This window comes from Lissotriton helveticus, chromosome 1_1 (assembly GCF_964261635.1).
Source record: "Lissotriton helveticus chromosome 1_1, aLisHel1.1, whole genome shotgun sequence".
NCBI lineage: Eukaryota > Metazoa > Chordata > Amphibia > Caudata > Salamandridae > Lissotriton > Lissotriton helveticus.
In genome coordinates this window covers 1,043,900,223-1,044,454,248 of record NC_136057.1, presented here as the reverse complement: position 1 = coordinate 1,044,454,248, position 554,026 = coordinate 1,043,900,223, and the positions used below count along the sequence as shown (strand labels likewise).

Genomic DNA, 554,026 nt, shown 5'->3' with positions numbered 1-554,026 from the left:
TTTAAAATTCAGAAGCAATTAACAGGAAAGGCAATAATAGGTATTGCTCTCAATACTCTTCCTATATCTCAGCTTAGTATGATCTTCCTTCCTCAAAGTCTGATTGCTGTTTTCCTCCCCATTTTCTCCCACAATTCATTTCTTTAATAGTTTAAACATTGAATCATGAAGTCGAGGACGTAAAGGTGTAAATTACATTCTATGTGGAATAGTCAGGTTTATGACTGGCTCTTCATTGTTTTGCCTATTACCCAACTTTACAAATCACTTGACAATTCCAGGAGTAGACAAATATTTTTCAGAATTGTTCCTTTTTTCGTATAAAAGAGAATCCATTGAAATGTGAAATAGACTAAACGCCAGCCCTGTCCCTCAAGCTAGATCCTAGTGCTGCTGCATGTCCCATTCCTCTATACCACAATCAGACATGAAGATAATTTAAAAGCACTACGACATTTCTTGCAAGATTGCTTGGCCTAAAATAGGTGGCGCAGTGAGATGATGCTAGAGATGACACACATTATACTGTATAACAGATATTCAATGGCCATCACCATTTGCAAGAAAAAGCAATAGTAAGGTGCTCATATCTTGCTCTACATATGCAAATCTTATGATAGGGTATTGAACATTGATGGTACCATGGAATGTGAACTTTGAATATTGGTCTACACATGTCATAGTTTCACCAATATTTGGAATTGATGATATGGGACATTGTCAAAGAGAACTGGAAAGACACATAGAAGTATTAAATCATAATAAAACGGACCTGAAAATAACTTGGACCTGAGACAGATGCAGAATATAGTTTCTAGGTACTGAGATTGTGATTGAAAACAATGACCTACACATTAAACCTTTTGGAAAGGAAACATCAACAAACGTCCTTATAAAAGCAAACGGCAATCATCTGAGAAATTTTGAGAGGTAGACTAAAATGTTCATAGATGATGAAGCCAATCAGGCCAGAAGTCTCATGGGACCAAACGGACATACATATATGACATTCATTGTTCACTCTGGGGTCTTTCTCCACAAATATCTGCATTCCTTTTGGGCAGACCGCGGTGAAGGGGAAATAAAAAGTGGCCTGCTGGGAGTACAATACAAAAGAATGTCCTAGATGGACCGCTTGCAAGTACAAACACTTGTGTTCATTTTGCGAAACCCAAGAGCAGCCTGAAACAACGTGTTTCAAAAAACCAGGATGGCCAAAGAAGCAGCTAACACCTAAAGGACATTATCCACCCAATGCTCAAAGCCTTGTCTATCATACGTCTGCACATACTGGCACACATGCTTGGAAAATATAAACATAGTCACAATGCATAAATGACTTTTCAATGGTTTTAGGGACAGCTTTCTGATCCCCTCAAAAGAAGAAAAGAAAAAGAAGATAGCCAGGGAGAAGAAGCACATGCTGGTGGAGTAGCCGGCCCCTGTTACTCCACCATTAGATGGCTGGGTCTGTTCACCGCTAGGGTTGGTGCACAAGAAAGAATCTGGGCAAATTCTGCCTGATCCACAACCTGTCCTTCCCTCCCGGTACATCCGTGAATGATGGCTTGCCACAGGACTTGTGCATAGTCCGTTACACCTCTTTTAATGAGGCGATAAGTAGGCTTCAGAAGCAGGGACATAGAGCTCTGATAGCTAAAACAGATATAGTAGTGGCATTCTGCCTCTTACCAGTTCACTCGGAAGATACCCGCTTTCAGGGCTTCACTTTTAAGGGTCAGTACTATGTGGATCTGTGCATGCATATAGGTTGTGTCATTGCTTATGCTCATTTTGAAGCCTTTAGTCACTTTATGGAGTTGGTGGTGAGGGACTTGGTGACGTGATGACAGTGCACTATTTAGATGATTTTTTGTTTATGGGCCCCAAGCTTCCCTAGCTTGTGGGCATGCTCTCCAGGGATTTTGTGATTTGATAAAAGCTTTCGGGGTGCTTTGGCAGATGACAAAACTGAGGAGCGTGCAACCTCACTGCCATTTCTCAGTATTGAAATAGACTCAGTGGTAGGCAGTGGCAGGTTACAGAGGATAAGGTTTCTGTTTTTTTTTCAGGCATCCTTTGAGGTGTTCCTGGCTGCACAAAAGGTCACACTTTATCAAATGCAGATTTTAGTAGGGCAACTGAACTTTGCACTTCAGGTCCCCCCCATTTCTAAAAACCTATCTAGAGCGATGTTGGGCCTACGTGCCAAGCACCACCATACAAGACTGTCGCACGAGGTCAGGGAGGATACGGCTATTTGGAAGGAATTTCTGGAGCATTTCCATGGCACGCTCTTGTGGCGCCAGCAGGTGCAGTCCAATTCTGACTTTGTCCCTTACATAGATGCTGTGGGGAGCTTGGGGTTTGGGTCAACTTTTTGGCAACGCGTGGTGTATGCAACACTAGCTAGCAGATTTGGTGGCATCTGGTATCAGTAGAAATATTAATTTCCCTGAGCTGTTTCCAATTGTGGCAGCATTGCATATCTGGGGGGCTGCTTCTGGCCAAAAGGAGAATAATACTCCGGTCAGATGCATTGTCTGCAGTCGCGGTCATCAACAACTAAAGTGCAAAATGCTCCATTGTTCTGAGATTAACCATGACTATATATAATCTATAGATGTTTGACAAGCAAAATAGATTTCACTGCCAGGCATTTTCCAGGGGTAAAAAACAGAATGGCTGACGCCTTACCCTTGGCAGAATTCAGAGCGCTACGGCCGGAGGCAGACTAGGTGATGACGGCATTCCCACTGGACTTGTGAAAGCATGGTACCCCATTGTCCCAAACCTGATCGTAGCATCTCTCACACCAAGTAGTGAGCGTGCATACGAGACTGCATGATGAGCTTATGCTGCCAAGTTCAAATTAGTTGTTGGGGAAGAGCAGTTCAGCGCATCTGGTATTCTTAAGTTCTTAGCTAAGCAGGGGGAGCTTGGCAGTCAGGTGCGCTGCTGAGGAGGCACATCAGCTACTGCCATCTTCTTAGGCTTGAGGGGTGTGGTGGACCCAACAAAGGGCTTCAGGGTTAGAAGGGATGCAAGTGCATTGCCCCAGTTGTGTAGGATGTCAGGAGACCGATTGATGTGTCTAGGCTGTTGCATGTCATTGGAATACTCCCAAATGTATGCACTTCGCAATATGAAACCTTGCTTTTTTAGGCTGGTTTACTCCCTTGCATTCTTTGGGGCCTTCAAGATATCTGAACTGATAGCAGTGTCCTTGTTGGATACATTCATGGGTGCTAGCAAGGGAGGTCAATGGAGTATTGGTGCAGCTATCTGCGGCTCCAAACACATCTGATTGTGGCCCTGATGAGGGAATAGCATTGCTACAGACCTCAAAATTTACACCACAATCTCTTAGTGCATGATAAAGGCTCTGCACTCACACACAGTTTCACTTTATGCAGATAAGTGAGCGTGCACTGTCCTGCTTAGCCCACTTCACGACCCATTCCTTCTGAATCACGGCTACAACCACAGTGGCGTTATGAGGCTTGCCTCTCGTAGCCATTAATGGAGTAAGCAGGAGGAAGTCTACATGCTTCGAGCATAATGCCCCCTTGATGGTGTGAGGGAACAGGTCCTGGTGTCCACAATGCTTGTCGTCTCCTCCCCTTCCCTTCTACTGGTCTGACCTTGGTGCAACAACTTATGGTCTGGTAAAAAGTTTTTTTCCAAATTTTCTCCTTGCAGCCTCCATTTGAATGCTGGTGAACGACTGCTGGTGCGGCCATTCATTTATTCGTAGAGCAGGTCAGCAGTTTCATAAATCCAGGATGGAGAGCACACAGTTGTTGGCGGGGGTGAGACATCAGTGGGTAGGCACTGGTGGGCTGCGGTTGGAGGAACTCCTTGGCCACCTGAAGAAGGCGCTGGAATCTGTGGTAATCGATCTTCCAAAAGTCTTGGTCATATATGCAGGAGGTAATGACATGTCCTCCTCAGGGAGGCGGGTGGTTCAGGAATTGCTTTTCGCGTCCCTCTTAAAAGTAAAGCTTAGGCTCCCAGGAACAGCAATATTCCGGTCAGAAGTCAACCCGTATTCAGTTTGACCAAACTGCTCACCCCTTGGAGTTATGAATGATTCAGTAAAGAAGTTGAGCCACTCTGTGCAGTAGGAAGCTGTTCCATAGAGATGGGATGCACCTATCGCGTAGGGGCCAATAGGTCTTCATCCAAACAATCATAGTGACAATATCCAAGGAAGTGCAGATGTGACTGGGGGGAGAGCGAGTTCACTAGTGACCTCATTGCCCTGTGGTGGAAATGTGAGCAGAAAATAATGGGGCTATCAAAAAAAGAAAGGACAATTGGCTGGTTTTGTCCCCTTGACAGGGTAATTATCTTGGTGGGCACAGGGCTGGTTGAAGGGAAGACTCACCTGCTAGTGATCCTGGGCCTTTCCTCCCTACCTTTGGTTGCCTGGTGTTGCTTATGAATGGGGCTTTGCCTGGAGGCTGGTTAGGTCACAGGTACCCCGGCAGGGACGCCGCGTGATGCCGTTTTCTGGTGATGTGTGTTCTGTATCAAACAGTGAGTATTTTCCATCCCTCGCCTAGTCAGATGTGACTGTGACTGCTTGTGTAAATGGATATTGACTACATTATTAACCCCAGAACCCTGGACGGAATAAACATTGTTGGCACCAGCCCCTGCGGGGAATGTAAATAGAATTTGCTGTCCACAATGCATCAGCAGCTGAAATGTATTTCGTTCATATATTTCCAGACTCTTGCAGTTCAATATGTGTGTTACCTTCCTTCCTTGCTTGCTTGCTTCTCATGTCTAAATTCTTTGTATTTGCTTTTCATCCCTTAAAGGATTCTTGTGTGCTTAAATGGCTACGTCCTGGTAGAACCACACACTTGAATAGTACTCTCATTTGTCATAAGGTCATAGTGATGGGGCGCTTGTATATGAGTGAAGGTCAGCAATATTACAAGCCCACTAGGGGCTGGCGTACCCTCAAATTAGGAGAGGGTTGCCATTATTAGCTCCACAGGCAGGAGCAGAAGAGGGTGGGTCATCAGTGGCCATCTTCCCACGAGGTGGTGACGTCATCCAGAGACACAGAGGCAGTGGGCTGAAAAGCACAACGGGCCAGGGGTGCAGCTTTTTTTCCTTGACCACCTGGTTGGGAGCACCTCCAGTGGCCTTGGATCTACTGCAGGAGCCACATCTAATGAGAACACCTACCTACCCACCCACACCTGGAACATAAATCGGTGGAAAAGTGAGCAGAAAATAACAAGGCTACCAAAAAAATAGGACTATTTGCTAATTTTGTCTCCTTGACGGATGGGGTAATGATCTTGGTGGGCACAGGGATGGCTTTAATAAGAAGGTCCCCCTGAAGAAGGGACACTCTGCCCAAAAAGGCTTTGGGTCGAAATTAACTGTTATTGTTTAATAATCTTGGACACAGTATTAGTTTAACACGAATATAGGATACAAAATAAAAGTGCAACAAAAAATAAAAGTGGGAAATACAAAATTTATTGCAAACAAGAGTATACTATATTCACTTTGGACCTAAGTTGCGCATGGATAATTAGCACAAGTTTCCTTTGGTACATAATGTTTACTTGCCAGAGAGCTACAAGCCAACTGAGTAGGATTCCTGTAGAATCGGTCGTTGGACTGTATCAATTTATAACTTAATGTGCGCATATGTATTATTACATCACTTTGGTGTAATATTACATGTGAGCAAATCTACCCCAGGGTGGAGATCCCTTCCTCTGTAAGTAAATGCCAGACCCTCCTCAAGGGCCACAGGACAAGCAGGGGATACTGGTTCCCAATCCTTTTGTTTGAGTTCATTGGCCACTGGTGTTCTGGGGTCCATCCTATTATGGCTCTGCAACCTGGGCCAAGTGCAACCCCTTCCGCACTTGACTCTCATGGTAGCGTGGAAAAGCACTTACATGCTTCTCATCGACGTAGTCTCTTATCCAGAGCTCAGAACTCATTATCCAATCAACACAATCAATCAATCATATCATTTGTAAAGCGCACTACTCACCCGTGAGAATCTCAAGGCGTTGGGGTGGGGAATGCTGCTACAGCTCAAAAAGCCAGGTCTTGCGGAGTTTTCTGAAGGTCAGCAGGTCTTGGGTCTGCCGTAGGTGGATGAGGAGGGTGTCCCAGGTCTTGGTGGCGAGGTAGGAGAACGATCTGCTACCAGAGGTCGCTCTTCGGAAGCGGGGGGCTGTGGCGAGGTCGGCAGAGCGGAGCTGGCAGATGGGGGTGTAGAAGCTGAATCGTCTGTTGAGGTACGTTGGTCCGCTGTTGTGGAGAGCCTTGTGTGCGTGGGTGAGGAGCTTGAAGGTTATCCTCTTGTTGACCGGGAGCCAATGCAGGTCTCTCAGGTGGGATGTGATGTGGCGAGGCATGTCGAGGATCAGGCGTGCAGAGGCGTTCTGGATGCGTTGTAGCCGTCTCAGGAGTTTGGCCGGGGCTCCTACATAGAGCGCGTTTCTGTAGTCCAATCTGCTGCTGACGAGGGCCTGGGTGACCGTTCTTCTAGTTTCAGTGGGATCCACTTGTAGATCCTGCGGAGGGTGTTGAAGTAGGAGGAGACGGCGTTGACCTGATTATGACCCCTAGGTTGCGTGCATGGTCGGTGGGGGTTGGAGCGGTTCCCAGTGCGGTCGGCCACCAGGAGTCATCCCAGGCTGAAGGGGTGGATCCAAGGATGAGGACCTCCGTCTTGTCCGAGTTCAGCTTCAGTCAGCTGTTCAACATCCATTCAGCGACAGCCTTCATTCCTTCGTGAAGGATGGTTTTTGTGGTATATGGGTCCTTGGTGAGGGAGAGGATCAGCTGGGTGTCATCGGCGTAGGAGACGATGTTTAGGTCGTGCCGACGGGCGACATGGGTGAGCGGTGCCATGTAGATGTTAAACACAGTTGGGCTTAGGGATGAGCCCAGGGGTACACTGCAGATGATCTCGGTGGCTTCGGAGTGGAAGGGGGGAAGGCGGATGCTCTGTGTTCTGCCGGAGAGGAAGGAGGTGGCCCAGTCCAGGGCCTTCTCTTGGATCCCGGCGTTGTGGAGGCGTGTTCGTAGTGTGTGGTGGCAGACAGGTCCAGGTGGATGAGGGCCACAATTTCTCCGTTGTCCAGCAGGGACTTGATGTCATCTGTGGCAGCAATGAGGGCAGTCTCGGTGCTGTGGTTGCTGCGGAACCCAGACTGGGAAGGATCCAGGATGTTGTTCTCCTCGAGGTAGCGGGTCAGTTGTTCATTGACTGTCTTCTCGACGACGTTTGCTGGGAACGGGAGCAGGGAGATGGGCTGGTAGTTCTTGAGGTCCTTGGGGTCCGCCTTGGGTTTCTTGAGTAAGGCGTTGATCTCAGCATGCTTCCAGCTCTCTGGGAAGGTTGGTATCTCGAAGGAGATGTTGATGACTTTCCAGAGATGGGGTGCAATGGATGTGCTGGCTTTGTTGAAGATGTGGTGTGGGCATGGATCTGACGGAGACCCGGAGTGGATGGTGTTCATGATCTTGATGGTGTTGTCGTCGTTGATGTTAGTCCAGGAGAGCAGGCGGTTGGAGCGGATGGTGGTCGTGGTGGCGGAGGTCTCAGTGGTTGTCGGGGCAGGTCATGGGGTTGAAGCTGTCGTGGATGTCTGTGATCTTGCAGTGGAAGAAGGTGGCCAGCGAGTCGCACAGGTCTTCCGAGGGTGGGACGTCGTTGGTGTTGGAGCTGGGATTGGAGAGTTCCTTCACACACAATAACTTAATGTCCACTGCTCCTCTTTTATATACAAATAGAGTACTTTAGTCTCAGAGCAGATCTAAACAGTACACAATCCAATGTTAAGTTAAACAGAGTTGTCATAAATTGTGATCTAATAGTAAGGCTCTTCACCCACTCTTTCCCAATAATAGTTCTCCCTCTCATTATGGTCTAGATTATGCTATTGCCTTTTCAATATTCTTAGCAAATATTCTCAAGTGGGCGCAGAAGCCTCAACCATGCAACTCAGCCTCACTTCCCCAGGTGCAGGCTAAGCCTAGGTGGTAGTCTGAGATGTGCTGCGGAAATAGTTTGCACACCTACCCTAATGGCAATGCTCTTCTTTTCCGGGAACTGCAGCGGCAGCCTCACCTGGAAAAAGGCTCTCAGGATGGTCGCAGTGTTGGGGACCTGCAGCACATCAGTACCTGACTTTCAGCACAGATGACTGCAGAGGCAGTCGCAGCTTCCCGGCCGGATCCATTGTTGTGGTGTCTTTGGGGGCAGTTGTGGCCTACAGGTCAATCAGAGTTCTCTGCTTTGGCATTGTTAAGAAATTGGGTTTCTGGTTGGCTACGGTATGCACCTAAACCAGGCAGAACCCACCACTCTAGTCAGGGCAAGGGAGTTACACACTGAAGATAACCCATGCTCACCCCCTTGGTAGCTTGGCATTGCAGTCAGGCTTATCCCAGAGGCAATGTGTAAAGCATTTGCACAACACACACACACACCAGTGAAACATTAGGCACACCACAAAAAGAGACTCCACACAAGGTTATATAAAAATATCCTTTTCATTTGTACATAAAACACTTTAGAAAACAATCACATAAATCACTGTGCCAGTAGGCACTTGTCATGACCTTATACAGATCATAAAATCATTTTGCTAAACAGGCAATTGTCATAACATCACACGGTAGTGCAATCAAGTAAACACTCAAAGGTTGCACAGATCACAAAACCATTGTGATAACATTATCACTGGGCACATGGGGTGCAGTATCTCAGCACTCCTTCTCCACTTTGCATGGTCACTCCCACTTAACACATAGGGCACCAGACCTCAGTCGTACCTTTTATGGGGATTATGTTAGTCTGTGGTGCTGAGAGAGCACTGTGTGACCCCTTAGTATGTACCAACCCAGGTGGAGGGCACCCATACACTACCAACCACGCGGGGAGACCCCGTTTTCAGTGATACAAGGGGTTAGCAAGGACAGCTGCTAGCCAACCCAGTCACACAAAAAATTCCCCCGATATTAAATTCACCAGGGGACCGAGCAGCACAATGGAACTGGCTGGCCCACTGATATCGAGGAAAATGTGGGACTGCTATGGTCCATTCAGAAGCTCCCACCACTAACTAGGACTGATAATGTAGCAGCACGTCCGGAGCCCTTCTGGGCCGTGTGGACTGTTGGATCAATGGCCAAGGGGTCGACCTTCCCTTCCACCTCAGTGTTGGGCTAACCCCAGGCCTGAGCACTAACGGCCCCTCCAGACAGTGGAGGGAACATCCCCATCTGGCTTGCTTTGGACCAAAGTCTCCGCTGGGGTCGATCTCCTCTCTCTGGCCTTCTTCAGAGAAGATGGATCTGATAGAGAGGTCCCGCGAACCGTTATCCTGACACAGCCCTTAGACGAGGTGACCACAGCGCTGCGCAGAGAGCCCAGCACAAGAGCTTCCTCACAGCTTCCATAGGGAAAGGGGGGCCCAATGGGGGGCTCACATTGGCCATTTCCTGAAACAGCCTCTTTTCAGGCGGGAGGCAGCAGATTTGGAGCCCGCGAGGCTCCGGTTTCCTCCGACAGTTTGGCCCGCCTCCCTCTAATGTCAGCATTGCTTCAGCAACGCAGAGGAACACCTGGCTGGGGGTTTCTCACTGCCCTGCGCCTTGCTGCTTGGCAGCCTGGGGCCAAGTAGCAGAGCCCCGGATGCTGATTACCACCAAAAAGATGTGGGAACACAGAAGGCAGAGGGAGAGCGCTCCTTCCACTTCAACTCTCCCCTCTCGTGGTTCTGTCGCTCAGTCACCACGAGGATAGTGTAGCGTTGTAAGCACTGCAGAGCATCAATAAGTGCTTCTCACGCAACTTCTCCAAACACGCAGGGATAAAATACAGTGCACTACAAGCGCTTCCTGCAGATCAATGCGCGCTCTGGTTGCAGGAGTCTGAGGCAGGCACCAGCACTCCTCATGTACTTGGCCTCCTGGCAGAACACTGATGGAACCAACAACAAGGCGCAAGCAGGCCAGCACAAGGGTTTCTGTAGCAAGAGTTGCAGTCCTTCTCTACGCCCAGCAGGCAGCAGGACAGTACTCCAAGTGGATGTATGATGTTACAACGCATGCTTTTACATCGCATGCCTTTACAACGCGGTTTTTACATCGCATACCATTACAACGCATAGCGCTTTTGGGTGTTGGATAGTGAATAGTTTAATTTACTATTCCAACTCCAGTCCCCGTGGACACTAGGGAAGGTTATTGGATAGTAAATTAACCTATTCCCTATTCTAGAGCGCCCCCAGCGCAATGCATTGTAATAGTTTGCGTTGTAATGACCGCGTTGTAATGGTAGTGCGTTGTAAAAGTTTTGTTGTAAGTGATGTTTACCACTCCAAGCAATCAAGTCCAATGGCGGTACCTCCTGGCAATCCTCTGGTTAAGTTTAGTCTGTAGAGCCAGCAGCCTCTGGTTACAAGTCCATGCAGTGTCTCCCATCATGGGGTCACAGCCCCTGTACGTACAGTCCAAAAGTCTTTGACTGGTGGCACTTCAAACAAGTTTCAGAAGTGCACAATACCCCCATTCAATCCCAAGCCCTGGCTCCAGACACACTGAAGCGGGCAGAGACAGCATTGTGAAAGTCAGGCACAGCTCTATTCAGGTGCACGTGTAACTCATCCCTCCACTCTGAATGAAGACCAGGCCTATTCAGGTGCAAGGGAAACTCCTCCCACCACTCTAAATGTTGCCACGGTCAATTCAGCCTGGTGCTGAGTCACCCAGGAAAGGTACAAAACACCCCAACCCATCTTTTGACTGTCTAGAGTGAATGCACACCCCCTTCTCCTGTCAGTCTAAATCAGATGTTGAATACGTAACCAGGCAGGGCACAAAGAGTCATAAGCACAGAGAAATGCCCACTTCTAAAAGTGGCATTTCTAAAATAATAATAACAAATCCGCTTTAACCAATAAACAGAATTTAACACTGCTAATCCAAACATAGCCATGCTACCCCTTTCATATCAGAAACTATCACAGAAGCATATTTCAGGAAATCCCCAATGCAAACTTATGAAAGGGCAGCCTCACAGCAGTGAGAGACCAAATAGGCTGTTTTTCGCTACCAGGACATGCCACACAGTAAAGGCACGCGTCCTACCTTTTACCTACACAGCACCTTGCCCATAGGGCTGCCCAGCGCCAACCTTAGAGGTGACCTTTATGTAGTAAAAGGGGAGTTTCAGACGTTGCATACACTTTAAATGCCATGTCACTGTGACAGTAAACTGCGCAGGCAGGCCCTGCAGCGGAAGAGGACTGACACCTGTTTGAAAGGCTACTTCCGTGGGTGGTGCAAGCAGAGCTGCAGGCGCACTAGTAGTATTTAACTTACAAGCCCATGGTATACGAGATACCACTGTACAAGGGACTTATAGGTAAATTAAATATGTCAAATGGGTGTAGACCAATCTTACCAAGTTTACAGGAGAGCACATGCACTTTTTGAACTTTTCAGCAGTGGTAAAGTGACCAGAGTCATAAAACCAACAAAAACGGGTCCGAAAAAATAAAGAAATAAAGCAAAAACTTTGGGGATAACTCTGCAAAAAGGGCCAATTCCAACAGGCAGTGATGCAACTGCCTTCTCCTCATCGTCATCAGCAATGAGTCTCTCAAGCTGTTGTCAGGCTGCTGAGTGCCATGGGTATACACGCTCTATGAAATCTTGATGCTCCTCACTCATGAACTGCATAGCAACAACAAGGGGGCACATTCTCACAGCACAGGTCACCCCTGGCTAACTCTCTTGGGTCCTCAGATTTTTTTCGGGCTGTTCATCATGCCAGTTAACACATTAGGCTTCCCCTCCTGGACAGTCTTTTCTCCTGTAGGCCCAGGCAGACTCCTCCCCTCTCTAAGTAGACAGGCAGGCTACTGGGCTCTTTAGGCAAACCCTCAGCTGCTCCAAAAGCAAGTGTTGAATTCAGGTGATGTCTCGTCACCTCTGAGAGATTGGCTGTCAGACAGACAGACCCCAGCCCTGACTGCACAGCAGCTCTTCCTTTCTTGGTCAAGAAGAATTTGGGACAGTGACAAAGCAGTATGGTTTGGAGCCCCCTTTATACACATTTTTCAGAAAGGGGATGTGAAAACACAATCTAAATCTCCCAAAATGGTGGGGTTTGGCTCTCTTTCAGATATCATTTACAGGCTGCTGTCCAGACACAGCGTTTGTACAAAAAGATGGCTTGCATTGCAGACGGCAATATGGTTGGCTCCAAGTAGGGGTACCCCAAGCTTGGGCACTATGAAGAGTGGGTTCTCTGCACCAAGCTGTCATCAGCCTTCCTAAAGCAGTAAGAACAGGCAGACAAAATGGCAGGTACAGGCTAGAATCCTCTGCACCTTAAACAACAGAAACTGCAGCCCTACCCCTCACACCTACCATTTACCAAATAGCAGTGCTCAAGAAGAATTAATCAGTTCTTTGCTGACAAGGACCTAATGAGTTTTCTAACGGCAGCCCCATCTCCAGTCTCTTCACTTCAGTGTCTGGTTCTCCACCATCCAGGCACAGGAATACAGGCAATACACTTCTGCTGTCTGGGGAAGCATTCCTGATCCTACGTCTTGTGCCATGCCAAACCAGGGGTATCCAAAATTGATCCCCCTGGTCCCAGTACTCAGACTCACATGTCACAGATCCTACTAACATAAAAGTGACAGAAAGTCACCACCCATACATGCATTTGCTATGTTAGTGCAAGGTTCTGGGTTTCACGCAATAGCAGAACTTTATACTTCAGTGTAGAGCACACTCTATCTGATACAGGAAAAGAGTCTGGTTGCACTATACAGTCAAAAACACTGTGCACTGTAACAACCACGTTATGTGTTACACCCAGGCCATGGACAATAGTCCACTGCTTAATATGAGGGCACATTTGCTGCGCTCCTCCAAGTCACAGAGCAGGTCTGAGATCTTGCATTACCAATAAGGCCTAAGCCTATGAGCACATGCTAGATTAGCATGACGCCAAGGCCAAAATAAAAGTCAGGATGCCTATTTCTCTTGCAGTCAGGCAATCAGGGTAGCAGTATATGGCTGTTTACTATGTAGGGGAGATTTCAATTCCACATTAAATATTCACTAACATCAGAGTTTCTGCGTTTTCATGATTTTTTTTACTATTTACTATTTCAACCTTGGATGTGGTGAGAGAATTATATCTGTCAAGAAAAGGAGTAAGTAGTTATCTAAGGTGAAAATGGGGAGGAAGCACCCCTAAAACTTGGGGGATGAAGGATAAGATGTTGCCCCCCAGGGAACATATTTGCCCCACAGAGAAAAAAAAACATAGGAAGTGCAAATTCACTTTCGTAGGGCATTAGTCATGAACGAACTACACTTGCTACCTGTAAACATGTGAAAACTCTTTTACATGGGAATAACTTGGAATTTGCAAAGAAGTCCAGAACTACTTCTGGAAATCTGCAATAGTAGCATCTTCATATAAGGATTCCTGTAATTTATAGTGATTTACAAAACAATCAGAGGTTTACACCAAACTTAGGCATAACACTTTGAAAGAAAAGTTCAGATTTTCCTTTGTGAATGAGGGTTCTTGTGTCCTTAACAATCCTTTGCAAAATATTTAGTACCGTATCTCAAGAGTATTGTGGGTTTTAGATTTAAAAAATGGTTCTTAGAGCATTTCTCTTCTAGTGGTGATATAATGCTTTGAGGAAGTTAGTTACAATAACCGAAACCAATCAAACTGCAAACTGTGGGATTAGCTTCCAGTGGTCCTTTACCCAAGTCAAGAAAAAAATCAAAGCTCTTTTGGGCCAAAATGGCTTAAATCTTTGAAAGCGAAATCACTTGCTTGTTCACGTCTGAAATATCACTGTATCGACTGCTTCCACCTAGTTGTCTTGTAATAGCCTGACAGTAGAACCTCTTGGGCAAGTATGCTATATTGTCTGAAAAGATCACATTCCAAGGAATTTACACAAATTCTTTAAGTGGGATTACTATTAGAGGTACCAGAGACTTCCCTACTAAGAGATGTTATCAGATGGTTATTGAATTGCTGGGCAAAGAACTAAAAGCCAGCAAGAACCAGAGGTTTCCTTTATAGAAGAAGGGATTATTTGGGATAATAGTAGTGACTGTCACACAGACAAGATATTTCCTCATTACTGTGTTGACCACTTAAGTCAAGCAACCTAATTACACAGAGATTATTCAATATGAATATAGTGGGCACACCCAAACAGGAACCAACCACGTCCTTACTAAGGCATTATATGGGTTGACGTGAGTGAGCAAACTGCAGCTGGGGAGTTACTATATGACTCCATATCAACAGGACACAACTTGCTCCAGTCCTAAGCATTCTTTTTACAAAACCTTATTTTTAGGCATGCTCACCTGAACTGAACAAATTATACAACTCTCAACATAGTGTTAATTGAAAGCCCAGGACTAGGAAAGGGTGTGTTGGAGAAATGTAGTCATCTGGTAATCCTATTAGGTGCCAAGTTCTTGTACAAAGAGAATATATGGTACAACTGTAATGATTGCATCCCACCATGGACCAAAGAGTTCCCTAGTAGGACATTATGAAAGATGACCAAACCCCACCAAAGGTCAGAATATTCAGAGAAGCTCTTCCTTACTGAGTAATAATTCTGGAGTCGCTGTTGTGACTAGATCCCAATAAAGACCAGAAACGTTAGAGGAGCTCTTCCTTACTGTTCTTCGCCTTTGAAGCAGTGGGCGGCTGTCAGGACCCAGTCTTTGTTCAGGAGAGATCCCCCGCACAGATGATAAAACTCATCCCTTGTGGGTGCCTGGATACTCACTAACCAAGGCCAGGAGCCCGGACTTGAATCCCTTCCCCCCTCAAAATAGGGGCTGTATTCTTCCTCTGCCATCGGACGCTGGCCGCAGTCTGTGGAATTAAAGAAAGTGATAGATCAGCCTCCAGAGATAGATAGGAAAAGAATAGTTATATGGCGAATGACTATGGTATGGGAATTAAAGATGAATGTATGACTTTTAATACCATGTACAGGGACCGTTCAACACCAGTTGAATACCTTAGTTCCTGATCATAGAAGTTTATTATCATTCTCTCTTTTTCACTTAGTAGAGCAAAGATGACTTAGCAAGAAACATGATCCTATTTCAAGATCCCTTATGCATGCCCTCAGGGAGCCTCATATTCAACACAGTGGATACTACTTCCACAAAAATATAGTGTCAGACATTTTATTTGCAAAATATACTACATTAATTGTTAATGTGCTGCAAAAGTTCCAGAATATGTTGGATGAATTTAATCTGTATTGTACGAGGAAGACACTGGCAATAAACCGTGCTAAAATACAGTACATAATGATTAATTCAAGTAGAGTTTTAAAGTACAAATTTATGTTAAATCAAATGTGTTCATATTTATTTTGCTCATTTTTCGGGATTCTGACCATTAAAGATAGACAAATAACTTCAGAATCCTGTACCAACCTTTTAAAACTATTTTTTAATTAATTTTAAAGGTTTAATCACGTCTCTTTTTCGTTACTGTCACAACTGCGATGGAGGCCAGAAAGGCATTTCTTTATTCATTGTATCAAGTCTATTATTAACATTCAAGTCAAATGATTCAGTCAGTCGTTGGACCAATATAAAGGGGGTCTCCTACTCAGTTTGAACCAGCTAGTCGTATAATGCCAATTCTCACAACTGTTCTACATTAGTTACCTGTATCCAACATAACAAGTGTGCATTCATCATTGTTTGTTTTTCTAAAGTGTTGCCTCCAAGGGTCCTACACAGGTCTTAATAATCGAATAGACTACATTTTCCTCCTAAACTATAGAGGCGAGCTAGGTTCTCCCTTTGATCTAAGCACTCCTTGGCTGGAATGTAAGGGCCAGGTTTACAAGGGCCTTGCATTGCCCTTGTGTCACACAAGGCGAGGCAATGCAACCCCTTAAATTGGATTTACTAAGCCACAATACGACCTCTTGTGTGGCTCTACATGGTTTATAAATCCAAGGTAATAAAAGGCAGTGCATTTTATGTCTTCAAGAAACATGGAGCATGGAACTAAGCCGAAATCGACAGCTTTGAAGACTTTCATAAACAAGCCCACAAGAATTTAGGTTCTGGCAGGGCTATGAGCAGCTGGCCATATCAGTCAACGTAGAGTTAAACTTGATAATAACTAATCAAAACATTTAGGCTGACACACTGCAAGAAATTCATGGAGAAGCTTGGTCCAAGAATGCTCCTCTTTCATACATTTTTTTAGTCAACGTATGCATCAATCCTAGATATAGTAAGAAAAAAACTCATTTTAAAGAGATAGAAGGCTGACTAAAAACGTTACTTCTTGACTACCTAGAGGACAAGCATCTAGTCACTGGAGAGTTAAACTCAAATATAAAGCCAGCATACTAAGAAACGGAGGTGGTTGATTGGCAAAATGAGGTCTGCGGCATTTACTCAGCAGTTTATGATCTACAAAAGCATGCCTTCCAAGAAGAAAAGCTGCTGATATCATAAGAGGCTTAGGGCCCCTATAATGGGAGATATTCAGATGATACATCCACAAAATCGACTCACCATTCTACATCCAGGAATACTATCATCGACTACACATTTGTTAGTTTAAATTCAGTGTCTCTTATCAATTTTCAAATTGAACCAAAGGTCTGAAAGTGACCCCAACCCCCAGAGTACAACCAATTTAAACAAGACCCCCTTCTGGATTATCAATCTATTGTATGTGACATTGCCTACGGACACCTTGAGGATGCTTAGATGGACGGGGGCACCCAAATGCTCTCAGCCAAACCAGAACAACTTCCGATTAACTTGGCTGTGTTACCATCGTCACCCGAGCCATATTCCCCTTGGATTTGGGAAGAATACCTCAAGCAAATTTCCTAGGCACGTAGCTTGGGGACAGCAACCTCAAAGAAAAACCTGTCCATTTAGAGGGATCTTCTAAATGGATGCTTTAACAAAGACCTTCAAAAAAAGAAAAAGCTCTTTTGGAGGGACTTTTTGCTGCATTTGTTTCATGCCACTAGAACGGGAAAGAGCAAAGAATTCTGGTCTTTATTTAACCGCACAGGAAGAGAAGCTGAGCCATTGAGGTTCAAAATATAATGGAAAGCAAACGGGTTCCGTTTTTACAGACCCTGTACAATACAAATATCCCCTATGATCTCCTTCAATCCTTTAAAGTGGTCCTTGCCATTGATAAAGCAATTTCTACACAGCAAACATTGATAATGTGTGTAAATGACAAACAGGTGATCTCTATCATTTCTACAGGGAGAAACAGGGGATCCCCAAGCCCCAATGGGCTACCTGCTATCCCATATAAGTCTAACCTGTCTTTTTGGGTAAGGTGGTTACATTTGTTGTTTAATGAATGTATTTACTTCCAACTGATTCCCGAATCCTGGCGTGTGCCAATTCTGCAACTGGTCTTCAAAAAAGGTGACACTTCAGATCCCTCCATTACCCGCAAATAGTTTAAATAGTATCTAATAGTAGCTGAGTATTTTGCAAAGACTATTTTACAATAGCTGGTGGATAGGAGTACCAGTTTATATCTGATTCCCCTGTACCAAACTAGGATCTGTTGTAGGATGGTAACAGGTCAAAATATGATGGCTTTATCAATAAGGATGTCAAAGATGATTAACAAAAACGCAATTATATATAAATCGTATTGATTTTCAGCTTTGACAAAATTTCAAGAGCCCAGCTATTGCTGAAACTTACCAACTTTCTAATCCCATTGCACATTCTGAAAGTCATCCAGCTCCTTTATGCAAATACATGCCTCTGCATTAAGATCGGTGTTTGTGGGGCAATCTAGAAGAAAATCCCAACACTTAATGGGCTCAAACAACGTTGTGCTTCCGCCCCAATTCTTTTCAAACTGTTTATGTCAGATTTAGCATGTGATCCTACAACTGTTGGCACCCCCAAAATAGGCCAATTACATCTGCCCATTAAGCAGTATGCAGATGACATGATGTAGATGAGTAAGACTCCTAAGGGCTTGCAACACCTATTGGATATCTTAGGGTCTTACTGCAAAGCAAATGGCCTGGAATTCAACTTAGACAAACAACAATTATGATAGTGGGACTGCAAAGACCAAGGAAAAATGGTGAGTGGTTCTTAAACCCCAGGAAGGTTGATCTCGTCAACTCTTACAAATACCTGGGCATCGTTTTTGATAGCTGTGGAATATTTAACAATTGCAAAGCCTGCTTACAACCAAAGCTATCTATCGCCTTGACTACTGTTTTTAAAAGTTCATATGCTAATCTGCAGGGCTCATCATTTGAACCGTTGCTGAAAGTCATCCAAGATCTGCTGGTGGCTGTGCTAATCTATGGCATTGTTTTACTTCTAGCCGGATTGGCACTATGTTTAAACACTCTGATAGCAAACGCTTATAGGAAAAATGTCTTCCTTCCAACGTACTTGGCGATAAGGCTTGAGTTTGGGCTTCATAGCCTACTGAAGGTACGGAAACTGACCTTTATTAAATTACTGCATAAAAAAAAAAATCAAAATACATTAAGGAAAAATGAGAAGGAAATTGAAGGATATATTGGACGGCTTGGGCTCAGTTGATATCTGGCACAAGAAGTTAGGTAGTCAGAGAGGTTTCACCTACTATAGTTACAAATATGGTTACCACTCTCGCATAGACTACTTTCTTTCAGATAAATCAATGACACAAAGGGGTCAGGCAATAACTCACCTCCCAGCAACAATATCTGATCACTCAGCTGTTATACTTACCTTAGAGTTCCCAGCCTCTAAACCTAAAACTAGGTGGACACTATATACAGCTGTTCTAGATGAGTGAATTATTGAAGAGCTAACTTGGGAAACCAGGGATTTCTTTGACTACAATATCGGAACAGCTGGCCAAGTAGCTGTCTGGGATGCATATAAGGCATATATAAGCGGGTGTGCTGCCAAGAGCTCATACAGAGTTAATTTAAAAATGGAAGACAATGTTAAATAGCTTACTAGGAGTATTGCTTGGAAAGAAAGTGAATTACAGATTGCTGCAATAGAGCTCTGAGCTAGCCCCATGCTGAGAGTGGAGTTAGAGAACTTCAATATTATCTCAAGATTTGAATGGAAAGCTAATAAGATGAAGAACTTTGAGTATGGGGAGAAAAGTGGAGGATTTCTGGACTAGAAGACCAACGTAGACCAAATTAAGAACCATATCAATTTACTAATAGAGCAAGGTATGGGTAAAGAGCTTACCTTAACGAAGGAAATAAAGAATAAAATGGTGAATAACCACGGAGGGGTATACATTGAGGAAATGGATACAGACCGTATTGATATTAAAAATTGGTACAGAGCTAAAAAGCTACTATGCCTTACGGAGGTGCAAACCAAAGCTCACAGAGGAGGAAATCATACCCCAGACTAAAAGATTAAAGAACAGCAAGGCTGCGACTACAGATGGCATTCCAGGGGAGCACTATAAGTGAAGAACTGTAGAATTTATACCAGTCTGGAAGCTCCTATTTGATTCAATCTATTTGGAGAATGAAGGGATTTGTCCTTCCTGGTATGAGGTCATATTAGTAATGATCCTGAAACTTAGTAAAGTTACAAAAAGTCAGACTCTTACAGATGCATTTCATTACGAAACTATAACTATACAATCTTCACAGGAATCATAGCAAAGAAATTAGCAAGCTTTATTAATTTGGTTGCACATATGGATCAGAAGGACTTCATACCCGGAAGACAACTTCATGAACGAACCCATCTGTTAATAGGAGATATAGATATGGCAGAAACTGTTAATATATCCTTAACTATAGCAACTTTTGGCACTGCTAAGGCTATCAATATGTTAAACTGCCTTTATCTATGGGAAGTCTTAGAGACTTTTGGTATTAGAAATAGTGTCATAGAATTAATACAATCTTTACATAAGGCACCTAAGGTAAGAATACTGGACAATGGCAAACTATCACCATCATTCTCAATATCTAGAAGAACCAGGCAGAGGTGTCTTTTGTCACTGTTGGACTTGGCCATTTTTGCAGGGTCATCCATAAACTTTTTGCCTTTCTCCTAGCCTTTTTTTCTGACATGGAATTGGTGGTTTTAGGACTCTGGGCACTTTGGCACTGCTGGCCAGTGTAAAGTGTGTGTGCTCTCTGTGATAAATATGGTAAGATTGGTGTCAGTCGCTTGTAAAGTGGTATCTCATATACCCAGGGCTGTTAAATTAAATGCTACTGGTGGGCTTGCAGCGCTGATTGTGCCACCCACCAAAGTAGCCTTTCAAACCTATCCCAGGCCTCCCCTATTGCAGGGCCTGTGCGCGCAGTGTTACTGCCGCTGTGACGTGGCACCTAAAGTGTGTGCCAATTTCCGTGACACCCCTTTTACTACATGTCAGTCACCCCTAAGGTAGGCCCTAGCCAGTTCTACAGGCAGGGTGCATTGTAGGTAAAAGATAGGACATGTACCTTAAGTGTGTGACATGTCGTGGTAGTGACAAACAGCCATGGTTTCTCACTACTATGGGGCTGCCTTCCCATAGGAATGCTCTGGGGATTCCTTGATAAGTGTTTCAGTGTTAATTCCTGATAAGAGGGGAGCAGCGTGGTCAAGTTTGGTATATTTTGAATGGTAATAATAAATGCTGCTCAATGGTGTGCGCAGATATATTATAACTATTTTAGAAATGCCCCTTTTAAAAGTTGGCATTTCTGTGTGCTATGTGCCTGCCTGCCTGATGTGAATTGCATGTCTGGCTTTTGAGTGACAGGGGCTGGTGAGATGTGTGTGGCTCCAGGAGGGGCAGGCTGAGTCAGCACTAGGCTGAATGGGACATCTACATTTGGAGTAGTGGGAGGAGTAGTCCCATGACCCTGAATAGGATTGTGCCTGCCCTGTACAATGCTAGCTCCGCACCCTGTGGTGTGTATGATCAAAGAGCCCCCACGTGGGAAGAGGAGCCTTGTAAACAAAGTTCCCCCTGAACCAATTTTTGCTGATTCTCCCAAGCCCTGTGCCACTGCAGACAAAGGTATGTCTGATTTAAATATAGGGGCTGTGACCCCATGATTTGGTGTTGTTCCTGAACTTGCGGGGGCTTGCTGCTCCTGGGGACCAGGAGAAACAGCCATGAGGGCTTGACTCCCTGCTGCGGGGCCCTGTGTGCTGGCCTCCCTGGGCCCAGCTTTGCCCCCTTAAACCTTCAGGACTTCCAAGGAATGTGAGCCCATGGCGCATTCTGAATGCTGGATTTGAATTGCGAAGAGAAGAGGAGCATGCGGGCGTTGCAGCGCGCCGCTGAAGAGAACCAGGCATGTGGGGTTCCCCCTAACCTGCTGATTTGTGAGCAGGAGCCCACTCCGCATTTTGCACTTGCTGGCGGGTGCCCACCCTGCTTATGCACTCATTTTTGGCACTGGGTGCCCACCCCGCATTTTTGCCAATGAGGGCAGGTGCCCACCCCGCATGTGGTGTTTTTATTTAATTACAGTGGTTGCCCACCCTGCAAACTGCCGCCCCTGAGAAGTAGCCGCCGACGAGAGGAGCAGCAACCTGGAAGCCAGATGCCTGCTGCCTGACTTGGGCGGGGCCAATAGCAGGAGTCGGCCAAGGCTGCCAATTGCAGCGTGGCCGAAGGCCGCCAATTGTAGCGCGGCTGAAGGTCGCAGTGCGGAAATAGGTGCAGGCCTAAGCATGGCTCCCGTGAGCTGGTGGGAGCCCCACGTGTAGCAGAAGCCAGGCAGGAGTGCACCCCGCATTGGCGATGTGCAGAAAAGAGCCGACCGGAGTCCCGAGGGCTCTCCCTGCCCCGCAGCCTTCTTCATGACCGGCCACAGGAATGAGGAGGAGCCTCGCAGCAGACCCGGTGAAGAGCACAGTCTCCCGAGCAGTGCCAGAGGAGCCTGCAGAGCCCGGTGAGTGGGGCTCTAGTTCATACAGGGTTGGCTCCTTTTCGAGGCATATTTCCGGTGCCTGGAGCCGGCCAGATTTCCTTATGGGGCAGCTTTTGTTTGGAAGTCCCGGAGTGGGACATAAAAAGGCACGGTGGTGCCCGGGCTCAGCGAGAGAGCGAGCAGCTGCACCGTGTGGCGATTTGTAGTTTTGAGTCCCAGTGGGGCTCACAGGGCACAGTGAGTGCCAGCCCTGCTTTGTGAATTCCCACAGCTGCCCTGCGAGACGCGGGCAGCTGCAACACTCGGGCCCTATTATTTTAAAGTCCCAGTGTGGGCTCCAGGACCACAGTGGTGTCAGGACTGATTTCTGTAATAGCGTTTTGCATATGGCCATGTCTGAACTGAGGTGGTAAGGAGTGCAAAGAAACAATGGATTTAAGCCCAGATCTCTGTACTGGGGTGAATGTATGACATTGTTCGGCATTCTGTCCATCAACTGTTGTTTTTGTATTTATCATCCCGAGTGGGACGGGTATGCTCAGACGTGAGTCCTGTGCTCTCCACATCACTGGAGTCAAGCTATCCTGGCTGATGATGGCTGATAGCCAGAAACCGGTCCTAGGATGCTTGATTCTGGTCCAGGGAAGACATGGCTTGGCAGTTCGGGCTGGACTGTTCCCATGAGGCACAGGGTCAAGGCTGATTTGCATATGGCCATGTCGGAACTGGGGTGGTGTGGAGTGCAAAAAAACCAATGAATTTAGGCCCAGATCTCTGTACTGGGGTGAATGTATGACATTGTTCTGCTCTTGTCCATCAACAGTTGTTTTTGCCCAAGTCAGGTAAGGCACCCTCATGCAGTCACAGCCCCTATATTTATACTAAGCATTTCTTTATCAGCAGTGCAGGGCATGGGGGAACCAGATGCAACTGGTTCAGGGGGATTTGGAGCCCTTTGTTTTCCAAGCTCCTCTTCCCCTTTGTTAGGTGGGGGCTCGTCATCAGACACCCCACAGGGGGGGCGGAGCCCGCATTCACTAGGGCAGGCACAATCCTATTCAGGGACCAGGGACTTCCCCTCCCACTCCTCAAAATGTAGATGTCCCATTCAGCCTAGCGCTGACTCACCCTGCCCCTCCTGAAGCCACACACACCTCCCAGCCCCTGTCACTCAAAAGCCAGACATGCAATTCACATCAGGCAGGCAGACAAATTACACAGAGAAACGCCAACTTCTAAAAGTGGCATTTCTAAAATAATTATAATAAATCTGCGCTCACCATTGCGTAGCATTTACTATCATTATTCCAAACATACCAAACTTGACCACGCTGCGCCTCTCATATCAGGGATTACCACTGAAACACTTATCAGGGAATCCCCAATGCATTCCTATGGGAGGGCAGCCCCACAGCAGTGAGAAACCAAAATGGCTGTTTGTCACTACCAGGACAAGTCACACACTTAAGGTACATGTCCTATCTTTTACCTACAATGCACCCTGCCCATAGGGCTAACCAGGGCCAATATTAGGGGTGCCACGGACATGGCACATACTTTAGGTGCCACGTCACAGCGGCAGTAACACTGCGTGCACAGGCCCTGCAGTGGCAGAGGCCTGGGATAGGTTTGAAAGGCTACTTTGGTGGGTGGCGCAATCAGCGCTGCAAGCCCACCAGTAGCATTTACTTTACCAGCCCTGGGTATCTGGGATACCACTTTACAAGGGACTGACAGGTAAATTAAATAGGCCAAACAGGTGTAGACCAATCTTACCACCTTTAACATAGAGAGCGCATGCACTTTACATTGGACAGCAGTGCCCAGAGTCCTAAAACCACCAACACCATGTCCGAAAAAAGGCTAGGAGAAAGGCAAAAAGTTTAGGGATGACCCTGCAAAAAGGGCCAAGTCCAACACCCACCTTGCTACAAGCTTAAAACGCAAATAAAATACGGGGTGATGAATCATATAGTTTGGGATCAATTAGAATTACTGTCCTGATTTAAAGTATGTCACTTAGTATTTTCTCACTTCTAGCGTTGTTTGGATTTTGAGTCACTTACAAACTTCTATATCGGCATTTCTGCCATTGCACTCAAGCAGTGTCACAAAGACTGGATGTTAGAAAAATCCCACGGGACTAGCGAAGGCGCTTGGCAGTAGTTAAAAAAGTGTGTGTTTACTAATATCTTGTTTTCGGAAGCATCACTAAGGTACAGCTGGATTATATACTTTGGCCTTGGAATTGCACTTTAAAAGCCAAATAAATAAGTTATGCCTATTCAAAAAAAATTCAGAGGGCTGCTTTTTCTAGGCATTAGTATAATCACTGCTGCGTAAATTTTTCTCTCAGATGAATCTTAATTTTTTTCTTCCTCCTCTACAAGGAACAGGTCAGAGTGTATTTGTTTTTTGATTTAACAATGAATTTAACTGCCATTAAAACAAAGTCTGGATGTTAGAAAAGTCTCAGGGGAGCAGCGAAGGCACTTGGTAGTAGTTCAACAATGTTTCTTTACAAATATCCAATTTTCGGAAGCTAGAAATAAACACGCGTAGCATTTAAATATGAAATGTCTCATGCAAATAATGATTACATTTGCTACAAATATCCTAAACGAACGAAATAACTAAACGAAAAGGAAAAAAAGTTCGCCAATGCTACAACACTACGTGGAGGAAGAAGACTGTACTTGGCCGCTTCTCTCGGAGAGGATCATTAATAAAAGAGACAAGAAAAATGCATGCCTTAAACCAATAAATAAAAGAATGCTCAAATGACAATGCGGCCAGCAAATAGCAAGAAAGGAGGTAAAAAATGAAAAAACTTCAAGCCCACAGACTCATTACAGCAGGTCTCGAAAAGACAGCGCATGCGCTGTCTAGCTCGACCTATAACCGAAAACAGCTCAGCGCTCCTGAAATGGTAGCAGCGCTGATGCAACAATTATTAACAAGAAACCCAGGGGGAGGCAGGGCAGGGGAGGCAGCTGTAATACAAATGGGATGTTAAGAGTGGTGGGAGAAAGAATGCTATATTTAAATGCAAGAAGCTAGGGTACTAAACAGAGCACAGACAAACAGAAAAAGAGCAGGAAACCAAGAAAGAAAAGAGTCCCCCCCAGAGGACAGATAAAGAACCATAGAGGAAAGAGACAGTACTAAGCCCCTTCTCTGTGGGAGGAACAGAAGAGAGAAAGGCGGGATAAAGAGGCTGGACTGACCCCCAGCAAGTAAGGATTTTTAAAGCACATTGACATAGACAAATGAAAAGCAATAGCAAAAAAGGGGATGGACTTGATGCACACAGACTGATTACAGCAGGTCTCAAAGAGACAGCTGCGTTGTCTAGCTCGACCTAAAAATGATGTTCAATATCACATATTTTCCTCTTCTGCTCTGTGTTATTTGTATGAACTGATTATATTTTAAGTTTGTATTGATATTTATGATCAATATTCGTGGCCTTTTGATAATAAAAATGTACCCTCTAATTCCGGGAACTTTTAAATTGTTAATTATTGTGAAACAGTATTAGAGTACACATTTTTAAGGACTGATCTCATACATTTGATCTCAATTTACTACAGTGCTCTATTTCTTCACTCCTTATTCTCTGCAGGACCCACCTCCTCTCCTTGTGCAAGAATACGTGTCCTTGGTTGCCAACTTACTACTATTATATTGTGAAATTCTAAACACGTGCCCAGTGGCTTTTTAGTCCAGGATGCGCCCTATAGTATACTGACGGCTACAGCTAGTTACAACCAGCTCTAGCAGTAGCACCCTCTGAGGCCAGTTCATGAGTAAATTCTGATAGTGCCCTCCTACCAATGTGTCCTACTAGGCACGAAATCAAATCAAGAGATCTTGTAATGATAATTAAACAAATGTAGCACCAGGGGTGCATGTGATGCCAATGTCATGTTCTTGATGTGTTATTATGAAAGTTGTTTCTATTATCAGTGCTCTTTGAGATCTGTAAGATATTATGCCCTAGTAGGGGAGATATCTAGCATCTCTTTTAAAGGACTCTATACACGTGTTACTAAATAAACATTCTCAGCACCAAATAACTTTCATGCGTGTCAGTGTCAGGCCAGTAAACTGCCCCTGGGGTCCTAGGGTATCTGCCCCAGTTGCCCCTTAGAGTTGGTATGTACTGAAGCGAATAGGAGGCCCGCTTCAGGATGGAGAGTCTGCTCTGTTAGCTGCCTCGTGCATTCTGCATGCTGAAGTGCCTTTCTTCATCTGGGCAGGAGCAGCAGAGTTCATGCGCTGCAACTGGCGACCGGGATGGGATTACATGCCCGTGGAATCTAATTCTCCCCCTGAGAGTTTGCAACGGTACGGCAAACTGCTTGTGCGTGCCATATGTGCCCTGAATCAAGGCAAAGCAGTCTGCGACCAGCACACATGGAGTTAAAGCGGTGCTCCAGCCCATACACTGCCGCAGTAGCAATCAAACGCCCCACAGAGGAGCATATTTCAAAACGCCCACCAATAGTGCTGGTGAGGCTGTGGGCAGAGACACTTCACCTCGAACAGAGAGCAACTATTCAGACAAAGCAAGAAAATAACAACAATGCCAACAAGGTACACGAAACAGAGAGTATACTCACAGTCAGGAGCGACTGAAGCACTCTGACACACATGCTTCTGCACGCGACTGATGCTTGCAGAAATTGTCGGAGCCACCCTGCACAGCAAAATCAGTTAAACAACATGTGTTAGCACAATGGTGTCAGAAGAGAGCTTGAAATACAATGCAGCAGTGTTCTTGAAGCCACCACCGCCATTCGACAAATCCAAGAAACAGTACATTTGTGCCAGGTAGACTGCATGGATTGAAACATTCATGACTACATAGCTGTGTTAGAGAAAGATGATTAGAAATCATCAAATATTTAAAAAACTTGCATGTGATGGAGTGAAAGAAGCACTAAGCAAAATTTCACAGACTGATGGAACATCGTACCTAAAGGTGAAAGAAGCGCTAGAAGCCACGTTTGATTCTAAGCCAAATGTTGATTAGGAAAGGTATATCTTTAACAAAGCACCACAACAGACCTGTGAAACAATGGATGAGTTTGTTGAAGGACTTGACACACTAATTAAACAATGCAAGTTCTCTGACTTTACTAATAAGGAAGCCATGCTCCAGAAAGTCATCAATGGCTGTCTTTCAGATTCTTTTAGAAGGCACAAGTTGAGAGAGAAAATACTGATGACTACGAGAGTTGAGGAACAAGTAGAATGACAAGTTGCTGACATCGAAGCAGGGACAACGCACAATTAATCAGCGTTGACAATGAAAAGCAAGCACAAACCAGATGCACATCAGTTAAGGTTGTCAAAGAAGACAAAACTGTGCTTCCAATGTGGATTTTTATTTCACCATGAAGGCAAATGACCAGTTTTAGGGCAAATCTGTAAGGGTTCTGGGAAAGACAACCACTTCATAAGTGTATGTCAAACTAAGGAAATATCAAGTGCGTCATGACGGAAAGAAAAGATGGACACGAGAATGTACCAGAAGCACTCTTGACATGCCCACAAAGTCAAAAAGAAACATCAGCTATGACAAGTAGAGACCAAGTAAAAGCAATTGTCGTCAAGTTCATTGTACAAAGGTTCTTCAACATCGCTATCGAGTATCAGCGAAGAAGATGCATGCTGATGATGTTCAAAAAAGACGGTGTGTACATGTGGGGTTAGCAGCCTGTGAAGAAGACTTATGTTCAAACAAAATTCACCAGTACAAGCCACCATTCATGTTCTACAAGAAAACTTGTCAAATGCATACTTGCTCAGTTTTGCCACAGTGGCTGATATGGGGTTAATATCCCTCAACAACAACCTCTGCTCTCAGCCTCATATCACGAGCCATTTCCCATTGTTGTTTCACGGCTTGGGAAAACTCAAGAAAATTAAAGTACAGCTTCCAGTCACTGACGAAGTTTGTCCTGTTGCCCAGAGGCACCATAGACTCACTTTTTATTCGCAAGAAGCTGTTGAAAAGAGTTGGCAATACTTTTGACATATGACATCATTGAACGTTCAAGAGTCCCTACGCCATGGTTTGCACCCATAGCAGTGGTACCAAAAAAGGAGAGTACTGGAGCTGTGTGCATGTGCTGATATGCACGAGCCAAACTGAGCCATTGAGAGGTAGAGACACCCTGGATCCCCACATAGCAGACATGATCATACAACTGACTTGAGCTAAAGTCTTTTCCCATCTTGACCTAAACAAAGGGTACCACCCACTAAAGAGAACTGCCAATATATACCACTTTTTAAACTCATGTTGGTTTGTTCAGATACAAGAGACTGGGTTTTGTAGTATCTTCAGCTGCTGAGATAGATCAGGATTTTTCTACAGAATAATCCAACCTGTTACACATGTTTTCAATTACAGTAACGACATACTGGTCTTGGGGAGAACCCAGAAAGAAGTCGACAAAGCACTCTCTCAAGTGTGCCATTTACTTGCTGCTGCAGGTCACATTTTGAACGCAGCAAAATGTGAATTTCACAAAACTAAACCTACGTTTTTTGGATACATATTCTCAGAAAGGGGGAATTACTCCAAATCCAAATTAGGTGCAAGCACTGTCATCTACTTGCACCCCTGTGATGTATTCCTATAGGTTCTGAATCGATCCCCCTATTCCTGACCCTATTCTGGTTAACAAACCAACAAGTTAACTAGCAGTCAGCCCATGAGGCAGCAAACCCCCATGATGCAGATACCGTTATCTGACGAAGCCACACTACGGCACAGGAACGTGTTATCTGATTAGGTCATAACGCTTGCGATCTAATTAGACAAGCGATATTCCTCCAGCCCCTGATAAGGCATACGGAGTTCTCATAACAAATCAAACCTATGACAACCTGGGAAAAACCCTGCGGCCATTGTTTTGATTTCACCGAGAACTTCAGCAAAAGAATGTGCTAACGACCTGGTCGTATGACATCCTTATTGACGTATCTATGTCCATCCTTACGTCAATCTCGGCACCTTAAAGGTATAAATATTACCGATATTGCCCTATGCAAACACACGCGGTGGTGACGAGACGGAGCAGCCATACTTGCCGAAGCCCAGAGCAGAGCAGACCCCGCTGGCGCAGCCCCGCCTTCCTGACGCGCTGAGAACGAGACGCGCTGCTTTCTCCTGCCGAGAAATCCAGCACCGGCGTTTCCGGGTAGCCCTCGCAGGCAGCCTGGAATATCGAGAGCAGAGAAGAGAGATACCATCCCTCATTCATCCTAAACTTCCAGGTACAGAACTGAATAACCCCTCACAGAGAATTCTTTAGTCAGTCACTTGGCAAAAACAAACTTAACTTAAACTGTAACTTTCTATTCCCGCCCACGTATTAGACTTAGGTCAGGTACACGGGGTAGGCGTATTTAGAAACACCAGTTGAGTACGTTTAGTCAAATGTATATGTGTATGTAATATATTTTATTCATTTTAAACCTTCATATGGCTTAGAAACCATATTAATGTTTTTACGGTATTATTTTATACTTCTGCTTCTAATGTATGCACTTTACTTAACCATAAGTATTGCAATAATATCGATCCATTTCTCTTGTACGAGAAAAGAGACTGATCAATAAATAACACCTTTTTATTGAACACGCCCGTCTCTTCCTTTTCTCTACATTCTGATGAGACTAAGAATGCACGTACTGACTGAGTAAAATAAATTGCCTTTTGTTCACACGACTCTCGAGATACACTCTTGATTAGGGGAGAGCAAAGTTGTCATGTTCTATGGTTGTCAGAAACTAAATCCCTTCTTGTCTAATCAGGGAAGTTAATTCCTTCCTGAACATTCGAGAAAGTTTCTAGTGAACTCTGAGCTAGCTGGCAAACCCAAAACTTTAAGTCTAATATCGACAGTAGTAGACCTAGTTAACGTCTGTCTAGGCCTATACTATTGAAGGTATTATTCCAATGCGCAGAGCCTATTGGGATAATAGGAACTACACTACATGGCGCCCAACGCGTTTGGAAAGGGCGATAAAACTAACGGAAGACATTTAAAGTAACTCAGTCGTGCTTTCTCACTCAGACCCCTTTTTCCCATAATACTCCAAAGACGTCTGGAGTGGGTGAAAGGTAATATCCGCCAGACCTCGCAGGAGGGAACTCCTATGTATGGTTCTTGGTATAGTCAACGTTGAAGGATACATTGTTCCAAAATATTGTGCATCTAATCTTAGTTTCCATAAGAAACCTGATCTGCAAACAAACAAAGTAACCATCCTGTCGGTAAAATGGTAGACAGTGATGATGAAAGAGAGGCAGTTAGATTAGCAACTGAACTCGCAGCAGCTGATACTGCACTGCAAGACGCAGACCCGGATATAATACTCATCCCGGACATTAAAAGGAAATCTATAACTTTAAAACTTATAGAAAATGGACTGACACCTAGAGGTGGTACAGTCATATTCGTAATTGAGACACGAATATCGGCAGACAGAGGTATACTATTCATGGATAAATTTTCCAGCAGCAAATGCTGTAACAAAGTACTTCCACTATTACAAAATAGAGGAACCTCCTGAAACGTACACTCCTTTCAAGGAGGTGGAAGTACCACTCAAATTTCAAGAGCACCTGCTCTTATTTGATGGCGCCCTAAAACATAATAATCACATCACCAGGCTCGGTCCTTTAGGTAGACCAGGAGCAACGTGGCCGGTCCTAGCCGGATACACACCACATCCAGACATCGATGGGATGTCTGCAGCAAACCTTTTAACACAGCTAAAACAACTAATAAAAATACACAGACAATTAGTCCAGTATGTGATGCGGACTTCAACAATTCAGCCAGCGATTAAAATTCCACAGCTGACCCCTCACCAGGGGAACACAAATAAAATTACACCACAGAACATACAATCCTGCCTAGGTAAAGTACCGGCTAAACGGGAACAAATACCATTCTGGTTGGCACAGAAAATCACCCAAATAGAGGCGGTGATTCCTGACACCACCCCATTAGAAAAACACAGGATTCTGACTATCTGTCTTCCAATGGGAATCGCACCACACATTGAGGACTGTGACACTTGGGGTACAGTCTTCGCTTCCATCTACACAAAAACGCACGGTGTTCCATCCATTTCGGTAATACCAGATGTGCTAAAACAAATTCAAGACGAATACGGTCCAGAAACCGCTTTAACTCTTGGTATGAAATTACTAAAAAACTTCAAGCAGGTCTCGGCTATATTATTAGCCAACATAAAAGGTGAAGCAGCAAACGTGGCGATCCGCCAGAGGTTAAAGGAGACAGATATAGCAGACCAACCAGCTGAAATTGCCAGAATCATAGAAAAATCCTATGAGGAACTAGGTAGAGATAGTTTAGGTGGAATACCAGTAAAACCACAACTGATTGAAAGTCCTGAAAAAATATTTTTTAATAATAACTCAACATCACAGAAAAAGAGCTGGGATGGAAACAAACAATCCAATCCTAAAGAAAAGAAATTCCAGTCCAGAGGAAGGTCTCCTAGGCGAAGAGAAAAATCTCCGAACCAAAGACACAGGTCACCGCAGAGTGACCCCTCTGGGAAAAGATATAACCTTAGAAATAGGGATAATATAAAAAAGCCTGATAGATATCAAGACATTGATACACGTCCCTCTCAATCTTTTCAGACTTCCTCGCAGAAATCGGAAAGAAGAGGACGATCAGAACAAAGAGAAGAGCACGCCAAGTCCAAAGACAAGGAACCTGCTCAGCTAAAAAAGAAATTACAATTTCCAAAAAAGAAGGTAGCCAGTATCAAGGTAGTTAACAATGCCGAGAATACTGAGGACACAACTGAAAAACGGAGAATGGGCTCAGACAATGCTAGACAGCGCAGCAGAAGTGAGCATAGCTCGCAAAGTCCTTATGAATCATCTGGAGACAGTGGACACGAATTAATATCTTCAAGTGGAAACTGCAGACACCAGAGTTAGCAAACCTCACAAAATATACGAAATAACATTACGTATAGAGGGAGATAAGACTAGAAAAATAAGGGGACTATTTTGGGATAATCTCTCCAAGGGCTATGATATCCTTCTAGCTGAAAAAGACTGGCCACCAGAGTTTGTCAGGGAGTGCCCTCATGGCGAAGAAATAATAATGCCTGCCTTCTCAAATCACATCCCAATTCATAAAAAATACACACTTGCTAGAAAGTGGGCAGTAGCTCTAGCTCCTGCTTTATATAAAAATCACGTAGGATGGGATGAGGACTCTCCTCCTCACAAAATCCAGTTAAAATCACAACCTACTGCACAAAGGCAGTACCCAATTAAGCAAGAAGCTAAAAAACAGGTAAAAGAAATTCTAGATCAGCTAGAATACCAGGGGGGGATTGAAACTTGCACCTCACAAATGAACAACCCTTTGTTTCCGGTCTCCAAACCAGACAATTCATATCGTCTAGTTTTGGATTACCGACACCTTAACTCATGTTGCAAAACTTTTGCAGTGCAAAATTCGCATAGCGCTGCACTAATGAATAACATAGTGCGCAAAAAATACAAAACAACATTAGACATTTCTAATGTTTTCTTTTGTCAAAACATAGCACCAGAGAGCAGATATTTCTCTGCGTTCTCAATAAATGGCACTCAAAAACAATTCTGTCGGTTAGCCCAGGGGTACAAAAACAGCCCGGGGGTATTCTCAGCGAGAGTAACAGAATTACTACAAATATATGACGACGAAGCATTATCGTATGTCGACGACATATACTTAACAGATGATGACTTGGAGACTCACTTGAAGAGAGTGAACACCATAACACTTGGGTTCGCAGCAGAGGGTTACAAATTCAACTTTAAAAAATCCAGAATTGCCCATCTGACAGTCCTGTTCTTAGGATATGAATTATCAAGTGAAGGTAAAAGCCTGGCTGACAATTTTCTAGAAAAATGTGCCGTCCTCCAAGCACCTAGAACACTAAAAAACCTACAGTCAATTCTAGGCTTCCTAAATTTCGGAAGAACATACATTGCAAATTACGCAGAAAGGGTCAAACCCCTTTATGATCTGATAAAACCAGATTTTAAAAGATCTAATTGGACTCAAATACACACAGAAATATTGAGATCCTTACAAACAGACATGCTAATTAAAACAAAATTAGAAACACGTGATAACACACGCAATCTTGTGATTCGAGTCATCCCAGGGAGATGCGGATTCACATACCTGACCTCTAATGAGGGAGAAAAGGTACCAATTGCATTCAAATCACACTTGTACACTAAGGCTGAAATGAAATTTAGCCCAACGGAAAAAATTCTTACCGCAACACAGACAGCTATAGCAAAAGAACGAGCCCTGGCACAAGGTAAACGAATAATAATCGTGACACTGATACCAGCCCTAGAGGCTGTAACAAAAGCAAGCATTCCAAATGCTAAAGCTCTCCATCCGAGATGGATACAATGGGCTAATTCTCTTGCTGCAACAGACGTGGCGTACGAATTTGATCCCTACTTAAAAACACAAGAATTTCTCCAATATGAATTTGAATGTCCTCCGCCGACCGAAATTCTGCCTCTAGAACACTACGGCTGTATAATATATACAGACGGATCAGCACAACCCGCAGTGGGGGGTAAGCAAGCTTACAGTGCTGCGTGCGCGATCGTTAAAGGTCGCTGGCACGAAGGAAAATTTAAACCAGCAATCACTAAAACACAATCTCTAGGAGATTGTACAGCTCAGCGAGCTGAACTACTGGCGTTCAAGATGGCGCTTGAAAATACCGATCGAGAATTCCCCACACTCATAGTGTGCGATTCGTATTATTGCGTTCAGTCTTACAATGAATACTTGCAGATCTGGCTTCAGAATGGTTTCAAGGATGCGAAAGGTGGCACAATCAAGCATAAAATGCTCTGGGAACAAGTAGTTCTTTTACAAAAAGAACTACCAAAGACTCACGTGATACATACGCTGAGTCATCAACGTGATGGCGTTCACGTTGCAGGGAATTCATTGGCTGATGAGGCCGCGAAGGCAGCTGTGCAAACGGCTTCCGTAGCTGCCATCACCCGGTCAAAAACAAAAATAGACAGCAAAATATTACAAGCTGTCAGCGCTACAGAAAAGGATTCGATAGAAACACTCCCGAAAGGCTTTCCTGTAAAATACTCATACATAACTGATACAAACAATGTTCCTTTTGCTCGAATCCCTGGAGTGGGGGATAGGGCAATTCCAAACATGGAACATAGGTTAGGACTTATAATAGCGGCACACGAAGGGCTTGCTTCTATACATGCTGGCGTCTCAGCCACAGTATCATTATTAAAACAGAGATACTGGTGGCCACAAATGAGAAGACAAACAAGGAATTATGTTTTAGAATGTGAAATATGTCAAAAAATGAAAGTATCAACGGTGAGACGTCCAGCACAGACGCCCCTTCTAATCTCGGATAAACCATTAGCCTGTGTTTACCTAGACCACTGTGGTCCCTTACAAAGGGATGGTAACTATAAATATATCTTGGTTGCAGTGGACTCATGTACGAGATTCATATGGATGTGGCCCCAGCGAACGGCTGACGCCAGATCTGTTATAAAAGATTTGCGAGTCTTTATCGGCACATACGCAATTGGCATGCTGCATTCAGACCACGGTCCTGCTTTTAGCTCTCGGGCTTATAAGGAGGCCATGGTCAGCATGGGCGTGGCATTGCGGTACTCTTGTCCATTTCACCCTGAGGGGAACGGAATTGTTGAAAGAAAAAACCGTGACATAAAGCAATCTATAACGGCAAAGGTATTAGGTTCGGGAGCTGGGTGGGTCAAACATTTAATAAGTGTCCAACGTAGTCTAAATAACTTGCCAAGAAATTCTCTGAGGGGATTCAGTCCGTACGAATTATTATTTGGAACTAGGATGTTGATCTCTGACATTGATAGTCAGACTTCAGTGGTGAAAGAAAAAAGCTTTGATATCAAAGACCGTTTGGCTATTTTGCAGGACTTAAACAAAACAAGAAAAGACCTGAGCAACATAAAGTTGAAACAACAGCCAACAACCACTGAAGAACCACCACCTGTCCCAGCAAGACCTGTCTGGATTCCAAAAGTCGGGGATCTAGTCAGAGAAAAGATCGCGGTAAAGAAGGAATTTGGGCCTTCTTACAGAAAAGCAGTTCCTGTCTTGTCTGTCAACGGGACAAGATCAGTTGTACTACCGCCACTTGCTGGTAAAAAGGAGAACCGAGTTGTATCCATCGACCTGGTAAAACCACAATCATGTGGCCGATAACAAATAGTAGGCCAAGTGGACTCCCGATAAGTAGCAGAACACCAAGGTTTGCTACCAGTACAGAGGTCCTAACTAAGAGGCTCATCACATTCGAAACGCCTACAGAAGAACAACAAGGACTATGCAACAATGCAATGAAACTTAGACCTCTGAAAACCCAAATAAAAACATTTAGCAGAGACACACCAATCTATAATGAAGTACCAAGTGCAAATGCAAGAAACAGTGATCCTGAACCAATTGGAACAATTGACAGAACTGCATCCGGCTACTTCATAAACTTCGATGATTCCTCTGAAGGCTTCAGTGAATCAAAGACACAGCCATCATCAAAAACCTTTAAAGATAAAGCTAAAGAACTTTTGAAACAACTGAAAGAAACATATCTGGTTTCTCCATGGCTCGAATTTTGGGTGGGTTTTGGTGCATTTATCCTCATACTTTGGCTCATCATGATACTAACTTTGGGACGCTTCATTGAGGGAAAATATGCTAAAATGGACACAGCAAGTCAGAAAATCAACTTGATCCTCAAACCACACACATCTTCACACATCGAGAAAAGAGAACTTTCTTCAGCCAACTTCACAGCCAATCCTATACCGGGTGGGGTAGCATGGGACAACACAGACTATGAAATTTATGGTCCGGTCGAAATCCTGAAATATCCACACCAAATTAAGATCTCATTGAGTGACTTTGTAAAACCAAGCTCATTTGCTGATGATTGGGACTTTGAAAGCATTAATAATATGATGTCTGACTTAGTAATGTCTGCTAAATTTACCAAACATGATTATTTGCAGGGTTCTACAAATTATGATAGTATGTACTGTTATAACCATTATGGTAACCATTTTCTACATAGATCTGCACAACCTAGAAATGTTTTAAATTATAATCAATGGGAACATTGTGCAACACCTCCAAAAGGGAGCTCAAGAACCGTTTACGACAAATATTCATACTTTTCAGGTTTTAACATAAGTAATGCTGAAACATTTTATTTCAAATTGTCAAATAAGACAGGGACAAAGACCATGATAACAAACACAAAATTGATATATTCGGACTCATTCTTTGAACAAATGAATACTTTTGGTTTTGATTATTGGGACAAAAATGTTGAATTGAAAAGTGTTTGGGGCACAAAAAAATGGCAAGTACAGGGTATAGAATCTTTGTTTAGAGCCTGCATGATCCCAGAACAAATTATATTTTTAAATGACACTGTTCAACAAACTACCTGTCTTGGCCTAGCCAAAATTAAAGACTTAAATAAACCGTCTATTCAAAAAACCAACAATGTACAGCAATAACTCTACAGATGAGGAGATAGATGTAAATTATGTATTACACCAAAACAGAACACATCCTGATTGGAAACAGTGGTTGATCTGGCCCACAGATACTAATAACTGTCAAGACAGATTCCTGAACAAAACACAGGGGTTCAAAATGACCAGGCCAGACCCTAGATATCCTCAAAGACATCACCCAGGGATAATAACCACCTACAGTGTGGGCAAATTATGCCTTCAATGGCTACAAACTTCCACACTGGCAGAAATTAAGCAACACCTAACTTTACTTACTGATGGTGCTGACTTGCGTGATTTCACTATGGGACCACGCAAACAGCGTCAAAAGCGATTCATAGCAGCCTCTGTATATGCAGCATACAATGAGGCCTGGAAGGTTACTCAAATTGAAACAGCAGAGAGAATACGGGAAATTGACCGTATTAATTTGGAAAAATCACTTTCTGTAGTGGACAATGGGTTAATGACTCTGTCCTCCAGAATTTTTTCTTTGGTCAGCATTGTGTCTTCAGCAATCGACATATTATTGCAAGACTTACTGTTATTACAACACGGTCAGTCCCAATTGCGTTCTATTGTACAGCTTGGCTGGACGTTACAAAATCTGCGTTCAGGCTATGTGCCTTGGCGTTTAATCAACACAACGTCACTATTCTATATCTTTAACCTTACTGATAGACAAATCAGTATGGCCCAAAAGGGAGCTGATTATACAATCCTGAGCATTGAGAAACTTGAGAGATTACCAGTGACAATGTCAGAACGACCTGTCAGTGAATGGATAATACATGGAATAATAAATATTCCAATGTCAACCTTCAGGTTTCAATACTGCCAAAAATATATACAGGCTGGCATGTACGAGAAATTGGGAAAAGGGTACATAAAAACAACATGGAACCTGCCCTATTCACATGCATGTGTCAGTAATAAAGGACAGAAAGTGTTTCTTAGTGGCAATAATTGTGCAATGTCACTAAGCGGTACACTTCTGTGTAACGGAATTAGTTTGCACGGAGCCTGTGAAGGGAACTGAAATAACCTTTCATGTCACCAGCAAGGCGCACCTGCAACAGAGATAGAACCATTCTTTCAAAGACTCTATAATGGGAGTTACATTCTAATTGTAGACCGCAGATGCTGTAGTCTTATGCCCGGGACTCCTTATCTCGTAACTACGACTGCGAAGGTCAAGTGCTGTGGACACTCATTGTTCCCCAGCTCCTTTCCAGACAGGGAGGCAAGGGCATGGCCCAACTTGAAAATTACTTCTATTCGAATAGATACTTTAAGCAGAATGAAAACAGTGCTTCTTCAGACGCCTACTAGGCTCACGTCATCAAAAGAAACGTATGATCTCCAAGTCGCAAGGACGACTGCAGAGATACATTCATTGTTATCAACTAATTCCCCCATACATTTCGCAGAAATCCTGAATGAAATCTTAAATATTTCTGATACCAGTGGGGTCTCGCAAGTATTTAAGACAGTATTTTCGATGGCATTAACACCATTCAAAGCCATACTGGGTATTTTTCCAGACTTCGTCCATTCGATTTTTGGCGGACTTCCCCTCATTCTAGGACTGATTGCAGGAATCCTATTCCTAGTCCTTATTTTTCGTTATGGCAAACCATGTCACAGACAAAACACCTGCGACAAGGGAAGAAACAATCCTAGCCATTGGATACCGGGACCGGATATCAAGAATCCTGGGACTATCCCGGCTTAGAGACCTGAACATGACTTGGTTTCTATCATTTCGACCTATGTGGCAACGATGTGTTTTACCTGTATTAAGGTGCCTGCTATGCGGAGAAGAATGCGTGTTAGACACCTGTCTGACGCTACAATCGGATGCGCCAATGGATGCAGAAACATTGTTGAGCCCAATCAAGGTTCATGCTTTGTGCTGCCCTCAACGGCTGCCAATCCTGATGACGGCATTCGTGGAAGCTTCACCACTACGATTAAGGGGTAGTGAAGTTCAAGATGAAAGCAGCATCGATCAGGTACGACCTTCTGTCTGCAATTCACATCAGAATGTCAATGGAGACAATCATGCGCATGAATGCATGGTTACACCTATTTCCGAGTTAGTGGAACTCTCCCAGGAAGCTGTTGACAACTTTTTCGAAAGCCTAAATGATATGATGTTCTCACCAGAACAGAAATAGAGACTTTTGAACAAACTCGTACACGGCGTTCCCTGAATTTGGCCTTCAACTTTAATACTAAAAGCACATGAACACTTTTCCCTCCAGTTCACGGACAGCAATTTTTTCAGCAGCCCCAAAATATTTTTGCATATTTTTCGGGACACTATCTTCTGCTTAAAGTAAGAACTATTCTTGGAGAACTAAGATTTCTAAACTTAGATAGCTTATAGACTTATAGCTTATAGACATTAGCTGCCCGCTGGTATGTTCATTGTATTATATTCTGTGATGAAGTGGTCTCGAACCTTTTTTCTGTATTAAGAGCCATTTCATGTGTAGATCTCATATACCAAATAGCATTAATGTATACAAATGCGTTATTACTTTAGCATTATTCTACAGCTTGAGTGCATACTATACATATGACTGCATTTCTTCCGTATATTTGAAAATTTCAAAATGCATTTATGTATTTTGGGGTGGTAAGGTATACACGATACTCTATAAATATATTGTACTATGTTTTACTATGCATAGATTAGTAAATATGTCCATAGTTAGCGTGGAGTGGGTGTGATGTATTCCTATAGGTTCTGAATCGATCCCCCTATTCCTGACCCTATTCTGGTTAACAAACCAACAAGTTAACTAGCAGTCAGCCCATGAGGCAGCAAACCCCCATGATGCAGATACCGTTATCTGACGAAGCCACACTACGGCACAGGAACGTGTTATCTGATTAGGTCATAACGCTTGCGATCTAATTAGACAAGCGATATTCCTCCAGCCCCTGATAAGGCATACGGAGTTCTCATAACAAATCAAACCTATGACAACCTGGGAAAAACCCTGCGGCCATTGTTTTGATTTCACCGAGAACTTCAGCAAAAGAATGTGCTAACGACCTGGTCGTATGACATCCTTATTGACGTATCTATGTCCATCCTTACGTCAATCTCGGCACCTTAAAGGTATAAATATTACCGATATTGCCCTATGCAAACACACGCGGTGGTGACGAGACGGAGCAGCCATACTTGCCGAAGCCCAGAGCAGAGCAGACCCCGCTGGCGCAGCCCCGCCTTCCTGACGCGCTGAGAACGAGACGCGCTGCTTTCTCCTGCCGAGAAATCCAGCACCGGCGTTTCCGGGTAGCCCTCGCAGGCAGCCTGGAATATCGAGAGCAGAGAAGAGAGATACCATCCCTCATTCATCCTAAACTTCCAGGTACAGAACTGAATAACCCCTCACAGAGAATTCTTTAGTCAGTCACTTGGCAAAAATAAACTTAACTTAAACTGTAACTTTCTATTCCCGCCCACGTATTAGACTTAGGTCAGGTACACGGGGTAGGCGTATTTAGAAACACCAGTTGAGTACGTTTAGTCAAATGTATATGTGTATGTAATATATTTTATTCATTTTAAACCTTCATATGGCTTAGAAACCATATCAATGTTTTTACAGTATTATTTTATACTTCTGCTTCTAATGTATGCACTTTACTTAACCATAAGTATTGCAATAATATCGATCCATTTCTCTTGTACGAGAAAAGAGACTGATCAATAAATAACACCTTTTTATTGAACATGCCCGTCTCTTCCTTTTCTCTACATTCTGATGAGACTAAGAATGCACGTACTGACTGAGTAAAATAAATTGCCTTTTGTTCACACGACTCTCGAGATACACTCTTGATTAGGGGAGAGCAAAGTTGTCATGTTCTATGGTTGTCAGAAACTAAATCCCTTCTTGTCTAATCAGGGAAGTTAATTCCTTCCTGAACATTCGAGAAAGTTTCTAGTGAACTCTGAGCTAGCTGGCAAACCCAAAACTTTAAGTCTAATATCGACAGTAGTAGACCTAGTTAACGTCTGTCTAGGCCTATACTATTGAAGGTATTATTCCAATGCGCAGAGCCTATTGGGATAATGGGAACTACACTACACCACCAACAGATGTTACAATGCTGTGAACCTTTCTAGGCATGGCCAGTTAATGCTCAAGTTACATTCATAACTTTGCCACAGTAAGTGCCCCATTGAGAGACTTGACAGAGCAAAATCTTCCTTTTCAGTGAGCTACTGAACGCGATCAAAGTTTAAAGAAATAAAACATGCAATTGAGAATGCAACGGAAATTGCCTACTTCAACCCGAAGCTATACACCGAAGTTATGGTAGATGCAAGCCCGGTGGGGCTGCAGGTAATCCTTGCTCAACACAACGGACACCAGAATGATCAGAGATACACAGTGGCCTTTGCCAGTCAAGCCTGTCTGACACAGAACGTGCCTACTCTCAAACGGAGGAGGACAGCTTGGCTATGGTGTGGGCCGGAAAACATTTTCATGTATTCCTCTATGGAAAACTATTTACAGTCATCATAGACCACCAGGCATTGCTCAGTATTTTTGGAAACCCCGAAGGCTGAGATGCCCCCTCACATCAAAAGTTGGGGGTTGAAGCTGCATGAGTCTGACAATGAGATTGTGCACACCAGGGAAGGATCAGAAACCAGCTGATTACTTTTCATGAGTGCCATTACACCCCCCTAGTTCGACCTCTTGGACAGCAGAAGAATATCTAAATTTCATTGTGAGGTCCAGCACACCAGCAGCCCTGTCTGTGGACCAAATAATTGCCGCAAACAACACAGAGAAAGACATTACTATCATTGAATTGGACTCCCAAGTTAACTGTTTCCCCCTGTGGGCCTGGGCGTAGGGTGTTTTTAGGCCAAAAGATCTGACATGTTCCTGGAGATTTATGACCGAAGAATAGTATTTCGGTTTTGTCTGCATTACGTTTTAGTTGATGGGTTGTCATCCAGTGAAAAACGGCTATAAGGCAGGTTTTGATGGCTCTTCTGCAATCTCGTCTCCCCTCCCACAATTGAAGAGCAACTGAGTATAATCAGCTTATGAAATCACTTTTGCCCCCAAGGCTTCTGCCAGCTGGGCTAAAGGGGTAAGGTACACCTTAAATAATGTGGGAATCAAAGCAGAGCCCTGCGGCAACCCCACTGTCAACTCACATGATCTTGAAGAGAAAGGAGGGATCCATATTGCCTGTTTTCTATACTCCAAAAAGGAGGCTAGCCAGTTCAAGGCGCGTTCACCCGTCTTAATGGGTTGGAGACGTGCTAGAAGCCTGGAGTGAGGTACTGTATCAAAGGCTGTTCACAGATCTTACATAATTAGCATAATCTCCCCCTAACCCCCACCACCACCACCGTCCAAAGGCCTCTGATATATTTGTGGCTTCCATATGTGCCATCTCAGTGCTGAAGTTATGTCTAAAGCCAGACTGGCTAGGATGTAGCAGATCATTGATTTCAAGATACTGGGCGAACTGGTGATTTACAAATCTTTCCAGCACCTTAAACATGGCCGGTAGTAAGGATATTGGCCTATAGTTGGACTGTTAACTGGGGTCCACAGAGGTTTTATTTAATAGGGGCAGAGTTTTTTCCTGCTTCCATGAAACAGGAACTTGTGCATTAAAAAGATATTTACAAGCCTGAGTAATGCACAGGAGAGGTAGAATATAGGTGGCGAAACAAATGCTTATGCCCCATATTTAGTGAATCATGCACTGCTACTGCCCATTCTGTAACTGTATTGCAGGTTAGTAATGGGTGAGGAGTAAAGTATCACTATACAACAACCACTCCAATTGCCAGTATTAATGTTGGGTAGAGGCAGTAAGTTGAGAGCAGTTCACCATGTAAGGAAGACTGTCCTATGCAGGGCTACAGGGGATAGAGCAATACAGGACCAGGAGGGGCACAGAACAGTGCATGGCCCGGGGGGGGGCTAACAATGCATTCTCCGAAGGTGGCGGAGAGTGGAGCATGGCCCATGGACATAGACCAGATCAGAATCAACAGGGCAGAAGAACAGTTGAAGAGCAGCACAGGATGCAGTGGGCAGTTAGCAGGGCTGGGTTCAAAGGGTATTGAGCAACCGAGGGGCAGGGGAAAAGAGAACAGTAGAGGGCACAGGAAGCAGTGCAAGGTCCACAGGGAGCGGAGGGGCTTGTAGGGGGCAGGAAGTAGCGGAGTATGCAGGGGCTGGAAGCAGTGCTGAGCATAAGGGGTGTGGAGATGCAAGGAGTCCAAGGGGTGAGGAGCAGTACAGGGCTAGAAGCTGCTCACTGGGAAAGAAGCCGCACAGAACCCAACAGGAGAAGAAACACAATGTTTAAGTGGGGGTGCAAGGAGCATGGTGTGTCCAGGAATGGAGAGCCTGCCTTCATAAAGAGTCTACTGATTAGTTTGCAGCACTACCACATTCCCTCCCTTCCTTCCAGAACAGTGTCATAGGGCAGTAGTAGTGCACCTTTCTCCTCTCCATAGAAGGGATGCAGCTCAAGGAGCAACTGTGCAAGGTTTCCTTCCTCACAGAACAGGTACAGGTCTATCTAGCTTCCCTCTCTGCAGTACAGGGACAAGGTACCGCAGCAGCAGGGGCCCGTACATGAGGTTAGGTGGAAATGGACCAGGCGGTAAAGAATGGGATGCAGAGTGACACACCAGGACACTATGCAGCATTGGGTGCAGGATTACATAGATGGCCCTACTCCAGCTGAGCGGTCTCACAGTTCTGGATTATGCGAGCTAGTGGCCTTTCATGCAATACAGTGCAGCAGTGTGTGAAAGGAAGAGAGCAAAAATTAGTCATATCTACTAAGAAATGGTACACTTCAGGCAGTCTACGCAAACGCAGGCACCCTTGCACCATGGTGCAAGGAGGCCTGCGTTACAAGGAGCATTGTTTTGTGCAAGAATGGATACCTTTCTGCGCAAAATAATCCCTAGATGCATATTCTTCTTTTTAGGTGTGTGGCACAATGCAGCACACATAAAAACAGAAAATAACAAGGAGAAAAAATCATTACGCCATCTTCTGGGAGGCATAGTAATTGTGTGAAATCAATGGGTGGATGCACAGGAATGCCCATGCACCATCCATGCAACGCCCCCAGAATTAAATATACCACGCTGTGTTGGGTTACATTTCTTTCCAAAGCCAATTAAGGCACCACAAATCGTCCCTTGCGTGGCTTTGTGAATATCTACTAGCATTTTGCCTTGTTCCTGCAACCCAAAAGTGCTACAACAATGACTCAAAATGTTAGTAGATCCAGCTATTATTAAATCACTGTCTCTCTGAAGCAGCATAGCTGGGATCTGACCGTGGCACTCATAGTGTTGACAGTTGGTGGCCTGGCCCTTGTGGCAGAGCTGGATGGTGTTTGGTCGTTGGGCTAGACTCACCCGATGTTTGCAGGTTTAAATTATTAGAACTCCACTGGCTCTGCACTGGCACCGGTCTGTGTAAAGGGAGACCCTGTAGCTTTTGTTACTTTCTTAAACTACAACACTGCCAATGGGACTGTTACATTTCATCTCCAGTCTTCCTAGGAAAATCTTCAAAAGTACAAATTCCCAACCTACATGTAAATATAACCCCAAAACAGGGGTAACAGGGCAGTCATGTGGAGTGCTTGCGAACAGAATGGGAGGAGGACCTCGGTAAACAAATACCTGAGAAAGGCGAGAGGTGGGGCGCTCTATGGTGTAGAGCTATGGGGCCACATCAACGCCACCTCTCTGTCTACCACTGAGAACAGCTTCATTAGGCATCTATTGTTGAGACTCCCCCAGAGCACACCCTTGACCCCGTTACGGCTTGATTTGGGTATGCCCCCCATTCAGGAGGTAATTTTGAATCGCCCCTTGCTGTACTGGAGGCGACTCTGGTCTACTCCAGAACTGATAAGCTACAGAGTGGACTTAAGGGATTTACTGACCATAAGGGGTGTGGGTAAAATCCCCTGGCTAGAACATGTCAAGCAGCTTTGCCACGCACTAGGTAGGGGTGACATGTGGCTCTTCCCAGAGCAAACCTGTGCCCTGGCCCCCAGGAGGCTGTTGGTCAACGTACTCAAGCAACACCGAATGGATTTGACACTAGCAGGTTCATCCTTGGGTGGGTTGCCTGATAGATTTCTGGTGGTCAAGGACAATTACCAACTTGAAAAATTCCTGGACGATATCCAGCCCCCACTGGCAAAGAAATTATATATCCAATTTAGACATGGAACACTTCCAGTGAGGGCAGTGACAAACAAGTGGTCAACCGCACCCCTCGTACCTAGCTCGTGCCCAGGGTGTGAAAGCAGTGAAAAGACAGATCTGCACGTTCTGCTCTTCTGCCCTTTCTACTCCAAGGCTAGAGCTAAATGGATCATTCAACTATGTAAGTCCATGGGCCTCAGGGATTATAGGGAAGTTTTTAGATTGTTGAAATATGACACCTCCCCCCGATTGTGTTTGCGATCACTAGATATCTTTTGTCTATGTGGTATGCGGGAGGCCCTAAAATTAAAACTAAAAAACGCCAAACTGTTACAATTGTGCCACCGTAACCACTGTAATCTACAAGGAATCCCCAATATCAATTTATGTAGGGTCTGCTTTCTTTTCTCTATTGTTTTGTTTTTAAATGGAAAGGATCTGCCCATGTTTTTTAATCTTGTATATAAAACTTTTTAGGAGTATGTCCTCTATTATGAATTCAGAGTACATTGCATTATTGTACATTGGTATGTTTTTATTCAAATGTTTGTAAATACGTGCTTTTATGGTTTTTAGCCGATAATAAAGCTTTTTGACTGACTGACAAATACCTGAGAAAGTCTGGGACAAAATCCTAGAACGCACCCCGAAAGTGTCTCGGAATGCACGCTTCAAAATAATTAACTACTATGTGTTGCATAGAGCATATTTAACGCCAGTTCCCATTAGGAGATGCTTTGGCGTGGACTCAGCAGCCTGCCCCAGATGCGGTGAAAGAGAGGCGCACATACTCCATATGTTCTGGAGCTGCCCAATATTGCAAACATTCTGGGGGGAACTTAGACATATCATAAGCGACCTGATTGACAAAGAAATTCCACAGACCCCAGAACACTTCCTCCTAGGGTGATTCCCTCACACAGCGAGTAACAGGGTGAAAGGAAAGTTTCAGGACCGTGCCTAAATATTAGCTAAGCGGGAGATAGCCAGGAACTGGAAGGCACTGGGCAAGCCGAGTCTCACTACCTGGAGGAAAGAGCTCGAAAGATGGGCGGGGGCAGAAGGGATTCGATTCAGAAAAGGGGGTGGTGATGGACAGAGCATCTGAGTTAAACAGAACACTCATACCCAGTCAAAAGATCAGGGCTTGATCCATCACCGTTTTTTAGCTCAATGCACCATCCCAGCTCAGAACCTGGCTATATGAAAATTAGTCTGACCCTGGCCCAGTGCATCATGGGAACAGGGCAGACCAAACTACCAAGCCAATTCTTTACTGGAAAGGAACCAAGCTTCCCGGGACCGGATTCTGGCATTACAGCCGTCTTCGGCCCGGCTTGCTTGGATCCTGATGGTGCAGTGAGCAAGGGACTCACATCTGAGCATACCCTGCCACTCCTATAGTGGCCAAAACGATTCAGAAAAGGGGGTGGTGATGGACAGAGCATCTGAGTTAAACAGAACACTCATACCCAGTCAAAAGATCAGGGCTTGATCCATCACCGTTTTTTAGCTCAATGCACCATCCCAGCTCAGAACCTGGCTATATGCAAATTAGTCTGACCCTGGCCCAGTGCATCATGGGAACAGGGCAGACCAAACTACCAAGCCAATTCTTTACTGGAAAGGAACCAAGCTTCCGGGGACCGGTTTCTGGCATTACAGCCGTCTTCGGCCCGGCTTGCTTGGATCCTGATGTGCAGTGAGCAAGAGACTCACATCTGAGCATACCCTGCCACTCCTATAGTGGCCAAAACGATTCAGAAAAGGGTGTGGTGATGGACAGAGCATCTGAGTTAAACAGAACACTCATACCCAGTCAAAAGATCAGGGCTTGATCCATCACCGTTTTTTAGCTCAATGCACCATCCCAGCTCAGAACCTGGCTATATGCAAATTAGTCTGACCCTGGCCCAGTGCATCATGGGAACAGGGCAGACCAAACTACCAAGCCAATTCTTTACTGGAAAGGAACCAAGCTTCCGGGGACCGGTTTCTGGCATTACAGCCGTCTTCGGCCCGGCTTGCTTGGATCCTGATGGTGCAGTGAGCAAGGGACTCACATCTGAGCATACCCTGCCACTCCTATAGTGGCCAAAACGATTCAGAAAAGGGGGTGGTGATGGACAGAGCATCTGAGTTAAACAGAACACTCATACCCAGTCAAAAGATCAGGGCTTGATCCATCACCGTTTTTTGGCTCAATGCACCATCCCAGCTCAGAACCTGGCTATATGCAAATTAGTCTGACCCTGGCCCAGTGCATCATGGGAACAGGGCAGACCAAACTACCAAGCCAATTCTTTACTGGAAAGGAACCAAGCTTCCGGGGACCGGTTTCTGGCATTACAGCCGTCTTCGGCCCGGCTTGCTTGGATCCTGATGGTGCAGTGAGCAAGGGACTCACATCTGAGCATACCCTGCCACTCCTATAGTGGCCAAAACTATTCAGAAAAGGGGGTGGTGATGGACAGAGCATCTGAGTTAAACAGAACACTCATACCCAGTCAAAAGATCAGGGCTTGATCCATCACCGTTTTTTAGCTCAATGCACCATCCCAGCTCAGAACCTGGCTATATGCAAATTAGTCTGACCCTGGCCCAGTGCATCATGGGAACAGGGCAGACCAAACTACCAAGCCAATTCTTTACTGGAAAGGAACCAAGCTTCCGGGGACCGGTTTCTGGCATTACAGCCGTCTTCGGCCCGGCTTGCTTGGATCCTGATGGTGCAGTGAGCAAGGGACTCACATCTGAGCATACCCTGCCACTCCTATAGTGGCCAAAACGATTCAGAAAAGGGGGTGGTGATGGACAGAGCATCTGAGTTAAACAGAACACTCATACCCAGTCAAGGGGCAGAAGGGAGACTGCTACTCCGAGAGTCCAGCAAGGGAATAGGTACAGAAGAGAAAGTCAGGGCATGGGAGGCTCTTGTGGGGGAACTAGTGGCAGCAGACGCAGATGCTGACAGCGAAGGGAACACCCCGAGGGTGGCAACAACGGACCCAGGTGACGGGCACGAGGAGCAACCAGCCCCACGCACCTGAGAGAAACAGTGGGCCAATAGTTGCTTATTGGGGCCCGTAACGCACCGTGGTGTTCATGCCTCTATACAGTGATCCTAAACCCACACAAAGGAATCATTAAAAGTGTATCCTAATGGGTTACTTCAACGTTATTGATACCCTTAGTAAAAAAAAAATGTAATCCATTTATGAATGGTCATAATTTACTGTGGTCCTCAGATCTACATGATTCAGCACAGTATAAAGCCCTTAACGAATTAAGCATCTTCTTCGGGACCCTTTCCTACTGCATGTACCCATTATTTCTCAGTTTAGGAGGTCACTGTTAGTATTCCCTCTTTTATTAGCATCCAGCTGGTTGTTGCTTTGAGGTACTGATGATGACGGGTTGAGGTAAGGCTCAGTCGTACATGCCCAATGAGCCAATATTTGGCACCCATCGTAAGTTCAACAGGGATAAACTACGTTGTCTACCGCTGTGTAAGTGGATCTCTTCAAGCTCGTGCCAATCACCAATAGGAGGTAATGCTACCTTTTAGTGAACGGCAGTCAATATATGGTGAACTAAGCTATTTTATCATTAAAATCCTCCCTCTCTCACTTATGTGGAATAGTCTATCTTTAAATGGACTTCAAAACAGTGCCTTTCTACAGCAAAACATAACAATGTAATTTACATTGTTTAGACAAACAATGGAATGCTACAAAAATTCCCTACAAAATCTGAACCGAATAAACCACTTTCAATAAGACGAATTCAAAGAGAATCAATACGTTAATATTAGTGCATATAAGAACTTGCACTGGGGTAAGTAAGATCGGGAGAAGGCTTATGTTTTAAAGTAAATCGTTTAAAACTGGTGGGAATTCAACGTTCGAGCCATATAGAAAAGAGAAATAATGCAAATGCATCTAAAAGGGTCCCCTTTCTCAAACTCTTCTTATACTGGATATGTCATTCTACCATCATTGTGTTGGGCTTAAATGTGGGCAAATCACTTTTCAGTTCCCTCATATATTTTAGACACTCTGTAAAGGTGGGGCGGTCAATGTTACTATAACCATTGTTCTCCTTCTGCACACGTTTTGCCTATTGCCCTTAAACTATAGGCACATTTGCACGAACTTCAGTTCAAAATTATCCTCAAAGGAAAATGTACTAACATGTTATGTTACATGTAATTGTGAGCAACTGTTACCACAGTTGCTTTTCTTCAGTTCCTTTCTCAGCCTATCCCAGTAAAGTTAGCTGTTCTCCACGCGAATTTAAGCTCAAAATTGGACACCTTAGAACACGAGAGACACATTTAGGGGTGGTGGGTTCTGTTGCAAAGAATTTCAGTTCGAGTTTGTAGCAGTGTTATTAGGAGAAAAGCAGGCAACGTGGCTGAAAGACAGTAGAAAAGAGTGAATGAGTGGAGGAAGATGTGAAAAAGGGATAGAGAATGAAAGAATTTGAGCATAAAGGCTTAGCATTAACGCATTATGCAGGCACCAGATGTGTTGCAAAAAATGAACTAAAATAAGTAACTAATACAAAAGTAAAGTGAATATTCAAAATGTACGATTCAGCATTCACTAGACGACTGTGGACATGCAACGCAAAAGTTTGATTTAAAATGTGCATTTCCCGGGTTCCTTGTGGCTTCCACTGTGACCCTGGGTCATTCGAGTGCTTCACATGGTAGGATTCTTCACTCGTGCAACACTGTGCAGCGCACCCGGAGGATCACCGCTACTTTCTGTGGTCTACTATCAGTAACCTGGGAAGTGGTTCTGCTATGCCCTGAAATAGTAGGTTTTTTAATGGTGAGGCATACGTTTGTTTTCAGGGGTCTGGGCCTGTAAACTTTGACACCTTAAAGATGGTGTTTCTGTCTATGTCAAATCTAGTATGTTTAATTATGGCAGGTGTCCCCATATTGTACCTTGGAGGTGTGGTCCTCTGCTTGTTATGCTGCTGTTAGCAGCAGGATGGATTCTTTGTGCTGCAGGTACTTACAACTCGTTTGGGAGATCCACTGGGGCGAATTTGAACCAGGGAAGGTGGCCATGGGGAAGCATCAGGCAGCAACAAATGACATCTGCAAATAGTGAAGATTTGCAACACCCCCAGCAGGTGATAGTGAGGGCGCGCTGGTACCATTCCTGGAGCTCAGGGTATAAGCTTCGAAGTGCACCCTACAGACATGATCTTCACAGGTAAAATGGATCAGTGACAGTAACACACATGATGCAGACATCTGAAATGTCAGAACAGAGCCCAACCTTTTATCCTGCAGAGATTAATGAAGTGAGCACCATCGAGTTGGGTAATAGTGACATCTTTGTCCAAGAGCCTCATCTTCACCGAGACCACCCCAAGGCTCCCAAAGAGCTCAGATAAATGCTGTTTATTGAGATGTAAGGTATTGATACAGCTTAATTCATCCCTCATAAAATAATTGAATTTCTGAATTCCTTCAACTCACAATCCACAGAGATCAGCTGTGGAGGGCCTCAGGGATCCTCACTGAGCCCCACCCTCTTCATCATCTACATGGCCCCGCTTGCAGCCATCGGCAGAAGCCACTGACTCAAGATAGTATCCTACTAACCAGCTGATTCTCTCCCTCACAGACGAAGCTACATCCGCCAATACGAACTTTTACAATGGGATGAAGACAGTCGCCACCTGGATATAGGACAGTTGCCTCAAGCTCAGCTAAAACAATACTGATGTCCTCATCCTGGGCCCCTCCCCCTGTGCCTGGGATGACATTTGGTAGCCCGACCAACGGGCCACGTACAAAACCTCTACATCATCCTGGACTCCTCACTCTCAAGAAATGCCAAACCAAAACTGTTTTATCTTCCTGCTTCCAAACACCCTGCCTCCTTCATAAGATCTTCAAGTAGATCCCTACCGAGTCCAGGAAAATGGTCACCCATGCACTTGTCAGCAGCAGACTTCATTATGGTAACGCACTGTACGCCGGCACCCCCCAGAAACTCCCAAAAAACTGCAGACCATCCAAAACACCTCTGCCAGACTCATCCTGAACATCCCACACCACAATCACATCACTGGCCACCAAAGAGACCTTCACTGACTACCTGTCAACAAGAGAATCACCTTCAAGCTTCTCATGTATGCCTCCACTACGCTGGACCTGCATACCCTGGTCACCATCCCACAGATCTGCAAGACATCAGCTGGAGGAAGATCCTTCTCCTACCTAACTGAAAAAACCTGGAACTCTGACTCTGCACCGCAGGGAATCACCACTGCTGCCGCAATTCAGGAAGGACCTCAAGTCCTGGCTGTTCGAATGAACTGCCGACCCACCACCTCAGACCCACCATCCTGCCTCGTATGCTAGCAGTCTTCTCTTCTGACATCTCAGTAACACCCATCAGAGTAGGCGCTACACACTAGCAGTATCACCCGCCCCCCTCGGTCAAACATAAAAGCTCTTGTGGAAAATCATTACAAGCAGACCTCCCTACCTTCATGCAGTAGATGTAAGCAAAACAGATCTGCTTTGGCAAAACTAATAGGTTTGTCATGATTTTAAAATATGAATAAACAAAGCACTTGCCCAAAAAATTTTTGGAAGCACCAGTGCCTTTTTGGCGTTAGTGTCACAATTGGTCTACCTGTTGTTCTCTATGGGTTGCAGTGCATAAAGGGGGCTCAGTGCTGTTGGGTAACACTTTATTTTTAGTAAGGTCCCATCATTTTTACAGGTACGTTCAAGGGAATAAAATAAAAAAAAACTCGAAGGGTAGGCAGGATTTCCTATTGAAGTTTAAACTGCTGTAGGTGAGCTTATGCTTTAAGGGATCATCTTTTCTAACGAGTACATTTATTGCACGCCTGCAGGGACTGCATAATCAAACAGTTGTGGAAAGAGCACTTTAAAAAAAACTGTATTCACTAGCCAATCCTGTACCCCATCTTGCCTGTTGGAGGTTTACAATCCCAAAGTAACTGTACCTGCTATTGTCACTGTGCCCTTCTCAACTAAAAATGTTATAAAAGCAAATATTTTCTGTTGCACTGGCCAACAATTATAGCCATGATTGCCTGTAATAACGACTTGTAGAGCGCGCCGGCAAATTCTTAACTTCTTCGGATCGGCTGTCTTCTTAGTCTTGCACCAATGGTGTAACAAAACTTAGGGGTCCCACTATCCTTAGCAAACCACTAATGTCCACCCAACTAAATTGACCGAACTGAATGGTACACTGAAAACCAGTATGCGTATTATTGAATGGATGTTTGCAATCTCATTGTTTTTGCTCACATGACAGCAACCTCAAAGCAACAATTAGGAAAATAATCTAGATGGCGTGCCCACTCCCCTCCTAAAAACATGAGAAGAATTGGAAAATATGTGCGCTTTTCCAACACCATGTTCATTAGAAATTGGTTCGTAAACCTAAGGTTTTACAGTCTGTCCTGAAAGGGACCTTCCCAAAGAAGTCAAATACTTCAGATTCCAAATGGATCCAACCTGCTTTTGTAATTAATTCTCTGAGGCAGACAGGAGGATGACCATCACCAGACATGGGCTCCAGCATTTCCAGTGTGTGCATTTGTACCTGTGTATTTTCCTACATTGCTATGATATTGAGGTTGCTGCTTCCTTTGAGCACAACCTAGAGCTCTCCATCTCCCTCCATACACACTTAGTCATTACCTTTCGCTTTCAACCCTCTATCTCATCAGCTGACCTGACTGGAGCGGTGGCTTAGTAGTAGCACAGCAGTGGACCATTGTTTGCCTGATTTTAGTGCCTAAAACGACCTAATAAAGCGCTGTCTGCACACACGTTGTTTCTCTTACAGTTTTGCATCCCTAAATTGAATGGTATTGCAAAAAAACCTCCATAACCCTAAATTCTGGCATGAAAAACTGACATTTACTTTAAACCTTCTTTCTAAAGGCCCTCTCCTTTCCCTTATTATCTGCATGCCTCCCATCCCGGAGTACAACTTACTGTCACCTTCACATTCGCCTTAATCTCTAATATTGTATTTCTGCAAAGTGCCTAGGTCATGTACAAGGTCGCATCCCTCTTCTGAAAGTCGCGCTCCTGCAACCTAACAATACAGAACGGCCTTTAGCTGTTCTATCAATCCCAACAGACCATGTGCACGTGAACCACCCCCGCTTATGATCACAAATAAATACTATTCATATAATCACTGCATGAAACCGGAGTGACTGCATGGCATTGCATTGTTTGGGCTCTAAAGATTAAACCCAGTAGTCAACAATAACCAATATCACCGGTCCAACCACTAACTTTGTGTTTTGGACTAGTGTGGCGCAAGCGCTTCAACGCCTCGGCAGGGGTAGTAAGCGCTATATAAATACAATTACATCTGTTTTCGCACCGCCACAGGCATTGTTAGAGCATGGCAGTTACTGCTCAGACAATGACTCTTGTGATGTATAGGGCGAAATAGGGACATCTGGTGGCAATTGCGACTCCTGCTCTTTAGTGTGCTGATCTAGCTCCGTCGGCTAGTGGGCTGGCTAACAATTGATCCTTTACAGGACTAGCGGCGACACCTACCGTTCACAAAGCGAACAGCGACACGTCATGTTTACACTGTTACGGAAATGACCGTAAAGGGTCAGGGGAGTTACGTAATAAACGCCGTGTCATTTCAGGCGGATTTTAATACTACTCCCCATCCGTTTACAGTTACCTGCAAGACTTATTTGCACCACCATTGCACACTAGCACTACTCTTTAATTAAACAAGTGTATGTACCCGGTTCCAAAATCACAGTCCAAGAGTCGACACCCGGTGGAACTGAACACTTTCCTCCTGTGCGCCTTTGAAACAAGGTTGGGATGGGCAGCAGCGCGTGCAAGGCGTAACAATGGAGTTAGAGGTTACTCACTTTGTTCACCGGTTGTCTCCATAACCCAAAGAGTCGCTGTTAGTACATTCAGAAGGAGATGCCAGCTCATCTCCCGCTAAGCCATTGAAGCTCCGACTCATGGTTCAAGTGCTCGCTCCTGGAGGCAGGCCCCGCTCTCTGTGACCTCATCCCCGCCTATTCTGGAGCTCCTTCACATCCCTGGACGCTGTATCCCAGCAACAACCAATAGTGACATCATCACTCAACCATGTCAAGAGTGGAAGGCTCTCTTCCTCCACAGCCGCCTTTGCCTACTGCCGCTTTAACTTACAGAGGAAGCCTATATGTACTGCAGTGCTTTGCCCACTGCCCCTTGTTCTCGCAGAGAGAGCCTGTGTGCACTGCAGTGCTTTGCGCATTGCCCCTTTTGCTCCTACAGGGAGCCTGTGTGCACTGCAGTGCTTTGCCCATTGCCATTTTTTCTCGCAGAGGGAGCCTGTGTGCACTGCAGTGCTTTGCCCATTGCCCTTTTTTCTCGCAGAGGGAACCTGTGTGTACTGCAGTGCTTTGCCCATTGCCCCTTTTGCTCCTAGAGGGAGCCTGTGTGTACTGCAGTGCTTTGCCCATTGCCCCTTTTGCTCCTAGAGGGAGCCTGTGTGCACTGCAGTGTTTTGCCCATTGCCCTTTTTTCTCGCAGAGGGAGCCTGTGTGTACTGCAGTGCTTTGCCCACTGCCCATTTTTCTCGCAGAGGGAGCCTGTGTGTACTGCAGTGCTTTGCCTGCCGCCCCTTTAGCTCGCAGAGGGAGCCTGTGTGCACTGCAGTGCTTGCTTGCGGCCCCATTTGCTCCCAGAGGGACCATGTGTGCACTGCAGTGCTTTGCATGCAGCCCCTGTTACTCACACAGGGAGCCTGTGTGCTCTGCAGTGCTTTGCCTACTGCCCCTTTTACTCACAGATGCAGCCTGTATGTACTGCGGTGCTGCTTTTAGGCATTAATGCTGCTGGCAGTGTCTTAGAAACGGATCACTAGAGCTGCTTAATGTTGAAGCAAGGGTTTCATTTTCCTATCGATCCAGTGCATGTTTTACAAGTGCGTAGGATAACAACAGAGCCAAAGCGGCCTTTGTTAGCTGCTACTACACACTTTAATGTGGGAAGTAATTCAAGGTCGTTTGATGAATAATCATAAGATAAAATAGAATGCATAGTGCCACCATTGGCACCACATCCCACCCACAAAAACACATAGCATGCATGCTAGATAAATAAATACACAACACAGCTTTTTGTTTGGGTAAATATTGCTGCCGGTTTATTTCATACAAAAGTATGCAATATGGTGGGTTATCTTACAGGCGATCCAAGGGCAGGCAGCTGTAACCAGACTGTGCTGCCTGCCCGCCTGATGAGCCAAGCAGCACTGGGGAGAACCCAATCAGTGCTACACCTTATGGGTGATCCTCTTTCCGGATCATGTGACACATTGGTCCTTATTACTCATGCCCCTTTCAGGGCGGAGCGTAGCAAGGCAAGCCCCTGGTTGTTCAGACCCACAACCGCCCGAAGGACTAACGGGACACCGACGCAGTTTTCCAGGAACCTGCCATGAGGCTCCTTGGATTTGGCTCTGGCACCCCTATTGTGCCCTGCAGAGGTACCCTTCTGTACCCATTAGCTTCCAGATCGCCCTGTAACTCCACCTGCAACAAAAAGAAAAGATTACAACATTCCATGCATCTTGCCTGTCACCCCCACACTGGATAAGCGGTAGGGTGGGAGACGGCATGTCTGGCGCAACAGAGTATTGCTGCAGGTTTATTCCATACAAAAGTATGCAATATGGTGGGTTATCTTACAGGCGATCAAAGGGCCTGCAGCTGTAACCAGACTGTGCTGCCTGCCCGCCTGATGAGCCAAGCAGCACTGGGGAGAACCCAATCAGTGCTACACCTTATGGGTGATCCTCTTTCCGGATCATGTGACACATTGGTCCGTATTACTCATGCCCCTTTCAGGGCAGAGCGTAGCAAGGCAAGCCCCCAGTTGTCCAGGCCAACAGCCACTCGAAGGACTAACGGGACGCCAACGCTGTTTTCCAGGAACCTGCCATGAGGCTCCTGGGATTTGGCTCTGGCACCCCTATTGTGCCGTGCAGAGGTACCCTTCTGTACCCATTTGCTACCAGATCGCCCTTTAATTCTGCCACAGCTCTGGAGCTAGCCTCCGTCTCAGCCAGAGCCCCCACCAAAACAGCTATACTCTTACCTGCAGCCTCTCATCTCTAGAGCCTCCTGCAAATCTAGAAGCAAGAGATCCATCCCTACTGGTGATAAATGAACCCCGTCTTTATCAAAGTGTCCTTTCACCGTAGCTTGAATCATCTCATGTCTGATGAAACCCAGACCCCTCTGATCCGTGAACTTACGCATTGAACTATTAACCCTCTTCCGGGAATGTTCAACGGCCTTCTCTGTCTTCGCCCCGTGCCAAACTCTGCGGGGAATTATCTCAGACCACCAGAGCTCACATTGCCACATGAATTTACTGATCTCCCCCAAGTCAGCCTTCATGGGTTGTAAAAGTGACATCCTCCCCATGGCAATGAGGTCATACCCCCCTAGGTATATCACTAAGAAATTGGGGGGACCCCCCCTTGGACCAGTCTCTGTTCCAATGTGTTCATGAGGCTGCTCCATCTCATTCCGGGTAAACCTATCCAAACAAACTGTGTTTGAGAAAATCCCCAGTCCACTGTGCCACCCTTGCGACGAACGAGCCTTTGGCCTGTTAATTTGTGCATTGAACTATTCGCCCTCCTGCAGGAAAGGTCCACTGCCTCACATAACTCAGCCCTGTGCCAACTCTGGGCAGGACGATTACAGACACCATCGCTCACATTGCCCCATCTATTTGCTGATTTCACCTAGAAGCCATCCTTCTAGCACCGTGTGTGCCTGAACACCTGTGTTACCAATCAATGAGACAGCAGCCCACCTGTTAGGTGACTTCTCCCACAATCCGCTTGCCTACTTTGGCTATTAGGGCGAGAAGGTTTTATACTTAACATTTTGCACAGTCCCTTTGATTGCTAAATCATGATGCACAGGAATATACCTAACTAGAAGTATGTGACAATGAGCAAGGTGTCCTCATGCACTAGCCATGCATCCCTTATTCCTAATGGGAATTTTGCCTGCTCAGTTCCCTCTGTGGTGACACCCCTAGGCTTACCAGCTTAATGAATCTGCCTTATTTAATACAGTGCCCACTGTCTGCAATATGGCGCCTCACATTCAGGATTGACCAAGTCTTACTTTACCCCATGCTAGATCCTTCCCAAATTAGGTGGGGGGGGGTGTCACACTGCACACCCTGTGCACCCCCAGCAGTGGAAAATTACTGCTCTGTTAAATTTAAATTTTGTTGAAAACTGTATGTGCCAAATGTTCTTTTTACACAAGAGCCTTTTGTGCTTGACACCGTGTTTCCCCATGTATTGGCACAGCAGCACACTATGTTGTATATTGACTGACAGCGTCCCCACCCAGCGTGGCTAATATAGCTAACCAGACGGGGCATTTGAGCTTAACTGCAGCAACGTGTCACCTACCCTCGGTTCTGGGGTGCACTTACTTCGCCCCATTTGACCAAACAGTTGCATAGACCCCTTTGATTGCTAAACCTTGGTGAACACCTTACTGGTGTCAAATCTGGTTTGAAAGAATGTATGTATTGTGCCCCACTATTGGCGACACCTCACCCTTTGGTGTAGTGACAACTTCGGCAGCACACCCCGCTTGCTTAAGTGCCATCGCATCACAGATGCACAGTACCTGCTGTCCATCTCTGATCCTGGATGCTCAAACTAGCAAGTGTCGGAATCCCAGGTTCTCAATTTCATGTTTAGCTGCAGTACATCATGAGTGAACACGCTGGGAGATATAACAAACCACATTGGCCCTGAGAACCTTAAGAAGCACACAACTGCCACCTGGGCGTACCTCTAAAGGAGACTGGCTCCACACAGCTGTAAGGCCAGAGACACAAAAATATTAAACCTATTTACTGGTTTTTGCCACTTGGCGCCCTTCTGGTTGGTGATGCTGAACCTCCTCACTGCATATCTGGCCATCTTGCGATGCAGACATACCATCAGTGTCCCTTGAATCACCCTCCATCCTCCTGTGCAATAGTCATACTACTAAGTGGGCAATCAATTCAACACCCCTCCTTTCCTGCCAGACTATTACCTGTTCAGTTTAATCTGTGGTGATTGCCCCAGACTTCCCAGGCAGCTTTATGGCTGACAATGTGACCAGTCGCTGACATAGAGAAAATCTCATGTTTGCAACTTGAAACTACAGCGAAATTAAATTAATATGATACTGTGTATGTGAATGAACTATGCACAGGCAATTGACACTCTCCCACGTGCAGTTGCTGTGAAACATTTTGGACTAGTCCATCAAATTCAGCCAGCCAGCCCCCTGGGTGGAGTCTTGCACTCCCAACTTCTGCTAGTGTAAACCACGGTCACGCCTCCTTTTCAGTGGAATTTAGTAATTCATGACACTGACAACCACAGGGGCCTAATGCTGGGTAGTGTATATGCGGCCCAGGATGACCTTCAACAAGTGGCTTTGTGTGGATGGGTGATAACATTGCCTGGCTGAACAGCACTACCTTTGACAATCACTCTTGACAAGATGTGCCAGTGCAGGTAGAAGAGTCATGGCATCCCGCCTTACTTCCTTGTGTTATATCGTGCTTTGATGTTGTTACTGCTTTGTACCTTTAAAGCTCGTGAGGGAGCGTGTCGTGGAATGCATACTTTGTATAGGGTTCCAGACATCTCGGGCAGTTACAGCTGTGCCTGAGGACTGGAAGCTGCATTGCCTGGCACTTACCTGTTATATGCAATTACCTTTTTAAATACCAATAAAGGCATTAACTTTATGGTCTGAATCCTTTACTTCAATTGGCGACGAGGGAAACTAGACCTTTCTACTTTGATGATATATTTATGGACTTTCACGTAAAAAAAAAAAAAAAAATCATCCAGACGTCGTGAGGAAATTCATCTTTAGAACTTCACAAGGAAAAATATTGGTTGGAAATATCTATGTGCTGGAAGATCGGAGAAAGGAGTTCCCTGGAGGAATTGGTGAGAAACACCCTTTACCTTGCATAATTGTACTTCCCAGTTATCTGTGTATAGCGCATGACACTTGTGTATTTTTAAAGTGCAAGTGTTCCCGTAGGCATGTAGCAGCTGAATCAGAGCTTTTTTTTTACCCCACTTACTGATATTTATATTAACAACCACAGAAGGAAGAAAGGTTGATTGAACACAACAGGGGTTAGAACTTAAGACCATGAGGTCAAACCACCACCGGACCCAAAAGCTGAACTGGTCCAGGTTTTTCTTTGTCATGACCCCTCCTGTGCCCCTTTGCACTCACCTTTAAACCCGTAAGTGTCCAATTGGTTGACACCCCAGCAGGGACCTGGCAGTCGTATTTAACCTTTATATATTTACAGCATAGCAACATTTACTGCTGCAAAATGCCTTGGTGCGTGAACGTCTGCTGATCACTATAGTCAATACAGCGATTATTTAAATTAATAATACTGTGCATATGAATAAAACTATGCACAAGCAGCTGAAAATGTCATACTTTAGTAAATGTGACCTTTTGAATTTGTCCATCAAATTAAACCAGTCACCACCCTAGGTGAAGTCTTGCCTGCCCAAACTTCTGCTAGTATACCAGGAAGCAGACAAGACAGTGGAAACAGGAGGGGAACAATATGTATCGATGCCTGCCCTTTCTTGAATACTGGGAATGCCAAATGGTCTTTAATACATTGTAGCCTTTTTGTGCTTTCTTTGACTCACTGCTCCACACCCAGTTTGACCCCAAAACTTTGGGGCAATTTTAGTAGTAACCTGCCCTTAATGGTACGTGACATTCTACAAGCACTGAGCAGAATTCCCCATGTCCACTGGAGACTCCTCTGGTGACGCATGCCCCCGGGTGAGGGTGAAGGGCTCATCCTTTTAAAGAGTCAGACCTCGTTATACTGCAAAAGAGGCATGTGCGGCACTCGAATGAGACAAAATAACTATTCTTTGCAAACCGAGCCTGTCCGTAACTATTGTCTATTTTGGGACAAAAGATGAACCATGATATTGTCACTGAACAAGTCTGTGATGTCATATTCGCTACCTAAGGCATATTCTCATAAATTGCCATATATAACTGACACTGCACTCTCATCCTATGCTTTGTGTGATCTTGGCCCACTTTAGTGTGAGTAGAGCCGCGCGATGTATACTTGGCTTCATGATCGTTAATGCACAAGTAAACCAACCCACTCCCATCCAGTTGGGTTGCACAGTACATAGTAAGGGTGCAGTGGGCAAATTACTCTCCTGAGACCCCCATGCCACTGCACTTGCGGCGCTAATGAAAAGTTTGTCGTTTTGGCTGTGTCAACTTTGTTGCCTGTGCCACCCTACAGCCCCATGGAAATAATGCTGAACTCTCGCTTACTACACTGCGGAGTGAGCCCACTGTATTCACCAAATTCCTTCACAATTTCCGCTTCTGACTGTAATTGGGAACATGTTAACCCCATGGTATCTTGGCGCTGCATAACATGTTTATTGTTATTCAACTGCATGGTACTCGTTTTATCGATCTCAGAAGGCTGAAATGCTGAGTGGACCTACCAGGATCTGAACCTGTGACCAAGAGGTTGAAACAAGCCACTTTCTGTTCTGCCGCTCCCCAGGCCTGTGAAATTGTATCCCAGGGCTAACATCTAGCACTTGAACCCTTACTTGGACCGGCCCGAGCTAGAAACCCAGATCTGGAAGGCCTGCCAACCGGCTGACCACTTCCAACAGCAGAGTGTCACGCAGCCACTCCGTAGCCTGGATACTAAACCAGGTATAGATGTATTGGAAGACCCATCTCTTGGTGCTTGCCTGCCTGCCTGCCACAAATTTTGCTGCATGTCCTGGTCTGTTGAAACCCGGGCGCAGGGTATCCTGCACAGCTAAGCCCACGAAGAAATCGCTCAACACCTCCAGCCAACAACGCCTGGCCAAGCAAACACTACCGGCCACCTCAACCCATTACAGTACCTCTCGTTGCAGTTGTTGCGTGAACCCAAGTCCAGTAGTCCACCAACATGCCAACACAGGTTTGCCCAACATGGCAGTACTATTCACAATGGAAACATGACACTGGTGAAAAGAGAAAGAACACCACGTTCCCCCCAACACTTACTTCCATGTAATGCCCACCGCGATGGAGAGTACAAAACCCCTGTTGCCCAAGACCAAGGAATGCAAAATAATGAAGGACCCATATCCCGCCGTTCTCATGACAGTACCGCCCCTGTGCCAGGGAAAGCACGTGGCAACTGTGCCTATGGGCCAAAATGAGCCAAGATCCCTGGCCCACTCATAAAGGTGCGGAATCGCCGTCAACAAGAACACACCAGAGGACATTTGTCAACACTGAAAGCAAAAGCGCCCAGCGAAGCAGCAAAACTTCAAACAAGTCCACAAATCATCCGGCCCTTGGGAGCAGCAAGCGGTGGAGCCCGGGCTGTGACATTAATAGTGCTTGATACCTGCACCGGTGAAAGGCGACAATATTATAAGCAAGGTGTGGACTTGTTACTGAATATTTTAGCATGTGGCCCACGGAGCACCCTTAAAGAGGTGCACAACGTTTCCCATTTGTGAGTTGAAAACCTACTAAAATTGGAACAGGTTGAGGAACCATCGAGCAGAGCCACCTTGTGGCCTAACAGTTAATGCCAGTTGGGGAAAACATGAACGTGAACTAACTTCTCTAATGGCAATTCTACCTCTTGTGCCATCAAACAATCCTGTAAATTATTTACAACATCACTCAAGTTGAGGTACAACATTTATGTAAAGTTTCAATCAGTAGTGTATTTCGGTACACAATTTATTGTGTCTTTAACATGCCTGTACTCTGGAATAACATTTACGCTGGAAATATTTACCATACCATGGTTTCATACTGCTTATAACGTTTACACAATATTACACGAAACACTACCAAGGCTCTTTTGCCACAGTTGGCTAATGGGCATAAATGATTGCAAAACTAAGGCCCTGTGAAAGCCCAAAAACATGTGCCTGCCTAACCCAGGCATCATCCCACGGCCGAAACCGGTTCCTGTCCCCCTCTTAGCCCCAAGTACAACCACTGGACGTCCTTACACTGGGGCCCAGCAGCACCATGAATCGGGGCTGCGAATACACTGGTCCTGCAGGACCCATTTTCACTGCTCTGGCATAATCGCAGGGCCACTTTAGTCTACCTGGTAGAAGAAGGCTTCCATATGCTGGCTTCAACTGGACATCAGAAAGCTGTTTCCGCCCGACTGAGAGATGCAGGATCAAATCAAACGGATGCTTCAACCTATCCCCGAGTTCCATAGAACACTAACGCATCTTGTATAGAATTCAACCAGTATCCTTGGAAAAACTACTACTCTATCCCTATTCTGGGAAATCCGCTGTTTGTCCCACCCAAGCCACAGTGTACGGACGCTAACAAATCTGAGATGCAACACAGAAACAACCTAGGCCGTAGTGAAATGCAGAGCAATCCTCAGCCCTGGACAGCCTTTTCCTTTTCTCCATTCCCCGATAATAACTTTTGCTGCATGAAGATCAGTTCCTAGAGCGGGCACGAACCTTTGATTCGACGGAATCTACCTGGCCATCTACATGCCTTTGCCTTGACTCTCGGCTTGAGAGGGGACCCTAATAGGCACCGGTCACGCATCAGCCGTACACCCACGCCTTGATCGATTCTCCCAGACACGAAGCAATCTCTACCACTTGGTTAAGGTGAAGGGCAGCCAGAGCTGCCAAAATGGACTGCGTTCCCCCAGGATGAACTCGAAAATGGTGCAGCAAAGCTGCGCAAAACGGGATGAACTCCCGTGGGTCTCCAAGTCACCCATCGGCCATACTGGGGCACCAAAGTGCAAACTCTACACCCTTTAAAATGCTATGAATGCTTTGGGGGTGGGGACGGCATCCCAATGAGTTCAAATGGAAGGCGGAGCGACGTTTACCTCAAAGTACTGATGAGACCACAAGGGGTTTGGTTAGACTACAGAGTGCACATGGATAGGTTAATTTCAACACAGTGCAGCGCGGGAGCACATATTCTCACTGCGAAAATCCCGACCAGTCGTGCGTTACTAATCACCACACACATTTGCTGACAGTTACACTACAGTTGAACGGGTGCCGGCCAATGAACTAGAGTTGTGACTAAACACCTGCCCGAGCTCGGCCGCAGAAGGGGCCTTCAAAGGAAAGGGATGCACTGAAAGTGGCGAAACTCCTGCCTGCCCACCAACCTCATAAGCATCGACGGGGAGCCACAGCAAAGAGCGGGTGGGAGAAGGTGAGCAGAAAGCCCTGCATTGAGCAGGGAGCGCTGCGGGAAAACAACCATGTCACCTCTAAGTCCCAATGGTTGAAATAAGGGCACGTTATCAACCCCACTCTGAGGCCACGCCTGCTCTCTGCTCTTAGTGACCCCCCTTCCGAGATGGATTGAGGCCACACAGTACCCAGCGATATACCAACATGAGGCCCCCCACTCTGCCACTCGCCTGTTTCCCCCGAACTCGCACCACCACATCGCGCCAAACTGTTGGCCGAGCAACTGCCTCAAACGGTGGTGGGGGGTGTTAGACCTGGCACCATTGGCGTGGGTCTCCCATTTTTTGCTGTTGCCTCTTATGTTTTTGATGGTTTTAGATGATTTGGGCACTGTGCCACTGCTATTCAGTGCCACAGTGTAAGTGCACCCAATGGTAAATTGATGTATGGATTAGTGGCGCCATGATTGGCTTGTTTAGTTTATTTGTCAGACCCTAGTACAGTGCACTGCGTGTGCCCAGGGCTTGTAAATCAAATGCTGCTGGTGGGCTTGCAGCACTGAATGTGCCACCCACCAGAGCAGCTTGTAAAGTGTGTCTCAGGTCTACCATTGCGGCGCCTGTGTGCAGTCTGGTACTGCCATGTTGACTGGGCAAGTGCACCCACTTGCCACTCCCTATAGCTTCCCTTTTCTGCATGTTTGTCACCCCTATGGTACGCCCAAGGGCAGGATGCATTGTTGGTAAAAGGTAGGACATGCCCTGGTGTGTGTGTGGCATGTCCTGATAGTGAATTACAGCCATTTCCATTTTCACTATTGCAAGGCTACCTGTTCCCCATAGGCCAGAATGGGCAGTTTGATTATAACATCTTATAATCCTAACTGACTCACGGAACTAGGTAGAAATTCGAGGTTAGTATGCCTGAACTCAGAATGATAAAATACATCTTTTAGTTAAGTTGGTTTTAACATTCTGTGTTTGAAAATACCACTTTTAGAAAGTAGGTATTTTCTTGCCTAACTATCCAAGCCTGCCTCTGCTAGGTTGTGTATTCCTGGTCTGGTTTGTGAGTGACAGGGGCTGGGGGATTCCAGGAGACAGGGCGAGTCAGCACAGGGCTGAATAGACCCATCTACATGTAGTGTGGGGGGAGGGGAGCACCTGGAACCTGAATAGGGCTGGGCCTGCCTTCCACAATACTGGCTCCACCTCCTGTGGTGCGTCTGATGTCCTTGGCCTACACTGTCAAAGGAAGGGAAAGAGTCCTGTAAACAAAGGGCTCCAGGACTGAACAGAACTGGTTTTGACTAGGCACGGAGACTCTCTGCCTTCAGAGACAAAGGATTTTGGTGTATAAAAGAGGGGACTCAGACCCCAGAATTTTAGATCACTACTGGGAATCAAGACGAACCTTTGCTGAGGAGAAGAACTGGGAAACTGAAGGAAGAGACTACCCCTATGCTGCGTGTTTTTGGGGTTGGCCTTCAGTGGTTGCTTCATTGCCAAAGAAAGGAGAAAAAGGACTGAGAATGTTTTCATCATCTTGAGGAAGATCTCCAAGGGCTTGAGCTTGCCTCCTGCCTGAAGTCTCAGGGATACAAGACTTCACCCCTTCTGCTTGCCTGCATCTAGAACTGCGGTTTTAGCTGCTGCAGAAGGAAATTGCAACACCGACGCCGGCGAGCAACGCCGTCTTCTGCACCAAAGCCATGAGCGCTGCTCCGACTTGCACCGTAGACCGGACACCGGCCGCCGTTCCACATCGACGCCAGCGAGCGACGCCGTAACCTGCCCGAAGGCTTGAGTGCTGCTCTGACTTGTGCTGTTGTCCCGACGCCTGCTGCTGTGCCACATCGACTCCAAGTCGACATCGACATCAAGAAGCCGATCCTCGAACTACTGGGCACTGTGCCTGGAGAGGAGGTCCATGGCAGACGATGGTGATCCCGGGGACTCACACCCAGACTCAGTGACGGAAAACACGAGTGCGAACACATTACAGAACGCTGGGGCGGAGATGACGGGTTAAAGACACTGGACGGAAACGTAGATATGGAGGATGGTGTGGTAGTAAGATCAACTGCTAACGCTCACGATGCTTATATTGTGGAGGCGGGAGGTGTTGGGAAATGTGGCAATTGTTGGAATACGAATATTGCAGTTGTTATGTGAAATGCGCACATGTCGAAATGTTCTCAATTTATCTTTGTAATGAGTATGTCAACATTTCTGCCATCAGATTGTACAATTTTTTTGTAAAAGCCAATAAATAAACTATAAAAAAAAAGAAAAGAAGCCAATCCTCGGCGTGGGTGACCGAGAATCCATTGACAGCACGACATTGTAAGGAACCGTGGTTTCGGCGACATCGTGACGTCACCTCCCCTACGCAGTAAGGAACCGTTGTCTCACCTCCCCTGCACTGCAGTAAGGAACTGAGTCTACACCTCCCCTGGGGTCATAAGGAACCAACGCCGCGCAGCGCCAATGAAGCCGCACCTCCCTGACGCCGTGAGTTGTCTTTATTTTTCATCGCTTTTCCAAGGTACTGTTCTTTGGGGGTTTGTTTGACTCCGGGCCCGACGTCGCGTACCTCGCGGTTGGCGCCGTACTTTAGGATTTCTCCTGTCACGACGTCGTGATAACTCACATTGGAGTTATCTGTTGCTAGAGACTGATTTTAAGTGAACCACACATTTATAAGCAAGTTGAGTACAATATTGTGGATTTTTGTCATTTGGTCTTGTGTTAAGTCTATATAAAAATACCTATTTTTATAATACAACCTGTGTGGTGTCAATCTGTAGTGTTGTCACTGTATTACTGTGTGTGTTCACAAATGCTTTACACACTGCCTCTGAGATAAGCCTGCCTGCTTGTGCCAAGCTACTAAGGGGATGAGAAGGGGTTATTTTAAGAGTGTAGCCCCTTAACCTGACTAGATGCAAGGGTCCCTATTTGGTCAAAGGTACCTACCTCTGTCAACTAGAGACCTCCAAGTCTAACATTGGTGATCAGGGGTGAGGATTTGGACTTGCATTTGTGATGTGTATATACTGTGTACACTACTAGTGAGAGCAGACCATAACGCAAACACATACATTTTGGTAGAGTTTTTCCTTAGAACTTCTTTTCTATTTTTGATTCCTGAGAACTGACATTCTTTTCTCCCGTGAGCAAGTCAGCCTCCATAGCATCTGTAGACATTGTATTGGAAGAAGAGAGAATTGATACTTACACTGTGCATAATCTCAAAGTTTTGTGCAGGAAATTTAAAGTCTCTGTGAAAGGCCTCACCAGGAAAGAGGAATACCAAAAGGCACTGAGGGTCTGGGTAGAATCTAGCAATGCCAGTGTGCATCCTGAGGAGCCAGTGATGGCAGAGAATTTAGATGAGCAGCTTGAGGGGCCAGTGGGACAAACTGGGGAGAAAGCACCTTCCAAGGCGGGCAGCAGTGTTTATTTCAAAGGTTTGTCCCCATGAGAGCTGAAGGACAGAGCGAGGGAAAGATTGCACAAGTTGGAACTAGCTAAGCTCAAAATGGATGGTCAGAAAGACATAGAGAGCAAGAAAATAGAGCTTGGGATGGAATTAGAGATGAAGAAGTTAGCCTTAGAGGAAAAGTGAATACATTTTGAGCATGAGTGAGAATTGAGGGAATTGCAACGCAAGGCCAAAAGTTTAGAGGTTCCTCCCTCTGGTGGCAGCACACCACCAGTGCCTGTAGAAGCAAGATCCTACATCCCAAAAGAAGTAGTTAAAGATTTTCACAAAAATGAGGATATTGGCCAATGGTTTACGGCTTATGAAGCTGCAATGTTGGCCCACCGGGTCCCTGAGAAGGATTGGGGAGCGGGGTTGTGGAGCCGCTTTATTAGTGATGGGTGGGACAGTTTGTTAGATTTACCTACAGAGGAGCAGATGTCCTATACCCGCATGAAGGGAGCCCTAGTGTCCAGATTTGGTTTGACCCCAGAGCTATACAGACAAAGGTTTAGGAATTGCAGAAAACTGGAGTCTACCACATAGGTGGAATATGTGACTTTCTTTTGCAGAGCATTGGATGGTTGGGTGAAGGGTAGCAAAGTGGATAATTTAGAAGCGCTCTATGATTTGTTTGCATGGGAGCACTTGTCAAATAATTGTTTTCCAGAGCTATGCCTGCACCTTATTGATAGCAAGCTGACTAACCCTAGGAAGCTGTTAGATCTGGGGGTCTCTAGTTGGCAATGGTTATCACCTTTGTCCAAATAGGAACCCTTACTTCTAAGTCAGGATAAGGGGATTACTCTCTTTAATAACCCCTGCTCACCCCCTTGGTAGCTTGGCACGAGCAGACAGGCTTATATCAGAGGCAGTGTGTTAAGCATTTGTGAATATACACAGTAATGCAGTGATAACACTACAGATGGACACAACACAGGTTTTATAAAAATAAGTATTCTTTATATAGACTTAAACACAAGACCACAAACGACAAAAATCCACAATACTATACTAAAGGTTACTTAAAAGATGAAAAAAGTCTCTTAATTCAAGTTGATGATAAATGCGACAAAGTTCTCAACAAAGTTCTTGGATGCAGCACGCAAAGTGAACAAAAGGCTCGCAAAAGGGGAGATGCGTTGGTTCCGGGACCCGGGGGAACGGTTGCGCCCTTCCTCAATGCTTGCGCAGAGTAGGGGACTCGTCGTGAGCCTTACCGGTGCGGAGGTGATGCGTAGATTCTCGACCTGTTGCGGTGCGCAAGATGGCGCCTTGAGACGATGCGATGACCCAGTTGCGATGCGAGAAGATGGCGCCCTTGATGCGGCGATGCGATGGCGATGCGATGACGCCCTGGCAGCCTTGCGACGACTCTGTACTTTGGAGCCGCGACAGGCCCTGCGATGCGCTTCTCCGGCGATGCGATGACAACTCTCTCGATGCGTCACGCTTCTCCGGCGATGCGACAGCAGACAGCTTCGATGAACACACGCTTCTAGGGAGATGCGACGAACTCTCGCTTCACCAGCATTGCGATAATTTCAGCTGCGACACGCTTCTTCTCGATGCGTCCCGCTTCCAGCTCCGAGCGGCACGCAAGTGACTGGAGTCAGAATTCCCAGCAAGGAAATTCAGGAGGGAGCTGGAGGTGAAGTCTTTTGGCCCTGAGACTTCAGCAGGAGGCAAGCACAGTTCAAGCCCTTGGAGAATATTCTGTAGATGAAAGTCCTTACAAAGTTCCTTCTCCTTGCCCTTGGCAATGAAGCAACCACTGCAGGCCAACCCAGCAAACAGCACACTGGCAGAGGGGCAGTCCAAACTCCTGCAGCTTCCTTGGTTCTTCTCCTTGGCAGAAAGGTTTCTTGTTCCAGAAGTGGTCTAAAGTCTGTGGGACTGGGTTCCAATATTTATACCAAAAAATCCTTTGTTCTCTGAAGGCAGGGAGGCCTCTGCCTAGTTTAAACCAGTTCCTGAGCACTGTGTTTACAGGACTCTACTCTTCCTTTCACTGTGCAGGGCAGAAACATCAGACGCCCCACAGGAGGTGGAGCCAGCACAGGGGAGGGAAGATGCAGCTCTGGAGTACTCTGTTGACAAGATTCCCCTTCTCCTTTCACTGTGCAGGGCAGAAACATCAGACAAGCCACAGGGGGTGGAGCCAGCATTGTGGAGGGAAGGCCCAGCCCTATTCAGGTCCCAGGTGCACTCTCCCCCTCCCATCTGGATGTAAATCTCCCTAATCACCACTGGGCTGTCCCAGACTGTCTCCTGGAATTTCCCCAGCCCTGTCACACACAAACCCAGACAAGGAATACACAAGTCAGCAGAGGCGGGCTCAAATGGTTAGGCAAGCAAATACCTACTTTTTAAAAGTGGTATTTGCAAACACAGAATATTAAAATAAACTTTACTAAAATATGTATTTTATTATTCTGAGTTCAGGCATACTAAACTCGAATTTCTACCATGTTCTCTGGGTCAGTTAGGATTGTAGGAATGTAACAATCTTCCCTGCTCATTCTAATCTATGAGAACAGGTAGCCTTCAATAGTGAAAAACGAAAATGGCTGTGATTCACTACTAGAACATGCTACACACATCAGAGCATGTCCTACCTTATACTTACAATACACCCCGCCCTTATGCCTACCATAGGGGTGTCTAATATGAAGCAAAGGGAAGGTTTAGGGACTGGCAAGTGGGTGCACTTGGCCAAGTCGACATTGTAGTCACAGACTACCCACAGGCCTAGCAATGGCAGGCCTGAGAGACACTTTGCAAGCTGCTTCTGTGGCTGGCACAACCAGTGCTGCAAGCCCACCAGCAGCATTTGCTCTACAAGCCCTGGGCACACATGATTCACTGTACTAGGGGCTGACAGTAGATCAAATAAGCCAATCATGGAATCCAATCAGTATATCAATTTAACATAGAGAGCACTTGCACTGTGGCACTGATTAGCAGTGGCACAGGGCCCAAAACATACAACTAGCAAAAATATGTCAAAACAGAGGAGGCAATCCGTCAAAAATGGAAGGGAGACTCACGCCAATTATGTCTGGTCTAACACGTGTCCCCTCCAGCTGAAATGTGGGGAGAACTACCCTTCCCCTTGGGAGTTCTCTTCACTAAGGTGGAAAAATCTGGACAGACCATCAGCGTTGGCATGTTCTGTACCAGGGCGGTGTTCCACCATAAAGTCCATACCCTGTAGGGAGATGGACCACCTCAACAACTTTGGGTTCTCACCCCTCATCTGCATAAGCCATCTGAGGTGCCTGTGGTCGGTCTGAACCCGGAAGTGAGTCCCAAACAAGTATGGCCTCAACTTCTTCAGCGCCTGTTAGAAACGGGATCTCTGGCTGGCCAAGGCTTGCGCCAACGTCAGTCAGAGACCACCACTTCCAAGTCAGGGCAAGGGAGTCACACACCAAGGCAACCCCTGCTCACCCTCTAGGTAACGTGGCGCGAGCAGCAAGGCTAAACTTGGAGGCGGTATGAGTTAAGTATTCGCGCACGCACCCCAGCGACTACACCCTAGGCCCACCACAAAGGAAACTCCACACAAGGTTATATCAAAAATAGCCTTTGTATTATAATAATAAAAACACATTAGATAACACACACACTTTACAATGTGCCAACAGGCACGGGCAAGATTTACAAGGGATTATGTACAGGACAGGGCCACCTGGACCACGGTCAGGGGTATGCACTTTTTAGAAATAATACTTGTAGGTATAACACTTAGCACATAAACATATGATGACTGTAACACAGAAATAGTAAATGTAGCATACAACCAGTAACTACTGGTAAAGGGAAAATACCTCCTACGCCACCCTAAACACTGTAGGGAAATCACGCAGGGAACTAGGACCTTATCATCAGGACCTATGGAAGGAAAACCTATCACCTAAGCAAGTCACATTTAGCAAAGGGAAGGAAACCTAAAATAATCACCTAAGCAAGTCACATTTAGCAAAGGCAATAAAACATCAACATTCCTCTAAGCAGGTCACTTTTAGCAAAGGGAAATAAACCATAAACAATTACCTAAGCAGGTCACTTTTAGCAAAGGTAATATCAAACAATCCTCTAAGCAGGTCACTTTTAGCAAAGGGGATAAAACATAAACAATTACCTAAGCAGGTCACTTTTAGCAAAGGTAAAAACAAACATTCCTCTAAGCAGGTCACTTTTAGCAAAGGGGAATAACACATAAGGAATCACCTAAGCAGGTCACTTTTAGCAAAGGTAATAACATAGACAATTGCACCTGAAACATTAAAACACATTCAGAGGTGCAGGTAGAACATTTGCGCAGAAATCAAATAAGCAAGTAACTCATAAATTGCGCAGGGTGCATGTAGCACAACACTAGAATTGTCCCCCAGGCCAACTGGCCTCGCAAGGGCTGGAATGCCCTGAGTCTCAATGTCAGGGAAGCTGCGCAGGCAGCACAGCACACAAAGCCTAAACGTAGCAACTCTCCACTAAGTGCTGGACAGTTGTAAATCAATGGTGAACCAACGTTGGAGCCTCTTGGGCTCAAGAACAATGGTGGGGCGAAGAGCCTCTCTGGCTCTAAATAAATCAACTGGCACCCAAGAGCCTCTCTGGGGCTCTAAAACAAATGTGGGCGCTGTGAGCCTTCTCTGGCTCAACGAACAACTGGGGGCCAAGAGCCTCTCAGGGCTCAATAAACAAATGCCCCCCTCGAGCCTTCTCTGGCTCTCAATACTAAGTGTGCCCACTGTGAGCCTCTCGCAGGACTCTAAAACAAATGGGGCGCTCAAGAGCCTCTCTCAGGGCTCTCCAACAATAAGGGGGGGGGGGGGCGGGAGCCTCTCGGGGCTTTCAGACCACTGTGGGCTTCGTTGGAGTCCCTCACGGGGGACTCAGGCTCAAGTAATGCCCCCAGAGCCTCGACCGGCTCTTAACCAAATAGGGAATGCCTGGAGCCTCTCGGGGCTCAGACACGAACCAAGACCTGGTCCCTCACTCACCGGGTCTGCTGGGGCGGGGAAGCACTCGCTGCCGGTCTTCTTGCGGGGCTCCTCTCTCCACACTCGGGGCCTCGCCGGCGGCGCTTCTCTCCTCGTTGCCCGGCTCTCTCTCGCTCTGCGGCTGCAGGGCGGGACTTCCGGGTCTCTCGGTCGGGCCGCGCAGGGATTGGCCGGCCCACCAATCACTTCCGGGTCACCGCGGGCAGCGCGGCGGCTCGTTCCAGGCAGGCAGGCGGGGTCTCAGTATCCGAGGGGTAGGCTCCCTCGTAACTTCAATAAAGGGCGCAGCCCAAGAAAAGGGCAATAAGCGGCTTGGGCAACCGCACCAAAAACCAATCGGCAACTAGCGCTGGGGTCAAACGCCGGGTGGGCACCGGCTGAAGCACCAGCAAGGCACTCAGAGCGCACTTAAGCGCCGGCAGGAAAATAAAGCGCTCCAAAGCGCTCTCAAGGCAAAATCCAGCGCTCCCAGTGCCAGGGAGGAAGATAAAGCGCTCCTAGCGCTATAAGTCAAATGAAAGCGCTTCCAGGCGCTTTGGCAAAAGTATAGCCCCAGTAAGGTCTGGAGGCAGGCAGAGGGGGCAAGAGCAGGGCCAGAGCCAGCACACTGGGTCTCCAGGCAGGGAGACAAGCCAAGTGGCGGTCCTCCTGGCCCCAGCAGCAGCAACAGCCCCCTCTGGCAAGGATCCAAAAGCAGAACAGAGAACCCAATTGTATGGGGACACAGCCCCTTCTTATACGGTAAATCCCTTTGTCTGTAGGTGCAGGGTGGGGGAGAAACCAGTTGCAGCTGGCTTGGGAGTACCCTTGATGGCCCAACCACCCCTTTCATTCACTGGGGAGGCTTGGGTCGTTAGACAAACCACAGGGGGGCGGAGCCAGCATTGTGTGGGGAAAAACCCAGCCCATCCAGGACCCAGGTGCACTCCTCCCACACATCACTCATGCTGATCTCACACTCACCACCGGGCAGACCCATCCAGACTTCCTGGAGCCTGGCATGCCAGCCAGCTCCAGCCAATCACGCTCCAGCACCCTTACTGCACACATACATCAATGTCCAGAAGTAGCACTTCCCTTCTAGACACATACATGCCGCATACACCATCTCACAGCATTCATTCTCACGAGTTCACACATACCAAACTCGAGCCTGCACTCCCCACACATCAGGAACTAACATGGACACACACATTCCCCATGCATTCCTATGGGAGGGCAGGCCAGCCATACTACACGCACGCACTTTACTCTGGGACACAGGGAAAAAGTGCGCAGAGACCCAAAAATCACTAACTCTGGGTCACAAACAAAAGCAAAAAGATTAGGGGTGAACCTGCCCTAAGGCCCAAGTCCAACACAACCCCCTTCTAGCCAAAACGCAGGGCAGACCAATCACCACCGTGATGGGCTTCCCTGCTTGGGGCGATAAAACACGGACGAGGGCCCACAACTGCAGGGACACCCTCCTGTTTTACGCCACGGTGAACCCCTGGGGCTCCTTCTAAAACTACTGTAGGGACTAACTGGGGTACCCCACTGGTACTCTCCAGCTGCCATCGGCCAGGACCAGGCCCTAGGCCACCCAGGTGCCACTGGATCCTGCCTACTCACAAAGTGGGGGGTAGTAACCCCTGGCACATAATAGCCATTCTCCACCCTTCCTGTCTGCAAGACAGGGCTAGACTGCCACTGGTTCTCCAGCCTAGGGTCTACAACCTTAGGTGGACCAGGAGTCTCAGGGAAGGCTCTCCTCCCCCTACCTCTTCTTCTAGGGTTCCTCCTCCTCCTGCGAGGGGTACCCTCTAAACACCATTCTCTCAACCTGGGGTTTAACCCCTCAGGTTGCACCGGGGTCAGAGGTGGGCTCTCCCACCCTCTGCACCCCCTTCCAGAGTCCTGCTCCCTGCCAACCGGGGCGGTACCTCTGGAAAAAGAACTGGTCAGGACACTGATTACAGTAGTCCCACCCTTCAGGTCAGGCGGATCCTGAACCTGGCCTTCCAACCTCTGGTCTAGAACCTTTGGTGGAACCAATGCCTGGCACTCCAGGACTTCTGGGGACTCACATACTATCCCCCAATCACTCCTTTCGCTGGACTCCTGTACCCTCCCTACCGGAGCGGTACTGCCAGACTCTAGAACCATAGAAGCTCCGCTTACAGATGCTCCAGGCCCTCTACACACTAGGAGATCTCCCTCAAGTGAACTAACAGGCAAGCTTAGGTTCCCATCCTGGTGCTCCCTAAAGAAACCATCCAGGCTCTGTGACAGGGCTTCGGGCGTCTGGGGACTCTCGGTCACACACTCATTCCTGCTCCACTGAGACAGGCAGTCAGCCCCTACACCCTCCTCACTAACCTGAGACCTAGCTGGGCTACTCTCACCCTCCTCCACCATGCTGGGCTGGAGGACACCTGATCCACTATCGTTGGAATCACTCACTAGTGACTCTAAAGAACCTCTCGCACTGTCCCAGCGCTCTGCTTCCTCTGCGAGGGTGTCTGGATCAGTCAACCCATATTCCAACAGGTGTTGGCGCAACCCTGGCAAACAACTATTGAGCACCTGCTCTCTTAGAACCAGATCAAATAGCTTGGCAAACTCAGTTCCCATGTGAACCTCTAGCCAATCAGACAGTGCACCTTGACATTCATCCACAAACTCTTCCCAAGACTGGTGAGACAGTTTCCTAAGGTTCCTGAATCTCAACCTTAACTCCTCTTCTGGGGAAACAGGCACCACACTCGGGAAACTGGGAGTGGGACTGTCTACACTAACACTTAAATAGCTGCCACCACTGGATTCAACCCTCCCTGGGGAATCCAGAAAATCAAAATTGCACTCAGGGGATAACCTACCCTCTAGGGTACCTTCTCCCTGAACAAGGCCCTCTCAGCCTCTAGCTTGGCGTGCTCCAACCTGAGCTGTTCCATCGCTAGCTGATGCTCCCGCTCTTCCCTCCTATCCAACCACTCTTCTGGGGACAGGGAAAGGGATGGGGCGCTGATACTGACACTGGACCCAGCAAGGGACTCCCTATCTATGGGGTCCTCACTATCTGCTGGTGTCCAATCACTGTCATCCTCATTCACTTCACATTTTTCAGGGCTCCCCACAGACTCACCACCCTCATGGCGTGCGGCCCGGGCCCTCTCCTCACTGCGCTCAAGATCCCTTTGTACCTTACACCATTGGACCAGGTAGTTCCTAAGTTCGTACTTAGTATCTGACCCATCCACCCCTATGTCTCTCTCTCTACAGAACCCTTCCAACTCCTGCGTATTGTACCAAACTAGATCACTGAGATCAAAGACAAGCTCCATCTTGGCAGGACGTTCTCAAGAAGAGTTTGACACAGGGAACCTGGGGGTCTGAGCTTACACAGGAGTACACAATTACAAAAATTCAGCAAGATTCCTATCTCAGAGAACTTGCACTCCTCTGTCCAGTGTAACACACCACTCATTCACACACACCCTCCCCTCGGACCGGTAAGGCAGTTTCTACCACCCTTGACTTCTCAGCCTGACCATAAGTGACACAGGTACCAAACTCTGGAAGCAGGGCGGGGAACAAATGTACTGGACAGAAATTACAAAATGACACCTTTCAGGAGAAGCAATACTGATCTTCCCTAAAAAACAATAATCCCCAAAATGTGGTTATCTAAAATTGCAGAGTTTTGTAGTGTGGCCTGTCGCCACTGTGGTACAGCGCAAACACAAATCCTTATCCTCACCGCTTGCCGCCAATGTTAGAAACGGGATCTCTGGCTGGCCAAGGCTTGCGCCAACGTCAGTCAGAGACCACCACTTCCAAGTCAGGGCAAGGGAGTCACACACCAAGGCAACCCCTGCTCACCCTCTAGGTAACGTGGCGCGAGCAGCAAGGCTAAACTTGGAGGCGGTATGAGTTAAGTATTCGCGCACGCACCCCAGCGACTACACCCTAGGCCCACCACAAAGGAAACTCCACACAAGGTTATATCAAAAATAGCCTTTGTATTATAATAATAAAAACACATTAGATAACACACACACTTTACAATGTGCCAACAGGCACGGGCAAGATTTACAAGGGATTATGTACAGGACAGGGCCACCTGGACCACGGTCAGGGGTATGCACTTTTTAGAAATAATACTTGTAGGTATAACACTTAGCACATAAACATATGATGACTGTAACACAGAAATAGTAAATGTAGCATACAACCAGTAACTACTGGTAAAGGGAAAATACCTCCTACGCCACCCTAAACACTGTAGGGAAATCACGCAGGGAACTAGGACCTTATCATCAGGACCTGTGGAAGGAAAACCTATCACCTAAGCAAGTCACATTTAGCAAAGGGAAGGAAACCTAAAATAATCACCTAAGCAAGTCACATTTAGCAAAGGCAATAAAACATCAACATTCCTCTAAGCAGGTAACTTTTAGCAAAGGGAAATAAACCATAAACAATGACCTAAGCAGGTCACTTTTAGCAAAGGTAATATCAAACAATCCTCTAAGCAGGTCACTTTTAGCAAAGGGGATAGAACATAAACAATTACCTAAGCAGGTCACTTTTAGCAAAGGTAAAAACAAACATTCCTCTAAGCAGGTCACTTTTAGCAAAGGGGAATAACACATAAGGAATCACCTAAGCAGGTCACTTTTAGCAAAGGTAATAACATAGACAATTGCACCTGAAACATTAAAACACATTCAGAGGTGCAGGTAGAACATTTGCGCAGAAATCAAATAAGCAAGTAACTCATAAATTGCGCAGGGTGCATGTAGCACAACACTAGAATTGTCCCCCAGGCCAACTGGCCTCGCAAGGGCTGGAATGCCCTGAGTCTCAATGTCAGGGAAGCTGCGCAGGCAGCACAGCACACAAAGCCTAAACGTAGCAACTGTCCACTAAGTGCTGGACAGTTGTAAATCAATGGTGAACCAACGTTGGAGCCTCGTGGGCTCAAGAACAATGGTGGGGCGAAGAGCCTCTCTGGCTCTAAATAAATCAACTGGCACCCAAGAGCCTCTCTGGGGCTCTAAAACAAATGTGGGCGCTGTGAGCCTTCTCTGGCTCAACGAACAACTGGGGGCCAAGAGCCTCTCAGGGCTCAATAAACAAATGCCCCCCTCGAGCCTTCTCTGGCTCTCAATACTAAGTGTGCCCACTGTGAGCCTCTCGCAGGACTCTAAAACAAATGGGGCGCTCAAGAGCCTCTCTCAGGGCTCTCCAACAATAAGGGGGGGGGGGTCGGGAGCCTCTCGGGGCTTTCAGACCACTGTGGGCTTCGTTGGAGTCCCTCACGGGGGACTCAGGCTCAAGTAATGCCGCCAGAGCCTCGACCGGCTCTTAACCAAATAGGGAATGCCTGGAGCCTCTCGGGGCTCAGACACGAACCAAGACCTGGTCCCTCACTCACCGGGTCTGCTGGGGCGGGGAAGCACTCGCTGCCGGTCTTCTTGCGGGGCTCCTCTCTCCACACTCGGGGCCTCGCCGGCGGCGCTTCTCTCCTCGTTGCCCGGCTCTCTCTCGCTCTGCGGCTGCAGGGCGGGACTTCCGGGTCTCTCGGTCGGGCCGCGCAGGGATTGGCCGGCCCACCAATCACTTCCGAGTCGCCGCGGGCAGCGCGGCGGCTCGTTCCAGGCAGGCAGGCGGGGTCTCAGTATCCGAGGGGTAGGCTCCCTCGTAACTTCAATAAAGGGCGCAGCCCAAGAAAAGGGCAATAAGCGGCTTGGGCAACCGCGCCAAAAACCAATTGGCAACTAGCGCTGGGGTCAAACGCCGGGTGGGCACCGGCTGAAGCACCAGCAAGGCACTCAGAGCGCACTTAAGCGCCGGCAGGAAAATAAAGCGCTCCAAAGCGCTCTCAAGGCAAAATCCAGCGCTCCCAGTGCCAGGGAGGAAGATAAAGCGCTCCTAGCGCTATAAGTCGAATGAAAGCGCTTCCAGGCGCTTTGGCAAAAGTATAGCCCCAGTAAGGTCTGGAGGCAGGCAGGGGGGGCAAGAGCAGGGCCAGAGCCAGCACACTGGGTCTCCAGGCAGGGAGACAAGCCAAGTGGCGGTCCTCCTGGCCCCAGCAGCAGCAACAGCCCCCTCTGGCAAGGATCCAAAAGCAGAACAGAGAACCCAATTGTATGGGGACACAGCCCCTTCTTATACGGTAAATCCCTTTGTCTGTAGGTGCAGGGTGGGGGAGAAACCAGTTGCAGCTGGCTTGGGAGTACCCTTGATGGCCCAACCACCCCTTTCATTCACTGGGGAGGCTTGGGTCGTTAGACAAACCACAGGGGGGCGGAGCCAGCATTGTGTGGGGAAAAACCCAGCCCATCCAGGACCCAGGTGCACTCCTCCCACACATCACTCATGCTGATCTCACACTCACCACCGGGCAGACCCATCCAGACTTCCTGGAGCCTGGCATGCCAGCCAGCTCCAGCCAATCATGCTCCAGCACCCTTACTGCACACATACATCAATGTCCAGAAGTAGCACTTCCCTTCTAGACACATACATGCCGCATACACCATCTCACAGCATTCATTCTCACGAGTTCACACATACCAAACTCGAGCCTGCACTCCCCACACATCAGGAACTAACATGGACACACACATTTCCCATGCATTCCTATGGGAGGGCAGGCCAGCCATACTACACGCACGCACTTTACTCTGGGACACAGGGAAAAAGTGCGCAGAGACCCAAAAATCACTAACTCTGGGTCACAAACAAAAGCAAAAAGATTAGGGGTGAACCTGCCCTAAGGCCCAAGTCCAACAGCGCCCAAACCACAGCAAATGCCTCATGCTCAATTGCACTCCACCTCTGTTCCCGTGGAAGTAACCTCCTATTGATGAAGGCTACAGGTTGGTCAAAGCCCTCCTCAGTAATCTGTGATAGAACAGCCCCCACACCATGCTCTGAAGCATCTGTCTGTACAATGAATTCTTTTGAGAAGTTGGGTGCCTGAAGCACGGGTGCTGTACACATGGCAGTCTTCAGGGCATCAAAAGCTTTCTGACAGGTGTCAGTCCAGTTCACTTTCTTGGGCTGCTTTCTGGAAGTCAGCTCAGTCAAAGGTGCAACAATGTTGCCATACCCTTTGACAAACCTCCTGTAGTACCCCGTGAGTCCTAAAAAGGCTCTCACCTGTGTCTGAGCCTTTGGCGGTTCCCATGCCAGGATGGTATCAATCTTGGGTTGTAGGGGCGCCACCTGGCCGCTTCCTACATGGTGACCCAAGTACACAATGGAGCCCTGCCCGATCTAACACTTACTTGCCTTGATCATGAGGCCTGCCTTGCGCAGTGCCATCAACACTTCCCAGAGGTGCTGCAAGTGTTCCTCCCAACTGGCGCTGAACACTGCAATGTCATCCAGGTAGGCGGCACTGAAATCCTCCAGTCCAGCCAACACCTGGTTGACCAACCTCTGAAAGGTGGCAGGGGCACTGACAAGGTTAGGGCTTTCATCCCAAAGGGCATAACCCGAAATTGGTAGTGCCCATCTGGTGTGGAGAATGCTGACCTCTCCTTAGCCCCATCGGTCAAGGTGATCTGCCAGTACCCAGACGTCAAATCAAACGTGCTGAGGTACCGTGCAGGTCCTAGCCGATCAATGAGCTCATCAGCTCTGGGGATGGGGTGTGCGTCAGTCCTGGTGACTGAATTGAGCCCTCTGTAGTCCACACAGAACCAGAGTTCTGGTGTGGCACCCGGCGAGGCAGCCTTTGGGACCAAGACCACTGGGCTGGCCCAAGGACTGTTGGAGGACTCAATGACCCCTAAAGCAAACATCTTGGAGATTTCCTCGTTAATGTAAGCCCTAACCTTGTCAGTCACTCTGTAAGCCTTTTGCTTCACAGGAGGACTGTCACCAGTGTCCACATCATGGACGCACCAATCTGTGACACCAGGAACCAAGGAAAACAGATCAGAGAATTGCCCCAACAGTTGGCGACAATCTTGCTGCTGATCAGGGGTCAGGGTGGTAGAGAGGCTGACACCATCCACTGACCCATTTTGCTCTGTTGCAGACAGGAGGTCAGGAAGAGGCTCGGTCTCCTCCTCCATTCCATCATCTGTCGCTAGGAGCATGCCCACTTCGGACCTTTCTAAGTGGGGCTTCAGGCGTTTAACATGAAGGACCCTCAAAGGGTTCCTTGGAGACCGCAAGTTCACCAGATAGGTGACATCACTCTTGCGCTCCACCACCTCATATGGACCAATCCACCTGTCTTGGCGCGCACAAGGCTCCACAGGGGCCATGACCCAAACTTTCTGTCCAGGCTGAAGCTCAATCAGAGTGGCATTCTGTTCGTACCACCGCTTCATCTCTTCCTGGCTGGCTTCCAGATTCGCCTGAGCGAGATCCCTGAAACGCCTGGTTTGGTTTCTGAAGGCCAGCATGTAGCTATACACATCCTGGGGTGGTTTCCTGGGAGACTGCTCCCAGCCTTCCTTTATCAAACTCAAAGGTCCTCTTACCGGGTGACCATACAAAAGCTCAAAGGGGCTGAACCCTAGAGACTTTTGCGGCACCTCTCGGTAGGCAAACAGAAGGCATGGCAAGAGGATGTCCCACTTACGCCTCATTGGTTCTTCAAGACCCATGATCATGCCCTTAAGGGTCCGGTTAAATCTTTCAACCAGCCCATTACCTTGTGGGTGGTAAGGAGTGGTAAACTTGTAGGTAACACCACACTCCTTCCACAGAGACTTCATATAATTGGAAATGAAGTTTGTACCTCGGTCAGACACAACCTCTCTGGGGAGCCCCACACGGGAGAAAATCCCCATCAGTGCACGTCCCACCACGGGGGCCGTCACTATCCTGAGTGGAATGGCTTCCGGGTACCGGGTAGCATGGTCCACCAAGACCAGGATAAACCTGTTGCCCATGGCTGTCTTGGGGTCCAGTGGCCCCACAATGTCAATGCCCACCCGTTCAAAGGGGGTACTGACTACGGGAAAAGGTTGGAGAGGGGCCTTGTGCCTCCTTCCACTTTTCCCACTTGCCTGGCAAGTTTGACAAGTCCTACAATGAGTATCTGAACTCTTTCTCATCTGGGGCCAATAAAAGTGGGAGACAAGCCTTTCAAAGGTCTTGTTCTGCCCCAGATGACCAGGTAATGGACATCATGAGCCAAACCCAGTAGGAAGGCTCTGAAGCGCTGGGGGACCACCAGCACACGGGCTGACCCAGGCTCAGCAACCTTAGGCTCGCTATACAGGAGATCATTCTCCCAGTAGATCCAATGTGATCCAGACTGATCAGCTGCTGCCTGGTTTGTGGCCTGTTGCCTCAAACCTACAAGAGAAGGGCACTTCTTTTGGTCTTCACAAAATTCCTCCCTGGAGGGACCCCCTTCTTGCTGCCAATGGGTCAGCTCAGGTAGGTTCCCCAGTTCAGAAACTTGCTCACCGGTGGGTTCCAGGGCATCCCCCTCAGGGTCTACCTCCTCCTGGACCGTGGGAACAATAGGGGCTGCTTTCCCACGCCCAGACATCTTCTCTTTAAGGCAGATCCCTGGGCCATACTTTCAGGCTCCAGGGTCTCTTGAACACTCTTAGCTGCCATAGACCGAGTGGTAACACATGCCCACTCAAGCAGACCCAAAATCTCTAAATGCGCCTTCCTCTCCACCTTAGCCCAAGGGGAGCTTTCTAAATCATTGCCTAACAGACAATCAACAGGCATGGATGGCCTCACAGCTACTTGAAGAGTACCAGAGACCCCCCCCCACTCAAAGGGAACTTGAGCCACCTTGCAATGGCTCTCTGGGTTGTCAGCGGCAACAACTGGGAAGAATGCATGAGGGACTACCTGCTCCTCAGAGACCCAGGGACATTTGACAGCTGTCACACTTGCTCCTGTGTCTCTGAGAGCCTCCACTCTATGGCCATTGATGGTCACCCACTGCCTGTATTTTTTAGTGTTATCAGGCAGCTGAGTTTTAGGGACCATATCAAAATCTCCTAATGAGACAAGGGACATTTCTGCGGGACCCCACTCACCTTGGGCACTCATCTCCTCCCCACCCAGGGCTACACTGGCCATCTGACGGGGTGGTGCACGGGGTGGCACATACTGTCCTTTCTGAGGACACTGGGATCATACCAACAGTGTCCCACCTGCTTCCACTGAAAGCAGGTAACAGGCCCCCTATGAACAGGTTTACCTGTTGGGGGTCCTGACTTCTTTTCGGGGGAGGCTGGGAACCCTTACCCTGGTTCCCTTGGTAAATATTATGGGGACCTTTTTGGAACTCCCTCTGTTTACCCTTGTCCCCCCCACTCTTCTGCTGGGGACCCTGCCCACCTTTGGCGGAGTCTCCCACAAGACCCTTGTGGACCCTGGTACTGACCCAGCGGTCCGCCTCCTCAGCAAGCTTTCTAGGATTAGTCAACTTGCTATCAACAAGGTGCTGGCGTAGCTCTTGAAAACAATTAGCAGAGAAGTGCTCCCTGGCAAGCAAATCATAGAGAGCTGAAAAATTATCAACATTGCTACCCCTCACCCAACCATCCATGGCTCTGCAAAAGAAAGACACATATTCTACCCAAGTGGTTCCCTCCAGTTTCTTACAATTCCTGAACCTCTGTCTATAGAGCTCTGGAGTTAACCCATACCTTGTCATCAGTGCTTCCTTCATGTGGTTATAAGACATCCTATGCTCCTTGGGCAGGTCTAACAAAGTGTCCCTACCTTCAGTGACAAAGCGGCCCCAAAACCCCACCCCCCAATCCTTCTCACGGACCCGGTGGGCCAACATTGCTATCTCATAGGCTGCAAACCACTGACCAATATCTTCACCTTTGTGAAAATCCTTGATGACATCCTTGGGAATATGTACCCTGCATTCTGAAGGCACAGATGGTGAGCTGACACCAGAGGAATTGATCTCTAAGCCTTTGGCCTTGATCTCTAACTCCCTCAACATTCTCTCATGCTCCATTCTCATTCTCTCGCTTTCCAAAGACAACCTGTTATTCTCTGCTTCCCTCTGACCCTCCATCTTAAGCTTAGCCAACTCCAGCTTCAGTGCTCTATTTCTCTCCCTGTCTTCCAGTTGTCTGGGGGACAGGTCTTTGGAAGAGATGCTGCTGCCAGGTGGGGACGGTGCCCCTCCCCTGGCTGGTAATTCTAGCCCATCAATTTGCCCATCTGCATCTCCAACAGGCTCCACAACAAGAGCAGGGACATTTCTGGCTTCTACCCAGGCCCTCAGCGCCTTTTGGTAGTCTTCCTTTTTAGAAATGCCTGGTGTAGCAACTTTCAATTTCCTGCAGAGATACTTGAGCTGTTTCACAGTGTAGGTTTCCCACCTCTCTTCCTCAAAATCAAGATCCATAGATGCAACAGATGCTGCTTTACTCATGGTAGTAAGAATTGTGAGTCTTTAGGAAAAATAACAGTTCCAAGGACAAAGGATTCTATAAAAAAAAAAAGTATGTGGTCGCGTTTGGTCTGCACTCACTAGTAGTGTACACCAATTACTGTATATGAAACACAAATGCAAAGTCAAAATCCTCACCGCTGACCAACAATGTTAGATCTGGGGGTCTCTAGTTGGCAATGGTAATCACCTTTGTCCAAATAGGGACCCTTACTTCTAAGTCAGGATAAGGGGATTACTCTCTTTAATAACCCCTGCTCACCCCCTTGGTAGCTTAGCACGAGCAGACAGGCTTATCTCAGAGGCAGTGTGTTAAGCATTTGTGAATATACACAGTAATACAGTGATAACACTACAGATGGACACAACACAGGTTTTATAAAAATAAGTATTCTTTATATAGACTTAAACACAAGACCACAAACGACAAAAATCCACAATACTATACTAAAGGTTACTTAAAAGATGAAAAAAGTCTCTTAATTCAAGTTGATGGTAAATGCGACAAAGTTCTCAACAAAGTTCTTGGATGCGGCACGCAAAGTGTACAAAAGGCTCGCAAAAGGGGAGAGGCGTCGGTTCCGTGACCCAGGGGAACGGTTGGGTCCTTCCTCAATGCTTGCGCAGAGTAGGGGACTCGTAGTGAGCCTTACCAGTTCGGAGGTGATGCTTAGATTCTCGACCTGTTGCGGTGCGCATGATGGCGCCTTGAGACGATGCGATGATCCAGTTGCGATGCGAGAAGATGGCGCCCTTGATGCGGCGATGCGATGACGATGCGATGCCGCCCTGGCAGCCTTGCGACGACTCGGTACTTTGGAGCCGCGACAGGCCCTGCGATGCGCTTCTCCGGCGATGCGATGACAGCTCTCTCGATGCGTCGTGCTTCTCCGGCGATGCGAAAGCAGACAGCTTCGATGAACACACGCTTCTAGGGAGATGCGACGAACTCTCGCTTCTCCGGCATTGCAATGATTTCAGCTGCGGCGGCGACACGCTTCTTCTCAATGCGTCGCGCTTCCAGCTCCCAGCGGCACGCAAGTGACTGGAGTCAGAATTCCCAGCAAGGAAATTCAGGAGGGAGTTGGAGGTGAAGTCTTTTGGCCCTGAGACTTCAGCAGGAGGCAAGCACAGTTCAAGCCCTTGGAGAATATTCTACAGATGAAAGTCCTTACAAGGTTCCTTCTCCTTTCCCTTGGCAATGAAGCAACCACTGCAGGCCAACCTAGCAAACAGCACACTGGCAGAGGGGCAGTCCAAACTCCTGCAGCTTCCTTGGTTCTTCTCCTTGGCAGAAAGGTTTCTTGTTCCAGAAGTGATCTAAAGTCTGTGGGACTGGGTCCCAATATTTATACCAAAAATCCTTTGTTCTCTGAAGGCAGAGAGGCCTCTGCCTAGTTTAAACCAGTTCGTGAGCACTGTGTTTACAGGACTCTTCTCTTCCTTTCACTGTGCAGGGCAAAAACATCAGACGCCCCACAGGAGGTGGAGCCAGCACATGGGAGGGAAGATGCAGCTCTGGAGTACTCTGTTGACAAGATTCCCCTTCTCCTTTCACTGTGCAGGGCAGAGACATCAGACAACCCACAGGGGGTGGAGCCAGCATTTTGGAGGGAAGGCCCAGCCCTATTCAGGTCCCAGGTGCACTCTCCCCCTTCCATCTGGATGTAAATCTCTCTAATCACCACTGGGCTGTCCCAGACTGTCTCCTGGAATTTCCCCAGCCCTGTCACACACAAAGCCAGACAAGGAATACACAAGTCAGCAGAGGCGGGCTCAAATGGTTAGGCAAGCAAATACCTACTTTCTAAAAGTGGTATTTGCAAACACAGAATATTAAAATAAACTTTACTAAAAGATGTATTTTATTATTCTGAGTTCAGGCATACTAAACTCGAATTTCGACCATGTTCCCTGGGTCAGTTAGGATTGTAGGAATGTAACAATCTTCCCTGCCCGTTCTAATCTATGAGAACAGGTAGCCTTCAATAGTAAAAAAAGAAAATGGCTGTGATTCACTACTAGAACATGCTACACACATCAGAGCATGTCCTACCTTATACTTACAATGCACCCCGCCCTTAGGCCTACCATAGGGGTGTCTAAAATGAAGCAAAGGGAAGGTTTAGGGACTGGCAAGTGGGTGCACTTAGCCAATCGACATGGTAGTCACAGACTACCCACATGCCTAGCAATGGCAGGCCTGAGACACACTTTACAAGCTGCTTCTGTGGGTGGCACAACCAGTGCTGCAAGCCCACCAGCAGCATTTGCTCTACAAGCCCTGGGCACACATGGTGCACTGTACTAGGTGCTGACAGTAGATCAAATAAGCCAATCATGGAATTAAATCAGTATATCAATTTAACATGGAGAGCACTTGCACTGTGGCACTGATTAGCAGTGCCACAGGGCCCAAAACATAGAACCAGAAAAAATATGTCAAAACAGAGGAGGCAATCCGTAAAAAATGGGAGACTCACGCCAATGATGTCAGGTCTAACAGAAGCTTGCTGAGGAGGCGGACTGCTGGGTGAGTACCCGGGTCCAGAAGGGTCATGTGGGAGACTTTGCCAAAGATGGGCAGGGTCCCCAGCAGAATAATGGGGGGGACAAGTGTAAATAGAGGGAGTTCCAGAAAGGGCCCCAAAATAATCCCCAAGGGAACCATGGGAAAGATTCCCAGCCTCCCCCTGAGATGAAGGAGGTGGCCCGACAGATAAGCCTGTTCACAAGGGGCCTAATCAATCAATCAATCAATCAATCATAACACTTGTATAGCGCGCTACTCACCCGGAAGGGTCTCAAGGCGCTTGGGGGAAGGGGGCCGCTACTGCTCGAACAGCCAGGTCTTGAGTTGTCTCCTGAATGCGAGGTGGTCCTGGGTCAGCCAAAGGTGGATGGGGAGGGAGTTCCATGTCTTGGCCGCCAGGAAGGAGAAGGATCTGCCTCCGGCGGTGGCTCTTCGGATGCGTGGTACGGCGGCGAGGGCGAGGCTAACGGACCGTAGCTGGCGGGTGGGCGTGTGGAAGGTCAGGCGGTCGTTGAGGTACTTGGGGCCCAGGTTGTGGAGAGACTTGTGTGCGTGGGTGAGGAGCCTGAACGTGATCCTCTTGTTGACGGGCAGCCAGTGCAGGTTCCTCAGGAGGCCGGAGATGTGGCTGCGTCGAGGGATGTCCAGGATGAGTCGGGCGGAGGCGTTCTGGATGCGTTGTAGTCTTTTCTGTAGCTTGGCTGTTGTTCCGGCGTAGAGGGTGTTTCCGTAGTCCAGTCGGCTGGTGACGAGGGCCTGGGTGACCGTCTTCCTGGTGTCGATCGGGATCCATCAGAAGATCTTGCGGAGCATGCGGAGGGTGTGAAAGCATGAAGAGGAGACGTTGTTGAGTTGTTTGGTCATCGAGAGGGAGGAGTCCAGGATGAAGCCCAGGTTGCGTGCGTGGTCTGTCGGCTTGGGGGCGGGGCCCAGGGCTGGGGGCCACCAGGAGTCGTCCCAGGCGGAGGGTGATGGTCCAAGGATGAGGACTTCCGTCTTGTCTGAGTTCAGTTTCAAGCGGCTGTTCTTCATCCAATCTGCGACGTTTTTCATCCCTTCGTGGAGGCTGGTTCTGGCGGTGTCGGGGTCTCTGGTGAGGGAGAGGATCAGCTGGGTGTCGTCGGCGTAGGAGATGATGTTGAGGTTGTGCGATGGCTGCGAGAGGTCTCATGTAGACGTTGAAGAGGGTGGGGCTGAGTGGGGGACGCCGCAGATGACTTCGGTGGCCTCGGAACGAAACGGGGGCGGCGGACTCTCTGTGTTCTTCCAGCGAGGAACGAGATGATCCACTTCAATGCCTTCTCTTGGATGCCGGTGTTGCTGAGGCGCTGAACTAGGGTGCCATGGCAGACAGTGTCGAACGCGGCGGAGAGGTCCAAGAGGATGAGTGCCGCTGTTTCCCCTTTGTCGAGAAGGGCTCGGATGTCGTCGGTGGCTGCGATGAGGGCGGTCTCGGTGCTGTGGTTGGCTCTGAAGCCGGACTGCGAGGGGTCGAGGGATCCATTCGTCTCGAGGAAGGCGGCAAGCTGTCTGTTGGCGATCTTCTCGATGACTTTGGCAGGAAAAGGGAGGAGCGAGATGGGGCGGAAGTTTTTGAGGTCGGTGGGGTCCGCTGTTGGTTTCATCAGTAGGGCGCTGAGCTCGGCGTACTTCCAGCTCTCCGGGAAGGTGGCGGTGTCGAAGGAGGTGTTGATGACGTCTCGGAGTTGGAGTGCGATGGTGGAGTCGGCCTTGTTGAAGACGTGGTGGGGGCAGGGGTCAGTCGGAGATCCGGAGTGGATGGTGTTCATCGTGCGGGCTGTGTCTTCCGTGGTCACTGCGGTCCAGGTGCGGAGGGTGGCGGTGGGGTGCGTTGGTTCGACGGTTGGGTGCGAGGAAGGTGCGCTGAAGCTGTTGTGGATGTCGGCAATCTTGCGGTGGAAGAATGAGGCGAGGGAGTCGCAGAGATCTTGTGACGGGGTGATGTTGTTGTTGCCGGTGCTGAGTTTGGAGAACTCCTTGACGATGCTGAAGAGTTCCTTGCTGTCGTGGGCGTTGTTGTCCAGTCGATACTTCAGTGATTTCTTCTTGGTGGTGCGGATGAGCTGGTGGTGCTTGCGGGTCGCGTGTTTGAGGGCCTTCATGTTGTCCGTGGTCCGGTTGAGGAGCCAGGCTTTCTCGAGGGTGCGGCAGGTCTTCTTGGAGTCCTTGAGTTCGTCGGTGAACCAGGGGGCCTTCTTGCTTCTGGGTTTGCTGGGAGGGTTCTTCAGTGGTGCGAGGTCGTCGGCGCAGGCGGTCAGCCACTGCGTGAAGTTGCGGGCTGCTTCGTTGGGGTCCGGTGTGCTGGCAGGAGGGTTCTGGCTGAGGGAGGTGGTGAGCTGGTCGGCGGTGATCTTGCTCCAGCTTCTGTGAGGAACCTGTTGCGGATGGTGGTGGGTAGTGGTTTTTCTGAAGCTAAAGTGGACGCAGCTGTGGTCGGTCCAGTGAAGTTCGGTGGAGTGGCTGAAGGCGATGTGCTTGCTGGCTGAGAAGACGGGGTAAAGCGTGTGGCCGGCGTAGTGGGTGGGGGTGTTGACCAGTTGCTTGAGTCTGAGGTTGTTTTAAGTGTTGTCTAGTAGGCCACTGTTCTTATGATGCTAGATGTCCCTTGTATGGGAAGACAGCACCCACTGGTGCACCACTCCGGCAGATGGCTAGTGTAGCCCTGGGGGAGGAGATAGGTGCCCAAGGTGGGTGGGGTCCCGCAGAGACATCCCTAGTCTCTTTAGGAGACTGTGAGGTGGTCCCCAGGACCCAGCAGCCTGATAACACTAAAAAGTACAGGCAGTGGGTGACCATCAATGGCCAGAGGGTGGAAGCTCTTAGAGACACCGGAGCCAGTGTGACAGGTGTCAGTTGTCAGCTGGTGTCTGAAGAGCAGGTAGTCCCTGATGCATTTTACCCAGTTGTTGCCGCTGACAACACAGAGAGCCACTGCAAGGTGGCACAGGTTCCCTTTGAGTGGGGGGGGGGGGTCTCAGGGACTCTTCAAGTAGCTGTGAGGCCAGCCACGCCAGTTGATTGTCTGTTGGGTAACGCTTTGGAGAGCTCCCCTTGGGCTAAGGTGGAGTGAAGAGCTCATTTAGAGATGTTGGGGTTGCCTGAGTGAGCCTGCGTGACCACTCGGTCTATGGAAGCCAGTAAAGGTGTTCAAGAGGACCTGGAGCCTCAGAAAGTGGCCCAGGTGCCTACCTTAAAGAAAAGAGGTAGGGGGCACAGGAAACCAGCCCCTGAGTTTCCCAAGGCCCAGGAGGAGGCAGATTTTGAGGGGGAGGCCCTGGCGCCTAGTGGGGGAGATATTGCTGAACTGGGAGACCTGCCTGACCTGACCCATTGGCAGCAAGAAGGTGGTCCCTCCAGGGAAGAGTTCTGTGAGGAGCAGAACAAGTGCCCTTCTCTTGTGAGTTTGCGGCAACAGGCTGCAAACCAGGCAGCAGGTGATCAGTCTGGATCACATTGGATCTACTGGGAGAATGGTCTCCTGTATAGTGAGCCTAAGGTTGCTGAGCCTGGGTCAGCCTGTGTGCTGGTTGTACCCCAGCACTTCAGAGCCTTCCTACTGGGGCTGGCTCACGATGTACCTTTAGCAGGACATTTGGGGCAGGACATGACCTTTGAAAGGCTTGTCACTCACTTTTATTGGCCCCAAATGCGCAAGAGTTCAGACACTCATTGCAGGACCTGTCAGACTTGCCAGGCAAGTGGAAAGAGTGGAAGAAAGCACAAGGCTCCCTCCAGCCATTTGCTGTGGTCTGGGCACTGAAGAAATTGAGACCATACTTGTTTGGGACTCACTAACGGGTTCAGACAGACTACAGGCCCCTCAGATGGTTGATGTAGATGAGGGGTGAGAATCCAAAGCTGTTGAGGTGGTCCATTTCCCTGCAGGGGATGATATTCTCGGTGGCACACCGCCTTGGTACAGAACATGCCAATGCTGATGGTCTATGCCTTAGGGATGAGAACTCACAAGAGGTAAGGTAGTTCTCCCCACATTTCAGCTGGAGAGGACATGTGTTAGACCCCGCACCATTGGCGTGGGTGTCCCTTCCATTTTTTGCTGTTGCTTCTTATGTTTTTGCTGGTTTTAGATGCTTTTGGGCCCTGTGCCACGGCTATTCAGTGCCACAGTGCAAGTACTCCCTATGGTAAATCGATGTATGGATTAGTGACTCCATGATTGGCTTGTTTGGTTTACTTGTCAGACCCCATTACAGTGCACTGCGTGTGCCCAGGGCTTGTAAATCAAATGCTGCTGGTGGGCTTGCAGCACTGATTGTGCCACCCCCCGTATCAGCTTGTAAAGTGTGTCTCAGGTCTGCCATCGCGGAGCCTGTGTGCAGTCTGGTACTGCCCTTTTGACTGGGCAAGTGCACCCACTTGCCAGTCCCTAAACCTTCCCTTTTCTGCATATTATTCACCCCTATGGTAGGCCCAAGGGCAGGGTGCATTGTAGGTAAAAGGTAGGCCATGCCCTGATGTGTGTGGCATGTCCTGATAGTGAATTACAGCCATTTTCGTTTTTCACTATTGCAAGGCTACCTGTTCCCCATAGCCAGAATTGGCAGTTTGATTAGAACATCTTATAACCCTAACTGACTCAGGGAACTAGGTAGAAATTAGAGTTTAGTATGTCTGACCTCAGAATGATGAAATACTGTAGTGTGTTATCTAGGAAACCTGAATCGATATTCCTATTTTATGCCCTTGTCTGGTTATAATCAATAATATCCATTCAACGGCATAATAATCATATCCATAATTTAGTCGTAGCACATGCTATCACATTAAGCAAGGCTACTTCTCCGGCCCCCTAGTAAGCACACCGAGTTCTCTAAACAAAACCAAGCCTCCAGCAACCTGGGAAATCCCCCTTGCCTTTGTTTTGATTTTGTCCTAGAACTCCAGTAAAGCACTGTAAGAAGGGCCAGTTCTTAGTGACATCTTTATTGACGTCTTATGTCCAACCTTACGTCAAACCCAGGCACCTTTCAGGTATAAATATACCAACGTTGCCTTAAGCAAACACACGGTGGTAATTCTGGAGCAGAGCAGCTATCTACTTCCGAAAGCCCAGCTGATGCGAGAGCCCACGGACGCTGCCCCTCCTCCTAGACGCGCTGAGAAAGACGCTGTCTTTTCTCCTGCCGAGAAATACAGCTCCGGCGTTTCCAGCCTACCCTTGCGGGTTGCTGGGATATCGAGTCCTGAGAGAGAGATACCAGACCTCCTGCTTTCTATTACCCAGGTACGGAACTGACTAAACCCTTAGAGAATTCTTGAGTCAGATTCTTGGCAAAACAAACTTAACTTAAACTGCTACTTACTTACTCCCTCCCATGTATTAGGCTTAGGTCAGGTACACCGGGGTAGGCGTATTTAGAAGCACCAGTTGAGTATGATTAGTCAATGTATATATGTATGTATATATTTTATCTATTTTAAAGTATCATATGGCTAAGAAACCATATCAATGCTTTTACAGTATTATTTTATACTCCTTCTTTTACTGTACGCACTTTACTTTACCATGAGAATTACAATCGTGGCAATTCATTTCTCTTGAATGAGGAAGAAGACTGCTCAATAAATAACACCTTTTATTGAAAACGCCCGTCTCTCTTTTCTCTGCATTCTGGTGAAACTAAGTACGCACATTTTGACTGAGTGAAATAGCTGTCTTTTGTTTTCACACGACTCTAGAGATACACTCTTATTCAGGGAGAGCAAAGTTGTCATGTTTTATGGTTGTCAGAAGCTAATCCCCTTCTTGTCTATCCAGGGAGGTTAAACTCCTCCTCGTTTATTCGAGAAAGTTTCTAGTGACCTCTGAGCTAGCTGGTAAACCTTAAGTCTAATATAGTCAGTAGAGACCTAGATAACCTCAGTCCTACGTCTACACTGCTGAATATATTATTCCAATGCGCAGAGCCTATTGGGAATATAGGAACTACACTACATGGCGCCCAACGTTTGGTAAGGCGATAAATCTAACGCAAGACGTTAGAGTAACTCAGTCGTGCTTTTTCACACAGACCCTTTTTCCCGTAAATACTCCAAAAGACATCTGGAGTGGGTAAAAGGTTAAAAAATCCGCCGGAACTTAGTAGGAAGAGATTTCTATGTATAGTTTTTGGTTTAGTCAACGTTGAAGGTTACAGTGTTCCAAAAATATTGTATTTGTTTCCTTGAAACTTGATCTGCAACAAAAACCTTTCTGTCAGTAAAAATTTCAGAAAGTGAAGAAGAAAGGGAGGCAGCTAGAATAGCAGCTCGACTCCTAGAGGAAGACACAAGTCTCCTACAGTCAACATAAGAAAAACTATAACTCTTAAACTTATAGAGAATGGACTAACATCGAGAGGTGGTATAGTCGTATTCGTAATTGAGGCACATGAATATCGTCAGACAGAGGTATTCTATTCATGGATAAACTTTCCAGCAGCAAACACCGTCACACACGAATTCCACTATTACAAAATAGAGGAACCACCGGATGAATACACTCCTTTCGAGGAGGTGGAAATCCCATTAAAATACCAAGAGCACCTGCTCTGGTTTAAAGGCGCCCTAAAACATAATAATCACATCACTAGGCTCGGTCCACTAGGTAGACCAGGAGCAACGTGGCCGGTTCTAGCCAGCTACACACCACATCCAGACATTGAGAAAATGTCAATACCAGAACTTTTAGCACAGCTAAAACAACTGATTAAAATACATAGACAATTAGTCCAATATGTAATGCGGACTTCAACAGTCCAACCAGCTATTAACATTCCACAGCTGACCCCTCATCAGGGGAACACAAACAAAATTACACCACAGAACATACAATCATGTCTGGGTAAAGTACCCATAAAGCGGGAACAAATTCCATTCTGGTTAGCACAAAAAATCACTCAAATAGAGGACGTATTTCCGGATACTACCCCTACTGAGAAACACAGAATTCTGACTATCTGTCTTCCAATGGGGATCGCACATGTGGAGGACTGTGACACTTGGGGCACAGTCTTTGCTTCCATTTACACAAAAACACATGGTGTTCCGTCCATGGCGGTAATACCCGATGTGCTAAGACAGATTCAAAATGAATACGGTCCAGAACCTGCTTTAACTCTGGGTATGAAATTACTGAAAGACTTCAAGCAGGTCTCGGCTATATTATTAGCCAACATAAAAGGGGAAGCAGCATCTGTGGCGATCCGCCAAAAATTGAAAGAAACAGATATAGCAGAACAACCATTTGAACTTGCCAGAATCATAGAAAAATCCTATGAAGAACTAGGAAGAGATAGTTTGGGTGGGAAACCCGTAAAACCCCAACTAACTGAAAATCCTGAAAAAATATTTATTAAAAATAATCTAAACACTCCAAAAAAGAGCTGGGATGGAAATAAACAATCCACTCCCAAAGAAAAAAGATTCCAGTCCAGAGGAAAGTCTCCTCGGCGGAGAGAAAGATCTCCGGACCAAGGACACAAGTCTCCCCAGAGGGAACCCTCTGAGAAAAGATACAACCTTAGAAATAGGGATAATCTAAAGAAACCTGATAGATATCAAGATATTGATACACGTCCCTCTCGATCTTTTCAGACTTCCTCGCAGAAATCGGAAAGAAGAGGACGATCAAAACAAAGGGAAGAGCACGTCAAGTCCAAAGACAAGGAACCTGCTCATCAAAATAAAAAATTAAAATTTCCAAGAAAAAAGGTAGCCAGCATTAAAATAATCAAACATGCCGAGGATACTGAGGACACAGCTGAAAAACGGAGAGTGGGCCCAGACAGTGCTAGACAGCATAGCAGAAGTGACCATAGCTCGCAAGATCCTGATGAATCATCTGTAGACAGTGGACATGAATGAATACATTCAAGTGCAAACTGCAGACAGCAGAGTTAGCAAACCTCATAAAATGTACGAGATAACATTACGTATAGAGGGAGATAAGACTAGAAAAATAAGGGGTCTATTTTGGGATAACCTTTCCAAAGGCTATGACATCCTTTTAGCTGAAAAGGACTGGCCACCAGAGTTTGTCAGGGAGTGCCCTCGTGGCGAAGAAATGATTATGCCTGCCTTCTCAAATCAAATTCCAATTCATAAAAAAATATACACTTGCAAGAAAGTGGGCAGTAGCCCAAGCTCCTGCATTATATAAAAATCATGTAGGATGGGATGAGGACTCTCCTCCTCACAAAATCCAATTAAAATGTCAACCAACTGCACAAAGGCAGTACCCAATTAAGCAAGAAGCTAAAAAACAGGTCAGGGTGATCTTAGATCAACTTGAATACCAGGGGGTGATTGAAACATGCACCTCACAAATGAACAATCCTTTGTTTCCTGTCTCCAAGCCAGACGATTCATATTGTCTAGTTTTGGACTACAGACACCTTAACTCATGTTGCAAGACATTTGCAGTACAAAACTCACACAGTGCAGCACTAATGAATAACATCGTGCGCAAAAAATACAAAACAACATTAGACATCTCTAATGGATTCTTTTGTCAAAACATTGCACCTGAAAGCAGGTATTTGACCGCTTTCTCAATAATGGGCTCGCAGAAAAATTTCTGTCGACTCCCACAGGGGTTCAAGAATAGCCCAGGATTATTCTCAGCAAGAGTAACAGAATTACTACAACTGTATGATGATGAGGCATTATCCTATGTTGATGACATCTATCTAACAGATGATGACTTGGATACTCACTTGAAAAGAGTGAACACCATAATACTTGGGTTCGCAGCAGAGGGTTACAAATTCAACTTTAAAAAGTCACGAATTGCCCATCTGACTGTCCTGTTTTTAGGATATGAATTATCAAGTGAAGGCAAAAGCCTAGCAGACAACTTCTTAGAAAAGTGTGCTGTACTCCAAGCACCAAAAACGCTGAGGAACTTACAATCAATACTAGGTTTCCTGAATTTCGGAAGAACATACATTCTAAATTATGCAGAGAGGGTTAAACCTCTCTATGAATTAATAAAACCAGATTGTAAACCAATCAATTGGACTCAAAAACACACAGAAATTTTGAGATCATTGCAAACAGACATGTTAGCTAAAACAAAATTGCAAACTCGCGATAATACACGCAACCTTGTAATCCGAGTCATCCCAGGAAGATGCGGATTCACATACCTGACCTCTAATGAGGGAGAAAAGGTACCAATAGCATACAAATCACACTTGTACTCACAAGCTGAAAAAACATTCAGTCTTGCGAAAAATGTTGTAAATGCGGTTCAAACACCTGTAGCAAAAGAAAGAGCCCAGGCCCAAGGCAGACGGTTTACTGTTTTAACAGCAGAATCAGCCTTTGAGGCATTAACAAGCATATGTAACTTAACTACCGTGGCATTAGATCCAAAATGGATACAATGGGAAAATTCTCTTGCTACAGAAAAAGTGAAATACTATTTTGACCCGGAAATGAAAAATTTGAAATATCTAACATATGAAAGAGAATATCCTCTGCCTAATGACATTCTGCCCATACAACTTTACGCCTGCGTAATATACACAAACAGTTATGCAGAACCCTCAGTTTGGGGAAAACAAGCTTATAACGCTACGTGCGAGGTTGTCAAATGGCGGCGGCGCGGACGTACATTGATGCCACTGGTCACAATGTCACAATCTGTAAAAGACAATTCAGGTCAACAAACTGAATTAATAGCTTTAAATATGGCGCTCGACATTGCCGATCGCGAATTCCCGACACTAATAGTGTGCGATTCGCATTCCTGCGTCAAATCATACAATAAAGACTTGCAGAAATGGTTTGAAAACGGTTACAAAGATTACACAGGTGCCACAATTAAGCAAAAATCGCTTTGGGAACAAGTAGTTCTTATAAAGAAAGAACTACAAAAGACTCACGTGATACATACACTGAGTCATCAGCGTGATGGCGTTCACGCTGCAGGGAATTCATTGGCTGAGACAGCCACAGCGGAAGCAACTAATCCGGCTTCTGTAGCCACAAAAAAGCGTTCAGAAAAATACATAGACGGGGAAACCATGCTGGCGGTAAAAACGTCTTTAAAAAGCGACTGTGCAGCATTACCCGTGAACTATCCACTCAAGTATACATACATAATCGATGCAAACTCCGTTCCTTTTGCTCGAATCCCTGGAGTGGGGGATAGAGTGATTCCAAACACGAACAGGAGAGTCTTGCTAATAGCAGACGCACACATGGGTGAACGTCTAGGGAACAGAAGGATCAAGGAATCTCTGACAGAATTACAATCAGAATACTGGTGGCCGGGAATGAGCATGGATAATCACAAATTTGCAAAAAATGTTGAAAACTGCAACAGAGATCGCAGTGGCGAACCGGCCGAAGTAGTGCCAGAACACCTAGTAGAAAGCATAAGGCTATCTATACGCATGATTAAACAGGAAACATGCGTCCCTATGTATGTTATTTAAGACTAGATTCACTTAAAATGTAGACCCCAGCGCTCGGCTGACGCCAGAACTGTTATAAAAGATTTGCGAGTCTATATCGGCACATACGCAATTGGCATGCTACATTCTGACCAGGGTCCTGCTTTTAGCTCTCGAGCTTATAAGGAGGCCATGACCAGCATGGGCATTGCATTGCCGTATTCTTGTCCCTTCCATCCTGAGGGAAACGGGATTGTGGAAAGAAAAAACCGAGACATAAAGCAATCTATAACTGCGAGGGTATTAGGTACGGGTACTGGGTGGGTCCAACATTTAACAAGTGTCCAACGTAGTCTTAACAATCTGCCAAGAAATTCTCTAAAAGGTTTCAGTCCGTATGAACTATTGTTCGGGACTAGAATGCATATTCAGGACCTCGATAGTCAGACTTCAGTGGTAGAAGAAAAATGCTTTGATATCAAAGATCGTTTGGCTATTTTACAGGACTTAAATGAAACAAGAAAAGACCTGAGCAACGTAAAGCTAAAACACCAGCCAACAGCCACTGAAGAGAAACCACCTGTCCCAATAAGGCCTGTCTGGATTCCAAAGATTGGGGATCTAGTCAGAGAGAATTTCGCGGTGAAGAAGGAATTTGGGCCTTCTTACAGAAAAGCAGTACCTGTCTTAGCTGTCAACGGAACAAGATCAGTTGTACTACCGCCCCTTGCTGGTAAAAAGGAGAACCGAGTTGTATCCATCGACCTGGTAAAACCACAATCATGTGGCCAATAATAAGTAGTAGGCCCAGTGGACTCCCAAGATGTAGCAGAAGACCAAATCTTGCTACAATCCAAGAGGTTCAAACTGAGAGACTAATCACATTTGATAAACCTGCAATGATTAAAAAGGGACTATGCAATAATGCAATGGAACTTGTGCCTCTTGAAGCCCAAATTGAAACAGTTCATCAAGAAACACCTGTCTACAACGATGTAGCCACCGACTATGCTAATGAAACAAAGAAAATTCCAAAAGCAAATAAAAATCCGGAAGCTATTCCAACAATTGATAGAACTGCATCTGGCTACTTCATCAATTTCGATGACTTTTCTGAGGATCCAAGCGAGCCTGAAGAACAGCCAACAACAAAATATTTTAAAGACAAAGCAAAAGAACTATTTCATGAACTAAAAGAAACCTATCTGATTTCTCCATGGATTGAATTTTGGATTGTGTTAGGTGTACTTTTCCCCCTGCTTTGGCTCATCATGGTTCTTTGTTTGGGAAAATTCATTGAGGGAAAATATAGTACAATGGACACAGCAAGTCAGAACATCAACTTGGTTCTAAAGCCTCACACATCCTCTCACATCGAGAAAAGAGAACTGTCATCAGTGAACATCACAGCCAATCCAATGCCCGGTGGGGTAGCATGGGACAGAACTGATTATGACATTTTTGGCCCGATTGAGCTCTTGAAATATCCACACCAGTTTAAGGTTTCCTTAAGTGACTTTGTGACACCAAGTACTTTCTCTGATGATTGGGACTTTGAAAACATTAATAATATGATGTCAGATTTAGTAATGTCAGCAAAATTTACAGAATATGATTATTTGCAGGGTTCATCAAATTATGAAAAGTTATATTGTTATAATCATTTTGGTGATCACTATTTGCATAAAACTGCTCAGCCTAGAAATGTTTTTAAATATAATCAGTGGGAACATTGTCCAACTCCGCCAAAAGGCAGTTCGAAAAAACATTTTATGAGAAATTCCAATACCTCTCAGGGTTTAACAACAGTGATCCAGAAACGTTTTATTTCAAAATGTTAAATAAGACAGGAATGAAAACAATGTCGACAAATACTAAATTGATATATATTCTGAAAAAGTTTATGACAAAATGTCTACATTTGTTTTCGAATTTTGGAAAAACAACATTGAAACAAAAACGATCTGGGGTACCAAAGATTGGCAGGTACAAGGCCTAGAAGCATTATTTAGGGCCAAATGATATTTCTGAATGATACAATTCATCAAACTACTTGTCTTGGCCTAGCTAAGATAAAAGACTTAAATAAACCGTCTATTCCAAAGCCAACACCTGACAGTAATAGCACTACAGATGTCGAGATAGACGTATCCCATATTTTACACCAAAACAGAACACATCCTGATTGGAAAAAATGGTTGATCTGGCCCACAGACACAAATAACTGTCAAGATAGATTCCTGAACAAAATACAGGGGTTCAGATTGACCAGGCCAGACCCTAGATACTCCCAGAGACAACATCCAGGGATAGTAACAACATACAGTGTAGGAAAACTCTGCCTCGAATGGCTACAGAAATCCACACTGGCAGAAATTAAGCAACACTTTACTTAAAGACGGTGCTGACTTGCGTGATTTCATAATGGGACCACGCAAACAGCGTCAAATACGTTTCATAGCGGCCAGTATATATTCAGCTTACAACGAAGCTTGTAAAATAATGCAAATTGAAACAGCAGAAAAAATACGGGAAATTGACCATATTAATTTGGAAAAATCACTTTCTGTTGTGGACAATGGGTTAATGACTGTCTTCCAGAATATATTCACTGGACAGCATTGTATCATCTGCTATAGATATAATAGAACAGGACTTGTTAATGTTACAACATGGTCAGTCCCAATTACGTTCTATTGTACAGCTTGGCTGGACGTTACAAAATCTACGTTCAGGCTACGTGCGTTGGCGTTTAATCAACACAACGTCATTATTCTCTATCTTTAACCTTACTGATACACAAATCAGCTTGGCACAGAAAGGAGCGGAATATACAATTCTGAGCATTGAAAAACGTGAGAGATTACCATTGACAATGTCAGAACAACCTGTCATTGAATGGATAATACACGGAATAATAACTATTCCGATAACAACTTTCAAATTTAAATTCTGTCAAGAATATATACCAGCAGGCCAGTATGAAAGGTTGGGTAAAGGGTACATTAAGTCATCATGGAAATTACCTTACACACACACATGTTATAGTGAAAAGGAACAGAATGTATTTCTTAGTGGTAATAATTGTAAAAGGTCACTAAGTGGTATACTTCTGTGTCAAGGTATTAACCTGCATGGGGCCTGTGAGGGGACTTCAAATTACCTTTCATGTCACCAGCATGGCACACCTGCAACTCGAATAGAGCCATTCTTTAGACAGCTTTCTAACGGGAGCTTTATTATAATAGTGGACCACAGATGTTGTGGCATGGTGCCAGGAAAAGCTTATCTAGTTAGCGTTAGTGCCATGGTCACTTGCTGTATGCAAGTATTGTTTCCAAACAGCACTCCAGACAGGGAGGAAAACATTTGGCCATTTTTTAATATCTCTTCTATTCGAATTGATACTTTAAGCAGAATAAAGTCTGTCCTTTTGCAGACAGCTGTGCCCTTGACGTCATCAAAAGAAATGTATGATCTGCAAGTCGCAAGGACAACGGCAGAGATACATAGCCTTTTATCAGCAAATTGCCCCCAACATTTCGCAGAAATGTTAAGCCAAATCCTAAATATGTCCGATATTGGGGGTATCCCGCATGTATTTAAGACAATTTTTTCGGGACTGTTAACACCCTTCACAACAGTTCTGGGCATTTTTCCTAATTTTGTCCATTCTGTCTTTGGTGGCCTACCACTCCTGTTGGGACTCGCAGCAGGCATTTTATTTTTGATTCTCCTGCTTCGTTATGGCAAGCCAAAACGCAGACAAGACTCCTGCAACAATGGAAGAAACGATCCTAGCTATACGCTATCGGGACCGCATAACTAAAGTTCTTGGATTAGCCCGGCTAAGAGATCTGAATATGACCTGGTTTCTTTCATTCAGACCCATCTGGCAGAATTGTATCTTACCTGTGCTTCGATGCATGCTATGTGGAGAAGAATGCGTGTTGGACGTCTGTCTTACACTACAATCAGAAGTACCATTGGATACAGATACTTTGCTAAGTCCTGTAACGGCTCATGCATCGTGTTGTCCCCAGCGGTTACCCATCCTGATGACAGCATTCGTTGAGACTTCACCACTGCGATTAAAGGGTAGTGAGGTACGAGATGAGAGCAACATCACCCAGGTACGACCTTCTGTGAGCACTGCTGATCCTGTCATCGATGATAGCAATCATGCTCACAACTGCACAGTTGTGGCATTTTTCAACTTGGTCGAACTTTCACCTGAAGCGGTAAACCACTTTTTTGAAAGTCTGTCTGAAAAGATGTTTTCCCCCGAACAAAAAGAATAACTTTAAAGCAAACTAGTACACAGCGTTCCCTGAACTCTGAATTCAGCCTTCGGCTTTGATAAACAAAAGCTACTGAACATATTTGGAACTATATTTTTTTTCTCTCTCTCCCCTGAAAGCGAAATTATGTTTTCCCGATTCCAAAATATTTACCTTTTTTTTTTTGGGCACATGTACTCTGCTTGAAGTAGAACTATTCTTAGAGAACAGAGCTTCTATTTTAGGAACTCTAAGGACAATATATCATGTCTAGCACATTTACAGCAACTATATTTATGTGATGGAATGGTATCGCACTTATTTTTTCTGTATTAAGAGCCATTTCATGTGTAAATTTCGCAAATCATTCATGCTGATATATATATGCATACTTTTTTAATGAATGATTACACTGCTTGAAACACATACAGTACCTATAATCATTTTCATGTATTTCGCATACGCCATTTCGAATGCAAAAATGTATTTTGGGGTGGGTTGGTATACACGTGCACCTTTTTATGTTTACTATTGCTTAAGTTTTAGTAATGATGGACATTAATTCGTGGAGTGGGTGTAGTGTGTTATCTAGGAAACCTGAATCGATATTCCTATTTTATGCCCTTGTCTGGTTATAATCAATAATATCCATACAACGGCATAATAATCATATCCATAATTCAGTCGTAGCACATGCTGTCACATTAAGCAAGGCTACTTCTCCGGCCCCCTAGTAAGCACACCGAGTTCTCTAAACAAAACCAAGCCTCCAGCAACCTGGGAAATCCCCCTTGCCTTTGTTTTGATTTCGTCCTAGAACTCCAGTAAAGCACTGTAAGAACGGCCAGTTCTTAGTGACATCTTTATTGACGTCTTATGTCCAACCTTACGTCAAACCCAGGCACCTTTCAGGTATAAATATACCAACGTTGCCTTAAGCAAACACACGGTGGTAATTCTGGAGCAGAGCAGCTATCTACTTCCGAAAGCCCAGCTGATGCGAGAGCCCACGGACATTGCCCCTCCTGCCTTGACGCGCTGAGAAAGACGCTGTCTTTTCTCCTGCCGAAAAATCCAGCTCCGGCGTTTCCAGCCTACCCTTGCGGGTTGCTGGGATATCGAGTCCTGAGAGAGAGATACCAGACCTCCTGCTTTTTATTACCCAGGTACGGAACTGACTAAACCCTTACAGAGAATTCTTGAGTCAGATTCTTGGCAAAACAAACTTAACTTAAACTGCTACTTACTTACTCCCTCCCATGTATTAGGCTTAGGTAAGGTACACCAGGGTAGGCGTATTTAGAAGCACCAGTTGAGTACGATTAGTCAATGTATATATGTATGTATATATTTTATCTATTTTAAAGTATCATATGGCTAAGAAACCATATCAATGCTTTTACAGTATTATTTTATACTCCTTCTTTTACTGTACGCACTTTACTTTACCATGAGCATTACAATCGTGGCAATTCCTTTCTCTTGTATGAGGAAGAAGACTGCTCAATAAATAACACCTTTTATTGAAAACGCCCGTCTCTCTTTTCCCTGCATTCTGGTGAAACTAAGTACGCACATTTTGACTGAGTGAAATAGCTGTCTTTTGTTTTCACACGACTCTAGAGATACACTCATTCAGGGAGAGCAAAGTTGTCATGTTTTATGGTTGTCAGAAGCTAATCCCTTCTTGTCTATCCAGGGAGGTTAAACTCCTCCTCGTTTATTCGAGAAAGTTTCTAGTGACCTCTGAGCTAGCTGGCAAACCTTAAGTCTAATATAGTCAGTAGAGACCTAGATAACCTCAGTCCTACGTCTACACTGCTGAATATATTATTCCAATACGCAGAGCCTATTGGGAATATAGGAACTACACTACAATACATCTTTTAATGGAGTTGGTTTTAACATTCTGTGTTTGAAAATACCACTTTTAGAAAGTAGGTATTTTCTTGCCTAACTATTTAAGCCTGCCTCTGCTAGGTTGTGTATTCCTTGTCTGGTTTGTGGCTTGAGTGGGCCGAGGGCAGCCGATCAGTTCACTATCAATAATTGTACAAGGAGATACCTATACTTTTTTTTCTGCCAAAAAATCTCACCATATTTTACTAAATGTGACCCTCCACTTCCACTTGGCTCTATCGTTGGCATTGCCTACTGCTACTTTTGCAGGGCACGTAATGACATCTTCGGATTGTCCTCAGGCCCTTAGTGTTTCACCAACTTGATGTGGTGTGCTAATGATTGGCTTTGTACGCGGAGATTAAAAAAGAGGGTCCAGGCCTTCAGCGCTAATGGCGGCTATTGGGCCGCTTGGAAATAGTGGCTATGCTGGTACTTGAAATAGGGTCAGGGCCTCCTTCCAGCCTCATTTCATTCTATATATTTCCATAAAGGTTTACATAATTGTGCTACAGATTTCCTACATCTAACGGAAATGCACCCGTTGAGGGTTTAGCAGATTACACGGTCTTTCACTGCATATATCTTTAATGAAAGGATGCAATAAACATGATAAGATTGGCTGGGAACCGCAAACCGAGATTTAATGTACATCACTCTTAAAACTGAATGAGCCCATTTGTTAGTTCTCCAACAGAAGGGTCTCAGACATTTGAAACTTTGATAGTTGAATTACATAATTAAAAGTCTCTTGCACTGCTCTTCGCATCCAGCCATTTCAGACAAGCATGCACACTCTTACTAAAACCTGAGGGCAGACGTCAGAGGTGCTTTTCAAGTATACATTTATTTTTGGACACCCCCAATAGGTAGGTTTCCCTTCACAGCCCTAACAGTGGAAGGTGGTTTACAGAACATCTTCACATCAACTGACTGATCATGTGCCAAATGGACTGCATAATGGCCTACATCATAATATCTGTTATAGTATGCTATATTATAATTACAATTACAAGGGTTTGTTCTGTGCCCCTTTCGCTAAGGTCAATATCAAAACTTCACATCCTTTTTAACATATTTTGCTTCGGGACTAGATGCAACAGTTGTGCCTTATGCATTAGCTTGACATGTATTCCTGTTTAAAGCTACAAAAATGGTTCTGTATAGCTGTACTCTGCGGAAAACAGTGTGCAATCTAAACCTCTGCAAAATGTGAACCTGGCAGGGAAACTAGCGGCATACACTTCGGAGTAAAAGTGCTGCGGATCGTATTGCTGGTTGTGTTTGGCTTGTCAGGCTTCTATAAGACGTATTGCACTAGGCTGTAAAAAAAAACCTTTGCAAGGTCAAATTAAATCAGAGGGCTTTGGAACCTTTGCTAAGGGCGAGCATTGACAAATTTACAAAACGTGATGGAATAAAGGCTTTGAACCCACCCCACGCCCTTCATCAGGACTATGATCTTTGATCCCAGGAAACACTGGAAGGGGGTTCGAATAATCACGAGGACCAATAAGAGCAGATGAAATGCGTGCTACAGGGGAACGCACTGAGCACACTGGTACTCCATAACAGAGGGGAAACATGAGGACCGCTATTCCTAGCTTTGGTTTTCTCAGAGGGCAAAACACTGCGCCGGGACCCTCCTCGGAGCAGCTGTGTGCTATAGCTATAGTTTGACCATTGACTCCAATTGAATCAGGAGCTCTAATGTGGAGTTGTTTGGTGTTCCGTGAAGAGATTCCTCAATTAGATCCATCTTTAATGGGGTCCCTCAGTGTGAGGACTTTCAAGCTCTTCCAATGTTCTGTACTAACATTTAAGTGCCCAGATCGTCAGTACAGAATGTTTATTACCATGCTGTAACTTGTGGGAGTTCCTCTGGTATCGCTTCTTTCCAGAAACAAGTATCATTCTGATGGGAATGAAATCATTCATTCATCCCACAGAGGGATTGCAGACAACAAGAAACCAGAATTGAAACGTGAGAAATAAAACACTTTAATGTAAGGTTATGTGAGGGTTCATTGTTTGCCTAATCTCATGAAAGTCAGGTGGGCACTCTGAATGCAAACCATGACACATCCCAATCTATTTCACACACACACACACACACCTCTCAAGGCCACTCTTTACTGGACAGACATTGTGACACTTAGTGTTGGAGACAACCTTCAGTGTGATACAATAACTGATCCCAGCCACCCCAGTGATGGACCTCAGGCACCCAAGGCAGCATCAGAATGATACTTGTTTCTGGAAAGAAGCGATACCAGAGGAACTCCCACAATTTACAGCATGGTAATAAACATTCTGTACTGACGATCTGGGCACTTAAATGTTAGTACAGAAAATTGGAGGAGCTTGAAAGTCCTCACACTGAGGGACCCCATTAAAGGTGGATCTAATTGAGGAATCTCTTCACGGAACACCAAACAACTCCACTTTATAGCTCCTGATTCAATTGGAGTCAATGGTCAAACTGCCGCTTTACCACCTTCTTGCTCTTCCATGTCACAGTCCTGACATTAAGGAAGGGGAATCATTTCTGGGGAATAACCTTCTCCCCTTGCCATAAGAACATAAATACCTGACCGTTCATGCTGGAAGCCTGCAAGTCTCTTCTCCTGCGGCCGACTCTGGTTAATGCAGCTCTGTATTTAACTACGGTTATGTTTTTTGAGGTGGTTGACTTTTTAGTGCTGTGCCATTTAGACGTTTTGTTTCTGCTGTCCTTTTTTGTTGACGTTCAGAAACCAATCTGTTTTCTTTAGTATTTTGCAGGATGGGTCTTGGCTGATATCCTGCAGGCCTAGCTGTCTATCACTATACTTTCTGTGAAGAGATCCAGTGGCTCCTCCAGCTATGTTGTTGCAGCTGGGGCTTGTGAACCAGTCAGGCCTGAAGCAGCGGGGTTATGTTCTGCTATGTTAGAGGTTTTATAAAGCGTGCAGCTGCCCCAGCAATAGGTCCTCCCAGCGTTAAAATGTCACTGCCATAAGCAAGCCAAGAACAAACAGGAGGCAATTATGCGGGGAAGAGGTGAGTCTTGATGGTTTTATGGAAGAGAGAATGATTTTGAATGTTTCTAATATGTCCAGGGAGGAAGTTCCGAAGGTTAGGAGCACAAACGCAGAAGGAGCGTCCTCCGGCCTGTACTCCCTTAAACCGAGGAACAACCGCTAGATGCTTGGCCACGGAGCGCAGCTGACGGGTAGGTCTATAGGGCACCACAAGGCTAGCCAGAATAGCAGGAGATTGAAGAATCATGATTCTGTGGGTAATGCCATTATGTTTCCTCTCGCATCATCCTTCAGAGATGCTCCTTGTGGTCAGAGGCTTGGTGAGAGCGGTGTAGTTAATGGGTCTGTAAGCCAAACTCTTTGCACAATGATCACTGCCAGGCGGCAATGTTCTGAGTTTAACAGGAATAAGAGCCGTGATTTACTATGTAGGTTCAACCCCCTCTTCCACTTCCACCTTGTTGAAATCATCACTTTTTATGGTTTGGGGTTGGGAGCTGCACCTGTGGAAACCCTCTTGGTTTGTGAAAGCAGTGGCCTACCTATACAACAATGCTTACTATACACAACAATACTAATCAGCTTCAAAATCCCCGAAGAGGCGCCGGAGTGCTTTAGAACGACACTTTATGGGCCTAATTATTATTTAAGTAGAGCGTTATTTCCTTGGGGGCCACTGCTCTGCCACATTATTGCCAGTCTTGTGTTACTGCACCTGGGGTTCTCGGGTGAGGGAATCCTCAATATCCCAGGCAATTCTGGTGCAATTATCTCCCAAATCAATGTAGTTGACATGGCCCTCAGAGTCTCTCAGGAAAAAGCAGTATGAAGTATGTAGATACATTCACATTTGAAAGCTATTACATTAGTGGGATCTAATAAATATTCTTTAATTTAGTATGCCGAGCTCCAGGAGTCTCTACAAGGCCACTTATGGTCAACGGCAGTGCGGGATAAATACCACAAGGCTTCTGCCGGAACGGGAGAGTTGGCCGTCTTGCAGGGTGTGTCATATTACCTTTGTCCGCTCTACACTCAGCACAACAATAGCGGGTTGATGTATATCAATGAATACAAAAAAAACCTATGTTAGCAGTAACATGTCTTTACCCTAAGTCAGATGTTATTAAATTGATTAGGTTTCAGATTAGGACATTTTGAACCATATATCAAAGAAGCCGTCAACAAAGTTATAGGAAGGCTACTAAAGCATGTTTAGATGCTATCCACAAGCCTTGATTTTAAGATAGGATTTGAATGTCAGTAGAATTCGAGTCAGAATATACGGTACACCAGTCAATGCAAAGGATGCCGGACTCTCCAATATATACTTAGTACATGTATTGAAAGATCAAGAACCGGAATACTAGTTTCCATATGTTGGTCTATTACCTTGAACAATCTGCCAACTTGCTTCTTCATGTAGAGATGGTTAGGATAGATAACACAAGATTCTAAGGCCGTTATTATGAATATAAGTGCTATTTATTGCACCTAATAAATAACAATGCTACGGGGTACGTTATTCATTGGGTCAATAAACAACATCTATTACAAATTTCTAGGGAATATGTGGATTTTGGTGTTCAATGCACCAAAATCTATATGATACATTAACTACCATATGCTTTTCCCTGTGAAACTTCACAAGATTGACCTGCTAAAAGTTTAACAACGTTGCAGTATTTGACGCATACTATAATTATCCAAATGATTCCATAATAATTGGATGTGTTAAATACAACCCAACTCCCAATTCAGACCCCTGCACAAAAGGGTTTATGCAAGGGGTGGCATGGTGAGCAAATTAAAGATGGATTTAACCCAGATCTCTTGACTGTGGGTGAATGTTTTCATTTGTTCTGCTCTCCACCCATCAATTGTGTCTTTAGCTTTCTCGCCTTAAGTGTGTCGGGTATGCCTGACGTTGGTCCCGGGCTCACTGTGCCACTGGAATCAAGCTATCCTGGCTGATAAGGGGTGAAACCCTGAAACCTGTCCTAGGATGCTTGTTTCTGGTACAGGGAGGACTGGGCTTGGCAGTTCGGGCAGGACTGTTCCCATGAGGCACAGGTTCAAAACTGATTTGCATTTGGCCAGGTCTAAACTGGGGTGGCATGGTGAGCAAAAAGTCCTGTAACTCATCCACAGCTCTGGAGACGGCCCCCGTCGCCTACTGAGCCCCCCACCAACCAAACAGCACTTAAATCACTTGCAACCGGCTCCTTCCAGTGTCTCTTGTATGTCCAAGAGGATCAGGTCCATTCCAACCTGTGACAAGTGAACCTTATCAGCATCGAATTAGCCTCTCACCTTCATTTGTATCAGCTCATGTCTGATAAAACCAAAACCTCTTTGGTCTGTGAACTTGCGCATTGCGCTGTTAACTCTTTTGCGCCACTGCTTCATTCGACTTGGCCCTATGCCAAGACAAGCGTGGTACTATTTCAGACCAAAAAAGCTCGCATTGGCTCATGCGCTTGCTGATCTCACCCAAGTCAGTCTTCATTGCCTGTAGGAGAGCGCCCCTGCCCATTGTAGTGAGATTGTTGCCTCCCAAGTAGATGATCAAGAAGTTGGGAAAACCTTCCCGCCCAGCCATGCCCTGTTCTAGTTTGTTCAATAGGCCGGCCCATCTCATGCCGGGGAAACCCCACCAGACAAACTTGGTGTGTGGGAACTTTTGCATCCACTTCCTGTGTGCGGCCCACTGGGCCAGTCTGGCGACGAACGAGTGGCCGATCACCCCCACATGGAATCCTGGTAAAATAAACAGATGCCATTTTCACACACAAATTTTTAATAGATTTTTGTGCTTGTAAAATGCACTACATGTTATGCTGTTAAGCTTCACTGCACACTTATTATACACATGATGCCTGGCTAAGTCACTGAATTACACTGCACACAACGTATTTACAATTGCCCCTTGTAGCCGTGAGCGAAGCGCCAGTTCAACATGTATTACCCGTCCCACTCAAGGACGAATGTAGCGCTTAAAGCAGTGGTATTCCCAGCGTCCCACTTTCTCGATGCTTTCCTGCCCCATGCCCACCTTAAATGCTGCAGTGGCCGCCCCAATCCTAAATGAGTGACTTGAAAACTTCATGTCAGGGCGGGCAAGGCCTGCACGCCTGAGGCAAGCACCCATGACCTTGTCTACTTGAAATTTAGAGAGAGGCACCTGATCCCTATGCATGAGCAAGTAACCCGGGACATTGGGGCGGACCGCCAAGTAATCTTTGACTCTGGCGATGGGGCAGTATCTGTAGTCCCCCAGTGGCATTAGTACTATGTCCTACCCCTTCTCAGCTTGGTCCGTTTTAGATCTTCTGAGGTGAATCACCAGCCTGTCAGACACTTTCACATCCTGGCTGCATAATGCATCTCCCGACTCGTCCGTTTTTGCCCTAGCCACCAGTTCGCTAATTCGGAATGCCCCGAAGAATGCGAGGCAGAAAGCCACCGCAAAGAGTCGAGCCTCAAACTGTGAGAGGGTAACCTGTTCTATAACGTCCAGCATGGCCTGGAGTGTGTGAAACTCAATGGGAGCCCTGTGACATCTGGGCCTCTAACTTCTTCCCTGGACCACCCTTTCAAAGCCGCCCGGATCAAAAAAGAGTTAGTGGGATCCTGCTCTCCACGCAACTTGACGTCATGGGTTACTTCAGCCAAATGACCCCGCACCCATGAAAGACAGTTTTTTAGCCCATAGTACGAAGCCCTGCACCCGCTGCTCTAAAGGATGCGCTGCTTGGCCCAGAGTCAGAGACATCTTCTGGAAAGTGGCGAGCTGATTCCTGTATCTTTTCCTGGTCCCTGGTGCGAGAGAACGTTCGCCCATCGCTTAGTTCTTGCTCCATTGTAGAAGATGCCAAAGCTGCGCAGGGAAGGGGGTCATCGTCGCTCTCGCTCGCAGCCAGGCCTCCCGGAAACGGAGCCACTGAAATCGAGAGAGAGCGTCAGCTGCTGCATTCTTGACCCCCTCAATGTGTCGTGCCCTAAATTCGACATTACAGCGCATCTAGACCCTGACTAGCTCCCTTAACAGGCACAACACCAGAGGGCATTTGGCTGTCTGCCCATTGATGGCTTGTACCACCGCCATGTTGTCAGACCAGAATACCACCCTCCTGGCTGACAGCGCTTCTGGCCATAGGTGAAGTGCGATGACGATGGGGAACGGTTCTAGTACCGTTATATTTGCAGTTATGTTCTTCTTTCGCCAAGCATTGGGTCACTTTTGAGCACACCACTTGCAGTCCATTATAGCACCAAAGCCCTCCCTGCCTGAAGCATCTGTGAAGAGGCAAATCTCTGGGCTACCACCCCAGGGGATCTCAAGATTACGATGCCATTAAAGCTCAGTAGAAACTCATGCCACATGAGAAGGTCCTCTTTTAAACCCTTCGATAATCTCACCATGTGATGCTTTCTATGCACGTTGGCTGTGGCCCTTGCTTGTCTCCTCGTGAAGACTCTGCCCGCTGGTACAATCCTGGCTGCAAAATTCAGCTTCCCCAAGAGGCTCTGAATGACACCTAGAGGCGCTTTTTCCTTGCCTAGGAGTGCCTGGATATCCAGCCGCAATGCCTGCACCTTCTCAGCCGGGAGCCTGACAACGCCCTTGACTGTGTCCATCTCAATGACCAGAAAAGTGAGGACCTACGCCTGACCCTCGGTTTTCCCCGGCGCCAAAGGCACCCTCAAGCGCCCTGCCAGCTCCTGAAAGTGATGTAGTGCGGTGCTGCAATCCTGGGTCCCTGCTTTCCCTATGAAGAGGAAGTCGTTCAGGTAGTGCGTGACTCCAACTGTGTTGTAATACCAGGTGAGTGCCCACTGTAAGAAACTGCTAAACGCCTCAAAGTAAGCGCAGGAAACCGCCCAACCCATCGGCATGCACTTATCAAAATAAAATTTGCTCTGTCACTTGAAGCCCAGAAGATGGTGACTCTTGGGGTGTACTGGAAGCACGCGGAAAGCTGACTCTATGTCCGCCTTGGCCAGCCATGCCCCCTTCCCTGCTCTCCTGACCATGTCAACAGCCATGTCAAAAGAACAGTAAGACACGGAGCATGTACCGTCCACTAGCCAGTGATTAACTGAATTGCCTTCTGGGTAGGACAAGTGATGAATGAGGCGGAAAGACCCGGGTTGTTTTTTGGGGACCACCCCTAGCGGAGAGACCAGGAAGTTATCTGGGGGGGTGTCAAATGGCCCTGCTACCCTCCCCCAAACCTTCTCCTTCATGATCTTATTATGCACCACTTGCAGAAGTTCCCTGGCTGACCTCACGTTGTCTGCATCCCTGCACACTAGTGGGCCCTGGTATGGGATCTTGAAACCATCCATGAAACCCTCAGCCAGAATCCTGCTGTCCTTTGTGTTGGGCTACGCCCTGAGCATGGAGATGAGGGTGTCAATGCAAATAGGCGAGGGGCCCTCTTCTGAGGAAACCTCAAAAGGAGTCGTGGCTGGAGGTGAGGGGGGAACTGGGCCATTGGTGCCGTGATGGACTGGCAGAGGTAGGGGAGATAAGAGGGAACCACGCTATTTGACTTGTTACCTGTCTGGCTTGCTGGCAGCTGGCTTATTGCCGCATGACGCTGCTGGGTGACCGGCGCCACACTTGCTGCAAATGTGTCCAAACTTGCAGGCCTTTCCCGTGAGCAGGACCCTGCATTGTAGAGTCTACAAGAATGTGAATTGAATTGTTTGCCCCCCCCTTCCCTGATGGCCGCCTCCCTGGCCTCCACGAAAGGACTGTCGGAAAGGACGCTTCGCCACATATTTCTGTCCCTTGGAATTTCTTTGCCCCTTTTGATTGTTTGTGGCACCCTTGACGTCTGCTGTAAACTTCCCCATGTGCTCTACCCAGAGTTGGATTTCCTTTTGGTCCTAGCTCAAGTCTGGACACATTGCCATTCTCTTTCGGAATTTGCGATCGTAGTTGTACCACCCATGCCCCCTGTTTTTTCAGCCTCGTCATGGATTATGCGAGAATACTGCCAAATAGCGGGGCCTGCTCTGGAAATTTCTCAGACACCACTGCTGCCAATATTGCGAAGGCATCCCCCCAGTTCTTAATTGTTTTCTCTGGCCAAGTCTGGAATTTGACCTTTTGGTCTTCGTCCTTCCCCCCCCATTTTCCTAGTGTCTTGACCCTCGACCCCGTGCATGAGCAGGGTAAATATGTCTCCAAATTACCGCCTCCAGATACGCTCCTTATCCACCAACTGTACCTCCCAAGCCAGAGAGCAGCGACCTGATTTTAGCGCTGCTAATGTGATGAGCGGCACCGCAGACCCTGTGTCTACCTTGCCTGCCTCTGCCGATGCTGCTGGCTTGGGAGCGTCTAAGGATTTACCAGATGGTGGGGCAGTTGTGCCTGTCAGACCGGGACTGGGAGAGGGGGGGCTGCTGATCACTGATATGTGGTGCAGCCAATGGTAGCGCGCTTGAGGATGTTTTGCCTCTCCTCGCTGGGGCCTCCCTATGATCGCGCTCTATAGTAGTTTGCGCTGTGCATCCCTGTTGACACCCTGTTGTTGCACCCTTGGCTGCTGAGCCCGGTAATTCCGGAGCACCCGCATTGCCAGCAAATTCTCCCCACACTCGCACAATGGATGGTGCACTCCCCCCACTAGGAGCCTCGGCCACAGGCGTAGGAGTATGTACTGTGTCCACAAAGCGTGATTTAAAGTCATCCAAGATGCTCAACCTAGAGTCCATCATCTTACCAAATTTCTCAGAGTTCGTGTCGCTAACTGTGATTGGTGGTGGCGGGCCAGCCGGGGTGACCGCAGGTACCGCTGCTCGGGGGGGGGGGGGGGGGGGAATCACCCTGACCTTTTGGACTGGTGGCTCAGGAGGGAATTCCTTGTTAGTCAGCCGGTGGGCACGCTTCGACCTCCCCAGCGCAGCCTCAACTGGCACTGCTGTAGCCGCAGCAGGCACATCCTCCACTACACCAGAGTCTGCTTGTTCCCAGGCGTCAAGCATCTCTTTGGCCCAGGAGACTCCTCTAGCCTTTGCCATGTCCCAAAAGTCTGCCCAGATAGCTTCCTGCGACGTTCAGGGTTGAGACTCTTCCACTGTGGTGAGTTGGGAAAACAGGAGGGGTGGGGATCCCTGGCTATCCATGCCTCTGGTTCGTAGTGCAGAAACCTCACTCGGGTCCTGCAGAGATAAAGCATCACGAATATATTACCCCTTGGGCCTTACCGCTGACCTGCGGGTTCCACACATCCCCACATCCATGTCCTTCCCGAGTCCCTCCCCCATGTGATCGCCAGTACTTACTTAATTCTTTGTTTCCTGTCTTGTCCTAGCGTGACCAGCATTTATGTCAGTTTCGGATGTCTGTTAATGGTTGACCTTGTAAGAGGGGAGCAATGTCTGTGTTTGCCGGCAAGTGTGAAGTGGGGGGGGGGGGGTGGTTTCTCTATGCTGCAAACAAAAATAAAGGTTAGGCACTTATCTGCCCTACCGGTCACTCCCCGGAGGCAATGCGATTCCAGGGGGAAGGGGTGATATGGAGGTCGGAAAACAAGAAAGGTCGGGGTGGGGCAACGGTGGAAAAGGAGAGGGGGCGTTCTGTGTTCTCTGTTTACCTCGAACGCTTCTGCTGCGACTTGCTCCTGGCTGGAGCAACCGTCTAGCAATTGTCTGTTTCCCCTCCCTAAAAAGAACGATTAGTGCGAACCTACAAAGCTGCTTAGTATCACCCCTTCCCTGCTTCCACCACCACTGATGAGCCCAGCCTCAACTCACTGATTCTGGCGTTAGCGTGTTCCTGATCGACCTCCTGATTGTGATGCACGAACCGTCAGTGAATCTTAGTGGGAAAAATGGACAATCATTAAATCACTTCTGAGTCGCCCCCTTGGGTCATCCCGGTCCAGGAGACAAGGGGAGGGGGGTCTCATTGCTGTGCGTACGACCACTGCTATGCGATTTAATGCCTCCTGGCGTGTACCCTCGGAAGGGGAAATTGGGAAAGCTTCCTGCACGGAACGACCGTCACCCAGTGGCTATTCCCCTGCCTGGAACGACGAACAATTAGAATTCACTGCTTCAGACGATTGAGAAGGCTGATGGCATCCGTCACTCTTCACGCTTGGTTCTTGCGGACCTGACGATATCTCTGTAAAACCGTGGCGATAGAATAACAATGGTTATGACCCCTAAGAGGTGTCGCCTGATTCGTCCTCCCTTTCAAGCTCACCCCTGAATTAGTTCATCACCATACCCCTGGTCACTCATGGTACCCCTCTCCCCAAAGTGCACACCCAACGATGCTTGTCACCCCAGGATACCTCTGCAAATCTGCTGCCCTGTCCTGCTGCTTGTCTTGCCTTCAGTTGAGGACTTGCTCTTGCTGCCTTAACGAAATTTCTGAGGGGTAAAGACAGTAAAGTTAGTCATATATGCAGCATCCTGGACATTTCCCAACAGCATACACCGCAAGGCAGCACCATAGTAACAGTGTTGACATATAAATTCGGGTGGTGTGCGCACGAGACCTCCATAGGCCGCCGCGTCCCACCCCTGGCCTTGCCGTGGGCGTGGGATGGGGGAGTTGATGGTGCACTGCCTAAAAACACCTTCCTCAGCAACATGAGGTATTGCCAATTGGCCCCTCCCGCTTGTCTTGCCCTGCTTGCGCGCGTATATTTTTTCCGAGAAAGACCCTCGAAGTCTGATCCCATATGTGATGCAGTGCATTGCCGGGAAAACACCATCCAACATGGGTTGCTATCCCACGCTTGCATTAGTGCCTTGATCATTTTGCCGGGGGGGAAGGGGGAGGGCGCAATACAGGGGGTGCAAGCTACTTGCCACATTCCCTTAAAATATAGACCATTTCATCTTCTTGAAACCTGAAGGTTCCAGTACAATCTGTTGTACCGATTGAGAAAACATCACGAAAGGCGCTTGCGTGTTGTGCCCGATAGTATGCAATGCGCTATCCACGTGTGCCTTCTGTTACTTGGTCTGTAAGCACCCCTGCTGGCCCCTTCGCGGGCTCACACAGGCCCCGCCAGCCACCGCCTAAGCTCACACCAACCCTGCCTGCTGCCGCACTCGTGTGGTTGGCTATCCCCCTCGAATGTGTGTGTGCGCAGTGTAACGAACTGTTTATTGCCTATTTATATAACGCAAATTCGACCCTAAGGTCTTGTAGCGCTTTACATGAGCACCGGTTGCTTACACATTCAGGCACGAGGGGATGAAGTAATTTGCCCCGATTATCAGCCTGTGGGCGCGACCCCAAGGCTCGAACCCTGGTTTCCAGCACCAAAGTCGGCATTCTTTCCACGTTGCGCTGTTGCCTGGTTCCCCGCTGTGTACAGGTGTCTTATTCGACAATTCAGGATCTGAACCCATGAGCCGTATGTTAAGCGCAGATGGCGCATTAAACCATTGAGCTGCATAACTGGGGCCGTACAGGAGACCCCCACAAGCAGAACCCACGACACGGCATAAAACCCTTAATTATTATTATTATTTTTTTTTTTTTAAACCAGCACTCAGGATGTTGAACCGAGACTGGGGCTTGAACACGGAACCCCAGTTCCGAAGTCTGCAGCTCTCACTGCTGTGCCACCTTCCCTTGCGGACTTGGACAGCCTGTGTCTCCGCAACTGAAAACGACCCCCACACGCACCCCCCAAGGCCCTCCCCAAGGAACAGAGCCCTCCACAGTGGGGGCAAAGGAGGGCTTGCCCACGCAACGCGCCCCCGCCCCCTACAGGGACCGTCCGAATTTTACTGTAGGGCATGCAGCATCACCCCGGACCTGTGCACTCCACCACACCGGAATAACCATGGTCCACCGTGTGGGGAAAGTGGTAATTGAAGAAAATAGGACACCCACATGTTCTTGCCTCACCCGGGAATGCAGAGCAGCAAGGCTCGACTCTCTCCCTCTTCCCCCACATATTGCACCCCTCGCGAGCTGATGGAGGGGGGAGGAGATGCTATTGCTCACCAGATGGGGGCTGGGGGGGTAGCGCAGCTTTCCGGGCAACTTGGCAAAACGTGGCGGCAGTGGACTGCCACAACTCATTGTTGCTCAAGCACCACGCTAGCGGGATTTTGCCACCCAACCCACACGTACCCGCCTCACCAGGGGATGCAGAGCAGCAAGGCTTGACTTTCCCCTCCCTTCCCCCGCATATTGCACCTTGCCCCTCGCAAGCTGATGGGGGGGGAAGAGAGCTGATATTGCACGCTAGTGGGGGGTAGCGCAGCTTTCAGGCCCACTCAGCAATCCCCCGCCTGGCCCTGCTGCGGTACCCCGACCCTCAGCACTGATGCTGGGTTGTTTGGTCTCTCTCCCCCTGAAAGTGCCCGCCGGTGCTCACACGCGCCTACAATTGCCCCGACTGCAGATTTGCCCACGCCGCTGATGGAAGATGCGGCTGGCTCGGAGACCAGCGCCGGAAGCGGACGATCAGCGTCTCCCCAGGACACTCAAAACTGCCGCTAATGAGCCGCCCTTGGTGGCCTGTACCGGCCATTCCCTGCCCCCGTGTTTGCACGCCCCGCCAAGTCCCGCACTGCTCCAAAAGGAGAGATTGAATTAACTGAGAGACGGATGTCTATCTATCGACCCCCTGGGTGAACACAGTCACCAGCATACCTCTCTACGCAGTCCTGACATGCCCCTCGACAAGGATCAGGCGGCCCCGTTCCATATAGATGGCTTGCAAGGGGACTCTAATGGTTCTAAAATTGAGGGAAGTACCGCCAACGGGGCTATTAAAAAGAAAACCGCTTCCACGCCATGCACCAAAAGCCTCAAAAAGTGCAGGCGAACCCAAGGAAGTTACCAACACTTTAAGCGTACACAATAGGAGAGATGAGGCTCAACCCCCTTGGATAGCAAGTCTTACAAGGGATATTCTAGAGCAGGTTAAAACCATCATGAGTGAAGAACTGAGTCCCCTCATTATGCAACTCAATAAACTGAGCAAACCATGCGGAGAGGCGAACAAGAATTATGGGGGGGTACAACATATACAGGAACTTTGGATGCAAAACTGACCAAGTTGTAAAAGCTGGCAGTGCCAAGCTTCCAGGACCATGTCTTGCAAACGTCATTGAAAGGATCTACAGCGCATCTGGAGAAGGGGTTCAGATGAGGACAATTGGTACATGTCCCAGGAGACATCTGCTACTAGTAACGGCCTCCAGAAGAGCAGAAGCGGAGTACCATCATGTTCAAAGGGGGGTTGCCTTGAAACCTTCAATCATTTATTTGCCCCCAGCTTCTTCGCCCTATTTTGCAGTTCTAGCAGGGGCTCTGGACCTGAAAATTATTCAGAGACAATCACATGAGGAATTAAAAAAATAAAGTTTTGTATTGGCTCTGAAGGCATAGGCATTTCCCGCTTGAAAGAGCAGGTGATTAACACGCAGTCAGTTGGATTCGGAAAGGTGCCAAAGCTAAGCCTGGGGACTGCATCGTCATCAATTTTAGGGACACAAATCTGGTCTATAATTTGTTATTATGCGATTTATCTACACAGTCCCAAAATTCGGCTGTGATGGTCCTTCCGTTTTTTTCTATAGGCCACCCCCAGGCATGCAAAATCGGCATTCCTGGCACATTCCAACTTCAAGCCTGTCCTCCAACCTCCTCAGTTGTATGACCCCCCTACACTATACATGTATACAATAGATATGAGGCACAGGTTGTAGTGATTAACACATTGGGTAAAAGGAGACCATGGCTCCAGGGACATAGAAAAAAGACTGTCATCTTTTTAGTGCCGATAGAGTCGTTGGCTCCCATTCCCCCCAACCCATACCTAAACTTGGTAGGTTAAAATGGAGAGTCCTTTTACAGGGAAGCGGAACAAGACCTGAGGCAAGTAATTGGCTGGACTATAAGGCAGATGTGGTAGGATCTCCTTCTCAGATGCAGTGAGGGGGTATGGGATGGACAATAGTGATAGGGCGAAACAGAGGAAAGTTAACAGGAGGTATGTTGATAGTTGCAGTGACCCAGGCGGTCAGCCTCAGGAGCACATACAGATGGATGACAGCGAAGGGACCACATTAGTCACCAAAACACCAACCAATACCATTAAGGTAGCTTCCTGGAATTTTGCCGGACTCAGAATAAAGGTGGAGTTTAGTGAATGGGGGCTATTTAAAAAACAATATGATGTGGTGTTATTCAAGGAAACCTGGTCCACAGAGGAAATACTTTGCCTTAGCTTTGTGGCTTTTTCCAAGACTGCAGTGTCTAGTGGTAGGGGTAGACCCTCAGGCGTGGGGGCATTAACTATATGGATCGCAACTCACCGGGGCTTTACGGCTGGGGAGATTCAGACGGGGTTGCTAAATATAATGTGTGTTTTTTTAATAATTCTTTCCTGCAGTAGTCATAGCATTAGTTAATGTTTACTCCAGACCGGTGAGTAATGGGGATTCTTGTCCATTTATCCTCTATTATGTGGTATGCTTACAAGGTCATTAGGGGTGATTTTAACAGCCATTTTGAGTCCTTGGGCATTAGACAGAGTGACACCCTAGAGGATGAAGATCTGTTGTGGGCCACACCAGCATTAACATTCCCCCTATCAAGAAATGGTCTTCCCTAGCCCTACAAACAAATGCTCTTACATTGAACCATTCAATACGAGCTTGTAATGGTCGAACCCAGTCAGATAGGCAAGGAGATCCTACGTTCAATCGGGTAGGGTCCCAGTCTTTAATCGATTATGCTCTTGACAATAGCAAACTGGGGCCCTCGGCTTTAGATTTTGTTGTCTTATCTCGACAAAATAGTGATCATAATGTTTTGCCACTAGATCGGTCATTACAAGATGCAACTGGGCGAGAGCAGTGTTGGGACCCACTCAATGCCAGATTGTGGTTGTCGTCATCTAGGTAACAAATTCATTGGCCATGGTGCAGCAATCTCTTAATTCTATTAGTGCCATATGAGATAGTGGGTAGCGCCATGGAAGATCTGTGCAAATGCACTGAGACAACAGGAAAAAGTACCCAGATAGAGGGAGTAGCTGAAATTCACTTAGGGTTAACAGCCTCTTCGAAGGACTTCTTATTTGTGGAGGTACAGTTCCATGGGTACAAGCAAACTATCCTCTCATCTAAAGACAAGAGCCGAATCCAAAGTGCTCGAGTCACGTACAGAAATGCTCTTAGATTGACTAACATAGACAGGGACCAGACTAAATGGGATTCTCTCCTCCAGTACCTTAAGCACAAAGATTCGAGGGCTTTCTCGAATATCGTTACCTTTGCGAATAGGGAAGAAAGAACCAACATTGAGCTCAATATTGCGTCGCAAAGCTTGGAATGGGCACTTTCGTCCATTATATGATGGCTGCCGAGACAGACGAAAGGTTTGAACAATTTTACTGGCCAGCATATAGGTGGTTTGCACCAGGACGATTTGTAGGACTTTCCCCCATCCCTGCCATAAAAGTTTGTAGTGCTGTAGCCAAAGTAGCTCCTCACAAGGCAGCCATCATTGACAAAATACTAGGTGACTTGTATATTATAGAACCAGATGTCTGGGGCCCAGACTCTGCAGGTTATTTTTAATGCTATATTGGTGGGAATGTCATCCTTAAATCCTGTGCTGGTGCAGAAATAGTACCTGTGTACAAGAAAGGTTCCCCATGCTACCCGAAAGCCACAGAGCAATCAGTCTAATAGATGGAATGCAAAAGGTTTTCACTAGGATAATACTGGAGAGGCTACAGGAGTGGATGGAGGACCATAGTACCTTAAGTATATTACAAGCAGGCTTCAGGAAACAAACCTTCACCATTGATAATGTGTTCCGTCTCAAACTACTTTATTGGAAAACAGCAGTGTTGGAGGGTGGTATTTCATACCTAACTTTTGCGGACCTAAAGTCTGCTTTTGCTTTAGTCGCCAGGGGCAAACTCTGGTCTGTATTAAGCGATATGGGGTCCCTACCTACCTTTGCCATATCATTAGGAGGCTGCATGAGGAAAGTTTTGCACAGGTCAGATGTGTGAAATTGGGCGAGCTTTCAGAATCTTTTACGGTGACTAGTGGAGTGCGCCAGGGCTGGGTATTGGCCCCTACTCTATCTATCTGTCTGTATGTTAATGGATTGGTGGACTTCTTGAACGGGGTAAGAGATAATAATGCTCCCATTGCTGCATAGAGCCTTGCATTTGAAAGTATATTTTTACCTACCAATGCCAAGTCCTGCTAAAACGTAAGTATACCTTTTATATACTTGACAAATTGATCTGGATTCGGTCTCTGAGTGTGCGCCATCAGTTCTTGTATGAGTGAATACAATAAATGCTTAACACCCTCCTGATTAGCCTAACTGCTCGACCACACTACCATAAATAGAGCTGTAAGTGATTATCTAATTTAGCCTCTGCTATGCCTCTTGGGATCCACTGGACTCTGTGCACACTATATCCTACTTTGGTATAGTATATACAGACATCAAGAAACAAATGTCCTAGTTTTCAAGGCAGTTCTCATCTATTGATCTGCAGACATCACTAGCTGTATATTTATTACACCAGAAAATCTCTTATCATAGAGATGTTAGAAAAAAGATGTCTCAGTCTATTGCCCTTATAAAAACAGCCCGACTCTGATACACTCACTTAGACCAACACAAAACCCACAATCACCTTAATAGACAACAGAAAAAGGTGAGGAAAGCGAGATGGCACCTCACGGGCGCACCACCAATGGGACCCCTGGCTGGTACTCACCAGGATGGCCCTGTTCTCATCATTGGTGCCATCAAGCCTTAACGGAAAAGTGTCTTAAACCCAAAGCAAAAGACAGTGAGTGGTGCAGTGGACACAACTAATATGTAACGAAACTAACAACATTCAACATTTAACATATAATTTACTGTGCAACTAGGACAAATAACTTTACTCATGTTCCTGTTTGTGTTGCATACAGTACACATATAAACATAAAAAGAGGAATGTGAATACTACCAATCGATTCACACCCTACTAACAGCCGACATGTTTCATTGCCTTGGTTTCTATCAGGCAATTTCCTCAGGGCAAACCAATTTAAATGCCACTGCAAAGGACACTGAGCTTTGCGTGCCTTCAATTAGCCTTGCCTCTCATACCAGCTAAGAGGAATTTTAAAACAGGAATACAGCCCCCATCGGTGAGCGTGATCCGATCTCCCTTCCGTTCAGTTGCGGTAGAGAGTGATCGTCCGGCGTCTTCTCAGCACTCGAACGATCACTCTCTACCGCACTCAAAGCACACCACTTTTTCAGAAAGCAGCTACTGTCTTCTCTACCCACTACTTTGGTATTAATGCAGTAGCTCTAGAATGATCTATACTGAAGGGACAGCCCCACTCCCTAACTGTTCACTTCAAGAACGTGAAAAAAATGGCCTCCCCCTTGTAAAGGTGGTGGTCTCCCTTACAGAACTCTTTTGCTTGTGTGTCTGGAATATGTGGAAGGTCCATGTGCTTGTATTTCGATGATGTGATTGAGTGGGAAGTCTATGAGCATGTCTTTTAGGGTGCAAGGTGGAGTACATTTAGGCTCAACATGTGTCACCTTAGAATGGTTGCAAGCTTTTTGTACGGCTGCCCATGCTGTCAGTTTCCATGACTGTCAGCAGAGTCAGATTCAATGACTAGATTGTTTGTGTAGCCAATCTTCTGGAGAAATATATCTACAGTTGTATGGTACACACCTGGCACAGCGGCCAATAACTCTACAGTAAAAGAACAGATTTGTGGCAGGGAAGTTATGGTGTGGAGGCAAAATGTCTTTCTACAAAAGCTATGAGCAATACAAAATGACGAGCATAGTATGTCCACGTAAGCATAGCCAGACCCCAAAATATGGTGACAGACGTTTTTCCTTCATTCATGAGCTGTCAACACCCATGTTCACTTTGCTGCACCCTCTGTCCTTCACCACGACACACATCTCTTATGATCTGCTAGCCTGGCTGATTTTTTTGTAATTAATATTGAGGAGCTCAGAACTAGATTGGAAAGGGAGACCTGCCAAGGGGAATAACTGATATGTCTCATCTCTCCTCCAATTTAAGATTAAAAAAAATAAATCTACAATTTCGATCTGGTTCACTCCTCGATCACAAACCACTATCCCAGTTCACAATGGGTGCCACCATGACTGTGCCTATGCTCGGTACAAACCTGGAGGACTTTTCGGTCAAAGTGGGACTTGTCTTGGGCTATTACAGAGGACAGACGCTGCTTGCCACAACCCACATCTCAGACTTGGGCCATGAAGTTTTGCCTTTCGTTCCTTTAGAGGGCTGGAATGCATACAACATTTGCAGGTGACTTGGAGTAGTACCATGGCCAGAAACATTAGCCGACATCCTGCTAATCAGAGAACAACATCTGCTTGCCACAAGAGTGACAACATTTGAAGCTTGACAACTTTGGTGGAGACAAAGCCAACAACACTACACTTCTACTAATTCTAGTTATAAAAAGAATAAAATGTTCTGGGAGAAACTCCAGATCCACGTACTAGGGCGTGGACAAATAAGGAACTGTCTGTGCGCCTGGGTTCCCGCATCTAAAAAAATTGGGAATGGATCTTCATCTCGGCAAAGAAGTACCAGGCGTATCAGTAATCCCTGACGTATGATCAAATTCAATGGTTGTTCATTGGCTGGACTTCACATTTCCTATCGGCTGTTGGACGAAATGTTAATGTTAAGTTACTTAGTTTGTCACTTTAGGCAAGGCTGAAGTACACTCTTGCCCCACACAACATACACTTGTGAAGTAGAAAACAGGTGAGAAGGCTTGAAAAAAAAAGAATAATTAACAGGTTCTGGAACTCTGGAAGTCATTCGGCAAAAAAAAATCAAAGTCAGTCTTCATCTCGGTGTGCTGCCTGCTGCACTTCACTGCACACAATGACTCCAGCACATAACAAAGAGAATGATACTATTTACACTACAGAGAGCTAGAAACGAATAGCCTCCTCTCATCGCACTCTCACTAGATAAACCCACTATTTGCTCTAAAGACATCCAGCATTGGCCTTTGCATTGGGAGCATTCTTTATCTATTTCAACATGGGCATCAAGTCACTGAGCATTCTTTGCTGTAAGACTGCACCTGCCCGCGCTGTGTTCCAGCATACTACTGTACTGTATATATCCTTCGCACAGCTGGGAATATTGGACCCATTACGAGAGTGGCCTACTTCCCCTTCTTCTCTCGTCAGGATTTGAACCACAGTAAGACATTCCAGAGACAACACCGAGGTTTACATGAGACTACACATAAACATATTTACAATCAAGTGCCATTTCATTAAATAAAAACATGTTTACAATAATTTGCACTACAAAACTGCACTGTTAAGAGGTCACGTCTTTTAAGGTGAGGCTCGAACATATGCAGCAACAGCATCAAGTACTGCGATACATGGTCCATGGGAATGGGTAAAATTCGAGCATGTTCAGATCTGTTGCTTTTCCATAAAAAAAACCTTTTTCGTCCCTCTTCTCGTAATGCCAGTTAGAAATTCAAAACAAGTCTCTGATGGGTGCAACTTATAAAGCAGATGTTCTAGTTTATTTGCTTCTCCGAGTCAGGACAAGTGTGTGTGCAGAATGTTGATCCAGAAAGGGAATGCATACTTCCACTGTGAGGACACCGCAGCAGAAATGGAATACTGTGCAACTCTAATTTTCCAGTTTGCGTGCAGCATGAGAATTGCAGGTGAGCGGGAAAAGGCGAAGTTCCACTTAAATGAATGGGGCACAAGGCTTTAACTTATTTCTTAAGATACATAGCTGTGCAGAAGAAATGGCTTGACTTAGGCGGCTAGATACAGGCACAGACTGAAAGGCTTGGCCATAGGGATGCTGTGCTAAGTTGTTGAAATCAGGGTATCCTGTGGACATATTGTGGTGCTTAGCAGTAAAGAAGGAGGTACCTGGCTGAGGATAGAATAGAACTTTTGTTTTGCTATGCAGAAAGAAATGCTTACCTATCGAAAAATAGGCCACTGAATTTTCTATACACAGCACAAACCTTTTGACTTGATGATCTTTGGCTTAGCTATAGATTGGGATTCTTCGCTGTACCGACGAGTGTGCATATCATCAACATGTGTGGTTCGCTTGATAGAAGACTTGCATTTCACATGAACTGCTTGAAAATGGAGATGCTGGACTGTGGTCGGCGTTTAGCTGTAGATTTGAAGTCATTTCACAGGGCTCCAGATACTAAGACGAGTAATGTATACTATGCAGCTCACGTGGCAGAGAATTTAGTTAGGAACAATAAGGTATCTAGGGTGTGAACCAGGCAGGGCTAAGAAGTTGCAAAGATAAAGCAGAGTACTTGAGGTATGATTTTGTTCTCCAGGAGGAGACCGGGTTGTTCCTAGGTGATGATTTTGATCTGAAAAGGTCAGCCTAATTGTACAGATGGGATCTGTTAGGCTCCTCCTAGAGGCAAAGTTTATGGAGGCACTACATCTCTCCTCAGCTAGATGGTGGCTCTTCGTCATTAGTGTCCTCCTTATCGGATGCGCCTTCAGACACTTTCTTCTCCAATTCAAAGTTCTGTGTAAGGAAAATTTTAAATTGTGAGCTTTTTAATTTCCAAGCCTTTTAAACATTGATAAAAACATGTGATGAAGAATACTGGCAAATATTGTGTTAATGTATGCAGTCGGTGTCCTCGTGGATAATAGCACAGACTACAAACTATATCAGAATAAGGAAATTAATCCAGGTGTAATTCGAGTAACAAAACGTACCTCTAGCTCTCTCATAACCTCGTCCATGAAATCACTTGAATTTTGCTTGTATGAAACAGCCATTTTAATTGCATCAGAAAAAATCTGTTGATAAAGTTAATAAGAGAATGAGAGACAATATATTTAACTTCTCATATACCGATGCTGCTTTTGGCTTTCAGAGTTAAGACTTACTCACAGCTTTTACACAAACATTTAAAACACAGTAACTTTTAATTAACTGGGACACACAAGTAATTACTTTTCTTGGCACAAGATCGTTTTAATAAATGATACTAAGATATTGTAGTTTTCCTTTGACTATTTCCCCAAACCGGAAAAAAGGCTAAATATGTGAATTATTAAAAAAAAGCTTGCAACAAGAAACATGTTGGATATGTTTTCTCACAACTGGAACCAACAAATTTTAAAACTTTGGACGACCTACAATTTCCAAAATAATAACAGCACAATATATATATATATATATATATATATATATATATATATATATATATATATATATATTTATATATATATATATAAGAAAGGGATATAAGACAGCAAACTGCTCAGTTAGTTTTTACATAAAGAGTTCCTTGATTACAAAGAAAGTATGTAAAAAAGCATGTTTAGGTTTAAATTTAGTAAGGGGTTGTTTAAAATTAGTTACTGCAAATCCCTTTCATAGAAATGAATATCAAAATGAATCAGGAAAAATGTTAATGGATTTGGGTTAGCCCAGCAGCCTCACTTTTGACCTGTACAATTTAAAGAATGCCAGTAAAGTCAACAATAGCCATTTTAGCTGTGGTGGAAAGCACACAGAAATTAGTAGTGTTGCAGGAAGGAACTTATGCATCTCCCAGAGTGATTTTGCTAGCTAGTTTTCTCGGATCTGGTATCATAACGGTTGAAAGAATACGTTGGTTTGTGTAGTGTTCAGATACATGCCAAATAACAGCTACTGTAGGGACTACTTCATGCTTCACAGAGGAATTTGATCATCTACATCTTTATTTCTAATTGCAATTTATTTGTAAGTCGAAAACATTAACAAGAATACAGTAAAAGAATCCTACAAATAAAATACAAACAAATTGGCAATGCCTTCAGGGGAAAAATTAGACCGAGGTGGCGTAGTGGCCTGGGACGCTAAAGGTGAAAGAGCAGAACTGCTTTTAAAGAACTTTATTTTTAAGGGCATCACATTTGACAGTTTCTGTATCTCTTTACAGGATGCAGGAGACTTATCCCCAGAAGAGGGGATATACTTGTAAGGGACTTTGCGTAGGAAATAAAAGAGACAACTCTGTTGTTCTTAAAGGGCTTTGAGGATTACGTGAGGCATATGCTGCAGTCAATTACCTGTCACTTACACTATAGGCAATACATGCACTTTTCATGTGGGCTCCTGGCAAAGACTTTCGTCTGCCCACAGATACTCTATGGACTAAAAGTGATCTTATTTGGTGAATCAGTCAATACTCAACTTGTACACTTGTTTCCCCAGGTTCAAGCGCCCAAAAATCAACACTTCCCAGCTGGGGAGGCAACCGGAGGGTTTGGAGGAAGACCACTGTGTAAGGAGTTCCCATTTTTTATGTATGTGGTATTTCAAAAGCACAAATAGAGCAAAAGGGTAGCAGAACACTGTATTGAGTCGAAGACAATCAAAGTCAACAAGTTATAGGACAGGTAGCGGAGTTGTGGATGGTCAATGCATTGTGGTGGTGTATTCCTTAAATAAATGAGTGTTAACTCTTTTCTAAATTGGAGCAGCATTCGGGTGGTCCTAATGTATACAGGGATGTTATGGATCCTGGGTGCATAGACTGCAGGGCCTGCTTCCTTGAGTTTTCTATTTTACACTTCTTATTCTGCAGTCTGATGGTGTCCTGGCTGAGGGGGTCTAAAGAACCACCAGAGGTGAGCTTGCCTGCAAGATAAGTGAGGTGCTGGTTGGAATGGCTTTGTAAATGCAACAGACTTTGAAGATGGCACAGGACATCAAGGGGAGCCAATAAAGTTTCAACAGGAAGGGTGTGATGTGATCATGTTTCTTCACGCCCTGGTTTAGAAATTGGAGTAGTTTGTGGGATACCTTTAAGGGGTGCCAGTGTGGGGTCTGGGAGGCCATGGAGCCATGTGTTCCGACCTTCCAGATGCAAGAGTAAGGGGGCCTGAGCAGCAGCTCTGAAGTCACTTTTTGTAAGAAACAGTTTCACTTTCTTTATAACAGAGAGCTGGTACCAGGCTCTCTTTGTTTTTGGGCAATGTGTTCTTTCAGGGTGATGCTGCTGACCAAAGTCAATCCAACTGACTTGGCGTTCAATGAAAGTTGGTGTTTGAAGCCATCTAGGTTCATGTCACTGAGTCCGGTGTGTACAATTTCTTGTTTGTTATTCTTGGGAAATAACAGGAATTCTATCTTGGTTGGGTTCAACTTTAGGTGGGAGTTGGACACCCACGTCTCTGTGTGCATGTGCAGGCAGTGTTTGACATGTCAGATATCTGAAGTAAAGGAGATTTTCAAGTGGAGTTGTGCATCATCGACATATTGGTAATTCTTGATGCAGTTATCTGTGAGTAGAGCACCAAGAAGCTCCATGTAAATTAGGGTTCTTCAAAGTCGGTCCTGGAGGGCCGGATCCATGCCAGATTTTTAACATATCCCTATTTATAAATGTAGGCATCTTAAAAATCTTGCATGGATCCGGCCTTTAAGGCCGGACTTTGGAGAACACTGATGTAGAGGTTGAAAAGGACAGAAGACCGTATGCATCAAAACACAAAGGGAGAGGTGGAGGTTAGCCAAGGCATAGTCTCCATAGTTTAATAACCCATATCACAAAAGAGTGCGATGGTTAGTGGTATAGAGCTAAATTTGTCTTCAACAAAGTTATTCTGATTTGGGTATCGGAGGTTTTCTGATTGAGATGCACATTTTATTGAAAGAGGATGCCTCAGGCAGAGCTTGGCCGCCAACAATGATGGCCATCTGACTCTGGAGCTCCTCACTGTCACGGCCTGCTGGAGGGCCTACGGAACCCTTCCGGGAGGCATCTGACCTTTTCCGACTGACTGCCATGTGTCTCACCATTATGCGTGGTGCCTGAAGCCATCAGTGGACTGTACAGGGGCACCGGGGATCGCAAGGCTGACGAACCCTGCCGGCGCAGCCTTTGCGACATTGCATGCGGGAGGCGAGGCTACCCAGTTGGCACCTAACCCATTCTTCTCCCTTGCTGGGCAGCATTTTTGGTCTCATCTGGGGGCTGCCTTTACCGGTGCAGTGGGGGCACAGCACTCGCCCTGAGGGATTCCTGGGGTCTGTTGGGGCCCCGCTGATCGGCCTTGTGGGACTCTTCCGCCATCTACAGAGGCAGACACCAACCCGCTGCTGAAGGGGCACGTCCAGAACTTCGTCACATACATTATGCCTGAAGCCCTGTGGATTGTTCAGGGTTGCAATTATTGCTTAACTTTAGGCTGCTAATAACCCTTCACCTTTCCCCCTGCTCCTCTAACAATGATTGGTCTGTACCTAGTGATACCTTCTGAGACTTTTCACATTGTGCTTAGCATGATAACATGCATGCTTTCATGGGTTCTAACATTAGTATCTTCAATTGCTTTGCAACCCCTCCCCCTCCCCTCTCACAGTTTTAAACTCTGACTCTTTCTTACGTGGCAAAGTAGTTCCAGTTACTAAGGAAAACATTCAGGTGGGATGGCAAACACTGCAGTTTGAAATACATCTACCATTATCCCCGTACGGTGCTCGCGCCACAGAATAACATCAGATGCCCCCTCGCCTAATACGGGTGCCAGCTGCCACATTGGCACATGAGCGGCTGGGGACAGGAGCACTACTTGGCCACAGTATAGTATGTCACTTGACAAAGTAAGTGACTGGTTTGGAACGTCTAGGAGGTAATATGCTTCTCCTTTACAAGAACATAGGGGAGCGAACTTAATATACTATATCTTTGGCCTAACTGGGCAATAAGGCTGTATGGGGTGATACAATGAAAGATCCTCACTGCCATCAACGAATTCCCAGTGAGAAGCAATACATCTACAGATTTAAATCCTGCCAACTGACTAATGATACCTCAAGGTGCATAGTAATAGGTATGGCGGCTACCACATCGGCACACAAGTAGCTGGTGGGGAATGGCTGCACTACTCGGCACACAGCTTGGTACGCCTTTTGACGTAGTACGTTACATTATGAGGGCATCCCACTGCCACCAATGCATTCCTAGTGGGGTGCAATACATTCAAAGATTGGAAAACCCCAAACTGACTAAATAGATATTTTTAGGCACAACCATACAAGGGTTTCTAGTATTATCAAGCATCTCACGGTTCTGAAGATACAACAAACATCTTTCATGACTAGCTGTATGATTATTATGACAGTTGTTTTTCCTTGAATTATTAATCTCTACTGGCATAATTTCTACGGGTATGTTGGCCCCTATGAGCATTGAGCATGTTTCCGTGAACTATATTTAAGTATTCATAGCTCTAGGAGTTTATAGAGATAGCACACATGAGTCTTACACCTATATTCCCACAAAGGTTTTAAATAAATGACAAAACGATTCCAAATATCTATAGTGTGTGACTACAGAGGGTACCATCTCCTCCCAGACCTTTAAGCCTGGTATCCCTAAAGATAGGGTAAGATATCTACAATCACGTTTGTGCATGTGTCCACCTCACACACGTGTGTTCTATCTGTAGGGCACTGTCCCATTCATTTTATACAGTTTTGTGAGCTAGTAATCTGTATGCAACCTTTTATTTGAGTGCCAGCTGACTTCTTGAAAATGTTTTGTTTGTTTAATAATCCTTTAGGAAACATAACCCCGGTGTCAAGGTAGGTCTCCCTCTTTACGCTCACTGAATTAGCTTGGTGCATAGTGATATGAAAACCCTTTTGCCCTGAAGAATGCCCCCGACTAGTATTGGCAATTGGTAGGGCAAATACATGTTGGCTTATAAAGGATGGTGGGGTCAGTATGCCTATACTCCATCCCCCTAATGTGTGTGTGTGTATATATATCTATATATATATATATATAGATATATATACATACATATACACATATATACATAGACACACGAGAGGTACCCTTGAATCATGTGACAAGGATAAGTTACTTAGCTGCAATCCTAGCTGTCTTCCAGGGGAATCTTCATCAAAGTCAAAAGCACAGAATATTCTCACCCACGGAGCACATATTTAACATTATATATTATAGACAAATGTACATAGTACTTTAATAGACATTATATATATATATATATATATATATATATATATATATATATATATATATATATATATATATATATATATACACACACACACACATATATACAGCCTATATTAAAAGACTAAAAATGCATAATTTACATTGAGTTTTCCTTTAACGAATCTTTCCCCAGTCTCCAGCATTTATGTAAATCAGAAAAAGAGCATTAAGTGCAAACACAGCCTTTACTGAAGAGAAAACTGCAAGGGAATACAAAGGTGTTGTCAGCAAATAGGCTGCACTGAATGCATAACAAGTAAATCCTGGCACCGTGCCTTTAAGAACCTTAGGACCTCCTGTATCCCATCATCCCACAAAGGTGACAGGTCAGTATTTTTTTACGGTTACATTAAGAACAGACAAAATGTATGAAATGCTACATGAAAGATTAGTCCGGTGAGACGGGAGGGTTGGTTATGACTTTGATGAGGATTCTCCTGGAAAAGAACATGGCTTTACCTTCAGGTATTTTTTAAATGATCTGGATCCCTTCTTATCCAGTAAGTTTTATCGAAGAACTCCTTCACAATTGAGGTTGAGTCTGCCCTGATAGTTTTATCTTACTAGGTTGTGGTGAGGTCGCCATTGATGAAGCATGCCACAAACATTGGGTGAGGCCTCCGCTTCCCATTGGAAAATCTCCTATACCCAACTCGGAATGACTTTGTTATAGACCAATTTAGCTCTGTTGTGATACCAGACAACAGTAAGGAACCCTTGGGGACTCCACAGGTGATAGGGATCATATGTGACTTGTAGGTGCTCATGGGAACAACCCAGTGTCAGTTGGAAGGGCATGAGGAGAACGAGTGAAGGACGCTGGTGGTGAATACCAATGGGACACCGAGGTGTGTATGATGGTGGGATGGTCAAATGTGCTGGAGGCAGCTGTTGGGACTTAGTCTGTGGTAGATATAACTTCTCAGTGCTGTCCAGTAGTACCACCGGATGCCTAGAAGATTCATGTGACCAAGGAGACAGAAGATATAGGATTTTTTTAGGCCATGTGAGGATTCCTGGTTTCCCAGACTACAGACGGAAAAATGCTCTGCAAGTTATTCTGGGTTATTTTTAAAAAAAGGAGAGAATTGTGAAAGTCAGATCCCATGAGATAGATAAATCCACTAAGTATATTTCTATTAGATTGACTAGCCACACTAGCCAGACAAAATTCAGCCACTTCTTTAGTAGCTGTTTGGTCTTAACATGTAAATGTTCACAATTGGCATCACATATATCGTCAAATTGACTAAGAGTTTCAACTCCTAAATATTCAATAAGTATATTAAAATGGAGCTTTCCTGATGGAATATTAAAAAGTAAAACCTCGGTCATTTCACATGTACGTTTATAACCAATTAGTTAACCGTAGAGTGAGCAGAGTTAGAATCACACAGTTAATAACCACCTCAATATCATCTGCATAAACCAACATTTGGATAGAATTATGCTGATAAACTGCTGAATGGTAGTAGATTCTTTAATGGCAGGAGCAAACAGTTTTGTCTGTAAAGCTAAACGTGCAGGTGAGAACGGGCATCCCTAAAGTGTTGTACAATGTGCATAAAAACTAAAGGAAAGAGACTTATACAGATAACATTCAGCCACTGGATGAGAGAAAAGTGTTTTCATAATCTCTATAAAGTTAGTAGGAAATCGGTAACGATCCAGAATATTCCAGAGAAAATTCCATGAAACATGATCAAACTCTTTTTCAACACCCAAAGGTAGAATGTAAGTAGAAGGAATGTCATAATGGAGTAACTATGTATTTGTATTTTTTGGGAGTTTTATATAGCGCAAACTCGACCCAAAGGTATCAGGGCGCTTTACATGAGCACCACTTGCGTTGCAGACAGACACGTTCATTTTTGGTAGGCACGGGGAGAGAAAGTGATTTGCCCAAAATCATAGGATGTTGAGCGTCCTTGCCGAGTCTCGAACCCGGTTCACCAGCTCCAAGGTCGACAGCTCTAGCCATTAGGCCACATCCTAAGGTATTATGATCCACAATGCAAAGTCCATCAACAAACACATGCTGTCATACTGAAACTAGCTCAGGTATCAGAATTAATGCGATTAGCCAGAACTTTTGCAAGGATATTCCCGTCTGCATTTAGCAACACATTAGGTGGATAGGAAAAACATGGCTTGGTTTCATTATCCATTTTCAGAAAGCGGACTATGCAAGTGTGTAACTATGGTACTTGGATTATTCAACAGATAAGGTCATTCTCGGTGACAATAATAAAACTAGTGAAAGCAAGTCAGGAAATGAATTATAAACATATTTTAGTATCCAGTAATCCCATGCCGTTTTGTAAACTGTATAAAGCAGACAGCTTTGTTCATCCCAAATAAAGCCGCCAGTTGGCCAAATTGAATAGGGTGGTTAAAGTTGGCTAAAATAACAAAATATATATAATACTTTTCCCACTGTGATCTGAAGAGATCTTCTTGAAATAAATATTTTAGTAATATTGCGCAAAGACTTTTATATTTCAAACTGGATCTGCCTGTGAGGCCCTATGTTCATTTTGAACGCATGACCGAGCAGGTCTATCCTTGACCATGATGTGCTTCGAGTATTGGTTCCCAAAGTATTGGTTATTTTCACAGGGCATAGCAACTGTAACACAGTGATTATGCCCAGCCCGTGCTCAAGGCTAAATCTAAAACTAGGATTTCAAGGTGCACAGATGTTGAAAAAAAAACATTTGCAAGCATAGAATACTAATAGGATAAAGCTGTGGTATACTGTGGCATACTGCTGTTAAAAGTTATGTTTACCTGCTGAGGTTGTTTACATCTTGCTTTCGTTTTTTAACATAAAAGCTTGTGTACAGGCAACAAAGTAAAGATTTTAAAGTATCACAGATAATAAAGAAATAGAAACTATTAATGGGGCCATTTGGTGAATGTCATAATACCTCTCAAAACCCAAGCAGACATCATACATCATCAGCAAAGCAATAATTTAGAATGCCTATAGTTGACGATTATTAGAGAAGTAGGACTGAGGGCCACATGCATTTTCACATGTACCAAACCCAAATAGTGATTGGTAGCCTGTTACCGAATCGTAATTTGGGTTTGGGATTCAGAATCAGGAAGAGACATGTTGAGGTTGGCCCTTACTAACACAGAATCGTCAGTGGTATGTATGAATGATGTGCGATCAAAATGTGGTCGCAAAACATGCGCATTTTACCATCAGATTCAATATGGAGGTTACACATTTTCAAATGAGAAAGGACTCCCAAGGGACCCCTCCCCCTTCGTGAACATTTGTAAAAACATTTTTAAGAGCTGGCAGTGATCCCAGGGACTACTGCCTACTCTTATAAAATGAAAAGAAAACTTTTCATTTTTGTTTTTGAAACACTTCCAGGTTTCCTCTCAAGATAACAGGCTGCTCAAAAACAAAATTGCTTTATTTAAAAGCAATCAAGACATGGTGGTCTACCGACCCCAGCAGCCCTCCATCCCTGTGATTTTAGCGATTCCCAATGGATCGCAAATCAAGTCTTACAGACTTACCTCATTATTATTTATGAGGTAGGTCTATTTGCGACCTACTGAGAATCACAAAGTAAACTCTAAAGAGTTTCATACATTTGAAATTGCGATTTCCTAATTGCTATTCACAGGAAATCACAATTAGGAACTTGCTATTTCAAACCTTTCTGCATGTGGACCTGAGTGCTTTTGTTCTCTAAACTGAGTGGCCACTTTAATGTAGAAGTCCAGAAACAAATATCAAAAAGAAAGGAGGTCTCCTCACTGGTCCAATCAAGGGACAAGAAGCTATGAACAAGTAAAAAAACAGGTCCCTATGTTTCCATAAATGGAGAAAGAAGTAATATGCATCCACTAATAACTCTAGAACTCATTAAGTTCACCACCTCATTTCTTATGCGACACAAATACAAATTAAAATAAGGTCAAATCAATGTCTAAGAAAATTGTACAATTTATTACATATAAAATCAAATTGTTATACACAAATAAAGTGCCATTCCATACAGTTAAAAATGTGTCAATTCACATAAATACAATAAAATACAGGTTGTCGACGCTGCGTTTCGGTTTTTGTTATAACACCTTCATCAGGACTAAGTTCTATTAAAAAGAAACATACAATTAGGTACATACATCGTGGAATTCTTTTTTAGCATCATGCTTTACTAAATTACAGTTGAACTCTAGACATTTATTCAAGTGAAATGATAACAGAACATTACGGCACTCTCTTTTTTTGTCAAATACGTGGTATCTAGTTTGAGGTATTATGGAGGCATTTTGCAACTTAAAGGCTGTCTTAGTGAAAGCCTTTTACTAACTTTCACAAATACAATTTTTTAATATGCCTACCTTCTAAAAAGATTGGACATATTTCCGCCTCAGTTTTCAATGAGTTTTTTTTTAATGTTTTCTCCGTGTCACCTTCTTATGAATAGGTGCTATTGCTGATTAATCATCTGAATCAAGTACCTTTTTTAAAGATAAATAATTTGGTATCTTAATGCGTTTATTTGACCAAGTGACTTATATACTGTCTCTAAGTGTACACTAGTTAACTTGAACTTTCTTGAAGTCTGTACTTTTTTCGAGGTCAAGGGAGCCACCGTATTGTATTGATTTATAATTCGTGGCTATCTGAAAGCAGAAAGTTATATGTGTGTCCTTAGTGTTTAGTTTAACTCCTTCGGATTTTAAATAAAAGAAATACTGGACGACCAACTTACCCGCTAGGTAGGAATCAAGCCTTCAGTACCCTATGTGGCGGGATTCTCTTGATATTCACGTTCTTTTGGAATTACACGCGTATTTTGATCATCGCGCAATCCTCCTAGGTGATCTTGTCTAGGTGGATTCCTTTCATTAACCGACTCTAGAATGAAGAGTTCTTTATGTTAGGTATCTATTAATTAAACCTAATTTCTTTCTTATTTTTTATCGCAATTATACATATAGATCTACATCTGCATGGACCATCTATCCGTACCAATATTGGTTTCTTCACGTTTTCCGTAGCTATTTTACTACATCTAGAGTCCATTTATATTGGTTACTCAAGGCTCTCCCGGCACCTCCTTCTCATCCCTTTTTTTTTTTAAACAGCTATAAGGGTGCCTCTTTGTGATTATTTACTCAAACGTGATAGCGATGATCAACAAGGATTTTAATAAGAATTTTACCTACGCCATCGGTGCGCGTTTTGACTCTGCCTACCTGCCATATTGCCTGTATCTCAATTTATATGTAAATATCGTACAGGTACTTAAATGCTCTAACGGTATTCTCTCGTACTGAGTTTAAGTCTAGCGCTGCATATTTTGAGCAACATGCAGCAGTACACGGCTTACCTTATTTCTTTTAATCGGCCTCCCTGCTCCACTTGTACCTCGTATCGTTATGGTGAAGAAAAGACTTTGCGTACTGCGATGTTTATATATGCACAGTCGCGTTGCACGTTACGTAAGGTCTCGCAGGATTTTTAAAAAACAGTGTGAATTACCCAACAATCCTATCTGGGAGACTTTTCTTTATTATTTAAAGTCCTTTTGGTTTACATATTTAAGTATATAGACAGAAAAGGGATGTTTTCATTGTTTTACAGGACATGTCACAGTAAAACAATGAAAAAATCCCTTTTCTGCCTATATACTTAAATATGTAAACCAAAAGGACTTTAAATAATAAAGAAAAGTCTCTCAAATAGGATTGTTTTCCCTTTTTATTAACTCACATTTGCTCAATATAGGGGTTACGTATGATTACTGAGCATATTTAGAACGTGTAGGAGGCTGTGATCCCTCACATTATGCCAGCCACAGAGTACAATAAAGTTATAAAAAGAAAAAAAGCAATCTCCGCGCTGTCCCGTCTTAAAACCAAAAGAACGACGGTAGTATTTCTGAACATCACCGCAACCACGTTAGATTGTAGCGAGAATATGAGTATTTCTCCTACGCTGAAAATACTTCAGTGTAACTGTACCGAGTAGGAAATAATATTCTCACTATTACTGATAGAAAACATGATAGTTGTAAACAAATAAAAAAAGAATCCAATTAGAAATAGGGTCACTACTTGTGCAACTTGTTCTCTCGGCAAAACATTGTGAGTTTGCTATATATCGCTAACTCCAAAGAATCTTGTAAAATTATGGCTATACTTGCGCATAACTAAATAAGAACAAAGATGGTAGATACATTCAACAATGCACGGCAGCAAGTACATGTAACCCTTGCTATAGGTTTTAGGAAACTACAGCTGTAGTTCTTAATTGATGACGTATGGGAAGTGATGTGATTATTAGGTAATTCACACTGTTTTTAAAAAATCCTGCGAGACCTTACGTAACGCATAACGCGACTGTGCATATATAAACATCGCAGTACGCAAAGTCTTTTCTTCACCATAACGATACGAGGTACTAGCCGATTAAAAGAAATAAGGTAAGCCGTGTACTGCTGCATGTTGCTTAAAATACGCAGCGCTAGACTTAAACTCAGTACGAGAGAATACCGTTAGAGCATTTAAGTACCTGTACGATATTTACAAATAAATTGAGAGACCGGCAATATGGCAGGTAGGCAGAGTCAAAACGCGCACCGATGGCGTAGTTAAAATTCTTATTAAAATCCTTGTTGATCATCGCTATCACGTTTGAGTAAATAATCACAAAGAGGCACTGTTAGACCGGTCAGCCCTTTGGGTGGTCCCTTCTATTATTTATTTATTTTTGTCCCCTTTCTGCCTCACAATTCCTTTCATTTTTATGTCCACTGCAATTTTTAGGTGTTGTCCTAGGGGTTAGGTACTTCTTGACCCTATAGTTTTCGTCAGGCTTAGGTGACTCTTAAAAATGAGGGAAATTCAGTCACACAAAATGGTGGCCAGTAACTGCCATAACTGTTAACTCAGGGAAGGGACCCATAGGGTAGTATAGGGAGGCTCTAGAACCTTCCAGCTGGTTCTAGTAGCCCGAGGCCTGCCTATATAAAGGCCAGTGTGAGGGCGGCCATTTTGTAGTGACCGGTGAGTTGTTTTGGAACTTGGTCAGGAGAGGAGTGAGGCGAACTTGTGGGGAGGAAGGCGCACTGAGCGAGGGGAGATCGACTTCTGGGCCGGCTGCCTCCTTAGGTGACGTGCCCCCTACTCATCGACCAAGCCCTGCTATAAGAGGATTAATTCCTACTCCCTACGTTGTAAAGTGCTCTTAGGCTATCCTCTGGATGTGTTAGGAAGTTGACCTGAGAAACGCTTTACAGAAATATTTACAATCGCAGAGTCACTCACTGCGGAAGAGACTCTGGAGCATTGAGAGGAGGTACTCCGGCGGTAACTGAAACCAACAGCCGTGAGGGCGCGAGCCTGCCGTGTGAGAATTCCCTTGCAATTGGTGAAGGGAAGTCGGGCAAGCGCAGCAGAAGAGCAGCGGAAGCAGGAACTCTCCACAGCTGTTGCCGCGGTGACATAAAAGGCGGAGAAGAGCGGACGGAGGCTGGCCGTGGGCGGAGTTCTGAGCTCATTCGGAGCCCGCGAGAGAAGAGCCCCGGAAGAGCTGCGCACCGTCCTGGGGACTAGCTGAATGGAAGCGGTAAAGTCGCACTCCGTTTGAGCAGGCGAATGCAGACTGCTGCCAGCGGAGCCTTCCTCGGAGCCTAGAGATCTGCAAGGGCACAACGGGGAAAGGAGCAGAAGGGAGAACACAGAAACAGTAAGCAGGGGCATCGGTTGGGCGGGAGGAGAAGCCGCATTCCGACCTCCGATTTCCCCCTCATAGTGACTCACAATCCCAATGGTGCTCAACTACTGTGAGACTGGTGCCCCCGGCATTTATCAAGCTTAGGGTGAACCTTCTGAGTGTGGGAGCCTGCTAAATGAACAGACTCTGTCCCGTAGAGGCAAGCTGACCAACGAAGGAGTCTCTTAAGGAGGGAGAGGGAAAGGCAGAAGGAGATCATTTGTCTTCAGTACTCCAATGGGGAGGAGTTCAGAGTGAACTAGAACTTTAGCCTACCTGTAATTGCAACCGCCACACAAGTTAACTGGTTGTGGGGTGAGACAGAGTAACCTAGCTGGCATAAACCAGTGAGCAGCTGGGGAAGAAATCTTCGCTAGTGAGCCCTTGAGGGAATAAGTCTAATGTTCCATTTTGCCTCCTGTATTAATTGGTTACCTCACTTGTTGTTATTCAGGTACACTTCTATTGAGTCAAGATGCTAAAGGGCTAAGCGGGGTATAATTGATGAAATTTGTAACCTGCTGTTAGAATAACCTTGAACCTCCGAGGGTAAGGATCATCTGTAATTAATTGTGTAGAAAAGTGATATTTACTAGTTGCTGCAATTGAAGCTGTGGAATTCTTCCTTCTGAGAAAAGAAATGTTGTGTGTGTAAAACTGAACTAGTGCCTTTATATACGTACACCAGTGTGGAGCTAATTTGTTTATGCATTGGAACTCCATTTACTGGAGGACAAAGAGATTATTTTTATAAAACAGCTCGTATTTTCCTAAAACTTGTGTAGTGTCTTTCTTTCCTAGTGGTTGGGCGCTGTGTTACTATAAGGGTGCGACGCAAGCTTAACACTTTTTGCCTTTAGGATAGACCTTCCTACTTTGCACCAAGCTACCCTATGTAGTCTGGTAACCCCAGGTCTAACAGGCACAGCTGTTAAAAAAAAGGGATGAGCAGGAGGTGCCGCGAGAGCCTTGAGTAACCAATATAAATGGACTCTAGATGTAGTAAAATAGCTATGGAAAATGTGAAGAACCCAATATTGATACGGATAGATGGTCCATGCAGATCTGTATGTATAATTGCGATAAAAAAATAAGAAAGAAATTAGGTTTAATTCATAGATACCAACATAAAGAACTCTTCATTCTAGAGTCGGTTAATGAAAGGAATCCACCTAGACAACATTACCTAGGAGGATTGCGCGACAATCAAAATACGCGTGTAATCCCAAAAGAACGTGAATATCAAGAGAAAAACATGGTGGCCTTAGGTTTTCTTTTTTGGCACCCAAATTATGGAATTCCTTTCCACACGAACTCAGGTCCACCTCCTGTTATACATCCTTCAGGAAAATGTTAAAAACGTACTTGTTCCGTCAAATTTATGATTAAACACCTGCACCCTGCTCCCCACCTTTGCACATCCGTTCTATAGCGCCATGAAACCGTTGGTGTCCGAGCGCTCTATAAATAATTTTTACATTACATTTTACATTACAAGAGAATCCAGCCACATAGGGTACTGAAGGCTTGATTCCTACCTAGCGGGTAAGTTGGTCGTCCAGTATTCCTTTTGTTTAAAATCCGAAGGAGTTAAACTAAACACTAAGGACACACATATAACTTTCTGCTTTCAGATAGCCACGAATTATAAATCAATACAATACAGTGGCTCCCTTGACCTCGAAAAAAGTACAGACTTCAAGAAAATTCAAGGTAACTAGTGAATACATAGAGACAGTATATAAGTCACCTGGTCAAATAAACGCATTAAGATACCAAATTATTTATCTTTAAAAAAGGTACTTGATTCAGATGATTAATCAGCAATAGCACCTATTTATTCATAAGAAGGTGACACGGAGAAAACATTAAAAAAAACTCAAATTGAAAACTGAGGCGGAAATATGTCCAATCTTTTTAGAAGGTAGGCATATTAAAAAATTGTTTTCTGTGAAAAGGCTTTCACTAAGACAGCCTTTAGGTTGCAATATGCCTCCATAATTCCTCGAACTAGAAACCACGTATTTAACAACAAAAAAGAGTGTCGTAATGTTCTGTTATCGTTTCGCTTGAATAAATGTCTAGAGTTAAACTGTAATTTAAAGTAAAGCAAGATGCTAAAAAAGAATTCCATGATGTATGTACCTAATTGTATGTTTCTTTTTAATAGAACTTAGTCCTGATGAGGGTGTTATAACAAAAACCGAAACGCAGCGTCGACAACCTGTATTTTATTGTATTTATGTGAATTGACACATTTTTAACTGTATCGAATGGCACTTTATTTGTGTATAACAATTTGATTTTATATGTAATAAATTGTACAATTTTCTTAGACATTGATTTGACCTTATTTTAATTTGTATTTCTGACGCATAAGAAATGAGGTGGTGAACTTAATGAGTTCTAGAGTTATTAGTGGATGCATATTACTTCTTTCTCCATTTTGGAAACATAGGGACCTGTTTTTTTTACGAAGTCCAGAAACAGTCTGATCTCTGTACACATGTAAGCCCAGAATTCCTACCCTCTGAGAAGCAGGCGATCAAAGAATAGCGTGCTAAACTAACAGAAAAAGAAATGACATGGTTGTTGATAGTAGCTGGAAAGACTTCTGGGGATTACTTTAACTGCAATATCCCTGACGACTAGAAAGAAGTCATGCACTTATGCCAATGTTGGACAGCTTAAAAGGATGACTGCAGGATCTAGGACCAAGTCCAAAAACTGAGGAACTCGGACACTTAAACATAAAGAGTGGCTACGTGTGTGATTTGTGTCTGCCCCAGCTTGAAGGCAATCTCTTCTAGAGTTGACCCAACTGACTACTTTGTCATGGACTGCAGGTGGAGCACCCCTCAGAGACAAGAAATACCTACCTACAGAAATAGTGCACGGACGCATAAGAGCAGGCAAAAGGCATAAACTAGGAAATAATTGACACAAACGGGGTAAAGCACAGGAGCAGGATGGAGAAGCAACCTTAAAGAAAACAAACAGGGAACCGAACCAATAATGGACAAACACCCTGAGTTACAATTAGGGTTGTACACGTGTAAGACTCACAACTTCCCACGGTAACAGGGAATGTCAATGTTTCTGTGCAGATTACTCCTAATGATAGTCACCCTCCAGATCCCATACAAAGAAGGCAGCAGAAGTGGTCTGTATCTGAGCCCTAAGGCAAAAACAAGGCTGGTATGTGCATGCCTGAGACCCACCCTTATGGCTCCAGCAGGAGACACAGTTGTGGTTCCTAGGAAAATAGAAATTTCACACTTTCATGGGTAAGGCACTAAAGCCTCAATTTACCACAATGCAAAGGATGGGTCAGGAAGCACCTCCTGGAAACCAGGAGCCAACTCCTGCACAAAGGAAACAATAGCACATTTATCAGACATAAGTGCCCAAGAGTGGAGAACACAGAGCAAGCACTAGAAAGGAATCTAAGAGCTGACACAAACAGTCCGGAAAAGGGCCTACAAGGAAAAACTGGAGAACAAATAAGCCAGTCAAGCACGAGGATTCTAAGAACGGTAACATGCAAGAGACAAACTTCAATTGACCTAGAAACTGCAAGAGAATGTTGAGAAAGGGAACATAAGCAAGAGGCAAAATTCAGAACATTAGGGAGAAATTAGAAGAGCTATGAAACAAAGGAATAAACAAGGAAATGAAAAGGAACTGAAGCAAAAAAACAGGAAAATTAGAAAGGGAGCAGCACAGGGGCTGCACCTGACTGTAGAAGAAAATGATGAGAAGTGAGTGAAAGCAAAATCAATGCGGAGCTGAGAGTAATTTGCAGCAAGCTGCACAAAAACAGGACACAGGCTTTGGCTGAAGAATGGTAGGAACTGGACAGGGGAACAGGCAAAAAGATGTCCGATACACAAAGGAGCAAACTTCAATGCATGAACAAAGAGCTTCAACAAATGGCAGCTTATATCCAGTTCCAGGCAGCAGCAAGCCCAGGAAGGAGTCACATGACTGGCCAGCACAAGGCTATTCACAGGTGCGTGCAATCCCAATCTTTCACAAGTCCTGGAGTACAGAATCCAGTGCTGAAGAACTGGAGTACCACCACCACTGAAAGCAATCCACAGTGGATGCCGGATCCACCCACTACAAACCTCACACCAGGCCTGACTTCATTGCATGCATCTACATCCACGCCCATAACACAGCCACATACCCCACCCGTACCAGCACAAAACTCCAAACTTGATGAGATCATGATCTCATTGAATCAAATAAAAGAAGAACTCCAAACTCTCAATGATCGTTTCTCGAGACAATCTTGGGGAGCTAGGGCCACAAGACACCTCAAATCTAGCGGGTCAAGGAAGCAATTAACAACCAACGCAAATCCCCATCGCCCCACCTGTCCCTTAATCCCCGCCTATAATAACTCTTCCCGACCACTCATAAGCTCCAATTCGCTCTCGGAGAATGCTGTACTGTCTCTGGTGCGTTCATATGATCCTACCCCCATGAAACCCCGCATTTCCGCCTCATCGCTGATCCCTACTATCCCCCCCAATCCGCATAGAACCACTAAATCAAACACTAGAGGAATCACAGACTATAACCTCAGAAGAAAATCCCAATCACCCAGGAACCTTCCTCAAACCTCATCTCGCCCAAACTTAAATGTATACTCCTAAACTGCAGATCGGCCTCTAGACATGGAGCAGACATAGCCGATCTTATCCTCACTCAAGAACCAGACTTGATAATACTAACTGAAACCTGGCTAAAGGAATCCTCCACACCAATCAATGGCATTCTTGTACCACCTAATTACAACATCATCAGACTAGACAGAACTGATCAGTCGGGGGAGGTATCGCCTGCATACATCGTAGTAATATTTCAGTAAATAGAGCCATCTCCCCAGTATTCCTGTCCTGTGAATACATATGTATTGACGTCACCAGTAATGACAAACCCATCTGCTCTCTGCACATCATCTATCACCCGCCAGGCGGGAACCTCAGTTTAACCGAACACTTCATGGAACTGGTATCCTCAAACACGGGGCGACAAAATATTCAAATATTCCCTGGAGACTTCAATGTCCACTGGGATGATCACAATGATACAGTGGTTAATAGTCTCAAGAACTTCCTAGTTGACCTAGACCTAACCCAATTCTGCAACTCCCCCACTCACGATAAGGGTTCAATCCTGGACCTAATAATCTCCAAAAGAGACTCCATTCAACTAGAGTCGATCCAACCGTGTGATTGGTCAGACCATCACATTATCACCTTTGCCATTAAGGAAACTGTGAAACTGACCTCAGCTCAATCCATGAGACCAAAAGTGTGGAAAAGAGACCTGAAAAAAATCAACCCCAACACTCTGCCATCCTCCTGTTACAACCGACTGTTACCCCCTGCCAGGTCTTCCGATGTACACGATCTCACCAATCATTACCTTTCTACCATGACCTCAATAATAAATGAGGTATCACCTCTTCAATTAAAAAGACCCTCGATAAAAGATTCCAAACCCTGGTACAACGGAATATTCAATGAGGAGAGGCATTCACTCAGAACTTCTGAATGTGCTTGGAGATCGATGCCATCCGCCAATCACCTCAAGATTCTCAGAATAAAGAGAAATGCATACTTCCGAAAGATCAAACGCACCAAAGCTGACTTTTTCAGCCGACAACTTGACCAGGCTAGAAATCGTCCCAAAAACCTTTTCGAACTTATTAAATCCCAATCGAAGGTGGCTCCTCAACGTCCACAAGACATAACGTGTCCGCAGCCAAACTGCGAAGAGTTCTCCACCTTCTTCACTCTGAAGACTGACACCATCAAGAACGACCTCCTAATTGATCTAGCCCTACATGCGAGACCGCATCCACAAACCCCCCCCAGCACTCCCAACTGCGCCATGCCAACTCACATAAAAGCCTAACCAGAAAAACGAGGCAGCCTGGTCCTCATTTACCACCTACTCCGAAGAAAATATTGGCAAAATTCTCAGTGCCCTGAACCCGGCCAATCACTTCACTGACCCGCTTCCTGCAAATACAGTCAAAGACCTAACTCCTCTGCTTCTACCTCTCTGGTCCAAGATCATAAACAGTTCACTTCAACAAGGTTGCATACCAGATTGCCTCAAAGTTGGCCAAGTATCACCTATTCTAAAGAAGCCCATGGCCGACCCCACGGACCTTAACAACTATCGCCCTATTTCCAATATTCCCACCTTGGCCAAGCTCCTGGAAAAATGTGTGCATCTACAACTAACAAAGCATATTGATCACTTTGACCTCCTTAACAAATACCAATCAGGCTTCCGGGCAGGTCATAGCACCGAATCAGCCATGACACACATAATTGACGACGCACTGCAAATCCTCGATCAAAATGGTTCCTGCTTACTCATCCTTCTAGACCTCTCCTCAGCCATCAATACGGTCAAACATGAGAACCTATTAAACCTCCTGGAACACAGAATGGGTTTATCAGGGACAGTACTAAGTTGGTTTACCTAATTTCTCAAAAATCGGACACAGCAATTCAAAGTCAGTAAATCACTGTTCAAACCAGTCCCAGTGACTTTGGGAGTCCCACAAGGGTCCTCACTATCCCCTACACCGTTTAATCTCTGCATGGAACCACTCACCGAAATTTTACGTATCTCTAACGTGCAATATCACATGTATGCAGACGACACGCAACTATACCTTAAGATCCACACCCTAGAGGACATCAAATTGCTTGATACAACTCTTAGAAATACCCAAGCCTGGCTGGCAGAAAATCATCTCAAATTGAATGCCTTAAAGACTGAATTCCTTCTAATAGCTCCACCTGCACAAATCCCCAAAATGCAAGATTGGATGAAACACATTACGGCACTTAACGTGCAACCATTGTGGACTTGGCGAAGTCACTAGGAATAACACTGGACAGCACCATAACATGCAAAAACATATCAGCAGTGCTACAAGGGGAGCAAACTTCCAGATACACACACTGCAGAATCTTAAACCCTACCTACCAGACAATGACTTCAAGCAAGCAGTACGAGCTCTAATTATTCCCAGAGTAGAATACGGATGTGTCTCTCTATGCGGTCTACCCAAAGCTTCGACGGCTCCATTACGAGCCTCAATCAACGCAGCAGCAAGACTCATAACTGTCTCTAAACGAAGTTCCCACATTTCCCCAGATCTGCAATCCCTGAACTGGTTACCCTTGGACGCCAGAATTCATCTGAAAATAGCTTGCATGACGCACAAAGCCATGCATCACAATTAGGGCTCCCGGTTTTATGGTATTTATTTTTTAGACATTTCCGTCTGTATTTAACCATATTTATTTTTTGTCATCTTTATCTGTATTTATCCATATTTATTATGAGTTTTTTGGAAAAAATAAAGCTGAAACTGGTATATTTCCCCATTTATTTAACCAATAAATATGCAGTCATGCTTGAATGCCTGCCAGGTTTAAGTGATATGAACACCCGCAGAAGATAAATCAATGCACTTATATGAAAATATGCACAGTTCAGTATCATCCTTGTGCATATCTACTGCTATTTAATCCTCTTTACTAAAAATCCTTTTTTTTAACCCCCTACCTCTCAACCCCCACAATTATTAGCCTCGCAGTCGTATAAAAAGTGTATTTAGAATCACTCAAAAAGCAACCAGTTTCCGTTTGAATCCACATGTAAAAATAATTACAGCCATGGAAATAAATGGTTTTCTGTCTGTATTAATCTGTAAAAATCAGTAAAAACGGAAAACAGGGAGCCTTAATCACAATGTACCCAGCTACCTAGCACAGAAGCTGACGATCTCGGGTGGGATCAGACCCTCAAGAAATGCAGAAAAACTACTTCTGAAACCACAAAAATTCAATAAGAAAACATATAACCAAACCTTCTCCGGGATGGCACCTAGAATTTGGAATGCCTTACCCCCAGAAACTAGACTCAACCCTTCCACTGCCTCATTCAAAATGGAAGTAAAAGCCATCCTCATGGCCAAAGTCACATGAATAGGGTCCATAGAAACCCTCAACCTGAAGGGGATAAAGACCCTTGTAAGCAACCATTGCACCATATCGCCCCTCGGTCTCACACTACGAGACAGACTGTATAAATCGCTTCATACTTATTTGCTGTTTACATTACGTCCCTGTACATTTGTTTTTGATTTGCTCTTTTTTATGTATAAGTAACATTTATTGATTGTACAGCGCTCTGGTATCCGCCAGGAACTTGTTCGCGCTCTATAAAACTTTCAAAATAAATAAATAAAATAAATAAATGTGTCCAAGATTGAAGGCAAGCAGACAGAAGCCATACAGAGGCTTTGTAAGAGTTTTAGAGGTGAATTTTAGGCTGCAGTTGATCCATGAACATAAAAAAGGAATAGAAACCCAGCTCCAAAAACACACTCTACAGGAAGAGCTCGAAATCAAATGCAACCAACCAAGAATTTGGTACATTGGAAATATCTTAATGTTTTATTTATTGACGTCCAAAGGCAAATTTACAAGACAATGATTTATTCAGAACAAAAAAATTACTGTCCAATATCATTACTAGACTCATCTGCAAAAGTGACGAGTAAAGTCCTACTAATAAGACTAGAAGAGTGGGCAAATGATAATGCAATACTTCCCCGGCGCAATTTGGTTTTAGAAAAGAGGTGGGGACGATAGAACAATGTTTAAAACTGGTCTTGTTAATAGGTAAATACACCTGCGCTAAAGAATGGAGATTGTATTTATGTTTTGCTGATCTTAGCGCTTTTGATCTTGTTGACCATACTATTCTCTGGCCGTCCTTCCTTACCCTTGGTGCACCCAAACCTATCATGTTTTCTCACAAGGCTTTATGAGAATCTATTAAGTAAAGTGCGATTTGGACCTGGGTGGTGGGAATGCACACTGAATTTTGATGTGAAAGTAGGAATACGCCAGAGCTGCATCCTTGCCCTGATACTTTTCTCACTGTTGATCAATTATGTAGATAAGGTGCTACAAGCGGTACAATCAGATGCCCTGTAAATCTCTGGGAATCCCACCCCAGTGTTACTTTATGCAGATGATGCTGTATTATTATCTAGGACCCCGATGGGCTTACAGCGACTAAACAACAGCTTAGGTGATTTTATTGCCGCAAGGAAACTGGTAGTTAATAAATCGAAGACATATACCATGATATGTGGGCTGAAATTGAAGAAATTAAATCTTTTTATATTGATAACACCCCGATAGTTACTGTTGACACGTTTTGTTACCTGGGAATAACTTTTTCCGGTAGTGTGACATTGTCACATGAAGTCACTAATGTTCGATCTAAGATGAACAGAAGTGCACATGGGATTTCTAAGTTTGCGACAAAATTGGATAACCAACCAATTAGAGACATGTTAGCTCTTTATAAGGCCAGAGCTGTTGCTTCCGGTATTTATGGAGCCAGAGTGTGGGGTTATTATTGCAGTAAGGCACTGCAGAGTGAAGAAAACCATTTTAAAGCATCTTTTAAGTTTACCAGCCTCAGCCTCCACTGAGATAATACACCGGGAGTTAGGGTTACAGTATTTAGCAGATATGATTTCACTGCGACCACTGTTACGGAGGTCTATTTGGGCTAAGGATGAGACTAACTTCACAAAGTCAATTATTACGGATTGTGTGTCTTTGGATAAGGCAATGTGTATTCCTTGGCTTGAATATATTAGTAATACATATGGCATGCTGTTTAATCTGCCAATCCAGTCTAATCCTACACAGGTGACTGATTTTACTAAACTGTCAACCAAGGATAGTTTTATAAACCAGTTCAGTTCAGACAGGCTTTATTCGACAAAAGTCATAAAAGCAAACAGTACATACAAAATAGAGTTTAGACATATAAATAAAATTTGATCTTGAGAAATCTGTACATATATATATATATAAAACCCAAAAGTTAATTATACAATTAAAACATTTCATCTATATAGTTAGCCAATTATATACATAATTAAAAATAGATTCCGGTATAGTGATTACATGTTAATCTTTGAGCATTCTACTTCTGATGGTCCATGCCCAGCCCAAATACTTTGCCACAGCTATACAAATGATCATATCAGTACAGGAACATATGATACGTATAGCCACTGACCCCCGGTTGGTACCCAGTAATCTACACATTGGACGAAGCCACGTACTTCGGGGCTCCGAGTATACCGGGCATTCAAAAAGCAGGTGTCCAATAGTCTCCGGGCGAGCTGAGCAAGATGGACAAACAGCTTTAGCCCCCGGAGACCACTTACTAATGAAAGCCCCTACTGGTAGGCTCCCAATCCTCAATTGAAAGTATAGTTTGCGATCAAGAGGTTTTGAGATAACGTCCCAGAAGGTTTCCAGTTTAGGCACATCCTTAATGGCTAAAAACATTCCGGTCAGGGACCCTGGGTCAGAAGACCTATAAGCCCCAGAGGCCACAAACTGCCAATACAAAGTCTTTAGAGTCTTCTTAGGGGGAAACCTTGAATTTGTAGGATCCTCCCACAGATTCTGCAGGCCTAAATTAATCAGAATGCCCTGAACATGGTCTAGCCACTTGATCTTATGGAAAGTGTCGCTATGAATAACGTCAAGCAAGCCTCTTTCGAAGATCTCAAGTTCCGGCGTGGTCCAGATCCTCCTCCAGTATAAAACTGGGCGAAAGGATGCTATAAGCGCTATTGGGAATAACCCCAGATCATAAAAAAAGTGGGTTCATAGGGGTACTCTGAGGAAGTTTTATTAAATTCCTTAAAAAGGAATTTTCAGAGATTGACATCCCCCTGGGGTTTTCACATCCCCATATCTCAACCCCATACAGGGCAGAACTAACTGCATTACCTTTATAGACCGCCAGTGCTGGAGATATTGGCTTAGTGAGAGACTTCTGATGTTCTAGGCACAGTGCACCAGTTAACTGCCTATGTCTTAATGTGGCCAGGTCAATTTGCTGTTTCCAGGTCAACTTGCTATCAATGCAAACACCCAGGTAAGTAAATGCTTGGACCCTTTCCAGAGGACGCTGATTCATGTTTACAGTACCTTTAAAAGATTTGGAAGCATTAAAAGTCATAAACTTTGATTTCTGTACGTTTACTTCTAAACCCCGAGCGGTACAAAAATCTTCAAAAAGCTTCAAGCCCTTTTGAAGCCCGCTGGGAGTTTTTGAGACTAAAAGACAGTCATCGGCAAACATTAAAATGGGGACTTTTGCTCCAACAAGGAATGGTGCATCAATATTAGAGTCAATTATAATCTTTGCCACATCATTAATATATAAGGAAAATAGAGTTGGCGCCAGGACGCAGCTCTGGCGTACTCCAGTTTCCACTGGGAACTGCGAAGTAACATTTCCTGGACTCCCCCACCTAATCTGTGCATAATTTTGTTCGTGGAGTCTTATAACTAACGATAAGAGAGGCCCTGGCAGACCCATGTCACCAAGGACTCTCCATAAAGTGGAACGTGGAACCAGGTCGAAAGCTGCCCTTAAATCTATAAAAGCAGCATATAGACTTCCATGTCCAATCAGCACGGTCTTCCAGTACAGCATAGCAAAATGCAGCACTTGGTCGACCGTGCTGATCATGGTTCTAAACCCTGCCTGTAGGTGGGATAAGATCTTGTTATTACTTTCCCAATCAAGAATTTTGTTTAAAACCAGCCTACTAAATATTTTTGGGAGGTGTCTATCAGGCTGATAGGGCGATAATTGCCTGGCTGGGGCGTTTTTCACCTTTTTTAAAAACGGGTATGATCTCAGCCCCGTTCCAAGAACTAGGTACGGGGGCTGCCCTGGCAATCATATTTGCCAGAAGAAGTATGTAACAACCCCATGAATTCTGGTCTTGCAGAAAAAGATCTGCGGGTATGCCATCAATACCTGGCGCTTTACCAGGGACCGCTAGGCCTAATGCACACTGAACATCCTTCAGAATAAAAAGATCTTCAGTTAAGGGCTCAAATCTGGCTTCCACTGTTGATTGTGAGTCCAGACCCTTGGCATATTGTGGCTGGAAATGTTCTACCCACTTTTCTTTGGGGACCCAGTTCTGAGGCTTATCCGGATTGCCCTCCACGCCCCACTTATAAACATTCCAGAACCTACGCATGTCTTTGCAGGATCCCGCTTCCTTTAGGTCATTCCACCTTTTTTCGTCCCAATCACGCTTAGCTCTTAAGACAGCATTTTTATACTTCAGCCTGGTTGCCCTAATATTCTCAATGGGCTCAGATTTAATTGCTTTTCCCAAATCAAGGCGAGCCTTCCTGCATTCACCAGTGTACCAACGAAATGGTTCTGGTGCACAGCAGCCTTTCCGTCTAGAGGGCTTAACAAATAGGCTTTAGTTCACCAAAAAGAACCTCATGGGTCCTAGTTCCTTGTTGCAATTTTAAAATATCATATAAACCATAAAATGGAACCTCAAATGGTTTTAGCAGAAGAAAAAAATGGACTTTTATATTTTATCAAACAATCCAGTCTGAGAAGGGTTTCCAAGGTTATTTAATGCGGGTTGCAAACCCATCACATCATTTTGTATTAACCAGACTTGGACTTGGAATTGTTCATTATTTAGTTGCTTTTCCTACAATTAAATTTTCCCCTGTGTGATGGACAGTCCAAGCAAAGCATAATCCACTTTATGTTTTTTTGCGATTTCTACTTTCATTTTAGGTGTTATTTAAAACCACTGTTTTTAAAACAAAATGTGAGAAAGCACAAAGTGGCTATGAAACGTTTGGCTGATTTTAATGCTATTGGGGTCTGTTTTAATGTTGCTATGTTCATTTTAAAGGCAATAAATATACGGAAAGGGATTGCTTTTTTTGTAACTGATAAAAATGTTGTATTATGCAATTCAATAGTAAATTTTCCTTAATGTGATTCATGCTTTTCACTGTAATGTATTTTATTATTGAAATTGCTTTAAGGTTGTTTGTACACACCGAATAAAGCTTGATTGATTTATATAATAATTCATATGTATGAAAAAATGTCTCAACCCCACAGAACAAAATATATCACATTACACATTCTGACTCCACACGTACCACTCATACCTTAACATCACATCCTCAAACACAATGCAAATGTAAAACTCTCATATGGTCAGCCATTACAAAACGCCCCTGTCCTTAACACTGGATGTGAACTCAAAATATTGCAAAGATAATTTTAACTTCAATAGGTCGATGGGCGACATATATATGTTTACTGATCCATTACGACTTCTGTTTCTCTATATAGTTTTTGTACATGCACAAAACATAATTCTTAAATCCAACTATTTATCATTGTTAGAATGGCTGAGATTGTGATTTGCATATGGCCAGGTCTAACTGGGGTGGCATGGGGAGCAAAAGAATGATGGATTTAACCCAGATTTCTTGACTGGGGGTGACTGTTTTGCTTTGTTCTGCATTCTGTCCATCAATTGTGTGTCTTTTGCTTTCTCGCCCTAAGTGCGCCAGATATGCACAGACGTGGGTCCTGGGCTCACTGTGTCACTGGAATCAAGCTATCCTGGCTGAAGAGAGGTGAAACCCCGAAACCGGTCCTAGGATGCTTGTTTCCGGTCCAGGGAGGACCTGGCTTGGCAGTTCGGGCTGGACTGTTTCCATGAGGAACAGGGTCAAGACTGATTTGCATATGGCCAGGTTTAAACATGGGTGGCATGCTGAGCAAAAGAATGATGTATTTAACCCAGATCTCTAAACTGGGGGTGAATGTTATGAATTGTTCTGCATTCCGTCCATCAATTGTGTGTCTTTTGCTTAAGGTATAAGTGACATGTGTGGAGTCTGAATGTGTAATGTGATATACATTTTGATCTGTAGCGTGAGAAGAGTTTTCATACATATGAATGATTAAATCATTGTCTTCTAAACTTGCCTATGAACGTAAATAAATATTGAAATATTTCACTTTGTGAACTGATTTGACTTTTTATTGATCAAGAACAATGATCACCAGGGAATATTATTGTGCTTACTAGGGACTGTTTCTTCATTGAAGTGTTGTGTGTTACTGGGGTTTTCATTGTTTCAAGATTACACAAATTGTTATGCTAATGTATTCCTTTCTGCTTCTATTCCCTCACATTTATTGTTGAAGTTGAGAAAATATGTTTTGATGTTGGTAGAGGACCTTTCTTATGGCAGTCTTAATTCTTGTTCATGTGCCATATTGTGCCGTAAGGAAAATGCTACCTACCAGTATGCATCTGTTCTTGGCATGTAGAGCTGCAGATTTCTATACTTTGCATTAGATCGCCACCTGGTGTTGGGCTCGGATGATTGCATGTTGTTGTCGTCTTGGAAGAAGTCTTTTGTAGTCACGAGAAAGGGGATTCCTCCCATGGACGATAGTGCGCATGGGCATCAGCTCCATCCTTAGATTGTTTTTCGCCATGATGGGAAATGATGGAGTTAGTAGAAATAAAGAAGGGATGTCCATGTGTATATCTAATTAAGATGAAACTGGAACAGATACAGGTCCCGGAGAGGCGGGAAGGCATGTAGAAATCTGCAGCTCTACATGCCAAGGACAGATGCATACTGGTAAGTAGCATTTTCCGTTCTAGGCATATGAGCTGCAGATTCTACACTTTGCATCGATTGTGCAGCAGTGTATCCCCTATCGGTGGTCACCTGTATCCGTTGCAGTAGTTTGAAAGAGTTTTTAGGACAGCTTGGCCTACTGCAGCTTGCTGCTTGGCTTGCACATCAACACGGTAGTGTTTAGTGAAGGTGTGTGTTGTAGACCATGTTGCTGCCTTGCAGATGTCTTCTAGGGGAATGTTCCCTAAGAAAGCCATGGAGGCTCCTCGTGTGCGTGTGGAGTGTGCTCTAGGAAGAACTGTTAATGTACGTTTTCCTTTTAGATAGCATATTTGTATAAATTTTACAATCCACCTTGTAATTCCAGCTTTAGAGATGGGGTTGCCCTTATGTGGTGGAGAGAAAGCTACAAACAGTTGCTTTGTTTTGCGAAAGGATTTGGTCCTATCTATATAATAGAGAAGAGCTATTTTAACACCTAGTGTGTGTAGAGCTCTTTCTGCTACAGAGTTTGGGTTTTGGAAAAACACCGGTAACTCTACAGATTGGTTTAAATGAAATGGAGTAATGACTTTTGAAAGGGATTTAGGATTTGTTCTGAGAACCACTTTATTACGGTGTAATTGTAGAAATGGTTCTTGTATAGTGAAAGCTTGAATCTCACTAAGTCTCCTAAGAGAGGTAATATCTACTAGAAAAGCGGTTGCCATGTGAGAAAATGCAGTTCACATTTGTGTAGAGGTTCAAAAGGTGGTCCCACGAGCCTTGTAAGAACAATGGTTAGGTTCCACACTGGAGAGGGTGGTAACCTGGGAGGAATACATTTTTTTAATCCTTCCATAAATGCTTTAATAGCAGGCACTTTAAATAAAGACAGAAGTTGTCTATTTTGTAAATATGCTGCAATTGCTGCCAGATGTAGGCATATTGATGAATATGCCAAGTTACATCTTTGTAAATGTAGAAGGTAGCAAATGATATTTTGTATGGAAGCATCTAGGGTATCAATTTGGTTATTGTTGCAGTAAATGGCAAATCTTTTCCATTTAGCAGCATAGCAAGCTCTTGTAGTAGGTCTCCTGGCTTCTTTAATGGTATTCATACAGTCTGGTGGCCAGATCGCAGATTCAGTTGGCTTGGGTCTGGGTGTCTAATGTCTCCATGGTTCTGCGTTAGCAGGGTTGATGTCAGACGTAGTTTTTGGTGTGGAACTAGGGATAGTTCTAGCAGTGTTGTATACCACGGTGGCGTGCCCATGTGGGAGCTAATAAAATCAGTTTGAGCAACTGTTGTCGTAGCTTGCGCACTATTAGTGGTAGTGGCGGAAAAGTGTACGCAAATCTGCCTGACCAGTTCATCCATATTGCATTGCCCTTGGACAGCGGGTGTGGAAACCTGGCGGCGAAGGTTGGGCATTTTGCGTTTTCGTGTGTGGTGAACAGATCTATGTCTGGATGATCCCACTTGTGAAAGAATGGTAGAAGAACTTGTGGATGTAGTTCCCATTCGTGAATTTGTTGTGTTTGTCGACTTAACAGATCTGCTATCTGATTGTGAAGTCCTGGAAAGTGTTCTACTAAAAGATATATGTTTTGTGGAATTGCCCATCTCCAAATGTTCTGTGCAAGCTGGGACAGCTGTAAAGAGTGTGTCCCTCCCCCCCCCCCCGTTTTTGTATATAGTACATGGCTGTCATGTTGTCCGTCCGGATTAAGACAGCTTTGTTTTGTACTTGTACTTGGAAAGTTTTGAGCGCTAAGAATATTGCTAGCAGCCCTAGGTGGTTGATATGGAACGATCTTTGTTGAATGGTCCATTGCCCTTGAATTGTATGATGTAGGAGGTGGGCTCCCCATCCTGTGAGAGGTGCGTCTGCTGTAAGTACTATTTGTGGAACAGGTTCGAGGAACGGCCGCCCTTTTGTCAAGTTTCTGGTGTTCCACCACTGCAGAGAGAGATATGTGCGGTTGTCCACCAATACCAGGTCTGTTAGTTGTCCTTGGGCCTGATTCCACTCTTGTGTTAGACATTCCTATAACGGACCCATTTGCAGTCTTGCATATGGTACAATAAAGATGCAAGATGCCATCATGCCTATTAGTCTCATGAACACTCTGGCTGGGAAAGAGTGTTGATGTTGAAACCTTGTGACTAAGTCTTGAATGCTCTGTATCCTTGCTGGACTGGGATACGCTAGAGCTGTAGACGTGTTTATTGTTGCCCTTAAATATTGATGTACATGAGAGGGCTGTAGGTGCGTCTTGGTGTAGTTGATTGGGAACCCTAAGTCATGCAATTTTTGAATTGTCTGAGATGTGTGTTGGACACACTGTTTGAATGACTTGGCTTTTATGAGCCAATCGTCTAGATATAGGAAGACATGTATCTGTTGTCTTCGGAGATGTGCTGCGAGGCACTTTGTAGTAATCAGCTTCTTATGTAATGCATCTCCCTGGCCCTGATGCTCTAGCTATGTGATGTCATTTAGAATGTTATGGAGGTTTGTACTTGAAGTGGGGCAGTTGGAGAAGATGGGCTGAGCAGCCAGGAGGCCGCTTCTGGTGGGGCTTATATTAAGAACTTATATTGAGACTTACATTGGAACCTCTAAGATGTAACTTGAATAATAAACTACAACTACAAGAGCTGTCTACAAGACTTCTTTTACTTCTACACACGTTGTGTTACCCCGAATGGAAGGACTTTGAATTGATAATGCTGTCCTTCCAGTACAAACCTTAGATACTTCCTGTGAGAAGGATGTATAGGAATGTGGAAGTAGGCGTCCTTTAGATCTAGTGTTGTAAGGAAGTCGCCTTGTAGCAGCAATGGGAGCACTTGCTGTAAAGTGATCATATGAAAATGATCTGAGTGTATATAGTGATTGAGGGGCCTGAGGTCGAGAATTGGTCTTAGTGTCCCGTCCTTTTTGGGTATTAGAAAATAAAGCGAGTAAACCCCTGTTGATGTTGTAAAGGAACAATTTCTATTGCGTCCTTTTGAAGAAGTGATAGGACTTCTTGTTTGAGCAGTGTAAGATGTTCTGCAGACATTGGACGCTGCCTGGGTGGTATGTGTGGAGGGGTAGCTGTAAGTTCAAGGCAGTAGCCATACTGGATAATTTGTCTTACCCACTTGTCTGTTTGATAGAATTCCAGACAGGTAGGAACTGTGTTAGTCTGCCCCCCCACAGGAGTGGAGTGCTGTTGGGAGAGCAGAGGGAAGTCACTGTTTTGTGGTGCAAGAGGTTTGATTATTGTTGTTACCTCGACCTCTTCCTTTATTGTTGTTGCCTCTATAGAGTCCTCTAAAATATCCTTTACTGGAGGATGTCTGTGTATTGGATTTGAAGGAAGCTGTATTGTCTGCTCCAGTCTGTTTGGAGCCTCCTCTATAGGAGGAGCGATGAAAGGAGCCTGTAGCTTGTGTGGATTGCAAAGCTCCCACAGATTTGGCTGTATCGGTCTCTTTCTTCATTTTCTCAAGTGCTGTGTCTACCTCTGGACCAAACAATTGATGTTGGTTGAATGGCTGATTTAAGATGGTAGTTTGCACTTCCTGCTTAAATCCTGAAATGCGTAGCCACGCATGACGTCTAAGTAGGACACTAGTGTTTACAGCTCTAGATGCAGTGTCTGCTACATCAAGTGCACACTTGATTGAGGCATTTGAAATGAACTTACCTTCTTGTATAAGGTCGTCTGCATGCGCCTTATATTGGTCAGGTAGATGTTGTAGTAGTGTCTCTAACTGATCATAGTGAGCCCTGTCATATCTTGCAAGGAGGGCTTGTGTGTTAGCTACACGCCATGTATTTCTAGCTTGTGCAGCTATCCTTTTGCCTGAAGCATCGATCACCTTAGATTCTTTATCAGGGAGTGGTGCTTCACCTGATGTCTGTGAGTTTGCTCTTTTTCTAGCATTTGACACAACTAGGGAATCTTAGGGTAGCTGTCCTTTAATGTAGGCAGGATCCCCAGGAGCAGGCCTGTACTTTTTCTCAATTCTAGGGTTTAGAATCCTAGCACGTACAGGATCTTTAAATACTTCTGGAGCGGATGTAGGACGTTACAATGCATACTTTTACAACGCATACCTTTACAACGAAATGTTTACAACGCAAAAACCATTACAACGCATGTTTTTACAACGCATGTTTTTACAACACAGATACCTTTACAACGCATACCATTACAACGCAAGTATTGGTAAGTATATATTAATTTTTTTAATGTAAATTAATTGAAATTAATATAATTTTATTTAATTTCATTTAATTTAATTTAAATTTAATTTTACTTTATTTTTACCCTGTACCCCAAACCCAAAACTGACCCTGAACCCTAAAAATACCCTGTACCCCAAAAACCCAAAACTGACCCTGAACCCTAAAAATACCCTTTTACCCAAAAACCTAAAACTGACCCTGAACCCTAAAAATACCCCTTTACCCAAAAACCCAAAACTGACCCTGAACCCTTAAAATACCCCTTTACCCAAAAACTAAAAACTGACCCTGAACCCTAAAAATGCCCCTTTACCCAAAAACTAAAAACTGACCCTGAACCCTAAAAATACCCCTTTACCCAAAAACTGACCCTGAACCCTAAAAATACCTCTTTACCCAAAAACTAAAAACTGACCCTGAACCCTAAAAAGACCCCTTTACCCAAAAACTAAAAACTGACCATGAACCCTAAAAATACCCCATTACCCAAAAACCCAAAACTGACCCTGAACCCTAAAAATACCCCTTTACCCAAAAACCCAAAACTGACCCTGAACCCTAAAAATACCCCTTTACCCAAAAAACCAAAACTGACCCTGAACCCTAAAAATACCCCTTAAAAAAACCCAAACATATAACATTTTAAATATAATTATATACTTACGAATACTTACGTTGTAATGGTATGCGTTGTAAAGGTACCTGCGTTGTAAAAACATGCGTTGTAAATACATGCGTTGTAATGGTTTTTGCGTTGTAAAAGTTTCGTTGTAATGATAGTGCGTTGTAAAAGTTGCGTTGTAAAGGTTGTTTCCCTTCTGGAGCATGCTTGATGACCCCTTTAATCATAGGCAGAATTTGAACAGACTTTTGTGATTGTTCAAACGTATCTAATAAAAAGTCTTCCTCTGCCTCATCTGAATGCATGGTGACCCCATGATAGATGGCAGCCCTATTCAGTAAGTGCCCAATACCAATATTGTCTTCTGGGGGAGAAGGTTTTGATGGATTTGAATATGGGTCAGGAAGATCGGGCACATCTTGTGGGTTTGGGTACTCCCAATCTGGATCATCAATAGGGGAGGGAAAACGCTCATCTGGGTCTACCCCTCCCCCCATGCTATACTCATCATCGTTTGGAGGTGTATGTGTTGAAGAATGAGGAGGAGAGTTTTTAGGAGAATTTTGAGGTGAAATGTTAAGAGGAACAGGAGATGAAGGAGAAGGAAGTATAGGAGAAGAAGGAAGTATAGAAGAAGAAGGGTGCATAGGAGATGTAGCAGAGTCCTTCTTCTTGACAGGCACTGCAGGTGTAGGTGCTGTGTCTGACTTCCTCTTCCTGTGTGGTGTAGTGGATACATGACCTGTGTTTGGGTCAATGTAGATCTTCTTTGTAGAGGATCAGGTTGGAAAAGGTCTTCTCCTTGCGGAACTTTTGCCGGCGCCGATATTCTCGGTTCCGGGCGTGGTTGCTGCTTGTCTTTAGCCTTAGGAGTTGTTACTGTGTCCTTTGACGTAGATTTCTGCACCGAAGGTATTGTTTTCGGAGTCGTAGGCTGTTTCGAGGACTTGAGCGCATCGGAATCAGGCCTTGTAGGTTTCGGTACCAAAGATATTGGCTTCGGAGTAGAAGCTGGTCTCGTCTGCCTCGAGGCGTCAGACGCTGGCTTCATAGTTTTGTCTTTAGAAGTCGACTGTTTTGGAGCCGTGACTTCTTTCGGTTTCGGTGCCGAGGGAGCTGGTGAGATCGGCACGTGCGGCTTGCTCGGTAAGGAGCTACCACAAGGCTGGAGTATTTTCTTCTGAGCCGGGCTCGATGGCGGGGCTTTTAAAGTGTTTTTTCGGTCGCGACTGGGCCCCGGAGGCAGACTGTTGACCTTTGCCATCGATTTGGGTGCTGGGTATTGGGCAGTAGTACTCACGCGCTGACCCGATGGTATGGAGTCATCGGAGTCGTCTGCCCCGGATACGATTTGGAGATCATCTGAATCTTCTTCGGGGGCGAGCGGAACTTCTTCGTTGAAGATATACACCGGTTCCGGAGCTGATCTCTGCATGTTGTGTCAACGAGCCCTCCAATCTCAAATAGTCTTCTTGGCTCGAAAGGATGCACAGGCTGTACAGCTGGATTCGTCGTGTTCTGGCGATAAGCACAGGTTACAGACCTTGAAATGGTCACTGTGTGGAAACTTTGCTCCACACTTAGGGCATCTTTTGAATGGCGTCCTTTCCATGAGGTGTAGGCCTCACGGCGTGGATAGGCCCAACGGCCCGCCTCTACGACCGGAATCGAGCTGATGGAGTCGAGTTGACGTTTATCGATATCGAAAGTAGTTTGTTGAAGTTTGAATACGTTTTTACACTTCAAGGTACTTGAAAAGTAGATTTCGAACCGGAGCGGAAAAGTTTCATACGAACCCAGTGGCGGGAAAAAACAATCTAAGGATGGAGCCGATGTCCATGCGCACTATCGTCCAAGGGAGGAGTCACCTATCTCGTGAATACAAAAGACTTCTTCCAAGACGACAACAACATGCAATCATCCAAACCCAAGCCCAACTCCAGGTGGCAATCTAATGCAAAGTGTAGAATCTGCAGCTCATATGCCTCAAACATGTATTTATAACTCGCTTACTAATTTTTACAAACAGAAAAGTTTTATTTTGTTTAGCACAGCCTTTGCTGTAATGCAATATGACAACAGTTTGATAGCTTTTCTCACCTTCACTACGTTGGTACCATCAGCAGCAGATACAAAATAAAACGGCAGATTCAACTTTTTCGCAAAGTTGAAACTTTTTTGAGTGACTTTCAAATCAACTGTTGAAGACAAAAGAGACACTGAATGATGAGAACAGACTCTTCAATTTTGTTTTAATACTTTATAATTACTTTCACACCATATTCTTAAAGTGACAAACATTTGATAAACAAAAGACTTTCAAATGTAACAGTTCACTAAGATACTTACAGTGTAAAGTTTCAGTATATGGCCAAACTAAAAAGGAACACTTTAAACAACCAATGGGATGAGTAAATGTACAGTGAAGCTCAAACTAGTGCAGTACAAGCAAAACAAAAAGTTCATAAAGTGCCAAACCCCAATAAATACTTTCAGAAAGGCAAACCACAGGAAAGTGAGTCAAAGTATTGACTCTAGATGAACTGTGCTCCCAAATTTTAAAGAATCCAAAGTTGCCTTTTTGATATATTCTCTTACTATATACGTCAACAGGACTTTAAATTTAACAGTTAATGGTCACTAGTATCTGCTATTAATGCCTAGCATATCCCATGGTAAATACACAATAGCAAATTACACAGCTGCAGGTTTTTGTCCATTGGCAATTGCACGACTGATGGTTATGGGAAATGACCTCAGCGACGCGTGCCATTACCTCGCAAGCCGAACCACTCTTGCCGTGCCCAAACATCTGCCTTAACTCTTTGCATGCGAACGACAGGCAGGAGCCGTCGTGCGCCACAGTGCCCGTGAGGCACCAGAGGGATTTGTTTTTCTTCCCAAATGCCTCGGGAGCTAGGGAAAAGCTTCCCCAGCTCCCAAGCCCCGGACCCCAGGTTTCTGTCTAATGACTATCAGTGCGTTGCGCTGACGTAATTTCAAAGAAAACAAAACTGAAATGAGCCTTTAGGCTCATTTCAGTTTCACTTTCTATGTGCTCAGGGGGCTATCTCGGCCCCCTGAGCACGTAGAAAGAAGAGGGAGGCATCATTGGATACCCCAGGAGGTCGATCCCCAAGCAGGGATCCACCCACTAGACACCAAGGAGGGGGGAGCGGCCCCTTGGGCAAGGGCCTTTGTTCCCCTCAATCTCCCCCCACAGGGGGAGGGGGGGCAAAAAGCCCACTAGACGCCATTTGAATTAGGGTGGGTGCTGCCCAAATCGGGCATGCCAGTGCCCCCACGGCCGCAAACATTACAGCCTTTCTGCCCCCCCCCCCCCTTTCAGAGGCACATGAGGGCAGTAGCCCCCAATCTGCCCCCAGGGCGGCAGAAAGTCCACTAGAAACCAGAGATTTGTTTGGGCAATTACAATTAGGGGTGGGGCTGCCCAAAACGGGCATGCCAATGCCCCCACACCTGCAAAAATTAGTCTTTCTGCCCCCCCCCCCCTCTGAGGGGCAAAAAGCCCACTAGACGCCAGGGATTTTTTTTGCCAATTTGAATTAGGGGTGGGGGCTGCCTATTATGGGCATGCCAATGCCCCCACCCTGCAAAAATTCCAGTCTTTCTGCCCCATCCCCCCACCCCCCACAGCAGCAGAAAGCCCACTTGGCACAGACTTGTTTTTAGCAGTGTGCCTACCTGTGGATTTTGGGCCCTAGCGCAGCCGGCACATAGGAAAACCTAGCAAACCTGCACATTTTTTAAAACTAGCTAGCAAAGGGAATCCAGGATGGGGTGAATGGTGTGCCTCTCACGAGGTTCTGTTACCCAGAATCCCTTGCAAACCTCAAACTTAGTTAAAAAACAATGTTTACTCACATTTCTGTGGATGAAAGCTCTGGAATCTGCGTGGATCCACACAATTCCACCCACCCAGCATTCCCCAAAGTCTTCTGAGAAAAATGGTACCTCACTTGTGTGAGTAGGCCTAGTGCCCACGACAAGAAACGACCAAAACGCTAGGTAGACACACCACATATTCACAGTGAAAACTGACCCTTTTTTTTTTTTTGCAAAGTGCCTAGCTGTAGATTTTGAACCCAGGCTCTGCCAGCACCTAGGGAAACCTAGCAAACCTATATATTTTTTAAAAACCAGACACCCAGGGGAATCCAGGATGGGGTGACTTGCCTGGCTCTCACCAGACCAGATTCTGTAATCCAGAATCCCTTGCAAACCTCAAACTTTGAAAAAACAAACACATTTTCCTCACATTTCTGTGGTGGAAAGTTCCGGAATCTGTGTGGATCCCCAAATTTCCTACCACCCAGCGTTTCCCCAAGTGTCCCGATAAAAATGGTAACTCATTTGTGTGGGTAGGCCCAAAACGCAACGTGAACGCACCACATTTTCAAAGTGAAAACGGACCCATTTTTTTGCAAAGTGGGGGGGCACAGGAAGAGGAAGGATGACACGTGAGGTAAGTGGGGATGGGGCCAGGTCTTGGAGGGGTGGGGGTAGTTTTTAGGACTCGTGGGTGGGGGTAGTTTATGGGTGTAGGGGACAGGTTTTAGGGCTCATCGCGGGGTGGGGGAAGGGATAGTGTACATGGCTGGGGCAGTTTTAGGCCTCAGGGAGGGGCTCTGTCGGGGAGTTTTTAGGGTGTGGGGACAGTCTTTGGGGTTCGTAGGAGATGGGGTAGTTTTTAGTGGGTGGGGGCAGTTTTAGGACTCAGGGCGGGGAGGGGTCAGGGCACCTTACGGATGTAGGGACAGTTTTTAGGGCTCAGGGAGGGATGTATGTCATTACATTGCATACTAATACCACGCGTGCCATTACAACGCGGGTATTACAACGCGGGTATTACTACGCGATGTCAATGACGACATGCCATTACATTGAATACTTTTACCACGAGTATGCCTCTACCACGCATGCCATTACAACACAAAGGAATGCATGGTAAAGTATAGTCGTGGTTAAAGTTTGCAAGGTAAGTGACAACGCTACCCCTACACAACACACTACTCCCACCCCTACACTACCCATAACCCTAAAACACTATGACACTACAACACTACCCACACTACTCCCACCCCTACACTACCCTAAACCCTAAAACACTACTACACCACAACACTACCCACACTACTCCCACCCCTAAACCACTACAACACTACACACACTACTCCCACCCCTACACTACCCTAAACCCTAAAACACTACGACACTACAACACTACCCACACTACTCCTACCCCTACACTACCCAAAACACTACAACACTACCCACACTACTCCCACCCCTACACTACCCTAAACCCTAAAACACTACGACACTACAACACTACCCACACTACACCCACCCACCACTACCCTAAACCCTAAAACACTACGACACTACCCACACTACTCCCACCCCTACACTACCCTAAAACACTACTACACTACAACACTACCCACAATACTCCCACCCCTACACTAAACCCTAAAACGCTACTACACTACCCACACTACTCCCACCCCTACACTACCCTAAACCCTAAAACACTACAACACTACCCACACTACTCCCACCCCTACACCCTAAAACACTACGACACTAAAACACTACCCACGCTGCTCCCACCCCTACACACCCTAAACCCTAAAACACTACCCACACTACTCCCACCCCTACACTACCCTAAAACACTACTACAACACTACCCACACTACTCCCACCCCTACACTACCCTAAAACACTACTACACTACCCACACTACTCTCACCCCTACATTACCCTAAAACACTACTACACTACCCACACTACTCCCACCCATACACTACCCTACACCCTAACACTACAACAGTACCCACACTACTCCCACCCCTTCACTACCCTAAACCCTAAAACACTACTACTCCCGCCCCTACAGTACCCTAAACCCTAAAACACTACCCACACAACTCCCACCCCTACACTACCCTAAACCATAAAACACTACACTAATCCCACCCCTACACTACCCCTAACCCTAAAACACTACAACACTACCCACACTACTCCCATCCCTACACTACACCTAACCCTAAAACACTACAACACTACCCACACTACTCCCACCCCTACACTACCCTAAACCCTAAAACCCGCACCCCAAGCAAAATCAGCCTTATCTCTTTCCTCGTGGTTCCAGCGTCAGTCTCTGCTCCTGGTTCCTGCGTCGTCAGAGGTGCACGTCGTTGTGAAGAGACAGCCTCCTCACAACGACGTGGATAGCCATTACATGGCACGCGTTGTAAAAGCGCATGCGATGTAGTGGTATGCGTGGTTTTTACCACGCGTTGTAACATCGCGTGCGTTGTAACGCATGCGATGTAATGGCAACACGTGGTAAAAACCGCGTTGGAATGGCTGTTCCCCCTCAGGGAGGGGTCGGGTAGTTTTTAGGGTATGGGGTTAATTTTATGGTGCGGGGTGGGGAAAAGAACCAGTTTTTAGGGCTCGGGAGAGGGGTATGATCTTTAGCACACATCACTTTACCAATCATGTCTTTACCATGACATTGAGTGGTAAAGACGCGGTCGTGGTTAAGACCCTGTGATTCAGGCATGAGATGTTCAGGCATGCATTGTTCAGGCATGCATTGTTCCATCAAGTCCAGTTGTGAATGTTCACTTGTAATTGAGATTATATGCGATGGTGAGTGCTTGCTAATATTGGATAGCATTAATGGAACTACAGTGCAGAGAGATAGAGTGGAGGAGAGTGCAAAAGGGACAGCAAGAGAGGATTTTTTATGCACCGCTCTTCTCCTTTCTGAACTTGAGCATGAACTGTTCTGCAGTTTATGCATAGAAAGGCACAAGCGAAGTCACAAACTACCAGGATGCATTGCGAGAACACAAATCCGATGCCCAGAGATATTAAGTTTAAGGTGTATGACCAGCCTGATATTCAGAAATGTCCTAACGAGTGGTTCTTCTCTTGAGTCCTGGTTTAATTCACTCTAGAGGCTATGTGTCTTTATTTCCTTTAAGTTCTTTGGTTGTTCAGCTGGGCAATGGGCGAACCTAGGTGTTTTGCTAGCCTGTAGTGTGGTGTCAAGATCTACAAGCGACCTAGACTTTTGCCTCAGCAGGCCTTTTATAAAGCATAGAGACCAAGAACTTGGCTATTGCCTTTAATGGGAACAACAGGAACGCTGTAAAAGCAGATTTTATCAAGCCACATATCTGTAGGTTCAGTCAAACTGCCTCCATCCTTACATGATTTTACTACCTCTTGCAGCTTGTCAGAACCTTTGCTAGGGAACTCTGTGTACAATGTGTTCCAGTAATTTAGGGAAGCTTTCACTAGGGCAGTGGCCAGCTAAACTCAAAGTTCAGTATGAGGGAGCAGGTTGATGTTCTCAGTCAGTCAATAACTTTATTTCGGCCACTAGGACCATAAAAGTGTATCATAAGAAAAACACAGTAGACATAAAAAAATAGAAGGTGTGCACACTCGCAATCATATATCTACAGTCACGCAGATTATAAAAAGTCATCCTCTGCTTCTCTTAAAATCCATTAAAAAGCTATCATTAGGTTAATGACAGACTAAAAATATTCACAATTAAAAACAATGAGTAAAACGGAAGGCTGAGGGAGGGTTCCCTATTTGCTGAACCCTGTTTTGACCTTTTACGGTTTCATTACGTAAAACATCCCAGAATGTTACTTTAGGAAGCCGCGCCGCATGGACCACAGTGTTTAAAAAGCGTGATACAGCGAAAACGATTGGAGGGTGGGTATTGTATTTCAAGACTCGGTAGGCCTTTAAGCAATGCCCAAACCCTAGATTTTTACATATTTAAATTAACAAGCGTTTGCGAGGCAGGTGGTATGCAGGGCAGAAAAACAATACATGGATTTCAGATTCTACCCTGTAATTGCACACTGGACAATCTCCCATGTTCTCTGTTGCCCCTGTGCGAGTGTGGCTCAATAGTGGAAGGTTCCCATGTCTAAATTGTATATACAATTTCCTGGCTGTTTCCTAAAATTGACACCTGAAACTTGATGCTCTGAACTACTACTCAGACCTGGGTCCTAATTATTTATTATGCGCTATGTCCCCGTTTGCTTTGAGGTGCACCCTTAGTTAGATATACTTAGCACAGAATGGGACAGTGTGGCAGCTTAGCAAAAGGAAAAAAAAGGAGGGAAAAAAAAACTTTGCAGCGCAGCTGAAAACTGACAGTTTGTGGCTGTGCTGAGGACAACTTAGACATTAGTCAAAGACAGACTGTGGGTCTGTCTTTCACTTGAGGCAGGTGTAATTCACTTAAGAGGCGCAGGGATCTCACCTGAGGGTCCACAGTGTTATCACATTTGCTTGTGAGAAGATGGCGGGAGGTGTGGGTGAGGGGATTATGGACTCTGAACCCCCCTTCTAAGGGGCGCACTGACTGTACACCTTTATTTGGGACAAAATCAGTTCTCCTCTTCAGAAGTTCTGTACAATTGCCCCCATGCCTGTAATATGGTGCAAAGGCAGTGTTCTTTCATATGCAGGGGGCCATGTTTCCACGCAAATGAAGTAACATCCTTATAACTGGGCTGGCGTATAATTTGGGGAAGGTGTAAGCTGCATTACAGAGGGGGTACTCAGCAGTCTGTGGCCCCCTTCTATACTACCAAATTACAGTGAGGGCACAAAAAGTGGGTGCACACGCTCGCTGGGCCTGGGGCAATTTATAAAATTTGCCTCATGGACTGCAAGCAAGAAAAGCTAGTGAAATATAGCTACCAATTATTGCCTTTTGTGGGGGCGCTAGTGAGCCCCGCTGCAAGATGGCCACCACTCTGAGGCTCTGCAGGCTGGACGAGCAATCCATCAAAATCCAGCAGTATGCAGGCGCGCAACACCCATTGGGCTGAGCGGGCTTCAGCCCCCCCCCCCCTCGTAATCTCCAGCCCGGGCTGCCAAGGTTCAGATGACAGCACAACATACTTTCCTGATTTACAATGATGTAAAATAAAAGGAAAGTATGAAAACCGTTTTCCCACTTTCATTTGCATTAAGGCTCCACATTTATTCTCGCATGGTTTAGAATCCGAGATTGTGATTTTAATGACCCCTTCAGAGAGGCCCAGAACCAGCCGGAGGCAGCTATCCTCTGACGGTTTCAGCAACCCTCCCTGCCCCCTACCTTTTGTTTTCTTTCAGAGGGGTGCCACCAGGTGATTTCCTTGCCTGAAGCAGGAGATTTCACTTAAGCACGTTTGATGTGCTGTGCATCATGGAGTGTGAAGATGTGCACAGCAGGGAGATATGACGCCAGCAGGAATTCCTTTACAAAGGAAAAGCGTCACCTGCACTGGCCATCCCTTTACCCCTGCTGTGCACATCTTCACACTCTCTCAAGTGAGGCCCCGCCTGCCCTGGGCATTTTGGACACAGCTTTTCGAGGAACACCTCAACTGATTTTTTTCCCTTAGGAGCTGTCCTTACTTGTATCCAGCCTGTACTTGGAGCGTTGCTCAAACCGCAGATCTACGTGAGGAGGGGAGACACATTGCAATGGTAAATGTTAGAGGGCTCTGTGAAGAGCACCACACTCGCGTCCTGTGGGTAATGTACGGTCATTCTTTATGCGACCCGCCGCTGTGCGCCATTACATCCCAGGTTTACAAGCATTGTCAGTTTCCTGACTGGACACAGTGAATAGGGGTGCACGATAGTGCTGCTCATTGCGTCCTATGGCCCCTTCATTGGTTGGAAGGGATTGTTGGGGTGGAGAGGAGCTGTGAATGTGCGTAAGCACGGATATAGCTCCTAGTGGGTTTTGGCACTGGTTTCAGTGCTCGTGCTGGCTATGAAAGCGGCACATTGAGGTAGGGAGAATGGAAGCACCTACAGTTGGTGCCTGGGGTGGGGCTGTCACCAGATGCTGTCAACAGTGGCCCAACTTCTAATAGGAAGGTGCTAGCAGCCGAGGGGAAAGCAACTCTTTAATTTAATGCTTGACTGGTCCGTTCTATGATCAATCCGATTTTATTATTTTTAACAAATCTTGCCACTGAAGGGTGTTACTTGGTTGGAAATAAAATGTTAGGCCCTGGTTCCCCACAATGTTTGCATCGATGGATGTAGGTGCTTTGATTTGGTTTCTGCACTCCTTGGTGGGCTGTAGGGTAACATGGTGAAGTGAGATCCTGCGTTGAGAATTATGGCTGTGAAGTTTTGCAACACCTGGTGTGTCCTCACCTTACACCACAAGTGTGATGGAGGTGGTGGTGAGGGGCGCGTGCTAGGCCTCAGTTCAGCTGTGTGGGCTTGGGGCAGTGATGCCACACATACCTGCCCCCGTGTCTGCTGAGTGGGCCGGACAGTGGTACTATGGATGGGTGTTACTTGCAAGTGATGCTGTTGCGAAGCAGAGGAGCTATGGATGGGTGGTACTTGCAAGTGATGCTGTTGCGAAGCAGAGGTACTATGGATGGGTGGTACTTGCAAGTGATGCTGTTGAGAAGCAGAGAAGCTATGGATGGGTGGTACTGGCAAGTGATGCTGTTGAGAAGCAGAGGTGCTATGGATGGGTGGTACTTGCAAGTGATGCTGTTGCGAAGCAGAGGTGCTATGGATGGGTGGTACTTGCAAGTGATGCTGTTGCGAAGCAGAGGTACTATGGATGGGTGGTACTTGCAAGTGATGCTGTTGAGAAGCAGAGGTACTATGGATGGGTGGTACTTGCAAGTGATGCTGTTGAGAAGAAGAGGTGCTATGGATGGGTGGTACTTGCAAGTGATGCTGTTGCGAAGCAGAGGTACTATGGATGAGTGGTACTTGCAAGTGATGTTGTTGCGAAGCAGAGGTGCTATGGATGGGTGGGACTTGCAAGTGATGCTGTTGCGAAGCAGAGGCGCTATGGATGGGTGGTACCTGTAAGTGATGCTGTTGCGAAGCAGAGGCACTATGGATGGGTGGTACTTGCAAGTGATGCTGTTGAGAAGCAGAGGTACTATGGATGGGTGGTACTTGCAAGTGATGCTGTTGAGAAGCAGAGGTGCTATGGATGGGTGGTACTTGCAAGTGATGCTGTTGCGAAGCAGAGGTACTATGGATGGGTGGTACTTACAAGTGATGTTGTTGCGAAGCAGAGGTGCTATGGATGGGTGGTACTTCCAAGTAATGCTGTTGCAAAGCAGATCGTAGCCGCATTCTCAGCAAGTGGCCTTGAGGCGGTGGTGGCCCTGGCATGTCCTTGCAAGAGATGTGATGCTGATGTGAAGCAGAACACGCCCCCTTATCTGCAGAGTGGCCCCGGCCAGTGGTGCCACAGGTGGGGTGTCCCTGTCCGGGATGATGTTTGAAGCATATGGGGCCCACTTCTACTACATCCAGTCAAGGGGTAGGATCGGCCTTTCTAAAGAAGTCTGCAGTACTGTAAAAATAGATGATGGCCGAATATGTCTACCATGTCCTAGGTTTGGATTGGGAGTATGTGTATTGTAGACAGGTTTGTAAGTTTATTTGTGAATTTTTAGTTTATTTTCTTGTTTTTCTTCGATTCACCCTCTATCTCAATAAAGACCGATAATACCTGCCAATCTTAAATATTCACTGTGCAGTAATTAAATTGTTACATCATCATAATACACATTTTAAGAACATGAAAATAAATAAAACAAATTTTGTTGTGCGCACTGCATCGCATTTGGCGATGCAGTGCGTGCAATGAAATTCATTTTATTTATTTTTATGTTTACTTACCTGTATTTGGCCGTATTCCATAGTTTTCTACCCCTCACCCTGCCCCACCCCACATCACCGCCCGGCAGCACTCCCACCACCGACCGCTACTGGTTCTTTGTAAGAATTTCCTCCATCTGAAGCCAGGCCCAATGTGTTAAGCTGATATATAACACCAGGCTTGTTCCCAGGCCATGAGTCTAGACTGTGATAATTACTTTTTATTAGTTTCATTTCATATTTTGTTTACTAGATAAATTGGCTTGTGTGTGGTCTCATTTTGTTATTTTCTTCATTCTTTGGTATTATTTGGCCATTTGTTAAACATGTACGCTAGGAGCCTCTTGGTGCTATAGATATGAAACTTATAACAGATTCAGCTTGGTGGAAGGAACTATAGTGTGAAAATACAGATTTTTAGCTTTTTCCTTTATTTCAGGCCGGATAGTGGTCTGTAATGGTACAGAATGATCTAACACCTTACACAAACACACAAGTACAACAACATTTGAAAGTCTTAGTTTATTAAATGCAACTTTATTCTACATAGATTTCCATCCTTATGCATTTAGATACCTTTCATGTACTTAAGTATCTTTATGTTTATTACTTTGCACTACCCTAGATGTCACCATATATCTCTTGCAATATATTCCCTACCTCCACCCGACTCATCTCAAACCTCACTCTACTACTCTCTCCAATGCACTGCCCTATTTTTAACCCCATACCTCTATCAGTATATTCTCTACCTACACTCTTTCATTCATCCTAAACCCCATACTCTTCTATCCTCTACCCCTCCTTCCATCATCTCATACCTCTTTTAGTATTCAGATCGCCCAAATAAGCCTTTCTAAACCTTTCACTCTGACTCTTCCACCTCCATCCCAAACCCCTTCCTACTGCTGTTACCCCCCCAAAAAAAACACATTCCAGACCCTTCCTTCTTTCTTCTATTGCTCGACTATTCCTTTTCAATACAAATAACAGACTATCATCTCCACCACTCAGATTAATTTCATATTTCCCTATATCAGTCCCCACTAATTCTGTTTGGGTTCCAGAGTAGTGTGCTACCCATCAAAAATCGCTTCAACACCTTATATGGGGTAGTAAGTGCGAAGAACAGCAAATGTAACATGATATTAACAAAATGTAAATGCTTTATTATTTCTCATGCACCTTCTGAATTCCAGCATGATTATTATGCCTGTACATTAAAGCACCATGCTTTAATGTCTGTACTGCCAATAAATTAATGTTTATTGATACTGTAGTTTGTAACAACACTGCAAATGTACACATTGCAAAATCTCAAATTCCTTCTTTGTCTTTGGGGGGTGGACAGAGTCCCCTTTTTTGTGTGAATTATATCTGTGAACAGTCTAGGTTTTTCAGAGAGTAGCATGTTGTTCTGGGCTCTTTAGACCCAGTTTCATGGGCATTCCATTAGAAAAAAGGGTGTAATTTTAACCGTCTACATAATATCGTTGTGAGACAATATAATGTATTTGAGTGACACTTTATTGCAAGATGAACAAATCCCTTGTCTGTTATATAAATGGTTCACATTACCCTCTGTTTACTTCTCATAAAACTGATTATTGTCCAGTTTTGAATGCAGAATTTGCCACTTCTTTTTCTTAGCTTGGCCTGAGCATTATCCGATCCTGATTGTCTGCCATTTTAGCCCCGCCCCCATTAACAATGTTAACCACGCCCCTTTTTATGCCATGTCAGCCCCCCCCCCCCCGAACTTAAGACCTAGTTGCGCCCCTGGCAGTATGAGCAGACTCTGGCGCTGAAAAACAGAGGATGAGTGCCTCGTAACTACCGAGACAAGAACCGGCTGACCTGGGAAGCGAGATACATTGCTACACTGGGCGAAATGGACGAGCGCAGGGCCGAGGTAATGGCAGCCCGAAAAAGTGCAGGACTCTGATTGCGGCTCCCCTTCTGGCCTCACTAACAGCAACGACCCCAGCGAAGCGTGGCATGCCACAGTGCAGGGAGACAAGTCCGCAGGAGTAGCGGCTGAGCAGACCCGTGACGTGTCAGAGAGAAGATGGCCCCATGGAGGCACCGGCTGTTGGAGAGAGACGTGGAGAGGGCGGAACTGCAGCCCCGTTGCTTTGCAGTAGCTAAGCAGATGTCCGCGTGCCTCTGAGGGGCATTAGAGACAGGCCGAGTGGCTCAGAGAGAGGCGCAGAGGGACACCCAGTACTGTAGGCCTGTGAGGTAAGCCAAATGACCCGCAACGCTCATGCATGAGGAGCGGCCTGATAGGAGCGGACAAGAACCCCATTAGAAGTCGCAGCAGCGGGCAGTCCCTCAGCATATCAGGTGAGAAGAGCGACAGCCGGGGGAAGGGCTGGACAGTGAGCATTGCGAGGCCAACCCTGTGAAGTCAGAGCGAAGTAGGGGATGACTGGAGTGAGGTGGGAGGGAGGTCAGATCCCACCGGTTGGTACTGCAAGTGGCCTGGGCGTCTATAGCGAGAGCAGGCCTGCAGGCTGTACGGTAGATGCGGAATTTTGCCCAAAGTAGCGGAGAGCTTGGTGGACAGATTGGCATGGGGATCAGGCCCAGCATACTGGTGGCACACACAGGACCCTCCGGCTTGCAGGAGTGTGAGCGAAGCCACACCGGAGGGGGCCTACCTTGCAGTCATCATATCTCCGGGAGTCGGCTGACTCTGCGGCAGCCGGGCTAGTGGGTGGGGAAGTCTGCCCCCGAGGAGTGCACGGAGGACCTAGGAACTGGGGGTGCCATGCCAGAGCCGGACATCCGAGAAATGTTTAAGGAGCTCAAGCAGTCTCTCACGAGCATTGATCAGAAAACTGACACTATGGCCGACAGGCTGGACAGACTAAAGGACAAGGTATCCAGCCATGACGAAAGTCCACTGCAATGACCCGTGTTGAGGACTACATTGAGGAAATGCTGAGGTTCCTTTACAGGGATTCACTGTCCGCGGCCTGCATAGTGAAAAGGGCTCACAAGGAGTTTGGCCCGAGGCCTCTACCAGGAGCCCCAGCCAGGCCGATAATCGCCAGCTTGATTAATTACAGCGACATGGACACTGTTAAGGAAAGCCAGAGACCAACAAGAAAATGTGTTCCAAGGAAATGCTATATTGTTCTATCCGGATTTCAGTCTTGCAGTGCAGGCGGCAAGAAGAGCGTTTGTACCGATTAAGCGGATGCTCCAGAAACAGGATATCAAGTACTCCCTTCTCTATCCAGCAAAACTACGCATTTTCCATCCAGGGAAAACGTCGAATTTCCCGGATCCTAAGTCGGCGGCCAAATTTGTACAGGACCTTCATCCAGCTAAACAGTCACCAGCCTCAGACAAAAAAGGCGAGAGTGGAGGACTACCTCAGCTAAAACAATGGACGTCATGAACATGGCTGACCTAGAGAATTCCTGCCAGTGAACCAAACTAGTCGAGTAACTCCTCCCTCTTTACAAAGCAGCTTGGCTCATCCTTTCTGGCTTATTTGTTTTGATTTGACATGCACTGATCAGTTAGGTCTGCTGTAACGGAAGCCGGGATCTTCCCCAGCTTCGTTTTGTTCATCCAGCCACCCAGCTTCCACCAGCTGGAAATAGCCAGGCCAAAATGAATCCCTCGCAGGGATGATTCCTACACTGTTTCTCTTCACTGGCATTGGGTGGCCTTTTTGGGGGTAGAGGGTTGTAATCCAGCAAAGTTGGGCGGCTGTAGTGGGGGGGGGGGGGTAATTTGGGGTGTGTTTGTTTTCACAACATTGTTTTCCCCTCATCATCTTTGCTTCCCTTCTTTGCTGACCTCCCCGTGTCATGTGCTGTTGAGCAATATGCCTACTGAGAGCAAGCTAGATCATTGTGGGGATTATGGTAGTTCCTGAGGTGAATATGACCACACTGAATGCAATCACCTGGACTGTCTGGTGTTTAAATGACAAACAGAAAGCGAGGCTGGTGGCGGCTTACCTCATCTATCAAAGGGCAGACATCTGTTTCCTCCAAGAATTGCACTTGATTGAGAGTAGCTATGCACGCCTCCGTGCATGATGGATCGGGGAGAAACATATGGCATGCTACTCTAACTATGCGAGAGGGGCGGCAATCCTCGTAAGGCCCTGTGCGACCAGTAAGGGAGTTATGTAATGCTTGCAGGCACATCGGGGGTGTCACCCAATTAGACTGGTATAGGTCTACAGCCCTAATGTAGACGACCCAGACTTTTTTGGAGAGGTTTGGCAGCTGGCTGACACATTGGGCCCGGGCACAATCTTGTGGGGAGAGGAATTTTATCCTAAACTCGTATAGGGATAGATGGGGCAGCGTCAGGCATCCCCAACTCAGGGCTGCAACACTTCTACAAACTGTCATGGAGGACTATGGTCTGACTGACATATGGCGCCACCAACACGCTCATTGTGAGGAGGGCACGTGTGTTTCCTCAGCTGGCCCCACGTAGTCCAGGATAGACTTCTGGTTAATTTAGAAGGATATTCTGGCAAGGGTCTCCTAGATCTCCCACCTAGCAAGAACCTTATCTGACTACTCCTGGATACTGCTTGGGTTTGACCTTCTGGGCGCTCCTAGCAGGGCATTCAGCTGGCGACTAGCAAAGGGTGCTTTGCGCGACCAGGTGTTTCACAAGGCAATCCGAACTGAGATACTAGAATACTTCATGCAGAATGAGGGTCTGTGATAAGGGGGGAGTGCACTGTGAAACAGGCGGGAATACTGCGGTAGCTACGGCCTGATCTCTAATGCCTCGAGGGGGAGATAGGAGAGCTGGAAAAGGATTTTTTTGCCACCACAAAAAATGAGACTCTAGGAATGATTAGGGGCAAGATTGCAGAGTTTGAGGAAGCTGCCATAAGGGAGACGCACTATCTGGGGAGAGAGACTCATGCCAAGCAGTAAGGAGAGGGAGACCAAGCAGACCAAACACTTGTTGGCCGTCTTGAGAAACCATGGGCAAGCGATTATATTACCGAGCTACATAAAACTGATAATGAGATGGCGATCAGCCAGGCTGCCGTTCAGGCAGAAATGATGTCCTTCTACTCCTCCGTGTACGCAGCTAGACAAAATTCTACCCACCCGGAACTGTCCGCCTTCATCGACTCTATCCAGCTGCTCTGGCTAAAGGGTGGCCACCGCAGCTACTTAGATGAGCCGTTTTCGGTAGAGGAGGTGATTGGGGTCATCCGGGCCTTGCCAGGGGACAAGGCTCGTAGACTGAAAGGCCTCTTTTTAGAAAGAATTTCCACCACTGCTGGCCCCACATCTCATAAACATGGATGACGAATCCCTGGAGCAAGGGGAACTCCCCACCCACGCTACGGGAAGCGCTTATCACAATCTTGAAACCAGATAAAGACCCATGCATATGTGAATCTTACAAACCGCTGTCAATGATCAATCTGAATAATAAAATTCTGGCTAAACCCATTGTGACATGGCTACTCCCGCTCTTGCCTCTGGTGCTAAGTCCCGACCAGTGCGGCTTCGTTCCTGGGAGAGCCACGTTGCACAGCTGGCATACCTTCTTCGCAACTATGCAAGTGATAGACCCCCTCGATTCCGGCGGCTGCAGTGTTCCTCGATGCCACCAAGGCTTTTGATACCTTGGAATGGCCGTATATGTTTGCCCTGCTGGCTCGATCGAGAGTCAGCCCTAAATTACGGAAACTGATTGCCCTCCTGTACTCCTCCCCGACGGTAAGGCTTCAAATGAATGCAATGATTCTCCCCTTCCCTGTGTCTTGTGGAACCAGACAGGGATGCCCACTGTCCCCTCTCCTTTTTGCCATCGCCATGGAGCTGCTGGAAGCCCGTCTGAGACAGCACCATGCACACCGTGGCCTGGCATTTGTTCCTAGGGCAGTGCTGGTATTTCTGTATGCCGATGATATGACTCTACATGTCAAATGCCTAACAGAAAACTTAGACCCCCCTAATCAGGGAAATTATGCGATTTGGTCGGCCTTTCAGGGGTAACTATCAATTGGGGGAAATCAACTATTTACCCGCTGACTGCAGCCACAAACCGTTTCAGTCTGAGTACCCACTGGGTTGGGCCGAGAGCCCAGTGAGAAATCTTGGAAATCTGGCTCAGCCAGGAACTATGGCCACATAATTACGGGAAACTCATGGACTGGCTTGAAAGTCGGGTGGGGTGGTGGATTGCTCTGCCGCTATACCCGGCAGGACGTCTGGCAATAGTTAAAATGATTGTTCTTCCTAAGTTTCTGTATGTATTCACTAATCTTCCGCGTCCTCTCAGGTGGCATTCAGACGCTGATTGCGCTACAACTTGATTTGGTATCATAGGAGACTTAATATTGCCCTTCAAACAGGATGGCTTGGAGCCCCAGACATGGAGCTCTACTATAACGGAGTCCAAGCACAGTTCGGATTTTACAGGTTCTTTCCGACCCAATTCATAGCACACATGGCGCAGGAGCACAATCAAGTGGCCCCCACGCCGCTGCATATGGACCTGTATAAATCACTGACCAGGCCAAGCGCTGCGGTGGACACGGTAGGGTGTATGGTGTGGGCCAAGCGGGAGCTGAGATGCAGGGCACATCTGGAGAACATGTACGCTCCCGCTGTGCCCCTGCCACGACATCCGGATCTGCCATTTCTGGAGGACACGGGAGCATGTCAGATAAGCTCTGTCTCCACACAATGGGTGATGCGTTCCCCATGGGAGGGGGGATACTTGCACTGCCTGATAGTGTGCTGACGGGTGAGGACAGGGACTGCTCAACAGAATTACATACTTACAGATCTTTGCGGAGATGCGTGCGCAGCATGCCTCATTCCCGACGGCACCCTCTACGTACCAGGTCCTTAGAGGATTTTTTAAACAACCCATCACCACGTAAACTCAACACTCGTTTGTATGCGGGTATGCTGCATGAGGTGCCAAAATGTGTCCCAGTGGCACATCAAGGTAGGGAGGAGCTACTGGGTTCCCCCATGGAGGATGAGCAGTGGGCATACCGTTGCGCGCAGGCCAGACATCTGTCACTTAACTATCGGTTGAGGCCAATTACTTTCAAGTTTCTTCACAGAGTTCACAGGACTCCTGTATGGCTACATAAAGCTGGCTTGAGTGAGAATGCGAGGTCTGCAAGATGCCGGGCCCTGGAAGCAAACTTTCTGCACCTGGCCGAGATTATTGGGAGAACATCTTTGGAGTGCTGGACGAGATGCTTGAATATGAGTTGGAGCACTCGCCCCCGAGAGCGCTGCTGGGATATGTGCGCCCTGTGCCGGCACAACATATAAAGTTGGTTTTTTTTTTGCTCCTTGTCAAGCGGCGGATAGCAACGCACTGGGGCAAGCGGTGGATAGCAATGTGCTGGGGCAGACGTCGAAGGCTCTGTGTTGCTGATCGTCTTAGAGATGTGGTGCTCTGTCAGGAACAATTGACTAAGTACTGGGAACTTATGCCTTCACAGGCTCGACCCAGGGGCATCTGGGAACCATTGCGGAGGTATCTTAACTCCCACCCACAAGTCTCCGACGAAACTCCCCCATCGTAATGAATGAATACTATATGGAGGTAACAATTTGCTCGTATACAGATAAAACAAATGCAAGTGGGCTTGCAAGTTTATCTGCACTGGAGGCCAGCATCCCGTCTCCCCTCTCTCCCGCTTTAACACCTTCACACCCTTGTTTTCCCCATCTTTATCCCCAGCCTATATCCCCGGGATTGTTAATAAGACGCAGGGGATAGACCTCGGGTACACACTATTTGAGAAAGAAGATGCAGCTGTGTAATATTGGAGGTCGAAAGTGTTGATCAGGATTGTTGATGTTATCTTAGTGTCTGCACCAATGTATTCAAATGCGTTGATACTGAACCTGTGTCCACTATGATAATTAATAAATATAACTAAAAAAATAACATTATTGCCCTTTTGTGAAGAGTTTTGAAGTGTATCCAAGTCAGCAGGCTAGTTAAAACTAACTTGTGGGTGCCTACAAATTTTGAGATTCACTAGTGATTCATTACCAACTGAAGAGTAAATAATGCATGATGTGTCTACATTTTTGACATAGTGGGCAACATGTAGTAAGTTACATCACTGATGGTTTACTCAGGTGTACAATTTTATAGGACGTATAAACACTCTAGAGGAATAAAGAGATTAGTTTTGGGGTAGCTGGTGGCAAGGGCGTAGCTTCGGGGGGTGTTTGAGATCTTACCACCCCCCACTCCCATAAATGTAGTTCCTGATAAATAGTTGGGTACAGGTGCTATCAGTCGGGTATGGTGAGGTGTCAGTAGATTTCGCCAGGAATTTTGACATGCACACAGACCAAAACGTACACATATGCTCTCTCGATTTGTTCTGAAATCCCTTTAAAATGTTGGTTATTTTGCAAAATATTTTGTTTTCTCTCACTTAATGCCCCTACCAATCCGCATTCCTCTCCCTGTCCACTGACCCTTAGGCACGCTCATGCAACCGGCTGGTCGTATAATCTAGTTTAACCTTATATGCTAGCGTGATTGTCGGGTAATCGGAAGCTCCCCCCAATCTTAATGATCAAGCTATGCCCCTGGCTGGTGGCCACATAAGACAATGTAAAGCAAACGAAGAGTAAGAAGACTAATGTGTGGGGGGGGGGGCTAGCCGAGACACGAGATGGCCGCGCATTGAGCGAGCTCCTCCGGGTGGACAACTAAATCATCCTCATCCTGCACTTAATTTAGGGACCTCATCCCATTGAAACACGGACATCGAAATAAGAACGCGACGCCCACACTCGGTGAAAGTTCCGAGGCGATATTGCCGCTAGAAAAGAAAATACAGGCGCGTACGCTGCAGAGCCCTGCAAGGGGTCACAGCAGGCGGCGCACTGACCGGGGGTGTTCTGGCAGGCCGAGAAGCACAGCACGCAACCCGGACCGCGGCGGACACTCCTCCCGCACAGCGGCGTCGGCGAGCCGCGTAGTGCAATCACCAGAAGTCCTGGACGGGACCGCTACACCCGCACCCACCTCACCCCCTAAGGTACAGTCGCAGTAGTGTGCAATGCGAGTGACTTCCACAAATTTTGGAGGGTGCGGCGAGATTTGGCGAAGGCCCGTGGCACGCGCTGCGGGAGTGAAGAGAGGCAGTTAACATCGAGGTGCGCCCAGAGAACCGGGAGGGGGAGCGAACGTGGCGCCTGGTGGCCCTCCCGGAGCGAGTTGGAAACAGCAAAGGTTATTGCCCGGCACAGATAGGCCCGAGGCCCAGATTCGGTTGCGGCAGTCACCCTACAGGTCGAGCAGCCCAGTCAGATCCACGTGGGCGAGCCCTGGAAGGAATTGATCGCGCGTCAGGCAGCATCTCACTGAAAAGGGATAGTGACAATAAAGCTGCAGTAAACATTCCTCCTGTGGGCGTACGAGCGATCGGTCAGGGTCAGGACTCACCCCCCTTCATCGGGAGACGATATGCACATGAGCGCTGGGCAAAGATAAGGAGCCTAAACTTTGGGCCCAAGCCGCGGAAGTGGAAGGGGTGCAGAGAGGGGAGCCACAAATCACGGAAGCGCGGCGAAGTTTGGGAGACACTGACGCTGCGGAGCTCGGACGGGCACATAGACACTCAGGTCTATACAGCAGCTGCGAGGTTGACAAAGTACATTACAGGCCGGTGGCAAGGGGAGATAAATGTACACAGCTGGGCCTGGCTGCCATCTCCTGTGAAATCGCAAACAGAGGCTATTTAATAATTGTTTGGTGTCTGAAGCTGTGCGGGACGCCTGGTGCAACAAGCAAGCTACTCCTCATACACGACGCGCGACCCATTTTTCCACGGCTGTGTGGCGACAGGTACCCCCCTAGAGACATAATGGGCAAACCGGATAAAAATCAACCAAAAAGAAACTTCGACCATTCTAAAAAAGTGCCGGAACAATCTGGAGAGGACCAACAGGTACTTCCACCAGCAGCGACGTCTACAAGGGGGCTTCCGGCAGACAACATCCAGTCGATGTTTCTCACGATACAAACTGCGCTGACAAACATTGATGGCAAAATTGACTGTCTCACACAGAGTGGATCGAATGTCCGAACCACTGGACCGACATACAGAAAGGATTGACATGGCTGAACGCAGGATATCGGATGTGGAAGACGCCAACAACCAAATTACCGCGAAACAGTCTGGGATGGACAAACAATTGGCTACGCTAGCTGCTAAGGCTGAGGATTTAGAAGCCAGATCTCAAAGAAGTAACATCCGACTAATGGGGATTGTGGAAACTACCAACACAGGCCCAATGGAGAAATACGTGGAACAGCTCTTGATCACACTGATGGGTAGAGGCACATTCTTGGACGTGTTCTTCACTGAAAGGGCCCACAGATCCCTGGCTCCAAAACCACCGCTGGGCACTAAATAGAGACCCATTATAGCTAAATTACTAAACTACAGAGACAGGGATGCAGCATTGCGAAAAGCAAGAGAAATGGGCGCCCTACGCCATGAGGGCATGGACATAGCTTTATACCCAGATTATTATTCAGCTGAGCAGAGATACCTGGAAATCAAACTGAATACACTACTGACTTGGGATTGTTGGTCACTGGTGGAATGCTAGCGATCCTACCACCAATATTTTGCCTAATTGGAACTCTGCTGTTGAAGAGCTTTCTTTAAACTATGGTGCAGCACACTCTGACTATTGCACAGCGGTCATGATACAGACAAGCTGCTCAGATAAGTCACTCTTAAGAAGTAAACAACTGTTAAATGTTGGGCTGTTATAATTACCATGAAGTATAAAATGTCAGCATTATCACTGATATGCTTAAATATGTTACACTAAGACATGGGGAAGTTGTTCGGTTCAAAGTTGTAGTGCATTACTATGTTATTGGGTGCCCCCCCCCCCCTTCGTACGATCTAGCGAAGGGATGAGACTCGGCAGCTCTCGCCCACTTGTATACAGCACACTCGTTTTTTTTTTTTGGGGTGTTCTGTTAGTATATGTACGGGGAGGCGGGTTAGGAACATAGTTACTTTGCGGGGATTGTCTTCGTTGCTGGGAGCACGACGGAGTGGGAGGGGGTGGGAATGTGGGGGCATCCAAGAAAATCACCAAGCAGCTATAGATGGTAACATAATCCAGTTATTGAACTATATGTTTTTGAGACTCATGCAGTATTTCAAGATTGTTTTCCCTTTATGTGTGACACACGACGACTGACTTGAGAAAACAAGACACTGACCTTCCTGACCTGGAATGTGGGGGGAGCACGATCCACGAAAAATTAGGAAGGTCCTAGCGTATTTAGATAGACACACGGTTGACGTAGCCTGCCTTCAGGAAACTCATATTGCGCCCCAGCGAGAGTGCAGAATTGGCTACAGATGGGCAGTTTCGAGTAGGTCTTCTTATTCAAACTACGCTAGGGGGGTGCTGATACTGGTTAAACGTAACACCCCCTTTACATTCACCAGCATGATCACTGATGACCAGGGAAGATATGTTATTTTAAGAGGAAACTTTGGGGGCACAGATATTACAATTGTTTCAGTATATGGGCCTAACGTAGACGACCCACAGTTTCACGAAAGCATCTGGCCAATCTGCGGGAAACTCAACTGACAGCTATTATATGGGGGGCGACTTTAACACATGTTTAGACCCTCTGTTGGACAGATCATCAGGTACTGACAAGCATGGTAGACGTTCAGCCAAATCACTACTAGATGGAATGGATGAATGGTCTTTGTTAGATGTGTGATGGCTGAGACACCCGGGACGCAGAGAGGGTACATGTACTTCACTGACACACAACACTTGGTCACGACTAGACTACTGGTTGACCACACAGTAGGTCAGCACTTGGATAACGGCAGTGGAACATTTGCCTAAAACGTTGTCTGATCATTCCCCGGTACGCCTGGAATTAGCTGTCCCTACTCATACCCCGAAACAGTTCACATGGCGCCTCCGACAATCAGCACTGAAAGATCAAGTCTTCCGCAGCGAACTGCATCAAGCCATTATAGAATTCTTTCAGACCAATGCTGGCTCGGTAGAAAGTGCTCGGTCTTTATCGGAGGCGTTCAAGGTTACCATAAGAAGCCATTGCATCAGTAAGCACGCAGGGATACTTAGAGACATTAGACAACAACTAGACATGGTAGAAAACGACATTCAGGAGCTGGAAACTGACTACGCTGACACACTACAAAACTCTCTTTTGGCAGACATACGAAGCAAAGTGGACGCATATCACGAATTTGCGGACACGGAAATAAAATACATGTCAAGGCAATACAAGGCGAGGGCGTACGGAGAGGGAGGCAGACCAGGCAGAGCGCTGTCGCACAAGATTAAATCCATGCAGGGTAGTGAGCTTATAACGCACATCATGAATGAACAAGACGCGCCAGTTTACGACACTCCTTCCATCTTGGATAATTTCCTGACCTACTATTCTAAGCTATACACCACACAGATATCAAAAACACGGCAGGACATACACGAGTACCTGGATGGCATAGGCTTAGCCTGGCTTTCAGATACGTATAGGGAACACCTCGGCCATCATCTGACAGAAGATGAATTTAGAGAAGCAATTAACTCACTGCCAAATAATAAAGCCCCGGGTCTGGATGGCTTACCGGGCGAATTCTATAAGGAATTTAAAGATCTTTTGCTGCCACATTTAGCCCAGATGTACGAGGAGGCATATGAAGAAGGTGTCCTGCCGTTAACATTGCGAGAGGCATTACTGATAGCTCTTCCAAAACCTGGAAAGGATCCCAGGAAGTGTGAATCATACCGTCCCCTCTCGCTTATAAACATAAATGTTAAAATTCTGGCCAAGATACTAGCAAATAGAATACAACCGTTGCTAGGATCCCTAGTTCTGCCAGACCAGGCGGGCTTTATCCCTACTAGGTCCACAACACAAAATATACGTACCATCTTTACGATGTATTATAGTCTAAATCCCGAATTGCCGGCGGCAGCTGCACTTTTAGACACGGCGAAAGCCTTCGATTCGGTGGAGTGGGAGTTCATGTTCACCGTCCTGTCTAGAATGGGATTTCCACCCTCTTCCCTGATATGGATTGCTCTACTGTATAATGAACCCAGGGCCAGAGTACGCATTAATGGCAATACCTCGCAACATATTGAGATCAGTCGCAGAACACGATAGGGATGCCCATTATCCCCTATCCTATTTGCGCTCACGTTAGAACCGTTAGCCTGCAAAATTAGACAAAAACACCCAGAAACGGCGCTACAATTTAGTCTTCGCCCTATAGGAATCTCCCTATATGCAGATGACATGGTGCTTTATACTAGATATCCGGATACAAATTTAGAATCCACTGATTAGGGAGTACATCAGATATGAACAATATTCTGGCCTTAGTATAAATTGGAATAAATCTGTAGTGATACCCTTAACGGCGGAGATCTCACAGCCTACATTAGATTACCCACTAAAATGGGAGACTGGTCCAGTGAAATATTTGGGAATCTGGGTGCATCGTGACCCGGAGGTAGTACTTAAGGAAAATTATGGAGTAGCCATGTCCAAACTGGAAGAACAAATAGAGAAGTGGATTAAACTACCTCTATCAATAGCGGATAGGATTGCCCTCCAGAAAATGTTAGTATTACCCCGATTCTTATATTTATTCTGGAATATCCCAATCTGGCTCACGCAAGCATTTTTTACCAGGATACGCACAGTGCTACAATAACTCACATGGGCAGGAAAGCAGCCCAGGGTAGGCTGGAAGATGCTCACGAAACCTTATCACCAGGGTGGTTTTGCTGCCCCAGACCTACAGCTACATTATTATTGTGCACAAGCACAGCATGCGCATTACTGGACACAACCACACTCCCATACTCCACATATAGCGGTGGAAACAGACAGTATTCACCCACAACGATTAACACATTACATATCAGACCCTATCAGTTGCTATTCTAATGACGTAATACAACCAGTTAAATACACATCCAGAGCTTGGCATACTCTGGCACTACGAGCACGAAAGCTACCACTGTATGCCCCGGCGCTTCCGTTGGCTAATCATCCCAAATTATCGGTCAAACAAGAACAGAATATGAGAAAGGTGTAAGGAAATATGAGTTTTTTGACGATGGGCACATTGTTCCCGCACAATAAATTCATCCTCTTTCAAAGTCCATCCTTATGTGCACACCAAACGCCGTTAAAAATGTTTGCATATTTTAGATTAAGGGCAGCAATTAAAGATCTGTATGACTCGTTCCCGGCAGAACCCACATTACTACAGGCCCTACATATATTATTAACATCGCCAACGCGTACAAAATTAGTTACAAGACTATACACTGCATCCCAGAATGAACAGAGTTTAGAACCTGATAGATCGCTCAAGAGATGGGAAGAACTGACCGGGGTGTTCATATCAGAAGACGACTGGAGTTACAGCTGTGCGCAATTATATTTACTTACATCAAATTGTAATTTACGAATTATCCATTTTAAATTTCTCCATCAGACGTATTATACGCAGGTCAAATTGCACCGATACGGCCTTAGAGCAGATGATAAATGTAAGTGCTGTTTCGCACCAAAGGCCGACTTTCTACACATGGCGTGGGCATGCCCTGGCCTAAACAAGTATTGGCAGGAGGGGACAGATGCATTCACACACATGTTAACTGAGCAAATCCCGAATACACCATTGGTATGTCTATTGGGTATTTACAAACTCAAACTGATTAGAAGGCGAAAACTACTGGCAGTGGCACTTCTACTTGCAAAACGGCGCATAGCCATTAAATGGGGTAGCAAATGTCCACCCAGATTTAAGGACTGGTTGACTGACATGCTATATTGTAAAGAAACACTAGGTGCTTACGAGGAGGAACTGCCTCAGGCTTCCAGAACAAAAGACTTCTGGCAAACTTTATTGGATTATTTACAGCAACAACAAGATTACTCTTGATCATGTATTGAGAAAGGACACACAGTAATAGGGAGGAGCACTGTACCCGAAGGTTTCCTTGATATATAAACACACATGTAAATGATAAACTGGGTTATTGTTACAATATGCATGCTTCAATGTAACATATTTTTGATTGCCACTATCTCTATGTAACTACTGCGTCTTATGCCGACGATCAATTAGTGTGTCTGTACCATGATAACATTATTTCTAGACGTAAAGGAAAGCACGAAGAAAAAGAATGTAAAAATATGCATAAATGCTGCAAATTGACTGTCTTTTACTGCTGCTTGGTGAAATAAAAATAAAATTAAAAAAAGAAAAAAGAAGACTAATGTGGCTCTTTGTCGATAAGCCAAGTCTGGTGGCTCACTGGACTAGTGCATCTACTCCAGAATCTGTTTTTCATCTTATGGTCACAAGTTTGAATCCCAGCAGGTCCATTCAGCTTTTATTTTTCCGAGATCGATAAAAGGAGTACCACTGACTTGAGTAACAGCAAACACCTGCTATTTCAGTGGTAAAAAACCCAAAAGAGACTGTGTGTTTTACAAAGGTACATTATGTCGGTGTCTTCTGAAAACTTGTGAGGATGGGTGTGGCTTGATGTTGAGAGGAAAATAAATGCTATAAGGAAATAATTTGCTTTTTATTGGCCAAGCGATTTTCCGTGTGTATATTTTGTGTATTCCACCCGCCCTGCCCAACTATTTTTCCTGTGAATATATTTTGTGTGTACTTGAAACTAAGATTGTTGTACACATATGCTCAGTGATTGAATTATTGCCTTTCTCTCGATTCTGTAAATCGCTCTGATGCCTTTGGGTCTAGCTAGTGCTATATGAAACCTATAAATAAATAAATAAAATAATTATCTGCTCAAGTGTGTACTTGCCTATCCACATTAAGCCCTATTCTATCAGAAAACCCAAAATGCCAGTGGATTCAAGATACCAAGTTCATCCATGGATCTGATGTCAAAATAGTTCTATGTCTAACATCATATAATAGAGACTGATTGCTGAAGGACTGTAACTTTAGTCCAAACAGACAAACCAGAGACATGTTACTAGCCTATTGCATTCTCATACAACAGGATTGACACAATTCTAGTCGGATATATCTGAAGTTTGGCCTGGGTAACCGAAAGCTGGAAGTTCTCAGATGTACAATATGGCTTTAAGAGGGGCCTGGGAACCATTGAAGAATGTCTTAATCTGCACCTGGTCAATAGCAAGTACACGATAGCCAAGCCCGGATCTCTATCTCAGGTTTATAGACCTTACATCAGCTTTTGACTGGGTGCAGACAGGGAGATTATGGGAAAAAATTCTGGATCTGGGCATTGAACCATCCCTAGTCCCTTTCTTAGCAAAAATGCATCAAGATGTGACTGGGCGGATCAGGTACGGCACAGGTGGGGAACTCTCTGCTCCCATCAAAATGAATTGTGGGGTTCGTCAAGGCTGTGTCCTTGCCCGATTTTTATTTTGCCTGTATATCAATGATCTAGAAAGCTATATTAATCATGGGAATGTGGATGCCCCCAAGATAGGCACCAGAAATCTCCCAGCATTACTTTATGCCAATGACTGTGTCCTAATGTCTAGAATCAGTGTGGGCCTACAAAAGTTAGTGACCAGGTTTAATGATTTTATGAACGAACTGGGTTTAAGGACTAACATAGTGAAATATTTCACTGAGGTGGTTGGTAAATCCCCCCACCATTTTAAAATCATGTTTCATTAACTATGAAAAGTTACCCTATATCCCAATTTTCTCGTACCTGGGAATCCCATTTTGATCAGAAGAGCACCTGACACCAACTAATTGAAATAAGGGTCAGCAGTTTTAATCAAAATCTGGAGGTGATATTTAGATTCACGAAGAGGCTAGGCTCAAGACCAATTAATACAATAATTAATATCTATAAGGCTTGCTCGTGCTCTGTTACTTTGTATGGGGCTGGAGTATGGGGTTCTTGTAACCCGGTGTCCCTTCAAACGGTTGACAACAACTTTATGCGATGTTTGATGACAGTTCCCAATAGTCTTCCCGCCATTATCTGTCACAGCAAACTTATTTTGACCCCTGTGTCTTTTTGCGTCCAAATTGCACCAATTTTGCTGTGGCACTTAATTTGGGTGAAGGAGGAGCAAGCTCTTAACCGTGCCATTATATTAGACTGTTTTAAGCTTGATCACATGTTGAAGATACCCTGGCTTAGCTACATAAAAAACTGTTAGAGACCTTGGGGCTGGCGGACTGTTTTTAAAATACAGCTAATATTATTAAGACCCCAAAAACTAAATAGAAAAACGATCTCTTGACTTGTTTAAAGCTATCCAGTGAGCGTCTAGAGATGGTAAAAAAAGAGTGTGTCAGAAGATTCGCTCCTAGTACCTTCTCCAGGTGTGGAGCCTTATCTCTCTTTACTTTAGTCACACTAAATTGTTTTATCTGATCAGATTCAGGTTTGCCATCTCGCACTTTTTGGTCTCTTATCCCGGTAAAGCCTATTGTGATGCTAAACTGGATCTGTGAACTTGTGACTCCAAGTCTAAACAGAGCACGCTTCATTTTTTTTTCTTTTGTTAACTCCATATTAAGCCAAGGCGTGATTTTATCATTCCTCTTCTAAAGTTTTTAAATATTAGGAAGTGCCGGCCAGCTTTATATCATCTTCAGCTTTTAAATGAGTTTATCTGTTTATGGATTTATGATATATTTCAGCAGCTGTTCATTTCCATAATGCTGTTGCAAAAATGATCTTTTTTGTTCTGTTTGAATGATTTATTTCTGAACATCGTGGCCTATGGGACGGAGGTTTCTTACACAGTTTTTACACACGGTTTTAGTTTATGCTGCTATTCTGTAGAAATATCAAATCATTGAATCATTTTTACTATATTCCGATTATGAATTACTACGGTCTTGAAGTATTTTACCTATTGTCTGTATCATATTTTTAACTCGTGTTTTAAATGTTTTCCTTTATGATGCATTCTTTTATGGCTGCAAGTCAGCCGAATAAAAATATTTTGACTGAGTGATATCTGAAGTAAGGAACTAAACAAAGATCTACCAACCCAAATCATTTAAGGGCAACCATAGCCAATAAAGCCGTATGAAATATTTGTTCCCAGGGCTCAACGCTAATCAAAGGCAACACCCAAGTAGACAAAATCTTTGACAATATCAAGGTCATTTTTCCTATGTTCCAGGTATATAAACATGGTCTAGTCACAGCTGCCCCTAACGTTTAATGGCAGACAATATTGTAACATTGCCTTCAAAGCATGCGCAAATCTCAAGGGTGTATGATCAATAATTTTGGTATGGTTGCATTACGTAGTAGTGGACTTGGCGAACCACCCAACATGTGTGTAAAATTAAAACTTTGATAAACTTATACGTATATCACAAATATACTGATTAAAATAAGATATATAACCTTGTTTGTCCTTACTGTGTCATCCCTATCTAAAAGCCTAGTGTCACCATCATATCTGACTCTGATTATGTATAAAGGCGAAGAGCCTAAATGAACATTAAAAGCTTGGAAGGGACTCAGTTAGTCACTAATCTCAGACCCCTGATCAGCCTCATCAAGGGCAGTATTACTGCTCATTATGTCAAAGTCAGTGTTTCCCAAACTTTTTAGAGCCACAAGCCACTTTTTAAGAATCAAAAATGTTTGTGACCCATCTAGCTTTAATAGACATGAGGAAGGCGATTTTTTAATGCAACTAAAGCATTGGGTGATAGCGTCCTATAATTTGCAGACAGCTCATTTCCATTAAAATGGCCACTAAATATGCAGACATACAGTTTTATTCATATGCTGCACACAAATGACAATGTGTGGAAATAGGGTTTCAGTGATTATTTATCATTTGTGTACCACCAAGCAAAAGTGTCTTGATTTGTTTTGATCCTATTAAAAATCTTTGTTTCAATCACACATCAGAATTACAAACAAAAAGTGCTTAATTTTTTTCTGAACTGCTTAATGTGTACAATTTATTTACAGGTATTTACATTTTGTTATGTTACAAAAAATGACATCCGACAGCTTTTGCTTTCACACTCTCTGTACCCCAGCAAGATCTCCATGTTAAAAAAAAACATAAGCAGCAATTTGTTAGAAGGCATAGCCGGATATTTGGCCTCGGTCATTGAAAAGCATACAATTTGATAAGATAAATACATAATACATCTTTAAAAATCGCTTGGACTTTCTCAACCTACTAACGATCGGCAAGCACCCATGGGTCACGACCCACAGTTTGGGAAATACTGGTCTACGGTAATGCTGATTACAACTAGGAATAAGTGTTCATATTTAAATCCTACTAACAGTTCTGCATCTTGGGCTCTTGGATAATAATCTTTAACATCAAAGAGTACCACCCATGTGCAGGATCCAGTAGCACCTTTACAATAAATGTTGCTTCTTTGGTGGTCACATACATAAGTAACTTCTTAATTGCTAGTTATTGAGTCTTGGAACCAACAGCACAAGATGTTTGGCTAGAACATGGGTTGAAGGTTCATTAAGTACTTATGATTTGTTTTGGAGAGTTTCCTCGAGGATGTTGAACTGGTCTCTGTCACTTGAAACATCATGAAAGTAGTTATGTAGTCAAAGGGCAACACCCATGACAGAGTCACTGTCAGCAGTCTGTGATATTAAACAATGTACTGCCTGAAGCAATATAGTCCTGTGGTGGAGTATGCCATCTCCTTTGTAAGTGGCTACTGAGGTGTGTACTTCCATCTCCATGTATGCACTTATTTGAGTGTGGTCTCTTGTACTGCCTGTTATGCTATGGAACCTTGGGTATCCATGATCTCCTAAGGATGGGAGTCATGGTCCAGTGTAATCTTAGATGTGAGGCAACTGCAGATTGATAAGCAGCTTTTGAAAAAAAACTGTTGATGAAAATATCTGGGATGAAGAGGAGAACCTTTTTATTTAGCACAGAGCATTCATCTAAACATGATGATTCAGTGGTTATAATGTGATCATTTGTATGTCTTGACACTAAATGTGTCCCAGTGCAATGACGGCAAAATCTTTATCAATGTTGTGATGATTGTCAACTTGCTCTAAAATCGCGATAGTGAGCTTTTCTGAAGTATACCTCTTCATGACTTTGAACTTAATGTTTCTGTACCAACAACCCCTTTGAGTGACTTCAGGTGGAGAAAGATGGCCAAACAGGAGAAGGTATTGATTTTAACAGGTCGCTTTAACTCTGCGCATCTGATCTCATTTAATTTCTGTCATCTTCCTGTCTCACTTAGAAATTGATTCCTTCTTGCTGCTTGGAGGTTCTCCTTAAAAGAGTTTAGCATAACTAACACCTTTTCACAAAGGATGCACCCAGTTCCTATTCCCTTCCACTCGCATCCTCCAGGCACTGGCTGCCTCAACTAGAACAATGCATGTAAAACCTAAAAGAGTCAGACTGAAGTCCTGGCTTCCAAGGGAAAACGGTTTACAAGCCTTTTTAGTCATGGATGACTGAAAGACCACCACTTGTGCTATCCTATGTACCATTACACCCTCCCACAACTCAGGCGACTTGAGGGCTCTTTCAAACAATCTTTGGCCTACCCATATGACTAGCAGCCTTGGTTACACCCTCCCAGAGCTCAGAGGACCCGAGGGTTCTTTCAAACTTTCTTATGTCCGTCCATCTCACTAGCAGCCTTGGTTCACTCTATTGTGGACACCTGCCTCCTCCTTTTACTTCTTAATGCAGCCCTTTTAGTTGTAGCTTCAAAGTCTGGGGCTCTATGCTTCCCTCAAGTTGAAGGTGACAGTAGAGACCAAAAATGAACACAGTTTCTGGAATGTAAATAAAACTAAGAGACTGCAGATATAACATAAATAAGCATAAAGGGTTGCTATTTGTGGTTTTAACACTCTTGTTTCAAAATGCCCATATGTTTTACATGAAGGTATGCACACCAAGTAAATGCACTGAAAATTGTTTGCATAGAAGGTGATGGTCACTCTGGGTGAACAAATTGGTTCAAACAAATTGTCTAAGTAAACGCCAAAACAATGTAAATAACCCCAAAAAATCTGACAGTAAAACATGTACATGGCAGAGCCCAGCAATCAGGTATTCATTCACAGGAGCCATAAATAAATGGTTGTATGTAGGAACCAGATAGGCATTAAACACCTGCCTTAACGCGTTCTGAACAACGAATGCATCTTTAAAATGCATTCCGTTACCAAGCAAATCGTTACAACGACTTGCCTTAGGGAAAGCGCTCAAGTTGGAATAGTATAATTTACTATTCCAACTCCTGTCTGTGCAACAGTAGGAAAATCCAAGACGCTTTCCTTAAGCAAGTAGTTGTAACGGTTTGCAATGCAAAGGAATGTATTGTAAAGACACATATGTGGTTCAGACCGAGCTTTTAATGCACAGAGTGGTTCAAGCCGTGGTGTGAAGGCTGTTTCCAGAAATAAACGGAAGTAACTTCCAATAAAGGTGATGGAACACTGAAGCTGCTGGCTACCAAATTCAAGCTATGGAAAGGTGCTACCTGTCTGGCTCCATTTGTGCCCCATTCTCTATCTTGACCCTTTCAAAAGGAGTTCAGAGAATAGAATGCTACCCCTAAGTTTTTAAGCAGGTAATTCTGTCAATATATTTGCACATAGGTTGTTAAAAATATTTTTAAAAACATCGTTATTTATTTTAAAAGGGTCTTGAGATCCTGCAATTCATTTTAATTATTCATTAAGTATTGTCAAGGATCACAGGCTTTTTTTTATTAACGCAGATTTTAAGTAATTAGTTAATAATTAGTTGGGGGGAAGAATGATCACTTACCATCAATTTTATTGGCAACAACAATACAGGGAATTTCAGGTCGGTACTCCCTGAGCTCTTTGTACCAGTTGTTCAGGTTCTTATACGTGACCTTCCGTTGCACATCAAAGACCTGACAACAAAACATAAAATGTGAAGATCAACAATGGCACTGAAGGAAAATTAACATTTATTGTTTGCTTGCATAAGCAATTGTTGGGCATGATCACGCTATCTATCAGACTGGTGCCACGACACATTGTATAGAAGGAATGAATTAAAAAAATCCAAACTAACCTTATTAAAATGTATATAGAAAAGCTTACCTCTAGTAGAAGGCTACGGAATCTTATCTCAACTAATCTCTTTGTAGAACAGAGTAAGAACCACCTTACTAAGAAACCTCTGCCTCCATAACAGCCACCTTACTAACAAACCGTTGTCTCTATAGGAGCCACCTTACTAACACATCTCTTCCTCCATAAGAGCCACCTTACTAAAGAACCTCTGCATCCCTCCAGTACAGTGTAGTACACCATACTTGGCTGACCGATCAGGTCTATTATCGTAGGATGCAAGCAACATAGGGTATCAGAAATGAACAACTTGGCTAAAATGTGATTTTAAAATAATGTTTGTAAGAATTGTATTGCTATGGCCTTTTTTAAGCTCAACGATGTAGGCAATCTATCATTTAAAATTAAACTGGAGCTATAACCTGGACAGATTCCTAGAGCGTCTGCATGCAAGGGTTACTGTAAGGGTTAGATAGAGCGGCATGAAAAGATCCCCGCAGGAGGATGGGGCAGAATACAGCAATGCAAGGATAGACCAGCTGTAGCAGGGCATGAAAGCAAAACCCCTTACTGAGTCCAAGCAGACAAATATCCTCATTTATTAGGGCTGATAACACAAAACCATAGGTCTTCTTTCGAACTGATGAGCTACTGGTGATAAACATCAAACTATGTGCAATATGATCATTGTAAATCACAAAACAGTTCTTTCTGCAAGTAGGAGTAAAGGCCAGTGAACCACTGAATGGTTAAATTCACAGACCCGAAAAGACCAGAAAAGACAGGATTGCAATCACAATAAATCTTGGTTGGAATAGATATACAATATTGATGAAAGATAGAAACTTCAGCACCACACTGCTGGCCCATTAATTTGTGAGGTGAAACACCTACTCATACTCCAGATCTCTTAGGGCACGACTACTAGTACTCGTGGTGTCTGTCCCAAGAAAGCAAACAAATACAAGCGGATTCCACATTTGTGGGGCAGCACAACACACACAACCCCCTGAAATGGAATACCCACCCTAACAATCACTACGTTTCTCGAAGGAGAGAACCATGCAGAAGCCAGGGAATGTGAATTTGAAAGTGGAGATTAACCAAGACTGTCAGAAACTAGACCACCAGCAAACAGCGGGTTAACATGCCCAAGAGATAAACAAGAAAGAAGACCACTATCAAAATAGCGATTAGTCACTCTAAATGAAGAGGGTAAGTCACACAAAACAGAACTGCAAATAATAAAAGCATACAACCATGAAGTGAGCACTCTACCTGCCAAACGTGTTCACAACATAATAGAGGAGCCCATGAAGACCTGGAAATCCGTTAGTTGAAGAAATGGCTCTCCATTCGCTCTGGGCACTTGCTCTCATGCGAGTATGGCAATGGATTAGAGTAGACAAGAAATTAAACCCAGATATAAAACCAAAACAGCCATCAGAATAAATTCCCCACAAAGGGACCTGGGTCAAAAGGGCTTGCCCCAGAGATAGTGTCACATGGGTGCATTAGGCCCGGTTAAGGAATGCCATTTTATATGTTCATGTTCTTAAGTTGCCATCTCTCCCTAAGCACGACGACATTTGACACACATTCATTTGCATGCACATACAGAATATTATTCTTTGAAGTCAGTTTTGCTTACACTACCACTTTGTAGGCACTATCAGAACACCTTGAACATTCTTTACCAGGGCTAAGTTCATCACGAAAGATGTTATTTGTCTTGTCCGGTCGGCAACAGAGCTATCACACAAGAATAAACAATAGCTGCCTGGCTAGGGCTTCGGCATGGTAATATGGAAGATGTTATTCTATATATAACATCAAGCCTTTGTTTAGGCAGAGGAGCATTTCGCTGGCACTGAAAGGTCCGTCCATGTCGGAACTCCAGCTCAGTTGATTCCCGTTTACCTCATGCAAGTGATGTTATCCAACTCTACACCAAGACGGGTAGTTTGATGACATTAACTTACAGGTAACAGGAGGCTAGATCACCTCATAGAGATTTGGCAGATTCACTCAGCTAGACATAGGTTAGGATGCACTAGGTAGGATTACAAAATATTACAGTACTTGTATACAAGCATATATTCTCTGTAATAAGCAAAGTGGTTGAATTGTTTATCTTTCTCTTCATTCTCGTAATGTTATTATTTGGTTTCCTTCTACTGATTATTGCAGCACAAGCATGTTACTCAAGAATCACAATGCTTCAATAAATATTGAAACGCTGTACTGTGTAATTCTTGTGTATCTCTTTGGGCATACCCAAGTAACTACCAAAAAAGTTCTCGATCTGTTACCATGATTTGCTTTGGGAGTCAGGGCTGTCATGTTTTGAAGTTGCACATCCATTTGTTATCCTGTAAGGTTAGGGGTACAGATTGTGCACTGTGAGCCAGCAGACTTCAGCTAACATATCCGGAGGGTGTGCGCAGAATACATCTTGCACAGTTCTGATGGCTATGTTGTCCAACAACCGCACAGTTTTACTTGCGACAGGATAAGCCGTACGACTATAGGAGAGTCCTCCAGGCCCCAGGAAGTTATGTCACCTACTTATTGTGACTGGGTGTGAGTGTTTGATTGGTTCTGATGCTCCATCCATCACCACCCCCTTTTGTACCGCTTTGGCCACCATAAGTGTGGCAGGGTATGCTCAGACGTGAGTCCCTTGCTCACTTTGCCACTGGATTCAAGCAAGCCGGGCTGAAGACGTCTGGAATGCCAGAAACCGGTCCTCGGAAGCTTGTTTCCGGTCCAGGGAAGGCATGGCTTAGCAGTTCGGGCTGGACTGTTCCCATGAGGCACAGGGTCAGACTGATTTGCATATAGCCATGTCTGAACTGGGGTGGCAGAGTGGGCTAAAGAACGGTGATGGATCAAACCCAGATCTTTTGACTGGGTGTGAGTGTTTGATTGGTTCTGATGCTCCATCCATCACCACCCCCTTTTGTACCTACTTATTGTGAAGCAGGGGGTGAGATCTTCATCTCAAAGCGCCACCATCTGGTTTTGAAAAGAGGGTCCTGACAAAGTTTAGTATCAGTTTCTCACCAAAGAATGGTAGAAGGTAGAAGTTGCATGAAGTGACGTTGCACATTCTGTGAAGTGCAAAGGGCAAAGGGCAAACAGTTAGTCCGTAGGGAGAGCTTTGGTAGCACAGGCATAGGAAGGTCAAGGCAGATTTTAGGAGGGAGGAAAAACACAAGAATTGAAAGAAAGGATAAACTCTGGGGCAGAGGAAGTAGTACTGGGAGACCTCCCTCCCAACTTAAAGTTCTGTAATAGTAAATCTAGGAAGAGTAACCCAGGGCATGTAAGGTATGATCAGAGTTTAAAGACTCCGCTACAGCTGTTCTTTAAACCCCATTTTCAGAGGAAGCCACGGGTTAGCTAGCCGTTCCCTAAATATATCCAGGCTTTTAAGTGTTTTTGCCAATAATAAAAGACTAAAGAACATTTCCTTAAGAGACTTGCTACAGGTGGGCTTCAAGATTGTAGCAGGGGTGGAGCTTATATGTGTTGCAAACTGTCTGTGCATGGATACTTGGAGAAGCGTGGCTCAGTGGTTAGAGGTGGCAGACCCGGAAGCTGAGATTGACTGTGGACCAGGGTTCGATTCCCTGCCTCGGCGGGTCTCGGGCTCAAAATTCCACGGACTCGACAATTCTCGCTCTGGTGCCTACTAAACTCACGGGGTCACACTCTGCGACTCTGGGCAATAGCTTGCTTAATCTCCACTACGGCCCCTCGCGGCGGGATGCCTGGCTTTCACCTTGTGGACACCCTGCCGGGGTTTCTCACAGGGGAATACCAGGACGGGTTCCCTAAGCAAGCGCCGGGACGCTCACGGGCAGCCGTGCGCTTTACAAATCCAACACATTTACATTTACATTTACATTTAGTTAATTGATGTTGTGGAGTCAAACCAAATAGTTTATTTAAACATTTAAACACATATGTTCCGCCAGCTTCCTCACTACCGCAGTGTGGACTGTTTAACTTATCTAATGATGTGCAGAAATTCCTATTGGATTATCCTGATGTCTTCTTTTTCGTGGGGATTGGGGGGCGATTGTGATCAGAAACCAATATTTAAAGTGTATGATGACCCCTTGAATGAAAATATGTTGCCAATAAATATTCCTGATGTTATTCCCCCAAAGGTTTCATAGAAGGAGAAGTGAAGGTTGTGCCTTCCTTAGTCCAGCAGAATTTGATTAATATTAATGGACAGTGTGATTTATAATATTCCTGCTTGTAGAACATTTAAACATGGTACTATTTGCATGCCCATCGATTACGTGTTTGTTCAGATTCACCCGTTTTACTGTGTAAAATTTTTTTTAAGTACTTGACTAAGGGCCTAGCAACCAGTATGCTCTCAGCCTGGAGTTCAAAGATCTGTTGGTTTCCCCAAGTAAACATATCTGAGCACCCTGAGGTAATTTACCATAGAAGAATCTGGGCTTTGATCACAGAAGATTCACTTTAGGCTTTATCCTGAATTGAATTTGACTTTTGGGATATTGAAGTTCATAATATGGAATAAGTGACGACAGGATTGGTTCGTACAGAAGCAGTTATTAGCCCATTTCAAATTGGCAAAGGCTGGTTTAAAGCCAGTTGGAGGCAGTAGAGCGAAGAGGAACGGCTGGTTTGATAATGATGAGGGAAGAAGAACTGTGAACAAGTGCCATCGACACTTTAATTCAAATGAAGGTTTCAAAAATTGCATATCGTAATTTAGGTGCCCGCAGAAAAAGGAATTTTATACATCAAATTGGGACTTAGCAACTACTGAAGGGAAGAATAGTAAGCATTTCTGGTGCCTGGCGAACTCGGTTATGTTTACCCCACCACCCTGCCTTGAGCCTCATATAAGTAAGGATGATTGGTCTTCTTTTGTCTATTCTCTCTACAGTGGTGGTAACTTGAAAGATTTACTGGTGCAACGTGCTATTTCCCAACCCAATTTAAAGATTTTAGCTAACTGCCAGTCAGAAGTGGTACTGTCTGAAATCAGCAGAAATATGAAGTCTTCTAGTGCCGGTTGTCCACATAGTTTCCTATCAGTTCTCTTTAATTTAGAGTGGGTTCTTCAAGTGGGTGACATTTACAGGTATCCTTCAGAGATCATGGAAGGGGGCCATAGTGAAGCCCATTCACAAACAATTTTAAACTGACCAACCGGCCAACTACTGTTTGATATTGTTACTAGATATTACTTCCAAGTTATTTGCCCAAACCTTATTAAAGCATTTAGCTGCCTGGGCTTTCGACACAGGATGAATCTCTGTGGAACAGGGAGTATTCAAGCTAAAGTATTCTACAACAGACCACTGTTTCACCCTGTGGGGCGTTGCAAGGAGGTTAATGGAGTAGGTAGGTGACCTTTGCTGCTGCTTCATTGACTCCCAGGCAGCATTTGAGAGAGTGGATAGGGGCATGTTATGAAGGACGCTCCGCCGGTGGAGCATATCTCAGGCCCTAGTGGCTCGCATAGTAAAAATACATAATAACTGGGTACAGGTTGATCTTGACAGAGCAGGTAGTCTTTCGAGAAAAATCTCGTTAGAACATAGCTTACGCAAGGGATGAGTCTTAGCTCCCTTGTTGTTTATTTTATTTATAGCGGACCTCCACCAGATATTAGGTGCTACCGCTAGTTTCTCACCTAACACTGGGGGTAGGCACACCAGCTGCCTTATGTACGCAGATGACCTGATGGTGATGGAACCTGCACCCACTGGGCTCCAATGTAAATTAAACGCATTAAGTTCTTATGGCCTGGGAAATAAACTGTTGCTCATTATTGAAAAAACAAAAACCCCGTTTTTTTAACAAGTGGGAAACGATTTTCTCTTGTTTCCTAGGCAACATGCAGTTGTAGCACGTCAGGGAGTACAAATATCTGGGGATGATCTTTTCTGACAATATAAGATGATACAAACATGTGGCCAGTCTGAGGCTTACGCTGATGGCTGAAGTGAGTGCCCTGAAACGGTTTGACCGTAAATACGGAAGTTACACCTTTGAGCCACTAAGTAAAGTCATTCAACGTAAGATAATTCCACAGGATCTGTATGGAGCAGAGGTGCTCGCACTGGATATACGAGTTATATGCATGCAGCCAAAAGGTAACATCCTGAAAACAGTGCTTGATCTACCAAAAATTGTAAAGATTCAAGCTATAAGGAGAGAGACAAACACTGAAGCTTTGAGTGCTCTGGCGTACCCAAGGGCATTGAGAATGTATTTCTCGATTAATAACGGTTCTCATTGTGATACATTATTTGTATTAATATTTTCAGAGGTAATCTCAACCGACTCTGGTACGGAGAACCCAAATAAAGTCATTACGGAGCGTCTAGGTGTCCCGGATATGCATTTTGATGGACACGTAACAAAACAAATTAGCAAAATAAACCCTTAGGCGCTGTGCAGAGGAAACGAGCTGGAGCGAGGATCGACAGTACCCGAGGAAAAAATCCCCCCCCAAAAAAATCAGTTGCTGCCTTTTTACTACCTCAGGAAGGCACGGACCTTCCTGAGGTAGTAGTATTTGTATAGAATCCCAGATGGTGGGAGTGGATCTGGGGTGTCGAATGCCAGGATTGAAAGTGCAGATAAACCAAGGATTTTGGTGAGTGTCCATGTAAGCGAGGTAAAAGGTCCTTAGTGAGCCAACCCACTTATTGGTGGACTGTGTATTTTTCCTAGAGGAAAGGAATGGAATCCTACGACCTGGTTTAAACAAATATGGGATTCAGTCCAGAGATATAGAGTTAAACCTGGCTTGTGGTTTAAGATATCAAGATATAGCCATTGCTATCGGTCAAAATTTGTGAAAAATTGTATTATCCTATGCCAAGATTTCCCCCCTCCGTCCTGCCCTTGATTGGTGTCCTTTCCCTTTCTTGAGATGTAGGGAGGACTTTCTTATTAGTTGAGAAGATACGGATTGTTCCAGGAGGATGCATGGGGTATCAAGTCAACCTTGAGACAGGATAATATAGGCTTTTAATATAACCAGAGAGGTTTAAGTTCTTCGTAACAATGATCTGGCACCTAGTTGTAATTGAGATCTCATTTGGTTTACTCAGATAGGCCTAACTGTGCGTATCTGAATAGGATAGCCTTACTAAAGTGTACCGCTGTAGATCTACTAAGATGATCTTTAAAAGGTAAATATATATTTTTAATATGAATGGTCGGTTGGGTTGTTTATGTAATGTGACTTTGCACATTGCACTTTCTCGATGTCATGATGTTTCACATTCACAGACATGCTCCCAGAAGAAGGGCGGCAGGCCCGAAATGCATCGGAGCGATCTGAGCTCTAGTTGAAATGAAAATTAATTGTTAATGGAATCAAAATAAGAAATGAAGTCAATTTCTTAAATGAAAGCATGAACAGTATGAAAACTAAATAAAACATTTGCTTTAACTCATTCATAAACGTGAGAGAAATCCTTTTGGAATCGCAAAAGTGTGCCCGTTGGGATGTGACCAATTGCCAATTGGAAGCACATATTACTCATTTGATACTAGGCCTCACAGGACGAGAGACGCCACCAGCGGAGCACCTGAATTTTCACTAAAGACTAATCAGACCCACAAGGGCTGTGCATCTGCCGACTATTAATACTTTTGTAAAGCAGCCATTGAGGCAAATATTTACAGAAGGAAATGTCACCAATTGCTATGGTTCCTACTTATTTGCCTTTCAATTACTAGTTTTGTTTGGAAAACCATAAGTAATCTACACAAACTATTCCTTTCTGAATTTGAAATGCGGTTTGTTTAAAATATATAGGTTCACGGGGTTACCGATGGGTTTGCAATCAAAATGGAAGTAGGCTGAACATTCAAAAAAACAAGCATTGTCATAGCCAATAGGTCTCGCCTTAGGGACTTTATAAGTGTTTAGCCATGCAAAAGTTGATGTTGCACCAATGATATTGTGCTACAAAACTAAATACTTATTAGGTCCCAAAAGCGAGACCTATTGGCTACGGGGGCTGGGTGTTCCGCTACAGGGTGAGGTCAGGGTGTGCTTGTAGGGGTGAGTGCTGAGGGGTTCTGTGGAGAGTGAGTGCAGGGAATGTCTGTATGAGTCCCTATACCAATGTCAGTTTACATGTGCCTATGCGTGAGTTCAAAGATGAGTGCAGGGGGTGGCTTGGTGCAGAAGGGCTCTTATGCATGTGTGAGCCGTGGGTGAAAATGGTGGTGCCTAACTAACTGCAGGGAGTGCCTGTAGTGGGTGAGTGCATCGGGATAGTTCAGGGGTGCCTGTGTTTGTGTGTGCGCCTGTCAGTGTAAAGGGTGCCTCCAGTGGGTGAATGCAGGGGGCGCTTATAGGTGTTGAGTGCCTATAGGAGTTGAGTGCCGAAGGTTCTCCCACAAGAGGAGTGCAGAGGTTTCTTGTGTGAGTGCAGGCGGTGCCTGTAGTGTGTGAAAGGTGTAGATTTGTATAGTGACTGCAAAGGTGCCTGTGTGAGTGCTGGAAGAGAGTGTGCTTGCGCGCAGCATGAGAGGTGAGATTGCAGTGGGGGATGGGCCTGTGTTGAGTGTAGAGTGCACCAAATTAAATCCCAGACCTACGGGTAATGCTAATGCTGGTTCAGATTGGGTGCAAAGTCTTTTTCAAAGGTTTATCTCACGCAGAGTCTTTTTGACAGAATGCTTGGTTCTTCTGTTGAGAGAACACAAAACAAATGCGTTAAAGAAATGCCACGCGGCCGCGAAATAAAACATAACAGACAGACAGCTGTAGCTGTGTGTGTTTTTCAGACATTCAGTAGCATTAGCACTTTCAGAGCACACGTGTTAGTTCAAAACTGAAAGCAGCATCGGGAGGCAGAGCCCATGTGGTTTTCACTTTCAGACTTGGCCGATCCCGGGAGAAGCAACCAAGGAGCAACAGGGAAAACGGACTGTCAAATTCCGGCAAGGGCAGAGATAAGATTGCCAAGAGGCCCAGGAACTGGCGAACACAGCACTAATAAAAACAAGCATTGGCCGCGCAGCCGGGCCGCGCAACTAAATCTTAATAAAAAAACAAGCATTGGCCGCACGGCTGTAAAAGTAAAGCCGGGCAATGAAATAAAAAAATTAAATAAATACGAGTGGTGACGCTCGTGATGCACATGCGCGTCACCCAAGTGCTACCTTGCTGGCAATCAGCTTGCTATAATGCGCATGCGCGCACGCTCTTGTGCGCACGCTCTTGTGCGCGTGATAGCAAGCTGATCGCCGCAAAGTAGCATTTCTCAGAGCCCCAAAATGTCTCGGCCAAGACCAGCGCATACGCTGGATCGGGCCGAGACCTAAAAAATGGGAAAAGCTCTGCTTGCTCCTGGAAACTGGGGCGATGGTAGCACAGCAAACCTTTTTGTTGATGTCATTTTTAGGTGAAACAAGCATTCACTTTCTTGCACAGCCCTTCTTTCATATGTTTCCAACAACATTTTGATAGATTGTCAATTTTCTCGGTTCCCTCCTGTGGAATCCACCAATCCTGGGTACCTTTAGTACTCACAAACTGTGGAAGGACACAAATTCGGCCTGGCTACCTTTCTTGAAAAAAAAAGTTGAAGGCTTAAGATCAAATGCAACAACCACCAAAATAAATATTGATAAAGCCAATAGGTCTCCCTGCTGTGACTTATTGGCTTTCAATGGTTTGGGGCAACCCTGCACAGTGGTGCAGTGTGGATAGAGTGAAAAAAGTGGAAAAAAGCCTATAATGCAGCTGCCCATGTAATTTTGAAAGGAGTGTGCACCACGCATATGCATGCCTACTAAACGACACAAGTACTTTTTTCATTTTTAGTTACCAACAGAGTTGGATCAGTAACTATTTTTTAAGTGAGCACAGAGGATGAACTACACTGAGGAGGGAGGCTAGGGAAAGGACGCAAAAGCAACATTGGCCAGGGTAGGGAAATAACATGCGGAAGCAACACAAAGGCTGGACAACGCAGGTGAGTGGAGACAATGGGGAGAAGCACACAGGTGAGCACAACAGGGAGATCGTGGGTGATAGTGACACAGAGAAAGTACAGGTGGGAGACAGCTCAAAAAAAGCATACACACTCATGGAGTTGTCAATACAATGAAAAGTACCTGCAAAGCAAACAATGGAAGCAGAGATCCCAACCAATTAAAGCGTTGGTAAAGCAGCAGTGCTCGGTGGGAGGGACAAACAAATTTCTTACCTTCGGTAATGCTTTTTCTGGTGGATACAGTATCTGCCTGTGGATTCCTCACCTTATGAATATCCCCTGCTCCAGCATTCCACGGAAATATTTCGAGGCTCTCTGTGCCGATGAGGTCGGCACAGCATCATGGGTCAGCACGCGGCTCAGCATGTCGTCACTGGAGCGATAAGACCACGTTGGCGTGATGACGTCAGTTCCACCCATTTTGTCCGTGCCACCGAGGCAAAACAGGCGAACCGATCATAGAGACAATGCATACATAGTATACAAAATTGACACAAATACATTCAGTGTATAATTTAAGAAGAAAACTTGCACTTCAAACAAGACACAATAAAACAATAGAGGTAACAAAGTCTTGAGTACATAAAAATACATCAAATAACTACTACTAAAAGGGTTGACAACGGAAAGGTGGGTGGGTCTGTGAGGAATCCACAGGGAGATACTGTATCTACCAGAAAAAGCGTTACCGGAGGTAAGTAACTTGTTCTCCTGATGAATACATCTGCCTGTGTATTACTCACTTTATGAATAGAATCCCACAGCAGTACCTCACCCGGAGGAGGGTGTTCACCCTCTTATACCAAAACATCCTTCAAAACAGAGCGTGCAAAATGGCCATCCCTCCTCACTTCGGAATCTAATCAGTAATGCTTCGCGAAAGTGTGGACGGAGGCCCAAGTTGCGGCTTTACATATGTCCAACACAGGAACACCTCTAGACAAAGCAGAAGTAGACAATTTAGCCTTGGTGGAATGAGCTCTAATTACTACAGGAGGCTCCATACCAGCCAGGGAGTAGCATATCTTGATGTACAAGATGATCCACCTAGATGAAGTGCGCTTGTGCACCGCCTTGCCCTTCATGCGACCAGCATATCCAACAAAGAGAAGGTCATCTTGACGAAAGTCCTTAGTTCTGTCCAAATAAAAGCTAATCGCCCTCTTTGGATCCAAACGATGAAGTCTCTCCTCCTTGGATAGGTGAGGGGAGGATAGAAAGTAGGACGGGTAGTGGACTGACCTAGGTGGAAGGGAGTCACCACCTTAGGCAGAAAAGCAGCCCTGGTCCGGAGTACCAACCTTTCAGCATGTATGGTCAGGAAAGGAGGCTTTGAACTCAGAGCCTGGAGCTCACTCAACCTCTTAGCCGAAGTGATAGCCACCAGAAAGACCGTTTTAAAAGTCAAAAGTCTCAACGGACAACTATGCATAGGTTCGAACGATGAACCCATTAAAAAAGTTACCACCAGATTCAAATCCCACTGGGACATAATAAAAGGAGTGGGAGGAAACATGTTTGTTAGCCCCTTAATGAATCTTAAGACTATAGGAGACTTAACCGCTACCGCGCTAGCGGGTTTTCCCGCTGTGCGCTGAAATTTAAAAATCGCGCGGTTTGTGACAAAGCCAGCTCGTCATCCGCGTAGCGCAGGTAACGCCCATGACGAGCTGGCTTTGTCATCAGCGCGGAAGGGGTTAAATAAAGATGGCTGATCAGGTCATCACAAAAATGCCGACAATGCAGACAAATATCCTTTAACAGTGGCCACAGCACAACCCTGCTGGGCCAAATGAAGAGAAAAACAAAGAACATCAGAAAGATGGGCTTGTAAGGGATCAATAGATTTCTCTCTGCAGCACTTAACAAATTAGGCCACCTGTATGAATAGACAGACTTGGTGGAGTGTCACCTGGCCGATAGTATAACGTCCACCACATCAGGCGGGAGAGAAAAAGAATTCAAGTTGCCCCATTCAATCTCCAGGCATGAAGGTGCAGGCTCAGGAGCTGGGGGTGTAGAACTTGCCCCTCCATCTGAGAGATGTGGTCTGCCCTGAGAGGGAGACGGAGCGGAGGGTGCGACGAGAGGTGAAGAAGGTTTGTGTACCACACCCTTCTTGGCCAATCCGGGGCGATCGATATAACTTGGGCCCGGTCTTGGCGAATCTTCCTCAGAACCCGAGGAATCAAGGGTATGGGAGGAAACGCGTAAAGGAGTTGTGAGCTCCAACTCAACTGAAATGCATCCCTCAACGCTCCCTGCCTCGGAAACTGGAGAATGCATAAAGGAGGGCAGTGTGTGTTCTCTAGAGTGGCAAACAGGTCCACCAGAGGAGCCCCCTACGTCTGGAAGACGCGTCAAACTACCTCTGGATGAAGCCTCCACTCGTGGCCGTCTGAGAACTGTCGACTGAGACTGTCCGCACGCACGTTCAGCACCCCGGCCAGATGATTTGCCATCAAGCAAATCCGATGATCCTGAGCCCAGGACCAGAGTCACAAAGCCTCTCTGCAGAGACGGTACGACCCTACTCCTCCCTGCTTGTTGACATACCACATCTCGGCAGTGTTGTCCATTAGGACCTGAACCGACTGACCACGAAGGGAAGGGAGAAAATTCTTGAGTGCCAAATGTATCGCCCACAATTCCAGAAAGTTGATGTGAAACAACCTTTCCTCTGGAGACCAAAGACCCTTGATCTCCAGATCCCCCAGATGTGCACCCTACCCTAGGGTAGAGGCATCCATTATCACTGTGGCCACCGATGTAGGAAAGTGGAAAGGCTTTCCTTGAGACAGATTGCCCTCCACTCTCCACCAAGACAGATCTGCTGCAGCTTCTCTGGAGATCCTCACAGACTCCCTGAAATCTCCATTGTGTTGATACCACTGCCTGCGGAGACACCACTGGAGCGCCCTCATGTGCCAGTGTGCATGGATGACCAGCAGGATGCAGGAAGTGAACAGACCGTGCAGGCAAAGGACCTTCAGAACTGGAACAACCGCTCCATTGTAAAACGAGGGAATCATATCCTGTATGTCGAGAATCCTTTGCGGAGGAGGAAATACTCGACACACAGTGGTATCCAGTACTGCCCCAATAAACAGGTTGCGCTGAGAGGGCACCAGGTGAGACTTGGGTACATTTATCGAAAAACCCAATTTGTAGACCAGCTGGGCTGTAACCTGCAAATGAGGACTCACCATCTCTGGAGACTCTGTCTTCAACAGCCAGTCGGTCAGGTAGGGGAAAACTGGAATTCCATCCTCCTGAGATGGGCAGCCACTACTGCCATCACCTTGGCGGTAGTAAGACCAAACGGAAGGACCGCAAACTGGTAGTGTTGCGATCCAACCGTGAAACGGAGATACCTCCTGTGCGACTTCAGGATTGGAATGTGTAAATACGTATCCTGCAAGTCGATGGACACCATCCAGTCCTCTTGTTGCAGCCCCTGAAGAACCTGCGCTAGAGTAATCATCTTGAACCTCTCCTGTTTGAGAAACAGATTCAAGATTCTGAGGTCCAGGATGGGTCGTAACCTGCCATCCATCCTGGGATCAGGAAATACCGGGAGTAGCACCCCTGATCCCTCTCCTGCTCCGGAACGCCCTCTATTGCACCTTTTTGTAACAGGGTAAGAACCTTCTTCTGAAGGAGTAGCAAATGATCCTCTGTGGATAACCCCTGACAAGGAGGGTAAGGAGGAGGAAATTCCCTGAAGGGAAGACCGTACCTATTATCTACATGATCTAGAACCCACAATCCAAAATTATTAATTTCCAATCTTGAAGAAAATGAGTAAGCCGGCCTCCCACAGGACCCACATGATCCAGGATGGGGATCGAGGGCTGCTTTGCTGCATTACCGGGAGGGGTAGGAGAGGTTGAAGAGGAGGAGGAAGAGGGATGTCGTCCAGCTCCACGAAGGCAACCTCGGCCTTTACCTCTGTAGGATTTATACAAAGGGTTCTGTTGCTGCTGCTGCTGCGGTGGCTGACAGGAACGAAAGGAAGATTTCCCAAACCCACGGTACCTTTTGTAGCCATAGCCTCTTGACTAAAACTGTAAACCCAAGGATTTCGCCGTGGCCTTACTGTCCTTAAATCTCTGCAACGCAGAGTCAGCTTTTTCCCCAAAAGCTTAGAGCCGTCTAAGGGAAGATCCAAAAGAGCAGCTTGGACAGACACCCGGTGAAAATCCCGAAGACCTCAACCATGCATGCCTCCTAGTAGCAACGGATGAGACCATCCCCCTTTCCACTGAATCTGCAGTGTCCGGTCCTGACTGGATTACTTGGCAAGCAGCCGCCTGAGAGAGCGCCAAGACTTCACTTAAATTACCCCAATCCTCTTCAGATAACTTTGGGAGAATCTGCTTGGCAGAGTCCATAAGGGTGTGCATATATCTGCCCAACAAACAAGTTGCGTTGGTGGATTTCAAAGCCATACTGGCTGACCAAAAAAACTCTTTGCAGATTGCTCAAGCTTTTTTTATCTCTGTCAGCCGGTGCTTGAGGAAAAGAACCCACAGACTGATTTGAGCATGAAGCCTGAACCACCAAACTATGAGGGGACGGGTGAGAAGAAAGAAATTCAGGGTCCCCTGGTGCTGGTCTATATCTTCTAGAGACAGACCTAGAAACTGCAGGAGCAGTAAGAGGATTACTCCAAACCTCCGGTATTGGCTCCGTCAGGGCATAATTGAAAGGCAAGAGAGGCTCTACTACAGATGAAAGAGAATGAAGAACCTCTCTAAGAAGATTAGGCTTATATTTAGCCATAGTAAGCTGTAGATCCAACTGTTCAGCTGCCTTCTTAATGATAAGGAGCAACATCCTTTGAAGAGAAGCCTTCTGTGATACAAAATACCCTTCTGGTGAAACATCCAAACCACTTGCCTCACACAAGTCTTCAAACAAGTCCTCGGACTCATAAATTTCACCTTTTTCATGTCACCAGCTTGATATTGCTCTTCTTCAATAAATCTTTGAGCTTCTCTTCTAGAACGCATCCTCGGCGGAGGCGTTGGTGGTGCCCTCCGCAGCGTCAACGGCTCCAGCAGCGGCGTCGAAGACGGATCCGTGACAGCAACCTGCGTCAAACGAGCCCGAGAAGGGACGCCAGATGGAGCTGGGGACTGCCCATACGGCGTCGACATCCTCGCCGCCGGAATCTGCCAAGACGGCGCCATCGGCATATATAACATAAATGGGCCGGAGGATAATGCTGAGGCACACCCAAATTAAATGCCAATGGGCCCATGGGACCCGAAGGTGCTCCAGAGGGGCATGTGGCTCTGGCAAAAACGCCGTACATCGCGTTCAAGAACTGCGATGTATCCGAACCCGGCACCGGGAACGAAGGATACTGCGCCGGTTCGACCTCCGTACAAGGAACCTCCGGAGTCGGAACCACTGGAGCCACAGGTGCAGCCACAGGAGAAGCAGGAGTCTCATCATCCACTGGATTCAATGCACCATCCGGAGCCGGAGAACACACCGACGCCGGAGACTGCGCCGGTGTGGGAGGCATCTGTGGAGACTCAGAAGTAGAAGGAGAAACAAAGTCCTTGACACAATGTCGAGGAGCCGGCGAAGGTGACTTCGAAGCTCGAGGCTTTGACGAATAACGTCGAGACCCATGTCTCTTCTTCTTCTTGTGCCTTCTCTTCGATCCATGCGTAGTCGACGACCTCGACCGTTTACGACCCCTTTTCTCCTCACCTTGGACATGTAGAGCTTAGCCTCTCTTTCCTTCAATGCCTTTGGGTTAATCTTCCTGCAAGAAGAGCAACTTTCGACGTCGTGATTGCTCGAAAGACATCAAAGGCAGTCATCATGCGGGTCAGTGATCGACATGTGACCTCCGCATTCCTTACAGGGCTTGAAACCTGACTTTCTTTGAACAGACATGTCTAAAACAGAAACAAATAAAGTCTCAAAATAAAGTATCAGTTAGAATGATAGGAAAGTCCCAGAAAATCCGTTAGCGTCGACAGCGCGTAAAAAAAAGGAACGGACGTCATCACGCCGACGTGGTCGTCTTATGGCTCCGGTGACCTCATGCTAAGCTGCGTGCGGAGACATGACGCTGTGAAGGCCTCGACAGCGCAGAGAGCTACGAAAAATTTCCGTGGAATGCTGGTGCAGGGGATATTCATAAGGTGAGGAATCCACAGGCAGATGTATCCATCAGAAAGAAGATTTACAAGCTGGGGCACAAATAAGAAGTAGGCAAATGAGAGCCACAAGGCAAGGCAACACATGGTAAACAATGGGCAGGCACCAAGCCCCTCTTTTATGATAAGCCACAACATGCTTCGCATCAGACAGTGCATGCCCTGTCTAGTAGGCTCAATCTAAAAAGGGCCCTGCACTTAGAGGGAAAACCCTCAGCAGTGTGTGGTTAAGCATTGTGTCCTGATCCTTTTTGTTTTTGGTTAGGCAGCTTTTGTAGTTAGTGTGGAGATTATTGTACAAAGTGAAATTAGATTGGGGGTTTGTTTCCTTGCATCTCTTATGTAGATTCTTACTTTGTGGTAACGTGAGCTGTTTCTTTGACATATCAAGAGCATCCTTTTATACCCATGATTGTTTAAACATTGGGTGGTTTGGTTGTGTTCCACAAGGCCTCTTTCTTGAAGGACTGTGAATAGTTTGGGTTCTATAGGACCAGGCAAAATGTAAATTAGCCCAGTGTACTTCAAGTAATTTCAGAGATTTAGCGTTTGGCTTTGTGCACAAAATTTCTCAAATTATGCATTTACCCAATTCTGCATAATTACTCCGCCATTTGCGCCAATACTATAGCACAGGAAAGCGCGGGAACAACACGATCAACCAGAACGCAAGCGGCTGTTGTTCTCAGCAATTGTATTTTTGATGCGAAGATTTATTTCACACTGAAATATAGTGGTAAATGATGGTGTGCATTTTGCCCCGTTATGCATAAGCAAATTAAGCACACCCCTAGTACCTTAGCGTATTGGTGATGGCATATTCGGACACACTACTGCCTACTACAGAGCTAAGACAAATTGGTAACACACCCTATTTGCGGGTGAGGGGGATGGGGGGGGGGCAGAAAGACTTCTGTACCCAAAGGTAGACTGCAAGCACAAATCCATGCTTATAGGGCAATTCTTTCCCGCACCCCCCCCAAAAACAGTAAATAAGAATATTCCCTGACAGTCTAGTGAGCTTTCCGACACCCTCTATAGGTGGGCTCTCTGGCATCCCGGGGGGCAGAATGGTGGTAAACATTCGCTATCTGGTGCGTCGGCTTTCAGAATTGGCCCCAGTCTCACACTAATCAAGTCCTGCCATTCACTTATGGATGGTCCCAGATCAGTCCTGGACTGAGAGAGATGCACCAAACAGACCTTCTGTAGTAATTAGAGGACTACTGTCCCGGTCAGGTTGACATGGGTGGCGCAGTGGTGGTAGCATACCATGTTTTATAGTGACTATAATAAGAAATCCTTTTTACTAGTTTCATGTTCCTATTCATCTTCAGTTTTGCTGCTAATGGTGAACTTGGATTGCAAGCTCTGAGATGTTGAATTTTTGACTGGATGAATGCCTAAGTGAACCTGAGTGACGCAGGCCTGTGGATTCCATTTTGGAAGCACCTGCCCTTGGCCTGTACACAAGATGGTTTAGTTAACAAAAGCCTGGAACCACATAGATTATCTACTTGTCCATGGTACAGGTTGCTCATAAACCTACTTGTCCTGTAACAAAAATCCACTTGTTCTATGGTGCCACATAGTGTGGCTACAAATTATGGCAGCAATCGCATTATATAGGAGCTCTAAAAATAGCCTCTCTGCTTATTTCAGGGCTAACACTATAGTAGGTTTTGAATTCTAGCAATTCCCTTATTTTCCCACCTTTTCACAGATCTACATACTGGGACTGGAGGTAGTGTTAAGAAATAGTTCCAGGGTTGTAATGTGCTTTTGCGTCTGTGCCAACCTACTAACTTGCATGTTTTAGGGGTTCTCACCAGCTCTTCTTTAATCTTTCTCTCATATTGAGAAAGGCTGGAAATCAACTCCTGACAAAGAGCAATCGTAACACTTCTTCCAGGGTTGGGAAAAAAGTGGTTGTATGGAAAGGGAACTTGTAAACGCTCAACAAATTTTCGCATGAGCAAATCTACCAATAAATAGTTGTTGGAGCTAAAATGCAGTTTGCAAATATTTTCTAGGAGTTCGATTTCCTGGACTACTTCTGTAAATTACTGTAAATTTACGAAAGCCGTAAATCTGCACTGCTAGAAGGACATATACCATGGGTGTGCTGGCAGCATTCACAACAATAAAGTTTTACAACAACGTTAAAAGAAGACATGCTTTGAAACCAAAAAGCTGACAACAAATGTCATACCTATAGGCATTGCCAATGTGTTTTTATTTTCATGTTTCTCATAACCTTCTTGAAACTAATTGTATTGATTTTCCATTCTACATATTTTGGGAAACACAAGCATGCATCAAAATATTTCACTAGATGATGCTTCAAAGAAATGGTACCTAAGAATTTACAGTTGTTTAGCGAAACGTTTTAATTCCTACTTGCATTATTTGTAAACATTTTATTTTGGAAGCAAAGACTCAACAATATTGCTTTCAAGCATCTGATCTGAAAGCATTTTGGGAGCATTATAGTAGTCTAATATTGTTAAACTTTGCAAACATGTGTGCATGCTTTTGTACTGGCACCATTGTCAGCAGTGCGGTCCGAGCTTACATTTCCTTAGAGCGCTCACCCTAATAATAAAGGCTTTGCATTAATGAACCATAAATTCAAGTTCAAACAGCATTAACATATGGACACAAATATTACTTTAGCTGCAGATAATGCCCTTCCCTGATCCATACTGTGGTACTGGCAACTGGAAGTTAAAGGTTTTGTGCTGCATGGGGGTTGGGTCTACTTGTCCCAAAGACAAAATAAGCATGAAAACGTATTGTCCTTAACTCCAAACACTATGCCCCGAGATTCGAGCTATAGGAATTCCACACCATTGTAAACAGGAAGAAAGGGGAGGACAAGACATTTCTTACAAGCCGAGGTAATAATTTGTTTTAAGTGTTACAAGGACAGACAGTATAGGGGAGACTGTCAGATAAAAAAACACTTGTACAAGCTTGCTCTATCATAGCTAGTGTGTTGACTATGGAGAAAGGGACCCCGTAGGCCCTGCTGCACCGAGCCTAGTTGCTTTGGAAATGTGGGAGAAATCCAGATGCTCTTAAGCAGATTCACCCAAACATGATGGGGTTTTGTAGTGTAGTTCCCAATAGGCTCTGCGCATTGGAACAATATAAACAGCAGTGTAGATGTAGGACTGAGGTCGACTAGGTCTCTACTGACTATATTAGACTTAATTAGTTTTGCCAGCTAGCTCAGAGGTCACTAGAAACTTTCTTGAATGTTCAGGAAAGTTAACTCTCCAGATTTAGACAAGAAGGGATTAGCTTCTGACAACCACATAAACATGACAACTTTGCTCCCTCAGAATAAAGAGTGTATCTCTAGAGTCGTATGAAAACAATAGACAGTTATTTCACTCAGTCAATCGTGTGTACTTAGTTTCACCAGAGTGCAGAGAAATAGAGAGACGGGCGTTTTCAATAAAAGGTGTTATTTATTGAGCAGTCTTCTTTCTCATGCAAGAGAAATGAATTGCCACAATTGCAATACTTAACATGAAGTAAAGTGCGTATAGTAAAAGGAGTATTATAAAATAATACAGTAAAAGCATTGATATGGTTTGTTAGCCATATGATACTTTAAAATAGATAAAATATATACATACATAAAAACATTGACTAACGTACTCAACTGGTGCTTCTAAATACGCCTACCCCGGTGTACCTGACCTGATCCTAATACGTGGGACGGAGTAAGTAAGTTGCAGTTTAAGTTAAGTTGGTTTTGCCAAGAATCTGAATCAAGAATTCTCTTAAGGGTTTAGTCAGCTCCGTACCTTGGTAATAGAATGTAGGAGGTCTTGTATCTCTCTCTTCAGAACTTGATCTCCCAGCAACCCACAAGGGTGGCTGGAAACACCGGAGCTGGATTTTCTCGGCTGGAGAAAAAGACAGCATCTTTCTCAGTGCGTCAAAAGCTAGGGGCGGCTTCCGTGGGCTCTCGCATCAGCTGCGCTCTCGGGCAAGTAGATAGCCGCTCTGCTCCAAACCACTGTGTGTTTGCTTAAGGCCGCGTTGGTATATTTATACCTGAAAGGTGCCGGGTTTGATGTAAGGTTGGACATAAGACGTCACTAAGAACCAACAGTTCTTTCTGGACTCCAGGAGTTCTTGTTCAAATCAAAACAAAAGCAGGGGGATTTCCCTGGCTGCTGGAGGCTTGGTTTGTTTAAAGAACGCGTTGTACTTTCTAGGAGTCTAGGGGAGTAGCCTTGCCGTATTTGGACTGCATGGGCTATTACTAAATATGGATATGATTCTTATGCCTTTAAAAGGATATTGTTTGTTATAACCATATAAGGGCATAAATCGGGAATATCGAATTAGGGTCCTAGATAGCAATACAACACCCACTCCACGATTTAATGTCCATCATTACTAAAACTAAGCAATAGTAAACATATAACGATGCATGTGTGTTTTCCAACCCACCCCAAAATACATAAATCGCCTTTGAAATGGTATATGGTAAATACACGAAAATTAGTATTGGTACTGTACGCTTTTCAAGCAGTGGTATCATTCAGTTAAAAATGCATATATATATCAGCTGAATGAATTGCGACAATTATACATGAAATGGCTCTAAATACAGAAAAGAAGGTCAAGACCATTTCATCACATATTTATACAAAATGTTGAACATGTGCTAGAGGCTGAGGTAAAATATTGTCTCTAGTATCCTAAAAATAGAAGCTCTGTTCTCTAAGAATAGTTTTACTTTAAGCAGAGTACATGTGCCAAAAAAAAGGGTAAATATTTTGGAAGTGAAAGAAAAATAATTTTGCTTTCAGGGGAAAAATAGTTCAACATGTTTTCAGTGGCTGTGTTTATCAAAACTGAAGGCCGATTTCAGAGTTCAGGGAACGCTGTGTGCTCGTTGTTTTAAAAAAGTTATTCTTGTTGTTCAGGGGAGAACATCATATCAGACAGACTCGCAAAAAATTGGTCTACAACATCAGGTGAAAGTTCGACCAAGTTCGAAAATGCCGAAACAGTGCATGTGTGAGTGTGATTGCTATCATCGATGTCAGGATCAGCAATGCTCACAGAAGGTTGTACCTGTTTGGTGCTGCTCTCATCTCGTACTCCACTGCCACATACTCGTAGTGGTGAAGTCTCAACGAATGCCGTCATCAGAATAGGTAACCGCTTGGGACAACACGATGCATGAGTCGTTACCGGACCTAGCAAGGTATCTATATCCATTGGTACTGCTGATGGTAGTGTAAGACAGACGTCCAACACGCATTCTTCTCCGCATAGCATACATCGAAGCACAGGTAAGATGCAATCTTGCCAGATTGGTCTCAATGAAAGAAACCAGGTCATATTCAGATCTCTTAGCCGGGCTAATCCGAGGACTTTAGTTATGCGGTCCTGGTAGCGTATAGCTAGGATCGTTTCTCCCATCGTTGCTGGAGTCTTGTCTGCGGCTTGGCTTGCCATATCGAAGCAGAAGGATCAAAAATAAAATTCCTGCTACGAGTCCCAAAAGTAGAGGTAGGCCGCCAAAGACAGAATGGACACAATTCGGAAAGATGCCTAGAACTGTTTCAAAGGGTGTTAACAGTCCAGAAAAAAAACTGTCTTAAATACATGTGCGATGCCACTGGTATCTGACATGTTTAAGATTTGACTTAACATTTCTACGAAATGGACGGGGCAATTTATTGATAATAAGGAATGTATCTCTGCCGCTGTCCTTGCAACTTGCAGTTCATACGTCTCTCTGGACGAGGTTAAAGGCACAGTTGTCTGTAAAAGAATAGACTTCATTCTGCTTAAAGTATCAATTCAAATAGAAGAGATATTCAAATAAGGCCACAACGCAGCCTCCATGTCTGGATTGCTGTGTGGATACAATACTTGCATACAGCAAATGACCCTGAGGCTAACGGTTACGAGATAGGGATTTCCTGGCACCATTCCACAACAGCTGTGGTCACTTATTAGAACGTAGCTGCCGTTGGAAAGCTGTCTGAAAAATGGCTCTATCTGTTTTGCAGGAGTGCCATGCAGGTGACATGAAAGTTTATTTGAAGACCCTTCGCAGGCTCCATGCAAGTTAATACCTTGACATAGAAGTGTACCACTTAGTGATTTTTTACAATTTTTTCCACTAAGGAATACCTCCTTTTTTCCTTCACTATAACATTTGTGTGTGTAAGGTAAATCCCAGGTTGATTTGATGTATCCTTTACCCAACCTTTCATACAGGCCTGCTGGTATATACTCTTGGCAATATTTAAACTGGAAAGTTGTTATCGGAATTGTGATTGTTCCGTGCATTATCCATTCAATGACAGGTCTTTCTGACATTGTCAATGGTAATCTCTCAAGTTTTTCAATGCTCAGAATCGTATAGCCTGCTCCTTTTTGTGCCAAACTGATTTGTTTATCAGTAAGGTTAAAGATAGAAAATAATGACGTTGTGTTGATTAAACGCCATGGCACGCAGCCTGAACGCAGATTTTGCAACGTCCAGCCAAGCTGTACAATAGAACGCAATTGGGACTGACCATGTCGTAACATTAGCAAGTCCTGCTCTACTATATCAATAGCAGATGATACAATGCTGTCCAGTGAACATATTCTGGAGGACAGATTCATTAACCCATTGTCCACTACAGAAAGTGATTTTTCCAAATTAATACGATCAATTTCTCGTATTTTTTCTGCTGTTTCAATTTGTGTTACTTTCCAAGCCTCGTTGTAAGCAGCGTATATACCGGCGTATATGAAACGTTTTTGACGCTGTTTGCGTGGTCCCAGTATGAAATCACGCAAGTCAGCACCATCTTTAAGTAAAGTCAAGTGTTGCTTAATTTCTGCCAGTGTGGATTTTTGTAGCCACTCAAGGCATAGTTTCCCTACACTGTATGTTGTAACTATCCCTGGATGTTGTCTCTGGGAGTATCTTGGGTCTGGCCTGGTCATTTTGAACCCCTGTGTTTTGTTCAGGAATCTATCTTGACAGTTATTTGTGTCTGTGGGCCAGATCAACCATTTTTTCCAATCAGGATGTGTTCTGTTTTGGTGTAAAATATGGGATACGTCTATCTCGACATCTGTAGTGCTATTACTGTCAGGTGTTGGCTTTGGAATAGACGGTTTATTTAAGTCTTTTATCTTAGCTAGGCCAAGACAAGTAGTTTGATGAATTGTATCATTCAGAAATATCATTTGGCCCTAAATAATGCTTCTAGGCCTTGTACCTGCCAATCTTTGGTACCCCAGATCGTTTTTGTTTCAATGTTGTTTTTCCAAAATTCGAAAACAAATGTAGACATTTTGTCATAAACTTTTTCAGAATATATATCAATTTAGTATTTGTCGACATTGTTTTCATTCCTGTCTTATTTAACATTTTGAAATAAAACGTTTCTGGATCACTGTTGTTAAACCCTGAGAGGTATTGGAATTTCTCATAAAATGTTTTTTCGAACTGCCTTTTGGCGGAGTTGGACAATGTTCCCACTGATTATATTTAAAAACATTTCTAGGCTGAGCAGTTTTATGCAAATAGTGATCACCAAAATGATTATAACAATATAACTTTTCATAATTTGATGAACCCTGCAAATAATCATATTCTGTAAATTTTGCTGACATTACTAAATCTGACATCATATTATTAATGTTTTCAAAGTCCCAATCATCAGAGAAAGTACTTGGTGTCACAAAGTCACTTAAGGAAACCTTAAACTGGTGTGGATATTTCAAGAGCTCAATCGGGCCAAAAATGTCATAATCAGTTCTGTCCCATGCTACCCCACCGGGCATTGGATTGGCTGTGATGTTCACTGATGACAGTTCTCTTTTCTCGATGTGAGAGGATGTGTGAGGCTTTAGAACCAAGTTGATGTTCTGACTTGCTGTGTCCATTGTACTATATTTTCCATCAATGAATTTTCCCAAACATAGAACCATGATGAGCCAAAGCAGGAGGAAAAGTACACCTAACACAATCCAAAATTCAATCCATGGTGAAATCAGATATGTTTTGTTTAGTTGGTGAAAAAGTTCAGTCATTTTTTCTTTGAAAGTTTTTGTTGCTGGCGCTTCTTCATGCTCGCTTGGATCTTCGGAAAAGTTATCAAAATTGATGAAGTAGCCAGATGCAGTTCTGTCAATTGCTTCTGGATTTTCAATTGTCTTTGGATCATTCTTTGTTTCATTAGCATAGTCTGAGGCTACATCATTGTAGACAGGTGTTTCTTGACGAACTGTTGCAATTTGGGTTTCAAGAGGCACAAGTTCCATTGCTTTGTTGCATAGTCCTTTTTTATTCACTGCAGGTTTATCAAATGTGATTAATCTCTCAGTTTGAACCTCTTGGATTGTAGCAAATTTTGGTATTCTGCTATTTCTTGGGAGTCCACTGGGCCTACTACTTATTATTGGCCACATGATTGTGGTTTTACTAGGTCGATGGATACAACTCGGTTCTCCTTTTTACCAGCAAGGGGCGGTAGTACAACTGATCTTGTTCCGCTGACAGCTAAGACGGGTACTGCTTTTCTGTAAGAAGGCCCAAATTCCTTCTTCACCGCGATGTTCTCTCTGACCAGATCCCCAATCTTTGGAATCCAGACAGGTCTTGCTGGGACAGGTGGTTTTTCTTCAGTGGCTGTTGGCTGTTGCTCTAACTTTTTATTACTCAGACTTCTTGTTTCATTTAAGTCCTGTAAAACAGCCAAACGGTCTTTGATATCAAAGGCTTTTTCTTCTACCACTGAAGTGTGACAATCAAGATCCTGAATGTGCATTCTAGTACCGAACAATAGTTCGTATGGAGTGAGACCGTTTAGAGAATTTCTTGGCAGATTATTAAGACTACGTTGGACACTTGTTAAATGTTGGACCCACCCATCACCCGAACCTAATACCCTCGCCGTTATAGATTGCTTTATGTCCCATTTTTTTCTTTCCACTACCGCATTTCCCTCAGGATGGAATGGAGAAGAGTACCGCAATGCAAAGCCCATGCTGGCCATGGCCTCCTTGTAAGCCCGAGAGCTAAATGCAGGACCCTGGTCAGAATGTAGCATGCCAATTGCGTATATGCCGATAAAGACTCGCAAATCTTTGTATAACAGTTCTGGCGTCAGCCGAGCGCTGGTGTCTACATTTTAAGTGAATTTAGTCTTAAATATTATGGGGACGCATTTCTCCTGCTGGATTTCTGCGTATAGATAACCTGATGCTTTCTAATAAAAGGGTCCTGGCAATACTCCGGTCGGTTCACGACTGCGATCTCTGTTGCAGTTTGGACAGCTCTTCGCAAATTTGTAATGTTGCAGGCTCATCCCCGGCCACCAGTATTCTGATTGTAATTCTTTAAGAGATTTCACGATCTCTTGGTGCCTAAGACCTTCACCCATGTGTGCGTCTGCTATTAATAAGACTCTCCTGTTCGCGTTTGGAATTACCCTATCCCCCACTCCAGGGATTTGAGCAAAAGGAACGGAGTTTGCATCAATTATGTATGTATTACTGAGAGGATAGTTCAGAGGTAATGCTGCATAGTCTCCTTTCAAAGACGCTTTTACCGCCAGCATGGTTTCTCCGTCTATGTGTTTTTTAGAACACTTTTTTGTGGCTACGGAAGCCGGTTGAGCTGCTTCCGCTGTGGCTTTGTTAGCCAATGAATTCCCTGCAACGTGAACGCCATCACATTGATGATGACTCAGTGTATGTATCACGTGAGTCTTTTGTAGTTCTTTCTGCAAAAGAACTACCTGTTCTCAAAGCTTTTTATGCTTTATTGTGGCACCTGTGTCATCTTTGTAATCGTTTTGAACCCAGTTCTGCAAGTCATTATTGTAAGACCTGACGCAGAAATGCGAATCGCACACTATTAGTGTCGGGAATTCACGATCGGCATTTTCAAGCGCCATCTTTAAAGACCTGATTTCCGCTCGCTGAGCTGAACAGTTTCTCAGTGATTCAGTTTTGGTGACTATTGGTCTGAATTTATCAAAGGGCCAGCGACCTTTAACAATCGCGCACGCTGCATTGTAGGATTTTTTCTCTACATCGTAATGTTGTGCAAATCTGTCCATGTAGATTACACATGTGTACTGTTCGAGAGGCAGAATTTCGATTGGCAGAGGATATTCTTCTTCATATTCTAGATCTTCTAGTTTTTTCATTTTCGGGTCAAAATAGTATTTCACGTCTTCTGTAGCAAGAGAATTTTCCCATTGTATCCATTTTGGATCTAATGCCACAGCATTCAAATTGCGTGGGCTTGTCAATGCCTCAAGGGCTGATTCTGCTGTTAAAACAGTTATCCTTCTGCCTTGGGCTTGGGCTCTTTCTTTTGCTACAGCAGTTTGAACCGCTATCAGAATTTTTTCAGTAAAACTGAATTTCATTTCAGCTTGTGTGTACAAGTGTGATTTGTAAGCTATTTGTACCGTTTCTCCCTCATTAGAGGTTAGGTACGGGTATCCGCATCTTCCTGGGATGACTCGGAGTAAAGGTGGCGTACGTTTTCGCGAGTTTGTAATTTTGTTTTAGCTAACATGTCTGTTTGCAATGATCTTAAAATTTCTGTGTGTGTCTGAGTCCAATTAATTGGTTTGAAATCAGGTTTTATTAATTCATAGAGAGGTTTAACCCTCTCTGCATAATTTAGAATGTATGTTCTTCCGAAATTCAGGAAACCTAGTATTGATTGTAAGTTCTTCAGCGTTTTTGGTGCTTGGAGTACAGCACACTTCTCTAAGAAGTTGTCTGCTAGGCTTTTGCCTTCACTTGATAATTCATATCCTAAAAACAGGACAGTTAGATGGGCAATTCTTGACTTTTTAAAGTTGAATTTGTAACCCTCAGCTGCAAACCCAAGTATTATGGTGTTCACTCTTTTCAAGTGAGTCTCCAGGTCATCATCTGTGAGATAGATGTCATCGACATAAGATAATGCCTCATCATCATATATTTGTAGTAACTCTGTTACCCTTGCTGAGAATAATCCTGGCTATTCTTGAATCCCTGTGGGAGTCGACAGAAGTGTTTTTGCGACCCCATTATTGAGAAAGCGGTCAAATACCTGCTTTCAGGTGCAATGTTTTGACAAAAGAATCCATTAGAGATGTCTAATGTCGTTTTATATTTTTTGCGAACGATGTTATTCATTAGTGCTGCACTATGTGAGTTTTGTACTGCAAATGTTTTGCAACAGGAGTTTAGGTGTCTGTAGTCCAAAACTAGACGATATGAAGCGACTGGCTTGGAGACAGGAAACATAGGATTGTTCATTTGTGAGGTGCATGTTTCAATCACCCCCTGGTATTCAAGTTGATCTAAAATCTCCCTGACTTGCTTTTTAGCTTCTTGTTTAACTGGGTACTGCCTTTGTGCAGTGGGTTGACTTTTTAACTGGATTTTGTGAGGAGGAGAATCCTCATCCCATCCTACATGATTTTTGTATAATGCAGGAGCTTGGGCTACTGCCCATTTTCTTGCATATATGGATTTTTTATGAATTGAAATATGATTTGAGAAGGCAGGCATAATCATTTCTTCGCCATGAGGGCACTCCCTGACAAACTCTGGTGGCCAGTCTTTCTCAGCTAGAAGGATGTCATAGCCTTTCGAAAGGTTATCCCAAAAGAGACCCCTTACTTTCCTAGTCTTGTCCCCCTCTATACGCAATGTTATTTCGTATAATTTATGGGGTTTGCTAACCCTGGTATCTGCAGTTTCCACTTGAATGAATTTATTCGTGTCCACTGTCTCCAGAAGATTCATCAGGATCTTGCGAACTATGGTCACTTCTGCTGCGCTGTCTAGCATTGTCTGGGCCCACTCTCCGTTTTTCAGTTGTGTCCTCAGAATCCTCGGCATGTTTAATTCTAATGGTGGCTACCTTCTTTCTTGGAAATTGTAATTTTTTACCAAGATGAGCAGGTTCCTTTTCTTTGGACTTGACGTGCTCTTCTTTGTGTTCTGACCGTCCTCTTCTTTCCGATTTCTGTGAGGAAGTCTGAAAAGATCGAGAGGGACGTGTATCAATATCTTGATATCTATCAGGTTTTCTCAATTTATCCCTATCTCTAAGGTTGTATCTTTTCTCAGAGGGCTCCCTCTGGGGAGACTTGTTTCCTCGGTCCGGAGATCTTTCTCTCCGTTGAGGAGACCTTCCTCTGGACTGGAATCGTTTTTCTCTGGGAGTGGATTGTTTATTACCATCCCAACTCTTTTTTGGAGTGTTTAGATTATTTTTAATAAATGTTTTTTCAGGTTTTTCAGTTAGTTGGGGTTTTACTGGTTTCCCACCCAAACTATCTCTACCTAGTTCTTCATAGGATTTTTCTATGATTCGGGCAAGTTCAAATCGTTGTTCTGCTATATCTGTTTCTTTCAATTTCTGGCGGATCGCCACAGATGCGGCTTCTCCTTTTATGTTGGCTAATAATATAGCCGAGACCTGCTTGAAGTCTTTCAGTAATTTCATACCCAGAGTTAAAGCAGGTTCTGGACCGTATTCATTTGGAATCTGTCGTAGCACATCTGGTATTATCACCATAGACGGAACACCATGTGTTTTTGTGTATATTGAAGCAAAGACTGTGCCCCAAGTGTCACAGTCCTCCACATGTGGTGCGATCCCCATTGGAAGACAGATAGTCAGAATTTCTGTGTTTTTCATGAGCTGTAGTATTAGGAAATACTGCCTCTATTTGAGTGATTTTTTGTACTATCCAGAATGAATTTGTTCCCGTTTTGAGGGTATTTTACCAAGACATGATTGTATGTTCTGTGGTGTAATTTTGTTTGTGTTCCCCTGATGAGGGGTCAGCTGTGGAATGTTAATTGCTGGTTGGACTGTTGAAGTCCGCATTACATATTGGACCAATTGTCTATGTATTTTAATTAGTAGTTTTAGCTGAGCTAAAAGTTCCCGGTCTGACATTGTTTCAATGTCTGGATGTGGTGTGTAGCTGGCTAGAACCGGCCACGTTGCTCCTGGTCTACCTAGTGGACCGAGCCTGGTGATGTGATTTTGATGTTTTAGGGCGCCATTAAACCAGAGCAGGTGCTCTTGATAATTTAGTGGGATTTCAAAGTCCTTGAAAGGAGTGTATTCATCCGGAGGTTCCTCTATTTTGTAATAGTGGAATTCGTGTGTTACAGCGTTTGCTGCTGGAAAGTTTATCCATGAATAGAATACCTCTGTCTGCCGATATTCATGGGCCTCTACCACGAATATGACTGTACCACCTATTGGTGTTAGTCCATTTTCTATAAGTTGAAGAGTTATAGTTTTTCTTATATTTGCCGGGATGATAATTGCACCCGGTTCATTTTCATTAAACCCTGTAACATCGAAACCCGGTTGATTCGCATCTACTGCAGCTTTACCGGTTTCGTTGCTGTCGCCGTCAGTTGACATTGTTTTAATGAAAGTTTGCAGAGCAGGTTTCCAAGGAAACAAAGATTAGGTGCACAATATTTTGGAACACTGTATCCTTCAACGTTGACTAAACCAAAAACTAATACATAGGAATCTCTTCCTACTAAGTCTCGGCGGATTTTAAACCTTTTACCCACTCCAGACGTCTCTTGGAGTTTTTACGGGAAAAGGGTTCTGTGTGAAAAGGCACGGCTGAGTTACTCTAGTGTCTTGCGTTAGATTATCCCCTTACCAAACGTTGGGCGCCATGTAGTGTAGTTCCTATATTCCAAATAGGCTCTGCGCATTGGAATAATATAAACAGCAGTGTAGACGTAGGACTGAGGTCGACTAGGTCTCTACTGACTATATTAGACTTAATTAGTTTTGCCAGCTAGCTCAGAGGTCACTAGAAATTTGCTCGAATGTTCAGGAAAGAGTTAACTCTCCAGATTTAGACAAGAAGGGACTAGTTTCTGACAACCGCATAAACATGACAACTTTGCTCCCTCAGAATAAAGAGTGTATCTCTAGAGTCGTGTGAAAACAATAGACAGTTATTTCACTCAGTCAATCATGCGTACTTAGTTTCACCAGAGTGCAGAGAAATAGAGAGACGGGCGTTTTCAATAAAAGGTGTTATTTATTGAGCAGTCTTCTTTCTCATGCAAGAGAAATGAATTGCCACAATTGCAATACTTAACATGAAGTAAAGTGCGTATAGTAAAAGGAGTATTATAAAATAATACTGTAAAAGCATTGATATGGTTTCTTAGCTATATGATACTTTAAAATAGATAAAATATATACATATATAAAAACATTGACTAACGTACTCAACAGGTGCTTCTAAATACGCCTACCCCGGTGTACCTGACCTAAGCCTAATACGTGGGAAGGAGTAAGTAAGTTGCAGTTTAAGTTAAGTTGGTTTTGCCAAGAATCTGAATCAAGAATTCTCTTAAGGGTTTAGTCAGCTCCGTACCTTGGTAATAGAATGTAGGAGGTCTTGTATCTCTCTCTTCAGGACTCGATCTCCTAGCGACCCGCAAGGGTGGCTGGAAACACCGGAGCTGGATTTTCTCGGCTGGAGAAAAAGACAGGGTCTTTCTTAGTGCGTCTCGGCAACATCGGAATACAGGAGAAGGCGCTGGAATGGATCACCTCCTTCCTCGACGGAAGAACACAGAGAGTCCGCCGACCACTGTACAAGTCAGAGGCCACCGAAGTCATCTGCGGCGTCCCTCAAGGATCCTCGTTGAGTCCCACCCTCTTCAACGTCTACATGAGCCCCCTCGCGGCCATCGCACGCCAACACAACCTCAACATAATCTCCTACGCCGACGACACCCAGCTGATCCTCTCCCTCACCAACGACCCCGCCGCCGCCAGAGCCAACCTGCACGAAGGGATGAGAGATGTAGCCGAGTGGATGACGACCAGCCGCCTGAAACTGAACTCAGACAAGACGGAGGTCCTCATCCTGGGCTCCTCGCCCTCCGCCTGGGACGACTCCTGGTGGCCCCCCGCCCTGGGCTCCGCACCCAAACCGACGGACCACGCTCGCAACCTGGGCTTCATCCTGGACTCTTCCCTCTCCATGACCAGACAAGTCAACGCCGTCTCCTCGTCATGCTTCAACATCCTACGCATGCTACGGAAGATCTTCTGGTGGATCCCCACCGAGACCAGGAAGACTGTCACCCAGGCCCTCGTCAGCAGCCGACTGGACTACGGCAACGCCCTCTACGCCGGAACCACCGCCAAGCTCCAGAAGAGACTCCAGCGGATCCAGAACGCTTCAGCCAGACTCATCCTCGACATCCCACGAAACAGCCACATCTCCGGACATCTGAGAGACCTGCACTGGCTCCCCGTCAACAAAAGAATCACCTTCCGGCTCCTCACCCACGCACACAAAGCCCTACACGACCAAGGCCCGAGCTACCTCAGATCAACCAGCCACGCCCTCGCCGCCGTCCCACACATCCGAAGAGCGACAACAGGAGGAAGGTCCTTCTCCTACCTGGCCGCCAAGACCTGGAACTCCCTCCCGACCGACCTGCGCCTGACCCAAGACCACCTCTCCTTCAGGAAGAAGCTCAAGACCTGGCTGTTCGAGCAGTAACGGCACCCCCCTCCTAGCGCCTTGAGACCCTACGGGTGAGTAGTGCGCTCTATAAATGCCTTGATTGATTGATTGATTGAAGGGAGGGGCGGCTTCCGTGGGCTCTCACATCAGCTGGGCTCTCGGGCAAGTAGATAGCCGCTCTGCTCCAAACCACCGTGTGTTTGCTTAAGGCAGCGTTGGTATATTTATACCTGAAAGGTGCCGGGTTTGACGTAAGGTTGGACATAAGACGTCACTAAGAACTAACAGTTCTTTCTGGACTCCAGGAGTTCTTGTTCAAATCAAAACAAAAGCAGGGGGATTTCCCGGGCTGCTGGAGGCTTGGTTTGTTTAAAGAACGCGTTGTACTTTCTAGGAGTCTAGGGGAGTAGCCTTGCCATATTTGGACTGCATGGGCTATTACTAAATATGGATATGATTCTTATGCCTTTATAAGGATATTGTTTGTTATAACCATATAAGGGCATAAATCGGGAATATCGAATTAGGGTCCTAGATAGAAATACAACAGTTTGTGCTGGAGGCTAATATCAGTGGGAAGAAGGCTCCTGCCCATAGACATATAGAAGGCCAAAGATGTATGGCTGAGAGAAAGTATCTTAAATCAGAGGAGCTTCTCCCTGGTGCCAAGGGCACAATCTTAGTTGCCAGCAAAAAGGGCATGGAGTATTTTCTCAAGTTGAGGTAAAGATCAATGGCAACTGGTTATGTGCCTAGGTTAGGCCCATGTAGCAAAGCTGCACATTTTCTTACATTGTACTCTTTTCTGCAGAATAACATTGTTGTGATGACCTTTTTTTGCACACATTCGCGTGCCTGACCATGTTAGATTAGTTTCTCTGAAACTACTTCTGTTTACAAATCTGGCTTAGCACAACATTATCAGGATGCCTCGAATACAGAGTACAAGGCCTTTTCGCACGATGTACAAATGTCCTTCTATTTTTATACACAAGGTGACAGAGCTATCTACATATCCAGAGCATTGCTCATCTATACGTACATCTCAAGGATGTTTTTTTTAAAATAAATGTTAAGCATCTCAGGGGATTAGTGGATGAGGCACTTCAGCTGACACCAAGAGTCCCTGTATGTTGTGGCTTCTTAGAACGGCTGCCTGACATCTCCTTGAAGGGTACCCAATTTGTGACCAAGTCGGGGTCCTACATTCATTTTCTCCCACCGGGTAATGGGTCATCTTGTGATGGGGATTTTTGGCTCTACACCTACATACACTCTAGACACACACAGAGTACGTTTTGCATAATAGGAGTACGACTGATTACTACCTTGTATTATATGCCTGCATATAAACACTGTTTTAGCATCATGGTGGAACTATTGGAGCTATTTACTCTTTTGATGCTTGTAATCAGTTTCCTTTGCTTCGGTCTACTGATTATTGCAGCACATGTATTCTATAATACATTAACATTGGTTCGATAAATGTATTGGAAACGACCCACTATGTGTATTCTCTATAAATTTCTCTGAGAACAAGCACATGCGGTTTCTCTAAAATGATTACCTTATTGTCTCCCAGCAACGGGTGGAGGTGTTCCTTTCGTGGTTGAGGCACACGAAGCATTCAGAAGAGAGTTATTCTATTCCTTGGTCAAATTTCCAGCTGCAAATGCCCGTACATGAATGTTTCATACTTACACTGAGAATGAAACACCAGAGGAATACACTCTATATGAAGAACTAGGGATTTCTCTCACATAACAAGAGCATGCAAATTGATTTAAAGGCACCCTCTCACACACTACGGATAACGTGAGATTTGGAATGCTCAGTAAAGAAGGATTGACATGGCCAGTCTTAGCTGCATACACACTGCATCCTAACACCGCTAATTTAACTGCAGCAGAAATGCGTACACTATACAGAGATTTAGTAAACTTTTACAGAAATCTTACACAATTCATATTGCAAACACTAACAGTTAACCCTGCGCGGACTGCTAAGGCTGCACAACCACAATTGGCTACCACAGGTATCAGCCACAAACACTGAATGTCATGGGAAAGATTTGCACCAGTCGGGAGCAAATTCCATTCTGGATAGCACAAAACCAAGCCAGCTTGAAGTGGTTTCTTCCCAAACGGGCCTGCAGGAAAACACAAAATACTGACTATTTGCTTGTCAATGGAGATGGCTCCCCAAATGGAAGACTGCACAACTTGGGGTTCAGTCTTTGCTGCTGTTTATACCAGCACACATGGTACCCTTTCACTGGCTGTCTTGCCTGAGGTACTGAAGCACATACAGAACGAGTACAGGGCGGCACCTGCCCTGGAATTGGGAATGAAACGGATAGGCAATTTGGCAGCAGTATCAGCAATTATGGTATGTAACATAAAAGGGAGGCAGCAGCATAGGACATACACCAAAGCCTAAGGAAATTCACTACTGCACAGCAGGAGCGGGAATTGCAAAAAAATTATTGAAGAAACCTATGCTACAATAGGAAGACATAATTTGGAAGCCAGACCTAGAAAACCACAAATTAAAGGTAATTCTGAAAAGGATAACTCTAAGCAAGCACCTGATTCTTCAAAGGAGAAATGGGATAAAAACCAAAAAAATAAAAACAAGACGCAATCACGGGTTGGGTCTCCTCAACGGGAAACACAATGAGAAGAAATATAATTTTAGAAACCATGATAACATTAAAAAGCCTGACAGGTATCAAGATGCTGACAAGTTTCTCTTGTTTCTTTCAGGAGTCACCCGATACACATTCAGGGAGAGGTAGTCGGCCAGAGAGTAGAACAAAAGAGTGAGAGGAATCACAATGTTCATCAGACTACATCATGAAAAAAAGACAAACCAAAGAATTCTAAACCTCAATTAAAAAAGAAAAAAATTAGCTAGGACTAAAAAAACGCATGACTGCTTCTGAACAGGGACTGGGCAGTGACTATGCTGGATAGAGCAGCAGAAGTCACAATAGCTCGCCGGAACCTGATGGATTATCTGGTGGGAGTAGAACGAACAAGTTACTTACCTTCGGTAACGCTTTTTCTGGTAGATACTATATCTGCCTGTGGATTCCTCACCTTGCGAATATCCCCTTGCGTCAGCAACATTCGGAAATTCTTTTGTAGCTTCGCGCCGACGTGGATCCGGACGTCACAGAGGCACGGCATCGCACGCGACTCCGCTGACGTCACAGACGCCTATAATAGGCCCACGCCGGCGTGATGACATCAGTTCCGCCCTTTTTTCCGTGCCTTCGAGGCACACGGACGGACCGATGACAGTAGACATATACACAGTATACGCAGTATAGAAATCAAGGTAACACACACAGTGTGAAGCAAATGCAATAAAACATTTGAAATAGACAAATCCTTGACCATAAAATAATACATTATATAAACCACTGGCATAGAAGAGTGGACAACGGGGAGGCGGGTGGGTCAGTGAGGAATCCACAGGCAGATATAGTATCTACCAGAAAAAGCGTTACCGAAGGTAAGTAACTTGTTCTTCTGATAGATATATCTGCCGTGTGGATTCCTCACCTTGTGAATAGAGTCCCACAGCAGTCCCCACTCCCGGAGGAGGGTGTCCACTCTTCTAAACCAGGAAATCCTGAAGGACAGAGCGCGCAAAGTGACCCTCCCTCCTCACTTCGGAATCCAAGCAGTAATGCTTCGCTAAAGTGTGGAGGGAAGACCAAGTTGCCGCTCTACAAATATCCTCAACAGGCACACCTCTAGCCAATGCTGAGGTCGAAGACTTAGCTCTAGTTGAATGAGCCCTTATACCCTCTGGTGGGTCCTTACCGGCCAAAGAGTAGCAGATCTTAATGCAGAGGACGATCCATCTCGACAAAGTCCTCTTATGGACCGCTCTTCCTTTCTTGCAGCCAGCAAAGCCAACGAAGAGCTGGTCGTCCACTCCACAGTCTTTAGTCCTGTCCAAGTAAAAAGACACCGCCCTCTTGGGGTCAAGACGGTGTAATCTCTCCTCCTCCTTGGAAGGGTGAGGGGGAGGATAAAAAGTAGGAAGGGTAATGGATTGACTAAGGTGGAAAGGAGTCACCACCTTTGGCAGAAAAGCAGCCCTGGTCCTAAGAACCATTCGTTCAGCATGAATGGTCAGGAATGGGGGCTTGGAACTAAGAGCTTGAAGCTCACTTACCCCTCCTTGCCGAGGTGATTGCAACGAGAAAAAACGTTTTGAAAGTCAGAAGCCTCATGTGACATTTGTGAAGAGGCTCAAAAGGAGCACCCATTAAAAATGTCAAAACTAGATTCAAATCCCACTGAGGCACAATAAAAGGTGTAGGGGGGAACCTATTAGTGAGGCCCTTCAAAAACCTTAAAACAATGGGAGACTTAAAAAGAGAAGGCTGGTCAGGCAAACAGATAAAAGCAGACAGCGCAGAAAGATAACCCTTCACCGTGGCAACAGCAAGCCCCTGCTGAGCCAGAGAAAGGGCAAACTGGAGCACATCAGATAAATGGGACCTCAAAGGGTCTATAGATTTCTCCCTGCACCAAGCAACAAATTTAGACCACCTATAAGAATAGATGGACTTAGTGGAGTCACGCCTGGCCGACAAGATGACATCCACCACATCGTGAGGGAGAGAAAAAGAAATCAGGTTGCCCCGCTCAATCTCCAGGCATGAAGGTGTAAGGTCTGGAGGTGGGGGTGTAGAACCTGCCCCTCCATCTGAGAGAGGAGATCTGCCCTGTGAGGGAGACGGAGCGGTGGGCGAGAGGAGAGGTGGAGAAGGTCCGAATACCACACCCTTCTTGGCCAATCCGGGGCGATCAATATGACTTGGGCCCGGTCTTGGCGAATCTTCCTCAGAACCCGAGGAGTCAAGGGTATGGGAGGAAACGCGTAAAGGAGTTGATTTCCCCAACTCAACTGAAACGCGTCCCCCAAGGCTCCTTGCAACGGATACTGGAGACTGCAGAATGACAGGCAGTGAGCATTCTCGCGAGTGGCGAACAGGTCCACCCGAGGAGTCCCCCACATCCGAAAGATGTCGTGAACTACCTCTGGGTGAAGCCTCCACTCGTGATCGGCAGAGAACTGCTGACTGAGACTGTCTGCACGAACGTTCAGAACCCCGGCCAGATGACTTGCCATCAGACAAATCCGATGGTCCTGAACCCAGGACCAGAGGCGCAGAGCCTCCTTGCAGAGACACTGCGACCCTACTCCTCCCTGCTTGTTGACGTACCACATCGAGGTCGTGTTGTCCGTCAGGACCTGGACTGACTGACCGCGAAGGGAAGGGAGGAAGGCCTTGAGCGCCAAACGTATCGCCTGCAATTCTAGAAGGTTGATGTGAAGCAACCTTTCCTCTGGAGACCTTTGACCTTTGACCTCCAGATCCCCCAGATGAGCACCCCACCCTAGGGTGGATGCATCCGATATCACTGTGGCCACCGATGGAGGCAGTTGGAAAGGCTTCCCTTGAGACAGATTGCCTTCCACACTCCACCAAGATAGATCCGCCGCAGTTTCTCTGGAGATCTTCACTGACTCCCTGAGATCTCCGTTGTGTTGATACCACTGCCTGCGGAGGCACCACTGGAGTGCCCTCATGTGCCAGCGTGCATGGTTGACCAACAGAATGCATGAAGCCATCAGACCGAGCAGGCGAAGAACCTTCAGGACTGGAACGACCGCTCCATTGAAAAATAAAGGAATCATCTCCTGTATGTCGCGAATCCTTTGAGGAGGAGGGAATGCGCGACACACCGTAGTGTCCAGTACCGCACCTATGAACAGGTTGCGCTGTGAGGGCACCAGGTGAGACTTGGGTACATTTATCGAAAAACCCAACCTGTGCAACAACAAAGTTGTCTCTTGCAGATGATGGAGCACCTTCTCCGGCGACTCCGCTTTGATCAGCCAGTCGTCTAGATACGGAAACACATGAATCCCCGATCTCCTGAGATGAGCTGCCACCACTGCCATCACCTTGGTGAAGACTCGAGGTGCAGTAGTAAGACCAAACGGAAGGACCACAAAGTGGTAGTGCTGTGACCCAACCGTGAAACGGAGATACTTTCTGTGCGACTTCAAGATGGGAATATGAAAATACGCATCCTGCAAGTCGATCGACACCATCCAGTCTTCTTCCAGCAGCGCTTGAAGAACCTGTGCAAGAGTGAGCATTTTGAACTTTTCCTGCCTCAGGTAAAGGTTCAAAATCATGAGGTCCAGGATTGGCCGAAGCCTGCCATCTTTCTTGGGGATCAGGAAATACCGGGAGTAGCACCCCCAACCCCTTTCCTGCTCTGGAACCACCTCTATTGCACCTTTTCGGAACAGTGCCAGGACTTCTTCCTGCAGGAGAAGCAGGTGGTCTTCCGAACAATAACCCTGGCAAGGAGGGTAATTGGGAGGGAATTCCTGGAAAGGAAGTGCATACCCATTCTCTACAAGATTGAGAACCCAAAGATCCGATGTTATTAATTCCCAATCTTGTAGAAAATGTGTAAGCCGACCCCCCACTGGGCCCACATGATCCGGAATGGCGGATCTAGGGCTGCTTTGCTGCGTTGGCAGGGGGTTGGGAAGGAGAGGAGGAGGAGGAGGAGGAAGCTTGACGACCTCTAGGGCGGGATCTTTGTCTGCCCCTGTACGACTTGTACAGTGTATTCTGCTGCTGCTGAGGCTGCTTCTGGGATGATCTGTAAGACCGAAAGGAAGATCGACCAAATACCCTGAAACGTCTTCCGGTAGAACCCCTGGACTGAAGACCCAAAGATTTTGCAGTGGCCCTACTGTCCTTAAAACGTTCCAAGGCAGTATCAGCCTTCTTACCAAACAACCCTGATCCATCAAAAGGCAAGTCCATCAAGGCAGATTGGACGTCTGCAGAGAATTCTGAAGATTTGAGCCAGGCAGCCCTCCTAGTGGCCACGGAGGAACCCATGACCCTTGCCACTGAATCAGCAGTGTCCAGACCACTCTGAATGACCTGTCTCGCAGCTGCTTGAGTGTCCAATACCACTTCCTGAAAATCCTTCCTGTCATCCTCAGGGACTTTCGCAATCAACTGCTTGACAGAATCCATCAAAGCATGGATATACTTTCCCATCAGACACGTAGCATTGGTTGACTTTAATGCCATACTGGCTGATGAGAAAACCTTCTTGGCACGTTGGTCTTGCTTCCTGGATTCCTTATCTCCAGGAACTTGTGGAAAAGCACCAGCAGATTTCTTTGAGCAAGCAGCCTGTATCACCAAACTCTCAGGAAGAGGATGTGAAGATAAAAATGCAGGGTCCTCTGGTGCAGCTCTATATCTCCTGGCCACTGTTCTAGAAACTGCAGGAGCAGATAAGGGTTTCTTCCAGACCTCATAAATAGGCTCAGACAAGGCCTTGTTGAAGGGCAACATAGGTTCAATGATAGATGAGGGTGAATGAAGCACCTCAGTCAAAATATTAGGCTTATAATCAGCAGTGGGCAGAGTAATATTCAATAGACTCGCTGCTTTCTTAATGACAGTGTGATAAGGTATCACATCCTTTGATGGAACATTTGACACAGAAGCCAATTCCCATTCAGGTGATAGTTCAAGCCCACTGGCTTCACACAAATCCTCAAACGGATCCTCAGAATCCTGCAACTCTCCTTCTTCAGTATCTGAATACCCATATTTCTCTTCTTCCAGAAGTCTCTGGGCCTTTGTCCGAGATCTTTCCTTCACCACCGAAGCCAATGGTTCCGGAATCGACTCCGACGGGGTCGGTGCCGGCGTCGAACCCGAAGTCGGACGGGGTCTATCCATACGAGGTCGGGCAGAATTCTGCCTCGGAGTCGCAGGTATCGGCGTCGATGGGATCGGCGTCGATGGCACCGGCGTCGTGCGCTTCGGCGTCGACGACACCGGCGGTGTCGGAAAATGCCAATGCGGTGGTATAGCCGGCATAAAAGGCATGAAGGGTGCAGGGGCGTAAGCCTGAGGAACACCTAAGTTAAAGGCCATAGGACCCGTGGGACCAACAGGTGCACCAGACGAGAAAATTGCCCTGGAATAGACACCAAACATGGCGTTCAGGAACGGAGAAGGATCCTGACCTGGAGTCGGAAACTCAGGATATGGACCTCGTGGCTGTTCCTGAGGAGGCGGAGTCGATACGACGTCGACCTCTTCATCGGGTGCCGGAACCGGAGTCGACGAACCCTCAGGTACTGGAACTTCGGCTCCACCAGCCCCCTGCTCCTCACCTTCATCCTCCTGACCAGAAGGATTGGATGGACACGGAGAATGGACCTGTTTCTGAGATTCGGCTGAACCCGGATGCGAAGCCTCATCATGTTCCGATTCTGAAATCTCCACTTCTTTACTCAGAAGTTTGACCTGGGACTTCGGTCTTGAACTAGAGTCCTTCCCAGAATGATGACGCGACTCATGGCTCTTCTTCCTGTGTTTCTTCCTCGAAGACTTCGAAGCGTGAGCCGAAGACGACTCCGAGTGCGACCTCGAACGAGACCTCGACCGACGAGATCGAGACTTCGAAGATTTCTTAATCTTCTTACTTTTAAGCTTTGCCACGAGGAGTTTCGCCTCTCTCTCTCTCTCAAAGCTTTCGGCGTCATCTTCTTGCAGCAAAGACAGTCCTCAACATCATGGTCGGAGCTTAAACACCAGACACAGCATTCGTGAGGATCGGTGATAGACATAGTCTTGCCACACTCGCCACAAGCTTTAAACCCAGTCTTCTTTGACGACATCTCGAAAAGTATGAAGATAGACACAATACAATGAAAATAGTAACAAAGTTACTGTAAGCTACAGTACGATCCCTGAAAACCGTTAGCGTCGAAGACGCGGAAAAAAGGGAACTGATGTCATCACGCCGGCGTGGGCCTATTATAGGCGTCGGTGACGTCAGCGGAGTCGCGTGCGATGCCGTGCCTCTGTGACGTCCGGATCCACGTCGGCGCAAAGCTACAAAAGAATTTCCGAATGTTGCTGACGCAAGGGGATATTCGCAAGGTGAGGAATCCACACGGCAGATGTATCTATCAGAATGATTGAGCATATTACTGTGGAAACACATGATACAAGAGAAAGTGCTCCCCATTGTTTATATGAAATAACGATTTCAGTAGGAGGTGAACATACCCAGGAATATCAAGCCTTTCTTTTCGGATAACCGGTCATATGTTTACGATATTCTTTTAACACTTGAGATCATAATGGAATGCTTAAATGGGAAAAGGTAATTTTACCAGCTTTCTCTGTCCTCGTTCCAGAATCAGTAAAACATTCATACGCCAAGGAGTGGGCATATGGTTACAATATTCTTTTAACTGCAAAAGACTGGCCACCTGTGTTCATAATGGAATGCCCAAACGGGAAAACAGTAATTTAAATGGCTTTCTCCGACCTAGTTCCAGAGTCAGTAAAACATTCTTAGGCAAAGGAGTGGGCATTAGCACTAGCTCCTGCACTATACCGCAGTCATGTTGGGTTGGATGATGAGTCACCTCATCATGAGATCCCATTAAAATCAACTCCTCAACCCCAGAGACAATACCCAATAAAAAAATGAAGCTAAGAAACATATTAGGGAAGTCCTAGAACAACTTGAATACCAAGGTGTAATAGAAAATTGCATGTCAATGAAAAATCCTTGTTTCCTGTAATGAAACCAGCTAATTCGTACCGTCTAATATTAGATTACAGACATTTAAACACAGCTAGTTCCACATTTGCAGTACAAAATGCACACAGTGCTGCACTAACGAATGACACTGCGGAAGAAATACAAAACACTAGATATCTCAAATGGATTTTTCTGCCAAAATAGCACCTGAAAGTAGGTATTTGACAACATTTTCAGTGCTAGGTTCTCAGAGGTAATTTTGTTGTTTGCCTCAAGAGTATAAAAATAGCCCTGGGGTGTTTTCAGCCAGAGTGATAGAGTTACTTTTTGATGAGGAGTGTTGGACTTGGCCCTTTTTGCAGGGTCATCCCTGAACTTTTTGCCTACCTCCTATATTTTTTCTGACCTGTTGTTGGCTATTTTATGACTCTGGGCACTTTACCACTGCTGATCAGTGCTAAAGTGCATATGCTCTACCTATTGTAAATTAATGTATTAATGGGTGATTCCATAATTGACTATTTGGTTTACTTGTCAGACCCTAGTACAGTGCACGGAGTGTGCCCAGGGCGTGTAAATCCAAATGCTGCTAGTGGGCTTGCAGCACTGGTTGTGCCACCCACAGAAGCGGCCTTGTAATATCTGTCTACGGTCTGCCATTGCAGAACCTGCATGCAGTCTGGTACTGTCAGGGTGACTGGGCAAGTGCACCCACTTGCCAGTCCCTAAACCTTCCCTTGTCTTCATATTAGTCACCTCTATGGTAGGCCCACGGGCAGGGTGCATTGTAAGTATAAGGTTGGACAATCCCTGATGTGTGTGGCATGTCCTAATAGTGAATTACAGCCATTTTCGTTTTTTACTATTGCAAGGCTACCAGTTCTCCATAAGCCAGAATGGGCTGCTAGATTATTACATGTTATAATCCTAGCAGACTCAGAGAACATGGTAGAAATTCGAGTTTAGTATGCCTGGACTCAGAATAATAAAATACATCTTTTAGTGACATTTATTTTAATATTCTGTGTTTGCAAATACCACTTTTAGAAAGTAGGTATTTGCTTGCCTAACCATTTGAGCCTGCCTCTGCGAGGTTGTGCATTCCTTTGTCTGCGTTTGTGAGTGACAGGGCTGTGGGATTCCAAGAGACAGGCTGGGGCAGCCCAGTGGTGAATAGAGAGATCTGCATCTAGATGGGAGGGAGGAGTTGCACCTGGGACCTGAATAGGGCTGGGCCTTCCCTCTACAATGCTGGCTCCACCGCCTGTGGTGCGTCTGATATCTCTGCCCTGCACACTGAAAGAAGAGAAAGAAGACTGTCAACAAAGTGCTCCAGGACTGTACTTGCCTTCCACAATGCTGGCTACACCTCCTGTGGGGCATCTGATGTGCCTGCCCTGCGCTGTGAAAGGAAAGGAGAAGTCTGGTAAACAGAGTGCTTCAGAACTGGCTGGAACTGGGCACAGGCCCCTCTCCCCTCAGAGAACAAAGGATTTTGGGGTATAAGTATTGGGACCCTGATCCCATGAAATTAGATCACTTCTGGACTTACAAGACAAAACCTCTGCTGAGGAGAAGGAACCTGAAGAAACGGAGGAGAGACTATTCCCAAGCTGAAGTGCTGCTTGGGGCATTGGCCTGCGGTGGTTGTCTGACTGCCAAAGAGAGGAGAAAGAACTTTGTAGACTTGTGCAAAAGATCTCCAAGGGCTTGGAAGAGAGCTTGCCCCCTGACCGAAGTCCCAGGACCAGTGGACTGCATCAGCCTTTGTGAATTGCTGCTGGAAACGCTGTTTCAGTGGTTACAGAGGCAGGGAGCTGTGACCGCCTCTCCTGACCGGCCCGGTGCCCTGTAGGCACCGCATCAAGCGACGTCTGCCTCCAACAATGCAAGCTCTGCGCTCACCGACTCCGTCCTGACGCAGTCACCGAGCCGTAGCCTGCACCGCGACTGGTGGACACCACGATGTGCAACGCCTCGCTACACCGACTCGTACTGGTCTGACCGAAGAGGTCCCTGCTGCTGACTCCGTGTCCTGTGACCGCACCAGAGTTGGGCACCGCCTCGCACGCACCGCCCGACTCGCACCACTGTCCGGACTGATCGACACCAGCTCCCGTACTCAGTCTCTGTCGCCGCACCGCAAGCTGCAAGCGCCGCATCGAAGCACCGTCTCGCCCTGCAACGCAAGCCTTGGATCCTCTGACTCTGTCAACGGGACGCGGCCTGCACCGCGTCGAGGGACAAGGCGTCCTGCAATGCTTCCTTTCTGCACCGTGACGAACACCGGAACCGGCTCGCACATCGGTGCCGGCAACCTCAAGTAAAAGGTACTGTGACTGAGTCTATCGACATTTGAGTGGGCCCGTACTGACGCAGTCCGCTGGATTTGTTCGACTCTGTGTCATTTTCAACAACGCTGTGGCCGGATAGGGCTACCGACTCGCACAGCACCGAACCTTGAATTAAGCCTTTTAACCAGGAATCTTGAAATCTAATAGTATTGTGGATTATTTTTGTTGTTTATTGGTCTTGTGGTAACTCTATATAAAATATACCTATTTTTGATGTAAAACCTTGCGCGGTGTCCATTTGTAGTGTTGTCACTGGGTTACTGTATGTGATCCCATATGCTTAACTTATAACGCCTCTGAAATAAAGCCTCGCTGCTTTTGCCACGCTACAAAGGGAATGAGCAGGGGTTATTTTAGGAGTGTAATCCCCCTTACTCTGACTAGAGGAGAGGTTCCCTATTAGTCACAAGTGCCTACCTGTGCAAACTAGAGAAGACCCCCAATTCTAACATTGGTAGTCAGCGGAAGGGATTCCGAATTTGCATTTGTGACTCATGTACAGTAATTGGTGAACACTACTTAGTGAGTGCAGACCATAACGCAGCCACGTACTTCTGATACTTATTTTTGCCAGAGATCTCCATTTTTTTAAATCATGCCTGGTTCAGTCAGAATGGAAAAGGCAGCATCCATTGCATCTGTTGACTGTGATTGGGAGGAAGAGAAACTAGAAAGCTACACCAACAACCAGCTCAAGAGCTTCTGCAAAAAGTTTCAAATTCCCCTGATCGGAATCACCAAGAAGGAGCACTACCACAAGGCGCTGAGGGCCTGGATGGCAGCAAGTAATACCCCTGGCAGCAGCCGGAGGGACCACTGGGTCCAGAAGGGAGGGGTGCAACCTCCCCGTTGGGTAGCAGGGTTTCTGCCCGAGGCCTGTTCCCAGAAGAGTTGGCAGACAGGAAAGAAAACAGGATGCATCAAATGGAGCTGGCCAAGCTCGAGTTGAGTGGACAACTGAAGCTAGAAAGCAAGAAGATGGCTCTAGAGGTGGAGCTAGAAAGCAAGAAGATGGCTCTAGAGGAAAAGAAAATGCAGTTTGAGCATGACTTGATAATGAGGAAGCTTGATTTGGAGCTCGAGAGGCTTGAGGGCATGAGTGTTTCAGCCCAGCAACAAGAAATGTGTGTAGCTCAGAGATTGAGCTTTGCTGAGTTGGAGGTGGAGTCCAGCTCAGATGGTGTTAGCAAAATTGAATTTTCCAGTGCTGAGGGAGTAGTACACACACCCAGAGATGTGGCACCTGACTTGGAGGGGGTTATCATACACCAGGAGGTTCAAGGACATAAGGTAGCTCCAGTAGTGCGCAGTGTCTCTGAGAGGAATAGGGTAACTGGTGCAGGGGTTCATGGTCCTAGTGGTGGGAGGGACACTCTACTGACTCTAGATGTGCAAACTAGAGACCCCCAATTCTAACAAGGAGGCGTTGTCCTATGTAATTTACATACCTGACGGATGATTAACTAATGGAGCACTTGGACAGAGTAGACAGCATAATTCTGGGGTTTGCTCACTTGGGCTACGAGCTTAACTTTAAACAAAAAAATAAATTGCCCATATCAATGTCTTACTTTTAGGATATGAGTTGTCAAGTGAAGGCAAAAGCTTGGCTAGCTATTTTCTAGAAAAATGGGCATTGCTCCAACCTCCGACAACTCTGAAAAGATTGCAATCTATTTTAGGATTTTTTAATTTTGGCACAACATACATTTTGGATTACGCGGAATGGGTTGAACCATTCTATGATTTGATTAAATCTGACTTCAAATACACAATGGGACACAGGAACATGCAAACATTTTAAGTTCTGTACAAGCTCATGTGTAAACACGACCAACCTGGTGATCCAAACAGTTGCTGGACGAACCGGGTATCATTACATCACATTCAACAGAGGTGATATAGTGCCTATAGAATACAAATCACATTTGTACACAAAAGCTGAAAAACAAATTACTATCTACTTAGACACCCCCCCTGCGCACTGACGTCAGTTCTTTACACAACATTCCACGGCAGAAGCATAGAGCCAAGCAAGAAAATTACCACTAGTGCCCAAAACTAGGGCCCGGAAAGGGAGTCCCTTACCCTAGAACTCAGTTCGCAGAACAGGAAGGAAGGGTGGGGCAGTGAGGAATCCATAACTAATATAGGTATGTTACAGATATATCATTACCGAAGGTAAGTAACTTGTTCATCTGAAAGAGACTATTAGTTATGGATTCCTCACCTTAGATTAGACACCCCAGCAATACCAACCCCGGAGGTGGGTCTGTGAACCAGGTTCAGACCAGAAAGTCCAAGAGAACTGAACAGCGAAAGAAGCCGTCTCTCCCGACTTGGCTGTCCAGGCAGTAGTCTTTAGTAAACCTGTGAATTGAAACCCACACAGGTGCCTGGCAGACGTCATTAAGGGGGACTCCACGTCCCAAAGCAGAAGTGGCTGCCGTTGCACTGGTGGAATGGGCGCGCAACCCCACTGCAGATTTCTTTTTCACTAAGGAATAGCAGATTCTGATGCAAAGAACGACCCACCGAGAGATGGTCCATTTTTTGTATGGAAAAATGTGGTGTGGGCAGAGTAACCTGCCCGCTGGAGTGTGCGCTCAGTGAACAATGAAACACTGCGGTTTCTTCACAAGATTGAATTTATTTTCTTGCGATCTTAAAAAATTTTCAAAACATCTTTAAACTTGAATGTTGCATTCATTAACTTATTGCATACATAATGCTCATCTTATGTCGCAATTTACATCATCATAACGGTTTTTACATCCAACCAATGCATTTCGGGTCAACACACCAGGACCCTTCGTCAGGGGTCTGAAACAAGGGTCAAAACAGGACCAAATTAGTTACTCCAACTATGAAATACGCAAAAATTGTGCAAGATAATGGTGCTCACTGTGAACATGCAAGCTGGAAGTGTAAACAAAAGCGTCACGCAATGGTAGAAATCTCGGTAAAAGAAACGTGATAGAGTGGCATAGAGTGGAAGTTTAAGAATAAAGTTCAAATTTAAGTCTATAAAGACGGTGAGTGAACGAAACAGAAAGAAAGACGGAAACCGAGTGTCGCCGTATAGCTCCATGCAAAATGAAACGACGAGAGGATAAAGTGCAGCAGAGTTTGGATCGTTATCGAAAGACTCACGTAAGGACCGGATAATGCCGCGTCTCGGGAAAGTCTGAAGGTATCTGACAGACTAACAAAACGGAATGTGATTTGTGCCATAGAGGTCACGTGATCCACTACCGTTATCCAATGAGAAAGGAGATGTGCGCGGACGCCACCACCATGTGATCTGAGTATGAAGGCTTCGTGATAAGGAAGTATAGGTGTTCACGAGACGGATAATAAAGTTGCATGCAGAAAACTAAAAAAATAAAACGTGTATGAAATGTAATAAAAACGTGGATGACATGGAAATGGATTGTGCATGTCAAAATCAGGAAGAAACAATCGATCATTGGAAAGAAGCCGGCCATCAGATAGCACAATTGAGATTCATGGTCTGGAGACTATCCCACAACGCCGAGATGTGGATCCTTTGAAACAAAGATTAAGAGCGGAGTTTTTTTTGGATTAAAAAAAAATCCACTCATCCCATCGGGATGAATGATCGGATTGAACATTCATGTTTTCTATGATCGACTGTTATCTCATTGTCAAATTTATGCATTGACTTTTTGATCTCTACTGGGTCCCCGACATTCATATAAATACCATGATTCGATTGTTTCTTCCTGATTTTGACATGCACAATCCATTTCCATGTCATCCAGCATGTTCTAAGTTCCACGTTTTTATTACATTTCATACACGTTTTATTTTTTTTAGTTTTCTGCATGCAACTTTATTATCCGTCTCGTGAACACCTATACTTCCTTATCACGAAGCCTTCATACTCAGATCACATGGTGGTGGCGTCCGCGCACATCTCCTTTCTCATTGGATAACGGTAGTGGATCACGTGACCTCTATGGCACAAATCACATTCCTTTTTGTTAGTCTGTCAGATACCTTCAGACTTTCACGAGACGGGGCATTATCCGGTCCTTACGTGAGTCTTTCGATAACGATCCAAACTCTGCTGCACTTTATCCTCTCGTCGTTTCATTTTGCATGGAGCTATACGGCGACACTCGGTTTCCGTCTTTCTTTCTGTTTCGTTCACTCACCGTCCTTATAGACTTAAATTTGAACTTTATTCTTAAACTTCCACACTATGCCACTCTATCACGTTTCTTTTACCGAGATTTCTACCATTGCGTGACGCTTTTGTTTACACTTCCAGCTTGCATGTTCACAGTGAGCACCATTATCTTGCACAATTTTTGCGTATTTCATAGTTGGAGTAACTAATTTGGTCCTGTTTTGACGCTTGTTTCAGACCCATGACGAAGGGTCCTGGTGTGTTGACCCGAAATGCATTGGGTGGATGTAAAAAACGTTATGAGGATGTAAATTGCGACATAAGATGGACATTATGTATGCAATAAGTTAAGGAATGCAACATTCAAGTTTAAAGATGTGTTGGCAAATTTTCAAGATCGCAAGAAAATAAATTCAATCTTGTGAAGAAACCGCAGTGTTTCATTGTTCACTGAGCGCACACTCCAGCGGGCAGGTTACTCTGCCCACACCACATTTTTCCAATTTGAAGGCACGGCTGACTACGTGCGACGAATGTAGCGCCAACTCGACAACAGTCCAAAGACGAAATAATTTCCCATACAACTGAGTGCACAGGGATAACACTTTCTCCCATTTTTTGTATGGCCAGACCTTTCTTGGCGCCCACATAGCCAACAAAGAGCTAGTCATCCACCCTGAATTGCTTTGTGTGATCCAGAGAGAATGAAAGCGCACATTTGGGATCCAGACGGTGGAGCCTCTCTTTCTCCTTAGAAGGATGCGGGGGCGGGAAGAAGGTGGGCAAAGTGGTTGTCTGTCGTTTTTGGAAAGAGGGAACCGCTTTGAGAAGGAAGGAAAACTTTGTCCGGACGAACAGCCAGGTAAGGAGGTTTGGAAGAAAAAGCCTGAAGCTCACTCACCCTGCGAGCAGAGGTGATGGCAACCAAAAGTCAGTTTTAAGTGTCAGAAGTCTGAGAGGACAGTTTTGTAGTGGGTCAAAAGAAGCGCACGAAAGATAGGCCAGAACCAGGTTCAAGTCCCACTGGGTCATTATGAAAGGAATTGGAGGAAACAAGTGACTATTGCCCTTGAGGAAATGATTTTCAATAGGGGACTTGAAAAGAGAAGGCTGGTCAGGAAAACCGAAGAAAGGCCAAAATGGTAGAAAGATTGCCTTTTAGAGTGCCAAGAGCAGCTCCCTGTTGGGCCAAAGGAAGAATGAAGTAGAAGCTCTGAAAAGGGGCAGACAGGGGATCTACAGCCTTTGCTGCACACCGTGCCACAACTTTTTCCATCTACAGGCGTATACCGTTTTGGTGGAGGGACGCCTGGCTGTCAAGATAATGGTAGTCCTCAGAAAGAAGGTCGAAAGCAGTCAACTGTCGCCGCTCAATCTCCACACAAGGAAGTGGAGGCTGGACAGGTTCGGGTGGAGGACCGTCCCCTGCTGCTGTGACAGAAGATCTTCCCGGAGGGGCAGTCTCATCGGAGGATTGATAGCCATGTGCAAGAGCTCGGGATACCAGACTCTTCGTGACCAGTCCGGGCCACAAGAATGACTTGGGCCCGGTCGTGCTATATCATCTTCAGCACTCTGGGTAGTAGTGGTATAGGTGGAAAGGTGCATAGAAGACCGTGACGAAAAGTCGCCTACCGAGTGTCGCATTGGAAAGTCCAACACGAAGAACTGCTGACATTGCGCGCGTGGCGAATAGATCGAACCAAGGCTCTCCTCATTGCTGAAAGAGACCTTGCGCCACTTCCGAATGAAAACGCCATTCGCGATCCATCATGCAAAGGCAGCTGAGTTTATCCGCCCTGGCGTTCAGAGAACCTGCCAGGTGTTGAACCATCAGGGACATGCCCTGATGTTCCAGCCACTTTCAGAGACGAAGTTCCTCCTGATATAGGGTCCACGACCTCACCCCGCCGTTTGTTGCGGTACCACATGGTGGTGGTGTTGTCCGTGAACACCTGTACTACTCTCCATATGAAGAGAGCAAGACGGATTGCCCGAAGCTACAGAAGGTTGATGTGGAGCTGGCGGAGACCAGAGGCCTATGATCTCCACCTCTCCCATGTGGCTGCCCCACCCCAAAAGGGAAGCATCTGTCACAACTGTGAGCTCTCGCTGGGGAAGGGAGAAGGACTGGCCATCGACCCAATCCTGGTTCATCAGCCACTACTGCAATTGAGGTGCAGTGCCCTCCGAGATCTTGATGCAATCTGAAAGATTCCCCTGATGCTGTGCCCACTGGAACTTCAGGTCCCATTGCAGAGCCTGCATATGCCACCAGGCATAGTCCATCAGCAGGATGCTGGAGGTCATGAGGACCAGTAGCCTCAGGGTCCTTCTGACCGAAACTTGGGACAGAGGCTGAAGGATCGGAATCATAGCCCGAATATCAAGGACTGGCTGCTCGGGAGGATAAGCCCGAAACTGCGTTGCGTCCAGAACAGCTCCGATGAAAAGGAGCTTCTGAGAGGGAATCAGGTGTGACTTGGCACGTTGATGGTGAACCCCAGTGAATGCAGGAGGTCGACCATAGTCTGAAACTAGGAGATGAGCCTGCCTTCAACAGTCAGTCATTGAGATAGGGGAAGACTGGAACCCCTGATCTGCGCAGATGGGCTGCGACCACCGCCATCACTTTCGTGAACACCCAAGGGGCGCTGGAAAGACCAAATAGGAGCATGGTAAACTGAAAGTGCTCGTGGCCTACCATGAACCGTAGGTAACGCCTGTGAGCCGGCAGGACGGGGATGTGAAAATAGGCGCCCTGAAATGTCCAACTCTACCATCCCATCTCCAGGGTCGAGGGCAGACAGGACCTGAGTCAGTGTCAACATTTTGAACTTCTCCTCCCAGAGGAATCGGGTAACGTTCCTGAGATCCAAGATAGGATGCAGGCCGTTGTCCTTCTTGGGCACCAAAAAGTAGTGGGAATAACAACTACAACCTACTTCTGGGGCAGGGACTCGCTTGATGGCTCCCTTGGCCAACAGAGCCATTACTTCCTGTTGAAGAAAAGTGATCCTCCGACATGCGATGGGATTGAGGTGGCATGGATGGAGGGGTAGTCTCGAAGGGAGGGGGGGGGGGAGTAGCACCTTCAGACTATCTGCAAAACTCACCTGTCTGAAGTGATGTTGAGCCAGTGGGGGTGGTGATGGTGAATCCTGCCGCCCACTGGTGAATGGTGGCCCTGAAAGGTCAGGCTTGGAGGCTTCTGCAGAGGGGGGCGCTGGTGGACTGGCCCTCCCACTGGCCCTCCCGCTGGCCCCCAGGTCCACGACGGTGGGTCCCACGTCCCCGAAAAATTCTGGACAGCTTGTGCAGGCCTGTGGCTCTGGAAGGAACATGGTGGGGCACCCCTTCCTTAGCCACAATAGGGTGGAAAAAAATCAGACTGTGCGGGGCAAGAGGTGGAAGTGAGGCCCAAGGATCTGGCTGTAGCCCTGGAGTCCTTAAAGCGCTTGAGCGTGTTGTCTGCTTTGTGGCCAAACAAGGGACAGCCATCAAAGGGCATGTCCAAATGTGTAGCTTGGAAATCACAAGAAAAGCCAGTGGACCTCAGCCAGGTGTAGCGTCTAGGGGCTACTGAAGTTGAAATTGTCCTGACTAGCAAGTCAGCGGTGTCCAGCCCACACGGTATGGTGAACTTCGCTATGTCTCTCCCTTCGGCCACTGCACAGGAGAGCACAGCCTGGGCTTCCTCCGGGCAGTGTGGCAGCACCTGCATGACCGTGTCCCACACAGAATGGGAGTAATGGCCCAAGAGACTTGCGGTGTTCAATGACTGCAGTCCTAAGCTGGAGAAAGAAAACGTTTTCTTCTTAAGATGGTCCAGCTTCTTGGATTCCCTATCAGGTGATGCGGTAGGGAATGCGCCCTTGGAAGTCGAAGCTTGGACCACCAAGCTCTCAGGGTGGGGTGTTAGGAGAGGAAAACTGTGTTGTCGGGCAATCATCTTATCCACAGGAGCCCCTGTGATGGGCTTGGACCGAGTGCCCAAAAGAATGTCCGTCAGGGCCTCATTAAATGGCAGCAGGGGCTCCAAAGAGGCTGCTGCCGGTTGAAGCACCTCAGTCAGGAGGTTAGTCCTAACCGCTACCATCGGAAGCTCAAGGTTTAAGGCCTCAGCCGCCCTACGCAACACCACTGCGTATGATGCACCCTCCTCCGTAGCCACGGTAGGGGGGGGAAGCATGCCATGGTCTGGAGAAGTTTTCAGAACACTAGCCACACCCAACTCCTCTCTCCAGTCCGGTTCTTCCAACTGGTCTGCCAGAGGGTCCACAGACCCCTCCCAGTCCTCTTCACCGTCCGTTGATAGCCACTCAGGGCAATAGGGAACACCAGGGGAGAACAGGAGCGGCGTCTAAGTAGGTACAGCGACGTCAGTCTGGCGACCACGAAGTCGACCAACGCCACCTACTGACACACAGAAGTACTGCTACAGAAATATTCTGCGGCTCCAGTCTGACGCCTGGGGTTCCTTCTAAGGTGAGTAAACCATAACCAATAGTCTCTTTCAGATATGTGTTTTGCACCTACTGAGAAAATTCTCACAGCAGTGCAGACTGCTGTAGTGAGAGAGAGAGAGCACTAGTGCAGGGTAAATGCATAATTGTGGTAACCCCGGTACCAACCCTAGAGACAGCTCCGAAAGCGAGCGTTCCAATTCCAAAGCATTACATCCACAATGCATTCAATAGGCTAACTCTCTCACTGCAACAGATGTAAATTACAGATTTGATTCTACATTGCAAACATAAGCATCTTGCAATATGAACAAGAATATCCTCTAGATAAATATGATTACATTTTCTACATCGATGGGTCTGCCCCGTCTGTCGTAAGGACAAAACACCAATACTCCGCAGCGTGTTCAATAGTAAAGGGGAAGGGACAGAATACAGGAGTAAACCTGTTAACCCAGTTGAGACCGGGTGGAGTGTATAACAAAAACAACCTCTCAACCAGTTATCATTAGTAAAGACCATAAATGTGTAAATCACTGTAGGCAGGGAAACAAAGGGGAGAGGGAGACCAAGAGTAGTTTGGAAGGGTAGTTATTTGTACGTAGTTATAAAGCACTACGATACAATTAAATTGGAGTAACCATAACAACCAAGTGTGTACTGAACGTGCTGGTGTAAGCGAACGGCACAGTGACACAAGTGATAAAAAACAGTGTGAACGGCGAAAAACAGTAAAAACAAATATTTCAAGGGTCAATGGTACACATTAGGTTAATACAAGTGCAATATTATGATTTTGGTAGGTTTGAATGACCCAGTGGAAGCCGCGAATAGCGCTGCGTTTTGACCTGTTCAAATTAAGGCAATCATCAGGACGATGGTTACTAATTTCTTAAATAGTGCTGGAAGCACAATGTTGCAATATTCAAGACTGTATAGTTGTAGGGTGAGGAAATCAGATGTAGGAGATGGCTGGGGGCGTGTATTTAGATATGAGGAAATGGAGTCTGGATCGAGTTTAAAGTTGCAGTAATCGAGACTGTACAGTGGTGGGGTGAATTTACGTGTTGGAGATAGCTGGTGGGCGATGATTCAGTCCTGAGCAATTGTATCGTTGACCGGGTCGGGTTCGCTCAGGCTGTGAACATGGTATCTGGGCGCTGAGATAGTGCTGCCCGGAAAGAATGAATCTGGTAGATGCCGGGGTGGGTCCCAGCCCACGGTGTTGGACGGGCGGGTCTTCGAGGAGCACAGAGAACCATGCGAAAATCAGGCTCGTGGGGGAAAACAATTCCGGCAGGACGCGTCTGCCGAAAATGCATTCCCCCATGAGCCAGTCATAATTAATACCTTCAGTATTGGGGCCAGAATGGATAAGATTCCAAGTGTTGCAAAATCAAGCACAAGATATTGTGGGAACAGGTGGCAAAGCTGAAAGAATGCTTGCCACGGGGTAACGTTATTCAAACACTGAGTCATCAACTGGTTGGCGTTTACATTGCAGGGAATTTTACGGCCGATGAAGCCACTTAGGCAACAGTTTGCACTGCTGAAGTTGCTGCAATCCCTCGTTCTGGTATGAGATTAGACAGAGGCATCATGGTGGCTGACAATGCTGCTCGCAAACACACACCTGCCGAAAGGCTTTCCGCTAAAGTACTCCTACAAATTAGATGCACAGATTATACTGTATGCTCGCATTCCAGGAGATGGGGATAGAGCTATACCAAACACTGATCAAAGATTAGGGTTAATACCAGCTGCAGATGAGGGTCTGGGTTAAGCACATACAGGGATTACTGCTACAGTTTCATTACTGAAGCAGCGCTATTGGTGGCCAGGTCTTACTAAACAGACAAAGGACTTTGTCTTCAAATGTGAAATGTATTATGGCTACAGTCAGCCCTTCATTGTACAGATGGATGCCTCACTTCCCCTTGAAAGTCTACAAAGTCTTTTCTGATCCAAAAAACTGCTGAATAGTCTTCCATAAGCTGTCATTTGGTAGAAGGGAAGGGTGAGAGAAGGACTGAAATTTCAGTGTCAGTTTGTGAAGGGTCCTTTTGAAGGGGAGAAGCTGTATGTGTCTCTTCCTGATAGCTATTACATGTGGTTGTAGTCAGGCGATGAACTGCTCAAACCTCTATGTGCCTCTGATGTGGGTGTTCCAACCTGGAGATAGGTTGTGAAGAGCATTACTCAAGACAGAGGCTGTGGCTAGAGGACGCAAAAGACACAGAGAAGATGGACAGAATGCAGAGCAAATCAAACATTCACCCCCAGTCAATTGATCTGGGTTCAATCCATCATTCTTTTGCTCACCATGCCACCCCATGCTAGAGGACAGCTTACGAAGGACACAAGAAAAGTGAACTGACACAAACAGGTTCTGTGAAAGCAGACAGAGAATGCACATCCTCTGTCTGTTAACTGTATAAAAGTGGGAGCAACTTATTACAGTTCAAAGTTCGTTCTGGCTAAGGAAGAGGTGCTCCACAGAGTACCCAGAGGACTACTGCGCAACCAGCCATGGTGTCTACCTGGCAGACCAGCTTTCCAGGTGAGGGGACATAACCTGGAGTCAAATCTAGAGGATGAACAGCCTTTCTTTTCTTGGGATCCCAAGACGTCCTGTCTGAGCGAAGGTGAAAGAGCTAGCCCATCCTGCAGGAGTTGCTGACCGTTGAAAAGGGGCTAGAAGCACATGAGCAGGGCGCAAAGGTCCATCCACTAAAGACTCATTGACTGTTTGACAGGTGTGATCAACACCGTGGACCAGCACCAGAGCTCCTCGGAGAAACCATTGTGCTTTGAGAGTGTGCTCAAGCTCCTGGGCAATCCCAGTCATCGGGGCTGTGGCAAATGAAGAGTTGTGCAGGAGTGGTCGGCCTGACTGAAGCCAAGATCAACACTTGACCCTTTGCACCTCCAACCTCGAACAACGTGACTTCGATACTGCCATCTATGTGTTATGTGGTTCTGGCCACACTGAAAGAAAAGACTTCAAACCTGTAGTGCTTGCCTATGGTCCCCCTCAAAGCAAGTGATTAGCCTGGCACGGACCCCAAAGGTGCCAAGTGGACTACTCTGCTCTGAAGATCAAGGCGGTCACCTCCATGCATTGATGCACTAAGTGCCAAACTAGTGCCTGACAACCGAGGCACTGAAGACCCAGCAACCGATCGGACTGCAGCAATTTTATTTCCAAAAGCGCCTAAAAGTATCTGGTCATCACCAGAGCCATGTCTGGAAGACTGCAGAACTGTCTCCATCCCAGGAGGCCACACCAATTCATGCCTGCTGAGCTTCTGAGGACCGCCAGCACTGAGACTACCAGAGCCGAGAAGCTCCTGCTGTCACCCTCCAATCAATCAATCAATCAATCAACAATCTGTTAAGCGCGCTACTCACCCAGTAGGGTCTCAAGGCGCTAGGGGAGGGGTCCGTTACTGCTCGAAAAGCCAGGTCTTGGGTTGCTTCCTGAAGGAGAGGTTGTCCTGGGTCAGTCGTAGGTGGGTGGGGAGGGAGTTCCATGTCTTGGCCGCCAGGTAGGAGAAGGATCTTCCTTCAGCGGTGGCTCTGCGAATGCGCGGTATGGTGGCGAGGGCGAGGCTGGCCGATCGTAGATGGCGGGTGGGTTTGTAGAAGGTGAGGCGGCTGTTGAGGTACTTCGGGCCCATGTCGTGGAGAGCCTTGTGTGCGTGGGTGAGGAGTCTGAACGTGAACCTCTTGTTGACGGGGAGCCAGTGCAGGTCTCTCAGGTGGATCGAGATGTGGCTGTGGCGAGGGATGTCCAGGATGAGTCGTGCGGAGGCGTTCTGTATGCGCGAGAGTCTTTTCTGTAGTTTGGCCGTGATTCCCGCGTAGAAGGTGTTCCCGTAGTCCAGTCGGCTGGTGACGACTGCCTGGGTGACTGTCTTCCTGGTTTCGGTGGGGATCTAGCGGAAGATCTTACGGAGCATGCGCAGGGTGTTGAAGCACGATGATGATACGGCATTGACTTGTCTGGTCATCGAGAGGGAGGAGTCCAGGATGAAGCCCAGGTTTCGTGCGTGGTCCGTTGGTTTGGGGGTGGTGCCCAGGGCAGGGGGCCACCAGGAGTTGTCCCAGGCGGAGGGCGATGATCCCAGGGTGAGGACTTCCGTCTTGTCTGAGTTCAGTTTCAGGCGGCTGTTCTTCATCCACTCGGCGACGTCTTTCATCCCTTCGTGAAGGCTGGCTCTGGCGGTGGCGGGGTCGTTGGTGAGGGAGAGGATCAGCTGAGTGTCGTCGGCGTAGGTGATGATCTTGAGGTTGTGTTGGCGTGCGATGGCTGCGAGGGGGCTCATGTAGACGTTGAATAGGGTGGGGCTGAGTGAGGAACCTTGAGGTACGCCGCAGATGACCTCGGTGGCCTCGGACCTGTATGGGGGGAGGCGGACTCTCTGGGTTCTTCCGGCGAGGAACGAGATGATCCACTCCAGAGCCTTCCCTTGGATCCGGATGTTGCTGAGGCGCTGTACTAGGGTGCGGTGACAGACAGTGTCGAACGCTGCAGATAGGTCCAGGAGGATGAGTGCCGCTGTTTCCCCATTGTCGAGCAGGGATCTGATGTCGTCGGTGGCTGCGATGAGGGCGGTCTCAGTGCTGTGGTTGGCTCGGAAGCCGGACTGCGAAGGGTCGAGGGCTCCGTTTGTCTCGAGGAAGGCGGCGAGCTGTCTGTTGACGATCTTCTCAAAGACTCACCACCTGGCCTGCAGTCACACCCCTTGAATAGGACTGAAACGAGCTGTGCGGTTGGTGTTGTGCACCGCCCGGCCGCTGTAACCCCACTCAATTCTGCCCTCAGAATCACTGATTGCTAACAGAAAGTGGAGAGTGCTGTATCTGAACTAAAGACTATGCCACCAGAACCCCATAGCCCCTCTCTAACATATTACTTCAAGTTGAAAAAACCTTACAAAGTTTAAAGTGACGTCATTGTTGGGTATGGTAAAAAATATCTTACTTCACATTAAAATATTTTTTTTTTTCAGAAATCCACAAAAAAACTGAATGTTAAAGTGCCCTAGTCAAGTGAAAATACCAATCCAAGTAGGGTGGCTGTAAGGCCTCCTAGAGTTGGTAGAGATTGGGTAGGCTGTCCTGTGCTACCGTCACGATGATGCAGACATTATATGAGCGTTCACTCTGCCTTCTCCCTAGGAGGCTTTAGACCCACCCTACTTGGGTCAGCATTTTAAAGATAAACTGCATTTGGCTTTATTTGCGATTGAATTATCATTGACACCAACCTGGATTCTAACCACTGTCTTTAGATAAGAATTTTTTCGGTCCTGACGAAAAGAAATTTGATTCTTTTTTAACAAACCAGGCATGAAACATGTTGACCTCTGACTTTTTTGAGCTACCAAAGATCACTGTCTACTGTCAGCCTCCACCGTTTTTAAACACTCATCAATTAAAACTTGCTGCAGACAACTCTTTAGTTTATTTAAACAACACCATTCCTATACACTAATACCTCACTACACTTCACAGCCCAACACTCCTACTTCACAGAACGGCTTTGGAATACAAGATCTCAGACAAAGAGCTTTTTTACAGGTGCCCAAGGGCATTGCAGAGTCAGCCCGACAAGGAGGAAGGCCTAGAATTAAGCATAACACCCCACCTGGGTGTGTGAGGTTCTTAGTTCCTAAAGGATTGGACATCCTGTCCATTCCCATAGACGTTTGACCAACTACATATTCTCTCTAATTAAACTAAAAAAAATAGTTATAAAATATTCAAATAAATTATCTTCAAATTCAGCAACACTTTAAAGGAGGAGATTACCCAATAATATTGAAATATCACTATATTGTCTTCCTTATACATGTATACCCTTTCTATGTACTTTTATATCTATATACTTATTACTTTACTCATACTGTAGAAGGAAGAAAAAATATATATGTATATATTTGACTCTCTCAAATACACTACTCTGTCACACCCTATGCCTCTCTCAATAGACTCTTGGAAGAGAGCAAATGTTGTCCCCCTTCTTAAAAAGGCCAATGCAGGCCCAAAAGTACTATATAATTTTGGTCTGGTCTCCTTATTGCCTCTGGCTGCCAATATTTTAGAAAAATCAGTAGGCCACCAGCTCACCACATTCTTGGCTGATATCAGGCTGCTACACTCATCCTAGAACGGCTTTCGCACTCGACATAAGGAGGCAGCACTACTAAAAATCGCTGACTCAATTAAGCTCAGTCTGGATTCTGGTCTCAACGTGGAATTGGTACTGTTGGACTGGTCAGCAGTATTTGACAAGGTGGACCACAGCATCTTACTAAAAAGACTAGAACATCTGGGCTTGGCAGTCTCAGCCCTAGGATGATTAGGATCATTTCTGGAGGAAACAGAGCAGGTAGTCTGCATGAAACCATCCAATATACCTCCTTGGCTCACCCCAAACTTAATTTTACAACTATGATCTCTCTCTAATCCTTTTCTAGACTCTTCCATCTCTCCTTTCACTGATCACAAACCTCACTGTACTACTAACTGTGATCTCCCAAATAACACTTTCTAGACTATTCCCTCTTCTATCCCTCCATTATCCGATTCAATCTAACTAACAGACTCCCATGTCCACCGTTCAAATTAACTCATATTTACCTATCTTAAGCCACCACAAATAGTTTTTGAATTCCAGAGTAGTATACTGCTTGCCGAAAAGTACTTCGACGCATCTTTAGGAGTAGTCAGCACTATATAAATACAATAACAATTACTGTAATTATAGCTGCTAAATGTTAGTTTTTTTAAATTTTAAAATGAAAAATTTCACTTTTCTAGAACGCCTCTTTTGTTTTCACCCAATTTCAGAGGATTTACTTTAATGGAAAGTAAGCTATTTTTATTTTTGTCTATGGTGTATAAGGTGAAGGCCCCTTAATCTTGATGGAGCCTAGATTTTCCTAAATTTACTGCAACTGCTGTTCTACTCCTATGAATGAAGGCTGATGAACCTTAGTCTCGATAGTTTAAATAAGCCTTACTTGCAATCATTGAAGCCATGTATTTTTTGATCGGCACGTATCCACCAAGGAGTCCACAGGTTTACCCTAAAATACATATACTACAGTGCTTACATACTTTTTTTTTTACACCTGTTGAACATGTTTTTGCTGATGAAGACTTAAGATGAATAACTATTTAAGGTTCTTCAACATTTGTTGAATAATTTATTATTTCTTTAGACAGGATTAGCTGATGTCGCTTTACGACTGATGACTGACTAACTCCACATTCCCTAAAGTTGAATGGTCTTTCCTCAAGTGTATGAAGACTGGCCCTTTAACGCTCTTCCCAGATTTAATCTAAGTTTTGGGTTCTAGCCTGTGTGAGCTTGCTGATAAACCCTTAGATTTGTTAAATGATAGACACATTCAATTCATGTGCATGTTTTTTCTCATATGTGAGTTTCCTGGTGGCACTTTAGGGCTATTGGGTGACTAAAATGTATACTACAGTAAAGGCACTTTAGTGTTTTTCTCTTGTGTTATGTTGGCTAACAGACCCTTAGGTTTGCTGTTTAAATAAAGCGAATTCCACATTTGCTTCACGTTTGTTCTACCTTCTTTATGGCAGTGCAAACAGCTCTTTCCAGGTTGTTGAATGACTGAAATGCACACCAGGTTTACTTTACTTTCATTGTTTTTCTACTGTGACATTGACTAAGGTAGTGTGAACAATCACAGCATGCATCCTTTTGTCCTCTTGTTCTTGTTGAAGATGCATTCGATTCTATGACTAACTCTCATCCCACAGCCACTACATTATGTTTTTCCAACCAGAAACTGATTAATGGAAGATTCATTATTGTTCCTATGAGTTCAACTGCAATCTTCTTTCTTTCTGTTCTAGGTTTACATAAAATCAAACCTTTCCTTGGAACACTACAAGAGACCACTAAAGAGATGTACACATGCTCATTGGAGACACATGCTTCAGCTGTGTTCCGAAGCCGGAATGGTTGAATAAATAGAATGAAGAATAAATAAGAAAATACTGTGCAACAGGAATCAAATCAAATATGTACAAGAAGCTACTTACCTATAACTTCTGTTCTTCAGCACTGGTAGCTTTCCTAGATTCACATGTTTGAATTATTCCCTGATATCGGGTTTGGGAACCCTCTATAGTCACGTTAACTCAGCAGTATCACAATACAGCAGAAAACATTGACGACAGCTTAGACTGCTGGTAGACAATCTAGCTCACATGGACTGGCAATGAGGTGGAGGGACTCAAACTCAAATCCTCCTCCGAGGTACCAACTATTATAAATTCATAGCTTGTCTTATGAACATACTGATAGTCTTATGAACAGGGAGGGTGGGCATTGCGAATGTATTAAAGATATCAATGTCTGAATTGAGATTGAAATAGCAGTAAATTACACAAATCAGAAAGCAGAGAAGGAGATAAGGTTTTAGCAGTACTGCTTGTCCCACATTCATTTCCAGGCAATAATGCTTTGGCAAGGTATGGGTTAAAGCCTTAGTTGTTGCTATGCATACGTCCATCAGAGGCACTTCAAATGAAAGTGCAGCAGTGGCCGCCATGGCAGTGATTTTGCATGCAATGTCTTATTTTGAAAGAGAGTTACCTTTGTTATCCGTTAGAAACAGGTCTAAAGAATGTGGTGCCTTTTCTAGAGAAGTAATTGGCAATAAAGGTTGGCAAATAAATGTTCCAATTTAGATGGAATGAAGTGTGTACCTTGGCCATTAATGGAGGTTTTCGACAAATCTTAAATAAAGTGGCTTAGTAGAAAGCATGTAGATTTCACGAGTCCACCTTGCCGACGTTATGGCTAAAAGAAATAATGTCTTTCATGTTAGTATTTGAAGAGAGGCTTGGCACGTAAGTCTGAATGGCTTTTTAAATAACAGCTCCATTCACAGTGTTTAACTCCCAAACTGGTATGTTTTTCATGGGTTGGGGATAGCTGCAGGAAAAAACCTTTCATAAATTCTGTAAACATTCTTGTTGAGAACAGAGCAACGGATCGTGGGAGTACAGAGGTACATGGAGATTGCTCCTTTGAAGAGCCAAGTAGGTGATCCTCTGTCGCTGAGGGAGTTTGCGCTAAATGTCACACAGATGACGCAGTCTTTGAGCGTATGCCTTGACTCGCTGAGTCGAATACATATACTATTGGGTCTTCTGAGATGATCTTGCTCACACCACACACTGTACATGCTTTTTGATTGAGAGAATGTCTTAGCCATTGTTACACCTAAAGTCCCAGGGATCAGCCTCTCAGTTAAAAATTGAGCAGGGTGTGCCTGCCTCTAATAGAAGGGGGCGAGTAGAAAAACAAGTCCAGGGAAAGACTATAAAAAGAAACAAAATAGACATCCTGAGGAAAAAAAGCCGAGCTGACTGGATTTTGTGTTGCCTGTAGACTTGTGGTAGAAAATGGGAGACTTGGTCCACAGTCTTACACTGGAAAATAATTATAAGCATGTGCATCTTTGCAAGAGCCATGCTGGGCACGTGCCAAACCGCAACCTACAACAGATAAATGCATAAAAGTGGGGGATCACACAAATAGGCTCACCCACAAGGAGCAGGCAGGCAAAGACTGAATGTAAGTCTGAGTAACATATCAGGGGACTTGAAAAAACTATACAAATCAAATCAAGGCAAAGGTGCTAAGACACTGGTATCGGGATACAAATGAGTCCTACATATAATGGTGTGCACAACACTCCTTTTCCTAAAATGATAACTATCATTATGTCATTTTAGTTCAATAAAAACACTGTACTTAATTAACCACAATATAGTCACTCAAAAAAGTTCACATTTGCTAACAAAAACATCAATTGTAAACTGCACAAACTAAAGCAAAAAAAAAAGATGTTTACTATTTTAGCTGGCACCAATTCAGACTAGTCGCTCATTCTTTTCTTCTATGTGCAAAAAATTAACCCAGCCCAAATTAATAATCAGTTATAAAAAGCTATGCACGCTTTACGAAGTGTGGCCAAGAATTTTAGAGACAATTTAACCACTGTTAAACTGGAAAGAGTGAGTGCCAATTACCATAAACATAGAGAGAAAGCAGGACTCTCTCATCATACTCAAACAGTCATTGGCTCATTGCAAAAGCAACCCCTACTACTGAAGCTGCAAATATATAAAAAGCTTTCATTTTGGATAATTAAGGCCAGAAATGAGAGACCTGTTGCAGAATAGTGCGTAAATCATGGTGGGCATCTAAAAAACATTCTTGATCAATGAAGCTTGTGCAGGATCTGCAAAGAAACTGAAGGGATTAAGGGTCTACCCAGCTTTTTGAAGGTGAACATGGTTGAGATGGTTGATATTTAGTTTTTTTGTACTTTAGTTTTAGTAAGGTGGTGCACATGGCAAATTCACGTAGGAGGCCTGGAATGGTCTTATCAAAGTCGTTAGTTTGTGAATAATCTAGCATTCTTGGCATTTTTCTACAATGTGGAATGTCAGAGGTGTTCTGTGACTAGAGATGTGTTATACAACTTTGAGCAGTTTCTGGCGCCGACTTGGAAGTAGATGGCTTTCATGTGTCTGATGATGTGTGTTTTGTCACGTGTCAGAGGGTGCCCTGACTCCTGGGAAGATTTTTGTTCGAAATACCTTCCCCGCAAACACGTTTTGCACTCCGTGCCAAGGGTATAATACAAAACCGGTACGACGGTGGCCAAAACAAATATAAAGAAAATGTGCTCCATGCAGCTCATGATGAAACTCAATAACAACTGAATTAAAGAAGCCTTATCAGTAACCTTTTCTAATACAATTCTATTGAAGCCATGTAGACACAGGCAACGCTATAGGACACGCCTGTGCTATCCATGATGGTTACTTTTGGATAAAGACATAACTTTGGCTTCAAATGCCATCAATCTAGGACAAATTATCCGAAGTACCAAGGGAAGAGAAGAATCAGTACGAATGCCATGCTATCCTAACGCACAATGTGCGGGTACACCAGGTCTAGAACTTGTCAAATTTACAACAGTGTTGAACACTTATCTTTAACAGATAATGAACACCACCCAAAAATTCACATGCAAGGGTTTCCAGAAGCTTCTTACCATCTAGCAACAGATGGGGAAATCAAAACATTTATGCAACTCATAAACAGACCAATGGAAGTGACTAAAGCACCTGGGTAAAAATGAATCGCATGCAGCACACCCACTGTTGGCAAAATGGCCCTCTCTGAAAGCTCACTCCCAAATCTTTTGCCTTCCTTCTCCTTGTTTTCTGATCTTTTTGTAGCTTTAGGACTCTGAGCACTTTACCCATGCTAAAACGGCTAAAGTGCACGTGCTTATCCCCTAACGAAGGAAACATTGGAATATACACAATTGGTCTATTTAGTTTACTTGTAAGTCCCTTGGAAAGTGGTATACCATAAAGCCAAGGTCTATAAATTAATTGCTAGTGGCGGACCTGCATCACTGATTGTGCCACCCACACAAGTAGCCTTTCAAATCTGCATCAGGCCTGCCACTACAAGGTCTGTGTGTGTACTTACACCACTTCGACATGGCATTTAAAACTACTTGCCTCAGCCTTAAACTCCACTCATATTACACATAAGTCACCCATTAGAACAGGGTGCTGTGTAACTAAAAGGTAGGACATCTACTTTTAAGTTGTACATGTCCTGGTAGTGACAAACATCTACATTTGTTTTTTACTACTGGAATGACTACTCCTCTCACACGCTAACATTGGGAATTCCTTAAAACACTTTTAAGCTGTATTTGCTGATTAGAGAGGAATAGCTGCATCATGTTTCATATCTTTGGAATGGTTATGATAAATCCTATTTAATGGTAAACCTGGATTTAACATTACTGTTTTAGAAATATCACTTTTAGACAGTGAACATTTCTCTGCTCTTACTGCCTTGCAGCCTGTCTCCAATAAGTCTGAGATGGGTGACCGCTACACTTTGTGCATTCCCTCTAGACAGCCACAAACTCAGGAAAGATGGATGTGACAGAGAACTCATCTGCATTCATCTACATTCTGATGCTCTTCCTGAGCAGGAAGAAGGAAGAAGAGCTGACACACATGGATAGACAATGTCCTGTGTCCCACACAAAGGCCTAATTCCCCCCACAGATGTCCAGGCAGACAGAGCAGGGATGAAAGGAGACATGTGCACTTCAAGGACCTGCTTTGAAGTCAACCCTACTTCAAAGGAACAACTGGGTATATGTACAGGGCCTCTTACCCTACAAAGACAGTACACTACTGGACCTGTGAAGAACTCTGCCAGGAGTAAAGACTGTTGTGCTACAAGGATTACCACTATGCTTGACTGACTGTTCTGAAGCAACTGCTTCTCTGCTTTGTGGACCTGCTGTGCTGCCAGCTGATCATAGCCCTGTTGAGGACAAGGGATGGACCCATCACAGTTGAACCCAGAGAAACGCCAAGGGCTTGCTGGCTTGCTCCCTGTTTTGAGGTCTTAAAGCCATCAAATATTTCCTACAACCCTGCTACTGCTGCTGGGCTCTGCCATCTGTGTGTCCTTCCTTGCTTGAGGTGCCCATCGAGTCCTGGGCCTCAAAAGTGGGTTTGGCAGCTGTTTCTGCATCAAAATAGCCGCAGTGATGGCTTTGTGTCGATCGGAACCCAAACATTGCTCTTCAATGCTGACGCAGGCACTTTTCGATGACTTTGCCTCAACGGACTGCACGGCTCGACAGTGATGGACAACGCAAAATGACGCCCTGGACAGCACAACGCGACGGACAGCACAACTTGACAGCGATGCAGCGCCTTCATCGTAAAGGGGGTTGTCAACGAAGTCTCCATTGACTGTGCAGATCGGTGCCGACGCTTTACCTCCATCTATGGGATTAACGAAACAGGGCACCTTCTCAACTCCTCGCATCATGTATTCAACATCGATGCATGCTTTATCCAAGGTGCTTTTTTTCACAGGGACCAGACATATATTATTTTAAATAGAGTTTTAAATAGCGCCAACTTGACCCGAAGGTATCGAGTATCAGAGAACCAGTTACGTTACATCGGGCCAAATATTCATTTTTGTTAGACACAGGGAGATTAAGTGATTTGCCCAGAATCACAGGATGTTGCCAATCCTTGCCGAAACTCGGACCTGGTTCCCCAGGTTGGAAGTCGACCGCCCTAGCTGTTAGGCCAACTCCTCTCCGTCTGAGTCCTGTACCCGGCTTATACTCCATCGAAATAGGCCTGAACCTTGGATTTACCCTGGTCGAGCACGTCCTCAAGCAACCTTTTAGTGGTGTTGACTTCTAAGCACTATTTTTGGCTTGTTCTTTACAAATCTATAACTCCAGTTCTGCTTATTGTCGTTTTGGGCTTTGTTTTACTCATACAATTGTTTCTATTTTTCTAAACCTGTGTTGAGTTTTTGTGGTGTTTTGATTGCGTTACTGAGTGTGTGTGTTGCACACTTTACACATTGCTTCTTTAGATAACTCTGACTGCTCTGTGCCAAGCTACCAAAGGGTGAGCACAGGTTATCTTTTAGTGTGTATCTAGCTCAACTTGAGTAGGATTGTGGTCCCTACTTGGACAGGGTGCATACCTCTGCCAACTAGAGACCCAATTTCTAACGCCCACTACCTGGAAAAAGGAGTGACCCACATTCTTTGCTGAACAATGTAGGACATATTCAGTCTCTCAATCCGCGATTCAAGAAGGAGATAAATGCCTCGCGCTCAGGACACCGATACTCCCCTGATGAAGGCACATGCAGACATACATAGGGAGGAGATAATGTCATCTAAGCGCTTGATGTAAAAGGCAATGCGTTGTGGGATATGGAGTTTCATCCCTAGACTATCAAGAAAAATGTGGGTGAATTAAACACATTAAAGGAGTGAACAACATGTTTGAAGAGTTGAAAATAATTTTTCATTTGAATTTGGCTGTATGATCAGCATTCTACACTTGTGCCCAGGGAGACATCGCAAGGACTTGGGGTTGCTACCATAGTGACATATTCAGTCTCCTCAGCACCTTTCCCAAGCGCACTTCCTCAGAAGCAAAATGCTACTTACCAGTATGCATCTGTTCTTGGCATGTAGGGTTGCTGACATTCCTATCTTTGCATAGATCGCCGCCTAGTGTTGGGTCCGGATGACTGCACTTTGTTGTCGTGGTAGAGTCTTCGAAGTATCATGAGATAGGGGACTCCTCCCTTGGACAATAGTGCGCATAGGCATCCACTCCATCCTTAGATTGTTTTTCGCCATTGTGGCAAAGATGGAGTATAGTAGAGTAAAGATGGCCATGCAAAGAAAACCCTGCAGCTGCGACAGGCCCCGGGGAGGAGGGTGGGCGATATGAATGTCAGCAGCCCTACATGCCAAGAACGAACAAGTTACTTACCTTCGGTAACGCTTTCTCTGGTAGAAACAGTATCTGCCTGTGGATTCCTCACCTTGTGAATATCCCCCTGAGTCAGCAGCATTCGGAAATTCTTTTTGTAGCTTCGCGCCGACGTGGAACGACGTCACAGAGGCACGGCATCGCGCGCGACTCCGCTGATGTCACCGACACCATATTAGGCCCACGCCGGCTTGATGACATCAGTTCCGCCCTTTTTTCCGTGCCTTCGAGGCACACGGACGGACCAATGACAGCAGAAATATACACAGTATACACAGTACACCAATGTCAAGATAACACACATAGTGTGGAACTAATGCAGGAAATTAAAATATAATAAACATTTCCTTTGACAATAAAAATATATATACAATACAATAACACAAGTATAGCAGAGTGGACAACGGGGAGGCAGGTGGGTCAGTGAGGAATCCACAGGCAGATACTGTATCTACTAGAAAAAGCGTTACCGAAGGTAAGTAACTTGTTCTTCTGATAGATACATCTGCCAGTGGATTCCTAACCTTGTGAATAGAGTCCCACAGCAGTCCCAACTCCCGGAGGAGGGTGTCCACTCTCCTATACCAGAAAATCCTGGAGGACAGCGCGCGCAAAGTGGCCCTCCCTCCTCACCTCTGTATCTAAGCAGTAATGCTTCGCAAAAGTGTGGAGGGAGGCCCAAGTCGCCGCTCTACAAATGTCCTCAACAGGAACACCCCTAGAAAAAGCAGATGTTGAAGACTTTGCTCTAGTAGAGTGAGCTCTTATACCCACTGGAGGGTCCTTACCCGCCAGGGCGTAGCAGATCTTAATGCAGAGGATAATCCACCTAGAGAGCGTGCGCTTGTGCACCGCCTTCCCCTTCTTGCAGCCAGCAAAGCCAACAAACAGCTGGTCATCCAACCTGAACTCTCGTGACCTGTCCAGGTAAAAGCTCACCGCCCTCTTAGGGTCCAAGCGGTGTAGTCTCTCCTCCTCCTTGGAAGGGTGATGGGGAGGATAAAAGGTAGGGAGGGTAACGGACTGCCCCAGATGGAAAGGAGTTACCACTTTAGGCAGAAAAGCAGCCCTGGTCCGGAGACCATTCTTTCGGCATGAATAGATAATAATGGGGGCTTAGAACTAAGAGCCTGAAGCTCAATTACCCTCCTTGCCGAGGTAATTGCCACCAGAAAAATAGTCTTGAAAGACAAAAGACTCAAGGGACATGTGTGTAAAGGTTCAAAAGGCGAACCCATCAAGAAAGTAAGAACCAGGTTCAAGTCCCATTGAGGTACAATAAAAGGTGCAAGAGGAAATTTATTGGTAAGGCCCTTAATGAAACGTAATACAATAGGAGATTTAAACAAAGAGGGCTGGTCTGGCAAACAAAGGAAAGCTGATAAGGCCGACAAATAACCTTTGATAGTTGCCACCGCAAAACCCTGCTGGGCCAAGGAAAGTGCAAATTGTAGTATATTGGACAAACGAGCCCTTAAAGGGTCAACGGACTTCTCCCCGCACCAAGCAACAAATTTAGACCATCTATAAGAATAAATGAACTTGGTGGAGTCACGCCTGGCCCACAAGATGACATCCACCACATCGTGCGGGAGAGAAAAGGAAATCAGGTTGCCCCGCTCAATCTCCAGGCATGAAGGTGTAAGGTCTGGAGGTGGGGGTGTAGAACCTGCCCCTCCATCTGGGAGAGGGGACCTGCCCTGTGAGGGAGACGGAGCGGAGGAGAGGTGGAGAAGATCTGTAGATCACACCCTTCTTGGCCAATCCGGGGCGATCAATATGACTTGGGCCCGGTCTTGGCGTATCTTCCTCAGAACCCGAGGAATCAAAGGTATGGGAGGAAACGCGTAAAGGAGTTGCGAGTCCCAACTCAACTGAAACGCGTCCCCCTCCCTGCATCGGAAACTGGAGGCTGCAGAATGACGGGCAGTGAGCATTCTCGCGAGTGGCGAACAGGTCCACCCGAGGAGTCCCCCACGTCCGATAGACATGAAGAACTACCTCTGGATGAAGCCTCCACTCGTGGTCGGCGGAGAACTGCCGACTGAGACTGTCTGCACGAACGTTCAGAACTCCGGCCAGATGATTTGCCATCAGACAAATCTGATGGTCCTGAACCCAGGACCAGAGACGCAGAGCCTCTGCAGAGACACTGCGACCCCACTCCTCCCTGCTTGTTGACATACCACATTGCGGTCGTGTTGTCCGTCAGGACCTGAACTGACTGACCGCGAAGGAAAGGGAGGAAGGCCTTGAGTGCCAGACGTATCGCCCGCAACTCCAGAAGGTTGATGTGAAGCAAACTTTCCTCTGGAGACCAAAGACCCTTGATCTCCAGATCCCCCAGATTAGCACCCCACCCTAGAGTGGATGCATCCGTTATCACTGTGGCCACCGATGGAGGTAGTTGAAAAGGCTTTCCTTGTGACAGATTGCCTTCCACGCTCCACCAAGACAGATCCGCTGCAGTCTCTCTCGAGATCCTCACTGACTCCCTGAGATCTCCGCTGTGCTGATACCACTGCCTGCGGAGGCACCATTATAGTGCCCTCATGTGCCAGCGTGCATGGTTGACCAACAGAATGCAAGAAGCCATCAGACCGAGCAGGCGAAGGACCTTCAGGACTGGAACAACCGCTCCATTGAAGAATAAAGGAATCATTTCCTGTATGTAGCGAATCCTTTGAGCAGGGGGGAATGCACGACACACAGTAGTGTCCAGTACCGCACCTATGAACAGGTTGCGCTGGGAGGGCACCAGGTGAGACTTGGGTACATTTATCGAAAAACCCAACCTGTACAACAACTGAGTTGTCTCTTGCAAATGATGTAGCACTATCTCTGGAGATTCCGCTTTGATCAGCGAATCGTCCAGATACGGGAATACTGGTATCCCCGACCTTCTGAGATGTGCTGCCACCACAGCCATCACCTTGGTGAAGACTCGAGGCGCAGTAGTAAGACCAAACGGAAGGACCACAAACTTGTAGTGTTGCGATCCAACAGTGAAACGGAGATACTTTCTGTGCGACTTCAGGATTGGGATATGAAAATATGCATCCTGCAAGTTGATCGACACCATCCAGTCTTCTTCCAGCAGCGCTTGAAGAACCTGAGCAAGGGTGAGCATCTTGAACTTCTCCTGCTTCAGGTAAAGGTTCAAGATCCTGAGATCCAGGATTGGACGGAGCCTGCCATCCTTCTTGGGGGATCAGAAAATACCGGGAGTAGCATCCCGGACCTCTCTCCTGCTCTGGAACCACCTCTATCGCACCCTTTCTGAACAGAGCCTGGACTTCTTCCTGCAGAAGCAACAGATGGTCCTCCGAACAATAACCGTGGCAAGGAGGGTAATTTGGGGGAAATTCCAGAAGGGGAAGAGCATACCCATTCTCCACGAGATTGAGAACCCGAAGATCTGATGTAATCAATTCCCAATCTCGTAGAAAATGGGTAAGCCGGCCCCCCACTGGGCCCACATGATCCGGAATGGCGGATCTAGGGCTGCTTTGCTGCGGTGGTAGGGGGGCTGAGAAGGGGAAGAGGAGGAGGAGGAGGAGGAGGCTTGACGACCTATAGGACGAGCTCGTGGTCTTCCTCTGTACGACTTGTACAGCGTATTTTGCTGTTGTTGTGGCTGCTGCTGCGATGTTTTGTAGGAACGAAAGGAAGACCTGCCAAATCCTCTGAAGCGCCTTCCAGTAGCACCCCTGGTCTGAAGACTTAAAGATTTCGCTGTGGCCCTGCTGTCTTTGAAACGTTCTAAGGCAGCGTCAGCCTTCTTGCCTAACAATCCTGACCCATCAAAAGGCAAGTCCATCAAAGCAGACTGAACATCTGCAGAGAACTCTGATGATTTTAGCCATGCAGCCCTTCTAGTGGCCACCGAAGAGCCCATGACACTCGCCACCGAATCAGCCGTGTCCAGCCCATTCTGAATCACTTGTCTCGCAGCAGCCTGAGTGTCCGAAATTACTTCCTGAAAGTCCTTTCTATCCACCTCAGGAATTTTTGGCACTAACTGCTTCACGGAATCCATCAAGGCATGGATGTACCGTCCCATCAGACAATTTGCGTTGGTAGATTTTAATGCCATGTTGGCTGAGGAGAAGACCTTCTTGGCCGCCTGATCTTGCTTCCTGGACTCTTTTTCCCCAGGAACCTGCGGAAAAGCACCCACAGACTTCTTTGAGCAGGCAGCCTGCACAACCAGACTCTCAGGCAGGGGGTGTGTTGACAAAAAGTCCGGGTCACCAGGTGCAACCCTATACCTCCTCGCCACAGCCCTTGAAACCGCAGGAGCTGTCAAAGGCTTCTTCCAGACTTCATAGATGGGCTCAGCCAAAGCATCATTAAATGGCAGCATTGGTTCAATAACTGAAGAAGGCGAGTGAAGGACCTCAGTAAGAATATTAGACTTGTACTCAGCAGTAGGCAGAGTTATATTTAACAAGCTTGCTGCCTTTTTAATAAAAACGTGATATGGCATCACATGCTTGGGAGGCACGGCTGACACAGAAGCCAAATCCCACTCAGGAGACAGTTCAAGTCCACTGGCCTCTCTCAGGTCATCAAAAGGATCATCAGAATCCTGTAACTCTCCTTCCTCCACGCCAGCATACCGATACCTTTCTTCCTCCAGAATTCTCTGGGCTTCACGCCTCGACCTCTCCTTCATAAACAAAGTCGACGGATCCGGAACCGACTCCGCCGGAGTCGGAGCCGGCGTCGAACCCGAAGTCGGGCGAGGTAGTTTCACCCGAGGTCGAACGGAATCCTGCATCAGAGTCGTGGGCACCGGCATCGATGGAATCGGCGTCGAAGGCTTCGGCGTCGAAGGCCTCGGCGGCGCCGGAAAATGCCACTGCGGTGCTAGAGCCGGCATGAAAGGCATAAAGGGCGCAGGAGCATAAGTCTGGGGAACACCCAAGTTATACGCCATAGGACCCGTGGGACCAACAGGTGCACCAGAGGGGTACATTGCCCTGGAGTAAACTCCAAACATGGCATTCAGGAACTGGGATGGATCCTGACCTGGAGCCGGAAAGGCTGGATAAGGGCCCCCAGGTTGCTCTCGAGGGGGCGGAGTCGTCTCGACGTCGATCTCCTCCTCGGGCTGCGGCACCGGGGTCGACGAACCCGCAGGCACCGGAACCTCACCTTCACCAACCTCCTCCACCTCACCTTCATCCTCCTGACCAGAAGGATTAGACGGATCCGGAGAAGGGTTCGCTTGCTGCTTCGGTGACTCTAGCGAATTCGCACGCGAAGCCTCACCATCAGAGCCCTGGGCTTCCGACGCCGAAGCCTCCGCTTCCTTACGAAGTAGCCTCACGTGCGACTTCGGCCTCGAACTAGAGTCCTTCCCTGAGTGATGACGTGACTTATGGCTCCTCTTCTTGTGCTTCTTCCTTGAGGACTTTGAAGCATGAACAGATGACGACTCCGAGCGCGACCTCGATTGAGACCTTGACCTCGAACGCCGAGACCGAGACTTTGAAGTCTTCTTATCTTTCTTATTTTTTAGCTTTGCAATGAGGAGCTTCGTCTCCCTCTCCCGAAGGGCCTTCAGAGTCATCTTCTTGCAATCCTCGATGTCATGGTCGGAGCTGAGACACCAGGCGCAGCACTCATGCGGGTCAGTTATGGACATAGTCTTGCCACATTCCCCGCAAGCCTTAAATCCAGTCTTCTTCGAAGACATCCTCGACAGAAGACAAAGATACAGTAAAATAACACAGAGTAACAAAGTTACTATAAAGCTACTGTACGATCCCAAGAAAACCGTTAGCGTCGACGACGCGGAAAAAAGGCAACTGATGTCATCACGCCGGCGTGGGCCTAATATGGTGTCGGTGACGTCAGTGGAGTCGCGCGCGATGCCGTGACGTCGTTCCACGTCGGCGCGAAGCTACAAAAAGAATTTCCGAATGCTGCGGACGCAGGGAGATATTCACAAGGTGAGGAATCCACTGGCAGATGTATCTATCAGAAAGATGCATACTGGTAAGTAGCATTTTCCGTTCGAGGCATGTGGGCTGCTGAATTCATATCTTTGCATAGACTGTATAGCAGTACCTCCTCTAGCGGTGGACGCCTGTCCCAGCTGCAGCAGTTTGAAAAAGAGTTTTGAGGACAGCTTGGCCTACAGCAGCTTGCTGCTTTGCTTGCACATCTACACAATAGTGTTCGGTGAAAGTGTGTATTGTAGTCCATGTGGCTGCCTTACAGATGTCTTCTAGTGGAATGCTTCCCAGGAAAGTCATGGATGCCCCCATTTTGCACGTGGAGTGTGCTCTTGGGGGTACTGTTAGAGTGCGTTTAGCTTTGTGGTAGCATATTTGAAGGCATTTAACTATCCATCTAGCTATTCCTGATTTAGAGATGGGGTTACCTTTATGTTGTGGTGAGAAAGCAACAAACCGTTGCTTTGTCTTTCTAAATGGTTTAGTTCTTTCAATGTAATATAACAGAGCTCTTATTACATCTAGTTTGTGTAAGGCTCTTTCAGCTACTGACTCCGGGTTTTGGAAGAAAACAGGCAGTTCAATGGACTGATTGATATGGAAAGTGGAAATGACCTTTGGCATGAATTTAGGGTTAGTACGTAGTACCACCTTATTTGCATGTAAGGTTCCTGAATAGTTAAAGCCTGTAACTCACTTACTGGTCTGAGTGAAGTGATGGCAATTAAAAAAGCCACCTTCCATGTCAGAAATTGCAGTTCAAATGAGTGGAGTGGTTCAAAAGGAGGTCTCATAAGTCTGGTAAGTACTATATTTAAGTTCCAGACCGGTGAAGGTGGATGTTTGGGAGGGATTATCTGTTTGAGCCCTTCCATGAAAGCCTTGATTGCTGGAACTCTGAACAGAGACAGGTGTTGTCTGTTTTGGAGGTAAGCTGCTATAGCTGCAAGATGAACTCTTATTGAAGAGTATGCTAGATTGCATCTTTGAAGATGCAACAGGTAACAGATAATGTTTTGTATTGAAGCGTCTAATGGATTGATTTGGTTATTGTTGAAATAAATTACAAATCTTTTCCATTTGGCTGCATAGCATGCTCTAGTGGTTGGGCGTCTTGCCTCTTTGATAATGTTCATGCAATCAGGAGGCAAATTGAGATATCCAAATTCTAAGACTTCAGGAGCCAGATTGCTAGGTTCAGTTGATTGGGATCTGGGTGCCTGATTTCTCCATGGTTCTGAGTTAGGAGATGTGGCGATAGACGCAGTCTTTGGTGTGGAACCACGGAGAGTTCTAGGAATGTTGTGTACCATGGTTGTCTGGTCCATGTTGGAGCAACCAGGATCAGTGTCAGAGACTGCTGACGTACTTTGCGTGCCACTAGCGGAATCAGTGGGGCTGGTGGAAAAGCGTACGCAAATCTGCCTGACCAGTTCATCCATATCGCATTGCCCTGTGACAACGGATGTGGGAACCTGGCGGCAAAGTACTGGCATTTTGAGTTTTCGTTTGTGGCAAACAGATCTATTTCTGGATGCCCCCATTCTTGGAAGAATGGTTGGAGAGCTTGAGGATGAATCTCCCATTCGTGTATCTGTTGGCTGTGTCTGCTTAACAGATCCGCTTTTTGATTGTCTTTCCCTGGCAGGTGTTGTGCTAGGAGAAAGATGTTCTTTGGAATTGCCCACCTCCATGTGCTCTGCGCTAAGTGGGAAAGCTGTAGAGAGTGAGTCCCTCCCTGTTTTTGGATGTAATACATGGCTGTCATGTTGTCCGTCCGGATCAACACCGCTTTTTTGTATATGTGGTTTTGGAACGTTTTCAGTGCCAGAAAAACTGCTAGCAACTCTAAGTGGCTGATATGCAGTGTCTTTTGCTTGGCTGTCCAGAGTCCCTGCACTGTGTATTGATGTAGGTGGGCTCCCCATCCTGTCAGTGATGCGTCCGCTGTCAATACTACTTGTGGAACTGGCTCTTGGAACAGTCGCCCCTTGGAAAGGTTTTGTGGATTCCACCACTGCAGAGAGTTGTATGCGCGACTATCTACCAACACTAGGTCTTTTAGTTGTCCTTGAGCCTGGTTCCACTGCCTTGCTAGGCATTCTTGAAATGGACGCATTTGAAGTCTGGCATGGGGGACAATGAATATACAGGAGGCCATCATGCCTATGAGTTGCATGAACACTCGAGCTGGTAGGGAGTGTTGTTGCTGAAACCTTTGGATTAGTGTCTGCATGTTGGCTATCCTGACTGGATTGGGATATGCCTTTGCTACTGATGTATCTATTGTAGCTCCCAGAAATTGTTGTATGTGGGAGGGTTGCAGATGAGATTTTGGGTAATTTATTGAGAAACCCAGACTGTGCAGCAGCTGGAGGGTTTGAGACGTATGACTTGCACATTGGATGTCTGACTTGGCTTTTATGAGCCAATCGTCGAGATAGGGAAACACATGGATGTGTTGCCGCCTGAGGTATGCTGCCACTACAGCTAGGCACTTGGTGAACACCCTTGGAGCTGTAGTTACTCCAAAGGGGAGAAGTTTGAATTGATAGTGTTGTTCTTGTATTGTGAACCTGAGATATTTCCTTTGAGCTGGGTGTATAGGAATGTGGAAGTATGCGTCTTTGAGGTCTAATGTGGCAAGGAAGTCGCCCTGCTGAAGCAGTGGGAGAACTTGTTGTAAGGTTATCATATGGAAGTGCTCTGATAGTATGTATTGGTTCAGAGGTCTGAGGTCCAAAATGGGTCTGAGCGACCCGTCCTTTTTGGGAATTAGGAAGTATAGAGAATATACTCCTGTTCCTTGGTGTTGAAAAGGGACTGGCTCTATGGCACCTTTTTGTAGCATGGATTGGACCTCTTGCTGTAACAGTGTTATGTGCTCTTTGGACATAGGACGGTATTTGGGTGGTATGTTGAGTGGAGTAGAAGTGAGTTCCAGGCAATAACCATACTGGATAATTTGTCTCACCCACCTGTCTGTGGTAATTGCGTTCCAGACAGGTAGGAACTGATTGATTCTGCCTCCGACAGTGTTGTGTGTTCTGGAGGGAGTGTGGTGAAGTCACTGTTTGGTGGCAGTGGAGGCTCTGGTGTTATTGCCTCCACGTCTTCTGCCCTTATTATTGTTTCCTCTGTAACCTCCTCTATTGAAGCCTTTGTTAAAAGTGCTCTGGGTTTTTGACTTGAAGGTGGAGGAGCTTTGCGAAGTGCTGCCCCTTCCTGCACCTCTATATGAGGAGCGACGAAAGGAGCCCCGGTGTTGTTGGAACTGAAGCGCCCCCATTGATTTGGCAGTTTCAGTGTCTTTTTTCATTTTATCTAAAATGGTGTCAACTGCAGGGCCAAACAGAAAATCTTGGTTTACTGGCTGATTGAGGATGGTGGATTGCACCTCGTTCTTAAATCCAGATATGCGTAACCATGCGTGTCTGCGCAGTAGAACGCTGGTGTTGATAGACCTGGCCGAAGTATCGGCTGCGTCTAGCGCGCATTTGAAGGAGGTGTTTGTTATGAATTTGCCTTCCTGAATGAGGTCGTTGGCCTGCGCCTTAAAGGGTTCTGGTAGTTGTGGCATTAGAGTCTCGAGTTGGTCGTAGTGTGCTCTATCATATCTCGCTAATAGAGCTTGTGTATTAGCGATTCTCCAAGAATTAGCAGCTTGTGAAGCTACTCTTTTTCCTGATGCTTCTAAAATTTTAGATTCTTTATCAGGCGGGGGAGCGTCTCCTGTTGTTTGCGAATTGGCTTGTTTACGAGCGTTTGCAACGACTAAAGAATCTAAAGGCAACTGTTGTTTTATATAAGTAGGGTCTGCTGGTGCTGCCTTATATTTTTTCTCTATTCTTGGATTGAGCACTGGTGCCCTAGCAGGATCTTTAAAGATATATGGCGCGTGCTTGAGGACCCCTTTAAGCATTGGAAGAGTTCTGACATGTTTCTCAGAACTGGGGAAGGTGTCGAACAAGAAATCTTCCTCTATAGGGTCAGTGTGCATATCTACCTTGTGATATTTAGCTGCCCTATCTATAAGCTGATTAAACATGATTGTGTCGTCTGTAGGTGACGGTTTTGTTGGGTATGGGGAAGTATCTGGGATGGGCTGTTGCTCGTCATCATCTTGGCCATCCCATGTGTTATCTTGTTGATCAGGATCCCCAGTGTCATCATAATTGTATTGAGGATCTTCCCCCGTGTCCTCTCCCTCATTGTGATCAGAATGTGTGTGAGAGTAAGGAACTAAAGAAATATCAGGCAGAAAAGGAGGAGGAGTGAAAGGCCTTGAGGGAGATGTGCCAAAGTCTTTTTTCTTTGGAGGAACTGGAGAAGGAGTGTCTTGTGGTAAAGGCCTCTTCTTTCGGTGGTAGACTATCAAGTGTCCTGTATCTGGATCGATATATAATTTAGCTTGCTCCTCGGACACTGGATGTGGGTGGAGTAGTTCTTCCTCTACAGTCCGTGGCTTTGGCGTTGGGGGTTTAGGTTTATGAACCTTTTTTGGAGTCTGTGGCTCGGTGCTTTTTGGCGTCGGAGCTCCTTTGGGCTCGACAGCTGATTTAGGTTCGATAACCTTTCTTGGTTCACCGCGTTCTTTGGCTTTAGAGTCTTTCTTTGGATCTGCGGCCTTTTTAGGCTCGGCGACTTGTTTTGGATTGACCAGGGCTTTTGGTTCGGTACGTTTTTTGTCCGAAGCCTGGTGTTTCTTTGGGTCGATTGTCTTTTTTGTGTGTTCAGCAGCCTTTTTAGGTTCGTCTGTAGCAATTGCATCGAAGACCTTTTTCGGTTGGACGTTTTTCTTCGGTTCCGATGTCTTCGGTTCCGATGGTTTTTTGGGCTCGACGATTGTATTTGGTGCTAAGCCTTTTGGTGCAGAGTGTTTTTGCGGAGTGACGCTCTTCGTTGCCGAGGGTTTCAGAGACGATGGTTTTTCAGCATCGACAGCTTTCTTAGGCTGTAAACCCTTTGGATCGACAACCTTACTTTTTGGGTCGATGATCTTCGGTCGGGCCACCTCTTTTGGTTGTGCGCCCTTCGGGCCTACCAGTTTTTTTGGTTCGATGACCTTTGGCTGGAGAACTCTTTTTGGCTCGATGACTCTCTCTGCGGGCCTGGGCTACCTGAAGGCGTTTGTTTGTGCTTCGGAGCCGGACCGAGAGGTGGGGTCTCCGAAGGAATGTCTCGATCTTGGCTAAGGCCTTTCGGCGACGCTTCGACTGGAACCTTCTTTGTTGGGCTGAGTGGAGTGGGGGGGCTGGGTACTCACAGTTTTTTGCCCCGGTGTGATCTGGTTATCGGAGCCTGATTGGTCCTCAACGGTGACGATCTCGAGATCGGAGTCGGCAGCTTCGGGAAGCTCTTGGTGGTCCTCGAAGATATTCTCTGGTTCCGGTGCCGACTTCTGCATCTCTCGCCTGGCAGCCCGTCGATTCCGGATCGTTTTCTTGGATCGAAATTGGGCAATCCTCTTCTTTGTGTTCAGGTGACAAACACGTGTTGCATACTGTGTGTATGTGGGAACTTTGAGTGGCATTGTGTGCACCTTTTAAAAGGACTCCTTTTCATCGCCGGAAGACGCACATGGCGTCAATAAGGCCCAACGGCCCGCGTCGACGACCGGATCAAGATGAAAATTTGGATGGAGTCGAGGGGTAACAAGCGAAAACAATACCGTCGAGTTCGAAGGCCTTTTGGCCTTAGGGAGTAGTTAGTTTCGATTCCGAGCTAGAGTGTAGGAAATAACATCCAAACCCAATGGCGGAAAAAAACAATCTAAGGTTGGAGTGGATACCCATGCGCACTATGGTCCAAGGGAGGAGTCACCTATCTCGTGATACTTCAAAGACTCTTCCAAGACAACAAAGTGCAATCATCCGGACCCAACACTAGGCGGCGATATATGCAAAGATATGAATTCAGCAGCCCGCATGCCTCGAACACATGGTTTTTATCTACAAGTCCAGAGACCACTCTATTTCACGGAGCCACGACTTGGCTGTTTTCCCTGTTCAGTCACAGGCGATGAATAGACCAATATTTGGGGTATGTAAAGCCCAGTCCTGTGGCTCCATTTAGAGGTTATAAAGCACCCACTTCAAAAAGTCTCTAAGCAAATCCAGACACCATATTCTACATTTTAAGTCATCTGTGACTTTCCAGCCAGTGTCCTTTTTAGGTTTCGCCCCCCTGCTCCGCCCAGGGCGAAATCTTATGTCCTACATATGGGGCTTTGGTCCCGCCTCTGTCTTCCATTGGCTAGCCATTGGAAGAGATTGGCTGTCAATCACACTTTCCCCGTGAAAACGCAATTCGGGGGCGTTTCCGGGTCTTTTTTTAAGTCCCGCCCCTTTTTTCGTCATGCCGCATGTTCCCGCCCCCCGATCGCCCCCCCCCCGCTGTCCGTGTCTCTGTAGATGTTTTATGTTTGAGCATGTATACACCTGCTACCCAAACAACCCTACACCCAAACTCGCCGATCACCGAAAAGCTATTCAACTGGAAAACATATTGGTTGGTTTTACCAATACGTGTTGTCTAAAAAACATCACCGGTCACGTCTTGCTGCCTAAATTCCTCTTCTACTCCCATGTGTCTTCTCCCTTCAGCTACAGCGATCAAATGACAGTCCTCTTTCGATGTCTATGTCGCCCCCCCAAGGTTACCAGCTTGACATCACAATGTCGTCACAGCTGACGTTCCCTCTGTCGGTATGGCAACGACGTGACGTAGCTTTGAGTGACAGCTCTGGAACCGGTGTCTCCCTATCGGGGGTTAGTCAGTCTGCGTTCTGGAGCGGCTGGTACGCATTCCCTCCTCTCTCTCACGCTATGGCCGGAGCGTGGTGCCCGGACGCGGCTCCAGTTAGGTGCGCGCTCTCTCAGCGACTTCATCGAGCTCGCCACGTTTCGACGGCTCCGCGGTGGCGGTTGCTAGACCCGAGCACAGCAGCCAATCAGGTGAGCCGACCGGGGAGAGGCGCGAGGAGGAGTGCGCATGTGCGCTCGAACGGCATTCTGCGGGTCACCACAGTTCGGGATCGGGAAGGGCGTTTGATATATAAAAGCCTTCGTTTTTTATTTGAAGTGGAAAACTCTTAAGATTTCATCCAAAATGCCAGCACTGTGCTTACCCAAGCAAATGATTAAACACCTATTTACTAATGGATTTAACAAAATGGGCAAAAGTAGATTTGCCCATGTAATGTTTTGAACATGATCTCGCTACATCTCCCAAACATGTGCTCCTTCCTAAGGATCTGGGGCCAACTTGAGAAGTTCAGGATGTTAAATCTAGTTTTTTTTTATTTCCTTACCGGCCCACCTCACGGCTCCCATTGGCAGTTCGGCCCCTCCCAGGAAGTTCAAAAAAGTCAAAGAAAAAAAAAGGCTGAAAGTAAAGAGGGAGGAGGGAAAAGTGTAGTTTTTAGGCCTAAAGCTCTTTTAGGGGTGAAGGGAGAATCATTGTGAAGTTCACGCTTCTCCCTTTGCCTTTCCTCCCCCCCTTCGGATTATTACCCTCTTTCTAGCCCTGTGAAGTTGGCGGAGGCAAGAGGAGCCTGGAAAGGGACAGACGGGGGCGCCCCTACCCCCACCATGACGGTAAGTCTGTGTCTCTCATTTTACTTTCTCTTGTAAGAGCACCACTCTCCCAAAGCCAGGTAAACCAATCAAAAACTCCCCGTGGCCTACCTGCCCCATCCGGACTGCCCCCTCCAGGACCAGGTACAGTATACTGCACTCACTTGGTCTCCAGCTTTACCCTGAGCCGCCCAGACGATCCTCTCTCTGCCTCTACTTCCGAGCTCCCAAGTTTATTTACGACCCTTTTTTCTTTACCCGTTTCAAAAAGCACACTTCTCAATGTTGTGTTTTAGCTATGCAATTATGTTTAAATCCGGGGTCTTCAACCTGTTTGTGATAAGAGATAGTTATGTGCGAAGGAAATCATCAGTTTTCGAATAGTGACCACATCAGGCTAGATTACATTGGTAGCCACCATATAAAAATCACTAGCAATGATCACACCAGTGAGTCGAGCAGGGTTGCCAGCAGTAACGTTAAAAAAGATTTTGTCCATTTGTAAAGTTACTATATGGGCAACACATAACAACCATAGCTGCATTGCTCTGGCACAAACCTACTAGTTATGAGTCTCCCTGCCCCCTGGCTGTGCTTGCTTCCCTGCCCCCTGGCTGTGCTTGCTTCCCTGCCCCCTGGCTGTGCTTGCTTCCCTGCCCCCTGGCTGTTCTTGCTTCCCTGCCCCCTGGCTGTTCCTGCTTCCCTGCCCCCTGGCTGTTCTTGCTTCCCTGCCCCCTGGCTGTGCTTGCTTCCCAGCCCCCTGGCTGTGCTTGCTTCCACGCCCCCTGGCTGTGCTTGCTCCCCCGCCCCCTGGTTCCCCTTCCCCTGGCTGTGCTTGCTTCCCTGCCCCCTGGCTGTGCTTGCTTCCCTGCCCCCTGGCTGTGCTTGCTTCCCTGCCCCCTGGCTGTGCTTGCTTCCCTGCCCCCTCGCTGTGCTTGCTTCCCTGCCCCCTCGCTGTGCTTGCTTCCCTGTCCCCTCGCGGTGCTTGCTTCCCTGCCCCCTCGCGGTGCTTGCTTCCCTGCCCCCTCGCGGTGCTTGCTTCCCTGCACCCTGGCTGTGCTTGCTCCCCCGCCCCCTGGTTCCCCTTCCCCTGGCTGTGCTTGACCCCTGCAACTTGGCTGCGCTTGCTTCCCTGCCCCCTCGCTGTGCTTTCTTCCCTGCCCCCTCGCGGTGCTTGCTTCCCTGCACCCTCGCTGTGCTTGCTTCCCTGCCCCCTCGCTGTGCTTGCTTCCCTGCCCCCTCGCTGTGCTTGCTTCCCTGCCCCCTCGCTGTGCTTGCTTCCCTGCCCCCTCGCTGTGCTTGCTTCCCTGCCCCCTCGCTGTGCTTGCTTCCCTGCCCCCTCGCTGTGCTTGCTCTCCTGAGTGTGTGTGTGTGTGGCTCTGGGTGGGTGTGTGTGTGGCTCTGGGTGGGTGTGTGTGTGGCTCTGGGTGGGTGTGTGTGGCTCTGGGTGGGTGTGTGTGGCTCTGGGTGGGTGTGTGTGGCTCTGGGTGTGTGTGTGTGTGTGTGTGGCTCTGGGTGTGTGTGTGTGGCTCTGGGTGTGTGTGTGTGTGTGTGTGGCTCTGGGTGTGTGTGTGTGTGGCTGGCTCTGGGTGTGTGTGTGTGTGTGTGTGTGTGGCTGGCTCTGGGTGTGTGTGGCTGGCTCAGGGTGTGTGTGGCTGGCTCTGGGTGTGTGTGTGTGTGGTAGTAATTGCTGTCTGCTGAGCTCGTCCGTAGGGTACAATAGGTCTCACATTTGCGAGAGATTAAGCTAATGGCAATGTAAATGACAATGCCATTTATTTATCTGTTTTCAAAACCAACACATAAATACAAATTTTGTCATTTACAATGCCAATAGCTCTAACTTTTCCAAAGGCGAAACCGTTGCATTGTAAATGCTTGTTTTACTGTGAGACAGAATTTTTGTTTATGCTTTTTAAAAATATAATCATGTGATCACGCCTTACCATGATACAGGCATGAGCCTTGTGGTAATATGAAGCATGCATACTTAGGAACCTCTCCTGTCCTGCTGTGTCCCAGAAATCTAAAAAGAACAAGAGCATGGATTAGAATGCGCTAGTTAGCATAGCTATGCATTTGCTTCATAATAGTGAAAAAAGAGAAGAGGTCGGACTATGAATGCACTGGTACACTTTCTAGGGAGGCTTTTTTTGCAAATGACCGATTTACTGCAAGAACGGAGACTGCCATGGGGAATAGGGAGTGTGCGATGCAAATTATGACAATATATTAATTGGTTTGAACCATTTTACAGGATGGTACATGTTAACAAAAGGCTTTTACCTACAAGCACGGTCTTCCCATCTACGGTGGTTGTATATTTGTATAGCGTAAGAGCAAATGTTGAGAGCTGCTGGGGGCGGCTGTACAGAAGTTAAGGGTTTTTCAGATGCATATACCATATTAGGCTTCGACTCCAAACATGCCCAAATTATTGACCACTAACTAGATTCTATGGCAGGACCAGAGGCGAGGATTATGCTCTGCTTTCTTTAATTTCCAACACCAGCAGACTTCAACATAAACAGAAAAAACTTTCTTTCCCATGAAACATAGGGAAAGCACAGTCTATAAGTCCATCCATTCAGCATCCATGCACGTCTCCAAGGCCTGGGAAATGCTGGAAAACCTCCTCTTTCTTTTTCTGCTCACCAGCAGATAAGTCGCTTTCCATTATACTCTATGGTTTCTTTATCGGCATATTCGTTTTAAGATTGGCATTGTCTGTGTCTTACTTGCCAACTGCTTTACTATGTAGCGCGAGCGCTTGGGTGTGTTTTTCTTATGCGATTACAGTGTGTCTTCTGCAGGAGCGTTCCTTATCGCTCATTTCGCGGTTTCTTTTGCGGGCTCACGGTAACGCAGGTGGCCGCCAGAGGGCGCCGGTGCAGCGCGTCTCAACTCGTTGCTCGGCGGGAACGCTTTCCAGTCAGGAATTTCCTGTCAGCGCGTCCCCCGCAGAGCAAAGAGCCCTGCACACCTGGAAGCCTTGACAGACGACTCCGGGTCTGTTTATCTGCAGCCAGACGCCTCTTTGAGTGGGTCGGTAGTATTTCCCAGTGAGCCAGTGATTTTTGTCTGTGCTGAGGCGGTCATTACCATTTCAGGGGCTCGGCACAGGCAGTACAATTACTTGTTAATATTGCATTTCCTCAGTACCTCTTTTAGCCGGTGGGTGTTGGACTCCAGGGGTTGGTAACCCTGATTTCCTTGCTTTAGTAGGCCTAAATACAAGGTTCAGACCCGCAAAAGCCTTAGAACCTTAGGGTCACCAAACCTTTTGGACCTACCAGTCCGGTATAAATTTGCTCCATCGCTAGCTATGGAAGGAGATTATGAGGAGGGAGAGTCCTTCCAGGTCCTACCTAATGACGACGATTTTTGCGACGTAGTGGACGCCTTCATCCACCATGCCGTCGCTGCAGCCATGGGTCCCTTCGAGAGGCGCATTATGAAGGTTGCCTACTCGTATGCCTCTGGGGAATGCCAAACCCCTACCCCCCTAAGAGGAAGCCAGAGGCAGCAGTGGATATGGTGGCTTTCTAGCACCTTAAAAAGCTTTACTGGCGAGCCCCCCTGTAACTCAGGTGGACCCGATGGGTGAGATTATCCCTTCTCCCCTGAGGGTGGTGATGACAAGGGCAATGATTCCCCTACGGAGTCCCTTGATTAACCAGGCCTTTCCAGGCCCTGGCGCACTCCCCAGAATGCAGCAGAAGCTCCTACAGATATGCTGGTCCCAGAGGATTTAGTACACCCTCGCTCCTCTCTGTGGACCTTGAGTGACAAGGTGGCGTAATTTGTCACCAACCGGATGAGGAAGCCCCTAGAAAAGGAAGTTAGGGCCTGTCTGCGGGCAGAATGCCCTCGCCCTGCCCTGGCAGGCAAGGTAGCCGTCACTCCCGAAATCGATGCCAGAATGGCCACTTTCCTGCAGAAATATATTCGAGACTTGGCCTCTTCGGAGGTGGGAGCTGTGGCAGACTGGGGACTCTAGGGCAAGCCTTTTGTGAAAGAGCTCACGAAGTTAGTCTGCACCTTTACCACCTTGGACAATAAGGCGCAAGCCTCTATTAAGAGAGTGTTTCATCCAAAGTTTTTTGTTCGGGTCGGTCGTGGCCAGGGGAGCTCGACCGGCCACTTCTACATTCAAGTCCCTAAGAAAGGCTTCAAGAAGGCGAACGACCAGCCCAAGCAAGAATTTTTTCAAGTTCGAAGAAAGGGCAGGGGCAGAGGATCCAGAGGAGGAGGCAGAGGCCATTTCCAAAACCAATCAGGTAGGTCTCTCCCTTTATCCCCATTTGTTAGTGGGGGGCAGGCTGGCTTTATTCGTTCACAATTGGGAGGCCGTTACTTCAGACTCATGGGTTCTTCAGACCATCAGCGGTTTTCACATAGAATTTTACAGGACCCCTTAACAGAAATCTCGGCCACGGCCCCTGGTATTCATGTCAGCTCAGACCGCGCTGGTGGACGAAGAGGTTCATGATCTGCCCCACAAAGGGGCGATAGTGTGCTCCTCCCTCCACCCCAACGGTTTCTTGAGCAACATCTTCTTGGTGGACAAGACAGATGGGGGCCAACCCCCGGTCATCAATCTGAAGGATTTTAACAGCTGGTTGATGTACCGCCATTTCAAAATAGATGGAATCCACCTGCTGACGACCTCCTGCGTCCAAACAACTGGATGGTGCACCTCGACCTGAAGGACGCTTCTCTCTCCATTCCGATTTTCCCCCCGCATTGCAGGTTCCTTCAGTTTCAATGGAGAGGGCAAACTTATGAGTACACCACTCTACCCTTCGGGCTCTCCTCCACACCGTGGTGCTTCATCAAGGTGCTCAAACCGGTAGTGGAATACCTGGCTTCCGCCTCCTTATTTACCTCGATGATATTCTCCTGCTGGCTCAATCCCCAACCTTGCTTGCGGAGCAGCTACGGACGGCTGTACATCTTTTACAGGGACTGGGCTATGTCATCAATGGGAAGAAATCCCTCTTGGTCCCGGCCGAACAAGCCATGTCTCTGGGTTTCGTCATAGACTCCGTCAACAAGACGTTGAGTCTTCCCTCCTGGAAGGTTTCCAAAATTCGTCGGGAACTCAGGCATACCCTGGCCCACTCCACCATCTCTCTCTAGCAGGTTGCCAGGGTGGTGGGTCTTCTATCCTCCTCCATACAAGCCATCTTTAAAGGGCCTCTACATTACAGAGCCCTCTAACGGCTGAAGGCCACTCAACTCAGAAAGGGATTGCAATACTTAGAACTCGTTCCCCTCACAGACGAAGTGCGGCTGAAAATACAGTGGTGCTGGACCACATGGAGGCCTGGAACGGGAGGTCCATTTTAGGCTCAGCTCCGGACATAGTCACAGAGTCGGACGCCAGCAGGTCGGGCTTGGGGGCGCACTGCGGGGACTCCAGGAAAATGATCTGCAGACGAGCAGCGGCTTCACATCAATTGCTTGGAACTCCTGGCTGGTTCCTTTGCCATCAAGTGCTGGATGAAGGACCACATCAGCTGCCTTGTCCTTCTCAAGATGGACTATGTGTCGGAGATCCGCTACATAAATCACCTAGGGGGGCACGAAGTCCAAGATACTAGCGGACATGGCCAAGGAATTCTGGACCTTTTGCCTGGAGAACAGTGGGTCTGTGACTGCGGAATACCTTCCGGAAGTGTCCAACGTGGTAGCGGACTGGTACTCCAGAGAATGGTCGGATGTGAGCCTCTGGCAATTGGATACCAGCATCTTCCAGAGACTCCACGCCCTTTGGGGCCCCTTCTCAGTGGATCTCTCTGCCTCTCGCCTGGATCACCAGCTTCCCAATTTCTTCAGTTGGAAGCCAGACCGTCTGGCTGCGGCCACGGATGCATTCCTTCAGGATTGGTTGAAGGAGACGGGTTATGCCTTTCCCCCCGTTCGCCATGATCATGCGCCTCTCAGCGCAGGTTTGCCGCCAGCAGGCGAAGGTGGTGTTGATCAAGCCTTTTTGGAGGTCACAAGTATGGTTTCCAGTTCTACTGGAACTTTCTTGGGATTCTCCAATCCTTCTACCCCGCGATCATACGATCCTTCGGGGTCCCCAAGGAGGGCCTCACCCGTTGGTTCTGCAGAGTCGGTTCCCCTTATGGCTTGGCGGATTTCCGGCACCGTTGGAGACTCCGTGGCTTATCAGGAGACGCTTAGAACAGCTTGGCAGCAGCGTGGACCGATGGCACCAACAAACTATACCGTTCGGCTTGGTCCAGATGGGTGGGTTGGTGCCTTAGCCGGGATCAAGATTCCCGTGGGGTGCGAAGTGGTCCATGTTTTCAGTTTCCTGGCCTCCCTAGCCACAGAGGGTTTCGCTTACTGTACCATAAATTCTTACAGGTCAGCCATCCTAGGGGGACACGACTCGGTGCAGGGTAATGCGGTGGGGGAACACCCTTTTGTCTGTAAGTTAATGAGAGACATTCGCTTATGCCTGCCTCCTTTACCTAAATACACCTAATTGTGGGACGTTAACAAAGTGTTATCTCTCCAAGTCCTGATATCTGTCTTGCAAAGAGCTCTCTTCCAAGTTAGCCATGCCCCTCTGCTCGATCTCCTAACAGAGGCTTTCTGATGTGAGAGCCCTCGATTCCCCGGTCGGGTGTTTACCCCTCATGGGGTCACTTTCCATATTTCCCACTGCACTAAGTCGGATTCTAAGGTAATCTCCTACCCGGCTTTTGACAAACATCCTAAGTTGTGCGTGGTGCGTTGCCTCAAGGCTTATGAGAGCATGACGGATGAATATCGATCGCATGGCGTTAACCAGTTGCTGATATCTCTCAAGAAACCCTTCAAGGCAGTATCTTCTCTCACCATTGCAAGATGGATCGGATGGGTCATGCGGGAAGCAGTTCGCACTTGGTGTCCACTCAGTGGGAGGAGCGATGGCCTCCAAAGCCTTTTCACTCGGGCCTCGCCTCAAAGACATTATCAATGCCGCTGACTGGTCATCGGACTTGATGTTTAAAAGATTCTATTTTAAACCAATCATTGATATGGCTTGGTGGCGGACAAGCTTTGAACGAGCATAATCCTCACCTCCGGTCCTGCCATAGAATGAAAAAATTCCTAGTAGACACAAAGGAAAGTTTCAATTCTATGAAGCACTCGGAGGTGAGGATTATTCCCACCCGGTGTTCCTGAGGGTTCAGTCACCTTCTTTCCCACCCTATCCTACGGATTAGCACTCCGTATGGTATAAGTATTTATTTCTTACTTCGGTTGTACTCCAGATTTTGATATACATGGGCTTACAGTTCATTTGGTCCTGTGTTTTTGATTGGTAACAGCTTAACCTCGGCGCGAATTCCACCGTGGTGCCGTGCTTTTTATCAGTGGGCGGGACCGCGACGGCCAACAGATGTGCGCAGCACTATGGAAGTAGTGCTCACGGCGGCCGTTGGCTGACGGGAGCACCTAAGGGGTTAAGTTTCAACAGTGTTATGCCTTGTGCTCACTGTGGTATTTAAGTCCTGATTCATACGGTTGTCCTTTCCCTTCTTTCAGGATCGGAAACTCCAAAAACGGATTAAAGGAACTCAATAACGACTGGATGGTCGCAGTCAAGAAAGGAGATTGTTTCCCAGCATTCCCCCGGCCTTGGAGACGTGCGTGGATGCTGATTGGATGGATTTACAGACTGTCCTTTCCTTTTGTTTCATGGGAAAGAGAGTTTTTCTGTTTATGTTGAAGTCTGCTGGTGTTGGCGAATAAAGAAAGCAGAGCACAATCCTCGCCTCAGAGTCCTTAATGGAATTGAAACTTTCCTTCCTGTCTACTAGGAAATTTTTAATTCCTTTAATATGCAAGATAGAAAATAAACAGGGTATCCCGCTCTGTTCTCCGATGCAAATCAAATAAGTAACTGATTTCTGTATTAATGATTAGTATACTGGGTGAAGTGTACCACATTAAAGACACGCCTAGTAAAGACCCGCTGTAGAGCGGGATGAAACGATGGGGAAAAATGTATGCTTAATTAATGCAAGCTGGGATGTTCAAATGTGTTGCCGGAAACTGTGATAATTCTTACAAAACAACATTTTAAGCACAACATTTACAAAGGATACAAGCCGTCCATCAAGAACCTCTCCATCAACCTATAAAAAAAGAAAGCAAAATGTGGTCAGTCCATTCAGCTGCAAGGACTCCTGTCACATATCTCAAAGTGAGTCTGATTCAACCACATACCGAAACCTTTAGACTTTAAAGTGGAGATCAAATTGCACATGTCCCCAACATCCTCCATAAAAAAATATCCTGCACCCATTTTTGGTAGCAGATTCCCTTCATACAAAGCATGGACTTCGGAAGTAGACCTACCTAACCCTCCGTGCTAGTCTGTGCTTGCTTCCTTCTCCCTCTCCTAATATGCTTTCATAGGCGCTCTCTCTCCTGTCATATTTCACTTTTCCTCACTTTCCTTCCTGTCATTTAATTTTTCCTTTCTCGCATTCTCTTTAATTTCTGTTCCATCATTCTCGTCTGTCCTCGCTTCTTGCTCACTGCTTTGACTTTCCCTTTTATCCTTCCTTCCGTCCTCTTAGCCTCGTCTACTCTCACTCACTTATACCCCTTTCTTTCACTTCTGATCTCCCTCACTTCGCCGAGCTCTTCCAAGGTACTACAGCCTGCTACTGCAAGCTTTTGTGTTTGACTCAAGGAACCTCTTGTAACAGGCCTTAGGTACTGAAGTGTGCTATAGAAAAGATATCTGTTTGACAAACGTGATCTTTAGTAGCAGCTTAGGATACTATAGCCCACATCAGGAAAGCACATACTGCAGCTTTTCATAGCCACAAAAGTATTTAAATGTCACATGTGACTGAGTGGCTATTTTGTGTACCTTCCATTTTAAATCTTGTATTTTTAGGCATGTACAGACTACAAAAACAGTAATTACAGGGACTGAGTGTGCAATATAAATAAGCACTGTTAAAACTGATAGGCCTATTGAAAATGCAAACCAGAACTAAGTACAATATAAATTATGCTGTAGAAATTCGCATTATGTGAAATTTCACGAACGCAATTTTGGCAATTGTGCGCCGATCTCATGTAAAAAAGTCTTGCACGATACGGGCAAGTGACTGGTTCATACATAAAATGTCTAATAGAGACCATTTTTTACTCAAACTTAAGAAAAGTATGTACTTGCTTAAAAATGTTGGGGGGAACACAAGCAACCCCCGTTTTCTGTCAAAGCATTATTTTCATAGAATTTCACTAACTTTCCGAAGTAAACAATTAAACTATTTCGCACACTCCTATTTATCAGTTATAAGTAAGACCTACAGAGCAATAGTTGTGTAATAAGGCAGGACCTACTGGATTCACCAGTGCTTTTTTTTCTTTTTTGCCTGTGTTTTTACCCGAAGTGTTCTAAGGGGATGAGTTCACATATGTTTCATTAGGTCGAGCCTAGCGGCAGTGCGCATGCACTGCTCGCTCTGTGGGCCATGCTGTAACAGAGTATGCAGTGGATGCCCTGCCCACTCTCCGCCCATATTTGTCATTGGCTTGTGTCACTGTCATTCTTAAATGCTGGCTTCTGATTCGTAAATAGGCTAGTTAGTCCCTCCTTGGTACAGCCTTGTCTGCATTTGTTACCGCCCATAACGACTGGAACTTATACTTGGCTTGTTACACAGTCTGCATTATAAGTGGGTGAGCACTATTTGGTTTATTGACAAGGATGGGGACAAAGGCAGCTGCATTTTTTTGTATTTGCATGCTGAGCGTGGTGCCCGCATTAGGGACATGGTGCTCAGTTTAAATAAAAATTTTAAAACAATGTTGAACGCTGCGCTCGCTTCAGGGACACTGCACTCGGTTTCATTTTTCGTTTTTTTTTTACTTTAATACTCAGCTATTGGTAATTTAAATGACAATGCCTTTTAATTTTTTATCAAAGGCATTGCCATTTACAATGACAATAGCTCAAAATCTAGCAATTGCGTGACCATTTGCATTGTAAATGCTTGTGTTTTTGTTTGAGGCAGCAGAAGAGAAGCCATAATTATGTTTAGATTATCTCTAATTTTTAAAATAGGGCATGCCTCTACAAAGCTCATCTGGTAAGGAGGTGGTGGCGACCGTTCTGGATGCAGAGATATAAAGATTAAGGACCTGGTGTATTTATTGTTTTCTGGATGCAAAGCAGTCACTCTGCAAAAATAGTGTCTGGTTTTCAATTCTACAATATTTTTGAGCTGCAGCAAATGTACGGATCCATCACGGCCAATAATGACAATTTGGTAGGATTTTCAGAATCCTGCTCATTTTGTATTAACAAGGAAGGATTCGGTTTGCGAATCCTTTTGAAAGGGCAGCAGATGAAGGTTTACAGGAGAAAGCAGACGTCCATCCTAAAATTCACAAAGGCAAAATGGGGCCTCTTGTCCCTTAATTAAAGGGCTTGGAGTCATCCCCAGAACGACAATATGCTACTCCAATGCCTATCTGCTGCATGCTCCCCACAAAGTCCATAACCATAATTATAAATTCAATTCAAATCCGCTTTGGGGATTTGGTATGTCATCAACGGTTTACAGTCCAAGCGCGAGCGGATGACTAATATTCAACAGGTGTCAGACCGCGATCGCGAGGGCACAGCTCAGTCAGGGTCCACTGGGTCCCAACCATAGTGGGTGTAGTAGTTTCCCTCATGTGTCCTACGGTCTGTTGTACTATGGCTCTGCAAAATGGGCCCCTTTTGTAAACTTCAATCTCAGGGTCGCGATGGTGAACAGTCCAAGTCTTCTCAGAGAGGTGGTGTGACAGGGAAGAGATCAGAACTCAACAGTTAAACAATAGATATAATGTATGGTGCAGCTCGGTGCTTATCTAAGTAGAAAGTACTTCAATAACACAGCAGCAAGTAATACTACTCAATTCAATGAGGCTAAGTCACAGGATTGTGGCACAGTATGTGTATTTTTGCACAGCTTATTTAGGATCCTGATTTTTCATTTGTTTTTGGTTTCAAAATGTTAAAACTAGTGCAGTTTTCAGAAAAAAAGTACTATGTGACTAATTTAGGCTGATGGGATGCGTTTTAAAAAGTACTGTATTGCTTGCTACAGCCACAGGCCAGCCCAGTCTTTGTTTACTTAATACATACAAAGGAGTACCTAAGCACACATAGTTAGTCCAGACATTAGTGCCGATGTGTACCAAGAAATACAGTATGATACTAATTTGTAGCAAGAGATGCACATAGTCCCAGACGTCTTTTCTTCTCAAAAAGCGTAACATTGATTATCCAGTCCTGTTACATATGTCAAGCAGATGGGCCGCTGACACGTGTTTCGTCCTACAGACATTTTCAAGGCCATACGATTCTTTCCAAACAGCACTAATGGTACCAAAAATCTGGCTATTGGAGGTCAGAATGCTGAGCCCAGGAGTGTCTGGAATGCTGGAGCTGCACTTCCGGGTCAGATTGACGGAAGCAAGTCATCTGCGGCTGAGCGAGAGGAGATCAGCGGCGTTCAGGTGAGAGACGGGGAGAACTGGAAGCAGAAGAGGACGTTGGCTGTGGGAGAAATGCAATTCCACAGCCGAAGACGTCATACACCCACGGAGAGGCGGAACGAGAGAAGAATGGCAGCCGGGACTGTCAGCAGGAAGGCGTGCCAGACGAGGCAGTCATGGCTCCGTTATCGAGCCACAGCTTCAAGCAAGTGTTGTGGAGCTCTGTGAGCAGGGTGAGCCGGTGTGTATGGTCTCACGGGCACGTCACAGGGCTGTCAGGGTGGAAGGCAGGAAAAGTAAGGAAGTCCTGGGAGTAGGACTTTCTTGATGCACTGGGGATATTGGTTTCTAATACAGAATCTCATGGTGGGATCCTAAATGAGAATCCTCTGCTTGTCCAATAGGGTGAGTATTCTAGCACTTATGTCCATCACTTCTTATCCCTTCTTTGCACGACGGATGCGATGATGTAGTGAAGGGCTAGTTTATCCATTTAAGCCTGTGGCTTTCTTTTTCCCAAGGACATTCTGGCTCCAGATGATAGTGGAACCATACAGCTACTGCTAAGCCAGTGAAGGAAATGCGAGTAAAAATAAGCATTTACAATGCAATAGGTCTCGCAGCATTAAAGTTTGAATTACTGGCATTGTAAATGACAATGCTTTGCATTACATTTTTTTTAAATTTGCAGTTATGCAAGATTAAATATTAGGGCCATGCTCAAAGCGTGGGGTTAAGAGGAGGGTTAGGTTTTTCACGTTATTTCTAAGAAACAATGTTGATTGATAAAACTGAAGTATTTTTGTGGGTATGACCGAATACAAGCTTTCAAAAGAAATGTTTCAACCCCACCTTTCACGGAATCGTCAGTTTCAATGTAATGTAAAGCAAATCGCACTTCAGATTGTGTTCAACGCAAACATTTTACTAGCACTGTAGTCGTCATACATGCACCGAGAAGAAACAGATCTAACAATTCACAGTCCTTAAAACACAAAAAATAAATATATGCCAGCATAAACTGGAATACCTGGATACATGTAATGCAAGAAGCCACCCGTATATTTATGACAAACGTTATCCAACAGATATTCGGCTATCACTAGTGCCACAACTGTGATTTAAGCCATAATCAACCCAAAACGATCTCAATGAGAAAGCAGCTGAAGTAGAAAACACGAGTTCTTCGCACACGACCAGCTAAGCCCACAGCCATAACGAAGTAGCAACCAAAAAAAAAACCATATCAACATTCTAAAATTCAGAGAAAATACACAGACAGAAGAAGCCAAGCATTTGTCATTTTTATATTGAACAGGTGCACCAAGCCATAGTTGAGCACTTTACCGATTTAAAAGACATACAAGGAATATTAGTTTCGTAACCTCGAACAGCACCGTGTAATGGCTTGGGAGATAGGGCAGGCATAAATCGTAATCAGCTGACTACCTTGGGATGCATAGCTAACATTAACCTGCTGTGGATCAGAACTGATAAAACAGATATTAGACTGATTATCATCGGTTTAGTACAAACCACGAAAGAAAAGGTATTAAAAATGCGCAGTGGTGTTGCGTGCAGCAGAAGACACTTTGCAAAGGTTGACTGTTCAACTTTCAGTGGCCTATTGCTGTTTTTCTGAATCAAACGAGTACTTACAAGGTGAAACTCTTCTCCTGACAGTGTTAATGTGTTAAAAAAAAAAAACTAAATAATGAACAGATACTATTACGAAATGTGACACATTATGCCACATAAATAGATTTATCTTGACACATAAATTAGTCAAATTTGCAATGCAATAGTATTGCCGCTCCCCTGGACGGGAGCTCACCCCGTGAAAAAAAAAAGAATCGCCGCCGCCGCCGGGCCGGAAGTCAGGCAGGCCGGGGGCGGGACGACAAGACAAACCGGAAGCCCAGGTGGGAGCCTACCCCGCACTGGGACGTGTGGGCAGGAGGAGAAGGGTGGCTGGCGCTAGCGGGGCTCCCGTGAGGTGAGAGAACCTCGCACCGAAGGAAGAGACCGCCGCCGCCTGGCAAGAGCCCCACCTGGAGAGCCGGAGACGAGTACCGGTGAGTGGGGGCCTTCTTCCTTTGCTGACCTGCAAGGGCTCCTGGGGGCATTCTGAAGATATCGAGTCCCCCGTGAGGGACTCCAACGGTAGTTCCGCCAGTCTTTTCAGGCCCACGAGGAGGGGGGTTCTCTATGTATGTGTGTGTGTGCGCGTGTGTGCGTGCGCGTGTCTGCTTGCAAGGAGCCAAGGGAGACAGGAGATTGTGAACGCGCGCGCAACCTGATCCGATTCCGCAAGGTTGCGCGTGCACATCACTTGTCTCCTGTCTCCCTTGACTCCTTGTAAACAGAACTGATTACAATAGAGTCTCACAGGAATGATTGCTTCACGATCGGTTCGCAGGTGCGAGACCTAACAAGCCAGGAAGAGAAAAATTACTCGAAAGGGCCATTGTCCAGGACACTTATCTCTTAAAGATCGTAATAAAGGATATCCATATCAAAATCCCTAGCCTACTGTCTCGTCTTGTAACAGGGTCCTTAAGCCTAATAAGGTTTTACAAGGGGGTCTCGGCACCAAAAAGTTTGAAAACCTTTGGGGTAGAGCATCACTGCCTTAAAATGTGGATGCATCAATATCTGACAGTACTTTACATAATGCTATATGGTAAGATGCATAATTGTTAACGAAAGGAGTAGCGGACTGCTTCAGGGGGAATGGGGAATAGTCCAATGATTGGGTCAGCTTTGATGGCTTCAATTCTAAACATTTTAGAATGAATTTTAAAACTTCCTAATAAGGGGGCGTGGCTTGAGGCATCAAGATAGCAGTCACACTCAGAGTGCTCCAGACCCCTCCTTCATCCGCCACCATCAGCTGCAGTGTCTTGCCTTTTCTGCACGGGTCTGTCCTCATTCTAGCCGCGACAGCTACCACTACCGGAGTGGGGCAGTGATTGAGGCTTGTAACACCGGTGACAAGACCCACACTCGGAGTCAGGGTGACACACAAAATGGTGGCTCCAACCCCTGCCTAGCCATCTGAGCGGCACTATGGATCAGAGTACTGGAGACAGCTGTGAGGTGGGAGGCCCGCAGTGTCCTGCGGGAGCGATGACTGAGGTGCGGTGGCAACACATAATAGGCCCGGCTGTGGGACACGAACCAGGCGTGTGAGTGACCATGGGCTCCAGCCCGGCACAGCCCATGGACGGGCACAGGGTGCCGCTCCTTTCGGTGCTGGCCGAGCGAGGGAACTAGAGGGCCAGCTCGGTATTCCCTCGTCCTCTCCTCTATGGCTTGCACACCAGCCTCTGTAAGACTGGGAATCGCCCATACCAGATGGGACCCGGCCTCCACTGAACATTGTGGCCCGTCCCGATCAGAGATTGCCTGAACACCGGGAGGCAAGGGCCTGCCCCAGAGCTGCGGCTGGGCCTGCTGCCCTGACGCGCCGAATAGGGACTCCAGCCCATGCCTAGCCCTCTGAAAGGTTTGGCAGATCGGCCAGTCGGGTGCAGATAAACTTTCTCCCTGGTTCGCAGTAGAGCATGCACACTCGGCATTAAACCCTTAAGCCTCCTCCACGCACGCAGTGTAGGCCCATGATAGTGAGATTCTTCAATTTCAACAATAGAGGCTGTTAGACCTGGTACCATTGGTGCGAGTCTCCCTTCCATTTTTCACGGATTGCCTCCTCTGTTTTTGATATGTTTTGCTAGTTTAGATGCTTTGGGAACTGTGCCACTGCTATTCAGTGCCACAGTGTAAGTGCTCCCTATGTTAAATTGATGTATTGGTTAGTGACTCCATGATTGGGCTATTTGATTTACTTGCCAGACCCTAGTACAGTAAACCATGTGTGCACAGGGAATGTAAACCAAATGCTGTTGTGGGGCTTGCAGCACTGGTTGTGCCACCCACAGAAGCAGCTTGTAAAGTGTGTTCCCTTTTCTGTATATCAGACACCCCTAAGGTAGGCTCTAGGGCAGGGTGCACTGTATGTAAAAGGTAGGTTATGCCTCGATGTGTGTGGCATGACCTGATAGTGAATTACAGCCTATTTTGTGTTTCATTATTGCAAGGCTACCTGTCCCCATAGGCAAGAATGGGCAGTCTGATTATAACATCTTATGATGCAAACTGACCCAGGGAACATGGTAGAAATTCGAGTTTAGTATGCCTGAACTCAGAATGATAAAATATATCTTTTAAAGAAATTGGTTTTAACATTCTGTGTTTGAAAGTACCACTTTTAGTAAGTAGGTATTTTCTTGCTTAATTGTCCAGCCTGCCTCTGCTAGCTTGTGTATTGTATGTCTGGTTTGTGAGTGAAATGGGCTGGGGTAGCTCCAGGAGACAGGGTGAGTCAGCACAAGGTTGAATAGACCTATCTGCATGTACAGTGGTGGGAGGAGTAGCACCTGGGCCTGAATAGGGATATGCCTACCTTCCACAATGCTGGCTCCACCTCCAGTGATGTGTCTGAGGACCCTGGCCCACCCTGCCAAAGGAAAGAATGATTCCTGTAAACAAAGTGATCCAGGACTGCACAGAACTGGTTTGGACTAGGTACAGGCCCCTCGGCCTTCAGAGGACAAAGGAATTTGCAGTATAAATATGGGGACCCAGACCCCAAGACTTGAGATCACTTCTGGATCAACAAGAGAAGCCGTTGCCAAGGAGAAGAACCAAGGAAGCTGCAGGAGTTTGGACTGCCCCCCTGCCAGTGTGCTGTGTTGCTGGGATGTCCTTCACTCACCGGAGCAGTGTGTCGCCATCAAAAGGGTCGCCGTCACATCACCGGAGAAGCGTGTCGCAGGGACTGTCGTGACTCCAAAGTTACACAGTTCGCCGCACGGCCGCATCGCATCACATCAAGGGCGCCATCTTATCGCATCGCACCGGATTGTCGCATCGCATTGAGGTGCCATCTTGCCGCATCGTAACCGGAATGCAGTACGAGAATCAACGCATCACCTCCTCTCTGGTAAGTAACAAGACGCATCCCCTAATCTACGCAAGCATTGAGGAGCGACGCATCGCCTCCCCCGAAGCAAGGAACCGCGGCATCACCCTCCCTGCGAACCTTTTGTTTGTTTTGCGTTACGCATTCAGGTTCTTTTCTGAGAAACGTGTTGCATTTATCATCAACTTGAACTAAGTTACTTCCACCATCTTTAAGTCTATTTTGAGTACAGTATTGTGGATTTTTGTCGTTTGTGGTCTTGTGTTAAGTCTATATAAAGAATATTTATTTCTAGAAAACCTGTGTGGTGTTCATCTATAGTGTTTTCACTGTATTACTGTATGTGTAGACAAATGCTTAACACACTGCTTCTGAGATAAGCCTTTCTGCTCGTGCCAAGCTACCAAGGCGGTGAGCAGGGGTTGTCCAGGAGTGTAATCCCCTTTCCCTGACTTAGAAGCCAGGGTCCCTATTCGGTCAAAGGTGTATACCATTGCCAACTAGAGACCCCCAGTTCTAACAGAGACTGTATCCTAAGAGAGGCTGGAGCACTTTCAGACCTTCAATATCAAAATTCCAAAACACTGTTTTCAGGCCAAATGTCGCACATATGAAGCCATAAAAAAGAAACTCCGAACTCTCCAACTATCCTACATGCTCCAGTTCCCAGCATGACTTAAAGTAATTTATGAAGGCAAATCCTATTATTATAATTTTTTTTTTAGACCCCAGCGTCCGCCTGGGAATGATTCATTGAGGAGAAACAGCTGGACTTCCAGTCTCGTGGCAGCTTTCGCCCGCTAGACAATCATTGGCCCGTAGGCCACAATCGGTCCGACACTGTAAGAGGGACCGCACCCGATCTTAAGCAAGACGGCGCAACACTCGAACGTATAGCCTTCCCAACGCTCAGGGTCTTCGGTGCCAAGGCAGATATCAGAATCACCCTTGCTCTACAGCAAAGACTCTCGGACACTGATCTGAACTGAAGAACGACTGATTCAGACTCCCTCACCTATCTGAAATATAAGTGGCCTTGCTCAGGACATTGGCAAAGGGCAATTCTTTTAAGCTCAGTTTGAACGATTCGTGAACACCTGTGCATTACATTGAACCTACTGCCTGGAGGGGTCCATCACTCCACACCTATCTAACACATCTTGATTTTGAGTTGGGGTATTTGTTATGGAGTGACAGATGTTCCTCTGGGGAATAATGGGGTGGAGGGTGAGGGGAGTTCACATGTAAGATGCATGCAAGGTATCGCTCTTTTGTTTGGTTCGGTTTATCGTTTTTTAGGTCTCTCCTACGCAGCACACATGCACTGCATAGGAGGGCCTTTAGCCGTTGCGCTGCTCATTTCCAAGCACACACTTGTGCTTGTGGCGCATCCACCTTGCGGGAGCGAGCAGGCACGAGTGCAGTGCTTAAAAATGAACAGACTGTGCACGCACGCACCACTCCCGGGCCTACCTCCTGCTCCCCCCCTCTCTCACGCGCATTCCTGGTTTTTCTTCTAATTTACAAGGGCCCACAAGAGCTCCATGTGCACTGCTGCCTGGCTGTCACTGCTGTTTCACTTGTGCTGCGTCCATAGTGCACACTGCTAGCTGCTAACATTTTGGAAATTAATGACTCAAGATCTCCCGCTTATGTTTGTGCAAGCGTACGTGTGCGCATGTGGCCATATGTGAAAAGTTCATTTACTTTAACACAGACCATTCTAAGATTGCCTCTCGTGTATGCATGCAAATGCTCTCGCAGCCACCTTGGATTTGTTTTTACTGTAAAACTTCTTACAAAAACCATTCATAGTTGTCTGCTGTGTATGTACATGTGCTTGCATGGGTGGCCATCATAAAGTTTGTTTTAAAGTTTCAAAATCATTCAAGTGAAACCTGCATTAGCAAGTCATTACCATAATCATTGGGCCTGTGCATCTTGAAATTCTATTAACTCTCTGGTTGCATTACCATTCATGAGTTGGGCATCAGCATTTAAGTTTCATGCTGTAGCCTATTCAGTTGGTTGTTTCTTTGAGTTATGCCGCTAATTGATAGTGGATGTGATCCCGTGTACAACTTCGAAAATGCACAGTCACCAACACTCCTTTACCCATCACAGACCTGCAACATACTGATCTACTGTTGTAGTTTGTCATTGTGCCCTTAACATACTAGAATGCTGTCGGGCATCATTCACTTGACCACTAAACTGAAATTTGTGTATCCGTTTACATGTGGGTTTGAATGTCTCTGTGTTTTGTGTGTGTGTGTGAGGCTTTATCCATGAGCATATGTAGATAATCAGCGTTACATGGATGTGGGCAAGTGCGTTACTCGCTGTACGTCTCTTTTCTTGTGTAATTTTGCTCATGCATTAATCAATGTTGATTTATCTTAAAGTACAAGGCTACATCATATTTAGTGGTAAGCCGTGTGCTTATAGTCCTCTAATAAATTGTTGAGTAATTCACACGTTCTGGTTGAAAAGATTACTTGCTCGTAGAATCTGATTCTAAGGCAACAATGGAAAAAGCTGGGAATTTCAGTCTCACTGCAGGGTCATGGGGCTCCCAGAAGAACGCGCACTCGCTCTAAATGCGGAGGTCAGGACCATGTACGGAGACTGCAAAGAGGGAGCAAAGCGTAAAAGGACTGTCTATGTACTGCCAGGCAAGCCTTTTTCTCCCGCAGCACATTAATGCCAACCTCTCACACTCACCCACGCATGCTCATGAGAGGCAACAGAAACAGTTCATGAACCCTTGACAAAGCTTGGCTTTCCAATGAGCGATGCTATAAAGAGTTCCTGCAGCTTTCAGAAACATCAGACGTAATGTGATACCCATGCTTTCGGGACAATAGTTAATCTAACTTTAGTAAGAGCAGGACACCTGGCTCTTCTCTCTACGTGGCAGACAGGAGGAACTTCTGAAACAAAAAGAACAAATCCAACATCCAGTTGTTTATGCCCCCACCTCTCCACCCACCCACCTTCATAACAAAAATAAACAATAACAAATCAGCATTACAACAGGCAGGAAGAAGTTGCCAGCATGACCGGGAGAAAAAGACTAGAAGTCTGTGTTATGTTAATTCTTTTTGGATAGGGTCTTACAATTGTACATATTGTCTTCTTGGTTATATATTTCTAATGTAACACTTTTTTATTAAAACTTTTCAACATGCTGCACAGCAGCCGCAATGCTCTACACTAATTAAAGAAATTGGCAAAGGCAATTGCTCTGGCTAAACACTTTTAAGGTCCCAAAGGCGAGCCCTATAGGCTATGCCAATGCTTGTTTCCTTAGGTTGTTGCATTGACCTTACATCGCATAATTGGCAGCTGGTCTCCCACACTCATATCATATCCTTAAGTAGGGTTTGTGATTCAATTGTTCACGTAGAGCCAAATGACCTCTTGCTCCTGATATCACGTGCCCCAACATGATTCCCTACAGTGTTATGACGTGGAATGTTGATGGCTTTTAGATAAGATCAAGAGCTCTGCAGTGTTTCGCTATGCCAAAGTTCCCTCCCTTCTATTTTGATTTTGCAAGAGACCCATATTACGGGAACGAAGTGCCCATTTCTAGTTATGCAAGGCTATGACAGAGTGCATCACACTGGGGTTGCGAGAGGTTCACGGGTGTGGCGAGGCTATTACATCACTCACTTCCCTGCGATAATGACCCAGAATTGGACTGATCCCCAGGGTCGATAGATCGCCCCAACAGGCATGATAGAGAGCTGCCCGTTGAACCTTCTGTGGATTTACACCGCATGTGGCTTTGGAAGTCTGCCTGACCACACCCCTTGAAGTGGCGAATGACTACCGCCTGGTCTTACTCTTATAGAAGGCAATTTAAATGAGGTCCTTGATCCTTCAATGGATTCCACTGGCCCTACCTCAGACACCCATCATAACAGAGCCAGGTCTCTACAAAAGTGGGTGAACACTCTGGGTCTCTGTGATATATGGACGATCTGGAACCCCAGACAGCGACAGTAGACGCATACTTCTGCAGCTTTTCATACACATGCTCGCATTGAAATGCTCTTCATGCCCACACCAGATGCTCTCTTAGTGTCTCACGTTCAGATTCTCCAGCGTGGGATTTCTGATCATGCCCCGTAATTACTTCACATTGGTGAGGCTAACGCAGTCCGCCGTCCTATGTGGCACCTCAATGCTTGGAATCTCCAAGACAAAACTTACAGACACGCAGTAGGGTGAAAGGTCATGCGCTGCTTCCAACTTAACACTGGGTTGATGCACACACCAGGTATATTTGGGCAGCGTGCAAGGCAACTGTCTGGGGGACACGCTAAGATTATACTTAGGCAAGACAAAAAAGCAAAATACCAACACGTCAAGCAACTGGAATCCCAAGCCCGTCACCTAGTCGCAACTTTACAACATGCCACACAGGGTGCCGCCAGCCAGCTGCCACTGATTCAGAAGCAGCAAAACCCCCATTTGGCACGCATCAACAGCTCGGGTGTATGGGTGTGGAGGATAAGAATGGGAAGGTACTGTATTAGTTGTTATAACCAAGTAGGGTTATCTCCGACATTACCAATGGAAACTGTTTCACCCATTGTATTTCTGACATTGCTCAGGCTTTTGCAGATTACTACTCGTCGTTTGGCAATTCTGAGGAGTAGCCTTCCTTCACAGGCTGCCCATTTCTCTAGCTTGGCCCTCCACGTAGTGACTCTGGGCGCTACAGGAGATTTCCAGTGTCGCGTGATCTCACGCTTAGCTATAATCAAATCAGCCGAGCCCTAGAACCTGCTAGTGACCCCCAGCTTGAAGTTATGAGGGAACAATCCCAGGAGACAATGTGCAGGGGTGCTTGGAACTGGGCGCTCTATGACCTACCCTATAGTGGCAGCTATTGCTGTCCAGTAATTCTGCAGCTCTGAGCATGCCCAGAACATGTGTAGTATTTCCGCCCCACCTCCCCACATCTCGGGCATTTCGCATCGTCTTTTAGGAAAAATGTATTGATCCGCCCCGGTGTGAGGTATGTCCTGTGCACGATAAAAAAAAGTTAATGAGTTGGAAACGGTCATTTCTTGAGGTCCTAGGAATCACTAGCAGTATAATCTACCATGGTTTACCTTCCAGTGGGACATTTAAATCTGCCCATCTATCTCGTAATCTGGTCAGCAGTTGTGTCTTTGCTCAGGGTTCCGTATAGGCAGGTGAATGCCTTGAATCTACCTCCCCCTGTGGCCATGTAGCAGCAATTTGTGTGTTGTGGGGGCTCAGCTGACCCCAATCTCCAATATGCATGAATCGCCGCTACGATGCCTGCATGGAATATGAAGTGCTCCTGGGGCAGGTCATACCCCTCTCTAAAGTCTTCGAATGGCATGAGCTCCCCACCATTGCACAAATCTCCTAGTCCTGTCACTCCTGCCAACTCCCATTCCTGGAGGCCCACCCAAGCTGCTCCGCGAGGGAGCACCCTTAGTATGGTTATGGGTAAATCGGGTGAATGTGGAAATAGGGTATGCGTCTTCCGGAGAGTTTGTCTCCAACAGCACCTTGCCAGTTGCACAGCACCAGGGTTCCCTGCTGCGGCTCGGTCTATACCCAAGAGCAGTTTCCAGAACTTTTTTAAGCCTGGGGTAAGCGGGTCTACCTCCCGTATCTGGGACTGGAAGTCTCCCACCCATCACGCCACTCACTGTAATTGAGCGGCTAAATAATATCGCTTGAAGTCTGGGGCCGCTAGGCCACCCTCCGTAGTTGGGTGCTGCATCGTTTTCAGTGGGAGGCCAAAGGCTCTATGGCAAGATTGAACAGCAGTGGAGAGAGGGGGCATCCCTGCCCAGTCCCCGCCTGACTGCACAGCTCTCGGATATCGTCTGGCCTGTTCTGATCCTCGCCACTGGTCTTGTGTATGGCAACCTTACCCAGTTAGAAAAGCCCCATTTTATCTGGGACACTGTATAAAAACTCCAATTTCAGACTCTCAAAAGCGTTCTCCATATCTACCGCGAACACCACATCTTCGCCAATTATTTTGTCCCCTCTTGTCATAAGTGCAATGAGTCGTCTGATGTTAAGAGCCGTATTGTATCCCAGAAATAATCCTGCCTGATCTTGGTGTAGGAGGTTAGTCATTAGTGGTTGGAGCCTTGTGGACAGAATTTTACTTAGTACTTTAAAATCCAAATTTAGCATTGATAGTGGTCTATGAGCTTCGCAATCAGAGAGTGGTGGATGGTTTTGCCTGGATTGAGTAGGGGGACTACCAATGTTTCCAAGGCGGAGTTGGGAAGATGATCCAACTCAAGAGCCGCCTCATAACTCAACTAGTTGAGGGCCTAGAAGATAACGGAAACTGAGATTTAGGTACACGGGTTGAAAAAAAGCAAGAAAGACACCTTTGGTCCTTAGCCCTGACTGACTAACAGAAGCCATCTAGATAATCAGTGGAAGATACAAGGCGTAAATTAAACTATCAGAGCTAAACAAAAGTCACTAGTTACTTGTGTTAAACCACAGAGAATGAGATCTATTACCACTATCAATAGAGGATATATTTGCTGATTGGGCTCCCAACTCATTTATGAATGGATCGAAGTTTCTGTCAATTTTCAGCGACATTCCTTCATTATCTAGGATTACTTCAAAAGAAATATCACTAGTAGGTTTAGCATGGTATTGAGTAGGTATTTATAATTTTTTTTAATTTTAAAGACCTTTATTGGTTATAGCACGTGTCGTACACAGCACATGGCCTCCAACCCGGAGGCCGGCCGCTCAAAATGTCAAAGAGAAATAACAAAACGTATCCCGTACAACACAGCCATTAAGCCGACAACCCGGAGGTCCGGCCGCGAAATAGTTCAAGAGTGTGAAACAAAAGCAAAGGGGGGGGGGATCATCTGAAGGAGAAAGTCATCTCACATCCCTAGGAGAACCCTACTGTATCCAGTAGTATGCGTAGTCCCCAAACTCTGCTCCGCAGCGTCAGCCATCCATGTTCCCAAGAAGGTCAGAACACAACCAAGAACTCAAAAGAAACACCTCCCTGCCCCCCCCCACCATGCACATCTATCCCCACTCAGTTCCAAAATGTTCGCCATTACCTACATCTAAATCTAGACTATTCTGCTGCCCTGTAAGTACCATAATGGTCAAAGCTCTCCATCCTACGCCTAGCCGCATGCTGCGGGGAGGTCCTGATCCAACCCCTCGCCCCCTAACAACCGGGTATTGCTCTAAGGTGCTAAACAAGGGCAACCCCATTCCTATCCACCAGCCTCACAAACTCCCGCCCCCCTGAGCCAACATCTAGGACTGCTCCGTAGAGTCAGGAACTATTCCGCTTCAGCAGTTTGCACTCCTCCAAGTGCTCCCCCCTCCTCAACTGTCTCCTCTTCCTCCGCTACGTCTAGCTCCCCGGCCTGTAGGCGCGCCTGGTAGAGACCGCAGAAGTTCTTCGGACGACTGGTTGGTGGCAATAGCTCACTGTAATGCTCCGATTGAGTGCAGCAATACAGCATGTCGTGCGCCCATCTTTTCACCGTGGGCAGAGGCCTTCTTATCCAGCATAACGCTAGCACGCGCCTGGCTATCAGCATTCCCATGTCCGCAAGGCGCCTAACGGCCACCGGCAGAGGCTTGGAGTATCCCATTAGCGCCAACGCCGGATCAGGGGTCAAGTCTGTTCCAAGGATCTTGTTCAATTCTGCGTAGACGCCATTCCAATATTTACTGACCCCCGGGCAAATCCACGCCAGGTGCAAAAAATCCACGACCTGCACGCAGCAACGTTCACATTCCGCCGAGTGCCGGAGGCCATATCTATGCAATTGCTCTGGGGTATAATAAACCCTCTGGAGAAATTTAAAATAAATCAATCTGTGCCTACCATTTAGCGATATTCTCTTCGTTCTCGTGCAGCAGTAGCTCCACATGTCGTCGTCGACAGTGGTCTGCAAGTCCTGTTGCCAGGCGGACCTGGCTTTCATGTACTGGTGCTCCCTATGTGTCATTGCAGTCTTATAAAGCGCTGTCACGAGCTTGCGAGGTGACTCTGCCTTAATTACATAACATACGTAAGTTCTGGAACCTCCGGTGGCTCCGCCAAATCAGGCCCCAACAATTCCAGAAAAGCGCTGCGGACCCTGTGATACTGGAACTTCAGTAACAATGAGCTATGGGCTATGTCCGTCTCCACCTGGTCCCAACTCTTAACTGTGCCATCTAAGAACAAGTCTCCCATCGTGGAGATGGCCAGGCTGTGTAGCGCTTGGATTACGCCGCACTCTGTAAGCGGCGAAAGCCAGAGGGCCCATTTTATTGGCATGACGGGCGAATATGTGAGAGCTCCCCCCTGCACCTGCAGGAGAGAGTGCCAAGCATGATTCATGCCTGTAATAGAGTCCAATAGGCCACTCCTGCGGTACATCGGCCGGCATAACGTGGCCGGCAGGGGCAGTAGGTCTGCAAAAAACCGTTCCATCCGACCATGGGGAATGTGCTCATCCACATATATCCAAGTGTGGAGGTGTGCTGCCTGTGCCACTCTGTAGTACAGTTCGAGATCCGGGGCCGCCAGGCCACCCATGTTGTATGGAAGTGTCAAAAGAGACCACCTTACTCTGGGCTGTTTGCCCGCCCAGGCAAGCTTAATCATTAGCTGTGTCAGAGTCTGAAAGAAAGCTTTCGACAGCACCATCGGAATAGCGCTAAATAGAAAGAGGAATCTTGCGAGAACTACCATTTTCATGATGGCAATGCGCACCATGAGTGAAAGGGGAAGTTTGCACCAAGCGTCAACATCATCTTCCAGCTTACTAGAGGCTACCCCATAATTTTCTCGGAGTAAGGTGTCAGGATCCGTGTGGATCCGGACCCCCAGATACCTTACTGGGTCGCTGGATCACTGCAGAGGGAACTCCATGTCAAATTGTCCTGTTACCGGGGTGAGTGGGAAGGCGACCGATTTCGACCAATTGACCCTCAAACCAGAGAGAGCCCGAAGTGAACAATCTCTCTAAGCATGAAGGACAGGTTGTGCTCTGGGTCGCGGGCATACAATAAAGTGTCATCAGCATATGTCGAGACAACAACCTTGTAAGACGGAAAGCTGACTTCCTCGTGCCCATGGTATTCCCGGAAAGCGCAGGCCAGTGGCTCAACCACCAGGGCATATAGCAGCGGAGAGAGGGGCACCCCTGTCTCGTTCCTCTGCCGATCTGGATAGGGTCAGTGACCAGATCTCCCAGACAAAGTCGCGCTGTCGGCTTATGGTACAGTGACCCTATCATTTGGAGAAACGGCTCGCCCACACCAAACCGCCGCAACACCAGGGTCATGAATGGCCACTCAAGTCAAAGGCCTTTTCCATGTCCAGGAAGACTGCGACTGCCTTCGTGTCCTGCCGAACATGCTGTATGGTGCCCAATACCGTTCGTATATTATACGTCAAGTTTCTGCTGGGGATGAAACCAGCCTGCACTGGCGCAACCATTTCATGGGCCAGGAGGGCGAGGCGAGTTGCCAACACTTTAGCATAGATCTTGGTATCCACGTTCAACAATGAAAGAGGTCTGTATGAGCTGCACTCACTGGGATCCTTCCCTGGCTTGAGTAAGGTAACTATAAGAGCCTCTCTCATCGAAGGCGGCATGGCACCGTCCACACAAATGTCATCAAAAAGCTTCGATAAATGGGGAAGTAATTTATCTTGAAAGGCTTTATAAAAGGAAACAGTCAGCCCATCGTCTCCCGGCGCGCTGCCTGAGCGCATGCTCGCGAGAGCCTCCGTTATTTCGTCCCGTTCTATGGGTAGCATTAGGAATTCACGATGAGTATTGGACAGTTGTGGCAAATCGATGTGATCCAGATAATCAGTCGCCTCATCAGTGAGGTCCCCCCCTCTAGTGGAGTAAAGATCAAGAGTAGTATCTACTAAATTTGTCTGCAATGTCTAGCTCTCCAGTCACCATACGTCCGCAGTTCCGAAATTAGGGACTTCCCCCTATTTCCCTTGAGTAGTCTGGCTAATAAAGAACTCGGCCATTCCCCCTCCCCATATGTGCGTGCAGTGGCATATTTCCCCATATGCTGCACCTCTCGGTCAGCTTCCTCGTGATATTCGGAGATCAGTGTTTTGATTTCCTCGGTCACCGCGTCACAAGGTGAGGCCTGCTGTCTTTGCTCAAGGGTCGCCAGCTGTTTTTCCAGTACCGCTAGCCGCTGTTGGATGGATTTAAGCACGCTAGAGTGCTTTGACATTGCCACTCCACGAATATAGACCTTAAAGGCCTCCCATACAGTGAGGAAACTGTCCACTATTTGCCTCGATGAAGCCATCTATCTCCTCCGCCAGTTCTCCCCTGAACACTGGGTCTAGCAGTGAGTAAGGTGGAAAGCGCCAGGTGAATGGAGGAATCGATTTCTTAGGGGATTCCAGCACCAGTAACAGAGGGGAGTGATCAGACAACGTCCTAGGCAATACTATGCAGGAACTAATTTGGGCCATCATGGAGGAGGAGGCCAACCAATAATCTATTCTGGTATGGATGTTATAAAAAGCAAAATAATGGGTTCATCCCCCTGACGGTGCCTAAATCTCCATACATCTTCCAAATCAAGTGTGGTGATCGCCTGTTGTATCGCCTGCGCCGCAGCAGAGGGCCTGCGCAGTGGGCCTGCAGACCTATCTAGCGCTGGGTCCAGTACTAAATTCAGATCTCCCCCCACAAAAGTCGCGCAGCAGGGTAAGTGCGTGCTACAGCTGTCACTTTGCGAAAAAACTCCGGGGAGTCGTAATTCGGGCCATAAACATGAATTATCAACCGGTCCAGCCCCACCCCGCACAACGGGACACAACAAAACGTCCCTCAGAATCAGAAGTCAAAAGTGTCTGGGTAAGCTTAGATCTAGGGTTGACCCAAGTCAGTAATCCTCTGGCGTGGGATGTAAAGCCCGCAGCAGCTATGTTACTCGCCCAGCCCCTACCAAGCAGCATTCTACTTGTGAGGGGTAGGTTCGTCTCCTGTAGGAGAGCAAGGTCTACACGTTGTCGCTGTAAATAGTTCATCACTTTCCTGAGCTTGAGGTGGTCATTAAGGCGGCGCACATTCCACGTGAGGGCTCGGAGTAAAGCTTGTGGAGCGCTGTTATTCAGCGTAGGCGTGGAAGTCATAAGAGTCGTACAAGTACAGCACGAACATCAGGTAGTCTCCCAATGGCTTAACAGGCGATGTGCATAAACAATAAAACCACAACAAACTCCTCAACCCACCGTCTATCAAAAAACAGTCCTCAAACAGACCCACCCCCCACCCACAGCAGACCTCCCCCCAACCTGGCCCTGCCGACACCGAGTCCAGCCCACCCACCCTCAATCCCTCCCATTAGGTTCGACGACTCAAAAGAGTCATTTGGGAGCATCGTGCACGGGGGCCGAGGTTGCCATGCCATCATCCAGGAACGCTTAAATACACAATATCGCAGCAGCCTCATATGGCTCCCGCCGTGGCTCCACAATCACACCAACCAGCAAGGAACCTGGAGCGGCCCGAGACATTATCAGCTATGAAAAACAGTGCAGAAATCAACATGTCCCCACCATCTAGGGAGGGATGGCACCGTGAAGGTGCTCCCTCATAGAATCACAGAGATCGTAACGATCATAAACACCATTAGCACAGGCAATTCGTAGGGTACGATCAGAATCTTGAGTCCCACCACAGCGCACAGCCCCCACCCCAGTGGGACTGATTGGCCGATATGACACCGTCCGTGGACCAGGTCCGAAGCATAGCCGTCTCAGGAGAATACCCCACCTCCGCCTTACCGCATCTCATGACCAGCTTCAGTAGGGCCACTACTCCTGCTCGTCCAGATGGCTATTCGCTTCAGCCTCAGTGCGCTGCTCCGTGGCGTCCCTGCGATGCTCCTTCGCCCAGTTTTTCAGGGCCTGTTGCAGGGCCTGAGGGTCCGTAAACAAGTGGGAGTGGACTTGTCTGTTAACCCTCAGTTTGGCTGGGTAAAGCATTGCATAATCCAGCCCCTGTTCTCTGAGTTGTTTCTTATAGGGAGCAAAGTGCTTACGGGCCTCCTGTACCCTGGCGGTGAAATCCGGGTATAATGATATTTCTGAGCCCTCGTATTGCAGCGACTTCTTCTCTCGGGCCAGTCGCAGCGCAGTATCCCTGTCCCTGTAGTTGAGCAGTTTTGCGATTACAGGACGAGGCGGCGCACCCGGGCGCGGACGCGGGCCCAGCGAGCGGTGTGCTCTCTCGATGATGAATACCTGGGAGAAAGATTCGTCCCCCAGCAGAGTGACCAACAGCTTCTCAACAAAGCGTTCCATATTGCCCGTCTGCGTTGTCTCTGGAAGGCCCGTTATCCTGAGGTTACACCGACGTGTACATGCCTCCAAGTCCTCAGTTTTGTCCAGCAGCGCTTGCATCATTTTTTCCACGTTCTTATGGTCCGTGCTAAGCTCCATCTGCGACTCTTCCACCTCCGTGAGCCGTCTCTCAGACATGTCCAGCCGCTCTGCATGCTTATCTATCCTCTCCGCCATTCTATCCATCCTGTAAGTCAGGGCATCAATTTTGGAGCCTAAGGCAGTCATACTGGTCTGTAAGCCTTTCTCCATAGCTAGCAGGATCGTCTTTATATCCGTAGTGTCAGCAGCGTCATCGTCTGGATGCATGGCTTCCGTCTCTGCGTCTGCAGCGTCCTGCGACTTAGTCCGCCGCTGACCAAAGGAGAGCTTAGACTGAGTCTCATCACCTTTACCCATCTCGGGGGGAATTCCAAATCGAGCTCCACTACGAGTACTGCTCTGGGCGCTGCTGTTCTCCTGGTCGCCAATGCGCAGGTCGTTCGGGTCCTCAAGCCGTTCACTTTTCTTGGCCCTGGGGTTTACGCAGGCCTCGCCACATTCCGCCACCTTCCAGCGGTTACAGTTCGTAGCAGGTAACCGTGGGTCCGACCGAGGGCCCTACCAAGAACCACCTTCACACCACACCCGGCAATCGCGTCAGCACACTATCGCAGCCCTCAGGTTCTTGTTCTTACGTGGACGTTCACAACTACTCACAGCAGTGGTCGCAACCCACCAGGGTGTGCAGGGGGGCACCTCATCCGGTGTCCGGCCAGGTGCACCGGTCGCAAAGCTGTTCCTCCCGTCTCCTCCTGCAACTGCCGCAGATGCTTCCCTTACAGATCCCTGTGCCCAGAGCAGCGTGCAGTCTCAAGGGCTTCCGCCGCAACACCACAATGTGTTCCCATCACCAGCTGGCCCAGCAGTGCCACCGCAGCACTGGCGTTAGATGGACTATGTCGGCCCACTCGCCTCTAGCCGCAGCTCAATGTCCAGTCCCAGCTTCCAGATGCAGATGGCACTGTTCGCACCTATTGGGCGTAAGATGAGGCAGCCTGCACCCCACACGATCTCCCGCCGTCCGATGGACGCCGAATGCGCCCGGGGTCACCTGCAGGGACAATTCAGCACCACCACTGCTGGGGAGCCCCCACACACAGTCTTCCTTCAGGGCACTCCTTACTTAAATCGACCCTCGGGCTCAAGCTCTAGGCCCCATCCAGTATAGCAAGCGGCCCCTCTCACCGCCGTTCTGGGCCGCATATGTCTACTCCGCCTCACAATGGCCGCCGTCACCTCACGCTCCTCTCTTGCCAGGGAAACGGGCGATTATAGCCCCGTGGGGCAGCGCCCAGAAGTCCAGCCAGTGCGCTAGGACACACCACGGTAGGGTTAGTCTCCGGCTCAGCCCTCGCACGGCCGCCAGCCCGCTCGCTGTAACCCGCTAATCAACCCGCTCCGCTCCCGGGTGGGCGGGGCCAGTTGGCCGCACGTACCAGCACGCCAGTCGGCCTCTTGTTGTACGCTGGGCCGCGGTTTGCGGCCCAGCTCGGCTGGTCCGTGCACACTACTAAGGCAATCGCGGGACGCAGCGACTCCGGGAGAGCCGTCACGGGTGCCTGTTCACTTCACCAGCGCGAGGAGCAGATTGCCAGCTGTCGTGCCTTCAGTTGGTATAGGATTATGAAGGATAATTGTGAACCACCGAGCGGAGCTCAAGGCTTACCCGGCCATCTTAGTTGCCGGCAAGCTTCACCCCCCGGTATTGAGTAGGTATTTATAAAGCGCAAGCTGTGACTCTGAAAAGAGCATCCTGGCGCTATGCGGAAGAAAGTCACGGTAGACAGGAGCAGACCCTATACGAGGGATAGGCAGAGTTCATCGGAAGATCCAAAGATCCAGGTCTTCAGGGCCTTCTTGGACTGTATTTATTTTTAATCAGCCTTAGGTGTTATTGCCATGAGATCCAAGCTTTGGTTCCTAATGCAGCTACAGTTTTTCCTCCCTTGGTTTTATACCTCAAGCAAGGCGGTTTGAGGAAGTGTGCTAACGAGGATCTCAGAGTCCTGGCAAGTGGTGTAAGGGGTGAATCTAGCTGAGAGATACGTTGGGCCTTGATTTAAGGATGCTCTAAAGAGCATTAAGAATATCTTGAATAAGATTCTCTTATGCAAAGGTAGCCAATGCAGGGTTTTAAGAGCTGATGTGGCGGAGGATCTACGTGAGAACTAGGCGAACAGTCGCATGCTGTACCACAAGTAGTCTCTTCAGTACTTGTTTTTTTGCTCCTGCTAATAGGCTATTGGAGTAGTCTAGTCGTGATAAAATAAGTGCTACCGCAACTGTCTCCCTCGCATAGAGAGGAATACAGTGGAAGAATTTTTTTAATGTCTTGATTATGTTAAACATGTCCCTGCCACAGTCAGGGCGTGCGGGCAGAAGGATAGTGAAGTATTGAATTGCACTCCCAGGTTTTTTGCTACCATGACAGAATTTGGGGGGCTGTTGCCTCTTCCAGCCACCACACACTTGGCAAGAAGGGTTTGTCCTTTCTTATCAGGAGGATCTCAGTTTAATCTGTATTGCACCTGAGATGGTGGAGCTTCATCCACTGGATGACCTCCGTTAGGCATAGCTTAAAATTGAGTTTTGCCTTAGTGAAATCTTTGTCCAGGGATAGAATCAATTGTGTGTTGTCGGCATATGATGTTACTTCAATATCGAAAAAAGGATAACAAAGAGATGAGAGGGGCCATGTATATATTGAATAGCAGAGGGCTGAGAGATGAGCCCTGTGGTACTTCTAATGTAATAGGACGTTCAGATGAAAGGAACGTTCCAAGCGCCACTGCTTGTCTACGATTGGTAAAGCAAATATAGTGTTAGAGATGCCACTATTCTTTAGCCGTGCTACAAGGATACCATATGAGATGGTATAAAATGCTGTTGACAGATCGAGTAAAATCAAAACTGCCTTCCATGCCTTTGGTATAAAGAGGGTGACTTGGAAAGGTCATATGCCATAGTTTTTGCAATTAGCTAGGGATGGGCCCTGAAAGATTAAAAATACCTGCATCAGATTCAGGCCATAAGAAAGCTATGTGAAAAGTAGAGGGTGGGCAGAGGTCCAAGACTAAAGTTGGGTGGTGGCAGCCATTGACTACAGACTGTTAATGGCGGAAAGGAGACCTTCCAGATACACAAGGTCTCAGTATCATGGTGTGGAACATAGCAAGGTTTAGAAGGATTGAACAACATATTAAAATTCAATTGAGTGGGCAGATATACAATTGTAGCTTGTCAGGAAACATGAAAAATAAATAGAGTGTTAGTTGAGGACTATATTGCCTACTATAATAATGCTGAAAAGGGCATACTTGTTCATCCAAGGGAGTGCGGAGGGTTATTGACATTAGTTGCTGTCCAGAAGGATAGTAAAAGTTATAGAATATTTAATGAGTTTCCAAATTTTACAACTATAGTGGTTGAGAGAAAGGCTACAACTAAAAGAATTATGTCCTCTGTAGTAAAATGCTGATTATCGTAAATGTGTACTTGACACCCAATAAGGAGCAAGGTCAAAAGGTGACCGAACTAACAAGTTAGGTTGAAGTCATACAGCACAGTTACTCAGCTGTCCAAATATTACTTGCAGGGGTTTTTAATATTAAAATACCACAGTCAGCAAAGGCAGATGGTGAGGTGGTTTAAGCGGATAGAGTTTTGGGCATTCCAACTCAAGTAATGGGTACGTAAAGAGTATTCCATTTGGAAGTGAACTGAGCTTAGCTTGGCGGTTATGAATGGGAGAACTTTCAGTGTTTTCCCCGCCCAAAGTACATTTGATAATGGAATTAGTACCTTACTAATGGATTATGCGATCATATTCGTAGGATACTTTTATTGGGTAATGGATTGATCTCTAGGGGACAAGGAGGATAACAATCATAAATCCTTACAAATAATACTCAACTGCACTTAACTCGGCAGTTTTAGTGTGGTTGGTGATTTGAGGCGGATGGTATGCACCTTCATTGGCACTTTGGATCGTAGACTTTTTTTAAAATAGGATTGAAACTGTTTTGGATACAGATTGTCTTAACTTGGTATTATAGTGCTGTTGCTGTCTAGAAGCTAAGTCCCTGCACCTGGCACTTTTGATTAGTGAGTTTTCAGGAATTCAGAGTGGCAGGAACGAATACTAGAATACATAATAGGCAAATAAGATGCAGTAGAGATATTAATGTATTTTAAAATTGGGTAACACTGCCAAGATAATAGATTGTCTATGCACTTTATTGCTGTATTTGTACTAGCAACCAGAATGTATTTACATGATAGCAGACCATTTTTTGTCTTTTATGGTTATAAATTACTTAAAAATATATATATGTATTTATTAATGGGTGTAAAATGTATTTCAAATTATGTGTGCATTTTATTACGACAAATGTGTTTTGCCAAATCGACAAATATTAAACCTATTAAATTAACTTACTTTAGATTGTGAATTGGTAGTTCAAAAACTCAAAATCCTACCTTTTCTGCTCACAGAATGTTGTCAAGCAGGAACATGCAACAGAAATGGTTTCTTAAATGTGACTGCTACTACTATCTTAATTCCCATAGCAGCAAGTATACCACCAGGATTAATACTGCAGGATAAAGCCTCAAACTAAGGTGATATACACCAAACACTCCAAAGCAAGGAGAAATCAGGCAATCTTTGGAACAAATTTCACAAAGTCATTTTCTGTGGTAGATCAAACTCATCCATGTTCGTGCAACAATGATGTGCAAAGGCGCAGTTTATTCCACAGTGTAGTTAAATCACCCAGATATAGTCACACTACTTTAGTGTGTATGAACCAATATAACTGTAAAGAACAAGCAGAGTTTCTGAGATAGGACCATTGCTATAAACACATCACGGTTCTGTACCTGCATGCACAAATGGGGGGCCCGTTTGCTCTCCTATTGGGTGTTACTGAATTGCTAATTAGGTACAGTGTCCACTGAAACAGTTTCACCATACTCTGGACAAGAACGAGTTGGCTAAACTGCGACAGAACCGTACCTTCATGATGGCTGATCCCGAATTACAGTGGCAAGACAAACCCATAGATGCAGAATCAAGCACTACAATGAGGGACGTTGAAGGGAGGCAAATCAGAAATTCCTTACTTGGACTTCCCCACAGCACTATCTCCGAGACAGATGATCTTGACATTTTCCTCCGCATCGTATTTCTCCTGATCCAGCTCTGGCACACCATGCCCATCGCCTTCCATGATGTTGTTGTGCGAAATGATCTTCTGATCTCCTTTGGCTGCACACACTTCTTCCTAAATTATCATTATTAAGAACATTTTTGGTTGAATCTTCAAAATAAACTGAATGGCCAAATAAAATAATCAGGAGAAGACAAGCCATGGCTTGCTAACAGCATGCACACCCCTTCCATGCCTAGACATTCAACCCCTCACTCACTTCTTCTGTACTCATTTTCACCTTACTTGCTACCTTCATGTGTTGAGGTATTTGCTCTTCATTTCATCCTCTCTATGACCTATGCCTTTTCCCATCATACTCTCTTTTGGACAACACTTCACCTGTCCCATGGCACACCTCTATAGTCATCCTTCTCCCCTTTGTGCCCCACAGCTTCACAAATCATTTCCTCTGTTGTCATCTCTTCTGCTACCTTCCTCTTGTTTGTGGTCTTTTGCTTCCCACTTCATGCATAACAGGTCTGTCTCTAGTGCCCACATAACCTCCTTTATGAGCTCTTGCTTCTCACTTCACCATCCACTTAGGCAAGCTCCACTGCCAGGATTTGTCTTATGCACGTGTTGTGATCCTAGTGCCGCATTTCCCTCCCTGACAATTGCACCCTCAAGTCTGACATTCCCCACTTTTTCTTTATGTACTACCATATATTGCATCGCTTCCCTTTAATGTACCAAGCTTCAATTGTAACTGCTCTAACCTGGTTTCCCTTTTTCCAATCATCGTTTAATAATTGCTTCTACAGCCCTGCACAGTCACAGCAGCATTTATTTATCTTTTGCTTTTCTATTTTGCCATCTTTTGTTCTCTAATCTCTCAACTCTCATGACTGCCAACTACACTTAAGAATTTTATTCACATAATTTCCTAGTCGAAGTACTTTATAAACAAGCATTTACAATGCAACGGTCTCGCCTTTGCAAATGTTAGACCTATTGGCATCGTAAATGACAACATTTTTATTTATGTGTTGGTCTTGAAAACAGATAAATAAATGGCATTGTCATTTACAATGCCAATAGCTTAATCTCTCACAAATGCGAGACCTATTGCATTTGCACCCACACACACACACACACACACCCACACACAGAGCCACACACACAGAGCCACACACACAGAGTCACACACACAGAGTCACACACACACACAGCCACACACACACACACACAGAGACACACACACAGAGCCACACACACAGAGCCACACACACAGAGTCACACACACACACAGTCACACACACACACACACACACACACAGTCACACACACACACACACACACAGTCACACACACACAGAGTCACACACACACAGAGCCACACACACAGCACACACAGAGCCACACACACACAGAGCCACACACACAGCACACACAGAGCCACACATTGCAATTATTAATAAAAATTGACATTTTTTTCAATAAAGCCTTATAAAACAATAAAAAAAACTTAACATGTTTGATTCTTTATTTTTTCCCAATTATTCTAGCATCTAGAAGCAACGTGACAGGTTCATGTCAAAAACGCCCTTCAGCTCTGACGAAAGCGCCGGGAGGCCATTACGGCCGCTGCGGCCCGAGTAGAGATCTTGGAGCGGCGTGGCCGGGAGGGTGGAGATGAGACTGCGGTACGGCAGCTCTTGCAGGCACAGCAATCCTATGCCTCGGTCTTGCATGATGAAGCCAGACAGGCGTGGCTCGCCACGCGTAGCAGGGTTTATCAGTGGGGGGACAAGTCCTGCACAATGCTCCACCGGCTGTGTCAGGCTACCTTCCAGCCTCTCACGCTGCCGGGCCTCACGGCGGAGGATGGCTCGGTGGTGACAGATCCGGCCCGCCTCGCGGCTAGCTTTGCCCATTACTTTGAGACACAATAAGCCCCCCAGGACTCCCTGGCATTGGAGGAGCTTCCCGCGTATCTCGATGACCTGCTGCCACTGGCCGTCTCCGACGCCACTAGAACTGCGCTCGAGGTCCCGCTCACAGCCGAGGAACTCGGGGACGCACTGGGGCAACTCAATACCGGGAAGGCGCCGGGCCCGAGTGGTTACCCATGTGAATTCTACAAAAAGTTCCACCTTCAACTAGGGCCCCAGTACAGACGCGCGCTTGAGGCAGCACGGGCGGTGGGGGAGATGCCGCCGGATTGGCGCCATGCCGAGATCGTGGTATTTCTAAAACCCGGCAGGGCCCCAGACAGGCACGACTCATATCGACCCATTTCGCTGCTGAATGTAGAGGCCAAGGTCTTGGCTAAGGCCTTGGCAAACCGCCTGCTGCCCCATATTACCGCCTTGGTCCACCCTGATCAGGCCGGGTTCATGCCTCGTAGGGCAACCCGCCACAATATCCGACGGGCGCAGGCGGCGATAGATGCCATGGGGGCTCGGGATGAACAGGCAGCGCTTCTATTGGCGGATGTTGACAGGGCCTTTGACTCAGTGAGTTGGGCCTACCTGTTTACGCTCTTGCCCCGTCTAAACCTCGGCCCGGTGTTCCTGTCGTATTTGAAACTACTATACACCAACGTCACGGCCTCAGTCCTGGTGGCCGGAGCCACGTCTGGGCGCTTTCAGATTGGACGAGGTACCCGACAGGGCTGCCCGCTGTCCCCGTACCTGTTTGCCCTGGCGATGGAGCCTTTGGCATCCCGGGTGCGAGCAGATGCCCAGATACGCGGGTTTGAGTGGGGTGGGGACCTGGTGGATAGAATTGCATTATATGCAGACGATATTCTCTTTTTCATTACCGACCTGCAGCGCTCGGGTCCCCGGGTACTGGAGGTCATGCGCATCTTTGGCGAGATCTCCGGCCTTCGGCTCAACCTTCGCAAGTCCACTCTATGGGTGCTGGGTAGCGGAGTTGTGGTAGACCCCTGGGCTGCAGGACTACGAGTTGCGACGGATGGGCTGAAATACCTTGGCGTCTATCTCTCGGAATCACGCACCATAGCGTGGGATCGTGGCGTCCTACCGGTTTGGGAACGGGTCCAAGCCGATGTCAAGACTTGGTCCAGAATGCCCCTCACTATCTTTGGGAGGTCGGCCATCTTCAAAATGGTGGCGCTTCCTCGACTGCTATACCAGCTACAAAACTTCCCCTACCCTATCGGTCTGCAATGGTTTCGCCAAGTCAACTCGACGCTGGGTCGCTTTTTGTGGGCCGGTGGGGCGGCCAGGGTGGCGTTGAAAACGTGCTTCCTGTCCACCTATTGCAGGGGCCTGGCCACCTCTGATCTCCTCTCGTACTACCAGGCTTCCCAACTACTTGTTCTTAATGAGTGGTGGTATGGTGACAGGGGGGATCCGGCGTATGCATTGGAGCGGTCGCTCATGGGCGATCACACGCTGCACACCATTTTATACTCAGCTCGTCTGCGTCGTGCACTGCCGTCGGTTACCAGAGTGGTCTTTGCGGTGTGGAGACAGACCCTCCGTCGCATGGGCTGGTGGGGCAAACTGACGGCTGAGACGCCGCTCTGGCATAATGGCCAGCTCCCGGAGCTCGCGGCCTTGGCAGGCTTTGAGGGCTGGGAGGCGATAGGTATATCGCTACTGGGCCAGGTCATGTCCGGCACTACCCTCAAATCATTTGAGGAACTGCGTACGGAGTTCCAAATGCCTCAGTCTCAGTTTTTCCGTTATTTGCAACTGCGCCATGCCCTCACCCCGAGTATTGCTAACCTGGACTCCCTGCCTGAGTTCAGTCCTGTCGAGGCGAAGGTCTTAATGGGAGACCTGGGAGATAGGAAGGTATCCCGGATATACCAGACACTAGTTATCCATTGCTCCTCTACCCTACACTCTCTTCGGGCTGCTTGGGAGGTGGACGTGGGGCCCCTAGACGAAGACGATTGGAGAGAAGCACTAGAATCCCCTCGTGGGGCCGCCATTGCTATACGGCTCCGGCTCATCCAATTTAAGTACTTGCACCGGGCCTACTACACCCGCGAGCGACTGTGGAGAGCTGGGCTGATTGCGTCCCCAGAATGTCTGCGTTGCGGGATGGTGCCTGGATCCCTGTTGCATACAGTGTGGTTGTGTGGCAGATTGTCTGGCTTTTGGAGAGGCGTATGGGGCTGTCTATCTGAAGTCCTGGGCTGGGACCTTCCCCGCACCCATCGGTTGGGGTTGCTGCATATTATGGAGGGTATTGGCGGGAACGTCTACAAGCGACATTTGCTGCTTTTGGGGCTTGTTGTGGCCAAGCGAGACCTAGCACAGGCGTGGAAGAGTGTGAGGGCCCCTCCCCTGTCGGCGTGGAAGGCGGGCCTGGACTATTTGATGGGCCTTGAGAGGCCGATCTTTGAGGCGAGGGGCTGCCCTCGCAAACACTACAAAATTTGGAAGCGGTGGGCCGAATACCGGGGCCTGTCTCTGGATCCCCCCGTGGAGCGAGAAGAAGACGTCTGATTGAATGGATGTACTAGGCCTGACTCTGTGACACTCATGTAGCACTACACCTATGCCCTTAATCCGCTGCTGTATGTACACGTGCATGGGGGGTGGGGTGGGGGGGAGTTGGGGGGGGGACGGGGGTTGTGGGGTCGGGTGGGTTCGGGGGTTTATTAATGACGAGCTTATTTTCAATGCATACTTGAATATTTGCTACTTAACTGATATACTGTACCTGTAATGTTGGTGGTGACCTCCGATTGGTGTGGTGCCACTCTCTTATTGCCTACTTGCTCAATAAAATTGGTTTTGAAAAAAAAAAAAACGCCCTTCAGCTACCGCCCTACAGAGGTGAGGTGACCTGGATTCATTTACATGCAAATAACAACACAAGGCAAAGGATAATCTACCCCAAAGAGATGGCGCTGAGGGGAAAAAGGGCATTTCTTTCTTTCAGCCGAACTCCGCATCCCACAGCTATCCCCTTTCCAAACCATTCACCACTTGTGAAAACACTGAGGCAAACCAAAGCCAGCTAGGTAAACAAGCCAGGGAACCAAGGCCGGTCCGCACAACTACCAGGTGGAAAAAAAAGTTACGTTCAAATCAAGCCAAAACACCTACCGTGAGCACCATGGCACTGGCTCATGCGGCGATTACCTTCCTATTTTACAAATAAACGCTCCTCTCGGGCAGCTCCGGACAAGCCCCGGGCTGCATTCCTTCCTCTGCGAGGTTGTGACATTTCTCCCCTCCGCCCCCCACCCCTCATGATCGAGCCACCGGGCAGCCTAAGTCGCAGCTACAAGCACCAAGTCCGGGAAAGCGCATTGTGAGGAAATCAGAAGCTGCCTATTTAATTTGCACACTTGCAAGCAATGGAGCGTCAAACATTCGTGCAACTTGGTGTCAAGAATAAGATGCATGTGTTTTTCTAGTTCCCGTGAACATGCGCCTTGTGGCTGGCTGCATTGCATCCACGTTACCCCGGCATGTTCAGATCCCCCTCCCGTCTCAGTCCACCATGAAAGCCACCTACCTTCCCAGACCGGCCGAGAGGAGGGGCCCGAGCGGTGGAGGCAGGTAAGGGCCCACTTGGCCAAGAGCCAACCGTGCATTCGAGCTTTAACGTAGCGCTAAAACGGAGGTGGGAGACTGCACCAAAGACATCGACCAGGGTGGAATCCAGGCACTGGCAGCTGAATTGTGGCAGCTAGGGCGCCACGACGCCCTGGACCTCGGGGCACTACTTTGTGACCCTTTCAAGTTCCCTCCCATGACCTCTGTCCGCAGGGAAGGGCTGAACTGGATTGTCGTGTGTGTCTGACTGCCGTTGCGCTCCGTCTCTCCTCGCCCTTTCTCCTCCCTGCCTCACACGTCCCGCTTTACCTCCACTTCCTCCCACACACACACACACACACATGCTTTTGTCTGTCTTTCTTGCTCTTGCTTTGTCGACCAGCTCCCAGAGTGTCACTTTGTCTCTCAGGGTTGTCGCTGTTTATCGCACCTCTCTCCATATACACCATTGCAGTCTTCCCCCAGTTACCCCTCACCTCGTGCTCTCCCACAGGCCCCCCCCCTCGGCCCCCCTTGCATTACTCCCAGGTTCTGGCAGCGCGCAACTTTCCCATCTGTGTGGTTTTCTCTCTGCCTCTCCCGTTCCCTCTTCCTCAGCCATGTGCTCGTCTCTGCAGCGAGAGCGCCAGCTTTGCACTCACCCCCTCCTCGGGCACATGTGCCGCGGTGCCACATATGTTGGGGGTTACGCGGACAGATTGCGCAAGTTCACCTCAGAGACTTTCGCGGAAATGGTAACTGACATCCCCCCGTCTGTGCCGATCTCTTTCTCTGCCTCTTCTCTGCATACTTCTGTCTGTCTGTTTCTGTGTCGCGTGGTGTTACCATGTGGGCGAGTTCTGACAGCCCACCCAGGCCATGCAGTGTGGCGTTGTCCCTGTTATTTAGTGGGAACAAAACTGGACTCTGGACTCGGTATCCGTTTTCAGGTGGCGTTTTTGGATGCAGGCTGAAGTGTCTTTTACTGGAGAAGGGGGGTTCAGTGGAGCGAATATTGCTTTACTCGTCTACAATGTGAACACAGCACATCAGGGGGGCCATCAGGGGGGATGGCAGGGGGAGCGGGGAGTTAAATACTAAACAAGAGAAAGGGGTCCGAGCAGGAAACCGGGAGAAAGGAGCCGAGGTGGTGAAAACACCACCATGTTTCTCCGAGGCGATGCAGAAATGCCTCGGAGAAACGCAGCCTCATTTTGGGATTAGGGCGTGTTTTTCGTTCTCTCCTCTTCCCATTGGCTGGAAGGTAAAATTCCAGCCAATGGGAAGAGGAGTGAAAGAAAACAGAAAGAAACGAAAAACACCCCCCCGAATCCCAAAAAGACGGGGCTTGAACGGAGTGACGCCCCTCTCCTCCAATGGCTGGCCTCCGTTTAGGAAGCCAGCCAATGGAGAAGAGGGGCGGGTTCAAGCCCCCACACTGTAAACATAAGATCTTCCCCTGCGAGACTGCGCAAGCGCAGCCTACGCAGGTCTCGACCTAAAAATAGGCAGTAGTGCAATTATCAGACAACTGAACAGGTTGGTAAAGCTTTTATTTTATACATTCGTGGAGCACTTAAATATCTGTGGAGGAGTTTGTTTAAAAATAAATTTTCAAGGGCTGACTTACTGTAAAGAAGAAAAAAAAAATCAAGGTTTGAGCAGTTTAAGGAATGTCAATTGTTAAGTTACATCTGAGGAATTGCACTGCTTACACATCTGAAATGAGGAAAGTCTTTTTGTTGTTGTCTTTATTTATATTAGACAGAGAAGATCGTTACAACATGATCATCAATTAGCCAGAACTAACAACATTGCACAGTAATAAAGAGGATGATATGGTACATAGTAGTCTTCTTAGTTTAGTAGGGGGATAGGAGGGGTGGTAGCTGGGCGCAGGGCTAAAGATAGTATTAGTAGGGTTCTGGGTGGGGGGGGCACCAATGAGCGTTCCTGGAGTGGACCCTGGGCCGGTAGGGGTGTCTCTGGCAATGGAGGGGAGTGAAGGTACGGTTCTTTGGTGTCGGTGGAGCTTGAATGACGTGTAAGGAGATGTATCAAGCAGAGGCTATTATTGGGTAGAGGTTGATGGGGATGGGGAAGGGGGACTACTTGGGAGGGAGTGAGGGTGAGGGATGTCGCCACAATGGCCCCCAGTTTGTGATGCTGGGTCTGGCAGACCAGAGGAGCAGGTGATGTCTCCTAGTGGAAAGAGGTGGGGGGGGGCGTTTCTCAGATGGGTAGAGGCTGGGGATTGCAGGAGCGCAGCATAGAGCAAACAAGAAGTACAATTATAACAGCAGTAACAATAACTGCGAACTATACATCATTAGGCAATGCAATTAGTTAAAAAGATGTTCAAAGCTGGGTGAATGATACTCAGCTGTCCGACGTATGCCACTCCTTTTGATTTCGTAGCTGTAGGTCTGAACTTGTCAGGCTCGGGCCGCTATGTAAAGTTCTCTGCGGTCATTCTGTTGTGAGAGTTGTTTTAAGGGGGAAATCTGAGATTTGTCTTTATCCTGGGCCTGTGTGAGCGCAGATACTGCATGGAGGACCTGCGCTTTATCCCCTTGTGTGCGAGCCGGTCTTTCAGTATCCCTGCCTCTATGCCGGGATCTGCTGCTGGTCCATCATCTGCTCGGCTTGGAAGGGGGATGCACTGTGTTGTGAGGCGCCTCATGGATGTATTAGCGGTGTCCATGTCCTACCCCTGATGGCTATCGAGAAAGGGGCAGAGATCTTCTGGGTCATAAAAGACCTTGGAGGTGCCATCCTTGGTGATTCAGGACCAGACAGGCTAAAAAAAAACGTACTTTATGTCCAGTTGGCACATGTGGGGTCAAAGAGAGAGGAAGGCTTTACTGCAGTCATTCGTCTCTCTGGAAAAGTCCGCTGCCATGCGTATTTTGTGGCCGTCATGAAAGCGCGGGCCTTGTGAGCAAGCCACGGAAAGTAGTTGTCGTGCTTGTTCATGATGCAGAAAACAGGCAATAGGCCGGGGGCAAGCCATGGGGTCCTTGCGTTGCAGGCCAATGCGGTGAGCGCGTTGCAATTCTATTGGAGGTACAAAGGTGACACCCGTAAGTTTTGGGAGGGTGTCACTAAGGAAGGCTTTGACATTAGAACCCTCTATCCTTTCCAGGAATCCAAAGAAGCTAATGCTGTCCCTCTTACTGAGGTCTTCCAGGTCAATCAGGTTGCTGCAGAGGAAATAAAGCTCCCGATCTTGGTCCGGTACATTGCCCAGATGGCCTTCCACCACTGTCTGGTCTCTGATCCAGCCCTTCTACACGAGCCTGGAATCCTGCAATGTCCCTCCGTAATTACTTTGTTTCCTCCATCAGGGCATCTATGTTAGCATTCATGCCTTCAAATCGGCGGCCTACTGCCGATATTTCCTGCAGGATACGTTACATGGTGTTGTCTTGTGTGGTGTTCGGTAGGGGTTGGGATGTGACATTTTAAAGGGGGGTAGGCCCCTTTGCTCTAGCAATAACATGTGGCTGTTTAAGAGCTTCTGTCAAGAGGAGCTGTCGTGAGGATTTTCCTGAGGCGTTGCCAGCCGGCATCCATCCGTTTTCGTTCCAGGCTATTTCGCTCCCTGTTAGTACGAATTGGTCTCTGGCACTGGTCTGTGCCTGGGACAATGTCTGCCGCCTTGCTCTCACAGGCTCTTGTCTATAAATCGGCGGTGACGATATCCCCCAGGAGAGTGTGAGGGGTATGGATGGAGGGGAGAGGGCCGCTCATGTTTAATACCAATGGAAAGTCAGCAAGTCCCGAGTTGTTGCAGGGTCTCGGTTCCCAGTCCAAGACACTCAAAAGCAGCACTAGTACCTCTATACGGAATGGGCTGTGCTTGCTGTGACTTCGTCCATGTGGTACAGTCGCAGGCCGTCCGTATCTCTAGTTGAGGTATCTCTTCCTGGGGCGGTGAGTGAGCTGCAACAACAGGTGGTTGGGCTTGCGGTGAGCACATCCTCCTCAGATGTCCCTAGGTCTGCTGCATTGCCCTCCTTGCAAGCAGGCCGTAGGGGTGATTCTGCAGGCATTTATGGCGCCATAGAAGTTCTGGAGCACAGTTGGAAACTTAGTCTTCTGCGGTTGTAGGAGGCGGTGAAGCCAGAGAGCGGTGGTGCTTCAGTTATGCCCCGCAACAATACAGGTCAGACTACAGAAAACCCTGCAGCATCACGTTGTGAGAGGGCAGGAGAAGCTGAGCCGTCGGGTCCTGACACTTGCCAGTTGAAGGGCTATGGGTTACAGGGTAAAGTCCCTCTGCAAGCCTGTTCTCTCCAAAATGTGTGGAGCAAGCGACCTCCAGTTTTCTTAAGGCTGGGTGGGAAGGCAGGAGGACTAGGTGTGAGACGGCCCACATGATTGCTGCTGTCTGTCCAGGTGGGCAATTCGGGGGCTGGAGAGGTGGGAGGAGATTAGCAAGGTTTCAGGACCTCGTCATCCACTATCACCTGCACTTCAGCAGCCGATGTGTCCCCACTCAATGCAGTTGTACAGCAGGTGGGTGGAAAAGGATGTTGTGGGGGGTGAGGATATGGAGCACCCGCCTGCCTCTATTTAGGTTTATGTTGCATACGTTGCAGGGTGGGGCCTCCTCTTATTGTGTCCAGAGTCAACTGGTGTGGGTGGGAGAAGACACTGGTGCATAGGAGGGGGGGGGGGGCCAAGAAGATGCAGATCCCCCACCTACCGACAACCAATGTCATCATCGATCCTGCTTGTGGTTGGATTATCGCCGGTCCAAGGTCACAGCAAGCGACACAGGCAGATCGCATGAGGGTGCCCGTGAGTCCTGTGAGATGGGTCGCATCACAGTCTGTCGTGGAGCAGCAAGGCTCCCGGTCAGGACCAATACACTGATGCCAGAGGTCCTGTACTTGTCAGGGGCATGGCACAGGTTGGAGCGCCGGCAGCTGTTAACCAAGTTCGGCGAGATAAAAAGAGAAGGGAAGGCCTGGGCGGGACCGCTGCAAAAGGGCTGAGGCTGCCTTCTTGCCTCAAGGCCCAGAGGGCATCTGCCCCGCCGCAGACTGTGCGTAGAGGGGCTTGCAGGCACAGAGAGCAGTCAGAACTCCACGATCTGGCCTCAGGGGATGGGAGTGAAATAGTAGGAATGGATTGCGGGTCTCTCGTCCCATAGCCGAAGGCGCTGACTCCGCCCGGGACCAGATTTTAGGCAGAGCTCCAGCATCAAGCAGCCATCTTCGTTCGTGGCCACACCCAGGGCGTAACACAGGCCCCTGCGGTGCGGGGGGCCCTCACCCTACAGGGGGCCTTGTCAGCACCGCACTTCTGCTGGGGAGCTCCAGATTGATTCCGGAGGGGGCCCCTTCACTTACGCTGCAGGGGGGCCCCATCAAGGTTTGTTACGCCACTGGCCACACCACGCCCCGAGGATAGTCTATGACCTTGAATAATTCTTCTCGTCTTTGGTAGGACAAAAAGCATTGCCATAGCAGATGGCAGTATTCCGGAATGTACATGGGCCTTAAAACATTATGAATGAAAATAGGGCCACTGAAATTAATGGTTTTATGATAAAATACATATAAGTACAAAATGTTAGCATTTTGCACAGCCTGTTGGTGTGAGAGACATTGCTTGGATTTCCAAAGTTGATGTATCCATTCAGCAGTTCGGGCTGTAGGTGGGAGCAAAAGAAAAATCCTACAAGAACTACAATGGGAAAAGTCTTCCCCACTTTCCCTTTGTTTTCCATGGACGAAGCTTCAGAAAACTTGGCATGCTGAAGCATAACCGAGTACGCTAGTAAACTACCAAGCTTTTGCAAAACAGTCCACACGGTCAAATGTTATAGGCAAATCAAACAATAGCTTTTGATTTCAAAGTGCGTCAGAACCATCACAACACGGTGCAGTCTCCATTGTGTAATGTATCATTGAAAATAAATGGTATTACACATTACTTTGAAAAAGCATACAATAAAATCACATTTACACATTACTACAAAATAACGATACAATTCCATTTGATTAATGCACTACAGCAAAATAGAACTGAGAAAACACTCCTTACTCTTTCACAGAATACACGTTACATTGACTTGACAGAGCACCACAGCTCCACTAATGATCAGGAGGCCTCTTCATTGTGCTTTTATCACAATGCATTGAATTGATCATTTGTATCCTGATTACGGTTACATAGGTTTGCTTATAACTACTACACATGGGAGGGGCAGAGCTAGCCACCATTCTGTAGGCAGCTGGAGGTGCAAGCTTCTAGTCGGCCAACGAATCCCCAGCCTCTCCTGGGGGCCACACCCAGCGCTGGACGATAACTTGGGCACCCCTGGACAGCAGACACCTTGGTGGGGGCAATGAGCGCAGTAAAGGGCGCCCAGGATATGAAGGGAGCTGAAGAGGCCATGTGCGTATGGCAAGATGGTGGCTCCGTAGTTCAACACAGACCAAGGAACCCGCTGGTGCTGTGCCCGCATTGCGCAGGGGCCGTGCAGGGGCGCTCTCCGGGGAGCTCTCTGTGAGGTGTTCTTCCCCATTCTCGGATTGACTGGTCCGGTAACTGGGGCTCAGACAATTGCTCTCAGCCCGCTGTCTCCAAAGGTACAGTGGATTTGTGTCGGCTGCGACTTTCAGGAGTCACAGAAGTGCCAACAACCCTTATGGGCTTATTAGAGGCCCACGTCCCCTCCCTGGGCTGCTAGGTGAGGAGTGCAGAAGCTACCTGGGGTGGTCTTCCAGGCCCACAGTCTTTCGGGTTGCTGGCTCTGGAGCAAGGGTGTAGGGAAGCCCCAGTTTTAGCAGCTTCAGCGGGGGTCAGAATAACTTGTTTTTGCTGTCCATTATTGTCTTTTATGTGGGATATGCCGTTCACAAGATAAAAGCAGAAGCTAATAAATATTAAAGGAGAGAAGATACACAGCAGAAAGAAAAAGAAATGATGGAAATTAGAAAAATATTTAAGAGGCTAATGGACTGATAGAACATGAAAGAGAAAGAAAAATCAGACTACAAAGAATGAAAAATGGTCAGAAAGATAGGACACACAGCTGAAGAAGGCACGCATGAAGAAAGGAAGGGACGTAAAGTAAAAAAGGAAAGAAGAAAAAAGTGTGTTAGGAAGATAAAAATAAAGGGAAAGAAAGTAATAAAGAAAGAAGGGTAGTAGGAAGGAAAGGAAGTAACAAAAAAATCTAAATAAAAAATAGAAGAAGGGAAAGAAAGAAGGAAAGCAGGAAAACAAAATGAAATATTTAAGAAGAAATCTCAAAAAGAGGAATGAGAGACAGGAAAAAAGGCAATGAAAGGAAGGAAAGAATAAGAGAAAAAAGCTAGCAAGAAGGCGTGATGGAGGAAAGAACAATGGACAGAAGGAAAGCAAGATGGAAAGAAGGACTTAAAAGAGTGGAAAGAAGAAAAGAAAGAATGCCATAAAGTAGAAAAGAAAAACATCGCAAAGAAGCAAAAAAAGGTATATAGAAGGAATGAGTAAAAGAGAAATAAATAGAGAAGGGAAATATTAATAAAGAATAAAATGAAATGACAATAGAACAAAGGATTGAACAATTTTAAGATGGCAAGGAAGACCGGTAAAAATGCAGCTGTTCTTTTTAAGTTGTGCTATAAAAGCATAATCGTTCACTATTTTCTGCATGTGAGAGGTCGTAACAATTCCCAAATGCCTGCACAGAAATTGTCAGGGGCTCGTACTTAGCTTGCATGATTACTGTCATGTGGTTCAAAGTGGGGGGCATTTTATTTTTCTGGCTACTCCCTTGCTCTGGAGATAGAGGGGGCCCTGGGGACTTCGGCCCTCTGGCCTCACGATCGCTCTGCTTTTCCCTGCTGCTGGCCTCTGGGGGAGCAGTTGAGTCAACTGGGGGACCCCACTGCTGATTATTGCCTACAGCATTATCTGCCCCATGAAGCTCCTGAAGTGTGCTAGTTTGTCCTGCCTGAGAAGTGAACTGTTGCCTGCATTGCATTTATTGCTGCTGTGCTGGATGGGCCCAGTCAGTTGTGATTTGCTCTCCTACTGCTACGTTTGATATTGGCTTCTGGCAATGTCCTAGCAGAGGGACCTATTGGCAGGGGAACGCCCCTGCTGCCTGCCTGGTGTGCTTTTTGTTGTGTAGTGGTGCGGTGGTCTTCCCCTGCAATCCCTTTCGTGGTGGCCTTGGATTCTACAGTCTGCATTGCACCCCCTATCACCACTACTACGGCTGATGGTGCAATACATCCTGGCATTGCTACTGCTAACTTGGATACTAAATAGGAGTGAGCCTCACTCTCCATTATCTGCCTCTGACATGAGTCACAGGCCCAATGATGATGCCTCGATGAGCATTCCCCAAAGGGGATTAAGCAGGGTCCTGGAGACAGGGATGCCTCCCACATGGACAGCAAACTTGATAAACTGCTGGCCGCGACTGATGTTATGGGAGAGAGACTTAAGGGCAAGATTGACTCTATAGCAATGAAACTGTGTCTCATTCGCAAGGATTCTAAGAAAATGGCGGACAGGGTGTCTGCTTTGGAGGCAACAATGCAAACCTTGGCACCGGAGGCCCAAAATACGGACCGTCACCTTATGGAATTGGAGGCACACACTCTGTGGCTAGCTGCCAGGCTGGATGGCCAGGAAGAGAGAGTCTGCCGTAACAACATTAGAGTTGTTGGGCTACCGGAAAGCAACTCCATACTTAGTTTCTTAGCGGACTGGCTCCAGGAGGTCGTGGCCCCAGAGGGCGTGTCTAAGTTCTATGCCCTGGACGGGTGCACATGGTCCCTACTCTCCCTCCTAAGCTGGGGGCCCCACCATGCCCGGGATGGCCTGTCTCCTACATTTCCATGACAGGTACTTCCTTCTTCAGCACGCACCGCAACCATAGCCCCTTCGTGGTCGAGAATGCTAAGGTCTCTTTCTATCCTGACTTTACCCTCCAGGTTCAACTCAGAGAGATCCATTCACTGCAAAGAGGAGGCTCTGTGAGTTGAGGTTGCTTTATTCCTTGTTGCTTTTCCCAGCTTGTGCTGGCCCTTCTAAGAGTGCAAGCGGAGGACAGGTCTCACTTTTTCAAGGAACCTGCTGTGGCATAGGACTATTTACAACAAGGGGTGGTGATGGACAGAGTCTCTGAATTAAGCAGAGTACTCTCACCCAGTCAAGAGATCAGGGCTAGATCCAACACCGTTTTTTAGCTCATTGCACCATCCCAGTTTCAGAACCTGGCTGTATGCAAATTAGTCTGTCCCTGGCCCAGTGCATCATGGGAACAGGGCAGACCAGACTACAAAAGCCAATTCTTACACTGGGAAGGAAACAAGCTTCCGGGGACCGGTTTCTGCCATTTCAGGCGTCTTCGGCCCGGCTTGCTTGAATCCTGATGGTGCAATGAGCAAGGGACTCACATCTGAGTATGCCCTTCCACGCTTAGGGTGGACAAAATTATTTACAACAAGGGGTGGTGATGGACAGAGTCTCTGAATTAAGCAGAGTACTCTCACCCAGTCAAGAGATCAGGGCTAGATCCAACACCGTTTTTTAGCTCATTGCACCATCCCAGTTTCAGAACCTGGCTGTATGCAAATTAGTCTGTCCCTGGCCCAGTGCATCATGGGAACAGGGCAGACCAGACTACAAAAGCCAATTCTTACACTGGGAAGGAAACAAGCTTCCGGGGACCGGTTTCTGCCATTTCAGGCGTCTTCGGCCCGGCTTGCTTGAATCCTGATGGTGCAATGAGCAAGGGACTCACATCTGAGTATGCCCTTCCACGCTTAGGGTGGACAAAATTATTTACAACAAGGGGTGGTGATGGACAGAGTATGCAGTGGCATAGGACTGGCTGGAAAGTTATGAGTAGGGGACCCATTTCCCTCCTAGATTCCTCCGTTAAAATCTTTGGGAGGGTAATTCTTCATCTACTTGAGGAAAGGGCCAGTGATTACGTTTTATAGGGAGGAACAATTTGGTTTCTGTCCCAGAGTCAGTACTGTGGAACAAACATCAAATCTCCTCATGATCTCTGGCAAAAACGTGCAAGCGAAGGGCGTGATCCACAAGGCATTTATGGATCTATCCAGCGCTTTTGACCTGGTAGATAAGAAAAAGCTCTGGCTAATGATAGGGAAAGCTAGGATCAACCCAGAACTGACTGGCCTTTGGAAAAGAATGCACCAGGGGGGCGAAGGCACAGGTTTGTTTTGAAATTAATGGAGACTGTACCCCTTTTTTTTTTTCAACCAAGGGTGTCAGACAGGACAGTATTTTGGATCCTTTTTAATTTTAGTAAAACCTTCGAGAGTGAGTTGGTTCCCAAAGGATTTACCACGGATTGGGAACCGCGTCGTTCCCGTGCTCCTGTATGCAGACGAAACAGTCTACTAGCTCGAACTGAGAATAGCCTCTAGTTGTTATTAGACATTTTATTTTATTTTATGAGGAAACTTAACTTGAAAATGAACCATATAAAATCCAAGACCATGATTTGCGACCTTAAAAAGAGTCTCTCCCGTCCCCACAACATTGTAGGGATCCCTATTACAACAGTCCAGAATTTTAATTATTTTGGGGTATTGTTGTCATGTGACCTGAGCTGGAACAAACTTGTGACTCAAAAAGTCAGCAAGCTGGAGGGGGCAATAGAGGCAATCTTCCAGTTTTCAAAGAAACTGGGCACAAACCTATTAAAGAGTTAATTACCCTGTACATATCTAAATGCCTATCTCCCAAGATATATGGGGGAGGAGTTTGGGGATATACATCGCCCGTCCACACTGCAAAAAATTTTTTTTACGTTTCTGTGTAGGCTCCTTGCTACCCCTAGGAGCACTGCCAGTTTAACCACCCATTTGGAATCTGGCATACCTTACACCTTGAAGACACAGTCTTAGTTGCCCCCAGCGCCAGTGGCTTAAAATCTGAAGTTGCTTATTTACCTCGTTTTTCTAAGGAGATACTGGAGGATGGTATAAAGTTAGAACACGCCACCTCTATTCCCGGGTTATCTTATGACAAAAAGTATTTTATTGACCTTGGACTGCACCATTTCTTTTCGCTCAAAACGAAATTACAGACAGTGCATAAAGAGACAAAATATGGGTTCTTCCAGCACAGAACTCACAGGAGTCTCTCCAAATATAATTTTTAATCTACACTAACCCATTACATTTCAAACAAGAAGTGGAAATTGAACGTGACCTTCTCTGGGACACTGACTGAACACAGGATCTTTTTAATCTGTTTCAGATTAGGTATTGTGCACTTTATGGTAGCTTACTCTCAGCAGAGTGCATGGTGTTACACTCTCCCGCCTTATCACTGTGATGGCATTGCCCTGTTCTTTTGTGTTTTTTACAACCAACCCAGGTTGCTTTTCTTACGGCCTATATTGGGTTCATTTGGTTCTAGCTCCAACACTACCTGTTTGTCCTGCCTCCTAAACTTAGAGTCTGAATTATGCGGCTCTGCTATTCTAAGTTTTGTTTCTCTAGCTTGCAAAATTAGAAACTTCATGAGGTGAGAAAGTGTGTCAGTTTAGCACATGTATGCATTATCTTAATGTCTTGTATTCCCAGTAACATGGATATCTCGTTTTTTGAGAACTGTTTCCAGATGTTCAAATCTGCATCTTCAATTGTTGAAGCAGGGTATAGTTTTTACCATATAGTGCCCAGGCCCATTCTGTCCATATCTGAAGCATAAGAGTCTCAATTGTCCCTGCAGCACACAGACAGTGTTGTGGTAAAATTGTCCACGCTGCATTGAGAGTCTATGTAACAATGATGTGTGTCTGTCATTTAGAAGAAAAAAATTGGCCAAGAGTAAGGAGTGGGGGCCAACTGGGACTTTCCACAGCTTTAGCAATTACAAGTGACCTCAAACCTTTTGTATTCTTCTGCTTTATTAAAAAGTTTCCGAGAAGTCATGCAAATCATTTTCGATAAATGCTCAATTTCATTATAATTAACGGTCAAACATCAAGTGACCTTCCACATCCTATAATGCTACATAATGGTAGCACCTTTACGACTCCAAGTTGCACCTCTTGTGGCTTTGGGACTCATAAACGGCCCTCTACCTTACCGCATATACTGCAGGACTCGCAGCTTATGAATGAGTGTAATGTTTATACCAACCATTTACTGGCCAATAATAACCATGAGTACGCGTCAGGTCAGTCTGATAGCAGGAAAATCTGTCTGAAATGTATTCTTTTAAATGTTAGATCCATGGTGAAGCACAAATACGAGATTGAAGCGCTCATCGTGGATTATGCCATTGATCTAGCGTTTCTTACTGAGACTTGGGCATCTGAAAGCTCTGGTCCGGACTGGAACGTAGCAGTTCCTGAAGGCTACACGGTAGCATATGTTAATAGATCAGAATCAACAGGAGGTGGAATTGCGATAGTTCATAAATCTCATCTCAAAGTATTCTCGCTCCCTCAACTAGATTTGGAGGCTGAAGCCATGAGCTTTAATGTCAAAGATAACAATAATTTGGTGTTCTCTGGTCTGCTTGTTTATAGGCCTCCTGGCCCCAGAGCCCCTTTCACTAGAGCACTTCACACATACTTGGAATCTACCTCAGATTCAATCACCTATACTATTCTGGGTGACTTCAATTTTCACCTTGAAGAGAATAATGATTCTGAATCCGTTATGCTAATCGATAATCTTCTCAGCTTTGGTATGAACCAACTAGTTTTGAATCCCACACATGTAGCAGGGCACACCCTTGATGGGATTTTTACAAATAATGACCACATAAGAGTAACGTCGGTCCTGCCTGTTCCATGGTCCGACCATGCGGCCATTCTCTTTAAATTGCAATCGAATCTTCCTGCTAGCTGCCGAAGAGGTCTCTTGCTTCCTGAAAAAACGCGCCCCTGGAAGAAGCTTGAACCCAATCTATTAGCTAGCGCACTTGCCAGGGATCTTCCTTCGCTCGAATCCCATAATAGTGAAATCGGGGCGACAATGTTCCACAACTGGATTAGCCATGCAGTAGATGAATTAGCTCCAGTGGAATAAAAAAAAAACAGAAGACGATCTGCTACCGCCCAATGGTACTCTGCTGATGTGAAATTAATAAAACTTAAGTGCCGGCGCTATGAACGTATCTGGCGTCTGGACTACAGTCAGCACAGCAAGCTAGAATACACAAAAGTCTTACACAAATATAAGATGGTGATAGCCCAGGCGAAAGCTGCCTTTTTTACAAAAAGAATTCAAGAAGCATCCAACTCCCCTAGGGAATTATTTAAAACAATCACCTACTTGACTAAGAGCCCCCGTGACACCATCTTTATACCTGACCAGAATTTTGTAGAAAATATCGCTATCTATTTCCAAAAAAAGGTTCAGGCAGTCTATGATGATCTACAGATTGTAGCAGTAGATACATCTGTTGATTATTGTGAGCACATAACCCTGGCTGACACAAATTATTCCCACTTTCCTTCTTTAGAAGAGATACAGGTCAGCGAGCTACTCACACAGATGAAATCAGGGTCCCCTCTAGATCCCTGCCCTCCATATGTACTGCATATGATTCCAGAGACCATAACCACAGCCCTGACGCCCCTGTTAAATGAGGTTATTAGATCTGGTGAATTCCCTAGTAGCTGGAAGAAAGCTTGCATTAGGCCTATCCTCAAGAAAGACTCCTTAGATCCTACGGAACCGAAACACTATCGCCCGATATCCTGCCTACCCCTACCAGCAAAAATTTTGGAAAAAGCTATGAACCAAGAGCTAATGAGGTACATAGATCAGAACAGCTTATTAGATCCCTCACAACATGGGTTCCGACCCTGTCACTCAACGGAATCTGCTCTAATAATGGCCACAGAGGACATTCGCAAGAATATGGACGAAGGTGGCAGAACGGCCCTGGTTCTATTGGACCTAACAGCAGCGTTCGACACCGTAAACCATGCGGTCCTACTAAACAGATTGAGAGCCCTGGGAATCACAGACACTGCCTTAGCCCTTTTAACATCCTATCTTGACGCTCGGACTCAACAAATACACTGGGGAGGTCTTCAATCTGACGAATTCTCTCTTCCAAGAGGCGTTCCCCCTAGGCTCGACCTTATCTCCCACACTGTTTAACCTATATGTTACACCTTTAGCTGCGTTAATCAAATCTCATGGCCTGCAATTAGTGTCGTACGCCGACGACACACAAATTGTAGTGTCGCTTTCCCAGTCAGTGGAAGCCACCGCAGAGCGTTTTAGGGACTGCCTCCTGGATATAAAGTGCTGGATGAGCCATAACTTTTTAAAACTAAATACTGAAAAGACCGAAGTGATAGAATTTGGCCAAAAACCACTGATCTGGAGCCACCTTTGGTGGCCCCCTGAGGCTGGCATCTGCCCTATCCCAGCGGACAAAGTCAGGAATCTCGGATTTCTGTTTGACAAAAACCTTTCCTGTACAGCGCAAATTAACCAGGTCACTTCGGCCTGTTTCTATACCATCAAAGTGCTCAGGAAAATCCTGCCATAAATCCCGCCTACTTTAAGAAAAACGGTGATGGGAGCCCTTGTAATGTCCCGAGTGGATTACTGTAACTCACTCTACTTGGGCACCGGAGAAAAACAACTGACAAAGTTACAGGCAATTCAAAATGCTGCTGCCAGGGTCCTACCTAATCTGCCAAAACTTCACCCTACATCCAAAGCTATACGTGAACTTCATTGGCTCCCAGTTAGGCGCAGAATCCAGTTCAAAGCCCTGTGCCTGGTTCACAAATCCTTGTACGGGAAAGGACCTGATGACCTTGCCAAGCTCCTCCCTCGCTATAATCCGCAGCGCACATTAAGATCAGCTAGTCAAGATCTGGTGTGTCAGCCCAGAATACGGAGAGCACGATGGGGTGGGAAATCTTTTTCCCATCAAGTTTCCAAATTATGGAACTCATTGCCCTCTGTGCTCCGATCGGAAAACTCAAAAATGAGCTTTAGGAAGGCGCTGAAAACTTGGCTTTTTTCCCTGCCCTAACTGGCTTACTCTGTTCTTCTGTACTATAGCGCCAAGACGCCGCGGCAATAGAGCGCTTTAAAAATATTTCGGTCAGTCGGTAAACTTTTGTAATGTAATGTCACTTCGGTTTTCCTAATATTTCTGAGAAGTGACCAAAGTGTGTCATGTTCTGCGGTCAAAGCACCTGATAAATGTCGTGATTCTGTCGTCAATAGTTCTTCATTAAAAGAGTTTAAAAGAGCTGCCCTCATTCCATTCAACGGACTACCTCACACAAATGAACCCTTGGGTCATGACGTGTGTGTGCCCCCTCAGCCATCTAATCTAGCACCTTCTCTAGCGTCTTTGGCTGAGGCAATAATGCTTATAATATTTTGAAATTATCTCTTTCTCTCTCCTCTGCATTGATGTGATTTTTTAACTGAAAAAAGTGCATGATTTACTTTTTCATCTAGCAAGGTGTCTCTGAAACTTGTTATCTTCTAGATTACACAATGCAATTTTTGATTAACAATGTGCCTTTGACATTCAATGTTTAAACTGGTTCTTCGAATAAAGTGCCACTCTGACTCAGTTCCTGCATTTCACACATGTCTTATTATTATAGATAGCACATTTATAGGGTGAAAAGATCCACCTGCAACGTTGTTTTTATATTTAATTGTCATCACTGAGTTTTTAGCTTTATAATATCTTTAACTTTTTCTTATTCCAGTATGTATGTATATTTATCTGTATGACATGAATGTATCTTTCTCTTTTATGGCTCTGTGCTGAATAAAGTTCTACTGACTTTCAAGGGGGTGGTGCTTCTGGAACCCGCAGTCCATCAACAGCCAGCACCCCCACCGACTGGGAAGGAACCGGCCTATTAAGCAGCTGGTGGTCGAGTAACAGACAAGGCCGGTGAGAAAAATTGGCGTCCCTAAGGTCTGGTGGGCGCTCACCTAATCCTGGGATGCATTCTGGTAGGGGGGTCCACTTCGAGCTCAGAGCCCTCAATGGTGCCAGGTCTGGAGGACACTCTCCGGGGTGGTGGGAGGTGGCTTGGAGTGCGGCACGGCAGTCAACCTCATTTGAACCCTGCAGCCTTGTTTTGAGAGGCGTCTACCTCATTTATGGCCCTGAGCTGTGGTGGTTATCTTATATCCTCCTTTGTTTCATGGTGGCTACATTTTGTTTCTGGATTCGGGGAAGCTGGGCGAGAGCAGGGGGCCTGTGTTGTGTGTGATTATTTTGCTGTTTTGCACTCTGTTTGTTTATTGGGCTGACTGGACTCGTTCCCCTACTGAGAATTCCCAAATGAGCCTGGTTGATGGGCTCTAGTTTGTATTTGTACTTTCTTACAGGATGTGCTCCTATCACAGTCCAGGAGGTGGCGGGGTGGAGGGGGATTGAGGAAGTTTTCTTGTTTTTTCTTGTTTCTTCGGTTCTTTTTGCTGGTAGTGGGTGTGCGGCGAGTGTGACTGTATTATGTGGATGGTGTGTATCGCTCCGATTGTGTGCCTGGCACGTGGTGCTGTGGTACACTGGGTCACGTGAGAGCTAGTCTGTCTGAGCAGACCCGACTGATCACCTTGAATGCGCGGGCCTATCTGCACTGCTTACTCTACGTTTATGATTACCGGTGCTCGAGGGTGGTATGGCTGCTCCAGACTTTGAGCTGTACTATTTATCTGCCCAGTTACAGTGGGTGGTTTGCTAGCAGTCAGTGCTCTCGGATGCTGTAGGCCCCCATGAATGAGGGATGCCTTCCAGAGCTCTTTTCACTCACATTCTGGGTGGTAAGCGATGAGTATGTCCTGGTTAGAATGGTGTGGTATGTATGGCTAGGGCATTACAGAGGACATGCACCATGGCTGGGACACTTCCCCAGCACCCCTCTTAACAGAGCCTTATCGAGCAGCGTGACCATCTTTGTTTGCCCATTGATTAGGAATAGATAGCGAAGGCACTCCTGTTCGGGACGTTCTGCTGAAGCTGTCTCCCCTCCAAGCATGGATCCTATCCAGCAGAGTCCCATGCAACAGGAAATGCCCCACTGGGACATCATACGTCTCCCTCTGCTCCAGTTATAAGGGACTGTACCAACGTTGGGCGGCAGATCTGGGGAACAAGGTGTCCCGAAATGCATGATTTATACTCATCTAGTTTTACTTCTTACACCGGCATACCTCACCCGTCTATGAATTCATATCATGTTCTCTGGGGCTTATTCGGCGTGCCCTTTGCCACGTGGCTGACGCAGGGTCTATCATATGGTATGGATTTGCCCAGTGCTAGCCCCATACTGGGCTGCTGTATTACAAGTTATCGGGGGAGCCACAGTTGTCACGTTGACTGCTCTCTACAGTTGTGCTTGTTGGACCTCCAAACTTGAAGTGCGACCCGAACAGCAACAGACCGGTTTGCACATCTAGGGCTTATCCTTGCATGAAGGCAAATGTCAATGAGTTGGAAATCTGCCACCGCCCCCAACCTGTGTAGATCAGGGAAGGAGCTGTCTAGATGGATTGTGATAGAGAGGCACTTCGGAGAAAGGAGGCTAGAGCACTGCGCAGGGTCCCGATTTTTCCTGCCTGGGATGCGATATTAGTGTCCTGCCCCAGAATAGATGCCAGGCTGAAGATTTTGGCTGAGGAGGAGGTCTCTGCTGCACCCTCCCCGGATGTTGGTGTACCTCCCGTTTCCCCCTATCCCTCCTTCTGTTGCCTACATTGGTGAGGACCTAGATGAGCGAGGGGTATTTTCCTGTTTGCTAGATGGCAATCAGATGAGTGTGGCGGGGGACCACTGAGTTACTGCCTGGGGTCCTGCCTCAAGCTCTACGCCTCTGTAACGGGGCAACAGAGGGAGCTGCTGCGCCAGCCTTAACTTGATGTTCTGCCTCTATCCTTTCTGTATCTTTTCTTTCCCTTTTAACTACATTTGCCTGACCCTGCACACCTGCTTTTCTTTGTTCGGTAATGTAGGGATGTTTATTTGAAAACTGCAATAAAACATCTTTTTTAAATAACTGCACATGGCAAAAAAAGCTTTGCATAGAACATATATGCTAAATGTAATATACCACTGATCAGTCAGTCAATAATACTTTTATTTGATTTAGTTAAAAATCATTAAAAAGTGGATAAAGCACATTAGTACAAAAATGTTAAAAAATGAGGGTTAAAAAGGAACAAAAGATTAAAACACGATGCTGTCATATACTGAATCATCATCAGTAGATAGTACACAAAGTATACATTTATAGTCCATGTAATTTTGAGCAGTGCGAGGCAGTACGTTGGGCAAGGAGACGGGAAATTATATCAGCGCAAAAGAAAAGGTCCAAGCAGTCATGACGGAACCGTTCCAGTTCATTCATTTTTATTGTCTAATTCTATGGCTGCCATTTTCCAGATCGTGATGGCTTTACAAGATAGTTTGATGGACCGGCCTCCAAGGCACTGTATGACTGCGGCTCTGCATGTCCGTAGCTGTTTTTTTCACAACAGCTCGCGGAGGATCATTTTCCGAATTTCTAAAAGTGAGGGGCAGATGCATAGGAGATGTAAAAGACTCCTCTCCTTGTCCGCACAACCGGCATTCTTTCGTTAGCCATACATGTTTCCATTTTGGGGTTAAATCCTTCGTGGGGAATGACCCCAGCCGTAACATCGTCAAATAATGCTTTTTGTGATGTGAAAAGTGTTCTAACAAATATGGTTGTGGTTTAAGCGTCTGATAAGATCGAATCACTGCCCAAGCATGATTTCACTCAATTTATCATTGACAGATTGGAAGGATACATGACCCACTTGTGTCTTCAGCTCTCATGAGTTATAACTCCTCCCACACTCAACAATGGAAATAAACGCCATATTACGTATGGTTCTCACTAACAGTTATAATCGGGGAATAACTGGATTTAAAATCTGGTTATTCTCTGCTACAACGTAACAAGAATGGGAAACAAATTATTTCTCAATGTTATGTCATAAGGAGAAGAGCTTGGTTCCATTCTAATATTCTACCTGGGTGTCCAGAAACTTGGGCAGGGTAGCTGAGTGGCAGTTTTACACACCTTCTTCTGCCTCTTTCTGCAAATTTGCGATATGCAGCAAAGCACGGTTGGCATGCACCAGTGCCATCTGCCAAATTTCCTGTCAACCACGGTTCTCTCTCAACAGCGCGGACTGAAAAAACCTTGCCATGCGGTTCTTGGCTTTTTAATGTCACTCAGAACTCCTTAGTGAAAAATATTCCTGTTATTTTCTGTTACCAATCTGTAATTTTACGTATAGTATGAGCAGGAATACCAGAATGCAGATCTGGTTGTTTACTGCTATGATGTTGCAACAGTGGAAAGCACGAATTGTTGCTCACTAATTTCAGAACAGGATGACAAGTCTCTCAGACAAACTAACAGCTCACCATGGCTCTCTTCTCCAATGGAGAGCAGAGACCACAGCTTCAACTCAGGAGGTGGAGAGAAAGCACAAAGGTGAATAGGAGTGGGTGGCAGAAGACCAGGTTGTTTGATATATTCGGTCGCAGAAGCTGTTGGTCGAACGAAATATGCTGCGGGTGGGTGGCAGGTGGTGGTTGTAACATGCAAGTATTCGTAAAATAGTGACAATTCTATTACAGGACCGGAGGCTTCAGATTATGCTTCTCTTTCTTTACTGTAATTTCACAGCAGCCAATAAACACACAGTTTAATAAAAATAAACTACAGAGGCCATGATGCTTAGCCTTAGCCACGCCTCCATGAACACTATAAGAGTCCTGGTAACACTCCCAGCGTCCTCTTTCTTTGCTGCTCACACAGCAAGAGATAAGTGCTATGCTCCCTACACTCTCTTTTAATTTGATGATAATTGCCTGTTTTATATATTGCTTATGCAGAGTCTATGACTTGTTTCTATCAGCTTTTTCGCTGTGACATTTCTGCACTGTATGCCCTGTTCTGTCTATTCTAGGTGTATTTATCTGGGGCTCGCGGGTGCTTCCCGCGTTTCAAGAGCCACTTACGCGGCTTACAGTCGGCGTGTCTCACCGCGCTAACCGGAGCTCTGCTTCGATGCACTTGATGCCGATTCTGTCTGTCTCCTCAAAGCTGATTTACAAAAAAAGGGGTGACCCGGTGTCCCTCAGAACCTGGGTATATGATAGTTCAAAAAATATATTTGGTTCTGTTGGGTGAGACAGGTTATTTGAACAATGCTCATAGATGCATAAAAAAGCAAATCAACTCTCTGATACAAGGAATAGTGTTTCAATGAGAAATCAATTACTCAAAACACGAAAAAACCAAGTTTATATATTCCAAAGTATTGTATTGTACATATTAACACACGTTTGCTCCTTTATAAAACTGAATTACTTCATTCATGGATAAATTTATACAAACATAGCAAGACCAAGAAAAACAATTTTGTGACTTATTGTGAAATGAGTGCTTAGTGAACAGGGAAATATATACAGTGCAGGGAATGAATCTGTACAGATATATATACACAAGTACACTTGGAGTTTGGTCAGATGGTGGTTTGATCTCAACCAAGGATTCCTTCGATTACTGTGGGAATCCCGGTGATTCTGAACCTTTAGATTCGTCGACGTTTCGACCCTGGTGTGCCCCAATGGGTAGTCACGACGGGTCTTTCTCAAGACAGAAGGGGAAAGGGATGGTCTGTAGGGAAAGAAGACCAGGTATCAGAGAGTTGTGGGGGTGTTTCGCCCTGTGTCAAAACACCGCAGAGTAGCGAAAATACAGTACTTACTTAAAGATCAAGGCAGGGGTATCCTTCAGTTGATCTAGTGTGGCTCGGTGGCCTCTCGCATCTATGAGAATGGAATATACATCTAAGATGGAGGCTGAAATTGCCACAATTGTTCAAGACTATTTAGCATAGAGGCATGCAAATGGTGATTATATTAGTCATGCGCCGGAGTGCTCGAATTGAATTGAGGTGTATTAGTTTAATAAACAATAAATGGTGTCTAGCCGATGGGGGCGAGTGGATAGTAATCATGCCTGTGACCGGTCATATTTACATTCAATCATAGGCTTGTAAAAACATAGGCCTGAACCATGTAATTAATTTATCATGGTGGGAGCGGTGTCAAACACTAGTTATTCATAATGGAGCCGTGACATGACCTGTGCTCGGCGAGGCAGCCGTGTGTGCAATGGCACCCTGAGCTCAGCGCGGCTCAGCGGATATGCGGAGAGCCTAGGCGGTGTGCTCGGCGAGGCGGCCGTGTACGTAATGCACCCCAGCGGGTGTGCGGAGAGCCTGGGCGGATGTGCGGAGAGCCTAACGGAGCGTCAGGTTCCTCACCGCTTACCTGTCGCGTGTATGTCGGGGAAGATTAGTGATTTCTGTTCCCGGAAGCGGCATCAGTCTCAGGGCTCGAAAATTCCACTCGACCGCTCGCATAGTCGAGCTAAATTTAACAAGGTCGAGCTGTTTTTAGGTCCTACTCGCCCTTTCTGGCGAGTAGGAAAACAAACCAACTTTTGTCCTCTGTCGGTGAAAACGGAGAAAATGTGACAAGATAACAAGATTTAAAGGCATTTTTATTGCTCACAAAGTTAATGAGCAATAAAGATGCCTTTAAATCGTGTTATCTTGTCACATTTGCTCCGCTTTCAGAGACGGAGGTCAAGTAGGTTGCAGTTAGGTCGAGGAAATTTTTTAAGGTACTAGTCTTGCAGGACTAGTACAATTTTTTGGATTTTTCGAGCCCTGAGTCTGGAGTACGGCCTGGCTGGGATTTGGAGAGGACGTATGCGTGAAGCACGTCCGTTGCTAGGGGCAGCATGACGCATTGCGTATGTTGTCTAAGGGGCACGTACGTTGCTAGGGAACCACGTGACCTGGGGCGCTGAGTGGCTTTCAAACAGAGTTAGATAAAGGTGGAACTTCGGATAGTAAGAACTTTAAAGATTAATTTATAATGAATCCTGAATGCTGAAAGCAAATATTCTGAACAATAAATCATAAACATCAAGCTAAAAAATGTTAAAATCATTATGTCAACAATATATGTACAGCACGTCATAAGTATTATAACGTCCACAATACGTATACGGTGCATCCTGCTAACACAATGGGAATCTATTCAGATATTATGGACATATTTTACCTAATAACATTTAAATGTGTCAGACAATGTACAGCGCATCATGGTATCACTGTAACATTTAAATATGTCAAACAGTATAAGTACAGCGCATCATGGTATCTCAGTATCCTTAGTTCGTGTACATTGCATCCTAAAAGACACAGTGAGAAGTGGTTCAATATTTATAAATTAACTGTATCAACCTTTACATTTGTCAAACCAAGCATTTATTAATGGTTAAATACACTTTAAAGGCGCAGTTTAAATACATCAGTCTCATCAAAAGATCAAAGGAATTATTGTAAATAATTATGTGTACAAGAAAGATCCTTTCTTCCTAGAGTCAATGGAAAAGTATGACTATGCGTGCAAGTTGTCAATTGCATGCGGTGTCACGTATATATGACTTCTAAGAGATCATGTTAGTATATCAGTCTGTTCTGTAACAGGGACCCCTATTCATTAGAGCAACCCCATCTGTTTTGCTATCTCCTCATGTTCGTTCAAGCCTTCAGCTACCGAGTTCAAAATGTGGATCCACTTACATTCTTTTCTGTTCAGAGCAAGTGTTATGGAACCACCTCTTGGGTTTGTGTTGATTTTTTCAATCACTCGCCAGCGAATGTCTTCAGGGTTGTGATTGTGACTGATGAAGTGGTCCACTAGTGGCGCTCCTTGAATCTTGCACCTGATCTTGCTCATATGCTGTAAGATTCTCATCTTGACTTTTTGTGTTGTTTGTCCTACGTATACTGCATTGCAAGGACAACAGATGATGTAAATGACATTGGTTGTATTGCAGTTAGTCAAAGAGGGTAAACAATATGTTCTGTTTTCATGGGAAAAGGAGATGCCTTCCATGCTCAGAGGGCAAACCTTACATGTTCCACACTTGAAGTGACCAAAAATTGGTGGCAGACCCAATTGATCCCTTAAACTGGGGGGCTTTGGTGGTTCCAAGAAAGCTTTGACAATACTGTCTTTTATGTTGCGACCCCTCTTGAATGCAAACAATGGTTGTTCATCTATTTTTAATTCTGGGGCTACCAGGTTCCAGTATTTCAATACTGTTTTTTTCACCATGTTACTTTTTGAGTGAAAGGTGGTCACGCAAACTAGATTGTCAGTGATGGGTTTCTTTTCTTTCGGGTTCAGTAGATGTTCCCTCGGGCAGTACCAAGCCCTCTTCTTGGCGCGTTTCAGCAAGCCAAGTGGATAGCCACGTTCCCTCAGCCGTTTGGTGAGTACTTCACATTCCCTGAAGAAATCAGGACGTCTGGAGCAGTTCCTCCTCATCCGCAAATACTGTCCATATGGTAGGTTGTCACGGAGGCTGCGGGGATGGTGAGAGTCATATTTTAACAGGGTGTTCCTCTCTGTCATTTTCCTATGAAGGTCACAAAATATCATTCCATCCTCTGATTGAAATGAGAGATCTAGGAAATCTATCTTGTCTCGGTCATATGTTGCTGTGAATTGGATGTCTTTGTTCCTTCCATTTAACCACTCGAAGAATTCCTGTAAATCATTTTCCGTGCCTGACCAGATCATAATGACGTCGTCAATATATCGTTTCCAGATAGATATCGAATCTATATATGGATTTTCATGGGAATATAGATGTGTCTCTTCATAGTAATCCATGAATATATTCGCCAGACTAGGTGCATACGTCGCGCCCATGGCTACTCCCTTACATTGGTAATAAAATTGTTGTTTGAACAGGAAGTAGTTTTTCTTCATTGCGATCTCAAGTAGGTCAATCAGGAAACTGGTGGGGATCCACTGAGGTGCAGGCCGGTTGTCCAATGCCACTCTAATGATTTCAATTGCCTCGTTCTGGGGTATCGAGGTATAGAATGATGAGACATCCAATGTTGCCATGAACTGTATGGTGTTATCGTAGGGTTGATTCTCCAGCAGTTTGATGATATGCATGGAATCCCGCACATAAGACTTTGTCTGTGGGACCAACGGCTGTAGAAAGTGGTCTATAAATTGGTTGATGGGTTCCAATATTGATCCGCAACCGGAGACGATGGGTCTCCCCGGGGGATTTATCAAGCTCTTATGAACCTTGGGTAAAGTATATTAAGTTGGAATTCTAGGTTCCTTTTTGGTCAGGAAATCTTTCTCACCGGTGCTGAGGAATCCTTTGTTCACACCATCCTCTACAAGAATATTGATGAGTGATTTAATGCTGACAGTGGGATCTTTGGGGATGGGTTGGTAACTCTCCCGGATACTCAATTGCTGTTCAATTTCCGCAATGTAGTCCTGGGTATTTTGTAATACTACTGCGCCGCCCTTGTCTGCTGCTTTCACTACGATGGAACGATTCTCTCCCAAACCCTTTAGAGCTACTTTCTCTTCCTTGGTGACATTGTGTTTTATGTATTGTCTTTCGTCCAAAGATTCCATCACTTCCTGCATTACAACTTGCTCAAAAGCTAGGATGCGTTGACTCATACAAAAGGCTCCAGGTGTAAATGTAGAGGCAGGTTTAAATGGCGTGGCTGTTGTCTTTGGAGTATATTCATTCTTGCCAAAATGGTACTTCAGCCGTATTTTGCGAAATAATTTTTGTAGCTCCAACTTAGTAGTGAAGGAATCAGGTCTGCTAGTTGGGACAAAGGAGAGTCCCTTGCTTAAGACCTCTCTTTCAGCCGAGGAGACCACATGATCTGACAAATTTATAATGGGATCAGTTATGTCCATTGTATTTCTTTCCCTTGACGGTAGAGTTGGTGTCACTAAACAGACCCCCCAGGATATAGCGGCATGGACTAGCAAATTTAGCGGCACAAAAATGGAAATTTAGCGGCACAAATATGGAAATTTAGCGGCAATTTTGCGGCATTTTATTTGGCCATATTTCCTACAACAAACACAGATATCTTAGTTTTTTTTCGTTATTTAACAACATGAAGCTATGTAGGTATACTAATGTAAGCATTTCTCCCTAGAAACACTCTTGATTGTGGGTTTAAGTAATTCCCTTTTCCTACAGCTTGACAGTTACACGAAATGAATGTTCACAATGTAGTTGTAAAGCTCTGGTTTAGGGGTTACTTTTTGTTAAAACCTCCTGAACCTCCATCTCTCCCTTCATTCTCTGCTCAACCTGCCCTTCTTTCTGTCCTTGGCCTTTCCATCCTACCTTCTCTCTTCCTTCCTCCTTTCCTCTCCTCTCCTCTCCCATCCCCTACCCCTCTTCTCCTCTCCTCCTCTGCCGGTCACCCTCCCCAGCCCAGCCCGCCCCTCCTCTCCTTAGCTCCACTTGCTTCATGTACTCTCCTCCCCTTCTCTACCCTTCCCACTACCCTCCTCTCCTCCCCTCCCCTCCCCTCAATTCTCCTCTCTCTACTCTTCTCTCTCTTCTCTCCTTCTCCTGCCTCCCTCCCATCCTGTCCCCTCCCCTCCTCAGCTCTCCTCTCCTTCTCTTCCCTCCCTTTCTTCCCGTTTCCAGAAGGGGCCCTCGTCTCGCAGGCCTCAGTCAGTTTTCCAGGCCTTATCTTCAGAGGTGCGAGCCGGCAATTAGTCTGCGTGAGAGTTTTTATGAAGGACAACATAAATAGAATAACTTCAAGTGTGAAGTTATTGCAAGATAGAAAAGTTGAGGTGGTCACAGTGACGACGTGACACACACCAGCACATGGTCTAGCGTGACTGTGTGCGCGCCGGTGACATGGCTGTACTGCGCCTGGGGGGGCACAGTTAGTATTCGCCCTGATCGCCCATCAGGGCCTTTCTTTCCCATATTGACCCTCGGCTCCAGGGGAGAGGGCGGGGCCTCGCCCCAGTCACCGGGAGGGTCTCCAGCGGGGAGCCAGGCGCGGGAGGGGCACTTCAAAGCCCTTCATAGTGAGCTGCTAATGCCCCATTAAGCTGCCCCATTAAGCCCGGAAAGTTATTCTTTTGTGTCCTTCCCGCCCGCCCCAATAAACAATGTAAGTGGGCCCCCAGGATATAGCGGCTTTTGTAAAAATGCCGCGATTTCAACAAAAGTGCCAATTTCGCGGGCACTTTTGTAAAAATCGCGGCATTTTTACGAAAGTGCCGATTTCGCGGCAAATCGCGAAATCGCGATATCCTGGAGGGTCTGACTAAAGGGATACTGATGTTCATGGGTGCCTCTATCGTCGAGGAGGTGGAAGGTCTTGGTGATGTCAACTGTGCATTGATATTGGTGAATGCCTCTATGCTAAATAGTCTTGAACAATTGTGGCAATTTCAGCCTCCATCTTAGATGTATATTCCATTCTCATAGATGCGAGAGGCCACCGAGCCACACTAGATCAACTGAAGGATACCCCTGCCTTGATCTTTAAGTAAGTACTGTATTTTCGCTACTCTGCGGTGTTTTGACACAGGGCAAAACACCCCCACAACTCTCTGATACCTGGTCTTCTTTCCCTACAGACCATCCCTTTCCCCTTCTGTCTTGAGAAAGACCCGTCGTGACTACCCATTGGGGCACACCAGGGTCGAAACGTCGACGAATCTAAAGGTTCAGAATCACCGGGATTCCCACAGTAATCGAAGGAATCCTTGGTTGAGATCAAACCACCATCTGACCAAACTCCAAGTGTACTTGTATATATATCTGTACAGATTCATTCCCTGCACTGTATATATTTCCCTGTTCACTAAGCACTCATTTCACAATAAGTCACAAAATTGTTTTTCTTGGTCTTGCTATGTTTGTATAAATTTATCCATGAATGAAGTAATTCAGTTTTATAAAGGAGCAAACGTGTGTTAATATGTACAATACAATACTTTGGAATATATAAACTTGGTTTTTTCGTGTTTTAAGTAATTGATTTCTCATTGAAACACTATTCCTTGTATCAGAGAGTTGATTTGCTTTTTTATGCATCTATGAGCATTGTTCAAATAACCTGTCTCACCCAACAGAACCAAATATATTTTTTGAACTATCATATACCCAGGTTCTGAGGGACACTGGGTCACCCCTTTTTTTGTAAATCATTACTTTGCAGGTGCTCACCTGCGAGGGTTACTATATAGAAAAAGTTTTGTCTTTCTATATTAGCAACAAATTGAATGTGGAACGAGTATTAGTATGTCAGATAAAGATACTCTTTCATACAGTGAAGATTATATTGCCAAACTAATTCAGGAACAGTCATCATCAGGTTTCCTTTTGGGTGCTGAGCGCACCTCAACTGATGTTACACTCAATGAAAAATGACTCAAAATTGAACGATTGGAAAAGAAATTGATCAGGTCACGCCTTCATGGGCATGTGCTAGCGAAATACCTTTCTGCAAATATAATTCCGAAAGGGCTACAAGTGAGAAACGAACCAGCTATATTTATTGACGTGCCAAAATTCAGAGAAGGGTTCAGCTTCATGGCAAACAACTGCTCAAGGCACTGGATGGTGTTAGGTGTGGAGACAGCCATCGACTATGTCAAGAGATTGACACAAGAGATTGCTGACCTGAAAAAAGAAATCTTAGAGGACACCGCGTTAACCAATGCCAAAGAAGCCTTAGAACGAGCTGAAAAAACACTCACGGAATTTAACACAATAACCCTGAACAGGAAACTCGACAAACTTGCGAAAGATATCCGCAATTACGACAAAAAACTCACCTACCCGTACCTATCTGACGAATACTATCAGCAGGACGAACAAGGATTCTTTTCCAACAGAAACAGACAAGGACCAAGGTGCTTTCAGACCTTCTCCAACTCTTCTGCTGGTAGTAGCTCTGAGACTGAACAAGAGGGTCCCTCAACAAGCGGACAAGGCCCCCAAGTGCAACAACAAAAAATTTTAGACCAAGGTTACCGCCAATCCAACCGGGGCGGTGCCACCGATCGAGGTTGGGCTCCTAGAGGAAGATGGAACAGAGGTGGAGGAAACCCGAGGGGCAATACACGTGTAAGGTTCTACCAACCGGCCCAACATGGAGAAATTTCCACACGGAAACAAACGTACCGTTGGTAATGGAAGAAACAGAGTCCCCATCCGTTCCCAAAGATCAACATTTGGCAACAGAAATCACACAACCACTCAATGCAGAAATAATATCCTCAAGAATGGATTGTGTGATAGTAAGCGAAACCGAAAAGACCATGCACGTCCCTACAACAACAGTGTCACACACCAGTTTGACAGCAGTCATACTGGAGAGGGTAGGAAACAATGTGGCACAAGTGACATTATCAACACCAGAAAATACAGAAAGTGAAGGGGTGCAAAATATATCCGACCAGACATCTCTCATCCAAAGAGGATATGTGACACTCACCAATATCAATGCACAGTTGACATCACCAAGACCTTCCACCTCCTCGACGATAGAGGCACCCATGAACATCAGTATCCCTTTAGTGACACCAACTCTACCGTCAAGGGAAAGAAATACAATGGACATAACTGATCCCATTATAAATTTGTCAGATCATGTGGTCTCCTCGGCTGAAAGAGAGGTCTTAAGCAAGGGACTCTCCTTTGTCCCAACTAGCAGACCTGATTCCTTCACTACTAAGTTGGAGCTACAAAAATTATTTCGCAAAATACGGCTGAAGTACCATTTTGGCAAGAATGAATATACTCCAAAGACAACAGCCACGCCATTTAAACCTGCCTCTACATTTACACCTGGAGCCTTTTGTATGAGTCAACGCATCCTAGCTTTTGAGCAAGTTGTAATGCAGGAAGTGATGGAATCTTTGGACGAAAGACAATACATAAAACACAATGTCACCAAGGAAGAGAAAGTAGCTCTAAAGGGTTTGGGAGAGAATCGTTCCATCGTAGTGAAAGCAGCAGACAAGGGCGGCGCAGTAGTATTACAAAATACCCAGGACTACATTGCGGAAATTGAACAGCAATTGAGTATCCGGGAGAGTTACCAACCCATCCCCAAAGATCCCACTGTCAGCATTAAATCACTCATCAATATTCTTGTAGAGGATGGTGTGAACAAAGGATTCCTCAGCACCGGTGAGAAAGATTTCCTGACCAAAAAGGAACCTAGAATTCCAACTTTATATACTTTACCCAAGGTTCATAAGAGCTTGATAAATCCCCCGGGGAGACCCATCGTCTCCGGTTGCAGAACAATATTGGAACCCATCAACCAATTTATAGACCACTTTCTACAGCCGTTGGTCCCACAGACAAAGTCTTATGTGCGGGATTCCATGCATATCATCAAACTGCTGGAGAATCAACCCTACGATAACACCATACAGTTCATGGCAACATTGGATGTCTCATCACTCTATACCTCGATACCCCAGAACGAGGCAATTGAAATCATTAGAGTGGCATTGGACAACCGGCCTGCACCTCAGTGGATCCCCACCAGTTTCCTGATTGACCTACTTGAGATCGCAATGAAGAAAAACTACTTCCTGTTCAAACAACAATTTTATTACCAATGTAAGGGAGAAGCCATGGGCGCGACGTATGCACCTAGTCTGGCGAATATATTCATGGATTACTATGAAGAGACACATCTATATTCCCATGAAAATCCATATATAGATTCGATATCTATCTGGAAACGATATATTGACGACGTCATTATGATCTGGTCAGGCACGGAAAATGATTTACAGGAATTCTTCGAGTGGTTAAATGGAAGGAACAAAGACATCCAATTCACAGCAACATATGACCGAGACAAGATAGATTTCCTAGATCTCTCATTTCAATCAGAGGATGGAATGATATTTTGTGACCTTCATAGGAAAATGACAGAGAGGAACACCCTGTTAAAATAGGACTCTCACCATCCCCGCAGCCTCCGTGACAACCTACCATATGGACAGTATTTGCGGATGAGGAGGAACTGCTCCAGACGTCCTGATTTCTTCAGGGAATGTGAAGTACTCACCAAATGGCTGAGGGAACGTGGCTATCCACTTGGCTTGCTGAAACGCGCCAAGAAGAGGGCTTGGTACTGCCCGAGGGAACATCTACTGAATCCGAAAGAAAAGAAACCCATCACTGACAATCTAGTTTGCGTGACCACCTTTCACTCAAAAAGTAACATGGTGAAAAAAACAGTATTGAAATACTGGAACCTGGTAGCCCCAGAATTAAAAATGGATGAACAACCATTGTTTGCATTCAAGAGGGGTCGCAACATAAAAGACAGTATTGTCAAAGCTTTCTTGGAACCACCAAAGCCCCCCAGTTTAAGGGATCAATTGGGTCTGCCACCAATTTTTGGTCACTTCAAGTGTGGAACATGTAAGTTTGCCCTCTGAGCATGGAAGGCATCTCCTTTTCCCATGAAAACAGAACATATCGTTTACCCTCTTTGACTAACTGCAATACAACCAACGTCATTTACATCATCTGTTGTCCTTGCAATGCAGTATACGTAGGACAAACAACACAAAAAGTCAAGATGAGAATCTTACAGCATATGAGCAAGATCAGGTGCAAGATTCAAGGAGCGCCACTAGTGGACCACTTCATCAGTCACAATCACAACCCTGAAGACATTCGCTGGCGAGTGATTGAAAAAATCAACACAAACCCAAGATGTGGTTCCATAACACTTGCTCTGAACAGAAAAGAATGTAAGTGGATCCACATTTTGAACTCGGTAGCTGAAGGCTTGAACGAACATGAGGAGATAGCAAAACAGATGGGGTTGCTCTAATGAATAGGGGTCCCTGTTACAGAACAGACTGATATACTAACATGATCTCTTAGAAGTCATATATACGTGACACCGCATGCAATTGACAACTTGCACGCATAGTCATACTTTTTCCATTGACTCTAGGAAGAAAGGATCTTTGTTGTACACATAATTAGTTACAATAATTCCTTTGATCTTTTGATGAGACTGATGTATTTAAACTGCGCCTTTAAAGTGTATTTAACCATTAAGAAATGCTTGGTTTGACAAATGTAAAGGTTGATACAGTTAATTTATAAATATTGAACCACTTCTCACTGTGTCTTTTAGGATGCAATGTACACGAACTAAGGATACTGAGATACCATGATGCGCTGTACTTATACTGTTTGACATATTTAAATGTTACAGTGATACCATGATGCGCTGTACATTGTCTGACACATTTAAATGTTATTAGGTAAAATAGGTCCATAATATCTGAATAGATTCCCATTGTGTTAGCAGGATGCACCGTATACGTATTGTGGACGTTATAATACTTATGACGTGCTGTACATATATTGTTGACATAATGATTTTAACATTTTTTAGCTTGATGTTTATGATTTATTGTTCAGAATATTTGCTTTCAGCATTCAGGATTCATTATAAATTAATCTTTAAAGTTCTTACTATCCGAAGTTCCACCTTTATCTAACTCTGTTTGAGAGCCACTCAGCGCCCCAGGTCACGTGGTTCCCTAGTAACGTACGTGCCCCTTAGACAACATACGCAATGCGTCATGCTGCCCCTAGCAACGGACGTGCTTCACGCATACGTCCTCTCCAAATCCCAGCCCGGCCGTACTCCAGACTGATGCCGCTTCCGGGAACAGAAATCACTAATCTTCCCCGACATACACGCGACAGGTAAGCGGTGAGGAACCTGACGCTCCGTTAGGCTCTCCGCACATCCGCCCAGGCTCTCCGCACACCCGCTGGGGTGCATTACGTACACGGCCGCTTCGCCGAGCACGCCGCCCAGGCTCTCCGCATATCCGCTGAGCCGCGCTGAGCTCAGGGTGCCCTTGCACACACGACTGCCTCGCCGAGCACAGGTCATGTCACGGCTCCATTATGAATAACTAGTGTTTGACACCGCTCCCACCATGATAAATTAATTACATGGTTCAGGCCTATGTTTTTACAAGCCTATGATTGAATGTAAATATGACCGGTCACAGGCATGATTACTATCCACTCGCCCCCATCGGCTAGACACCATTTATTGTTTATTAAACTAATACACCTCAATTCAATTCGAGCACTCCGGCGCATGACTAATATAATCACCATTTGCATGCCTCTATGCTAAATAGTCTTGAACAATTGTGGCAATTTCAGCCTCCATCTTAGATGTATATTCCATTCTCATAGATGTGAGAGGCCACCAAGCCACACTAGATCAACTGAAGGATACCCCTGCCTTGATCTTTAAGTAAGTACTGTATTTTCGCTACTCTGCGGTGTTTTGACACAGGGCGAAACACCCCCACAACTCTCTGATACCTGGTCTTCTTTCCCTACAGACCATCCCTTTCCCCTTCTGTCTTGAGAAAGACCCGTCGTGACTACCCATTGGGGCACACCAGGGTCAAAACGTCGACGAATCTAAAGGTTCAGAATCACCGGGATTCCCACAGTAATCGAAGGAATCCTTGGTTGAGATCAAACCACCATCTGACCAAACTCCAAGTGTACTTGTATATATATCTGTACAGATTCATTCCCTGCACTGTATATATTTCCCTGTTCACTAAGCACTCATTTCACAATAAGTCACAAAATTGTTTTTCTTGGTCTTGCTATGTTTGTATAAATTTATCCATGAATGAAGTAATTCAGTTTTATAAAGGAGCAAACGTGTGTTAATATGTACAATACAATACTTTGGAATATATAAACTTGGTTTTTTCGTGTTTTGAGTAATTGATTTCTCATTGAAACACTATTCCTTGTATCAGAGAGTTGATTTGCTTTTTTATGCATCTATGAGCATTGTTCAAATAACCTGTCTCACCCAACAGAACCAAATATATTTTTGGAACTGTCTCCTCAAAGCGCCGCTAGACACGCCAGTACCGGACCGCATCGCGGTCAATTTGTCTTACCTGCGGCTATTCCCTCGCCGGCAGGCAGCGCAAGGGGCTCTCCCTAATCGCCCGTACGCGCAGTGGAGCCGCGAACCACACGGCAGGAGCGTGCAGCCTGACGCGCGCCCTTTGGGCTATATTTTGGTAGGATTTGGGCGCGCGTTGGGCTGCACACGCCGATTGCCTTTTTCCACCGTTTTTTCACAGCGTTTCAGTTGAGCTTGTGGTTTCTACGCCTTGACTGGCTGTAATAATTGTTTCTGCCCCTTTTTGGAGTGAGCACACGCTCCTTGTACAGTTTCCTTGGCTCCGACGTCCTTTTGGGCTGCAATAATCTGACTACAGCACCTGCTGAGGGGGTCTGGTACTGGTTCTTTCCATAATTCGATCTGTGTGCATTGGGGCTGACCCCCCCCTGACTCCCCTTGTGCCTACCTCCTATGAACTTTGTTCTTCCTGTATTCTTACCCCACTGTTGAGGTCATGGAGGAGTGGGTGTATTTTGATGAGGAGACGGGGGTAGAAACTTATGAAGAACAGCCTGCTGCTGCTGTGGAGGACAAAATAGTTGAGGCCCTGGACGCTTCCGTCCAGGCATCGGTCAGTAGGGCAGTGGAGAGCGCAGTTCCTGCGACTGTGCATCAAGCATTGGCAGCTGCACTCAAACCGATAACCAAGCAGCTGGAGAACTTTGCAAAGCGCCATGGCTCTACAAAGGACAAGTCCACTAAGAAAACGCCACCAGCTCCCAAGACTGCTTCTAATTCTGCTACTAGTGAGCAATGGCCACACTCTGGCACTTTAAGTTCCCTCCCGTCAGCACCTGCAACAGACCATGCCTATCCGGCAGGTGACAAGGCTACCAGTAAACAGCATTATGTAGATACAGACACCACTACCACCACTGGTACTGACACCACTGATACGGATGAGGAACAGCCATCGAAGAAGAAGGCTAAGAAAGACGTCGCTTCGGCGTCAGAACCTCCTCCTAATACCCTCTTTACCTTCAATCCATCCGACATTGTTCACCCTAGATCATCAGATTGGGTTCCAGCCCCGGCGGTAGCAGAGTACCTGCAGCAAAATATTAGAAAGGGGTTTGATAAAGAGGTTCGAAACCGCCTTAGATCGGAATGTCCTCGCCCCGACCTTGCCCATAAGGTGGCGGAAACTCCGGAGATAGATCCTAGCCTTCTAACCTTCCTCAAGAAGTTCGCTAAGGACCCTAAAAAAGGTTTAGACCGAGCCTGGCGAGGGTGCCAAGACAAGATGCTGGATGTAGTTGGCACTCTGGCCAAAATCCTGGAAATGGCCTTGCAGGCGAAGGAATCCAATGTGCCAGTTGACCCAGATATCTTGGCCGGCTGGACTCAGCGTGCCATTTGTCTTTTAGGTAATGCTAATTGCGCGGTGTCCACGGAGAGGCGCAAGTCCCTCTTGATGCGAATGGACTCTAATTTAACAGAACTTGCGACTGCGGAACCTGGACCCCTTGCTGAGGGCAATCTTTTTGGCGACCGTTTCGTGAAGGATGTTTCCAAGTACGTGGGCACCTTCACTTCTCTGGATAAAGCTCAGTCAGGCATCAAACGTGTACTTCAGCAACACCTTTTTAACAGGGCCGGACGAGGTCGGGGACGCTCGCCAGGCCGTTTCGCCAATCAAGGTCCCCCAGAGGTGACTTCGGACGAGGAGACTGGGACTCGACCAGAGGTGGCACGTTCTATCCCACTCGAAGTCCATACTCCAAAGGCAGATACCAAGGAGGAGGCAACAGGGCAGGTTTCCAGGCCCAACATTCCTCAGGTGAGCGCAATAGATTGTTTCCATTTGCCATTGGGGGGCCGCACCAGTCACTTCCTTCATACTTGGAGTCTCCTGACTCAGGACGCTTGGGTACTTCAAACAATTCAGGGGTTTCACCTGGAGTTTTACGAGACACCGAGGCAGGTTCAGCACCCGAGGGTTCTCCATTTTTCCCAACCAGAGAGGATTTGTATAGACAAAGAGATAGAAGAATTGCTTTGCAAACAAGCCATAGCCGAGTGCGAGTACAGCCAGCACGGTTTTTGCAGCAATATCTTCCTTGTGCAGAAGAGAGGTGGGGGTCACAGGCTAGTGTTGAATTTAAGAGACTTCAATTATTTTCTGGTCTACAACCATTTCAAGATGGAGGGGATCCATCTGTTAACAGACCTCTTACAACCGAACGATTGGATGGTGCGCTTGGATCTCAAAGACGCCTACCTTTCGATTCCCATCTATCCTCCTCACCGCCGTTTCCTACAGTTTCAATGGAACGGACGGTGGTTCGAGTACTCGGCCCTTCCTTTCGGGCTTTCCTCGGCTCCCTGGTGCTTCACCAACGTAATGAAGCCGGTGGTGGCAGACCTGCGGGAGCAGGGTGTACGCATGATAATATATCTCGACGACATCCTGATCATGGCTCACAGCCCAGACCTAGTATTGCGACATCGTCAAATGACAATGTCCCTGCTCCAATCACTGGGGTTTGTGATCAATCAAGCCAAATCGGCCTTGAGCCCAGCCCAGTCAATAGACTTCCTAGGGTTTGTGATCGACTCTCTGTCGGCACAGCTCAGTCTTCCACGATCCAAATTGAAGGACCTGAAGAAGGAGATTGTATCCCTTCTCAGCAAACAGATGATCTCACTCAGGACGATTGCCAGAGTAGTGGGTTTACTGGCATCGTCCGTTCAGGCGATATTTCCGGGCCCTCTACATTACAGGGCATTGCAGAGACTCAAAATTCAGCATCTCCAGAGAGGTCTGGCTTATTCTGACCTTGTCCCTCTGTCCCAGGAGGTGAGAGACGAGATGCGTTGGTGGTTGAGCCACGTGGAAGCGTGGAACGGCAGGGCCATTTTCGGATCCCTGCCCGAGATAGTTATCGAGTCCGACGCCAGCCGTTGGGGCTGGGGGGCACGCTGTGGAGATGTTTCCACAGGCGGAAGATGGTCTCCGCAAGAGCTAGAACTCCACATAAATTGCCTGGAGCTCCTCGCGGGCTCCTTCGCCATCAAGACTCTGTCACCGCAACGGACCTCTTGTTGCATCCTCCTTCAGATGGACAATGTCTCGGCGGTACGCTACATAAACAAGCTAGGGGGGACGAGATCCGCCATGTTGGTGGAGATAGCCAAAGATTTTTGGCATTATTGTCTCAATCATCAGATCACGATTATTGCAGAGTATATTCCGGGTCAGTCCAATGTGATAGCGGACTAGAACTCGAGACATCTTCGGGTTTACAGCGATTGGCAGCTGCTTCCCAGAGTGCTCAACTGTCTCCAGGGCCTATGGGGTCCATGTCAGATCGACTTATTTGCATCCAGACTGAACCGTCAACTTCCCAGGTTCTTCAGCTGGAGACCGGATCCGGCAGCGGAAGCTACGGATGCGATTCTACAGGACTGGTCAGGGAGGGTGACATATGCGTTCCCTCCCTTTCTTCTGATCCCACGAGTGGCCTCTCACATTATCAAGCAGAAAGCGGAGGTGGTCCTAGTGACGCCTCTGTGGAGGTCGCAGCCCTGGTTCCCGATGTTATTGGGGATGTGCTGCGACCTTCCCAGGATGCTCCCGTGGTCTGAGGATCTCCTCCTAGGACCTCTGCGGGAACAGCATCCGTTGATCCTGGCCCAACGGATATCGCTGATGGCATGGAGGCTTTCAGGCAGCAATGGACCTTGCCTGGAGTTTCAGGAACGGCTTGTGACTTTATCAAACAGGCCTGGGCCCCTTCCACGAGAAAAAGGTATTCTTCAGCCTGGAAGGGTTGGTTATGTTGGTGCGTGGAAAGGGATCTGGATCCCGTGGGGGCAGGGCTTACACACATCATAAATTTCTTGTCGGATAAAGCGGCTGGCGGGTTGGCCTATAGATCCGTGAACAACTTCCGGTCGGCCATTTCCGCGGGGCACACCCACATTGACGGGAAACCGGTGGGTATGCACCCTTTGGTATGCAAGCTCCTCAAAGGCATACGCGTCGCGAATCCTCCCAAGCCCAAATATTCTGGGCTTTGGGATGTTTCTTTGGTCATTAAACTTCTGGATAGTTGGCCCGCTAATGATTCGCTCTCAAGAAAGCAGTTATCGGCAAAACTAGCCATGCTATTATGTTTGTCAGCTTGCAGAAGATCGTCAGATGTACGCGCCTTGGACGTTACAGGTAGAGTATTCACTCCGGAGGGAGTTTCTTTTACCATTTCAGGTCGTACAAAGACCCTTTCTAGACAGGTTGATTATAATGCTTTTCCTACTAATCACAAATTGTGTTTAGTCCAATGCTTGAAGGCTTACGAGGAATGTACTCGAAGACCAGATGGTGTCACGTAACTTTTGATTGCTGTTCAGAAGCCATTTAAGCCTGTGTCCTCCGCTACTATTGCAAGATGGCTGAAGTTTATCATGAAGGAAGCTGGTGTTGATGTTCAACTGTTTGGGGCTCACTCTGTACGTGGTGCCATGGCTTCAAAGTCATATTTATTGGGAGCTAACATTCAGAATATCATGCATTGTGCTGATTGGTCGTTTGAATCGACATTCAAACAGTTTTATTATAAGCCGGTGGGAGACATTAAATCTGTTGTTTTTGATACAGCCTTAAACTAGCATAATCTCAAGCCTCCCGTCCTGTAATAGAATCAAAAATTAGCTAGCATTCGCGCCAAGAATTTTCAATTCTATTAAGGACACGGAGGCGAGGATTATCCCACCCGGCTATGTTCAATTGTATGATCATGCTTACCCACCCGTGTTGATATGCTTAAGGCTGTTTTGTACAGAAATTACGGGTTGTTATATTTCCTTTTTCTAGGCAAAGACAAGAAATCCGAATTAAGGGTCTTCCGTTGAAGAATGAAGTTGGAACGGTGTTCCCAGTTATTCCCTGTTGGAGAATATTATAAGACTTTTGGTTGTTGGACTTATTCTGCAAGTTCGTGCAAAGAAAGAGGATGCTGGGAGTGTTACCAGGACTCTTATAGTGTTCATGGAGGCGTGGCTAAGGCTAAGCATCATGGCCTCTGTAGTTTATTTTTATTAAACTGTGTGTTTATTGGCTGCTGTGAAGTTACAGTAAAGAAAGAGAAGCATAATCCTCACCTCCGTGTCCTTAATAGAATTGAAAATTCTTGGCGCGAATGCTAGCTAATTTTTGATTCCACTACATCGCAGCAGTACATTTTGGAATCACGGTTGCTTGCAACATATTCTTGCTAGTTTACGTTAGAAAAAAAGAGAAGCTAGCAAGTATGTATAAGTGATGGTGGACAGACACAATGCAGTACTTCAGACAGACAATGCAGCTTCATTTGATATATCTATTGATGCGTGGGCCAGTTCAAATGTCTACGCCATTCTCAAGGGATCTAATTCAACACCGACTGCCCAAAAGCACCCGGGTCCATTTACATGTTAATGAAAAGTACAGTAAACAAGGTGGCAGCAGCCCCGAAGAGAGTCACACAGCAGCTAGACTTGATTGTTCTGGCCGCCACTCCTTCCTTTCTAAAAATATCTTTAAAGATTTTTACATATTAATCTGCAGATTTAAACTATGACCACTTGCGTTTCTGCTAACGCTAACACCACAGCTACTATCACTGCTCAATTAATTTAAGATGAAACCCTCCAAGTGATCCCCAATGCTACCCTCACCCCCCTAAGAACAACACCACAACATTTATCTCGCCAATAGCCACCCAAGTGAATACCACTGGCCTATATTAACCTTTGCATTGCCACAGTTAAAACCTTCAGCCTACATACAAGTGCACTGACTCCATTAAAAGTGCATTCCTTCCACGATCCCTCGACCGCCGCTACAATCACATTTTATTTTTATGACCCTTCTTCCATTACCTTCATGTGATGTACTGCTTTTTGTATGGCGTTTTATTACTTCGCCCAACGCTGATCCCTATGACCTAAAGATGTTCATGATGGAGACATGATCACAGGAAGACAATTGTCATAGTGGAAACAGGATCTGGCTTTCCAGTGTAGTGCATGATTCCAAAGACATCACTGCCAGCCAACCAATGTGGTCTCATGCGCGGTACACAGATACCCGGTGTGCCTTTACTTCTGTCCTAAATACTCGTCTCATTTCTACCTCGCTCTCTTACAAGGGGCGAACCTCACCGTGTCTGGGGTCCGCCTGATTTGTGCAGGGGGGCTCCCGAATATCGCAGGGGCGCTCCCGATTCTGGCAGGCGCGTGCCCGCCTCTGTCCCACGGCGTCTCGGCAGCTACGCAACAAGCATCGGCGAGCTGGCTTACTGCGCCTGCGAGCGGGAGGGAGCGCGTCTCCCACACTGCGTCTGCGTCATACGTTGGCTCACACAATGCGCGTGCGGACAAGAATTGCAACCGCCATGTCTCGTCCAGGAACTTCTTGGAGGCGACATCAGCTATGCGCATGATTTCTGGCGGATCCCCTCTCTCGCGCGCAGGCGCCTGTTCCGGGGTCGGCAGTTCTGGGCGCCCCCTCGCCGCCTCCGGAGTGGTTCCTCGGGCTCGGACGCCCCCGCCCGCTCCACAAGGCACCGCCCCCATGATGCATCCTGGAGGGAGGGGCAGAGGGGGAGACCGTGGGTCGCGCCCCCTGCAAAGCTCAGCAGAATGATTCATGACGTCACAGCAGAGCAAAACTTACCCTTTCTTCCAGATGAGGCAGTGTGATCTCGTGAGGGGCACTTTGAGCGCTTCAGGCAGACACTTAATCTAATTCTGCTCATATGCGCGCGTAGTAATGTAATTTAGATTGTCTGATAATAGGTGGCTGCGCACAGAAAACCTACATTTCAGCCGTAAATCCAGCCGCCTGCTCTGTAATATGGAGAACGTTTTTTCCGGCAGCAGTCAGGGGTAAGATTTAGACATATTCTGTCAATACCAGTATAGTTCGCATTCCATATCTGTTTCTGCAACAGCACCACGTGGGTGCGTGTATGAGCGTCCTCTTTCTATGTCACATGGAGGTAGCTGTATAATATATGTATCACAGAAAGCACTGTGTTTTCATCCTGGTTGTGGCTCGGGCATGAATGAGTTGAGACCGAATTAGCCCCGCGACAGGTGAGAAAGGAATTTTGCAATAGTTACGCCAAAGGGAAGGAAATGGGGGATACATGCTTGCATATTACAGCGGTTGTGGTCAGCATAAAATATAACAATACAAATATAATGTAAACGATACCCAAATGGAATAGAGTCGCCAGTGGCAGGTCTTTCTTTGTAGTATTGAATGCATTAAAATTACATCGCCCTTGCTTTGATCCCCAAAATAGCATTCCCATTTGGGTGCACCAGTGTCCGTTATTTTCCCTTTGGAATGGACTATCAGTCAAATATACTTATATTTGATTCATTAAAAATCATAAAAGGATGGAGAACCATCGTGAAACACAATACTTTAAGTGTACATTTTAAGAGCATATTATTTAAAAGACCTTAAGGTCATAACCGCGAACGGTGGGCAACTAGTTGAGTAAAAATATTGACAGGTGTATCAGTACATTAAAGAATGTGTGAGTACAAGTTGTTAATAGGCTACTTGAGTTGAGTCACTTTTTTCCAGTTCTTTTGCCGCGATTTTCCAAAATGTTATGGCTCGACAAGATAGGGGAATCAACAGCCCTCCAAGACACCCGATGACAGCTGGTCTGCATGGTCTTATTTGCTCCTTCCTTAGAGCCTCTCGGAGGACGGATTTTCTAGTTTCTAATAAAAAAGGACAAGTAATAGATGTATTAGTGACTAGTCCCCTTGCCCGCAAAGGCGGCATTCCTTGGATGGCCATGTGTCTTTCGATTTCGGGAATGGAGGGAAATTACCCCATTCATAGCAGCGTCAGATAATGCTGTTGTCTGATGGGACAAGTGTTCAGATACAGTTGCGGCTTCAGCTAGGTATGTAGCACAGCTCAAGCTTGACATTTTTTGGCAACTATGGTTTTGTCTGTTAATATTGAGATCCACTTGGTGGCATTATTCACACCGCTTTTAAATCCGGAGTACGTTGTATGGGCGATCCAGGCATCCTCTAGCTGTAATGCAGGATTCCTTCAAAACTGTTGTGGTTGAATTGACCAGCCTTGCTTGATTTTAAATCTCTATCCAGCAGTGGTGGGCTAGGGTGTTATCTTCTGCTTCCCTCATCCTCCGTAATACTTTACTAGTGAGCCTTGTCTGGCCTTGATCTGATTTTTTTTTTAATCCATATTCTAGGCGGTTTGTGCCTGTAAGGTATGTAACGGTATTAAAAACAATCTTTTAAAAACTGTGGATTGTGCTGTGGTTAAAACTGTACCTGCAAACACAACAATGATGGACAGAATGTGGATCAATGTCACACATTCACCCCAGTCCAAAGATCTGGGCCCAAATCCATCGTTTTTCCACTCCACACCACCCTGGGTTAGACAATGGCGATATGCAAATCAGCGCTGGCCCTGTGCCCCATGGGAACAGTCCAGTCCGAACTACAAAAGCCATGTCCTTCCCAGAACGGAAACAAGCATCCGAGGACCGGCCCGGTTTCGAGGTGACACCTCTCATCAGCCCGGCTAGCTTGATTCCAGTGGTGTGGAGTGCCTGGGACTCACGTCTGAGCATCCCCAGTACACTTAGAGCGGTACCTGCAAACACAACAATGATGGACAGAATGTGGATCAATGTCACACATTCACCCCAGTCCAAAGATCTGGGCCCAAATCCATCGTTTTTCCACTCCACACCACCCTGGGTTAGACAATGGCGATATGCAAATCAGCGCTAACCCTGTGCCCCATGGGAACAGTCCAGTCCGAACTACAAAAGCCATGTCCTTCCTAGAACGGAAACAAGCATCCGAGGACCGGCCCGGTTTCGAGGTGACACCTCTCATCAGCCCGGCTAGCTTGATTCCAGTGGTGTGGAGTGCCTGGGACTCACGTCTGAGCATCCCCAGTACACTTAGAGCGGTACCTGCAAACACAACAATGATGGACAGAATGTGGATCAATGTCACACATTCACCCCAGTCCAAAGATCTGGGCCCAAATCCATCGTTTTTCCACTCCACACCACCCTGGGTTAGACAATGGCGATATGCAAATCAGCGCTGACCCTGTGCCCCATGGGAACAGTCCAGTCCGAACTACAAAAGCCATGTCCTTCCCAGAACGGAAACAAGCATCCGAGGACCGGCCCGGTTTCGAGGAGTGGAAAAACGATGGATTTGGGCCCAGATCTTTGGACTGGGGTGAATGTGTGACATTGATCCACATTCTGTCCATCACTGTTGTGTTTGCAATTACCGCTCTAAGTGTACTGGGGATGCTCAGACGTGAGTCCCAGGCACTCCACACCACTGGAATCAAGCTAGCCGGGCTGATGAGAGGTGTTACCTCGAAACCGGGCCGGTCCTCGGATCCTTGTTTCCGTTCTGGGAAGGACATGGCTTTTGTAGTTCGGACTGGACTGTTCACATGGGGCACAGGGTCAGCGCTGATTTGCATATCGCCATTGTCTAACCCAGGGTGGTGTGGAGTGGAAAAACGATGGATTTGGGCCCAGATCTTTGGACTGGGGTGAATGTGTGACATTGATCCACATTCTGTCCATCACTGTTGTGTTTGCAATTACCGCTCTAAGTGTACTGGGGATGCTCAGACGTGAGTCCCAGGCACTCCACACCACTGGAATCAAGCTAGCCGGGCTGATGAGAGGTGTTACCTCGAAACCGGGCCGGTCCTCGGATGCTTGTTTCCGTTCTGGGAAGGACATGGCTTTTGTAGTTCGGACTGGACTGTTCCCATGGGGCACAGGGTCAGCGCTGATTTGCATATCGCCATTGTCTAACCCAGGGTGGTGTGGAGTGGAAAAACGATGGATTTGGGCCCAGATCTTTGGACTGGGGTGAATGTGTGACATTGATCCACATTCTGTCCATCACTGTTGTGTTTGCAATTACCGCTCTAAGTGTACTGGGGATGCTCAGACGTGAGTCCCAGGCACTCCACACCACTGGAATCAAGCTAACCAGGCTGATGAGAGGTGTTACCTCGAAACCGGTCCGGTCCTCGGATGCTTGTTTCCGTTCTCGGAAGGACATGGCTTTTGTAGTTCGGACTGGACTGTTCCCATGGGGCACAGGGTCAGCGCTGATTTGCATATCGCCATTGTCTAACCCAGGGTGGTGTGGAGTGGAAAAATGATGGATTTGGGCCCAGATCTTTGGACTGGGGTGAATGTGTGACATTGATCCACATTCTGTCCATCACTGTTGTGTTTGCAATTACCGTGTTTAAAACTGTGGCATCTTTAATGTTCAGTATGTTCGTGCCATTAGAGATGGAGGGGTAGGAATTTTGCTGCAATCACTTTTAGCAGGTGACCGATGGAGCAGCCTATGAGCTTTTTTCTTAAGATCTTGAAAGAGATTAACAGTTGTTTGGCTTTCATGCGTCCTTAGTCCAAATGTAACTTTAAGTTAAGCTTGCAATCTAACTGAAAACCTAGGTATTTTTAGGAAACTGCCCGGGTCAATGATTGCTCACCCAATTTCCAGGAGAATGTACGCTTTTTTGTTGTTTTATTGTGTTTAGAGAAACACATAACTTTTGTTTTTTAATGGTTAATCGTTAGTTGGTTCAGGGTGGTGTAAGCTCCTAATTCCGTAATCAGTCTCTGCAGGCCTATGGGAGTTTGTGCTAGCAAAATTATGTCATCCGCACATTGGAGACACAGTGTCAGTACTTTACCCAATTTTGGGGGATCGACTTGAATTAACGGAAGGCGCATATCAAGATCGGAGGTATACATGTTAAAAAGACAGGGTGCTAACACGCAACCCTGTTTAAGCCCATTACATGTTGGAATCTTGTCGGTTAAGCTACACCCATCTCCTTTCTTTATTTGGACCCACATGTGTGAGTAGAGATTGATGATGGCCTCCAGGAGTTTGGTCGGTACCCCCCAGTCTTGCCTTTTTGTCCGTAAATCAGCTCTCGATACTTTTATCAAAGGGCGCTTTAAGGTCAATAACGCAGGCATACAGGGGCCTAGATTTTGCAATGGCTTGGTAGGCTAGGAAAGTAACCGCAGAGATATTGGTGAGGGTGCCCATCACTGCCCTAAATCCGGTTGCGTGTAGGTTTGTTCGACTCACCCAAGAAACTAAATCCACCAAGAGATTTGATGCATATATTTTCGCCTCCACATCTATTAATGCAATCAACCTATAGTTGGATGGATCCGAGAGGGAACCCGACTTATGGATTGGATTTAGAATACTTCCTATCCAAGACTTAGGAATCAGATTGCATTGGTGTAAAGAGGAGTCAGGAGGTCAGACCAAAATGAAGGGTCATGCCGAAACAGGGCATTTGGTAGACCATTGGGACCTGGAGCACCCTCTGATTTTATTTTTTTAAATCATTTTTAGCACTTGTTCTTCTGAAAACGACCCAGAAACCTGAGGTGCTTCATGAGTAAGGGTGTCATTGACTGGTCCTGCGCCAGCGGCCCCCTTTACTGTTGATTTTCCGCTTTTTAGGGTAATTAAAGATGGAATTTCATTATATAAGAGTTCAATGTGGGCTTTCTAAGTGGCCTCCATTATGTCCGAGTTGTGATGTGGGTTCCTGCCGTTTATTAGCTGATTGATGTGTTCCCAGAAGAGCTTGGAGTCCCTTAATTTACAAGCATGGAGAAGTTTTGCCAAAATGTGTTCATTGTACTCCTTTTTGGCCATTTTTGTATCCCTTTTTAGCTCATTTCTTGTTTTTAGGTCTCGCTGAGCCAGCGCATGCGCTGCTCTGCGAGAAATTGAATGAGTGGCTTTTGAAAGTGTTACCACAGGCTTTTCCTGGCCTCAAGCTTGCATGCACGCGCGCGGCCGCCATGTGGGTTTCTGTCAAAGCTGATTAAGCCTTGCGTGCCACTCTCTGCGCTTCAATTCCCTCTCCCTACTCCACCACAGATCACGTCACTCTTCTGGTCTTCACTCCCCCCGCCTCTCTAAACTGAGCGAGTGTGCTAGCATTCTGCCTGTCCATACTTTGTTTTGTCGCTTTATACATCGTTTGTGAATGAATGAATGAGAGGAGTCTTTTACCGCACAACTTAGCCCAAGGGCATCAAGGTGCTAAGCAGGTCATCCAATCTGTAATCCGCTAATGTATGCTATTACAGGTATGCTTCAGAGAAGAGCCAGGTTTTTAATGCTTTGCGGAACAGAGCAAGCAAAGATTGCGCTGAAAGTTCGGGGGGGAGCGAGTTCCATAACCTGGGTGCAACCGAGGAGAAAGCTCTACCTCCCCATGTCGCTCTTACAAACCTGGGAACCACTGGGGGAGTAGGAGTGAACAAGCGACCCAATCCCCTCGGGGTCGGTACCATGAAAAGCCCCATGGGCAAGACAAAGAATCTTGAAAGAGATCCTGGACTGAATGGGAAGCCAGTGTAAGTTTCTTCTGGCTGAAGAGGCCGAGGCAAGCCTGGGGAGATTAAGAACCATCTTCACAGCCGCATTCTGGACCATTTGCAGACGATGGATGGAGCTCTTTTTTTATACCCACATAAAGGGCATTGCAGTAGTCCAGTCTTGAGGAAATTAATGCCACAGTGGCTTGTTTCCGTGCTTCGGGGGAAAGATAGTGAGAAATCTTTCTAAGAACCCTGATGATGCCGCAGGAGGTGGAAACAGTCCTGCTGACCTGGCGGTCAAAGGAAAGCGTGGTGTCCATAAGCACCCCTAGGTTCCTAGCAAAGTGGCGGGGGGGGGGACAATCCCCAAGTGAGGGCGGCCACCAGTCATTTGACCAGATATCCTAATTACCCCCAAAAATCAACACCTCTGTTTTTTCCCCATTCACCTTCAGGAAGTTCTGTATCATCCATTGAGACACCGTCTCCATACAATTCCTGAAATTCAGGGCAGAATCCCTCACGGGCTGTGTGAGAGAAACCATTATTTGGGTGTCATCAGCGTACGACAACACCTCCAGCCCAAAAGATCGAACTACCCTGGCAAGTGGGGCCACATAGATGTTAAACAATGTGGGGCTTAATGAGGAGCCCTGAGGGACCCCACAATGCACAGGCTTAGGGGAAGATAGAAACTGGCCCAACTTCACGCTTTGTTCCCTTTGATTAAGAAAGGAAGCCAAAAGCCTCAGAGCGGGGCCTCCGACTCCTATCTCCCTGAGGCGAGCGACCAGAATAGATGGAGACAGGGTATCAAAGGCCGTAAGGTAAAGCAGGACCAGGAGGGTAGTATAGCCCTTATCGACCTGGGAGCGGATGTTATTGACAACTACAGTAAGGGCGGATTCGGTGCTATGAGATCTCCTAAAGCCATGCTGGGAGACATCCAGGAGGACGGAGTCATCAAGAAAAGGGCTAAGGTGCCGATTAAGGTGAGATTCCAAAATTTTTGCTGGGGCGGGGGGAAGTGAAATAGGGCAGAAGTTTTTCAGAACCCCTGGATCCAAGGAGGGCTTCTTTAGAAGAGGTTTAACGACAGCCATCTTCCATGGGAGGGGAAAGACTCCCTCCAAAATCTCAGAATTCATGACCTCCATAAGGGGGGAATAACCACTTCCCGACAGGCTTTCAAGACCTTGAGCAGGCAAGGGTCTAAGGGGGAACCGGATTTGGTGTTATCAAGAAGCTGCTTAGTCCATTCAAGGGTAAGGAGGGGGAAGTACAGGAAACTAGGAGAAGGTCCATAAGGCAGACACCCCACTGTAGGAAGGGCAGAAGTAGTAGAAAGTCCCAGCTCAAGATTCAGGGATTCGCGGGTGTCGTAGATAGCCACGATTTTTAAATGGAAAAAGGCCGAAATTTAATCACACAACTCCTGGGTTTCCACTATGGGGTCAGCTGACTGAGGGGAGGAGAGGGAATCTATGATCTTAAAAAGGTCTCTAGAGAAATTGAGAGAAGCAGTCATTTTGGCAAAGTGAGCCCTCTTTTCCTCCATGATGGCTAGCTTATATTCTTTTAGGAGAAGTTTGTGTTGTTCCTTCTCCGAGGGATCCAGCCGAGCCCGCCAGAGCCTCTCCTGTTTACGGCACCCTTGCCTCAGCAACCTAAGTCTGTCCGAAAACCAGGGGGCCGAGGGGCTCTTTCTTGCAGAGTAGTGCTGTTTAGGGGGGGCCAAGATGTCCAAAGCCCCAGAGATGGTACTTGAAAATTCGAGAGCAGCAGAGTTAACATCCTGCATTTCAGAGGATCTCAGTTTATTCAGAAAAGGAGAGAGAGCTTCGTTATTAATAGCTTTAAGGTTCCTTCTGAGATCCCATTTCCTAGCACCCGGAAAAGGAGGGGCTGCTTGCTGATCTGACCATCTGGCCGTCCCTGTAGAATTGTCATATCAGGCCAGGATCGTTGGTGAAGACTCCATCAAGGGTGTGGCTAGCCAGGTGGGTGGGGCCTACCACCAGCTGTGTCAAGCCACAGGAATAAAATAATAATAATAATACATTTTATAAAGCGCCTGGTTACACTGAGAACAGTGTGTCCCCGCGCTGTAATGTGGCTAGCTACAGTTAGTTATGCAAATCTCCCTTCCAGTTCCTCAGATGCGGACCTCCTCACTCTCCCGCCCGAGGGAAGAGGTGGGTTTTCAGTTGTTTTCGGAAAATACGTTCTGAAGTCTCTGCTCGCATTGCAGGTGGAAGTCTGCTCCAATGCTGAGCCGCTTGGACTCGAAAGGAGCGCCCTCCCATCCGAGTTCTTCTGAACCTAGGAACCTTTGTCAGCCCTTTCCCGCAAGATCTCAACTCACGCCCAGGGATGTACGGGCTCAGCAGTTCCAAAAGGTAAGATGACCCCTTCCCCTGCATGATACAATGGCTAATCAGCAAGGTTTTAAAGAGCACCCGTTCTTTAATCGGCAGCCAATGAAGAGATTCCAGGGCTTTCTTTGCTGACGCTCTTTTGTGCAGCATCAAGATCATACGGGCAGCCGCATTCTGTATGCGCTGTAACCTGGTGATACATCTAACATTAGCTCCCAAGTACAGGACGTTCCCATAATCCAACCTGGAGGTAATGAGAGCATGAACCAGGGTTTTCCTGGCCGAAGTCGGGAGTAGGTCAAGTGTTTTCCGCGTATTTCTCAGGATACCGAAGCATTTTCCTGCCACACGTCTGGTGTGGTACTCAAAGGAGATTTTGCAGTCTAACCAGATACCCAGATTCCTGACTTGATTGCTGGGAGAGGGTAGAGGCCCCAATACCTGCGGCTACCATGCCGATGTCCACACAGATGGTGCATTCCCCACCACCAGCACCTCCGTCTTGCTTCCGTTTAGTTTCAAGCAATTGTTGGCCATCCAGGCCGCTGTAGCTTGTAAGCAAATTGAGAAGTTATTGGCTGCTGCCCCGTCAGGTTGAGCAAGAGATACAACAAGTTGGGTGTCATCGGCATAGGTTACAACTTGAACCCCAAATCTTTCAGTGATCTCTGCTATTGGTGTTACATAGAGATTAAAGAGGGTGGGGCTCAAGCTAGACCCTTGGGGGCACTCCCTGATTCAGCCTAATACTCTTCGACCGGTGGGATCCCTGAGCTACTTGAAAGCTACGATTCTGGAGGAACGATTCCAGCCACTCCAGCCCTCTGCCTCTCACACCCCCTTTTTTCAGACACTGCAGCAAGATGTGATGTGCTACAGTGTTTAAAGCAGCGCTTTAAGTCCAGAAGGATCAGCGCTGTGGTGTGGCCTTCATCCACCAGCCTGCGTATGGTCTCTGTTGACAGGAGTAAGGCAGATTCAGTTGAGTAGGACACCCTGAAGCCTGATTGGGTAGAGTTTCCAGCAGTGTGAGGGTATCTCTAGAGCCCATATTTTCCAGATGGAAATGAAAATCTCCCAGGAGAGTAATATTGGGCCTCTCAATAAATGGCTCTAACACCTTAATCACATCCTGGCTAAAGGCGGATCTGGGGCCCGGCGGCCTGTAAAACAGGAGGCCAGAAAAAGAAATGGAGGGAGTAGAATTGATGGAAAAGTACATAGCCTGAAAGGAGTTTGATGGAATAGAGAGAGATTCAGTACGACAAATAGAGGAATCGTTATGTAATATTCCTATCCCTCCTCCTCGGCGGCCAGTTCTATCCATCCTTGTCAAGGCATACCCAGTGGGAATTGCATCTACCAGGTCAGGTCCTGAGGCATCGGATGCCCAGGTCTCAGTAATAAACACCCAAGTAGGCTTTCTAAGTGAAATAAAGTCCCTAAAGGCGATGTTATTTTTTATTGGAGACCTTGCATTAATAAGAAAACCCTCTTCAGTGACCGTATTGGGGGAAGGCTTAGATACATCAGTGGTCGATTGTGCCTTCAGGGGATTCGCCTTTCTAGTGCACCTATGTTGACATCCGCAACTAAGCCTCTCTGAGTATGCCTCCAGGGAGAATAGTGTGATGACAGGGCTTATTTAGGGGTTTCAGCGCCAGCAGGGACTGTATGGAATAGTAGATACTAACTTGTAAGCAAGCGGGGGATAAACCATTTTCCCTGGCCCCTAGCGCACACTCAGCGCGGACAAGCGCAGACGGGCTTGACTTTGGCGCGAATTCGGCGCGTAAGATATCATGTAAATATCTGACTTCACTTTTCGGTAACAGTTTTCACATAAAAAGTCCAGTAAGGTAAAGCTTCTATTTGTTGTGTTTTTTCACCCCTAAGTTCCTTTACCTTTTCCCACATGTTCTTTCTTGCCCCCTTGCATCATCTAGTAACTCTTGTCGTCCTTACTTTAAAATGTCCCCGTTTCTCTATCACCCTCAGTGTGTGTGTGTCTGTCCCTCGCCTCCTCGCGCTGTCAGTCTAGCTGTCTCCCTTACTTTCTCGTCTCTCTTGAACCATTTCACCTCTCCATGTGCGTCTCTTCAGTACGTGTTCGCCCTCCCCGGACCTCACTCACTCACTCTCTCATCCCTCCTAGTTTTTCCCAGTACTGAGGTCGTGTGAGAAGTTGGCCTGATGTGCAGTGTTCACTATTCTAGTGATCACTATATATCAGTCCAAACAACCCTTATTGATGATTGTAGGAGAGTAGGGTCTGCTATCCTATGGTCACCCCAAATTTTTGCTTTTTGCTTCACTGGTTTTCGACTACTGAGGCTGTGGGCCTGCTGATCAGACCCCCAGCCTGCTGTTCTCTCACTAAATTAATGACACATGTGCTATAGGCACATACCAATTGGAAATGGACTCCTTGTCAGCCCCTGTAGAATGCACTATAGGTGCACAGGGCATAGGGGCCACCAAGGCCTACCAGGGGCTGCAGCATATCTTTTGCCACCCCTGGCTGGTTCTTAAATTGACACAACTGGCTGATCACTCAGCTGGGGTAAGGTGGTGTAAACACCCCTTGCTTAGGTATAGTATATCTATATCTAAACCTATATCTGGACACATGTAAACCTGTGAGCCACTCCTATAGTAGGCCTCATCAATCCTGGAGGCTGAGTGCGTGGTTTTATGTGAGATGGAGCTCTAGCATGAGCTGAGCCTGTCTGCAGCTGTCGGGAACAAATCCCTAAGCTGTTTCAGGATAATGCCATACCATATACTATTAAGTGCCTTATAATCCTCGCGGTTATTTAGCAACTTTGGTTTGGCTTTATCAAAACATGTCGTGTAAGGTGTCATACGATTTGGAATACCATCCCCTCGCCAGTTCTGGCGACGGGGATGGCATTCCACCCCTCTAGAGGGGTAAGACATGTTACTTTACTAAATGCGGTTAATTTCTCCAAAGACCTTAAGATCCACAAAATGGATGCCTCTGCCACAGACAAATGTCTGGACCCCTGCAGTTGACCGAAACTCAGCAGATGGGGCCTGGACAAAGGGTTTCCTGTCACAGGAGGGTGTCACCACCCTCCAGACAGGAGATAGTGTATTGTAGCAGGGAGGTTTGAAAGAAACCAGACACTGCCTGGGGCGCACAAGGCTGCCCCTTGCATAATCCGGCCAAACCGGTTCTGGGGCACTCCAGCCCTCGTGCCAGGGCGGCCTGGATCAAAGGAAGGGGGTGTATCCACCCACTTCCTGGGTCCCACCCATAGGAGGGGACCTAGCAGGTAATCACGCCCCCCAGATTGGAATAAGAGTGGGAGCAGTGCCAATGCACATCAGATTTTCCTGGAAGAAACATTTGAAACGCAATTCTGGACCCTTCGCCCTCCATCTCATCGTGGAAGCCCGAAGAATCTCCCTTGTGGTCAAGGAGTGACCACCCTGCAGCAGCAGGCACCATCCAGCCCTCGACGTCTACTTAGTTGCAGTTCCCGCCGGAGCTCGAGCGACTGAGATCGACGAGATCAAGCTTGCCTGCCTTCCAACAGCCCGATCCACAGTCCCTGCAGAGCTGAGACCCGTGGAGGCGACCGGAAGCGTGGGGCACGCCATCTTGAATTGACCACGAGACGCTGACCGTGCAGCCCACGAGTGACCCTCGAAGCTGTGCACCGGGGTTTGAGAAGCCCCCACCCTGAGCTACTCCTGAGCCGAAGTTCAGCCCTCCACACTCGACGAGTGCTGCGTGGGGCCCTTTGGCTCTATTTGGCTCAACGCGTTGGCCCGGTCACTTGCCAGCTGGCTAGTGGTCCCTGTGCCGACGAAACTACAAAGAAGACTCGTGAATCTGGTTGCTCCAGATCCACACCAGCTCCCTTGAAAAGGAGCCCCGACTCTGACCCTCCTGGTCCGAGTGAGAAGCAATCTTCCGATCCCGCGTGGATTGCTCTTACCAAGGCTTGTTTGCTCCAAACTTGAAGCCGACTGCACCGACGGTGAGAGCCTGCGTGGGACAGATCGTGACCTGCTCCTGGACGTCGCAGATGCCCCAGAGCCCACGTGACAGCGGAGAGAAGCTCCTCGACGACCACCTGATTGCGCCCGACATTGCCTGGTTCCGTCCTGGTTCCACCCTGGTCACTGCTGAGTGACCCAGACTCTGTCCCCTCTGCTTTCAGGTACTCTACAACTTGAGTCCACCCTTGGACTCCACCGGACACTTCGTCTTCACCCTGCCTGCAGCCCTTTCAGCTCCAAGCACCAAGAGCCTGCGTGTCAAAACCCGACGCCACTTCGACCCTGTGCACCCACTTCCTGTGGGTGAGGTAACTTTGCTCCGCCGGTGTTCCCACACTGGTGCACACCTCTAGGGTCTGTGTGTTAAGTTTTGTTCCTCTAGGTTCAGCGGAAGTGTCCTTAAACTTTAACTCTATGACTTTTACGCACCATTGGTTAACATTGGTGCATGCGTGCGCTTTCCGCACATCTCCCGAATCCCGAGGGCCATTCCCGACTTCAGCATTGCTTGTCCTGACTGCTCCCAGCGATTCCCTAGGCCCTAGGCCTAACCACTGTTCGAGTGGCCTCTCTTATACCACTTGTTTAGTATATGGTTTGAGTGGCCACCCGCCCTCATCCATAATTGTGCAACTTGTATGTTTAAACAGTGCTTTTGATTTAACGCTTGTGCCCCTTTATTCATAAAGAATACTGGGGATTGTTTTTAGTAATAAACACATATATTTTTATAATATATACTTGTGTGGTGTCCTTTCATTTGGTATTACAGGATTGTATGTGGTAAAACAGCTCGCTTAACACGACCTCTTAAGTTAAGCCTTTAGGCTGCTTAGTCCATGCTACCCCTAGGATAGCTTGTCTAATAAGGTTGACTTACAACCAGACACCATAAGGGATTGTTTGGTCAGGTAGTAGGTGGTTCCAGAATTGGAAACATCCCCTACCAGGCCAACTTCTCACATTGGTGAGCAGCGGTGCGGATTTGAGCTTGCTGTTGTTTTACCATTGCAATCTTTATATCAAATTGAAAGATCACATCAAGTACCTCTAGGTACATATAAATCAAAAGCTTAGCATATTAAGTTCTACTGAACTTAGTAGTTGTAGGTTAAAGGGATTAGCACACCCTGACTACAACTAACTAGCAAGGTACAGTAGGAAAACACTTAGTGTAGGTAAGTGCACCACTTACACCTCACTAGTAACCATGTCTGACACAGGAAAAGCCTCAGGGTCTGCTCCTGTGACAGTTGACCCTACCCAGGCAACTTTTGGATATGACAAACTAACCCGCAGAGACTTGATTGCCTTGTGCAAAGCAAGAGGGTTAAAAAGGGGCAGAAGCCCCACCTGCCTAATCCTGGTAGAAATCCTAGAACAGGATGACTTAGAGAAGGCAAAGGCAGCTTCCCTAGACACAGGAAGTGGAGGGAACCCCCCTGTTACTGATCCCCCTGAAGAGGAGGATGATGATGACTTAGATGAGGACTCAGATGTTGAGGACTTAGAAGTTCAGGATCAGGGTAGCCAGGTTCCAGTTGCCAGGCTTAGCCAGGCCAACTTGGACCTACTGGGGAATGGAGAGGGCCAGCACCTCCCCAGAACCCAACATGTTATTCTCCCAGGCAACAGAAGAGTGAGGTCTCCCTCAGGGGACTCTCATGTTTCTAGTGCATCCAGAGAATCACAGAGAGGCATGAATGCTTCTCAAAAGTTAGAGCATAGGGCCAGAATGAGGGCTGTCAAACTCCAGATAGAGAGGGAGGAGGTAGCCTTGGCTCAAGCTAGACTTGCCTTGGCAAGAGAGCAGAAATTAAGTGGCTTAGATGTCACTGGTGGCAGCAATTTTCCAAGAGAAAAAGACAGGGCCTATGATAATAGAAACCTGACCAAAATTGTGCCCCCCTTTAAAGAAGGGGATGACATCCACAAATGGATGACTGCTCTTGAGAGAGCCTGCATGGTACAGCAGGTTCCTGAGAATCAGTGGGCTGCAATTTTGTGGTACTCCTTTTCTGAGAAAGGGAGAGACAGGCTCCTCACAGTTAGACCTGAGGATGCCAAAAACTACTCTGTTTTGAAGAGTGCTCTTATTGAAGGGTATGGCCTAACCACTGAGCAATACAGGTTGTTGTTCAGAGACACCCAAAAAGCACAGACTCAAGACTGGACTGATTTTGTGGAGTGTGCCACTAAGGCTTTGGAGGGTTGGTTGCAGGGAAGTAAAGTTTCAGACTATACAGGATTGTACAATCTTATGATGAGAGAACAGATCCTTAATAACTGTACAAACCAGCTGTTGCATCAATACCTTATTGACTCTGATCTGACCTCTCCCCAAGAATTGGGAAAGAAGGCAGACAAATGGGTCAGAACAAGGATTAAGCAGAAACCCCAGAACCAAGGTGGTGACCAGAAGAAAACAGACCAGAAGGGTGGTAACCAGAATCAGAAAGATAAAGAAAAAGACCAGAAGTCTTCAGGCCCCCAAACTAATAGTAAGGAGGGTGGTTCCCAAAATGGTAACAAGAAGAAGAAGAACAAAGGTCCAAAGACACCTTGGTGTAATACCTGCAAATCAGTTTCACACTGGGGCAGTGAGTGCACCAAGGCAAATCCAGTTCCCACCACTACAGCTCCTAAAGCAACTGCAACCCCAAGTACAGTAAGCAGTGGTGGAACACAGTCCAAGGGTGTAGCTGGGTTGACCCTGGGTATTGAAGTAGGATCTGGCCTAGTCAGAATCCCTACACAGGCAGTTCTCCTGTATGATGTGGACATTGAGTTGCCCACTGCAGTAAGCCCCACTAACCTGGGCAAATACAGGCAGACTCCCTTAATTAATGAGAAACTGGCTCAAGCATACAGGGACACATGTGCCAGTGTCACCATGGTGACACCTGACTTTGTGGACCCTGGGCAGATTGTACTAGGAGAGAGCTACCTAGTAACCAACGCCAGCAACTCCACTACCTCCCATAGTGTGGCAGTTGTGAACTTCTCCTGGGGAGGGGTTGATGGCCTAAAGAAAGTTGTGGTGAGTGCAGACCTACCAGTAGACTGTCTGTTAGGCAATGACCTTGAAAGCTCAGCATGGTCAGAAGTGGAGTACAGGACTCATGCAGAAATGCTAGGGATTTCAGAGCATGTCCTTGCCATGACAAGGGCTCAGGCTAAGAAGTGCCTTCCTGAACCAGTGGTGGATCTTGAAACAATAGACCAGCCACAACCCAAGAGAAGGAGCAAGAGAGGAAAGGCCCAGCCTTCCACCTTGCCCCAGGTTGAGGATCAAGTTTCAGAGGAAACTGATTCTGCAGTCCAAGAGGAGACTGTCTCTGAGGAGCTTGAACCTGACCAGGTTGAGTTTCTGGGGACAGGGGGACCCTCAAGGGCAGACCTGAGGCAGGCTCAACTAGATTGCCCTTCCCTTGAACCCCTCAGACAGCAGGCTGCTGCTGAGGCTGCTGGGGATGCCAAAGGTACCCATACTGTGTATTGGGATGATGGACTCCTTTACTCAGAGGCTAGAGACCCCAAGCCTGGCATGACCAGGAGGTGGGTCATACCTCTGCAGTTTAGGGGGTTCCTTCTTACCTTGGCCCATGATATTCCCCTTGCAGGACACTTAGGCCAGAACAAGACGTGGGACAGGCTTGTTTCACACTTTCACTGGCCTCACATGTCAGAGGATGTCAAGGAGTTTTGTCGCTCCTGTGTCACTTGCCAAGCCAGTGGTAAGTCAGGTGGCACAACAAAGGCCCCCCTAATACCACTACCTGTGGTGGGGGTCCCCTTTGAAAGAGTTGGAATTGATATTGTGGGTCCAATGGACCCCCAAACAGCATCTGGGAACAGATTCATACTGGTGGTAGTGGATCATGCCACCAGGTATCCAGAGGCTATTCCCCTGAGGACCACCACAGCACCTGTGGTGGCAAAAGCCCTCATTGCAGTTTTCTCAAGAGTGGGCTTTCCAAAGGAGGTGTTATCAGATAGGGGCACCAATTTTATGTCCAGCTATCTGAAAGCAATGTGGAAGGAATGTGGAGTAAACTATAAGTTTACCACCCCATATCATCCACAATGCAATGGGCTTGTGGAGAGATTTAACAAGACCCTTAAAGGCATGATAAAAGGATTACCAGAGAAGCTCAGGCGGAAATGGGACATTCTTTTACCCTGCCTGCTCTTTGCTTACAGAGAGGTCCCACAGAAGGGGGTTGGCTACAGCCCTTTTGAACTTTTGTTTGGCCACCCTGTGAGAGGTCCATTGTGTTTGGTGAAGGAAGGATGGGAGTTACCTCTCAAAAAGCCCAAACTAGACATAGTGGACTATGTACTTGGTCTCCGCTCCAGGATGGCTGAGTAAATGGAAAGAGCATCCAAAAACCTGGAGGCCAGCCAAGAATTACAGAAAGCTTGGCATGACCAAAAGGCTGTGCTGGTAGAGTTCCAACCAGGACAGAAGGTATGGGTACTGGAGCCAGTGGCTCCAGCAGCACTCCAAGACAAATGGAGTGGACCCTATCCTATTATTGAGAAGAAGGGGGAAGTCACCTACTTGGTAGACTTTGGAACACCCAGGAGCCCTCACAGGGTAATCCATGTGAATCGCTTGAAAGCATTTGTGGACAGGGAGGACATGAGCTTGCTCATGGCCACAGATGGGGAACAGGAGGAAGAGAGTGACCCTCTCCCAGACCTGCTTTCTCAGAACCCTGATGATGGTTCAGTTGATGGAGTAGCCTTGGCAGGCAGCCTCACTGACCAGCAACAGATGGACTGCAGACAAGTTTTGCAGGCTCACAGGCAAATGTTTTCACTCACACCCAGCCAGACTGACTGGTGTACCCATGTTGTGGACACTGGTGACAGTCTGCCTGTCAAGAATAAGATCTACAGGCAACCTGATCATGTCAGGGATTGCATCAAGGCTGAGGTGCAAAAGATGTTGGAGCTTGGAGTGATTGATCCATCAGAGAGCCCATGGGCCAGCCCAGTAGTCCTGGTGCCAAAACCTCATACCCAAGATGGAAAGAAAGAAATGAGGTTTTGCGTGGATTACAGGGGTCTCAATGCTGTCACTAGGACAGATGCTCACCCCATTCCAAGAGCAGATGAGCTCATTGACAGATTGGCTTCTGCCAAGTTTCTGAGCACATTTGATCTGACAGCTGGCTACTGGCAAATCAGACTAGCTGAAGAGTCAAAAGCCAAAACAGCATTCTCTACCCCTAGTGGACATTATCAGTTTGTGGTAATGCCCTTTGGTTTGAAGAATGCACCTGCCACTTTCCAAAGGTTGGTGAACCAAGTCCTTACTGGGTTGGATGACTTTTGTGCAGCCTATCTAGATGATATTGCTGTCTTTAGCTCCACCTGGGAGGATCACCTGATCCACCTGAAGAAAGTTTTGGAGGCCCTGCAAAAGGCAGGCCTAACTATCAAGGCCACAAAGTGCCAGATAGGGCAGAGTAAGGTTGTATACCTGGGCCACCTAGTAGGTGGAGGCCAGGTTCAGCCACTGGAAAGCAAAATCCAGGCCATACAGGACTGGGCTCCTCCAGTTACCCAGACACAAGTCAGAGCCTTCTTGGGCCTGACTGGGTATTACAGGAAGTTTGTGAAGAACTATGGGTCTATAGTGACACCATTAAATGACTTGACATCCAAGAAGATGCCAAAAAAGGTTCAGTGGACAGTTAGCTGTCAGAAGGCATTTGATGACCTGAAGAAGGCCATGTGCTCTGCACCTATCCTGAAGAGTCCTGACTACTCCAAACAGTTCATTGTTCAGACAGATGCTTCTGAGTTGGGGGTGGGAGCTGTGCTCTCACAACTTAATCAAGATGGTCAAGACCAGCCTATTGCTTTCATTAGCAGGAGGCTGACTCCCAGAGAGAAACGTTGGTCAGCCATTGAGAGGGAGGCCTTTGCTGTGGTTTGGGCATTAAAGAAGTTGAGGTCCTACTTGTTTGGAACTCACTTCCTGGTGCAGACAGACCATAAGCCCCTCTTATGGCTTAATCAGATGAAGGGTGAAAATCCCAAACTGCTCAGGTGGTCCATTTCCCTACAGGGGATGGACTTTACAGTGGAGCACCGCCCAGGGACTGACCATGGTAATGCAGATGGTCTCTCCAGGTACTTCCACTTAGAACATGAAGACTTATCTGGTCAAGGTTAGTTTAATGTCCCTGCGTTTGGGGGGGGGGGTTGTGTAGGAGAGTAGGGTCTGCTATCCTATGGTCACCCCAAATTTTTGCTTTTTGCTTCACTGGTTTTCGACTACTGAGGCTGTGGGCCTGCTGATCAGACCCCCAGCCTGCTGTTCTCTCACTAAATTAATGACACATGTGCTATAGGCACATACCAATTGGAAATGGACTCCTTGTCAGCCCCTGTAGAATGCACTATAGGTGCACAGGGCATAGGGGCCACCAAGGCCTACCAGGGGCTGCAGCATATCTTTTGCCACCCCTGGCTGGTTCTTAAATTGACACAACTGGCTGATCACTCAGCTGGGGTAAGGTGGTGTAAACACCCCTTGCTTAGGTATAGTATATCTATATCTAAACCTATATCTGGACACATGTAAACCTGTGAGCCACTCCTATAGTAGGCCTCATCAATCCTGGAGGCTGAGTGCGTGGTTTTATGTGAGATGGAGCTCTAGCATGAGCTGAGCCTGTCTGCAGCTGTCGGGAACAAATCCCTAAGCTGTTTCAGGATAAGGCCATACCATATACTATTAAGTGCCTTATAATCCTCGCGGTTATTTAGCAACTTTGGTTTGGCTTTATCAAAACATGTCGTGTAAGGTGTCATACGATTTGGAATACCATCCCCTCGCCAGTTCTGGCGACGGGGATGGCATTCCACCCCTCTAGAGGGGTAAGACATGTTACTTTACTAAATGCGGTTAATTTCTCCAAAGACCTTAAGATCCACAAAATGGATGCCTCTGCCACAGACAAATGTCTGGACCCCTGCAGTTGACCGAAACTCAGCAGATGGGGCCTGGACAAAGGGTTTCCTGTCACAGGAGGGTGTCACCACCCTCCAGACAGGAGATAGTGTATTGTAGCAGGGAGGTTTGAAAGAAACCAGACACTGCCTGGGGCGCACAAGGCTGCCCCTTGCATAATCCGGCCAAACCGGTTCTGGGGCACTCCAGCCCTCGTGCCAGGGCGGCCTGGATCAAAGGAAGGGGGTGTATCCACCCACTTCCTGGGTCCCACCCATAGGAGGGGACCTAGCAGGTAATCACGCCCCCCAGATTGGAATAAGAGTGGGAGCAGTGCCAATGCACATCAGATTTTCCTGGAAGAAACATTTGAAACGCAATTCTGGACCCTTCGCCCTCCATCTCATCGTGGAAGCCCGAAGAATCTCCCTTGTGGTCAAGGAGTGACCACCCTGCAGCAGCAGGCACCATCCAGCCCTCGACGTCTACTTAGTTGCAGTTCCCGCCGGAGCTCGAGCGACTGAGATCGACGAGATCAAGCTTGCCTGCCTTCCAACAGCCCGATCCACAGTCCCTGCAGAGCTGAGACCCGTGGAGGCGACCGGAAGCGTGGGGCACGCCATCTTGAATTGACCACGAGACGCTGACCGTGCAGCCCACGAGTGACCCTCGAAGCTGTGCACCGGGGTTTGAGAAGCCCCCACCCTGAGCTACTCCTGAGCCGAAGTTCAGCCCTCCACACTCAACGAGTGCTGCGTGGGGCCCTTTGGCTCTATTTGGCTCAACGCGTTGGCCCGGTCACTTGCCAGCTGGCTAGTGGTCCCTGTGCCGACGAAACTACAAAGAAGACTCGTGAATCTGGTTGCTCCAGATCCACACCAGCTCCCCTGAAAAGGAGCCCCGACTCTGACCCTCCTGGTCCGAGTGAGAAGCAATCTTCCGATCCCGCGTGGATTGCTCTTACCAAGGCTTGTTTGATCCAAACTTGAAGCCGACTGCACCGACGGTGAGAGCCTGCGTGGGACAGATCGTGACCTGCTCCTGGACGTCGCAGATGCCCCAGAGCCCACGTGACAGCGGAGAGAAGCTCCTCGACGACCACCTGATTGCGCCCGACATTGCCTGGTTCCGTCCTGGTTCCACCCTGGTCACTGCTGAGTGACCCAGACTCTGTCCCCTCTGCTTTCAGGTACTCTACAACTTGAGTCCACCCTTGGACTCCACCGGACACTTCGTCTTCACCCTGCCTGCAGCCCTTTCAGCTCCAAGCACCAAGAGCCTGCGTGTCAAAACCCGACGCCACTTCGACCCTGTGCACCCACTTCCTGTGGGTGAGGTAACTTTGCTCCGCCGGTGTTCCCACACTGGTGCACACCTCTAGGGTCTGTGTGTTAAGTTTTGTTCCTCTAGGTTCAGCGGAAGTGTCCTTAAACTTTAACTCTATGACTTTTACGCACCATTGGTTAACATTGGTGCATGCGTGCGCTTTCGGCACATCTCCCGAATCCCGAGGGCCATTCCCGACTTCAGCATTGCTTGTCCTGACTGCTCCCAGCGATTCCCTAGGCCCTAGGCCTAACCACTGTTCGAGTGGCCTCTCTTATACCACTTGTTTAGTATATGGTTTGAGTGGCCACCCGCCCTCATCCATAATTGTGCAACTTGTATGTTTAAACAGTGCTTTTGATTTAACGCTTGTGCCCCTTTATTCATAAAGAATACTGGGGATTGTTTTTAGTAATAAACACATATATTTTTATAATATATACTTGTGTGGTGTCCTTTCATTTGGTATTACAGGATTGTATGTGGTAAAACAGCTCGCTTAACACGACCTCTTAAGTTAAGCCTTTAGGCTGCTTAGTCCATGCTACCCCTAGGATAGCTTGTCTAATAAGGTTGACTTACAACCAGACACCATAAGGGATTGTTTGGTCAGGTAGTAGGTGGTTCCAGAATTGGAAACATCCCCTACCAGGCCAACTTCTCACAATGATTGGTTGTAAGTCAACCTTATAGACCAGCTATCCTAGTAGCATGGATACGAGCAGTCTAAGGCTAAGACTCTAGAGGGCGTGTTAAGCCAGCTGTTTTACCATCACATTACCCCTTGAACACCCAGTGAAAGGACACCACACAAGTGTTATGAAAATAAACAGTGTATTTATTAGAATCACAACAACCCTGTACTCTTTATGAGGACAGGGTGCTAGGCACACAACAAAACTCTTACGAAAATACTTAAGTTAGCACGTTATACACAAATGCCCGAGGGGCACGAAAAACCATATATTCTAAAAGTGGAATGCGAAATTACTAGCAGGTAAGTACAGTACTAATAGGCTTTGGAATCGCTAGGACTTGACTATAGAATCGTTAGATTACTTCTAGGAGACCTAGGGGACTCGGGTGCAGAGTGTGCACTCTCACGCGGGATGCGGGACAAAGTCTATGGAAGCTAGTAAAGGCAAAGTTAGTGTTCACAGGCGAACCCGACCTGGTAGGAAGAAAACGACAGTGGATCCTGACCCTAGGATAGTGAGGCTATGCTGGGACACCGAAGTGCCGAAGTTACCTAGCCCAGGGGCTGCAGCTGCATAGGTCTGAAAAGACGTCGGGGATCTCGTTGCCGGACCAGGAGCCTGGAAGAAGGAAGTTGCTGGCAGGCGACCAGTGAAGGAAAGTTCGTTGGATCCAAGCCTGGATCAAGGAAGAAGAAACCTGAAAGCAGAGGGGACCAAGTTCTTGAATCACTAGCCAGTGATTAAGTGGGCACCAGGATGGCACCGGGCGAAGTCACCTCGACTAGGTGAGTGGGCGACGCTGGCTCTGCAGATCTCACGGACCAGGAGGCGTTGTCGGCGACCAGGATGGAGAGGCGAGCTGTCCCACGATGGATGAAGCTGTCGGCGTCGAAGTTACCCAGGATTGGGCAACAAGCCTTGGCTAATTCAAGCCCACGCGGTGGACTCAAAATGGCGTCTTGAGTGGACCAGGAGGGTCCGGGGGGCTCCTCTTTTGGAAGGGAGCAAGGGCCAGCCTGGAGCAACCAGACCAGCAGCAGAAATGTCGTCGGGCGTCGTTCAGAAGGCCACAAGCCAGCGGGCTAGTAGCCAAACAACGCGGTGAGCAGCAAAAAGCAGAAGGGCCCCACGCAGATCGTGGAGATGCTGGGAGGCTGCACTTCGGTGCTGGAGCTGCTCAGGGTCGGGGCTTCTCGGACCCCAAAGCACTCACCAGGAAATTACTCGGCGGGCTTGCTGGAAAGAAGTCGTGCAGTCTTGAAGATGGCCGGTCCCTCGAGGTCTCGTCACACCCACGAATCTCAGCGTGACTGATGATGCAGGTAGAGGTCAGAGGTGCCAGGGAAGCCGGTTCTCGTCGAGCTGGGCAGTCTTGATCCGGAGGAGAGACTTGCAGCAGACCGCAGTGTTCTTAAGATGGTGCCTGCGGATGCAGGGTGACTACTCCTTAGTCACAAGGGAGAAATCTTAGGAAGAAGTCTTGAGTTCCTTTCGTGGAAAGTAGTTTCAGGATTCAAAGATGATCTGATGTGGAAGGGGGCCAGTTCCTACCTTTATCCTGTAAAAAGGGGCTGGCACGCGACTAAGTCCTGCCCTAGGGGTGGGACTAGGAGGGGGGTGGTTACACCCACTTCCTTGGCGGGCTTTTCCCCAGCACAGGGTCTGGAGGGACCCTGGAACTGGTTCCAGCCAGCCTATGCACAGTGAGCACCGGGGTGCCACGTGCAGTCACCTTCCTCTAAAGCCCTGCCTACCTACAATACACAAAACCCTGTCTGGGACGGTGCTGGCACCGCCCCTGGCAGGAAACCCTTTGTCCTTATCTCCTGCTCTGGGAGGACTCCCAGCAGCAGGAGGGCAGACTTGTGTCTCGGTGGCAGCATCCATTTTGTGGATGCTAAGGCTCTGTCTGACTTTAACCGGGGTTAGGGGTTACATACATATCGTGTCCCTCTAGAAGGGTGGAATGCTAACCCTGTCGCCAGAATTGGCGAGGGGTTAGTATTCCAATTCGTATGACACCTTACTCGACATGTTTTGATAAAGCGATACCAGAGTTGGCATATAACCGCGAGGATTATAATGCACTTAAGAGTATATGGTATGCGATATCATGGAAACGGCTAAGGGATGGATCCCGAAAGCCGCAGACAGGCTCAGCTCATGCCAGAGCACCATCTCACACGATTCCAAGCACTCTGCCTTCAGGATTGTTAAGGCCTGCCATAGGAGTGACTGATAGGAGATCTGTGTGTCCATTTTTTAGGGTTAGATATAGGTATACTATATCTAAAGCAAAGGGTGAGTACACCACCTTGCCCCAGCTGTCGTGCAGCCAGTTGTGTCAGTTTAGTTAGTCAGCCCAGGGGTGGCATAATACATGCTTCAGCCCCTGGGAGACTTCTGGGTACACCTCAGCCCTGAGTACAGGGACTTGGAGAGGGCCCAGTGCCAATTCAGTACCTGAGTACAATTTGGATAGAGAGAACAGCTAGGCTGTGGGTCTGATTAGCAGGCCCACAGCCAGGGAAAGTCGTAAACCAGTGCAGCAAAAAGCAAAAAATCTGGGTGATCATAGGATTGCAGACCCTACTCTCCTACATGACCCCCCCCCAAACTTTGGGACAATAAACTAACCTTGACCAGGTGAGTCTTCTTGCTCTAAGTGGAAATACCTGGAGAGCCCATCAGCATTGCTGTGATCAGTACCAGGTCTATGCTCCACTGTAAAATCCATCCCCTGTAGGGAAATGGACCACCTAAGCAGTTTGGGGTTTTCACCCTTCATCTGATTTAGCCACAAGAGGGGCTTATGGTCTGTCTGAATGGTGAAGTGAGTGCCAAACAAGTAGGCCCTCAGCTTCTTCAGGGCCCAGACCACAGCAAAGGCCTCCCTCTCAATAGCTGACCAATTTTTCTCTCTGGGTGTCAACCTCCTACTAATGAAAGCAATAGGCTGATCATTACCATCAAAATTCAGTTGAGACAGAACAGCCCCCACACCCAACTTGGAAGCATCTGTTTGGACAATGAATGGCTTGGAGTAATCTGGACTCTTTAGGATAGGTGCTGTGCACATGGCCTGCTTTAGGTCATTGAATGCTTTCTGACAGCTTGCTGTCCACTGAACTTTCTTTGGCATCTTTTTGCTTGTCAGGTCATTAAGAGGGGTCACTATGGACCCATAATTTCTGACAAACTTCCTATAGTACCCAGTCAGGCCCAAGAAAGCTCGAACCTGAGTCTGGGTGATTGGAGGAGTCCAGTCCTTGATGGCCTGTATCTTACTCTCCAGTGGCTGAACCTGGCCTCCACCTACAAGGTGGCCCAGGTATACAACCTGTGTCTGCCCTATCTGGCACTTTGTGGCCTTGATAGTGAGGCCTGCCTTTTGCAGGGCCTCTAACACTTTCCTCAGGTGGACCAGGTGATCCTCCCAGGTGGAGCTAAAGACAGCAATATCGTCAAGATAAGCTGCACAGAAGTCATCCAGCCCAGTGAGGACTTGATTCACCAACCTTTGGAAGGTGGCAGGGGCATTTTTCAGTCCAAAGGGCATTACCACAAATTGATAATGCCCTCCAGGGGTAGAAAATGCTGTCTTGGGTTTGGCCTCCTCAGCTAACCTGATTTGCCAATACCCAGCTGTCAAATCAAATGTACTTAAGAAGTTGGCAGAAGCCAATTTATCTATAAGTTCATCTGCTCTTGGTATTGGGTGGGCATCAGTCTTAGTGACTGCATTGAGGCCTCTGTAGTCTACGCAAAACCTCATCTCTCTCTTACCACCCTGGGTGTGAGGCTTTGGCACTAGAACTACTGGGCTAGCCCAAGGGCTATCTGAGGGCTCAATGACTCCCAACTCCAACATTTTCTGCACTTCAGTTTTGATGCAGTCTCTAACATGATCAGGCTGTCTGTAGATTTTACTCTTGACAGGCAGACTGTCTCCAGTGTCAACATCATGGGTACACCAATCAGTTTGGCTGGGTGTCAGAGAGAACATATGTCTGAAGGATTGCAAGACTTGCCTGCAATCATGTTGCTGATGTTCAGTGAGGCTGCCACAAAAGACAACACCATCAACTGATCCATCATCAGGATTCTGAGTGAGCAGGTCTGGGAGAGGGTCACTCTCTTCCTCCTGTCCCTCATCTGTGGCCATGAGCAAGCTCATGTCCTTCCTGTCAACATATGCCTTGAGCCTGTTAACATGGAGCACTCTGAGAGGGCTCCTGGGAGTTCCAAGGTCCACCAAGTAGGTAACCTCTCCCTTTTGCTCAATGATGGTGTGGGGCCCAGACCATTTGTCTTTCAGAGCTGCTGGGGCCACTGGCTCCAGCACCCACACCTTCTGTCCTGGCTGGTACACAGTCAGAACAGCCTTTTGGTCATGCCAAGCTTTTTGAAGTTCTTGGCTGGCCTCAAGGTTTTTGGATGCCTTTTCCATATACTCAGCCATCCTGGAGCGGAGACCAAGTACATAGTCCACTATGTTGGTTGCAGGCTTTTTGAGAGGTCTCTCCCATCCTTCCTTCACCAAACACAGGGGTCCTCTTACAGGATGCCCATACAGAAGCTCAAAAGGGCTGTAGCCAACCCCCTTCTGTGGGACCTCTCTGTAAGCAAACAAGAGGCAGGGGATCAGGACATCCCATCTTCTCCTAAGAGTTTCAGGTAGTCCATGAATCATCCCTTTCAGGGTCCTGTTGAATCTCTCAACAAGCCCATTGCATTGTGGGTGGTAGGGTGTGGTGAACTTGTAGTTCACACCACACTCCTTCCACATTGCAGTCAGATATCCTGACATGAAGTTTGTACCTCTGTCAGAAACGACCTCCTTAGGGAAACCCACTCTGGAGAACACTCCAACTAGGGCTCTTGCCACTACAGGGGCTGTAGTGGTCCTAAGGGGAATAGCTTCAGGATACCTGGTGGCATGATCCACTACCACCAGTATAAACTTGTGCCCTGATGCTGTCTGGGGTTCCATTGGACCAACAATGTCAATCCCCACTCTTTCAAAGGGAACCCCCACCACAGGTAGTGGTATGAGGGGGGCCTTTGTTGTGCCACCTGACTTACCACTGGCTTGGCAAGTGACACAGGAGCGACAAAACTCCTTGGTATTCTCATTCATATGGGGCCAGTGAAAGTGTGAGACAAGCCTGTCCCAAGTCTTTGTCTGACCTAAGTGACCTGCAAGGGGAATTTCATGGGCCAAGGTGAGAAGGAAACCTCTCAGAGACAAGGGGATGACCAGCCTCCTGGTTGCACCAGGCTTGGGGTCTCTTGACTCAGAGTACAGGAGTCCATCTTCCCAGTATACCCTGTGGGCACCTGTGGCATTCCCTGCAGCCTCAGCAGCAGCCTGCTGTCTGAGGGGTTCAAGGGAAGGGCAGCTCAACTGTTCCTTCCCCAGGTCTGCTCTGGAGGATCCCCCTGAGCCCAGAAACTCAACTTGATCAAGTTCAAGCTCTTTAGGCTCAGTTTCCCTCAGCTCTTCCAGATCAGCCTCCTCAGAGACTTGATCCTCAACCTGGGGCAAGGGGGAAGGCAAAGCCTTACCCTTACTGCTCTTCTTCTTGGAAGGTGTCTGGTCCATCATTTCAGGATCCAGCACCTGTTCAGTGGGGCATTTTCTGGCCTGTGACCTAGTCACAGCAAGCACATGTGCTGGCAAGCCTAACATTTCCATGTGAGTCCTCTGCTCCACTTCTGACCATTGTGATGACTCCAAATCATTGCCCAACAAACAATCAACTGGGAGGTCTGAACTGACTACAACTTTCTTTTGTCCCTTCACTCCACCCCAGGAGAAAGCCACAATTGCCACACTATGACTAGTAGTGACATTGCTGGCATTGGTCACCAGGAAATCAGTACCTGGCATGATCTGTCCAGGGTCCACAAAGTTAGGTGTCACCATGGTGACACTGGCACAAGTGTCCCTATAGGCCTGAGCCATTTTGCCATTTATCAAAGGTGTCTGCCTGTATTTGCCCAAAGTATTGGGACTTATTTCAGGGGGCATATCCATATCCCCTGTACAGACAAGGACAGCCTGAGTGAGTGTGCCAACTAAGTTGTCAGACCCCTCAGTACCCAAGGTTAACCCAACTAATGCCTTGGGAGGTACACTACCACTACTGACTGTACTAGGGGGTGCAGTTGCCTTAGGGGCTGTAGTGGCAGGAGTTTGTCCTCCTCTTTTGGTGCACTCACTAAACCAGTGAGATTTACTTTTACAGTACTGGCACCACCTTTTTGACTGGCCTTCTTGAGTCTTCTTCTTCTGGGAAGCCTGACCCCCACCCTCTTTGGTTTGTTGGGGACCTGGTGAAGACTTCTGGTCATTTTGCTCATTCTTAACATTACCCTTCTGGTCTGCTTTCTTCTGACCACCCTGGTTCTGGTTCTGGTTCTGCTTGATCCTTGTCCTGACCCATTTGTCTGCCTTCTTTCCCAACTCTTGGGAAGAGGTCAGATCTGAATCAACAAGGTGCTGGTGCAACAACTGGTTCTGACAATTGTTTAAAATTTGTTCTCTCATTATTAGATTATACAATCCTGTGTAATCTGTAACCTTGCTACCCAGCAACCAGCCCTCCAAAGCCTTAGTGGCACAATCCACAAAGTCAGACCAGTCCTGAGACTGAGTTTTCTGGGTGTCTCTGAACAGCAACCTGTACTGCTCAGTGGTTAAACCAAACCCATCAACCAGTGTATTCTTCAGGACCTGGTAATTGTTAGCATCCTCTACTCTTGTAGTGAGGAGCTTATCTCTACCTTTACCATCAAAGGAGAGCCACAGTATAGCTGCCCACTGACTCTGGGGAATGCACTGCACAGTGCAGGCCCTCTCCAGAGCAGCCATCCATTTCTGGATATCATCCCCTTGCTTAAAGGGGGGCACTATTTTAGTCAGGTGTTTAGTATCTAAACCCTTCTCTCTATCTCTTGGGAGATTGCTGCCACCAGTGGGAGCTAGCCCACTCATCTGCTGCTCTCTAGCAAAGGCAAGCTTCTCTTTGGCCAGGGCAAGTTCTTCCCTTTCAATCCTCAGTTCAGCTTGTCTCATTCTAGCTTCATGCTCTTTTCTCTGAGGGGAAGTAAATCTCCTCTGTGGAGGATTCCTTCTCCCCTGAGAAGAGGCATTAGAGTGCAGAGATCTATTGGAGTCCCTAGAAAGAGATCTATCTCTCCTAACTCCAAGGTTAGGCCCACTTCGGGTTAGTACTGGGGGTCCCCCAGATCCTAGCCCAAGTAAGTCTAAGTTGGCCCTGGTTAGCCTTCTGACTACCTCAAGACCTTTGTCTACCTCATCCCCAGAGAGTTCCTCTTGATCCTCCTCCTCAACTGCAGTAGCAATGTTGGGGAGATCTGGATCCCCAGAGGTTCCCTCTAAGGCTGGCATGTTCTCATGTAACTGAGAAAGCTTTCTGGCATCATATGTCTCTAAGAGACCTATCAGAAAGGGAATGGTGGGGTTAGACCCCTGCTTCAGTTTTCTGGAGACACAGATTTGTCTCATCTCCTGGAAACTGAGAGCTGCATATCTTGAAGTGACCTGTGGAGGGTCAACACTGACCAGGGGAGTCTCAGTAGATTCTCCCTGGGTAGACATGCTTTTCTAGTGAGGTGTAAGTGGTGCACTTACCTACACTATATGTTTGCCTACTGATCCCTTGCTAGAGTTGTAGTTTAGGGTGTGCTAGGCCCTAGGAGCTACAACAGCTGGTTCAGTAGAACTCAGAGTATTCTAAGCTAAGTTATATGTACCTTTAGTACTTATGTGATCTTTCACAAGATATTCTTAGGGCATGTGTGGTAAAACAACAGCAAGCTCAAATCCCAACCGCTGCTCACCAATGTGAGAAGTTGGCCTGATGTGCAGTGTTCACTATTCTAGTGATCACTATATATCAGTCCAAACAACCCTTATTGATGATTGGTTGTAAGTCAACCTTATAGACCAGCTATCCTAGTAGCATGGATACGAGCAGTCTAAGGCTAAGACTCTAGAGGGCGTGTTAAGCCAGCTGTTTTACCATCACATTACCCCTTGAACACCCAGTGAAAGGACACCACACAAGTGTTATGAAAATAAACAGTGTATTTATTAGAATCACAACAACCCTGTACTCTTTATGAGGACAGGGTGCTAGGCACACAACAAAACTCTTACGAAAATACTTAAGTTAGCACGTTATACACAAATGCCCGAGGGGCACGAAAAACCATATATTCTAAAAGTGGAATGCGAAATTACTAGCAGGTAAGTACAGTACTAATAGGCTTTGGAATCGCTAGGACTTGACTATAGAATCGTTAGATTACTTCTAGGAGACCTAGGGGACTCGGGTGCAGAGTGTGCACTCTCACGCGGGATGCGGGACAAAGTCTATGGAAGCTAGTAAAGGCAAAGTTAGTGTTCACGGGCGAACCCGACCTGGTAGGAAGAAAACGACAGTGGATCCTGACCCTAGGATAGTGAGGCTATGCTGGGACACCGAAGTGCCGAAGTTACCTAGCCCAGGGGCTGCAGCTGCATAGGTCTGAAAAGACGTCGGGGATCTCGTTGCCGGACCAGGAGCCTGGAAGAAGGAAGTTGCTGGCAGGCGACCAGTGAAGGAAAGTTCGTTGGATCCAAGCCTGGATCAAGGAAGAAGAAACCTGAAAGCAGAGGGGACCAAGTTCTTGAATCACTAGCCAGTGATTAAGTGGGCACCAGGATGGCACCGGGCGAAGTCACCTCGACTAGGTGAGTGGGCGACGCTGGCTCTGCAGATCTCACGGACCAGGATGCGTTGTCGGCGACCAGGATGGAGAGGCGAGCTGTCCCACGATGGATGAAGCTGTCGGCGTCGAAGTTACCCAGGATTGGGCAACAAGCCTTGGCTAATTCAAGCCCACGCGGTGGACTCAAAATGGCGTCTTGAGTGGACCAGGAGGGTCCGGGGGGCTCCTCTTTTGGAAGGGAGCAAGGGCCAGCCTGGAGCAACCAGACCAGCAGCAGAAATGTCGTCGGGCGTCGTTCAGAAGGCCACAAGCCAGCGGGCTAGTAGCCAAACAACGCGGTGAGCAGCAAAAAGCAGAAGGGCCCCACGCAGATCGTGGAGATGCTGGGAGGCTGCCCTTCGGTGCTGGAGCTGCTCAGGGTCGGGGCTTCTCGGACCCCAAAGCACTCACCAGGAAATTACTCGGCGGGCTTGCTGGAAAGAAGTCGTGCAGTCTTGAAGATGGCCGGTCCCTCGAGGTCTCGTCACACCCACGAATCTCAGCGTGACTGATGATGCAGGTAGAGGTCAGAGGTGCCAGGGAAGCCGGTTCTCGTCGAGCTGGGCAGTCTTGATCCGGAGGAGAGACTTGCAGCAGACCGCAGTGTTCTTAAGATGGTGCCTGCGGATGCAGGGTGACTACTCCTTAGTCACAAGGGAGAAATCTTAGGAAGAAGTCTTGAGTTCCTTTCGTGGAAAGTAGTTTCAGGATTCAAAGATGATCTGATGTGGAAGGGGGCCAGTTCCTACCTTTATCCTGTAAAAAGGGGCTGGCACGCGACTAAGTCCTGCCCTAGGGGTGGGACTAGGAGGGGGGTGGTTACACCCACTTCCTTGGCGGGCTTTTCCCCAGCACAGGGTCTGGAGTGACCCTGGAACTGGTTCCAGCCAGCCTATGCACAGTGAACACCGGGGTGCCACGTGCAGTCACCTTCCTCTAAAGCCCTGCCTACCTACAATACACAAAACCCTGTCTGGGACGGTGCTGGCACCGCCCCTGGCAGGAAACCCTTTGTCCTTATCTCCTGCTCTGGGAGGACTCCCAGCAGCAGGAGGGCAGACTTGTGTCTCGGTGGCAGCATCCATTTTGTGGATGCTAAGGCTCTGTCTGACTTTAACCGGGGTTAGGGGTTACATACATGTCGTGTCCCTCTAGAAGGGTGGAATGCTAACCCCGTCGCCAGAATTGGCGAGGGGTTCGTATTCCAATTCGTATGACACCTTACTCGACATGTTTTGATAAAGCGATACCAGAGTTGGCATATAACCGCGAGGATTATAATGCACTTAAGAGTATATGGTATGCGATATCATGGAAACGGCTAAGGGATGGATCCCGAAAGCCGCAGACAGGCTCAGCTCATGCCAGAGCACCATCTCACACGATTCCAAGCACTCTGCCTTCAGGATTGTTAAGGCCTGCCATAGGAGTGACTGATAGGAGATCTGTGTGTCCATTTTTTAGGGTTAGATATAGGTATACTATATCTAAAGCAAAGGGTGAGTACACCACCTTGCCCCAGCTGTCGTGCAGCCAGTTGTGTCAGTTTAGTTAGTCAGCCCAGGGGTGGCATAATACATGCTTCAGCCCCTGGGAGACTTCTGGGTACACCTCAGCCCTGAGTACAGGGACTTGGAGAGGGCCCAGTGCCAATTCAGTACCTGAGTACAATTTGGATAGAGAGAACAGCTAGGCTGTGGGTCTGATTAGCAGGCCCACAGCCAGGGAAAGTCGTAAACCAGTGCAGCAAAAAGCAAAAAATCTGGGTGATCATAGGATTGCAGACCCTACTCTCCTACAGGTCGGCTTGTGTTTTGTCCCGTTATTGCAGCAATGTGTCTTTGCTTTGATCCAACTCGTGCCTCTTTGTCTTCACTCACTGTGTGTTTTATTGCAAACTTCTATTACTTGATGTTGCACTCTAATTGTCATTATTCCTCATTCACGGTGCCAAGCCTGGCCCCTGAGTGAATGTGGGTAAGATAGCTCAGTGGGATACTGCATCTGCTGCTGCGTTGCACAGATTCAGGTCATCAGCGCTCATACTGTTACTGTCACAGAGGCCAAACTCCAGAGTAAATGTTGCTAAGATAGTTCAGTGGGATAGTGCACCTGTTGCCTGCTACATTCCACAGTTTCAAGTCATCAGAGCATGTCCGCGGACGCACAGCTACCGGGCTTGTCCCAGAGACCCGACTTCAGAGTCAATGTTGGTAAGATATCTCAGTGGGATACTGCATGTGCTGCTGAGTTGCTCAGATTAAAGTCATCAGCGCCTCATTTCCGCGGACACACAGCTACTGTTACTGTCACAGAGGCCAGACTCCAGAGTAAATATTGCTAGGATAGTTCAGTGGGATAGTGCACCTGGTACCTGCTACTGCGTTACACAGTCTCAAGTAATCAGCGCTTTTCCGCGGACACACATCTACCGGGCCTGTCTCAAAGACCAGATTTTTGAGTGAGTATTGGTGATAGCTCACTGGGATAGTCTCTATGTTGCTGCGTTTTTCAAGTTATGTTTATCTGCAGCAATTTTCCCCTGACTCGGAACTACCTGGCCTGTCTAAGAGGCCAGATTTCTGAGTAAAAGCTGGCTAGATAGCTCAGTGCATTGATGTACCTGCACCCGGGGTCTAAATGTAGCCCTTATTCACCTCTCCAGTCCTGGGGTGTGCATCTTCCTTAGGTACATTTTCTTCGCGTGCATCAGGGGTGATTACATCTTTGCTGCGTTCCTGCACAGGCCCCGTCTTTGGAGGGAAAGCAGAGTGAACAGGATGACACGTCAGTCCTGTCCATGTGACGTAGTCTGTGTCCTTTTGTAGTGTTTGCCTTCCACCACCGGTGCACTTTTGCCCAATAAAAAGCGCCACAATTTTCAAGTTTTAGAGATGGATTTCCTGAGTACAGTGACGAGGAGTTCACACTGTTTTTACACGACGGTAACGCCGGTGTTGTTAATACTGGTAATAAAACCCCCGGAGAGGGGGGCATGTTGTAGGGCTCCTGTGTCTACTGTCTACTGTGTCTCAATTATAACAAGCATTGGCATAGCCAATAGGTCTCGCCTGTGGGACATTATACGTTTTTAGCCATGCAACAGTTGATGTTGTTGCACCAAGGATATTGTGCTGGTTAACTAAACACTTATAAGGTCACAGAGGCGAGACCTATTCGCTATGCCAATGCTTGTTGAAATTAGGAGCAGGAGTTCCTGTTGGTGTTCTGGTCCCCGGGTTCCTAATTGTCATAAGAACTTATTTAGTTGTTATTTTTGTTTCCTCAGGCTTTTGGTAAACCAAACTGCTCCTTTTCGGCTTCCTTCTTTATGGCCATAGGCATGATTTGAATTATTTTTGTTTACTTCATGGATGAAAGACTCTGTGGTCGTGGGGTGTTCGCGGGCCGGTAAAGCAGGCAAGGAGGCCGAAGATAGTGTGCTATATTTAGGGTTTTTATTTGTAGTACAATAGTCACGCAAGATGTGAATACAGCGGTCTTCTGATCTTTGGATTTGGCGTCTGTGGGGCGTAGCTCTCTTCAGATGGTCCTTGCCGGGCTCCTGGTCGTTGCTGCTGGTGGAGGGACCTCGGAGGGCAAGAAGAGAGAGAGGGACCGTTAGTCCGAACAGGGACTTGGCAAGTACGCCACTACCAACACCGGGAGGTGAAAGGGCGGAGCGGATGGTGGTGAGGGAAGGAGGGAACGGGGAAGAAGGACGGCAGGCAAGGACAAAGATAGTGAATGAGAAAGGGTGTTCAGGACGTGACGAGGACCGGGACAGTGCACGGTGAAGATGCTGTACAAAAAACGTTACAGTGCTTATTCACAGTGATTAGTGCCTATAAGTGCGGAGACTATGTACAATATATACAGAGAGCACCTAGCGCGCTCCAGGGGCGGTTACAGGTACTCACGCGGTCTGCCGTAGCTCTCCAGGTGAGCTACGGCCGCTCTTCAGCTTCCTCCTTAAGGGTTCCACCACTCCTCCGACCACTCGTCTACTTCGGTTAAGTCGTCTCCTCCGTCTCCCGCTCCAGCCTGAGTATCCTGCCACGATTCTCCGACGCCGACTCCACTGGTCAAATGGCTTTTCACTATTTCCGACGCTACCTCCGAGGCGGGACTTCCGGGTTCACGGCGTGGTGCTTCCGGTGCTTGCAGGTCTGTGATTGGCTCCTGTATTGGAGAGAGAGGCGGGGGACTGTGGGTCACTGTTATTGTTCCGGTTCGGGGGCGGACCCGAGGATTTGACCGGCCTGAGTCCGTGTGGACGACCCCGGGAAGAGGTAAAGGCGCAGGGGGACAGTATCCTGGGGGGGCGGACACCGGGACACCGTCACAGACTCCCAGGCCTTTATACTCAATATTTCGAGGTTGAATCTTTCCAAGAGACTCGTATATGTATTTGAGATTTCCAAAATGTTATCCTGTTTCCAGCAAAGGTGTTTAAGGTTATAACATTGTGTTTGAAGAGACATTGCATTTGCTTTTGTCTGGAATTGCAAAGGTTCCAAATAGAATAAAAGATTGCGGTTGATGATCGCTTTCCACCCTATCTTTTATTCGAAAGTTCACAATGTACGGGAAAAGGTAAAGGTGTAGTCAGTGGTTGAGCGTGTTTTTTGGGTAACCCTTGTGTATGCTTCGGGGCAATCTGTCGGGCTTCGACCGTTGAGTACACACATTGAGAGGTAGTCCAGGCGGGCCGCACATCTCTTGCCTGGTGTATCACATCAATTAGGGGCTGATGTGGCCTCTGTTGTACCCTTTTTCCTGCCATGTTGTAGATTCATATTAAAGTAGCCCGACAATATGATGTTGGCATCTGGATATGCAGGTTTTAATGTTAATAATGATGTAATTAGTTGTTCAATTTTTGGCAACTTTTGGTTAGATGCAGGATGAATGTAGATATTGAGTATAAGCAGACTATAGAACGACGTGGCGTCAAGTTTGACGCATAGCATCCAAGAACAATTTAAGTCTATAGTGGAAGCATGCCATGGGATATCTGTCGAGATAAAGGTGGAGAGACCCCCATACGATTTTGTGGCTCTCTTGGCCGGGTTCAGGAATTCCTTGTAGCCAGTTATTGGTAAGGGGGTTTTCTGCCAAGGTTCTTGAAAAAGAAGAATGTTGTGCTGCGTGATAAATTCCATGAAGTCAGGATCTTCTAAGTTTGTATTATTCAGACTGTGCATGTTCCAGGAACAGATGTTACAACCCTGATATGAGTGAGGAGCTATTGAGGGGTTTGTTCATGCCATTCGAAAGGGTGTGCCTTCTGTATTCAAGTGCCGGGAACCCGAAAGGTTAATAGCTTCTGGATGGTCAAGGGTGATGGTGATTTTCCTGGCCGAATACTCTTTACCCTTCCTTGGGCTATGATGATCTGGGCCTTTTGCCCCTTTTAACAGACCCGCTGTGTGAAGTGGTGGTAGTAGCGGGCTGGGGTAACGGGGAGGGACTATCTTTTTAACTCGATACCCCATTTGCCGAAAGAGTCCTTCTGCTCAGTTAGAGTATTATTGACGAATGTGGCTGTTGTGGGTTCTTGACCGATGAGGCTCGAGTTTTGTGCTAGCCCAATACTTTCGATATCATTGGTATTAATGTGGCTCAGAGGGGGAAGAGCTTTAAATAGTTTGAGCAATACACTTCTATTAAGAATGTCATGTGTTTCCCTTGAGACATATTGAGGACTAAAGACCAATTTGTTGTTATTTGGAAGGTTATCCTGCAACACATTAGCTGAGCTCATTTCCATTTCTTTCTTGACCACCTTGTACTCAGATAAAAACGGGGATGAATTCCGAAAGGCCTGTGTGTTTTTTCATGGATGGTTTTCGCTTCCTATAACATGTGTGCCTTCGTGGCCTCCCTGGCTTTGGTTGTGAATTATTTCCGGATTACGACTTTCTTCTATATCATTTTCTTCGGCCAAGTCGGCTTCGCCCTTGCAAGTTTTCCTTATTACAGTCATAGTGCTCCCTGCTGTTAATTGTTTTGCCAGAGTTTTGGATTGTGTATCTCCTCTTTGCTGCAGGTTTGAATAAATCATAATTTTTTTCTGCCGGAGATTGCTCCCTTCTGTTATTGTTTGGGGTTCTAGGAATGACGGACAAAATAGGTGATGAAATCGATTGCTCCTTAAGGCTTGCTACTTCTATGGTGTTTTGAGTTACTTTGTCTTCGTATTGGATCCCATTTTGAACGGACGTTGCCAATATTACATCAGATGCCAGGCGTGTTTGTTTGCTCTTTCTGGACTTTCTCAGTCGTATCCTCTCCCATTTGGATAATGGCTTAGTTACTTTTGATTGCATTGCTGGAGACTGCTTGCGTTGATCAAAGAGTGAGAGTTCCAAGACACCTGAGCTGTCGAGTACACGTGGTGGATTAGGTATGGACGTATTAGCCTTGATTGATGCGGGGGTTGGTCCTATTTTGCTGTTTTTTTGCCCCACAAAAGAATTGGGATGTTCAAAGCCCGTTTCCATTAGAACTTTTTTTTCTTTCTCTGCTGATGTTGCTGGCTTGTTTTAAAACATCCCTTGTTGTGCCCAGTAATTCTGTCAGTAGGGTTGGAACTGAAGCTAATTTATCAATTATTTGGGTGCAATGACAGTGACACATTTGATAAGCTGTTTCGCGATCTCGCTGCACCATCAGGATTATCTCATTGAAGCTGTGCAACGTTTGTTCAACCCCCTGAACATGAATTGCTAGAATGTTTAGGAGGTCTACTTTGGTGTCCAACTTGTCTGCATGGTGGATTGTTGCTTTGCCGATTGTATCCATGGTGTTTACAGGAGCGGCCAGACAGGAGATGTTGATGGGCAGCTTTGTTCTGCTGATAATGAGCGAACACGATGATCCAGGTGAGGCGTGCACTCTGGGAGTGGCTCTCTCAGAGAGCCCGACAGCCTGCTAGGTGATTCCTTTTTTTGAGTAAGTGACATCAAAGTGATGCATCCCCAATAATTCGGTTGACATGACGTCACACCATTTTGGTTAACCTGGCGGAGATCCTGGCTGAAGTGTTCTTCTACTTCCGATGTATGAAAAAGTGTATCAGGTTTATCTTGGTTATTGATGTTTGGGTTAGCCGTCCCCTGACAATCAGGGGGTGGACTCCCAACAACGAATATGGCATACCCGAAGGACTCAAGATGTTTATATTAGTCTGATGTATTAGGTCACTTTCGTTATATCCGTCTTTACTGCTGTGTCCAGTCGAAAGTTATTGTTAGAACTGACTAGGGGTATCTGCACGAGACGAGTGGTAATGGATTAGTGCCTAGGTTACATGTGAGCTATTGCTTTGACAGAGTTCTAGAGGACGGAGAGCTTTGGGTGTTAATAATTGGGGGCTTTAAATTTCTTTGTTGTTGTCGCACTTAGTGTTCAATCCTATATGCAGGGGTTCTTTCCTTTCTTTCCTTTCACCCTCAATACTATTGGCGCTTCTGTCACCCAAAGGATTCGTATCGCCATAATTTTGGAAAACTTTAGCGTTATTAGTTAGGTTGGTTAGGTTAGTGGTTTTGGAGTGTTTAAGATCAAGACAACTCCGGTTTTCCTCTGGTTTTAATTGCAACCTTTAGAAAATCTGTGATCAGTGCTCGTTTGTTGCTGTTCGGGCAGAAACTGTGCCTAGTTAAAGCCGTACGAATTTCTTTCTTACTTCCATCACACTTGGCTTGCGGGGCGGACTCTGTGGTATTTTTTGTTGTAATTGGCATGGTGCCTGCCGTGACTACGGTTACATCTGTTGGAGCTCCGCACTCGTGCCATGCTTCTTCATCTTCTATGTCCTCTGTTTGGCGGGCCAGGTACTACAGAGGACCTATCGGGGGAGTTGTGCGTTTGGGCCGTAGTATCAACCACGGCTCTCTCCTTATGCTTTTCGTTTTTGGGTGTGGCTTGGGGATATTTATCTTTTTTGTCCCCTCCTCTTGTTCTCCCTGACCGCATTTCCATTTTTTGCCAAATTTTGTTAGCCCACACTCTTACCGGACTGTTGTGCTTGCAGTCACCTTGAGACAAAAGATGATCGATGATGGCGGTGGCAGGCGTAAACCAAACAGTCAAAAATTGACCCCCTTTTTTTAAAGGTTTTTAATCGTTTCTTATTTAATAAAGCAAAGCTGCTGCTGAGGCTAAAGCACTGAACGTCTGTGTGTCGGTTTGACGGCTGTTTGAGCCCCCCCCGGTCGAGCCGAATAGGCTACTTTAACTACACAAGAACTTTCTGGGGGGGATTCTGATACCTAGATGCCTAGGCAGGACAAAGGCAACGTGGCTCTGGTCACAGGAGCATGCGAGTATGGCTCACTGGGGTGCCTTAAGCGGCACCCAACCTAGTTGGGCCTCCTCCGCTGACACACCAGGGCACTACACTCTGCGCCGGCCGCTAAGGGAGGCCACGCTCGCTTACCTTGACCTTACACCTGCCTGCTGCTTGCTGCTCCGAACCGGTTTCTCCCGCTGCTACCGCTGCCTCGCTGGGAACTGTAGGGTTTTTGCAATTTAGCAATTCCTCCTCTGTGTCAAGTCTACGCCGGGTCTGGCTGGGGCCGGATCTGGTTGTTTTTTCCCGGACAACGAGCCAGGCGGGTCCTGGCTCCTCGGCAGACAGACTGCTTGAGGCAGTTCGCTCGTGTAACCCCTCCTCGCAATTCTCCAGAACTCTCTCTGACTGACAGACTGTATACTCAAACTAGCACCCTTGAAGTGGTGTGCACATTATCTCTCTCCGTAATAGGGGTTATAGATTCCACAGCATGTTGTGTACTGGCCAGTATGCTAATAGTTAGCAATTTATGGCGTCTATGACTAGCAGTACATGCTGGATGGATCTGTCCATGCACAAGCTTATCTTAAACTCCAACTCATGGGGCACGCAGTGGTTAAAACCTGGAGCAGTGTAGCCCTGCTACAGACTTTAGTGCTCCCCGACTGAAGACGTCACAGGGTGACAGGCAAGGGTTGTTGTTTCAAAGCTTTATATGAAGAATTAATTGGTAGTTTACATAGAACGTGCATAAGTAAATTAAGCAGCAAAGCATACAAATCATAAGTATAGAGCACTCCGTACAGCTCTAACTGAAATCCTTGCATAGATTTGTCTTCTAAAGGTGTAGAAAATGGTCTTCTGTGCATAGAAATCTACACGTGCTTTTATAGGACTTAACACAAAGACATTCATACATTATGCGAGTTCATGGTTTTCAGGATATGCATCAATAGAGAACGAGTAAAACAAAACATTTTACTACAGAATGCATTTGAAGTTTCTCTCATGGTAGTAATACATTTAGTTTGCCGGCATTCTCACAGTTTACTCGAGAATCCAAATTGCTGCATTGTACAAAGAGAGCCTGTGATAGTTGAAATGTCCTTGTCCAAGTACAGTTAGAGTCTGTGGGAAAATTCTCTGTTTATTAATGTGAGTCTTGCATTTCTTTATTCAGAACAAGAAGAGCAGCAGTAGTCATCAGATGAAGTGTTGTGGCGTCTTTGCAAGATGGAGGACAGTGTAAGCACAGTCTAGGTAAGCTTTTAATATGGAGAAAGAAAACCTTCCTCTGATGATTTCTAAACCATCAATTCAAATCCTTACTACAGACAATCACTCATTAACTTCAGGTTCTTCTTTTTGGATTCTCCCAGGGGCTTCACGGTGTTGTAAAGTTCACTTTGCATTTCGACAACCTTTTATATCAAGCTTCTTTCTTTTTCATCCTCTTGTAGATGACATCTTATTCTCACAATCCATACCATTTTGTGATGAAATTTCTTCGCAAAACGTCAAGGAAATAAACACACATGAAATGCCAATTAATACAAGCAAAAGAGGAGTTAGAAGCAATTTCAAAATTCCTCTTCGTACGCTACCAAGCCATTCCCTTATCTTAGCAAATCCCTTTGCAGTGAATCAGAATATAGATCCGAACTCTTCCTAGGCACCTGACTCTTCCAACTCAATTAATTCATGCATTATGTTTTTAATGTTAGTAATATAGTAGTAAAGCTGTTTACCTACACGCGGTATATAGGCGCAGCATTCCCAAGCGGGAATGACCTTACAAACTTCACCTTCCTCTGCAATGAGTAAATCCAGGGCAAGGCAAGTTTGCATAATCATAGCTCCCATTGCAAGCAGTTCTTTATTTATCACTGCTACAGCACCTGCTGTTTTAGTGGCAAGACGGTCAACTAGAGTAGACATCTTTCTAATCTTTACTTCATTCAAGTCACTCGTATAGATGGTATAACTGCTCCAAAGATATCACTGAGGATCTGTTGCAAGTTATGTTTACCCCTCCTTATCTATTGCTCAAAAGGAAAGTCTAACTCGTTAGTATAATAAATCCTGGGTAAAACTAATGCTGCTAAACAGCTACCTGTCGGGTTGTGTGGTAGCTGGAAATAAGCTGACTCACCACATACATAATAGATCCTTTTTAGGATTTGCCTGCACAGCGCTTGTGCTGTGCTTGTGAAATCTGTTGGTTTTAATATAAATGTTAAGTCTTACATCCCACCATTCGCTTTCCATTGGTTCCTGTACTTACCAACCTAATTTTCCATCATTTCTGTTGGTTGTAGCATATTTTCCTGCATTTTCCAATGCTCCTTTCTCATCTGCTTCTCATCAGTTTCCCGTAGCCGAAATACTGTTAACGTCCGCTTTGGTGAAATAATTTTTTTCATAAAGTTTTGCCTCTTTCTGCTTTTGCTTTTTGCACCAGATTTATATAGCCCAACTTCTCGCCCGGGGAGATTAAGTGATTTTTCCAGAATCAGAGGATGTTGCGCCGCCCAGACTTAAATCGGGATCACCATCCCTCCAGTCAGCACCTCTGGCCACTTCCTCTCCACTCCTGTGATACTTGTCAGGGAGCTCTTTCCTTCACCCCGAAAGGTGATTGATAAAAACAGCTTGTTATCCAGTATTAGGGACAGCTTGTTATCCAGTATTAGGGTATCTTTCATAGATTCACATGCCTGAATCGTTCCCCGTCGTTGGGATGGGAGTCACCGGTACATAAATAAAGTAATGTCTCATTAGACACATAGAGTAATAGGCCAAGGGCCTTACATTAGTAACATATCCATGTCCTTTTGTAAAAAGGACCAAACTCTAGAGAAGAGCCAATCAGCTATCACCACCCTCTGGAACCTTCCTGGAAGGAGCTCTAGTCCCTCAGATTTTCTACCGCACGTCGCGCTAAGGGAGTCTCCACTGAGCTCTGCTCAGTTTTTCCTGATTTCTGGATTTCCAGTGATTTTCTTTTTGTCTCCACCATTCCTTCTTCTGTGTGAAGTTCTCAATATCTTCATGGCAGATGCTCCTAAGAAGGGCCTTTTTGGGTCCTGTGCTTCCTGTGGTGAAAAGAGGCTTCATGTTGATGACCAACATAAAGACTGCCTCAACTGCCTTTACCTGGATCATTCCTCAAAGGACTGTAAGTTATGTTGTACCTTTTCTTCAAAGACCCTCAAAGACAGGGAGGGACGCCTTTTAATTTGGCTGCAGAGACTTAAGGACAAAGACCAAGCTTTGTCTTCTGAAGAGAGTGAGGGGTCCTCCAAATCTTCAAGATCCTCTCAAAAAAGGCCCAGAGTTACTTCTCTAGGACCTTCGTCTCAGCCCCCTCAAAAGAAGACGCAGAAAAAGTCTTCAGAGGCACACCTTAAGGATTTACCACCACAGGTTTTTCCTCAGGAGGTTCTACACACCTTTAAGAAGCCTACTTCCACATCGTCGTCGACGACTACCCCGTTGACCGTTGCAAAAAACACAGTTGATGGACAGAATGTAAGACAATGTCATACATTCACCCAAGTACAAGGATCTGGGCCTAAATCCATCGTTTTTTTGCACTCCACACCACCCTGGGTTAGACACTGGCTATATGCAAATCAGCTCTGACCCTGTGCCTCCTGGGAACAGATTTGCATATAGCCAGTGTCTAACCCAGGGTGGTGTGAAGTGCAAAAAAACGATGGATTTAGGCCCAGATCCTTGTACTGGGGTGAATGTATGACATTGTTCTACATTCTGTCCATCACCTGTGTTTTTTGCAATTTTCACCCCGAGTGGGCTGGGTATGCTCAGACGTGAGTCCCAGGCTCTCCACACCACTGGAGTCAAGCTATCCAGGCTGATGAAGGCTGATAGCCAGAAACCGGTCCTTGGATGCTTGATTCCGGTCTGGGAAAGACATGGCGTGGTAGTTCGGACTGGACTGTTCCCATGAGGCACAGGGTCAGAGCTGATTTGCATATAGCCAGTGTCTAACCCAGGGTGGTGTGGAGTGCAAAAAAACGATGGATTTAGGCCCAGATCCTTGTACTGGGGTGAATGTATGACATTGTTCTACATTCTGTCCATCACCTGTGTTTTTTGCAATTTTCACCCCGAGTGGGCTGGGTATGCTCAGACGTGTGTCCCAGGCTCTCCACACCACTGGAGTCAAGCTATCCAGGCTGATGAAGGCTGATAGCCAGAAACCGGTCCTTGGATGCTTGATTCCGGTCTGGGAAAGACATGGCTTGGTAGTTCGGACTGGACTGTTCCCATGAGGCACAGGGTCAGAGCTGATTTGCATATAGCCAGTGTCTAACCCAGGGTGGTGTGGAGTGCAAAAAAACGATGGATTTAGGCCCAGATCCTTGTACTGGGGTGAATGTATGACATTGTTCTACATTCTGTCCATCACCTGTGTTTTTTGCAATTTTTACCCCGTTGACGGTGGCTTCGACGACGAGAAAATCTCCACCTACTGCTGTGGGTTGACTTCGTCGACGACGACTGTCTCTACATCTTTGGCGTCCTCAGCATCGTCTATGTCGATGACGACTACTTCATCGTCGAGGGCTGTTAAACCGATATTGTCGATGATAAAAATTAAGAAAACATCGTTGACGTCCAAGCCAGCGTCGACGCTGCGATCGTCGACGACCACGTCGACATCTGTGTCGACGAAGAATGTTCCGTCGACGTCTACCCCGTCGACGACGAGGGCTCAGTCGACGACTACGACACCGGGAGCTTCGTCGACCTTACCTTCAATTATGCCTGTCAGTGCTTCACCGTCGACGCCTACACTGACGACGGGTTCGTCGACGATACCAGAGTCCAAAGTAGAGCGTGCGTATGTCCATCTTAAAATAACTAATCGCACGTTGACACCTACCCTGACTTCTCCTAGCAGGGTCCAGCCATTACCTCCGACTCACCGTGTGGAAGAGGAGGAAGATTCAGACGATGGCAGTATGTTCGGAGCTGCGACAAGTCCTTCTGAACTTCATGTCAATTACCAAGAGAGTTCAGACTATGATGAACAAGAACCAGAAGACCAGACATAGTATCCTGACAACAGCCATCCTCCCCAGCCCCCTTTGGTTTGTCTACCTGCGTCTTTGGTTTCTGACCTCCAATTTATGATTACTGACTACAAGCAGAGATTTTCTACTTCTGCGACGTCTTCTACTCCAGTGGTCTCTCCGCCGCCAAGGTTGCAGCCTCCACCTCTACCTCCACAGTCTTTGCCCGTCACTCTACCCCCTCCACCTTACACGGATGATGAGGAGGACGAACAACAGGAGGAAGGAGAACTCCATGATTTGCAATCGACTCATGATGAGTGGGATGATTGTTATCCCATGTCCAGCGTCCCCGGTGCCTACTCAAGCTGATTCTCCTCCTGAGGATATTGGGGGTTTTCATAATATCTTGGAAAGGGCTGCACAACGTTTCCAGATCCCTATGCCTTCTCACCAGCAGGATTGTTTCCTTTATGACTTTAAGGAACCTTTTAAAAGTCTGTAAGATCTGTGCCCATTACTACATCTGGGAAGAGGGGGTTAAAATAATGCATAATCCATCTTCGGTCCCCCCAGTGTTACCTCGGCTGGGCAAAAAATACAGGGCTCCGGACACTGCTCCAGCCTGCCTTACCGGACATCCCAAGCCTGATTCCGTCATCACTCGGGCTGCTCAGCGGAAATCTAAAAACCCTTCTGCTCCGCTGTCCGCTCCTCCAGACAAGGAAGGCAGGAAACTTGACAATATTGGGAAACGTTTCTCTCCATGTCTGCATTAACAGTGCGTGTGTCTAATCCCTTAGCGTTATTAGGACGCTATAACAGGCAGATGTGGGCAGACATTGCTCCAAACTTGGGGGCTTTGCCGGAGAATTCGAAGGAGGAAGCAAAGAAGATCTTGCTGGAGGGCGAAAGTTCGGCTTCCGAGATTATCGATATTGCGATGGATATCGCCTAGTGGTTTTCGCCAACTAGCTGGCGCTGCTGTATTACGCGCCAAGGTTGGCTGAAGGCAACATCTTTCCGGCCGGAAGTCCAGACCAAAGTCCTGGACATGCCCTTCGATGGTCAGCTTCTCTTTGGCACGTATATTAATGAAGCTCTTCAGGGCATAAAAAAGGATACTGACACGGCTAGGGCTCTGGGTACCCTTCAATTTAAAAATCCTCCTTTTCGTGGCTCAAGGGGTAGAGGTCAATCTTCCACCAGAGGAGACTACCAACACTATCGGTCTTCCTATTCCTCCTCCAACCAACAATATCGGCCACAATACCAACAACGTCAACAACAGCAATCCTCTTACAATAAGACCTCCTTTCGAGGAATGGGAGGAAGACAAGTTCGCTACTCAGCGGCAATGACTTTCCTCTACCGCCGGTCTCCATTTCCTCTCCACCCTCCAAAATAGGAGTAAGAATTTACCATTTCTTAAACAATTGGAAACAAATAACAACGGACCGTTGTTTTCTTCAACTGGTACAATTTGGACATTCGCTAGAGTTCATTCAAATTCCTCCCCAAACCCCTCCTCGACCTATTATCCACAAAAATCTACGCCTTTTACTCCTGGAACTTTCACTCAATCTCCAGAAGGGAGCTATAGAAAAGGTCCCTCTTCGTCAATGGGGGAAGGGATTTTACTCCAGTTTTTTCCTGGTACGCAAAAAGGAGAAGAAATAGAGACCAATACTAGACTTAAGGAGTCTCAACAAATTCACTGAGCAGGCAACAAACATGTCACGAATGGGAATTGAACCAGCGGACTCTCGACCGCATATTCTCACAATGGGACACTCCTCCCTTGGACCTATTTGCTACCAAGCAGAACGCCAAATGCCAAAACTTAACAAGCTGGCATCCCCAGCGAGGGTCTCTAGGGAATGCATTTTCGACTGCAGCTTCCTCAGGAAGCTGAAGTCAGAACCCTGCCCTCTAATCCTGATAGCTCCAGCGTGGCTTCGCCAACATTGGTTCACGGAGCTCCATCTTCTCTCCTTGATCCATTTGAAACCATTTCCCTCCCTCCTCACAATGAACAGGGAACAAGTCCAACATCCGGATCCAGCATCTCTGAAATTATCGGCTTGGCTCCTGAGTTCCGAGAGTTCCATGGCCTAGTCATTCCTCCGGACTGCAGGGCAGTTCTGGCTCGGGCTCGAGCTTACAGTACTAACAAGACATATTCCTTAAAATGGAAGAGGTTCTGCATCTGGTGTAAGTCAGCAAGGATACACCCTCTTTCGTCATCTCCAGAACAGATATTGCCTTACCTTCTCCATCTGGCGACTTCAGGTCTTGCTCACGCCTCTATTAAAGTTCACCTGGCAGCAATATCCCGTTTCAGGAGGTCTTCTGCAGTTCCTTCGCTTTGGTCTAACAGATTGATTAAAAAAAATGTCAAAGTCCTGTTCAGGACTTTTCCTCCTGTAAAATCTCTGCCTCCCACTTGGCAGCTCAACACAGTTCTTGCTCAGCTTATGAAAGACCCCTTTGAGCCGATACACAGAGCTGATCTTAAATATCTTTCTTGGAAGACAGCACACCTTCATGCTCTTACCTCTGCAAGGCGAGTAAGTGAGCTTCATGCATTTTCAGTTCAAGACCCTTTTCTTCAGTTCAAACATGACAGGGTTATTCTGCGAACTAATCCTAAATTTGTGCCCAAAGTCTTGTCAGACTTTCACCTCAATGAGCGTATAGTCTTATAGACCTTTTTTCCAAATCCTCAAACGCCGGCAGAAAGAGCTCTACACTCTCTAGACCTTAAACGATGCCTCAAATTCTACCTTGACAGGACAAAGTCGTTCCGCAAATCCAACCAACTCTTTGTGGCTTACAGTCGACCTAGGAAAGGCCTTCCATTGACTAAATAAAGTATCTTTCGGTGGATCTCTGCAGTTATTACTTTCTGTCACCAGCAAGCGGGTCAACCATTGTGTTCCAAGGTTCGAGCCCATTCCACTAGGGCGATTTCTACCTCCATGGCACTCTTTGCAGGTGTGCCTATCACAGACATTTGCAGAGAGGCAACATGGAAGACACCGCATACATTTACCAAGCATTACTGTTTGGATACGGACCTCATGAAGGATGCGGCAGTGGGACAGGCGGTACTACGTCATATATTCCAATAGAGGTGAGCCTTCTTTTCATCCCACCATACTTGCTTTTATACGCACATTTCTTTATCGTATTCTTTAATGCTTTATTTGATGGTAATTTGGTACTTTCCATGTTTCACATTGATATGTTATTATCTGGTGAATTTGTATATGCTGTACCATTCGAAATGTGCTTGTCATTGCTTAATACTCGGATTCAGGCATGTGAATCTATGAAAGATACCCTAATACTGGATCAGAAATGCGTTACTTACCGTAACTGCAGTTATCCAGTATTGGTATCTTGCATAGATTCACATGCAACCCACCCACCTCCCCTGGAAGGCCTCACCTAGTTCTCTCAGAGATACACCTACTTAGCACTGTGCTTACGAAAATCAGAGGGACTAGTGCTCCTTCCAGGAAGGTTCCAGAGGGTGGTGATAGCCAATTGGCTCTTCTCTAGAGTCTGGTCCTTTTTACAAAGGACATGGATATGTTACTAATGTAAGGCCCTTGGCCTATTACCTTATATGTCTAAGGAGACATTACTTTATTTATGTTTTTCTTTTTTATAAACATTTTGTTGTAATAGCAGACAAATACACGTTATGTTACAATGTACTCGGCCAAGCTTCACAAAGTTCACCTAATAAGTTTACTGATCTACCCACACAGCGGTTATGCCAACATCCCAATTTGGGCAGGCGGCGAGGAACAAGAATTCACTAACAACGTTACAGAATGAGAGACGTCAGCTAGCACCACGGATAACAACAATAGTGTGGCCCCCTCAGTCGAATTCCTTCAAGCGCGCCCTATTCTAAGCTCTCTGGACAGGTATCGTTCGACGTATCTCCCATGTTTGTAGTCTCAGCGTTAGCCCATACTCTACTGATGGCACGCACCTCATTATCATCACACGCATCCCAGTAGGTAGGTCTTTCACGCAAGGCTTCAGCCAATTCCAGCGGGTTCATCGACACTGGCATCGCACCTGTCATGCACATTCGCTGTCTCTTCCCCATTGTCTCTCCCTGCACCCTGCATACATGAGGTATATAATCTCCCAAAAGTTTTTAGGTCGGCTCCTGGGAGGGTGTAGTTCACTATAGATTTCCGATTGTGTGGAACAGTACATCAATTCCCGTGACCATTGCCGCAACGTCAGGATGGGCCGCCTCATCCAGCATAGAGCTACTCTTCTCTTGGCCATGAGCAGCCCCATGTCTACCAATCTGCGAATTGCCCTAGGCAACGCCTTAGTGTACCCCAGAAGCGCCATCAAGGGATCCATAGATAGTTCAGTTTCAACCACCCTACTCAACTCCTCAAATACCCCTTCCCAGAAGGAGAAAACTCCCGGACACAGCCATGCAAGGTGCAGAAAATCAGCAGTTGTAGAATGGCATCTCTCACATTTAGCGTCCTCACGTAGGCCATATCTGCATAGCCTTTCCGGGGTATAATATGTTCTATTGAGATATTTGAAATGGACCAACCTATGCCTACCATGGAGTGATATTTTCCTAGTATTCATGCAACAATAGAACCACTTATCATCTTCCAGTTGAACATTCAAATCTCGTTGCCATGCAAGCCTAGCCGCAGCATACGTATGCGCCCTGTGTGACATTGCTATCTTATAGATAGCTGTAATCATTTTGCGGGGGGATGTGGTCTTGATAACGTGTTAACTCCAGTGCCTCTGGGGGTTCTTCCATACCGTCACCCAGTGGTGCCCGGAGGGCCCCCCTCACCCTATGAAATTGAAATTTGTTCAAGAGCGTGACACCTTCCGAAGTGCCCGTCACTTGCTCCAGGGTGCGAACCGTCCCCTCTTGAAAAAGGTCCCCAGCAACTTCCAAATTCAGTGCGCGCAACGCGAGTGCACGGAGTGAAATGAGCCGACGGTGGCAGGACATCCGAGAGCTGTGGGAACCCCGACGACTTTGACACAACAGGATTGGGAGACCGACGTGACGACCGCCCCCCACAGTGGGACGACGGGGCCCGGATGGACTAGTAAGGCCGTAGGAGAAGGCGAGTTCTTGGCAGCGCCGCCGCGACACGACGGGCGACTTGCCAGGGCAGTTTACCGCGGGATCGCGGCCGCGACGTTGGGTGTTTTGCCATGCCTCTGGACCCCCCCTCCCGAGCATAGCAGCTATTGACATGTGGAGGGGTAGTACCCTAGTTTATTCGATCTGCATAAAGAACGTGCACCGGACGCGAAGGCGCGGTGAATAGCCGCGAACGCTCGACCCCACCTGCCCGCCATTGATCATGTGGACTCGCACAGAGGGTCCAGAACTCCCCATATTGTGCCGTCAGCGGGCGTTGGGGACCACAAATGGGGCAGACCAAGAGAAGGTGACGCCTCAGCCACCACCCCTGACTAAATCGCGAGACAGGCAGGCCAGTGAAGACTCCACGTTTAGGAAATTAGACCAAGTCCTCGCGGCCATAGAACATTCCAGAGTGGCGATGGAGAACAAATTTGACACTCTAGCTACAGATCTAAATCTTCTCCGAGACGACCACAGGAAGCTGACGGACAAAGTCACCCACGGCGAAAAGATAGTACAGGCACTGGACCGGCAAGTACAGCAACACCACCGAGACATTGTAGACCTACAATCCCGGATCAAGGCCCTGGAGTAGAAGACGGACGATTTTAGAGGGACGCTTCCGGAGGAGCAACATCCGAGTCATGAATCTGCCGGAGGGGGCTGACCCAATACAATTCATCACGGACTGGATCGCGACCTTTACGCCTGCCAAAGATTTAACTCCCTATTTCTCCATTGAACGAGCGCAGCGGGTCCCAACGCGCAAACCCAAGCCAGGTCTGCCCCCCGCGACCATTCCTGTTGAAACTCCTACACTTTCGAGACAGAGACGCTATTCTCCGGGCGGCTAGGACACACTGGCGTCTGCAGGTGGAAGATAAACAAGTGATGCTGTTCCCCGACTACTCCAGAGCAGTACAGCAACAGAGGGCCAACCTTCCAGGCGATAAAGCGCACACTCCGCCAAAAGAACATCCAGTACGCCCTGTTCCCGGCCAAACTTAAGATCATCCACGAAGGCGCTACACATTTCTTTACAGACCCGAAAGAAGCAGATACTTGGATGGAGCAACATGTCTCTCGTCGCTCCCGACCTCGACAGGCACACAAGGCGGTCAGCCCAGGCGGCAGTCGCGGAGACAGGGCCGCAAAGTCACCCTGGCGCAACTCAGTGTCCGATCAAGTCAGACGGGGAGCGGTTCCCCGGACCTTACACAAATCATAGCGGAGCGCAGAAAGGCGATCCAGGCGGTATCCGTGTTTGGCCCTGTGGAGGTAGGGTCGGATGTAGAAGGAGAACCCCGCCTGTTTAGATCTGAAGAAGAGGCCAGTGATGTCCCGGCCTCCCGCGAAGGTTCCATGTCGCCCCCGATAGTGACGTCCCAGACTGCGGATCTGCTGATGTAACAGTGATGTGAACACCGGGACCACACAGTACCACGGCTCATCTGACAATCCCCCGGTCCCCACATGGAGACTCCCCCAGGAGTGCCTCACTGATCAGGCCTTCCGCCAAACACACGGGGAATTCATCCGGGAACACTTTCTACACAACGCATGTTCCGCCTCATCCAGAGCTATAGAGTGGGACGCATACAAGGTTAGTGCCAGTTCCATGCATGCCTAGTAGCGTTTAAAGAGTCTACGATACCTGTCCTGTGGTCGACCGGCTCCATAACTATCGCCGACAGAGGGATAGGTTCAGCGAAAAGTCTCTCCATTCGTAGGTAGGGGATGTCAGCCCCACCGTGAATCCAGGCATGGAGTTGGGCTCCTTGCGCCGCCCTATAATATAGTTCGAAGTCCGGAGCTCCCAGACCCCCCAAATGGTACGACAGTGTGAGCACTCCCCACTGGACCCTAGCTTGCTTACCAGCCCAAGCCAGTTTTAACATAGGTTGCCTAAGCCTGTGAAAGAAAATGCGCTGCAGCACCAAGGGAATGTTCGTGAAAAGGAATAGGAGTCTGGGCAGAACTACCATCTTCATGATGGAAATACCTCCCATTAAAGACAGTGGTAGTCGGCACCATAGGTCTACGTAGTCTTCCAGCCTGGCAATGGCCGTACCATAATGCTCTCTGAAAACGATGTCAGCACCAGTATGCAGTCTGATGCCTAAATACCGCACAGAGTCCTCAGTCCATTGCAACGGATATTCCATGGCAAATGCAGTAGTGGATGGCGATTTTTCCCAATTATCCCTAAGGCCCGACAACGCTCCAAAGCGTACCAATTCCCTGATAACTGAGGCCAAGTTGTCCTTTAGGTTCTCTCACATACAAGAGCGTGTCATATGCATAGGTTGACACGACTATTCTATACGTTGGAAAACCGATACCGTCGTTACCATGATACTCCGCCACCAGAGCATATAACAGAGGAGACAGGGGGCAGACCTGCCTGGTGCCTCTGGTAATATTAAAGGGGGCCATAACTAGGTCACCAGTTTGCACTCGAGCCGTGGGCTTGTAATATAAAGTCCCAAGCAACTGCAAGAAAACCGCCCCAAGCCCCACTCTAGTCAGCACCGGCTTTAAAAACATCCACTTCATGGAATCAAATGCTTTTTCCATATCTAGAAAAACAGCTACCGCTTTGTTTTCCTGACGAACATGCTGCTTCGTGCCAAACACCGTACGGATATTATAAGTTAAGTTTCTGGATGGAATGAATTCCGCCTGTTCCAGAGTAACCAGGATATGAGACATCAGAGCAAGTCTAGTAGCCAATATTTTCGCGAATATTTTCGTGTCCACATTAAGAAGGGATAGTGGGCGAAACGAACTACATTCATCTAATGCCTTACCCGGTTTAGGGATGGGAACCAAAAATGCCTCCCTCATAGATGGGGGCACGGTGCCCGTTGTACATATATCATCGAACAGAGCAGCAAGGTGTGGCAGCAATTGTTCTAAAAACGTCTTGTATAATGCAACTATCAAGCCGTCTGTCCCCGGAGCACTACTAGCTTTCGTGCCTCCCAAAGCGTCAATGATCTCATCCCCTCTGGAGAAGTGTGGCTCAATGGTTAGAGCGGCAGACCCTGATGCAGAGGTCTAGCCCGGGACCAGGGTTCAATTCCCGCCTCGGCGGGTCTTGGGCTCAATTTCCTCGGACCTGAAAATGCTCGCCTCTGTGCCTATTCTAATCATGGGTCCCACTCTGCAACTCTGGGCAATAGCTTGCTTAATCTCCACAACGGCCCCAACAATGCTAGGATGCCTGGCTTCACCTTGGGGGTGCCCAGGAGTGGGCACTTCACAAGGAAAAGCCAGGAAGGGTTCCACAGCTGTATGCGTACAAGCGCCGAGATACCCTCATGGGGTCGATTTGTGCGCTATACAAGTACTACTACATTTACATTTACATCGGATGCATTAGGAGTTCCCTGTGCGAGTCTGGGAGAAAAGGGAGTTGAATATGCTCCAAATACTCCACAATCTGGTCTTCGGACCCTGCAGACCGTGACCGGTATAGGTCAGCATAATACTGTCAGAAGCGTTCCGCAACTGCAGCCTCTTCCGTCAATAACTCACCGCTCTCCGCCTTAATTTCAGTTACCTGAGGCCTACCACGCCGCGCTTTCATTAGTCACGCCAGTACAAACCGCGGCCTTTCTCCCTCACCATATGAGCGTGCCGTAGCATACTTGCCCAGGTGCTTCACTTCACTATCAGCAGCAGCCTGATATTCCTCAAGCAGAGACTTAATCTCCCTATCTAAGGTTTCATCACCCTCAGCGAGCCGCTGCTGCTCTAGGTTTTTGTTGCGGGGTTGATGGGGGAAAATGAAGGGCACGGAGGCTGGACCGAGGTATATACGGTTTTATTTTGATAAATGTCCTCTTTTTCCTTTGTGCAGTACGTTCTCTAGATAATATAGCAGGATTGACTCCTCCTCCTGCTCTCGTCTGGGGTTTACTGCTCTCTCTTTCGGGGTCCAGCGCTTCCTCGGTTGCTCCACCGAAGTTCATGCGTGAAAAATAAAAGGAGGACTAACATTAGGAAGGGTTCTTTTAGAACAGTATACCCATGTGGGAACCCGGGGTGTGTAAGGGTCACCGTGTGTCATGCAGCTAAAGCGGGTTTTGTGCTCCGTGAATTGATGACAGCAGGCTATTTACTCTGGGGCATAGCACACAGTACAACAGGCAGGCTCTCCGGGCGTTTACGCGGTATCTCCCCACTTCCCAAACCACCCAGTAACGCGCTGCTGTACCTGGTGGAGCCACACTCCCTGGTGAGTGTGGCCGGGCGACTCGCGTGGACGATGGCCTCCTGGCTTTCCCTTTTCCTCCGGTTGGGACTCTTCTCCCTCTGCCGTCTCCGTTCTTCGGAACGTCTCGTCTCCCTTCTCCAACTCTTCTCTCCGCTTCCTCGCGACCTGCCTCCACTCCTCGGGTCTTGGCTCGGTGACGTCACACACCGATTTTTCCACTTCCTTCTTTTTGACCAATCCTGTATTGAAGACGTCAGTCAGGGGCGTGGTGTCGTCCTGGCTACTCTCCCAGTTAAAGGAGCCTTCCCCTTCCTCGTCAACGTTGTCTGGCCAGCTTGTCAGGGAGTCGCGTTGCCAGTCGTCCTGATGTGGGGAACAAGAGGGAGGGGCAGCTACGTCAGATACCCACCAGTCCACCACAGGGGTCCCTTCTTCTGAGGGTAAGCTTTCCCCGCTACAGTTTTTTAATTTACCTTCTAGGTCTGTCAGAGTCTTACTAATAGCCTTAAGCACACCGAGTGCTTAGCCATTGCGATACCCCTAATGTACACTTTAAACGTTTACCACCAATACCATCACACCATAGCCGCCTATAGCCCACCAGCACTCGCTATAGTGACGGCATCAGATGTGCGTAAAACTGTACATCCTAATGACTCTACCTTCTCCCTGTGTGTTTTGTTTTGTCCTTTCATGTTATGTGTACAGGTGGTCTTGAGAAGGGAATCCCCCTCTCACACGTAGATACACTTTAGGGCGTGTAGACACATAGTCTCCCCTACACCCCCACTAGGTAATTTGCACTCACTTATTTTAGGTCCTGAAGAAAGCCAGTCTAGTCATAAGGCACTGGCTGAAACATGTTGACCCATTGGATGTGAGAGGTCGTAACTCGCCCCTTACATCCCCTTGCCTTATTTTTAACCGCTGACGGAGGCCCAGGTATTAAAGTCTAATTTTACCTTCGGGTACTGGGACCACCGTTCAGCCGTTTTAACATCACTTCCTTAACTATCTTCACCGCACACTCAGTAATATACCAGCTCCGCTGTAGTCAGGCGTTGAAGCACACCCGGGGCACGCTAGGTGCCACTGGGTGGGCCCGATGATGAAGCATGCCACCAACTAGGTTGGTGGGTGAGGGCTTTTAGAACACACCTGCTGGGTGTTCACACTCCGTGACAAAACATACCAGAGTCTTCCCCCTCCCCTAAAGTAACTAGAGCTAGTCTCTTTTTGATTTAATCACTTTAAACGTTTCCCAGACAGTCTGGAAACTATTTACGGTGCCAATATTAGTGTCAAAAAAGGTTTTAATGGCGTCCGCCATGTCCTCCTTAAATACTGGGTCCAATAAGGAGTATGGAGGGAACCTCCACGTAAACGGCGACAGGCGCTCACTAGGGGGCTCCAATACGCAGTAGTGGTGAGTGGTCCGACAGTGTACGCGGCAATACCATACACTGTTGTACCAAATTAATCAGTGTAGAAGACACCATCCAATAGTCGATACGTGTGTGTATGTCATGGTACGCCGAATAATGTGTATAACCCCCTCCCACTCCACTCCTCATTCGCCACACACATCCAAACACACCAGAACTTCCTCCAACTTTCTTGCAGCCACCACTGGGCTTCTAGGTGGGCCCGCTGGCCTATCCATGTCCGGGTCCCTGGCCAAATTACACCCCTCGCCACCCCCCCCCCCCCGTTCACCCCCCCCCTCCTCCAGTATCCTAGAATCCCTATTTTGGGCAATAATCCTAGCAATCTCCCCAAAGAATTCAGGGGCAGTCATATTTGGGTCCGTACATATTAGGAACGAGAAGGTCCAGTCCCCGACCTCGTCACCTAGATACGACATACTTGCCCTCTGGATCTTCTCGAAGCAAGGTAAGTTTGAGTGACAACCTGGGATTTATCCAGTTCAGTACCCCCCTGGCATGTGTAGTGAATCCCGCAGAATTAACATTACCTTCTAGCCCTCTGGACCTCAGCATAGGGCTCGTTTGCGGTAGGTGCGTCTCTTGTAGGAGAGCCAAATCAACATTCTGCCTGTTGAGGTAGTTCAGGACCTTCCTAAACTTACGGTGATCATTGAGTCCCCTAACTTCCCATGACAGTACACGCATTTCCCCCACCTGCGCCTCATCCGAATCACGTGACATCAATATTATCCAGTATTATGGGTGTCTTTCATAGATTCAAATGCCTGAATCATTCCCCGTCGTCGAGATGGGAGCCCCGGTAATAGAAAAGTAATGTCCTATAGACATACATAGAGAAAAGTAGGCCTAAAGGCCTTGCCTTAGTAGCCTATCTATGTCCTTTTGTAAAAAGGACCAAAATCCTGAAGGTAGCCAATCAGCTACCACCTCCCTCTAGAACCTTCCTGCCAGGAGCCTCAGTCTCTCAGATTTTCTACCGCACGTTGTGCTAGGGAGTCCCCACCTGAGCTCTCCTCAGGTTTCTTGAATTTATCTCTTTTTCAACAGAAAACGTGGATTATTTACTTCTACAATGACTGAACAACAGAAGAAAGGACTATTTAGAGCCTGTTCCTCTTGTGGCAAGAAGAGACTGCACATTGATGACAAGCATGAGACTTGCCTCTACTGTCTTTATCCGGATCATTCTGCCAAAGAATGTAGGATTTGTAGAACATTCTCTACTAAGACTCTTAAGGATAGAGAAGGAAGACTGCTCCTCTGGTTAAACAGACTCAAGACCAGAGACGATGATGTGCTGTCCTCGGAGGGCAGTGAAATGGCTTCAGTTTCTTCGAAACTGTCCTTGAAGAGGCCAAGGGATGCTTCCCCTAGCCATTCAGACGTCCCTCACAAAAAGACTACTACAAAGTCTTCAGAGGTAAGATCTGACACGTCTGTGAAGGAGCCTACAACCTTCAAAAAGCCATTGCAGTCATCGTCGACGACTTCGTCGACATTTTCTTCAAGAAAAACCACCTATGTCTCCACGTCGACGACGACGGTTTCGACGACGATGGCGTCGTCAGCCTTTGCTTCAACGACGACGACCACCCAATCGTCGACGATGGGTAAGCCACTGTCGTCAATTGTACTGATTAAAAAGCAGCAGTCGTTTGTCAAAGCTCCGTCGACGTCACCGTCGACGACGACGATGAAACAAAAGACGGCGACGCCTACACCGTCGACGAGGATTCCGTCGATGTCCGGCACGTCGTCGACGAAGACACCGACGACGGCAGAAGCACCGTCGACGCCAAAGTCACCACCGACGACGAAAGCACCGTCGACGGCGAAAACAACATCGTCGACGAGAGCATCATCGACGACTAAAGTGCCGTCGACGACCGCATCGACGACGGCGAAGATTCCGCCGACGACCGCACCGTCGACGATAACATCGGCGACGACGACGAGGGAACCGTCGACGCTCGAATAACGGTCGACGTCAATACCGTCGACGACACCGTCGACGACCTCATCGTCGACGACGACATCGTCGACACCATGGAAAACAGCGGAGTTGATTCCATCAAAAAAGATCACCAAACTCCCTATTACACCAGATTTAACATCGCCCAGTAGGGTTCAAAAACTGCCCCCATCTTGCCTATTGCAAGATGATGAATCAGATGACGACCAATTCGAACAGGCTACTAGTCCGTCTGATCTCAATGTCAAATGCCAGAGTACTGACGATGACGGAGATGATGTCATTTTTACGGACGAAACGGTGCAGACTCAAGAACATACTCGAGTTACTCCGATGATATACCTGCCGGCTGAAATAGTCACTGATTTACAATTCTTGATCGGAGACTACAAAAAACGATTCCCAGAATCGCCAGCGGCCTCTTCCAAAGAGAAACCTCATGAGTCATCCAGACCGCAACAATCCCCAAAGGCCAGACCAACACCTTTGGTTATTCCGCAAGAAAGTGAAGCGGTGCATAACATACAATCTTCTGAGGAAGGAGAGGTTCGAGACGACCTTTCACATAACAGAGACGATGAGGATTACGTCGCTCATTCTCCAGCCACGCCGGAACCCAACACTTCAGACTCTCCACCAGTGGATATCGGCGGATTCCACAATTTGATAGAGAGAGCGGCCGTAAGATTCCACATGACCATGGAATCAAAGGAAACAGATTGTTTCTTATATGACTTTAAAGATCCTATAAAAAAGTCGGCGAGGTCAATTCCCATAATAGACCACATCTGGGAACAAGGTCAGCAACTCATGCAGACACCTGCATCGGTTTCAATAGTGGTGCCTAGACTGGAGAAAAAGTATAAGGCACCGTCCTCTGCACCTACTTGCCTTAACACACATCCCAAGCCGGATTCAGTAGTCACCCAAGCCGCTCAAAAGAATTCCAGAAATCCATCCTCGCCACTGTCAGCACCACCAGACAAGGAGGGCAGGAAATTGGATGGCATCGGCAAACGCTTCTCCACAACGTCAGCTATGATGGTAAAAGTGGCCAACGCCATTGCTCTGCTAGGCAGATATAATAGACAATTATGGGAAGATATCGTTCCATATCTAGCGGATGTACCCGAAGACTTGAAGGATGAAGTCCAGTTACTCCTTAAAGAAGGACAGATGTCCGCATCGGAGATCATTGATTCAGCTGTGGATGTCGCCATGACGGGCTTCAGACAGCTGGCAGGCGCAGCAGTTTTGCGCAGGCAAGGATGGCTCAAAGCGACATCCTTCTGACAAGAGGTCCAAACCAAAGTTTTGGACATGCCCTATGACGGACAACATCTATTTGGGGCAAAAATAGATGAAGCCTTGCAGACGATCAAGAAAGACACTGACACTGCAAGAGCTCTCGGGACTTTACAATTCAAAAATCAGTCCTTTTGAGGGCACAGAGGACGAGGTCAACCCACATACAGAGGATCATATCAGGGAAAATCCTCTTACTCCTACAATCAAAATCGCTCACAATATCAGCAGCGACAGCAACAACAAGGTCGTCAGACCTCCTACGGGAGATCAAACTTCAGGGGCAAATCCCAGAAGAAAACGACCGGCGGAAGACAATGACCATTTCCCGCAGCCACTCCCCCCACCGTCATGTCCACTCAAGATTGGAGGAAAATTGACGCATTTCCTCCACAACTGGAGATCGATAACGACGGATCGGTGGGTTCTCCAATTAATCCAGCACGGTCACACATTGGAATTCGACTCAATCCCACCGTTAACTCCTCCTTGCAAACTTCCACACAGGCACCTTCGTTTGCTTCTACAAGAAATCTCTTCAATGCTGAAGAAGGGAGCAATAGAACAAGTCCCATCCGCCCAGAAAGGGAAGGGATTTTATTCCCGCTTCTTTTTAATTCAACAGAAGAAGAAGAAATGGAGGCCCATTCTAGATCTCAGGGCACTCAATGCCTTCCTAAAGAGCCAATCGTTTCGAATGGTGACGATCCAGGAAATCCTAGGATCCCTAGAGGAAGGAGACTTTATGACGTCTTTGGACCTGCAAGACGCATATTACCATATCCCAATACACAATCGCCACAAAAAATTTCTCGGCTTCGAAGTGGCAGGTCAACACTACCAATTCTGTGTCCTACCATTCGGCCTCAAATCAGCGCCACGCATTTTTACGAAATGCCTGGCTCCAGTGGCAGCTTTCCTGAGACAGCAGAATCACCAGGTCTTCCCCTACCTAGACGACTGGCTGGTGAAAGCACCATCTCTCACAGACGCGCAACTGTCTTCCAACGCCTGTCTCGATATTTTCCAGCACCTAGGTTTGACTCTCAACTACGAGAAATCAACCTTACAACCCACCAGAATTATAACATTCCTGGGGGCAACTCTAAACACCATTTCTTCCAAAACCTTCCCATCTCAAGAAAGAAAACACAAACTGATGGCTCTGGCTACCGCAGTGTCTTCAAAACGCTCCATCAAAGTCCGAACTTTCAAATCCCTTCTAGGGATGATGTCTTCTTGCATACTACTCATCCCTCACTGTCGGCTCAGAATGCAGGAGGCTCTGACCAAACAGTGGACCCAATGTACAGACTCTTTCGAGGATCACATAGTCATCACTCGACAAATAACCGAGGCTTTGCTTTGGTGGACAACGAACAAGAACTTATCCAAAGGTCTCACGTTCTTGATACCAGCAACTCCACACGTCATAACGACAGACGCTTCTCTGGAAGGATGGGGTGCAGTCCTTCAGGATTTGCAAATCAGTGGCAAATGGACGGAAAGAGAGAGGACTCTACATATCAACCTCCTAGAACTAAGAGCAGTTCTACACTCTCTACAGGCATTCCTCCCTCGCATCAAAAACTCAGCAGTGCTTGTGCGAACGGACAACACATCCACAATGCACTACTTGAACAAGCAGGGAGGGACACGTTCACTGACACTGTCTCGCGAATCGCAAAACATCTGGAACTGGCTACTGCTCAACAACATCAAATTAACAGCAGAGTATGTCCCAGGAAAAGACAACGTAATAGCGGACGCTCCTAGCAGACAGAGGTCACTGTCCCACTAATGGGAACTGGACCAACACGTTCTCAACGACATCTTCTCGGCATGGGGGAAACCGCACATAGACCTCTTTGCCACCAGGGAGAACGCCACATGCCACAGCTTCGCAAGCTGGCATCCCCAACCGAGGTCACTAGGAAATGCATTTTCCATCGCATGGCGCAACGTGTTTGCGTACGCATTTCCGCCAGTTCCCCTGATAACCAGAGTCATTCGGAAAATGAAAATGGAACACTGCACCTTGATTCTCATTGCCCCATACTGGCCGAGACAGCATTGGTTCACGGACCTCCGCCGCCTTTCAGTTCGACCATCAATCCAACTACATCAACATCCCTCTCTTCTCTCAATGTCCAAAGGCCAAGTACTCCACCCGAATCGGAAATCTCTCAGATTATCGGCATGGCTCCTGAGTACCGAGAGTTCTGTCACCTAAACATCCCGCAGGAGTGCAAGGAAGTCCTAGCTAAGGCAAGAGCAGTCAGTACGAACAAAACTTATTCCTTGAAATGGAAACGCTTTTGTGTTTGGTGTACAGACAACAATATCCATCCTTTCAGGATCACTCCAGAGCAACTACTGCCTTATTTACTACATCTGGCACAAACAGGGCTTGCACATGCCTCCATTACAGTACATCTGGCAGCAATCTCCCGCTTTACGAGGACTTCAAGAGGTCCCTCACTATGGTCCAACAGGCTGATAAAGCAATTCCTTAAAGGGCTCTATAGATCTTTTCCAAGGCCAAGACGTATACCACCAACGTGGCACCTTAATGTCGTACTCAACCAATTGATGAAGCATCCATTTGAGCCCATCCATAGGGCTGATATCAAATACATCTCATGGAAAACTGCACTTCTTTTGGCTTTAACATCAGCAAGAAGAGTCAGTGAGTTACAAGCGCTTTCAATACAAGATCCTTTCATGCAATTCAGAGAGGACAGAGTGATTTTAAGAACCAATCTTCGCTTCATCCCTAAAGTCCCCTCGGACTTCCATCTAAATGAACCGCTTGTACTTCGCTCATTCTTCCCGAACCCCTGTACTGTGGCGGAAAGATCTATTCACTCCTTAGACCTCAAGAGATGTCTAAAATTTTATCTGGACAAAACGAAACATTTCAGAAAAACAAATCAACTTTTCATTGCCTTCAGCAGACCTAGAAAAGGCATGCCACTCTCTAAACAAAGCATTTCCCGATGGATATCAGCGGCAATTGCTTTTTGCCATGACAAAGCCGGACGTCCATTACATTCCACAGTCCGAGCGCATTCCACAAGGGCTGTGTCCACATCGGCAGCACTATTCGCTGGAGTACCGATTCTGGACATCTGCAGAGCAGCGACCTGGAAATCGCTGCATACATTTACCAGGCACTACTGCCTGGATACGGAACGGATGCAGGATGCAGCTGTGGGCCAGGCTGTACTTCGCCATCTATTCCAGTAAGATGAGCCTTCCTTCTTCCCACCGTCCTGCAATGGTATGCACATTTATTTACTTTATTCCTTGTATTACTGATGGTATCTAGTCGCATGATATGTTTTATCTCAGACTAATTGTTATGTTCCATCGCAAATGTGCATAATGTATTGCTTGCTATTCTGATTCAGGCATGTGAATCTATGAAAGACACCCATAATACTGGATAAGGAATGCGTTACTTACCTGTAACAGCAGTTATCCAGTATTGGTGTCTTTCATAGATTCACATGCAACCCTCCCACCTCCCCAGGAAGGACTCATCTCTCACTCCAGAACATATATTACGTTTACCTAGCTTGGTGCGTACGGAAATCTGAGAGACTGAGGCTCCTGGCAGGAAGGTTCTAGAGGGAGGTGGTAGCTGATTGGCTACCTTCAGGATTTTGGTCCTTTTTACAAAAGGACATAGGCTACTAAGGCAAGGCCTTTAGGCCTACTTTTCTCTATGTATGTCTATAGGACATTACTTTTCTATTACCCGGGCTCCCATCTCGACGACGGGGAATGATTCAGGCATGTGAATCTATGAAAGACACCAATACTGGATAACTGCTGTTACAGGTAAGTAAAGCATTCCACGTAGGTAGTGCATATTGTGCTGCAAGCAAGTTTGTGAACTAGCGTGTATTGCATCGGCCGCTTAATAAACAACCAGCAACCAAAACAACCTCCCATGATAAACTTCCCGCTCCCCCCCCTCCCACAGCAGACCTCCCACAACATGGCTGCATGAAGTCCAATCCCTAGTCCCCGTCTCCCCATACCCCCCAACCTTTAACCCCCTCGAAGGAGAGAGCAACAACAGTGCCAGGCACACGTGAGCGGAGGTAGCCCCTCGTGCCTAACTTCTACAGAAACCAACAGCAATTAGGACTCGCCCTAGCCCCAACGTGTCATCACAAAAACATTTTCAGCATCAGCAATTAAACAACCAACCCCCCCATAAGCATATTGACAGTCCTCCATGATGCTCTACAAGTTATTGATCACTGATTACGCTCATAGAGGTGCCCCAGAGATACCGGACTCAGTATTAGCTGTATGAATACTGTTGTTATGAAACGATCCCAGTTAATACGCAGAGACAAATTCCCTTATTCACCGCCTCAATGGTAACACCAGGTGGGGGTCCGCAGCATATCTACTATAACCAAGCATTACATTGACTTTCACCATAGTATCACGTACCTGAAAACGAGAACCACCCCCACATAGTCCCCAGCACCTCTCACCGCCCTGATATCGTCCAGTGCAAGAATTCAGTCCTGTTCGTCTAGCGCAGCCCCCTCCGACTCCTCCGGCTGCAGTCGTTGCGGGCTTCCTTTCCGTTCTTTCGTTCAGCTCTTGATGGCTTGCTGCAACACCTTAGGGTCCGTGAAAATGTGTGGTTTCCCTTATCGGTTTACCCGCAGCTTTGTAGGGTACAGCATGGCGTAGTCCACACTCAAATCTCGAAGCTGCCTCTTGAGTGGTACGAAGTGTCTGCGAGCCTCCTGCACTCTGGCGGTGTAGTCAGGATATAGAGAGAGTTCCGACCCCTCATATCGCAACGTTTTCTTCTCCCTGGCAACAAGGAGGGCCGCATCTCGATCCCTGTAGTTAAGTAACTTCGCTATAATCGGATGCGGCGCCGCACCCAGCGGAGGCTGAGGCCCCAGTGCCCTGTGCGCTCTCTCCACCACAAACATTGCCGAAAAAACATCGTTACCCAACAGTGTCACAAGCAATTTCTCGACAAACTTTTCCATATTCCCTGTAGCCGTAGATTCCAGAAGGTCAACGAGACGCAGATTATAGCTCCGTGAACGCGCCTCAATATCCTCCGTCTTGTCCTACAGGACGCGTATAACCTTTCCCAGTTGCTTATGGTCAGCGTCACGGGTGGTATGGCCTCTTCTACCTCCGTTATGCGCTTTTCAGACATATCCAGCCGTTCAGCGTGCTTATCAAGGCGCTCTGCCATTCTATTCATCCTATATGTCAGGGCGTCCATTTTGGTGCCCAAGGATGTGATGCCACTCTGAAGAGTCTTCTCTATTGATTTCAGGATAGTTCGTAAGTCCGCTTCGGTATCCTCTTGCTCTGGCGTTGGCCCCCTAGCACCTCCATCAGAAGCGTGGTGCTGGGCTTTGAATCGCTTCTGGTCAAAGGCCAGCTTTGTCTGGGTCTTACCTCCCTTGCCCATGGTTACTGGGAGTGCCTACTCCCATTGACTGCCAACCGTCGCACTCGTTCTCCGACCTGATTGTAAGTCAGGATCCTATATTGGATTGCAAAGTAACGTCAACTGTTATGGCCACTCACAACCAGCAGCCTTGTTCAAATAGGAACACTCTTCGCAGTCCCAGCAAAGTCCTGCAAGATCACTAGCGCCCGATGGTCAATGGGACACAACGACCTCAGACATCCAGCAAGGAGGGCTCCAATGATATAGGTCCAATGTCTCTACACAAATTCAGTAGGCCTGCTACCTGCCACGCCCGGCCGGCCGCTCATCCAAGCAGGGTGTAAATTATAGGCGTAGTCCGCAGCTCCCAATCTGCCACACAGCCAAGCCCCAGGGGGTGCGGGATTGCCGCAATCACGAGTGTCCACTCACTGCTGACCTCCAACTCAGGCAGAGCACCAAGCTGTCCTCCACCACTCCAAAAGAATTTAGGGCTATTAACTCAGGTCTCAGCATCCAGCGATTATGCAAGCAGCCCAGGGGTGATTGGGAGGTCGCGACCAGCCGCTCCACAAGATCGTACCTCACACTATACTGCTTGACCCAGGCGATGTATAGCCCCGGTGAGCGCAGGAGTGCCCCAGCACTGCGCGCCCTCACTGAGCAGTTCATAGGCCTTATCTGCCCTCTAGGCTGCCGTTGCAGTTCCAGTTAGTGTTGGGGCGTATGCCTAGGGCCCCAGCCCCCGAAGTCCTGCAGGGGGGGCCACGAGAAGCCGACTCGCCTGCCCGGCTCCCACGCCGCTCGGCAGAACCTAGGCAACACCGCCGGGGACCGGCACCGCCTCACTTGGCCGGGCCTCACGGCGCCTCACCGTCCCAGCAGCTCCTCCGATCGGTCATCCGCAGGCTTATCGAGAGCTCCGCTGTCCCCCGGTGCACCCCTTCCAGCCGCCAGCTCAATCAGATCCCCCGCAGGCAACAATGCGGCAGAACCCCGCCCACCATGGCACCAGGTGCAAGGTCCGGCCACACGCAAAGCGACACAGCTCGGCCGCAGCAGTCACTGTGGGGCGGGGATCGACGGCCCAGTCACCGCAAGATCTTCCACAGCAATGTCTGACTTTGCAGGCTGCCACTCCTGGATCCAAGCCGAACGGTTGCCTCCGCACATCTTCCGAAGTATCTGGGGCTGTTGTGAAGATGAAAAAAAAAAAACGCCGTAGGTGAAGGATAAGTGGCGGATAGTTAGATGACTCGGCGGAGCTCTGGGCTCAGGCGGCCATCACGCTCCCGAGCTAGCTCCGCCCCCATTACTTTATTTATGTACCGGGGACTCCCATCCAGACTGCGGGGAATGATTCAGGCATGTGAATCTATGAACGATACCAATATTGGACAACTGCAGTTACAGGTAACGCATTTCTTTTTCACACAACCATAATCAATCCTTGATTATCTATCACTCTCTCCCTCTCATAACTCGTGGCTTTTCTATATGTCTCAATGCTTTCTCACTGTCAATTGTGATTTCTTGTTTTTGGTGTGGAGTGTCGTCATCCGCAATGGGAAGGAAATAATATTTTTCTTTTGATCCTTTTCTGTTGCAACAAACTCATGTCATTTCAACATCCATTTTTTTAAATTAGTAATTTGTGATGTAAAGGCATAATATTCCTCCTGTGTGATGTTTCCAGTGACATTAACTGAAAGTGACTGATTGTTTGATTCCCATTCTGAAACCTTATTTAGTCATGGAAAACGAGTAACCACAATAACTAGCACCGCCAATGGCGGTTGGTCTGACCTCTTTGGATGCGTTATGGGTGTGGGGTATTGAGGATAGGCGAGTTGACGAGTGCACAGATGAAGCAATGGGTGGAGGCAGGCATGGGACCTGCAACCTTAGTCCTTCATCAATGAACTTGCTCACAGACCCTTGCATTTATGCTTCCACCCTTTGATTAACTCACCACTTGCTCATCTACGTTGACACAGACTTAAATCACGGGTGACAGATTTTCATTTATGGGCCTGGTCTCCATGTCTTCCAGTTTGGGAAGAAACAGCAGGTGCCACTGGCAGGTTTAATGTACTGTTTCCATGCAACCATACGGTTCGTGTCAATTATAGGACTGTTTGTACTATCCAGTGAGATATGCTTTCTAAAACGAGGCAGTACAACAGTGTCTCTCTCTTTTTTCCCTTGACTAGATTCACTCTTAATGTTATAATTCAATTAAATTAATCATCTTCCAAGTTCAATATAACTCTATATGAACATCAGTGAGTGTTTTTTTTTTTTTTTTTTTTAAAGGCTATAAAACAACTTAGTATACTGTATATAAAACTTGCAGAAGAATGAGAAATGTAGTGTAGTTTGCCCAGTCCGGCCGTCACACGGGCATGGCAAAGAATCAAGATGCGCATAAAACCAAGGGGGAAACATAATAAAAATGTCACTGTGCCAGCCCTTAAACGGAAGAGCAGACCCCGCTCCCAACGGCCCATAGGTTTATTGAGATAGCTAGCCAACTGATAATGAGTATTCTTGAAGGACATAAAAGTGGCTACAGTTGGTTTCCTGGATTCCCTATCAAATCTTTCCTTTCTATAATGCATATATAGTACCGATCTGAGATGTTTTTTACTTGCAGTGTCTATCTCATGTGGGCTATCAAAGATGTGTACTGTTTACATGCAACCATACGGTTCTTGCAATTCACCGGACTGTTTGGTCTATCCAGTGGGATATGCTTTCTAAAACGAGGCAATACAACAGTGTCTATCTCTTTTCCCTTGACTAGTTTCACTCTTAAAGTTATAATGAGGAAGAGTACGGGAAAGGGTATGTATACCCATGGCAGATGGAAACAAACCGGTAGGAAACAGAGACTTGCAAAAATAGCTCAGCGAGTTAAGTGCTCACCGTTGAGTTCTGTTTGTTATTTACAGGCCTCAGGCTCAGATCTCAGCACGGTCATCGTTGCCTTTCAGCCTTCTAGGATTAGTAAATTGGGTGACATTTTAAATTGTGTATACGAGTGGTTGTATGTGCTTTGGGTAAAAGCACAAAGCACTTTTTAGCTGAGAGGCTATTATCATCATTTTACATCAAAAGGCTGTTGAAGGGTTTCCTTGCTCTGCTCCGTTTGTTGTAGGCTGCATATATCAGAATGGGAACCCCCTGTCATGTCAGAACAAGTGCAGCAGCAACTGGAGCGTCCATTTCCAACTGCAATGCCCATATAAGGGTAGAACGTAGCCCCACCACTGCCCCGTTCACGTAGGGTAAGGTCAAGGTTAAGCTGTGACCCTGGCATTCTCAAGCTTGTCTGTATTCTCAACAGGACGGTCCAGGATGTCGACCATGGTCCATCAGCGCGGTCACAGGGTTCTGCAGCTGACTCTCGCAGTCCTCAAACCGGATGCGGTGGCACACCCTCTCATATCAGAGGTGAGTAGAGTGCAGTGAACGGCTGCTCCTTTCCGCCACATCGACACCCCGTCGACATGTTTTAGGTCTGCCCTAGAGACAGCCTTATTTATATTCACTTTGTGTAAACAAAAACTAGCAAACAATAAATTACTTGGTGAAGGGGCTTGGGTCATCCCTGTTCACCCATTGGGCACTTCAGCCACCGACACCAGGACTTTTAGTGACAGCATTTTTCTTGCTCACTTATGCAAATCGGCCTAAAAGGAAGTTCACGTGAATGCCGTAGCTTTTTGGCTCGTGCTTCTTTTAATTATTTATTCTTTGCTTTTTTTTGTCATCTTCACGTATTTAAATTCGGTCTTTAAGTTACAGCATTTCAAAATTCTATATGGAGTATATCTTCATGTGATGTGCATCAAAACTAAGAATGCTTCTTTAACTGTTCAAAGGACACATGGCTGTTAGGAAGCATTCACACTGTTCTGTTTAAGTAATATGTGATGTTATTTTTTTTAAAATCTAAAATATTTAATAGAAGCATATGGTGTCACATTTAGGCGATTGCATGCTCCCCCCCCCCCTGTGGCATATGCTTGTTTAAAAAAAAAGCCAGCATGTGAAGGTCTGAACATTTGGCTTTGCCAACGTTTGTTTACTATTGTGGTTTTTATTTAGTAAATCTCACTTTGAAACTCAGGCAATGCGTTAACTATCCTCACTCCTGGCATGCATAGGCCTAGTTCCTTCTGAGCTAACTGTCAATGCTTTCTCCTATGAGATATGTAACTGATGTTATAGAAATACTACATACAAGAATTTTTTCTCTATCAGTATCTCTTTTCCGGCCAGAACTAATAGCCGTTCTTGGAGTTCTCTGGCAGCCTCATTTCAGATCAGAAAGATTTTGACAGAGCACTGCCAAAAGGAGCCTCTTTGTTGGTCAGTAGACTCTCATCAATACCGCCAGCATAGAAGCCTAATTACCAGTCAGGACCTCTTGATGAGATGCCCCTTGTTGGAACCTCCGGCTGATGAGTCTCCCCTTGGAGACCACTAACAGGGAATTCCTTTTGATTAAATAGTATTTGAATAACACCACTCTCTGCATGCCTTCGCTCTTTCTCGTCCCTACCCACACCCGTGGATCACTTCATTCAACTGCTCAATGAAAACTAAGATGTGTGCACTCTTTCTTAAATGAGACAAAACACAGATCTCTCTGGGCCCCATTGCAAATGCGACCAGTAACCCTCAAGGGGTTGGTAAGACTGAGACCCACCCTATCAAAATAATTTACAAAGTCTCAGTTTTGGCTCCTCCCCATACCACTTATGCTATCGTGATGATAAGGATGATACTGCAGTATGTTGCTTTCACCCCCTCCCCCTTCAAATACAATATATATATATATATATGCACATTTTCGACCAACCTTTCCCTTCTACTGAACCAAGATCAATGCTTAATTTGAGCCTGTGCTTGCCGGTGGGGAGCACCAACTAAAGTTTGGGAACCAGCACTTGTTTCCCATATCAGATATTTACCAAGTGCATGATTGGGAACAACACACAGATTGGAAAGGTGGAGAAGGAAAAAGATGGAAAAAACGTCACAAACGAAAGCAGGAACCTGCATGTGAGAAAAAGGGGAAGGGAGCATCTGGTAGTGGATTAAATACTACTGAATTTGGCATTTGGTGCTCCAACATTTAATTACACCGTTTGCCGGCTTCTGGGCGAAGCTTCAGGCACCAACACTCTTTCTTTCACAAATTAAGCAATGGCCAGAACACTGATCTCCAGAAAAGTCAGGATATTTTACTATGGCATCAGTCTGCGCATAGATCCAGCATAGGCTAAGGTGCTAAATATATAATCTCCCTAGCCATATTCATACTGTGTAGCAGCATACATCTGGCATATGTTCTCTTTCCCCAGGTGTTCTTCTTAATTATTTTTATTCATATAAGTGGTCCTGAAGATTTGAGAAGAAAGAGAACATGCTTTGTCTCATCGAGTTGCTGTGGCCTGGAATTCTTTGCCTTTGGAGTTTAAAGCCACTGACAACGTTTTAGCATTATGGAGAAAATTGAGGACGTGCAGTTCTGAGCTTTAGCAGCCTTTTTGCATGGCTGTGACGAGTATAGACAGAAAGATGAGAGGCAATACAAATTATATGGAATGTTTCAATGTTCCATAATAGTCCTTTTACTGAGTTCTCGTGTATGTAGAAAGATTCTTTATTTCTTAAGTTTCTTGACAAGTAGGCACAGCCAACCCGTTTCGCCCTAGAAAGGGCTTCTTCAGAGCAATGTATTAAATAAGCACTATCTAAGAAGTCCAGGTGGGAAACGCCAGCATACAACTGTACTTGTACCGTTCCTTGGTCACTCATTTAATTCCTCTAGTTCATCAAGTGTTACTCTGTAGTACCCTTTGTTAAAAGAGTTAAAATATGGATCAAAAGGTGTTTCGCTTATCGTATCAGGCGTTTCTGAGTCCGTAGGTTATTTCGAGTAAGTACAAGGATAGTCCCATGTCCGGAGAGTAATCAACCATGTGACAAGTGCACTGTAGATTTCTAATCTCAGCGCCAAGACATCTATGGGTTGTCATGCACTTTATAAGTACATCAATAATCATACTGTTGTCTTTAAACATGTTGACTAGTTCTCAAAACCAAAGCCCTATGCAACCTAGCAATCCTAGCATGTTACACTAGCAACACTTTCTCCACACAAAGCCTCTTGTAAACCTTTTTTTGATGCATCCTTATTCACAGCTTGTGCTCTGCCAGTGTTACACTCTGCAACCTCCCAGTGCAGTACGGGCTCTGGTCTTTAAGTCTTCTGGGACCTCTCGACTGCAGCTCACTTCCCTCTTACTTGCTTTCAGTATCGTCCTTTCCCACACTGAAGACTAGTCTCTAATCTCCTCTCCTCCTACAAAAACAATATTGACCAACACATTCTGGCTCTCTCCGTCCCTTTCGAGAAAATCTACTCTTTAACTATGTATACCTGGTAAATGTGTTGTGACAATTGGGTTACTGGTTGACCGGGGTGTGAGCCCTGGTCAAGCAGCCACCACAATCCATGTCTGGGTAAGGCCGAAGCAACCCCCACATTAACCTGTGCTCAACTCCCTGGTAGCCTGGCACATATACCCGTCAGGCTTAACTTAGAGGCAATGTGTAAAGTATTTGTGCAACACACCTAACAGTAAAACCGTGAAAGCCCCCACATCAAAAAGTCCCACACTAGTTTAGAAAAATGGAGGAAAATGTAGTAAATAAAAGAAGACCAAAACAACAGTAACTCTTAATCAATGGAACCAGAGTTATGAATTTTAAAAGAATAAATTGTAAAATAGCAACATAAAGCCCAAAGCGATAACCACGGCTATCTGTTCGCCCTAGACTGAGTCAAAGTCAAATTGTAGCCAATTGCATAAATATTTGACTTAGAACTCATGTAAAATAGGTGATAAACTATAACTACTTTTGTATGTACCGATTTTGTTTACGTTTAATAAAAAGGTTTATAAAAAATAAAAAATGTTCAATCTGATCGCAATGGAGAGCAGTTCCAATACAGTCCCAGATTAGTCAAGCTGAACTTTTACCATCTCAAGTTTTGTACCAAGAGTCTAGTTTGCATTGGAGAGAGCCGCGGGGAGCAAGGAAAGCGTCGCAGGCAGTTATTGGCGTGGTGCATAAAGCAGGCCAGGCATTCGCTTTGGCAGTCTCCCACATACTGTCGATGCTGCTGTGCAGAGAGAAAGGCTGTCGGCGGCTCATGCAGGATTTTGGTGCGAGCAGCGCAGTCTCGGTGCAATAGACCCATTCGCAGTCACGAAGATCCCCAAATCTTTATTTAAGAGCCTGTGAGCCACACCAAGGGTCCAGGACCTTAGAGGCACCACTTGGGCGGTCAGGATCCCGCTGCAGGTGTGTCCAGAAGCTTTTTCGGAAGCCTTTAATGTCTATGAGGCTCAGAGCAGGCGGCCAGATGACTAGCCTTTGGAGTCACTCTGGGGTCCTGGGTTCAAGATGAAGTTTCAGGTCCAGTCCTTCTTCCCCAGGCAGGAGGGCAGCAGGATAGCATTTCCTTTAGAGTAGCAGTCCAGCAGAGTGGAAGTCCCCGTAGCAGCTCTGCAGTTCCTCCTGGCAAAGTATCCACTGGTCCAGAAGTGTACTGAAGAGATGGTATGTGAGGTCCAATTATTATACCCAGTTGCTCCTTTAAAGTGAGAGATAATAATAATAATAATAAAGATATTTATAAAGCGCCTAGTTACGCCATCTCGGCGTGTCCTCGCGCTGTGGAGAAAGGACTATCAGAGAAAAGACAGCAAACCCTAAACTTTTACCAACAACTAAAGAGTAAACATGTGAGTTTTAAGAAGGCTCCTAAAATTAGTTTCCGACCTTTCCACCCTAAGACAGGCCGGAAGTTTGTTCCAATTTTGTGCTGCTAGAAAGCGAAATGAGCGACCGCCCATTCTCGCTTTCTTAATCTTAGGGATTGCCAGTAGGCCAGTCCCCCATGATCTCAGGGCCCTACCTGGCACATATCTGGTGACCAAGTCCCCCAGGTATGTCGGAGCCTTGTGCCAGAGGATAAGATGACAAATGAGAAGAGATTTAAACAGCACCCTTTTTTTAACAGGTAGCCAGTGCAGAGCCTTAAGGGCTGGCTTAGACGCCGCCCTTCTGGGTAGCCTCAGAATCAACCGAGCTGGTGCGTTCTGGAGGACTTGTAGCCATCCAAGATTTTTTTCTGACGCTCCTAAATATAATGCGTTCCCGTAATCAAGACGGCAGGTAACAAGGGCATGTGTCATCGTCTGTCTGGCTTCCAGCGGGAGCAGATCTAGTGTTTTGTGTAACGTTTTTAAAACACCAAAACATTTCCCCACTAAACGACGGATGTGGCCATCATAAGAGAGGGCGGGATCCACCCACACCCCTAGATTTTTATCGGGGTAGGACCCAGACACTGTGGCCACCAATCTGTAGTCCAGCTGGATTTGTCTCCACCAACCACCAGCACCTCGGTCTTGCCTCCATTTAACTTTAAGCAGTTGTTATTCATCCAGGAGGCCAGCTCCTGCATGCATGCCTTAAAGTTGGATGCCCCGACCGAGGGTGCCTGTGATAGAGAGATCAACAACTGGGTATCGTCTGCATAGGAGACTAACTCCACCCCAAACGTCTGTACCACCTGTGCCAGGGGAGACATGTACAAATTGAACAGAGTGGGGCTCAGGGCAGAGCCCTGAGGCACCCCCTGTTTCAATGCCACGTCTTTGGACTGAAATGTCCCACGTCGGACCTGGAAACTACGCCCTGTCAAGAAAGATTTCAGCCAGCCTAGAGCAGAACCCGAGACACCACCTCTGTTCAGACACTGCAGCAAGGTGTAGTGCGCCACAGTGTCGAACGCTGCACTGAGATCTAACATTATCAGTGCCATGGTGTGTCCCGCGTCTACTCCTTGCCTGATGGTCTCCGTGGCCCTTAGTAGAGCGGTTTCTGTGGAATATCCCGCCCGAAATCCTGATTGAGAGGGGTGTAAAAGATTAGCCACCTCCAGGTGCGCCATCAGTTGAGTATTGACCACTTTCTCCGCTACCTTAGCTATATAAGGCAACAGTGAGATAGGTCGTAAGTTTTCAAGAATATCATGGCTGATGGTGGGTTTTTTCCTAATGGGCAAGACCACAGCTCTTTTCCAGTTCACTGGCAACGTATGAGATGAAAAAGAGATCTCCAGGACGTGCCTTATGTAAGGCTCAAGGCTCTCCAGACTCTCCCCTAACACCTTAGGAGGAGCCGGGTCCCTAGGAGAACCAGATTTAATACTGAGACATATGCTTCTTAAAGTCTCAGGTGGGGGGACAGAAAAATATTCCAGTGTCACTCCCGTCATACTGTCTCCTGACAATTCCTCAAAATCCAGTCCACTCATCGGGTTGCCAGTGAATGACGAATAGATGTTCCTCACCTTCTGAGAGAAGTATTTTGCCTCCCTATTACATTCGTCCACTGAATCATTGCTAGGCGCATTTAAACAGGCCACCGTGGAGATCTCCTTATAAATTCTAAAGAGTTCCTTTGAGGAGTTCTCAGCCTCTCCGATTCTGGCTTTGTAATGGGCGGCCTTGGCTCCTCTCAGTAGAACTTGATATTTCCTCTGTCCTACTCTGTATAGCAACCTCTCCTGCACTCTAAAACCCCTTCTCCAGCTCCTTTCCAAACGCTTGCATTCTGCCATGGCCTTTTGCAGAGAGGGGGTAAACCATGGAGCAGACTTTCTTGCTCTAATATCAGATTTATTCAGGAGTAACGGCGCCACTTTATTTAGGGCCTTCAGAATGCGTCTGTTCAGATTTTCACTAGCACTTACGCTGTTAGACCCTCCAGGGGGGCCCCCTTCCCTCAGCTCTTTGTTAAAGGTATCCTGTGAAAAGTTTTTCCACTTTCTACAAGGATAGCTGTTAGTCACTCCCTTCTGTGTGTCCTCCGCAGTTATGTCTATGCTAAAAGGCACCAAGAAGTGGTCCGACCAGGGAACTGGCAGCGAAGTCCCTACCTCCACACTCTCCCAGCTAGCAAATACCGGATCTAGCAAATGGCCTAGCTGATGAGTGGGGGAGCAGGATTTAAGATCCAGTTGCATAGACTGCAAATCCTGACGCAGCTCCGCTGCCTCCTTGTGTAAAGGGTCTTCAAAGTGCATATTCAGATCGCCCAACACAAGAAGTTTGTTCCGCCTGATCGCCAAGTGGGCAATGCCCTCTTGAAGACTTGTCCTAAAATGGCCAAGAGCTCCAGGAGGTCTATAAATAAGGATCCCAGCTATTGACGACTTCGGGCCAAGTTTTAACAAAAAGCAACCGGCCTCGCTACTATTCACCAGTAAGGGGTCTAAGGTGCATTCGTAGGGTGCTTTAGTAATAACTGCAATCCCACCTCCCGTGCCCGTTCCTCTGTCAATTCTGGTTATATTATATCCAGGGGGGAGGGCCTCTATTATGTCAGGGTCCGAATTTGTCCCCAACCATGTTTCCGTCAGGAACAGCACGTCAAGCTTTTCATCCATTAGAAGCTCCGAGATCTCAACGCTGTGTTTGCTGAGGGACCTACAGTTCAGTAATCCGCCCAAAAGCAGCTTCCTGCCTGCCTGGCTGCGTTGCTCCCAAATTCCCTTAAAGGAGCAATGTTGGCAACTCCTGAGTTGTGTCACTGCCATGGTGTGTCTACAAGCCTTCAGTATGGGGGGGCAGAGCTGTATTAGGTCCTCTCTCCCATAATGAATTCGAAGGCGCTTAAATAGGGCAGGGGTTTTGGCCCCGGTCCCCGTACGGGCGCAGACGGGCTTGCCTTTGGCACGCCGACGGCGCGGCCGCTGTGCGGCCGCTGTCCTCCCTGCATTAAGTAGGGATCGGGGAGGGGGAACTAGAACGCTGCCCTCCTTCCTGTGGAGCCGGAAGGGCTGGGCTCCTCCTCACCCTCCGCAACAAATGCCCACAATGGACGCGGCGGAACGGGGCGGGCAACACAGGTAAGTTGACTCGTAATTCAGCCCCTGTAATGTTCCCCAAAACAATTTATGCAGCACACATTAAAAGATTTAAAAACAATAGTTTTAAAAGTCATCAGATGTCGCCAGCACTCTAACTCAGCGCCAGAGACTGCAAGTTAGTTTAGGTTAAAAGTAGATAGCGCCTGCCGCTGCCACCGACAAGCCCGTCTCAGATAAGCGTCTAGAGCATGGGTACTCACAAACTTTCTCTTGGGGGCCAAATTTACAGTGTGGTTTGTGTCCGAGGGCCGCACCGGTGGGGGCGGGGTCAGTGGGGGAGGGGGCGGGCCTAGAGCAACAAAAAAATCTGCGACCATGAGGTTGAACACAGGTCCCTGCAGCAGACGCCTTCATCCACTGAGCTACCATACCAGGCATATACACCTCTCTCTCTTTCTCTCTCTCTCTCTCTCTCTCTCTCTCTCTCTCTCTCTCTCTCTCTCTCTCTCTCTCTCTCTCTCTCTGTCTCCCTCCCTCCCTCCCTCCATCCCTCTATCTCCCTCTCTCCCTCCCCAGTCTCCCTCTGTCTCACTCACTCTGACTGTCTCACTCCCTCTCACTACCTCTCTCTCACTATCTCTCCCTCATTCTGACTGTCTCCCTCTCTCCTTCCCTCTCCCTCTCCTTCCCTCTCCCTCCCTCTCCTTCCTTCTCCCTCCCTCTCCCTCCCTCCTCCTTCCCTCTCCTTCCCTCACTCACATTCACACCCATTCCCTTCCCCTCACTCCCCTTCCCCCTATTCCCCCTTTCCCTCCCTCACTACCCATCCCTTCCCCTCACTCCCTCCCCTTCCCTCTCTCCCTCCCTCACTCCCCTTCCCTCACGTATACTACATTGCTCCTAAAGCGTGGAAAGACCTGCCACTACACCTAAGAGCCTCCTCCTCGCTGCATTCCACAAGAAGACGAAGACGTGGCTTTTCGAATAGGTCCTAGATTTGGCTACATTCACACCTGCTCAGCACCAGGATGCCCTTCTGGGTAATAGAGCTGGGCCTCAGCGCATCTCGCTGGGCGGCGAGCCTGAGATTTCCAGAGATACTGGCGGTAATTACATCCACGCCGCCAATGTTTATAGCCCGAGACAAGAGCGCCTGCCCGTCCAATGCCATTCACCTCGAAGCGATCTGACAAGCCTGAGATCTCTTAAAACCCAAACGATATCAGATTGTATTAATTCCACTGAACTCCCCCTGCCCACCCCCAACAGTAGAAAAAGAATGTTTTTCATAGAAAGTGGTTTGTATTTTACGTTGCCCAGAGCGATGGGAGAGGCGCTCTCGTGGCTGTCGTGGCCTCTCTTCCTGGCCCAGGGGCGACGGCGCTGTTTAAGCATCGAAAGATGCCTGGGGCAGGACGGCTGCGTGATCACAAAAGCAGCCAAACCGTAGCTTCTCTGAGTTTGCCATCCAGACTTCACATCACAAACGACAGGGGCCAAGTGTCAGCGTGTTATCTTTTCATCCAAATATTTAGACGTGGCAGCTCCAAAGGGGGCAGAGTTTTCATGCAGAATAACAAGGGAGTATTATTAAACGCCCCGACTATTAAAGGCAGTTTACACTTTCTTCGAATGTAAAGGAACCATGTAAATCTGCTCAGTGGAATAATGCACATGCTGCAAGGGCTTGTGGGCAGCCTGCAAACCACCGGTTCCAGTTCTGGCGCACCCCCTCGACCTTTCATCTCTCTGGGGCCAATAAGAAGTCGACAAGCGATAGAATTACATAACACCAACTACCAATACAGCGCTTTGAGATTTTGTGGCTGAAGCGCTTTACAGGGAAACATACTACCAAACATACTTTCAACTCATTAAAAGCAGAGAATCCGCCCTCGTTAATTTCTTTTAAAATTGGATCTGTGCATATGCAGCTGCGGGGAGGCCGGGCTCGGTATGAGCAACATTAATATGATCTCTGCAGAGTTTTGGACTCAGGCGGATTAGCATATCAAAGCGGGAGCCCGGGGCAAGAGAAGCCATCGATAGCCGCACGTGGGCTGCGGTGGAGATGATTGGTCCTGATGGCGAGCAGAGCAGGGCTGCGGGCTCTACCAGAAGGGCCATTAACTGCGAGCAAGAGCCCAGGGGTGGGAGGGGGTCTCGGCAGTAAATATTGGGCTTGGGCAAGTACCCTGCCTGTGTGCCCCCCCCCCCCCCTCTTTCCCGGGCTGTGACAGCTTCCAGGCGCGCGCACACAGCCGCACCCAATCATTTCAGAGGTCTTTAAAAGACCATTAGCATGTTAATGAGGCTATTTTCACCTCCCAGCACCCCTCTGACTACAGTGGAAATCGCCCGGCCCCCACAGGCAGCAGAGTCTCGGAGTCAGCTCAGGTTGCAGACAGCCTTTAAAATAAAACCAAAAAAAACCAAACTCGGGTACGATGTCTGAAAGGTCCACGGGCCGCCGGGGAAGGCTTGCCGGGCCGCCAGCGGCCCGCGGGCCGTACTATGAGTACCCCTGGTCTAGAGATTTCTCTTTGAAGCCCCCAGGCACCCTGCCTTCCCTGTCCTGACTCCTGACTGACTACAGGAGGCTAATTCAAGTGGGACTGTGCCCAGCTCCCCCCTCCCATCCTGCCAGTGATGGCCCATCCAGGCACATCTAAGCTCCCTATTGTGTGTGGCTGTCTAGGAGGAATGTACAAAGCTCAACTGTTAGCAACACCCAGGCATGTGACCCAGGTACAGTCTACAGGCTGTAATTGGCTAAGCCAGGAAAATGGTAAATTACTAAAAGTGGTATTTTCAGAATAACCATTTAAAATCCCACTTCATCTTAAGTTAGGATTTTAAATTGGGATTCTAGAGACAGAGACAGTAAACATAAACTGGTTATCTTTTTGCATTTGGAAATTACACTTATAAAATGTAATAAGGCAACCCCTATGTTATCCTGTAGGAGCAGTAGGCCTTGCAGTAGTGAAAAATGATTGTAAGGGTTTTTCACTAACAGTGTAAAATGTTACCTTCCTCCTCTGTCACCATTCTGAAAAAATGTAGGGGTCAAATTGGATGCAGTCCTCTCGATGAAGGCCCAAGTCCAAGCGGTGGCTGGGGTTTGTTTCTGAATGCTGCGGAACTTTCTCCCCCTGCTCTCAGGCCCCTATAGGAAAACAGTGGTCCAGGCCCTGGTGGTGTCCAGATTGGACTATGTTAATTCCCTGTATCTGCGCCTTCCTGAGTATCTTCTGGGCCTATTACAGGTGATTCAGAATATGGCAGCAAGGGCCATTTTTCTGTCAGGACCTAGGACTTGTACTACCCAGCTTCTGTCCTTGCTTTACTGGCTTCCGGTGTGGAAAAGAAAGAATACGTTTTAAAGCCTTGGTCTTGGTTTTTAAAGCATTCCACAAGATTGGAGCTCCCTACCTTAGGGAAAGATTTCAACCTTATATCCTGCAGCGCACCGTGAGATCTTCCTCTCAGCTTCTGATCTCGCCCCGTAGGTCTTGCTCTCCCGGGTAGGGGGTTAATCTTGCAAGGCAGTGGCTTCCCGGCTATGGAACAGTTTGCCCTTCTCTTTTAGACAGATTCCGGACCTACTTACCTTTAGGAGGAGCCTAAAAACATGGCTCTTTCAGCTGTGAGCTTCGGTGTAGTGGAATGCTTTGACTGATGTTATGAGGTCTCTGTTTTCTCAGCGCCGGGACACTCCGGGGAGTAGCCGTGCGCTCTATAAATATTAGATAACATAACAAAACTTAAAAGTACATATCCTACTTTTTAAATACATTTCACCATGCTCTCTGGCCTGTCGTGGGCCTACCCTAGGGGTAACTTATATGTACTAAAAAGGAGGGTTTGGGCCAGGCAAATGGCTTATTTTGCCAGACTGAAATGGCATTTTAAAATTGCACAAACATGCTGCATGGGCAGGCCTGATACATGTTTAAAGGGCTACTTAAGTGGGTGGCACAATCAGTGCTGCTGGCCCTCTAGTAGCATTAAAGTTACAGGCCCTGGGAACTGATAGTATCTTTTTACTAGGGACTTATAAGTAAATTAAATATGTCAATTGGGGATATGGCAATGTTACCATGTTTTATGGAGAGAGCACAAGTATTTTCCCACTGTTTAGCAGTGATAATCTGCACTAAGTCCTAAGGTCAGCAAAAACGAATTCAGCAACATTGGGAGTAGTGAAGGCAAAAGGTTTAGGGATGCCCCTGCAGAAAGGGCCAAGTCCAACATAGTTAATACCTACCATCCAGCATACCTACCACATCATTCGTTACCTACTCAAGTTGAAGTCGCCTTAAGGACTGTTATTTAGCTGCTGTGTTTCAGTAAGTAGAAGTTATCTGTAACACCACGTCTGAGGAGCGTCATTGGTTTCACTATCTTTCAGCGTGGTCTGTTCTGAGATTGGTTCCTTGCTTTCATCAATTTATGTAACTCCACTGTTTCTCCCTAAGGCTGTGCATGAAAAGATCTTGAGCAACAGATTCCTGATCATTCGAAGTAAAATCCTTAGCTGGACGAAAAACGATTCCCAGAACTTCTACAGAGAGCACTCGGGTAAGTGCGAGCCTTGAGCAGGGTGTGGAGGGGAGGCAAAGCTTTGCACTGGGGTTAGAGAATGGCAGTTTTCACATGCGTCAGCACAACTAAACACAGAAATACTCTAAAGTGTTTTTCCCACATTTCTTCTGTAGAGTAACTGGCACTTTAGTTACACGTCTCTAAACACAGCTAGCATTCTGCTGTGACCCTTCAGTTTGCAAAACGTTTGTGTGCTGCATGCGCTACTGAGAACTCTTATTTTCAAAATGATCAGGCATGAGCTGTAGCTAAGGTATTTAGTGATATGACGGAAAGTGACAGCACATGGCAGCAAAAGTTCTCTAGGGCTTTTAATACTAGTGTTTTTTGGGGAAGTGACATCATGGGCTGTCAAAATGGCATGCGGAAATTGCACTTTAGTAAACCGATTAAATAACCTCATTAAAAGGATCCCATTAACATGCATTTTATTGATGGACAGTTGATTCTAAAACTCCAGAATTTATGGCATTTCTGAAAGCTGTTTTGAAACGTAATAAATGCCACATAACTTAACTTACCTCCTCTTCGTGCTAATTGATGGGTGATTCCGAAAAGCTACACTAGGTTTAGCCTCGTCTTCCATGCTTTTGCTATGATGTGCATCTGAAGTTGTCAATGCACTGTGCCTCAGTGTAGCATGGATCACTGATACACCGCTGTGCACATTTCAAGTCTTGCTATTGTCTGTTGTGAGAAATACTGTCATCAACACTGCAAAGAGAAGTATAGCGAGCGAGTGGGGTTGGGTCAGCACTCTTTGGCATTGTGTAATATAGCTTTACCCAATCTGTGTCCTTTGGTGTATTTAAGTTGTTGGCACAAAAGTATATTTGGCTACTTATGGCTGTATTGCTTGCTGTTTGGATGCCTAAGCCTGTTCTAAAAAAAATTGCAGTGCCTTTCACTAATTTCCCTTGTCAATTGTTTTAGTTTGCTATCAGGATAACGTTGGATTTACAAACTTTTATGTTTGCAACTTAATGATGTACAGACACATTTTTTCATAAAGAGCTACAAAAGTGGAAGCCTTTGGTCAAATGTATTTACTATGTAATATTTAGCGGTTTTTGTTTTTTAAGTTCACCACTTACAGCCAGAACAAAGTTTAACTTTTGTCTCGATTTCATAACGCTCTTTGACTGTAATGTTCTGCTAATGCAAACTGTCCAGGAATCTTTAATTGTGGTATTATTATTGCCATCATTATTATTGTTAAGGAAAAGCACCTACATGCATAAAACCACTCCTCTATAAGCAAACAATTTATAACAGTTGCTGATTGTGCTTCTTATTAACAATGTTGTGAATTGTAAGGAAGAAGTCTAGAAAGTCATTTAATAGTGCAAAGTGTTAACCTCTTGGACGACCTATTGGCATATATATGTATCAAAAACATCCTTGTGACATGTATAATATGGTAGTGCTACATGAACCCTAAAACCTGTGCTCCCGCCACCCCCCCCCCCCCCCAACAACTGGTGTCCTTAAAAAATGCCCTTCCTGTCAAAGAAAACTTCTTGATGTTTGGATGAGTATGAAAGTATTTGTCAAAGAAAAAGGAATAGTCTATGAATCACAGAATCAGCAGACCGGGGGACCCACTGAAGTCATCAGTGGTGGCAAATTCTCAGAGTACAGACAGGGTGTAATGTATGCCCAATACACATAGATTTCTTGTATTTATCACATGGCAGAATTCTCACCAAGTTTACTAGCAGGTACCTTAACTGAGATCACATGAAAAAGAAGATTGCCTTTACGAGTATTAAACATGTAAACCACATGAACAAGCTAATTCACAACTTCATGTCTCGAGTAACAAAATGCAGCACGCCTCATCATCAAAGATGGGCACATCAGTTAAGCAGTGTTATCATGAGCAAGAACAGGTGGCTGCAGCAGGTTATAGTTATGCTAAGACTTACGTTTTTACAATCCATCACTCCGGCTCGATTTCATTGTGCAACGCTGAGGTACTGGGTTTTTCAGAACCGGTACTGAACCGGTAACCCAGCGGTGCCAGGGACAACACCCAAAGACCTCGAGTACTTTCCTGATTCAGACACAGAAACTCAGAGTCTTCTAGGTGAAGTCAAAGATCGAATTTATTGGCTGCAACCAAGTAACAGGCCTCCTAGAAGTACAGCACGTGTATTTTCTCAGGAGACTGCTCAATCTTACAAAGCCAGGCTTCTCTTTTTATACAAAATATTATGCTTCAGGCAAACATTCTTAGATTTACAGTAGACCATTCACATATTTTCACTACAAAGAAAAAGCAGAGTCATGATGACAAGCCCACATTTCAATTTGTTCAGCCCACAATAAATTACCCGGCAAGGCCCAACATTTTCATCAGATATCGGTGGACCCCCAATAAAAACGGGCACCTCCTCCTCGTAAAGCAAGTTGTATGTAAAGAATCAGGGACAGGTGTGAGCAAGGTTAGGCAGGGTGTGTGTGTGATGAAAAGGTTTATGGCATGTTGTGCCTTGATGCTATCTCGCTCGGCCACTGGGAAAGAAACTGGCCGGGCAGGTTCGGCCTGGGGCAATGGTTTCAGCTTGCCCAGGTCACAGAGAAGTCAATTAAGGTGTACGTGTCCTTTGGAATCGAATTTGGCTGTAGTTATAAGCCTATGTGAGGGCAACTCACAAAATGGCTGCTGTACACAAAATGGAAGCCAAGGGTTTAGGACGAAAATGACGATTTCGAGGTGAAATCGTTACTGGAACATGACGAAAATGCTTGTACATAGTGTATTAGCCATTCTTGGTCTTTTGATACCAAAATCGTCATACTGCGGCAAAGTCTAATACACGAGTCCAGAATTTTCAGAACCACAAACCCTCCTTTTGCCCTTACATAGGCAATTTAACCTATCCTCATGCTAATCTGAGTCCAGGTCTATATTCCTAAAGTCATTGAGATGTTGCTGTAACATCATCCTAGTACTTAGCTCGTCTCTTGATACAGGTTTCCTTACACATGATGTAGCACAGAGGCCACATATTGCAGGAGCACACTGCACGCACAGACAGAACAGGAAAAGAATGGCTAAGACCATCCCAATGACCATCAGAATTTTCCACCCCCTAGGCGGATATCAGTTCCCAGAACCATCCCATTAACGACCAATCTCCTTTATCCACAAGAATAGATTCGGAAATCTTATGCAGTTTGGAGATGGCCTGGTACACTGTTGGAGCGTTATCTGGAATGAAAACACAGCAACTCGATTGGATCAGTTTACATACCCCACCTCGGTCTGCAAGTATGACGTCTAACGCGACCCTGTTCTGAAGGGTCATGAGACGGTCCGACTGGAGCTCAGCAGTCAAGTTACTAAGGGCACCGGCAGTTTCAACCACGGTGGATTCAACCACCCTTGTCATTTACCTTATGTTTCTGCTGTTAACCATGGGTCCCCAGAACGGCAGAAAACCCTTTACGAAGTCCCCAAATTCTTGTCCTGCAGTGTCTTCTTCACTGAAGACACCTCTAACTATCCTTGTCTTATGGTAATCTGCCACAGCTGTGTAGGTGGGAGGCAGCAGGAACGAAACAAAACATGTGCCCGAAAAGTCAGGGGGCAACCATGTATAGGCTCTGTCATGGCAGATGAAATAGGTACCCTTAGCTGCTAAAAATGAAGGGGAAGTCTGAGATGCAAAAACATACGTTTCAGTGCAGATACTCTTCCCTAACTGAGCTCTGGGATTCTTGCCAGTACCTTGCAGACACAGATGACCCTGATGGGGTACAATCCAAATCGGGGAAGATCTCTTAGCTTGCTGTTTCTCACTCAGAGTAGCTCCATATCCGGTCACGTTCCATCCTATGTATACTAGTGTCTCATCTCTAGGGATAGTCTCGTAGGAAATATCTTCCTTAATCATGTCTACTATACCCTTAACTAGAGCACTATTCTTAGGATTGTCTTCCACAGAACGTAGGGGGTAGATTTCATGTGCATAGATGAACATTGTTCTGTATGCCCACACAGAACCATTGTGGCTGAAAGGCAGGACCAGATAAGGGATACCTTTATCCGTTGTGTGAGGCATAAGACCACACACCCAACAGTTAGTCGTGTTCATTACTAGTTGGTGTTGGTGCAAAAGCTGAACGAAGGAGTTATTAATAAACTCTAATCTCCTAGTGGATTCATGTTCAGGAAGGGGTTGAAAAGAGTGTGGGGAAACAGTAGAAGGAGGAGGTATGGGCGATGTGGTGGATGCAAATGTCACTTGAAAAGAGAATAAAACATCCTATTAAAAATATCATTACACTGAATAACATGAAAATGCACAATATCAAAAAGCTTTTCTTGGTCATCATTTTACATATTCTGCTTTTAAAGTTCGTTTCCTTGGCAGGTCTCCCCATCTCGAAAAACTCCATCCTCTCTAATATGCTGCTCGCGATGGTTGGGTGTTCTATGCTAAGGAATGCTTCTGTCAGTCCAGGGCAACTCCCTTAGACCAACCAGAACTGTCGACCTAACGTCTTCAGCTGCACCCCAAAGACTGTGGGCAACCGCGACCCTACAGCGGAACCCGGATGGTGGTTCGAAAAACAAAAATAAAAAAAGTTTTCAGATGAGAGAGCTGCACTTTCAAAAATAGCAATAGAAAAGGAATATCTTTTTATTAGTTCACAGTTCTCGGCCTCAGATTATATCTTTGTTTTCCAGGCATTGTCTGGTCTCGGAAAAGGAGTTTAGGTTCTGTCGTGTCCAATCGAATTGATGGTGATACAGCCGGTTGCAAAATATTGTCACTCTCTTTTTCAGTAAGTGTTCCTTTTACACGTGCATCACTGAAAGGCAGAAAACGAGGCCTCTGAGTCGGCGACACCCTCCTGGACCCACCGGTCGTACAGCAGAGGCAAGGGCACCCTCTTACAATGTACACCGTGGATCCAGTGCTTCTTTCCTTCCACTCGAACAGCTGATCTCGTTGAAAGAAGGACGAGGTGTGGGCCGGTCCACCTGGGCTGGTCGTTCTTTGTTCGCTGAAAGTTTTTCACCAGAACCCAGGATCCAGGATCAATGTGATGACCTGGAGCTTCAGAGGCTTGAGGCAGAGTGTCGTGAACCTGTTGGTGTAAAACACGCAATTTAGCCGTCAATTTGTACAAATAGTCAAGCAAAACAGGGTGTTCGATTTCACTAAATTTTGTGGGCCTTGGCACTCCCTATATGTTGGCCGGGCGGCCGAAAACTATCTCATATGGACTAAGTCCCACTCGCGAATGCACAGTCATTCTGGTGGATAGGAGTGCTAAAGGCAGAGCGTCAGGCCATTTAAGACCAGAGCTCGCTTGAATTTTGGCCAGTTTTAACTTTAGCGTGCCATTGTAACATTCTACTAATCCAGCTGATTCGGGTTGATTTGTGGCGTGAAATTTCTGATGAATGCCTAGCCCTTCACATACTTTCTTCATCACTCGACCCACAAATTCACCCCCATTGTCACTCCAGACCATTCTCGGCATTCCAAACCTAGGGAAGAACTCTTTCACAAGGGCTTTAGCTGTGGATAGGGCAGTGTTGTCTTTTAGGGGGTACGCTTCTACCCATCTTGAAAAGGCACAAACAACAACGAGTACGTATTTCAGGTTGTTGCACCTTTCCATGTGGATGAAATCTAGCTGCAAAACCTTGAACGGATACGTTGGAGGCGCAAAATGACCAGCTGGAGTTGGGGTTCCCTTACCAGGATTGTATTTCAGACACACCATGCAATTCTTGACCACATTCCCTGCACACTTAGGAATTCCAGCATTTTTCCATACTGGAGCCAACAACTTACAAATCCCTTTCACACTGATGTGAGCCATTCCATGGGCCATTGTAACCACTGCAAGCACATACGCATCGGGTAACAACCATCTCTGATGCTCTGACAATTCAACCCAACAACCATTTGCATCCAATTTACCCGTACTTTCTCTCCCCACACTTAACTCTTTCTCTGTAGCTTCAGCTTGAATAGATTTCACACTCTCTATCGTGTCTTCACACATTCCAACGTCACCAATTCATCTTGCAGGGCCTGCAACATACATTCGACTCCTCACATTCCTTGCTGTTTCTTTTGCGATTTCGTCAGCAAATGCATTTCCACGACCAACATCATCAGTCACCTTCTTGTGTGCGCTACATTTCACAATCGCAACTTGCAACGGCAAAGTAAGTGACTCAAGAAGCTCATTCACCAACTGACCATGCTGTATCTTAGCTCCATGCGAAGTCAGGAACCCACGTTCTTTCCACAATTGTCCAAAACTGTGAGCCACACCAAATGCATTCTGGCTGTCGGTATAGATGGTCACTTTCATTCCTTTCGACAACACACATGCTCTCGTAAGTGCAATCAATTCTGCTGCTTGAGCTGAATTATGTGGGATACGTGCAGCTTCAACAATTGTATGCAAAGTCGTGACAGCATATGCTGCAGTCGTATCACCATTCGGAAGCTTGAAGCATGAACCATCCACCCATAAGGTGCCATCACACTTTACAAGAGGAGTGTCCTGGAGGTCTATTCTCCCTTTCGTTTCTTCTTCTGTTCTAAGAAAACAATCATGCTGTTCAGAAGTATCTAACTCTGTTACAATTGGCAACAAAGTAGCTGGGTTCAGTGTGTTGCATCTTTTTGTATGCACATGGCTCGCTAACAATGTTAACTCGTAACCTGACAATCGAGCACTAGTTAAGTGCTGTGTCTTGGTTCTGTTTAACAACGTGTCCACTGCATGTGGAACCATCACAATTAACGTGTTATTCATCGCTAAACCAGCAGACTGTCGAATAGAAACAGCTGCTGCCGCTGTTGCTCTTAAACAACTCGACAATGCTTTAGCTACCGGATCCAAAGTCGACGAAAAATACGCGCATGGGCGCTGCTTGTCTCCAAACAACTGTGTCAACACCGACAATGCACAACCTTCTTTCTCATGGACATACAATGTAAAGGGCTTTTTGTAGTCGGGGGTACCCAACACAGGAGCTGAACATAATGCACTGCGCAATTCAGAAAAACTTTTCTGACACTCTTCAGACCATGGGACGGGATTCGGTGTATCTTTACAAGTTAATGCCACCAAAGGTTTGGCCAGCAAGGAAAAATTTGGTATCCATTGCCTGCAATATGATGTAACGCCCAAGAAAGCACGCACTTCTCTCTGTGTTCTTGGCACACTCAATTTCGCTATTGCCTGAATTCTTTCTGGGGTCAGTTTCCTTCCCTCCTTCGATAAGAGATGACCTAAGTAGGTCACTTCTTGTCGACAATATTGCAATTTTGAGAGAGACACTTTGTGATGCAAATCACACAGATGACGCAACAAAGACAACGTGGCTTCTTTACAGATTTCCTCAGTATCTGCAGCAACAAGCAAATCATCAACATACTGAATGAGGGTAGCGCCATCAGGTAAAACAATCGTATCAAGCTGTGTTTTTAAAGCTTGACTATATATTGATGGACTTTCACAGTAGCCCTGGGGAGCGCGTTTAAAGCGGAAGCTTCAACCTCCTAAACTGAAGCCAAAAATATCCCTACTCTCCTCAGCAATCGGGATGCTGAAGAAAGCATTCTTCAAGTCAATCACCGAAAACCAGGTGGCAGAAGCTGGAATCATAGTCAATAGGGCAGTTATGTCAGGAACAACTGGAAATTGTGGCACAACTATTTTATTCACCTCTCTAAGATCAATCACAAATCTGTAAACAGGTGGCTGGGAAGGGTCAGTTCGCTTCAAAACAGGCAGAACAGGACTATTGCAAACGTTGCCTCTTGTCTCTTCAATCACATCTTTTTCAATCAGATCATAAATGATCGCTAGTAAAGCTTTTTCACCTTCACTAGAAATTTTGTATTGGGGAATTCGTGGCATTTTAACATTGGCTTTCAATGTCACAACATATGGTGGTATTTCCAAAAGACCCACATCATTAGGACCAGTAGCCCAAAGAATATCAGGAAGAAACGACAATTCTGTCGGATGTTTATCCCTTGACAAGTACATTGGAGAAACCACTTTCTTACCTAGTGTAAGTTGTACTCCTGAAGGAGAACAATACAAAGTCGCATACAATCTTTTTAAAAGGTCCAATCCCAACAAGTTTTCACCACAACCTGTTGTCAGAATAAGGGGTGCTTCTAATTCATAAGGACCAACAGAAAGAGACAAAGGGTTAGAAATCGGATTTCTAACCGTGGCGCCAGAAAAACCTACGGAAACATTCATTTCGCCAGACAAAGGTGCGCCAGGGAGTTTGGAGTGCATAATAAAACTCTTTGTAGCACCAGTATCCAACAGAAAAGGCTCTGACACACCTGATGTAATCACCTCAACGTAAGGTCCACTCTGATCTACTGGAACTGAAACAACTCCCTCTCTTTGTCTATGGCTGTCCTAGAAATCATTACCTTCCATATGCTCATCTTCTGCATAGTAATCATCAGCATAGTACTGAGCCGTCCTAACAGACGCGTTATTCTGCTGATCAAAACTATTCATTGAATTTTGAGGCGGAAAGGAACGTGCGTTCTGGGGGAAATTTCCACGTCCTCTACCTCTGGGTGCTTGCTGAACACCTCGACCTCTTGCACCAGAAACACCATTTCCACGCTGTAACAAAATAGGGCAACTATACTTGAAATGACCCTCTTCCTTACAATATGAACACTGATTGGGACCTACAGGGACACGTGGTTGAGTATACTCGACTCTTTGCGAGTTCCTCTGATACTGTTGAGGCTGCTGATAGGTATTCTGATAGTTACTCTGACCACCACTATTCTGACCACCACGTGACGGATACGCTTGCTGTAACAGAACCTTTGTTTTCAACTCTTTAGTTTTCTTTTCTGCTCTATCTTTCTCATCTTTGTCTCGATTTTCGTAGTACTGTGCAATAGCCACTATCGGTGCTGAAGAGGAAACTGCCCAAGAACTATCTGAATCCTTTAACTTCTTACACAACTCGGGAAGCAAATTATGCACAAATTTATCGACGAACAACCGTTGGCCTCCTTCTGTACTCATATCCTGACCACTGTGGTCGACAAACGTTTCTTCAAACCTGGTGAAGAAATCTGACACCGTTTCATCTTTCTTTTGCTTGCACGCAGACAACTTGTCCCAATTCACACGCATCGCAGGCATTAAAGTTTTCATGTAATTAATGATCCTACCAGGGAGATCTGCTACTAAAGGCTCGGGTTTAGCACCACCAACTTGTCGGCCATCTGCAGCCGTAATATTAGTCCATGAGTCACCTAACTCCTGATCATGATCTGCATGACGAATCTTTCCCCATAAAGGCTGTGGAACAACATTCCCAAATAACATGTCTATATCCGCCAAATTCATGATGCATGAACCTGCAGTCTGGGACAATTCCTTGTAATACCCTGCAGGATTTTTACGGGGATCAGGCAATGTCTGTTTAAGGGCCAAAACTTCAGCTCGCTTCCATGGAACATGTACCCACACACGCTGAAAGTGTGGTGGAATGATTGGATTAGCATTCGCGTCCCCATCTCTCCAAACTGGGGGAACTTCCCTCATGGGATACTGTCCCACCTTCTTTTTAACAGAAGAATCAGACTCAAACAATGACCGAGAAACACTTTCAGTCCTCAATGACAACAATGTCGCAACTGCTTTCTTAACGTCTGAACCCACAATTGCGCCTTTTCCAAACTCGAACCGTATATGACACAACTCAGGCGGATTGGGCTCCAAATCATTTTCCTCTCTATCCTCACAAAGGAAAGTACACATTTTCTCAAAAACGTATCTCTGCTTTGGTTCTTCCCACTGATGGAAGACATCCATAACAGACTCTAGCTCATATCTCGTCGGTTCAGTAACCCATTTATGTGCCAAATAATTCAACGTTTCCTTCTCCCTAGAATCAGGCAGTTGACTACGCAACTGTGCACGCTCTGAGGTGGGGGTCGTGCTTGTTGCCCCAAAGAAGGGATATAGAAGACTAGTGACCGTGCTAGTCACTCTTTGTCGAACAGAGGGAGAATTCGATTAAAAGACAAGCGGAAAAGCAGGGGGAGGCAAGGCAGATGCAGAGGCAGTGTCAGAAGGAATACCAGGAGTGGGAGTCAATATAGTAGTCAAAGTCGTAGGAAGTAAAGGCAGAGCAGATGTCAAAGGCGGTGGCCCTTGAGGAGGCAGCACCGGAGGAACAGGAACCACCTGGAGAACAGCTGGTGGTTGTGGAGGAGCAGGAGGCACAACAACTAAAGGTTGCGCAACTAAAGGTTGCGGAGGTGCCGTAGCATTTTGCGCATAGGGGGGTGGCAAACTCAACAAATGCGACATTAGGGGGTCTTTTTCAAGCTCTTTTGCTGCATCTTGCTGAAGAGGCGGCAAAACTGGATAACATTTATCGATCACCATTTTACGTTGCCTGTGCAACTGCTCACTCATTTGTTCCTCTTCGTTATCTTTAAACTGTATAGCAGCTTGCATTATCGAAATACCCCTTTCTCTCTTATTTTTCTTCTCTAATTTAATTTCTTTCTGTTTGGCCTCCTTACGCCATAGGCGGAAAGAGTCAAACATCGCCGGCCGGGCTTTCTTCTTGAAAAGTTTAACTTCTAGATTATCTAAAACCTCCGTGTCAAAGCTACCATATTGGGGCCATTTTAAAACACCATCCTTCCTAGTGTATTTGATCCATACTTCATTATATGTGATGGGGCCTACTCCATGTTTCACATACAGTTCATAAGTTGAAGTTCCAATCGGAGGAACCGGACACGAGTCCTCCAATCGGGAATCCCTATTATTACAACCAAGACAAAACAAATTTCCAAGTCTGCTAAGACCAGGCATCTTCTCTCTCTAGTCTCTCTACTTGCAAGTTCCAAATCAAAGATCCCAAGGGAATACCCAAACTAAGACCAACTAAGGACTGGGAGACGCTCCACTTATACTTAACTGAGATATCGATGACGTCACCAGAAGACTCGTCTATCGTTTCGCTCTACCAAACGTCAAGGGTCCAAATCAGGGCGATAGCCAGGGCAGCAGTCCTTCGTAGCCGTCGGGAAGCGGGGAACCTCGCAGCAAAGACTTTCGGACCACGTCGACATGCAGGGGTCAATGAAGTGGCGGCCTTCCTCCAGAATTTTCACACAAAGCTCCTCACGAACCTCTGGCTTGGACCGGTACCGTTGGTATCGCCCCACGTTGGGCGCCAGCTGAGGTACTGGGTTTTTCAGAACCGGTACTGAACCGGTAACCCAGCGGTGCCAGGGACAACACCCAAAGACCTCGAGTACTTTCCTGATTCAGACACAGACACAGAAACTCAGAGTCTTCTAGGTGAAGTCAAAGATCGAATTTATTGGCTGCAACTAAGTAACAGGCGTCCTAGAAGTACAGCACGTGTATATTCTCAGGAGACTGCTCAATCTTACAAAGCCAGGCTTCTCTTTTTATACAAAATATTATGCTTCAGGCAAACATTCTTAGATTTACAGTAGACCATTCACATATTTTCACTACAAAGAAAAAGCAGAGTCATGATGACAAGCCCACATTTCAATTTGTTCAGCCCACAATAAATTACCCGGCAAGGCCCAACATTTTCATCAGAAATCGGTGGACCCCCAATAAAAACGGGCACCTCCTCCTCGTAAAGCAAGTTGTATGTAAAGAATCAGGGACAGGTGTGAGCAAGGTTAGGCAGGGTGTGTGTGTGATGAAAAGGTTTATGGCATGTTGTGCCTTGATGCTATCTCGCTCGGCCACTGGGAAAGAAACTGGCCGGGCAGGTTCGGCCTGGGGCAATGGTTTCAGCTTGCCCAGGTCACAGAGAAGTCAATTAAGGTGTACGTGTCCTTTGGAATCGAATTTGGCTGTAGTTATAAGCCTATGTGAGGGCAACTCACAAAATGGCTGCTGTACACAAAATGGAAGCCAAGGGTTTAGGACGAAAATGACGATTTCGAGGTGAAATCGTTACTGGAACATGACGAAAATGCTTGTACATAGTGTATTAGCCATTCTTGGTCTTTTGATACCAAAATCGTCATACTGCGGCAAAGTCTAATACACGAGTCCAGACTTTTCGGAACCACAACCTAGAACACTTCAATATTTATTATTGTATATACTGCATACTCTATATCACCTTTGCAACTTACCAAAGTACCATAATCAGACTTATCATCAATATCGCCATCATCATAGACTTTCAACCGTTATGATTGGGAAGTACTCTTGACTCTGCTGGTGCTTGCAGTAGAGACTAAACAAAAGAGTAGATCAGCAGGACAACAATAATGATAACAAATACTTGCAGTATTTTTTTTTTTAACTATCCTCTAAAAATTATTTTCCTTATGTTCACAGTCCTACTCTTCAGAACCTAAGTTCTCATCAATAGTGTGTAGGTCTTTGACAGTTTCACATAGTTTCCCAATCTGTTCATGAGTAACTACATAGGAAATTGGGATGTAAGTATAATGCATGCCCCACCCTTAGCAGCCAGGACAAAGTCTAGGGCCATTCTATTGTATAAAATGAAAGTTTGTTAGGCCTCTAACTGAGTAGTACCCAGCTCAAGGGCATTCATACCTGAATTAACTACTGCCTTCAAAACATTTACAACTCAACGTATCTCATAGATGGATCGTCCTATTCTGTAGATTGGGATCAGAATGACAAAAAATCGGGTAGTCTCTGAAATGTCCCTGGATTGCTTCCTATGCAGGATAGGAGGTTGTGTAGCAAGATGTCTAATGGTGAGCACAACATAAGCAAGATAACAGGAACCAGACTAGTCTTAAGATAGTCGCAGATAAGACCGATTGCCAGTCGTAGTGATTGCCAGTCATAGTCATTTCCAGTTTGAGCATATATACCACCACAAATAAACAGTCTACCAGAGCAAAAGTTTCTTCTTCAGATCTCAACTTGAGGCAACAATGGATGGGAATCGAGTTGTTATGATTATTGTTATTATAAATACACATTGCATTTGCTCTATCCCATAAGAATGTTGCTGTTTCCGATTTCGCATAACAGTCCATGTGCGACAGAAGCAAGATGAACAGGAAGGGTAGGGTCGGTTTATCAGTTAGGGACATTATTAGAGCAGCAAGAGCAGCACAGATGGTGTAATTGTAATTTTTGGAGATGCAATTCCCATGGAGGTGTAAGTTATCGCATTGTTCTTCTCAAACAAAAAGAATTGGGGTAATTGGAACACCCCTTTTGGAATCAATAGGTACGCTCGAGGAAAAGTAGCATGAAGTGAGGTTTAAATCCTGCGTGTACTGATCCAAGATTTACAGACTGACCATTCCTGAAAGGAGCCATGGGCTCTGTGTGATTAATGTCTTCTGGCCCGCCACCCATCAACTCCTGGCATAGCCACACACAATACATCCAAACAGGCTTGCAGGGAAGAAGGTGGGCCAGACCTACTGAGGTATTGGGTATCTGAGGGGCTTCCATTACCAGGGTCTTTGGCCATAGCTGTGGGTAAGAGGACGGGCTGCATTTTGATGACGTCCTCACGGTGCACTGACATGGACAGGCAGTCTGCTATCAGACATTCCAGTGTCTTTGTGTGGATACTCAGCACATGATCTCTAGGTTAGTGTTGGAGGGGAACTTAGAAGGAAGTTCACCTGTGCCCCAGCAAAACTCTAGATGTTGTTTGGCTTTCTTCTTAGCCTATTAAAAAGTTCAGTAAGTGTCTGGGTCCTTGCTGGAGCACAACATTGTGTGTCACAGACATATATAGTATTTATAGTTTGTTTAAAGCCACAGCTACCCAGAGCAGCTAATCAAGCTGTGGCTTACATTGGTTTATCATTTTGTACTGACCATGCATCAACTGATAATACAAATTCTATAAAGAGTACAGAGTGGTGAATAACTATGCATTTGTGAAATGTTTCCAAGAATACAATTTAGGGATCGTGCTTCATTTGAACCACTCCAAATTCTGGATTAACCATACTGCTAGGTACATTTGAGGAAGGTTTATGAAAAACGTTTTTAAAAGTGGTTTAGTGCCACAAACAGGAAAATTCAGTAGATAATAGCAAATGACATGTCATTTGTCATCCCTACTCTTTCTTGTCCTAGTTAAAAATGTACCCCTTAACTGAGGATGGGCTGATCACCCGAGTCAGAAAAGGCTTTAGGAACTGATGGGAAGCAAAAAAAAAAACAGCAAGGAATTAGGTTACTTTTTGGAATGTGAGTATGTTAGAACTGGGGATCGCTAGTTGGCAGAGGTAGGTACCTTTGTCCAAATAGGGACTCTTGTTTCTGTTGGTTTTGACAACTGAACCCTGTGCCCTTACCAAGTTTTCTGTTCTCACTGCATCCATCACAGCTCTTATCTCAGGTTGGGGAAACATTAATGGGGTCGCCTGTTGATTCTCCCCACCCACAACCTCCCCTTCAACCTCCTTCTCCACCCTGCCTCCTCCCTCTGTGTTCCTTCGCTCCAGCTCCTCTTTTTATGTTTTTTAAAGCCCAAAAACACAAATCAGGAACTTAGCTCCTACCTATTTGTTTTTTTCCAGCAAAAAGGAAAAGCTATCCACATTATTCCTGACACACAATTCAACTCCACACATGTCCAATCCACAACACACAATTCAACACCAAACCACATAACTCAACAACAGAATTACACAACGCATCCAGTCCACATCACAGAATTGCACATCATGCTACAAAATTCAATAGCACTCCACATAATTAAACTCCAGTAGATGCGACTCAACAACAGAAAATACCATTCCACATAATTTCACTCCATAACACACAATCCCACTCCACATCATTCCAGTATACTCAATACCACATAGTTACTATCCACATAATTCCACTGCACGCCATGCCACATAATTCCACTACAAAAATCCACACCACATAAATCCACGCCACACAATTCCACAACTAACAATTCCAATCCAACCCACACAATTCCACTATACACCACATACAAACACTCCATAACACATAGGTAAAATACATTGTCATTTACACCCCCAATACCTGTTATTCCAGCAAATGTGAGACCGATTGCATTTCCAATGCTTGTTGAGTATTTTTCTGGTGACTGTTCTAGGCTGACTGTCTCCTGCTCTTCAGACTGGGACACTCTTCATGGTCATGTGTGGCGTGCTGTACATTGTAAGAGGCCTGCTATTGACTGGAAAACCTGTCTGTCTCCTTGCAGGGCGATTCTTCTATCAGAGACTGGTGGAGTTCATGGCCAGGTACGACAGACTTCTCTTTTTGACACTGATATCACTTTTCTACCTTTATATTAAGTGAAAAATCAATATGGTAAACTTGACACTTGTAATTAAAAGTACCACACTGCGGGCCAGATGTAGGTGAGGGACATTTACCGATTCTAAAATACCGAATTTTACCGATTTGGTATTTTAGAATCGGTATATGCTATGTAGGGAAAAATTCGGTAAGTATTAACGAATCGTTAAGATTCGGTATTTACCGAATCGGTATTTACCGAATCGGTATTCCCCATTCATTCCTATGGGCCTGGAGGCCCATAGAAATGAATGGGAATTACCGAATCGGTAAATACCGATTCGGTAAAAGGGGGAAAACATTGAAGGGTGGCAGGGTGTCACTTTGACACCCTGTTGCACCCCTCAATTGTGTATGGGTGCACATGTGGCACACATACATGCCCTAATTTGCATGAAATTGCTTTTTTGGGGGTTTTCATTATTTACCACCAACTTGTAGTTGGGGGAAATAACGAATCCTAACATGGGAAAAGCACTCATTTAAGTGTTCCCTACATTAGGAATTCGGTAATTTACCAAATCGGTATTTAAGAATTCGGTAATTTACCGATTCCTTAAATTACCGAATCCTTAGATTAGGCCCCTACATCAGAAAAGCCTAATACCGGTCGGTAATGACCGAAATTCGGTAATTTCGGCCGTTACCGACCGGTATTAGGCTTCCTACATCTGGCCCTGAATCTCTTATTTTAGAAAATTGGGGTCAGAGCGGAGCTGGCCATGAGGAGTGCAACGGGTGACCGCTTGTACATTCAAGAAATTCCTGCTGGCTTTGTGGAGAGTGCTTTGTCGAAACTGTCCCCGCTAAGACGACAGGAGTACTTTTTATAGGCATTGTTTTGGCAAGGCCACACATGTTTTTCGTTTATAAAATCTGTGGTCTCCAAATCCATTTTCACAGGGTTTTTGCCAAACATGAACTTCTATGTGTATGTTGCTTGTTGTCAAATGTTGGAACATTGAAGACACAGGTGAAATATGTGCAAGAGCCTTCATTAAGGGGATTACTTTGGGGTACAATGAGGTCATCCGCTGGTGGTCAGTCGCACTTTACAGAATCCTAAATAAAATAATTGGCACAGAACTCAACTGAATGTTCTTCAGCATAGCATTCACATGATTGCATTGTCTACTACCTGCTAGCAGAATTTCAGACTATCTTTAAAATACTCCATTTTACCCAGTATCTAATAGGAGCCGGTAGCCAGTTGTTTTTGGCTGTTGTTAGGGCTCGGACTCCTCCCCACTGAAAGTGGGAGGAGTTTGAGAACTAATGTTAAAGAAGAAAAAAAAGAAGTATCTCCTAGGGCTTTGGCCGAGACAAATTCCACACATTCCTTAGCGTGTTCTGTCATCTGGCCAGTGATTCGTCTTCGTTGTGTTGTCGTTTTAATAGGCTTCAAGTGATAGGGTAAATGTAGTTTTGTTCCGCCATTTTGGGCATATTTCGTTCGTGCTCGCGCAAAGAAGTACATTAATTATAATTAGGAGCTGTCAGGGTGGCCGTGTAATGCATTCCAGATGGTGTGCGCGCGTTCACCATCTAGCAGTGTGTTTGTCTGGCGCGCGTCCTCCTCACGTGCACACAGGCATAGACGCCGTGTGCGGCTCCTTCCTGCCGGCCCGGGGAGCTGCTCTGCAGCTCTCTGGCTCACCCCCCGCTATGCAACAGCACTGTGTTGCATGTATGTGAGTAAATCCAGCCCGTGTTTCAGAAGTGTAGGGAACCACAGACGGGTGGGTATAGAATGTAATCCGTATATTCTTGACCACTTTAAAACTCAGTAACTATCTACTTTTACAGCACCAAAAGGCCGTGCTCAGGTGTCAGCACACTCGACGCAGTTGTTTTTCACTGCTCGGAACTGCATTTTAGAAATCTGAGGTGAACGAGGGCCCCGGCATCAGTGTGATGTGGGGACCAGTGTGGTTAGAGCTTGGGCACGCGCTGTTCCTTGTTCTTACCTTTTCCCAGGGTCTCAGATACGGACCACTAGGGGGCAGTAGATTCATGGGTGCAAACCCAGGCGTATTATGTTAAACGTAGCTTTCGTGATTATAGGCAGTACGACGCACCCAGTCTTATCAGCCTTGGGCTCGGCTGCGGATCCGGGAGCGAGCATTGCAGCCTCCGTCGGGTTTTAGGACCGGAAGCGACAAGAGTGATAAATACCGTGACTCCTCGGCATGTGAGTCTCAGCTGAGGCGCTCCTTCTTCTCTGCCCGCGCCCCTGTCAAAGCGCCACTTGGAAATCTAAACACGCTCATCTCTGCCACTGAAATGTGTAAACATTTAACGAAACGCGGCTTTATAGATGAGGGCCGATGCCAGCGACCGGCTGGGGCGGCCCCAGAGGCGGGAGGCATCTGCTGAGCGAGCCGCAGCGGCAGCGGCGAGTGACAAGGGTCAAAGGACCTGAATTTTAGTGTGTCATTCACCAGCAGTGCAAACCGATTTGCCACACCCTAGAAGGTGAAGAAAAATGCAGTGATACCTGAAGTTCACTCGTAGGTAAACCCCATGACATAGTAAAACGGAACCCTTCTTAATTCCAACATGGATGCACATCTAGAAAACAATATAATTTGGTGGTTTGTTTAATATTGATACACCTACACGTGCTCTTGATTGTGCGCACATGCCCTGCAGGTTATTAGCCTTACACTTGTGAACTCAGTGCTCCTGTCACCTGGTTTCTAGCCACGTTCATCGCCATTGACTATAGAACGCTGGTGAGCAGTGACTTGAGCTGAAAACCGGCTGCATAATGTAAAACACGAATGTCACCTGAACAAAGCATGTTTGGGAAGCTGCGTCAGCAGGCAGGGTGATAACCGTTGTTATGTTATCGCTCTTAGCATGTGTTCGGCACACAAGAGCTCTCTGCACCAATTAATCTGGCACACGACATCCCTTGCAGGTGGGGACGAAAGAAGTGGCACACAGCTGTGCGTTTATCAGGGTGTCATTTATGCCTGTCAGAATCGTGGACAGGTATACATGAAATATTACTGGGAATCCACTTTTCAGTATTTTAAGCAGCTAATATTTAGACACACGTTTGTAACGGAGGAGCATACTGCCTGCGAATTGTGAGACATGCGGCTAAATTATAGCAGATTAGCCCCGAGGCTCTCGCGCATGCGCAGAAATCCATTCCACTTCCTATGGCTCTTAATATTTAGGAATCTTAGAAGCTTTGACCTTGTGTACACTTATATCAATCCTCACTGAGGATCATTTACGAACGTGTATAGCATGCAAACTTCATCACTTTAAAAGGTGGATAAAGTTGGAAACAAACTTCTTGTAGAGGGTTTGAGACACCATTGCAAAGACAGTCAATGTTCTGTGAGTGACAGAAAGCCCAGGAGAATCACGTCGAATGGCTTGTGCACCTGGGGTACCAAGGACACAGTAGTTTCCAAGCAGCAGCTGTGTTTTCAGACCTATGAAACGAAGGCAGGCTTTCATTCACTCAGGCCAGAGGCCACCTGCCCAGCTCAGTGATGGGTGAACCCCTCCATCTTTCCCGAGTATGTGATCTCATTCAGGTCCAGGCTGTTTTCCTGGGTCTATAAATGTATTCCAAAGCGCTGAGGACTGATTGCTAAGCTGTGTTACATTGGTTTGATTGTGCTCTCTTGACATGCTGGTGGGGACTAGGCGTGCCTCTGTTTTTATTTATGGTGTTAGTTTAAAAATGTCTTTTAGTAACTGTCATTTTGTGTTTTGGCCTGTTGTTTGCATTAGCATTATAAGGGTCAGAGGCTATGCCTTGCTCTAGTAGTGAGTACTGAGTAGACTAGTGAGTAGACTAGTGAGTAGAGTAGTCAGTAGAGTAGTGAGTAGAGTATTGAGTAGAGTAGTGAGTGCAGAGTAGTGACTAGAGTAGTGAGTAGAGTAGTGAGTGCAGAGTAGTGAGTAGTGAGTGCAGAGTAGTGAGTAGAGTAGAGTAGTGAGTAGTACATCACAGGCAGCAGCTGTGCAAGCATCTTACACTCACAAGGAGACCACAGGCAGCTGAGGTGCAAGCTTGTCCCACTCACAAGAAGGACATCACAAGCAGCAGCGGTGCAAGCTTCTCACACTCACAAGAACGACATCACAGGCAGCAGCAGTGCAAGCTTCTTACACTCACAAGGAGACCACAAGCAGCAGAGGTACAAGCTTCTCACACTCGCAAGAAATACATCACAAGCAGCAGTGGTGCAAGCTTCCCTTACACACTGACAGCAGGTACTGTGCCAAGGCAGCAGCAGCAACAGAGCAAGAGTCCCTTACAAAGAACAGGAACAGCACAGAGATGCACAATGCAATCTTCTCATACTCACAGGCAGCAGCGGTGCAAGTTTCTCACACTCACAAGAAGGACATCACAGGCAGCAGCTGTGCAAGCTTCTTACACTCACAAGGAGACCACAGGCAGCTGAAGTGCAAGCTTCTCCCACTCACAAGAAGGACATCACAAGCAGCAGCGGTGCAAGCTTCTCACACTCACAAGAACGACATCACAGGCAGCAGCAGTGCAAGCTTCTTACACTCACAAGGAGACCACAGGCAGCAGAGGTGCAAGCTTCTCACACTCGCAAGAACGACATCACAAGCAGCAGTGGTGCAAGCTTCCCTTACACACTCACAGCAGGTACTGTGCCAAGGCAGCAGCAGCAACAGAGCAAGAGTCCCTTACAAAGAACAGGCACAGCACAGAGATGCTCAATGCAATCTTCTCATACTCACAGGCAGCAGCGGTGCAAGCTTCTCACACTCGCACGAAGGACATCACAGGCAGCAGCTGTGCAAGCTTCTTACACTCACAAGGAGACCACAGGCAGCTGAGGTGCAAGCTTCTCCCACTCACAAGGACATCACAAGCAGCAGTGGTGCAAGCTTCTCACACTCACAAGAACGACATCACAGGCAGCAGCAGTGCAATCTTCTTGCACTCACAAGGAGACCACAGGCAGCAGAGGTGCAAGCTCCTCACACTCACAAGAAGGACATCACAGGCAGTAACGGTGCAATATTCTCACACTCACAAGGAGATCACTGGCAGTACACACCACATGAACACACTCCATAACACATAGCAGCAATACATTGGCATTTACAATGCCATTAGCTCAAACTCAAAAAATCCGAGCCCGATTGCATTTCTAATGCTTGTTTTTTACTTAGCTTTACTACCAAACAAAAGAGGTACAGGGTGGGCAGTGCAAGACAGAGTACTTGTCGGTAATAGCAATGCACCTTTCCACAGGGCAGTTTAGCACGGGTAGAAGTTGCACGTGCTTCCTCTCGTACACTGAATAGGAACAGCATTTGCAACAGTAGTGCCAGTGTCTCTCACATACACAGAGCTCTTACAGCACGGGAAGTAGCACTACACCAGTCATCAAACACACAAAATGTAGAGCTGTACAAGTTTCACTAATGTTTGTGTGTTGTGTGTAATGTTAGATGGAAGAGTGAAGACGGGAGTGAGTTTGAGGGGCCAGGATAAGGTAGGAGATAGTATGATGAGGAAGTGGTAAGGAGACTATGAAGGAGATGGGCATGCCAAAGTAAAGAGGCAGGTGGACACTGTTTTGTGCCTTTGCTCTGGGAAAGAGAGACCAGAACATACAGGTTATGATCTTGATCTTTTATTCTCTATCCTAGATTTCAGTGAGGTCAACTCTGAGTCTGCTGGTACTGATGGCCTCCTGCATCCTGCTGCTCGAGCATGCGAGGTGGCATATGCAGGCTTTGCAGTGAGACCTGAAGTCTCAGTGAGCCCACCAGCAAGGGTACCTCTCTTACCAAATCGAGATTTCGTAGGAGACTGCAAAAGATCTGCCGTAGTGGTTACTGGACTGTGATTTTCAAACCCTCTCTACCAATGTTCAGCAGCAGACCCATTTAACTTACCCACGCAGAGCTGACAGTGGTTACCATTGCATCGCTTCTGTGTTAAGGTGGCCATCTGGAAGAGGTGGTGATCAGAGGCCTCACGCTCTCTGTGTCAATCTGCCTTACATCACATGTTTCCCCAGAAAAGCAGTTTTTCTGAACACTGGCATCTTTCTTGCCTAAAGTTGTGATGTCAATCCACGTTGGTCAAAACATTACCTTGCCGGCATTCTATGCTCTGCCTCACTCCTCTGAGGAGGAGGTGAAGAGGACTCCATTCCCTGACCCCAGCAGAGAGTTGAGCTTTTACATGAGCTTACCAAAGAATACCGGGTGGATAATCGGCTCTTTGTCGGTTTCACTGGGGCGAAAAAAGGCAAGGCTATGCAGAAGAGACCCATCTCCCAAGGAACGGTGCTCTGCATGAAGATATGCTACGTGTTGGCTAAAAAAGTAGCCTTCGGAAGGACTGAGTTCTCATTCTAACAGGGCCAAAGCTTCTACCACTTTATTTGCACGCAGACCCTATCTTGGAAGTTTGCCAGGTAGCCACATCTCTCAGTACGTTCAGAAAGCACTATTATCTGTACAGTCAGGTTCACTTAAAGGGGCATTTTGCCTGCTTGATCCTGCAGGACGTTCTGGGTTGAGGCCATTCATAGACCCACCTCCAAATCTGCGGCTAGATATCTCTCTCATTAGAACACGTTACTTAATCTCAGTAATTTTCTTTTTGGTAGAAACTCTGTCTAGTCCCAAATTCCTCACTTCACGGAAGCCATCACCAGGGTGAAAGGAGATTTCTCTGCAGCTCAACCCCTTACTTCCAGTAAAGGTAAGCTTGCAGACTGATCTGCCTAGCTCAGGGCAGTAGGAAAAGCGGTGCAGAACGTCCTGAAACCAGCAAAACATGATGGATTAAGTTGCTTCCTACTGTGGGGTTTCTCCCCATGTCCGCACCAATACGTTAACTTCATGGCATTGCTCGCCATTAGAACAAAACACAGCCAGTATTGACAAAGTCAATAGATTACTGCATTAATATAACGCATGCAAACACGGGTATGTACAAATGCTGTTTATTTGTATGCATTGTAAGCTTTAATGCTATCACATTAAAGTCAGACCTATTAGCTTTGACCATACTGGGCGTAAGGTAGCAAAATATGATTATTTTATGTATAGATGCTTATAGGAGATAGTGGGATTAATATTTTAGTATGAAGACTGAGCAGACTTTTCAGATATAAACTAGACTCTCCTCTATTCCAGTATAAGCACTTCCTAAGAGGAACTCTACATCACACAGCCAACTGAATGAATTGAGGTAGCAATACTCCACTTGGTGGAGACAAACCCCACTCTTTGTCTATTTTAAAGCATCAGCAACTGTTGGTCAAGCAGACGGCTGTTGTGCTGGCCAGACCTTACAAGCATTTGCAATGCAATAGGCCTTGCTCTAGTTAAATTTAGAGCTATTGCCATTGCAAATGAAAATGTTTGTAAGATTTTTCCTTTCTCAAAAAATATCCTAGCAGTGGCATAACTAATAAAAGAAAATCCATGAAGCAGGCGAAAAGTGCTGTCCTCCACCTGTTACTATGTGTCCCTGTGAACCTCTTTTAGCCACAGAAGGTGCTGCACCCTGCAATAATGAAGAATACAACTCATCCCCAGGACCAAGTCCAGGCCCTCCTTATTTATTCCCAAGCAGCAGGACTCGCTGATACACACAGGAAACATGGTAGAGCTTAGCCTGCTGCTGCGGTTGTTGTTGAACTCACTGAAATCCATGATGTACACACTGAAATTCCGAACATAGGATGGAGGAAGATGTAACATTGTGCAAGCGCTAGAAAAGACTGCAGAAAGCCATTCCCCTGACGCCGTGCTTTAGCTTCTGATTTTTAAAGCTAAAGAGTGGTGTGCCGCTATTGGTATGAAAGTAAATAAATGAAAAAGAAATGCTGTGGCCTTCCGCAATTTTCTTTCTATTAATTTACTTTTGTAGCAATCGCAGAGTGCCGCAATTGCTACAAAAGTAATTAAATAGAGAGAGAAAAAGTTGTTCGCCCGCCAAATATTTTTTTTATTTATTTACTTTTGGAGCAATTGCGACATGGCACGATTTAGCTTAAGATGTTTGAAAAAAAGCGTGGTGCGCTGCGATTGCTACAAAAGTAAATAAATGGAAAAGAAATGCAGTGGCCATCCGTGCAGCATGTCGTGCTTGCTTCAGCAAGACCTAACTAAATGGTGCTCATTAACTGTTGATGAAACCTAGAGAGTAAGGACACATGTAAGAGGGGCTGTCCTCACGGGAGGTAACAACAAAAGGGAGGGAGGTACTAAGGAGGGACTACTAATCCTATTCGCGAATCAAAAGCCATCATTTACCAAGAACGGTAAGAGGAGCTAATTGAAAAGGTGTGCGAAAAATGGGCAGAGCTTAAAGTCCATACCTGAATACAGCATGTCTCGAAGAGACAGCGCAAGCGCTGCCTAGGTGAGACCTAAAAAGGGTTATGCTACTTGTCCTTCATGCTTGAAAACATGTTGCTTAAATATACATATTTGTTTCATGGAAAGTACATTCAGTTCTTCAGTGCAACTATTGTCAAGCAGTAGCTTATGGGTTTGCCTCTACCCTACTATAGTAGATGTAAATAAAACAGCTGAACGTTGCATAGTCGTCATGCCAGCCTAAACATAGAGCCATATCAGGCTCTTAAATTAAATGTCCAATCAGCTCTATCGTACTCTTACAATGAGTGATATTCAAACAATGCGTGAGCTGCTCTTTTTCTTGACACTGTCCAAACGTAACGAAATATAAATGCCAGGAGGAAGAAGCATTTAAATGAAATGAAAACTATCAATAAACAGGGACAGCTACACAAAGAGGAAGAACAAAGAAATGGTGCGTGCGGTTTGTTAAGACCAAATCATTGTAGTTAGAAGGTACAGAAAGCCTGATGAAGAATATAACAGTATACTAAGCAGCGAAAATTAATCATTAGGAAAGAGGGAGCCAGCATAGATGAATGAAAAATTGCACTTTAACAGCAACCTAAAATGTAGGATCTCAAACCGCTGAGATGCCTGCACACTGTGATTTCTTCAAGGTAATTAAATACAGCCTAATTAACATGGAGAAAGTGAGTGGTTACTAAAGACGCAATGATAAAAGAAACAAGCTTACTAAAAACTTGCGTAGTAAATTAAACGAAGAATGAGTTGCAGACTGTCTCAGTGGATGAAAAAAGTATCAAAGATGTTGTCCAAATATAAATCAACAAACCAGAATCAAATTAAATAGTGACTCCTCACCACTGCCCAAAAAATAAGATGGGATGGATGACTTCTACCTATTTCTTAGGGATGTGAGGAGTGAAAGGAGACCATGAAGGATGGAGCAGAGACGGAGATGAACAGAGAACTGGAATGATTTGCCAAGGAGAAAAACAACTGAGAGGTAGGTAGTGACTGGGAAGGAAGGGGTGAGAGGAGCAAAGCAGAGAGAAATGGAGTGGCAAAGAGAAAGAATGGAGAAAGCACACGAGTAGTAAGGTGTGAAGCACTGGGGAACGACAAGAGAGATCAATAACTAAGGCGCATTGGAAGCATGGATAAAAACGAGAAAAAGCGGAAACATAATGTGGGAAAGCAAGGGGCTGAAACAAAGGGGCAAGAGGGATTTTAGGAGGAAGGAAACACCAGGACAAAAATTAACATAAATCAAACTTGAGCCGAAGCTCACCTGTTGTGGGGAGGGAAAGTCAGTCTGTTTTAAAAGAAAGGAAAATACCAAGAACAGCAGAGAATTACAGTGAATTCATTTATCCCCCAAAAAATTTCTTTGCCAATTATCCCTCGAAAAATGAAGTCTGGCTAAAGTACCTTGACAATGAGGCAAACCTCCCAGCTGGCAGTTTTAGAAAACTTAAGGACACATGCATAGAATATGGAACATCAACAGGATATTGATGTAAATACTCGGTTAGATTGGGAAAAGAGTATAGGCTGGGAGGTAAGCATTAAGAGGAGAATACCAGCTAAGCCAAGAACGAACCGCGGTGTGAAATAGTTTAGTGAAAACAAAAGTTAGTAGAGGGAAAGCCATAATGAAATTGAAAGCTAAGATTTCGATCTACACGGGTGGAGAACACCAGTGATCAAATAAAAGGGACAGTGGTATTATGGAAGAGTAGGATGAAACATGGGAAACATGTAAATAGTGAGCTCATCCAAGTTCCCACCCCTGATAGGCTTCCAAGACAGCATTTGTGAATATTAAGGAAAGGGAATGTACGTCAGTTTTACATCAGTGTAGAAATGTGCATTACAACTAAGATGACGTGATAACTCGCAGAAGTGAATACTGATACTGTGCAGCCACACAGGAAAGTGAAATTATTCAGAAGGATAATGTGTGAGGCAAGTACCGAAGAAAGCATGTCAAGAAGATGGAGAGCTTGGCAACAAAAGAGTTCAGGTAAGTAGGTTGAGCCGACATGTCGAAAATTGCAGACAGGTCCAATATCAGTAGAATTGAGAATAGTCTGGTACATTGAACTCAATGGGAACAGTTTCCGTGGAGTGGGCTGGTGAAACTATATTCTTATTGTGAGACAAGTAAATTGGACAAAAAATCTAGTAGAAATTGCAACAAACATACACGCTCTAATAACCTTTTTTTTTCAAAAGTGGAAGAATGATCTTTGTAGGGGAAACTTGAATCATTGGTTTTAAGAGAGCTTGGTAATAACAGTTGAAAATATTATAAAATCTGAAAGATGGATCTTTAAGTTGCACGGAAAATTAAAAGGCCTACGCATAGGTAAGCGTTTAGAAAGTGAAAATGTTGCTCATAAAAATTGCCTTTAAGAGTCCAGGTAGTCCATAAAGTGTGCTAATTAAAGTGACAGGATCAGAAGATTTCACAAAGTTAGATGAAAGTGATTGAAGGAAATGGTCCAGTGATGGTTCAAGGAATCCTCTCATGAGAAACTAGGATGCTAACACTTCCACCAGTGGAAGAGCCTGGGGTATGGTGAAAATAAGAGGCAAGTTAAAATCGCAACAGATACAACGATTTCTGTAGCAAGAGAAGAACCAGTAACGAAAAGAAATTAAAAGTAAGATGAGAAAAAAGGAATTTTACCAATGTACTTTGTCACCACATGTGAAACTATATACCTTGGGCCTCGCAGACTCTCCAGCAGATGTTGGATGTTCCAAACATAGCTTGTAATCTCACCAGTGTGAAGTACCAGAGTGTGAGGATCTTGTATCGTTTGGCCTTATGTTCTAAGCAAATCGAAGTTATGACAGCATGTGACCAAATCCGTAACCAAGTGTCTGCTGCAATGTCTGCTATGATTGCTTTGCCCAGGCCATGCTCCCATTTCAATTCATAGTTGTGTCGCTATGTTTGTGTTATATTGCTCAAGATAACATGGAGACGGGTGATAACCCTCTTTGTGGAACCCTATGTGAAGAGCTGTTCTATTGGCTCTGTTACTGGAATCCTTAACAGCCTTCTTGTTCGACCAGTGAAGGAGTCGGCTGAGCCGAAACTTATTATCTCTAGTCAGTCGGAAGAGCTGTTTGCTAGTGGATCGATCTATGGTGTCCATCCCGTTGCAGTAACGGTCATCCAAGAGGAGAGGCACCCACCCCCACCCCCTCAAAGTTTCAATTTGTGTTATCTATTGTACCGGATTGGAACTCTGGGTTTCGCACAATGGGGGACTTTTGATCTTATCCCAAGGTCTTGGTGTAAACGTAGCATAGAGGGCGCTTGAGAAGGTGAAAAACTGTCTCTGGGTCTTATCCACAGGCTGTAATAAAGGGGGAGTAACATGCATTCAACAGTCCTGTTCAGGGAGTAGATTTGTAAGAACTTGTGCGTTTAAGAGGGAAATAAGGACCCACTCCCATCTAATCTTCACAAGACTTTGTCTATTGGTGTAATCTGCTTGGAGAAAAATCCTTTTAGGATAATTTATTATTCACGTTTAGAATACTATTCTATAAATATGTCTGAAAAAGTGTACCGTGAGAAATAATACTTCTCTGATTTCTATGTCAGGAAAACCCTTAGCATCATATAAAGGAAACCCAACACTATCAATGCATGCTATTCACACCAGAGCGCTATAAAATATACATATATCTATTTTTTAAAACGCAAGTGCACTCACATTTATGAAAATGTGAACCCGTAGTTCATTATTCTGGCACAAAACAGCCATTACAGTAGTGATTTGGTAATGTTTTTCATCTCGACTACATGCAGTTCATCTTTGCATTCTCCCTGGAGCTAGTAATGCATCTTTGTGAGTGTGATTAAGGAGATAGTATTCCACTTTGTATTAATGTGCCATGAAAGTACTACCTCAAAGATCTGTGTTAACAAGCATAATACCCCTGATAATTCGGTGCTAAGCCAAATGGCGCCCCATTGAATGCTCTCCCTGTGGAAGTAATGGCCAAATAAAATACTGCACACACAAAAGAAGCTACCCTGAATTATTAGTCACTTACATAATGTAATGTAACTGTATCCCTGCAGAGCACTGTTTTTTAAATCACTACTTCACTGGGCCCCACTTAGATAATTAAAAGTGCCTCCCTGTCTCCAGGTGTAGGCCCGTTCTCTATCAAACCTGGGTTTTAAAGAGCGAAGACTACCTATGATTAAACAAGACACCTAGTGGTGTGTGAGGAAAGTCCTTAACATTTTTTAGGTCGAGACTGGCTGCATGCGCAGTCTGGCCAGCGAGACTTAATGTCTCAGAGTAGCGAGGGTAAACCCCACCCCTCTTCTCCATTGGCTGGCCTCCTAAACGGTGGCCAGCCATTGGAGAAGAGGTCTCTGTGACGTTCTCTTTTCCCTGTAAGCCCCGTCCTTTTCGGATTGAGGGGCGTGTTTTTTTCGTTTCGACGGGGCTTGGATCCAAATGGCGCGCCCTTATTTGATAGTATGCAGTCTTGTGTTTGGGAGGACAAAAGTCTTGGTGTGTTTGAGGTTTCTGAGTTTGCCTGTGCTAAGGTGCACTTTTGTGTCCCGATTCCAGTGTTGAGTAGTTCAGTACACTTGGTGCCAACATGCAGCACGAAGGGAGTGCGTACACGATTCGAGAATTGCGTTTCTTTTCTCCATTTTATTTTGAAAGTGAAATTTAGTGGGAACACAGAGCGCACCATTTCTCTTTCCTTTGGACACCATTTGAATAGGCCTCGGCACTGTGAGTAAGGGTACAGTAGGCTAACAAGTGTAGATTGCGATACCAGACGCCAAGTAGTTCTAACGTGCCCCGGTGCAGTAAGTGAACTCTGGGGTGTGTCCTTTGGTGTGATTATTTCCGATCTGTTTCCCCCGTGTGTAGTTGATCGATTGGTTTCAGCTTTTGTTAAAGATTATCATCGTGCACAGCAAATGGCGGTTTGTGTTTTTACGTGCAGGGAGTGGACAACTATGTCGAGTTTTCCTCATGACGTGTCGATCGATGCAGGATAGGGCTGTACGAAGTTCGCAGATTTTGCGCTTGAATGGCGTTTTTTATCCGGATATATTGACAAGCTGGCCCTTCAGGGGAGTAAGGCTCGGTGGGTTCGAGCCCAAGTGTCCTGTTCTGTATCCGTCTGTAGCTCCTGATGAATGATGACAAAGGTCTCCGGAAGGTCTGTGTGGGCCTCTAGTGTATTGAGCCGTGCCTTTAGGGCCAAGGAAAGGTGTACCACTGCCGTGTGCGACTGCAGTGATAGTGAGATTGATGTAAGGCCTATGTAGAGGTGTCAGCAGAGTGCAGTCCAGAGGATAACGCAAATACATAATCTGGGGAGGGGGAGCTAACGCGGTTTACAGCTGTGGGGGATAGAAGTGGTGCCAGCAGTGTGCAGCTGCGGTAATAGAGTGAGTGGGGTGGCAGAGTGCAGCGAGTGTGAGTGCAGCTGTGGGGAAAGCCTGAATGAGGTCTGAGTAGTACGAGAGTACGAGTGTATGCAGGGCCCGTGGAGAGATGCCAGCAGAGTGCAGCTGTGGGGCGAGTGTAGAGCCCATGAAGTGGCGCTAGACAAGGGAGAGCCTGTGAGGGTATGGGTTCATGCAGGATCCCTTGAGGGGTGCCAGCAGTGTGTTCAGCTGTGAATGCATAATCTGGAAAGGGGTACCAACGCATTGATTATGTGAATAATCCCTCCGGGGGGGGGGGTCGGTGTTTGCAGCGGAGGAGAGGTACCGGTGAATAAAGGGCTCACAAAGTGGGGTTGGCAGTGTGTGTAGCTGCGAGGACATGTGGAATGCATAGGTATATAAGGACTGGCGGTGATGCGTGAAACTGGTGGCTAAGTAGGTACAAGCCACTAAGAAGGGGTGTTGATGTCCGCACGGTTGGTACTGTGCAGATAGTGAACGTGGTTTTTGGGAAGGGGCTCCCTCCCAACTTGCAGCTGGAGAAAGAGTGGGCGTGCCCTTCTGCTGTGCAGCTGGAGGCCACAGTTAATGCATACCTTCGGTAGGGATGTGCGGAGGGACTGAATGCGCGTGCCACCAGGCTGTGAAACGGGGAGTATTGTGAGCGTGCATTTTATTTAACAGTCTTTGGTCTTGTCAGTGGGGGTGGAGAAGGCACAGCTTGAGGGATGAGCTCAGTGCGCAGCTGGACGTAGAGTGAGTGTTATGTTTCTTACAAACAGTCGTCCTTCGCACCGGGTGTGCCAGGAAAGTTAAACCCCCAACTTCCTGTCCACCATTCAGCTAGCACTGAGGCAGTTCAAGCGCCTGCATGCAAGGACAGACACTTGATGGATTTTAGCATAGAGTGAGAGCCGTCGCATGTCGAGTTTGTTGGCCTAAGTGGTGTCAGTATAATAAAGCATAGTTTCTGTTTGTTAGCTTGGAGAAACATGTAAACATCACAGCAGTCATAAATGACCTAAGTTGTTATTTGTGCTAGTACTAGCTTTATTTCTTTTAAGGGGCGTTGAAGGCAGCTTGTCCTTTTTTTACCCGTTAGGCTCATACGAACTTATGTAAATTTGGAAGCGCTCGGACTCTACAACAGTGGTTTGCATCACTTGGTAAAGCCGTTAAATACACGATGCCGTGTCTCAGTGGCAACCTTATACTGGCATATTGAAAAAAATGCACCATCCACGACTAAAACAATGACGGTCACTTGCCCGCGCTCGCCAACGCCTTTACTTTGCATCCACCACACCAACCACCACCGCATCCACCACCACCACCACATCCACCAAAACCACCACAACCACATCCACCAAAACCACCACAACCACCACATCCACCAGATCCACCACCCCCATATCCACCACATATATGTATGTGTGTGTGTGCTTGTGGCTCTGTGTGTGTGTGTGTTGGACTTGGCCCTTCTGGCAGGTTCACCCCTAAACTTTTTGCTTTTAATTGTGACTTGGTGTTAGTGATTTTTGGCTTCTGCGCACTTTACCACTGTGTCCCAGAGTAAAGTGCGTGCGTGTGGTGAGGTTGGCCTGCCCTCCCGTAGGAATGCATGGGGAATGTATGTGTCCAAGTTAGTTCCTGATGCGTGGGGAGTGCAGGGTCGAGTTTGGTATGTGCGGACTCGTGTGATTAAATGCTGCGCAATGATGTGTGCGGCATAAATGTGTCTAGTGCGGAAGTGCCACTTCTAGAAGTTGGCATGTCTGTGTAATTTATGTGAATTGGCTGTCTGGCTTGTGATTGGCTGGAGCTGGCTGGTGAGCCTGGCTCAGGAGTCAGGATGGGTCTGCCCCGGTAGTGAATGGGGAGATCTGCATGTTAATGGCAGGGAGGGGCTGCACCTGGAACCTGAATAGGGCTGGGCTTTCCCCACACAATGCTGGCTCCGCCCCCTGTGGTGCGACTGATGTCCCTAGCCTGACTAGTGAATGGTGAGAGGGGCTGAGCATAACAGAGTGCTCCAAAACCAGCTGCGACTGGTTTTCCCCCCACCTTGCAGACACAGACAAAGGATTTGTGTGGATAAAAAGGGGCTGTGTCCCCATGCAAGATGTTCTGTTCCTGATCCTAACTTGAGGGGAGCCCGCTGCTGCTGGGCGCCAGGAGGACCACCACTGGGGACTGCCTCCCTGCCTGGAGGGCCCTGTGAGCTGGCCCCTGGGCCCAGTCTTTGCCCCCCTTGCCTGCCTCTCTTCTCAGACTCTTCCTGGACTTCTTTTGCCTGCATTCTAAAAGGAGCTTTGTCCTGGACTGGAAACTCTGGGCTTGTTGTAGCGCCTGGGAGCGCTCTATTTGCATCCTGAGAGGGGCAGAGATTCTAAATTCCCCCAGCAGCCCGGAGCTGCGATCACCTCTCTGAGGCATTCCCCGGGGTGGGGATCCCCCTGCCTTCAATCATCGGCACGGGTGCCCACCCCGCTCATCACCGTGTTCCTTCTTATTTAGGTAGCGGGAGCCTACCCCGCGTCTTTGCAGCTACTGGCCACCTTGCAGTAATAGCTGGTGCCTACCCCGCTTTCTATAGTCTTTAACGAGGGAGCCTACCCCTCAAAATCACCGCCCCCCCCCCCCTGTTGCCGACGTCACGAGGCCGCCGCGCTGGGATAGGCCCCAGCCGCGGCCGTTGCCTCGCAACGAAGAGGAAGTGGCAGGTGAAAGCGAGGACGGGAGCCTACCCCGCCTCGCAGGACGTCCCGGCACGAGAGAAGTGCAACCGGAAGCCAGCGCCGGCTCGAGCAGGGCTCCCCTGAGGGAAGAGAGAGCCCCACGTGGCGCCTGAAGACCGGTACCAGAGTAAAGACCCAGGCAGGAGCCTACCCCGCGCTGAGCAGCACCGGAAGAGGAGCCCCGCCACAGGTTCGGGTGAGTGGGGGCCCGTTGTGTTGATTTGCGGGAGAGGGGGGCATCGGGGCACATTGCCGGTGCCCGCCCCCCCCCAGTAGTGCTATCTTTGTTCGGGGCCAGTCTTTGTAGAGGTAGAGCGGGCCGCTCCCCCAGAGAGGCTCCTACATCCCTGGGGCATATTCGAGCCCGAGAGGCTCCAATGTCAGGGCAATTGTGAGTCTAGAGCCCACAAGGCTCACAAAGGAATTAGGCAGCAGTTGTTCAGAGCCCACGAGAAGCTCCTACATTCCGGGGGCATTTTAGGGGGTAGAGCGGCCCCGGTTGGCAGCGGGCCGCTCCCCCCAGTGTGGTGGCATTGTTGTTTAGAGCCACGAGGCTCCTGAGGGCACAGTTGTTTTATCCACAGAGCCTGCGAGGCTCCCACATGGTTATGGGCCCCCTTGTCTCTGTGAAAGCCCAGAGGAGATTCCCAGCTGCCCAGCACTTAGTGGGCAGCTGCTATGTTTAGGTCCCTTGCGCATCTTCTTTGGCTGCCTGCGCAGCCTACCCTGACTTTGCTGGACACAGGACGTTTCAGCCCCTGAGAGGCCAAGTTGGCCTGGGGACAGTTCCATGTGTTGTGCCCTTGTTTGGGGTACATGTTTATGCCCTATGTGATCTTTTGCGCAAATGTGATTACCTTCCTAATGTGATTGTTATATCATATGCAATGCTTTTATGCCTATACCCCTAAATGTATTTTTATGCTTAGGATGGTGTTTTCCTAGTATAGGTGATGCTAGTGAGTTCATGGTTCCCTGCGTGATATTTGCATACGGTGTTTAGGATTGCGTAGGTGTTGCTTGCCTTTTGCCAGTGGTTACTGGTTGTGTGCTACATTTGTTATTTGGTGCTACAGTTATTATATGTTCTATGTGCTAAGTGTTATACCTACAAAGTGCTAATTCTACCAAGTGCTAGTTCTAAAAGTGCTTATTCCGGACAGTGGCCCACGTGACCCTGTCCCATGTACATAATCCCCTGTAAATTCTGCCCGTGCCTATGGCACATTGTAAAGTGTGGTTATTATCTAATGTGTTTGGTATAATACAAAGGCTATTTTTATATATACCTTGTGTGGAGTTTCCTTTGTGGTGGGCCTGGGATGTTGTTGCTGGTGGGTGCGTGCGCAAATACTTGACCTACATTGCCTCCGGGATTAGCCTTACTGCTCGTGCCACGTTACCTAGAGGGTGAGCAGGGATTATATTTGGCGTGTAACTCCCTTGCCCTGACTAGAGTGGTGGTGTCTGCCTGGCTTTGGCGCAAGCCTTAGCCAACTGGAAATCCCATTTCTAACAGTGTGTGTGTGGCTGCAAATGCAATAGGTCTCGCATTTGCGAGAGATTAAGCTATTGGCATTGTAAATGACAATGCCATTTATTTATCTGTTTTCAAAACCAACACATAAATTAAAAATGTGTTATTTACAATGCCAATAGCTCTAACTTTTGCAAAGGCGAGACCGTTGCATTGCAAATGCTTGTTTTAAATGCTCAGCACTATACTGACTTAGTGCTTTGCAGGGATACGATTACATTATGTAAGTGACTAATATTTCAGGGTCGCTTCTTTTTTGTGTGCATTTGATAGGTTTGTAGTCCAGCTCACCCTGAAAGCCCTTTAGCCTCTAGTTCCCTCCCTTGGATAATTCCATGGGTTTGTGGGTCTATGTAGCATATAAAATATTGAACATAGAAAAATATTGTTTATCAAAAAATACTAAGCCTTGAAAATAGTGTTCTGTAATATACTCTTAACAAAACATAATTTGTTGTGGCAGAGAAGTAATGCCTCCCTGAATTTCGAACCTCTAGGACTAATGAATCGCAAAATAGTTTGTCCTCTAAAAACAAAAAAACTTTTATTATGTGCTGCGTATGCTGATTATATTGCACCTCAAAATGCTGTTCCAAAAATAATGATATCCTGAAAAATAGTGTACCTGCTCACATATTGTCGCTAAAATGTTTTGGGAGATTGAAAAATAGCCGCCAGAAGTGGAGTGTTCAGTTCAGTTCATTTATTTGTTTCGAAGGTTAAAAACCATCATGAAAATACACAATAACAACAATACGATACATAATCTCGAATACAAAACTTTCTGAACGACATGACATTGTTTAAAAAGACATCAAATTTAAAAAAAGGGATTTTTGTGAGTAGTAGGACCCAAGTGCAAATGTGATTCAAAACCCCATATAACCAATTAGATACCTCCCCGGCCCACCAATTTCATCAGCCCCTTGTATTTCTCAATTTAAAAGCAATTTTAAGAAAACTTATAATGGCACATAGAGTTCGCATTTCAGTGGCTCTTTGCAGAAACAGTAAAGCAGATTTGGCATGGATTATATTTGAGTCTTTCAAAACACCTACTAAAAATCTTTGACGCGGTGTTTTATAAAAAGGGCACAATAATACAAAATGAAGGGTGTCCTGCGGAGACCTATTGTCGCAGCCGAAGGCACCCTTCTGCTCAATTGTTGGAGTAAACCCTGATGGATAGGCTAAAATATGGTGCAACAAATTGAGCCTAAAACGAGTCATTAAAAACCTCTCATGCTGACTATACATTAAAAAGAGGTACGGTTCCATGCCTGCTTGATTAGATACTAGCAAATGAGCAACTGTCGAGGATTTAATAGAGTCAAGCTCCCTCCTCCTGCCATTATATTTAACCAACAGTTGCCCTTGTACTGAGTTTCTAGAATATATATCCACCGTGGAGGGGTCCAAGAATAGCCTTTGTTCATCTATTTCCCCCAAAGTATCTTTAACATATTTCAGCCAGGGGATTTGAAGACATTTCTCCTTCGTCAGGCAATCCTGGATGATCTGTCTGGAAAGTTCCGCATTGGGGTTTGTCCAAATGTTGATCCAGGCCAGTATAGGTCTCAGTCTAATCAGATCAGCTATATAAGTAATTCCCAGCTCTTTGTGTATTATTGCTGCGGGGATGCTCGGCGGAAGTTTTAACCGTTTTTTCAGAAATTTGTCTTCCTCACTTTGAATAAGTTGAGCATCTCTGAAGCCCCAAACTTCAGCTCCGTAGATGGTCTTTGAAATACTGACTGATCTATACAAAGTCAACACCTGCTCTGGGGACCAACGTCCCATTCGACGGGCAAAATTTAGTATAGATCCATTGGCTGAGACAAGTCTCCTCGCCCTCTCCTCTATCAGAGGGGAGAACTTTAGCTTCTCGTTGAGTAAAAGACCTAGATATGGAAATGTTTTAACACTGTCCAAGACATGATCCCCCAGTTTAAATACAAATTTCTTCTGCGGTTTCTTCCCTACTATCATGACGAAGGATTTTGTCATGTTGACGGAGAGATCCAGTTTCCTCATGAAATCCGCGAAACCCTTGATTAAGAGCTGCAGGCCAACAGCCGTTCGCGCTAGGAGGACCGCGTCATCGGCGTACAAAAGTACTGGCAGGTGACGCTTGCCCACCTTTGGGCAGTCAGTTCCCAATGCTGTCAGATCATTCTCCAGGCCATTTATATAGAGGGAGAACAGGAATGGCGCCAGGATACACCCCTGCCTCACCCCGCCCGAGCACAGGAAGGGATCAGTGCTCACCCCCCCCGCACTGTAGCGGACCTTGGCAGTGGTGTTCCAGTGAAGCTCCCTCAAGATGTTAATAAGGTCCGGATCAATTCCCAAGTTGAACATGAGCGACCATAGTTTGGCTCTGTTGACATTGTCAAACGCCGCTGCTAAGTCCATGAACCCCATGTAGATGGTGCCATCAGACGCCATGATGTACTTGGCAGTAAGGAGGTATAGGTTGAGGCACTGGTCGCTAGTTGACCTGCCAGTTCTGAACCCATACTGGGTGTCCACCAAGATGTTGTGGGTATCAGTCCATTCTAATAGGCGGTTGAGAAGTGCCCTCCCAAGCACCTTGGCAGAAACGTCAATAAGCGAGATAGGTCTGTAGCACTGCGGGCTGTCCCTACAGCCTTTCTTGTAAATCGGGACACTCACCGCGGTGGACCATGACCTCGGCAGACCTGTTTTAATAGCAGCATTCAGTACTCTCGTTACCATTGGGGCCCATAGCTCCGTATTGCTAAGAAATAGGTCGGGAGGGGTCCCGTCCGGGCCCGGGGCTTTATTTCGTGTTAGCCCTAGGATTGCTTTGAGAACTTCATCCAGGGATAATTCAAATTTTTCCGCCCTTGGCCCCCTCCATTTTCCATCCCCAATGTCTACCTCCTGTTGATTATACAAGGATTTAAAATGGGCAATCCATTGTTCCGGCAGAATATTTGAGCTGATGACTGGGGAACTTTGATCGTGAAAACTTGGTCTGTTTATAATTTTCCAGAACTGGGCATAGTCCTTATTTTCACCAGCCTCTCTTAAATCTGCCCAGACTTCTTTTTGGAGGGTACTTTTCCTGATCTTGACCTGGGTTTTATAGATCTGTCTACAACGAGTGATTTCGACCTTGTTCCTTGGAGTCTTTTTTTAAACTCTGTTTTAGGTCTCTTAGCGCTTTAGAACAGTTAGAATCAAACCATCTTGGCGTGGATAGCTGTTTTGAGGGCTTCTTGGTTATCAGGAGTTTCTCTACAATTTTAGTTAAAGATTCGAACGCCTCTACAACTCCTCTGTCCTCTATTGTATGATCTAGACAGGTCTCTATGTGGGCTTTCCCTTCAACCACTAATTTGACATAAAATTCTCGGGGGTTAATCACTGACCACCTTAGGCGTCTCCCTTGGTCTGTTGGTAGGATTTCTGTTTGATGGATCACCCCTAGGTCTTTTCTGATGAAATCATTCCCTTTAATTTCTATTAGAATGGGATTGTGGTCACTGAAGGGACTCCACTCGGTACTGGTATTTAGGATCTTTTCCCTGGCACAAGCGGATATCATGACGTAATCTATTATGGACCCCCCACCTTTGCCCTTGAATGTCGGTATTGGGGATTCGCCTGTCTTAAGTGCGGTTAGATCCATGACCTGAGAGAGGGCAAAGTTGTCTAATAATTTCATCAAAATAGTACCCTCTTTAGTGTGTGAAAAATGGGGGCCCTTTTCTAGAGGACAAGCTGACCAATCGGGGGTTAGAGGAAGTAGTTTGGGGCATAGGTGGCAATTAAAATCCCCCATTAACAGGACAGTAGGTTCTGGCCCCTTCGTCCTTTTCTCTAATTCCTCATTTAAACAGTTTTCCAGCTGCGCTAAAATTGGGAATTTCCCCTCCACCGGCCCGGAGTTATAGAAATTCACAAACAGTAGACTCTCCCCCAAGTGTGAAAGTCTAGCTGCTTGTATATTATCTGATGGACAATCAGTGTGTGACCAGGAGCCTTTCAGATCTAAATCCACATATAGTGCTAGACCTCCTTTTGCTCTACCCAAATTTGTGCCTTGTGCGGGTTTAAAGAAACACTTATAACCCTCCAGTTGACATGGGCCCGAATCCCTCGCCCAAGTTTCTTGGAGCGCTATCAGATGAAATCGCTTTATGAATTCTACCCATTCCTTACTTTTTAATTTGGCTTCCAGCCCTGCGATATTCCAAGATAAGATGGTCAGACCCTCCTGCTTCTCTTTGCCTCTTGTCATGTGGGTTTCAGTTACTCTATTCTCCCCATCTGTTAATGAGTCTATTTTGGTTATTTCCTTTTCCCCCTGGCCCCGGGGTGAGTCTAGTTTCCCGGTTAGTATACTCTCCTCGCTCCCCCGTTTGCCCCCTATTTCAGGGCCTGGATGACTACTAGTGGTCCAACTTCCTGCGATATTGTTTTCTGTGGGTGTAAGTCAATCGATATCCTCTAGTGATTGGAGTGGGGCAAATCTATTTCTCCATTGAGAGGAAACCCGCTGAGAATACGGCTGTTCAGGGTGGCTTGCTAGTCTGGGTCTATATGGGCGCTGTGGTCTACCCATCGTCCACCCTCCCTCATCACCCACACGCTTGTTATTCCGGGTCCTTGGGTAAAAATACCCAAGTGGGAGTGCGCAAATCGTGCTGGTTTGATTCCTGTTTGCACTCTTCAAGATGTACTCTACCAGACTAGTGTCCGTAAAGTTTGCGACTATACAGTCTCCTCTAATATCTTTGTTTCTCCCCCCGACCCAGTTTGCCCTTCTAACACTTGCTATCTCTCCTCGTTCCCCGTTATTTAAGGGTCTGTGGATATTCAGCCACTTCGAGATTTTGGAGATCAATTGGTGGTGTGTTTCTCTCTCGTTGGGCCTATTTTCTGGTACCCCTGCAAATATTATTACAAAAGGGCTCGCCTCTGGGGGTAAGTCTATGTGTGGAGCCTGAGTATTGATATTATAAAAGGGATCAGGGTCTGTATAACAGTGATTATAATTCCCTTCCCTCTGGCTGCGATCATCTTGTCTCCATTGCATTAGTGGTTGCAGGGGAGGTTTCTCCCTCTGAGAGTTGTTCTCACCTTGATTGTGTCTCCCTCTGGAGTTGTCATTAGCTCCCCCTTTGGGGTTTTGGGCAGTTTTAGGGGCCTCGTGAATCTGGACTATAGCCTGTTGCAAGTGGCTGACACAGTTATTGTTTAGGGCTCTCATTGTATTTGCCTTGTCATTTATGGCTACCTCCGTTAGTTGGGGTGGGTCAGCGGGAGTTTTTGCGAGTGTGTGCTCTAGTGCCTTGGATTGTTTAGAGAGCTCACACATTATTTTATCCACCTTGCTTACGATAGCTTTAGTTGTGCCGCTAAGAAGGATTCTAGCTGTTTTTTGATATCTGTAACTACTGACTCGATCCACCCTGGGGGTATGGATTCTACCTCGGAGTTATTTTCTACAGCTTTATAATCTTGAATGCATAATGGGGAATTGCTTCTTAGAAATGCTCTCCTCTGTCTCTGACAACCCTTGTTCCTCCCCATACGCTTCCTTGTTTTCCGATGGGTCGTGTCATTAGATTCAGGGGTTTCTGGCCCTGGGGATTGTGTACATGGGACGTCCGCTGTGTCATTGTGGGTTTGAGATACACTGCTCTGAGTGTTTGAGTTATCGACTAGTAGTACGTCTCTAGAGGGTGTTTGAGTGATAACATTGAGATTGGGCGAGGAGGATAAACTCCGTTCCATGCGTTCAATTTCCCCTGTGACTTTCTTTAGCATTAGGTCAATTGCTGTAGGTTTGTTCCCCTTTGCTTGGGTGCCCTCCTTTATTTCCCCCCGTTTTAATTTAGGGGTTGATCTTTTATTTAACTTGTTCCCAGCCGAGCGTGTATTGGGGTGGGTGGACATCATTCCCTTATAGACTCCTGCTTTGTCGCAACCACGCTGTGCTGCTTAGGTTTATGCCAATCCTCTTAGGTGATGCCGTAAAAGTTATGGAGAGAAAAAAAAAAACATTTCAAAAGGCTTCAATACCCTGTACAGATTTTTTCCGAGGAGCGTAGGGGCCAGGTGGGATGGCCCGTCCCGTCCCTCGTCGTCCCCGGACGGCCACAGACGGCCCGCCCTCTGCCCGGGGTCGCCCGCGCGCGTCCCGCGGCGCGGAGGGATTGTCTCGCCTTTGTAGCGCCTTTGGGCGCGAAGACAGCGGGAAACAGGAAGTACACGCTAAGCCCGCTGGGAGCTGTAGTCTCCAGCCGCGTTGGAAGAACTATGGCGGCGAGACCTACAGCGTTCCAGACCCAGGGGCTAAGGCTGCGTGATGGCGTGCTGTCCAGATGGTGAGTGAGCTGCCAGTGAACCCCCGCTCCACCGAGGGATTGACTCGCCTTTGTAGCGCCTCCGGGCGCGAAGACAGCGGGAAACAGGAAGTACACGCTAAGCCCGCTGGGAGCTGTAGTCTCCAGCCGCGTTGGAAGAACGATGGCAGCGAGACCTACAGCTTTCCAGACCCAGGGGCTAAGGCTGCGTGATGGCGTGCTGTCCAGATGGTGAGTGAGCTGCCAGTGAACCCCTGCCTACCGCTCCCAGAAGTGGAGTGGAGTCAAGTGTAATGTCTCCAAAATTCTTTTCTCAGCGGAATATTACACTTTCTTTGCGTGTCTTGCAAATTATAGCTTCAACGAATAATGCCTGGTTAGATAGAATGTCGGAGCTCCTAAACGCCGGTGGGACGCGGCAGCGAATCCCAGCAGTACGGTGGGTTTCGCAGGGCAACGTGATCAGCTGAAACGAAGACCCTGACAGGAGGTGTGCGGGTATGTTGTAACTTCGCCACCTCGAGGTGTTGAACTGAAAAAACACCGTGGAATGAGTGATGACACAAGACAGCAACGAAACATGTTGGCAATTCAATATTAGGTTTGGTACCAGAAACCAATTTTAGTTTGAAAGGTTTGCAGCCCAGAATAAAAGTCAAAGTGGCCAGCAAGCTTCTCAATTTTAGTGGTGTAAACTACACTTTTGATTTTTCACCAGGGGTGTTTGTGTTGATTTGTGTACGAATGGGAGTTATTATCAGTGTCTCCTTAATAGTGAAATTATCTGTTGATTTCACTGTCTTTTCTTTTCTCTTCCTTTCACGAGTGAGAAAGGGTCACCAATGATAAGTGGGTAAACTGGTAATCACTAGCCAGTAACCCCTTGTGGCGGTTCTTCCGTGAGGGGCTCTCTCTCTCTCTCCTCACATTTTTTCATTGTATGGAAAGTGGGGTTTGTAGGTGGCAGTTGACGTGTGGTCTTTTATTCGTGAATTTGACACTGTGACATATATGAATAAATGAAATTCATATAAATAGGGAATTAAAGAAAATTGATTATCCCAAGATTATGAATTTATAATGAAAGGTGTGTCCTGAAGGAGGAGTCTCTTGTTGTTTATATAGATAGAATGTTTACCTGTTGAGCCCGCAGACACAGCTGTTCCTGTAGGACAAGAGTAGTTATGGTCGTACCAGCAGAAAGAAGAGTGAGAGCCTTTCTTCTGCTTTGCGCCTTCTCGACTTGTGCTGACACAAGGCATGTTGAAGTGCGGGATGAAAAGACACCCCAAACATGCCTCATTGTAAATTGCCAGGCAGTAGCGAATAGTGTAAGACTTTGGGGACCATTCCAATCCTCGCAAAGGAGTTTCTTTGGCTCGAGAGGTATGCTTTTGAAACTATAGAAATTGTCTGTCAAGTAGGACAACATGCCAACCCACTTGCGAGGAGTGGCATGCGTGCCTTCTACAGATGTTGGGATTTTGATATCAGCTAGCCTCTGCTCTGTGAGTGAAGTGAACTAAATGGCAACCCGGTACAAAAGGGGGTGGTGATGGACGGAGCAGCTGAACCAATCAAACACTCACACCCAGTCAAAAGATCTGGGTTTAATCCATCACCGTTCTTTAGCCCACTCTGCCACCCCAGTTCAGACATGGCCATATGCAAATCAGTCTGACCCAGTGCCTCATGGGAGCAGTCCAGCCCGAACTGCCAAGCCATGCCTTCCCTGGACCGGAAACAAGCTTGCCCCAGAATTGGAACTTTCATAGATTCCCATGCTTTGTATCATTCCCCCGTCGTCAGCCTGAAAGCCTCGGTAAATAGGAAATACCATAGCAGTATGTACAAAAGAGAAAGTAAGGCCTAGGCCTCATCTTATTTTGTAGCCTATTTTCCTCTTTGTGTAAAAGAGACCAAAAGTTTGCAACGACCAATCAGATTAGCCTCCCCCCATAGAACCCTCAGGAGAGAGCCTCAGAGCCTCAGATTTTCTACCGCATGTTGTGCTAAGGGAGTCTCCTCTGAGCTCTGCTCAGTTTTTTTCTTCAGTTGGATTTCTACAACCCTTTTTTCTCTTCAGGATGTCTGAAAAGAAGGCTTTATTCAAAGCCTGTGCGACTTGCTCAAAGAAAAGACTTTATGTGGAGGATAAGCATAAAGATTGTATTTATTGCTTATACCCAGACCACAAAGCCACTGAGTGTAGGATCTGCAGAACCATCTCAACAAAGACTCTGAGAGACCGGGAAGGAAGACTTCTGACTTGGCTACAGAAGATGAAGTCTCGGAAAGAGGTTTTGTCCATTGACAGTGAGGACTCCTCCTCAGCTACTTCTTCAAGGAGGTCAACAAAAAAGGGTAGGTCTTCCACCTCTACATCTGCGGAACCTCCTGCTAAGGCCTCTCAAAAGACATTTGAAAGGTCTAAAAGGCTTAGTCCCAAAAAATCTCACCAGTCAAAGGAGAAAGGGGGACTTCTTCCTGAGGTGCCATCTGTCAATAAGGCAAGTCAAAGCCTTTCTGTGGCTTCTTCACCTTCAGAGAAAGAAAAGGTGTTCAAAAAGCCTTCAACTACTCCTCAGGAAGCAAAAGGAGAGAAGAAAATCCGTGCGTCGACGACAGTCTCCTCAGGTACGTCGACGACGATGACAAAATCTCCATTGCCTTCAATTGTAACTCCGTCGACGGGCCCGTCGACGAGAGTTTCGCCGACGACATCGTCGACGATGTCTTCAACTTCGACAGTTCCTGCTTTGAGTTCATCGACGAGGCCTTCAATCTCACCGTTGACGATGATGGCGTCGACGACGACGATGATTTTGACATCCATCTTGTCGAAGATCCCGTCGACGATCAGCCCTCTGTCGACGGCTGTTCCTCCGTCGACGACAGTACTTTCTCCAGTGACGACTGCGATCCCCTCGTCGACGACACCGTCGACGATCCAGAAAGTGAGGATTTGTATAAAGAAGAAACTGATTACACCGGAAATTACTTCACCCAGTAGGGTAACACCTTTGCCTCCACCTCTTCTGTTTGATGAGGAATGTTCGGATGAAGACGAAAGCCCGTATGGGGATGCATATAGTCCTTTGCAGCTTCAAGTAAAGTACAAGGACTCGGATTGTGATGATTATTTTCTGGATCAACATCATCCAGAGTCTGAATTCACTCTTCAGTAAACGCATCAGCGAGCATCTGGCCAGGATATGGTGGCCATGCCATCTTCATTGATAACTGCTTTACAGTTGATTTTTTTTGTTTAAATCTTTTTATTACGGTTTTGCATTTCAAAGCCCCCTGTGGGGGTAGTACATCAATCATGTATCAGTTGCGTCACACATAGAAGGGTTACATAAAATTCACAAACATAACTCATCTTCAACATATAGATGCCACTCTGCCCAGCGGGACAATACACACTCGCTTGTGGGTTTGTAGGTATGTAACCTTATTGTACCATAGTATGTCTTGTTGTGTCTTGTCCCTTGGGCTACGTACTGGCGATTGCAGGTGTAAATGTCATCCCCGTGCGTGCCTATGCAAACCTTTACCAGACAGGTAGTTGCTAGCATTCGAAGTATGTGTCGGTATCCAACCTGCCGACTGAAACTAAACTTGGAACTGTGGGGGAAACTTTTCCTAGATCCTTATGAGGAGGGAGAGCGCGGCGGGCCGGCGAGGGCGGGTGGGCATGGTGGGCGGAGGGTGTAGGGGCTTGTGGTCCAAGGGGCAGGAATCGCGAGGGCCCCAGGGGTAGAGGGAGCATTCTACTGGGGGCAGCGGGCTATATCCCCAGGAGGGACAGGCGCTCGACATGTCACGTCCAGTTTGTCAGGGAACTCAGTCTCCCAGCATCTGACTAGGTGGGTTGGGGTGTTGTGAGGAACCGCGGGATTGAGGCGGGTATGGCCTTGGTGGATCATCTGGGGTTGTCTCCTGTTTAAATTGTATGAGCAGCTGTGCCCATTCTAGGGAGATGGGATGTTTGCGTGTACCCTTCACTTCTTCCTTCCGCAGAATATCCTCCTCTGCCGCCCCCCACCTGCCTACCGCTCCTATCCAGGCTGCTTCCGGGGGGCCCGAGGGGGCTCTCCAGTGCATAGCGATAGCTCGCTTCGCTAGGAGCAGGGCGAGGGATGGAAATCGCCATTGCCATTTTTAGGATTTTTTCCTTTTGTAGGTTCCCAATGCACAGACTTCCCATGTATCAATGTGTGGCAGGTTAACCAGTGAGAAGAGTGTTTGGTGTAACTTGGTCCAGTATCGTTGCAGAGATGGGCAATCCCAGAACATATGACTGAAGTTCGCCTCCATCACTTGACATGCGGGGCAGTTAAATTGTGTGTCCGGATAGTACCGGTGCAATTTGTCCGGTGTGAGGTAGGCCCGATGGAGTATGTTAAATTGTATGTTTTTGAACCGTGCGTTCCTGGACACTTTCTTCATATATTCCAGAGCGCGCGTCCATTCCGTGTCATGAAATATCCTGCCGACATCATCTTCCCAGGATTGCCTTAGAGTATCTAGGGAGACATTAGTTAATTCTCTGATTGCTTTGTAGTGCCACATGACTAGGTGTCTGCCAGCCCCCATACGGAGTATCGTGTGGATTACCGGGTGTGTGGGTGGTTCTCCGTCTCGTAGATTCCAGAACAGGCACATACTATCTAAAAGTTGCCTATGCGTTAAAAATTGTCCGCGCGGGAGATCATACCGGTCGACCAGCTGTTTGTAGGTGCGCAATTGCCCTTTGTGGAACAACGCTTCCATCTCCCGTCACGTCGTGATCAGTCCAGATTTGTAGGGCTCTAATAGTGTAATACTTTTCCTCATGAGGGAGACCCACCAGGGTAGCAATGGGAATAGAGTGGCCGGTCCCTCGACATTCTATGAATGCGCATCATGCATTTACGCGAAATGGAGACCTGTACTGGGTGAGTGCGGGACGGTTTGGCTCCGGGCAAGAGCCTCCTTCTGATGACCGGAAGAGGTATCCTACCGGCCTCCGTTGTCGTTTCCCCAAGCATTGCTTCGCTGTCCAGTGGGACAGTCATTGAAGCTGTGCAGCAAGGAAGTATGATTGGAAGGACGGGGCTCCCAGGCCCCCGCCTGTGGTGGGCAAATATAGTGTACGCAAAGCTACTCTGCGCCGGCCATTACCCCATATTAGCGTGGTGAGCAGGGTATCCAGTTCCCGAAGAATGACCGGGGCGGGATCACCCGGAGGTTGGCGACGTGGTAGAGCAATCTGGGCACCTTATCATTTTTGCAATGGCCACCCGGCCGATAAGTGCCAGGGGCAGAGTCTTCCAGAAACTCACTGCCGATCGCAGACCTGCCAGCACTTTACGGTGGTTGCCTTCGTATAAATCCGTCGGGGAATGATAGAGCCGCACTCCCAGGTATCTGGGGGCCGCCACGCTCCATTTTAAGGTCTGAGTGCCCATCAGTACGTCGTGCAGCGCCAGGTGGGGGCTGAGAGGGTAAATGGCCAATTTCTCCCAGCTAACCCTGAGTCCCGAGGTGTCTCCGAAGGCTTGCAAGGTATCCCATATTGAGGCAAGATCCCCCGTCACGTCTCGGACATAAATCAGCAGATCGTCCGCATATAATGATACGCAGTGTCGTTCCCACAATCGGAACCCCCCATGCCGCTCCATCCAGTCGCAGTCGCGTGGCCAAGGGCTCAACCGCCAACGCAAAAAGGAGGGGGGGAGAGTGGACACCCATGCCTGGTCCCTCTCTCTACCGGGAATGGAGCGGAGATAAGCCTGCCAACTCTCACCCTGGAGGTGAGTCCCTCATATAAGAGTCGCGTGTATGCCATTAAAACGCGGCCAATATTCAGTTTCTGGAGGACCGCAAACAAGTGGGGCCATGTCAAAGTGTCAAACGCCTTCTCCAGATCAAAGATCAGGCATGCTGCGCGGGGGAATCTGTCTTGCGCTCTGTCCTGGATATGGAAGAGTCGTCTCAGATTATGTGAGGTGTTGTGCCTGGGCACGAATCCGCACTGATTGGGATACACTAGGGCTGGGAGAATCTGGCTATAGCGGTCGGCTAAGATTTTTCCCAGAATTTTACAATCCGTGTTAAGGAGTGTGATGGGTCTATACGAGGACGGGTGTGTGGGGTCTCTATGGGGTTTTAGAAATGTCACCATCGTGGATTCGCGGAATGACGCGGGCAGAATGCCCTTGGAGAGGGCTTCCTCGTATGTGGACGTTAGGTTGGGTACTACCTGGGCCTCAAATGTGTTTTAGTATTCCAATGGGAACCCATCCATCCCCGGTGTTTTCTTCCTTGCAAGAGACCCAGTAGCGCGCTTAATATCGGAGGATGTGATCTTACTGTATAGTTCCTTCTTATCCGCCGAGGAGATTGTGGGGAGCGTTAGTGTGCCCATAAATTGTGCTAGCGTGCATGACGTCGCCGGCGCCGGGTTGCGGTACACGTCTGCGTAGTAGGTGCGGAATATTCTCAGGATATCAAGTTGGGAGGTGTGAAGGCGCCCAGTCTCATCTACTAACTCTGTGATTGGCTGTGAGGTCGTGTCTTGTTTGGCCACCCACGCCAGAAGTGCCCCTGCTCTGTAGCCCTCCCTGTGTCCCTGTGTAGCGTACATACGGAAGTTGTATTTCCGTAAGTCTCGCAGTGTTTCCGCGTGTGTGAGCTTCGCCGCCGCAACTTACTCTATTGTGGCCCTCCCTTGGTCCATGTCGCGGGACTAACCTGCCAGCACGGTCTCTGACTTTTGTAGTGCTTGCTCCAATGTTCTCCGTACCCCTACTACCTGTTGAATACAGTGTCCACGGGCACTAACCTTGTATGCGTCCCACTCTATAGCTCTGGATGAGGCGGAACCTGCATTGTGTAGAAAGTGTTCCCGGATGAATTCCCCATGTGTTTGGCGGAAGGCCTGATCAGTGAGGCACTCCTGGGGGAGTCTCCATGTGGGGACCGGGGGGTGGGGTGGCCTCCAGCGAAGGGTCACTGTGTGTGCGTCATGATCTGATACTATACGTCCCAGATAGTCAGTGTGGTGTATTTTTGCTAGAACATCTGCGGAACACAGAAGCCTGTCAAGTCTCACCCGTAGGTCGTGAGGAATGGAGTGAAAGGAGTACAATCTGGCAACTGGGTTCTGTACTCTCCAGGCATCCGCCATCGCCCAATGTTCCACCCATTTGCGGAAGAGTTCCGTTTGTTTGTGTGCCTGGGAATGCGGTGGGGGAAGGGTGCGACCTATCTAAGTGCAGATCTAGTGTACAGTTGTAGTCCCCTCCCCCCCCCCCCCCCCCCCCCCTAAGAGCCAGGGCATCTCTGTATGACGGGCTACTACTGTGGTCAGCTTGTCCCAGTATTGGTCTTGCTCTGTATTCGGAGCGTACACAGAACCCAGAATTATCGGTTGGCCCTCTAAAAGGCCGATTATAATTACATATCTCCTGTCCTTGTCGATCAATCGGGCCTGTTCTTTGAATGGCACGCCAGGTCTAATCCATATTAATGTGCCCCTGGCGAAGGCGCAGTATTTCGTGGCACATACAATGCCCCGCCATTTTCTGTGAAGGCGGCCTACCTCTTGTTCCGTCAAGTGCGTCCCCTGTAGGAGGGCCACCTGCGCCTGTTGCCGCTTGATGTAGGCATATATCGAGTATCTCTTAGTGGTCGGGTGCATACCCCTGACGTTCAGAGTCATGAATTTAAGGTCCGTATTCGGCAACTTGGGTATCATGCTTCACCTGAGTAGTTCGTAGCCCATGTGGGATGACCATATCCTTCCAACCCGTCCCTCCCCCCCGGCCCCCCACCGCCCCACTAATTCGGGGACCTGGGCAGTGATCATGCCTACCCTCTCCCGCCCGCTCCAAGGTATCCAGGAAAGTAAACAAGTAAAGGGGGATAAACCATAACTCTGGGGAACATTACCAACTAAGGGGACCTATTGCACGAGGCAATATATTCAAACGGTACATCATGTGAGTTCTTTAGTTTGTTGTTGCGGGAAGGTGGCCGGGTGTCTTCCTTATTGCCGGCTCCAGGATCAAGGTGGATTGGCTGCGTAAGTGTTCCCTCTAGTTTCTCAGGTAATTTGGTTCTTTGGTACAGATTTGGGGCATTGTGGTGTAGCACCGTGATCGTGTGGAGTCCCAATAGTTAACTCATCCCTGTAGACGGACGACTGGGCGGCAGAAGGTATACACGGCGGTCCATTGTCAGATGAGCCGTGGTACTGTGTGGTCCCGGTGTTCACATCACTGTTACATCAGCTGATCCGCAGTCTGGGGCGTCACTATCGGGGGCGACATGGAACCTTCGCGGGAGGCCGGGACATCACTGGCCTCATCTTCAGAGCTGAACAGGCGGGGTTCTCCTTCTACATCCGACCCTACCTCCACAGGGCCAAACACGGATACCGCCTGGATCGCCCTTCTGCGCTCCGCTATGATTTGTGTAAGGTCCGGGGAACCGCTCCCCGTCTGACTTGATCGGACACTGAGTTGGGTCAGGGTGACTTTGCGGCCCTGTCTCCGCGACTGCCGCCTGGGCTGACCGCCTTGTGTGCCTGTCGAGGTCGGGCGACGAGAGACATGTAGCTCCATCCCAGTATGTGCTTCTTTCGGGTCTGTAAAGAAATGTGTAGCGCCTTCGTGGATGATCTTAAGTTTGGCCGGGAACAGGGCGTACTGGGTGTTCTTTTGGCGGAGTGTGCGCTTTATCGCCTGGAAGGTTGGCCCTCTGTTGCTGTACTGCTCTGGAGTAGTCGGGGAACAGCATCACTTGTTTATCTTCCACCTGCAGACGCCTGTGTGTCCTAGCCGCCCGGAGAATAGCGTCTGTCTCGAAAGTGTAGGAGTTTCAACAGGAATGGTCGCGGGAGCAGACCCGGCTTGGGTTTCCGCGTTGGGACCCGCTGTGCTCGTTCAATGGAGAAATAGGGAGTTAAATCTTTGGCAGGTGTAAAGGTCGCGATCCAGTCCGTGATGAATTGTATTGGGTCAGCCCCCTCCGGCAGATGCATGACTCGGATGTTGCTAGTCCGGTAGCGTCCCTCTAAAATCGTCCGTCTTATACTCCAGGGCCTTGATCCGGGATTGTAGGTCTACAATGTCTCGGTGATGTTGCTGTACTTGCCGGTCCAGTGCCTGTTCTATCTTTTCGCCCTGGGTGACTTTGTCCGTCAGATTCCTGTGGTCGTCTCGGAGAAGATTGAGATCTGTAGCTAGAGTGTCAAATTTGTTCTCCATCGCCACTCTGGAATGTTCTATGGCCGCGAGGACTTGGTCTAATTTCCTGGACGTGGAGTCTTCACTGGCCTGCCTGTCTTGCGATTTAGTCAGGGCTGGTGGCTGAGGCGTCACCTTCTCTTGGTCTGCCCCATTTGTGGTCCCCAACGCCCGCTGACTGCACATTATGGGGAGTTCTGGACCCTCTGTGCGAGTCCACGTGATCAATGGCGGGCAGGTGGGGTCGAGCGATCACGGCTATTCACCGCGCCGTCGCGTCCGGTGCACGTGCTTTATGCAGATCGAATAAACTAGGGCTCTACCCCTCCACATGTCAATAGCTGCTATGCTCGGGAGGGGGGGTCCAGAGGCACGGCAAAACCCCCAATGTCGTGGCTGCGATCCCGCGGCAAACTACCCTTGCAAGTCGCCCGTCGTGTCGCGGTGCCGCTGCCGAGAACTCGCCTTCTCCTACGGCCTTACTAGTCCATCCGGGCCCTGTCGTCCCACCGTGTTATGTTATGTTATGTTATGTTATTTAAAATTTATAAAGCGCACATACGCCCGAGAGCTTCTTGGCGCTGGAAAGAGATAAAAAAACATAACAAAGGGTGAATCGACGAAAGTCTCTATTTCAAATATGGCTGTGTGAAGAGGTGAGTCTTAAATGCCTTTCTAAAGGCAAGAAGGTCCTTGCTCTGTCTGAGGGCTAGCGGCAGAGAATTCCACAGGGTGGCTGCTAAGAAATGAAAACTGCTGCCTCCCTGTCGTTTTCTCTTAAAGCGTGGTACCTCAAGTAGGCCTTTGTGTGCTGATCTCAGACTACGTGAAGGAACGTATCTGCCAATCAACTGCCTGATGAATAAGGGGCCCTTGCCTTGCAATGCCTTAAAAATGATGCACCCAGCTTTAAATTCGGCTCTTTGGGCCACAGGTAACCAGTGCAAGGTCTCTAAGCCTAGTGGGGGGAGGTCGTCACGTCGGTCTCCCAATCCTGTTGTGTCAAAGTCGTCGGGGTTCCCACAGCACTCGGATGTCCGGCCACCGTCGGCTCACTTCACTCCGTGCACTCGCGTTCTGTGGGCTGCCAGCAAGGGGGAGGTGGGGGAGGACCCACTTCTGTGTTTGCGCACGCCCTGGGGTGGCAAGCTGGGCCCCCCGCTATTTGTTGAGGATACAAGGTGTCGCTCAGGTAGGAACAGTGGCTCAGCAGCGATAGGTCACTCTTGACGCTTCCACCTATGCCGCCAGGCCTTCTTAGCGTCCTTAGCCACCAGGGCAGCACAGCGCTCTGCCGGGTGCTCCCGGGCGTGCGCGGCGAGGGGGCCTCCTCACCGTACAATCTTGTCGTGGTTCCCTTGATGTATGCAGCTTCCTCCACGCAGGGAGCACATCGTAAGAGACACCGCCCCAGCCGAGGGGTCTGCCGAAGGGGGAGGGGGTTCACCCTGGGCACCGCTGGGGTCACTCGAGGCGGGGGATGGTCGATCTCTCCACACTAGGACGGCCGGCAGCGCCTCCCTATGTAGTGGCATGGCGCACTTCTTCTCGGCGCTGCTCTCAGTAGCCAGAGCTGCAACGGCTATGTTATAACCCGGCGAGGGCGTGCTCCCCGCCGGCAGCGCAGTCTATTCGGGCGTCGCAGGCCCCTCAACCCCGCCTCCGGAGATGGCAATCGGCACCAGATCGCCATCACAAGGACGCCGCCTCCTCACCTCTGGCTCGTTGGCTCGTCGTCGGAGATACTGGACATAAGCCACCGGTATTCAGCAGCTCTCGGGCGCCGTCGCTCTACCTGGCGCCCGCCATTTTGTCAGGCCGCACATGGGGAGCAACAGCGGAGCGCCGCAGGCGTCTCAGGGACCCTGTCTCGAAGTTCTGGGGATATTGGGACAGTCCTGAGGGGTTCCGGTCACCATTTCTGCCTCCACTGTCGCTGTGCAGGGTGAGGGGGTTACATGGGCCACTATTGATGTGGGCCGGCAGCCGTAGCTCTAGGAGAAGCGATCCGCCATCTTAGACGGCTCGGCCACGCCCCCCATAACTGATTTACAGTTGATGTTACTAGATTATAAAACGAGGTTCCCATCTCAGACCTCAGAAGTCGTTCCACCTCCTCCGCCTCTGCCTCAACAGTCTTTACCTATTCCTGTGGCATCAACCTCTCAAAAACAAGGGGAAAAGCCTGGGACTGGAGGACAGGATGTAATCACAGTGCCTGATAATGATGATGACTCTTCTGATGATGACCAAGATAGAGAGCAGGTTCAAAACCCGGACACTGAATGGGACGACTGTTATCCCTGACCCAGCATCTCCTTCTCCGGACCCTGTACATTCGCCTCCAGCGGACATAGGGGTTTTCCATAATCTTATGGAAAGGGCATCAAAAAGATTTGGCCTTCCAGTTCCTGTCATGCAGTCAGACTGCTTTCTCTACGACTTCAAAGAGCCCTATAAAAAGTTGATCCGTTCCATACCAATTGTGGAACATGTTTGGAATGAGGGCAAGAAGGTGATGCAGTCTCCAGCTACTGTGACTCCGGTACTACCGCGGCTGGAAAAGAAATATAAGGCCCTGGATGACAGTCCTGCATGTCTAATTGGTCAACCTAAACCGGACTTGGTAATTTTCCAAGCAGTACAAAGGAAGTCAAGGAATCCTGCAGCACCTCTAACCGCCCCCCGGATAAAGAAGGCAGACGATTAGATAATGTTGGGAAGAGATTCTCTTCGATGTCTAGCCTCTTAGTTGGAGCTTCGAACGCATTTGCAATTTTGGGACGATACGACCGCCAAATGTGGTGCGATCTCTCTCCTTTTATCGATCAACTTCCAGAGAGTGCCAAGATAGAAGCAAGAAAAATTCTAGAAGAGGGTGAACGGTCATCAGCGGAAATTATAGATTGTGCAATGGATATTGCTACAACGGCTTTCCGGGCCTTAGTGGAATCAGCAGTCCTGAGGCGTCGGGGTTGGCTGAGAAGTACCTGGTTTCGGCCGGAGGTGCAGAACAAAATTCAGGATTTACCATTTGACGTAGACATGCTATTTGGTAAGCATGTGAATGATGCCCTACAGGACATTAAAAAAGACACCGAAATTGCGAAGTCCTTAGGCACGCTCCAATACCAAAAAGTACCTTTCCGGGGAGCAAGAGGCAAGGGATTCTCTACATACAGGGGAGGCTATCCGCAACCATACTCCTCCTATTCGCAATCCTCGCAATCTTATAAGCCTCAGTATTCTCAGCGGCAAAATCAATCGGCGTCTTTCTCTCGCCAATCTTCTGGAGGTAGACAAGGGCGTCAAGGGAGGGATACCTCTAAACGCCAATAGCGGCTTCCAGGCTCTGCCTACTGTTACTTCACCTCTTGTTTCAAAGATAGGGAGATGGATTACAAATGTTCTCGATTGCTGGAGGATCATAACAACAGATCAGTGGGTCCTACAGATCATTCAATTTGACCATACATTGGAATTCCAAAATTCACCACCTCCAAGAGCCCCTCGCGCCACAGAATCAAAACATCTGCAACTTCTCCGTCTCGAAGTCTCTCATCTGCTCACCAAGGGAGCGATAGAACCTATGCCACCCACTCAAAAAGGAAAAGGGTTCTATTCCAGATTTTTCCTTATTCAGAAGATGGAAGACAAGTGGCGCCCAATCTTAGACCTGAGGGAGCTCAACACCTATCTCATAAAGCTCTCCTTCCGAATGGTCTCTCTTCGGGACGTTTTGCGTCTTCTAAATCCTGGGCATTACATGGTGACTCTGAATCTCCAGGACGCATATTTCCACATTCCGATCCACCCAGCTCACAGAAAGTTTCTACGCTTCACAGTAGCCAAGAGCCACTTTCAGTTCAAAGTCCTGCCTTTCGGGCTCAGATCCGCTCTGTGGATTTTCACAAAGGTATTGGCCCCGGTAGCGGTGTTCTTAAGGAAACAATTGCTGGAGGTTTTCCCTTACCTAGACGATTGGTTAATCAAGGCTCCATCTTCTCAGGCAGCGTTAAGAGCAGTCGAAACTTGCATCCATCTTTTCAAAAAACCTGGGTCTATGTCTCAACAAGGACAAGTCAGTCACTGTTCCAGCCAGGAGGGTCAAGTTCCATTCTGGACCCAAAGAATTGCAAAGCCTTCCCCGCAGAAGAAAGGCAGAAAAAACTACTCTCCTCTGCAGTAAATATACAGAGGAGAAGATCCCTATCAGTTCGTCTCTACAAATCTTTTCTTGGATTGATATCATCCTGCATACCATTAGTTCCACATTGCAGACTAAGAATGCGTCCCTTGCAGGAACAACTGGCTATGCAATGGCGCCAGGTGAAAGGATCTTTCGAGGACAAGCAGCAGGTTGGTGGGCTGTCAAGAAAAATATCTCAAGAGGTCTTTCGTTCAGGATGCTTCCATCCCCTCTGATTCTAACCACAGATGCCTCAATGGAAGGCTGGGGCGCGGTCTTACAAGATCTCCAGGTGAGCAATCACTGGAATACAGAAGAGCGTCATCTTCATATAAATCTCTTGGAACTCAGAACGATTCGCCTGGCAAGCTTTCAATCCAAGGATTCAAGATGCAACTGTGCTGGTCAGGACAGACATCGCAACGGCCATGCATTACATAAACAAACAGGGAGGAACAAGATCCCTTCTCCTCTCAAAAAAGGCCCAGGAAATATGGGAATGGGTAATTCTTCACAATGTAGTACTTTCAGCGGAGCACCTACCAGGCACTCTCAACACAACAGCAGACACCCTACGTCGTCTAAAATCTACCTGTCAAGAGTGGGAATTAGATCAAGACACTCTAGAGAAAGTGTTTCGGCGTTGGGGTACTCCAACAATAGATTTGTTTGCGACTCCAGAAAACAGGAAATGCTGATTCTATGCAAGCAGACATCACCATCAGGGATCGCTGGGGAATGCGCTTTCGATATCTTGGTTAAGCGCATTTTTTTATGCCTTTCCTCCAATTCCCCTAATTCCACCGCTTCTCAGGAAGTTGAAGATGGAACCTTGCAGGATGATCTTAATAGCACTGGCGTGGCCTCGCCAGTTCTGGTACACGAAACTCCTCCTACTGTCCCAAGATCATCCTTATCACCTTTGTCCCATCCCATCTCTGTTGACAATGTCCCGGGGACAGGTGGTTCATCCAGATCCGAGCTCTCTCCATTTGAAAGCCTGGCTCCTGAGTACAGAGAATTTCACTCTCTAGATATTCCTCAAGAGTGTAGAGACATTTTATCTCAAGCTTGTGCACCAAGTACGAATAAGACTTGGAAGCGCTTCTGCCTGTGGTGTGAACGAGAGCACATCCATCCATTCTCTTCAGCGCCTCACCAGATACTGCCTTACATTCTATCGCTGGCTAAATCAGGCCTTTCTCATTCTTCCATCAAAGTTCATCTGGCGGCCATTTTGAGGTTCAGAAGGTCATCGGCGGGTCCATCGCTTTGGTCAGCTAGAGTTATCAAACAATTCATGAAAGGTCTTTTCAGAGTCTTTCCGCCAGTGCGGCCAACACCTCCGTCCTGGAATCTTAATTTGGTGCTGGCTCATCTAATGAGACCTCCATTCGAGCCAATTCACAGGGCGGATCTAAAATTCTTATCATGGTAATTAGCTCTCCTCCTGGCTCTCACCTCAGCTAGGAGAGTAGGAGAGTTGCAAGCTCTCTCCATCCGGGAACCTTTTCTACATTATAGGAAGGACTCTGTTTTTAAGGACCAATCCAAAATTTATACCGAAGGTCCCTTCGGATTTCCATTTGAATGAACCAGTAGTTCTCAAATCTTTTTTTCCTCGTCCTACAACACCAGCAGAACGTTCTCTTCATTCCTTGGATATCCAAAGATGTCTCAAATTTTATCTTGAACGAACAAAAGATATTAGGAAATCATTTCAGCTATTTGTGGCTTTTAGTGCACCCTGGAAAGGACTTCCTCTCTTGAAGCAAGGCATTTCACGCTGGATTACAAGCGCAATTGATTACTGCCACAAATCGGCAGGGAAGCCACTGCAGAGACAGGTTCGAGCTCACTCCACAAGATCTGTCTCGTCTTCAGCAGCTCTCTTTGCTGGTGTCCCTATAAAGGACATTTGTAGAGCGGCCACATGGAGCAGCGCCCATACCTTCACAAAGCATTATTGCCTGGACTCTTTCATGAAGAGCGAAGCGGCAGTAGGACAAGCTGTACTGAGGAATCTGTTCCAATGAGAGGTGAGCTTTCCCTTCTATCCCTCCTTCCTATGATTGCACGTTTTGTATCGCATATGTTTTCTGCATGTACTGTTACAAGGTATATATGCTTGCATGAGTATATTTCTGCTGAAATGTTGTGATACACTGGTAACAAAATGTGTATGGATAATTTACTGCTAGCTACTCTGATACAAAGCATGGGAATCTATGAAAGTTCCAATATTGGGGCAAGAAAACAAGTTACTTACCTGTAACTTTGGTTCCCCAGTATTGGTAACTTTCATAGATTCCCATGTGCCCACCCTCCTCCCCGGGGAAAGCTCCGCCTTCAGCAAGAGTGGTTTCTGTTACACAACAACTGCGAAAATCTGAGGCTCTGAGGCTCTCTCCTGAGGGTTCTATGGGGTGAGGCTAATCTGATTGGTTGTTGCAGACTTTTGGTCTCTTTTACACAAAGAGGAAAATAGGCTACAAAATGAGATGAGACCTAGGCCTTACTTTCTCTATTGTACATACTGCTATGGTATTTTCTATTTACCGATGCTCCCAGCCTGACGACGGGGGAATGATACAAAGCATGGGAATCTTTGAAAGTTACCAACAGTGGGGAACCAAAGTTACAGGTAAGTAACTTATTTTCTTCCTAGGACCGGTTTCTGGCATTTCAGCCGTCTTCAATCAGGCTTGCTTGAATCCAGTGGCAAAGTGAGCAAGGGACTCACGTCTGAGCATACCCTGCCAACTTATGGCGAACAAAGCGGTACAAAAGGGGGTGGTGATGGACCGAGCATCTGAACCAATCAAACACTCACACCCAGTCAAAAGACCTGGGTCTAATCCATCAACGTTCTTTAGCCCACTCTGCCACCCCAGTTCAGACATGGCCATATGCAAATCAGTCTGACCCTGTGCCTCATGGGAACAGTCCAGCCTGAACTGCCAAGCCATGCCTTCCCTGGACCGGAAACAAGCTTCCTAGGACCGGTTTCTGGCATTTCAACCTTCTTCAGCCAGGCTTGCTTGAATCCAGTGGCAAAGTGAGCAAGGGACTCACGTCTGAGCATACCCTGCCAACTTATGGCGAACAAAGCGGTACAAAAGGGGGTGATGATGGACGGAGCATCTGAACCAATCAAACACTCACACCCAGTCAAAAGATCTGGGTTTAATCCATCACCGTTCTTTAGCCCACTCTGCCACCCCAGTTCAGACATGGCCATATGCAAATCAGTCTAACCCTGTGCCTCATGGGAACAGTCCAGCCCGAACTGCCAAGCCATGCCTTCCCTGGACCGGAAACAAGCTTCCTAGGACCGGTTTCTGGCATTTCAGCCGTCTTCAGCCAGGCTTGCTTGAATCCAGTGGCAAAGTGAGCAAGGGACTCACGTCTGAGCATACCCTGCCAACTTATGGCGAACAAAGCGGTACAAAAGGGTGTTGATGGACGGAGCATCTGAACCAATCAAACACTCACACCCAGTCAAAATATCTGGGTTTAATCCATCACTATTCTTTAGCCCACTCTGCCACCCCAGTTCAGACATGGCCATATGCAAATCAGTCTGACCCTGTGCCTCATGGGAACAGTCCAGCCCGAACTGCCAAGCCATGACTTCCCTGGACCGGAAACAAGCTTCCTAGGACCGGTTTCTGGCATTTCAGCCGTCTTCAGCCAGGCTTGCTTGAATCCAGTGGCAAAGTGAGCAAGGGACTCACGTCTGAGCATACCCTGCCAACTTATAGCGAACAAAGCGGTGCAAAAGGGGGTGGTGATGGAGGGAGCATCTGAACCAATCAAACACTCACACCCAGTCAAAAGATCTGGATTTAATCCATCACCGTTCTTTAGCCCACTCTGCCACCCCAGTTCAGACATGGCCATATGCAAATCAGTCTGACCCTGTTCCTCATGGGAACAGTCCAGCCCGAACTGCCAAGCCATGCCTTCCCTGGACCAGAAACAAGCTTCCTAGGACCGGTTTCTGGCATTTCAGCCCTCTTCAGCCAGGCTTGCTTGAATCCAGTGGCAAAGTGAGCAAGGGACTCACGTCTGAGCATACACTGCCAACTTATGGCGAACAAAGCGGTACAAAAGGGGTTGGTGATGGACGGAGCATCTGAACCAATCAAACACTCACACCCAGTCAAATGATCTGGGTTTAATCCATCACCGTTCTTTAGCCCACTCTGCCACCCCAGTGCAGACATGGCCAGACTGTATGTGACCAATCGGTGGCTTCATCAACTCGAGCCTCAGGATGCACCTATTCAAACTCCATCTGGTACTGTTCCAAGAGCTGGATATTGACATTCACTCACAAAGGAAGGAGCATTATAGCTATAGTCAATCCTGCAAACTCCAGTCAATAACTCTCACAAAGCAGGCGGTGATCTACCCTGGCCCAGATGTAACCTGGCCTGGGTGAATGAATCTGCAGAACGTTTAAATAGTACATTTTCCCCGACACCAAGATTCTTCCACATTAATGGTGAAGCTTAGTTATGTGGACCTCTTTTATTTACTGAATGATACACTGCTTTCATCTTATCTCCTTTCATACCTCCCCCACCATTACCGCATATAACCGGGGATGTATCCTGTTTGATTTGTACATGGGCTTCCTGTTGTGCAGTGCTACAAGTCGCTCTGGGGTACCATGACAGAGTATACTCAGGGGTTGCATCTAGTTTGATAGGTACCTGAACAGCTGCCTGTTGTACAGTGAAATAATTCCCTCTGGAATTCCTCAACCAAATGCACCTGGGTGGTGCACCTTGATTATTGAATACCCGGGCTACTTGTAGTACAGTGGGGTACACTTGACTATTGGAAAACGTGAACAGAGAAATTGACCATATTATTGTCCTGTGCTGCCCGGTTGAGATATTATTCTTTAAATATGGAAGTACCTTCACCTTAAGTGAAAGGTTTTCAGCTATGGTATGTCTGCAGCAGACAGCAGTGCAGCCAAACAGTCCTATCTGCTCAGCTCTCTTCCACTGCCTGTACTGGGACTATAATCATTTGATTTTGAGAAATTGAATTGATTTTGAGAAACTGTGACTATTTCCATTTGATTTTGATTTAATATTGAGAAATTGATCCTATTTTCCATGTCAGTACTTCTAGTTTTAGACTGTGGCGTTAAGCAAAGGTTAAAGAAGTTACATGCCAAAATCTAAGGCTGCTAGAAGGAAAGATGCCCTCTCCTCTCGTGCTGCCCACTAACACCATCTCTGTCTGATATCATCACTTTCACTCTCTGACCCAATTTCTTGATTTTTCCTCCCACTGACTCGTCTTTTTCTTGTTCTCACCTTTCACACCATCTCTGCCTGTCCTCTTCTACCATTTCTCCCTCTCCCTTTCCTCCAATACCATCCTTAATGTCTTCTCGTCCTCCCCCCACTGATGCCTGATCAGCTTTCCTTGATGCTGCTGTATATTGATACGGTGCCCAGACATTTTTTCTGTTCACCTGTATTGCTGGTGTTGTACCTTACTCACAGATGTTCGTTCTCTCTTGCTCTTCCCTGCAGTGGTCCTATGAGGGCATACATTCTGGCTCACGAAGATGCGATAAAGCTGTGGCGGGATCTGATGGGTCCCACAAAGGTGTTTAGAGCACGATATATAATGCCAGAGTCTATCCGTGGGCTGTACGGTCTCACTGACACAAGGAACACCACCCATGGCTCAGGTAAAGTCCAATGTCCCCACTTCCAATTCCTATCCATAGAAATGCATAACAGACTGTGTCCGAAGGATGATCTAACACCCATATTGCCCCCATTCATCAAAATCCAGCATCTAGAACCTGAGGCACCCTCTGGCTCATGGTGTTTTTGCAAGTTGCTAGCCTCATTCTACAGATTTTCCAGCAATAAGCATGGTTACTACCTGGGCAATAAGACTAGTTCGTTGTCTGTGATGGAACTGGCCCACGCATGTATGTACGGTTTTGTGTTTCTTTGGAGTTTAACACGTTTTCAAAAGAATATGTTGTATTTCCCCAGTATAGCATATCATTCCCAAAATGTAAAACAATTCATAGTGAAGTGGCTCGAAATTTGTAGAAACTTCAGTGTCTTTCTCATGATAAAGGCATAAATTGGAAAGGCCCTGATGATGCACCTGCTTGAAGTTTTCCGATTCTTTTTTTCTTGTTTCAGGCCATCTTGTTCAGCCTTCTAGAAGATGTTGCACAGTAAACAGAGCTCACGTTCTATCTCCCTTTAATTACTGTTCTGGTTAAGCTCTCCAGAGAATCTGATATATCCGATCACCCCACTTCCTATGGTCAGTTTAGGAAATAGCATAATTTTGAGCATCATCAGGCAATTCAATTAATCTCTGAGATCTCTCTAGATTTGGTAAGTAAAATAAAATCCTCAAGTACTGTGATATTTTTTAACAATACCTAGAACAAGACATTGGCAGTCGTGTTCTGTTAGGGCAGTGTCCCTCAGCCTCTTTTTCACTGATAAATATTTTAAATTGGTGGTATACCCATATCAGCCCTCACGTTGGGCATTACACAAGCTGCGCTCCATTGGAGGGTAGATTATATCCTGGAAAAGTGGTGCCTATGCAAACTACGCCTCATGCTGTGTAAATCAAAGCTGCAGATCATCAAAGCGGCATTTATTACTGAACTTATCACTAATTCAATCAGTATGTTGAAGATGCTCTTCTCGGTCTCGCGTCCTGCTTTATATCTACGTGCAAGACCTCCATGATCCAACCCTCTCTTAATCCTCAACCATCTGGCCACCTGATTTCATGATAAGATCATCTCAAACAGCATAGAATTGCAGCCTTTGACTACAGGATAATGTCCACATAACAAATCTTATACTCAGACTATAAGTCATATCACTTCTGAGGTCTGTCAGGCTACCAAGAGCCTTAAGTCTGGCTCCACCGATGACGTATAGCCTGTTCTGACTCTAGCCCCACTGTTGTGTGGGGCATTTTTCTGTCTAATTAGGTACTCTTTATCCTCGGGTCTAGTTGCTTCTTGCTGGAAAAAAAGGTATGCTAACAAGCTGCTAAGGAAGCCTAACATGGACTTTTAAACAAGTCAAATAATTTCCATCCAATCACACTTTTTTTCCTAGCGATTCCAAAAATAATGAATTTCATTTAGCTAGATGGCTTACTAGTTTTCAGGGAAATCATAACTACATTGATGCTACACAGGCTGGGTTCAGTTCTAGGCACCCTTTGATGAACTGCTAACTATTAAAGAGGAGGGTGACCAAGGCCTGCTGTTCCTTGAACTCTTAGCATCCTTTGATACAAGCAACCATGGCATATTTATTGACTATCCCCAGACAACTGGCGTCTCTGGCTTAGCAATTTAGTGACACCTTTCCTTCCTGAGCTCAAAAGATCGCCATGTTGTTCTTCCGCTTCTCAGAGATTATGATGAACTGCAGGTTGCTTCGGAATTTGAAGCACTTTTTAACATCTCGATCGAATCCCTAGGTGAGCTAATTAGATAATTTGGCTTCAAGACTTACTCATATATGAACGATATGTAATTGATTCTTTGGTTTGACCACATCTCTTCTTACTTCATGGGCCTTCTGCGAGACTGTGGAAGAACCATTTAGGAATGCATTTCCACCAACTGTTTAAAACTGAATGGAAATAAGAAAGATGTTCTGAGTAGGACACAATGCTTCCGCATGGATTGTGGACCTCTGGCCTGACAAACAGATCCAACAGTTCTGGCCTGCTGCGGTTTCGCGGGCCAGTTACTGTCTCGGGAAGACCCGCAAAACAATGCCTTTAAAAATGCAGGGCGCTATGTCCTTCTGGGCATTCCCAATGCCATCACCTTCCGCCTTACATCCAGGAGGGGTAAGCAGATGGCATTAGCTTTAGGCGCTGCGGTCCAAAACGTCCTGACGCACTGGGCTACCAAGACAGTCCCTACACAACTAGGATGGCTTCATAGATTGTGGACCATCTTGGGGATGGAGAAGATTTCTCTTTCCTTGACTAATCCGGGACCTTTCTTTCACGATCTGTGGGCGCCCTTCCTCACGCTACTGACATCCGAATTTACGGAGCTCATCTGCCCCAAATACCTCAGACTTTTGAGACTCGCAGACCCTCGTACACCTTCTGCCCCCACCACGTCCACCACTTAGTATATTTCTGGGAGGTTCCTCCCCAGAATGCTGTCCGTTCTTTTATCCTATTGGGGTGTATTCCTTTTCAGGGTGGGGGTCACTTGTTGTTGTTTATGATTGTCGGACACATCCCGATGACTCTAGAGAAGATGGCTCGTCCGTTTCTTCTTTTTGCAAAATCAATAAAGAAATGTAAAAAAAATGCAGAGCGTCGGGACCATGCATGAGCTCTGAAGAGCCGGCGTTGGTGCTGGAAGACAGTCTGGGGTCATTGGGCCCTTGAAGTCATACGCGTTGCAGGTTAAACCCTAGGCAGTTGCAGTCAGTGTACTGATGCAAAGTGCAGCTGTGCCCTCAGGCTGTGGTGCAGTCAGCGGCAAGGTGACTGCATCCAGCGGCGTTGGCGAGACCAGGGCTGCGGTACGAAGTGGGATGGTGATCATTGTGGTGCAGGCAGCGTCGTCGTTGAAGCGCTGTCATCTGCTGACGAACTGGAGTCGATGGTGCTGATGTTGGTGGGCCAAGGCTGCGGTTTGGGACGGGGTGGTGCGTTGTGTAACTGACGAGCGGTATCCCCAAACCAAGCTCTACTTCAAGCCCTTGGAGGCACTCAGAAAGAAGTAGCAGAAAGTTTAGTCCAGTCCTTCCTCTGCCCAAGACAGAAGCATCTACAGCAGGCCAGCACAGCAAAGCACAGAGCAAAGTCATAGTCTCTCCCCACAGCTTCTCCAGCTCTTCTTCTTGTTAGGATCCTTGATCCAAAAGAGTTCTAAAATTGTGGTTTCGGAGCCCTAGTATTTATCCCATATTTCCCTTTGAAGTTCTGTGGTGTTGGCACAAACAAAGTTCTTCTGACCCGCATAATCCAGTTCTGTCTTGCTCAAGCCAGGTTCCCTTCAGAAGGTGGAGACAGCATTGTCAAAGACAGACACAGTCCATTCAGGTGCATGTGGAAACTCCTCCCACCCCTCTAGATGCAGACAGACCCATCAGCCAGGCTATGAGTCACCCTGGAAAGGCAGCACGCACCTCAACCTCCTTTGTGTCCCTGTTTAGTATGAATGCACAAACCAGCTCCTGTCAGTCTAAAACCCAGACAGCGAATACACAAACCGGCAGAGGCACATGAATGGTTAAATGAGAAAATACCCACCTTCTAAAAGTGGTATTTTCAAAACACACAATATAAAAATCATCTTTACTAAAAGATGTATTTTGAAATCCTGGGTTCAGGCATACTAAACTCCACGTTTCTATCAGCTTCCCCTGGCAAGCTACCTTTGTAAAAGTGTTACAAAACAGCTCCAATGTTAATCAAAGGGAGACATAGCCTTTCAACAGTGAAATGGTGAAATGCATAGTATTTCACAATGAGGACATGTAACAAACACCAGTACTTGTCCCACCTTTCCCTTGCATTGCCCTGCCCAAAGGGGTACCTTGAGCTTACCTTAGAGGTGTCTTAGATGTGAGAAAAGGGAAGGTTAGGACCAGGAAAGTGGGGGCACTTGACAGGTCGACATTGCAGTAGAAACTGCACGCAGACACTGCAGAGGCAGGGCTGAGATCCCTTTGAAACGCTACTTGTGTGGGTGGCGCAATCAGTGCTGCAGGCCCACTAGCAGCATTAGGTTTACCGGCCCTGAGCTAACACAGTGCACTGTACTAGAGACCTAGTAGTAAATCAAATAAGCCAATCATGGAAACACTAATCCAATAACACAATTTACAGTAGGAGCACTTGCATTTTAGTGCTGATCAGCAGTATTAAAGTGCACAGAAACACTAAACCAGCAAAAACAATATCCAGAGTACCACCCAAACCAGGTCAGAAACAAAAAGATAGAGGATACACACCAAAATATGCCAGGTCTAACACCATGTGATAGAAAACTTGTGTTTCATTAACATACCTGTTTCTCCAAATATATAACTATTACTGTGGCTGCTGAATCTGCAGCACCAGATTTACTGACAGACTCGCAACTAATTTCTTGCTAGCTAGTATCTCCTGAAGGTGAACTAGTGTAAATATTTTACATGAACAGTCACTTTATAACAAATTTGATGTCCAAGCCCTGCCTTAAAAAAAAAGGTACCCTCTGCACCACGCAACTAATTTTCAGTGCATAATCTCAAACTATGTGCTCTGTGTTATGGAAATATGTCTTAATACTAGCTCATACATAACGTTTCTTTTATGAACTGAATGTAATTAAGCAGGTGTTCTCTTGGTAACACTTGCTAAATGCACTCAATGCCCTAATTCAGGGACAGACCAGTATCACAATTTTTGTAGTACATATATATGAGATAAATCGGGCTAATTTTTCTTAGATTTGTCTCGCTACTGTCTATGCAGTACACCTCAAGTACATCCAGCAGATGCCCCTCATGAACTGTCTCGCTCTTTTGATGCATCAGACTCATGTTCCTGTGGTGTCTCACTCTTGCCCCTGTTAGGTGTCTCGCTCATGCCCTGTGATGTGTCCCATGCCCCTGTAAGGTGTCTCTCTCAAGTCCCTGTGAGGTGTCTTGCTCACACCTTTGTGAGGTGTCTTGCTCACCCCCCGGTAAGGTGCATGTCTCACGTCCCTGTGTGTTGTCTGTCTCACTCCCTGTGTGTTGTCTGCCTCACGCTGCTGTGTGGCACCTGTCTCACATCCCTGTGTAGTGTCTGCCTCACGCTGCTGTGTGGCACCTGTCTCACGCCCCTGTGAGGTGTCTGTCTCACGCCCCTGTGAGGTGTCTGTCTCACGCCCCTGTGAGGTGTCTGTCTCACGCCCCTGTGAGGTGTCTGTCTCACGCCCCTGTGAGGTGTCTGTCTCACGCCCCTGTGAGGTGTCTGTCTCACGCCCCCGTGAGGTGTCTGTCTCACGCCCCCGTGAGGTGTCTGTCTCACGCCCCCGTGAGGTGTCTGTCTCACGCCCCCGTGAGGTGTCTGTCTCACGCCCCCGTGAGGTGTCTGTCTCACGCCCCCGTGAGGTGTCTGTCTCACGCCCCTCACGCCCCCGTGAGGTGTCTGTCTCACGCCCCCGTGAGGTGTCTGTCTCACGCCCCCGTGAGGTGTCTGTCTCACGCCCCCGTGAGGTGTCTGTCTCACGCCCCGTGAGGTGTCTGTCTCACGCCCCCGTGAGATGTCTGTCTCACGCCCCCGTGAGGTGTCTGTCTCACGCCCCCGTGAGGTGTCTGTCTCACGCCCCCGTGAGGTGTCTGTCTCACGCCCCCGTGAGGTGTCTGTCTCACGCCCCCGTGTGGTGTCTGTCTCACGCCCCCGTGTGGTGTCTGTCTCACGCCCCCGCGATGTGTTGCGCTCACGCCCCGCGATGTGTTGCGCTCACGCCCCGCGATGTGTTGCGCTCACGCCCACGCGATGTGTTGCGCTCACGCCCACGCGATGTGTTGCGCTCACGCCCACGCGATGTGTTGCGCTCACGCCCCCGCGATGTGTTGCGCTCACGCCCCCGCGATGTGTTGCGCTCACGCCTCCGCGATGTGTTGCGCTCACGCCCCCGCCATGTGTTGCGCTCACGCCCCCGCCATGTGTTGCGCTCACGCCCCCGCGAGGTGTTGCGCTCACGCCCCCGCGAGGTGTTGCGCTCACGCCCCCGCGAGGTGTTGAGCTCACGCCCCCGCGATGTGTTGAGCTCACGCCCCCGCGATGTGTTGAGCTCACGCCCCCGCGATGTGTTGAGCTTACGCCCCCGCGATGTGTTGAGCTTACGCCCCCGCGATGTGTTGAGCTTACGCCCCCGCGATGTGTTGAGCTTACGCCCCCGCGATATGTTGAGCTTACGCCTCCGCGATGTGTTTCGCTCACGCCTCCGCGATGTTTCGCTCACGCCCCCGCGAGGTGTTGCGCTCACGCCCCCGCGAGGTGTTGCGCTCACGCCCCCGCGATGTGTTGCGCTCACGCGATGTGTTGTGCTCACGCCCACGCGATGTGTTGCGCTCACGCCCACGCGATGTGTTGCGCTCACGCCCCCGCGATGTGTTGCGCTCACGCCCCTGCGAGGTTTTGCGCTCACGCCCCCGCGAGGTTTTGCGCTCACGCCCCCGCGAGGTTTTGCGCTCACGCCCCCGCGAGGTTTTGCGCTCACGCCCCCGCGAGGTGTTGCGCTCACGCCCCCGCGAGGTGTTGCGCTCACGCCCCCGCGAGGTGTTGCGCTCACGCCCCCGCGAGGTGTTGCGCTCACGCGAGGTGTTGCGCTCACGCCCCCGCGAGGTGTTGCGCTCACGCCCCCGCGATGTGTTGCGCTCACGCCCCCGCGATGTGTTGCGCTCACGCCCCCGCGATGTGTTGCGCTCACGCCCCCGCGATGTGTTGCGCTCACGCCCCCGCGATGTTGCGCTCACGCCCCCGCGATGTGTTGCGCTCATGCCCCCGCAAGGTGTTGCGCTCACGCCCCCGCGATGTGTTGCGCTCACGCCCCCGCTAGGTGTTGCGCTCACGCCCACGCGATGTGTTGCGCTCACGCCCCCGCTAGGTGTTGCGCTCACGCCCCCGCTAGGTGTTGCGCTCACGCCCCCGCTAGGTGTTGCGCTCACGCCCACGCGATGTGTTGCGCTTACGCCCCCGCGAGGTGTTGCGCTCACGCCCCCGCGATGTGTTGCGCTCACGCCCCCGCGATGTGTTGCGCTCACGCCCCCGCGATGTGTTGCGCTCACGCCCCCGCGATGTGTTGCGCTCACGCCCCCGCGATGTGTTGCGCTCACGCCCCCGCGAGGTGTTGCGCTCACGCCCCCGCGAGGTGTTGCGCTCACGCCCCCGCGAGGTGTTGCGCTCACGCCCCCGCTAGGTGTTGCGCTCACGCCCCCGCGATGTGTTGCGCTCACGCGATGTGTTGCGCTCACGCCCACGCGATGTGTTGCGCTCACGCGATGTGTTGCGCTCACGCCCACGCGATGTGTTGCGCTCACGCCCCCGCGATGTGTTGCGCTCACGCCCCGCGATGTGTTGCGCTCACGCCCCCGCGATGTGTTGCGCTCACGCCCCGCGATGTGTTGCGCTCACGCCCCCGCGATGTGTTGCGCTCACGCCCCCGCGAGGTGTTGCGCTCACGCCCCCGCGAGGTGTTGCGCTCACGCCCCCGCGAGGTGTTGCGCTCACGCCCCCACGAGGTGTTGCGCTCACGCCCCCGCGAGGTGTTGCGCTCACGCCCCCGCGAGGTGTTGCGCTCACGCCCCCGCGAGGTGTTGCGCTCACGCCCCCGCGAGGTGTTGCGCTCACGCCCACGCGAGGTGTTGCGCTCACGCCCCCGCGGGGTGTTGCGCTCACGCCCCCGCGATGTGTTGCGCTCATGCGATGTGTTGCGCTCACGCCCCCGCGAGGTGTTGCGCTCACGCCCCCGCGAGGTGTTGCGCTCACGCCCCCGCGATGTGTTGCGCTCACGCGATGTGTTGCGCTCACGCGATGTGTTGCGCTCACGCGATGTGTTGCGCTCACGCCCACGCGAGGTGTTGCGCTCACGCCCCCGCGAGGTGTTGCGCTCACGCCCCCGCGAGGTGTTGCGCTCACGCCCCCGCGAGGTGTTGCGCTCACGCCCCCGCGAGGTGTTGCGCTCACGCCCCCGCGAGGTGTTGCGCTCACGCCCCCGCGAGGTGTTGCGCTCACGCCCCCGCGAGGTGTTGCGCTCACGCCCCCGCGAGGTGTTGCGCTCACGCCCCCGCGAGGTGTTGCGCTCACGCCCCCGCGAGGTGTTGCGCTCACGCCCCCGCGAGGTGTGGCGCTCACGCCCCCGCGAGGTGTTGCGCTCACGCCCCCGCGAGGTGTTGCGCTCACGCCCCCGCGAGGTGTTGCGCTCACACCCCCGCGAGGTGTTGCGCTCACGCCCCCGCGAGGTGTTGCGCTCACGCCCCCGCGAGGTGTTGCGCTCACGCCCCCGCGATGTGTTGCGCTCACGCCCCCGCGATGTGTTGCGCTCACGCCCCCGCGTTGTGTTGCGCTCACGCCCCCGCGATGTGTTGCGCTCACGCCCCCGCGATGTGTTGCGCTCATGCGATGTGTTGCGCTCACGCCCCCGCGAGGTGTTGCGCTCACGCCCCCGCGAGGTGTTGCGCTCACGCCCCCGCGATGTGTTGCGCTCACGCGATGTGTTGCGCTCACGCGATGTGTTGCGCTCACGCCCACGCGAGGTGTTGCGCTCACGCCCCCGCGAGGTGTTGCGCTCACGCCCCCGCGAGGTGTTGCGCTCACGCCCCCGCGAGGTGTTGCGCTCACGCCCCCGCGAGGTGTTGCGCTCACGCCCCCGCGAGGTGTTGCGCTCACGCCCCCGCGAGGTGTTGCGCTCACGCCCCCGCGAGGTGTTGCGCTCACGCCCCCGCGAGGTGTTGCGCTCACGCCCCCGCGAGGTGTTGCGCTCACGCCCCCGCGAGGTGTTGCGCTCACGCCCCCGCGAGGTGTTGCGCTCACGCCCCCGCGAGGTGTGGCGCTCACGCCCCCGCGAGGTGTTGCGCTCACGCCCCCGCGAGGTGTTGCGCTCACGCCCCCGCGAGGTGTTGCGCTCACGCCCCCGCGAGGTGTTGCGCTCACACCCCCGCGAGGTGTTGCGCTCACGCCCCCGCGAGGTGTTGCGCTCACGCCCCCGCGAGGTGTTGCGCTCACGCCCCCGCGATGTGTTGCGCTCACGCCCCCGCGATGTGTTGCGCTCACGCCCCCGCGATGTGTTGCGCTCACGCCCCCGTGATGTGTTTTGCTCACGCCCCCGTGATGTGTTTTGCTCACGCCCCCGTGATGTGTTTTGCTCACGCCCCCGTGATGTGTTCGCTTACTCCCCTATTATGTGCCTTGCTCGTGCTCTTGCAATGTGCCTAGGTAATGCCCCCATGACATGCCTTACTCATTTCCTTGTGATGTGTCTTGCTCATTCCGCCGTTTTGCGTCTCGCTCTCGCCCATGTGACGCATCTAGCTCATGCACTTGTGTTTAGTATTTTATTGTTAATGTCTGTTAAACACGAGCCAGGTAACCTGTTCATGTAGTAAAATAAGTAGTATGTTTATCACAAAAGATAGATTGCAGGTTATTGAGTAGAACGTCCAACAAGGAGCAGTATCTTTACTGCTCAGTCCATTATCCCTAACTGCCAACTGCAGTGACCCAAATTCTGATGGATACTTCTAACTGCAGAAGCCAAACAATTAGAATATCCTGAAGGCGCCAGACTGGATACTGAGAATTTTTCTGCAGTTTTCCCATACACCAGTAGGCTCTGTGCTGGTTCCACCCTGCTCCAGAAGTGACGGAGTGGCCCTACATATGAGCAGCGCCCCTGTGCATTGATGACGGTTCCGTTCTGTCTGTGCCTTTCAACGCAGATCCAGAACTCTGCTCTCAACTTTTTTGGTCTTCCGAAGATTTGAAAATTCTGCTAAGACAGTGTCCTAGGCAACTATGTCCCTTCAGAAAATGACAATATCCTACAAGCAGATGGCGGTCACTGACCCATTTTGCTCCTCTTCCCGCTCCAAATCTTCAGATAAGTTGAGGTCAAAGTCCAAACGCAAGGACAAGAAACCAAAGTAGGACTCAACCTAATCTTGCCACTGTGGTTTCAGAGAGAAGGCACAAGGACATCAAGATCTGAGCTGCATTCTTCGAGGTTAGCAGACACGAATCTGAAAACCCAGCTGGCTCCCATGTGCGGCGAATTACCTCTGCTGTCATTGACCCCGCAGCAGATCTAGGACTTCAAGGAGCTCACACTGCAAATCAGAATCAGAATCAGAAAAAAACTTTATTCAGTTTTTTGCAACAAGAAAAAAAAACATAAAAGCGATTATTGCAAGTACAATTCAGTTTTACAATTTAAAATAAATATTTGATATACATAATATGTTAAAAATTGATACCAATTTTATATCTCCCGAGAGGAATTAGATGTACAATATAACTTAGTGCCACAATTTAATAATCATAATTTTCAGTTCATAATTTGTACACAATCAGTATAAAATACACAGTATAGCGTACGAATTTAAGACCTAATTTCATTATAAGTTAGAACGATGTCGGAAAATACATTTCAAGAATCTAACAATGTATCTCGATATGCCCTCCTCTTCCAGAAATTGTAAATAAATCAGGGCCGGGCGGCATCTTCTAATGCCCATGAATTGTAGTATTGGCAGCAACCAGGTCTTTCTGTTTTCCGTATAAAATTTACAAAAAAACAGGGTATGAATTGTTGCCTGCACCGAGGTATCATCACAAGGGCATGATGGTAATTCTGGAGCCCAATTTTTTGGCTGCGGGAAGGCAACCAAACGGTGGGAGACATGTAGCTTAAATCTAACCAGAAGAAATCTTCCAAATACAGTGAAGTTTTGAGGTTAGGTATGGCTGAATAGAGAAGGTGGTTTGAATGGCTATGGACTGTTGAACAGATGGTTTAACAATTTCTTTCGCCAATCTTAATTCATCTAAGTGTGCTAAGCACATAACCTTCAATGACTTCCTTGTTAAAGACCGGATAGAGGAGGGAACAGAATAATGTTTTTCCAGGCCTAGGTCGGTCAAGAAACTTTTTACATATACCAACCAGCCGATTTTGTGGCACTGATCGAGAGACATACAATCTAAAATAATACCCTGGGTTAAAACATTTTTATCTATTGACCAAATACGGTGCCACAGGAGGAGTGGTTCCATTTTTACTAAATCAGTCAAATATGGCATACCCAGCTCAACGTGGCACGAATACGTGGAGGTGGTGTTTGGGGCCACTAGCAAGAACCTTAGGAAAGCATTTTCCACAGATTGTAGGGCATTATTTTTTACGTACCCCCAGAGCACTGCCCCGTACAAAGCAACTGATTGACATTTAGCCTTGTATATCTGGAGGAGTTCCAATGGGGGTCTTTTACCCAATTTTTTCGAAAAATTTACCAGGGCGGTTGTTGATCTCATTAAGAGAAGTTTTCTTGACTCGATGGCCGGTTTCCAGTTGAGTCTATTATCCATAATGATGCCTAAATATGGATACTGGTCTGTGGAATCTGAATTCTCCTTTCCTAGGTAGACATTAGTTTGCTTTTTTTCCCAGGGCCTACTGTCATAATAAAGGTTTTTTTTATGTTTATGCGTAGGTCCAGGTTGTTCATAAATTCGGCATACCTATTTAGTGACTTCTGGAGTTCGAGGGGCGTTCTGGTGAGTATCACCGCATCGTCGGCATAGAGAAGAGCGGGAATAGGTCGATTTTTTACTAAAGGAAGGTCCCGGCTCCCAGTGATCAATCCCCTCCCCAGCCCGTTGGTATAAAGCGTGAAGAGGAATGGGGCCAGGACGCATCCTTGTCTCACTCCTCTCTCTATTCCGAACGATGCCGTTAACTCGCCCTGTGTACCAAACCTTACCCTTGCTGATGCGTTCGAATACAGTTCACGCAGAAAATTCAGCAATGGTTCTTCCACTCCCATTTCCGCTAAAATGCCCCAGAGTTTATTGTGGGCTACGCAGTCGAAGGCAGCTGATAGGTCTACATAGACCATGTAAACCGAGCCTCCCTTCGTGCTAGCATATTTTCCTAGGAGCAGTGCCAGATTTAGTGCTTGGTCTATGGTCCCCAGACCTTCTCGAAACCCAAATTGGAGGTCCGAGAGGATCTCTCCATCTTCCGCCCACTGCTGGAGGCGTTCGAGGATGACTCTGCCCGCCACCTTTCCCAAGGAGTCCAGCAGTGAGATCGGGCGATAGCAAGATACCTCCTGACGGTCCCCCTTTTTTAAAGATGGGGACCATAATTGACGTGGACCATGAGTCCAATAGCCCCACCTCACAGGAAACCTTAAATACTCTTGTCATCAGTGGGGCCCATAGATCTAAATTAGACTTAAAAAAGTCTACTGGGACCCCATTCGGTCCTGGTGCCTTTCTATTCTTGCTAGATGTAAGGTCAATGAGAACCTCTTCAATCGTAATATCTAGTTGAATAGGGTAAGGGGATAGAGATTGTGTTTGACCCGGAGCTGCTTCCTTCCTCAAATTATCTGGCCCTGTAGCAAAAATATTTGAGAAGTAGTCCACCCAGGTAGATTCGTCGATAGCGACATCAATACTTGGTGCCGATTTGTTGTCGGTTAGATATGGCGACTTCTCCAGTATTAGGGGTGTCTTTCATAGATTCACATGCCTGAATCATTCCCCGTCGTCGGAGTGGGAGTCCCACGGTATATAAAAAAGCAATAATATGCTATAAATACATAGTAAATACCAATAAAAAACAAACCAGGAAGTAAAGTAGCCAAAGCTACAGTAGAAAAAACTTCCACATTAGTCACTATCCCTGTCATTTTGTATAGCCCAAACTGCAGCCAATCGGGCGACAGCACCCACTAGAAGGTTCCCCCCAGAGGCTCAGGCTGTCAGATTTTTTACCGCACGTCGTGTGCAGGGAGTCTCCCTGAGCTCTGCTCAGTTTCTTTATTTATTTCATATATATTTTAAATTTTGTGATGTTTTTCTCACATGAAGTCTATTTGTTGACCCTGTGTCACTGGTGGAAAGCTGAGACCGTTTCAGGTTATCTTCACAAATACATGGATCATTTTGTCTGCCTGTCGCTGACATGGTAGGATAAGAAGGGGATGTTCTTGTGATTTGGCTACCCCCTTCTGATGTGGGAGGATTTTCTTTATTTATATGGCGCCTTTATGTTGCACTGATGTTTTTGGCTTCACTTCTCCAAGCTGAGGTTGCTTCAAAAAAGGGTCATTGACCTACTCTGAGTCTGCCTCCCACATCTACGCCCACGAGATTTTCTCTCAGGCGTTTAGACTCGTTCTGCGCACTTTTCTTCTGAGAACGTGCCAGATTGTTGACAAGACGCTCTTGGTATTCTACGACGGCAATCTCTGCCGTCACTGGTGCTCTACGGTGTCACAGGGCTACAGGATCCTGTTGAAAGTGCCCTCTTATGCACTGGTTGTAAGTCGCAGGGAGCTGCGCAGGCGACAAAGAGCTTCGTCGACCAACAGCCTTATAACCGAGTGCAAATTTGCCTCGTCTATGATGAGCCTCGTCGACGACGAGTTTCGCCGCGTCGACGACAAGCCACGTCGATGGTGATGGTGGCGTCGTAAGGGGCTTCGTCGACGACAAGCCACGTCAATGGTGATGGTGGCGTCGTCGACGGGAAGCATCGTCGACGACGAGGGGGCCTCGTCGACGGAGCTCCGGCGACGGCGTCGGCGGTGAGCCCGTCGACGGTGAGCCTCGTCGACGGTGAAGAGTGTCCCTCGCCGACGCTGGAAAGCAACCGTCGACGGTGAGGAGCCTCGTCGACGGTGGGGTACCTCGTCGACGGGACAGGGTGTACCTAGTCGACGCTGAAGAGCAATCATCGACGGTGAGGAGCCTCGTCGATGGGGAGGTGCCTCGTCGACGGTGAAGAGTCTCGTCGGCGTTCGAGAGCCTATTCAGCTGACAGAGTTAACTGAAAGCTTTGACGACGGTTGGCTCAATACCAGTGGGCCACTGACAGTGGCCCTTTCTGACATGTGATCCATCGGCAGTTGGCCATTGGCAGTGGGCCCGGCATCTCTAGGCTGTCACCAGTGGGCCTATACACAGTGCAGTTGGGGCCATTAATAGTGGGCACATCGGCAGTTGGCACGCAGGCTTTAGGTCCGTAAACAGTTGGCCCATTGACGACAGTTCAGCTTAGTCACTAGCAGGCTCGTCGACGACATTCTAAGTCGACAAGATACTCGATTCATCAATCATCCTCCGTGATGGTGAGTTTTATTGTGGAATGTTGGCCAAGTTAAGGGTCAGTTTCGTTGACGACAAAAAGTACGTCTACGGAGGGTTTATAGACTGACAGCGTCAGCGGTCACCTCCATAGTAGTTTAAGTCTGAAACAATTTTCCTATGCGGACACTGAGGGTCATTTTCTTTTGTTGACCTCTCTGATGCTGGACCCAGTCCATGGTCAGGTTCGTCGACGCTTGATCCAGTTGGGCTTATGTACAGTGTTCCTTTAGCCTACTTATTATTCTTAGAATGGCTTAAGACTTAATAAGACTCTTAGCCTTGGTTTCTTTGGGGATGCCATGTCCTGTCCTTTGACGAGATCTTGCATGAATCTTTATTATTCTATCCTCCGGCGGATGTTGACGGATTTACCCTCCTCCTGTAAGGAACGGTGACGCGCTTTCGTCAAGCCCTTGTCACCAGGATAGAGGCGGAAGGTTTTTTCTCTTTAAATATTGTATTGGCAGAGATTTTGAGCTCTGCTTAAGCCAAAAGCTCGGCGCTGGTGTCTCTCTGGCAATCTTTTAGCTCTCTAGACAGGATCAATTTTGACATAGGGGCACAGAATGTGCGTATCCTTCAATACCCCTAAACTGACGCTTCTAGAATTTTTAACAAAAAGGATGGAAAAAGATAATCATCAACAAAACACCGTGCAGTGCACATTACATCTCCAAGTTTTGCAGTATTGTGTTGCGGAGTTGGGGTTGGAAGAACCCTTGGTTCCTCGCCCACAAGTTCAAACTGAGATAATGGCCGTACCTTTTTTATAGTTGTTACTTCTGGGCCATCAAATTGACCAGACAATACCGCGCCTTCGATTCTCTACAGTACGGGTTTCAACCCTTTCGGGGTGCCCGAGGACAGTTTTCACATTTTAATCCAAGAAGTTCCACCCAGTATCTGGTATGCAACTGTATGATTCGACTCTAAATCGTATACAGGAAGTCGTTTTTTCCAAGAAACTACGACTTACTTTAAAGCCCATCATTACTCCATTCCAAGTGGGATAAGGGTGGAATATCTCTGGGATTTAATTTGGTCACCAATGCCATTTATCTGTGGGGCATTCTAATTGTGATGTCAAAAGAGCATGCTCTAGAATTTGGCAATTTCCTTTCTGCTACGCCTTCAGGGTGACCGCATTCACCTCATTTGCGCGAGTCATTCACAAATTGACTTATGGATACATCAGGGACCGTCGGAGTGGTTCTGAATCTAATAAGGTGTTAGGTTTTTTCTCTCAGATCCTCATCAACTAGCTGGTCAGAAATGTAGCGCTGGATTTTTCTCATCTCTGCGGAAAAAAAAAAATGTTCAAAGATTGTACCTCAAGAAGGTTTTTCAAATGTTACTGCCAGAGAACCTGACAGGTGCACTCGACCTCCAGAGTGTCAAGATTCAGGTGCCAATCCTTCCACAGTACGGGACGTGGCTGATCTATACTCTAAGTTATAATCATTTTCTATCACAGGCCTATCTTTTTAGGACTCTCGGTCCACTCCACGTGATTCTTACCTAGATTCTGGCAGCCTATCTGTGTCTGCAATACATACGCATTCATCATTTCTGAGACAGGTTTATTTACGAAGGATCACTCTTCTTAATAAGCAATCCAGTACATCCAGACTTTACAATCACTGTTTCAATGCCTGGTTTTTATCAATATACCATGTCAAGTCCTAATTATTCCTAGTTACGACACAGGATTTTCTAGGAACAACAATCAATGCAAATTCAGCAAGGGTGTTTGTCTCTTGCGAATGAGAAGTCTGCAGCTCTTTCTTGCTGTTTCTTTTACGTACATTAGTCTATTTCATTAGATTCTCCAAATTTCAACTGGCCATGACCTCCACCGGCTTCCTGTGGGTGTCCTTCTGCACAGGATAAAGCTGCTAAAGCAACTGCATAAGCAGTGGTTTCAGGTCTCTGATTCATTTGAAGATCTCATTACAATCACTCCTCGATGCGAGAGGTTTTTTCTTGGGTAAATCCAAGACAGAATTTGTACACAAGGTGTGTTTTTTCCCTCAAAGAGGTATCAAGTTGCACAATCACCATAGACGCATCCCTCAGGAATTGGGGAGCACTATTTTAGGGGCTGAAGGTCTACGGGAAATGGAGCCCTCATATGGGGCTTGGTACATCATTCTGCTGAGCTAATAGCCATCTTCCTTGCCCTCCAATTTTGTTGCGCAATAATTTCAAGGAGACAACTGTATTGTGGCGCATAGACAATACAACTGGTGTGCACTATGTCACTAAACACAAAGGGCTAGATCAGCTTTGTTGCCTCAGGAATCCGGTGATCTATGTTCATGAGCGATACAACGCACACAACTTTCTGGCGATTCCATGTTCCTGGTACAAGAAACAGTCTGGCAGGCACTCTCAGCAGGACGACAATTTCCACTCTCGAGTGAGTTTTCTTCTACGGACTGTGGATTCAAATTTGCAGAGGGGTGCATCCAGATCTGGTCTTTTCGCGACCAAGAAGAACAGCACATACTGGTGCATTTCAAGTTGGCATCCCCACAAGGATTTACAGGGAAATGCGTTTGTCGTCCAACTGATCTCAATCTAATTCCATTTTCCACCGATACCTTTGGGTCTCAAAGTTCTCCGGAAGAACAAGATAGAGTGGTGTCGAGGGTTCCTCTTTACCCCTGATGGCTTCGCCAAGACTGGTTTACTGAGTTTCTCTTTTTTTTACAGTCGGAGTGCGAATCAATTCGCACGTGTCCACCTCCGGATCTATTTTTCTTCCAGAGCGGCCAGGTTTATCACCCGGAACAGCCATCTTTGAGATCAGTGGCCTAGCCCCTGATTACCTTTGGTTCGCCTATCTAAACATCCCTGCGGTTTGCAAGGGAGTGTTAGCCATAACAGGGACAAGGTCTCAAATGCAAATGTTTTTGCGGTATCTGATATTGTTCGGCTAGACTTCATCCTTTTACTCTTAAAACAGAAAGTATCTTCCAGTTTGTTTTCATTTAGCTGGCAAGTTCAGGATTGCCTCATGCAACTCTACTAGTTCCTTAACTGGCAGCAGCTCCAGATGCCGACGAGATGGGATCACATCTTTTTAGTCCTCAAAAATATATAAATCAATCCTTCAAAGGAATTTTCAGAATGTTTTTTCTCCGCCAGTTCGTCCATTACCATCGAGACATCTCAATGTGGTAATAGGGCAGTTCATGTGCTATCCTTTACACCTATCCTCAGTGATGATCTAAGATGACTTAGAAAGGTGTCATTTTCTTTTTATTGGCTTTGACAGTCCTCTATTAGAGTCAGTTAGGTTCAGGTCTTTTCGATTCTCTAGCCTTTTCATACAGTTCACTATAACTCTGTGGTGGTTCGAGTTACTCCGGAATTCATACTTACCGTGCCTCCGGAATTTCTTTCGGATCGAGCCTGTAAATTTAAAGGCATCTTTTCCTCCACCACTATCAACAAAAGGGTTTTTACATACACTTGATAATAGGAGAAGTTTCAAATGTTCTATTTACAAGGGATAGTTCGGTTTTCGCAGATCTGATCAATTTATTATTATTAACTAGGGTACGATTAGTTCAAACCCAACGGGGTCTGGGCGAACAGTTGCGTTATTGATCTTTTGCTCCGATCGATATTTTGCCATGCACAAGTTGAACAGCTTTGCTAGCAGCCCCTAGAGCGCACTCTACCAGGGCAATGTCTTCCTCAACTGCTCTGTTTGCTGGAGTTCTTCTCCAGCACTTCGGCAGAGCGGCAACCTAGGTTAGCAGCCTTGCTTTCACCAATCACTACTGTTGGCTGCAGCCAGTAAGACCGATGTTTCCATGGGTCAAGCAGTTCTATGTACTCTTTTCAGCTAAGGTGAGCCTCTGTTCCCACCTCCTTTTTTCCTGCAGTCAGACGCTTCTGATACCGTTTTCAGAGTGAACGTTCTTCACTAGATGCATTTTATCATGCTTCAGGCTATGTTAATGCATTTTATATATTTCATGATAATGTGCACAGTTTGACAAGCTGGGTTACTATGGCGTCTGCCTAACAAGGATATTTACTGCTATCTACTCTGATTCAGGCATGTGAATATATGAAAGACACCCCTAATACTGGAGAAGAACAATAGTTACTTACCTGTAATCTGTGGTTCTCCAGTATTGGTGTCTTTCATAGATTCACATGCACCCGCCCACCTCCCCTTCAGAGGCTCTTAGGATACTTTGGTTTACTATCACTCCGTGCGACAAAATCTGACAGCCTGAGCCTCTGGGGGGAACCTTCTAGTGGGTGCTGTCGCCCGATTGGCTGCAGTTTGGGCTATACAAAATGACAGGGATAGTCACTAATGTGGAAGTTTTTTCTACTGTAGCTTTGGCTACTTTACTTCCTGGTTTGTTTTTTATTGGTATTTACTATGTATTTATAGCATATTATTGCTTTTTTATATACCGTGGGACTCCCACTCCGACGACGGGGAATGATTCAGGCATGTGAATCTATGAAAGACACCAATACTGGAGAACCACAGATTACAGGTAAGTAACTATTGTTCTTAACCACCGCCTAAAATGCCGAGCTATCTTTTGTCGTACTACTCTTGTCCAATTGGTCCCACAGGGCCTGTTTTAATTCTTTTTTCCTAACCTTTAATGCTACATTGTACTCCCTCCTGAGCTTTGCTATTTCTTGGGGTGCCCTATTTGATTTATTAAGCGCCTTTTTTAGTGTGGAATAGGCAATAGTGCATCTGTGATTGAACCACCCTTGTTGTTTCTGTTCATTTAATTTCAAGTTTACAGAAAGCTCCTTTTTTATGGCCTGTAGAATGACCCTAAAATTACTTAATACGTCCACATCATTTGTGGACAAATCTAAGCATTTGTCAATAGCAGGCAAGGCTATATTAAAAACTCTCCTTGTAATTTCCAGAGGGTCGGTTTTCTCCCACTTTAATGTAAACCCATTTATTTTATCCAGGGTCAGAGTATTTGCTTTAAAGCGCTAGTTAAACTGTGTGCCCTAAATTTATGTAACGGTCGAAATGTAATACTAAGGGCAGAGTGATCACTCAGAACAGTTGTGTGAATCTCAAAATGTGTTATCTGCTGTTCTAGTGTGGTAGATATAAGAATAAAATCTATCGTGCTCTGTCTGCCACTGCCATGGAAGGTTGGTTCATAGAGAAGGGAGGAGGGATCTCTTGGATTAATAATAACCAGGCCCAGATCAAATAGTATGTCATTTAGAAAACTTCCTATTCTCGAATGGGAAAAGTGGGCAATTAGATCTTCCTTTTCATCCGTTAACCCGCAAAAAATAGAACTGGTGGATTGACAAAGGTATTGGTTGAAATCACCCCCCCCATATAATTGATGCTGACCCTGCGGTGCCCCTTATAAGAGTGGATAATTCAGCATAAAGCTGGGACAATGTGGTGACTAACTCTACGTCAGGAAGATTATTGTAGAAATTGACCAGAATTATTGTTTCTGTCTTGTTAAAAGAAAAAGTAAGTATCTGAAAGGTCACTTCTGATTTAACGTTAGATACTTTCATAGCCCCTAGGATATTGGAGATATAAATAATCCACCCCCTTTTAGCTCTACCAGAAGCTACCGCTAGAGCCGGAGAAAAATATGTTTTAAAACCCACAAGGTGAATTTCATTGGTAGACCAAGTCTCCTGAAGGCAGATTATGCCGAATTTCTGGACGAAGTCCAACCAAAGTCTATTCTTCACCTTATGTCGCAATCCCGCTGAATTCCAGGACAGTATCCTGATTGCCAATTTATCTGAGGAGAGGTTGTTACCCAGTGACCTCGAGTCAGCCCTCACTGGTGGGACCCCACTTAGAGGCATTATCACAGCCTGTCCCTCATCGGTGCGGGAATGCACTGGTTCTATTTCTCCATTCTGACTATTCCCAGATTCGGGATGCTCTCCCCCAGGGTCTGTATGTTCCGGTCCCACGAATATTCGTTCTGGTACTGTCAGCATAGCCAAATTACCTGGGTGGTACCTTTGCACTATTTTTATAGGAGAGTGCTGGTTCCTGAGTGAATGGTTTAAGAGTTAATCTACTCCGTCTAATCCGGAGAATGCCTCAAAGCGATTGAAGGTAGGGATTCTAAAATTCAAGTCGGGACCCTGAGGCACCCATTCTCTTACCATATTCGATATCAGGGACTGGGGATAGAAATAGGAAGGTCACGTGTGGAAATTCCCTCCCTCCTTCTCTCCATGTACCAATCGCCAATATAGCTGGTGGCCCTGTAGTCTCTAAAGTTGACAATAATTATGTCCCCCATAATATCCTTGGGCCTGTGCCCTACCCAATCCAATCTTCTAACGTGAAGAATTTCACCATTGATATTTGATGGTAATGGTCTATTATTCATCAACCAGTATACAACTTTGTTTTTTAAGGCATGATAGTGTTCGATTTTACCAGCTTCCAGTTTCGTACCACAACATATGGTGCCGCTTCTGGGGGCAAATCAACTTTGGGCAGGGAGGGTCTTACTTTTTTCAGAGGGGAGGTATTCCTGGTCGGGATAGGTAGTGGGCAATCGGATGTTCTACGGCTCATTCCTGCTACCTTAGATACTTGAAAAAACTTATCAGGGGGCATTGGGAGCAATGTCTTCACTAGACCGGTAGTCGGGGGATTCACGTTGGTTGGCCCATTTGTCAGTGTAATCACTGGCAGTGGTGGGAGAGGTAAGGTTTGACCCTGATAGGGAGGTAAGAGTTCTTTCAAAAGGTCAGTATTCGTGGTGAGTGCATTTTGTATGACCCCAAGTTGATCTGACAACCTTTTAACCCTCTCCACTAGTGGTAGTAGGAGTGATTTAAATAATTTTTCAACACCCCCCAGAGGTTCTTTGATTGCAGTAGGATTTTGAGCGATGTCATCCTGCCTAGTGCTCTCTGAGACAGATCCCAAGTTGTGTGTGCCCATCTTTGGTGTTTTTGCGCATCTACCATTTTGAGTATTTCCCTTGCGCTTTCTTTTCTTCAGTGGTGGCGCTAGACTAGTCTGTGTGCATGGGGTTTCCTTTGTTTGGGGTTGTGTTAGAGGGATTACCTGGGAACCTTCGTCAGAATTATCCACTGATGAATTAATGTTCGCAATTTTTGTGGTAGTATCCCTAATTAATTGTATAGAAGCTGTTATATCTTGTAGTAGAAAGGGAATACTTGTGTCCCCATTTGTATCATTTTGCGAGTTACCTACTGATTGAGTTGATGCATGGCAAATGAAACCCAGGGATGAGCGTCTATTTTGGATTAGTTCCGAGGACAAGCACCGTTCTGTGAGCGCTATGTCATGTTCTATCCTAGATGTTTCCCTGGTGATCTTATTGTCCAAAGTCCCTCTAGAGGACCCAACCCCCCGGGTTTGCTTGGTGGCATTAGCCTGTGTGGTCATTAGTGCATAAAAATTCAACTAAAATTGTCAAAAAAGGAGGGCCACCACAATGGGTAGTACAGGTTTCAATCTGTCTCAATTCAGTCGTGATGTTTAAAGTCTTAGTCCAAACCCACCAAAGCGAGAATATAATAGTTTGGAGGAATGGTATCACCATAAGTAACACTCTCTTACTTTGCCAGTCTAAATCCAGGTGTAAATGAGGGGGGCCCAGCCCAGCCACGTCCAGCCCCGGATGGCCTCAGACGGCCCGCCCTTTGCCCGGGCTTAGCCCGGCTGGTCCCACGCGCGTTCTGGAAAATGGGTGTTGGTAAATAGGGGGGGGGGGAGTGGGAAGAGGCACCAGCTGCGGCCGATGATGGTTCGCAAGGCCCGCTGGTCCTCGAAGTCCCGTACCTGCTGATGTTTGTTAGATGCTCGGCCCCACAGTCAGCTAAAGTTCCAGGTCCACCTCCTATGGTCCGTACAAGTTGCTGAGGAAAAACACTACCACTGTCCACGCCTGCGAACGGCACCCTGCAAATCTGTAGTGAGCTTCTGACTGCCAATGGTGCCCCAAGGAGCTGCAGAAGCCTCCAGTCAGATTATTTCCGGCAGGTCCTCTCCCAATGGTATCTGTCCCTTTTAGACAAATCGGTTTTATCCACACTATGGGGCCGATTAGGATGGAGGATTTTCCGCCTCCTCCGGGCCGGCGGAAGCCACCTCCGGCCCGGAGGAGGCGGAAAATCCTCTGCGGAGGCTCCAAAGACCCACCGCCAAATTAGGATGGCTGGTGGGTCTGGAATTCCGTCCGCCGCTTTTCCGCCGCGGTCGGCTTCCGACCGCGGCGGAAAAGCTATAACATGGCAGGCGGTGTCTATGAGACACCGTCCGCCATATTATGATGGTTGTGTAAAACTGCTTTTCCACGGCGGCTTTTCCGCCATGGAAAAGCATACGGACATTCACTTTGGGGGCCCGTTGCGGGCCCCCTGGGTGAATGGGGGGTGGGGGGTGCACATGGGGGGTACCTATGGTACCCCCCTGCATTTGCGTGCACAAAGCAGCAGGCACCGTGCGGTGCCTGCCGCTTTGTGCATGTAAATGTAACACATGCTTTTTTAACATTGCGGCGGGTGCAGCTTGTAGCTGCACCCGCCGCAATGTTAAATATAGAGGATGTGACCGCCACCCTGGCGGTCACATCCTAATCAGCACGGAGGGAACGCCGCAGCCCTTGCGGACGTTCCCTCCTCCTCAAGGGTGGCGGACGGACGCAAGTCCGTCCGCCATCCTAATCGGCCCCTTTGTGTGGGAGGGTATACTCAGACGTGAGTCCCTTGCTCATTGCACCATCAGGATTCAAGCAAACCGGGCCGAAGAAGGCTGTGATGCCAGAAACCGGTCCCCGGGAGCTTGTTTCCTTCCCAGTATAAGAATTGGCTTGGTAGTTTGGTTTGCCCTGTTCCCATCATGCACTGGGACAGGAACAGACCAATTTGCATATAGCCAGGTTCTGAGCTGGGATGGTGCAGTGAGCTAAAAAACGGTGATGGATTAAAACCATGATCTCTTGACTTGGTAAGAGTATTCTGCATCATTCAGAAACTCTGTCCATCACCACCCCCCTTTTCCAAAATCGGTTTTATCCACACTATGTGTGGGAGGGTATACTCAGACGTGAGTCCCTTGCTCATTGCACCATCAGGATTCAAGCAAACCGGGCCGAAGAAGGCTGTGATGCCAGAAACCGGTCCCCGGGAGCTTGTTTCCTTCCCAGTATAAGAATTGGCTTGGTAGTTTGGTTTGCCCTGTTCCCATCATGCACTGGGACAGAACCAGACCAATTTGCATATAGCCAGGTTCTGAGCTGGGATGGTGCAGTGAGCTAAAAAACGGTGATGGATTAAAACCATGATCTCTTGACTTGGTAAGAGTATTCTGCATCATTCGGAAACTCTGTCCATCACCACCCCCCTTTTCCAAAATCGGTTTTATCCACACTATGTGTGGGAGGGTATACTCAGACGTGAGTCCCTTGCTCATTGCACCATCAGGATTCAAGCAAACCGGGCCGAAGAAGGCTGTGATGCCAGAAACCGGTCCCCGGGAGCTTGTATCCTTCCCAGTATAAGAATTGGCTTGGTAGTTTGGTTTGCCCTGTTCCCATCATGCACTGGGACAGGAACAGACCAATTTGCATATAGCCAGGTTCTGAGCTGGGATGGTGCAGTGAGCTAAAAAACGGTGATGGATTAAAACCATGATCTCTTGACTTGGTAAGAGTATTCTGCATCATTCAGAAACTCTGTCCATCACCACCCCCCTTTTCCAAAATCCTTTTAGACACCTTACCAGCCTTTACCAGCTCTTGTAAGACTTCAACACTAACCCAAAGGTCTACAATAGTTCCTGTCACTCTAACACCGATACCAACTCCACCAGCACAGATAGAAGACCCGACAGCAACACCCTTGTCAGACCCTAAACTAATGTCTTGAGCTCCAACACGGTTTTGCTATGAGATCACAGAAGCACTAGGTAGTTGTTATGCAGCCTGACTCTGACCCAGTGCCTCCACTGCAGCACAACTATCAGTAGAGGCTTCTTTCTCTTTTTTACTCGAGCGCTGGTCATATACCAGAACAGAGAGTATCCCATGATACTGATAATGATGATAGCAACTGGGTGGCTTGCTTATCTCATTATACTGAAGATGCCTTATACCTTAACTTACAAAATGCCAGTGACTTGACACCTCCCCTACATCAAATCTTGACTCGTCACAAAGGGCACCCTTGGAGGAAAGTGCCTTATTTGCAGTGGTGGTTCATTGAGCAGCTGAGGTACTAGACTTGCAATTGTCCTCAATTGTTTCTACGACCAATATTTTCACAAAGATTTTCCAACCTCCGGCAGTGACATTGGAGACTCTACTCCCATTCAGTAACGCCTTCATGGATGCCCTGATGGCTACTTCGTGGAAACCATATTCTTGTCCACCCATTAGTTCGGAAGTAGCCTGGCGACAAAGCCCTGAGTCCAGGGATCTGGACTTCCACACCAAGCACCCCTAATATGGAAAGTCTCATTCAGCAGTCTTCGACCTCTAGGATTAATCCTAACTCGTTTCCGAGTCTTTCTGTTAGGCCACTAAATGAATGCCTCATTGGACAGGGCCAGCAAGTTCTTGCGGGTTGTCCCGAAGACCTAATGGCATTCCTGATTCAGAGTATCTGTGATGGACAGGATGTTTTGAAATACATCAGCTGCACAGGTAAAATATACCACAGACTGCTTTGACAGAGCTCTTGTACCGATGTTGTGCTTCACAGGCCAGCCTGGTTAAGAGTGACCAGATTTTTTGGCGACGTGCAGGCATCGTTGATGGACTTGCCTTTTGATGGTTCTCGACTCTTTGGAGAGACAATGGACTCTGTGGTGGACAATTTTAAAGACGGTAGAGCCCCAGTGCTTTTGACTCCTGCAAAGCAATCCCCCCATTAGTTCTACAAATTTAGAGGTTATCCCAGGGACTAGGCATATGGGCAGCCTTCCCATCCAGTGTTGCCTTAGACAGCCCAGCCCTTTCGGGGAGGAGGACATGGAACTGACAGACAGCAGTGGCATCAGTCTTCCAACTCCTCATCTGCTGCTCCAATGGCCACTATGCTGCTTTAGTTGGTCCTCGACGACTCATGTCCAACTGATAAGGTGCAGGAATCATTATTTCCTCCGTGGTTGACAATCCATCACGTCAGAAAGATGTCTTCCTGTTATTCAAAGGGGCTATGCCCTATGTTTCATTTCCTCCGCACCAGAACGAATCGCAGAGGCGCAACTCTGCCCTACAGCACCTCTTTCTCTTCGAAAGTGCAATTGAATGGGTACTAGACTCTGAGAGAGGCGAAGCCTGTTATTTATGTTACATCCTCCTTCCAAAAAAGGATGGGGGCCTCAGACCTATCCTAGACATTCAGCCTCTAAATGCCTTTCTGTGGAAGGTCAAATTCAAACTACTCACGTTGGCCCAGCCTCGGTCTATCCTGGACCAGGGTACTGGATGGTGTTCCTGGACTTGCTAGAAGCTTATTACCTATCTTGCAGTCCCACGGACATTACCTGTAGTTCGAGGTGGATCGGGAGTACTTTAAATGTGTCATTTTTGGCCTCACATCAACCCCCTCAGGTCACTGCCCATCTATTGGATGTCGGGGTTTCCCATATTCTGGTACCTTGACAACTGAATTTCGAAGGGGGGCTCACTGCAGTCACTCGTAGTCTACCTCCGGTGAATGGTGGAACTCTTAACACCTTTGGGTTTCCCCATAAACAAGCTGAAGTCCCACCTGTATACTTCACAGAGGCTTCTATTCATTGGGATAATTCTGGGTGTGGTCAGTTTGAATGCCTGCCTTCTACTGCTGAATGTCTGGGACATTTGTGCTCAGATTCTGATATTTCTGTGTTCGACCTTGATCTTTGTGATGATGGTTCTGAGGCTTCCGTGTCTCTTGGCCTCAATCATCTTACTTGTCAGTAATCCTGGATGGCACAAGCGAACCTGCAATGGAACCTGGAATCCCCGTGGACTACGCATTAAAATTGTCTCTCTGACTCATCCTGGTTTCGAAGGAGATGACGGATGCATCACTTCTAGGTTAGAGATTTCATTCTCGGGAGGTGGAGATCAGAGTCCTCTTGTCTCCAGTGGAAAGCCACCCCCACACCAATTTTCTGGAGCTTCGGGCTATTTGTTTGGACCGGGCAGCTTTCCTACTTCCCATTGGGGGAGGCTCATGCAGGTTCACACATACAACACCAGCGCTGTGTGGTCTTGCATCAAGCAGGGCGCAGTTGGGTCCTGGCATCTGTGAGAGGAGGCTTTGCGTCTCTGCAAGTGTCTCTCGAATGCAGAACATCTTTCTAGTGGCCAACTACCTGGCTGCAGTTCCTGGTTGCCGGAGTGGATGAATTGAGCAGACATTGCTTAGTGGATCACAAGTGGCAGCTGCAACTTGATATGGAGCAGAACATTTTTGATCATTAGGGAGTGCCCTGGCTAGATCTGTTTTCCAGCACTGAGAATGTGCAAAGTTAACACTTTTGTGTGTTGGTGTTAATTGAGCACTTGTTAAGAGACGCATTCCGGCTGGAATGGAATGCAGGACTCCTGCTGCTACCTCTCCCGGCCAAATTTCAGAGGATCAAGAACAACTAGACACATGTCATTTAAATTGCCTTGAACTGGGCCAGGAGAGTGTGGTACCCAGAACGCCTGAGCTTGAGCATCTATCCTCCAATCAGCTTACCACTTTGGGAGGACCTCCTACCTTAGCAACAGAGCAGGGCATGTGGGGAGATTGAGAATCTGCAATTGACTGCATTTGACTTGCCATCTGAGGTGGTGGTTTTGATGCCTGGAAGAGAGAATCACATCTATCTGTGCTGGGCGCTGGGACAAGATTGCTGCCTCGTATGGTGCTCAAAACACTGACCCTTTACAGGCTAATAGTTTAGATATTCTGCTGTTTGTTCTTTCGTTAGCACAGCAAGGCCTTGTAGTGGGCAAGGTGAAAGGGTATTTGTGAGCCCTGTTGGCCTTTCTGCAGGTGCCATATTAGATGTCATTGTTTAATCACCAGTTGTGATGCAGTTTCTTAAAGGTTTGCCACTTATGTTCCCTCGCAAAACTTTTGTGATGCCCTGGTAGGATCTGAACTAGGCCTTGACATTTCTTTTGTATGCTCTTTTCTAGCCTCTGCATAGTTGCTTGCTGTGGTTTTTGTCCCTGAGATCTTCCTCATTGTGATTACGTCAGTCTGTCACATTAGAGAACAGCAGGTACTTTCAGTGCAACCACCCTACTCCACCTTCTTTCTGGAAAAAACGGTGCGGAGGACTCTCACAGCCTTCTTCCTGAAATGTCTGCCTGCGTTCCTCGTTGGGCAGTCATTCACTCTATGCTCCTTCTTACCTTCAAAAGAGGAGTAGAAGCTCCATTAGTTAGTCCACAAAAGAACCTTGAGTTTTTATCAATCTTGCCAAGTCCCATCAAATGGAAACTCAATTTTTTATGGGGTTCTCTGCAGTGAATGAGGTGCAGCACAGGACCCCGTCAAAGTGGATAGTCCTCTGTATTGAGATCTGCCTTGCATTGGCCAAAAACTAGCCCAGGGGAGCTTAAAGCCCATTCCACCAGAGCCAAGGCCACCACAATGGCATTGGCTTGAAGGGAGGGGTGTGTTGCTCTTGATATATATACCAGGCTGCATGATGGGTGTATGGTGCATACTGCCTTGAAAAAGCCAGGTCACTTTACACGCTCGTTCCTGCAGGACTTTCGATTCTCCACCTTTGGGAGGTAATGCTTTGTTATCTATACTAAAGATGAGGATTCTACGGTTAAAAGTATCTATGAAAAGAGCAAGTTTCATACCTTCTGTATCACTCATTCTGATAGATACTCGATCTAACCACAGATTCCTCACTGCACTTCCACCTCCCCGTTCTGTGGAGTGGCGACATTTTAACTGCTAAAGTGGCACAAGTTAAATCACCACACTGTCACCAACATTTGATTTATATTCCATGTCTGAAAGCCCCAACGGGGGAAAGACAACAAACTGAAGTTATTGTGCCAAATGGCACTTATATGCAGCACTGCTGGGTCACTTCCGGGACAGTATGAAGCCAGTGCAAAGCCACCCAGCGCCATCTATGGCGTGCTGCATCTCTGATGTAAAAATACTCCAAGACCAGACTGCCACATGTTGGGGGATATTCTAAAGGTGAGGAATATGTGGTTAGATAGAGTATCAACCAGAATGAGCGTTACTGTAGGTAAGTTCCTTGTTCATCACAGGCGCAGTGATCTCATAGTTACACATATGGCAGTGATTTCATAGTTACACATATGCTCAGCATGGATGGAATAAGTGAGTCAGCAAATTCCAACACCCTATGATGCATCCAGCATATACCCCAGTGATTCATCATGTGCTTACTCTTGTGATATATCTAGCTCTCATTCACTGCGAACAATTTGAATGACTATTCAAGTAAAGCATTTCGTTCTGATCAAAATATTGTTTTATAAATGGTTTGCCCGTTTCTATTTAAATTCGAATTGGTTTGAGTCATATGATTTTAATTTAACTTTAGTTAACATTTTCTTTAATTTCCCTAACCTCAACCATAACCAACTTACTAACCTAGTCTCCCTTCGCTAAGAGGATAGTGGTGAAGTTAAACAGTGCTCTGATTCCCAGGCGCTGAGGAGAATATCATAGAAAGAGGCCTATGCCTAGCTATAATCCTCATCACTGAGAAGAGAGCGATGGAAGAAATGGTCTCCAAGGTTCCATCACTGACTAGGGTGGGTGAAATCAAGAGGGGATGTATTTCTGTGGTCCTACAAAAGAGAGATGAGTGGTAGGGTTTTAGTCTTGCGGTGTGACCCCTTTGTGATGATAACTGTTTTTGAAACTCTCACCACTCGTTGCTCTCCTCTCCCATTCTTTATTTTTCTGTTTCAGACTCTTTTGAATCCGCTAAAAGAGAGATGGCCATCTTCTTCCCAGAGTTCAGTGTAAGCTCCTGGTATGAGCAAGAGGAGCCTCATTTTCGCTTGGGTGCAGTGACATACAACCAAGAGAAGCTTATTCACACAGTGCACCAGGACAAGGACACAATCCCATCTAATGACTGCACAAAGGACCGAACAGAGACAGAGACGAGTTTAAAGCCCAAAAGTGGGACTTACGCAAACACCAGTTCACTGGTTCAATGCTAAGAAACTCTCTTCCAAAGATTGAAGGACCATTTAGTTTTATACTAAACCTGCCATAACCTATTTATGTTGCTGTAAAGAAATCTAAACTCCTGGTCAGTTCGGTTGACCCTGAAGGACGTATGCATCTTATTAATAATAATATGTTCTCCGTTGTGTTGTTCCCATCAAGAGCTGCTGGCATTAGAGGCTGTATTATGGCTTTGCATTTTGTATATTTGTACTCTAATCAATGGTTTTTATTTGTATTTATGACAAGTAAAAGGAGCCGAACTCCTGCTCAGTGCTGTTGGAAGTGAAACCCTTCATGTGCAACTGAACCTGGATTGCAGTAGTCAGGGCATGGAAAACCGACTATGCACTGATGCACCAGTGTATTCTTGAGCTAGAGCTGTAGTGTACTGGCTGTTGCCAGCTTTGAAACCAGGAGACTACAGTCTGCTTTTTGTGTTGACCAAATTATGTGATCCTTGGCAAATGACTGTCTCCCTGATCTACTTCACTTTATCAGTAGTCACCACCTCACTTGCTGTCTCTAGCATTTGCACTGTATGTATGACTGGTAAACAAGCACTGTATTTACCCGAGGGCTCCATCTTTTGAGGATTAGCATTGGGGTAGGACACGATGAGTTACTGTTAGGAAGAAATAAGTCGTGGAAAGAGTGGCTATTTCTTGTTTATTTCGAGGCACTGATGAGAAAAAGTGATTGGAGGGAAGAATATAGAGGAAAAAGAATAGCGAATGGCCTTGGGTACCATTATATATTCTGGACTGGATTTCTTCTGTTGTTTATTTTTCTATGTTCTCAATTTCTTAGCCTATCATTAAAGTGATGTAGTTTTGTCATTTCAGCTCTATTGATTAACATCACTGCACATGATGTTTTTTTGATGTGTATGTTAGGTTTTCTACTGTATCGGCGTTTTGTATTTGAAGAAGTAAACAATAAAAAAGGTTAGGGCTATGTAGGTGCTTAAAGACATCCTTTTACTTGAAGAACTGGGAAAACATAGTAAGAGGACTGCCAGTGTCCTCCTGCGAAGATGGTGGTCATTAATATGACCATATTACACAAGCAGTTGAATTTGTATTCTTTGCCTGTGTTTGTGCCAACCATGATTTTCAATAAAACCCAAGACCCAAAGTAGAAGGAACAGTTTTGTGCCAAATTCTTTAAATATAATATTTTATGCTGCGCAACTTAAAGTGCTTGGGGACTGGCGGAAATTCCTTGGCCTAGTGTTCTGAGGCATCATGTCCAGGTGGGTGTAGTAGCGTAGCACAACCAGAAGCCCCAGGTGTCAATCACATGGAGTGGATCTGAGAAGTGTTGTTTTCAGTACTCTGTAGAAGGAAACATCGCACAGATCCAGTTCCTGTTAATGACAGGCACCAGCCACAGTAAACAGTGCATATGTGACTGGCCATGTGATCAATCGCATGTGCAATGTCGTGGCTTGATAAGGGATGGGGCAGCCTTTTGATCATATAACTGTGGATGGTACCTGCGCCTGGAGCTTGCTTAAATAGGGCTTTATGCCCTCACCCCACTGCCAATCATGCTGCTTGCATAGGCTTCTTGCTCATACATGCAGTGTGACTTCTGTGACTTGCTAATCGCTAATATAGTTTACTCGAGGCCCTGTGGTGATTGTCCATTAACTGCAGGCTGTGCTGTCACTCAGTGATTGTCCAGTAACTGCAGGCTGTGCTGTCATTCACCTGCTTGTATAAGTGCAGGGCCTACAAGGGAGGAGGTTCATGCCAAGATTCCACTGTCCTCTTAACGCCTGAGCTGAGACCAGGTTGTGGAGTGGCATCATGGTGCGGAAGATTAAACAGGCCCTGGTGTATTGGCCAGGTGATCACCTTTTGTGGGAGAGTGATTGCTTGTGTTATGGTTTGTGTGTGAATGTCTATGTGAGGACTACTTTGGAGAGCCGAAGAATTTCCTAGCATTACTGGAACTCAGTCATATCAATGGAGGTAATTTGCCACTGGTGTTCTGGGATCCTGCTACTGTTGTCACCCCAAAGTGAAAACCAGCACCCCTTTCAGCACTTGACTCTTTAAGTAACAACAGCAGAGCAGTTCTAGGCTCTCTCAGGTAGGTGATGTGGGTTAGGAATTCAAAACTCAATAAGTCATTGTCCAGTCAGTGGATTTCAATATAAACACAAGCTAAATACTAGGCCTAGAATCACAATTCTTTATTGTTGGCAAAACTGTATATCAAACCGTAAACATAATAGTGGTTTCTACACTTGAAAATCCCTCCTAAACGGTCTCACAAATAACCAGTGAAAAGTGAGGTTTACAGGCTTTTTTGGGTTAATCTCACAATCAATATTGAAGATCTACTGAATTTGCTGATACTTCATTCACTAATTCTAAATCCACAAAGAATGATTTTTTAAAAAGAGATAACATTTGCCATTCATTATCAAAGAGTGAGACAAAAAATATTAGGCCTAGATGTTTTCACAAACTACATTACATCAGTAATCTATATCACATAAAACAACAAAGGTAAGAGGGATGCTATAGTTAGGTTCAGATTTTACACACACAAAACCATAGAAATTCAGCAGTTATAGTTATCTCTAGTAGTAACTATAATTCATGCCCCACGGTAACTATAACTAGCGCCCCGCCACGCAGTTTTCTAATCACTAATTTCACTGCAAATGTTGCAGTGATATTATCAGTGATGTCATAGAAGATGTCATGAGTGATGTCATATGTGGGGTAATTAGCAGTGCATGACAAAGGCGCGAGGTATGGTTACCTTAGGGCACGAGTTATATATCTATACTACTATTATAAAGGAAAAACTTTGAACCTTTGAGGCGGGTAAACTCGGGAACCACAGCGCCAATCCACACACCCGATACATCGTTGTAATTGTCAGGGTGTGCAGATGGACATAGGCTATATAAATTAAAAAAATATAAGTTATTTAAAAAATTTACGAGAAAAAAAAGTAGTCCCATGGAAGTAGCGCCGGCCGCAACGTGCGTGCTGACATCAGGAGCGCGGAGAGGAGCGGCGTCTAGGAGCGCGAGGAGGAGCGGCGGACATGAGCGCGGGGAGGAGCAGTGAGGAGCTGCGGACAGGCTGGGAGGAGCTGCGGACAGGCTGGGAGGAGCTGCGGACAGGCTGGGAGGAGTGGCGGACAGGCGGGGAGGAGCGGCGAGGAGCGGCGGACCGGTGAACTCAGGAGCGCGGGGAGGTGCGGCGGATGAGGTAAGGCTCCGGGGGACCCACGGACAATGTTGGGGAGGGCGGGGGCCCTGAAGCCAAGGTCGGGACGGGCTGCTACTCCGGGGGACTTACGGACAATGTCGGGGCGGGCGGGGGCCCTGAAGCCTGATTGCTAGCGGCGGACCGGTGAACTCAGGAGCGCGGGGAGGTGCGGCGGATGAGGTAAGGCTCTGGGGGACCCACGGACAATGTCGGGGCGGGCGGGGGCCCTGAAGCCAAGGTCGGGACGGGCTGCTACTCCGGGGGACCCACGGACAATGTCGGGGCGGGCGGGGGCCCTGAATCCTGATTGCTCCCGGTCAAGGTCGGGACGGGCTGCTAGTACTTAAGATAACTATAACTGCTGAATTTCTATGATTTTGTCTGTGTAAAATCTGAGCCTAACTATGATGTCCCTGTAACCTTTGCATTTTTCAGTGAATTTTGACATTTTTAATGCTATTTCCTAACTATAACGTTCTTGTAACTTTTGTTTCTTTCAGTGAATTCTGATTTTTTTAAATGCTATTTCCGAACAATAATGTCCCTGTAACCTTGGTGGGTGAGTGGGTGTTGGAATCTGTGGTGGGTGTGTGAGTGCATGTGACTGGCTGCGTGGGTCTGTGAGTGAGTGTGGGTTTGTGACTGGCCGTGTGCGGGTGTAAGTGGTTTTGTGGGTCTGTTAGTTGGTGTTGGTGGCTTTATGGGTGTGTGAATGGCTATGTTAGGGGGTGTGAGTAGTTTTGTGGGTCTGTGAGTGGATGTATGGGTGTGAGTGGTTGTGGGAGTATGTACATGGTTGTGTGAGTGGGTGTGTGAGTGCTGTGTGGGTCTGTGAGTGGGTGTGTGAGTGCTTTTGTGGTTATGTGAGTGGGTGTGTGAGTGAGTGGGTGTGGGTGTGAGTGTATGAGTACCGTGGGGCTGTGAGTGGGTGTATGAGTTTTTTTTTTTCTAATTGGGTTCTTGATCCCAGATCTACCCGAATCTGGAAGGACCCAGGAGGATCCGCAGATCCTCACGAGCTTAAAAAGACGTTTTTGGACAATTTGTTGCCAAGGAGGGGTTCCCTCACAGACCCTTCCATCGGTCCCATGGGTCAGATTAGCTCTACCCTGACCCCTTCTATTACTGTAACATTTTATTTTTCCCGGTGCGAACAGAGTCCCAGTGAAGAAAATGGTGGCCTCAACTTTCATCTCAGCTTGCAGCCAAGCCAAGCACGGCATTGCTGTTGACGTGTGTATCTTCCCAGATCCTCAGAGTATCCGTGACATATCTGTGGTTGTAGATATACATACATCTTTTTACTTTAATAACTCTAAAACTACTGTACAGATTTACACCAAGTTACAAAAAGCACTCTTTCGGGATCAAGATGTAGCTTTCTGCTAAATGTGGTGTAATTCCGTTCAGCGTTTGGGGCCGTAGTCTTGTCTAAAATCCCTATGGTAAAATACATAGGGAAAACACATTTTGGAACCCCACTTGATGGATCACCCCGAAACTTTGCAAACAGCAGCTGAAGTGACTGGTAAACCAGTTTTGAAAATATTGCAAAGATTTGTCCAATGGTGCAAAAGTTAATAGCAAAACAAAAATAAGCATTTGCAATGCAATAGGTCTCGCATTTAGGCAAGTTTGAGCTATTGACATTGCAAATAAAAATGCCTTTTAGTTTTGTTTTCGTTTTTAAAATGTTGATAAAAGGCATTGTCATTTACAATGCCATCAGCTTAAACTTCCGTAAATCCGAGACCTATAGCATTGCAAATGCTTGTTTCACCAGCCTCCACATTAGCCAGCTCGAATCTACATGCAGAGGGCTTCTGCGAGGGAGTCATGTTCATCCGGCGAGCCTGTTTGTCAACTCCGAGGGCGAATTACTAAATCTAATTTTGACAGGGAAAACCAAACAATACAGTGATTCTTCTGACACGCCGCCAGGGCGCCGGGCTGTGGTTTCTGTAATATATTTAAATGAATGCACTAGAAAGACAGCTATACTAGTTATAGAAACACCACGTTGTTCCGTTTAGCGCACCTTAGGTTTGTAATGTTCATGCAGTAAGATTATTCTCTGACAGGCTCTCTGCTGCCTCTTACGGCAGGTATGTACTAATTCAAATACCTAAAAGTAAAATGAATGAATTGACCTTATATGCAGGAGCGAATCCAGAAGCTGCATGCGTCTAACAGGTTGACTAATTCATGCCTGCGATACCGTTAGGGGAAGTTAATTAGACTGACTGATTATATGTTTATTTTTCTTATAGAATGTATGATGCTTTCTCCTCAAAAAGGGTTCCACAGTTCCCCTTCCAAACGCAGTAGCAGGTCGGAGCGTCATTTTTTAAAGAACATGAGCAAAGCGTACTCCACAAGCAGGGGTCACTGAAACTGGCTACAAGCATTTAGTGCATATAAACTCCGTTTTCAGTGGGTAGAGAGAACTGAAAGTGCAGTTATCTATTGCCTACGGATCCATGACCGAAAATACAAGGCAGGTGGCAGTTCACAAGTGGAGCGTGTTCTTCTGCTAGTGGTGTCAGAAAAACCACTAAAGGGCTTCTGTGCCTGGGTCTAAGGAAGGTGTAGTTTAAAATAGTGCAGAAAGCTATTTCTGTGCCCGAGGACTCCTGCCGATAATGCCCTATCACTAGCAGGGGGTGCCCTTTCACCCGCAGTTCCCTGCCTTGATCTTGTTTGAATGGTTCTATATGTTTGCTCTTTCAAGTGCTTGCTTGCAAGACTAACACCCTTTTCAATAACCACCCAAACAGTATTAATCGCCTGCTGCAAAGATCTGTAGGCAGTCTGAAGGAAGAAAACAGGTTCCGATTGCGTTAGGGCCTACTTGGAATTTCTTCATTCTAAAACAGGTGAAATCGGGAGCAGTCTTTATCTGAAAGAAACACGTTAGTGTTAGATTCCTTACCTTAGAAAATCCCCAGGCGTCAGACTGGATCCGAAAAGTTTTCATCAGCAGTACCCCTACGCGTCGCTAGGCGTCGTCTGCGACTCCACAGTACGAAGAGCAGTACTCTTAGTCATTTTTTGACTAACTTTTTGGATCACTTTTGATCACTTCTCGAGTCGACCTTCGACTTGCGGTGCCGGTAGGGATGCCTGGTTTCAAACCTTGCGAGATCTGTCACCGCTTGATGTCGGTGACCGACCCCCACCGTCGGTGCCTTTATTGCCTCGGGCCGACCACGATGACAAGTCGTGCCCCGACTGCTGGGGGCCTTCACCTCGAAGGCTAGATGGGAGCAGTCCCGTAAGCGACTCGAGCTCCGGCAGTCCGCTCCACGCCACTCGAGGTCCCGGTCGAGGAGGAAGTAGAGGGACCGGTCGCGGAGCCGCACTCATCACCGCTCGATGAGTCAACACCACTCGCCGGGCTCAAAGTCCTGAGGTAAGTTGAGGCACTCTAAAAAGTAGTCGAAGAGGTGTCATCGCTCTTCCGACTCCCCCCCCGACGCTCGTGCGATACGGCCGGGGTTCGGGCGTCACCACCCACGCGGCTCCGCCGAAGCTGTAAGCGCCGCGTCCAGCTCCACACCTGCCTGTCCCTGGGCTGTACGCGACACCGGAGGAGATACTTGACTTCCTCGTGGCCATGAGGATTCACTTCCCTCCGTCGGACCCTGTCGAGGCGCTTTCGGGCCCCGCGGGTCCTTCTGGGAGTCCTAGCGGGCCGCTGGCTCTGGCCCCGGCCCCGTCGGGTGCTTCGGCCCCGGGGCCCTCGTCGACTTCGGTTCTGACACCGCAGGACCCTGCAGGATCCGGGTCCGGATCTGGGTCATCGCCAGTCGACCTCACGACTTCTCTGCTGGCGCCGACCCCAAGGGTGTCGCACACGACGCCGTCCCTGGACGATATCGTTCCCAGTCCCAGCCCCGGTCCGGGTCCGGCGTTGGACTGGCACCGTCCGGCGCCGATGGGTGAGCAATTCACCTACGACCCGGCTCCATAATTTTTCCCTGACTATCAGGAAGTGGATGACGAGGGGAACTGGGAGGGGTCTGAGGACCCTCTGGCACTGCAGTGCCAGTTGAGCCAGGACTGGGCAGACGAGCTAGGGGAGGCCAGTGGTCTAAACACTTCGCCCGACACTGGATTCGTCACTCCTCCCTCGGAGGAGGGGGCTGCTTACAGCGTGGTGTTGAACAGGGCAGCCAAGGCCTTGGCTCTTGAGGTCCCTGTTGCGGCCGTGAGGACTAACCTCCTCACTGAGGTGCTCAAACTGCAGGCAAGCTCCTCGGAGCCTCTACTGCCGTTCAACGAAGCCCTCACTGACGTTCTACTGGGCACCTGGTCTAAGTCCTCCACAGGCCTCCATGTGGATTGGAACATGGCCCGAAGCCACCGCCCGGCTCCGGGCGACCCTAGCTTCCTGTCCGTTAACCTCACCCCTGAGAGCCTGGTGATCCAGGCCTCTACCTCCCACACCGCATTCCCGACCGCTCCTCCGGATCGGGAATCCAAAAGGTACAATCAATTTGGGAAGAAACTGTTCTCCGCCTTGAGTTTGGGGCTGCGGTTTGTCAACACCGCCTGCCTTTTGGGCCGTTACACCCACTCTCTGTCGGATACGGTTGCGGAGGTGCTGCCACAGTGCCCGGAGGAGGCCCGGGCAAAGCTCACCCAAGCCCTTGCGGAAGGGCGGGATGCAGCATTCTATTCCATACGGTGTGAACTCGACACAACAGACTCGCTGGGTAGGGCGATTGCAACGACGTGGCGGTTCGCCACCACGCCTGGCTGAGGTCCGCCAATTTTTGGGGCGCTGTCCAGGCCACCCTCATGGACATGCCCTTTGATGGCCGTCGCCTCTTTGGCGACAAGGTGATAGTGCGCTGGAGCGTTTCAAGGACTCCAGGGCTACGGCCAAGTCTTTGGGCCTAGGCCAATGCCAGCAAACATCCGCTTTTTGCTCCTTTCCTGGCCAAGGAAGGGGCGCCCCCACAAGTCCAGCAGACCCAGGCTCAACGCGGTCGCGGACGTGGTTACCGCCGTGGCAGTACCGGGGGACACCGGCAGGGTCAGTCCGCACCCGCCCTGCAGCATCTGCCTTTAAGCCTTCCTAGTCTGGCATTTCAGGCCCATTCATTGCCAGTGGGGGGCAGGGTCCGCCATCGCCTCCCCCGCTGGCGTACCATAACGTCAGACAGGTGGGTGCTGCAAATCGTCCGAAGGGGCTACTCCCTCCCCCTCGAGGCAACCCCTCCAGCCATGCCACCGCAATACCACCGCCTGTCGGGGGATCACTTGCAACTTCTGCAGGAGGAAGTTACAGCCCTCTTGGCCAAGGGGGCCATCAAGCGCGTTCCTGGGCCAGAAGTAGGACTTGGTGCTATTCCCACTACTTTCTGGTACCCAAGAAGGGCAAAGAAGACCTATGCCCTATCTTGGACCTACGGAGCGTCAATGGCTTCCTCCGGAAGGAGAAGTTCAAGATGCTGACTGGCTCAGGTCCTAGCTGCCCTGGACCCAGAAGACTGGATGGTAGCGTTGGATTTGCAGGACGCGTATTTCCACATTCCCGTCCTACTGGCGTTACCTGCGGTTCACGGTAGGCCACGAGCACTTTCAGTTTACCGTGCTCTCCTTCGGCCTTACCAGCGCCCCACGGGTGTTCCCGAAAGTGATGGTGGTGGTCGCAGCTCATCTGCACAGATTAGGGGTTTCAGTCTTCTCCTATCTCGACGATTGGTTGTTAAAGGCAGGCTCGCCCCAGAAAGGAAATGAAATGAAAAGAACATATATAGAGCGCGGTAGCTACTCTGAGGCGTCCTAGCGCTGCAGACAAACGCATGAGAGGGGACAGAGGGAGCTTGTTCTAGTTGTTAAACAGCTGAGTTTTAAGCTTTTTCCTGAAAGACCAACAGGTTGTGTTCCGCACGCAGGTGAAGGGGTAGGGAATTCCAGAGTTTGGCCGTGTTGTGGGAGAAGGAGCGTCCACCACATCTAACTTTCTTAATTCCGGGTATTGTGAGGAGGTAGACCTTAGCTGTCTGTTTGGTTGGTAGGGAGTGACCAGGGTCTGGTTGTTGGTGGTGCCTGATTTCCAAAAGGCTCTATGTGCAATACACAGGCCCTTGAATACAATTCTGTCTTTGACAGTCGTCTCCCACCTCCAGACTACGGCCGACTTACTGCACTCGCTGGGGTTTTCCCTCTCAGAAGCTACATTTCATCGGAGGGGTTCTGGACTCAGCGCAGTTTCGGGTTTATCCCCCCGAACAGCGGGTTCGGGATATTCAGGCTCCGATTTTGATCTTTCAGCCTTTATCCCAGGTCTCGGTCAGGTTGACGCTGAGGCTCCTGGGGCTGATGGCCTCCTGCATCCTTCTGGGGCATCACACCAGGTGGCGGATGAGGGCTCTGCAGTGGGACCTGAAGTTCCAGTGGGCACAGCATCAGGGCAACCTGTCCGACCACGTCCTGATCTCGGAGGGCACTGCGAGCCGGTTGCAGTGGTGGCTCACGATCCGCGATTGGGTCAGCGGCAGATCTCTCCCTTCCCCCAACCGGAGCACGTAGTGGTGACAGATACGTCCCTCCTGGGATGGGGGGACTACATGGGAGAGAGTGAGATCAGAGGCCTCAGGTCTCCGGTGGAGTCCATATCAACCTTCAGGAGCTGCGGGCGATCTGTCTTGCACTGAAGGCATTCCTTCCCTCTGTACAGGGAAGTTTAGTGCAGGTGTTCACAGACAACACCACCGCCATGTGGTACTGAAACAAATAGGGCGGGGTGGGGTCGTGGACCCTCTGTCAGGAGGCTCTGCGCCTCTGGACATGGCTGGAACACCAGGGCGTCACCCTGGTGGTTCAACACCTGGCAGGTTCCCTGAACGCGGAAAAACTAAGCCGCAGGTACATGATGGATCACGAATGGCGTCTGAACTCGGACTTGGCGCAAGGTCTCTTTCAGCAGTGGGTAGAGCCTTGGTTAGATCTATTCGCCACCGAAGAGAACGAGCAATGTCATCAGTTCTGTGTGTTGGAATTTCCAAGGCGGCACTCGCTCGGCGACGCTTTTCGTTGCGATTGGAGCTGCGGTCTGTTGTATGCCTTTCCGCCTATACCACTTCTGCCCAGAGTGCTGAAGAAGATCAGGCGAGACCATGCCCAAATCATTCTTGTGGCTCTGGACTGGGCACAAAGATACTGGTATCCTGAGCTACTCAGCATGTCAGTCTATCCCGATTCGTCTGCCTCTTCAGGAGGACCTTCTGTTGCAGCAGCAGGGGACGGTCCTCCACCCGAACCTGTCCAGTCTCCACCTACATGCGTGGAGATTGAGCGGCGACAGTTGAGGCCATTTGACTTGCCTCCTGAAGTCTGTGATGTGATTCTGGCAGCCAGGCGTCCCTCCACAAAAACGGTATACGCCTGCAGGTGGAACAAATTTGTGGCATGGTGCACAGCAAAGGCTTTGGATCCACTCTCTGCTCCCCTTTCAGAGGTTCTCCTCTTCCTTCTGTCTCTTGCCCAGCAGGGCTCTGCTCTGGGCACTATCAAGGGCTACCTCTCTGCCGTTTCAGCCTTCTTAAGGCTTCCTGATCAGCCTTCTCTTTTCAATTCCCCTGTTGTAAATAGATTCTTGAAAGGCATCACACATGTTCCCTTTGTGATGCCTCAGTGGGACTTGAACCTTGTTCTGACTTTTCTCTCTCTCTCTCTCTCTCTCTCTCTCACTGTCTCCCTCACTCTCACTGTCTCACTCACTCTGTCTCCCTTTCCCTCCCTCCCTCTCCCTCCCTCTCTCTCCCTACCTCCCTCTCCCTCTCTCTCCCTCTCCCTCTGTCTCCCTTTCCCTCCCTCCCCCTCTCTCCCTCCCTTTCCCTCCCTCCCTCTCCCTCCGTCTCCCTCCCTTTCCCTCCGTCTCCCTCCCTTTCCCTCCCTCCTCTCATCCTGCCTGTGGGTGCCCGGGCTGAGACCACTTCCGGGCACACACACAGAGCCGCACCCGAGCACTTCACAAGTCTTTAAAAGACCATTCTCATGTTAATGAGGCTGTGTTGTATTTCACCTTTTAGCGCCGCAGCTCCACTCTGACTATGGCTGGCCCCCACAGAGCAGCAGAGTCTCCGAGTCACACTGGTAGATGTCTGCAAGGTCCGCGGGCCGCCAGGGATGGCTTGCTGGGCCGCTGGCGGCCCGTGCGCCGTACTATGAGTACCCATCCCTAAACCATCCCATAGTGCGGGGTGCAGAGTATTTAAAACATTGGCCATGGCTAGGTTGTTGTGTGAACTTTTAAAATTTTAATAATTGTGTCTGTATTGTGATTTGCAACAATCTTTTTTTAACTCACTGATACCTCTGTCCCTCGCCGCAACTCTAACCCCGCTCCCCGGTCAAACGAGCAGACTCTGACGCGGGTGCAGACAGGGTCGTACGCCATCTTAGGGGTAACGAGGCTAGCGCACCAGCTGTTGGCTGACTCCCGCCCTCCCAAAAGTATTTAAGATGCGCTGACACGCGCGGGCCCAGAACTAGCATTGCACTTTCCCCTGAGGCGGAAGCCGGGGGCTAGGTTGTTGTGTGAACTTTTAAAATTTTAATAATTGTGTCTGTATTGTGATTTGCAACAATCTTTTTTTAACTCACTGATACCTCTGTCCCTCGCCGCAACTCGAACCCCGCTCCCCGGTCAGACGAGCTGCCTCTGACGCGGGTGCAGACAGGGTCGTACGCCATCTTAGGGGTAACGAGGCTAGCGCACCAGCTGTTGGCTGCCTCATGCCCTCCTCCGCCCAATAAAATGAATGCTGAATCCCGACGGCGCAGCGGGCGGGCGGGCCAAAGGCAAGCCCGTCTGCGCCCATCCGTGGCAGACCGGGGCCAGGGGCCACCTCCCCTGCCCCTTTAATGGGACCAATGAAGCACTACAGTATAGAGTCTCTTTACCAACTGAGGACCCCTGTAATAACAAGCTGTTGCCACCAGTTCCACCCTTTGGAGATCCCTCTCCTTTGTCCCCACTGTAATACAGAGCTCATGAGCCCTCCTCACAAGAATGAACTGAGGGACTACCATGTGTTTCTCCTAAATTGTAGATCCCTGCCTAAACATAGTCTGGAAATATCAATGTTGCTGGACGAGCATATGCCGGACATAGTCTTCTTGACTGAAACATGGCTAACTCAAGATTCTGAGCCTGATTTGGTGCAAGCCCTTACACCAGGCTACCAGATAGCCCGCACAGACCACGCCCACGGAAAAGGCGGGGGGCTCGCCATCATTTATAAGGACACATATACGTGCCGCTGCCCCCTGGAGACCATCGCAGACTGCGAAAGCATGCATTTTGTCATTGAATACTCCCCCAATGACAGCTTCACTGGTATTCTTATCTATCGCCCTCCTGGGGCTTTCAAACAGTTTCAGACAGCGTTACCCTCTGCTGTGGCCGAACTGGTCACCTCCTCTGCAAACTTTACGCTACTGGGCGATCTTAATGTACATTTCGATAACACCCTGGATAGCGTCGCAGTAGAGATGACGGCGAGTCTGGCTGCATTCCAATTAGAGCAACTTGTTCCATCCCCCACACACGTCAAAGGCCACTTGCTAGACCCGGTATTCAGCAACTGCGCGCACCTCAAAGTATACACTATCAGTCGTCTTCCCTGGACTGATCATTTTCTGATTTCCCTCACCTGGACCACACACAAATCTGTCCCCCCCCCCCCCCCACCCCTACCCCTCGCAGAATGAGAAACTGGCCTAAACTATGCCTGGACCACTGGACCAGCATTCTTACAACCACCAGACCCACACTCAACTGCGAACCCTCCCTAGACTACAATGAATACGACAACTGGATTACGAATTCACTGGACTCTGTACTCCCCCTCGGCACTACTAGCTTAAAGAGGCATCGTAAAACAGCTCCCTGGTACTTAGAAGAGCTCAAAGGCAAAAAGCGTCTATGTAAGAGGATGGAAAGAAAGTGGCGTCTGAGCTACGTTGCCACGGACAAAGCTATTTATAGGGAGACCAGTAGAGTCTACAAATCAGAGATAAAATCGACACAATCGGCCTATTACACTGAAAGAATCATGTTGGCCAAATCTAAGCCCAAAGAAATGTACCAAACAGTAAAAAGCCTGACGAGGCTCCCACCACCGCCGGCCGCTAATCACAAGCCTCTCTCCCGATGCAACGACTTGGCTGAATTCTTTTTCCACAAAGTAAATAAAATGTACTTCTCATTCCCGGACTTTGACTCGGAGCTTCCCACTCAAGGACCCCATCGAGTTGTTGAAGTGGAGAAGTCTCATCAAAATATTTTAGACCATCTCCCACAGCTAGACCCAGAAACACTTGAGCCTCTGATGCACCAAATAAATTCTGGATCCCCGTGTGACCCTGCCCCACCAAGCACGCTGGCCTTGGCTGACCAGGTCATTCTTCCGACGCTAATGGAGTTGTTGAACTCCTCCATAGTAACTAGCACATGCCATGGTGCGAGCACTTCTGAAGAAACCCACTCTTGACCCTGGCAACCTCAATAACTACCGCCCGATCTCATTGCTCCCCTGGGTAAGCAAAGTCCTCGAAAAACATATTAACATCTCCTTAACCAGGTTTCTCGAGAATAACCATCTGCTCGACGCTACCCAGACGGGCTTCCGCCCCAAACATGGGACGGAGATGGCTCTGATGGCAGTTACAGAGGAAGCAAGGCGGATCTTAGATCAGGGGGGATCAGTGGCAGTGATCTTCCTTGACCTGAGCGCCGCCTTTGACACGGTGAACCATAAAATCCTCCTGAGCCGTCTTATTAGCATAGGAATATCAGGAGAATGCTTGGCCTGGTTCAAGTCCTTTCTAAGTGATCGGACCTTCCAAGTCTTTGAAGGAGCCTCTGTCTCCGCAACCTAGTCACTGGGCTGCGGGGTGCCACAGGGCTCCTCCCTGAGCCCTACACTATTTAATGCGTGTATGAGACCGCTGGCTGGGATTGTCCGTCCGCATGGTATTAAGATCATTACATATGCGGACGACACCCAGCTGGTGGTCTCTCTTACACATAAGAACTGCCACCAACCACAGACCAGCCTGACTACCTGCTTGGAGCAGGTGAAGAGCTGGATGACGAAGTCATGCCTGAAGCTCAACGGGGACAAAACTGAGCTCATGCTCCTTGGCCTTTCAGCTCCCTCCACCTTGGAGCTGTCATGGCCCATTAGTTTAGGCGCACCTCCCACACCGAAAGAAAACATAAAAAGTCTTGGGGTGTGGCTGGACAAATCCCTGACTTTCAATACACAAGCAACTAAACTGTCAGCGACTTGCTTTGGTCTCATCAGGATGATGAAAAAAATCCTCCCGCTTCAACCTTTTGACGCCAAGCAGGTAGCTATTCAGGGCCTAATCCAGTCCCGCATTGACTTTAGTAACGCCCTGTACTTGGGGGCGCCTGAATACTGCCTGCAAAAATTGCAGCGGATTCAGAACTGTGCAGCACGCACACTCCTTGGAATCCCACGCAGAACTCCAATAGAGCCTGGGCTGAGACCTTTACACTGGCTCCCTGTCAGAGAAAGAATTAAGTTCAAATCCATGTGTATCACCCACCAAGCTTACTGGAAAGCTGGCCCAACAATCAGCCATTCTCTGATTACCCCTTACTATCCTAAGAAAGAGCTTCGCTCCTCCAATGCCTTTCTGGCAGCAGTCCCCCAGATCCGGAGATCCAGAGCAGGAGGTCGGTCTTTTTCTTACAATGCGTCCAGGCTATGGAACTCACTCCCCCTACATCTAAGATCCAACCCTAATCTGTTGACCTTCCGAAGACAGCTCAAAACCTTTCTTTTTAACTAACCAAGCTTACCCATGGACCGATTTTACCGGAAGGTTCAATCTAGTTCCTAGCGCCTGGACGCCTCAGGGCAGCTGCTGCGCTTAACAAAACCCCTTTTCATTTAATTTTAAACGTTTCCATGTCCTGCTAGTGAAAAACTCTTAAATTCATTTTTCACTACTACAAGGCCTGCCTCTCCCCTAGGATAACATTGGGTTACCTTATTATATTTAATAAGTTGGTAACTTCAATAGGGAACCGGTAGAAAGGTCGAGTTTGGGGTCTAAAGAATTGTAATTTAAAGCCCTCTTAAATGGGAAAGTTGTATTTTAAGTAACAACTTTGAAAATGCCACTTTTAGAAAGTTGACATTTTCTTGTCCTAGCGGTATGATGCCTGCAACCTGTGTCCTGGGTCACATGTCTGCATGTAGTTGACCTTTGTGCATTTCTCCCAGACAATGAGACTAAGGGGGATTAGATGTTGACAGGATAGGAGGAGCGAAGCTGTTCCCTGGCCCAATTACATTCAAAGGGGCTGCCTCAGCACACTCACAAAGAACTTGACGCCAGTTTCTTATCACCCAGACCCCATGGAGACTTGCAGGGGAAGGAAGAAAAATCCCGAACAAGATGTTGGGAAGTCTAAACGTTTCCCCCACTTCAAACACTGGAACCTGGTATAAATATTGGACACTCAGACCAACTCTTCAGTACACTCCTGGACCTGTGGAAGTCTACAGAAGGGTTGCCTTGTACTCCAGGGAACTGCCCTGTTGCTTAAAGTCTGTCTTGTTTCTCATTGGACTACCCTGCTGCTTGAGGCCTGCCTTGTTTCTCAAAAGACTGCTCTGCTTCTTGAAGCCTGCCAAGTTGCTTGAAGGAGATAGGACTATATCTTTGAAACTAGGACTACCCTGTCTGGGCCTGCAACTAACCTGCTCGAGCCCTGCTGGAGTGTGTTCCTGATCCCCAAGAGAGGGCAGTCCCTTCTCACATCATGGGGACTCTAAGAGATCTAAGTCCCAGGACAAATCTGAGCCTAAACACCACAAGAAACCTCAGTCAGAGGCTTCAAAGCCCTCTTCAGTTCCTGGGTCTACTTCTCTGACTCCTCTCAGAGACAAATTTTCTTGACTGACGACGGCATCGTCGTCGAAGATTCCACTCCTCAAAAAAACCTGAGGCTCCTGCACCGTCGACCGCTTTGTCGGTGACAACTATGATGGTCAAGACGTCGATGGCCGCAACAGTGGAAGGAACTTCAACGTGTAACAACGTCGTAATCTACAAGGCCTTCACCATCAATGAAAATGTCACCGCCGACCACAGGTCTGTCAATGATTCCGTCATCAACGCCCCCGCAGACGAAGGCCGTCCATGCACCGTTGATGGTACCACAGACGATCGCATCAGCGGTTGCACTGTCGACAGGACCGTTGACGGAGGGAAAAATCAATCTCCTTCAGCACATGCAGATTCAGAATTTCTCTAAAATGTCTCATTTACCTCCTGCTTTTGGACTTCCAAGAGAACGGAGGATAAAGGTATGTTTGGCCCTGCATACAGTCCATCGCAGTTAAGGGTCAAGTACCAAGATTCTGATGATGAGGACATTGAGGGCAATGATCCATCTTCTTACCTGGCAGGGGAATTTTCTTTTGCAGAAAGAGACACGTCCGTCAGGCAGAGGCAGGATTCCTTCCAGGAACATTATCCTTATGATGACTGAGACGAAGAGCGTCATCAGTAGGGAACCATCAATGAACGTTCATTGTCTCTGGTGTTTGATCTCCCTCACATGCTTAACGACTTTTACAGGGGTTTTCTGGACGCAAATGCTCCTTATAGGCCTTTACCTCCCCAAGAGGTACCCACTGTTCTCCCGGTCCAAAGTACTCCCAAATCCTATAGTCATCACGGAGGATACTCTAGATGCTCAGACAGAAGAAAGGGAAATACAAATGGACATAGATGCTCATGATGAATGGGATGACTACATGGCCCCTATGCCACCATCTCCTAACCCGCCAGCTGCGGATTCCCCTCCGGTGGATATTTGGGCATTTCATGATCTTCTAGAGCGTGCCTCTAAACAAACGAGTGTTTTCTATATGATTTGATATTGGGGGATTTCATGATCTTCCAGAGCATTCCTCTAAACAAACGGAGTGTTTTCTATATGATTTTAAACCAGGCACTCAACGTTCAGTGAGGGCAATTCCTATAGTTGACTTTCTAGGGCAAGAAGGGCTAAAGTTAATGAAAACACCTGCCTCCGTTCTAGCTGTTATTCCAAAACTGGACACAAAATACAAGGATCCTGACAACTCGCCGGCATGCCTCATTGGTCACCCGAGGTCCAAGCTAAGGTTTTAAACATGCCTTTTGATGGGGAGTGCTTGTTTGGTAAGCACATGGACGAGGAGCTACAATCTATAAAGAACGACACGTATGCTGTCAAAGCCTTAAGCAATCTCCAGCAGTGCCGCTTATAGTCCTTTCGGGCTAAAGGCAGCGGTACCAGCCATATCCGCAGAGTACCTACCAGCCATACAACCGGTCTTTCCAGTCCAACACTGCTCAGACTTATTCAAGACCGGCAGGATGCAAGAGGCAGCAATCTGCTGGAAAGTCCCAAAACTCCAATAGGAGACAATTTGGAGTTTTCACAGCCTGTTGGGCAGAAATTCTGGATTTTATTAAGGACACAAAGGCTAATATTATGCAAATCTCCTTTATTGCCACAGCTGAAGAACACAGAACTTCAATGAACATTCCAATGAGATATAAAGTCCCCCCATGACCAGCTATCTTCCTTCTTTGTTGCTGCTGCTCAGAAAGATAAGTACTGCCATTACAAGCTTAGCGCTTTTACATTACTTGATTTACCTAGTATGCGGTTTGGCTAATGTAATTTAATGTTTGATGTACATGAATGATATTGGTTAACCTTGTATGCTTACTCATATCTCTATTTAAAACCTGTAGCAGTCTTTTTGTACTTTCTCTACCATTGGAGATCTCGCTATTCAAGCTTTACGATAATGAATTCTAATATCCCTTCCCCACACTCCTTTTCCCTTTTTCTCCGGTTTTATTTCGAACCGGATTAGGCTTCCTGCAATCCTCAATCCTTCGACGCTACACACGTCTTTCAAAAAATATAATCCTACCGGCTCTGATACACGCACGAGTACGAGCTTTCTGTAGCGCACCCGAAAGACATAGTGGAACCATTTGCCGACTATTTTGAAGGGGTGCACTCCCCCTCTACTACTTATACTGCGGACGATTCAAGTCAGCTTCTCAAATACAGCGATGTTCCGTGCCTCTTGGAGACAGATAGAGACGTTCTGGTGGCTGACCTTCCCACAGAAGAAATAGACATGGCTCTGGGGCAACTTAAATCAGGGAAGGCTATGGGGCTTTACGGTGTCCCAGTGGAGTTTCTGAAGGCTACAGCCTCTCTAACTATACCACACTTGAAAGCCATGTATGAAGAGAGCTTGGAGAAGGGACAGCTGCCCCTAGATAAGCTCACAGCCACTATTGTAGTTATTTATAAACAGGGTAAACCGAACGACGATTGCAGCTCCTACAGGCCGATATCATTGATAAATGTGGAGACAAAGATATTAGCGAAAATCTTGGCGAATAGATTGTCGATGGTTATCACCTCCTTAGTTCACCCCGACCAGTCTGGCTTTATGCCAGGGCGCAACACGGCTCTCAACTTGCGACGTTTACACAACATCATGGCTAGAAGGCAGTATATAGAGGAAGACGCAGCAATATTGTCCCTTGACACCCTATGGCGTTCGATTCCATAGAATGGCCATATCTATTCGAAGTGCTGCAAAGAGCAGGACTAGGCCCCAAATATTTGGCTTGGGTGCGCCTCTTATATACTGGGGTATTGAGATAGGTGAGAGTAAATGGTTTCACCTGCTGTACGTTCGAACTCCGTAGGGGAACGAGGCTGGGATGCCCATTATCCCCGCTGATCTTTTCCCTCGTACTGGAGCCACTCGCAGCCTGGATCCGAAGAGATGTGATGGTGCGTGGCATGCGCTGGGCGAATGATGTGGAAGACCGCATATAGCTCTGCGTGAATGATATCCTTCTTTATTTGGCATCCCCATATAGATCGATCAGTGTTGTCTTAGACATATTCACAAACTTTGGTAAATACTCGGGGTTTGCAATAAACTGGTGCAAATCAGTCCTGTTCATGCTGAAAGGAGAGGTGCCGCGTCTCCCAGCATTATGTATGATAACGGTAGCCACTGAGGGTTTTCAATACTTGGGGATCTTTGTTACCTCGGACCTAGCCTGTTTTTATGACTCAAATTTGGCCCCGCCTTTGGCTCGATTGCGTGCAGATGTTAAACATTGGAGGACCCTGCCCTTGACACTAGTGGGAGGGCGGCGCTTTTCAAGATGCTGGCCCTTCCTCGCTTCCTCTATGTTCTCCATAACTGCCCCTACAACGTCCCAGATTTATATTTCAGAGCTGTTGAGGGTGAGATCACCACGCTGCTCTGGGATGGGAAGGCCCCTAGGATTGCTAGGCAGAAACTGACAAAAAGTTGGTATGATGGGGGTATAGCCCTTCCCGACCTGCAGCGCTATTACTGGGCGGCACACCTGGTGACTGTTAACCATTGGCTGTATTACCCTCCAGATGACCCAGCGTATGCCCTGGACATATACCAGACTGACCATTCGGGTTATCTGGGGGCTCTATATACTACTGACAAGAAAAATAAAGGGTAGTTCTTTGGACCGACCTAACACACGCTTGATATTTGCCGCAAAGTCACGTCTCGCCTGGGCTGGACAGACACATTATCGTTGGTCACGCCACTTTGGTTCGCTCAAAAACTGGGAAGGTTAGGGTATCAGCCCGGGTTGGATAAATGGGACCTCATCGGGCTGTCCACAGTGGGAGATTTGGTTAAAAAGGGGGCGATATTGACCTTTAGTGAGCTCAAAGACCAATATCAATTGGCTCAGGGGGAAATGTGTTGATACTTACAAATCAGACACGCGTTACAGGCAGCCTTTCCGTCTTTTACGGATATACTGGAATCTTCCCCTCTGGAAGATCTCCTGCTTGATGGACTCCTCAGGTCGAAGGCAATTTCCTTAACATATAAGAAATTGAGTAACAATCTACCAGACACCTTCCCGAGGCTCAGGGAGCGCTGGCAATGTGATGTGGGTCTTATGGAGGAAGAAGACTGGCAGTCAGCACTGATGTCCCCACGTGAGGTGGCCATCAATCAGAGATTCTGCCTGATCCAACTTAGAATACTTCACCGCTCATACATAACGGGGACAGTTGTGGCAAAAATAGGGGCTAAACCAGACGATAGATGTGGAAGGGGGTGTGGCCAGCAAGCCACATTTTACCACACCTTGTGGCTTGCCCCAAGGTACGCCCCCTCTGGGAGGAAGCCACAACACATATGTCCACTGCAGTGGTAAAAGAAATAGCTCTAACCCCACAACTTGGACTACTGAACATCTGGGAGGCCACGGAAACTAACAACAGTTCACAACATTGGGTTACACACTGGTGAAAAGAGAGGTGGCTAGGGGTTGGAGGGACAAAAATCCACCTTGTGTCACCATGTAGGGCAAAAAAATGGACCGGTGTATGCTGGCGGAGGCAGAGGTCTATAAGGCAAGGGGGTGCCCTAAGAAATGGGATAGGAAGTGGTCCCACTGGAACAAATACAGGGGAGATATATGTATGTCACCCACGATCGAAATGGAAATGCGCAGACAGGGGAGACTGCTGGGAGATGTGTCTTGAATATTCTTGACTGATGTTGATTTGTAATTTGTTGGTGGTACTATGCAAAGTGTAGTTCAATCATATAATATGCTACTGTGATTTCATTCAATAAGCAAAGTTTAAAAAATGTTTAACAAGTGGCGCCGGCGCCTTCCAAGTCCTGGCGATATCCCTCTTTGCTAATGTAAATCCCAGCATCATAAGATGGCGCTTATAATTGTTGCTCCCAATACCCTCCATGACATGTAGTAATACCAATTTCGGTGCCAGGGGCAGGTCCCAGCCCAACACTTCTGAGATGCAGGACATCACCCCTTGCCATAATGGCACCAGGGAGCAGCAATGCCAGACCATATGTATCAGGGTCCCCTCTTCCTGTTCACATCTAAGGCACATCGGGGAAGCCACCATGCCCGCCCTCCATAACCGGACCCTTGTAAAGTAGACCCTGTGGAAATATTTGAATTGGATAAGACGTAGACTTACCGCAATGGCTGCCCTTCGCAGGGAGGCTAGATCCTCTGTCCAGTCCTCATCATCCATGGAGCCCAGGTTCTCCTCCCAAATCCCCCTAAGATTCTGCAGAGTGGGTGGGGGAGCTGTGCGTCACCAATGTCTGATAGATCTTGGAAATGTTGTGGTCCTAAAGATCCCCCATAAATATCTTGGCCTCCACCGGACTGAATTCGGTGAGTGTCTCCAGATCCACCAGACTAGGAGTCAGGGCGTGACGAAATTGGAGGTATTTGTAGAATTGGGACTTGGCATCTGAAAGTCACCCTGTAGGTCCTGAAAGGACTTCAAGGTGGTCCCCCTCATAACATCACCAAGAGTAGAAATGCTAATGTTATCCCAAGCCAAAACCCCGTCAAAGTAGCCAACAGTGGCAGGTGCCCGTTGTTCCACAGTGGGGTCTCCCGGGTCAGCGTGTTCCACCACCCTATCCGCCTCACTGCCTGCCGCCAGACCCGGAAAACCACTTGAGTCACCGACGGCAGAGGCCTGTGCAGAGTATAGGATCATGTGGAGGGTGAGATCCCCTAAGAGGCACGGCTCCACAGCGTAAGCTGGGTCATCCCGACTCCCATACCACCACTCATTTAGGATAAGTAGCTGTGAGGCCATATAGTAGGACAGGATATCTGAGGTCGTCAAGCCTCCGCAAAATGTGGATAGGAAACTTGTCCGCTAGGCGACACGTATCGCCCCACCTGCCCTCAAGAACTGCCCCAGAGCCGAATACACCTGTCGAAACCATTGTGGGGGGAATCGGGTAGGGATAGTTCTACAGCTGATACAATAAACGAGGAAACAAGACTATCATAAAAATGGCCGATTGGCCATAGATTGACAGCGGCATGCGCGACCAGACCTTCAAATCATCCTGGACGCGTTCCCAGACCAGAACCAGGTTGCTTTCCCAAGCAACGGCAGGAGATTTGGAGAGGAATACCCCTAGATACTTCAGACCATTGTAACCACCCGGACCGACTCAGCCCAACTGCCTACACCCGACACATTCCCAAGAAGCCATAGCGTGGATTTGCTTGGATTCGTGTAGAGACCAGACGATTCTCCAAAGATCTGCATAATGCGAAGCAGTCGCGGACCGGTTCTATTCTCATTCGTTAAAAATTACAACACATCATCGGCATAAATTGCGATACGGTCCGACAACCCATGATCCCACTCAAAGCCCGTCACTTGCGCATCCATAGGGATCCAGGCAGCCAATGGTTCGACCGCCAATGCAAAGAGATATGGAGACAGTGGGCAACCCTGCCGGGTGCCACGCCCCAAGGGGAAGGGGGAGGAGACCGCGCCTGCCACCCGTACCAAGGCAGTAAGATCAGTATAAAGCAAAGATAAATAGGACAAAAAGCGCAGGCCGAGATTAAGACTGTGTAACAGAGCAAAAAGATACACCCAACTAAGGGAATCAAATGCCCGGTCCCTATCCGCAAGCAGAAGCGCCGCTTGCTCATATCGTCCCTGAACGGCCTCCACAGCCACCTTAGCGTGATGAATATTGTGTCGGTCGCCCGCTGGGGCATAAACCCGGATTGATCTGGGTCGACAAGCGTAGTGATATAAGCCTGCAGGCGATTGGCTAACGCCTTGGCCAAAATTTGGGTTTCTATGTTGAGGAACGAGATGGGGCATTTCTATCCGTGGACCAGCCTGGTTTATGGAATACCACAACTTCAGCATGCCTCCAGTGGAAGGCAGCCCAGCTCGTGCGACTCCTCCACCACTCAAAGATAGTGGGGCCTGAACTGTAGAAAAAACTTCTTTAAAAACTCGCAGGGGAACCCGTTAGGCCCCGGGACCTTGCCGAATTGAGGTCGCCCAGGGCTGCGCCCAATTCCTCCTCCATAAGTGGAAGGTCCAACTCCACGCTCGCGTCCTCTGGCAGAGCCCAAGGGGGCCGGTCATCTAAGAACCGGCCAATCTCCTCACTGAGACATTCTTTGGGGGCACACAGCTCCGTGAAATATGTGGAAAAGCTTTCGGCTATCTCTAGGGAGTCCGTAAGGGGCCGTCCATCTGGGCCTACTATCCCAGAAAGGGGCTAAGCGTGGAACAACCCCTCACAAAGTCTATGGAGCATCTTATCGGATTTATCTCCCCATTGATATATCTGGCTGTGGGCGAAAAACTAGGTGAGTCGAGCCTCGTCCATCAGGAGGGCAGCGTAGTTTTGCTGCACATGTAATAACTGCTGTCGTATAAGATGTCTCTCCCTGATCCGACGACGTTGTTCGAGATCGCCAATATTCGTCTCCACTTGTAGCAGAGCCTCTCTCGGAGTCTTACGAGCTGTTGCGCAATAAGAAATATCTACACCCCGCAAGGTAGGCTTCATCGCCTCCTATAGAGGTTCAACATCCGAGACCGACCACACATTGAGCGTCTAGTATTTATCCAACGCATTCTCAAGGCACTCCCTATAGTCAGTCTAATGTACGTTCCACGTTGAAAGATGCCAGCGGAAGCGTCTTCCCGCCCAACCCATTCGGAGAACAAATGTAATCGGTGAATGATCCGATAGGCCCCTTGAAAGAATATCCGCCTCTACCACCGGGGCTGCAGATGCGCGTGGGACAAACAAATAATCAATATGAGAGAAGGAGTTGTGTACCGCAGAAAGATAGGTGTAGCCCTGGGCCAGGCCATGCATCTGGCGCCAGGGATCCACCCAATCCAGCCCTGACACCAGCGTGGAGAGTTTCATAGTCTGGTGAACTACTGCACCCTCCCAGGGTCTCCAGCGATCCAAGTCAACATCTAGGATATCATTCCAATCCCCCCATCACGGACAGACCATCCGGCATATCTTCCCATATAGCCATAAGGCGCTCAACCAGGACCCATGACAAAGGAAGGGGGGGCGTCTACACATCCCAACACCACTGGCTCCACCCTGATTGTGCCTAGCAGGAACAAATAACGCCCCTGAATATCTACCCACGGCTTGATGTGTGTATAAAGGACACGGCGATGAATCAAAATCGCTACCCCGTGACCCCCGTGTAAAGCCCACATGAAACACCTGAGTAAACACATATCTCTGAAAACAAAGTGCCTTCGAACCCATAATATGTGTTTCCTGTAACAAAAGGATGTCAACATGAGCCCTTTTAGCGTACTGAAGAATTGCCCCCGCTTATTCTTATCCAGGGCACCTCTGACATTCCAGCTTACTACCCTGAGGGTCTTGAGGAAGGCCCGGGTTTTCTCAGGTGAACCCGCCATAGACTACCCCCAAAGAAGAGAGAAGGTGTAAAGAAAGGCGCGTACCCGGTGATCCAGCAGTGTGACTTGAGGACAACAACTTAAACATACCCCAACACAACCCAACAAACCTCCTACCCTACACATCAATAAAGATGAAGCATCTGTCGCAGTGGGTGACGCCTGCAGACTCCAACAGGAAGTCCCGGCGCACCTCAGCCAATAGATCCCCAATGTACAGCCCGAGGTCCGCGGGCAGCCCCTCCACTGGAAGCCCAACAGAGAAGCCTGCTATCACATAGTTTCCTCCGATCCTATCAACTATGTCCGTAACTTCAGGAGTCTAGAGAGCTCCTCCAGTTCAGGTGCCCGAGGAGGCCTGTCAAGAGGTCGCGCGAGCCCTCAGAGACACTGCAGGAGCGTGACCGGCGATGGGATCTGGACCTCCTACGGTCTTTAGGGTTCAATTGAGACTGCTTGTGAGCAGCCTCACCGGATGAAGAGTCAGAATCTTGCCTGGGCGGTGAATGGGGACGCAGTCGCACCGTCTCATCCGTCCATTGAAAGATCTCCTCTGGTGTGCCAAAGAAGTGGGTCCGAGAATGGTACACCACTTGCAGTTGAGCCGGATACAGCAGGGCATATGGAAGCTTGAGATCTCGTAGTCCTGCCTTGGCCACTAGGAATGACTGTCTCCGTTGTTGGACCAATTTAGTGTAGTCCGGGAATATCAGAATAGGTGCGTTGTCAAAAAGCAATGGTTCCTTGGCTCTGGCTTGTTTAAGGATAGCATCCCGGTTGTGATAGTTTAACAGCCTGGCGATGACTGGCCTCGGTCGGGCCTCAGGCGGTAGTTTCTCCATGAGGTCGCGATGAGCCTGCTGTATTACAAAGCAGCAGGACAGGGCTCCAGGGGGAGCCAACCCTCCAATCATTGAATAAAGAACTGCTCCATGTCTCCCCCCTCACAGCCCTCCGGGAAGCCCGCAAAGCTAAGGTTATTGCATCGGGCCCGGCCCTCTGCGTCCTCCACCCGTGTCGCCATGGTCCACTGGGTTGTGTAACGGTTGGCTACTTTTTTCTGTAGGATCGTAACGTCATCCTCCACCCCTGAATCAATCAATCAATCACGGCATTTATAAAGCACGCTACTCACCCGGGAGGGTCTCAAGGCGCTGGGGAGGGGGTATGTTACTGCTCGAACAGCCAGGTCTTGAGCTGCTTCCTGAAGGAAAGATGGTCCTGGGTCAGCCGAAGGTGGATGGGGAGGGAGTTCCATGTCTTGGCTGCCAGGTAGGAGAAGGATCTTCCTCCGGCGGTGGCTCTGCGGATGCGTGGTACGGTGGCGAGGGCGTGGCTGGTCGATCGTAGCTGGCGGGTGGGCGTGTAGAAGGTCGTTGAGGTACTTGGGGCCCAGGTCGTGGAGAGCCGTGTGTGCGTGGGTGAGGAGTCTGAACCTGATTCTCTTGCTGACGGGAAGCCAGTGCAGGTCTCTCAGGTGTCCAGTGATGTGGCTGTGTCGGGGGATGTCCAGGATGAGTCGTGCGGAGGCGTTCTGGATGCGCTGGATGCTCATTTCGGTCTCCGTTATGTGAGCCACTGTGTTCCGCAAGTCCTGGCACAGAAGCATGACGTCCGACCCAACTGCCCCGATCTTAGCCTCCAGGGCATCACAAGACTGCTATCGCAGCCATGAGCACAGCATTGTCTGGTATCTTCGGGGCCACTCCCTGACCCCCCAGCAGCGTCGCTGCGGCCGTCCCAGGGCCTGTGAATTTGTCCATTGTACTCTGCTTTGCGGACCCTCCCTCCCTGGTTATCACGGGTCATTATGTCCACTGGGGCCCAACCACAGGACCGCCGGCGTAGATTCCCTAGGAGACACAGCAGAGAGGACCCAAGCACTGCCGATCAGGGACCACCGCGACCCGTTGTGGCCGCCGAACACGGGGTCTCCACAGACCTCATTGAGGAAGCCGGTGGGGCCCTATGGTGTCCACACCCAACCAAACAGGGAAGGAACGATGACCAGCCCTCACTGCCTTGATCCCAGGATATGTTTATAGGGCAAACCAGTCGCAAGAGCCAGGTTCAGGCGGGGCACTCCTTCCCCCCTCTAGAGGCCCCAGGGCGCGATCACCGCCGCTCCACTGAGCTCCGGGGCGAACCAGGGGGTCACAGAGACATAACCACAGCAGCACCACACAGTCATTCGACCGCCCATCCCCCTCGCACCGACCAAAATGGCCACTGGAGCGAGGGCACGGCAACACCAGGAGGAAAACGCACAACCCGAGACCCCCAGCAGTCAGCAGCGTTGGGGCGTGTGCTGAGTACCCGGTGCATGGCAGTCCCAGAGCTGCAGCCCGCAGGACCTCCACGATGTCCACCGCACCACAACTCTGTCTTCGGGCGACGCCCTCACCAATCTTCCCCGACCCGACTCAGGCCGCCGATATCGCTGCCGCCCTCTCCGAGTGCACTACCAACACCTAGTGGCTGCCTCCCCTCCTGACCCCCGATGCAGTATCTATTTAGACACCGCCCCTGCACGCTGATGTCAGTTCTTTCTTTTCCCGCGCCAGCCTGCGCAGAGCCGCAGAGAGTGGTACCCTTAGTCATTTTTTGACTAGTGTTTTTCGACTTTTTGTCGACATCTTTTTCAAGTTGTTCTACTCCTGGTGCACGCAGGGATGTCACATCGGCCTATCGGTTTCAAACTCTTGTCACAAGCTGATGTCAGTCACGGATCCACACCTCGTGTGCCCTTGGTGCCTGGAGCGCGACCACGACCCGAAGTCATTCTCTGACTGTCGGCTATGAACCCAACGTCTTTGCCGAAGCTGTCCTGAAAGCTTCTGGAGGCCCAGCAGTCCGCTCCGCTTTGCTCGAGGTCCTGCTCGAGACGGAGGTCACTGGACCGGTTGCAGAGTCACCACCATTACTGCTCATCGGAGTCTTCGTTTTGCGCAAGTTGAAGCACAAGAAGAAGGCAAAGAAGCACCGCCGCTCTTTGCCTTCTCCCTGTCCGTCGGCCGACGCGACTCGGGACGCAGAAGGTCATCGTCCTTTGGCTCCACCCACAGAGCATACTGGGACGGCTCCGAGCTTCGCTCTCTTCCTGGGAGCCGGAGCATCCCCTGCCCAGTTTTGTGCCTTTTACGAAGCCCTCCACTCCATCTTTGGGCAGCCCGACTCTGCTGGTGCGCTTTCGGGCCCTGTGGACTAGGCTGGGGGTTCTAGGCCTTAGATGCCGGCGGCTCTGGCCTCGGTGCCGCAGTGCCCCCAGAGATCCAGGCCTGGATCCGGAACGGTGCAGGTCGACCTCACAACACCTCCTCCGGCAACGATTCCTTTGACAACGCCTCTGCCACCTCCGACACCATTCCGGGTGGATGATCAAGCTCTTTGTTGGCTATGTGGGCGCCAAGAAAGGTCGGGCTGAGCAAAAAAAAAACTTTTCTCAATGGGTCATTCTTCGCATTAAAATCTGTTACTCCTTGGCAAAGCAAGAGCCTCCAGTAGGGTTGCGCGCCCATTCCACCAGGGCGATGACAGACACTACTGCTATGAGACCTGGCGTCCCCCTCAGTGACATCTACCAGGCAGTAATGTGGGTATCATTGCAAACGTTCACTGAACATTACTGCCTGGATAGCCAAGTCAGTAGAGGCGGCTACTTTGGTCGTTCAGTTCTCCAGGCATTTCTGATGTGAACTTGGTTTGCAGACCCACCTCCACAGTTGGTATTGCTGAGGTATCTATTCTAAGGTAAAAAATCTATAACTAATAGTCTCTTTCAGATGAACAAGTTACTTATGTTCTGTAACGATGTATCTGTAAGAGACATATTAGTTATAGATTCCTTACCGCCCCACCCGTACTCCCCGTTCTGCGAACTGACTTCTAGAGCAAGGGACTCCCTTTCACGGCCCTTGGTTTTTACACAAGTGGTCAGTGTCTTGCATGACTTAGCGCTTATTGCGTGGAATGTCGTATAAAGAACTGACGTCAACACGCAGGAGCGGTGTCTAAGTAGATACCGCAATGTCTTTCTGGCGATCACGACGCCAACGACGAACGCGGAGTCGACTGACGCCACCTACTGACGCGCAGGAGTACTGCTGAAGAAAAATTCTCTGTATCCAGTCTGACACCTGGGGGTAATTCTAAGGTAAGGAATCTATAACTAATATATGTCTCTTACAGCTATATCGTTACCAAAGGTAAGTAACCTGTTCTTTAATTCTTGTTCCCTACTACATTTTAAAAAATCTTTTTACTTTCTCACCGAGTTCAGTGCCAGTAGCCATTTGTTCATACAACTGGAGGTGTCATTTTTGTTAGCGCCCTAGTTGTTCAAACCCGCCTCCCTACTTAATGAGGGCTGGGACGAAGATGTGTAGTCTCTTAGGCTCATGGTAATTATGTAATTCCACTGCACTAGGCTGTACACACCAGTGATTTCATGTTTTACTTCTTTTCCCTGTTGCATTTGAAAATCTTTATTTAAGCTAAAAGGGGCTAAAGGGCGGAGGGTGTTTTTCAGTACATTTGAGCTGAGTTCATTGCCAGTAACCATTGTTCAGACAACTGGAGGTGCGATTTTTGTTAGCTCTCTAGTTATTAAAACCAACCTCCCTATTTAAAGAAGGCCTGGGCACGTACGCTTCGTCGCTCAGGCTTATGATAATTGTGTACTTGTACAGGACTAGGCTGTACTCACCCGTGATTTAAAGTTTTCATTCTTGTTCCCTGCTGCATTTGGAAAGCTTTTAAAGGTGTATTGGGCCAAAGGGGACTAACGGGCAGAAGGTGTTTTTCAACACCTTTGAGCTTAGCATTTTACTCTCTTGCCATGTTCAGTGCCAGTAGCATTGATCAGACAACTGGAGGTGCAATTTTTGTTAGTGATGTAGTTGTTCAAACTGACCTCCCTTCTTAATGAGGGCTGGGGTGCGGACGCGCCACGGGCTCGCCAAAGGCAAGCCCATCTGTGCCTGCCCACGTCTGGCTGGGACCAGGGGCCAGAACCCCTGCCTGTTCATCTAAAAGAGGATTTGTGACTCATCTGAACAACTCAGCCATTTAAAGCACTCATTAGGTAAGAACTGTTGCCACAGCCTTGGCCTGAAGGGTTTTACATCTAAATGTAGGTTGTGTAACCAGGTGATAAGGCAGTTAGAAGTAAAGATTGATTGATTGATTTTAGAGCTTATATAGAGCATACTGTCACCCTAAGGGTATCCTAGCGCTTCAGACTAATAAAGTATGACCAGAGTGGAAGCAGGTCGCAGCAGAGAGGCCAAGTGATCTAATAAATTCTCGAACTACAAACAAAGTTAACTGGTGCATGTTTTTGATGAACTGTAGGTCTCTCCCTAAACACAAATTCCAGATGTTTATATTTCTCGAAGACATGCAGCCACCAGCCTTATTTCTCACTGTAACTTGGCTTAAAGAAGACAGTATACCTCATGTAGTAGTGGTACTTCCTCAGGTCTACTCTATAGCCAGGTAAGATCACCAAAACAAAACAGAAAGTGGGGTTGCGATAATCTTCAAAGAATATCTTAAATGGAATATCACCCGAACGCTATTTTGGGGTGCAAAAGTATCCCTTTTCCGATCAAACTTTACCCCTACTTTTACCTTTGCTCTGTTTTTGGTATATCGCCCGCTGTGCCCAGTTATCTAGTTTATTCATACTCCGCAGGACATTCTGGCCTAACAAAGCCTTCTAAAAGCCAGCTTCACCCTGTTTGGTGAGTTAAATTAGAATTTTGATGACAACAACTGTGACTATGCAATAAAGGTTTTGCGTAATCTTGCTGCAATACTGCTCTCTCAATTTGTAACATCCCCAATGCATAAAGAGGACGTCTTCTGTACCCAATTTCTACTTCTGTCTCTAATATGAGCTCAGAAGGTCCCCTCCCAGTCTGCTGGTCGGACCACTGCATTGTCTCATTTTTCTTCCAAAAATTGTGAAGAGTGCCTCTTCTATCCAGCAGCCAAGGTTTAGTCGATGCTGGTCTTAATTAAATAAGGTTAGCTGGGATGCCACCTTACTTAATTCCATTCCTGACATTCGCAGAGAAATCTCAAAAATCAATACTACCTTCAATGAAGATAAAAAACTCACTGGATAAACGTATACGTTTGAGATCGCACAAAACCAGACAACCGAAGGGACAGGCTGCATGGTGCTCAACAGAGCTAGTAGAATTAAAAAGAGTGCAAAAGAATAGAAAGGAAGTGGAGGATAAGCTATGATGCTAAGAGTAAAGTATTGTACAAAATTATCAATATGCTATAAGAAAAGCTCATATTAATGACTTCAGTTTGAGGAGCGATAATTCCCCCAATTCATCTAAGGAGGTTTATGATATAGTCGATTATTTTATGAAACAAGCCAGTATGGGCTCTGCCTCTCCTCCATTCAAGGCCTGCTGTAATATGTTAGCTGACTACTTTCTGGGTAAGGTTGGCAACATCTACGATGCCTTGGTGGGAGAGCCAGACCGCAGGTACACACTCAGCGGTTCCGGACGGTGGCCTTGGCAGAAGAGGAATTTGCCCTGTTCCCTCCAATAGGTAGGGAAGACATAATTGTCCTTGCTAAATCTGTGAAATCAGGCTCCCGGCTCGACCCAGCACCTCCTGAAGTCCTATTGAAAGGAGGATGCATAATCTTTCCAGTGCGGATTGATATTTACAACTGGTCACTGGAGAGTGGAATGGTTCTGGAGGCCAAGAAGCATGCCATTAAAAGACCTCTGCTAAAGAAACCGTCCATGGACCTGGGGCTCACAGAGAGCTACAGACCAATATCACTACTTCCTGGCATTAGTAAATATTTTGGGAAATATTAATAAACATCTATCTGGCTTCTTGAAAGCCCACAATCTACTGCATGCTACTTAAATAAGCTTCCGCCTGAATGCAGCACAGAAACACCCCTCCTAACTTTCACAGAAGAGTTATAAGAGATCCTTGACCAAGGGGGATCAGCTGCAATCATTTTGCTGGACTTGAGTGCAACATTTGATATGGCCTTCCATCCAATTTTGCTTAAAAGACTGGAAGAAGTAAGGAGTCCTTAACAACAGACGTTTGCTATTCAGTGAAGGACCTTTCTATTCAGCATCCCATCAACTAAAATGTGGGGCTCCACATGGATCTTCACTGAGTCCCACACTTTTTAATCTTTATTTCCGCCCACTTCCAGACATTATATGCTCCTGTGGTTTATCCAGTATTATGGGTGTCTTTCATAGATTCACATGCCTGAATCATTCCCCGTCGTCAAGACGGGAGTCTCCGGTACATAGAAAAGTAATGTCTTATAGACATACATAGAGAATAGTAGGCCTAAAGGCCTCACCTTAGTAACATATCCATGTCCTTTTGTAAAAAGGACCAAACTCTAGAGAAGAGCCAATCAGCTATCACCTCCCTCTAGAACCTTCCTGGCAGGAGCCTCAGTTCCTCAGATTTTCTACCGCACGTTGTGCTAAGGGAGTCTCCTCTGAGCTCTGCTCAGATTCTGTGTTTTTTCACTTCGTTAAATGACTTTGTTGTCAAGGATTCTTTTCTACTATGGATTATCTTCAAATACATTCTTTAAAGAAGGTCTGGTACAGGCCAAAGACTACAAGGTATGTCGCACTTTCTCAAGTAAGTTTTTGAGCGGTTGTGAAGGGTGATTTTTAATATGGTGTCAAACACTAAGACCAGAAAGGAGTTTTTTTTTATTTTCTCCAGTGACCGTGATGAGGCGTTATCCTCAACGTCTAGGAGACCTCAAAAGAGAAGAGAATCTCCTCAGACTCATTCCTCAGGGGAACATCCTGAGAAGGCCCTCAAAAAGACCACTCATGGTTCTTCTGGGCGCAGTTCTTAAAAATCTCCTCACTCTGTGGATAAGGAGAGTAAAGGACTTGCTTTTGGAGAAAAATCATGTAAAAAAGGCGACTTTTGAGCCGTCAAAATCACCTCCTCTGGTCATAGGACCCTTCAGGAAGGCGTCTTCTATTCCTCCTGAGGTAAAGACTAAGAAGCCAACATCGTCAACAGGATCGTCGACAAAGAAACCATCATCATTGCCTATTACAGCCTCTTCGTCTACGATGGCCTCGTCTACGATGGCCTCGTCTATGATGGCCTCGTCTACGATGGCTCATCTACGATGGCTCGTCTACGACGGCTCGTCTACGATGGATCGTCTACGATGGCTCGTCTACGACGGCTCGTCGACGATGGCTCGTCTACGACGGCTCGTCGACGATGGCCTGTTTACAGCGTCGACGACGGCCTCATCTACGACGGCCTCATCTACGATGGCCTTGTCTACGATGGCCTCGTCTACGATGGCCTCGTCTACGATGGCCTCGTCTACGATGGCCTCGTCTACGATGGCCTCGTCTACGACGGCTCGTCTACGATGGCTCGTCTACGACGGCTCGTCGACGATGGCTCGTCTACGACGGCTCGTCGACGATGGCCTGTTTACAGCGTCGACGACGGCCTCATCTACGACGGCCTCGTCTACGACGGCCTCATCTACGATGGCCTCGTCTACGATGGCCTCGTCTACGATGGCCTCGTCTACGATGGCCTCGTCTACGATGGCCTCGTCTACGACGGCTCGTCTACGACGGCTCGTCGACGACGGCTTGTCGACGACGGCTCGTCTACGACGGCTCGTCTACGACGGCTCGTCGACGACGGCTCGTCTACGACGGCTCGTCTACGACGGCTCGTCAACGATGGCCTGTTTACGGCGTCGACGACGGCCTCATCTACGATGGCCTCGTCTACGATGGCTCATCTACAATGGCTCATCTACAATGGCTCGTCTACGATGGCTCGTCTTAGACGGCTCGTGACGACGACGGCCTCGTCTATGACGGCCTGTTTACGGCGTCGACGATGGCCTAGTCTACGATGGCCTCGTCTACGATGGCCTCGTCTACGATGGCTTGTCTACGATGGCTCGTCTACGACTGCGTCGTCGACGACGGCCTCGTCTATGACTGCTCGTCTACGACGGCCTGTCTATGACTGCTCGTCTACGACGGCCTGTCTATGGCGTCGACGATGGCCTCGTCTACATTGGCTCATCTACGATGGCATCGTCATCGACGGCCTCGTCTATGACTGCTCGTCTACGACGGCCTGTCTACGGCGTCGATGATGGCCTAGTCTACCATGGCCTCGTCTACCATGGCCTCGTCTACCATGGCCACGTCTACCATGGCCACGTCTACCATGGCCTCATCTACGATTGCTCCTCTACGATGGCTCCTCATCGACGGCCTCGTCTACGACGGATCGTCTATGATGTCGCCTACGACGGCCTCGTCTATGACTGCTCGTCTACGAAATTCCGACAATTTTGGAATCTCTTATTGTAGGAGAGTAGGGTCTGCAATCCTATGATCACCCAGATTTTTGCTTTTTGCTGCACTGGTTTACGACTTTCCCTGGCTGTGGGCCTGCTAATCAGACCCACAGCCTAGCTGTTCTCTCTATCCAAATTGTACTTAGGTACTGAATTGGCACTGGGCCCTCTCCAAGTCCCTGTACCCAGGGCTGAGGTGCACCCAGAAGTCTCCCAGGGGCTGAAGCATGTATTGTGCCACCCCTGGATTGACTAACTAAAACTGACACAACTGGCTGCACGACAGCTGGGGCAAGGTGGTGTACTCACCCTTTGCTTTAGATATAGTATACCTATATCTAACCCTAAAATGGACACATAGATCTCCTATCAGTCACTCCTATGGCAGGCCTTAACAATCCTGAAGGCAGAGTGCTTGGAATCGTGTGAGATGGTGCTCTGGCATGAGCTGAGCCTGTCTGCGGCTTTCGGGATCCATCCCTTAGCCGTTTCCATGATATCGCATACCATATACTCTTAAGTGCATTATAATCCTCGCGGTTATGTGCCAACTCTGGTATCGCTTTATCAAAACATGTCGAGTAAGGTGTCATACGAATTGGAATACTAACCCCTCGCCAATTCTGGCGACGGGGTTAGCATTCCACCCTTTTAGAGGGACACGACATGTATGTAACCCCTAACCCCGGTTAAAGTCAGACAGAGCCTTAGCATCCACAAAATGGATGCTGCCACCGAGACACAAGTCTGCCCTCCTGCTGCTGGGAGTCCTCCCAGAGCAGGAGATAAGGACAAAGGGTTTCCTGCCAGGGGCGGTGCCAGCACCGTCCCAGACAGGGTTTTGTGTATTGTAGGTAGGCAGGGCTTTAGAGGAAGGTGACTGCACGTGGCACCCCGGTGCTCACTGTGCATAGGCTGGCTGGAACCAGTTCCAGGGTCACTCCAGACCCTGTGCTGGGGAAAAGCCCGCCAAGGAAGTGGGTGTAACCACCCCCCTCCTAGTCCCACCCATAGGGCAGGACTTAGTCGCGTGCCAGCCCCCTTTTACAGGATAAAGGTAGAGACTGGCCCCCTTCCAAATCAGATCATCTTTGAATCCTGAAACTACTTTCTGCGAAAGGAACTCAAGACTTCTTCCTAAGATTTCTCCCTTGTGACTAAGGAGTAGTCACCCTGCATCCGCAGGCACCATCTAAGAACACTGCGGTCTGCTGCAAGTCCTTCCTCCGGAATCCGACTGCCCAGCTCGACGAGAACCGGCTTCCCTGGCACCTCTGACCTCTACCCACCTCTACAGCCCAGCTGAGAACCGTGGGTGCGACGAGACCTCAAGGGACCGGCCATCTGCAAGACTGCACGACTTCTTTCCAGCAAGCCCGCCGAGTGAATTCCTGGTGAGTGCTTTGGGGTCCGAGAAGCCCCCACCCTGAGCAGCTCCAGCACCGAAGAGCAGCCCCCCAGCATCTCCACGATCTGCGTGGGGCCCTTCTGCTTTTTACTGCTCACCGCGTTGTTTGGCTACTAGCCCGCTGGCTTGTGGCCTTCCTGACGACGCCCGACGACATTTCTGCTGCTAGTCTGGTTGCTCCAGACTGGCCCTTGCTTCCCTCCATCGGAGAAGTACCCTGGACCCTCCTGGTCCACTCAAGACGCCATTTTAGGTCCACCGCGTGGGCCTTGCATTTGCCAAGACTTGTTGCCCAATCCTGGGTCCAGCGACGTCGACAGCAAGAACCTTCGTGGGACAGCTCGCACCTCCATCCTGGTCGCCGACAACGCCTCCTGGTCCGAGAGACTGCAGAGCCCAGCAGCGCCCACTCACCTGACTGCGGTGACTTCGCCCGGTGCCATCCTGGTGCCCACTTAATCACTGGCTAGTGATTCAAGAACTTGGTCCCCTCTGCTTTCAGGTTTTCTTCTTCCTTGATCCAGGCTTGGATCCATCGAACTTTTCTTCACTGGTCGCCTGCCAGCAACTTCTTCCTTCCAGGCTCCTGGTCCGGCAACGAGATCCCCGACGTCTTTTCAGACCTATGCAGCTGCAGCCCCTGGGCTAGGTAACTTCGGCACTTCGGTGTCCCAGCATAGCCTCACTATCCTAGGGTCAGGATCCACTGTCGTTTTCTTCCTACCAGGTCGGGTTCGCCCGTGAACACTAACTTTGCCTTTACTAGCCTCCATAGACTTTGTCCCGCATCCCGCGTGAGAGTGCACACTCTGCACCCGAGTCCCCTGGGTCTCCTAGTAGTAATCTAACGATTCCCTAGTCCAGTCCTAGCGATTCCAAAGCCTATTAGAACTGTTACTTACCTGCTAGTAATTCGCATTCCACTTTTAAAGTATATGGTTTTTCGTGCCCCTCGGGCATTTGTGTATAACGTGCTAACTTAAGTATTTTCGTAAGAGTTTTGTTGTGTGCCTAGCACCCTGTCCTCATAAAGAGTACAGGGTTGTTGTGATTCTAATAAATACACTGTTTATTTTCATAACACTTGTGTGGTGTCCTTTCACTGGGTGTTCAAGGGGTAATGTGATGGTAAAACAGCTGGCTTAACACGCCCTCTAGAGTCTTAGCCTTAGACTGCTCGTATCCATGCTACTAGGATAGCTGGTCTATAAGGTTGACTTACAACCAATCATCAATAAGGGTTGTTTGGACTGATATATAGTGATCACTAGAATAGTGAGCACTGCACATCAGGCCAACTTCTCACATTGGTGGCAGCGGTTGGGATTTGAGCTTGCTGTTGTTTTACCACACATGCCCTAAGAATATCTTGTGAAAGATCACATAAGTACTAAAGGTACATATAACTTAGCTTAAAATACTCTGAGTTCTACTGAACCAGCTGTTGTAGCTCCTAGGGCCTAGCACACCCTAAACTACAACTCTAGCCAGGGATCAGTAGGCAAACATATAGTGTAGGTAAGTGCACCACTTACACCTCACTAGAAAAGCATGTCGACTCAGGGGGACTCTACTGAGACTCCCCTGGTCAGTGTTGACCCTCCACAGGTCACTTCAAGATATGCAGCTCTCAGTTTTCAGGAGATGAGACAAATCTGTGTCTCCAGGAAACTGAAGCAGGGGTCTAACCCCACCATTCCCTTTCTGATAGGTCTCTTAGAGACATATGATGCCAGAAAGCTCTCTCAGTTACATGAGAGCATGCCAGCCTTAGAGGGAACCTCTGGGGATCCAGACCTCCCCAACACTAATTCAGCAGTTGAGGAGGAGGATCAGGAGGTACTCTCTGGGGATGAGGTAGACAAG

At 46.9% G+C, this 554,026-nt stretch overlaps 2 protein-coding genes across 4 annotated transcripts; one reads left to right on the top strand and one right to left on the bottom strand.

Moving 5' to 3' along the window:
• Positions 1 to 122,589: 122,589 nt before the first annotated feature.
• RABL2B (RAB, member of RAS oncogene family like 2B) lies at positions 122,590 to 349,953 on the bottom strand. The gene is made up of 9 exons (XM_078677914.1): positions 349,465 to 349,953; positions 304,846 to 305,006; positions 278,896 to 278,925; positions 273,071 to 273,150; positions 272,731 to 272,810; positions 190,171 to 190,282; positions 158,686 to 158,783; positions 124,071 to 124,154; positions 122,590 to 123,873 (listed from the first exon to the last, which is right to left on the bottom strand). Exons 1-9 carry the CDS (start codon positions 349,951 to 349,953, stop codon positions 123,793 to 123,795), a joined length of 1,215 nt encoding a protein of 404 aa, XP_078534040.1. The 3' UTR covers positions 122,590 to 123,792.
• A 97-nt stretch (positions 349,954 to 350,050) lies between these two features.
• NME6 (NME/NM23 nucleoside diphosphate kinase 6) lies at positions 350,051 to 517,886 on the top strand. 3 transcript variants are annotated; one of them, XM_078677918.1, is made up of 7 exons: positions 350,051 to 350,190; positions 389,401 to 389,480; positions 416,181 to 416,287; positions 428,279 to 428,381; positions 443,659 to 443,698; positions 487,178 to 487,338; positions 516,483 to 517,886. In XM_078677918.1, the coding sequence occupies exons 3-7, from the start codon at positions 416,192 to 416,194 to the stop codon at positions 516,737 to 516,739; spliced, it is 657 nt and encodes a 218-aa protein (XP_078534044.1). In that variant the 5' UTR covers positions 350,051 to 350,190; positions 389,401 to 389,480; positions 416,181 to 416,191; the 3' UTR covers positions 516,740 to 517,886. The 3 variants fall into 3 exon arrangements, with proteins under 3 accessions (XP_078534044.1, XP_078534046.1, XP_078534047.1); XM_078677920.1 differs by lacking the exon at positions 350,051 to 350,190 and adding an exon at positions 350,297 to 350,400; XM_078677921.1 differs by lacking the exons at positions 350,051 to 350,190; positions 389,401 to 389,480; positions 416,181 to 416,287 and having other exon boundaries at positions 428,288 to 428,381; positions 443,548 to 443,698; positions 516,483 to 517,707.
• Positions 517,887 to 554,026: the final 36,140 nt, after the last annotated feature.

Coding starts and splice junctions, on each gene's coding strand:
- RABL2B (XM_078677914.1), bottom strand. CDS start 349,953: ATGAATCATTCTGCTGAGCTTTGCAGGGGGCGCGACCCACGGTCTCCC. Junction 272,811..273,070: donor TGGGAAGACCGTGCTTGTAG/GTAAAAGCCTTT, acceptor TGTTCTTTTTAG/ATTTCTGGGACACAGCAGGA. Junction 123,874..124,070: donor AGGTTATGAGAGAGCTAGAG/GTACGTTTTGTT, acceptor TTCCTTACACAG/AACTTTGAATTGGAGAAGAA.
- NME6 (XM_078677918.1), top strand. CDS start 416,192: ATGTCGACCATGGTCCATCAGCGCGGTCACAGGGTTCTGCAGCTGACT. Junction 416,288..428,278: donor CACACCCTCTCATATCAGAG/GTGAGTAGAGTG, acceptor TTTCTCCCTAAG/GCTGTGCATGAAAAGATCTT. Junction 487,339..516,482: donor GAACACCACCCATGGCTCAG/GTAAAGTCCAAT, acceptor TTTCTGTTTCAG/ACTCTTTTGAATCCGCTAAA.